General features: G+C 45.2%; 11 protein-coding genes across 19 annotated transcripts; 5 read left to right on the top strand and 6 right to left on the bottom strand.

The window, feature by feature from the left end:
* Positions 1 to 21,625: 21,625 nt before the first annotated feature.
* Positions 21,626 to 40,390, bottom strand: Lsm11 (LSM11, U7 small nuclear RNA associated). The gene is made up of 4 exons (XM_048435833.3): positions 39,918 to 40,390; positions 33,595 to 33,734; positions 28,051 to 28,134; positions 21,626 to 27,660 (listed from the first exon to the last, which is right to left on the bottom strand). The coding sequence occupies exons 1-4, from the start codon at positions 40,366 to 40,368 to the stop codon at positions 27,247 to 27,249; spliced, it is 1,089 nt and encodes a 362-aa protein (XP_048291790.3). The 5' UTR covers positions 40,369 to 40,390; the 3' UTR covers positions 21,626 to 27,246.
* Positions 40,391 to 42,859: 2,469 nt separating this feature from the next.
* Positions 42,860 to 52,493, bottom strand: Thg1l (tRNA-histidine guanylyltransferase 1 like). Its single transcript, XM_048435950.3, has 6 exons — positions 52,265 to 52,493; positions 50,930 to 51,106; positions 49,382 to 49,551; positions 47,457 to 47,545; positions 46,307 to 46,414; positions 42,860 to 44,308 (listed from the first exon to the last, which is right to left on the bottom strand). The coding sequence occupies exons 1-6, from the start codon at positions 52,453 to 52,455 to the stop codon at positions 44,147 to 44,149; spliced, it is 897 nt and encodes a 298-aa protein (XP_048291907.3). The 5' UTR covers positions 52,456 to 52,493; the 3' UTR covers positions 42,860 to 44,146.
* Positions 52,494 to 83,029: 30,536 nt separating this feature from the next.
* Sox30 (SRY-box transcription factor 30) lies at positions 83,030 to 116,142 on the top strand. Of its 2 annotated transcripts, none has more exons than XM_085694874.2 (5): positions 83,030 to 84,153; positions 85,493 to 85,732; positions 86,857 to 87,036; positions 93,346 to 93,817; positions 103,173 to 104,075. In XM_085694874.2, exons 1-5 carry the CDS (start codon positions 83,103 to 83,105, stop codon positions 103,348 to 103,350), a joined length of 2,121 nt encoding a protein of 706 aa, XP_085551000.2. In that variant the 5' UTR covers positions 83,030 to 83,102; the 3' UTR covers positions 103,351 to 104,075. The 2 variants fall into 2 exon arrangements, with proteins under 2 accessions (XP_085551000.2, XP_085550999.2); XM_085694873.2 differs by lacking the exon at positions 103,173 to 104,075 and adding an exon at positions 115,719 to 116,142 and having other exon boundaries at positions 83,037 to 84,153.
* A 38,421-nt stretch (positions 116,143 to 154,563) lies between these two features.
* On the top strand, positions 154,564 to 248,671 carry Adam19 (ADAM metallopeptidase domain 19). Of its 2 annotated transcripts, XM_048435948.3 has the most exons (14): positions 154,564 to 154,777; positions 158,847 to 158,932; positions 162,789 to 162,859; positions 197,795 to 197,873; positions 203,558 to 203,634; positions 213,287 to 213,479; positions 214,117 to 214,182; positions 218,638 to 218,709; positions 221,663 to 221,829; positions 223,412 to 223,496; positions 224,733 to 224,872; positions 227,318 to 227,495; positions 228,803 to 228,892; positions 231,920 to 232,110. In XM_048435948.3, the coding sequence occupies exons 1-14, from the start codon at positions 154,699 to 154,701 to the stop codon at positions 231,965 to 231,967; spliced, it is 1,431 nt and encodes a 476-aa protein (XP_048291905.3). In that variant the 5' UTR covers positions 154,564 to 154,698; the 3' UTR covers positions 231,968 to 232,110. The 2 variants fall into 2 exon arrangements, with proteins under 2 accessions (XP_048291905.3, XP_087766826.1); XM_087910700.1 differs by lacking the exons at positions 154,564 to 154,777; positions 158,847 to 158,932; positions 162,789 to 162,859; ... (6 more) ...; positions 223,412 to 223,496; positions 224,733 to 224,872 and adding exons at positions 234,539 to 234,647; positions 236,210 to 236,423; positions 237,092 to 237,169; ... (4 more) ...; positions 243,809 to 243,961; positions 244,715 to 248,671 and having other exon boundaries at positions 227,357 to 227,495; positions 231,920 to 232,116.
* Positions 248,672 to 249,892: 1,221 nt separating this feature from the next.
* Nipal4 (NIPA like domain containing 4) lies at positions 249,893 to 265,210 on the bottom strand. Its single transcript, XM_048435947.3, has 6 exons — positions 264,835 to 265,210; positions 260,079 to 260,318; positions 257,075 to 257,131; positions 255,892 to 255,982; positions 252,638 to 252,798; positions 249,893 to 252,149 (listed from the first exon to the last, which is right to left on the bottom strand). Exons 1-6 carry the CDS (start codon positions 264,875 to 264,877, stop codon positions 251,521 to 251,523), a joined length of 1,221 nt encoding a protein of 406 aa, XP_048291904.1. The 5' UTR covers positions 264,878 to 265,210; the 3' UTR covers positions 249,893 to 251,520.
* Positions 265,211 to 290,489: 25,279 nt separating this feature from the next.
* On the bottom strand, positions 290,490 to 413,369 carry Cyfip2 (cytoplasmic FMR1 interacting protein 2). 3 transcript variants are annotated; one of them, XM_048435943.3, is made up of 31 exons: positions 413,345 to 413,369; positions 392,522 to 392,661; positions 390,615 to 390,704; positions 386,487 to 386,564; positions 384,595 to 384,696; positions 380,485 to 380,666; positions 378,588 to 378,684; positions 377,343 to 377,471; positions 374,846 to 374,950; positions 372,580 to 372,671; positions 370,629 to 370,746; positions 364,394 to 364,513; positions 363,247 to 363,372; positions 360,957 to 361,123; positions 360,137 to 360,284; positions 356,788 to 356,941; positions 355,560 to 355,716; positions 355,057 to 355,153; positions 353,706 to 353,782; positions 350,608 to 350,716; positions 348,542 to 348,661; positions 344,211 to 344,410; positions 341,713 to 341,800; positions 325,131 to 325,274; positions 323,476 to 323,566; positions 322,391 to 322,521; positions 304,615 to 304,687; positions 303,778 to 303,872; positions 296,942 to 297,180; positions 295,185 to 295,332; positions 290,490 to 293,180 (listed from the first exon to the last, which is right to left on the bottom strand). In XM_048435943.3, exons 2-31 carry the CDS (start codon positions 392,636 to 392,638, stop codon positions 293,013 to 293,015), a joined length of 3,762 nt encoding a protein of 1,253 aa, XP_048291900.1. In that variant the 5' UTR covers positions 392,639 to 392,661; positions 413,345 to 413,369; the 3' UTR covers positions 290,490 to 293,012. The 3 variants fall into 3 exon arrangements, with proteins under 3 accessions (XP_048291900.1, XP_085551002.1, XP_085551003.1); XM_085694876.2 differs by lacking the exon at positions 413,345 to 413,369 and adding an exon at positions 413,062 to 413,152; XM_085694877.2 differs by lacking the exons at positions 360,137 to 360,284; positions 360,957 to 361,123; positions 363,247 to 363,372; ... (10 more) ...; positions 392,522 to 392,661; positions 413,345 to 413,369 and adding an exon at positions 357,933 to 357,955.
* Fndc9 (fibronectin type III domain containing 9) lies at positions 336,704 to 341,628 on the top strand. Its single transcript, XM_048435945.3, has 2 exons — positions 336,704 to 336,859; positions 339,027 to 341,628. Exon 2 carries the CDS (start codon positions 339,034 to 339,036, stop codon positions 339,712 to 339,714), a length of 681 nt encoding a protein of 226 aa, XP_048291902.1. The 5' UTR covers positions 336,704 to 336,859; positions 339,027 to 339,033; the 3' UTR covers positions 339,715 to 341,628.
* A 7,853-nt stretch (positions 413,370 to 421,222) lies between the features above and the next one.
* On the bottom strand, positions 421,223 to 530,701 carry Itk (IL2 inducible T cell kinase). Of its 2 annotated transcripts, none has more exons than XM_085694879.2 (17): positions 530,515 to 530,701; positions 465,203 to 465,307; positions 463,171 to 463,252; positions 461,522 to 461,650; positions 457,750 to 457,790; positions 454,013 to 454,164; positions 451,403 to 451,468; positions 445,720 to 445,774; positions 440,413 to 440,495; positions 438,967 to 439,097; positions 438,500 to 438,574; positions 436,320 to 436,491; positions 434,780 to 434,996; positions 433,367 to 433,431; positions 433,163 to 433,281; positions 430,156 to 430,313; positions 421,223 to 423,650 (listed from the first exon to the last, which is right to left on the bottom strand). In XM_085694879.2, exons 3-17 carry the CDS (start codon positions 463,247 to 463,249, stop codon positions 423,579 to 423,581), a joined length of 1,614 nt encoding a protein of 537 aa, XP_085551005.1. In that variant the 5' UTR covers positions 463,250 to 463,252; positions 465,203 to 465,307; positions 530,515 to 530,701; the 3' UTR covers positions 421,223 to 423,578. The 2 variants fall into 2 exon arrangements, with proteins under 2 accessions (XP_085551005.1, XP_048291898.2); XM_048435941.3 differs by lacking the exon at positions 530,515 to 530,701 and adding an exon at positions 485,606 to 485,887.
* On the top strand, positions 501,030 to 504,331 carry Garin3 (golgi associated RAB2 interactor family member 3). The gene is made up of 2 exons (XM_048435940.3): positions 501,030 to 501,776; positions 503,088 to 504,331. The coding sequence occupies exons 1-2, from the start codon at positions 501,150 to 501,152 to the stop codon at positions 504,216 to 504,218; spliced, it is 1,758 nt and encodes a 585-aa protein (XP_048291897.2). The 5' UTR covers positions 501,030 to 501,149; the 3' UTR covers positions 504,219 to 504,331.
* Positions 530,702 to 531,480: 779 nt separating the features above from the next.
* Med7 (mediator complex subunit 7) lies at positions 531,481 to 535,588 on the top strand. Of its 4 annotated transcripts, none has more exons than XM_048435935.3 (3): positions 531,482 to 531,671; positions 533,773 to 533,944; positions 534,625 to 535,588. In XM_048435935.3, the coding sequence occupies exon 3, from the start codon at positions 534,642 to 534,644 to the stop codon at positions 535,341 to 535,343; it is 702 nt and encodes a 233-aa protein (XP_048291892.1). In that variant the 5' UTR covers positions 531,482 to 531,671; positions 533,773 to 533,944; positions 534,625 to 534,641; the 3' UTR covers positions 535,344 to 535,588. The 4 variants fall into 4 exon arrangements, with proteins under 4 accessions (XP_048291895.1, XP_048291896.1, XP_048291892.1 ...); XM_048435936.3 differs by having other exon boundaries at positions 531,482 to 531,775; XM_048435938.3 differs by lacking the exon at positions 533,773 to 533,944 and having other exon boundaries at positions 531,481 to 531,671.
* A 9,506-nt stretch (positions 535,589 to 545,094) lies between these two features.
* Positions 545,095 to 545,882, bottom strand: LOC148121006 (nascent polypeptide-associated complex subunit alpha). Its single transcript, XM_087910699.1, has one exon. It carries the CDS (start codon positions 545,861 to 545,863, stop codon positions 545,216 to 545,218), a length of 648 nt encoding a protein of 215 aa, XP_087766825.1. The 5' UTR covers positions 545,864 to 545,882; the 3' UTR covers positions 545,095 to 545,215.
* Between the last annotated feature and the right edge of the window lie 8,507 nt (positions 545,883 to 554,389).

The following is a 554,389-nucleotide window of genomic DNA, read 5'->3' as shown; positions in this document are numbered from 1 at the left end:
TTTGGTTTTTCTGGTAGCGTTTATCTCAAGACATTTTTCCCAGCCACTGCTATTCTTTGTTGTGTCTCTGAGGACACGTAGGACCCCTTCCCCTTTCTCACTGGACCTCAACACTTAGTTTGCCATCTGCAAAGTGGTTTTTGTTACAAAACCCACCACAGAAAAAGGGTAAGTGCTCCCTCAGTGAGGGCCTGTCCAGTTCTCTTGCCTTTTGAGATAGTCTCCCTGCATAGCAAAGCCCACCTCGAACTTGTTAGCTTCCTGAGGCAAGGATTACAGGTGTGTGCCACCACGCTGCAAGGGCTTGTTTATGGTAGACTTTGTCTGTTGGAATCTCTTTATTCTATAAGTTGTGTAATGGGAAAGCTACCTTGCAGCAGATTCACAGACAGTTCAGGTCCATTTCTGTGATTTCCCCCAGCTGTGTTTTCCCTTCTCTCATAGCTTCTAGAGCCTTAAACTCGGAGCCCGTGAGATGGCTCAGTGAGTAAAGGCACTTGCCGCCGGGCCTGACGACTGGGTTCAGAGCCCAGGACAACGTGGTGGGAAGAGAGAACCGAGACCCACAGTTGTCCTCTGACCTTCACACACACACACCTGCATTCATTCACATACTTTTGAACTGAATATATGTAATAAACACATGGAAAAGCCCAGGGAGATGCTTCAGCCATGGGTGCCCACACATTACTCTCAGAATCATGCATAAAAATCGAAAGTCGTGAAACGGATATGCTTCTTGCTGTACTTACTCAGCTTCCCTTTGTTGTTTAAAACTTATGAATTGGGGGCTGGGGAGATGATGGCTCAGCAGTTAAGAACTCCAACTGCTTGCAGAGGACTTGACTGGCTCGTAGCCACGTGTAACTCCAGTTCCAGGGCATCTGACACCCTCTTCTTGCCTCCGCTACTACCCGCACACACGTGCACTTACACAGAGACAGACATACCCGTAAACCCAATGATGCTTGGTGCTGTTAGTTTGGGGGTAGTCATAAGAACTGGGCCCTGCAGATAACTTACATTTGGGGTGTGGAGGTCAGCGATTTACTTTTACCTCAAACGCTCATAAAAAGGTAGATTTCTTTGGTGGCTTTCCATGCTTTCTGGTCTTTAGACTGTCTATGGCCAGTCATAATACAGTTTTATAGCTAAGGTAATGGGAAGTAAAGAAAATTGGTGTTGGATATGGAGACACGTTAAATGGCTGTCAGTTTCAGCTCTCCTGGGCGGCAGCCTGGTGATACAGGAAGACCCATTTGCTTGTACTTGGGTCTGGTAGTAATCAGACCTGTAGTCCCTGTAATCCCTGCTTTCTGGAAACGGGCAAGGCCAGGTTCAAAGCCAAACTGGCAGCTTGGACTATCTCAAAAAGGCTGGTGGAGGGTGTGAGGTTCTGGTTTCAGTAGTGCCACCAAAACAAAAAAGGTTTGAAAGCAAATACATGAGATTTCCCATTTGCTGTCTGAGTGAGACATTTGCTGTCTGGATTGCTAACATTTCTGTGCTCTGGTTCATTTTTCTAAAAGTCCCTGGCCTCTTGGTGATGGAAAACACACCACACCCACAGCGGGGGGAGCCTGCCCGCTCCGGGCCTGTCTCCGCCTCTGCTTTACCTATGCATACATGCTTGGACACCAACTCTATTTCAGCCTGTTGCTCTTTACTATTTTGCCTTTTCTTGTGATGTCACTTCATTGGTACAGCAGAATTCAAGAGTTCCTAAAAGCCAGGTCATTGAGAAAGCCAGGCGGCTGTCTTATGAGTGGTTTCTGTAGTGACTGAGATTTGTGCTGCCTTCGTGAACTTAACACCACTCTTTAAATGATCACTGACTCCGTGGACATTATTACCATGGTGTTATATTTACCATGGACATGCAGGTGTCTGGGAGAGAGCTGTCTAGTGTGTTTTTGGTCTGAGATCTGCACAATATTTACAGCTTGTTTACTTTTGAGGCAAAGTTGCATATACCCCAGGCTGCCCTCCAACTCCCAGTGTAGCCCAGGATAGCCTCGAGGATGTTCTCATCCTGTCTCAACCTCCTCCAAGCTAGCACCACAGGTGTGTCCCACCACAGCAGCCCTGGTTTTTATTAGGTGTAGAGATCTGAAATCTGTTACTTGATTGAATTCTTACAATTTTGTTTACTAAGATTTTGCTATTTTGAGATCCAGGTAAGTGATTACATATGAAAGTCAAAGGGAGAAAGTAAGATCCTTCAAGGCTGTAGGTGAGGAACTGGCCTGCAGCTGACTCCGAAGTTTGGGAGCATCGAAGTCCTGATGGGCAAAAGTGGGCTTTCTTTTTTTTTCTTTTTTTTTTCTGGCTTTATTTCTTGAAATAGCTCGTAATATGAGACCTTTTCCTTTTCTGTTTTTTTTTTTTTTTAGCTTACGTCTCGAAAGTATAGTCTTTAAATACCCCAGGCACATGTGTTTCCTAGTTTATAATGAGATAAGGTGGCATGTGAAGCAATGTAGTTCCAAGATCCTTTGTAACAAACCAGAGGAAGGAAGACCTCAAGAACCTTTTCATCTGTGAACGCTGCAGTCGCTCACCAGCAATAAAAGCTGAGCTCTGGGATAGCCCCTTGTGCACTCAGTTCCCTTCCTTCTCCCGGCTGATGGGGTGCTATCCCCTTACCATAAAGAATGGGCAAGACAGGAAAAAAAAAGGGGGGGTCTAGAAGAGTTGTCTCCCAAGTAAAGACGGTTGTGGTACAGTCACCCAGCTGAGTCTCTCAAGTAAAGACGGTTGTGATACAGTCACCAGTTGCTGATGGGTTTGTCATAGAAAGGCAACGCCACCCAGAAAAATCTTCATCTCAGCTTCTTTTGGAAACTAGTTTGTAGTGTAGATACAGAATTCATTTAAAGTGATTTCCTAGATCATAACCTGTAGATTTTATTAAATATTTTTCTTAAGGTCTTACTAAGTTGCCCAGTCTTAATGAACTCACTTTCACTTTGTAGCTGAGGCATGCTTTGAGCCTGCAATCCTCCTGCCTTGGCCCTGAAAGCAGCAGGGATTACAGGCCTGGCTTACTTATTTTTGAGACTGGATGCCTTGGTAAATTGTCCAGGCTGGCCCTAAATTCATGATCCTTTTGTTTAACACCCCCTCCCCCCCCCCGCCTCCGGCTGGGATTACAGGCAATTAACACCACACCCAGCTTTTTTTTTTCTTTTTTGATTTTTTTTTTTTTTGGAGGTAAATGGGGTGTAGACCAGGTTATCCCTGCTTCTTCCTCACAGGTGCTAGGATTAAAGGTGTGTGTCACCATGCCCTGGTTTTTTCTTTTTTAAATGCAACTGACCAGCGAACTAGGTCCCAGTGGTTGTATTTTCCCCATGAAAAGTTACCCCATGTAGTTACTAAAAATTTAATAAGCCCAACTCTTCTGAACTGGGAAATAAGACTTCAGTACTGTAAGGGTCTTCCAAACCACAAAAACACCCAGTGTTTCTTAGGTGCGCTTATTCAGACTTAACCGTGTGCCTTCCTTCTGCCCCACCTCAAGTCCTCTGCCATGTCCTTGCGACAGAAACACAGCCACAAGACCACCAGGGGATGTGCGGACAAGGGTTCAGTGTGACGAAAGGGAGGTCAGGGTAATGTGATTAGAGAAGTGCAATGAAGAAACAAAAAGCCTGTGGTGACTAGGGACCCCCTCTGAGGCGCAAAGCTGTGCCGGAGAATTGAGTGAGAAGGAGGCAGCTATGCGTAGTGAGAAGAGAGACTGGTCCTGGAGACAGAAGGTGCCAGGTGATTGGTGAGTGTGGACAGAGCCCAGCGGAAGAGTAGATGAGAGAGGTAAGATTAAGCCCATCTTAACTTAGCAAGCAGAGTTCCTCACAGGACTCAGAACCTGGACTATTATGAAGCGCCCCCAGCTCCACCTTTCTGGAGCTATGGTTGACAGTGGGCTGGGGATGGAGCTCAGTGGCGGAGTGCTTGCCTAACGCTCAAAGCCCTGGTCCACATAAACCGGGGGTGGGGGTGGGGTGCTGAAGACGAGTCCATTGTCATCAGTGGCTACATAGAAGTTCAAAGCCAGTTTGGACTAAACACACGAAGCACTGTCTAACAAAAGAGAAAAGGTTCTCTTGGCTTTTAAAAGACCAGGAGTTGGGAATTTAGCTCACTGATAGAGCAGGCAAGCGCAAGGCCCTGGGTTCAGTCCTCAGCTTGGTGGGGGGGGGGGGGGGGAAGACCAGAGGAAATTTGTATGGTATGCTTCAATATTTGCTGTTAAACAACAAAACAACAAATGCATTGCCAGGTAATTGTGTGTGAAGGGTGTGGATAACTTGCCTCCAAGGGGCCGCTATAAAGGCCAGTTGAGTATTTCACATGTATCTACTATGGTCAAAGGGTGTGTTCACAGTCAGTTCTTCTCTGATTGACACAACAGCCCCAAGCTAAGAAGGTAAGGCAGTTATTAGCACTTCTGTACGGATGAGGAAACGACTGGAGAGACCATAGTCTTTGGGGAAGAGGCCATGACTTCCAGGCCCTGGAATTCACATTCCATTTTATTCCACCCACCTTCATTACTTGTTTATTAGTATTCCAGGCATTATACAGGCCACAGGTAACTGTCCACTTTCTCTTGATCCCCAAATGTTCCACATACAATATACAACTGATTGTTTAACTAGTGGAATTTTATATGTGTGTGTCTGCACACATAAATGTGCATGCATGCTTGTCACAGCATACTTGTAGAAGTCAGCTTGTGAGAGTCAGTTCTTCCTTTTGAGCATGTGAGTTCTGGGAATCCAGTTCAGGTTGTTAGGCTTGGCAGCAAGCACCTTTACCCACGGAGCCATCTCACCAGACCTTAACGAGTGTTTTTAAGTAAGCACGGAATATTTATATCACCTCTTTGCATTTCCTATAGGTTGGCAGTGGAAGATAAGCCTCGCAGCAAATAAAAACCTACACACTCTTCTAGAGAGAAAGCTTTTTTGTATGTTTTCCAGAAATGAACATGTCTCTTACACACACACACACACACACACACACACACACACACACACACAAAATCAACCAAATCTAGAAAGCAGAAAACCCCGGCAGAGTCAGAGCAAGTTAACCCAGAGGTACCTCAAATAATCAAAAGGGAGGTCATGAATAAGCTGCAAGCAGAAGGTGGGTGAGACCGGGTGGCTGCATGAAGAGATCCGTTTCCGAAAGCCCAGTGGTTTCAAAAGCATGTGTATGCTCCATGACTCTAACTCTCGAGAAACAGAATGGAGAGGCCCTGCCACCAAACTAGATAAGGATTTCTGCAGGTAAGGTTGTTCTTGTGTTTTGTTTTTCAAGACGGGGTTTCTCTTTGTAGACCTGACTATCCTGGAACTCACTTTGTAGACCAGGCTAGCCTCAAGCTCACAGAGATCCACCTGTCTCTGCTCTCAAGGACTGTGATTAAGGGCATGCGCCACCACTGCCTAGCTGGTAAGGATGTTTTTAAGGGCGTGTTTGAATGGACATGGGTTTTGAAGGCTGCTCAGACAACGCGGCCGTTTGAGAACCTCTCTTGGATTATCACTTGTTGAGTTTATTTTTGATGGATAGGGGTACCAAATGGAAAATGAGATTTGAACGTGGATTACACACACTCATACACAAATTTTAAGTTCTCGTTTACAGGAAAGTAATAAGGTTAAATGAAAAATATTAAAGCACTTTGATTTTAATTTCCTTGGTTTATTAGTTTTGTCCTTCAGATCTCATCCCTGTCATGAAACCAATAAAAGATATTGTAACAGAAACACAGTTAAGAACTTTTCATAGCCAGATGGTGGTGATGCAGTGGGGCAGAGGCAAGCAGATCTCTGAGTTCGAGGCCAGCCTGGTCTACAGAGGGAGTTCCAGGCCAGCCAGGGCTACACAGAGAAACCTTGTCTTCAAACAAATCCTTCATACAGAGATCACTGAGAAAGCTCGCTCAGTAGGTAAAGACGCCAGGCGCCAAGGCTGAGGTCCTGAGTTCGATCCCTGTGGCCCCCGTGGTGGAAGAAGGGAAGCTGACTTCTGCATGTCATTCTCTGACCACTGCACTGGCACTGGGGAATGGATGCACACACATACATAAATAAATAAAAAAGAACTTTCCACGTACTCTTAGCTCCTCTACTGTGGAATTGTGTGGAATCATGTGTTTCTCTGTGTACAGCGCCTATCTCACCTATCTGTGTGTATGTAATAAAAATGTTGGCTCTTAAGTACTGTGTCTTCACCCAATTTTTAATTGTCCCAAGAGTTCTTGGATTTGAATGATAAAAGGTTGCCATAAGGAGCCGCTTTAGTAATTAACCAGTTCTTTAATAAAGCCTCAATTACTTTGTTTTCCTGATAAGGAGGGGGGGAAAAAACTGTTCCAAGAGAGAGTTACATTCGACATCTGGGACCCTCCTAACAGCTGGCTACCTAATGAATATTCATCAGCCTTAGAGGCTGCAGACCATTAATAAACCAATAGACGTAAAGCAGAAGCAATCTCTGTCAGCTTCAAATGAGATCGGACGCGATGTGCTGCAAAGTGTCATTGCCGCATTGAATTGAGTCTGAGACGTTAACGATCCCATACTGCCTCTGTAGCTCCTCGCTCCGAAAACCCTGCCCAGACTGCTGGCCGTGTTTCCTCCCTGAGTGCCTTACAGGAAGCTTACAATGTCTGTGTTTTTTAAAAAGTCTTCCATTTTGTTCTCCTAAGTTACACGCTCATCACCAAGACGTCCATCCCCGCTAGAGAAAGGTAGGGAGCATGGCAACGTCAAATTGGTTTTGTGTGTCTCCCTGGGAGCTAGCAAATTCTTAGAGAGAAACCTATGTACACAACAAGAAACTTGGGGCCGGTGTTTGTTGGGTCCTTTTGAGGGACTTCTACCTACACCCCTCCCCCCGCCACATGCACACCCGGGTAGGCAATGCCTCCGTGTGACTCGAGTGTGCTCACAGCCCAGGGTCAGCAGTGCCTCCGCGGGACACTGGTGTGTGCTCACAGTCAGCCTTCACATTTCCTGGGTGAGGTCTAGATAGGCAGGTTCCAAGGAGCCTGGGGTTATTTCCCAGGTGAGAGATGGGCCTAGGACTCTGCACTTTCACAACCAAACATGAGCCCTCAAGAAGATGGACGCTTAAAAGAAATTCCACACTAGCTCAGAATTGAGGATTTCCTACAGCACATTGGCTCAGTTCTCATCCCTCGGGTGTTTGGGAGAATGACAGGACGAGGGGAAGAGTAAACTCTTGGAGGCTCTTTCAATTACCTTCTGGATTTCACTTGACTAAACCTGTTTTGTAAAGACAAGGTCTCATACAGTCCAGGCTGACCTCAAATTTAGCATGTAACTGAGGACAAATTTAAACTGACCGTCCTGCCTCCCCTCCATGAGTGCTGGGATTACATATGTGCACCAACACATTCTGTTTATATGACACCTGGTATTAAACCCGGGGCTTCATACAGGATAATGAGCCAGGCTGGTACCTCAACTACCTCTCCAGCACACCTTACCCTTTAACTCATGGTAACTTTGTCTTAAGTGTATAACATGGTAAATATGTGTGTATAAGCATACAGTACTATAACATTTACTTTTTGTTTTTTGAGACAGGATTTCTCTGTGTAACAGTTCTAGCTGTCCTGGAACTAGCTCTTGTAGACCAGGCTGGCCTCGAACTCATGAAGATATGCCTACTTCTGCCTCCCAAGTGCTGGGATTAAAGGCGTGCACCACCACCACCCAGCAACATTTATCATTTTTTAAGCAGACAGTCAGTGACATTGGTTCACGCATGGCCACAGAGCTGTCACTACCATCTATCCTCTTGAGACTATCATCTTCCCCAACAAACACTAATTCCCCAGCCCTGTCTCACTCCTCTGAGCGGCTGGTGGCCACATCCCGCCCTCTGTCTCTTGAGTGTGCTCTAAGTATCTCATGTTGTACAGTATTCATTCTGTGTTACTGGTTCAGGACCCTTTCATATCGGATCATGCCTCAGGCTTTCACCCCTTTTTTAAGGCTGACTAATGTTTTGTTGATGTATCTGCCATGTTTTATTTATCGTTCATCTACAGGTGGGTGCTTGAGTCATGTCCGCTCTTTGCAAAGAAGGATGCGTCGCAGGTGCCGTCCAAATGTCTGCTCGACTCCCTGCTTTCAGTTAAGCACACACCTAGATGTGGAATACTATACTATATATAGTTCTGTTTTGTTGTTGGTTTAGATGGGAACCTCTTTGTTCTATCTGCACCAGTCTTGAACCCAGAAGCAGCAATCCTGCTGCCTCAGCCTCTCTTGATTAGCCATTCTGTTTGCTGGAGAGATGGCTCAGCAGTTAAGAGCACTGCCGGCTCTTCCAAAGGTCCTGAATTCAATTCCTAGCAGCCACATGGTGACTCACAGCCTTCTGGAAAGAGATCTGGTGTCCTCTTGAGGAAGAGACCTGGTCAGTCGTCCTCATCAAAACATTCATTTTCCATCAAGGAAACCCAATGTGGACAAGTTTAACAGAACCGCCATATACTGCCAGGGCATCGATTTGATTTCTTTTTTTTTTTTTTTTTAATTTTTGAAGAACTGCCATGTAGGTTTGCTTTGGCTTTCTTACCTTGTCGCATGACCCTTGGCTAGATCCTGTTCTCTTTTTGGCCTTTTTGAGGGCAAAGCCCAGTCAGGCAGACTTTATTCTCTCCTAAACTTCTCTCGCTTCAGGGCTTGAAAATCCACATTAGAGAGTAAGCAAAAACCAAGGAAGAGCCTGAGACTGCGCCTAGTACACACGGGGCCAGAGGCAATCCTAGCACCCCACAGCAGGAAAGGGAGGGGGATTAAGATCTACTCCCTACCCCACAAAAGAACAGCGTTTACAGCAGCTGTGGCATTCGATCACAAGCTGACGACTGTGACCGCCTCAGGGGAAAGATGGCATCAAACGCCCACGTGAAAGCACAGCAATGGCCAGGTGTGTGCTAGCCCCTTGTTAACGAAAAGGAAGCATCACCGTGGGTCTTTGCTCAGTCTTAAGTATGCTACTCCTGGAGATAGGAGATCATAGGAGATCCACTTCCCTGCTGTGACCGTAACGGTCCTCTTCTTCTAAGGTGCCCTCTTAGACGGAAAGCCAAATCTCAGGAATCTTTTCTTAGATGGAAAGTGGTGGATGGCTCAGTGAGAGAAGAGGGTGGTTTTGTAGAAAGGGACATGTTGTGCTATTCCTGGAAACAAGACAATATTCTGTACCATAGCGGAGTCGGAAATCCTGTAATTGTATGGGATGATCTTCTCTGGGTGGAGAGGCAGTCACGTGATAGAATTCCACTGTGCCGCTCAAGCAGACACTAGAGATTTTGTCATCTGCAACGCAAGCATTATGAAAAATTCAATATGTGTCGAGTGTGGTGGTGCACGCCTTTAATCCCGTCAGTCAGGATGGAGAGGCAGGCAGAAATCTGAATTTGAGGCCAGCCTGATCTACATAGCAAGTTCCAGGACAGCCAGGACTACACAGAGAAACCCATCTCAAAAAACAAACAAACAAACAAAAAACCCCAAAACTAAATGTGCTATTTAAGACAAAAACTTCTAAAAATTTTGGTACATCTTGCATGTGTACTTGGATATTCTAGATATGGGGAAATGCATGGGTTAAACTCAGGAAATAAAAGAATAATATTCATCCATTCCTTATATTTGCAAGATGATCTCTCTTCTCCACCTCTTCTTCCTCCTCCTCTCTCCCCTCCCCTCTCCTCTTTTGTCCTAGTTCACATATTCAGTATTGCAGTACTAGGGACAGAATCCAAGGCCTCATACATGATGGACAAGTCTTCTATTAAGCTACATCCCAAAAGCTATATACCTTTTTATAATGGTATATATTATTTCTTTGTTTCTTTGTTTTCTTTCTTGATTACTTTTGAAGATGGATGAGATGTTTCATTGGTGTCCATTGAGAGTGTGAATAAAGGCGATGCAATCTTCTCTGTTGAGTTATTTTATGATATAAAATCATCAACTGGCATCCCTCCTTCCCACAACCACCAGTTCCCTCTGAGCTCAGAAGGGGTCTCTCTTAGTGGCCTCCTGGATGACGTTGTCTGTTTCTAGCCTCTCTTTCACTCTCGATATCATATTGACCTCCCTCTAAAATATAATAAATGACTCTCATGCCCCAGTGAGTCCAGCGGCTCAGGGACATCTAACTACAGCCAGTCCTTCCAGACTCTTCTCCCTCAATCCCCTTCACGTGAGGCATGCCCAGGAGACCCGGTCTCCCTCGCAGCACCTCTTTCTGTTCCTCCCAGCCAGTCCTGGATAGAGCGAGCACACAGGCAGCCTTACTCCGGATGCAGGACCTTTTGACCGAAGGATCCGGCCTTCTCCCTGTAACCCCAGGAGCAGGGAGGCCTTCTTTTCCCATGTTGCCTTGGATAATTAGATTAATAACCACACAGTTGGTAACAGACAGCGCTCACAGTTCCTGCTTTGGACAGAAAGCAATAACAAGTCTATTATAATCGTGGTTAACCCTTCCTTGCCGGCCCCATGCCAGGCGTGGTGCCCAAAGCGTCACAGACTTAGCTATCCCTTTGGAATCTCATGCTAACCTGCAAGCTAGCATTTCAGCTAAGTAACAACTTGAGGTGGGGATGTTGGTTGCAGCAGCTAGAATATGGTACCCGGAATTCCCTGAAAATCTTTTCCCTTGCACGTGGTCACATGGTTATGCGTTCAGAACCTTTTTCCAACGATTTATACAACTATAAATCCAGGCTTGGTGACACACACCTGTAAGCCCAGCCCTTGTTAGGTGAAAGCAAGAGAATCAGGGATTCAAGGTCCTCCCTGGCTGCTTAGTGCGTTTGAGACTAACCTAGGCTCTCTGAGATCCTATTTGAAAAATAATAATAATAAAGAAAGCAAACAAAAAATGGGCTGGTGAGACAGCTCGATGTTTTAAGAGCACTGGCTGCTGTTGAGAAGACTCAGGTTCAGTTTCCAGCACCCACAAGGTGCATCACAACCTCCTAAACTCCAGCTCCAAGGGAGCAGACACCCCCCTCTGGCTTCTGTAAGTTCTTGCATAAATGTGGTTCATATACATATACTAAGGCTTGTGTATCTATGCATATAGAAATAATAAAATACAGCTTTTATTTAAAGCTCAAAAGCAACGATAGCAAAATACAGTTTTATGTAATAATTGTCTTTAAATGAAGTATAATTTTTTATTTATTCATTTGCATTTTATGTACATTGGTGCTTTGCCTGCATGTATGTCTGTGTGAGGGCATTGGATCCCCTGGAACAGAAATTACAGACAGTTGTGAACTGCCATGTGGATGCTGGGAATTGAACCCAGGTCCTTAGGAAGAGCAACCAGTGCTCTTAACCCCTGAGCCATTTCGCCAGCCCCATGAAGTATAATCTTATGTCACTAAGTCTGTACATGTCAGGTCGTACTCTCAGGTCCCATTCTAGGAGACAGTAAGAGTCCCCCAGGTAAATGTGCATGGGTTGGGGTCTGTAGAGCCCGCCCTAATCCACTTGTTGAGGTTGCATGGGTACTCACGGTGTAGGTCTCACTGACTGATCGGGAATCTATCGCAGCCAGGAAGTATTGAAAAACACAACCCAGGACTGGGGAGTTACCGCAGCAGGCAAAAATGTTTGCCTGCAAAACCTGATGAACTGAGTTGGATCCTGGGAACTCACGTAACAAGCCAGATGTGGTGGCTTACAGTTGCACTCCCAGTGTGGTGGGAAGCACACAGGAGACTGGCAGATGTAGGGGCATTTCATTTGTATTTAAATAAGTACAGCTTGCCTGAAGATCAGAGAGTAAAACAGTCCCGCTGGTCAGTCTTACAGACCAGGCAGTGGTAACATACACCTTTAATCGCTAGTTGCCATAGAAACTGGGTGGTGTGTGCCTTTAATCCCAGTGCTGCCCACCTTTAATCCCAGCCCAAGAAAGGGTTATAAAATGGGAGGAGGCAGCTCTTAGACACAGTCTCATTCTGAGATTCCTGAAGGCTGGATCATCATTTTTGGACTGAGGTCTAGGTAAGAGCCAGTGTCTGGTTACTTTACTTTTCTGACCTTTAGGTTGAACCCCGGTTTCTATCCCTAAGTTTTTATTAATCGTGCAAGAGACTAGCACCTAGGTCAGCTAGTCTGGAGGAGAGTGGCAGAAATAAGAAGACAGACCATACCTCAGTAAAGTGGAAGGAAAGAAAAAACTCCCCAGAGCCATCCTCTGACTGCCATAGGTATGCCCTATGGTACACACACCACACATACACACACACACACACACACACACACACACACACACATGCGCGCGCGAATTCATCGCAGCCGAGTTCCCAGACTTGATGATGACCATGACTGAACAGAACCTCAGACGGCTTCCTCCAGCGTTTTCTTATCCGACTGTCTCTCTCCAGTCTCCTCAGACAACAATTTGTAGGAGTTGATTCCTCCCTATGTGGAGCCCAGGGATCGAACCCAGGTCCTTGGACTTGGCAACAGGGGCCTTTGCCTACAGTGCTATCCCGACGGCCCTCCTCTCTTTAATGTCATCTGCCTAATTCTTTATACTAGCTTACATTCTGTTTCACACTCTGTTCCCTTGCAGATTGTCCATCTGTCCCAAGATAATATAAGCAACATGAAAGCAAGGTCTCTGTGCCGGCGTCTCTGTTGCCAACCCAGGGGCTGGCCCTTGTGCTTAATAAACACCCCCTTTAGGGTGCAAAACACGTACCCTCAACTACAAAAGACAAAGGGGGCATGTGGAACCGACCGAACAGCAGTTTATCCAGAAGAAACTCTAGGGAGAAGTGTTAGGTGTATTCTGAAAGACATGAGGACAGCGAAGGAACTAGCCCAGGGGATGACCCTGAGTCGGGTAGACAGCAAGCACTCAATAAAAGAAGCTGTTGGGTTTTTATTATCATGTGTTGTTAGCCAGGAAGATGACCTGGCCCCTAGGATTTCAGAGTGTTCTTTTGCAGTGAAAGCATTTACTTCCTCTTGGCTCACTCTGACCCCAGAAAACAATCCTTCCTAGAGCCTGAAAGCCGCCCCTACCACCACCAGCCAGGGTCCAGCATCGGGTGCTTTGGCAGCCCCACCCCCATCCTGCTGCTTCGAAAAATCCTCGGCCCCGAACTCCCCGCAGGATTGGCCTCTGCTTCCTTTGTTCACTTTGTTTGTTTGAAGCCCTTCGCAGGCACTGAGAAATCAATAAGCCCGCTTGCTGCTGACCCTGAGAGTGTCTCTTTTCCACTCTCCTCTGGGAGGCTGGGCTCACGCCAGTCCACCGGCAAGTAAGTGGTGAGGTGCCCAGCTCCGCCTGCAAAAGAAGGGTCCTTGTAAGTATTCAAGAGGCACAGGTTTAGCTGGCTAGGGATTCCCTACCCAGGCTGTCATAAGATGAAATGGAAGCGCGCGTCCAGGTTCGCGTGATGAATACGCTTCAAGTTCGGCTTGCTTCGATAGGGTTATCCGTCACGGAGCAAGTTAATTATTTAGGAGAGCGCTTTTTATGGTGGGGTTTCATTTAAATTTTGCCCCTTGATGTATGTATATAAAAATGACTAATCTGTCGGACACTGCTATTGTATGCCCGCATCTATCACTATCGAGCCTCTTTCTCATAATTGGTTTATTAATTATAGCATCTTAATGATCTGTTTAAAATAAATAAACCATTTGCACCATTTCAAAGGTATTTTGTGAGGCTCAGCTGATATTAAAATAGCACCGGCCTTATGTGCCTCTTCAGCAAGTGACCTAATTAGTTAATAAAGTAATTGAATATTAAAAAGGATGTTGCAAGTGATTAAAATTTAAGAGCCTTCAGAATGTTATTAAAGCTATAAATCATACATCAGGGTTTTAATTTGCATAGCTACGGAATTACTAATGGTCCCCGGTGCACGGGAGGGGGGGCGAGGTTCAGCAATCAGTCCTTCAACAAAATGTTGGTGATATTCAGGCACCAAATTTTTTCAACCTCTTTGCAGAGCCGCATAGAAACCTGCGCTTGCCAAATTAAATGTCTAGCTGTTGGCACTGCTGCTTGTTCCCTCCGGCAAGTATGTACATTTACACATTCATCCATGGACCAAAAAGAAAAGAGAGGGAGGGAGGGAGGGAGGGAGGGAAGGAAGAAGGGAGCAAAGAAGGGAGGGAGGGAAGAAAAAAGGAAGTGAGAAAGAAAGAAAGAAAGAAAGAAAGAAAGAAAGAAGGAAGGAGGGAGGGAGGGAAGAAAGAAGGGAACGAAGAAGGGAGGGAGGGAAGAAAGGAGGGAGGGAAGAAGAAAGGAAGCGAGAAAGAAAGAAAGAAAGAAAGAAAGAAAGGAAGGAAGGAAGGAAGGAAGGAAGGAAGGAAGGAAGGAAAGACGAAAACCTGGTCTGACTTCCGTGCCAGGTGTTGGGCCTCATGAGAAGAAAACAGGTCCATCCCTCCTCTTGGAGATTTCATTCTGTAGCCGGACACCATCAGTCATGCTGCCCCGCTTTGGATAATTCTAAAAGGCGCCGAGGACTTGCAAAGGAAAGATGTATGCTGGCAAATGAGACCCCATCTCCTAGAAGAGGGAGGAACTCCTGACCACAGGTCGAGCCTGGGCTTCTCTGCATAAGCTTTGGGTGAGGCTGGCCCAAGCGAGACAGACTTGAATCTGCCAGTGGAGCATAGGAAGGACCGGCTGAAACTGTTCCTTCAACAGTCATCACGCCTTCCTCGATACAGGAATCCTGACCGTGTTAGGCAATATGGCGAACACGATGCTCAGAGAACACAGACCCAGGCCTAGGGACAGCCGGTCATTGCAATTCTATTCCACTCTGCCTATGGTTTAAGGTAGCTGGGCTTTGAGGAATTCTAGGACGCTTCTAGAAGAATTTTTCTTTTTCGTGGAGGGAAAAAGACTTCTGTGTCTTTGGGTGATATTGTAAGTAGAGGTGATATTTGGAGCTAGAGCAGCCATCCTGACACCATGAGGTAGAGGTCAAAGAAAACAAAAAGTACCTTTCATGCCCTCTCTAAACTCAAACCCTGGTACTGCTTGATTTTTTTTAACCAGCTATGGAAATTAAGTTTTGTGGTTTTTGTTTGTTTGTTTTTTGCTTTTGGTGTGGGGTGGGTGGGTTCAGGACAGGGTTTCTCTGGGTAGCCCGGGCTGTCCTGGAACTCACTCTGTCGACCAGACTGGCCTCGAACTCAAAGATTTGCCTGCCTCTGCCTCCCAAGTCCTGGGATATAAAGGCGTGTGCCACCATCACCTGGCCAGAAACTGGGCTTCTTATGTGTGAAATCACTTTCACTAGTGCTTGAGGCATCTAGCATCTTACAGCGGTGTGGGACAACAATGCGCAGACAAGTGAGAAGGTTAACTGAATTGGGTTTTTATTACTTTTTTTTAAAAAAAAGAAGAACAATCTTTTTTCATTTTACATACCAATCCCAGTTCCCACTCCCTCCTTTCCTCCTATCCCCCCACCTACCCCTCAACCACTCCTCAGAGAGGGTAAGGCACATTGCTTTGGGGAAGATCCAAGGTCCTCCCTACTATATGTAGGTTGAGCAGGGTATCCATTCAAAGAGAATAGGTTCCAAAAAAGCCAGTACAAGCAGTAGGGATAAATCCTGGTGCCACTGCCAGTGGTCCCGCAGTCTAACCCAGTCATACAACTGTCACCCACATTCAGAGACTAGTTTGGACCTATGCTGGTTCCTTCCCTGTCCAGCTGGAGTTGGTGAGCTCCCATTAGCTCAGGTAATTTGTTTCAGTGGGTGTCCCCATCATGGTCTTGACCTCTTTGCTCATATTCTCATTCCTCTCACTCTTCAGCTGGGCTTTGGGAGCTCGGTTCAGTGCTCCAATGTGGGTCTCTGCTTCTTTTTCCATCAGTTGCTGGATGAAGGTTCTATGGTGATATTTAAGATAGTCATCCTCTCCTCTGTTGCTTAAAGTCTTAGCTGGTGTCATCCTTGTGGATTCCTGGGAATTTCTCTAGCGCCAGGTTTCTTGCTAGCCCCACAATGGCTCCCTCAATCAAAATATCTCTTTCCTTGCTCTCATGTCTGTCCTTCCTCCATCTCAACTATCCCATTCCCTCAAGTTCTCCTCCCCACCTTCCTCCCCTCGTCTTCCCATTCTGCCCACCTTATCTCCCACCCCCATGCTCCCAATTTTGTCAGGCGATCTTGTCTATTTCTTTTTTCCAGGTGGATCTATGTATGTTTTTCTTTGGGTTCACCTTGTTATTTAGCTTCTCTAGGATCATGAACTATATATAGGCTCAATATCCTTTGCTTTACAGCTAGTATCCACTTATGACTGAGTACATAAGTGAGTACATACCATGTTCATCTTTCTGGGTCTGGGATACCTCACTCAGAATGTTTTTTTTTCTAGCTCCATCCATTTGTATGCAAATTTCAAGATGTCATTGTTTTTTTACTGCTGAGTAGTACTCTAATGTGTAAATGTGCCACATTTCATTTTTAAAATCCATTCTTTGGTTGAGAGGCATCTAGGTTGTTTCCAGGTTCTGGTTATTACAAATAATGCTGCTATGAACATAGTTGAACAAATGTCCTTTTAGTATGATTGAGCATCTTTTGGGTATATGCCCAAGAGTGGTATTGCTGGGTCCTGAGGTAGCTTGATTTCCAGTTTTCTGAGAAACCACCATACTGATTTCCAAAGTGGTTGTACAAGCTTGCATTCCCACCAGCAATGGAAGAGTATTCCCCTTACTCCACATCCTCTCCAGCATAAGTTATCATTGGTGTTTTTGATCTTAAAGGCTAATTGAATTGTCCAGGAGAGCAGAGATGAGCTTCTGAACTGTGGCCACGTGGAAGAGAAGAAAGAGATGAGGGCAAAGGCAAAGCTGAGGTCTTATGGGCAGAGAGCCAACAGGGCATGTTGATGTTCAACTACCTTGTTTCTGGGCATAGCACCTGCCATTTTTTGTGTGTTCCCTAAACTCCAGGCATAGTTTTATGCACCCCTTATTTGGTATCTCACAGGACAATTTTGGCAACTGAATCCTGTGAAGTACCACCAGCCATCACCAGGATTGAATTTGGTTGCATTTCCCAGGTCAAAGCCAGCAGTGTCTCCCACGCTGGCAGGAAGCATTGCCAGTTCCTCCTAAGCCCTCAGACTGCCTGAGAGAGCATAGGTGAGAGTGTTGCTTCCAAGCTCTGCTCCAAAACACACACAGCAAACATAGTACACACTGGGATAAGCTGGGGGGAATCTTAGGTACACATGCGGGAGCTGGCAAAAAAACAAAAACAAAAACAAAAACAAACCAAAACAAAACAAAAAAAAATAAAAAACCCCAAAACTTTCAGTCTTTTTTTTCCCCCTAAACAGGCTTTCTCTGCATAGCCCTGGTTTGCCTGGAGCTAACTATATAGACAATTCTGGGAACTCACCACAGAGATCTGCCTGCCTCTGCCTCCCTAGTGCTGGTATTTAAGTGCACCATCATGCCTGGCTAGTACTCTTACTATTATAAAAGAAAACCAAATAGCCAAGTGTGCAAGTGTGGCACATCCCGATAATTCAGGCCCATAAGAGGCTGAGGCAGGAGGACCATGAGTGGGCTGAGGGCAGAAGCTGGCTAATGGCTGGAAACAACAGGGGCGACACAGCAAACACGCCTGCTTTGCACAGCGAGGGGGGAACAGAATCTGTGACTTCGGAGTCAAAGGTGTATGTAAATAAAGCCCTGGGTTTGTTTCAACTTCATAGCTGCTCATTTGTGGCTTCCAGAAGGGCCTTTGGTGTCGAGATTCCTGCAAGGATAATAATTTTCTCAAAATGAAGTATGAAACTTCCAGGTCACTGGTCCAAGGTTCCCCATTACAGCAAATTGGTTTCGTTTCTTATAGGCAAATGTTTCTAATGCTCCCTTTGTGGATGGCATTTGAACTTTTTTAATATAAGATTTTTATTTATTATGTATACAGGGTTCTTTCTACAGGTATCCTGCAATCCAGAAGAGGACACCAGATCTTATTACAGATGGTTGTGAGCCACCGTGTGGTTGCTGGGAATTGAACTCAGGACCTCTGGGAGAGCAGCCAGTGCTCTTTACCTCTGAGCCATCTCTCCAGCCCCTGCAGATGGCATTTGATTTCTGCCCCGGTGTTACACAGCACACACTGACACTGTCTCTACATTTATTGTCGTGCACTGTCGGTCGCCGTGGCTGCCATAGGTGTTGTTTATAGACGACCTGAAGAGGATCGTTTTCACGCGAATAGTTACATAGGTTAATGTAGACTCCCGCTTCAGATTTCTCAATTTTCCTTTCTCAGCTTCCTTTGAAGTCAAAGTTACGAAGTAAGTCAACTTACCTACACGAAAGCAGTAGCTAAATAAAGACAAGGCAGGTGGTCTGTCCATGACCAAGGCAGAAGCTGCAAGGAGTTATACGGGCCCATGCAGTCACAGGAAGTGATGGAAGGATTTCTGTCAGTGGCGGTAGCTGGTGACAAGCCATCCTGGCAACCAGTAACTAATGTGTGAGCTGCTGCTTGCTGCCTCCAGAGTGTGCTTTCCACGCGACTCTAATTGGCCCACACAGGAGTGAAACCGTGACCCTTCCCTCATTAGCCACACGCTCAGACCAGCTGAGCTAGCTCGCACAGGGTCACTGGGGTCTCTTGTAGGAAATTACCATTCCAGTGCCCCGTGGTCCTCTTGTAACCCCAGCTAATGAATGTCCCATGGAGCCTAATGTCCTTCCTGGAGATGCGAGCAGCTCCCCCAGCAGCAGATGGGATCTTCTAAAGGTTTAACCCAGGAAGAGCTAACTGATGGGGCACAGAGAATTTGGGGGAGCAAGAAATAGCGTCACAGACACCTGTGTGCTGGGAAAAAGGGGGACACAGGACCAGTGTGGTGGATCTGGTCTCAGGACACAGGATGTAAGTCCAGGGGGACCTTAGAACATCACACAGCGAGTTCAAGTATAAATGGCACCAAGGGTGTGCTCTGTCAGATTAGCAGGCTATGTCACTAACATTTTAGGGTTTATTTTATTATGTATGTGTCTGTCATACCTGTGCAGAGGCTCAGGGAGGCCAGCAGTGGCCATCGGATGCCCAGGAGCTGGAGACACAGTGGTTGTGAGCCACCAGACATCGTTTCTGGAATTCAAAGTGGTATCTTCTGAAGACTAGCAAGCACCCTTAATCACTGTGCCATTTCTCCAGCCCCTACTGTCAAATTTTAAAGATGAAAATGGTGTGTGCCTATTTTAGAGATGAGGAAACTGAGGCTTGGAAGTAATTAGTGAGAATCATGACTACACCATGAACCAGAAAGGGCTTTACTTTGCTGTGGCACACCGCCTTCCTACAGGCCTGAAGCAATGGGGCAGATCAGTCATGGGCAGGAACCTCCAAAATGATGGGTCAGACAAACCCTTCTCCTTATAAGTTGACCAACTTGGGCTTTTCGTTGTATTTACGGAAAGCAAACAAACAAAACCATAATCCAGTTTTTAGTGATTCCTTTGAGAAATCAGCTGTGATTCCACACACCACATTCCTCTCCACCATGCTTGTTGTTAGAAAATCATGCTTCAGGTAGGGGTAGGGAAGTCTTTTGGAGGCCTCGGGGTGTGTCAGGGGGTAGATAAGCATTGACACACCCCGCCCTCACCCTAAAACAACGGCTCTTTTCGGTTAATTATAGGGGCTTGTTTGAGTCACGAACATGGCTGCAGTTCTGGAGAGGTCACTCCGTTCTGGAGATGAAACCACTGTCTTAGCTGGGCTGAGAAACAAGGGCTTCCAGGCAGCAGTGCAGGGGCCAGTCTCCTGCCAGCAGGGGGCGATGAGAATAGCGACAGGCACCCGGAAGCAGGGGCTACCTCACTTCTAAGTTTATCCCTCCCTGACTGCCAGCAGCTGGGCTGTCTGAGTTTAAGATTAGGTAAAGACAGCAACCCACATTGCCACAGGGCAGATCCCTGAATGCGCCCGATTTCGTCAGACGTCAAAGATTGTATACATTTAAGTATGGATTGCAGCTGGAGACATGGGTCCTTCTGAGACCTAGTGAGGCAGTTTTCTTTAACCCACTGCCACCTAGTGGCAACTGAGCAGACTGAGAAACACAGTTCTAGCCAAGATTAGAAGACGGGTTCTTTTAGTTTCTTCTTACCCTACACAGAAAGCCAGGGTAAAGACATATTTATTTATTGACTTTCTAAACCCTGGACAATCTCTGATGTATGAAACAAAACTGGAATATGGGAATATGGGAATAACCAGACCTAGAGCTGTGGGTCTTGCTCCCCCTTCCTTTTTTTTTTTTTTTTTTTTTTTTTTTTTTTTTTTTTTTTGAGGCAGGGTTTCTCTGTATAACAGCCCTAGCTGTCCTGGAACTCACTCTGTAGACCAGGCTGGGCTCCAACTCAGAGATCCACCTGCCTCTGTCTCCTGAGTGCTGGAATCAAGGCGTGCACCACCATAGACCGGCTTCCCTCCCCCACTTTTGTGGTGGTTAGGAATTTACAAGGGCAATTGAGCTCAGGTTAACCCATGTCTTTTAGAGCAGAGCACTGCATACCAAGTTAACTTGAGAAAGAATCAGTGTGTGTAAGCCTGTGTCTCTGAGCATGTGTGTGTGCACTGAGGACGGAATTTCGAGTTGCACACATGCTAGACAAGCACTCTACCACTGTGCTATACCCTGTCTTTGGAGTTTTAGAGTTTGGGTCCAGCTCTGTAGCTTAGGCTGGCCTCCAGGTCCTGAGTGCTGGGATGGCACGCATATGCCATGTATGAGCTAGCTTGATGTTCATTTGTTTTACTGGGCACTGTGAAAGTTCATAGGAGAGATTAAGTCATCAACATGGCAAGCCCTCAGGCCGCTCAGCTTCCATACATGCATGGAGGGAAGCTGCGGCCCATTCTCAGATTTCTGCAAGTGTATGTAGATCAATTACTCCAGTGTGGAAAGACATTCAGAGGGGATAAGAACCCATGGTGACGACAGCAGATCTGAGGAGAACAGATCAATGCCAGTGAAGACCAGGCAGAAGAAATCCACAGGGCATTAGTACTGCTTTGGGGTGGGAGAATTCACATTTGGGGCAACAACGCTGCCCCAATGATGGGCACCCAGATACAAGTTTTGGCATTAAAAAGGCCCAAGGTCACAACATCAGTACTACAAATGGCTGGAATATTTTATTTGGCTATTTGTCTTTGTCACGTATGTGTGTGCATGCACTTGTGTGTGTGCCTAGGGTGCCCTCCTCCTTCACTCTCCCTCTTTCATTTGAGGCGGGGTCTCATCCCTGAACTTGGACTCAAGTTTTCTCATCTAGGCTAGAAGGCAGCAAGCCCACGTCTCCTGTCTCTGTCCACCCAGGAGCTGGGGTTACAGGTGTATGAGGGGCACCCGGCTTGTTATGTGGGCAATCCCATTTTAACTCTGATCCTCATGACTGTAGCTCCGAACTGCTGAGCCATCACTCCAGGCCCTCTCTTGGTAATAGACCCACATTTTTCCTGGACTCCCCCAAATTAGCAGAGACCAAACATCAAGCAAATGGATACAATCATATTTATTACAGTTTCCAGACTCCCATTTGACACATACCCAAAGCAGCACATTGCAAACGGAGGTTACTAGCAGCAGGCCCCATCAACAGGAAGGGTCTCGGTTAACCTAACAGGGATAATGTAAAGATAACACCAGCTGGGGTTTACCAGTTGCTGTATGAGCACTGAAACCATAGCCATCCATCTTCAGCCCTTTCGTAAGACCATCAGCAAGTCAGGGTGCAGAGGGGACATGGTCGTCAGAGCCATTACATGTCTGTACTGAGTAAACAAATCACTTTTTGGTTGCCGTCATTTTTTTTTTTGGGGGGGGACAGTTTCCCTCTGTAGCTTAGACTAACCTAGATCACTGTGATCCTCCTGCCTCAGTCTCCTAAGGACTGGGATCACAGATGTGAGTTTTTTAGGACATGGCTTACTGTCTGCTTTCCGGTTGAGAGAACAGGAAGAGATGGGAAGAGCTGTTGTGGCCCAGCTCAACACGACACGGCAGGTCACCTGCAGCAATCATGGGAATGTCCAGACATTTCCTTCAGGGAGCTGAAAGCACATCAGACATTTGCTCCCAAGGACTCACAATCAAAGGCGATTGCAAGGAACCACAGTTTCAGCTTTCCGAAGGGACACCCCATGTTTGCAGAAGGTGTTCCCATGGAGCCTGGACTCTGACAGCTTAGAGACCCCATAGTACTGAGTGCATGAGTTTTCTCGCCCCCACCTTCAGACTACTTCTTGACAGAAGGCTTTCACTTTTATTAGGAGAGTGAACTGACAAACATTTGAAATGTACTCGAAACATCGGGAGTGGCAGAGGCCCAACCCTTCTTCAGAAAACTGACAGGAGCCTCAAGGCTTATCTTAAGTCCACCAATCTGCCAGAAAGTAACAGCAGACTTTCCCACACAGATCAGATGAGATGGTTTTGCTTTCAGCCACTGGGAACAAGCCTTCTGGGCAAGAAAGCCATGGACAGGTGAACAGAGGTGCTGACAGTGAGCCGCATGCATTCCAGATGTGGTTCGGGAAGAGAAAAAGGAAAACGCCTCTCCAACTACTCAGCTTATACTACCAGACTCTTTTCTCCCATCAACCTGACCTACGCACAGCAACCATTTCATTCATAAAAAGTAGAGAAGGGAATGAAACGCTTTGGGGGGAGCACCAATGACAGCTAGCTGTCTTTAAATAATTTTAATTTTTTCCTACAGGAAAAAATCTGCAGGACATTTAAAGAAGCAATTTATAGAGCCAACTGTATTTCATGATTTTGCCTGGGTGGCCGTTATGGAGAGAGTGCAAACAGAAACACAAACACCCACTTTGCACCATGCTGGGTTGATTTCTTTTTTCTTTAAGGGCAGAAGTGTCGGCACAGGTCTCTGGTAGGCCAATGAGGACTAAGGGCAGCTCAGACCACCATGACCGCGACCTGACAACCTCTGAAGGGGCATTCTTTCCCTGTTAAGACACACAGGGCTGCTCCTGATCTGACCGCAGCTCACTGCAAGGGTTCCTGGGCATCCACACTGGAATGCTCTCTGACTTGAGCACCAGGCCAAAGCAAGGTGCAGACTGCTCCAAATCCCCTGCCTCAGAAGCTAACTAGCTAAGCATTTCACAAGTCACCTGCTGGCCCTAAGAAAGAAAATCTCAAGCTTCAGGGACATTAAGACAGACAGCTCAGTGAAAGCTGTGCCAATGTGGAGCGCAAGAACAGCTCTATGGGCACAGAACGGCACGCGGCAGGGCTCCAGCAGCCATCTCTTAACCACAGGACACAGCAAAGGTTCCTACCTCCACATTAACATTGTCCATTTAATGCAGACTACTTTCAAAACAGTATTTCCACCCAAGACCAGGTTCAGAAGCTGCTGGCTCCTTCCCCAGCTTTCCTGTAACCTAGATGCACAACATGTCTGAACCTGACCAGCATGTGGTCATCCCAAGTGGTGGTGTGAGCACCACCAGGAACTTCTGCAAGCTGAGCACAAACAAAGCCAACAGACACGAGCAGACCACTCTGTCAAATCAGTCACCACAACATGGGCAGAAATCCTGGCGTCTGCGCATGGCTGACTGTGCCTGGAGGAGCCTGGCCTCCTTTGTCTATCAAAGCTGTAGATCTTAGTCCCTGGACACCACTCAGGGCCCCTGACCTGTGATGCTGTCTCCCTTACACTTGAGCAGGAACCTTTAACAACCTTGTTCAGGAGATGATGCTTGCCTACTTGTAATTTCTATTCAAAATTCCACAAAAACTGTGGCTAAACTTGTAACACTTCTAGCTGAGCCAGGGGTGGTGGGACACCCATTTGGTCCCAGCACTCGACAGGCAGATGCAGGCAGATCTGTGAGTTTCAGGTCAGCCTGATTTACATAGTGAGTTTCAGACCAGCCAGGGAGACACAGTGAGACTCTATCTCAAAAAACAAAGCAAAGCGAAAACAAACAAACGAAAACCCAAATAAAATAGATGGATCTAGAGAAAACACCATGTTGAATACAGTAACCCAGACCCAGAAAGACAAATATCATATGTGCTGATTCATAAGTGGCTTTTAGACATAAAACAAAGAAAAGCAGCCTACAATTCATAATCCTAGAGAACCTAGACAACAAAGAGGACCCTAAGAGAGACATACATGGATCTAATGTGCATGGGAAGTAAGAAAAGAAAAGATCTCCTGAGTAAATTGGGAGCATGGGGATCATGGGAGAGGGTAGGAGGCGAAGGGAGATGAAGGTAGGGGAATATATATATATATATATATATATATATATATATATATATATCAATTAAAACAATAAAAAATTTAAAAAAGAAAACCAAAAAAAAAAAAAACAAAACTCCAAGCCAATCACTGGCCATACTAATTGCTGGCAACACCACCACCCAACAAAGCCAAACACTCCTGAAAAGACCTCAACAAGAATACAGGAATATTCTGTGAATTATCTGAGTTTCTAAAAATTAGTTTGAACAATCAAAACTGTTTATTCAAAAGAAAACCCTAATCCCCACAAAACACCAGTGAGGAGGCTCTACTCCATTCTCGATTCATGGGGTTCCTCAGAAGGAAGGGTCTTCTAGTGTCTGCTAGTACTCGACCTCACCAACCCCTTTCCTCAGGGTCTTTCTTTCTCAGCTGTTTCCATAGCAACTTTTATTGACTGATTGACTCATTCACTCATTCTTTCATGTCAGGGACTGAACTCAGGGTCTCTGAACACCAAGCACTGGGCCTATCACTAAACAACCAGCTCAGTCCAGTCACTACAGTGACCCACTATGATCTATGTGATATCATTTTTGAACAGCAATATATTAGAAACTATTTTTCTTTATTTTTGAAAAATTTTTCCAATAATAAAGAAAAGGCAATAATTAAATTGACTTATCGAAAAATAAATATCATGCTTTGCACAAAATTGCACATTTCCTAGCGAGGATTCATTTCAGATCACTGTCCAAATTAAACAAACAAATGGAGGAGATGTAAAGGAGAGCACACACAATTTTCACAGCTACAGCTGTCATGTTGAGCAGAAAATTATAAATCAATCCGTATAGAAATAAGAGAGTTATACACCAACATGAAACTAGCATGTGTGTAAAATAAGTCAGGAGGGTCACTAGGATGAATGGAAATTCCTTCTATTCTTTTTGATTGCACATTTCCACGTAGGCAGGAAAAAAGAGCAACCATTATAGCTCCTAGCTAAGGACAGCCACACAGGCAACACGGGTGGAGATGGAGGTGATACAGAGACCGGGCACAGGAGGCAGAAGGGAACGTAGATCAGAAGACAAGAGTCATGAGCCTGGTCTGTACCCAAAGCCTCCACAGCCCTCAGTGCATCTGCCCTGCCTTCAAACTTAGATACGATGAGAAATCAAAGCAGGTGAACAGAAGCAGACAGAAAGCCCACAAATCCCCCTTTGGAAACAATGCACACAACAGATACCCTTGAAAAGCAGGGGCTGAGATGTCGGGGAGCAGCAAAAAGAACGTCACTCTTTCCTTAATGAAGATGTTCCTCTGAGAACAGTTCCTCTCTGGAGGGAAGAACAGGCCGTCAGACACAGTCGCTCAGTTCTCAGATGGCAGCTGGGAGGGCATCTTTCTTAAGTAGCACCTGCCTTGCTCGTAGGACAAGAGAACGTTTACTGAGCTATGCAAGAGAGTGAGGAAAATTACTCATGGCACTTAGATAATGCTTAGAGGCTGTAAAACACCGTCCTAGAATTCTGCCAAAATGCCCTGGTGAGGTAGGTGTCTGATGGGGAAACTGAGGCACATCTGCTCACTTCTCATTGTCTGATGAGGCAGTGGTCCAGCTAACAGAACTTTATTTAGCCTGCATCTCAGGAGGCTGATCCTTGCTGTCTACAAACCCAGCAGGGGAAACATTCTATTCATACATAGATTTTGACTAGTTATTTTTTTAGTCTTACTTGGAACATAAGTTATCTAACATAAAGCAAGTATAAACAAAATTCTGAAAATCAACATTGCCTAACAGTCTATGTCAAGATGTAGCCCATTCTGTATTGTGACTGAAAAGCATACGGTGATAGAGTTCAAGTAGGAGCATCCCTGGGTCCTTTGGTATTCCTGTCACTCAAGCTTAAATGGGAGTCCAAGTGCCGTTACGACACACCCATTCACTTCTTAAGAAGCTCACAGGCATGACACAGGGAAGAAAGTGTGTGACCCCTCTTTCACAGAAACCACCCAGTCCCGTCTAGAAAGGGGACTCTCAGCCACGTGATATATGTGGATTACTGAGTTCACGCAGAACTCTCTGAGGTCAGACACGAAGGTCACATCAGGACAGCTGACACATGACACACAGGGCAATACCACAGAGCACATGCACACTAGCACCATGCCACAGGAGTCGGAGAGGACAACGAGCCACAAGCACGGCAAAGTTCCATCTGGTACACCATGTGCAGAGGCCACCTCTGGTGAGGGGAAGATCAACAAGCTTCTGCTTTCCTTCCCACGAGAAGAGGGGATCAAAGCGGAGCTGTCACCACGGACTACTTAGAGCGGCCACCTAGCTGAGCTTCACTCCTGCATACACTGGTAACTTTCCTAGACCTTATTAATATTCGAGGGTGAGAAATGTCACTTCCTGCTCAAGACAGAATGATGTAGAGCAAAGGTCAGTTCCGAGATATGGGTGAAGGGCTCTCGGGCGATTTACACTGTTGTTCTTAGATCAGACTCAGGGTGCTCAGAGCACTAGCTTCTAGAAATGAAATCATTCTTTCTCAGGCGTTTCTTACAGTTTCCACGGAGTGGATTCCACTCATGCTATGACCCCGAGTCAAAGGGAACAGCTTCGCTTGAGACTCTGGAGTAGACCAGGGCAGCCCGGCAAGAGATACACTGCGGATGGCTTCTGCCTGGTTAGGACTGCTGACCAGTCCTCCCCTCGACTCGGCTTCCAGAGGGTGAGCCAGCTCTGTCCTCTGTACGGGCAGGACCAGTGGGAACCCCTGTGACTCACACTTTGACTGGGGTACTAGGGTGTGGCAAAGGAACAGGTCATGCACTTTATTTCTAAACCCAAGGGTCAACTGGGGCTGAGGTGGTCACTGTGCGAGATGAACCAGCAGGACATTCTCGCCTCGAATGAAAATCTGATTTATGTGTCGCGTGAATACCTGCTGGTAATCCACCTTGGGCTTTTTCTTTTTCTTTCGGGATGCGCCCCGTGAAAGGGTGGTGGCCCTGGAGAAGGTGCCTCCCGCACTGGACCCTTCTGTCCGTGTAGTCCTCCCTGACAGCTCAGACCTGGACCCCTCCCTCGCAGATGCCTGCAGGGAGGAGGGGACGGAGCGCGAGCGCCTGTGGGAGGAGCCCCGGTCAGTGTCTCCTCGTCCCCACACTGAAGCCACTTTCCAAGTGGACGTCTGGGAGTATCTAGACAGGGTGGAGTCTTCAACTGCAGACTTGGAATCTGCTTCCTTTTTGGAGGAATCCTGAAGTTTCAGCCGATCAAACAGCTATAAGGAAAGCAGTGACAACCATTAGCCGTGGAATACCTCCATCTGACTCTGCCAACACACCACGGTCAGCGTCCTCAGCTACAGCGTGTGAATGCCTTGCATTGACTTTTTTAAAAAAAGGTAATGGTCACTTTTCAACTTCCAGACAAAACTCAGATAACTATGACAAGAGAAAAGGCACCCTTACATCTGTGGTGCAAAGTTGGAAGGCAACTTGTGGCTCACATATGCAGGTAAAAAGCAGGTGCTTTTAGGATCTGCTGGAAGCGTGCAGTGAGGGACTAAGACTCTGATGCGGACACCTGGTTCCCAGGCAGTGGCTTGTGACCATGGCATCTAAGCTAGAAGGCAGGGTGGGCACACAGGAGGTCAGGGGGAGCTGCCTACCCTTGTGAGAGTCAGCGAAGAATCCCGTTCGTAGGCTTTGCCTAACACAGGCTTACGGTAGGTCTCATCCACATCAGTGAGGGCCTGGAGGAGCACAAAGGGAAGAAAAGGGGAAAGGATGTTACTGATAGCGGCACTGATAAAGGTAGAGAGCGTCTTGGTACAGAACTACACAGGCGACTCAGCATGGTCACAAGACGGTAAATCCGATGCAGCTGCTAGGATGTCCAAGCTTCCTCCGGCATATTAGACGAGCTTCTTTGACAATGGCAGGGCCTTTACAACCCCATGGTAGGTATTCAGAAATTTCAGTGCACAGAAATATGCAGAAAGCTTATTAAAATACAAACATAAGTCTGTTCTTAAAATAAAAGTGAAGTTTTTTTGTTTTTTTTTTTTTGTTTTTTTGGCTGGTTCTGTTTTAACCCTTCTATCCTAACTTCCCCCCTTTTTTGAGAGAGGATCTCATTATATAGACCTGGCTGACCTGGAACTCTCTCTGTAAGCCAGATTGGCTTTGAAATCACAGAGCTATGCCTGCCTCTGCCCTGATGTACTGGGATTAAAAGTGTACATTAGCACACGGCTAAAAAAATTTTTACATTTGTGTGTCTGTGGGGAGGTGTACATTGAGCTCTGAGGAAAGGATTTCTCCAAAGCAAATGCTGCAGCTCTTAGGGGAAGTCTGGCAGTTGGGAGTTGAGGAATACTACAAAGTCACACTGCACAACAAACCTCACACAATAATTCACTGGGAAAGACACGGAGGGTGGCTGCCTCTGCCCAGGGGAGAAGCTGCAGAGAACTAAGTGGGAGGAAGGAGGTGGAGATTTTCAGGGTAGGGATTGGTGGGGTTTCAAATTCAGTAACTGGTAGATTTTTAAACTCAGGGATTGGTGGGATTTGGAGTCCAGGGACTGGTGAGTTTTCAACCTGGGACTCTGATCTCAGATTTTTAGCCCTACATCCTCAGACCATCACACACTTCCTTAGACTCTCACTGCAGCTGGGCTGCATTTTCACCACAACCTCTCCCGTGCTCTCTAGGAACCCCAGTTCTGCCACACAGGGCCACGCCTCAGTTGCTCTCCACAACCCTTCATGTCCTTCGTTAAACTAATGTCACCTAGGTGACTCTGGTATTACAAATTTCAGTTAGCAGTTGAGGTACATTCTTGCATATGAGTACACGAAGGTGCAGCTCTAATCCCTTATTAAACATCTGGTTTGAGCATCATAGCTAGGAGGAATTGATTCTTCCTTGGTTGGCTTATTCTGTGTGGTCACTTTTAACCAAGATGGGAGTGAAGTCATACGGCAAATTCCATCCTTTCTAACCCTAGCAAAGATGGCTGTCGGCCACGTGGCTGCCTCCATCCCAGTGGGGTGACAACAGCAAGCTACATCTCCTTTAAGATTACCTATGCACAGGTTTTTTAACTGTCAACCCCAGTGTTACAGAGTTTACAGACATTTTTTGCTTTGTTTTTCGAGACAGGGTTTCTCTATGTAGCTTTGGAGCCTGTCCTGTAACTCACTCTGTAGACCAGGCTGCCTTGAATACACAGAGATCCGCCTGCCTCTGCCTCCCAAGTGCAGGGACTAAAGGCGTGCGTCATCATCGCCCCGCTGAGTTTACAGCTTTTTAATTATGCCCAATAATATGCTAACAAATCTTGAGAAAATTCACACAGCTGGAGCGTGGTACCACATGCCTTTAAACAGAGAAACAACGAACAAAACAACAGAGAGGGAGCAAGAAGGGATCTGGCTCAGGGCTCGGCAAGCATTTTACCACCTCCAAAGAGTTTGCACAATAGTCTTACAAATCTTGAGATAAGACTGTTACATTAGCAAGTTTTAGAGAATTAGACAAGACCAGAAGGGATGAGATGAGTAGCAATGGTCCCTGTTGGGAACCCTCTGTCTCTCTGTGTTCCTCTCCTTTCTCTGTCACAGAGCCAGGTGGCTCACCTAATATGGGACAGAGATCTTAGAGGAAACCTTTAAACAAACACACTAGGTCTAGAGGAGAGGAAGCCCTACCTGACTCCAGAGCCAGTATTTACTTGGAGGGGGACAGCACAAAACAGCAGTCTAATGCCACTCCTACCTAATACACCTGAATGCCTGTAAAACTGAACCCAGTAGGCCTTAGAGATAGGGAGTGTCTGAGTCCTGGCTATAGACAGAGGATGAGCAGTGTGTGTGTGTGTGTGTGTGTGTGTGTGTGTGTGTGTGTGTGTGTGCATGGGTGTGTATGTGGTCTACTCCTTCACTTTCTTCCCTCCCTGGCTCTGGCTCCCACATTGGAACAAACTTACAGATCCATCAACAGTGACTTAAGACAAGACAATTACACAGTGTGGCGGGAGACCAGACCAAAACAACAAGGCTTAGAGTTGAAGAAAGAGAAGGCTTGAATATAGGGAATGGGGAAGATTTTTCCATTTCCTGATCTCTCTCAGTATTTGTTAAGGTCCTAACTATACTGGGATCTGGGGTGCCATTAGGAGGCTATTTGGGTTGATTATCTAAGTGTAGTAAGGCCACATTTGATTGTAAAAGCAAACAAGTTTAGGGCCCTTCAGGTCAGGTGCCGGGTGTAGAGGCTGAAGGTTTTCTAAAGGGCATCGCAAGGGGAGAATGAGAGGGCACCAAAGACATTGCTCCCATGGACAGTTATAGAGGGGACAAGAGGGAAAAATGTCACTGCAGGCTGTAGTCCACAGCATCCCCAAAACTCAGGGAGGACCCAGGAAGACCAAGCCACTCCTTGGGTTATCAATGCAGTCAACAGGAATCATGACTAACAGCCCAATGACGAGACTCGGTGCCCGATATTAGGGCTTTCGAGGAGGCCTGAAGGCTCGCCTAGAAGCAATGAAAAACTGAGCTCAGGGATGGGGTCTTATCAACAGGAACCCACCAGGAACCAAGTCAAAAAAGCCATGAGGGCCTAGAGAAGGTTTGAGATTATAGGCAGATTCGAGGGAGGCAGAAAGGGGTGCAATGTCCCAGCTGGGTTTAAGGAAACTGCAGGATTATAGCTGGAAGGGTGTCAGGTGAAGAGGGCCTTAATCGGCATACCTCTGCCTCCAAGAGTACCGGAGGGGTGCCAGACGCTCAACAGTCTCTTCCTTGGACTCAGGGAAGCATTTACACCAACCTAAGGGAGAACATGCCACTAGTGGACGGAGTGTCGGCGATCAGTGAGTGGGAAGGTGAGTGTGTTGCAGGTGGACTGGAGATGAGGGACAGGGTCCCAAGGCAGCAGCCCCTAAGGAGGAGCTCGGGCAGCAGAAGAGCTTATCCGAGTCACAAAACCAATCTAAGAGTTACAGCTGTGAAGGGAAGAATTTCCCTATGAAAGCTCTGTGGGGAAAGGTATCTTGGCTGTTGGAAGCCAAGGACGACAACAAAGTCACTGCACAACACGCCTCACAAAAGAGATTACATAAGAGGAGATACACAAGAGTGGCCAGAAGCAGCAGGGAACTGAGCAGAAGGCAGATTTTACTTGGAGTTTCCTAAGGGGTGGAGTTTTCCAGGGTGAAGATTTCCAGGTTGGGGCTGGGTGGAATTTTGGGCTTACAGATTGGTGAGTTTTTGAACTTGGGGACTGGTGGGTTTGGGGATCCAGAAGTGGGCTTGGACCTTTTACCCTACATGGCAGGCTTATATAGGGTTTCTAGGGGGTGGAGTTTTCCAGGGTAGAGATTTTCAGAGTGACCATTGGTGGGATTTCAAACCCTAGAAGTGAGTTCGAACTTTTTTCCCTACACGCGTGTGCTTCCACAAGGGCATAGACGTCAGATAGCAATCTGCAGGACTCAGCTCTTGCTTTCTACCAGTGGGATCTGGGCACCAAATCTTGTCTTCGGGCTTGTTGGCCAGTGACTTTACCTGCCTGAGCCATCTCATCAGCGCCAAGGCTATTAGAGATTCCCACGTGCACTGTTAAACAGAAACCCTAGGTGGTGACGCTGCAGGGCAGCTGTAAACCACATGCTAAGAAGCGTGACTACTCCTTTATCCTCCTCAGTTTCAGTGAGCCTGAGGTTCACCAGGTAGTTCTCACCAGCAAGATCAGCATCAGCCTCACAGGACAACTGTCAAGATCAGTGAGATTATGCAATGGAAATTACTCTGAAAAATGCAAACTTACCCTACACATCTAAAGAAATAGTAATTATGACCACTACTGACAAAAATTATTCTCCATAATTCTTCTCCCCAGGGCCAGATATAGTGGCTCACCCCTGTAATCCCGGGAAGAAGACTGAGTCAGGAGGACTGCTGTAAATTCAAGGCCAGTCTAGGCAGCATAATGGGATCCAGGTTACAGAGAGAGATTCTGTCCAGAAAGACAAACAGAGAAACTTGGCTCTTATCAACAATAAAATCATCACAGCATGTGAGTCTTCTTTCTGAAATGAGAAACCTGAGGCTCGGAGGAGTTACTAAATGGTGAAGCCTCTAGTATTCAAATTCCATAGCAATTAAAAGAAAGGTTTCAAGCCAGAAGGTGCACACCTTTAATCCCGGCACCTGGGAGGCAGAGGCAGGAGATCTCTTTGAGTTTGAGGCCAGCCTGATCTAGAGTGCTAGTTCCAGGACAGCCAGGGCTACACAATAAGAGACACTGACCCAAACAAACAAACAATAAGAACAGGGTTTTAGGAGCCATAAAGACTCAGGCTAAAGTCTTGTACTTTCTTAACAGTAAGATCCGGCATGAATCCAACTTCTCTGGACTCAGTCTTCATCTGTAAAAGGTACAGCAGAACGGGCAGCCCATCCATGAACAGACATGGAGGGAGATGGCTGGAAAGGCTGCAAGTCTGAGGCCAGGTTCCACTACAGGGTGTGTGTGCTCAAGGTCAGCAGCCAGACCCCGGGTGTCATAGCCCACAGAAGCTGTGCACCTTGGTTTTTGAGACAGGAACAAAAGAGCGGCTGCAGGCATAGTGATGCATGCCTTTAATGGCAGCACTCAGAAGGCAGAGGCAGGCAAACTCCGTAAGTTCTGGGTCAGCCTGGTCTATATATTGAGTTCCACCTTTGTCTAAAACCTGATTTATAGAGGTAGTTCTAGGAAAGCCAGGGCTACACAGAGAAATCCCGTCTCAAAAAAAAAAAAAAAAAGAATTACTAAATAATAACATAATTGTTCCTTAAGGTTAGGCCTCTCAACCTTAGCACTAAAAGCATGCAGGGCAAGGAAGTTGGTTGTTTGGTGAAGGGAGGCTGTTTGTGTGCTGTCAATGCTTATAAGGCAGCATGCCAGCATCTCATACAGATGTGACTATTAAAAAAATAATCAACTCTCCACACACTGCCCCGTGATCCTGGGAGGGAGGGAAAAGCAAACCTACGCAGGCTGACACCCCTGCTTTAAGGGAAAGGAGCAGTAACGCTGTTTTCAGTGGTGACTGTCAAGGTGTAGAAAGATTTCAGTTCTGAGAAGGTCTTCCGAGGGCTTTGCTTAACAAGGCTACCCATGTCCTTTAGACACATAGGAGCTGTGAGAAAGGCACTTACCATATTCCAGAACTTGTCAAATGCAACCAGGAAGCCTGTGCAGACACCCCGAAGTCCCTTGAAAGTGCGGATGTGAACATTGACCTTCACTCCCTCTCGGATACAGCGGTGGAGCTCACCCAGGGGGCTGCCTTCATGCACTGAAACAAGAGAAGACCTGGGTCAGCAATGACTAACACCTGCCTTCAGCGGCAGGCCAGCCAAGGCTACCGGGCACTCCTGGCACAGTCAAGGCAACCTCACATTTACCACTAGAAGCCTTGTGAATGGCAGAATTAGCACAGCCAACACACTCCAGAAAGAGGCCAGATTCCAACAGACTGTGGAAAAGACACACACATGACTCAAATCTACATCTTTCACTATCTATAAATGTCTCCTCCATTTGATGATGATAGTGATTCTAAGATGTACCATCATTTTTAAAAATGTCTGCAGGCAAAAAAAAAAAAAAGAAATAAAGGGGAATGCTCACACCAGTAGTTGGGTTCTTCTCAGTCCTGTGTTCTTCAGGACAATTCTGGGAAACTGCATACCTGGGCCAATGATCTTGGGAACTAAAAGCCAATTCATGCGTCTGAAGCAAAGTCTAAATCCATGCTATCCCCTCAAAGAAAATAGCCTTTTAAACATTACTCACTAAAATAAAAACACATTTTAAGTCAGGCATGGTGGCACATCTCTTCAATCTCAAAACTCAGAAGTCAGAGGCAGGTAGATCTGAGTTCAGGCCAGTCTGGTCTACAGAGTGAGTTCCAGGACAGCCAGGGCTACACAGAGAAACCCTGCCTCAATAAATAAATAAATAAATAAATATAAAAATAAAACTTTATTTTAAGAATATGACCATTATACTTATTTCTACAGGTGTAGAGAGTTGTTCATCTGAGTAATTCTATAGTATGTGCCATAAAAGTTCAAAATTGTAAACTGGGTGGGGTGGTACACGCTTTTAATCCCAGTGCTTAAAGGCAGAGCCACGCAGACCTCTGTAAATTCAAATCTAGCTGTTCAGAAGATGTAAAGTTGTTTCAATGTTTATAATTTTATCTATTTTAGTTTAATCAATACGTTGTTATGTCTGTCTTTAAGATAAATTATTTATTTTTTAAATTTAAAACTTTTATTTTTCAATTTCTCCTACATAATATTAGGTTTCATGATGGCACTATGGAGCAATGTGTTTTTGTTGTAGAACAGCTTTTCGATGCACAGTCTGCGGGAGCTCCTGAAGTTCCTTATTTCAATGTACATCTCCATGCTGGGAAGAAATGGACCCGATGGGTTGAAGGGCGTCTGCTGAACACCGGACTCCGAGAGTCCTAACAAGCATCTTGTGAACACAGCACTGTGACTATGCAAAGAAGAAATAATGGGCAGGAAAGCTTCCGTTTTTAGAATGAGAACTTGTCCTGCAAAGCTTGGGGCAATGACAAGTTTTTCTTCATGTCAACTTATTTTTTGTGCTCTGCTGGTTTGACTATTAAAAACAAATAAACAAAAACTTCCCCAAAAGACCTCAATGCATTTTTAAACAAAAACTTTATTCTTGCTAGGGGTAAAAGAGAGAACAGTCTTGCACTTGAGTTCAGATAACCGATTTCCTCATTCATGAGTTGGCGTAGAAATGAATACCGTGACAAACGAAGGAAAATCCTCTTGGAAGGAAATGACTCAACAGACACAAGTGGGCGTTCATGAGCCAGATTGGAAATTAGGTAACCCGGTACAGTTGGAGGCAAAGTGACAGTGGCCTTACAGTGACGGAAACAGCAGCCTCAGAAGGGAAGCAGAGAGTGCTGCTGGTCATTGATGTGTCTTCTGGCAATGGCTTTGGACCCTTGATATGCGTGTATGTGTGTATGCGCATGCACATGCCTATACATGGATCTGTGCATGTCACAGGCTTTCCAAAATCAGGCATGTAAGTAGCATCCAGACCTTACCCAGAGTAACGCCAGTGAGTGACTTTTCCCTTATAAGTTCAAGTATCTTCATTTGTAAAATGAAATTGGACTAGCTTGACCTTCTAGATCACTTCTGGGAACAAGTCTCTATAATTACATTTATTCAGTGCATCACAATGTCTGTGTCAGACCCTTTGCACACAAATATGCACTGCCCTGCCTCCCAGGCACATGCTTTCACAAAGTGGAAGTGGTCTTTCTCAGCTGAACAAGCCAGGGGCCTTAATGTAGCTCCCTAAAACAGAGCGAACAAGCATGCATCTTAACTAAGCAAATGGCAACACAAGGATCTTGCTTACATCAATAAAGTTCTTTTGATTGCTCTTCTTCCAAAGATTCAACAAGCTGTAGCTCCAGGAAGCATTCTTTTCTCTCCATAAGTGGTCAAAACACAACATGAGCACCACCTATGAAAACAAGCTAGCAAGGCAGAAATGAGCCTTCAACTCTACTAACACTGGACACTTTTTTCCAGCCATTTCCATGACAGACTCCAAATGGATGAGGCAGGCTCCTGAAACTTTGTATGGAAGTGTGTGTGTGTGTGTGTGTGTGTGTGTGTGTGTGTACGTGCATTACTTTGAAGAAAGTTCTTATAAAATCTCTTCCTCTACTGCCACTACTCTTGAGACACATCTGTCCAACTCCAGATGAACTTTGCCATCTCTGCTTGTGGTTAGCAAGAAGTTCAAGCCATAGACTGGCAGGGATTAAGACCTTCCCAGTATTCCCAGTACTCTTTCTGAAACAAATTTGGTCCAGAATCTTATCAGATGGTTGGCAAATTCCAGGTCTCCTGGCTCCCTTCACCAGCTACAGCATCCTCCTCCTCACTGCCACTCCAGGCGCTCTAAGAGCCAGGCCCTTGGATAAGTTTACTTTGCGTCCCTCATGCCATTTAAGTCTCACTACCTTAACACGGGTGCTTTCGCTCCCAATAGGCTGAGGATTCTTTTGCTGTATTCAGAAGGAAATCATGAATGACAGATTCTTAGTTCAGCAACTCCAAGCTTAAGGTGCCAGGACTGCTCTCCTAGGGCCACACCTTCACAGCCAGCCGGAACTAATAGCTCTTGATTGTTGGCTACCGCTCCTCCATCTTCATGGCTCTCAGCTGCCCTTCTCTGTCCACAGACTCATCATCTCAGCATGCCTTCAGTTCTTCACTGGCTCAGCCTGCACAATCTCTGTTCCCAGCCACTCTCAGAACGCTCCAGCAACCCTCTAGCTGCTGCTGGGTGTGCCTGGGGCTAGCGTCCTCAGGACCGCCTGTTCTTCATGTTAGCAGGTCTGCCCGCTCTGCCCAAGGTAAAGAACACAAGTGGGCAATGCAACCATAAGATGAAGATTCACCTAGGCCGAGTGTTCCAGCAGGAGAGGGTAATACAGAGCGGGAGAGGATAGCAAAGGCTGTGTCCATAATACATGCATGGCCCCCAGTCTGCTAACCGCTAACTTTGTGCTCGGTCACACAGGACATGCAGGTTTACCGAGCATGCTTGTGGCTGTCATGAGTAGAGGAGGTGATCCTCCTCCCCAATCTGGGGACATCTGCAAGATGGGTGGGGTCGTCCAGAGAGGTTGTTGAATTGAAGTAGTATCTCCTGGAGCTATTATAGGAGGACATTGTAGAGTTGAAGTACAGTCTCCCAAGGTGGCAGCTGTCAGTCAGTATGGTGAGCAGAGGTGAGAGCGTATCAAACAGATGTGACAGCTACGGAGATTGCTGTGACCAGACTGACAACGGCCTGAGGTAACAGGTCCCAGGTGGCTGAGACAAAGTGTTCCTGGGCACATATGAAGCATTAAAAGTAGCCATAGTTCCAGCTGGCTGGCGTTGGTGGTGCACGCCTTTAATCCTAGCACTCTTAAGAGACAGAGGTAGGCAGATCTCTGTGAGTTAAAGGCCAGTTCGGTTTACAGAGTGAGTTCCGGGACAGCCAGAGCTACATAGAGAAATCGCCTCAAAGGGAAAAAAAATTTGCCATAGGTCCTAAGAACAGTCCCTAACTGTGGAAGTGGCTGGATGGTTGATGGCTCCAGAGTTTCTGAGGTGGAGGTGCTGGAGCAAAAAGGGCCCAGTCACCACCTTCCCCAGCAGAAACCTCAGGAGTGGCAATAAGGGCCTTCAAGGCAGCACTGGGTTCAGGGACCACACAGATAACAGAAGATCCTATCTGGCCTACTGCCCTGCCTGAGCAGTTTGGGTTCTGACAGATGCCAGTTAAGGACTGAAATGCTCACTTTCACTGCTTCAGCCGGTTCAAAAGGTAAACAAAATACGAAGAAGTGCTGTCAGCCGAGGTCTACCACAAAGTTAACCTTTTCTGGTGCGCTCTCTCTAGTACCCTCAGGGAAGGCTGGGTCCTCCTGCGCTCACAATTATCTCACTCCAATTTCCAGAGAGGCTCCACAGCAGCGAAGTAATTTGTTCAAGGTCCCTTATTTAGCCATCCGCTGAGCCAACACCGCAAGCAATCGGTTACAAGTATTCTGACCCTTAATTATGTCAACCTGGAAATAATCATGACCATCACTACATCCTACGGAAAGTGACGGCAGACACTGCGGAAACCTTCCCCATTAGAGAATGCCCCTGCTGCAAATGGTTTCAAATTGGTGATCAATTTAACCCTTACAGCGACAGACAGATGCCAGTACTGCTTTCGGCACCACGTTGGAAAGTCAGGTCCAGCCAGCAGTGTGTGCCTAAAATACAACAGCTGGAAGGAGATGAAGCCAGTGTTCAAACCAGGGTGAACCCTGTACACGTGTGAAAAGGGCCAACCTCCGCAACATGTTCAGCATACTGAATAACTTGCTTTTTGAAGGCTTTTTATTCATGTCCTTCTTCATTTAACTTTAAATCCTAAAGAGGACCCTTGGGAAAAAAAAACTCCTTAAATATAATCCTTTGACTTCAATCATTTGCTTGCTTTCTGAAGGCTTTGTGGCATCTACCTATCTCTCATGGTACTCCCAACTGCTTCACGTTTTCAGTGACGGGGGCCAACCCTGAGATCCTGACTCCAGAAATGAACTTAATCAAGACAACCAGATGGAGCTGGTCTTCACACAGTCCTAACACAGAAAAAACCAGAACCACTCTCAAGTGTTTCCCTTGACAATTCTTGGTAGCGAGGCAGTAAGAGGAATAAATGTGACACCCGGAGCCTTGGGTGCAATTCAACAAGCGAACAGCGCAAAACCACGTAGGCAAAAGAAGGCACTGCAACAGCTCCTTCCAGAGCTGTGCACGCTCTGTCCTTCTGCTATTGCTGTGCAAGCCAGCTCTGAAAAATCCTAGCTCGGCAGGAAGGCTCTGGTACCGTGTGTCTCCCACAAAAGCACCAGCAGCAGCACACAACTTTTCGGGATATTTCTTTCTTAATAAACACATTTCTAGGAACATCAAAACAAAAATCTCTTGCCGAGTTCACTCCTCTATTCGAAAAGAAGTCACTTGAACATTGTAACGATTTAATTAGTAGGCTACAGACACGCTAACTGGCTAACTAGGTCATTGTGTTCACAGGGCAGATGTCAGAATTATTTGGTATAACCCTAGGCTGTTTCTATCTCATTTGCACAAGACCCAACTAGCACAGTAGAACCTTTGCTGTTTACAGCTTCACCTGAGCATCGATTAGGAAGCTGCAAGAAATTCCTTTGTGCCATTTACACCTTCAGAATTTTAAACCACCTGCGCGGCCGAGCAACTTGAGCCTGACAGACACTGCCCCAGCCAGCTAGTGGCTGTAAAACGGCACCTGTGTGTTGGTGGCATTGTGTCTGCGGCATTCCAACAGTAGTGATTTAGTTAATGTGAACAGAGGTGGATCAAGTACCCGCAGGCAATTTTGCAAACGGCACCCCAGGCGGAGCTGTCACTTCTCATGTCGGGATATGAAATGTCTCATGTGCTATGAGAACAGATCGACTGCCTTGCTCACCTTAAGACCCTCAGATCCCACTCACCTTAAGACTGGCAGCGTGTGTTTCCACACAACTTCCGTCTGTCTCCTGCCCATCAGCCTGCAGTGGTCCCCAAGACCTCTCATCACTTCTGCAGACCTCTGATGCTCCCCAAACTGTCTGCAAGCCCCACAATCACTCCGCATGCCTCATGACTCCCGCAGCCCTTCTGCAGCTCCTCTCCACCGGGGAACACTCCTCCAGACATCAATGGCCTGTGTAGATCTTCCCGCGTGGGTCGTCACTCTCCCTCGTCCTCAACTCGTGCAGAGCGCCCTGTGACTCACAGGCGACCCTCCCCGCGCCCCCACCACCCTCGAGTCTTCCGTAAAGGACCCCTGCAAACCCTCCCTAAACCTCCCGCCGTCCCGCACCACTCACGGGGCATTCGCGTGAGCACATTACGGGGCGCCTTCTTGCTGCGCCCGGGGCCCTGGCGTCGAGCCCCGGTCGTGCCGTCCGCGTCCTCCTTGACCACCATGAGGCGACGGAGACGCTGGATGCGCTCGGGATCTGGGGTGGGCGCGGCGCGGCGACGGCTCCTGGTGGCGGTCCCGGCTCCCGTGGAGGTTCCGGTGGAGGTTCCCGCCGAGGCCGGCTCCCCGGTGCCCCGCGCCCGGCCGCGCCCGGTGCGCCCGCCCTTCAGGAAGCTCTCGTACTCCGCCACGTTGTTAAAGCAGGGCGCATTGGGGTAGGGGATGGGAGGCAGGCGCGGCGAGTACAGTGCCAGCAGCGGGTCGAAGCTGTAGGAGCTGACGTCCAGCCGCGGGCTGGGCGGGCTGGCTGGGCTGCCGGCGCGAGCCGGCCTCGCCCCCCACTCGCGCTCCTCCATGTTTGAAAGGCCCGCAAGCCGAGGCCGATGGGAGGGAGGAAGGAGCCGGGCCGGCAGAGGGCGGCACTGCGCAGCCGCAGCCGCGGCATCGGGGACCGCGCTGAGCAGCCGCGGCCACCAGGGAGCAGCATCGACTTGCGGCGGAGAGCTGCAGGGGGCGTGGCGCGCGGTGGGGGCGTGGCCGAAGGCGTGACCTACTTAGGCCTCGCTCCGCCTCACAGACAGCTGATAGGTTGAGACTGTCCTCTGACCTTTTCCTCTTGTTAGTGAAGTACATACTATTTATAAGTTCTCATTTCCCCCTCCTATTGACATTTACTGTCTTTTCTGAATTTGAGATCTAACGTCAACAAAATAAACAACTAGGGACAAATTATTCGAAAACAAAGCCAACCTTGTGAACACAGTACAAAAATTAACCATTTATTTCAAAAATTCATTTGATACTTAGCTTAGGGTGTTTGATGCTCCGAGATAGCCCTGAGACCTACATTTCAAAGTCCCCGGACATTCTCTGTTGTCCAACTTGTGCTGGAGACCAAGGACAGGACAGCAAAACATACCCCATTTCGTTTTCCTGTTACGTACTGCCCCTGATATGGGTCGGGTCGCATTAGCCAGTCGGAGCTCAAATTATTGCTTCTCTTTGGATTTCTACTGTCATCTGAAATATGACAGGAAGGGTACAGCGCACACAATGGGTGCATATTAGCTGGTTAAATACCATAAAAGATGGGTGACTCCAATCCTCATTTCCTTTCCCTGCTCACTAGGTCTGGTGACCCCTTAGTATTAAAGAAAAGAAAATTCACTCCATCGCCTTCCCGAGCACTGCAGAATCTAAAGGATGATAAGATCAGACCAACACTATTTTATAGGTCGAATTGAGCAAAACTAAAATATATTTCACGTGTACGTACGTCTGCTGGCGTGTATGTCTGTGCACCACTTGTGATAATCAGTGCCAGCAGAAGCCAGAGTGTTCAAATGCCCTGGAATCGGAGTTATAGACAGTGGGGAGCTGCCATGTGGTTCCAAGGAATTGAAGCCCAGTCCTCTGGAAGAGCAGCCAGTGCTCTTACAACTGAGCCATCTCACCAGCCCCAAACCAATTTTTTTTTTTGAGTCTCCTGTTTAGAATCTCTTCATCCAGTAGAGCCAACCTCTTTCCTGCCATCTCTAACCACATAAATCACTCTCCTCACGGCTGCCATCTTCTCAAAAAATCAACCAGGATTTAGTCTACACTAGCTGTTTTAGGGTCTAATTTACTTTATGTTTAAGTTTGAAAATGTGACCCAAAAGAATACTTTAATATCTTCAAGACAAAGATGAAAATTAACAGGCAACTGTGAGATCCACAGTGGGATGTAAACACACAACATTTTTTTTTTAAGGTTTATTTGCCTTTATATGCATTGGTGGTTTAGCTTAATGCATATCTGTGTAAGGGTATCAGATCCCTTGGGATTGAAGTGACAGATAATTGTGACTGTCATGTGGGTGGTGGGAGTTGGACCTGGATCCTCTAGAAGAGCAGCCAGTGCTCTTAACTGCTGAACCATCTCTCCAGCCCAGGAATGGTTTCTTTATGGCATGGGTATTAAACCTGGTTTACTGCTTTAAAATCCCCTTTGTGAGTGAAAACCTCCAAGCCTCATAACTTCCTGTAAACGACTATCTGGACCAGTCCAGTGTCTGAAAGCACAAACTTCCTCTAGAGCTTGTCATGAAACCTTGGTTTTTATTCCCTACTGGTTCAACTTTGATATAACATGCTATCTACTTAACCATTAAGTTAAATTTGCTCATCACGAACTAATGATCTCATTGCCTCATCAGTATGCTGAGGGAATTGCTTGCCAAAAGTGCTATAATGCTGATAGCCGTGTATCAGAAGCCTTTGGGCTTTAAAAAAAACCCACATTGCTGAGTCTCAAATATCCACATGGGTGTTTTACACTGGCACTTTCAAATTCAGCATTCAAAGGAACATTTTTTAAAATGTATCCAGAAGTGTCTGGATGTCTGTCATGTGGGTATATGCCTCCTAGCTTCCTCAAACACACACACACACACACACACACACACACACACACACACACACACGTTAGACTCATTCTGCAGAAATCAATTAAGAGGGCCAAGAAATTGAAATCTTTATTATACTCCCCCCCCACCCTTAAAAAGATTTTAGCAGTTGCCAAACATGAGCTCTATTGCTTCTTCCTGGGGAGTGGGGAGAACAGGAAGGAAAAAAATGGCATCAGCAGATGGGGTGTCAATTAGTGAGGGATGAGGCCAGACGCTGTTCCTTCAAAAATACATTTTCTTCTTGGCTGGAAATTCTGCAATCAAGACTGGAAAGCAGGACATGGGCTGTCTTTTAATTAATTCCTGATGGAGGCAAATAATCCTTTTCCTCTAAAATATAAAACAAGGTCAAGGGGAAACGTGATTTTTCCATTGAGTCCAACACCTTGGCAACAAATGATTTTTTAAAAAATATTTATTATTATGTATACAATATTCTGTCTGTGTGTCTGCCTGCAGGCCAGAAGAGGGCATCAGATCTCATTTCAGATGGTTGTGAGCCACCATGTGGTTGCTGGGAATTGAACTCAGAACCTTTGGAAGAGCAGGAAATGCTCTTAACTGCTGAGCCATCTCTCCAGCCCCCAACAAATGATTCTTACCACTACTCTCCACCCCCTTGCCAACTCCATCCTGCCATCAGCAGGAGGGGCTATTTTCAAACCTCTGAAACCAACAGAGCCTCCAACTCCACCCTTTCTTATAGTCCTGCCATGTAGTCCAGTCTGGCTTCAAATGTTGGCTTCAAATTTCCTGTCTCAACCTCCTGAGGGCTAGGATTAAGCTAAACCACCGTATCAGGCCTCCTGGTGCTCTCGAATTCCAAGGTTACGGTTGTGACTACACTGAGGCTGTTTGAAAATGCTTGCCCAGAAGTCTAACGCAAAGTCGGCTTTTCCGAGGGAAGTACTTCCAGCATCCACGGTGTAGCTGCTCTCCATACTCATTCACACACACACACACACACACACACACACACACACACACACACACCTCTCCCCAAAATACTTTCCCTTCAAAAGAGATCAGTGACTGGTAACTATGTCCCTGGTAAGAGATGATGACGATCATGCTAATGATTCCAGACAAAAAAATCCTGGAATGGTGCGGGATACCCAAACGACTCCTCGTTTGTTCAGTCAAAGCTGCCACCCGGGGGACCTGGCACCAATCCGCGAGCGTTCTCTGGGATTCCTCAATCTGGAGGCAACGTGCAGGCAGGAACCCATATTTAACTTCACGCCCGAAGATGAATGCAAGTACATGGGTGTCAGGGTGGGAACGTGCAGTCACCGAGTTCTCGAGGTAAGAAAGGTGGGTGAGGGTGAAGTTTGGGCTCCCCTTCTAGCTGAGGTGAAAAGAGGTGATGGGTTTTTGTAAGGCTTAAGCCACAGCTAAAAATGACTCATTCAGCAAAGCATGCATAGTTCTTTTATAAAAATAGGATCATGATTTTGAAAAGAGCCAAAGTCATGTTCTAACACCGTAAAAAAAAAAAAAAAGTATTCTGTTTAAGCACAGTGAGATACGCCGCCTCCATCCATTGCTTCTTTCCCTGTCTCCACCGGGTTCCAGTCATGTGGCTCCTTACAGCTCTTGGGGCTAGGGATGCTCGAGCCACCTGAGGAGAGGAGCCTCCGGGAGACCTGCATGATTAAGCACGGCAGAACTGCAGAATGCAGGGTCAGTTTTCTCCCGTCAGAATGTCTGGGTGTTCTTTCCAGAAAGCGTCCCCAATGAGATCGCAGTACAAGGGCACGGGCCTGGTTCTGGTCCGGGTCACAGTCATCTTTTCCCCTTCCATTTCTGCAGGCAGTCTAACTTCCTGGGTCCTGACTTCATCCACCTATGGACAAAAGCAAGGACAGAGTGGTGAGTGGGAGAGGGACACAAAGAGAGTTACGGGAGAAATTCACCTTTTTATTTGATATGCCACTGATGGTTAAGAGTTTTATCAACAGAGTAGACAGACATCTTTCTTTCGAGTAGAAATACGTGTAGGCTGGCATGGAGCACACACTTTTAATCCCAGCGCTCGAGAGGCGGACGGATTTTTATAGGTTCAAGTCCAGCCCTACCTGCATAGTGAGTCTCAAGCCAACCAGGGCTACACAGTGAGACCCTGTCTCAAAAACAAACAGAACAAAACAGTACTTTTAGGGCTGTGGCTGTAGATCTGGGCAGAGTTCCTCTCTAGTAGACCTAGCTCTGGGTGAATCCTTGGCAACCAAAACTTTCAACACGTCTTCTAAACAGGTGACTTTCCTGCAATTTGAAGAGTGACTGACACCTGTCCCTAATGTCATCTTTCCACCAATTAGAATCATCTGAGTCGGAAGATTCGGCTAAAGAATTTTCCAGACTGTCTTACTTGACATGGAAGACCCACTCTCAGTGTGGGCAGCACTTTCTGGCACCCAAATCAGCTCCCACCATTGACTTAGGGCCAGCAAACCCGGGAGCCTTGAAGGTTTGCAGTGCCAGGCTAGGACTGCTGAGCAACCCCGCCCCGTGGACTGTGTAATCTCAGGGTTCTCTCCCTTGCCGGCGTGAGACAGCCCCCGAGGGACAACTCCAGCTGCTGAGGAGTAGCCCAAGAACCAGGTAACAAATGGGTTCTCACCTTCTTGGGTGAGAGACAACTGTTGTTACTATCTTAATGTAAGGTGATTTACTAATACACAGTTATATTCACATTCATCCTGTTGCTGTCTCTCCAGAGGCCCCGACTAATACAGCAGACTCAAGGACAAAGCAGGGGACTCATTTCCTGGTTATTACTGACCATGGAACTGAATGTATGTTTCCTGCGCCCGCATCAGTATCCGAGGCTGTACCAAAGAACAGACATGTGGGAAAAAGCTGGTAAATGAGCTGAGCTTACCAGTGAGATGGACGGCTCTCAAGGTACCCTTTAGTTCTTAAAAGCACGCACTCATAAAAAACTAACAGGAAAAGAAATGAATTTAGAGAAATAATTATGCCTATGGGTTGACAGCAGAGAAAATATTGGTGGAATTAAGAATGGAGGCATCCAAGAATATTAAGGCAAGTGTGAATTTCTGGGAATTCTCATGAAATTGCTGAAAGCCAAAGTCTTTTTGCTACCTCCATTCCCGTTTTACAACATCTTTTAGTGCTTAGCACTTCGGCTGTCTCGGAGTAGATGGACCATTTAATGATATGGGGAGAAGTAGTTTTTAAATGTTTTATGAAAGCAAAATTCTTCCTATAGTCTACTCCTAAAAAAATATTGATTTTATTTTTAAGACAGAGTTTCGCCATGTAGCCAGGGCTAGCCTGGAACTCATTACATAGACCAGGCTGGCCTTAAACTTAAGAGTTCTGTCTACCTCTACCTCTCACATGCTGGGATTAAAGGAGTGTGCCATCACACCTGGCTTATATTTATTTTATGTGTATGAGTATTTTGCTTAGGTGTACCGCATGCATGCCATGCCTGAGGAGGTCAGAAGGAGGTACTGAATCCCCTGGGACTAGAGTTACAAATGACTGAGCCACCCCGTGGGTGCTGGGAACTGAACCCGAGTCCTCTAGAAAGGAACAAATGCTCTTAACTGCTGGGCCATCTCTCCAGCAGAAAATAAGAACTAATTTAAACTCTGTGATGCTATCCACATCGACTCTGAGAGATTCTAGGCCACTTCTGACTGACGAAATGAGCATCCAAAATGTTCCTCTACACTGCCTTCTCTTGGAAAGTATCGATGTCCTGGTAGCAGCCAGCTCCTTACCACACACGGGGTGGTGTGCAAAACATAACCTGGGCGAGACTAGGGCTCTCGCGTCCTGACCACCGTTTTTCTCTAATAGACAGCTTTACCTTCTGCCACACCAACACAGTGCCTTTCCTGTACATCTGCGGCTCGTCATTGTAGTTGATGTGGAACTGAGAGAACAGAATCTCGTTCTTGTCTCCGGCCAGAGTTCCCTGGGGAGACACAAGGAGAGATAAAGCTCAGTCGGTTTCTCCTGCACTCCCGCCCCCAGGACTGCTAGAGTTCAGCTTCAGATCACTCGACTGCTGAGCTACATACACCCTGACATTCTCATCTAACCGAGACCGTTACCAGCCCCTGACATCCTCATCGGATCGAGATGTCTACATTCATCAAGTCCCCCTCTGCTGCAAACCTAGCTGCACTGCCCAGACTGTGTGGGGTTTGCAGGCGCTGACAGGAAACAGGAACTCTGTATACAAACTTGGTGCTAATGCTTCTTGCTTGATCCCAATGTCATTTCTGGAAAGAAACAGCGAAGAAGGCTGTCTTTACCCTTCTAAGAGGAAACAAAATCTAATTTTGGTTCTCACTAGACATGGCTGCTGGCATTCCTGCTGGTGTTAGGTCTTCACTACTGACAGCAGTAGTAAAGACAGCTACCCCAGGAATCCTAACATAGAAGCCATTGTATCAGGAGCTGTCAGAGTGCATCATCACACTGCAGTTAATCATCCCACAGGGAGCAGTGCTATCTCAGAAGGGAGGTCAGGACTGACTTAGGACTTACTTCTCCGTGGGTTTAAATGCATCAGGTATGTTCTTTCCATAAGCCTATGAAGCAAGAACTAGTATTCCTAAACTTTACTGAGGCAGAAAGGATACAGAACTATGGTTATCTGACTCTCAGGGCATTGACTCTCACTATTCTCCAGGGTTCTAAACCTAAGAAGCAACAGGTGCCCAGGACGACATAGCATGAGGGAAGAGGCCGTGCAGGAATAAGAAGAGCGCATGTACCACCAAAAGACGCAGCTGCAGCCAGGAGTAAGCATGCTGGCACAGCAGCCCAGGGAGACATAATAACCAATCCCTGCTGACAGTGAGCAAGGGAGAGCTTCTGCTACTGAGATCTTATAACCTTTCAAAATGAGCTGTAAAGGAAGCTGAGGAACCAAAGAGAACATTCCAGAAAGGCTATGAGAGACCAGAGCATATGTTGTCAGCTGTGTTTCTGTCATAGGATCTTTATACCTTTAATCTCTCCTGGGCTTGGACTGGTGTTAGTCCAGACTGCTGGATAAGGGCCCAGAACACTGTATTATAAAGATTATTGATGTGACCTGCGAGGAAAACAAAATAACATTTATGTAAACTGAATCTTAGTTATATATAAATATATATTAGTATGTTTCATAGTATCTGTACATTGTTTTATATATAGACTATATTCTATACATTGTTTTATATAGAGACTATTTATGCTTCCAGGAACCCACAACCCAGCTTCTCTCTACTTTCAAGTACATAGATCTCAAAATCATGTAGTGGCTTGCCCAGTCTACCTACACAGGGGACAGACAGGGAAAGGGCTAGGTACGTAAGACTTATTCCCTGAGAACAGCTTCACGTGGTCATTTCAGTAATACCTTATGCAAATATGCTGACATAGTTATTCATTCTAGAAATATTTTCCAGCCTACTTGATTTATATTATTTCAATTTCATTCCCAATTTTTCTGGCAAAATAAAAACACGCAACTACAAGCCTCATTGTGTAGTAATATTTTGTCTGTCTTTTAACATCAGAATGCAGAGCTAAGCCACTAGAGGCCAGGCAGTGTTGGTATACACTTTTAATCCCAGAACTCGGGGGACAAAGGCAGAGGAATCTGTTAGTTCAGGCTACAAGACTGAATCTGTCTGAAAGAGAAACAGAGCTCACACAAAGGTGATGCCAGCCCTTGGGACCCCACGCCTTTAATCCCAGCACTAGGGAGGTAGAGACAGGAGTGCTATGGCTGGGTGGAGAGAGGAGTATAAGGCAGGAGACGGGAGGGCAGTGCCATCTGAGGAGCAGTGCAATCTGAAGATGCAGTCTGAGGGCCAGTGCAGTCTAGGCAGTAAGTCTGAGGACGCAGTCTGAGGACAGGATTGTCCCTTCGGTCTGCGCATTGGTAGAGGTAAGAAATGCTCTAGTGGCTGGCTACTCTGCTTCCCTGATCTGTCCGCTTTCACCCCCTAACATCTGACTCTGAGTTTATTAAGACCAACTAGAATTCACGCTACATCAGTGTAGTCATGTAAGGCAGGCATCACAACACAAACGCCACTGATGCTGGCACTGATGCTCTGAAAGTTCACAGATCAGTGGATTAACTCCAAGGAAACGGCCGGGAAGAGCAGAGACTGCGCAACTTATGACTTCACGTGTATGTGTCTCTGTGTTTCAGAGCAAAGAGGCAGCTGCCACCACACAGGCACTACAGAAACCCAGTGCAAAGGCAAGGCTGCCTTATCTTCTGATTTGAAAAAGCTAATGGGGGTGGGGAAAATGGCTACCTGGGTAAGAGTTCTCGCTGTGCAAGCCAGAGGACCTGAGTTTGCATCCCAGTGTAAGAAGCCACGTGGAGCTGGGCGGTGGTGGTGCACGCCTTTAATCCCAGCACTGGGGAGGCAGAGGCAGGTGGATCTCTGTGAGTTCGTGGCTAGCCTGGTCTACGAGAACTAGTTCCAGGACAGGCAGCAAAACTACAGAGAAACCTTGCCTTAAAAAAAAAAACAACAAAACCATAAATAAATAAATAAATAAATACAAGGCCACGTTCATCTGGAACCCCAGAGCTGTTGAGTTGGTTGAGCTGTTAGAGATGGGCGGATCTCCGGGGCATGCTAGCTGCCAGACCTGCTCCAGGAATAAAGCAGGAGGAAAGAGACAGAGCAGTACATCCCACTTCTCCCTCTGGCTCTTGTAGAGGCAAGCACACATAAGCACATACACATACACTCATATACAAACATGTGCATGCACACACTCAAGACTCTATTGAAAAGAAAAACTTTTTTATGAAATACCTGACTCTACACAACACACCAATGAGCAAACCTTGTATGGGACCCGCGGCGTTAATGTACAGGTTTGGTAGTTTGACTTGAACTGTGCACACCGTGCCACTTACAGTCTGCCTGTCGCCAACTGAGGTAGTCCTTCAGGGTCTGGTTGCTAGGATACAACACGACTCTGCCATCAAATCCTGGCGGGTACAGAAGTGGCTGATCCTCAAAGTAATCCCGCCAGTAGAACACATAGCTGGAGGCGAACTGGGAGGCCACGAGAGTCATGAACTTACTTGCAAATGCAAGACAGGTTGGGCGGAAGGGAAAAGAAAGTGTTTGATATTAATTCAACACCAAGATAGGACCTGTGGATGCAACAGAGAAAGTACACAAACTGTCCAACCAGCCAGAAGAGAAAATATATTCAGCTAAGAAAAACTACTAACATTTTGGCTATATGTTTTGAATGTAGCCTGCCTCTATTTAAGTTATTCACTATCTTAGTCAGGGTTACTATTACGGCAATGAAACACCATGACCAAAGCAACTTGGGCAGGAAAGGGTTTATTTGGCTTACGCTTCCACATCACCATTTATCATTGAAGGAAGTCAGGACAGGGACTCATGCAGAGTAGGACCCTGGAGGCAGGGGCTGATGTAAAAGCCATGGATGAGGGTGCTGTTTACTGTTTTTTGTTTTGTTTTTTAATTTTACATACCAACCCACTTCCCCTTTCTTCCTCTTTTCCCACCCCCCACCTCCTTCCATCCCACCCCCAACCACTCCTTAGAGGGTAGCCTGCTTTCTTATAGAACCCAGGATCACCTACATGGTCTGTGCCCTCCCTTATCAACCACTAAAAAAATGTTCTGCAGGCTCGCCTATGGTCGGGTCTTCTGGAGGGATTTTCTTAATTGAGGTTCATTCTCAGATGCCTTTAGTTTGGGTCAAATTGACATAAAATTATCAAGCACACTCCAACTGTTTCTCCATAGGATGTAGTATAAATTTATGGTCCAAGACTTTGTCATTGTTGCTTTGGGGTTTGGGTATTGTTTTCAGTCTTGGAAGAAGGGGAACAGACATTTTTAAAACAACTATTCATCATAAAATTTGATTTCTCTAAGAGTTTCATTATACTACCAAATTAAATATCAAATTTATCTCCTTAGTTAAAAGTTTAAGAATGACACTGGCAGCTACCTATGAATCACTAATACTCTACTTTAATACTCTCTGTTTACAGTCTTAAATATTCAATGTAGGTCAGTCTGGAAGCTGGACTGATGAGGTACAGATGGGAAAGAATCAGATAAAGAAAGCATCTGAAAAATAGATAGCACAGGAATGCTCAGACCTCAATAGAAAGAAACAGTTAAAATAGGAAATGTGACCTCTGTAGATGCAACATCACCCCAAATCTTTAAGATCTCAGCTGCTGTTGAGATAAAAAGAGGAGCAGGGACGGGAGAAAAACCTAACAGAGGTTTTAAAGCTAACCTGGCTAGCTGGATGGTGGTGGTGCATGCCTTTAATCCCAGTCCTTAGGAAGCAGAGGTAGGTGGATCTCTGTGAGTTCGAGGTCAGCCTGGTCTACAGAGTGAGTCCAGGGGCAGGCTCCAAAGTTACACAGGGAAACCCTGTCTCAAAAAACAAACCAAAAACTCACCTGGCTCTTCTTTTAAACCAATTGCTTTTCCGCCTGAACACGAAGCTGTACTCATCACTCTGTCCATACGCAATCACAATGTCCTCTAGCTCCTCCATTACTGTCTGGGCACATTTGGTCATCAGCTGGAGAGCTCGGCTGTCATTAGGTTTTGCAAAGTTGTGCTTCTCAGCAAACCTTCACAGACGAACGAGAAGGGTACACATGGCGGAGACTTGATCATTACCAAACACCATCCATGGAGCAGTGAAGAGTGGACGATGCCACAAGTGTGTTACTAGTTACAGCTGAACATAATTCCTTGAGAACTACAGCCCAGAGATGGAGAAACACCCCAGCAGGTAAACTGTCTTATAAATATGAAGACTAAGTTCTATCATTGAAACACAAAAGGAGGGGGGTGGTGGTTGGTGGCACAAGCTTGTAATCCCAATGCTGAGGAGGTGGAGACAAAAGGATTCCTGGGGTCAGATGACCACCAGGCTAGAGTATTTGGTGAGTTCCAAGAAAGTTCCTTGAGAGATTCTGTCTCAAAAAAGACAAAGTGGACCGATCTGAGGAGTGACACCCGAAAACTGACCACACACTACATACCCATAAGACACACAGAAAATTATTTTTTGCAAGTTTTCTTTCTTGCTTTAATCAGCTGACAAAAAGGTATACAATTACTAGGTTTTAATTAACTTTCCTGTGAAGTTTTACCTTACTTGGTAAATAGAGACTATTATCTTATTAGTCCTGATGATTAGAAAATCAAAATGTATTTCTGCCTGGCTCTTATTAAGTGCTCAGTACACATTATTGTATCTCTATGTAGTTATACAATTGTAAAATGATAATAACTAATAATAACGTAACCCTTTATTAATAGTAAGTCCCCATCGGTTTACACACTCTCTCTCTTTTTTTCCCTGGCTACAATGCAGTCATCCATGTCCTCTGAAACTGACAGGGAGAAAGGGACATGCTGTCAACTCCTGCCCACCTCTAGGTTTACGGAGGCCTCTTAACAGTCAGCCCGCAAAGATAACTGAAGAGTTGCATATTTGACTGGAGTTCAAGTGGTGGCCCGGGATGTTACGTTTTCCCCCCGACAAAGTTCTTGCTTAAGAACTGGTTTCTGCTTAAGTAGTACGGACTCTTCACTAATTACAGTATCTGGCTCCTTTTCAATATCTCAACTAGCAGGCAACAAAGTCTAATCGTAGCAAGCCCTTCCGGTGACGCTCAATATTGAGTGCTCATTGGCTGCCAGGTTACCCCAGTAACTGGGACCCGCCCATTTCCCGGAAGTGCAGGCGCCGCACGCGGTCTCCCGCCCAGCCAGCTCACCGGTGGAAATTCCGGCCGTCCAGCCGCACCACAACCCAGCAGTGCGGCAAGCAGGTATCGTCAGCCTCAAAATCCCGCACGTACTCGAATTTGCTCTTGGCCATGGTCACCCCCAACCTCAGGCACCGTCTTAAAGTAACAGAAGTAGCGGTCAAGCGACTGCCAAGCTCAGCAGCACTAAAAAGCCACATTCCCCGTGGGGGAAGCACTGAGCGGGTCCCACCCCGGAAGTTCCTGTCGCTGGTGGAGCCGCTCTAGCCTCGGTGGAGGTTTCTCTCTCGACTCTCCCGTCTTCAATTCTGCAAGTTGCCGAGACAGGGCACTGTTGTCGTGTCCCCCCCACCCCCACCCCCGCCCCCGCCGCAACAAATCACTGTCACGAAGCTGTTTTGTCACCAAGTTTAAAAGTGTAGTTGTGACTCTTTTTGTCTCATACTTCTAAGTAGCATTTATAAATCACTAAATAGCGTTTATAAATTCCTTACAAAGACCGAAATACACTAAATTATCACTTTATAACTGTGGGTAGGACCTTCCAAATTCTTCCCGGTAAGTTTTAAACAAGGAACATAAAAGAGAAATCAGTCTTCTGTACAATTTTGTATTTCTCTCATTGGTCTTATTTGTTTTTCCTTGCTTTATTTACTGGTTGTTCTGAAGATGTGTGATTCAAACAAAGAAAGTGCCAGCCAGCCAGCTCAGTTTATAAAGGTGTTTGATGCCAAGTGTGATGATGGCTTAAGTTTGGTCCCTGGAAGCCACATGATGTGACCTTCCTTCCTCAGGCTTCCCAATAGCTATACCAGAGACATGTTACTCTGCCATATATTACTAGGTGAATTTAAATTTTGTACTCATCAATATAAAGCAACTTTGTGTGTATGAGTGTGTGTGCACGTGGAGGTCAGAGGTGTACATCAAGTGTCTCCCTCAACCCCTCTCCCTCTTAATTTTTGAGACTGTCACTTACTGATTCAGCTAAACTAGGTGGCCAGCAAGTTTTAGGGAGCTTCTCATCTCTGCTTCCCTAGTGTTGGGATTACAGGAATAAACATGTCCCTTTTTTTTTTTTAATGTGACTGTTTGGAATTTGAACTAGGTTCTCTATGCTTTCCTGGCAAGCATTTTAATTGCTGAGCCATTTACCCAGCCTTGAACTCACGACTCCTTTTCCAGCTTTGCTCACTGGTACAGAAGAAATATCATCAGCTCTTGATTGCAGCGCTGCTCCTCATTAGAGTAAATCTCTAGAAGACATGACTGCTTCCAAGTTAGTTGTATCACAGAAAGCACAAAGTGAGACGGAGACACATGCTTTGCCAGGAGGGAAAGAACTGCCTGAGTAATAAGAGATGGGGACAAAAACCCGAGTCTGTATGAGTAGTGCTCCACCTGGCAAGTTAGGGATGATCTGAGCACCCGTAGGAACTATGGCCATTGATTATGGTACACGGAAAAGGTGAAAGCCCACAACACCATAACAATACCCACAGGAAAGCTTTATTTGATGGTGTTAGAGGTAATTATTACACGAACCAGTAACTTCTTCCACTGGTAATTGGTGGTATTTTTTATTTAGGTTTGATTTTTTTAAAAATTTGTTTTCTGTTTGTTTGTCTTTTGTAGAGTTGTAATCCAGTGCCAGTTGATGAGGGAAAGTACTTTTTTTTTTAAAAAAATATTTTTTATGGTTTATTTAACTTTATTTTATGTGCATTGGTGTGAATGTGTCAGATCCCCTGCAACTGGATCTTCAGACAGTTGTGAGCTGCCATGTGGGTGCTGGGAATTGAACCTGGCTCCTCTGGAAGAACAGTCAATGCTCTTAACCACTGAGTCATACCTCCAGCCCCGAGGGAAAGTACTTTACAAGAGAACGCTGACTAGTTTCAGATGTAGAATGGTGGTCTCAGCGAGTTTCTCTAGGAATTAATTCAAGCATGGATTACTAATGGATACTAAAACTGTAATTTATATAATTTGTGTAAAACCCCATGTTCCCCCAAATCTGGTGGTATTGTCTCACAAATTGTTTGCTAGTCACAAAATAGAAAAACACAGTCACAAGCCAGAGCACTTGCTACCCTTTGCAGGTCACCAAGGTAGTGCCATTGATTTTGCTAAAACCTACAGCCCCCGGAGATCCTGGTCAGTGCAGCATGACAAACAAACATGGTTAAAGTTGACTCAAGTAGTGAGCCAATGCTCATAACCTTCCCCACATCTTACAATTGGAGGGTACTTTTGAAATGGCCATGTCCCAGGCTTCTTACAGAACGCTTTCAAGTATGATCCAGGCAATAGTATATTTTCTTTTAAATAATTTCCTCTTTGTGTCTTTTTTTAAAAAAATATTTATTTATTTATTTATTATGTATACAATATTCTGTCTGTGTGTATGCCTGCAGGCCAGAAGAGGGCACCAGACCCCATTACAGATGGTTGTGAGCCACCATGTGGTTGCCGGGAATTGAACTTAGGACCTTAGGAAGAGCAGGCAATGCTCTTAACCTCTAAGCCATCTCTCCAGCCCCTATTTGCATCTTTTAAAAGAGATTTTCTTTTTTATTGCTTGTGTATTCCTGTGTACTCAAGAAGACCAGAGGAGGGTGTGAGATTCCCTTGGAGCAGAAGTTACAGTTGCTTGTGAGACCCCAGATGTGGGTGCAGGGAATTGAACTCCAATCTTTTGAAAGAGCAGCAAGAACTCTCAAACAATAAACCATCTCTGCCACGCCTCTGAAGTCTCTAAGATGTAAAAAGTTAAAAAACAAAAACAAAACACAGATGGAAACCTTAGTGTGCATACTAGGACAGAAGGGTGAGTTGGCCTGGTTATTGGGTAGCTGACCTACCATAGGTTTGTTTGCAAACATAGGTTTGTGTCGAGATAGACACCAAATCCTACTAATGGTTTGCCTGGAAATTCCCAGTTTCTTTCCATTCATTTATCTATTAAATCCTTAGTGGTTTTGTATTGGTTCTGGGGTTTTTATTGTTCTGTGTTTACTTTCCTGATTAACACCACGAATGGGGTAGGATTCACCACAGGTGTTTCTAGGAACTCAGGTCATTACCATGCTCTACCATATTTATTTTATAAATGTTTTTATTAGGGTGTGGCAATTATACAAAATAATGGGCATCATTTTGCTTTCTTTATTGTTGTTGGGTTTTTTTTATTTCCTTTTTGATTTTTCAAGACAGGGTTTCTCTATATAGCTTTGGAGCTTGTCCTAGAACTTGCTCTGAAGACCAGGCCAGCCTTGAACTCACAGAGATCCACCTGCCTCTGCCTCCCAAGTGCTGGGATTAAAGGCGTGCACCACCACTGCCTGGTTTCAATTTGCTTTCTTATACAATCTAGGACCACCTGTCTAGGGCAGCACGGTCCATGGTGAGCGGGCTCTCGCACATCAAACATTAATCAAGGAAATGCCACAAAGATAGGCCCAAAGGCCAACCTGATGGAGACAATTCTTCAGCTGAGGTTCCTCTTGCCTAGTTTGTATCAAATTGGCACAAGCTAACCAGCATGCTCTTCCAGATTGAAAAGGGCTTCAAAGTCAAACCAAACACAAGGTACACATTTTGACTCAGCACTACCTTCAAAACTGCTGTACGCACACTGGGAGTAGTCTAATAATAAGTAATCATTAATCACCATTGTCTGCCTGAGTTTATTTCTTGCTCACTACTGCTTTTTCTCCAGGAAGGCCTCTTGATCCCCAAATAATCTCAATGCAAAATCCAGGAAGTGATTTGAAAAGTTTCACCACTGGGCAGTGCAGCACCTTTTTGCTGTTTGTTATATTTTTTTCTATTTTTGTCCGTTTCATACACACGATGCTTGTGATCATCATCACTCTCACATTATCATCTTTATCTACCTCAAACCCTCATGGCCCGCCCCTTTCTTCCCCAACTAGTCTCCCAAACCTACTTTCATATCTTGTTTTCTTGGCACGGCTCTTCTGCACATAGCCACAGCTGCCATTGTTCCTGATTGCAATGGCTGACCAACTACCAGAAGACAATGTTTTACTCCTCTCTCTCTTCTGTTCTGCCCCCTTTTCCTGATGTTCCCCGGGCCTTGGAGCCTGCAGGGGAGTATTATCCTCCTTCACAGAAGGGGGAAATAAATAAGTGGAACAGTAATGCAATGTACTGGAAATGTTGGTTAATCCAAAGTAGGGAGTTAGGGAAGAGAACAGCTATGTGCTTGGACAGGAGAATAAACTTAGAAAATATTGGAAGTATTTGGCAAGGAAAACAGGTTGCCAGAAAAGGCACATGTGGCAGAATGTTAACAATGATTGATTCTAGTGCTTGCTGTAGGGACATGCAATGTATTTAGTATCTCATCTTTCCTATATGGACCTATAGAGGGATTATGTCCCTTCCTACCAACATACCTTAAAGCCCAAACAGACATCCCGTGGCTGTAACTTTATCTGATCTGTTTTTGAGGACCTGCTCGGCGCTTGGCTGTCAACTAGTCACATTGCACACACAAGCTCATGCACTGTGCACATCACCCTCAGAGGCTGGGGCCTCCCGTTCTGGAATGCAGTTTCTGTCTTCAGTGGCTGCAGCTCTGATCATAGCATCTCAATTCCAGACGGGCAGAAGAAAGAAAAAAGGCAGCCAAAGGCCATACCTCCCCATGAATCATTTCTCTTTATGGGTTTTTCACTAAAGCAGGACAAATTCTACTGACTTATTTCTGGCCTTTCTTATCTTCAGACGACGCTAGGACATGCAGTTCTTTTAGCCTGGCGCCTGGCTGTCACCAACAATGGGGATTTTTTTTCTCAAGTTTTTTTTTTTAAATGCTAACATTTTTTTTAAATTTCTATTTCTGAGACTCTTCCATTCAGAAACCACTAATTCATTAAGATTTGGCTGATTTTTCCCTTAACCTAAGCTTATTTTGAGAAAAGCTTAGTTTATAGAATTGATTATAAAATTTAACTATTTGTTTTTACACTGCTGTTTGATCAACCTTAAAGGCCCAAACTGAGAGTTAAAGCAGATGGCACTGAAAATAAAATAGGACCTCTTTATGTAGCCTATTTTGAAAAGTGAAAAATATTTAATGCACCATTAAAAATGGTCTTGAACTGGCAAGATGGCTAGGCAGGAAAAGATGCTTGTCACACTGAGCCTGATGGCCCAAATTATCACCATGTGGTCAAAAGAGAAAACCAATCACCCCAAGTTGTCCTCTGATCTCCAAGTGCACATGATGGCACAAAGCCCCCCTACCAGCACATACAAATACACAAAGTATCTAAAAATGTATGAAGAGCTGGAGAGATGGCTAATGGTTAAGAGCACTTGTTGCTCTTGCAGAGGATCTGGGCTCAGTTCCCAGCACCCACGTAGCAGCTAGCAACCACCTATAAATTGAGTTCTAGGGGAACCAGCAATGTCTTCTAGCCTTTGTGGGAACCTGTAAGCATATGGTGTATACACACACACACACACACACATACACACATATATACACACACTAAGACCCATGCACATAAAATCTTTTAAAATAACATATTTATATATATATTTATTTATTTTGGCTTTTTCAAGACAGGGTTTCTTTATAGCTTTGGAGCCTGTCCTGGAACTAGCTCTTGTAGACCAGGCTGACTTCAAACTAAAATTTAAAAACTGTATTTGAAAGTTTTTCTGTTGCTGGAAGGAGGCTGCTCATTTGTTCCTGGCCCCTCAGACTTGAAATAATCACTCAGAAACTATATTATTTGCAATACTGTTTGACCAATAGCTTAAGTGTATTTCTGGCTTACTCTTATATCTTTAATAATATAAATATTATTATATTTATATAATATATAATATTATATATTATTAATATAAATATTTAATAATAGAAATTAGCCCATTTCTATTATTTTATATTTTATCACGAGGTTCGTGGCCTATGGCAAGGTTCCAATTGGTAGCTTGTGTCTTTCCCCTCTGGTGGCTATATGGCGTCTCACTGACTCCACCTTCTTCCTCCCAGCATTCAGTTTAGTTTTCCCTGCCTACCTCTATTCTGTCCTGTCAGTTCCACAACAGCTTCTTTATTCATTAGCCAATAAAAGCAACATATATACAGAAGGACTTCCCAGGCTAGTTTTTTTATGTAAATATGTATTTATTTCTCATCTTATTTTCATGTCCTATTTGTAGGTATACCTTACAAAAGCAAATAACAAATAAAAATACTCTAAATTGTCAGTGTCTCTAATGTCAAGGTAACTGGTTAACACCTAATATTCAGTTTCTGCAAGCCCTAATTTTACATACTCAAAATGCCTACCCATGATTAAAAATCTAATACTTGATATGTTTGGATGGGGTGTTGTAAATTATAAAATAAATGTATAAGATAAGAAAGCTACAGGTCCCAGGTAAGGAGGAAACAAACTCCACCAGGAGCAGAAGCCAGGAACAAATCCGGCCCTGGGAGCCAACCCAGTCCTGGGACACTGGCAGACCACGATTGAGCCAACAACCTGACTAAGAGTCTGCGATCTCCACTGGAACCAGAGTGGGACTAAACCAGTTACCTAAGACACACAGAGAACAAGATCCACCAGGAGCAGAAGCCAGGAGCAAACCCAGTTCTGGGACACGGACGGATCAGGAATGAGCCAGCGACCAGATCCAGAGTCAGTGATCATCACTAGAACAGGTCTAACTCCAAGCCAGGGACTTCTGAAAGAGTAGATCCAGACCAAGATTTACAGAAACAGAACAAAGCCAGCTGCCTGGGCCAAAGTAGGCCTGAGACAGCAAACTCCAAGGGAGCAGACCAAAGCACAGGAACACCGAGCTACCTCCGGGCACAGGAATAACCAAAGGGATAACTAGAACTGTGACACTGACTGTACCATGAGGAAAACCATCTGAGCTTTGGATTCACTGGCACCTAGAAGACTATTCAACAGAATCTCAGACAGCCCCAATGACACCTATTAGAGGAAAAGATGAGTATAAAAGGTAAGATCACATGCTACACCACAAAGAGCAACATAATACCAGTAAAACCTAAAGACCTTACAAAAGTAAGACCTGCACAACCAAATATGGATGAACCAGAAGAAAATGATCTAAAAAATAACCTCAAGAGAATGTTTGAAATTCTTAAGGATGAAATGAGAAATTACCATAAAGAAATGGAGGGAAAAACAAACAAAAAATTGGAAGATATCAGCAAATCACTTAAAGAAAACCAAGAAAAAGAACTCAAACATATAAAAGAAACTATTCAGGACTTGAAAACTGAGATAGAAAAAATAAAGAAAACACAAGCCAAAGGATTTATAGAAACAGAAATCATGAGAAAAAGATCAGAAATCATCAATGGGTCAAGGAAGAAATAAAGGGGGAAATTAAAGACTTCCTAAAATTCAATGAAAATGCCCACACAACATACCCAAACTTATGGGACACAATGAAAGCAGTGTTAAGAGGCATATTCATAGCACTAAATGCTTACATACTAGAAAAATCCCACACTAGTGAATTAACAGAACATTTGAAAACTTTAGAACAAAAAGAAGCAAACTCACCTAAGAGAACTAGACAGCAGGAAATAATCAAATTGAGAGCTAAAATCAACAAAATAGAAACAAAACAATACAAAGAATCAATGAGACAAAGAGTTGGTTCTTTGAGAAAATCAACAAAATAGACCAACCTTTATCTAAACTAATCAAAATGCAGAGAGAGACTATCCAAATTAACAAAATCAGAAATGAAAAGGGGAACATAACAACAGACATGGAGGAAATGCAGAGGATCATCAGGTCATATTTTGAAAACCTGTACTCCACAAAATTGGAAAACTTAAATGAAAAACTTTCTGGATAAATATCACTTACCAAAATTAAATCAAGACCAGATAAGCAAATTAAACAGACCTACAACTGCTGAAGAAATAGAAACAGTCACCAAAAGTCTCCCAACCAAAAAAAGACCAGGAACAGATGGTTTCAGCTCAGAATTCTACAAGACTTTAAAAGAAGAACTAATACCAATACTCCTCCAAACTATTATTATTAGTTTCCAAACAATAGAAACAGAGGAAACATTGCCAAACTCTTTTTATGAGGCTACAATTACCCTGATACCCAAACCACAGAAAGACAATACTAAGAAAGAGAATTAACAGATCAATCTCTCACTCATGAACATTGACGCAAAAATACTAAATAAAACACTAGCAAATCGAATCCAAGAACACATCAGAACCATCATTCACCATGATCAAGTCGGTTTCATCCCACAGATGCAGGGATGGTTCAACATATGAAAGTTTGTCAGCATAATTCACAATATAAACAAGCTGAAAAATAAAAACCACATGATCATCTCATTAGATGCGGAAAAAACATTTGACAAAATACAATATCCCTTCATGATAAGGATCTTGGAGAGAACAGGAATATAAGGAACATACCTAAACATAACTAAGGCAATATACAGGAAGCCAACAGCCAACATCAAACTAAATGGAGAGAAACTCCCAGAGATTCCACTGAAATCATGAACAAGACAAGGTTGTCCACTCTCTCCATATCTACTCAACACAGTTCTTAAGGTTCTAACTAGAGCAATAAGACACCAAAGGGAGATCAAGGGGATACAAACTGGAAAAGAAGAAGTCAAACTCTCACTGTTTGCTGATATGATAGTTTACATAAGTGATTCCAAAAATTCTACCAAGGAACTTCTACAACTCATAAACACTTTCAGCAATGTAACAGGATACAAGATTAACTCAAAAAAAAATTAGTAGCCCCCCCACCCCTGTACACAGATAATAAAAGGGCTGGGGAAGAAATCAGAGAATCAATACTCTTCACAATAGTCACAAATAGCATAAAATATCTCAGAGTAACTTTAACCAAACAAGTGGAAGACGTGTATGACAAGAACTTTACATCTTTGAAGAAAGAAATTGAAGAAGACACCAGAAAGTGGAAAGATCTGCCATGCTCATAGGTAGGCAGAATTAACATAGTAAAAATGACAATCTTACCGAAAACAATCCACAGATTCAACGCAATGCCCATCAAAATCCCAGCAAGATTCTTCAAAGACCTCAAAAGAACGGTACTCAACTTCATTTGGAAAAACAAAAAACCCAAGATAGCCAAAACAATCATGTACAACTCTACTACAGAGCTACAGTACTGAAAACAGCCTGGTATTGGCATAAGACCAGACAGGAGGACCAATGGAACCGAATAGAAGACCCAGATATCAATCCACACATCTTTGAATACCTGATTTTTAATAAAGAAGCAAAAAATATCAAATGGAAAAAAGAAAGCATATTTAACAAGTGTTGTTGGCATAACTGGACATCAACATGTAGAAAAATGAAAATAGACCCATACCTATCACCATGCATAACACTCAAGTCCAAATGGATCAAAGACCTCAACATAAAGCCAGCCACTCTGAATCTTATAGAAGAGAAAGTGGGAAGTACACTTGAATGCATTGGCACAGGGAACTACTTCCTAAATATAACCCCAGCAGCACAGACACAGAGAGAAACAATTAATAAATGGGACCTCCTGAAACTGAAAAGCTTCTGTAAAGCAAAGGACATGGTCAACAAGACAAAACAACAGCCTACAGAATTGGAAAAGATCTTCACTAACCCCACATCAGACAGAGGTCTGATCTCCAAAATATACAAAGAACTCGAGAAATTGGACACCCAAAGATCACACAATCCAATAAAAAAAAATGGAGTACAGACCTAAACAGAGAACTCTCAACAGAGGAATCTAAAATGACTGAAAGACACTTAAGGAAATGTTCAACATCCTTAGTCATCAGAGAAATGAAAATCAAAACAACTCTGAGATTCCATCTTACACCTGTAATAATGGCCAAGATAAAAAACATTGATGACAACTTATGCTTTAGAGGTTGTGGGGAAAATGGAACACTTCTGCATTGCTGGTGGGAATGCAAGCTGGTACAAACCCTTTGGATGTCAGTGTGGCGATTTCTCAGAAAATCAGGAAACAACCTTCCTCAAAACCCAGTAAGACCGCTTTTGGGTATATCTCCAAAGGATGCTTAATCGTGCCACAAGGACATGTGCTCACCTATGTTCATAGCAGCTTTGTTTGTCATATCCAGAACCTGGAAGCAACCTAAATGCCCCTCGATCGAAGAATGGATAAGAAAAATGTGGTACATTTACACAGTAGAATACTACACAGCAGAAAAAATAATGACATCTTGAATTTTCCAGGAAAATGGATGGAACTAGAAAACATTATTTTGAGTGAAGTAACCCAGACACAGAAAGACAGTTATCACATGTACTCACTCATAAGTGGTTTTTAAACATAAAGCAAAGAAAGCCAGCCTACAAACCACAATTTCAGAGAAGTTAGACAACAATGAGGACACTAAGAGAGACTCACATAGATCTAATCTACATGGGAAGCAGAAAAAGACAAGATCTCCTGAGTAAATTAGGAGCATGGGGACCTTAGGGGATGATTGAAAGGGGGAGGGGGAAAGGCAAGGAGGGGAGCAGAGAAAAATGTAGAGCTCAATAAATATCAATAAAATAAAAAAATAGATATGAAAGGTAGTACAAAAACAATCTGTCTAGATAAACATGGGAAATAGTTCTATTTTCTTCGGCTCCACATGTAGGTGTATGCTGTCCTTAAGCTTGATGAAAAAATCTCAAAAGACTATGTAGTAATTAGAAAATAACTCTGGGTAAGCAGATTTGCTGGACTAGGGCAGACAAAAAATTAATCCAAAGCATTCATTTGCCAAAAAGAAACTAGGCTAAGATGGACAGACTTTTTTCCTTTCTTTTAAAAGGGCTTAATATAATGTTTTATCCTAAATTCTATTACACTGAATGAACAATGTATTAACATGCAGTTTTCAAAGAATATTTTAAAATAAAAATTGATGCTTCAACATTCTGTGCTCTAGCTAAATGAACTTTCACTCTTAATTGTTTGAAAGACAATGTACAATGACCTCAGAAAACTTACAACACAGTGTAGAAGGAGAATTCGATGCCATCAGTAGCTTCATCATCACTTCTAAAATCATCACAATGGGTTCCGCACCATCTTCAACACCAAATGTGTCTGCTTCGTTGATTTTAGTCTGTCCTGGAAGTTCTCTGTATGCCTTCCAACTTCTAGCTTTATCTGCATTATACTTCAATGGTATCACCTTTGTTACCCTGTTAGTCTCACAGACCAACGCACAGTGTGCTAGTTAGTTAGTTAGTTAGTTAGTTAGTTAGTTAGTTAGTTGAAAGACAGTTATCTTGAATCATAACCCATCTAGAAAATCAGAAGAGAGTCGGAAAGGAAGGAGATCAGAAAATGTGTTGAGACTTTTTGGTAAACTGTTCCTCCCTTGCCTGTTTGTATTCTTCCCCTTTGTCACCTGCCTTCCTCCTGTCCCCAGTACAATAATAGGTGATGATGGATTGTGGAGGCTCCAAAGGAAGCTAGAAGGGAGGACAGTCCCCTCCCTTCCCCCAAAGGAATCTGGGATTTGTTGCACTTTCTGGTGTTATCGTTGCGAAATGTGCTCCAGGAGAGCTACCCACAGAGCCTGGAAGTCTTCATTTCTCTGTGGGTCTCCTAAGTTTGGAGTCTGTTTATGAGTGTTGAAGCCGGTGACTAGTTCTTGTGAGTAGCTGGCCCAAAGGAGGAGAAAGGCATCGTGGTACCTGCAGATAGAGTGGGATGACATCACAGCCGTCTCTCACAGCCTGTGGGTCTCAGGAAAGGTAATGATAGGTTTAGTAAGGGTCTCAGAGTTTAGAGGGGGAGTCAGGATCTAGGAGTTGCCTGTGGGAGCACTGGACAAGCTCGGATGAAGTTGGAGGCAGGGACAAAGGGAGTCAAGCTGTTCTTACTCCAAGAAACCTGAATAACAGTGGAGGGTCAGGGTGGTACTAAGTGGTCCTAAATGTCCCAGCATTTTCTTTGTTCCCACATGCATTTTCTAGCCTAAAATGCTGAAAGCCCGAGGCTACATACTTAGGGAGGGTTCTGCCTCCCCTCCAACCTAATCCTCCACAACAACCATATCTTGAAAAGAGCAGCTGTACAGAGAGTGATGGAATCAGCCTATGTATCCCACTTCCACTCCAATTGAGTGGTTGGGAGCAGAATGAAAAAGCAGCCCCCCTCCCACCACAAGCCCCTCAGCAGAAGGCATGGTCTGTGCTGGGTGAGAAGTGAGGTTTTGGCAGCATCTAAGTCACAGACTGGAACAGCAAAATCAGAGGTCAAATAATCAAAGTAAATGAACTATTACAGGACCTGCAATGATGTGGATGAAGATGAATCAGTAATTTGGCAGGGTGCATTTTAGTGCATGCACTAACTGGAAAAGCAATTGATAGATAGCATCTCATGTTTCACCTGCTAGTGAAGATGAATCCCAACCAGGTGATAATGCAGGTAGGTGCCATCTTTTGAGCACTTCCCAGTGTGGTATCACGCTGTTTAGTAACCCTTCAAAGATCAGCCCTCCTGTTTTGGGGGTGGAGTCAGGTAACAGAGTCTCAGTATATAGCCCTGGCTAGCCTAAAATGTGCTATGTAGGTCTGCCTACTCCTGCCTCCTGGGTGTTGGGATAAAAGGCACGTGCCACCATATCCAGTCATCTCTTTATCTTTAGAACAACCAATTTTACAAATGAAAAAGCAAACAGAAACTTAAAAATAAAGGGAAATAAAGCACTCTTTGAATATCACATTGTTTCCTCAACTAGTCACTGTTAGGGTAAAACTCTGCAGGTCCGCAATTGGCGGTAGTGGGCAGTGGACCATGAGACCCCAAAGGGCCATGCAGGCCCAGACAGGAGCCGCATGGTGGGTGAGAGACAGAGACATATAGGCATGTGCCATGCAGAGAAAGTGGGTATTCATTTAGTGGGTTATAGAGGGAAAAGGGAAAGGGGGGAGAGGATAAGGGAGAAGAACAGAAAGTGGGGGAGGGGAAGCTGCCACTTCAGAAGACAGCTGGAAAGGGAAGGAACTCAACCTTGACTTGGAAGGAAGATCCTCTTGCCTCAGCAGATGGGGGGGGGTTGTTTCTTAAAGGGACAGGACAGACCATTATAATCAGAATCTTCATATTACTTGATACTGAGCCAGATATTTGAGATACAGCATCCAGATTCATTCCCCAGCCTTCATGTTGAAAATTATCCTTTTCCTGTATCATCTAAGTACAACTTACGTACAATAGCTCTTGGAGATATTATGAAAAATAGACAGGAAAGGCGGGAGACATAACAGGCTTCTAGGTTTTGACCTGAATTCAAACTAGATGCCATGTATCCTCTAATGGTATTGTTTCAGAGGACAACTCCAAAGCTGCTAAGAACCCAGCTCTGAGAGAGGTCAAGTAAGCTCTAAGTCTCTTTGGACTCACAAAATTGCCTTATAAAACTCAGCATGTGTGAACTGTGGCAGAAGTGTTGCTTTTATGAAAAAGCATGAAAAAACAACATGAAAGTGTTGTTTCATGAAAAACAAACAGCATTACCATATGATCTAGCAATTCTACTTTGGGGTTTACATTCAAAAGAAAAACTAATTTTTTTCTTCAGGGTTTAAAATTTTCTTTATTTCTTTCTTTCCCTCCCTCCCCCTCTCCTTCTTCTCTCTCCTTCTTCCTCCCTCCCTCCCTCCCTCCCTCCCTCCCTCCCTCCCTCCCTCCCTCCCTCCTTCCTTCCTTCCTTCCTTCCTTCCTTCCTTCCTTTCTCCCTGACTGTCCTAGAATTCACTTTGTAGACAAGGCTGGCCTCAAACTCAGAGATTTTCTTCCTCTGGCTCCTAAGTGCTGGGATTAAAGGCGTGTGCCACTACTGCCCTACTTAAATTTTTACTTCCTTGGTTAGGTTTATTCCAAGGTCTTATTTGTTTGTTTGTTTGTTTGTTTTGGCTAATTGTCTGATATCTTTCTCTCTAGGAGACCACTGATTTGGGTATGATAATACGGTAATCTGTCACTTTCCTCAAAGTGCTTATCAGCTTTAGGAATTTTCTGATGTAGTCTTTGCTGTCTTTTGATGTGGGATTCTCCTCTGTATACTGTGAATACCATTGGTTAATAAACTGTCTTGGCCTGTGATAGGGCAAAGGAATAGAGATAGGCAGGGAAAACTAAACTGAATGCTGGGAAGAAGAAGGTGGAGCCAGGAGAAACCATGTAGCCCTGTCAAAAACTGATGCCAGAACTTTAACTGGTAAGCCACAGCCTCATGGTGATAGATTAAAAGAAATGGGTTACCTTAAGATGTAAAAGTTAGCCAATAAGGATTCGGGCAGTGCTTGTGCACACCTTTAGTCCCAGCACTCGGGAGGCAGAGGCAGGTGGATCTCTGTGAGTTCAAGGCCAGCCTGGTCTACAAGAGCTAGTTCCAGGACAGGTTCCAAAGTTACAGAGAAACCCTATCTTGAAAAACGAAAAAAAAATTAGCCAATAAGAAGCTAGAGCTAATAGGCCAAGCAGTGATTTAAATAATAAATTCTGTGTGATTATTTCAGGTCTGAGCTGCCGGGTGGCCAGTCAACAAACAAGTGGCCTTACTACATCAAATTGGCATATCAATGTGGTTGACTAAATCCACATAAAACCTAAGAAAGCTTGGAAAGGAATTCTAGACACTAAAAAACAAAGTTTAGCCGCATTTTTTTTCCAGATGGGCTTTGCTTCCTGGCAGCATGCTGCAGCTCCTTTAAGAGAGGTTTTTCTGACTCAGTGGTAGCATAAAAAAAAGCCACGCCATTTTGAAATGCTGGCTTTCTGGGCCATGCTGATAGTGTAACCTCTGGCTCTTTGAGGAGGCTGAGCATTTAAATGGGATTTGGGAGCAACATGCTACAACTTGCTTAATGGCAACATAGACCTGCTGTGTGCCTAAAAATGGGGCAATGTACATGGGTCTCAGAGGCAGCAAACACCTCCACTATGCTGGAGTGGGCGGGGCAAGCAGGCAGTGCCATATATACCCTAGCAAAGCCACAGCTTAGATTCTTTAGTGCTTAGCATTTTAAGAAGTGCTTCTGGTCAGAAAATAATTATAGATATGCAATAAAGACAAATCCAGATTTAAAAAAAAGACCTCTAAATGTGTCATAGTGTTGGATAGATGTATATAGGCTTGAAAGAGAGAAGAAAAAGAGTATAAAGAGATATAAAAAGAAGAAAACAAAGTCTTTAAAGAGACAGAGTACAGACAGTCATAGATTAAAAACAAATAAGCCGCATAAAGAAGGAATATACACAAAGATTCTGGATTATGTATATTATTGTATTTTCTTTGAATTTTTGACTGAAGGAGCTAATTAACCAACATATATACTTTAAAGGTATTTTGTCTTCATAATTTGGAGTTAAAGATTTGTTGCTTTGGAAAAGGGATTCTTCTTTTGTTTCCACAGAGGATGAGAACCTGTGGATTCATTCCAGGCTAATGTGATTTGATGGACACCCCCTCCCCCGGAAATGTCGCCATGAACACCCCTCAAAAAATTACTTTGTCCAATAAGCAGCAGGAAGCAGTTTGGAGAGAACTACACTCATATTCCCAAATATTGTTTATAAATGTTTGTTTACATTTAAAGGGGAATATGCTATAGAGATTTGCATTGGTGTGGATCTTGGTTTATTGATACAAATTTAAGGTCAATTTTGTTATATGTGTATTTTTGCTCTTGATTAAGGTATGGTGTTTGTGCAGCTCTTTTAAAAATGTAAAGGATAATTAAGAATATAGGTTAATAGAAAATCATCTAAAACAGTCAAGTTTGTAGTCATGTTAAGTTTTCTAGATATATAGAGCTAATATATATACATATATAGAGAGAGAGCTAGCTATATATAGAGCTAAATTATATAACTATAACTTATAGTTATAGATAGATATTCTTCAAATCTGTCAGAGACCTTCAGAATATGGCATTTAAAATTTTAAAAACTTAGGACTTTTCATGATAATGAGACACAGCTGCTCCAGGCAACACCAATCTACTTTAAGAGGAAGATGGGCACCTAAGAGGCTCCTTATGGAATTTGCTAGCCCTTTGGCCAAGAAACTGCTCTTGCCTAGACTGCTTGATGAACTGGACATGCAGGACCCAGAGAGAAATAACTGCTGAACTTGCCTAAAGGTGAGACAATCCTTCGGGGTTCCTGCTTCATTAAAGAGTCTGATAGACATTCTTCAGGACGCAGAAAAAAGTTACTGATAAACTACCAATAGAAGTGGAACTATCTTTGAAATTTCCTGCTTCATGGAACAGTCTTCTAAATATTATGGGCCTGTAGGCTGAATATGGATGCCCAATGGTACATAAGAACTTTGGGTGACTGTCCAGGTAGTAAGAACTCTCTGTCAATTATAGAGTTTTGAAAGTTGCTTACAATGTACTTCCTGTTTACTTAGGTAATAGTATATCTTTCTGGAGTAATTGACAGAGTTGAAGAATTTATAATTATAGTTTTCCTTAGTTATGATAAAAGATAAAATAGATATAAATATTGTAACTGTAATTCTTGCTTGATACTTGTTTTGTTATATGTAATTTTACTATGTTAAAGTTAAAACTCTTTTTTTATTTAAACAGAAAAGGGGAGGTGATGTGGGATTCCCCTCTGTATGCTGTGAATACCATTGGTTAATAAACTGTCTTGGCCTGTGATAGGGCAAAAGAGTAGAGCTAGGCGGTGAAAACTAAACTGAATGCTGTGAGGAAGAAGGAGTCAGGATAAGCCATGTAGCCCTGCCAGAGTCTGATGCTGGAACTTTACCTGGTAAGCCACAGCCTCGTGGTAATACACAGATTAATATAAATGGGTTAAATTAAGATGTAAAAGTTAGCCAATAAGAAGCTAGAGCTAATGGGTCAAGCAGTGACTTAAATAATATAGTTTCTGTGTGATTATTTTGGGTCTGAGCTGCTGGGTAGCCAGGAAATGAACAAACAGCCTTTCTACAACAGTCTCTCAGACCACAAAAGTATAGAATCATGTTGTACACAAATAGAAATAATTGAACTTCTTCCTTTCCTGTTTGTGTCCCTTTTATTTTCATCTTTGTCTTGTTGCTCTAGCTAGGACGTTGAGTACACTAATGAATAGGAACAGCAAGAATGGACACCCTTGTCTCGTTCCTGATCTGAGTGGGAAGGCTTCATTTTTTCTTCATTTAACATAATGGTGGTAATAGATTTGCCATCTGTAGATAGCCTTCCATATGTTGAGATATGTTCCCTCCATCCCTGGTATCTTCAGGGTTTTTATCCTAAAGGGACATTGGATTTTGTTTGAATATGCAATCTGTTTTAGATTCCTAAGACATACATGTACACCTATGGCTATAGCTAAGATGAGGATTTAGCCCAAATGTCCAATCATGGATGAATAGACAAAGTGTGGTATGGATTCATAACAAGATGTTATTCTGTCTGGAAAAGTAAGGAAACATTGACACATGCTATAATATGGCTGAACTTTGAGGGTGCCATGCCACATAAAGGAAACCAGTCACAAAAACACAAATAGCATGTGGTTGCATTCTTGTGAAGTGTTTCGTGTAGTCAAATCCACGGAGACTGACAGTAGGATGCTGGTTGCTGGGGGAGGACGATAGAGAGTTCCTTTGTTTAATAGATGCAGAATTGAGTTCTATAAGATGAAAAGAGGTCTGGAGATTGGTTCACAATAATGTGGTTATACTTAACACTACTGAACTGTATGCTTAAAAATGGTCAAAATGGTAAATTTTATGTACATTTTTCCACTTTTAAAAATAAAGAATTCTGTACATGACAGGTATTTATGACTCACGTCTATACTGGCCTTTATTTTTTATTATTATTTCTATTACTTCAAAGACCACTTTAATGGAGAGAGAAGTAATTGGTTTTGGTTTGGACATCATATTTCAGTCTGTCTTCCTCCATGCTGACTCATTTCAATTTCACTAAGAGCGACATTATGCAAATGCAATTCAGGGAGAAGAGGGAAGGAGAAGGATTGACTTGCCCCCAAACTCTCCTTCGCCCTTGGAACCACTTTAATCCAATTTCTGTCTGAGTCACAGATGTGCTTCCAGGAAGGGCTGCTTAGTTGTGCCATGGTTTTCAAACACAGAGGCATCAGGACATTTCAGGATGCACAAGGGTATGAAATCTGGAATGAATATTCTAGAAGAAGTGAACAATTACAGAGCCTTGAGGGTTTTTTTTTGTATTTTAAGATATTTCTTCTACAACTCAGCATGAGTGGCTTTTATTTTAAGATAGTCATTGATTGTGTGTCCTTACATGGATATATTTAGTCAACTGCTCTATTCAGCAGAATTCCAGAAGGATTAGTTGCTGGAGGGCTGGGGAAAGGAGTTAGGAGAACAAAAATGGAAAATAGATGTGCTTTTCTAGTCCACTAGAGCTTGTCACATTTATTCCATGGCTTTACTTAATCACTAGACAAATGTTTCTTAATTTACTACTATGTTGCATGTCCAGCCAGTGAAACAATGAAATGCCCATGGTACCTGCCTAATGTTGAGATAATGTTTTAAGGCATGGTGCAGTCTCTGCCCTGTCCCTTCTAAAAGATTTTGGAAAAGTACCCACAGCAAATGAGTTTTCATATCATTGACCAGACAATTCATAATTATCTATTGAGCTCCTTTGATATGTGAGAGGGGATACTTGCCTAGAAAGATATAATAAACAAGGACAACAACTTCCAGGCTGTGTTAGTCACTTTTCTCACTGCACTGACAAAATATTTGACAAAGAAAGACTTAAGAAAGGAAGGAAGACTTTATTTGGGCCCACAGTTTGAAGGAATCCTGTCTGTGATGGTGGTGAACACATGGCAGCAGGAGCTTTCGGCAACTGGTCACATTGTATCTGCAGTGGAGAAGCAAGAGAGATGATGCTGGTACTCAAGTCATTCTTCTTTTCCTTGTTATTCACCCTGGGTCCCTGGCCCATGGGATTGTGAGATCCACACTCAGGCTGAGTCTTGTCTCCTCAGCCTCTCTGGAAACTCCCTCAAAGACACACACAGGAGGTGTGTCTCCTAGGTGATTCCAAAACCATTTAAATTGACAACAAGGTCTAACCATCACACAGGCAGAAGAAGCTGAGTTTCCAAACCATTCTCTCACACAGGATCTCACTTTTTTTCCCCTCCCAATAAGTCTATAGGTGAGTCAAGACAGAAATCCTTAATATAAAAGAAAGAGCTTGTGGGGGTGGGGTTAATGAAGTGGCTTTCTGACATCTGGCTTTTAGAACTGTAATCGGAAATCAGTTCTCTTGCCTCCAAGTCCAGTGCCCTCTGTACCGCCCTGTTTCTTCATGGTTTAAGGAACAAAGTAGATAACCATATCTTCCTAAGTTTAGGTCACATTAGCCCAACAGTCTGTTTCCATATGCAGACCACGTGACTCAGGCAGAGATAATTTTTTTTTTTAACCTTTGCTCCAGGGTGAACGCAGTGCAAATTAGTGCAGAGGAAAGACCTCCCCTCCCCAAGCAGACCCAGACCTGTTCTGGGAGAAGATTTGGATACAGCCCACTCTGAATTCCATACTCTGTTCATCCTCTCTGTAATAGAAACATCTGGTGGTCTTTCCAGTCTCTGAGACACAGAGAAAATCAGAGATTCCTATCTGACCCAACCAGGTCAATGGGCCAAGTCAGTGTTTCCCATTGGGCTCCTCTCCCACTCTCCTGTTCTCCTGTTCGTATTGACTCACAGGCGTTCACATTGCCTTCACTGGGGAAGAACATACTCAAGAATCAAGTCCCTTCTGGTCCGGTGGAACAATGCACAGGATATCCCAGGAGAGTTCTAGTGAGGATCCAATAATGATGGCGTTCAAGAAACCGGAGGCCTTAACCAGATCAGTGACTCATTGCAGTGAACATTGGCAAGTAAAGCTGATTGGACAACAGGGTGTACTGTGTGATACACCCAGGCTCCCAGTGCCACCAGGATGAATGTAAAGGTGTGTTTGAGAGGCAGGAAAGAAAGATGTGAAGAGGTGTTTTGGTTTTGTTTATTTTGTTTGTTTTCTTGCTTTGTTTTGTTTTGGTTTGATTTTTTAAAAAATTTATTTTGTAGGGGGTCCCTGCATGGGTGAGAGGAGATTATGGGTGACCAGGAGGTGAGCAGAATTGGGGTGCAAGATGTGAAACCCTCAAAGAATCAATAAAGAAGTTAAATTATCAAAATAAAAAAAAAGAATAAAGTCTCTGTCCTAGTTAGGGTCACTGTGCTGTGATGAAACACTGTGACCAAAGCAATTTGGGGAGGAAAAAGGTTCAGTTAGGATACATTTCCACATCAGAAACTCAAACAGGCCAGGAGCCTACAGGCAGAACCTGGTGCAACAACCACAGATGGGTGCTGCTTACTGGCTGTCTTCTTATGGCTTGCTCAGCTTGCTCTCTCATACCACCCAGGACCACCAGCCTAGGCATGGGCCTCACCCACAAGGAGCTGGGTTTTCCCCACAGCAATCACTAATTAAGAAAATACCCTGCAAGCTTGCCTACCATCTTGAGGCTTTTTCTTAATTGAGTCTCTGTCCTCTCTAATGACTTTGGCTTGTGTCAAGTTGACATAAAACTAGTCGACACAGTCCATAAAGGGAAGGAAATATGAGAAATTGAGAAGAAAATTTCTGGTGACATTTTTGAGTGTCATGACTGAACCAGAGACACCTCTGGAGTCCTTTAAGCCCCAGGAGAACAAGAACTTTGTTTAATTTTTGGGGGGAGGGTATTTTTTCTTTGAGGCAGAGTTTCACTACATAGTACAGGCTGTCCACAAACTCAGAACAGGTCTCACTCAGTCCCCACCCCCAGTGCTGGATCACACCTTAAAAAGTCCTGTTTACTTTCAAGACTCATCCTTCATGCTGAGAAAGTTACTGGCACACACAAAGCAACTAGTAAACATTTGCCAGGTGATTAAGACCAAACATGTGGTTTTCTATGTAACAGTTGGTTTTTTTGAATTCTTAATTCATTGGGACTATAAATCATATGTAAAATAATATATTTTTTCAGCTAGGCAGTGGTAGCACAGGCCTTTAATCCCAGCACTCGGAAGGCAGAGACAGGCAGATCTGTCTCTGTGAGTTCGAGGCCAGCTTGGTCCAAAGAATGAGTTCCAGGATAGGCTCCAAAGCTACAGAGAAAGCCTGTCTTGACAGCTAAAAAAAAAACCAAACCAAAACAAAACAAAAAACCCACACACAGCAACAATAAAAAGCTTATATTTTCCCAATAACTATTCTTTCCTCTTCTCATTTCTTGGTAGTTAATGACTACCTTAAACAAGCTTGACCAGGGCCCAAAAGACAGCAAGTAAATGCACACCTGCCCCCAAGCCTGAGAATCTGAATTCAGTCCCTGGACTGCATGGTAGACAAAAACTTACTCATATGAGCAGCCCTCTCACCTCCACACTCACCCCTACCTGTAGAGTAAATAAAAATGTGGTTTCAAAAGTAAAATAAAAGAATATTGACCAGATTGCTTTCATCACCAAGCCCTTAAAGGAGGTGTGTACAAAGTAACAGTGGGTTCTTTTCCTTCCTTCCTTCCTTCCTTCCTTCCTTCCTTCCTTCCTTCCTTCCTTCCTTCCTTCCTCCTTCCCTCCCTCACTCCCTGCTTCCCTCCTTCCCTCCTTCCTTTCTCCCTCCCTCCTCCCTCCCTCCTTCCTTCCTTCCTTTCGCTCTCCCTCTTTCCCTCCCTCCCTTCCTTCCTTCTTTCCTTTCCTTTTTTTTTTTTTTGGGTGGTGTGGACAAGAATCTTTCTATGTAGTCCTGACTTTTCCGGAGGCCTCAGATTCACAGAGATCTTTCTGCCTCTGCCTCCCGAGTGCTGAGATGAAGGGTGTGTGCCACCAAGCCCGACTGCCAGTGGATTCCTAAGGTCTCTGAATTTAGAAACGGACTACTTTATTTTCTCAACTTTGAGCCTTTGGCATGCTTTCTGAATATTAGGAAAACTCATCTGAATCTCGTTTCTTAGGTTTTAGGGAATCAAAAGCAGTTGATACAGTAAACGAAAGAGAGACCCTGGCTGTAATTCGGGATGTGAGGGTGCAGGTGTGGTCTTCATTGTCAGGCTGGCGGGGTTTACGATTTTACTTCAAAGATACACATTTGGGCTCGGATGCCAGCGTGTTTCCAGCGAGGATGAATTGAGAGGATTTCCTCACTGGGTGGAATTTTTCAAGGAAGCCCTGGTACAAAGAGGGCTGAGAAAACAGCTGTGTGTCAGCCTGCCTTGGCGCCGTCCTAAATAAGCGCTGTCACCATCATTGCTGTCACCATCTTCCTCTGACATCAGATGGCAGCTTCTATTACCTTCCGATGGGAGTTCAATACCAGAGACATTGCAGGGGGCTTCAGCCCCTCAGCAGCAGCCAGGGACTACTGAGACATTCAGGTTCAGAGACTGAACAATGCGCAGTTTCAGCTTCTCCAGCACGCAGAGGGCCCTTGTTGGACTGACTGCCTCTCTACTGTTGCTGCTGCTACTGCCACCTTGCTCTAGCCTGCTCGTCAATCTAATAATGGCCCTTCTATAAATTATACCCAGTCTGTCAGGTTTGCTCCTTTAAAGAACCGAGGCTAATGCAGTTGAATCAAAGAGCATGGGACAATCCCAAGAGAGATGGCAAGCAGGCTGAGGGAGGGAAACCAGGAGACAAACTGGACTTAAGGAGATGAAATATGAGCTGAGGATTTGACTTTGTTGTATCTAATGTTTTAGGAAAATTAATTTACCTGAGGCATGAGGAGTAGAGGAGAGCAAAGGGAACCTGGAGGCATCTAAGCCAGCTGAGAATCTATTTAGATATTTTTGGATATGCAGCATTGATTAAAACAATAAAAAAAACAAAAAAGCATTTTGTTTTCTGTAAAACGTTTTCCAGGTCTTAAATCACAGTTTTTAATCTATTTTTAAAAGGCAAGGTGTTGAGATGTTCGGAACAATGAAAATATAATTGGTATGGAGGCAGAGCCATGCTTGATGAGTTATAAATTATACCATACAGCTAGAAGTTATTTATAGGACTGTGTAATTTAGTGCTTCGTAATTAGTGTGGGCCCTAATTAGATAGCCAGATTGACACAGGCAGTTATATTTCAATTTCATTTTTTCAAATGAATAGACCCGGGTTATTGAACAAGCCAATTTGAACTCTTCACGCCAATCTAAACATGAAATCTGGAATGCCAGTCTAAACGTAAATTCTGTTTCTATGGTACTCTTTGACATGCTGATAGAGGGGACATTCCAGTAAGGGTGTGTGTGTGTGTGTGTGTGTGTGTGTGTGTGTGTGTGTGTGTGCGTGCGCGTGTGTGGTTAGTTTGAGAGGATTAGGTCACACTTGTAATTCAAAAGGATGACCTTTTTAATTGTAGCAACAGAAGAAAAAAATAATTAAAACCAATACAAAGCGAGCATTAGTTAAGGCTTATTTAGTAAGTGAGGCAATGGTCTGCCCCATCTGGGGAGTTGTCTTAGAAGGCTTCTTTCTGCCAATAGGCAGAGGCAGTTTTTTTAGAAGTTAAGGAGAAATGTCCCCCACAGGCTCAGGTATTTGAACGCTTGGTTTCCAGTTGGTGGGTCTGTTTGGAGAGGAGTCACAACCTTGCTGGAGGAAGTACGTTACTGACAGTGTGCTTAAAGAGTTCCTAGCAGCTTGGCGTCAGTGGTGGCGCACGCCTTTAATGCCAGCACTCGGGAGGCAGGGACAGGGGGATCTCTGTGGGTTCGAGGCCAGCCTGGTCTATAGAGCAAGTTCCAGGACAGGCTCCAAAGCTACAGACAAACCCTGTCTTGAGAAACAAAACGAAACAGTCTATAGCTTCACTTCCAGTTTGCTGTCTGCTTCTTGCTTCTGGTTGGAGATGTGGTTCCTTAGCATCCTGCCTTTGCCTTCACGTCTGCCACCTGTCACTGTGTCTCTCTGCCACTTACCCTCTAGGACGATCAGCCAAAATAAACTCTTTCTTCTGTAGTTGTTTTTGGACACAGTCTTTTATCACAGCAACAAGAACAAAATAGTTAATAGAGCACCTTTACTCCCAATTCAGTCTTTTACAATCAGACACAAGAATATTATCAAAATATAACTACCCATAAAGCTGAGAAGTTTACTAAAGCAAATGACAGTGATGCCTAGTATATGTTACTCAGAGACTGCCTCGTGGGAATGGGCCAGAGTCTGCCCAGGCTAGCCTTTCCCAGGGCCCTGTTCTCCCTCTTATCTGGCCAGCTTGGCTAGCTTATTCTTAACTGTAAGCCTTATTGGCCTGCCTCAGTGTTTCCGACCTTGACAATTTAACCCTAACTCTTTAATTATACCATTACCATTGGCGAAATATTAAATTGGGAAGAGAATTCAAAGGCTTTCAGAAACTAAACTACATTCCATCGTGGGCACTATGTGAACTTATACCATTTAAGGAAATCTTTTTTCCCAGAGATATTTTGGTTTTGAAGATGACTGCTTGAGAAAACATTCTTAGACCAAGCACCAGCAACTCCTGTGTGTTTGGATCTGACTCGTCACAGAAATAATGTGAATGTGACCCTCCCTTTAAAGCCTTTATAAGACACAGTTCTGGAATGGAAGAATTTCAGAATGAGAAGCTGCAGTATAAATCAGAACTTAGTGGAATAGAAAGAAACATCAAATATCATTGTAACTAGACATAGACTCTAGTTTTTAAGTCCAGAGAGGAGCATTGCCTTTTCCATTTCCAAATTGAATTTTGGCCAGATGTCTCTCCATCTTCCTACTCAAGCAGGACTGAGATTTACATTGTTATCAGCTAGTTTCTATTCTTCACCAATAAGAAGAGTCCCATTTTAAGTGTTTCTTCGGGACCAAATCCTATGCTCAGCCTTTCCAATGGAGTATCTCTTTACCTCTACTTAAGTATATGTAGTTGCTATGCTCATTTTATAGCTGGGGGCACAGGCGTCAGAAACTCAGTATTGTATTCAAGGTTACATATCAAGTGACAGAACAAGGATTAGAAGTCAAGGCTGTAATATAAATCTTATGTCGTTAGCCAGTGGTTTGATGCTGCATGCTGTAACATCACACTCATTTATGTATTCTTTTCTTTATAAACACTTTCTTTAAAGAAGGGATCTCATGTAGCTTAGACTGGCCTCAAGTTCCAAATACAGTGGAGGATAACCCCAAATTTTGATTCCCCTATAGTTTTTTTTTGACACTTTTTGTTATAGTTGTTCATCAGATAGCATTGCCCATAACTCAGTCTGATCTCATATTTGCTATGTAACTGAGGATGACCTTGAACTTCTGATCTTCCTACCCCTACTGCTGCATTATGGGATGCAGGCCTGTGCTACCATGACCACACTATGCATACTAGGCTTCAAACCCAGAGCCTCTTGCATACTAGGCAATGACTCTACAAACTGAGCTACATCCCTATACTGAGGCTTACTAGTCTTGAGGCAGAGTGTCATTATATAGCCTAGGCTGGCCTTCAACTCCTAATCCTCTTGTATCCAACACCCAAATTCTGGATTTATAGACCTGTGCCACCACATCTGGCTGTTAATTAGTACTTTATTGAGAAATGAGAGAAGAAAAACTTATCAGACTCATCATATTACCAAAACAAAAGATCATTTCCCCTGGATAGAAATTTGTTCCAAGTGTGAAAGTACAAATCACAAAACAATCCCACACCAGTATGGAATTATGATTAATAAAAAACTTACAGATCACCATCCTAGACAACAGCTCTCTGCGAGATCAGGAAAGAAGTTTAGTAGCCGGAAGCAGAGTCCGAAGCAAGAGAGGGAGAGCAGGGCTACCACTGCTTTTCAAAGAGAAAGAGACCATGCCCAAGTTGGCTGGTATCTTAAAGGCTATTGGCTGAAGGAGCAGAAGGAGCTCCCACAGCACTCCCCCTTTTGTTTAAGTAAGAGAGTTCCAAACCTGATACAAAACAATATACACTAGGAACAGATATGAAGTATAAGATTAGAATTACAATCAGCATAAAAAATAATAAGCAAGGAGCATATGCTAAATGTTTTAATAAACATTCTATCCTAAGGAGTCTAAGTCTTGTATTGGAAATGGCTTGGCTAGATCATAAGAGGACAGTAACTACAACTATCTAATCTTCAACCCTATTGAAAGCCTGAGAAGGGAGATAATATTACTTGAGCAGGCATGAAGTACAATCAAGTAGCTTCCAAAGCTAGCAATATATGACAGAGACAACTGGCTACCTGGGCAATCACCCAAAGTCTCATTTGCAACATTGAAGCAACCAACTTTGGCTAAGGTCTAGAATAACTGACAGACCATTTTCAAAGGCAAGAAATTTTTCAAAACTGTCTTACCCCTTAACCTGTCTTGGCAAAATTTGACAGTCCTGTTTATCCATTTTCAGATACTATATCTTGTCAGTGGCTGAGGAATGAGCATTTCTTTGCCCAAAGGCCAGTTTTTGCCAAGAATAAAACAGGCTCCAAGTGGAGTGTCTTTGGTGCTCAACATTCTCTCAGGAATAGATCGGTAGGGCCAGAAGCAATCATGTCTCATGTCAACAAAACCCTAAGTTATTTAAATGCCATGTTCCACAGATCCTTGAAGTAGTTGAAGATTATCTATCTATACAGAATATAATCTCTATGTATCTAAAAAACCTGATTAGTGTAACTATAAGTATGACAAACATTGATGACTATTGATCTATAATTCTTAATACCTATCTAACTTAAAGACTAAGACAATAGACAGCTGTGCAATAAATGAGGACAATGACCTCCAAATGAAAACAATGTATAAGTACCTTGATCAGAAGTAGAAATGTACAGTGCAATATGGTGTGTATATATACATATATATATATATAAATGTTTTAAACAGAGGTAGAAGCATACTTGCATACAATATTCAATATAATTTAACTTTGTATCAATATACAAGAATCTATACCAATGTAATTGTCTGTAAACAATAACTCACAAATACCAATCTATTATCCCATCATCTAATTTTTCCTCTTTTTTTTTTCAAAAAGATCCCTGAGCTCATAAAATTCCTCCCTCAACCTTCAACCGTATACCAATTATAATCAACCCCTAAATGATGTCCCTAAGCCTGAGGACAAACTTTGCTGGGAGAGGGAATATCATCTACTAGAATTACTTCTAGCTGTCATGGGGGCGACATTCTTTCTAAGGGATCCTGTGAAAGTAAAATGATGGCTAAATTTCAAGATTAATGTTTGGTAAGATTGCAAATAGTCTCTGGGTATTTTGTGGAGATCGGGCCAGAAAGTTGTTAAAGATGTGCACTATTTCAGCTAACCAAGTTGGAACCTTCTTGTACCCAAAACAGGTCTTGTAGTAGCGCTATCAGTATCATGACATCATATCAATCAGGTGGAGTTGTTGTTATAGGGCCCCACTTTTTTCTGGAAACTTCAAAGATTACTGGAGAAAAATTCATTGTTCATTCTGGAAAACTTAAACATTATTTATATAGACATATACAGATGTATATATTCAATGAAAAGTATGATAAAGACAAAAATAGATATGAAGAAAAGCAAAGATGTTTTCTAAATTCTTTTTTCTTTCTGTCCCACATCAAACGGCACTTGACATGAGACAGAAACTCTGGGTTTTTTTTTTTAACAATACGCTTGGATTGAAGGACAGAGCCATTGTCCAACTCTAAAACCAGCTCTATATATTCATAAACATATAATACATACATATACATATATATAAATGTATAAATTGTATCATTTGTACTTACATTTACTTTTTCTCTCTATCTTGATAAGATCATTTTTGAAATCAAAGAATAAACTCCCAGTTTCACTGGTGTTCTCTACTGTTTTGCTGTTTTTTATTTATTTCTACTGTGATAATTTTGTTAGCCCCTCTACTTACTTACATTGACCCTTTCTTAGTTTCTTAAGGTAAAGGATATTTTTTCTATTATTGGTTTTTAATTCTTCCTTTTGATTCTTTTGTAAAATTTCCCCTTTGAACTTCTCTACTCATATTACATTAATTTTGATTTGGTAGAAGATATTTTCTGATTTTCCCAAATTCTGTAATCATCAGTTGTTTAGAAATTGTGTGAGACATTCATAATTTCCTCCTGCTACTCATTGATCTATAATTTCGTGAGGTCAGAGACTGTGTGGCTTTGATCCTCTCAGGTGCAGTGCGGCCTGCATTATGACACTGTATATAGTCTCTGGAGAACATTTCAATTGCACTGAAAAGCATGTGTGTGTAGAAACTGGGACTGACTACAGCATTCTTGTTGTCCGAAAGTGTTGCTTAGCTGGTCTAAAAGCTTTCTGATTTGCTATTCCAACTGTGTTTTCACTTATTGAGAAAGAAATATTGAGCCAACAAGATGGTTCAGTGGGTAAAAGCATTTGCTGCCAAACCCAGCAACCTGAGTTCCGTCCCAGAGACCCACACTATGGCATGTGCATAACCTCCCCGGATACACACAATAAATAAGATTTTGAAATTTTAAAGAAATATTGAAGAATCCAAATATAAATCCCGACTAGTCTCTCCCCTCCATTCAGTGTCACACAGGCTGCAGCAGTGAGGTGGTGCTAGCTACTATACTGACAAGTACCGTGTTCTGTTGTTAGTCCTTTAGTTATTATGAAATGTCCTCGACCGCCTCTAGTGTCTTTTCTTATATTAAAATATGCTTTAACATAGCCTTTCCCAATCTTCTGAGATCATTGTTTGGTTTATCTTTGCCCTGCTTTATATCCTCCCCTCTCCCATTATTTGCAATCTACTTTATGTTAAAGTATTTCTCCATTAGACAAATTCGAATTTAACCTTATTTCCACAAATGATTGGAGATTTTAATTCAATAACACTTGTCTGCCATGCTCTTTTCTTTCATTTTTCCAAGGTATTTTTAATTGTCTTTTCAGTGTGACAAATTAAATTCTGTTACTTTCTTTAAGGTAAGCACTCCTTTTTTTTTTTGAGAAGATGCGGTATTTTTTTTTAAACCTGTTAGTATAGTTTGGTCTTTTTGGGACAGAATCTCATATTGTAGCCAGCACTGGCTTGTAACTGACACAGCACTCACGCTAGCATCAGACTTCTGACAGCCAACCCTCCTGCCTCGACTTCCTAAGCACATTTTAGAGGTTCGGTTGTCTGTATGTGATGTGTTCTTCCATGTATAGATGTATAAACTTCTCTTTAGCACATCTGACAAAAGAGGGTTAGAAAGAATTAATTCATCTTCGATTGTCTTGAACAAAGGCTCATCTACTTCAAGACAGAGGTGTCACATTTAGTCAAAATGTCTAGTGCTGCAGTAAATGCTATCATTTCACATTTACTCGGTGATATTTAATGAAAACCAAGCACAATCCCACTTAAGAGACACACATTAAAAAAAACCTAGAATGAGCCCTTAATGTAAGTAGTGTTAACTATTTTATTAGACCGTGGCAATTCTTATTCATGTCCTCTTCAATAAGCATTTATTGAACGATTACTCAACAGTTGGCATTGGGGAGTCAATAATGAACGAGACAGAAGCAGTTCTTTCCCCGAAGGAGGTAACAATCAACTGGAAGAGGCCACAGAATAAACATACAAACAAAGCACTTCAAAGGATGCGATCGGGTATGAGTGCATAAAAGAGATTCGAACGGATGCTGAGTCATTGTTTTCTCTGAAGGATGGGTCAGGTACTTGAGAAATAAGCGGGAGTTACAGAGACAAAAGCTTGGCATGCCGAAAAACATCTCATGGTGAAAAAGAATGGCGGACGGGGTTGGGGAGGCAATGTGGTTGACACACAAAACCTACATAGAGGAATTGTAGGTAGAACCCAAGTCACTACCAGACTTATCAGGCTCTGCCCGAGAATTTCGGACTTTTATCTCATAGCCAGTGGGTGCAGCAGAAAGATTTGGGGGAAATGTGACAGGTTAGACTTGTATTTCCAGCACTACTGGCAGTTGGGGAGCAGTGGGACAAAGGATGTAGAGCAAGACGACAGGAATACCGCAACATCCGTGAAGGATGAGGAAGGTTGGACAAGGATACTGGCAGGTAGAACCTCAAAAAGTGGAGGAAGTTGCATTTTGGAAGTAGAATGACGGAAAATTCAACTAGCGAAATGGTCAACCAAGTCAAGCATCTGTGTCAATAAGATCTATTAATGAGGTTGGTGACAGGTTGCAAGATGTCCCCACTATCCCTCTGGCACTCGGGCCCCAGCCTTCAAGAAAGGTCCAGGCCTGCGTCCTTGGAGGTCGTTTGTCGAGGAGTGGAATCACAGGGTTTCCTGGGCAACGCCATTGTCGCGCTCAGGGCGGGGGTGGGGGTGGGTAACCAAGGACAAAGTTGAAGAGAATCCGGAAGAGAGGGCGAGTGAAGAGGCGGGGAAAATGGGAAACACGAGCTTCGGCTACGGGGGACGATTCCACGGTTCTCGCACAAGGCCATAGTGGAGGGTGGGAGGAGTCGAGGAGCGTGCCTGTGATTGGCTGCCCTGGAGCACCAGGCCGCTCATGATTGGGCGAGGCGAGCTGGAGGCCCGAGTCTGTGGAGCGCGTAGGGTTCTGGGTAGCCAAGGCCTTGGAAGGGTCTTAACCGAAAGGGGGAGGGGGAGGCCGCCAACAAACGGCTGAGCTCACAATCCCGGCCGCGACCTAGCCGGCCGCCCCCTCCCCCATGGAGAGAGCCAGACCGGAGCCGCCGCCGCAGCCGCGCCAACCGCCGCGGCCCACCCCACCGCGCCCGTTGCGCCCCGCTCCGCCCGCGCAGCAGCCCGTCGTCGAGGCCGCCACCTTCCTGGCCGCGGCCGCCGAGCGCCCGGAGTCGCCGCCGGCCCAAGCCGCGGCCGCCATCGCCGCAGTGGCCTCATCGTGCGGGGAGGCCGCGGCAGCCGGTGCTCAGGCTGGGACGCGTCGTCTGCTGCAAGTGAAGCCGGAGCAGGTGCTGCTGCTGCCGCCGCCGCCCGGGCCGCTGTTACCGCAGGCTCCTGACGAGGGTGCGGCCGCCGCCGCCGCTGCTGCCGCCGCCGCCGCCGTCGCATCGTCCGCGCAGGCGCGCCTGCTGCAACTGAGACCGGAGCTGCTGCTGTTGCCGCCACCGTCGGCGGCCGACGGAGGCCCTTGCAGGCCGGAGCTGCGCTCCATGCAGCCCCGTACGCTGCTCGTCAAGGCCGAGCAGCAGGAGCTAGGGGCGGGCTTGGACCTGTCGGTGGGATCTCGGAGGACCACCGAGGCCGGCCCCAGAGCTTCCAGGGCCGCCAAGTTGGATGGCACCGGGAAGGCCCTCGACGGCCGTCGAGGGGAGGAAAAGAAAGCCAAGCTGGAGGCAGAGGAGGCCTCGAGGGATGCGCTGAAAGGTGGCGATGGCAGGAGTCTGCTTGTCGGAGAAGGAGTCATCAAGACCGAGGAACCAGACAGACTCAGGGACGATTGCAGGCTGGGCACGGAAGCTGCGTCCAATGGCCTGGTCCACGGCGGCAAAGATGCTCTCCTGGCCCAGCCACCCAGTGCTTTCGGGCCGCACCAGCAAGACCTCCGGTTCCCTTTGACTCTCCACGCGGTCCCTCCTGGGGCCCGTATCCAATTTCAGGGGCCTCCGCCCTCTGAGCTAATACGCTTGTCCAAGGTCCCCCTGACACCAGTGCCTATTAAAATGCAGTCCTTACTGGAGCCTTCTGTAAAAATTGAAACCAAAGATGTCCCCCTCACCGTGCTTCCCTCAGACGCAGGTATTAGAAGGCAAGGGAATCTGGATTTCACATTGATGTCTATGTTGCCCATAGTAGATACTAGCGATTTAGGAGCCGGAGATTGAAAAATAGAATCATGATACTCATTCTTAGCCTGCAGAGGAGATGTTTCTGATGTATTTGTCCATATACTGCTAAAAAAAAAATCTCCACAAACTTTTTTTTAAAAGAAAACCAATTTTAAGTCTTTGCAAACAGATTTAGATAACAGACACACCAGAATGCTTGTTAGATAATACAAATCCCCTAGCGAATGCATTTCAAATTTCCTGATGTAGTAGCTTCATAGGTTTATGTGTATCAAGAAATAGAACAAAACCAAAGCTTTGGAGGAAATGATAATTGTTTATACTGATTATAGAGGTTACTTTAAAAACGAACAATAACTTCGCTTGGAGAAAATATTTAAATCTAACATTGTGTTCTAAAAGCCAAGGCTTTCTAGAAAGAGTAATAAATACTCAATAATAAGTTAAATTGTTTTTAAAAGAAGTAATATAATATAGTCACTGCAGACAGGGTTTCTCTGTGTAACAGTCTTGGCTGAAACTCACTCTGTAGACCAGGCAGCACCGAACTCTCAGAGATCACCTGCCTCTGTCTTCCAAGTGCTGGTATTAAAGGCATGTGCCACCTCGGCCTGATCCTAAGTAGTACTTTTATGAACTGCATAGGGATAAAATTTAGTGAATGATAGTACTTTTATGAACTGCACGGGGATATAAATTTAGTGAGTTTCCTTTATAGGAATTTTCAGCTGGTACTGTGACTCTCAGGATCACTTGCATTGTTTTTCTCCCAGGGCATGAGACTAGTTGTAATGATTCACCGTGGCAGGAATTTCTTCTTCATAGTGAAAAGCTGTTAGCATAAATATTGTTTGCTTTGAAGGATTCTACAGCCACTTTTGGAAATGACTTCCTTTAAATACTTACATAACTAACATCTATGTGCATAGTTATGAATGAGTTATCGTTCCTGCCCCCTAATGATAGACAAATTTTAGAGGGAAATAAACTACATGTTAATTATTGCTAGAGGTGTTAATGAAGCTCAAAGAAATAAGTAGCCATCCATGTGTCTCTAATGTTACTGAACGGTATCTTCAACAATATTAAACTCTCTAGGGGTCATGTTAAGCTACAGTTAAGAATGCTGAGCTTAGGGACTATACGGAAGTTTGGAATATTGGCAATATTTTGACTGTATTGTAGTGTATGTTTTCAGGTACTGATACGTAAGTATAGATGAAGGTACACTTGAGCTTAAAATCGCATATGTAGCACGTTAACGTAGTCTCTTCATTTTTGTCATATAGGAATACCTGATACTCCCTTCAGTAAGGACAGAAATGGTCATGTGAAGCGACCTATGAATGCATTTATGGTTTGGGCAAGAATCCACCGGCCAGCACTAGCCAAAGCTAACCCAGCCGCCAACAATGCAGAAATCAGTGTCCAGCTTGGGTTAGAGTGGAACAAACTTAGTGAAGAACAAAAGAAACCCTATTATGATGAAGCACAAAAGATTAAAGAAAAGCACAGAGAGGAATTTCCTGGTAATCAATGAAATGAGCCAAGACTCTTTCCATTTCTTTTAAATTTATTTAGGTAAAGATTAAGTTAGGTTGAGATTTCCTAATCTATGTGTGAGAAAGAAAATAATGGCTAGCATTATAATAATGATTGAATTAATACTAAACATACATTTTCTTAAGTAGAACACAGTTGTGAAATATCACATATTTACCAGCTAATACAAATCAGGAGACATATGCTTTTACTGTGGTTTTGATTAAATACATATAGATACATACAAACATACATACACAGCTATAGCTATAAAGCTAACAGTAAATCAACATGGTTCTATTTTGTAGTATACTTGACATATTAAATAATGGCTAAAAGATAATTGAGATGCAGGAATTAATATCCTGTTCCATTTTATGTTAAGTGTTATCAGAACACAGTTTTGTATTTTGATTGGTAGATTTATTCCTATCACGACACAGACTGAATGAGTGATTTGTCCTACTCAGTAAGGGCGTTGCGATAAAGGTTGGGAACTATGCATTCTTTGTGGTTTATATAACTGTGCATAATGGGAAAAGAATTTTTTTTCTGAAATACAAGCAGAAATATTTTAGGAGACAAGATTCTGGATAGAACCAGTGCTTTGTCTATAGGACAGCATCACACTGCTGACTTTGAAGAAAGTTAAGGTGTTTGTGATTTTATTAATTGCCATGTCTCAGAGAGACTTCCTAAACCAGGCGTAAAAATAGTTAGACTGGTTATTTGTGACCATTGCATTACTGAGATTTGTAATTTATAGAATGAAGAAAGAGGAGATAAATAATGTCTTATGGGGTATTTTTCTTTAGTAAAGGAAAGGGTTTGGGGTTCAAACTCAATGACTTCTGTATAGATTCTACCACAGAGTCACTCTGTGTCTCTGAATATAAGGCATTTTGACTTTCCTCTCTATTATTGATTATAAAACTAACAAAATTAGAAGCTTTGTGGATATTGAGACTTGTTCCAGAAATAGCCTCATGGAAATGAAAAATATACTTTTAGATAACCCATTTTTAAAAAACTTTCAAGTGTTCTGTATTTTTAATTTAAAAAGGCCAGACTCTGTGTGTTCCTATTAAAATGTCTCTATCTTTTTCTTTAGGTTGGGTTTATCAGCCTCGTCCAGGGAAGCGAAAACGCTTCCCTCTAAGTGTTTCCAATGTATTTTCTGGTACCACACAGAATATTATCTCTACAAATCCTACAACAATTTATCCTTATCGCTCACCTACCTACTCTGTGGTAATTCCCGGCCTTCAGAACACCATCACTCATCCAGTTGGTGAGTTGGTTCTGTTGTAGATTGTAAATACATCAGAATTTTACCTCTTAAATTGAAATTTGGTTTCCATTAAACCTAGAATTTAGAACAATAGTAAAGGAATAAAATTAAGAAGAGAGAAAATGGCAACATTAAATGAGAGAAGGAGCAATAGCAGATCAATATGGACAACTCTCACCTTTTAATTAACTCAGGATGAGCCCCTAGATTAGTCAGATAACAGAGGAAATGACTCATGCAGTTCAATAGAAAATAGGGATGCGTTTCACATGCAGAATGAAGTAATGCTTTGCTAATGAGGTGTGAGGCATCCTGCCATGGAACTTAAGAAGGATACTGATCTATTGAAGACCATTCTTTTGCTGGTCCAGAAAAGCAGTGGAAGCTATCCATTTTTCCTAAATACCTGTTTGATTCATATTCCTCACAGTCTGGTCTATGGATGGCAGGAATGCTAAATTGATTCTCAAATCTTAACCTCCTTGTACCTCAGTGGCTTGTTCCCCCAGAACTTTTATAACCAACTCTTTAGGAAACTGCAATTCACTCACTAGTGCAGTGGTTTATCTTAAAGCTGCTTTCCCCAGCTTCTGCCTGCCTGGGTTCTCCTAATGATAATGATAACCTATGGGTTAGAGATGGGTCGATCTTGGAAACTGACTTGTTAAAACTATGCATTTCAATATTTTTTAATTAAAGATTTTTATTTTATGTACACGAGTGTTTTGCTTTCATATATGTTAAGTATACACACACTGTGTATAAGGATGTGTGTGTGTGTGTGCACGCGCGTGTGTGCTTGTGCCTGGTGCTGGCAGCAATAAGAAGGTGTCAGATCCCCAGCAAACAACTCTTGCATGTACTGCTTTATTTTTATAGATTGAATTGGTTGTTTAGGTTTTGTCTTTTTCTCTTTTGTTCTTACGTATCTAAAACATAATCTTCATGTAATGATTGAACAGTTCTGGCTATTTTAACAACAGGCTTATATTTTATTCACATACGGATGTTTCTGGTTGGTAAATATATCTTTCAAAAGATAGTTAATGGATGAAGGCTTTTTCTTCTGTAGATCTTGTATCATTAAAATATCATATCATTAAAATGTCATCTCCTAGGGTACTATATTCATATATTTGAACTTGCACAAAGCTGTGAGAACATGAGTACCACATAAGTGCATTCATTACACCAGTGATAGACATTGCTTACATGGTATTGGGTAGGCTGTAGCCATTCCTAAATGCAAGGGAGGCTGGACTTCATAGTCTTGCTGTGTCCTAGAAGAGGAGAAGTCAAATTACTGGCTGGTTTTCTGTGGTTGGCATCTACTACACCGCAACAACTGTTTGAGTCATTAGAGCTCTGATCTTTTTCTCAGTCTTCCATATCACTGACTTATTAAAGGTTATACACTTTTAACCTCCTTATCAACGGGAACATTGACATTTAAAGATACTGTGTTTCTGGATAGTTCTTTGTAACAAAATACAGTAGTTGATATATGTTACTTACTTTTCATTTATTATTAAATGAATGCATTATTATCATTCCAGGTCTCATTTCCATCTCTTCTTGGATGTATTTAGGTAGAAAGAGAATTGGAAAAGATATGCCCCCCTTTCAATGACTGAAATCTGATCAATTGTTCTATAGTGTTCTTGTAGCTTACTTTTTCTGATAACTAAGTGCTTATGCTGGGTATAGGAAAAAGAACTCAATTTTTTGAAGCAGATGGTCAGGTTAATTTCTTGAGTATGGTAATAATTCAAGAAATAAAAAATTGAGAGATTTTATAAGTTTTCCTGGCTGTGTGATTGCAAGTGCTTTAAGTCGTCTTCCAGCAGCACAGCATAGGAATACTGTCAACTTAGGTTGAACTGTTTTCCCTTCAATGAAATGTTAAGTCTTTCTTTAAGGGTTTGCATGGGAGTGTATATATCTGTATGAGCGTATGTGCACTTGTATGTGTGTATGGATGTGTGCCTTTGCATGCCTGTGTACAGAGGCCAGAAGAGGCTGTTGCATCCTTGAAACTAGAGTTACAGGTGCTTGTGGAACCCCAAACTTATTATGAGAATGTTGGGATCTGAACTCTGGTCCTCATGATTGTAAAGCAGGTGCTCTTAATCACGGAGCCATCTCTCCAATTCCTCTTAACTATTTCTAAAGTCAGGTTCGTGGCTAGATCCTGGTAATGCAAATGTGAATGAAAGAACATGGAATGATGATGCATGTCTGTGATCCAGCACTCAGGAGCCTGAGGCCAGTCTGGGCTAACAAGATGAGGACAGTTTCATTTATACCCTTCTGCACTTCGTTGGGTTAGGAACCATATTGAAATGGATGGGTGGGATTCTTTGTTCCTGCTTTGAGGCTTAGAAGGGCATTACCTTCCACTACTGAGAGAAGAAAAGGAGGGAAGTCTTAACCTGGATAAAGTTGAAAGGTCTGCATTTTGGGCCTCTGAGAGACATTTCTGGTTGTTTTGTTTTGACAGGGTTTCTCTGTAGCTTTGGAGCCTCTCTTGGAACCAGCTCTTATAGACCAGGTTGGTCTTGAACTCACAAAGATCTGCCTGCCTCTGCCCCCTGAGTGCTGGGATTAAAGGTGTGCATGCGCCACCACCTCCCATGTAAAAAGGAGCGGTGGGTCGCTTCCCGCCGCCTGCCTCCCAGCTAGCTTTACCCCTGAAATAATTACACGGAAACTGTATTCTTTTAAACACTGCCTGGCCCATTATCTGTAGCCTTTTATTGGCTAACTCTTACATATTGATCTAACCCATTTCTAATAATCTGTGTAGCACCACGAGGTGGTGATTTACCAGGAGGATTCTAACCTGCAGCTGTCTAGGAGAGGAGAGTCATGGTGACTGCCTGCCTCTACTTTTTTTCTCCCACAATTCTGTTCTGTCTACTCCACCCACCTAAGGGCTGGCCTATCAAAAAGGCCAAGGCAGTCTCTTTATTAACCAGTGAAAGTAACAATAGACAGATAACCCTCCTCCATCATTCCCCCTTTTTCTGTTTAAACAAAAAAGAAAGGCTTTCACTTTAACACAGTAAAATTGCATATAACAAAACAGTTATCAAGCAAGAATTACAGTTACAATATTTATATCTACTTTATCTTTTATCATAACTAAGGAAAACTATAACTATAACCATTCTTCAACTCCATCAAAGACTCCAGAAGGATATAATATTACCTAAGTAAACAAGAAATAAGCAACTTCCAAACTCTAGAAATGATAGAGACACATCGCTGCCTGTACAGTCACCCAAAGTTCCTCTGTACCTTTGGGGTATCCATCTTCAACCTACAGGCCCATAGTTTCCAGGAGACTTTTCCATGAAGCAGGAAATTTCAAAGGCAGCTCAGTGTTCTACTGTGTCCTGCAGAATGTCTCGCAGACTCTTTCATGAATCAGGAACCCCGAAAGATCATCTCACCTTTAGGCAAGTTCAACAGTTCTCTCTCTGCGGGTTCTTTGTGTCCAGTTTATGCATCAGTCCAGGCAAGAGCAGTTTCTTGCCCAAATGACTATCCAACTCCATAAGGAGCCTCTTCGATGACCATCTTCCTCTTGAAGTAGATTGGTGCTGCCAGGAGCAGACGTGTCTCATTGTCATGAACAGCCCTAACTTATTAAAACATTAAAATGCCATATTCTGTAGTCTTTGAAAGATATGAAGAATGTCTATCTAACTAAGATATATCTCTATATATCTAGAAAGTCTAACTAACATGACTACAAGCTTGATTATTATTGATGATTATCCATTATCAATCTATATTTCCTAATTATACATTACATTTTTAAAATGAACTACACAATCACAATACCTTAATCAATATCAGAAATATATATACATATAACGAAATTGACCTTAAAATCCATACCAATGCAAGTTATTCATATCTATATCATATCCCCCTTTAAATGTAAAAGAACATTTATAAACAATATTTGGGAATATGGGCATAGTTATTTCTCTCCAAACTTCTCCCTGCTGAATAGGGGCGCTGTTAATCAGGTCTTTCATGATAAACTGTGTGCTAGATTCATCTCAGTTGGCAGTTGAATGAAGTAATTTCTTGAGGGTGTTCACAGCAACCTTTCAGGAGGGCGTGGTCTATCATACCATATTGGGATAGAAGCAATTCACAGGGTCTTATCCTCTGTGAAAACAAAAGAAGACCCTCTTTTCCAAAGCATCATATTTTTAGATTCAAATTCTGAAGTCATAATACCCTTATGATATCCATTCTGGTTTAGCGTGGCAGCCCATATAATGAAATGTCTCTCTGTACTTAGCTCCTTCACAGTCAAAAATTTTAAAGAAAACACAATGTACATAATCCAGACTCTCTGTGAATTTTCCATTTTTACATGGCTTATTTTTATTTATTTTAATCTATAACTATCTGTACTCTGTCTCTTTAAAGACTTTATCCTTTTTTTTAAGGCATTAACTTTATTCTCTATATTCTTTTTCTTCTCTCTCCCAAGCCTACGTACAGTCATCCAACATTGTGACCCATTTATAGGTCTTGTATGTCTGAATCTGTCCTATTATGAGGGAAGTCTTAACCTGGATAAAGTTGAAAGGTCTGCATTTTGGGCCTCTGAGAGACATTTCTGGTTGTTTTGTTTTGTTTTGTTTTGTTTTGGCAGGGTTTCTCTGTAGCTTTGGAGCCTCTCTTGGAACCAGCTCTTATAGACCAGGTTGGTCTTGAACTCACAAAGATCTGCCTGCCTCTGCCTCCTGAGTGCTGGGATTAAAGGTGTGTGTGCACCACCACCTCCCAGCCTGAGAGACATTTCTAACTGCAGCATCTGTGCTTGGTCTGTGATCTTTTTAACAGACACCTAGCTGAATTGGAATACAATGAATATGAGTATCTTCCGAAGGCTTCTATTTGTATTTTGTCATGAAAACTTAGTTCAGTTTAGACTACATGTGTTGTTTGGATAATAGCATCTCAGACAGCAGTATTGTCTTTTGGGGAGTGGAAAGATAAATCACATGATTGTTTTACTTACCTTTAAGAATTCTACCCTTGCCAATCATGTTCTACCAGTATTCTTTCCAAGTCTGTTACAAATGGCTAATGTATGATAAATTGTATTCTTTTTGGAGATTTTCAGCTATAGTCACTGTGAATGCAGTAAAGTGAAACAGTTTTGATTGTTTAATTTTTTTCAACTAAAAAGTGTCATAGTTTTTAATGTACAGAAGTATGCAAAATGAAAGGAAAATTGTCTGAGCCCACCCTGGCAGGAATCTGTAAGGGGCGCCTGGGAAGGGGCGTGAAGTTAAAGCAAATGGCAGATTGAGAGAAATGGAGATGGAGAACATAGGCTAGACTGGGAGGACTGGAGGTGAATGCCAACCAGCCCCGAGTTTACTTCTCAGCCAGCATATATACTAATTACAGGCAAGCAGAACAAAGAGCAATACCATCAGCTAACCGTCTTCCTACACTGTCCTTTGGTGGAAGCTCAAGTAGGTGCATAATCTCTTACGAGAATTCAGCTAGAAGCAAGCAACTACTAACCACTTAAGGAGCACACACCAGCCCAAATATTAATACACAAATGTGCTATTTCTTCTGGGCAAAAATGTTCTTTGGGCTAATACAGACATTTCTCAAATTTCTTAAGGTTGCAGGCAGAGCAGGCAAGCTTGAACTCAAATGATTTATAAGTCAGAATGGACTTCAGATGGAAACTGAGTCACACATAGGCTCCCACAAAAATTGATCACAGGGTTACCGAAACTTCTACTTATAAGAAAATAAATATATTTCAGATTGATCAAAACCTAAATACTATGAAGTGAACATGTGAATTTTCCTACTACCCATGTATCTTGTCTCCTACTCCTAGATTATTCCTTAATGATAATTGTTGCCAGGAGCCTTATATCAACATTTTAATGTATACGTTATTCTAAATTATCAAGAGTAATGCTGTTCATTTATTTACCTATCCAAGTTGAGGACTTTCCTATTTTGTGCTAGGCAGAAGCTGAGCTTGGGGATGTGGTAGTGAACAAAACAGGTCTCTCTTCTTAGGACGCTCAGAGGCCAGTTGGGGAAGAGAAAAATGTAAATTCACAAGAAAGTAAAGTGACTTCTGAATTGTCAGAATCCTGTGAATAAAGGGGAGAGTGGTTTGATAGGATACCACTACTAGGTGAAGGTAATAGTGAACTCTCCTTCGTTGTTCTAGTTCACCGTGTGGTGGATACCGGTAGTGATCTTAGTAATGGTTAACTTCTGTTATTTTTATTTCTGAAGGTGAAGCCACACCTGCAGTCCAGCGCCCAAGCCCCATCACACTTTTCCAGCCCAGCGTCTCCAGCACTGGCCCGGTGGCCGGTCCGCCTCCAAGTCTGACGCCCCGCCCATCACTCCCTTCTCAGCGCTTCACTGGGCCTCCGCAAACTGACATTCATAGGCTTCCTTCAGGAACCAGTCGCTCTGTGAAGAGACCCACTCCAGTGTCTCTGGAGAGCACCAGCAGGATTCCAGCTGGTGCAAGTACTGCCCATGCCAGATTTGCAACCTCACCTATCCAGCCTCCCAAGGAATATGCCAGCGTTTCCACATGTCCCCGAAGCACTCCAATTCCCCCAGCTACTCCCATTCCACACTCACACGTCTATCAGCCCCCACCCCTTGGTCATCCAGCCACACTTTTTGGGACACCGCCACGATTCTCGTTTCATCACCCTTACTTCCTACCTGGACCTCATTACTTCCCGTCAAGGTAAACAAACAATTTTCTACCTCTTCCCTAAAAATACCCCTAGTGAAGTATTCCCCCCACCCCGCTTGGTTTTTCAAGACAGGATTTCTCTATGTAGCCCTGGCTATCCTGGAACTTGCTCTGTAGACCAGACTGGCCTTGAACTCAGAGATCCACCTGCCTCTGCCTCCTGAGTGCTGGCATTAAAATCATGCACCACTGCTTGGCATGAGGCATTTCTTCTCTTCTGGGAAAACCTGACTTCCTCAGTCAGGCTTCTGTTCAACTTCAGAGGTTGAGTGAGAACCAAGCAGTACACATAAAGGAATGAAGGGGGCCACATAAGGACCTGGGAGCTAGAGCTAGAGAGAATGCATTGGCGTCCATTGGGGCAGCTGTTTCTCCGCTCCAGCCAGCTCTTTCCATAGAAAATATGGTTTCAGTATTGTAAATGTGCTTTTATAGGATGATCCCTTTATTGGAGCTGTGTTTCACAGACACAAATTGTGTGGTATCTTGTTAAAACATGGCCCCTGACTGCTAACATCTCAGGTACAAGAATAACCTTAGCATGCTTGCAAGTCTGTATTTCTTATAAGTGATGCCAGTTCTGCTTGCTTAAGGACCGATAAGGATGGAAAAGGGAAGATTTTCAAGTCAAGAGAGATGGAATGCCCAGTTAAAAGTTACACTTCCTCTCTGCCCATTTCCAAACCAGAGAACTTCCCATGTAAATTACCAGTAATGAAATTTGTTTTCCTCGGGAAATATCTCGGGAAAGCAAATTGAAACTTCACTTTGCAAATACCCTCCACTACTCTATTGCTGTTAAGTATACAGGCACAGTTAATGTTGTGATTGAAATATTAAAATGTTTGATACCAATCTTTTATTGTTCTATAGATTAACTAATAGAAAGTTAGGCTTTCTTACCATGAATAGGTTTATAGGATTTGTCTATGAATATACAAATTCTCTGATACTTTAAAGAGCATTTTATAAGAAGACTTATGAAAACAAGCACTTAGAATATTGAGTTATATCTCTAATCAGCAATAGTAAATGAAGTGGGTAAATAATAATATTGTACTTCTTGAACTTGAATTTGATTGGATTTAGGAATGCCAAATCAATATATCGAATGTAAATATCAAGATAATATGCTTTTTTAAAAGAGGAAAGTGAGATTTATAATTTCATACTTAAAATCCTTTGTAATTGTTTTCTGACTTTTTGTCCGTGTATATCTGATGATAGGTTTTCCCAGGGAATGAGTTATCTCAATTATGCTTTCTTAAATAGAAAAATCTAGTATTGGTAAATGACAAAATTAACTTATTTCCTTTTAGTTTTGTCTATAAATTGATAATGGAATTTTATAAAGAATATTTACTCCTTATTGCTTCAATACAATGATTCTAATGGGTATTTGAAATCGAAATACACAAATTTTATGTTTATTATATTTTATATATTTTAACAAAAGTTATATTTGTTAGGCATTTTAATGGAGTGTTTTGTAAAACAAATGGACTCATAGATGTGTTCCTACCTCTGAGATAATGCCTTCCTGCCTTTGAGTATTTGCTGTTTCGTTTTTTATTTGAAACTCTTTTCCTTCAGGCAGCATCCACGCCTCTTGTTAGTTCTCTTCTCTAACATCCCTCCTTTTTCCCCTCCCTGTAGCATATTTTTAAAGATTTATTTTATTTATATGCATATATGTGTTTGCCATGTGTGTGGAGACCAGGAGAGAATGTTGGATCCCTTGGAACTGAAATTACAGGTGGTTGTGAGCTGCCTGATGTGGCTGCTGGGAACTAAAATTTCTATTCTTCTGGAAGAGCAGAGTGTGCTCTTAGCTGCTGAGCCATCTCTTTAACCCACTGTAGCGTATTTTTATCTTCATACTCAAGAGAGGTATTTGGAATCTTCATTCTGTTCTTCATTGAATGTTGCAATGAAAAATATTAAAATATGAAAGACAAATGGTGACTTAGTACCCTCAAATAAAGAGAAAACATATTCAGATGTATACCTATAGGAGAGAAGGCAGTCCGGAGAATTCCTGATTTATAGAAACATGGCAATCTAGTTGTTAAATTTTAGACACACACACACACAAAAAAAAAACCAGGGTAAAATTCTTTGAACAACTATTTGGTTGTAGACTTATTTAAGAATTTTATTGAGGCTGTGGGGGGAGGGGATGGAACACGTCTTTAATCCCAGCATTCGGGAGGCAAAGGCAGGTGGATCTCTATGAGTTCCAGGCCAGCCTGGTCTACAAAAGAGTTTCAGGACAGCTAGGGCTACACAGAGAAACCCTACCTCAAAAAATGAAACAAAAAAAAATTTGATTGAAATTCTGGACTCTTTGTAATCACACCTATATAATATATATGTATAAATATACATATATATGCATACTTTGAACTTTTGTGGAGGAAGGATATTTTCAGTCCCCACATATGGATAGATCTAGTTATCTTGGAATACCTTCTGCTGTAGCTACCTATAAACATTGAATTTCAGTAGCAATTTAAGATGAGTGAACCCATCAGAAAGGAGAATAAGAGAGTAAGTCTATATTTTGTAATGGCTAACAAGCTAAAGACTTTTTAGAGCTGTCCTGGAGATGGTGTTCAGACTCAGAAATAGCTTCAGTGGCTATGAAGTCAGATTTAAATGCCTACGTGAGAAGACATTCAGTCTTGGCTTTATACAATGTCTCAAACTAAAATGTCTCCATAGTAAAAAGTAGAGAAAACTTTTATAACCAAGTCAGGTGAAGCATAAAGAGAAATATGTTTTTGCCTGGAGATTTGTGTGATTTCTGAAGTGCATTCATTGCACACTGATTTAGAATCTAAAATCACCCAGTCTAATTTTTTAAAGTTGATAAATTCCTTTTTAATTGATTGTAGGTTACCTGGGGAACTGTTTTAGAGGAACACTTCTACTACCCAGGCCAGCCGAAGCTTCCAAGGGGACAGAGAAGTGGTTAGAACATAACAAAGGAACCATTAAGAATATGAGCCTGGGGGCTGGAAAGATGGCTCAGAGGTTAAGAGCACAGACTGCTCTTGCGGAGGACCCAGGTGCAATTCTCAGGTTCAGCACCCACATGGAGATAGACAACCATTTTTAACATCAGTTCCAAGGGATCTGTTGTCTTCTAGGCTGCTTGGGCACTACAGGCATGTGATTCACAGGCATACATATCTACAGTCTCACATATACATGAAAATATTTGAGCTTGGTGCTGGAAAGATGGTTGTCAGTAAAGAATGAAGACCTGTGTGTACAAGTGTGTCTACACACACACACACACACACACACACACACACACACACACACCCCACATATATATAGAGAGAGGTGGGGGTTACAATCTTGTAATTCTAGTTCTGGGGAGACAGAGACAGGTAGATGCCTGGGACTCACTGACCAGTCAGCCTAGCCTACTTCACAAATCCCAGGTAACAGTGAGAGACCCTGCCACAGTAATTAAGGTGGATAGCTGCTGAGGAGTGACAACCAAGGATGATATTTCTCCTCCACATGCACTCATGCAAAATGCTTTGTGTCTGCTAATGTGTAGGAGTACATATGCGCGCACACACACACACACAGACAGAGAGAGAGAGAGAGAGAGAGAGAGAGAGAGAGAGAGGAAAAAGGTCTATAAAACTTACAAATAGGATTAGCATCCTAAGAATTTGAGATAATTGAAAATTAGGAAGAAACTAAATATATGTATTTTAATTTATTAATGAAGACTTGCATTTCAACTGAATATAGTGATAAGAACTGAATTTAAGTTTTAGGTGAAACAGTAAAGCTATACAAGATATATGTATTAGTGGACGTTGGTGGTATAGTGGTGAGCATAGCTGCCTTCCAAAATATATGTATTGCAAGATATTGGACCTCAGGTAATGAGCAATGGTCTGTGAGAAGCAGAAACCTAGAGGAGAACAGGGGGAGCTGCAGCAATATATTACTCAAATACACAGTTTTCAACAAAACTCAAAATCAAGAAATTGCAATTCATTCAAAAGTAAAACAAAGTTGAGTGTGGTGGCACATGCCTGTGATCCTTGTGTTCATGAGGCTTAAGCAGGAAGACTATAGTTCAAGGCCAGGTTGGGTTTCATAGCAAATATCAAACCAGCCTGAGCTGCCTCAAAGTGAATGAATTAATTACCAAGTGGATGAAAACAAAAGAAAGGAAAATCATTAGAAACTTTATTCCAGAATTGAGATTGACAAAGACCACAAAACTATTACTAATATTTTTAATAACTTAAAAATATATATCTATATATCTTTATAGCTTAAAGATATATTATGGATATATTATGATCATTATTTTTTTAACAATTTATTTTTATGTACATTGGTTTATGTTTGTGTGTATATCTGTGTGAAGGCGTCAGATCTCCTCAAGCTATAATTAAAGTCAGTTGTGAGTGGCCATGTGGGTACTGGGAATGAATCTGGATCCTCTGAAAGAGCAGTCAGTGCTCTTAACTACTGAGCATCTCACTAGCTTCTATATTTCTTTGATCAAACTGAAAATATTGATGATGGCATAGAATTTTTTTAAAAGAACAAATAGAAGTTGAACTAATATGAGTAACCAAAATGAAAAATTCATCAGAGTTCCTCAAACATAGAATTCAACTGGCAGAGGAAAATATCAGCAAACTTGAAACTAGACTGATGATATTACATGATCAGAAGACCAGAAAGGGGTTAAAACAGAAGGAAGAAGAAATTAATCTGAACCACTTGAGAGTCTAGATTTATCATTAAGCACAGCAATGTATATGAAATTGTAGTAAAGAAAGAAGGTAGGAACATGGAAATATTGAGCAAAAAGGTCAGTGAGACTTCTCAGTGGGTAAAAGCTGCACTTCCCTGCCCTGTGCCCCACAAGCCTGACTTCAGGTTCTCGAACCCTGACCCAATGGTAGAGGGAGAGAACTGACTACTGGAAGTTTTCTTCTGACTGCCATATCACACATTCAGCAGTAGACACAACACACAGTAATGGTAATAAATAAAACCTAAAGGCTATGCAGGAAGTGGTTGTAAACTCCCTAATTATGTTGAAAACTATATTCCAGAAGCTTAGTGAATTTTGAGTAGCATAAATGCAGAGAGATTCACAACCAGACACATCACAGTAAAATGCTGAAAGAGAAAGTCAGAGGACATTTTGAAGTAGTCAGACCAGTAGCCATACTATGACTGACCTGGGGGGTGGGGTCCAACCTCCAGTCAGCAGCCCAGGGTAAGCAAAAAAAAAAAAAAAATTCACCACACTCAACTTAAGAAAACTTCTTATCTGAGAGCTAGGCCTTTTCTATCTGAGGGGGAAAGAAGGAAACACACACTTTCTGATGGTAACTTTCTCTTTTACTTCATCTTAAAAATGTTCTCTGAGAATCTGTCTCCACACAGCTTCATCCTTTACATACAGCTACATATCTCTCTATGCATACACACTCCTCTCTCCTACATGGCCATACATCTCTACACAAGAGTTACATCTATTTTCCCATGACTACACATCCTTTACGTACATTTCTCTTCTGCATCTCTTTACATATATACAGCTTCATCTTTCTTGCCTCCACACAACCCCAGCTATATGACTCATTTACATAGCTCTCACCATACAGCACTGTACACACTGTACATGGTTCCTAGGCACAGGTCCTCTACGTAGCCCCTTCTCACTCCCACACATTCCTACATCATTCACTTACTCTTTACTCACTCACTCACTCATTAACTCTCTCACTTTATCTCCCAAGCCTTCTCTCTGCCCATTCAGCTATATTCCTCAGCCAGCACACACACATGCTCTCTGCATAGCTCTTACATAGCTCTACACAGCCACCTCTCTCCACACTGCCACTGCTCCTCTCACTGCCAATTACATGTTACATTTTCAGGGCCCAGCCCATTCTCGTAACACAAGGTAAGTCACATAGTTTCTCCAGGGGCAATCAGCCTGCTTTGAGTTTGTTCTGGAGTCTAAAATTAGCTGTGTAACAGGCTGTCTTTGTCTTGAGAATTCTTTTATGTCAGTGTGAGTTATGAAAAATATCCTAGTATTATGTCTCCTCATAAGAATTGTACAGACTAAGCAGAAATCATCTTCTTGACCATCCACAGCTATATTATGTGCCCCAAAATGGAATATTTACATGAGACAAACACAGCAGCAGTGGGAAAACACACAAAGCTGTTATTAGGGAAGGAATGCAGTTCTTAGGGAAGAAATGAAGTGGCACATTAGAAAAATAGACAGAAACTAGCCGTTTCCATAGCCAGTAGCCCCATGGACTTTGCCTAGTGGGGTTTCCCATTAGGAATCACTCATCCGGTAGGTTGGCTTGCTGACCACTAGCTGTTACATGCTGTATACCCCCACAGCCCTCTGCACCATACAAAGTTGGATCATCATATACAAAAGATCTCTAGACAATTCACAACTAAGTTCCCACTGGAAACAATTATAGTCAAAGAAGGAATAAAACTGCTTGCCAAGAATCTTTTAGTTGATAAATACTCATTTTCAATGAAGAGAAAGTATGCTTTCAGATAATCAAAACCTGTTATCAAACTTATTGTAAGACATATGAGTGACTGTCTATGCAAGTATATATTTATATACATATCTTTTACAAAAGCACTAGGGACTGAAACATCTTAAAGGGTGTCCTTTTGTTGTTTGTTTTTGTGATTTGCTTTTTGCCTTTTTTAAAGGCAAGGTCTCACTATGTAGTTCTGGCTGTCCTGGAACTCAGGCTGGTCTTGAACTCAGAGATCTGCCTTTCTCTTCCTCCCAAGTGCGAGGATTAATAGTGCACCACTGCTCCTGGCTTTAAGGATGTTCTGTTGAAACTAAATGAATTCTGTGGTAACACGAATCCAAATAAAACACAGTACCAGTAAATGTAATTACATAATTATAAAAATAGTATAATATATGTGTATATACTATACACACACATATTTTACAGCTTTTAACCGATTTCAAAAGAAACTATGGAATAATTGTTTTTTCTCGGACTGCAGTATTTAGACATATTACACATTAACAGAAGCAACACACAATGGCTAGTAAAAGTGAAGGTATTTCAGAGAAAGAAAATGAAGCCAGATGATAATTTGAACCTATAGGAGTTAGTGGAAAGACTCAGACATGATAAATAATAGGGTTAATATACACTTTATAAATAGTTACTTAATGTCCTTTTTCTTCTTGGTTTATTTAGTAGTTATAAAACTAGATGAAGTAATACTATATATTGTTGAGTTTTTAAAATATACAAATGTAATTTTTCTACTGATAGTCATAAAAGGGGAAGATAAAAGGTATATAGAAACATCATTTTACTATGATTTTATTAACATACAAAATAATGGGTTTCATGTGTATATTGTTTATATTCATCCCACATTACCTTCTCTCAAATTTCTGTAGTGCTAGCTCTTTTTCTTCCTTTCTCACAGTTCATGTCACACACACACACACACACACACACACATATATATACATATATAAGTATATGTATGTATATAAATTTAGATACCATATGTAAAAGAAAACATGACGTATTTGTTTTTCTTTCCTTCATTACTCTCTTGTTCCTCCATCCCTTCTTCTTCCTCATTTTATCCCTCTGGTACTTTCATGTCTTGTGTGGACATTCATTTTACAAACCAGATTTTTTTTCCCCAAGAGGGTTTCTCTGTAGCTTTGGACTCTGTCCTGGAACTAGCTCTTGTAGACCAGGCTGGCCTTGAACTCACAGAGATAAGCGTGCCTCTGCCTTCTGAGAGCTTGGATTAAAGGTGTGCACTGCCACCTTCCATCTGAAAAACCAGATTCTTAATATGAGAGAGAATATGTAGTGTTTGCCTTTTACTTAGTATTACCCCTAGTTTCATCTGTTTCCTTGTGAATGACATAATTTCATTCCTTATAGTTGAATAAATCTCCATTACTCACTCTCTTCACTGAGTTTTCTGTTCTGCCTGGTTCCTGCAGTCATTAAGTCCCAAAGAAATCACACAGAGGTCTACATTAACTATAAAGTGATTGGCCCATTAGCTCAGGCTTTTTATTAACTCTTATAACTTATATTAGCCCATTATTCTTGTCTATGTTAGCCACGTGGCTTGGTACCTTTTTTGGTGAGGCAGTTACATCTTGCTTGCTTTGTGGTCAGATCAGGACAGCAGACCAAACTTTCCTCCTCCCAGAATTCTCCTGTTCTCATTGACTCACCTCTACTTCCTGTCTGGTTGTCCCGCCTATACTTCTTGCCTGGTTACTTGCCAATCAGCATTTATTTAAAATATAATTGACAGAATACAGACCATTGTCCCACATCTGTCTCTCTCTCTGTCTCTCTGTCAGTCTCTCTTTCACATACACATACACACCTCACATTTTATTTTCATTTCTTTGTTAATTAGCATATAAATTGATTCCCCATAGCAAACATGGATATGGAAGTATCTGTGTTATACTGAGTTAGATTCCTTAGAGTATGTACCATGGAGAAGTGTAACTGGGTCATGTGGTATGCTTTTTTTTTCAGGAATTTGCATACTGCTTTATATAGTGACTAACCTAATTTTACATTTTTACCAGCAGTGTATAAGGGTCACCTTTCCTACCATTCTTCTTTCCCCATATCCTTACCAGGGTTTATTGGTGGTACTCCATTATAATTGGAGTAAGATGGACTCTCCATGTGGTTTTTAATTTGGTTGTTTTTGGATTAGTTTTGCTTGATATATTAACTTCCATCCTTTGACTCTTATTCTATGGATATCTTTACAGCAAGATGTGTTTCTTAGTAACCATCGATAGATCTTGGTTTTTCATCTCTATTCTGTATCTCTTATTTGTGAAGTAAGACTATATCCAAAGTGTTATTGAGAAATATTTACTAATTCCTGTAATAGATCCAAAGTATTCCTTGGATTATTGTTTGTTGTGTCCTTTTCACCTGTAGTAATATTAAAATGTTGCTGGTTTACTGTGTTGGGTGATGTATTCCCTTTTAGCTCTCATTTGTTCATCTAGTCTTCATAAAAATTACTCTTTCCTTTGTTTTCACGATTGTGTTATCTTTCTTCTGAGTATACTATTCCTGTAAGTATCTCCTGCGGAGCTAGTGTGATGGTTCTTAAATGCCCTAATTTCTTTGTATAGCATATTCTCACACCAAAGTTTTGCTGAGTATAATATCTTTTTAAGAAGAAAATAGTTTATTATTTTTGTGTGTATAGATGTTTGACTTGTGCTTGTCTATTTTCCTCATGTGTGCATTGTTCACAGAAGCCACAAGAGGGCATCACGTCCTGGGACTGGAATTACAGAGCATTGTGGACTGACATGTTCGCGCTGGGAACTGAACCCTAGTCCTCTGGAAGAGTGTCTAGTGATCCTGACCGATGAGCCATCTCTTCAGCCCTTGGATATAGCAGTCTTGATTGCATTGATTTTCAGGGGTTGAAGTATACCATTACATGCTTACCTAGTTCTTAGTGTTACTGATACTGTGCTGATGTGTTTGCTTTTGTAGGTGAGTTGGCAGTTTTCCCTTAAAACTTTCTTTGTATTTTTGCTGTCTTGACTGTCTGTCATGTGTCATAGAGAGGTTCATTTTTTGCTCATATGTGTTTAAGATTCTGAGTGTTTCTTGTAGTCATTGTGTCCATTCCTCTAGATTTGGGGGATTTTCTGCTGTAATTTCATTGAATAGATTCTGTTTTAGTTTGTACATACTTGTTTTTACATCTTTGTTTAGTTTTTACACCTTTGATCTTGGGTTTGGTTGGTCTCTTGATTCTCACGACTTTGTGGTCATACTCATTTATTATTTGTCTTTACAGATATTTGTGCCATTTTCTCTACCTGCCTTTCATCCTTAATATTCTTTCTTCTGCTTGTTGGATTTTGTTAGTATTGTTTCTACTTTTCCATTTAAATCATTGAGTTTTCTTACTTCCAGTATTTATACTTGTAAATACTGGAATTTTATACTTGTAGGAAATAACCATAGCACTGAAAACTTTAAAAGTACAGGACCTGTCCAACAATCTGTTCCAACAATCGCCCTCCTGAAGGCTAGGTAGCTATAATAATAGAGAACAAAATCAGTAATGGTATCAATAAAGAGATAAACTAAAAGACACTGTAAACCTAATAATAGAACTAATAAATACACATCCACAAACTCCATTTAACAGGAGAACATATACTCTTCTCAAGTACTGTACATGATCTAGGTAAGATCATGTTTCAGATTACAATAAAACCTCAGTAAGTTTTAAAAGATTGGCATAATAAAATTTCTTCTCTAACTACACTGTAATGTGATTATAAAGTGGTGATAAAAAAGTTGGAAATTAAGCACCTAAGTATTGAAGACATAAGGATCAGTGAAAATGAAGACACAATGTCCCAAAGCTTGCGGGGCGTGCTATTGAAAGTAGTGTTCAGATTTTAGTTCGTAGCTGTAATGCCTGTATTTAAAAAGAAAGATCCTCAGGGCTGGGGTTATAGCTCAATTAGTACAGTGCTTGCCTGGTGTGCACAAGGCCCTAGCTTCAATCCACAACACTACATAAACCAGGCATGGTGACACATGCCTGCGATGCTGGCCCTTAGGAGGTTGAAGCAGGAGGATCACAGGTTCAAGATCATCCTCATTTGCATAGGGAGTTTCAGGTCAGTGCGTGCTCCACAAAATCAAGTTAACAACTTGACTTTATGCTTTAAGAAATTAGAAAAAGAGCAAACAAAAATCAATACAGAAAAAAAGAAAGATTAAAACACATATGACTTATAGTAGAAAAGCAAAACTAGAAAAGCACAAAGCTGCTAAGGTGTGTAAGATTTGTAAACGAGACTGTTGCTACCATCTGTCTTCCTCACTACAGGCATCTCACACTCTTGTGGCCATGCCTTACCTGCTGTGGTATCCTGTATCCCTTCAAACTAAAAGTGAAAATAAACCCTTCTTCCTTCCTTTCTTCTCAGGTAAAAACAGCTAAGACAAATGCTGTATGTGCTGAAACAAGTTCAACAAATGGCTTAGCCTCTTTTCATGTTACGTGATAAAATATCCTTGGAACAGCAATGTAAGGAAGAATGGGCTCATTCTTGTCACAGCACAAGGATGCAGTTCGCCATGTCAAGCAAAAAAAGCAGCCGAAGTTTGAAACAGCTGATCACATTTACCCACAGTTAGGAAGCAGAGCAACAAATGTATGCTGCTGTTCAGTCCCATTTCTTCCTGGATAGAATTGCAATCCAATGTTCTGTCTAGGGAATGGTGCCACCCACAGTCTCCAAGTCTTCCCACCTTGATGAATGTAATCAAGATGATCACACACAACCATGCCCAAAGACCCATCTCCCTCTGGTGATTCTAGGTACTGTCAAATTGACAATCACAAGAAGACATAAAAAAATTAAAAAAAAACTTAAGAGATGACTTAACAATGTAAAACCTCCCAGCAAAGAGAAAAATCTGGGGCTGGGTGACATCATTGGTAAATGCTATGAATTTTTGAAAGAGGAATGCACGTCAATTCTTTCTTAAACTCTTCCAAAAAAATAAGAAAGGAATACTTGTAGTACTAGCATCACCCTGTTACCAAAGCCAGAGTGAATCATCAAAATCGCATACCTTATATGAATATATGTGCAGAATTACGCTAGCAAACTAAATCCTGCAGCAATAGTAAAAGGACTGCAAACCAGGACCACGTCGGACTTACCCTAGAAATGAATGTGTGACTCACAGTCTAAAAATTGACTAGCAATAAAGTCACAAGATAATATCTACTGAATTAGAAAAGCCTTTCTTAAAACCCAGTATCTTACTGGAAAAATTAAATGCCTTAGTTCAAGGGACCAGTGAGAATGGCTCAGTGGATAAAAAACACTTGCCAGAAAGCCTGAGGACTTAAGTTTGATTCCTGGGATCCACATGGTGAACGTCACAACTGACTTCCAAAGACTGTCTTTTGACCTCCACATGTTTGACAATGTATGCATGTGCTCACACACATACACATGCATGCACAGTAAATTAAAAAGGAGGGTTTTTACTTAGTGGTTAAGAGCACTTAACTAGTCTTCCAGAGGACCCTGATTTAGTTCCCAGCATGCGCGGGAGTGCTCACAGCCATCTGTAACTCCAGTTGTAGAATCCATAGACACCTGCCTATATGTGGTGTGTACACAAACACATAAAGGCAAAAAAACTCAGAAGTGTAAAATAAAACAATTATAAACAATCACAAAATGTACACTGTAGCTCATAAACTACATAGTTTCAAGGTATTAGATGATTATACAAAATTCAGTGGGCCGAGTGCTATGGAAAGCCAGACATAGTAGCGCACATCTGTAATACCAGCATACATAATCCCTGGAAGCACATGGGCCAGCTGGCCTGGTGTGCAACCGTGAACAAGAGACCCTCTGTCAAACATGTTGGAGACTGCTTGTCCTCTGATCTCTGAATGTGTGCAGTGACATGCACATGCCCAAACTCACACACATGTACACAGAATTATATAAGGCACACACATGTATCATACACACCAATAAATAGATTAATTCAGTGTGCCTCTGACCTCTGCAGGTGTGCAGTGACATGCACATGCCCAAACACACACACATGTACACAGAATTATATAAGGTACACACATATATTATACACACCAATAAATTAATTCAGTGTGATTTAAAAAGAATTAGAAGATAATTCACAGCCAGTTGGAAGACAGGTTATCAAATTCTTACAAAACTAAACAATAATCATGTTGCCTGGTATTTACCCAAATGAATTTTTGTCGATATAAAAATTTGCGTAAAGATGTTTATGGAGACTATTCATTAGTTGCCTTTGAAGGAAACAAGAACTCCTTCAGTAGATGAGTGGATGAACTGTTATATCCAGCCAGAAAGGAAGTAGTAAACCATGAGACATAGAGAACCATGAGTGTATATTACTGAGTGAGAGGCCCTTCTGAAAATAACAGAACCCGTGCTTCCAATATATAACCTCCTGAAAAAGATGAAAAGTGGCTGATTTCCCCTTTTGTGTGTATATGTGTGCATGTTCTCATCTTACCAGGATACCAGTCTCGAGATTAGGTCTTTCTCCACTAACCTAATCTTAACGGAACTACTGATACAGGGATTTTGTTTCCAAACTCATAATCTGAAGTTTCCAGACAGTGGCAGGAAAAGGAGGGATGAACGTGCTGAGCGGCGAAATTATTGCTGGGTAAGAGACTGGTCAGAATAGTAACGATGCATCTGTTAGGCCAATGGTTTTAACCCCTTTTACCACTCCATTGTGGGGTGTGTTGTTGTGATCTTGTGCATATTGGAAGAGAGAATTATATAGGACCTCTACACTAATGCTTAGTTTGGTTAAGAGTCTAAAGTTTCTGTGAAAAGGAAAACGTTTGTTTTTTAAGAAACTTAGAAAACAGTGTGGCACCGACATGCAGAAAGACAATGGGAGGAATAGGGTAGAATTCAGTCACAAAAAGGAAATCTCTAGTCACTTCATTTCCAACAGGGACGTTGCCAAGACCCTTTAATGGGGCAAAAGAAGAGTCTGTTAAAAAATGGTTCAGTAACAACTGGTTATTCACATACCCACAATGAAATTGCATTGATAGTTCTCACTTCATTTTCTTAGGAGAAACTGTAGGGTTTCTTGTAAAGATAAATATGTATGACTTGGGTTTGGTAATGCTTATGTACTACATTAGAAACAACCAACAACAAAATAGACTAGACTTCACCATAATTAAAATGGTTTTTGCATCTAGAGGTATCAAAAAAAAAAGAGACAGGAATCCACAGAATGTGAGGGGGTATGCAGATCATGTGTGCATAGCCCATATCAGGATATACAAAGAACACTCTTAATGCAATGAAAGGCAGCTCAGTTTCTAAGAAGGCACAAATCCAACTAGATGTTCTTCAAACAAGATGAGTTTGTGCTCACTCAGTAAGCACATGGCAAGATTCAGTCATCATTACAGGAAAGTCCACCAAAAGCACTCCAAATCCCCTGGTTATATGTTTCAAAATAAGAATATTGGAGAATTAGGATCCACATTTATTACTGGTGGAAAAGAATGATACAGGCTTTTCTGAAAACTTCCAATTCCTTAGAATATTAAATACACAGTAAGTGCTGACTTCTCTCCTAGGTGGAGTAAAGAATATATGCAAGCTAGGAATTTGTCCTTCGGGAGGACTTCTGCACAGACAGGTGTAAGTAGTCAGTAGAGTTGTTAGGAGTCTAAAGGAAGGAATTTATAGACAATGTAGATGATCAGTTAGACTATAGATAGCTAATCGTGGGGCTGCTAGAAAGCTAACATTTGAGTAGTAAGCAGATAGCTCACCATTTCCATTGGAACAAATGATAGCAAACTTCGTGACTTAAACAGTGGAAATTAGTCTTGTAGTTGTTGAGGCTGGAAGCTAAAATAAGCTTCTAGATAGAGGTTTGTTTGCTGGCGCTGTTAGAACAATACGTGAGAAACGTGGTACTTTAAATCAACAGTGATAACTAGTTTCATAGTTCTGGAGTCTAGGTATCTGAAATTAAGCTCTTGTCAGGCCTGTGCTCCCTTCAGAAGATTCCAGGAAAGAACCTTTCTTTCAAGCTTCCTGCCAACCCTCAACTGCCCTTGGCTTATTGCTAGCACCATCCTTTGCTGTCACCGTGTTCTTTCTGCATGCCTGTACATATCTTTGTGTGTCTTCTCGTTGTATTGTTTTACAATGGTGTGTGTGTGTGTGTGTGTGTGTGTGTGTGTGTGAAGTGTGTGCACATGTGGAGGTGAGGGGAACAACCTCAAGTTTTAGATCTTGTCTTCTACTTATTTGAGACAAGGTCTCTTTTGTTGCTTGCCCCTGCTTCAGCTGGGCCAACCAGCCCATGAGCTTTCAGAGATTCTCCTCTCTCCACCTTCAGTTTGTTTTAGGTTCCTTTGTGCTGCTACACTGGTCTTTGTGTGGGTTCCAGGGGCTTGGATTGGCTTATTTGGTAAGTGCTTTACTCACTGAACCATCTCCCCAGTGCCCCCCTCTTCCTTCCTTCCTTCCTTCCTTCCTTCCTTCCTTCCTTCCTTCCTTCCTTCCTTCCTTCCTTTCCTTTCCTTTCCTTTCCTTTCTTCCTCTTTCTTCCCCTCCCTCCCTTCTTCTCTCCTTCCCTCCCTTCTTTTTTCCCTCCCTCCCTCCCTCCCTTCTTTCCTTCTTCTCCCTTTTTGTCTTTTTGAGACAGGATTTCTCTCTGTAGCCTGAAACTAGCTCTGTAGACCAGGCTGGCCTCTAACAGAGCTCCACCTGTCTCTTCCTCCGAGATAATAATGGAATCAAAGCGTGTGCCACCACTGCCCAGCACTCTTTCTCATTTTTTTTTATAAAATATTAATCCTTTGAAAATTTTCATACCTGTATATTTTGTTTTTTATAAGGACACAAATCATTGGGATCATGCTATGCTCAATCCAATAAAATATCACCTCGGTGCAGTCATATCTGTTAAGACCCTGTCTCCAAGCAGTCATATTTTAAGGTCCCAGGTGGATGTGAAAATTGAGGGGACACTCTTCAACCCACTGATTGGGCTTAAAACTAGGTGGAAAGGGTGGTTGACTTGCTCCCCTGAACCATTTGTGACTTTGTTTTCATGACTCAATATGCACTTTATTTTGGAGCAGAAGACATACGAAACTTGTTAATGGACGTGAAACTTGTGTGTTAATGAATGGGAAAGGAATGTGCAGGTTTCTGTGTTGTCCTCTTGCACCTGCTCCTCCCCAGCTCCTGAGCATTCTCAGAAAAGAGTGTTCTCATAATCTCAGCTCAGCTAGGGCAACTCCCACTTGGGGAGTCACTGTGACCAGCACAGTGAGTCAGAGGTCCAACTTAGAGACTGTGAGGAGAGGGAATGACTTACCTCTTTCACCATGGAGAATTTTTTGTGTGTTACAGTTTTGTTACAGAAGATGTCGAATACATTGTGCAGTGTAGCACAATGTGCCTCAAATGCTAGCCCCCAGCTCCAGAAGCTGACATCTTACTGCTCCTTTCCTCCACTTTCCCCTTACTTTGGAAGCGAGGATGTATTGTAAAGAAAATTGCAGATTTCATATTTCATGTACAGTACAGTCTCATTCTCTTCTTTCAAAATCTAAATAAGGTCAGGTTTTTTGGTGGTGGTGTTTTTTTTTTTTACTGTTGGTGTTCAAAAAGATCTCAGGACACCTCTGATTTCAACTGTGGAGAATAGAAGTATTTATGTAGCAAGCTTATGCAAATCCTTCAAAACTCTAAAGCAAAACAAGGCTCAGAGCTGGGGAGTTGCTCAGTGTGTTTAAAGGCTCTTCTGCCAAGCTTGATGACCTGACTTCTATACCCAGACCTACATGGAAAGAGAGAACTAACTCCTCAGTGCACAGTGGTACAGCTGCCCCTCCCCCTAGAGTAAATATGAACAACAACATCCTGGAATCAGAACACTTCTGGTTCTAAACGTTGCAGACTTATGAAATGACCACCTACCCTCTTATAGCTGAAAAGTTCATGTGCCCTAGTAACCAATAATTCATCTGTCTTTGCTTTTCCTTTGTTGTCTCAAACCTTTTCACAGTAGGTGTGTGTAAATCGAGAGCCAGCCAATATACACATTGGCTTGTTTCCTAAGCTTTTGCCAGTGGCTCTCCACCCTCTTCAGTACTGTGTATTAGTTAAGAAACAAAAGCTTATCCACATTCTGAATGTGGCTTCTTGCATCCTGGGGTATTGACATGTTCTCTATCACTTATTTTTTTTCTATAAAGTGACAGATGTTAAAATTTAATTAGGTCCAAGTTCTTTGTTTCTATTTTTCCTCCAGTGGTACTTCGTAGGTAGTGGTGTGTTATATGAAAGAATGATAAAGCTGGTTTTCTCTCTAGTGACATGAAGAGTGCCCAAGGGATTCATGTGGTGTTGCCATGGTTGTGACTCCACCCTTCCTGCTGTAGCAGTGCACGGTCAGCTCCTGGCTGCAGGCTGGTCGCACTAGGACTACTTGAAAAATACCAGTTGTAGGTCCTTCTCTAGGTGGAGGGAATCAGGAGCTTTGAGTGCAACACTGGCAACAGTATTCCTTTGTATTAGAGATGAAACATTTGTACATCGTTATGGAACTTACTGCATCTACACAGCGTATAATATAGGATAATAAAACATTTCTATCTCTTTAAATACTAATCACTTTATGTGTGGAGAATTTTACCTGACTGGGTATGGTGGCACACACCTTTAATTCCAGCACTCAGGAGGCAGAGACAGGCAAATCTTTGAGAGTTTAAGGCCAGCCTGGTCTACAGAGCGACTTCCAGGACAGCCAAAACAAACAAACAAACAAAAAACTTTTTACCCAATCAGTTGCAGCATTGACATGAATTAACTTCTGGATTTTTGGTTCTGTTGCACTTGTCTCTCTGATGTTTGCATTACAGTAGCTGTGTAATACACAGATGGATTTTGTTGGCTTGTTTGGGTTGAGAATATGGCCTTATGTCTCTTAGGTTGGCCTTTAACACGTTCTTTCATCAATATATCAGTTTTCCCTGTATACATTTCTCACTTCATGGTTAAACTTACTCTAAATATTTTATTTTTGTGGCTTGTGTGAATGGGTTGAACTCTTCGTTTTCTTTCCAGCAGTTTCATTTATGGCCGATATTTGAAGTCCCAGAGCACATCAAGATGAGGTAGGAGAGTGCAAGTTTGGTGTCAGCCATGGCTGTCTACTGCGTTCAAGGGCGTCGGCGTCCATGGATGCACAAAGAAAGCCTGATTTTTGATGTTTAATTCATAATCTACAGCTTTGCTAGATTTATGTATCTACTCGAACAATTTTTTTTGATGGGAAATTTGGATTTTTCTCTATATAAAGTCATGTCATATGCAAATATGGATAATTTATCTTCTTTTTTTCCAGTTTAGATATTCTGGTTTCTCTTTCTTTGTACTCACGCTAAGGCTTCCCAGTGCTGTATTAAATAAGAGTGGTGAGAACAGATGCCTTTGTGGTTTGCAGTTTTAGAAGAGACATTTGTAGTTTCCTTCATCAGTGTCATATTGGCTGTGGGTTGTACACTTAGTCTTTAGTAGTTGAGGATTTTATTCTATATATGACCTGATAAGAGTTTTTTGCCGTGAGAAAATGTATCTTACTGCATACTCTCTCTCTCTATGGAGATGATAATATACTATAATCCTCAATTCTGGTGATGTGTTATATGCTTATTAATTTGTGTATGTTGACCCATCCTTGAATCTCACTTTATCATAAAGTGTGATCTTTTTCATATACCAATAAATATATTGAGAATTTTTGCAGCTATGTTTACCCAGAATATGAACCTATAGTTTTCTTTGCTTTCATATCAGGGTAATGGGAAAAGCTGGACACACAAAAGTGTTTGGCAGAGTTCCTTCCATTTCAGTGTTTTGAATAGTTTTCAGATAATTGGAATTAGTTCTTTAAATGAATAGTATGATTCACTAGTCAATTCCTTAGGCCCTGGAAGGTCTTTTAAACACGACATTTGAGGCTGCAGTCTCACTGCTCAGTGCTAGTCTGTTCAGCTTCGATTTCCCCCTCCTCTCCCTTCCTGCATCCTTTATTTCCTCTTCCCCTCCTTTTTATTTTTCGATGTTTGTTTCCCTGCGCTGCCCAAGCTGCCTTTGAACTTAGTGCAGAATCCAGCTGACTGTAAACCTGAATCTTCCTGTCGCTTTCCTCTGTGTCCTGGAGTTACAAACTGCCATGCCTTCTTCTGTCTACTCTTGACTCAGTTTGGGTGGGCTGTGTAGAAGAAAAGGCTCACCCATTTCTTCTAGGCCCTCTAGTTATTTTACCATGTGATTTGTCATAATGAATTCTAACAACCCTTTGTGTTTCTGTTCTGTCTGTTGCATTATCTTCTTCATCTTTGGTTTTATTTGAGATCTCTTTCTTTCTCTCCACCCCCCCATCTAACTAGAAGTTTGTCAATCTTGTTATTCCTATCATTCATCTTTTCCTTTAGTTTTAATTTTATTTCTTCCTGTTTCTTTTTTTCTACTAATTTTCGGTCTGTTTTGTTGTGAGTCCTTGAGGTGCACCGCTGAATGCTGCTCTGAGGCTGGTTGATCACCTAACGTATGGGGTAGGACTCTACATCTCTCTCTGAGAACTGCGTTTGTTGTATCACACAGATTTTTGTGATGTTTTAACTTACTACCAGAAAACCTTTTTCCTTTTAATTTCTCCAGTTACCCATTGGTTTATATTGCTCATTGTATGTTATTTTTTTATGCTTTCCGTTCTTGTTGTTGCTATTGAATTGTAGTTTTATCCTATTGTGATCTGAGAAGATGTGTAATATTATTTCAATTTTTAAAAATTATTAAGACTTGATGTAGGGCATAACTACTAGATGAGCTACCTAGAGAATGTTCCATGTGCTGATGAGGAGAACATGTTCTATTCGTTCAGATAAAATGCAAATGTCCATAAGGCCCGTTTGCTCCGTATGAAATCCTCAGCCAGTACCTAGAAAGCAGACTAGTCGTAACTGTGTTGACTGATGTTATTCTAATCTTGCTCACAGATGCTTCTCACAATGGAGAGGATGCTTTTATATCTACTCACTTTACCATATGACCGTGGATCAGCTGTGTTGCCGTTGACTGATGAACATAACACTAACGTGTTTTCCCCATGCACTACAGTCATTGAGATGCTGTTTTTTGCAAACCACAGCACATGTCTGATACAGATCAAGATTTTAGTGTTTTTCAGTTTTCTACCAAGTCATAAAATTGAATCGTGTGACAGACAATTACTGACTAAATATGGCTACTTTAAATGAAGGTTTTATATGGGAAGTAGATGTGATATCCTCTCTGACACACCCATAGAGTTCAGTGGATAGAGGGACCTGAAGGTGGAAAGCTATGTGAACAAAGTCTTAGCAGCTAGAATGACAGTGTAGCAGAGCACATGTCTTAAATTCTAAATACCTGAATTAGAATATGGCAGTATGAATGCAAACCTGAAAAATGGAAATATTGACTTATATTTGTGGTAATTAATGTTAGCAAGGAACCCCTTACTTCAGGATTTGGGAGTGGGACATCTTCAGAGAGTTTGAGCCAGGGGTCTGCTACCTCTGCCATACATTTCAAAACAGTTGGCTTTCCTTCTTAAGGTCAGTCCTGTCTTCCTTCCTTTTTTCTTCTCCTCTCCCCCTTCCTCCTCGCTTGTCTTTCCCTTTCCTAGTTCAGAGGAGGCAAGACAGTGCTTGGCATTCCATGGGATTGGCAAATGAATGTGATCATTGTGCTATCTGTCACTAGATGGAGCTCATGAGCCCAATATGGCTGTAACCCCGTTCATCTCTGGGGAGGGTTAATACTTGAAGAGAATTGGCACCTGGTTCTGAGTAACAGGATTATTAGCTGTGCCTTTAAAAAGACTGTTGAGAAACTGCAAACGTTTTTCCACAATCTTGCCCATGTTTTGTTTTGTTTTTGTTGCAAAAACCCTTTGAAAGCATAGTGTAGTATCAGTTATAAATCTTATGTTCTATTTATTTATTTATTTATTTTATTAAAAATTTCAACTTCCTCCCCTCCTCCCACTTCCCTCCCCTTCCTTCCCCCACTCCTCCTCCCCCTCCTTCTCCAGGCCAAAGAGCAGTCAGGGTTCCCTACCCTATGGGAAATCCAAGGTCCTCCCCGTTCCCCCCAGGTCCAGGAAGGTGAGCATCCAAACAGACAAGGCTCCCACAAAGCCTGTCTATGCAGTAGAATCAAAGCCCAGCACCATTGTCCTTGGTTTCTCAGTCATCCTCTACCGTCAGCCACATTCAGAGAGTCCGGTTTGATCGCATGCTGCATCAGTCCCATTCCAACTGGCCTTGGTGATCTCCCATTAGATCAGTCCCACCGTCTCAGTGGGTGAACACACCCCTCGTGGTCCTGACTTCCTTGCTCACGTTCTCCCTCCTTCTGCTCCTCATTAGGACCTTGGGAGCTCAGTCTAGTGCTCCAATGTGGGTCTCTGTCTCTATCTCCGTCCATCAACAGATGAAGGTTCTATGGTAATATGCAAGATATTCATCAGTGTGGCTATAGGAGAAGGCCAGTTCAGGCACCCTTTCCTCTGCTGCTCAAAGAACAAGCTGGGAACATCTCCTTGGACACCTGGGAACCCCTCTAGAGTCAAGTCTCTTGCCAACCCTAAAATGGCTCCCTTAATTAAGATATATACGTCCCTGCTCCCACATCCACCCCTCCTTCATCCCAACCATCCCATTCGTTCTAAGTCTTTATAGTGCTGAGAGTATTCTAAATTTATTACTGTGTCATTTGTATAACTTAGGTGGAGTCTTCTGTCCCATGGCTTAGAAATTTAGCAGCTCTTCTTTCAGCCCATTCCAGGAAGAGCAGGGCCACTTTACTGTTGTTACAAGTGGCTTTCAGTGTCACACGTGTGCTTACCTTTATTTCCAACTCCATGTGGTGTGAGGTAACTAGAGGCCAGGATGGGATTTTCTTTATCACGGTCATCAGAGGTAAGAAGCTAGAATCTAGTAAGAGGTGATAAAGGGGGATGGCTCCTCTCCAGACTGCCTTTGCTCTGAGCTTTTGATGGGCAGGTGATAGATAGGCAGTGGGAGGGCAGAGGAATGCTTTCCAAACCTTAAAGAAGATTCACTTAACTCATAGTCTGTGATCCAGACATGTGTGGACAAGATCTGATCTAATGTTTCTGTCTTTCTACCACAGCACGTGCCCTTATAGTCGGCCTCCTTTTGGCTATGGGAATTTTCCAAGTTCAATGCCAGAATGTCTTGGTTACTATGAAGACAGGTACCAAAAGCATGAGGCTATCTTTTCAGCTTTGAATAGAGACTATCCTTTCAGAGACTACCCAGACGAGCACACACACAGTGAAGATTCTCGGAGCTGTGAGAGCGCGGACGGGCCCCCGTACTACAACAGCCACGGGCACAGTGGGGAAGAGTACTTGAATCCCATGCCTCCACTGGACATTGGAGCCCTGGAGAATGTCTTCACAGCCCCAGCGTCTGCTCCCTCTGGTGTCCAGCAAGTCAATGTCACTGACAGTGATGAGGAGGAAGAAGAAAAAGTGCTCAGGAATTTATAATTTAAAACAAATATGCACAGAAAATAAACATTTCTTAAAATATATTCTGGGTCAGTTGGTGTGAGAAAAAAAAGCCTAGGATGCTTTGCTGTGAGTTCTCAGCCGTGATCTGAGGAGTCGGAACCAAATGCCATTGTGTCTTCCTAAGTTCTCGTTAGTGATCCTGGACTCCCGATGCCTCAGCATAGGGACGGTAAAATCTAAAGTAGTTATTTCATGGCTGAAATTTGTACCAACATGTGATAGCATTACTTTATCTCGGAACATTTGAAATACAGAAAGCTCCCGGTGGCGTGTGAGGACACACATGTGAGTATATATCTGGCATGGCAAGTGTGATTAGCATTTTATCTCAGGGTACATTTATTTTTTGGAGAAATTTTACTGTTTATATATTTATGGGTGTTGTCAGTTTTTATGTAACATTTTGAAAATATTTTGATAACTTGTAGATGTGAACCAGAGCTCAGTTGCTAAATTTAATTTACACTAATAACCAATTGTAGTTGAAAATGTATCTTAATGACACCTGGGCAGTTCCTTCAGATATAGTCATTTCTGTTACTGAACATTTTATCATCATTTTAACTATCTTTCCTATTTGGTATGCATTGTTATATTGTTGTTGTAACTAAATAAACAGATGAAAACACTCTTGTTAAATGTTTTCTGTTGAGAGGAGGGCGAGGAGCACTGGGAGTGCTGGTCAGCTGTGGTTAGCTCTGTGCTCTGTGCAGGCATTTCTGCTCAGCAACAGACTCCTGTGGTCTGTGGATTATGTGTCATTGCCGCAACAAAATACCTGAGAAAAGCACCTTAAGGAAGGAAAGGTTTATTTTGCCTCGTTGTTTGATAATCGGGTTCATCAGGGGAGCATGGCAACTGGACCATGAGGTGGCTGCTCACATTCCGTCTGTGCTCGGGAAGCTCAGATGAATGCTGATGCTGAGTTTGCGTCTTCCTTATCAGTCAAAGACCACGTCCCATGGGGTGATACCATCCACATTTAGAGTGCATTGTCCCATGTCAGTTAACCTGATCTAGAAACTTCCTCAGACATGCCAAGAAATTTGTCTCATAGGTGATTCTAGATCCTGTTAGTTTAACAATAAATGTAAACCATCCCTGTTTGCATGAGATTTGAAGTTGTACCACCAAAAATGTGTATGTATTCTAAGTCTGTTTTGAAAGTTGACATATGATTTAAACTCTCACCCAAGCGAATATTGTGTTCATCTGACTTGATGACCATGGAATTTACTTACAGTCATGCAAACTTAACTCACAATGAGCAACAAAAACTCCATTGTGATGTCACATCCTCCCCAGCATTCATTTGTGAATAAGGGATAGAGTAAGAACCACCAGAGTCAAGACCATTTTAAAAGGTGTCTGCCTACAAGGAAGAAAATGAATTGTTGGGAAACTGCACTTTGATAATTTTTATTTTCATATTTGATGTTCTTTTTTGTGTGTGTGCCACCCCGCATGCAGTCATGGAGACCAGAGGATGGCATGGGTGCCTTCTTTAATCACCCTCTCACTGAGCCCGAGCACACTGTTTTACGAGATCCACCTGTTTCCACCTCACCCAGTTCTGGCTTACAGATGTGCACCACTGTGCCTAGCTTTTACATGGATGCCGAGGATCTGAACTCAGGCCCTGAGTTTATCTCCCGAGCCCACAAGTCTGATACTCTTTAAGTGCTCAGCACAGATAACTTTGATATAAAGAACAAATCTTGAATTTCCTAGATGATTAGATATCATGTTATTTTATATGTGAACTAGAGGAACATTATTTACATACTTAATGTCTGCTTAGGCAGTTAATGTTTAGGAGAAATGTATGCAACAATTTTACCATTTTTATCCCATCTCATTTAAGAGGCCTTCGTCATAGACTTACCCTACAGACAGACTGGTTGAGGAAATGACTGTAAAACAGCAGAACAGTGAAGGTCACACCTAACCATTTCCTAATTACCTGTTTTCAGGGTAGCCTTTCACTTCTGACTTCTTCCATAGCTTTTTAAAAAAAGAATTGTTTAGTGTGTGTGTGTGCCATGCCAGTGGACTCCAGAAGAGGGCGTAGGATCTCATGGAGCTGAAGTTAGAAGAGACTATGACCCATCCAACATGGGTTCTGGGAATTGAACTTGGGTCCTCCGGTAGAGCAGAAAGTGCTCTGGCTCACTGAGCCATGGCCCCACCCCTTCTAGGATTGTTCAGGAGCTAGGGCTAGGTACTCTCTTAATCACCTGGCATCATGCTGGCATCAGAAGTCAGGAGTTCAGGTCGTTTATAGATCCACAGCATAAGTTGGACTAGAAACCTGCTTATTTCTTACTTAGGGAAGACCAACCACAGATAATCCCGCATGCCTACAAGGTACCCATTATCAGCTTTTAAACCACTGACTGGAGATCTAAGACAGGACAAACCTCCCCCAAGGGCATCTGCTCCTCAGCAGAGTGGAAAATCTCAATGCTCCAAACCACAAGTAGTTTCTAACAGTCCCCTTGTCTCGTTTGCTCCTATATTAAGTTGGACTTCGTAGAATTTATTAGACAAGTTGTCTCCTTTTCATAGTGTTTTGTAATGTCAGTATGTTTCAGATGTCACCCAAAGTGTTCCATACTCTAGACATACTCGAAGCATTTACCAATTAAAAGCCAGTTTCACTGCAAGGAGTTGGAAAAGGTGTCTCTGTGAGAAGCCGAGTTAGGGGAGAGAGCAAGGTTTCTCTGGATTAAGTCCCAAGCGCTGTAGATGTTCTCACTGAATCTGGTCAAACAACGTTGGAAGCTGGTGCTGTGGCCCCCTTTGAAGTGAGCAATGTTCTTTATCGTCATAATGTCACAAGATTATACTATCTCAGGGTGCACCTACCCTGCTTGAGACCCCTTTTTGGTCTTTACCTCCCGACACCACCCAGGGCACCCTGTGGGAAATGCTGCCAAATGACAACTGGTGGTTTTGGTTTGTAAACATGACACGTGGTTTCCCACACTGGTTACCTTAAGTGCTTTACTAAACAAAAGCAGTTTCTGAATAAACTGCTCTTTTTAATTATGTCTAACAGTCCTAAAAGGCTAAAGAATTGAAACTTGTAATTGTTGTAATTCACTGCTAGCTATTAAACTTTAATGAGTGGTGACAGTGTGTCCAAGAATTCATGGAAGCAAATGTGCCGATACACAACATGCTTCTCCTGTCAAGCAGCTGTCAGGAGAGCTCTGCCTGGGCTGAGTCGGAGCTACATTTTTCATGTCTAAGAAAATCGTACTAGGGTAAGTTCACTGTACAGAACGAAGAGTGTCTTAGGACATTTTCATGCTCCGCTATCCTCTCCTCCCCCCATCTCAATGTCTCCCTTCTTTCATGCAGCGCCCTCTCTCTCTCTCTCTCTCTCTCTCTCTCTCTCTCTCTCTCTCTGAATCTAGGTTCCACATACGATTGCAAATGTGACATTTGTCTCTGAATCTGGCTTATTTTGCTTAATACAGTGTTTTCCCATTCATCCATCTTTCTGTGGATGTTATACTTTCATTCTTCTTTACATCTGAATAAAACTTTATTGTAGGACAACTGAACAGCTCTGCGGGTCAGATCCCTTGCCTCAGAGCCTACAGATCTGAGTTCCAGCCCCAGGACTCTCATGGGAGCGGACATCCGGACAGAGTCTGTACCTCACTTCTTGTGACTCAGCTATGAACCCTGACCTTGTCTCTAGACACCGCTGAGAGCACAAATGACCCCAGGTGCCTGTTAAAAGTGCCACTGTTCCTTATGGAGAGGATTCTCTGTTCAGCTGAGTATGGCAAGCATGCATTTTTGTAGTGGTAATCTGCATTTTTTGAATAAGCTTAGTTAGCAGTTCTTACTTGTGCCTGCCATTGACACTGCATCGAGATTGTTTCTAAAACCATCTAGCCACATCAAAGGTCGCCTTCAGAAGAGAGAGAGAAGGCATCGGTGTATGCTATGATCATTTTCATTTTGTAACACTTTCCTAGTTTCTTTGACGAAAACTCCAGGTGATCTCTCATTCTAACAAACCAAAAAGAGAATTTTCTCTGTGTGTGGGTGTGAAGTTGAAACTGAGTGGAAGTTACTGTGGACATGGGACCTGAGTGGCTGGGGCACATAGAGTCACCCCAGGTGCAGTCTGTGTCATGAAGGGCAGTGAGCATCTCTTGTGGATGACCGCCCCAGTTCCTCGTGAGCAGTGTGTTGTCCTTCTCCTGTCTAATCTCAGCTCATTCCTCAGGTCTCAGTTTACACATACCCCAGCTGTTACCAGTGACAACAACCCTTTCCCTTTCTGGTAACAGAACCCTAAAATTTGATTGTATATGGCCATTCTTAAAAACACTTTATTTCACCTCTTGAAGCAGGGTATGGTCAAGTACCCAAGGCCTGAACTCCTAAGACAACCAGGGATGTCCCCAAAAATGTCGTTAAAGGGAGATGGCATTGCTATTCTTTGCTCCTGTGGCCTTTCTGCTAACAGTAATATGGTAGTGATGGCTGGAATCTCAGCAACCATTGTGGATTGTGTAGGTGTCATTCTGAAGATGGTAAAAAGACAAGGCTAGCACCATACCTGGGCAGGATTGTTAACACTGTATGAAAGCAAAAGAAACATCTAGCCACACCAATCCACAACCATTTGGTTTTCTCTGTCACGTGAAGCTGAACCAGATTTTCCCTAATGTAGGCTTTTGTCCTTCAGAAAGCGTGCATAAGCCCTCACAGGCTGAGCCAGGTTCTTGTTTTACGTTCCTATGAGGTCTGGGTGTGCATCTCCCACTAGCATCTTAGCGCCTTTGTGATCAACCAGGACCAATGCATTATACAGACTAGAAAGACACGTGTGGATGGGCAGAGCAACAGATGCAGCCTTGCATTCTTAGCCTCACGATGAGCCAATGAATTTCATGGGTCAGTTGGCAAGCAGTGCTCCCCATGGCTGCCATTAGCATTACTAGGTGTCTCTAAATGATGCTTCTCTAGAGTAGGAACATTAAAGGCCGAGTTCTGAAAAGATACGGCTTTTCAAGGCTCCTTAGCTGATTGTAAAGCCCACTAGGCAGGGAGTCACAAATGGTGCCGGAGAACTGCCTGATAGCCTCAGCAAAGTTGCCGTCCTCCTTCCTTGTCTAGCCACTCTTAGGGGCCAGCAGTTGCCTTTCCACCTTGAAGCCAAAAGCAATTGCCCAGCTGAGAATTGCTCCTGACACCTGGAGATGGGGCAGGGATGAACGGGAAGGTTCAAAATCTTCAGGGTGATTTGCACACTGGCAAATATAACCTGAGAGATCTTTTTTCGTTTTCTCAGCACTGGTCCCTGTGGTTCTAGTCTATTAACTGAGCTACTTTGAGTGTGAGGCGGGCAGGAGGCTCTCAAGTCCATGGTCCACCTTTGCTAAAGGGCGAGTTCATGTCCAGCCTGGGCAACTTAGTGAGGACCTTGTCTTGAAATCAGAATTCAGATAAGAATTCAGAAAGGGCTGGTGAGCTGGCTCAGCAGGTAAAGGTACTTGTCGTGCAAGCCTGAGCCTGGAACCTGTGGTGATGGAAAAGAACCAGCTGCAGACTTACACACACACACACACACACACACGCACTCACACACGCACTCATGCACGCACATACACACACTGTGGCATGTACACATGTGGACTCACACATCTCTCTCTGTCTCTCTGTATCTCTCTCTCTCACACGCACACACATACTAATTTTTTATAAAAATGAAAAGCACTTTAAAAAACAATAGAAGTAGGTCCACTGCAAGAAATAATTTTTTAAACCACTTCTATCTCTAATTCTTTTCATTTCTTTGTTTTTTTCCTCCCAACTCCCACTATCAAAAGTTACAAAAAAAAGTAGAAACACTATAGTTCTTGTTTGAATGTGTTGTCTCTAAAGCCTAGCATGGCATACTGAGGCACAGGGGATACTCCATAGATATTTGATTAATCAGTCAACAGAGACCACACTTTACTGAGCACCTACTATTCTGCCCTAACTGATACTTCATAGAATTACATCATCTGATCCTAACAAGTTTCTTCATAGGCACTGTGATCTTTATTTGGCCAGTTAAAAGACAGAGGCCTTAAAGAAGGACATAATATTAGTTCAATGCTGCCCAACAGAAGTTCATACATTGAGAAAGGAATTCTGGGTCTCCCTGCCTCGATACTGGGCACTTTCTCATTTTCTGCTCCACCATGTTGCTCTTGCCGATGAGCAATCCTGGAGTAAGAGATTCCTCAGCTGTAACTGATTCTTTTCTTCTATTAGATGTAGATGTCTTGGGCTGGAGAGATGGCTCAGCTGTTAAGAGCTAGGTTCACAACCAAAAATACAAAAAAAATAAAAATAAAAATTTCTTTTCTCCTGTTAGATGTGGATGTCTCAGCAGCTAAACACACTTGCTGCCAAGCCTAAAGACCTGGGTTCAAGCCCTGGGACCTACATGGCGGAAGGAGAGAAACAATTATCAAAAGCGCATGTGTGCATACACACACACACACACACACACACACACACACACCCCTAATAATAAATGATAAAACTCATACAAAGGATTGTAAGCATTCTAATTGGAGTATGAGCTAGCCTAGGATGGAAGGAAACACAAGACTAAAGGAGACCAATATAACATTGGCTTCTTTATGATCTGAACCACAGTGAAAAGCCTTCCTCCATTTCCCTCTATTTGTGAAACACCTACCTCCCCACCCCCACCATCAGCACCTCTTCCTCTCCAGCTATGGGACAGTAGACCACACCGAGCATGGTTAGGGTGAGTGACCTTCACAAAGCTTCTCTTTTCTTTCCTTGGGCACAGATCTTGCTAACCAGCCTCGTGCTTCACTGTTTTCACAAGTTCCCTTTGCTTCTAGGTATTTGTATGACTATTGTAAACAGGTGGCTTTCTTCATTTCCTTGTGAACAAATTTATTATTGTTGTATAGAAAGGCTACATGGAGGCCTATGATCTGTGCAAGATCAGAGAACTTTCTACTGTCACTTCATTGAGTCTTCCTTTACTCTTATTTTTCTTCGGATATTATGGCTTTATTTGTATCTCGGGGCTCTTGATATCCATTCATTCATTTCTTTTTTCTTTTTTTTTCTTCTTCTTTTTTTTTGAGACAGCGTTTCTCTGTGCATCCCCACTGCCCTGGAACTCTGTAGAGCAGGCTGGCTTCTAGCTCAGAGACCTGCCTGCCTCTGCTGCCTGGGTGCTAGAATTAAAGATGTGGGCCACAATGCCCAGCTCACTTTTCCCTTTCATTGGATTATTTCAGACCAATGTTCAAGTTTAGTTTTTGTTTTCGTGTGTTGATTTGTTTTCTTCTGCTTAATGTAGCCTGTGAAAGCATTCGGCTGTACTTATTAAGGTCATTGAGTCCTCATGGCTGATGTAACACTTAGCTATTTCATCCATCCCCTCTTGACACCCAGTCTTGGGCAGGATCATCCCTTGCAACAAAGAGGCCATGCTCAAGCAGACCCTGAAGTAGATAAGGGTGCTGACTGTAAATAAAAGACATGACTGATTAAAGACCCTAAATCCTGGCATCCAGAAAGGAACCCCAGAATCAGCCCTTCTAATAGTCCTGCTTTGTTTAGCTTCTCAAACCTGGACAGAGCAAGTGTCCTAGAATTCACCCAACTCCACAACAAACAAGTCTGAACAAGTCCAGCACTGTCCATCAGTCATCTGGGCATTTTGACAGTTCAGTCCTGGCCACCAACCAAATGTAAATCGAGACCTCCAAGACATCATGCGTTAGCCACTCGTGAGGTCAGTGTCCTGCCTTTCAAAAGCACAAAGGGCCATTTAAGTGGGAAAGTCCCCCCTAAAGCCTGCTGAAGCACACAACCCATGTTTGGATCATCTTTCTGAGCAGGGTCTTGGTTTGGAAGTCACAGCTGTTGCCCAGACCCCTGAATACAGCCTGCCATTCTTTGCGGAAGCTGTGACAGATTAGAATAGTTAATTTGAGATGCGGTCAAGCCCGCCAGTCTGTCCCTTCCTCCAAATAGCCTCGAGAGCCCATTGCTGAGTTTTACCAAAGAATCCATGTCTGATTGCCAGTGAGTAAGCTTGGTTATTGATTGAATTTAATGGACGACTTTGGGAATGGTGTCAGCCCTTTGTAGACCTGGGACCATTGACTCAACGTCCTGCTGGAAACCCCAATAGTCTGCTTTGGTGATGGGGATCGGGAGTCAATACTTAGAAGCACACACGTCTCTGAACCAAACCCCTGAAGGGCGGCTTTTAGAGAATTCCATGAAACTTGAGACGTGAATCAAGGACAAAGCCGAGATCAGGTTTGTGCCTCCTGCAGCTGTAGCTTTCCAACTGTTTCAGGTTGAAGAAGCTGAATTGACAGCTGCAGGCTTATTTCTTGGTCTTGGCATTTGAGGCAATGGGTATAAATACAACTGAGACATAGTGCTTTGGTGATTTTTCTCTTTGAGTAAAAAAAAAAAAAAATTAGATTGATCTGATTTTGTGTTTGAGTATTTTGCCCGCGTGTGTGTCTGAGAACCTTATGCATGCCTGGTGCCTGCAGAAGTCTGCGGAGGGCATCAGATCCCTGGGAACTGGAATGACGGATGGTTGTGGACCTCCACGTGAGGGCGAGGAACCGAATCTGGGTCCTCTGCAAGGACAGCAAGTGCTGTTAACCATTGAGCCATCTTCAGCCCTCCATCTGGAGATTTTAAATTGTGTCTTGACATCTGTGGTATACGGTAGAAGCTGTGTAATCTCGTGGAACTTGACCAAGGCTCTGAAGTTAGGCATCTCTGACGCCAGTGACTTTCGAAGTAGAGGCGAATGCTTTTGCATAAAGATGCCCAGACTCTTAAGGCTGTGAGGAAACTTACAGTTTTCTATTCTGCTTATGGGAACTCTCCATTGCTTCTCGGTCTTAGATCCATGGCAGACATGACCAGTCAGAACTGGTTCTCACCTCCTATCAGACATCCTTTCTCTCTGCAGAGGTGGCCCTGACAGTTCCTGGAATGTGGAGCTGCTCTCGGGGTGAGAGTAATTTGCTCTCTCTGATCTAATCTAACATGCATTTATCGGCGGAAAACTCACAGTCCAAGGTGGGAAGAACTCGGTCTATGTCCTACACTCAATCAGTGTATTGGGTGTAGTACGGGAAAACTAAAGAAAAATGTAGCGTTCTTAGACAGATCACATGAAGCCGGGAAGTGGTGGCACATGCCTTTAATCCAAGCACTCTGGAGGCAGAACCAATGAGTTTGAGGACAGCCTAGTCTACAGAGTGAGTTCTAGGACAGCCAGGGCTGCACGGTGAAACCCTGTCTCAAAAACAGAAAGAAGAAAGAAAAGCAATGTCAATAAAAAACAAAGACACTGTGCATTCATCCCACCTTCGCTGTTTTGCCTTGTTTTCCGTATAAAAGGAATAGTCTTTATAGAAAGAAAAATAAGTGAGACAAAAATGTCTTCTCAGAAGTTACACATAAAAATTATTGTTAAGCCCAAGTCTAGAGACATTTTCTATATGTGTGTACATAAACACCTCAGTGTCTTTGATTTTACATGGGAAAAATTCAGGCTTCCTTCCTAGAGTTTCTGGTTATAATAAATCCTTAATAAAAACAACGCTTCAGGCCATAGCCTCAGAATGAACCCACATTGTAGCTATGGTTTTGTGACCTGCTTTATGGAAGTAAGCATGAGCTGTAATATCTGCGTTACATGTAACTTCCATTGTTAGACATTTAGACTCTTTCCAGTTTTTTTTTTTTTTGCTACTCTGAATAAAAACATCCAGGCTAAATATTCCATCATGGGTTTGTTTTCTTAAGAAATTTTCAAGAGGGAATCTAGGTCAAAAGGAAAAGACATTTGAAAACCCTTGAGGGGCCGTATGTGGAAGACTGCAGGCTTAGTATGGTCAAAGCCATAAGTTCAATTCACAGCGTGCGCGTGTACACACATACACACACACACACACACACGATTTTTTTTTAAAAAAATCTTTTATCTATATAAGTAAAAAAATATATATCTATATCTGATATCTATCTTTTTAAATGAATTTCTCCCCAACCAAGCTTAAAGCAAGGGACCACTTTTGTTGCAGGAAAGCCAAAAGGTTTTTAAATTTTTCTTTCAACAATATTTTGTTTTGTTTTTAATTACGTGGATGTGTTCCTATCTGTGTGGAATGTGCACATGAATGCAGGTGTCCTGAAAGGACAGAAGAGGGGGTCAGATCACCTGACGCTGGAGTTACATGGGACAGAAGAGGGGGTCAGATCACCTGACGCTGGAGTTACATGGGACAGAAGAGGGGGTCAGATCACCTGACGCTGGAGTTACATGGGACAGAAGAGGGGGTCAGATCACCTGACGCTGGAGTTACATGGGACAGAAGAGGGGGTCAGATCACCTGGCCCTGGAGTTACACAGGTGGTTGCGAGCTGCCTGCATGAACTCTAGGAACAAATCTTGGGTCCTCTACAAGAGCAGGACATGCTTTTAGCCCCTGAGCCATCGCTCCAGTTCCCAAAGGGCATGCTTTCACACAGACCCTCACTGTTGTGGTCCTCTTGGAACAAACAGCATGGGGTTCTCCAAGGCAAGAATGCCTTTCTACTTCCTGTATACTGGACACACAATAACAATGATGAATTAGCCTCTGGTGAAAACTGGCTAAGGGGCAACACCAGGCATTAGCGACACAAGACCCACAGTTGTCCACCCTGTACAGGAAGCTCAGAGAAGTTGAGGACTTCCTACTAGAGTCACATGGGGCTGGGACACAGGTGTGACAAGCGTTTGCTGCTTACTAACCCCTCTGGCATGCTGTCTCTGTATGGTTGGTCAGTCCAGATAAATATCAGCCCGTAGGTCCACTCATTGAGCGTTTTCCTCTGACAGAACATAGAGAGGTCGCGCGGGAAGAGGCGGCTGTAAAAGTGGAATCAGTCTAAGCTCTTCCAGTCGGTCCCTGACTCAAATAGTCTCCAAAGAATCTCAGCAATGTTAAGAGGGGGTGGAGAGGGGGGCTGAGGGTCTGCCCTGAGGTGGCATTTTTATGGAGGATTTCTGCAGACTGGGAACTCTCAGAGGGAAGCTTGAATTATCCCTTGTAAAAATACAGCCATCTAAGATTGTCATTGGCATTTCCTTTTTATAGAGTTTGGGGCTAAGAATAGCTCCGGACTCTTCAACCAACCTTCCAGTTTTTTTTTGTTTTTGTTTTTTTTTTAAAAAGAACAGTACTTATGAGAATGGCCGAGGCCTGGGATGGTTATTCTAGGCTGTTTCCTGTGACTTTGCCTGAAGAAGGGTATGAGAGGCTCAGGCCTGATTTCCCCCATACCCCGCCATAGTCATTAGACTGAGAGAAGGGGTTCCTAAGGGCGAAGGGAAGGGATGTGAGAAAGAGGGGGGCTGTGAGGTTAGTTGTGCTCAGAACCAAACCAGATCATCAGCCTTAGGTCCGGGTCATTCTCTCCATCCTGCCCTCTCCTCTAGACACCCAATCCAGCACTCTAACAGAACTCATGGATTGCCAGACTTTAAGAGATCAAGCTTGGTGCTGTTTTGTGGTTTTACTAATATGTTCCTAGCCGTGTCGTTTCTGAGTTCCATGTGTCTTCCACAGCATGTCTGCCTTCACTTCTTCTTCCGGTGGCACCAATAGATCATATTACCACATTGCAAGGGTCGTCTTTATGTTTATTGAACTTTTTCCCTATTAATTTTCTTATGTGAGGCTACAAAATAATAGATTTCAACATAGCATCTTCTTACTCATGTTACTATATTTTATTCTTATTTATGTCTTCCACCACCACCCCCAACCCTCCACCCCTGGCTGGTTCCCTTCCTCTTCCAGTTAGTTCTGTGGTGATTTGAAAGAAAATGGTCCCCAAAGGGAGTGGTAGTGTCAGGAGGTATGGCTTTGATGGAGTAGCTGTGGTCCTGTTGGAGGAGGGGTTTCACTGTGGAAGCAAGCTTTGAGGTTTCATATATGAAACATCTTCATATTTCAAGATAGAGCCCAGTGTCTCAGTTCATTTCCTGTTGCCTGAAAGACATAGGACTCGTAGCTATGTCTCCAGAGCCATGTCTCCATGTCCCACCACAATGACAATGAACTAAACCTTTGAAAATGTAAGCCAACCCATCAAATGTTTTCCCTGTATGAGTTGCTGTGGCCACGGTGTCTCTTCACCGCAATAGAAACTCTAAGACAGTTCCCCAGCCTCTATTTTTTATCATGTGCACTCTGGAAGTATCTCTTTTTATAACCTGTCTCCTTCTCCTCTCTCATAATTCTGTCTAGTTTCATTACCTACATATGCATACACATGTGTGTATGTGCATACACACACACATCAGGGGGGATTTTAAATCTAGATTTTTACATATCAGACAAAATACGTGAGTATTTTTCTGAGTCTGGCTTATTTCATCTAATAGTGCTTTCCAATTCCATCCACTTTGATAATGGCCCCCAGAGACTCATATGTCTGAATACTTGGTCCACAGTTGGTGAAACTGTTTGGGAAGGATTGGGAGGTGTGGCCTTGTTGGAGGAGGTGGGTCATTGGGATAGGCTTGGAGGGTCAAAAGACTCACATCATACCCACATTCCCAGTGTTCTCTCTCTGCCTGCTTTTGGATCAAGATGTAGATGTGAGCATTCAGCTGTTTGTATCACCTTGCCTTTGCCCAGCCATCTTGGGTTCTAACCCTCTGAAACTGTAAGCCAAATTCAACGTTTTGTTTTATAAATTGCCTTGGTCATGGTATTTTATCACATCAATAGAAAAGTAAATAAGAAAATTACCTACACAGTAAGCACACACAGAGAGAGAGAGAAAGAGAGAGAGAGAGAGAGAGAGAGAGAGAATTTTAAGTCTAGATTTCACATATAAGAGGATATCATAAATATTTGCCTTCTGAGACTGGCTTATTTCACTTAACATGATTTCAAGCCCCATCCACTTTCCGCCTAATGTCATGATTTCCTTTTTCTGTACTGCATATAATTCTATCATGTCTAGGTATCATATTTTCTTATCTCTTCATCTGTTGATAGACTCTAGGCTAATTTCCAGGATTGTTTTCTGAGGTATAATTGACATGTATTTACCTGTTTAACATGTGCCCATTTTAAATACACATGCAACCTTTTAAAAAATAGACAACTTGAGAAGTTTTGACAGTGTGCATCTGTAACTACCACAAGAACAAAGATTTAAAACCTTTCCAAGAAAATTTCTACCCTCTCCAGGCAGCCTCCTTCCTCGCCACACTCCCAGGAAATCTGGATTTTACTCTGATTCAGTCCAACTGGGTATGCCTTTCCCAAAGCTCGCAGATGGCCACTCGGTATCTGATGCCTTGTTTCTAGCCTTCTTTCACTTGGTATGGAAGACATCCAGTGATGGAAATATGGACAACTGATTCTTCCTGCCTAGCACTATGTGATGATGTCCTGATCTACCATCTGTCCAGCCATTGAGTTACAGAAAACTTCATTTTACTGCTACAAATATAAATTGGGGTGGAGGGATATGCATTCATATCTTTTGGGCAGATATCTAGGTACCGACTTGCTGGGTTTGGGGGTAAGTGATAACAGACTGCCAGATTTCTTTCCGGTGTGTGTCCCTCCCAGGGCTACAGAACAGCTTCTCATGACAGTCTGATGGCATTTCCCTGGTAACGACCGATGATGAACTCCTTTTCTTGCGGTGTTCAAATTTTTTGACTGTTTTCTGAGCTGCCTTCTTTTCACCCAGTTCTAATTGCCCCTTACATGTGTTTGGGCTAAGACCATGCATTTCCTATTTTTATTCTTCCAAGACAGGGTTTCTCTGTAGCTTTGGAGCCTGTCCTGAAAACTAACTCTTGTAGACCAGGCTCGAACTCACAGAAATCTGTCTGCCTCTGCCTTTCAAATTCTGGGATTAAAGGTGTGCACCACCACTGCCCAGTTGAGACTATGCATTTCCATAGCAAGTATTTCATTCAACTATTAAGTAAAGAAATTCTTTCTTTTTTTTTTTTTTGTTGGTTTTTGTTTTTTTTTTTGGTGTTTTTTTTTTTTTTTGGTTTTTCGAGACAGGGTTTCTCTGTGGCTTTGGAGCCTGTCCTAGAACTAGCTCTTGTAGACCAGGCTGGTCTCAAACTCACAAAGATCCACCTGCCTCTGCCTCCCAAGTGCTGGGATTAAAGGTGTGCGCCACAACCAAGAAATTCTTTTATTTTGATGAAGTATAGCATCAGTTTTCTCTCTGACACTTTATTTCTCTATCTATGTATGAAGGCTTTGCTTACCTCAGGTCATGAATTTCTCTTGTGATTTCTCAGTAACTAAAAGTAAAATGTTCCAGTATTGCAAATCCAGCTAGGGCCTCATGGATACAAGGCAAGTGCTTGACCACAGAGCCATGTCTTCAACCTTCAAGATTTCTTCTAGAGTCGTAGGCTTTCTGACATGTGAAAATAGGTTTCTCTGCTGATGTAGCAAACCAGATTGAGCTAAATAAAAACAGCAAAAGAACAGTTTTATTTGAGCAAAATAGCTCCTGACTGAGTCCTCCAGCTCCCCAGTCTCGGAGATCAGAGCTAGAGAAGTCATGCACCCAAACTAAAGCAGGGAGTTTATATTCCCTGTAGGTGAGGGGGTGATGATGTGTCCTCCACAAGCTGGGTTTGCGCCCAAGTATGGTCAAAATCTGACCACTTTAGGCAGGGTCTTGGGCTGCTGGCAACTTCAGAGAAGGAGATACTGCAGTCACCAAGAATGCAGAACTGGGTTTTTTGGTGACTTTCCTTTGTTGGGGGTTCTCTGAGAGGGTGGGTTTGGAGAGAGAGGAATGGGACTTTCCGGATCAAGCAGGAGTGAGTTGGAGATTCCAGCCGAACATGATGACTCACAGTTTTAGCTTTTATATGATGTCTACTATTTATTTAGAGTTAATTCTTGCATACAGTGTGAGATCCTGGTCAAGATTCATTGTTTGGCTGTCAGTTGTTTTCAGCATGGTTTACTGGAGGCCATTCGTTCCCTCTTGGCCTCCCTTGGCATTTCTGTCCCATATCAACTCACCCCCCGAGTGTGCATTTACTTCTTTCCATTCCTCACTAAATCCATGGCCTTATGAGGACTTGCTATCTCTCAGATTCCTTCTCTTGATCCTTTGGAAGGGACAATAGCACCTTGTTCTAAGGTGCACTCGGCTCCCTTCTAAGGGTGGCTTGCGTCTGCAGTTGACATGGCCGTCCCTGTCATAGGACCATAACTGGACCTTTTTTTTTTCTCCAATTTGAATACTAGCATCAGTGATATTTACAAATTTCCCATTTACAAAACTCTTCCAGCTCTGTTATTTGATATGATCTTACTACGTCCTCACACCGAAAGCTGTAAGAGCCCCAAGATCAGGCATCCATAGTAGCCACCTTGTTCTTGATCTACTCCCAGTAGATATGGGTGGAGCTGGGCATTCCTGAAGGTGGGGTTGTGCTTTGTTCTTCCTTGCATTCCCTCTCAGTACCCCAGGCCCTCTGGGCTGTCCATGAAGGATGGCTTCATGTAATCAACTATAGGTTTACCTTAATTCTTTTAAACATCATCCACGTTTCTACTCTTTCCTTCTTCTCCACAGAAATCTCACTGGTCCTGAATGAGTTGTGATCGGCTCACACTGACACCCCCTGCCTGGTTTTCTTCTATCGGCCCCATGTTTCTCACACTCGGAGGCTTTATGTCCCAAATCATCTTCATCGGCATGTCTGAATCAAAGATCTTTTGGTTGCATAAAGCAGAAATTCATCCAAACTAACTCACGGGGGGAAAAGCAACGTTTATTGAAAAACTATGGGGTGGGAGATTTCGCACAGTGAAGGGTAGTTGTGTTGTGCAGCTGAGGCTGGGAGAGCACATAATTAGAACCAGGGTCCCCCTCAGAAGGCTCCATATGCTGATGGCATTTGAAATGAAGTCTGGCTGGAAAGGAACATAGCATGAAAAGTCTTCTCCAGGGAATGGAAACCTGGTACTTATGGGAGGATCCAGCTTGCCTTTCCAGCTGTGTCGTGCATCTGAATCTGGTCTTAAGATTTCTTTATATTGTGTTAGAACAAAGCAGTGACAAGGTCTGTCTGCCTCTCCATCATCACCACCACCTCTCCTGCTGTTGCTGGGGACCTGGGATGTACCATGCGTGGTGATGGATTTCTTTCCATATTATTTTCTAATCCGGAAAACGCCTTTGAAATTTTATGACTGAGGAATTCAAGGCCCAGAGAGGTGTTTTGTATTTTGACCACAGTAATCACTCAAAAGGCACAAGGGAGAGACAGGAATCCAACCCACGTTTGCCTGGTCCTAATTTTCCTTAATGTAAAACCTCTCTAAAACCCAGTGCTAACTCTCTTTGCTAATTGAAAAGGCGTGCACGTGCCCAGGGTGGAAATCTTTCCTACAGATGCTTGCATTCGACTATAAATGCCATCCTGACACGAAGATCATTAATGATGACTTCATCCATTGTGAGGTTTCTGGCTTTTTGAAGAGGACAGAAAACCATGTCTTCCCTCTTATAAGCTCTTCTCTAAACGGGATCATGAACCTTGAACCTTCCAAGAACGCTGACCTTGGGAGGACGACCTTCCTCAGTCTGGGTCCACATCCTGGCTGGTCTTCAGACAAATTGTTCTTGTCTTGTTTTCTTTAACTTTGCTTCTGACTTCGAGATCTTTGGTTACAGAGAATGCAGAGGAAGGGCCTTGTACTTGATGCTGATCACTTCAGGACTGAGAAGGGAATGAAGGCTGGAGTGATTCCTGGGCCCCTCCTTTGGCCAGATGCACCGTCAGGATGGCCACAGTGCTGGCTTTTCTCTCCGTGCGTCCTGCTGTTCCTGATGTCACTAAGGGAAGCCCTGTCCCCACTGAGGCGAAAGCACTACCTCATCTCATGCATTTGCTCTTTGTTTTGAGTTGGAGTTTTCGTCTTGACCCAGCAGAGACAGTCCTCGGATGTCTAGGCTCTGAATCATGGTCCCCATAGGGCGCTGCCATTACTCAGCCTGTAAAGGGTATGTGGCTGTGGCAAGTGGCCCTGGCCCCCAGGAAGTGGCATGACTCACTTAAGTGCCATGCATCAGGCAGCACCTTCTGTTCCATTAGATGACAACTTGACCTTCTCTTCCTCTGCCCTTAGCATCTGCTGCCACCTCTGCTTTGTCAGTCTCTCCAACTTATAGGCTCATGAAGATGAGGCAGAATTAGCGGCTAATAGAAACTGCAACCATTTGAATCTTTGCTTGATAGCTCCATCTGTTTTATTTTCTGTAAACATACATTTTATAATCCCAATGGTAGTAATATTTTAGGCCAGCTATGAGAAAAGCATTGAGCCATACGCAAAGGCCATGGTGATTGTGAAGTCACATGGCCATGGCTGCCACATTCACAGGGTTGGTAGTTGAAGTCAGTAGAGTGATAGAGGCTTTAAAGGAATTCAGGAAAATTCCTTGAGCTGCCTTCCTAGCTCTACTGAGCATCGCGATAAAGAACGGTTGAAACTTACTGGTTTAGTGGAGGTGATGGTTAGAGCCCCAGTTCCGTTCTCTTTACAGTTCCTAGAGTGTCATGAAATCCAGCGTACGAGAGAGCAGATATCACTAGTATTGTGATGATCCTGGCCAAGCACTGTCATTCTCTGAAGAAGCATTTGGTAGCTAGGTGTCCTCTTTAAATCCTCCTTGGATTCCTCATCACTCTCAGATTGAAAACCCATCACTTTTGTAAACAGAGACTGCGTGATGGTTTCCTGGCCTCCCAGACCTGAATAATCACATAGAAACTGTATTAATTACAACACTGCTTGGCCAATGACTCAGGCATATTCCTAGCTATCTCTTAGATCTTAAATTAACCCATTTCTATTGGTCTGAGTATTGCCATGAGGTTGTGGCATTACCCCATTTTCTACATGTCTTGTTTCCTGGCTGGTATCTTTACCCTTGGGCAGCTTCGTGGAGTCTCCTTGACTCCGCCTACTGTCTTTCTATATCTCTGTTCAGATTTCCCGCCTGGCTTTACTCTGACCATTGGCCAAAATGGCTTTATTCATTATCCAATAAAAGCAACACATATACAACAATGCATCCCACATCACATCACCTTTGTTGACACAGAAGGCTCACTTTAAAGGGTTGGCTGGTGATGATGCACGCCTTTAATCCCAGCTCTCATCAGACAGAAGCAGGAGGTTTCTGTGGATTGCAGGCCAATCAGAGCTACACAGTAAGACCCTGTCTTTCAAAAAACAAAACAAAAAACCAAAACCAAAACCTCTGACCTCTGATCTGGTTTCTGTCTCTTACAGGCTCCTCTTTTGCTCACACCACTCCCTCCTGTCTCCTCAAATGCCCAGCTGACTTTACCTACCTACCTGGTAAAGTCACTGAGCACTAGGCTCTACACCACTTCCTCTGTAGCTCTGGGTTATTCCTCCAGGTAAAACTGTCCCCTACCCTCCACTCCACCCCCACCCCAATAAAATGGCTTATCTCTTGGTTTCCTGCAATCCTCTCTGTCTCTGACTTTTTCATTCTCTTGCCTCTCAGCTGTGTACCCACGAGTTGCTGAGGTTCCAAGAGTGGGCTCACGATCATAGCCTAGGTCTTCCCGTTCTATCACAGTTGATTCAACAACAGCAGATCACTTAACGGAGACCATGGTGAGCCAGTGGCCCTCTTCTCTGTTAAGGTAGTGAATTGGGTCTCAGGATGGTCTTCAATGCTTTCGACACTGTGATACCTTTAGTTATATAGCTTGTCTTTCGCACACTGTAAAGTGATTCAAAGCTCAGATTGTCCATTGATTTTAAAACAGGAATTTGTGTGTATTTGAAATTATCATTTTCTCTTTTAGTTTTTTGATAAAATACAAAAATAATTCATTCAGAGAAAGTTTTTAGACTTCCCAGGAGAATTTTAAACTGTCTTTACATGATACTCACATTTGATACAGACTTTAACTGAATACACTGTTCTATAATTTTTTTCACTTAGCCATAAAGTCAAATTTTTTCCGTGGTATTAGATATGTTCCATGTGTTTTTTTATCACCTATTATTCTGTCATATGAATAAATGTCTTATAACCTTCCTCAATCATCAAGACCCTACTAGAAATGTCTGTAGTTTTACTTTTTTTTTTTCCAAGACAGGGTTTCTATGTGTAACCCTGGCTGTCCTGGGACTCTGTAGATCAGGTGCATGCTGGGATTAATGGAGTATGCCACCACCACTGCCCTGCACTACTTTTTATTAATATTAAAAATACTGTGACACTAAAAAGAGTTGTTTTTTAACTAAATGATGCTGAACCAATAAAAATTCCATTTGGCAAACATATCAGTGATATGATGCTGTACAAACTATTAGCATCTATGTGTCCCTTACCACAATATACAGTTTCTGTAGACAAGAGTTTGGAAGTGACTGCAATCTCATCTGAGGTGAGTTTCAACTAGGATAGAGTCAGTTTTCCAGCCCCTATGGTTACCGAAAGAATTAAATTCCTTACTGGCCGCCAAAAACTTTTTGCGTTTTGCCGCTTGTTGGTCAGGGGCTACCATCACCTCTGTGTCACGTGGTTCACCCCCACGGAGGGACCCACTACTGCATCTGGCTTCTCCAGACTCAATAAAGAAGTGAGACCCTCTTGCCCTTCAGGGCTAAAGCCGTCAGTAGCACAATCACGTAGCCGTGAGGTTGATCTCGATTGTTAACTGGCTGGGACTCAGAACCACCCCGAGCTGGGAAGAGCATTGTCAGTCCCGGAGCCAGGGTCCCAGACTGACCACAAGGCTAACAGGTGAGCACTAACCTTATCTCCCGTTGCTTCCTGAGGACCAGCTGCCTCATTCACGTCCTTGCGGCCGCAGCTGCTTTTGTCAACACTCTTTGTCCACTATGATGGAGCTAACCCTCAGAGTGAGTCTAGATCCGGGAGGTGGTGGCGCAAGCCTTTAATTCCAGCACTCGGGAGGCAGAGGCAGGTGGCTCTCTGTGAGTTCGAGGCCAGCCTGGTCTACAAGAGCTAGTTCTAGAAAAGGCTCCAAAGTTACAGAGAACCCCTTTATCCAAAAATCAAAACAAAATAAAAAACAAAACAACAACTACAAAAGTGTGAGTCAAAAGAAACCCTTCCTTCCTTAACTTACTTTTGCTAGAAATTTTGTCACAGACATAAGAAAAACAATATACATATTACATAATTTATGTATTGATTGCTTTTATATAATATATAATCATACACATATAATATAACCACATATATTATATGTAGAATATATGATTATATTGTAATATATGATAAATTAAATATATATTGTATAATATATAATAATTATATATATTTATATTTTTAAAAAAATCACATAAATCCTGCCTTCTGCCCCAGCTGTACTGGAGAGAGGGGACCATAGAAGAACATCAACACCAGGGTAGGAATCATGAGGATGGCGCAAGAGTTTGTGTGCTTTGTCAGATTCCCAAACTTTATTACCCTTCAATATACTAATAATTTCTATGGCACTGCTATTCAAAAGAAATACTTAACAATCTCATTTATTAAGTAATCAGGCTCCCCAAACCTTCATTAATATTTGTATCTGAACAGCTTAGTAATTGTTTGAAAACTAATATACATAAATGGAAAAATATTTTCCTTTGTTTTTATACAGTCACACACTTACTAATACATTTGTGCTCTTGTTGGGCTCTGAATGTGTCTTCATTTCTTATTTTCTGATTCATCACCATCATTTTCATTTCCTAATTTTAAAAAATAAGGAAAAAGGAAAGAAAGCATTATGTTTTTATTTTTTAGGGAAAACAGACCATTTTTTCCTGATTCTGGGGTAGGAAGCAGTTTCCTAAATAAGTCTCAAAATATATGAAATTTTTAAAAAGATAAATTCTGTATTAATATTAAGACACTTTCTCTGGTAATATTTTATATATTATGTGTGTGTGTGTGTTATACTTAAAATAGGTGGTTTATGAAACCCAACATCATGTTCCATGAACATATACCAACAAAGACAATTTTTAAAATAGTTTTTATAATAAAATAAAATAAAGGTGCTTCTCATAACATAAAAGAACATATTTAGAGACATGGCTGAAAATCTGTAGCTGGGATGTGTAAAGAACTCCAGCAAAGCCCTAGAGTGGAGAGCACCCCACACAGAACTGGACATAGGCTTGTGCAGTCTTCTGAGAAGCCAGCGCAGGTAGGACAGCCTCTCCAGCGCCATTAGTCACAGGGAGGTGAAAGCTGAGACCGCAACTGAATACCACCACCCATCTTCTGCAGGCTTAAGTTTTTGTCCGTTTTCTTGAGACAGGGTTTCATAAATCCTCCAATTCCCTATGTAGTTAAGAGAAACCTTTAACTTCAGCTCCTCCTGTCTCTCCTTCCCAAATAAATACTAGAATCAACAGATCTGGAGTGCCATACCTGACAGTTTCTTAGGCAGACAGTCTCAAGTGTTGATGTGCATGTGTAGAAACCTGAATTCCACTAGTGTAACTAGTGGGTGTGTAAACTGGTATGATCAGTCTGGCACAAAACTCAGCAACGTCTTTTAAAGTTTGACATGTACTGAAATCCAGCATGCCACGTCCCAACCATTCCATATCTAGGTCTACACCCCTCAAATATCTGTTGTATGTGTTAACTAGAAGGATGCTTACACAACACTGCTTTCAATATCACTGATCTGGAAACTACTCAAATGTTTATGAGAAGGTAAATAGGTTGTGGCATACTCTAATAACGCAATACTATACAAAACAAACAGTCTAGAACATTCAGAACAATATGGTGAACGCTCATGAACACAAAATTAGGCAAAAAGATATTCCTAGTATCCTCTTCTTTCCAAATGCCCAAAGTTAGACACTGTGATTCCATGTGTATGCAGTAAAAAGAGGCAAAATTTACTTATATTAGAAGACTAATAGTTACCCGTTGCTAGAGGGAGGCCCGTTATTTTTTATTTTTGTTATGTGATAACACCTGAGAGATATAACACACGTATCTACTCACCCATAGAAAGTACAGATACCCCCAAAGCCCAAGATCGTCAACCAGTGACTTTTATCAGGATAACTTACAGGAATATGGTGAGCAGTTACTTACAGGAACACAAATGACGTAAAGACAGTCACATCACTAACGCCCACCCACCCAACCATGGGTGCCAGCTCACAAAAGCTGGAAACCTGAAGCACACTGCACAGCCTGCAGGCAGCTCAAAATTTTGGAGAGTGTCCTTTCCAGGGGGTTCAGTTGGTCTGAGCCTCTTCTAGGCAGCTCCGTTGCTTTCTGCTTCTTGGGGTTGCTCTGCATCTTCTGGGCAGCTTGGCTTGTCTGGGAGTCTTTGCAGCTTGGTGACCCTTGGAAGTCTATTGTTTACTCTTGAGAGAGAGGGGGCCTTGTGAATCTGACGGGTTTCAGGAACTTCCTAGAGCTATTTTGAGTTGCTTATCTTCTGTTTTAAGAAGTTACCCTGCAGGATGGACCATATTCTAAGAGGAAACCGCTACACAACAAGGAGAGAGATGGGGGAGCTCTGGAGTGCAGGTCACGATCTCTCTCCTGATCATGGTACCCATGCAAGTGTCAGGTCAGGAAAGTGAGTGGCCCGGAGCAGCACAGTCTGCACAGTCTTTGGTCTCCATTAGAAAGTTGAAGAAGTCATCCCATAATGAATATTCTTGCAGCTTTATCTTTAAAGAATCAGTTTTTCTTTCAATAAATTCCTAGAAATAGAATTGCCAAATCAAGGTTTTCAATATTTTATTTCCTTCAATACATTTGCCATCTTACTGGGAACTGGTTGCCGTGAAGACAGGAAGAGCATGTATCTTGTTCACTCTTGTAATTGTAGCACCTAGTAGCATGTTGATGGTGAAGGAATCCTTTATGTTAGTAACACATGTCAACCACAGTGACAGATCCCTATCTCAGACTAGTGTAAACAAGAAAACTTTCCACTTATGTAACTAAGAAGTTGAAGGCAAGGACCGACTTCAATCTTGGCTAGATTTGCAGGATTAAAAACATCGTTGGAACTCAGATTCTCTTCTGATGTGGTGGCAAGAACACTAGCCACAAACTTCAAAACCCAACAGTTGAGGTTGGGGCAGGCTCAGTGGGTGGGAATGCTTGCTCCGCCAGGGTGAGAGACTGCAGTCGAATCCCCAGAACCCACAGAAAATGCTGGGTGTGGCTGCATAAGCACCTATAACCCCAGTGCTGTGTGAGTAGGGGAAGGGGCCGAGACAGGATGTTGTGGGGCTGGTTGACAGCTAATCTAACTCCAGGTTCAGTGAGAGACCCTACTTTGAGGGAAGAAGGTGGAAAGTAAACACAGTAGGACACTCAACGTTTTCCGTGGCATTCGTAAATATGTACACATGTATGTCTAGACCCCATACATTTAACACACACACACACATACACACACAATTATCCACATATAAATACACACAAATACACTCCCATTCAAGATTGCCAACATTCCAGGAGACGAGATGCTCACTGGTCCAGCTTGGGGTAGCATTCCCACAACCAAGACGAGCACACCGAGTGTAGGATGCCACTCGACATCCAGACCTTGGTTCCTTAACTATCCTGAGCAGAAACCTGGGTGGGGGACAAGGCCACTGGACCCAAATCATGGGAGAAGATGTGAATAGGTGCAATGCCTTTTAGGGCTGACTCGTTTCCTAGCTTGCATCCTCAGTGTCTGCTCAGCTAGCTGCGTGGCCACAGCTCTGTCACGGGGAGTGTGCAGCCATCAACTGAAAACGGGGCAACTAAAAAAACGGACCAACAATTGCGCTATTTCCCAGCAGAGCCTTCTGAAATCAAGCGCTTCCTTCAACCTTAACTGCCATTTTTAATGGGCAAAATCGCAGGTAGGCTTTCCCTGTACACACACCTTCGTTCTTTACGTGGGCCGTGAACTGATACAGTCTGATAAATGGGTAGAGCCCATATATAACGTTTCCCTTTTCCCCATCATTCTCCTACACAGGTCCCCTTCAGTGGTTTTGTTTAAAGATCACTTCCTTTCCCGTACCACCCATCCAGCCTTCCCATTTTATCTGCTTCCTCCACTTCAGCCAGATGAAGCAGCGTTAGCTGGCCTAAGGAACAAACAGGAGTCTCCACATTGGTATGCAGGACTGTTCGGACTCATCTCACTGGCGGCCTCGGTGAGGGCTGCTTTGCAGATTCATCACTTTGGACTTCCAATTTGGCTTCCGTTTCAGCGTTTGTCCATGACCCCGGGGGAAGTTAATTTCCTCTTTCTGGACCTTGGTAGACATAGTAATAAAATGAAATAATTATCCTGTCTGCAGAAAAGCGTCAGTTTCTGAGCACTTCTTAAATCTGAGCCTGGAATTATGCACGCACGCACGCACACACACACACACACACACACACACACACACACACACCCTCCGCCGTGATCTGCTTGTAAGAAGGTCACCTTCAAACACAAATGGTGTGGCTGCAAGACCAGGTCCAGGGGTTGAGTCCTGAAACAAAATGAAAATGCAGGACTTGTTGTCCGAGGGCTTTTAAGAACTGGAGCTAGTGAGATGGTGCGTAGGGTGGGGGTAGGGTAAGGACCTGCATTCAATCTTCCTGAGCCCACATGGTGGAATGAAAGAGCCAACTCCTTCGGGTTGTGCTGTAATCTCTATGCACAGGCAGGGGTCCGTGCGGGGTTTCCCCGTGCATACTCACACATACATTTTTAAGAAACAAGTAGAGGGACATAAGAAAGAATAAAAATTACCAAGAAATGAAGATGGGTGAAAGTAATCAAAATACATTATATGATTATGTGATACCCTAAAAGAAGTAATAAAAATATTTGTTTAAAAAACTGAATATGAAGACAATAGAGTATAAACCCAAGCGTCACTGAGAGTGGGGCCCTGTCCAACTGCCTAGGTCATGCTTCTTGGGTAACTGAATTAACCATGTAGCATATAGGGAAGGGAGTTAACCAGCTATGCTCAGGTCTCCCTCCCCCCCGCTTCAAAGTTTATATTATGTCTCCGTCATCTTTTGCAGAGACATAAGCATCAAATGCCCACATAAGCAATGAGTGATGTGGGGTGGGGGGTGAGGGGTCTGTGCCACAATGGTAAGCAAGTGTCACACCTAAAAGGAAAAGCTCGAACTGAGTCAGGCCAGCTGTCACTGGAGGAGAACTCAGGCCCACCACTGCTGGATCTATTTGTTCTTAAGAGAGGCCCAAACCTGATTAAAAAGAACTCTGATTTCTAACTCTTGGGACTATTAATTAATGATCGGAAAATTGGACATACAGCAAAAGGATGCACACAGTCCATCTCAGTGGCATCCAATCAAAGAAAAGGAACTCTCCAAGAGTGGTGTCCACCATCCTTCTCTCCCTCCCAGCAACAGCATCAGCACCACACGATATTGCATTGTTAGCATCTCTCCCTGGCGGCTGAAGTCTAACACTCGGCAGGAGAAAGCTTTCCCGGTGATTCTGATTTAAGCTCATGTTTGAGACCCACCATCTGTTAAACTAACTTCTGCCAGAGAGACATGAGCAAGCATCCACTTCTCCCACGTAGGACACTGGTGACAGAAGAGAGTAAGATTTCACTAAGGTCCAGCTTTGTGGACCAATGAGTTTATTGGGCTTCCTTTCATAGTATGGTTGAGGGGCGACACTACAGGAGGGCAGGTGACCCCCAAACACCTCAGATCCCCAGATCCCACCTCATCATGGAGGACAACTTCATGGAGGTTATATTGATAAATTCCCATCTCAGTTAACCTCCTACGCGATACCTACTCTAGCAATCTCCCAACCGAAGTCACAACTATCAATAACAAACATAAGTTAAGCAACCTTGTAGTCCCTGGAGTCAGACAACACTCGGGATAGGAAGGACTGGCCATATTTGGAGACAATGTTGTAGCACATTCTTTTTGTCTGGCCACAGCATAACCATCTCATCTCTAGCTTGGAGTAGAGATGACGTTGGCCCCATAGTAGTGACAACGAACTGAACAGGATAGTATGGAGGTAGTTACACATAGGAAACGGAGCTATTGGCCCACCTTGTTGGAGCACAAGATCCTTGCTTGGGATTCCAACCGTTTTCTCTCCTGCCCACCCCCACCCTCTGAAGCTCCTTCTTGTTTTACTTAGTGCATTATTTTCTAAGCTCAATAGTTGGTTGGTGTTTGTGTTGGAGGACACGTTAACAAGAAGCAGAGTCTTGGGTGCTTTGATCCTGTTTTTATTTTATTTATTCATTTTTGATTTTTTTTGAGACAGAATTTCTCTGTGGAACAGCCCTAGCTGTCCTGGATCTAGCTCTTGTGGAACAGGCTGGCCTCGAACTCATAGAGATCCTCCTGCCTCTGCCTCCCAAGTGCTGGGATCAAAGGCGTGCTCTACCATGCCCAGCTTCCAGGCCTAGGGTTTTTAACCTTGTTTAAGGGTTTTCTGACAACATATTAGTAGAAATTGTCTTCTTTAGAGAAACTAAAAAGCTTTTGGATTCTGCTAGCTCTTTTGGATCCCAACCACTAAAACCCAGTAGTATCTGTATCTGTCAATCCAGGAGCATCCTTTCTCTCTCTCTCTCTCTCTCTCTCTCTCTCTCTCTCTCTCTCTCTCTCTCTCTCTCTCTCTCTCTCTCCTCTTCCCCATTTCTCACACACACAATAACCAAGTTGAGACCACCCAGATTGGAAACCACAATGCATCCTGAACAGACTTCAGGATGTGCTTCCTCTCTGTCAATCTGTGGGTCATGACCCCTTCGGCAAACCTCTACCTCTAAAAATATTTACACGAAAATTCATAACAGCAGCAAAATTGCAGTTATGAAGTAGCCACAAAAACAGATTTATAGTTGGGGTCACCACAGCATGAGGAACTGTGTTAAAGGGTCACAGCATTAGGAAGGCTGAGAACCGCTGGTCTTCATCAAGAATGCTTCTGAGCCGGGGGTGGGAGTGGGGTGGCCCATGCCTTTTATCTCAGCCCTAGGGAGGCAGCGGCAGATGAATCTAAGTTCAAGGCTAGCCTGGTCTACAGATCAAGTTCAAGGACAGTCAGGCTACACTTGGAGGAAAAAAAAAGGATGCCCCTGCCTCAACAACCAGTGCCCCCTGCATAGATCCAGGGACCTTGCTCATGGGGAAACCTTGTCTGTCTTTCCCACCACTGAACTGGACCACGTGACCCTCCCACCCTTCACCCAGAGCATCAGCAGCAACTTCTGCAGCCGTGTACTTCTCGCAGGAAGTGAGAAGCTTGCCTTCCTTGTCCACGTCAATGAGGACCCTAATAGCCACCTCAGCATCGCTGTTCAGATGGCTCACATAGGAAACCATAAAGAAATGTCTATGTAGAAGGTTGAAGTCATCTGAAGATTTTTTTTACCAGGGCAGGGGTGGGGTGGGGTGGGAAGGGGTGAGGGGTGGGGGGAAATGCCTGAGGGAGGGAACTGCTAGCCGGAGAAGGGAAACAGCTGCCGGAAGCTGGCTCCCCAGATCCATTTTCCGTCACTGTCTGCTAACAATATTTGACTTCCTGCTTCCAGGCTGGCATGTAGAAGTTTTGGAGCGGTCACCCCAGCCTAATAAGTACCTCCTTTTCTATCCTCGTGTGACAAACCATAGCCCCACAGAGAGCCAGGCAGATACACAGAGTCTTAACGTACTGGAGCAAAATCCTCCTAGAGCAAGGGCTGGGGTTAGAGAACAGGGACCAGTACTGATGATTTCTGAGGCTCTGTGGGATATGGGCTACCTCTAAGAGCTGAAAATTACAGGAGGACGCAGGACATAGGGAGTCCCACACGCCTGTGACCTCTACCTCCTAGGTCTCCACAGTGAATGCCAGAGAAAATCTTCTTGTGACTCAGGAGGAGGAGAGGAACAGGCCCACATATTTGGTAGTGAGGGCTGCCCCCTGGAGAAATGACTTTACCAAAGGCTAACCTGCCAGGGTGTTAGCAAAGCCTGCCATGCCTGGAAAGGGGAGACTAGCAAAGTACTAGCAAAGTTCACAGCCCAAGGGCACAGACATCCGCGAGCTGGAGACCTGGGACTACAGCGTGCTTCCTTCGCCGGGCAGAGGTCTAGCCCCTGCAATTCCCTTTTCTTCACACATCATGGCCTCCTTTCAATAAGGTGCAAGATAAGGCCAGACGTGTTGGTGCACATATATGATGTTCACATGGGAGAGATGAAGATCAGGAATCCAATCGCATCCTTGACTGTATGTACATCAGGTTTGAGGCCAGCATGGGCTGTACTAGACCCATCTCAAAAGATAGATAGATAGATAGATAGATAGATAGATAGATAGATAGATAGATAGATAGATACATAGATAGATACATACATACATACATACTAAGACAGAAAACATAGTCTGAAGACACCAAAATCAAATTGGATAGGGATTTAGGTTTCTCATATCAGAATTACAAAAGTCTATCACCATGTTAATGGGTTTAAAGGGAAAGTAGATAATATACAAAAACAGGCGATGTAAATGTAAATATAGAAATCCAAAGAATCATGAAGAAATGCTAGAGATAAGACATCCACTGGGCAGAGCTGGTGAATAGACCGGATCCAGTGGTGGAAAGACCCCGAGCCTCGTGATAGTCATATGATATGACTATCACAATGTCATAGATTGGGAAAGGGATGTGGCTCAGCTGGTTCAGTGATTACCCAGTACGCACCACGTAAGCCGGGGTGGGGTGGCTCACATCTGTAACCCCAGCACTCAGGAAACAGAGTAGGAAGATAAGGTCAAAGTCATGCTCAGATGACTGAGACCAGTGATGAGCGTGGTGGGCAGTCATAAAAGGTGTAGTTAATGATTGAGGAGTTCTGAGGGAAACATTGAGGGAAATGTTTAAGTCACAGTGATGGAGAACGCCCCCAAATAATGTCAGACACTAAATTACAGACCCAGGAAGTTCAGAGAAAACCAAGAATGATACACGAAGAAACAAAAGCTCAGACCACAGGGACTGACTGGCTGCAGGGCTAGCAGCTCTGCGGTAGAGTTCCAGCCTAGATGCCCAAGGCCCTGGGCCTGACCCACTGCACGGAATAAAGGCACGGAAGCTGCCTTCAGTTTCGAGAACATTTCAGTTCAAACCAATTTATACTATGTTTAAAACATTCAAGTTTTGTTATATCAGGCAAAGAAGTTCCCCCCATTCTGGGTTTCCCTGTGTAGCTCTGACTTTCCTGAGACCAGGCTGGCTTCGAACTCAGAAATTCATCTGTTGGGATTAAAAGCACGTGCTACCACATCTGGCAAGAAAAAAAAATTTTTTTTTTTAAAAAGAAGCCAGTTTTGGAAAGGGGTGGAGGGCAGGGGGCAGGGTAGAAAACCACATCCCTTTACCTAGAGCAAAGGAAAGAACAGCAGGCAAGCTTCTCTTCAGAAACCAGCAAAGTTACATAAGAGTTGAGGGCTCTATTTAAAGTGTTGAGAGAAAAAATCCCAAGTTCTAAAATTATTCTTCAGAAGAAAAGAGCAAATACGCTGGGGGCCGGCAAGACAGCTCCACGGCGAGACACCTGTAATCCCAGCAGGCGGCACCAGTACTTCCTCAAAGAAAGATGAAGCAAATTGGTTGCCAGTAGACCTGGGTTTTTAGGGTACAAATCTGGTCCCTGGCAGCTCTAAAAAGGTAGGTCCTGCCGCTTGTCAACAAGAGTCCATTTAAAAAGACAAGTAACAGCAAGAAGTGATGAAAGGAATTTTTTAAAAAAATATATCCACATTGGGAAAAAGGAACAAATAGAGAGGCCCAGGGACTCACAAGTCCACACTGATGAGATTTAGGTTGAGAGAGGATAAGAGTTTGCCTTGCTAAACAGTCCTTGTCAGGGCTCCCCCACTGTGGACGCATCGCTGTCTGGAATCCAGTCTTTCTGTTTGTCTGACAAGCAGTCTATACTCGGCGAAATCTCTTCCTGGGGGCCAAGTTCCTCCTCTCAATGGTACTGGGGTGCAATGGTCCTTTCTCCCCACATGGGATTCCTGGGGAAATTCCAGTTTCTTGGGGGTCCATTGTCTCAATAGTTGACAGTCAGTGGGAGACTGGGAGAGGCATTTGTGTCTCTTTGGAACATCTCCTCCCTTGACAGAAGATGTTCATTCTAAGAAATGCTTGTGAGTCTCCTCTTTTTCTTCTTCTTATCACTGCTGCTCCTACTACCATTACTACTGAAGGGACTCTAGTCAGCCCAAGCTTGGCAAATGTGGCTCTGCCAGGCTTTGCCCTTCTCCTCCATTCCCTCTTTCTTGCTCAAAACTGTAAGGTTACATTCCTAAAGCTGGCCACCAAGGACTATTCCCGTATTTGGCCACTTCCTCTTCCTGAGGTTGACTACCAAGGTTCGGTTATCAAAGTATTGAAGTCCAGCAATCAAAAGCCCCCTTAGCTCACCTAATAACATGCCCAGTTAAAATTAAACACCTCGTCCTAAGATGAGGCTTCCCCTTTTGCCTTTATAAACCATCATTTTCCTTATGGGCCACATCTGTCTCCTCTCTGTCCAGAGGCAATGCTTTGTCCACTCCTTCAGGACAAACACTCCTCCCCCTCCCTCTTCCTTGTTCCCTTCCCCCTTTCTCTTGTTCTCTATCTCCTGTCTATATCCTCTTATTTCCTGCCCTTTGTCCCCCTGGGGCAAATAAATCTCCTTTGTGCTGAGAACCTGGTCTTGGGGGTCCTGAGTCGATACCATTCTGCTACCACTGCTACTATTTATTACTACGGTCGGAGGGGTCATGTATACCATAGCACCTACGTGGAGGTCAGGAGACACTTTATCCAGTTCCTTCTCTCCCTCTGCTTTTATTTGGGTTCCAGGGGTTGAAGTCAGGTTGTGTGCTTGCATGACAAACACCTTGTCCTGCTGAGAGCCATCTCACCAGACCCAAGCCAGATCTTTAAAAAGTTTTTCAGAGAATATGAAGATTATACAATTAGGAAACTCATATCTCTATAAAAATATAGTATCAGAGGGTGAGAAAATGAGTAAAATAAAAACTCTAAATGTTCTTATTCTTGTGTTTGCCTGTATGTATGTATGTTCACTATTTGCATGCAATACTGACAGAGGCCAGAAGAGGGAACCATAATCCCAAAGAACTGCAGTTACAGACAGTTGTGAGCTGCCATTTTGAGTGCTGGGAGCTGAACCTGAGTCCTCTGCAGGAACAGCAAGTGCTCTTAACCGCTGCGTCATCTCTCCAGCCCACCACATTTCCATATAGTTAGTTGATATAAATGGTTTATTCAAAATAGTAATATCAATATATTCAATTATATATGCCTTTATTCACACACAAATAGGTGTGTGTCTGTTTGTATGAGTATATATAATAATTATTATTATAAGATACGGTTGACTTTGCTGTGTGATTTTTTTTTACTTATTTGCAATTTTTAGTAGAGTTTTTAAAAGAAACAAATGCAATGAGTGACAGGAAAAATTCATGAATGAGAATTACGAACATTTTTATTTTTGAAGATTACTGTTTATTTTTAATTTTATACATAGTAAGGTTTGCCTGCATGTATGTAAGTACTTCACTTGTGTACCTGGTACCAAAAGAGGCTAGAAGAGGGCATGAGACCCCCTAGAATTAGAGTTACAGGTGCTTGTAATAGATGCAATTATGGCTGCCATGTGGGTGCTGGGAACCAAACTTAGTTCCCCTGTAAGAGCAGTCAGTGCTCTCAACCATCTTTCCAGCCCAGATATTTTAGTACTATAAGGTCCTCATTGTTCTTGAGAAGCAGCATAGTGCTATTTGAAAATGGACTTATTGTAAATGTAAATGTATTTCCTAAAGCTTAAGATAACTACTAAAAAGTAACTTAGTTAATACACTAATGAAAAGAAACAAAATAGGACTACATAGTAATAAAATGAACACAACTATAGAATACAAAGAAAGTGGAAAAGATAAATTTAAATAAGGACCACAATTTAAAAGAGATAAACTTTGATTAATCAGATCAATAATTTCTATAAGTAGTGTAAGAAGTAAGTCAGGAAAGGAAAATGAAAGGATAAAGATTCAGTTTGATCTCAAGTGGTGAGAGCAGCCTTTTATTGGTCTGAGAGGGTGGTGCCCAAATATTAAGGAGATGGCATGGAACAGAACTGAGAACAGTGCTTGTAGTTGAGAGAAAGCAGAGGGGAGGGCGTGGCTTTCCCAGACCCAGACACTGTTTTTCTGGGTAAACTGCTTTTCAGACTGCTGGGTGGGAGGTAAGTCAGGTGACCTGCTTTTGCAAACCAGGCTCCAGTGTGTGTGTGTGTGTGTGTGTGTGTGTGTGTGTGTGTGTATTTAGAGGCAGCCAGGAAGGTAGCCTCTGAGGAAGTTTGACAGGGATAGGGCTTATCTGCTGGGTGGAATTCTGAGAGAAAGTCCTGGAAATTCAGTTTAGAAGTTAGAACTAAAAAAAATCTTGATATAGCTGGGCAGTGGTGGCAAATGTCTTTAATCCCAGCACTCAGGAAGCAGAGGCAGGTGGATTTCTGTGAGTTTGAGGCCATCCTGGTCCACAGAGTGAGTTTCAGAACAGCCAGAGTTACACAGAGAAACTTTGTTTCAGGAAACAAAAAAAGTCCTGATATCTGAAACAAGAGGAACAAAGGAAAGGACATTAGTGAATGTAAATTGATGTTTACATCAGGACTGTCAGCTCCCCATTAATGACACAAAAACTTCTTATTGACTATAAAAGCAATAGCTTAGGCTTATTATTAACTAGCTCTTATAACTTAAATTAACCCGTTTTTGTTAATTTACTGTTTGTCTTGTGGCTTTGTTACCTTTACTCTGTACTGTCCATGTTGCTTCAGCCTTTCTTCTTCCCAGAGTTCTCTCTCTGCCCTCAAGTCCCGCCTATACCTCCTGCCTATCTACTGGCTGTTCAGCTTTTTAATACACCAATCACAGCAATACATTTCACACAGTGTACAGGAATACTCCACAGCAAGTAAAGATAAAAGGACCCTTGGAGATGGGGAACCTGACACTGTTTGCAATTTCATTGAAGGAATTTTATCAAAGTCCCACAGGACTGTAGGTTCCAAATTTAGACCAGCACTTCTGGTTGTTCAGGGCACACTAGGGACAGATCAGGATCCAACTTGAAGCCCAATTGTTTACATTTTTAAGGAGACAGGCCAAAAGTTCTCTTTAGGGATATAGGGTTATTGACCATGTTGTGGGTTTTAGACGGTTTGAGGCTAGTTTCTTACCTTGAAGTGTCCTATCCCCAAACAAAAACAAAAATCAAATGATATGTGAGAGATTGACCCTTTTCTTGCATTATTTATGTATTTACAATCTACCTATTCCATAATCACTAAAGACACACACACACACACACACACACACACAGAGAGAGAGAAAGAGAGAGAGAGAGAGAGAGAGAGAGAGAGAGAGAGAGAGAGATTAAAAATCAAGAACAGACACTTCACCCTCTCTCCACATGGACAAGACCGCACTAACATGTTAGCACACTTCTTTCCAGCCTTTTAAAAAATGTCTTTCTTTTGCATAGCTGGGGTTCTGCTCGGATATAATTTTGTATCTCGCATTTTCTCTCCCTGAACACCAGAGCACAAACCCTTGACATTTTAAGCAGCTGTGTAATAATCCATCATATGGAAATTATGTAATTTATGACACATTCCTCCAGAGTTGGAGCTTTAGGTTGCTTCCAATATTGTTGCTATTATAAATAACCCACTATGAGCATTTTGGCCCATAAATCTGCGAGCAAACTTCAGAGTATGCTGTTTTTAGGATCATTTCCCAGAAATATAATTACTAAGTTAGGTGTTACATGGAAAGGCGGTGTTCCTGATCAACAGCACATACTTTCTTTCCTAAGATAGTGATACCCAAGTTTTTCAATTTTATTTTTTCTGCATGTGGGATGTTTCACCTGTATATATGTATGCACATCGCTTCCAGAAGCCTAGTGTCCCCGGAGGCCAGAAGAGAGTGTTGAACCCTTTAGAGCTGGAGTTATAGACAACTATGAGCCATCATGTGGTGTGCTGGTAACCAAACCCAGGTCTTCTGCAAGGACAGTCGGTGTTCTTAACCTCTCGACCGTCTCTCCAGCCCCAGAACGAACATTCTTCGCAAATAAATGGCAAGCCTTCCAGGCGCAGAGGTTGCAAGTTGGCTTGTTCCTGTGTCAGTATGGCACGAGAAGTTCTAAAGGACCCTGCTTCTGGCTCCAAGCTTGTACGTTAACCATTCCATCTTCTCTTATGAGCTACTTTTAAATTTAGTTCTTTTTTTATGAACTATTATGGTTCAAATCTTTTTTTAAGGAACAATTGGTGTGTGTGCATGGTGGATGTAGTGGTGTTTGTGGTACTATTATCTTGTTTATCTGTTTACGTAGTTTCTGGTGTCTGGGTGTCTCTGTGTGTGCACATGCCCATGTGTAGACCAGAGGAGGGGGTTGACCATCTTTCTCTATTCCTTTAAGACAGGATTTCTCACTGAACTGTGACTGTGCTAACTGGCCAGTGAACTTCAGGGACCTACCTCTCTCCACACCCCTCCCAACCCCAGCGCTGGGGTCACAGGCATGTACAGCTCTGCCTGCTTTTTTTTTTTCTTTTTAAGATTTATTTTTATTTATGTATTTGTGCTTGTGTGAGAAAATGGCAAAAATGTGCAGGTGCCTGTGGAGGCCAGAAGAGGGCGTCAGATTCCCTGGAACTGGAGTCCAGACAGGGACAAGCCTGTAGACCTCAGAAATTGAACTCTGAAGAGCAGCAGGCTCTTAACTAGCAAGCGGTCTTTCCAGTTCTCATGCCCAGGGATTTGAACTCAGGTCTTCAAGCAACAGAGTAATGACTTTTTCCCACTGAGCCTCTTCCCTAGTCTCTTGTTTTTCTGTTTGCTTAAAACGTTTTCCTAATGAAGAGTTAAGGAGAAAACTAGGGAGGGAGTTGAGCTGGTGGAGGGCTTGCCTACCGTACATGAGGTCCTAGGTTTGATCCCCAACACTGAATGACCCCAGTAGTGGTGGTGCATACCTATAGTTATGGCACTTTGGAGGTAGAGGGTTGAGGATCAGAAATCTAACAGAAGTTTAAGGCCCCGTTTGTGGCCAGCCTGGGCTAATGAGACCCTGTTACAGAAAAAAAGAAAAGTTTTTCTTTCTAGGAACACTATGTAGTTCTCCACATTTCTCGTCTACTCTTTTGTAGTTCTTAATACATTTAGTTTTATTATCCTAGACAGTGGCCCTCATGTTCACAAGCTTGATGGTGACAGTAAACGAAAGCATCTTATTCTGCAAATCAAGCTGTGTTTTCTGCTTAATCATTCATTTTATGGACCTCAGAAGCCACAGGGAAAGTTCTCCAGGGAACTCCGAGGTCTGTCTTGTGATTCAAATTCTCCAATTTATGCTGCGTCCAACACGTTGCCTTGAATGTTGCAAAGGGAGAGGAAAAGCCATCTCACGCACACTTGCACACTTGTACTTGACTCCAGTCTTCCCTGCACATGTGGTCTTGGTTGACTTGGTACCAGATTCCTATAAGAACCTGTCTGCTTGGTCAGTTAGTTCTTCATGGCTTCCCACTCTCAATTTTTAATTCTTAAGAAATTACATTTTTAAAATGTATTTCTCTCTCTCTCTCTCTCTCTCTCTCTCTCTCTCTCTGTGTGTGTGTGTGTGTGTGTGTGTGTGTGTGTGTGCCACCATGAGCATGTAGAATGTAGAGGACAACTTGACAGAGTTAGTTTTCTCCTTGTACCAAGTAGGTCCTGGGTATCAAACTCAGGTCGTCAGACTTGAGGGTCCATGCCTCAACCTGTTGCACCATCTTGCCAGGCCCTTCTGCTCTAAGTAACCAAGGGTACATGCTTTCTACAGTCAGAAAGTAGAGAGAGGCTGGGGTGAAGATAGCCTTCAAAGGCAGGCCCCCAGTGCCTTACTTCCTCTAAGCAGGACGGACCTCCCAATAGCCCATTGGGAAAGATGAACCCATGGATGAAGTTAGCATCCCTGTGAAGTAATCGCCTCTGGGTGGTGCCAGTAACTGGGGACCAAACCTTACACACACACACACACACACACACACACACGGACCTTTCGTGGGGACACCTCCTGTATTCAGCCCATAGCAGGAATGCACTTAGCTGTGAGAGAGCCTGATTTCTCCAGGTTGCTTGTTTAAATGCAAGCAAAAGACACTGGGAAGGAGTTGTAACAGGAATCTGAGGTTGCTGATTTGGCCCGTTCTCAGCCTATTCATTAGTGGCAAATAACGAGGAGCACAGTGGAGGGACTTTGAAAGACTGCGGCTGAACAATCCCTCCATCTTGGTTCCTTGAGGAATCAGTCAGTACAGGAGAAGTTGGGAACTCAAAGGGGATCCTAGGAATACAGCCGGGAAATGAAGGAAGGTTGTCACTTACCTGCTTCTCCTTGAAGAGATGGGAAGAATGGCTCTAAAGACAATTCAGAGTTGATCAGGACTTCTACTCCCCACCCCCAAACCCAGGGCAAGGGTGTTTTAGGGGGCAAGGTCATCTCCTCCTCCTCCATTCACACTCTGGCTCAGACAGAGAGCTAAGGGGTTGAAGGATGATCCTGTTGTGCCAGGTCACCTAGAGGGCAGATAACCAGTTTGGCCTGGCTAAACTGTTGGACTTCTTGGTACCTGCCATCCTCTTCTTCTTCTTCTTCTTCTTCTTCTTCTTCTTCTTCTTCTTCTTCTTCTTCTTCTTCTTCTTCTTCTTCTTCTTCTCCTTCTATTATTATTATTATTATTATTATTATTTGTTCCCTTTGAAATACAATCATTTGGAATCTCATACCATGTCAGCTTTCACAGGCTCACAGTGGAGTTTTGCTCAAGGATGAGCCACACCCTTCTCAGACATCCCAAAGGGAGACAATGTTCAGATGAGATTTTGGACTGTCAATCCACACCAGTGAGAGGGTGAATGGTTGGTTGGTTGGTTTGTTTTGCATTTTTTTTTTTTGCATCTGCAAGCATGATCTTTGGGGAATGAGAGGACAATGTGTGATGGATTAAGTTGCTCCCCTCCCATGTGTTGGAACCCTAGCCCTGGTGTCACTGCCTGTGGAGATGGTGCTCCCAGAGATAACAACAGGGTTAAATGAGTCCTCCGGGATGGGTTCGCACATAGGATTAGCGTCCTCAGGAGACGAAGACGCCAGAGCCTGCTCTCTGTGCAGACAGAGAAGGGACCAGGTGAAGACACAGTTTACAAACAAGCAGAAAGGTTATCAGATTCTGACCAGATGACAGCGGGGCTTGAAATTCCAGCTTTCACGACCCGTCAAACAATTCTTTCCTGCCTCATACCAGTCGTACCATTGGTTGCCTGGGTGACCCAAAAGCCACTCCCTAAGCCCCTACCTGCTATTCCACCGCAGCAGGTTGGGAGAACACACACAGCTCCTGTCCCCGGCAACATTTAAGAACTACACTTTTAATCCCCTCACAGTGAGCTATCTTTGCAGTTATCCCGCCCACCCACCATTTTCCAGAGTTCCCAACCAGACATCTTCATGGTATCTGGCTCTGGCCAAAGGTTGGGGGGAAAGGAAAAGACAAGTGTGGGCGCCAGGCTCAGCTTCTAGTGCCTTCTCTTGAAATTTTACTAAGCAATCTTTTATGGATCACTTCTGGCTATCGCTCTTTCTGTTCGAAGTTCACCAAATAAGGCAGGTTGAATTAGGCTTTGTAACAGTGCAGATGGGGACCCTAACGATAAGAGATTAAGTTTTTTGCAGGTTTGTTCCCCCTCTCCCTCTTTTAAAAACAGAGATGATGCTAATACCTACCCGCTCCAGGTGATCAGGCTAATGACCATTGTTAATCTAGAGAGAGTCTCAGGTAGCCCAGGTTGGCCTCGAACTCACAAAGCAAAGGATAACCTTGAACTTTGGATCCTCAGGTTTCCACCCGCTAAGTGCTAGGATTAAGTGGTGCTCCACACAGCTGCAATTCTGAAGTGCTGGGACTGGAACCCAGGGCTTCAGTCAATCTTAAACACATTCCTAGTTCACAGCGGACTCATTTGGAACATCCCTTCCCCTGGGTGCCCTTCACCTGAGTCAGGGAGACTCCCGGGGGTGCTTCACTCGCTCCTCCCACTTCTGTCCCTTCAGCCACCACCCCCCACCACCGCGTGGCGCCTCCTCTCCGCGATCTCCAGGCTGAGCCCTGAGGGGCTGGGGGCGGAGCGTCTGGGCTGCGGGACTGGGAACTGGGAGGCTTTTAGGCCAGCGGTTGCTTGAAAAGCGCTGCCGCGGCTAGGCCCGGGGCAGGCAATGGCAGGGGTCGTGTGATCACGGACAGTGTGAGAGGGCCATTGCTATCATGCCCGGGCGCGCGGGCGCCGCTCGGTTCTGCTTGCTGACCGCAGCCCTCCAGCTACACTGGCCGCTGGGATGGACAAGTAAGTGGCAGCGCACAGCAGGGTCGTAGGGTGGCTGGGGTGGGTGACCTGGGGGTCTGGGAGTCGCGCTTGCAGGCCTGGAGCTCCGCTATCCCTGAGAGCTCTGCCACTCCCTGGGGCGTGAGTGCTGCCGCCACCCCCAAGCCTTGGAGCCCAGGCTTTGTTCTCATGCGGTGAGCCAAGGGAGGTCGTGGATCTGTGCTTGCACTGAACAATCAAAAATCAGTGGATCCTCTCTCCATTTCCTTTCCGTCTTTCCCACTTTGGTCTTCTCTTTCTCCCTCTTTCTCATCACTATTTTGCGCCCGCTGCTCTCAGAGCATCCCCAGAGGAGCACCCAAGCATCCTATACACAATCGGTGGGGGAGCCACTCCCTGGGATCCTGCTGCGGGTCAAATGCATGTGGGGTAGAAAATCAGTCTTCCAAGAGATTAGGATAGGGTGGTTTACTGGATACCTGTCTGTACACTTCGCATCCCCCGTTGGCAGCGACCCTACTTTAAGACCATCAAAGGGCCACGCACACCCATCATGCAGGTCGTATGCTGAAGTTCACTATCGAGATGTGTATAGTATGCCCCATATCGAAGACCTCCTGACTCTGGACATAAGGGTCCTCTTTCCACCTCATCCAACGCCAGCCTCCTCTTGGCCTCAGTTTCCCCATCTGTGAAGAAAGGGGATGGGCTCTGCGCTTCCAGTTTGGAAGCTGGGAAATATCTGTTTTCTCACAACTGTTTTCCCAGACACTCTCCCTCCCGGGCCCCATCCCTCAGAGACTCTCCTAGGGTTTTGCGGAAGAGAGGGTCCCGGAGGGGCAATGCCTGGCTTCTGTCATTCTGACCTACCCGGGAGAGCTTAGCTTTAGTTCTGTAGCAGCTGGGGGCTGGGCTGACTTGAGAGGGGTGCTCGCTGTACCATCCTTCAGCATTTTCAAATCAAGCTAGTAACACTGGGGTACCGGGTACCGGCTGGGCAAGCTGCATCCCCCAGCTCCCGAGAGAGCCTGACCCAAGGGTCCGCCCCCCACCCCACCCCCATACTCCAGTCTGCCTTATTTCAAAGCTCTTATACCAAAAGGGAAACAGAGGCACAAGGTTTCACACAGGAAGGGGGGGGGCGTCCTTTCGTTGGAGTCTGGGTTTCCTTGAGGAAGAGGGAGCAAGGTACTCTAGTCTGATTTTCCTTCTAACATTAAGTATAAGGGCAAGGAAATCCCTGGATCCTGAGTCCCAGAGACCACTCAGGGGAGTGGCTATAGACCTGGGAAGAAATAAAAATCTATGGGTAGTAAAATGACTTATGATCCCCAAATGAGCAGTTACTATTAACATTTTGCTTTCCCTCTTCCTGTCTTCCTGTGACTGCATACAGATGAATTTGGAAACATACCACACACGCATTTTAAAAGTACTTCCCAAATCATGACATAGTTTTCCAAAACTATGATTTTAATGACTGTAAGTTCTACCAAGAGACCACAGAAATATAATTTCCCCAAAGTTAAACTCTTGGTTCTCATCCAAATGCAACAAAGGTTTTGTTTTGTTTTTCTCTCCCACTTATGACTTTCTCTATGAGGTGGCAGAGGCGACTGTGTAAAGCTGGTTAAAAATCATTAGCAGGACCCTAGAGATAAGGGAATTGATGAGGTGGAGTCCCGTGGTGGAGGCAGAATCACGTGGTTCGACAGAATCACATAATTGCTGCTTATCTCTCCCCTGTCCTGAAGCCGCTTGTATCCTTGTCCCTCACAGGCCCACAGTTAATAATGTTAGACTTCACCGAGTACAGGCCTTCTGTCAAAAGCAAATAAAGCCGGAGATTCTCTTGGCCAAGTCGCCCATCCGTTTATTAAACAGTGCTCCAGACTGATGCTGGGAAGACAATAGGGCCTGCGTCTCGCCTTATGTCCAGGTTACGAGGCACTCTTCCCACTCTGTATTGGGCTCTCAAACTGTTCCATGTTTGTTCAGACTTGAGACTGCATTCAGTACTTTTTATGATCCTGAGACCTTTAGACATTCTCTTAGACGCCACACCGCTCCTTTTGTTTAAGAGTCCAGACTTGTCAGTCACCGTCAGGGACTCACTCTGCCTGGCTGGTTCTTCCCTGAACGGTAAGCACCAAGCATGGTAGGTAGCATAGGGTTGGTAACTCAGAATGTACTGAATAAATACGTGAATGAGTCCATCCGTTCTGGTTGGTACCAGTGTAAATGAATCCCATGGATGGGTTTTGATTGCAAATATATCACATTAGTCATCTAAAAAGGAATTTAATCAGTGGTAACCCCGCCACTCCCGCCACCTTTAAAGTTTCTTCCCTGAGACAGGATGCTGTGTAGCCCTAGGCGGTCTTAGAGCTCACTATAGCCAAGGATGGCCTCTTGATGAAATTACAGATGTGTGCCACAGTGTCCAGCACAGCCATCTTTTATACTACTCATGTGGTTGATGCGATTGGACTAGAAGGGACAGAACATTGGAGTGCTCAGCTACATCCCTGGGACTCTGGATTTACCTTCTTTCAGAGACTTCATTTGCTTAGGAACCAGGAAATGCTTGATCTGTAACTAGTGTTGAGGTCTCCCATTTTTCTCTCTTTCTCTCTCTCTCTTTCTCCCTCCCTCCTACCCTCGCTCCCTCCCTCCCTCCTTCTCTCCTTTCCTCCTTCCTTCCTTCCTTCCTTCCTTCCTTCCTTCCTTCCTTCCTTCCTTCTTTCTTTACTTTGGTTTTCCGAAACAAGGTTTCTCTATATAACAGTCCTGGCTGTCCTGGAACTCGTTCTGTAGACCAGGCTGGCCTTGAATGCACAGAGATTCACCTGCCTCGGCCTCCTGAGTGCTGGGATTAAAGGCATACGCCACCGCCACCACTGCCCACCCGGCAAGGTTTCTCTTTTTCTTGAAAATGACTCTTTAATGGCTGAATGGGGCCGCTTTTCTTGGGAACTGGCTGACTACCTCCAAGGGTGGAGGAGAAGAGAGAACTGGTATGAGAAGGTTTGGAGACTAGGAAATGAAATACAACTGCATACTTGCAGGGAAGAGTTAGCAATTTGCAACTCAACGCTAATGGTTTGCAGGTAGGGGGTCATGTCACCTTTACCTGTGGCCCTGTAAGACCTCCCAGGGAGGTGACAGTCATCTCTCAAGCTCTGTGGTAGCCAGCGTGAGCTCAACCTTATGATTATACCCAGAATCTCACCACATCATTACTCTCTAGGATGCTTTCCAAGTGGGAGCCATCGTCACCTCTCACCAGGGCTCCTGTGTGCCTTCAGCCTTGCTACCTGCCTGCTGCTTCTGTTCTATCCTTACCTCCACCCTCCACTCTCTGCCCAGAGTCATCTTTGAAAACAAAACTAATACAGATCCTATTGCTCCTGTGTTTTAAGACATCCAGAACCTTCTGAGTCTACTTAAAATAAAACCCAGACCCTCTTCATGCCTTTGTGTCATTACACCCCCAGCTGGCTTGCTTGGCATGTTTCTTACCAACATCCTTTGATTTACTAGAGTGTCTCCCTTCCTTACTTGGCATATTTACTGATGTCCTCTGACTTATTAGACTGTTTCCCCTTCCTGCTTGTTTCTTTTCAAGGCCAAGCCCATTTCTGCACTTGCCACTCTTTGCTCTTCCCTAGTTTGTTTTTTTTTTCCCACAACTATCTTCCTTTGGCTCCTGAAGTCTCAGTTAAACACCATCAGTACTGACCATCCTGTTTAAAACAGGTCTCCTGTTAGGTGTCCCTTTATCCGGTGACATGGTCTATTTTCCTCCAAGGCAGTTAGCATCACCTGAGAATGCCTGTTCATTCATTTCCTGTCTCTTGGCAAGGACACAGACCCTGTTTGCTGTCTTGATCACTTTGTCACTAGGGCACAGTAGAGCCCAGCAGGTCTCCTGACACCACACTCCTGGGCGGGAACACTTTCCAGGGAGCAAGGATTACCTCAGAAGGGGTCTGGAGCAGTACTTGGGTTTCGAGCGATGTGCCTGCTACTGAGGGTCTGAGCTGTGGAGGTCTGGAATTCTTAGGGTTGTGCTGTCTTCTGTTGGCAGATGGAAGCAAAGAAGGCAGCCCCCAGCAACAGCATGAACTCATAATACCTCAGTGGCGGACTTCAGAAAACCCCAGGCGAGGAAAGGTAAGCCTTCCAAGTAGCTCTGTCAGTTTGGGATATTTAGCAGGGGCTTTCCTTCACTGTATGACAAGTGTGTAGACCATTCCCAAGCCCTTTTAGTTGGGGAACTGAAAATCCACAGTAATAGTGACAGGACTGGGGTTGGAGAGATGGCTCAGCAGTTAAAAGCACTTTCTGCTCTTGTAGAGGACTGGGGTTCAGTTTCCAGTTGGGTCACAACCATCTGTAACTCCAGTTCCAGGAGATCCAGAGGTGTCTGGCCTCTGAAAGGGTACCCAGCATGCACATAGTGCTCAGATAGATGTATACGCGGGCAAAACACACACACACACACACAATCTTTAAAAAGTACTGTCACAGATTTAGTGTGAATGTGATTTTGTCACGGATCTTGATGGATATTTTTGCTTTGTTTTCTGAGGCAGGATCCCCTGGAGCCCAGGTTACCTTCTAACTCACTATGTAGCTGAGCATGACCATCCCCATTTCTCAAATGCTGAGATTACAGGTGTGCCTATGCCACCGTGCTCAGCTTACTTAATAAGAGGCGGGCTAGGGTGCTCGGATTAGGTTCTATATCTTTAGAAAGCCCTACGGGTTCCTTGGGCCAGGACATTAGCAAGATGCACAGGTGCTATCAAGGCAGTTGGAACATGGCGGAGAACCCTGGGTGTTCTTGGTTCTGGTTCTGAATGCCCGAGTTAGGGGTGACGAGGAAGAGAAGGCAGACTGATGGTTGCGTGGCAGTAGTTCAGGACCTTCTGCTTTACGGATGACTTGCACTTCCTCACTTATAAAATCAGTTTTAATAGGAATAAAGAGGAACAGAGTTTTGGAAAAGTGCTGACTTTCTCTTTCTCGGCAGAGTCTTGCTACATCTCCTACTCTGGTCTCGAATTTGAGACCCTCCTCCCTCACCTTCCCAGTGCAAGTATTACAGGGACAGACTACCATGCCGGTTTGAAGGACTGGTTTCTATGATCTCTGAGGGGGTCAAATGGCCTGTAATTTATTGGGCAACAGATAGGAACAAGATTAAAGCTGGGGAAAGAAGGGTCAGGGAAGACTTGGACAATTGTGGCCTCGGAATCTGGAAAGATAAACAGATTCCCAGAATTCCTTAAGTTACTGCAGAGTCATACAGACGTGTACCCGGTTCACCAGCCTGGGCACAAGAAGGGGGCTTACAGAGAAATTTCAGGACAATAAAAGAAGGGAACATTTTACCCTGAAAGCAAAGGGGGGGGGGAATGTATGAACTCATTTCGTCCTAAAGTAGGAAAGTCTGAAAATAGCCTCGGGAGCAGTTAGACAGATTCATTGATGACCATCCTCAGGCAGATTGTTCTTATTAAATTTAAGGTTTTGGATATTTTCTCCATCACCATTATTGCCGAAGAATGGATATGATACTTTTTATAGAGGCCCCTTTGTTCCCTCCAGATGTTGGATGCTGGGCATCCTCAGGAAGGGCCTGAGAAACAAAGTGGAGGACCAGATCCTGTCTTTGTTCCCAGCCATTGTCTGCCCAGAGCGTGGCTCATTGTATTCAGCAGGGATAGTCAGCTCAGTGCCTGGCACCATAAATATTTGTTGAATGTGCGAGAGAGGGGAGAGAGAGAAAGAGAAGAAAGAGTGTGGGTTGATTCACTGCTTCTTGCTTACATGTGGGTAATTCACTGATTTATTAGTCGTTCCTGACACGCTGACTATGTATGGGCTCTGATACAGATGTCTTAGGATGATTCATGCACATAGGATAAGCTTCTCAGATGGCGTGGAGATGGAGGTCTGTATAACTTCACCCTGTACAGAAAGGACTTTGGGTCCTTCTTTCGGGGAAGTACAAACAGTGGGCACCTTCACATACTTGCCAGGAGGCATGATGTTGTCCCTTCTTCCGGCAGTATTGGCATTCCAGGAGGGAAAGCCGTCTATAGTAGGGCTGGAAGGGAAGCTTCACAGAAACGCAGTTTCATTGTTTTGCTTGAACTGTTCCCTGGAAACAGTTAAGCCTGTCTGAGCACCCTCCAGGAACAGAAGTATTTTTGGATTACCTACACAAAAATAAATACGAGCCCTCATGTGGCAGGCTGTGTGTCTGTGTGGGGCACATGGTATCACTTGCACCGTGCCAACCTTCTGTTTCTGTGTGGGCTGTCACATGAGTGCCTGCCCCTTAGGTAAGGATTTGCTGGAGTTCTCAAATGCCCACTGGGGCTGTGTGTCCTTGATCCTCCCTGTGACTGGGTAGGGCTCTTACACTAGAAGTCCCCAGGGCAAAACCACAAAGGGGCGGCAATCACAGCAGGCACTGGCCTTGTGCTGAGTCAGGGCCTCAGACGTGGAGCCTCTAGAGAAAGTGCCTGGGCACCCATTTGTCTCCCTGCATCCTGGCTTCCAAGCCCTTCTGAAGATGAGGCAACAGGGTGAAGTAGGCATTGCACAAGGCATTTGATCATCAGAGGTCTTGGTGATCTCAAAGTCCAATGCGCAGATCCCAGCAGGAAATGAGAGGAGCAGGAATTAAGAAAGGGAATGAGGCTAGGCTGTGGGTGTGGCTCAGTTTGTAGTTTGAAGTTCTGGGTTTCATCTCCAACAAATGCACGCACCACACATGCACACATGCGCGCATGCACACACTTGCGCATATAGCACACACGTACGCAGCAAAATTTTTTTAAAAATGCAAGTAGTAAGTCTCATTGGTTCCTTTCAAAGACACTCTTATATTGCTGAGTTAGTTTACACATTTAAAACCTTTTGGTTCATACTGTCAAATTATTTTTCAGATAGTTGGTTTCAGTGCAAATTCTCAGGCATAGGATCTGAGAGTGTCCACTGTGATGTACATTGTGATTTACATTTTGATTTTGTTTAGGATATCCTATTTTTTTAATGTTGTTCTTTTTCTTTGCATGGGGAGAGGGGGATTTTACCCATGTACCCGTGATCTTCAACATAGTCTTCATGCTTGCTGGCCATTTGTATGTCTTAGGTGATCTGTACTGGGTGTATGGTGTGTCTGGCCATCAGTAAATTGCTTCTGTTTGTTTAAAATACATTTACTTCTGTACTTATAAAACCCTAATTTGTGATACTCTTTGTTGGCACCCCTGAGATGACTGGGGTTTCCAAATTGAGGGCTCACATAAAATAAAACAAAATATGAAAGAACTCACCCTGTAGAAGGCCCTTCAGCATTTTTTTTTAAGATGATAGCTAGTATGATATTGAGAGCTTCTTTTGAACTGGGCACCATGAAACATTCTTTACATTCATTTTCTCATCCAAGAATTCACCCTGTAGAAGGCCCTTCAGCATTTTTTTAAGATGATAGCTAATATGATATTGAGAGCTTCTTTTGAACTGGGCACCATGAAACATTCTTTACCTTCATTTTCTCATCCGGCCCTTAAGGATCCTTGTAATGTTGGTTACTAACACCCCAGGTGAGGAAGGAGGAGACAGAGAAGTAGGGAGGCTTGTTGACATGTCCAGGTTCACAGGAGCACAGATGTCAGCCTACGCATCAACCCTGGGTCTGACCCTCCAGGTAATTTACTTCTGAGGATCAAGTCTCCCTGTGGCAGCCATCACCAGACTGCATATGCACTTGCTCAGCCTTGAACGTCAGCTTGAGTTTCTCTCCTTTGCTTCTTAAGGGAAAGCAGATGGAGGACGATCTGAGTTGTTTTGGGACTGAGGTCACTTCAAGCTTAGGCTGGAAAGGCTAATGACCTTTCCTCGCAGGCTTCCGGAGGATCCCTGTGCTGGCGTGGAGTCAGATCTGGTGCTGGGCCCTGGGAGCCTCGGTCCCTGCTTCCAGGAACTGACATCCTTTCCTTGTTGTTTTTAGCATCCACTCACAGCGGAGCTCAGGGTCACGGCTGAGGGGCAAGAACTGATCCTGGACCTGGAGAAGAATGAGTAAGTGAATGGCTCCCTTCTTTTGTCTCATACAACGCAGCTAACTCACCTTCAACGCCAGTCTGATGCAGGTGTCACAGATGGGAAGGAAGAAGTTTAGTGGCCTGGTCCCCAAGCTCTCCATCCTTGGTCCGTTTGTGGGGCATCGTGCCAAGACAGAGCTTTCCCTTGGTCTCTTGGTCGCTGGGAGATTGCTGGGCTGCTTCACATCCTGCTTGGATTTCCTTAGGCTGTGTTTCCGGTGCTTCTTAGAGTTCACTGTAGGCGTGTGTGTGTGTGTGTGTGTGTGTGTGTGTGTGTGTGTGTGTGTGTGTGTGGTTAAGGGCGGGAAGGGACTGGAGGCAGCTGCTGTCCTTGCTCCAGCCAGGACAAGGCAGGAAGTGAAGGCGATTAGAGGAAGACGGGGAGAAGCAGCAGGCTGGGCAGGGATTTGGCACCTCTGACCCTGATTCTTTCATCTACCCAAGATTCTGCTGAGAAGTGCATTGCCCAAAGCCTCCTGCCTTCCACGGGTCCTGCTTTTCCCTAACCTCATTCATGCTGGGCGGTGGCCTGGTTCAGAAAAATCTCCACATTGATTTGCCTTCCGGTATAACCGTCTCAATTCATGGATGAGGGGGATGAATGGCCGACGCTGCCTGGCTGTGTCCATCAATTGATTGCCCGTTCTTCCCTCAGCCCCAGTCCACCCGGCCTCCTAGAGTGCTCTGTACTTGGCCAGGGACTCCGAGGGCCTCGATAGATTCCCCCACCAATGGTCCCGCTTTCATCATCCACACAGACGCTGGAGATAAGGATGCTTGGCTTGGAGAGGTGCCCGTCCGCTTTGGCAGCCTCCAAGACACCCTGGAAGCTGATGAGTAATGGAAGTCTTGCAGCCAAGAAAGGGCCAGAGCAAGGCCTTCCCCCATCCTAAAGGGTGGGAATGGCTGCTTGGCCTGGGTAGAAAGGGAGAAGAAGGGTTTATTCCAAATTTGGGCTCTTTGGACGCGGACAGAAAAGGATCAGGGGAGTCCCCAGTGTGGTGAAGGGGCAGCTCACTGGTGCAGGGACAGGGGGCTGTATGAAACTACTCTTGGGGAGAGGCGAAGAAACATCTGCTTACCAGTGGTAGACTAAAGTAAGGATGCCGCCAAAATCCAACTCTGCGAACCAGTAATTTTTACTGGGGTTACTTACAGTAACAGGGGTGAAGCGTTACCTCCAGGCACAGACGTGACTCAAAAGATAGCAGCCTCACTGAGGCCTGCCCAACATGGGGAGCAACTCATGAGAGCTGGAAGTCTGGAGTTCATTGCATGCTGCTTGCAGGCCGCTCACTCAGATGCTCTGAGCCTCATCCGGATGGCTAGTGGGACTGAGCCTTGGGAGGGAGGTAGTCCTTACTACTTATACACAGTTGAGGAGGGAGGGACCTAGTGATTCTGGTCAGTTTCAGGGACTTCCTGGAAGCCTCTAGTTGTTTACTTCTTTTTTTTTTTAAGTAAATTTTATTAAATTATAAAAGTTTCCATTTCCGCCCCTCTTCCCAACACCCTCCCACTCCCCCCACTCCTTCTCCTCCTCCCTCTTCGTCCCTTAGGGCAGTCAGGGTTTCCTGCCCTGTGGGAAGTTCAAGTTCCTCCCCCCTCCCTCCAGGTCCAGGAAGGTGAGTGTCCAAACAGACTTGATCCCCAAAATCCAGTATATGCAGAGGAAACAGGTCCCAGTATCATTGTCAATGGCTTTTCAGAAAGACTTCAGGCCAGCCACATTCAGAGAATCCGGCCAAATTCCGAGAATCTCGTTAGATCACTTCCTCATTCAGTCCCAGTCCAACTGGCCTTGGTAAACTCTCATTAGATCCGTTCCATTGTATCAGTAGGTGATAGCATCCCTCGCAGTACTGATTTCGTTTTTCATATTCTTCCTCCTTCTGTTCCTCATTTGGACCTCGGGGGGCTCAGTCCGGTGCTCCAATGTGGGTCTCCGACTGTATCGCCGTCCGTCGCCAGATGAAGGATGTATGGTGATAAGCAAAATATACATCAGTATGGTTATGGGCCACGGCCGATTCAGGCACCCTCTCCTCTGTCCAGAGAACAATCTGGGGGATCTCTCCTTGGACCTGGGATCCCATATATAATCAAGTCTCCTGTAAACCCTAAAATGACTCCCTTAGTTGAAATATATTCTTCCCTGATCCCATATTCATCCTTCCTACCTCCCCCCCCATTCCAGGCCACCGAGCTTTCCCTATTCTTCCCCTACTCCCTTCTCTCTAACCCTCTCCCCTTCCATCAACCCACCCACCCCCCCATGCACCCGAGGTTACCTGGGACTCTTGTCTATTTTCTACCTCCTGGTGGATAGGTAAATAATCTTCATCAGGTTCATCTTCTTATTTAGCTTCTCTAGGATCACGAATAATAGGCTCAAAGACCTTTAATTATGGTTAGAATCCACTAATGAGTGAATACATACCGTGTTCCTCTTTTTGGGTCTGGCTTACCTCACTCAGTAAAGCGTTTTCTATTTCCATCCATTTGCATGCAAAATTCAAGATGTCATTGTTTTTTACCGCTGAGTAAAACTCTAATGTGTATATGTTCCACACCTTATTTAACCATTCTTCTATTGAGGGGCACCTAGGCTGTTTCCAGGTTCTGGCTATTACAAATAGTGCTGCTATGAACATAGTAGAATAAATGCTTTTGTAGTATGTTAGGGAATCTTTAGGGTATATTCCCAAGAGTGGAATTGCTGGGTCCTGAGGGAGGTTGACTCCCAGTTTCCTGAGAAACCGCCACACTGATTTCCACAGTGGTTGCACGAGTTTGCATTCCCACCAACAATGGATGAGTGTTCCCCTCACCCCACATCCTCTCCAGCATAGGCTATCGTTGGTGTTTTTGACTTTAGCTATTCTGACAGGTGTAAGATGGTATCTCAAAGTTGTTTTGATTTGCATTTCCCTGATCGCTAAGGAGGTTGAGCATGACCTTAAGTGTCTTCTGGCCATTCGAAGTTCATCTGTTGTGAATTCTCTGTTAAGTTCAGTACCCCCATTTTTTAATTGGGTTAATTAGAGATTTAGTGCCTAGTTTCTTGAGTTCTTTGTATATTTTGGAGATCAGACCTTTGTCTGATGAGGGGTTGGTGAAGATCTTCTCCCAGTCAGAAGGCAGCCTTTTTGTCCTACTGACAGTGTCCTTTGCTTTACAGAAGCTTCTCAGCTTCAGTAGATCCCATTTATTCATTGTTTCTCTTATTGTCTGTGCTGCTGGGGTCCTACTTAGGAAGAGGCCTCCTGTGCCTATATCTTGTAGACTACCTCCCACTTTCTCTTCTATCAGGTTCAAAGTGGACGGATTAATGTTGATGTCTTTAATCCATTTGGACTTGATTTTTGTGCATGGTGATAGATATGGATCTACTTTCATTTTTTTACAGGTTGACATCCAGTTATGCCAGCACCATTTGTTAAAGATGCTTTCCTTCTTCCATTGTATACCTTTAGCTCCCTTGTCGAAAATTAGTTGTTCATAAGTTTGTGGGTTAATATCTGGGTCTTCTATTCGATTCCATAGGTCGACGTCTCTGTTCTTATGCCAATACCAAGCTGTTTTCAATACTGTAGCTCTATAATAGAGTTTGAAGTCAGGGATGGTAATGCCTCCAGAAGTTCTTTTATTGTATAAGATTGTTTTAGCAATCCTGGGTTTTTTGTTTTGCCATATAAACTTGATTATTGTTCTCTCAAGGTCTGTGAAGAAGTTTGATGGGATTTTGATGGGGATTGCATTGAATCTATAGATTGCTTTTGGTAGAATTGCCATTTTTACTATGTTGATTCTCCCAATCCAAGAGCAGGGGAGGTCTTTCCATTTTCTGGTATCCTCTTCAATTTCTTTCTTCAAAGACTTAAAGTTTTTGTCAAATAGGTCTTTCACTTCCTTGGTTAGAGTAACCCCAAGATATTTTATGCTATTTGTGGCTATCATGAAAGGTGATGTTTCTCTGATTTCCCTCTCTGCTTCTTTATCCTTTGTATATAGGAGGGCCACTGATTTTTTGGAGTTGATCTTGTATCCTGCCACGTTACTAAAGGTGTTTATCAGCTGTAGGAGTTCTTTGGTAGAGTTTTTGGGGTCACTTATGTAAACTATCATATCGTCCGCAAATAACGAAAGTTTGACTTCATCCTTTCCAATACGAATCCCCTTGATCTCCTTATGTTGTCTTATTGCTATTGCTAGAACTTCAAGCACTATATTGAAGAGGTATGGAGAGAGTGGACAGCCTTGTCGCGTTCCTGATTTTAGTGGAAAGGCTTTGAGTTTCTCTCCATTCAGTTTGATGTTAGCTGTCGGCTTGCTGTATATTGCTTTTATTATATTTAGGTATGATCCTTGTATCCCCAGTCTCTCCAACACCTTTATCATAAATGGGTGTTGAATTTTGTCAAATGCTTTTTCAGCATCTAGTGAGATGATCATATGGTTTTTTTCTTTCAGTTTATTTATATGATGGATTACATTGATAGATTTGCGTATGTTGAACCAGCCCTGCATCTCTGGAATGAAGCCGACTTGATCATAATGGATAATTTTTCTAATGTGCTCTTGGATACGGTTTGCCAGTATTTTATTGAGAATTTTCGCGTCGATGTTCATGAGTGAGATTGGCCTGTAGTTCTCTTTCTTGGTTGTGTCTTTGTGTGGTTTTGGTATTAGGGTAACTGTAGCTTCATAAAAGGAGTTAGGCAATGACTCTTCTGTTTCTATATTGTGGAATACGTTAAGGAGTATAGGTATTAGCTCTTCCTGGAAGTTCTGGTAGAATTCTGCATTGAAACCATCTGGTCCTGGGCTTTTTTTGGTAGGGAGATTTTTGATAACAGCTTCTAATTCTTTGCGACTAACAGGTCTATTTAGATTGTTCACCTGTTCTTGGTTCAACTTTGGTATATGGTACTTATCTAAAAAAATGTCCATTTCTTTTACATTTTCCAACTTTGTGGCATATAAGCTTTCGTAGGAAGATCTAATGATTCTCTGAATTTCCTCTGTGTCTGTGGTTATGTCCCCCTTTTCATTTCTGATCCTATTAATTTGCATGTTCTCTCTCTGCCGTTTGATTAGTTTGGCTAGGGGTTTGTCAATCTTGTTGATTTTCTCCAAGAACCAGCTTTTTGATTCATTGATTCTTTGGATTGTTTTCTCTGTTTCTATTTTGTTGATTTCAGCCCTCAGTTTGATTATTTCCAGTCTTCTACTCCTCCTGGGTGAATCAGCTTCTTTTTTTTCTAGAGCTTTCAAGTGTGCTGTTAAGTCTCCAATGTGTGCTTTCTCCGTTTTCTTTATTTGGGCACCTATTGCTATGAACTTTCCTCTTAGTACTGCTTTCATAGTGTCCCATAGGTTTGAGTATGTTGTGTCTTTGTTATCATTAAATTCAAGGAAGTCTTTAATTTCTTTCTTAATTTCGTCCTTGACCCAGGGGTGATTTAGTAGTTGACTGTTCAACTTCCATGAGTTTGTTGACTTCCTGGGGTTAGCATTGTTGTTGAATTCTAATTTTAATCCATGGTGATCTGACAAGACACAGGTGGTTACTAATATTTTTTTGTATCTGTGGAAGTTTGCTTTGTTACCGAGTATGTGGTCAATCTTCGAGAAGGTTCCATGAACTGCAGAGAAGAAGGTATATTCTTTCCTATTTGGGTGGAGTGTTCTATAGATGTCTGTTAAGTCCATTTGATTCAATACCTCCAATAAATCTCTTAATTCTCTGTTTGGTTTCTGTCTGATTGACCTGTCCATTGGTGAGAGAGGAGTGTTGAAGTCTCCTACTATTAGCGTGTGTGGTTTGATGACTGCCTTGAGTTCTAGAAGAGTTTCTTTTACATAACTGGGTGCCTTTATATTAGGGGCATAGATATTCAGGATTGAGACTTCTTCCTGATGAGTTGTTCCTGTTATGAGTATGAAATGTCCATCTCCATCTCTTCTGATTGATTTTAGTTTGAAGTCGATTTTGTTAGATATTAGAATGGCCACACCCGCTTGTTTCTTAGGTCCATTTGCTTGGAAAACCTTTTCCCAACCCTTTACTCTGAGTAGGTGTCTGTCTTTGTGGTTGAGGTGTGTTTCTTGTAAACAGCAGAATGTTGGATCCTGTTTTCGTATCCAATCTCTAAGTCTGTGCCTCTTTATAGGTGAATTGAGTCCATTGATATTAAGAGATATTAATGACCAGTGGTTGTTGACTCGAGTCATTTTTTTTGGGGGTAGTAGAGTGTATGTGTTTTCCTTCTTTGAGTTGTGCTAGTGAAGGGTCGCTAGATGTCTGAGTTATTGTAGTCAGTGTTGGCAATGTTGGATTCCTTGGGATGTAATTTTCCTTCTAATATTCTCTGTAAGGCTGGATTAGTAGTTACGTATTGTTTAAATTTGTTTTTATCCTGGAATATTTTGTTTTCTCCGTTGATAGTGAATGAAAGCTTGGCTGGGTATATTAATCTGGGCTTGCATCCATGGTCCCTTAGTTTCTGCAGTACCTCTATCCAGGACCTTCTGGCTTTCATGGTTTCTATAGAGAAGTCTGGTGTAAGTCTGATAGGTTTACCTTTATAGGTTACTTGACCTTTTTCCTTTGCAGCTCTTAATATCCTTTCTTTAATCTGAATGCTTTGTGTTTTGATTATTATATGGCGAGGGGATGTTTTTTTCTGATCCAGTCTATTCGGTGTTCTGTATGCTTCTTGCACCTTCATAGGAATATCACTCTTTAGGATGGGAAAGTTTTCTTCTATAATTTTGTTGAATATATTTTCTGGACCTTTGGTCTGCAATTCTTCTCCTTCTTCTACTCCTATTATTCTTAGATTTGGTTTTTTTTATTATGTCCCATATTTCCTGAATGTTTTGTGATGAGAATTTGTTGGATTTGCTGTTTTCTTTGGTCAGGGCATTTATTTTCTCTATGGTGTCTTCATAATCTGAGATTCGTTCTTCTATCTCTTGTATTCTATTGGTTATGCTTGTTCCTGAAGTCTCTGTTTGTTTACCTAGATTTTCCATATCCAGCCGGTCCTCGGTTTGTGTTTTCTTCACTGCCTCCATTTCAGTTTTCAATTCTTGAACTGATTCCATTACCTGTTTGATTGTTTTTTCTTGGTTTCCCAGGGTATCATTTACGAATTTACTTATTTCTTCAAACTTTTTGTTATATTTGTCTTCCATTTCTTTACTCATTTCTTCCATCTTTTTGTTATATTTCTCTTCTATTTCTTTAAGTGAGTTATTCATACCCTGTTTAAGAGACTCTATTGCTTTCATAATGACACTGTTTTCCACTTCTTCCGGTATAGAGTGTTCAAGTCCTTTTGTCATAAGATCGCTGGGATCTGGTGTTTTCGTGTTGTTTTTCAGATTGTGGGAGGAATTCTTGCCTTGGCGCCTGCCCATCTCTTCCTTCAGATGCTCTCCAATGGCTCTTCCCTCCGCTGGGTCTTTTGCTACTGGATTAGTGCCCCTTGCTATCCAGGAATCACTTTGCCTGCAGCCTTAGCTTGCTGCAGGCAGGCTATTAGAACAAAAGGATTTCCGTCCCTTTGCACTCACCGCCTGTATGTCCCGCGGTGCCCACCCCAGCTGAGAAGGAGGAATTTAAGCCCCAAAAAAAGGAGAGGGGAGGGTATGGGTTCCAGGCAGAAAGCTGGGATGGCGTAGCAGGAGAGAGGGATTAGCTGGGGGAATCTGCCCCTTTGGAGTAGCCAGGGAGATAAGGATGGCGGGAATATTGTGTGTTCCCTAACCGGCCTTATGTGGCAGTCAGGAACAATACACTTACCCCTCCACAGGATCAGAGCCCCTCGCTGGTCAGAGGTTCCCCTGCCTGCAGTCTTGGCTTGCTGCAGGCCGGCTATCAGAACAAAGGGACTCCAGTCCCTTTGCACTCACCGCCTGACCTGGCCCGCGGTGCCCACCCCGGCTGAGATGGAGGAATTTAAGCCCCGAAAAAAGGAGAGGGGAGGGTATGGGTTCCAGGCAGAAAGCTGGGATGGCGTAGCAGGAGAGAGGGATTAGCTGGGGAAGCTACCCCTTTGGAGTAGTCAGGGAGATAAGGGTGGCGGGAATATTGTGTGTTCCCTAACCGGACTTGTGTGGCGGTCAGGAACAATGCACTTACCCCTCCACAGGATCAGAGCCCCTCGCTGGTCAGAGGTGCCCCTGCCTGCAGTCTTGGCTTGCTGCAGGCCGGCTATCAGAACAAAGGGACTCCAGTCCCTTTGCACTCACCTCCTGACCTAGCCCGCGGTGCCCACCCCGGCTGAGATGGAGGAATTTAAGCCCCGAAAAAAGGAGAGGGGAGGGTATGGGTTCCAGGCAGAAAGCTGGGATGGCATTGCAGGAGAGAGGGATTAGCTGGGGGAAGCTGCCCCTTTGGAGTAGCCAGGGAGATAAGGATGGCGGGAATATTGTGTGTTCCCTAACCGGCCTTGTATGGCGGTCAGGAACAATACACTTACCCCTCCACAGGATCAGATCCCCTCGCTGGTCAGAGGTGCCCCTGCCTGCAGTCTTGGCTTGCTGCAGGCCGGCTATCAGAACAAAAGGACTCCAGTCCCTTTGCACTCACCGCCTCTAGTTGTTTACTTCTTGAGTTTAATGAACTTCCCAGCAGAATGGGATGTTTTCACCCCCTCTAGAGCAGGGGTTCTCAACCATCCCAGTGCTGCGATCCTATAATACAGTTCTTCATGTTGTGGTGACCCCCAACCATACAATTATTTCATTGCTGCTTCATAACTGTAATTTTGCAACTGTTCAGAATCATCATACAAATATCTGACATGCGGGGTATCTGATCTGTGACCCCCCCCAAAAAAGGGGACGTGACCCACAGGTTGAGAACCACTGCTCTAGAGCAAGCACCCTATGTCTTAAAGAGCTGGAGTTTATCATGGAGGAAATTGTTACATAACACAGGGCTCGCTCTGTCCCCTTCTTCCCTCTGCCTCTGGGACACTGGCTTTCAGCACACCAGGAAGATGACACACCAGGAAGATGAGCATAGCCATCATGTTGGGCCCCTGAGCCAAACCGGCGTTCTATTGGCTTGCCAGAATGTTTCTTTCATTCCCTGGGATAGGCCTGGGCTCCTGGAGTGGGAAGTGCCTCCTTGTTCAGGGCTTCTCTTTGAATTTGACGCTGTGATCCTAAAAAAGGCCCAGGGCAGGCTCGCTTGTGCTGGGTCTCTCTCAGGGATCTCCTTTGTTCCTCACTGGCTCTGTTCCTTGTCACCTGTGTCTGTGTGGTTTACCCCGCATGGAGCTTACCCTTAATCTTCCTCCGGCTAGTTGAACTGATGATGCGGTCAGGGGCAGATGATCCCTAGCTGGATCAGCCAAGGTGGTGGGGTGGGGGTGGGGATCATCAGTCCTTGTTCTTTCCTTCTGTGTTGGGATTTCTGCAAAAGATCTCAAGAAGTTAGGCCAGGAAGCCGTCTCAGAGGCCACGGGATGCTGCAGTCTCGTGCACAGGTACAGAAACCTCAGCCTGGAAAGGCACAGGCTCCTGCCTAAAGTCTCTCAGCAAGTGTGTGAAGAGGCTGAGAGGAAATTGGTTGTGTTGCTGGCTTGGACCTGAAGCTGTGACACGTGACTCAGGGCCAGCTGCTGAGACGGAGACGAGAGTAGTCACGGCCACCTCGTGGGGCTGGTTGTGAGGGATGGATGATGTGAGCACATGGAATATCGGGTATGATGATCTTTTTAAACTTCTTTTTAAGTGCGTGTGCGTGCATGCATGCGTGCGTGCGTGCGTGTGTGCGTGCGCCTAGGCTCAGCGGTTGCGGGGATTGATTACCTCAGGTATCACTCCTCAGGAACGCGGCCTACCTCATTTTGAAACAAGATCTCTCATTGGCCTGGAGTTCACTCCAGTCTGGCTAGCCAAAGAGTCCCAGGGATCTTCCTGTATCTCTAGGGTGACAAGGACCTGTTTCCAGTACTGGCTTTTTAATGTGGCTTCTAGGATTGGGCTCGGGAAGGCAAGGTTTTACTGAGCAGGCCCTGTTGTGGCTTCTAATACCCTTACTGAAGCGCTGGGGATTTCTCACAGGTGTGCCCTGCTGTTTGGGCCTGGCCAACAACTCCCAGGGAGGCCTGCGGGTCTAGATATGGTTCCTGGCCCCAGTGAGTTCTGGAGGCTGGAGACTTGACCAGGATGAAAGTAGCAGAGCCAAGGCCTGTGACCTCACCAGGTGTCCCTGGGGAAGGACTTCCTGCTATTTTCATCCAAATGGGACTTTTTGTTTGTGCACACGTGTTACTGAGCTGAATGGACTCCAACTGCACACAACTTCCTGGTGCGTTTATTTCCCCAAGCCCTCCCATTCACAGTGCCGGCCAGCCTAGATTCAAAACAGCTCTGCGGCGAGATGTTTTTTTTTTTTTCCCTGAGTTTTCAAGTTACTATGTTAGTTCTTTCTTGCAGTGGCATCTAGGGCATAGATATGCCCTGCGCTCAGAAACTTCCCAAGCTCTAGTTCCTTGACCCTCTTGGTAGATTCTTTTGTTTGTCCAACCTGTTGTCACCTGTGACGTTCCATGAAACGTGTAGGTGCTGGGGGATCGAACTCTACCAGCGTAGTGGGGAGAAAACGGCAAGAGAACAGTTAGTGTACAGTGTATCCGATGGGAAGAACCATATACAGGAAGCAAAACACTGGGGGCTCAGGAAGAGCAGCGGGTGTTGGTGGGGAGCAGCTGTTGATAAACAGTATTCAAGAATGACCTTGGGGATTTGGAGTGGCGACCTGAAGGAGGGAAACAGGAGCCGGTCTTCAGGAGGGAATAGTCAAGTTCAGAGGTCCCGGAGATGGGGAGGATTTCAGCATCCCCACACGTTGGATGCTTTGGCCTCCCAGGAGCTGTGGGCAAGGGCTTCTGGGATAATGGTGAGCGGGGAGGATATTGAAATTTGTTTTTCATCACTCTGAGGTGTCTGGCTTTTTCCCATCAAATCAAAGTCCTGCTGCTAATGCACAGCCCGAAATAGCAATGAGCAGGCCTTTAATGGAATTCATACATGGAGAGATCATTGCCAAGAATGGTGAGGACAGAGGAGCAGGGGGAGGGGCCGGGAGATAGGTCGTGGCAGACGGGGACTTTAGCAGAGTCAGCAGCCTGGGCAGCATTTTCTCCACTTTGAAGCAGCCCAGGATAATAAGTCGGTGCCCTCCCCGTGACTGGTCACAGTGCCCTTTCTGTGCAGCACTGGCAAAAAAAAGAAATGACCCCTGTGAGAAAGTGAGCACATGGCTTCGCGTTGGGTCTTGCACTCAGATGCTGGCTCTTCCACTTAACAACTACGTGGTGTCTTTAAGCCTCCGTCCCTTCACCCAGTCCTGTAATCACCGTCCTGTCTCACAGAGCCACGAGGAGGCTGGGGTGCTGTGGTGGGCATAGAGGGTCTAATTCGGTGTCTTGCTTGTATTGCACACTCAGTAAAGGACAGCTGTTATTATTTCTTTCTCCACTGTTTGCAAATGGCACAACCGGGACATGCTCATTGTAAAACCCACAGCCGTGCCAAGTCAACAAAGCAGTGAAGGCCTCCTGCTCACAAGGAGAGCTCAGTGCTGCCTGGTGGGGATTTTCTAGACCCTTCCTGTGCCTATGAGAACATGGATCCTGTCATGAGCAGTCGCAGGGAAGTGGATACACAGACTCCTAGGGTAGCTGGGGGAGAAAAGAAAATTTTAAAAGAATATTTATTTTGTTTGTATGTTCATGGGTGTTTTGCCTGCATGTATGCATGAGCACCACGTGTGTGCATGGTATCCTCGGTGGTGCCAGATTCCCTGGAAGGGAGTTACAGACAGTTGTGAGTTGCCATGTGGGTGCTAGGATTTGAACCTGGGTCCTCTGGAAGAGCAGCCGGTGCTTTTAACCTCCGAGCCATATTTTCAGCCCTGAGAAAAGAGATTTTACCTAGAAAGAGTTCCTTTTTTACAGCAGCGTTTTTATGTACACCTGACTGCCATGAAAACTCCGCTACTCTGTATCGGGAAAGCGCTGTGATGTTATTTACGACATCTAATATTTACCCGCTGCATAATTTGGAAACGTTGCAGAGTTGTTGGGAGGCCGTCACCTGGGACGCACACATCCACTCAGGGAGATGATGTGCAGTTGGCGGGCACACCTGCCCGCTCTCCGCAGCCTCAACTTTCTCTTGTATAAAATTGGATTTTTTGTCTGAGTTGGGCTTCAAGAGTCTTCTTGTATTACCTATTTAAAGGGCACTGTGAACATGGACATAGGAAGTTCCGGCTTCAGGAGGCCCCCCTGCCCCCCACGGAGGGCAGCAGGATGATGAGAAGCCGTGCCCCAAACCGTGTCCTTGAAGTTGGGGTGAACTGTTAGCTTAGGACTCACCCTTTCAAGCAGCAGAAAGAGCAGGACGCAATTACAGGGTAGAAATTACAGGCTGCTGTTCACAGCCTGTAATTTGGTGGCATGCATCCATAATATTTTTCCCTGTGACTTACCCCCTGTTCAAAGACAGCCATTAACCTAGGGACTATGTTTGGCAAACCTTATGAGCTACACAATTAGAGATGGACTCCTAGGAAACACACTTCTCTAGGGAGCTGTGGGCCCTCTTCCCTCTTGGTTGCTTTTTCTAAGAGAGGGTCCACTGACCTGTTCACCCCAAGACCGAGTGAGCCCGTGGAAAAAATCACAAGGTCACCTTCAAGAAGAACAAGTGAGGATTGGGTACGTAACTCAGTTCCTTGAGTGCTGGCCTAGCATGTGTGAGGCCCTGAATTCCATTTCTAGCAGGGTGTAGATTGACCATGGTGGTGCACGCCTGTAATCCAGAGGTGTAATGTAATGCCAGAGGTGAAGGAGGGCAGGTCAGCAGTTCAGGGTCGTCCTTGACTACACTGAGTTTGAGGCTCTCTGAGCTATAGGAGACCCTGTCTCAAAAACAAACAAAAGAAGCAAATGAGAAGCAAAAGAAGGCCCAGGAGGACCTGTGGCCTTGACCTCTCCTCCCATTTCCCGAGTGTACTCTGTACTCTAGTGTACTTTAGAACTCTCCTCTCTTGAGTACACCCTCCCACCTTGAGTTCAAACCATAGGGACACTTAGATTTGGTCTCAAGAAGGGAGTGGCAGTTGGGCAGTGGTGGCAGAGGCCTTTAATACCAGTACTTGGGAGGCATGGATCTCTGAGAGTTTGAGGCCAGCCTGGTCTACAGAGCTAGCTCCAGGACAGCCAGAGCTACATAGTGAAAACCTGCTGCAAAACAAAAAACAAAAAACAATTAAAAAACCCAAAACAACACAACACAGCAACAACACGGAAAGAAGAGCGACATCCTTTGATCCCAAGGGTACAAGGCTCATCAAAAATAACAGATATTTGTGCCATTCTGTGCTGTCGTTATTAAAGAAGAACTTGGGCACTTAGAGCACTTTGGGAGTTTAAATATCTTTAAATACCCCCATGGCTTTGCACGGGTGAGAGCTTTAGGGGCCTTAATATCCATTGTGACTTTTTGACAGTGTTTTCTTCACAGTTCAGATACCATAGGGAAGGAGATTAACTTTGTTGTCCTGAAACTTTAGAGTCGCCCTAGAAAATGAAGTCATTCGGCATTGTTCTGTTTTCCTGTTTCTTTTCTTCCTTCCTTCCTTTCTATTTTTTTTTTTAAGTCTGGGTCTTACTCGATAACCAGGATGTCACCAAACTCATGGCAATCCCCTGGCCTCTGCTTCCTGAGAAGTGATATTGCAGGCGTGAGCCACCACCACACCAGCTAACAGCCATTTGTTAGCAGTTTTCTCATTGTCTTCCTTTCCTCTGGCTCTGGTTGGATGGTATAAAGAAACAGCAGTGGCCAATCATCAGGCAGAGGGCTTTCGTCAACAGACATCTCTCTCATTCCCACACTTTTCTTACATGGAGTTCTCGTAGAAATATTCAGCTAATTCAAACAAGAGCCAAGCATAGTACGCTTGCCAGCGTGCTCCACCATCCCAGTGTCTTCTCACACTAGGGACAGACTTTGAATCTGACACAGGGTAAAGGACACCTCTCTTTGGCCCTCTCTGATCAGAAATTTCATTGGTTGTTGACAAAATTCAATCCTGGGTCAATGAGATGCTGGGAAAGGTTTAGCTGGTGTCCCAGTGCCCTTAGCAGAGTGGGCTTTGCCGAGTTGCATTTGAATGAATTGCAGACATATGGATTACATTTCACTTAAAATACACATGGCCCAAGAAATTAAAGGATCTCCCACTTTAACCAAGTATTTGGCAGATCTCAAGTATTCAAAATGTTTTCGCAAAGCCTGCATGCAGCTGGGCTCCCGGTTCCCTGCAGTTAATCCTGTGAGACTTGGTGCCAAGGAAGCAGCTGGATGGATGGGTGGGGAGGACAGAATTTGATGAGAGCTGCCTGTGGGTATCTGAGAATTTTTGAGGACATTTTTTTGGGGGTGGGAAATATGAAGAATAGAACCAATCTGACTCCATCCAAGAAAATGAATGGATGCGTGAGCGCATAAGAATCCTGAGTGCCGGGTTAGGTGCCTTGCCCTGGAATGACCTGGAAGTTCTGGGATGTAGCTTCCCACTGCAGCTCGCAGACAGATTTGTTTCACTTTACAGTTCCGCTGTTGTGCGGAACAAGTGGAGAATGTCTGATAGAATGTCTGTGCACGTCAGAGTCTCAACTGCACTGTGCACAAGCTGGCTGTGTGATCGTCACGGACTCGGGGCTTATGTCTCTTTCAAGTCCGTGTATTGAAATCCTAACCCCTTAAGGTGAGGTGTTAGATAGGCATTAGGTAGGCATGGTTTTGTGAGGTGACTGGGCCAGACAGTCTACTGCGTTCATAACTTGGTCAGGTGTCCTTCTAAGGGTCCCCAGGGAGCTAGAATGCTTGTGTGTGTGTGTGTGTGTGTGTGTGTGTGTGTGTGTGCGTGTGTGCGTGTGTGTTGCTGGGAATTGAACTTAGAGCCTCTCATGCCAGGCTTTCTCTCTCTCTCTCTCTCTCTGTGTGTGTGTGTGTGTGTTACTAGGAACTGAACTTAGAGTCTCCCATGCCAGGCTAGTTTTCAGCTACTGAGATGTACCTTCAGTCTTCTTTTTTACTTTTTATTTTGAGAAAGGATTTTATACTAAGTTGTCCAGAATGCCCTTCATTGACTGATGCTCCTACATCAGCCTCTAGCTGGGCATCCATGCCGGTGTCTACCGCTTCCTCCTAGAACATACTTTCTGAGAATCCTGATGATGCAAGGCATTGCCAGTGAGAAACTGACAAGAACAAAACATCTTGAGAAAGCCGTTGTGGTTGCTGCTTCTCAGTCTTGCCTAAGTTCCGTGACACCCTCTCTGACAGCCTCTCTGCTAGGGAACGGAGGGATGCAGAGGAGTCATCACCAGTGTTGCAGACGCCTGCATCAGAGGCCCCGTCTGCAGCCTTTACATAGCTGCTCAATGCCACCGCCACAGTTAGTGCATGCATATAGGGACCTATGTTGGTCTGTTTGCAGAAGGGGTTCCTGAATTAGTCTAATTTTTTCAAGGTCACCTGGGTGAGAGGTGAAGAGATAGCTGTGAATCTGTCTGTCAGTCAGTCTGTGGGTCTTCCTACCTGCCTGCCCACCTGCCTGCCTGTCTCTCTTCCTCTTGGTGTGCAGAGATACATGTTTGTGCATGTTCATGTGGTGAGTGCAGAATCCATAGGTCAGTCACAGGTGTTGTTCCTCTGGACATCTTGGTTTTTTTTGTTTGTTTTGTTTTGCTTTTCTGAGGCAAGGCCTGTGTTCTGAAGCTCACCAAGTAGGCCAGGCTGGCCAGAGAGCCGCAGGATCCCACCTGCCTCTACTTCCCGAGCACTGGGATTGCAAAATTGTGCCCCTGCACCTATGTGTGGCTGTTAAAAGCATGGTTTCTGAGGACTGAACTCGGGTCTTCATGCTTGTCCAGCAGGGTCTTTACTGGTTAAACTGTCCCCTGCACCCTATGATTCAAACCTCTTAACCAAGGAATTATTTTGCCTTCCCTGGCTCGGTATGCTTTGAACTCTTCTTGGTTAATACGAGCATACCACGTCTACTGTGTCTTTCCGCTTTCCTTCTGTGTCAGTTACTGTTCCGTGATGAAATACCATGACAGAGACAACCTTTGAAAAGAGGCATTTAAAGCCAGGCAGTGGTGGCACACGCCTTTAATCCCAGCACTTGGGAAACAGAGGCAGGCAGATCTCTGTGAGTTCGAGGCCAGCCTGGTCTACAAAAGCTACAGAGAAATCCTGTCTCGAAAAACCAAAGAGAGGGAGGGAGGGAGGGAGGGAGAGAGAGAGAGAGAGAGAGAGAGAGAGAGAGAGAGAGAGAGAGAGAGATTTAATTGGGAACTTGCTTACAGCTTCCAAGGGTTAGTCCATAGTCATCATAGCAGGCATTTGACTTGGCAGCTGGGCAGGTAATGTGTTGGAGCAGTAGCTGACAATTCTCGTCTGATCCCCAGGCAGCTAGCAGAAAGAGTGAGCTAGGGCAGCACAGGGTCTGGTGTGGGCTTTTGAAACCTCAAAGCCTACCCCAGTGACACACTCTTCCAACAAGGCCACATTTCCTAATCCTTCCCCAATGTGAGCCTGTGGAGACCATTCCCATTCCAAACACCACGCCTTCTGTCTTCTCAAACCCTAATTAGAATTCGAATGCCAGTGTAAGGGAATGGGAGTAATACAGGCTGGCGTGGGGCAGAGCCTGGCTCCTTCTGTCTCTGTAGGTGTGTGATGGCGGGTGTCACCTTGCCTGAGTCTAGAATGGCTTAAGAGACAGGACTCTGAGTGTGCCTATGGGGGATTATCTAGATTGTATTGCGGTGGAAAGGCCCACCCATGAGTGGCACCATTCCCTATGAACTGTGTTAGTAAAGGAAGAGCTAAGCGGTGACGTGCGTTCATTGTCCTTGGTTTTCTTGTGATGGGAACAACTTTTTTCCTTTTTTAAAAAATATATTTATTTACTATGTATACAATATTCTGTCTACGTGTATGCCTGAAGAGGGCACCAGGCCTCATTACAGATGGTTGTGAGCCACCATGTGGTTGCTGGGAATTGAACTCAGGACCTTTGGAAGAGCAGGCAATGCTCTTAACTGCTGAGCCATCTCTCCAGCCCCAGGGACAATTTTTTTTTGTCTCCAGTTTATTTTCTTAAATGTGATGGTTGCAAACTCCCCGTGCCTTGATTTCTCTACCATGATGGATGCACCCCTTGTACTGTGAACCAGAATAAAATCTTTTCTTCCTCCAGTTGCTTTTCTAAGGGTATTTTTGTCAGAGTAACAAGAAGAGACATTAAGACAAGGTGTAAGCTCTGCCAAGTCCCGTAACCTTTGCAAGTCTCACTTTCCTTATCCATAGCATGGAGCTCATAGCGGTGGCCATGCATAGAATTCAGTAACATGCTGGCCCCTAAGGAACTCTCAGAGCCTGGCGTGCTGTGAGAGGGCAATAAATAGCTGCTATTGTTTGTATTTTGCAGGGTCAGAAAAACAGTGCAGAATGATGTAAGAGGGAATTCCCCAGAGTTGATTCCTCAATGTAACAAGAGTTGACCTTAAAACCCGCTGCCCCCGGGAGGAAGCTCACTTCTGCTCTCCCGCCATGCCCAGTTTGACCTAACTGTATCTCAAACAAGCAATGCAACAGTTGTGTCCTGTGTAGGCCCAACTGTACCTTTCTCTGGGCCTGTAGAATCAGTCTGGAGGACCTCACGGTGAGGCCTGAATCTGCCCAATAAGGCGGCTGGGATTGGCTTTCCAGTTCCGGCTCTGTCTCTTCCTTGGGCCCGCAGCCAGGGCTGCCTGCATAGCCAGGAAGGATGTGCACCTCGTCTTTTGTCTCCAGCTTATTTCTTCTGGCTGCCCTTCATTGGGAGCCAGGGAAAACTGAATGGGAGGAAGCTGTCAACTGCCCGGTGGCCTCACATGGACCTTTGCAGAGCTCAGGGAAACTGGGGACTTGGGAGAAGCTGAGGCTGTTCCGGACTGTGGGGATCCCTTCATCACCTTCAGAGAACAACAAACAGCCCAGGGACTGAGCACTTACCGTGAACTTCGTGTTTGTCATCGATTTGTTTAACTCTGTGTATTTACCCAAAGGGAGTCCCACTGGGCCCTTGAGTTTATGACCTATATTATTTCACTTGGAAATACAACATGGGGGTTATCAAGACAATTGATACTGTTTTTAGGCTAAAGCTATATAATTATTAAAGTTTTAGGGTTTTTTAAAAAATGAGATTGTACTTAAAATATGATTTTGTACTTTAAAGTTATTTGCTGTGCTGGCTAATTTGGGTGTCCACTTAGTAAAAACTAGAGTTATGGGAAGGGGGAAGCTTAACTGAAAAATTACCTCCATCAGATTGGCCTGTGGAGCGTTTTATTGATTAATAATTGATGTGAGAGGACCCAGCCCTCTATGGCAGCACCACCCCCGGTAGGCAGTCCTGGGCTGTATCAGAAAGCAACTGAACACACCATGAAGAGCAAGCCAGTGAGCACATTCCACTGTGGTCTATGCTGCCGTTCTTGTCTCTAGGTTCCTGTCTTCCCTTCATGGCGTACTCTAAGCATAAGCTGAAATTAACCCTTTACTCCCCACATTGCTTTTGTTTATGGTCTTAATCACAGAAATTAGGTAGCAAACTAAGACATTTGTCATCAGGATTTTTCCACATTAACCCATTTGTACTGTTGTGTGTGTGTGTGTGTGTGTGTGTGTGTGTGTGTGTGTGTGTGTCATGAGCATGTGTGTTCTACAATTGGTATATGTTGTGTGTGTAGTAGTGCAGGTGAATGTATGAGTGCATGAATCCATGTATATAAATAAGAAGGCCTAAGCAGGATGTTGAGTGCCATCTTCTGTCTTACACTTTATAGGATGTCTTAGTTAGGGTTTCCATTTCTGTAAAGAGTCACCACGACCACGGCAATTCTTCTAAAGGGAGACGTTTAATTGGGGTGGCTTACATTTTCAGAGCCCATTATCATCATGGTGGGACATGGTGGCCTGTAGGGAGACACGGTGCTGGAGAAGGAGCTGAGAGTGCTATATCTTGATCTGCAGGGAATAGGAAGTGAACTGTGACATTGGGAATTGCTTGAGCATAGGACACCTCGAAGCCCCCGCCCCCACAGTGACTCACTTCCTCCAACAAGCCCACACCTTCTCTAACAAAGTCATTCCTTCAAATAGTGCCATGCCCTTTGGCGGGCATTTTCTTTCAAACATAGCATCTTTCTTTCGTTTCTAAACTGGAAGGATTTTGGGTGCTAACTTTTATTATCTTCTACTTTGTAGGGTCTCTGACTGCACTGGAAGCTTGCTGTTCAGGCTAGGCTGGCTGGTCAGGAAGTTCTTACTCTTTTCTACCGACGGTGTTGGGTTTGCAGGCATTCATATCGCTGCCAGGCTTTCTGCATGGGTGCTGGGGATTTGAACTCAGGTCCTCATGTTTGCAGTTAGCCAGTGCTGTAACCCGCTACCTAACTACGCAGCCCTATTTTATTCTTCTTAATGAAGACATAGGAGTCCATAGTGATTATGGGGGATCAAAACTTTCTGTTTTTCTGTTAAGGAAGAATCAAATCTCTGATTTCTTGTTACTACAAATAATGCTACAGTAATAGGTGTGTGAACACTTTAAGTACTTGGTAGAAGTTTCTATAGGATTGGTAACTATCAATAGTTTTATAAGATCATGTGGTGGTTATGTTTAAATTTTCTTTAAAAATTTGATAAATCACACTTTTCCCTCCATTGCTATCTTCCTGAGGGCTGTACCATTTCACTTGTGTATGGCTGAGTGTGAGAGAATATTAGGACTATGTTTCCATATGCACTTATGATCATAAAAATGTTGTTATGATATATTGACTAAATATATCAGTGACCTTGTCTTTTAAAATTAATATTAGTGTTTCAGAGTTTACTCATTTATTTTTATTTTATTTGCACGCGACCGTTGACCTGAATGCATGTCTATATACTACGTGTATGTAGTACCCAGAGAGCCCAGAAGAAGGGCACTAGGTTTCCCGGAACTGGAATTATGGATGGTTTTTAAGCTACTGTGTGGGTGCTGGGTATTGAACGTGGGTCCTTTGGAAGAGCAACTAGGGATAGTAACCACCAAGTCGTTTCTCTAGTCCCTCACAATGAAATTTTAACAGTTCTTAAACTGAAAAATGATCAAGTTCACAAAAATAATTCAGTAAGTCCTTAAATACCTGCTTGCTTTTCTCAATGCTGCGATGAAGTAACTGGGAAGAAGCAAGTGGAGGAGGATGGGTTTATTCTGGCTCTCAGTCTGCGGGGATACAGTTAACCATGGTGGGACATCACGAGGTGAGCATGAGCTGGTGACATTTGGGTCTGTAGCCAGGAAGCAGAGAGAAATGGATGCTGGTCGATGCTCAGCTTTGCTCCTCCTCCTCGTCCTCCTTCTCATCCTCTTCCTCCTCCCCCTCCCTTTTCTTCTGCCCCCTCTTTCCTTTTCATTCAGTTCAGGACCCCAGCCCATCTTCTTCCTTTTTCTCCCCCTCTTTACTCTGTGTGGAACCCCAGCCTATGGGTAGTTCTTCGTTCCTTAGTTAAACATTCTTGAAAACTTCTAGATTTGCCCGAAGTGTTATCTCATCAACAATTCCTAGACCTGCCAAGTCAACGGTGAAGAATAACCATCATGATCCAGATTTAGCAATACCCAAGATGCCTGGGTTAATTTCTTAGCAGTGGGCATTCAGGCTGTGCCTGCCTTTTCTTTTTAAGGTTTCATAAGCAGTGCTGGGGTGGGTAGTGCACTTGTACTCTTTGGACGGTGCTTCCCTGACAGGAAAGACCCAAGTCAAGGGAGCTTACAAGTAACACATGCACACATGAAGATGAATTACCTTTAGCCTTTCTATATACTGGCATCCTTTCTTCATACATTCCCACCCATGGTGTTTTCTGAAACCCAGGCTCACCTACCTTCATTTTCAAATAGCATCCCACCATACCTACTGTATGTAGCCACTGAAAGCAATTAGTTTGGCGTTTTTTAGCTGGGCAACTTCTACCATAATCTAACCTTAGGGACATTCCCGTCACCCCAGGAAGAACCTGGGAGCAGTGTTGCAGAATACACTGAGTTGTTATCTGTCCACATCCTTACATTGGAGCCTGGGTTCCCAGTTACTCACAGTAATCTTATTTGGAAGTTGAGTCATAGATGTGTTTTGTCAAGATGAATAGAGTGGACTCCTAAGGCCGTGTGACCAGATTCCTTGGAGGAAGGGGAGTCAGGACACAGACATGCTCATGGGAAAAATGCCATGCAAAGAGCTGAGTTCCAGTGCCATAAGGAAAAACCAGGATGGGAATGGCTCCCTCCCTTAATGGCAACAGCCATTAGAGGGAACATGGGTTTTCTAACCCTAGACTATGGTAATAAACTTCTGGTTTTGGAGCCACTTAATTTGTGATGCTTCGCTGAGTCAGTCCTTCCTGCCTCTTTCCATGTAAGTCTATAACTCACAAACCTCAACCTGCTCTTTCTAGATTTGCCTAATCTGGGTGATTCATATAAGATTATTAGACAATAGGTCCTTCTCTTTCTCTCTCCTTCCCCTACTCCTCTGGCCTGCTCTCCTCCTTCCTTTTTCTCCTCCTCCCTTCCCCCCCTCCATCTATTCCCACCCATCTCTCTGACACAGTTTCTCATGCCCCCCCGGGCTGGGCTCACTATGTAGCCAAAGCTAGCCATGAACTCTAGATCCTCCTTGCTGCCACTTCCCAAGTGTTAGAACTACAAGGACGTACCATCCCATCTGGCCTCTGTGCTCTTTTCTAATTGGGTCTTACACTTAGCTTAATGTTTCTGAGGTTTATACATGGTGTGGCATGTTTTAGTATTTTTAAAATTGCTATATATATAAAATTGCTATATATATATAGTATTTCATCATACACACACACACACACCACCACCACCACCACCACCTTATAAGGAATGACCCATTTATCTATCAGTTAATGAGATTTCCCCTTTGAGCCTCGGCTCTTTGATGATCTTGATTTTGGGGACTCTTGATTGAGTACCTCTGTATGTAGTCCTATGCTAGGGACTGTGAAAAATGTGAACAGATATCTTTGCTCTGTTCTCGGGGAACAATAACAAAGCAGAGTTGAGTAAAATGTTGAAGAACCAAGAGGAGAGAGAGCATCTCTGTCTGTGATGGGGTCCTAGGAAGCTTCCCTGAGAGGATACTTGGAGCTCAGTCTTTGAGGATGAAAGACTGCTTTGGATGACACAGGGAGACGGGATGAATGGAGGAACAAGAGAGGAATTCAGACCTAAAAGATACTATATAAATATTTGGTCTAGATCAAGGCGAACTCAAATCTTCGTCATCTGTTTGGAATCCAGCATTCCTGAGTGGCCTCATTGTTTGAGATAGCTCATTAGTGATGTGTTAAGGTTGATCTCCTTCCACATCTGGGCTTCCAGAGGATTCCGGTGATAGACGACAGCTCAGTATTTTATTCTTCTACTTTTGCCTTTGAGTTGGGTTCTGTTGCCTCTAACAGAACATACAGCTGGGAAAGCAGGCGGGATGTCTAGGAGTATGCTTGAAGATCAGTCATTTGACAGCTAGACCCTGCTTTGTGTTTCTTGAATGGGAAGTGCCCCCCCCCCCCCGCCATCTTTGCCAAGTAAAGAGAAATGTGGATTGGTCCCAGGGGGCGGCTATGTATCCGTGGAGTCTGTGGATTATAAAGGGCTGAGCACAGGCCAAGATGGTGTCCTCCTAGCTTGGGTGGTGGGGTGCATATGGAAGTACGGGCAGAGCACTTCAAGTTCCACCATCTACTTCCTTTTCTCCCACCTCCAAAAACATGGCTAAACTCAAATACCCAAGCTACGCTCCTTGGATATTCGAGCTGTTTTCTCCCTTTTCGACTTTCTGGTTGGACAATGGATCATGACTGTTCTGGGGGGATCCAGAACCTGAACTGATATTGTCTGAGAATCTACATTTTATCCAGGATGTATTTTGATTTTAAGGAAGTAAGCTTCGCATTCTCTCTATTTAGTGCTCAGTTTGTGTGTGTGTGTGTGTGTGTGTGTGTGTGTGTGTGTGTGTGTGTGAGAGAGAGAGAGAGAGAGAGAGAGAGAGAGAGAGAGAGAGAGAGAGAGATCCTGAATACTAACTAAATGGTCTCTGGACATGTAGGGGGTAAGTTGCAGTTCCTGCCCAAACTCAGCTAAGGGTGAATGTTAGCTTAGAGACCTGTCTTTTCTAGTGGGAGTCACTAGGGGTCTAAGTTGAGTGTAGACTATTCATTGAGAATTAATCAATATCCCTGCTCCGTTCCCCCCCACCCCGTGTGTGTGTTATCAATATTCCTGCTCCATTTCTCTCTCTTTCTGTGTGTGTGCGCATGCACATGTATGCTAGTGGATAGCCTTGGCTGTTGGGTCTTCAAGTACCGCCCACCTTTTTGAAATTTTAATTGTTTTTTTTTTTTTTTTTTATTTTCGAGACAGGGTTTCTCCGTAGTTTTTGGTGCCTGTCCTGGAACTAGCTCTTGTAGACCAGGCTGGCCTCGAACTCACAGGGATCCACCTGGCTCTGCCTCCCGAGTGCTGGGATTAAAGGCGTGTGCCACCACCGCCCGGCTTTAATTGTTTTTGAGACAGGGGCGTCTCACTGTCCTGGAGTTCCCCAGGCATCTGGCCAGTGAGCCCTGGGATCTTCCTGTCTTTGCCTCCCCAGCACTGGGACTAAAGACTCTGCACCATCGCAGCCAGCTTTTAAAAAATGTGTGTTCTGGGGATGGAAGTCAGATGTGTGTGTTTGCCTGGTGACACTTTATCTCCAGAGCCATCTCCTCAGCCTTCATTAAGAATTCTTCCTTTTGTCTTGCCTTCTCTCCTGTCACTCAGCAAACCTCACGAGTGTCAACTGTGTGGCTGGTACTCTTGGGATTAGTAGTAGCATAGTAGCAGGAACAGCCCCTGCCACCAAGGGGCTTTGTGTCTAGTGGAGAAGACACTTAAGCAGCTATAGTAGAACAAGGGGGGCCGCTAGCGTGGAGAAAGCAGAGGGTGCTGTAGAACTGTCCTAGCTCAGGGTATCGGAGGCTTCCAGGAACGACAAATGAAGGAGTGTGGTGTGGTCTAGTCTGCTCAGTGATGCTTTAGTGTGTGCCGCTAGCCCTTGTAAGAGAAACAATGGTCCGAAGACCAGTGGGAAGATGTGAAGATAACCCTCTGTGATTAGGACAGGACAGGAGGAAGGAAATGAAGATAGGTCCGGGGCTGGGGGTGGGGGTGGTATAGGAATGAGTCTCTGCAGGGTCTTGCAGGCTTTTTTTTTTTTATCTTGAGGGCAGTGGGAAGTGATAATAAGGAGCAGTTAGGACAGCTCCAAGTAGTTTCAGGTCTGCTATGGGGACACGGAGAGAGGAGGATGGGTTAGTGGCCCACACGGAGAGAGGAGGATAGGTTGGTGGCCCACACAGAGAGAGGAGGATGGGTTGGTGGCCCACACGGAGAGAGGAGGATAGGTTGCTGAGAGATTTGTAAGGATGGAGTCATAGAGATGGGGAGATATGGCAACTACGGGCTGAAAGAGGGCGTGGATGAATGCAGGGACCATCTTGTGACTTTCAGCTTGAGTAATAGATAGAACAATAGTGTCATGTCCCTTGGGTTTGTGCTTAGCTTGTGACCGAACCCTGTATAAGCCAGGTTCTTATTCAGATCTTGGTTTTCTCATTAGATAAAGGTAGTGATCGCTAGTTACCACCATGTGTCTCTGCAGACAGAGATACATAGAGTTATGTATCTTTCTCTGCTGTTCATTGCTACCTTGCTTCTAAAGACAGGGTCTCTCCAAGATGGGAGCTCACCAGTGGTCTAAACTGGCTGGCCAGCAAGCCCCCGTGCATCTTTCTGTGTCACGATCTCCCAGCAGTGAATGCTGGGGACCTAAACTCAGACCCTCGGGCTTGCACAGCGAGCCCTTTAGCTACCGTGCCATCTCCCCAACCCTTCTTCTTCTAAAATTTTAAGTACTTCACTTCCCAGGAGCTGGGGAGTCTCTGCCTTTACCAATCCAACAGCAGAAAGTTCACTTGGGGGCCTCTCTGGGGTCTCAGATTAGCTTTAGTTGCAAACAATTACACCATTGAGTGGGTTGAGCTTGGCTAGGCTCTTCTCAGCTTCACCAAGCTGGGTCTTTTCAGGTCTTTATGACTCAAGGACTCAAGGCTCTTTTCCAGTCGCTTGCATATCCCCCATGTATTCCCTCCCCTCCCCCGAGGGGGGCATGTTTGTAGAAGACTGGCTTGGACCTCATAGTCTCCTCTTGCATCAGCCTCCCTTGAGAGAGGTCCAGATGGGCCAAGTGGCTATAATGGCTGCATTATATCAAGCATGGTTTCTTTCTCTCTTTTTTTTTTCTCTTCAAAACCTTCTTTCTGGAGAAGGGGATTCTGGGAAAAAGGATTCCTTTGGAGGGATAAAGGAAAGGGTGATCTAAGCTTGGGAGGGCTAACAGGGGCCCTGTTTCTGAAGCTTTTTATTGCTTGACTTAACCAAATCCTAGATTTAGGGTTTACACACCAATGCAAAAGTCCGTGTAGATTCTTAGGTGTGTGATGTGCAAACGTGTCCGGAAGAGTGGAGCCAGGGACTCCGTGTTCCCGGCATCTGGGTCAACCTTACCATCAGCACACACAAAAATCACACGATACAGTCACACACAGGAATACATATGCACATATATGTACTCTTCCATGATAATTTTATATATAGCTTATTAGAGGAAACTGAAAGTTGGCTATCTTACCAGTTCTAAGAAGGAAGGAAGGTGGGTTGTGAAGTGGGGACGGACCTTCTGGGGACTTACTGGTAAAACCTGCCTTCACATGCTCCGTCAGCTCTTCACGAGTTGCTAAGGGTCCTCACTCAACTGTTTTCTGGTGCTTTCATGACTCACCTCCTCTGAGCTTCATCTTGGGAGAGGCAGGTCCCCACAGGGTAGGGAACTGGTACCTGCCTTTGAGGACTGAGTCTCAATCCCCTAGCACAGTGCCCGGCACATGACTGGCCTTAGTCAATATTTGTGGTATGAGTGGGGTTGCATTATAGGATCCGGAACGCAGATGAGGTCCTGGAGTACAGCCAAGCACTTAAAAGTGTGTGATGAAATCGGGACACGAGGAACACAGGCTTTCTACACCCTCTTCCCTTGCTTTTGATACCGAACAGGAGTGAGACTGAGCGAACATCCTTCCTCTACTCAACGCCTGACTTAACTACCGCCAGTATTGCACATACTCCTGGGTGTCGAGACTGCTGGGTTTGGAGACAAATTAGAACTGCCATGTTGATACGTTGCTTTTACCCTTCTCAGACCCTTTATCTGTAAAAGGGGAAGACTTGAGCAGAGAGGGTAGGATGCAAAGACTGTCCTGTCGTGGTAGATTCATTGGCCTGCATACTAATTCTGTCCCATGCAAAAGTGTGTGGAAAGGATACGGACGGCTCACTTGGTTTGGGCAGGATCAGGGATGATAGACCCTTTGGGAGCTGATGCTGGATGGGGGTGCTCTGGTAGATACAGGTGCCCCTTGACATGACATGTGGATGCCAGTCCTGGCTTGTGACCAAGTAAGAGCAAGTGCCTCTACTGATTCCCAGTACCCCAGTCAGTACAGTAGAACAGAGAGATAGGAGCTTTTTGCTAAAGCAAATTAGGCCACTGTCATCTCTAGAACTTGGCCCAGATGCTAGGCAGGTTGGGACAATGGTCTTCTGTGGTCCAGGAGGCCCTTCAAGTTTTAATGCTATTCACTTATGTTCTGAGATGCTAAGAATCATGGGTCCTGTATACTTAACCAGAAGCAACCGTCTTTGAGGCAGGTAAGTTTGTGGTTCTCAGATAGCTGCTCTTTCTTTCTTTCTTTCTTTCTTTTTTTCTTTCTTTCTTTCTTTCTTTCTTTCTTTCTTTCTTTCTTTCTTTCTTTCTTTTTCAGGGTCAGATACACCTGGTCTTCCCTTCTGCATGTCTTCAGAGGTCTGGTGATCTCTGGAAACTGCTCTCCTCCATTCCCCTGGGGCTCATTCTAAAAGCCCTTCTTCATAGTATGGCCATCTAGTCTGCACCCCCCTTCTAATTCCCCAACACCCTGGTAGGTTTCTGATAATCTGATGAACAATGACTGTGATTACTTACTAAATACTGGTTACCATACAGGCTGCTATCAGGGGATAGTTCTTGCTGTCTATAATTTTGTATTCCTAAGAAAATTTAATTTCCCCAAAACCATTCTTAAGCAGCCAGTTCCAGTAAGTGTCCAGGATGGGCTACATAGGGTGTCTTATGGGTGAACCACTTCCTGGGCCCCTCAGGTCTCCTGCCAGATAAACTTGCCTGATCCTGAGACAGCAGCAGCCCTGTCCTGTTCGTACAGAAGGATAGTTCTCATAGCCACAGCCAAGAGAGAGACAAGGAGAGGATTAAATGAAGATCCCATCGGCTGAAGGATAAATAGTGCTCACCTTGACGTCCGTTGAGTACAACATAGAAGCAACATACAGGACCAAGAACTATTGGTGTGTGTGTGTGTGTGTGTGTACATCAGAAAATACAATGAGAAGCTGCTGATGGAGAGGAGTGCTCCTTTAATGCTTTGCTTAGTGATGTCCTTAGTAGGAACCTAAAGTCAGAATACCCATCATTTAGGGCTTTTGAGTGCTGGGCTGGTGAGTGGCACCATCTTGCTTTTAGGGTTGCTTTGGGCATTGGTCCCCTAGCCAATGGGTGGGTGGAGGGCTCAGCTCTTTACCATGGGAACAGCCTTCCAGGGTTCTTCTGTTTCCTCACAAAGGAATGCCTGTGCTTGTGAGCCCCTGGACTTATCAGTGCCTTATTTGGCAGCGGGACTGCAAATCTGTTTCCATTCCTTTAGAGTCAGAGGAAGATCAAGCAGAGTGCTGGTTTGGAAAGCTTGGTTCCGAAACAGCTCTAGCTGTCTTTTTCTTCTTAGTTTTACCCTTCTGGAGAAACAAAATGAAAGAAAATCATGCATGTGAATTTTTGATTTTTGTCCATCCAAACTGTGAACTAGCAGAGGCCATTCCATTAGAACAACCCTTCCTGAATCTCAGCAATGCTTCCAATGCCAGGGAGTCCTGGGCATCACCGCTTCCATTTAATGGAAATCCGGAAGGCTGTGGCTATAGCTTGATGGTAGGGTGCTTGCCCAACGTCTGCGAAGCCCAGGCTTTCACCCCCAGCGTTGCAATCAACATATCTGCTACCTGGAACATTTCAGTCCCAAACATTTTGAATTAAAGATACTTAATGTGCTGGGCGGTGGTGGTGCACACTCCCAGCACTCGGGAGGCAGAAGCGGGCAGATCTCTGTGAGTTCGAGGCCAGCCTGATCTACAAGAGCTAGTTCCGGGACAGGCTCCAAAGCTACAGAGAAACCTTGTCTTGAAAAACAACAACAACAAAAAAAATAAAAAAATAATAAAAATACTTAATTTACAGTGAAAAAGGATTGCTGAGTTGCTGGTTAAACCCTAGGGACAACAAAGCCTTTAGTGTTATCTTTTCTATTGAATGGAAATCTTTGCAATCCTACAGCCCCTCACTAAGCCTTTATAGGAGAACATCTAGTTTTACAGGGGTGTGTGAGAGCTACCCTAATTCACTGTAAGTAGTGTACTGTAGTTGGGACCCTTTGATGGCATCTAGAGAAACTTGGCTGGGCCTCCTAGAGTCTGTGTCTTGACAGTCTCTCTCCTCCCTCAGAGTCCTGTGAGGTTAAAAGGACCCACAGTCATCCTTGCCTTGTTTCGTGATTTGGAAAGACAGTCTAATGCAGTTGGCACTCAATTCAAAACATTCAGGGTGTAGATGATCTGTGTACAGTCAGCCCCCTTCAGATCACATAGCTGTGAAAACAGCTGGACACATTTGTAGACAATATCCTATTGAAGTGTCCAAAGCAGGGACACCCTTGGCTCCTTTGTGGTGGGCTGGTGTCACTGTTAGATTTTTTTTTTTAACCTGCACATAAAACAGTACCTATTTCTATGTTGTTTATTTAGGGTTTCTCTGTGTAGCCCTGGCTGTCCTGAAACTCTCTCTGTAGACCAGGCTGGCCTTGAACTCAGAGACCCGCCTGGCTCTGCCTCCTGAGTGCAGGGATTAAAGGCCGGCTTGTTTTTAGATTTTGTGACGGAGGTGAATAGACTAGGAAGGAAACTCAGAAAAGTTCAAAAGTTAAAGTAAACCCAACAGAGCAGGATCGTTCCCAGGGCATGAAAAAGCATCACCTGGCAAAACTATTAAAGACAGATTTCTTACTGGTCCCTTAGAGAATCTAATTCTCAGTGGGTCCTGGTGGGTTCTGGGGCTTCATATTTTCATTTTCACAGTCTTTCCTGGCATGGTAGAGTGATTCGGCTGGATTAAGAGTGTGAGGGGAAAAAAAAAAAAAGACAGCCACGTGACCAACTTGGACAGAATGAGGGCCAACCCCCAACCCCAGGCCAAGCAATAGTGGGTAGCGAGTCTGCAGTGGGGAAAAGCGAATCTGCGAATCTGCGAATCTGCAACTCCATGTGTCCAGACACTTGGAGAGTCTCAGAAGGATGAACTAGATCAGGGGGGAGGGGCAGCAGTAAAAATAGCCTAGGAAGGAGCAGAGAAATGTTTGTTCCTGCCGAGCGCATGGGAAGGGGTTGTTTTTCAAGGTGGCTTGAAGCTGTTACCACTTTGTACCAGTTTGCTTTATCTGATGGTGGAGAAGGGTGGGCTGTGCACCAGGAAGATGCAGGGTGGTAGATTCATCTTGAGCTCCGAACTCTTCGCTCCAGAGAGGGGGGGCTTTAGCTAAGAGAACCATCTGAAACTCCTGTTAACATATAGTTCTGCAAGAGTGCTGGTGGGCCTTGGAAGGCCACAAACCTGAGAAAAGGCTCTATGCTTTGGGTCTTGGCTGTTCTAGTGGTTTTAGGTTGCCAAGGTGGATGCTGTTCTTCCCAGGAGAGTGCCTGGGGGTGGGTGGTGAGGAGGGTGCAGTTTAATTTCTTAGGTTGGCTTCAGGAGATTCAGGGTGTTTTCATTTTTTTTTAAACTTTTTATCAATTCCCTGTGGACCTCACATTTTTTTTAAAAAAAATTATTTATTTTTTCCTTGTGTGTATGAGTATTTGCCTGCATGTATTATATGTTCACAGTCTGCATGCCTGGTGCCTGGAGAGGCCAGACCAGGGTGTCTGATCCCCTGGAACTGGAGTAATGGTTGTGAGCCACCATGTGGGTCGTGAGGAACCTAACCTAGGTCTTCAAGAGCAGCAAGTGATTTTAAGCACGGAGCCATCTCTACAGCCCCACAATGAAGGCTTTTTAGGGACTTCGGGGTTGAGTGACAAGGGTTTGGCCATCTGCTATTGCCACCGTGATGACTAAGACGTGACAGAGACCCTTCTGCTACTCTCTGCCTACCCATGTGCTCCTTAGTGCAGAAAAAACAGGACTGGAGGCAAGAGAGTACGGTAGAAATGGTTGTTCTCGCAAAGCCAGTGGGGGAGAGAGGAGGGTGGGAAACTTGGATAGGCTCCCCCTCATCCTGGATCTCCATAACTCACAAGTCGTTTCCTGAAAACCCTACCTCATGCCAGTGGTAAGAGACAGCTTCCTGCCACCATGCTGAGCCAGCCCCCTCTCAGAGAGATGAGAGAAAGATGTAGCTAGAGAAGGGACAGCTGGCCACTTAGCGTCCGTGCATGTGGTCTCCTCTCTGGGAAAATAACAGCAAATTTTGTTCTGAGCACAGGGCCGGGATCCTCCTGCCTGGGTGCATGAACATATTCAACTTTCTCTTGGGGCCAGTGGAGAGTCGTTGAAAGCAGTGCTTTGCCCCCATTGGTAAAATTGTACAGATGGTGATGAAACATGACCCCTTTGCTTCTAGAAGGAGGGACCTTTTTGACCTCCATCCATAACCCATGTAGGGGAAGGGCTATTTGGATAGAACTAGCTCAACTTGTCCCTGCCCTGTGCTTTGTTCACCCCATGGCTCTTCTCTGCAGACATTCATGTCCAAGTGGGCGTAATTAGCGTTGGTCACGACACGCTATATAACCTCAGGGCCACTATCGTTATTATCACTGTTGATATACAAGTTGTAGGCAGTGGTTTGGTTTTATGTTTTCATCTCAGAGGCTCAGAGCAACAAGCTGCTGAAAGAGTCTGGCTCTCAGATGTGGGGTTGAAATCTAGCTCCACCAACATTGTGGCCACTTAGAGTTTCCTGGCCCCTGGTTTGCAAAGTAGGAACGGTAAGAGCCCCTACCTCTCAGGTGTGCTGGGAAGGTGCAGTAACAGCAGAGCCTAGCGGTTAAGTGGGCGGGGAGTAACCTCGGCAGTTTGTGTCAATCCAGGATGCGGTGGAGGCAGGAAGGAGAGGGGGCTTGGACCATCAGATATGTGTACACATTTCTGAAGTTTGTTCAGAAACTTGTGGTTTAGGGTGTTGGTTCTAGGCTTGTTCTTGCATCGGGATCACCTGTGGGGAGGAGATGTTAAGACAGAAGCCTGGGCCCTAGTCTCAGTTTCTTTTCGATGCAGTAGGTCTGGGGTGTGGCTCCATATTCTTTGCAGTTTGCATTTTGCACATAGTGGATGCTTGGGTACCCGTTCTGGTCTTTCTCTGTTGCTTTCCACCTAATTTTTTTGAGAGTAGGATCTCACTGAGTTTCTAGCTCACTGATTTCTTTTAGATTTCCTGACCTGCAGATTCTAGGAATCCTGTTTTTGCCTTTGCAGCTCTGGGTTACCAGACACAAGCTGCTACACTGGGTTGTTCTTAATTGCTGGGAATTAGGTCCTTGCCTTTATGCAGGGAGCCTGTTACCTCCTGAGCCATCTCCCCAGCTCCTAACTTGCGTTTTTTCAAGTAGACTTTGTTTAGAAATGGTGGTTAGGTAGCAATGGGAACAGGCTATACCCTCCAGATTTGGGTTCTATAGACAGGATGAAGCCAGTAGGTGCTGGATACAGTGGGGTCATTTTAAATTCAGGGTGAGAATTTTACCTATGAAAGGACTTGAGGTCAGAGCGGGTAGCTTCAGGAGCTACCAGTCTCTGGAAGTTTCTCTTGTTGAACGACTATCTGGTAGATTCTTATACTAGGTAGGAGGGCCATTTGTTCGTTGATTCACATTTGTTCAGGATAAATGTATATTGCCTGCTTTGGAAGCTAGTTGGAGCTTTTAAAGGCAACCGTGGTCCCTGCTTTCAAGGGAGTATGTAGTCTGGTGAGAAATCTGTTTTATTTTCTCAGGTAATTTAAATATTGAGACTCCAAGAGTCCTATGCCAATGAGGACAACCCCCCAACTAAGCTGCAGAAAAGCCATCTCCTATGACTATGTGGATACCTCAGAGGCTCCCTTTGGGTCATTCTCTTTGGTTCATCCCCCATTCTCACCACTTTTGGCTCATTTTAATGTTGCCAGATACGTGATTTTTCCCCCCTGTTAAGACACAGAATAAGCTTAATGTGTATCTACCTCAAGCGCATTTCCTGTGGGAAAATTTACATCTGTCCACTAGCACCCAGGATACGCCATTAAACTCTGAACGTCTGACCAGCCGTCCATTATGCTGCCTGTGGAAACAACCCAGGAAATGGAGCATGGGAATGAGCTAATTGCTTTTCATCGTCTCTCCTAAGTGACATATGGGGCGAATTAATAGCTGAGCAGAGTTAGAGAGAGACAAGAAAATCCAGTCATTTTTCTGGGTCCTTCTATCATAAGCCTTGCTAAAAGCAATAGGGAGGCACCAGGGAATGTGGCTTAATGGCTGAGAATACCGGCCTGTCACTCATGAGGACTGGGCTCAGTCCTCAGCACCTATAAATCGGGGCATGTTGTCACTCATCCGCCCCGTAATTCCCAGCATTTGGGAGGTAGCCACAAGGAGGATCGTAACTTCAGGGCTCATCTTCGGCTGCGCAATGAGTTCATGGCCAGCTTGGGCTACAGACGCTGTTTCCAACAGTTAGACTAAAATAAAAGCAATGGTGATACTCATTATTTTCTACCCAGCTCCACTCTGCCGTGCTTGGTGTTCAGCTTGCTACCTGTACCATTATATTGTTTTATTTGGTAGGTTTATTGCTCTCATTCTTGGGAAGAGGAAGCAGAGGAGAGGGAGGTAAACAGATAGTGACTGGAATCAAGGCTCCTGTCTTTCCTATCCCAGACCATGCCCCCAAGCCCCTGGCGGGCTGAACTATTCAGAATTTTGTCCACAGTTAACTAAATCGTCCGTTGAGTAAACTTGCGAGTGCTGGGAAGACACAAGCTTGGGAGACCTAACCATTGAATTCCCTCCCACCATGAATGACTCTGCTCTGAATCTTCTGGATGCTACACAGAAAATGAGCTTGGTCAGTCCTCTGGGCCAGCTGGGTTTGGGGCTTTTCTGCTTTGACACATGCCTCTTGGGTTTCTCTGCTTCTCTGCTTCTCTTCAAGCCCGAATGCTAACTCTTGAGTCTTCTGCCTTCTGACTGCATCCTCGGGTGGGAAAAGTCCGGCTTCGACTTTGGAGCTGTATCCCTCCCCCTGGGAAGTGTCACCTCTTCCGAAATCTAATGTCTCTGCGGATTTCATTGTTCTTTCTGGCCTCAACCTGTGTTTTCTTCTAAAAGGAGTTTTGGATTAGGTTTCCTGTTTTCAAAATATTTGATAAGTTATTTTTTTAATTGTAGCAATATGTAACTTGTCTTGGGAAATCTGCTCTCCCCCGAGATAGTCAGCATTGACGAAGGACTCTTGGCCTTGCCGGTTGTTTTTAGTACATGCATTCGCGGTACATTTAGTTTTTCACTAAAATGGAATTGAGAAATACATATATTTCTGAAATGCCCTGTGACTTTTTAAATTTTCTACATTTATATATAAATATGCATTTCTTTCTGTCATCCTTGAATTTGTTATGTTTTGCTTCATTAGAAATCAGAAACCACTTTGCTCCCTGACCTTGACTTTCTGAGGATCGGTTCTGTTAATTGAAACATCTGTTTGGTTCTTTTATTTTTCATTTCACTTTGAGAGGAATTTCTAGGAAGCCTATTCTGTATCTCCTATGGTTAGGGATCCTGAACTTCAGCTTCAAAGGGTCTATGGCGAGAGAGAAAACAGTATCCACATTTGGAAAAGAAAAAGGGAATTTGTTGGAGTGGCGACCAACAGAGCTATCAGGTCTCGGGAGATCTGACCCACAGAAGGGATAAATAGCAGCCTCAGCAGCTTCGTGGACCATGACTCTTCCTGTCATCTGCTCAGACCTGGCACTCCATTGACTTTGCCTAAAACATAGGCCAGGACCAGGTGGACCCTCTTGATCGATAACCTACCAAAAGCATTTGCAGAGGTTATTCTCCTAAAGAAAAAGTGAGGCCCCCATGCTGAAAATTCGCGTATACAATATTGGAAGCATCAGGTGAATTTCACAATAGGGTCCCCTGGCCATGGGATGTTGTGGATGTGTTTGCATGTCCATTTTCATTTGCAGGACCCAGGAAAACGAATCAAGATAGTTGGTTTAGTATTGTCTATTCTATCTGGCTGGAGTGATGATCTCTGAATATAAAACCAATGATAAATTTCCTCCTGCTTTTCTTTTTGTTTCTTGGTTCCTTAATGGCCACCCAGTTTCTTCTAGTTTGGGGCCGCCTTTCCTGGTTCAGTTAAAGTCACTGGCCCCATCACCAGGAAGACGGAATCTGTCAAAAAGATACAAATGTCTGCCTTTTTTTTTCCAGACACCTCTTTGCTCCAGCCTACACAGAAACCTGCTACACTGCAAGTGGCAACCCTCAAACCACCACCTTGAAGTCCGAGGTGAGTTACGCATGTCCATCAGCAGCTGCCTTATTCGGGTACCGCTCTTTGTGGTGAAGGAAATAAGTAATGGAGGCAGCCCTTCTCTCAAGGACTGTGTCCCCTGACTTAAGACCGAGAGCACAAACAGAAGCTAAGTCTGTTGTCTCCTAGTTGTTTCCTGTCCTTTGTTGGCAAACATGGCAAAGCAAACAGATGGAATGTTTGAGGTTAAATTGCCTTGGTTAAAATCCCTGTAAACCATGACAAAGTAAACATTATTTCTTAGGCCTGTGTTAACTAACCATACGCTAAGACTCTCTCTTTAAGAGGGGTAATTTACTCATTGTCCTGTCATCTCATCCAATTAGATGCTGATTAATCTTTAAAAATAAATGGAAGGTTTTGCGGGGTTTTTTTTTATCATTGTGTGTACAAATTTACATTAACATCATACCATTTTAATGCAATTGTAAACCATCAAGAATTTTTTGAAATGGGGTCTAGTTAGACCAGGCTGACTTCAGACTCATAGATCTCCTCCTCCCTCTGTCTCCTTAGTGCTAGGATTAAAGGCATGCACTACCACTTCCACGCTCTATTTAACTTTGTAAAATGTTGTTGTTGTCTGGGCTGGAGAGGTGGCTCAGAGGTTAGGAGCACCCATTGCTCTTCCAGAGGACCCGGGTTCAATTCCCAGCACCCACATGGCAGCTAACAACTATACGTGACTCTAGTTCCAGGGGCTCTGACACCTTCTTCTGACTGCCATGGCCGCCAAGAATATGTGTGGTGCACATACATATGTGTAAGCAAAACACTCAAATAAAAAAATTTAAATGTTTCATAAAGAAGAAAATGTTGCTGTTGTCTTAATACTGAACATTTCCCCTTCAGAGTTGTTTTTAGTGAGAAAGTTTTACATATGATCAAAGAGTCATCATTTTGAAAATGGTTTTGCATCTTAATTTATTTCACTTAATTTATACCCTACTGGAGGATGTGTACGATAGTAAATTCTATGTGTCATGATTTGCTGGCTTCCCATGGTGATTTCGGTTAGAATTCACAGGCCCAGAGCACTGGATCTCAAGCAGAAGCAGTGCCTACAAGGCACACTTGCACATGCTTGCTGATTGTTGGATGTCGCCAGCATCTCACGGGCAGAAGCCAGGGACTCTGCGAAGCATCTTACTGGACACAGAGCAGGGCCTCATAGATTTATCCTACCATCGTCCACCCAGTGGTGTCTCAGGGGAGAAGCGCTGGACCAGACCCAGGCTTCTGAGCCTGGGATCATGAAATGTGATGGGAAGGGGAGGAGCACAAGCTACACTGACCTTTTGTGTTTGGGGTTCTGAGGCAAGGGATGTGATGTATGACATGGATGGAGGAGAACAGGAGAGGTTCCTCTGCGTGGGATCCCTCTAACAGTATCCACGGAAATAGATTCCCACGTAATATTCTTCAAATATCTCTGCTGGTGTGCGGATGTCTAACCAGATAGCTATTGGCAGTTACTAGCAGGTTAGCTTAGTTTATCAAACTCCCTGGGATGGGGGAAAGGATGGGTCCTTTAAGGTTGGACTCATCTATGAGGTCTACAGTAGAGTAGCTGGATCGCTGGAGGGGATGTGAAGGTCAGTGGGACTTCTTCCCATGATTCTCCTGGGTGGGAAAGAAGTTGGAAGTGTGGCCAGTAACAGCAGCGGGCAGTCTGGGCCTTCTCAGGAAAGCTGTCCAGCTGTGACCCACACCTCCGCAGAGCCCCTTATTAGCCCAAGCTTTTCCCTCCTTCAGACTTCTGTCCTCTGCTTCCAGGAATAGGAACGGGCAAAGGGCTGGGTAAGCGCCATGTGGAGAAAGCCCACAGCCATTACAATTTCACAAAAACTCCCTCCGCTGAGTCCAGCCCCTCCCACCTCCATAGCCATAAGTCAAGAATGGGTCTCAGGGCACAAATTTGCCATGAGCTCATGCTTCCTGCAGTGAAAGCCCCCCGGGTGGCCCCCTCAGCCCCAAGAGCTGCGGAATGCAATGACTTCATGGCCGCTCTGACTTGCTCTTTGTGCTCCCGACCCTGTGCACCAAGCAGAGATGTGTTAAGGGTCTTTCAGAGAAGAGCAGGGGGAGAGGATGTCCCCGGGTCCCCCGAATCCCCCTCCTTCCTGAAGGCCCTGCTGGCTGAAGCAGATCCTGACTGAACCATGGGCCAAGATCAGGATTTTCTTCCATCCTCCACTGCTGGATTCTTGTGAAGTCCCCACCCAGGCCCAGGGGGCTCCCAGTCAGCCTTCTCATTTGGAAACTAAGAAACCAAGGAGAAACGGGACTGGAGTAAATCCATAGCTGCCCTTGGCCTAAATGCTGAGGGCTGTGCTGGGCCTTCAAACTTAATAGTTGTTCTGGGAATCTTATCGAGATTCATTAGCCGGCCCTGTAGGTTACAGCCCTAATCTAGGTCAGGTTACTGGGGGAACAGGTCTGGGGATGTGTTCCAACAGCCAAACTTACAGGGGTTGGGATCTGAAGCCAGGACTGCGGTCTTGGCTTTCACTAGCTGTGTGGCCTTAATCAACCCTGTGGACCGTACTGAGTCCTTTTGTTATTTTCAATCGCAGAAATTAGTTGTGCTGGTAACTGACTCAGTGCTATGGAAGGGTGAGATGAGTCACCGATTTTTATGGGGATTTATAACTATGATTTCTAACTCCGGGTTTTACAGTTGAGGGGATTGAGAAGAGGAAAAGTAACTTGGTTGTGCTTGAAAGAGGCAAGACCCAGAGCAGAGCATGCCCACTTTCTAGAGGGTAGAACAGCTTTGGCAAAAGAATTCAGCCAGGTGCTGATTCTGCGTTGGTTGGGAATGGTAGCGGACTGGGTTCAGGGCCAAGATGCCGGGGCGCAGGTTTTCACATCACTGTTTCGCTAAAGCTCTTTAGATCTTAGCCCGGAAGCTGGGACTAACCTTTAGTTTCCCCCTTAAATTCCTGGGAATAATATCTGCCTTATAAAGCTGGGATCAGAATGAAAGTACAGATAAGCAACTTTTATCAGGCGGTAGGAGCCCCTGCAGTTACTCAGAGTGAGTGACAGGTACTCTGGCCACATGTGTTTGTGCCCTCTGTACATTATAGATAGAGCACAGGACAGTTGCAGAACATGCCATTGCAGAGAGCACAGGGGAATGTGCACACTGCAGCCGTCAGCCAGAGAGCCGAAGAGGTCCAATTCTTCATTAGCTACGTCTGGATCAAAGTTCTCGCTACTTGTGAAGGAGCCAGCAGGGACAGTGTTCCACCTCCATTTCTGAATGTTTGACTCTCAGTCATTCCACTGTCCATGAGCTCTGCTTTCCTTGTGCAGGCCTGGTCCCCTCTCCCAGGGAGAGCTGACCATTCTTCTCAATGTCAGTGTTCTACACATCGGGTTTGTGGCCACACTCTTGAGTTCCAAGGACCGGGTCTAGAACTTGATTGTTGACGATCTGCCTCCAGTTCCCCTAGCCCAGGTAGATGAAACGGTACCTGCAATCCAGAGAAAGAGCTCAAGAGGGGTGTGGGCTTGGCTTGTGCTTCCTGATTTAGCTGTATGGCTCAGATGAATAGGATGTAGAATAGAAATAGTAAAGGTTGTGGATGTGGGTCAGCCCTTTCGGTGGCCTTTTGAGTCCCCTGAGGCCATGCTTTATCTTTAGTGAAAGAATTTAATGAAAACCTGGCTACTAATATTTGCTGTCTATTTTTGGGCTAGGGAGCAGTCCAACCAGCTCCTTTGTATAGTGGACGCTCATGACCCTCCTGAGGTTAAAGGCTAAAGAAGTGGAAGGCCAGAGAAGTCATTTCCACTGCTGGTCCATGTGGGAGCCTGATTGTAAGGCTGGTTTGGCTGTGACAAACGGCTTTAGTTTAATTACAGAGCTCTTTTCAGGACTAGAGGTGGGAGAGAAGCGAACTCAGATATGTGGTTTTGCCTTCTGGATCCCCCCACAAGGAAACAACTGCAAACAGCACATTCTGGAGATGAGATACTTGGGTTGTTTGTTATGCAGGGCTAGCCTGGGAATTTGTGACTGCCGCTTAGTCTCAGGGTGTTGGGGAAGCCCTTTTAAGAATCTGGCTTTATTCCCAGTTTTACCTCTCTGTTCTGGCTGACTTATCCATTCTTACCCCTATTGCTGACCACCTGTTTTGGGGAGGGGGACAGTCTGGTGTAGCACATGGGCACGAGGCACTCTTTGAAGTACTCTTTCCTGGTTGCTGTGATCAGCCGAGTGAGCAAACCCTTCTCTGCTACCACAAACTTTTATCCGTAGCTGTGTGAGTTTGACGTCTGTATCACTTGCCTTTTGTTCCTGGGATAAAACACCATGGCTTGAAGCAACTTACAGAAGGAGGAGTTTATTTGGGTTTAAGATTCCAGAGGGCAAGCTAGTCCATAACTGTACAGCAGCAGGCAGCCAGAGCAGGAGGCTGAAAGATCACATCGTCAGCCACAAACATGAAGCAGAGAGAGCAAGCTGGAGGTGGGGGAGGCTATAAAACCCCAAACCTGTCCTCTAGTGATGTACCTCCTGCATCGAGGCTGTACTACCTACCCAAGTAGCATCTCCAAGTGTTCAAATACTTGAACTGTGGCGGGGGTAGAGGAGATACATTTCTCATTCAAACCACCTCAGCTTCCTAATGACGACTTGCTTCCACGAGGCTGTAAACCCCAGGGACTAGAGCTGCGTGTCCATTTTCTCACGGCATCTCTGAAGCCTTGCCCAGGGCCTGCATGTGGCGGTTCTCGGTGTTTATAAAGATGGAAAGCTCCAGCTGGCTTTTGGGGACCAGATGCCTGTGAGGCGTCATGACGAGGGAATAGCATCAGGCATCATGGAGCTAGGTTCCCAGGGAGGAGAGTCCAGGTGTGGAGGGATTCAGGGAGGACAAGCATCCTGAGCTGTGTTCAGATCTTGAGGCTGCCCTAACAAAGTACTGTGAATGGAGAGGTTAAAACAAGAGAAATTGGTTCTCTCTCCATTTTGCAGGCTAACGGTCCAACAGCAAGTTGTTGGAAGGGGTTGTGCTCTCTGTAAGTCCTCCAGGGAAGAGTCCTCTCTTTCTTCCTCTAACTCCGTAGTGCTCCTTGTCCTGTGTTACATCACATCTGTCTTTGCTTCTGTCTTTTGGTGGCTTCTCCCCTTATATATCTTTTGTGTCCTTTCATCTGCTAGGTAGATGAGGCCATTAGATTTATGACCTATTCTCATCTCATCGATTGTGACCACATCTTAATTTAATGACATGGTCAAACCCTATTTACAAATGAAGTTAGATTCTGGGCTTCTGGGTGGGCATAAGGATTTTAGGAAGACAGTATCCAACCCACGACAGTGAGCTACAAAGGTGACATCAATGAGAAACTGGATCTTTCAGAAGACTGTTCCCTGAGGCTGACATGTCAGATCTGAAACTGGGTTCTCCAACCTGTGAGCCTCAACATTTCCGTCTACTCAGTAGGACTGGTGATGTCTGCCTCGTGCTATCTCTTAGGCTCCTGTAAGAACCAAACAGAGGTCACTTGGAAGCTTTTCGCAGGTTATAAGATCCTGCAAGGTCAGGCTTGGTAAGGAACTAAGCCGTCACCTGTCGTTCACTAGACATTAACATGGTCATGTTCATCGGCGCCATTTGACGCGAGCACTTTCTGTTTGCCAGGATCACTGCTTTTACCACGGGACTGTGCGGGAAGCAGAAGAGTCCAGCGTCACGCTCAGCACCTGCCGGGGAATTAGGTAAGAGACCCCGAAGCTGCTGGGGATGAATGGTACACTCCCCAGGAAGATGGGCAGGGTTAACCCAGGGCAAGGGCCTTGGACAGGAGGCCCCTGGGGATGTGTCTACACTCTGACCGGGGCCAAGCTTGTGAGCTGTGACACAGACACTGGGTTTGGGTTTCCCTTTCGTGACGAGTTTGATGTGCTAAGATCTGAGTTCTCTTATTTAGGAATGGTACGGCTAACGAGTCAAGAGACAACCATGACTGGAACCTTAGCATCAATAAAGAGCTGTCTGTCGGGTATAACTGGCAGGCAATGAGTCACAGTAGAAAGAGGTGTGCTAATCCATGATGGGAAGCGTGGGAAAGCCCAGGGGTGTGAAGAGACAGGAAGCAGGGGGCACATGGGTTAGTGTAGGGAAGGAGTGGATGAGCTTGGTGAGCAGGCTGAGGAGTGGCCGCTTGCTTAACTTCAGTAGCTCTGGGACATGGGGTCCATGAAGTCGTTTGGTACCCAACACCATGGGTAGGTGGATCGTGACCCAGAGGGAGAGAAACCAAGACAAGATGGTAGCTGGACCCTGGGCTCTTGATTGGCTTATACTGAAAGGCACTGTAGCTGGCAAAATGTCTCTCTAGGAGTTGGGTAACCATGAGGAGACAGTCCCTCCAGGGTCAGTGAGATCCTAGAAATGAAAGCAAGGAGGGACAGAAAACAAGTGAGATGTTGGTAGACTTGAAGTTAACGTTCTTCATTCCTCCCACCTGTTCACTCCATGGTAGAAGGACTTTCAGGTTGGGTAGCCAGAATTGGAACGTCAGGGAAGAGAGGTGTAGCAAGGAAGGAGAGGAAATTTTTGAGACAGAAAATCAGCTGGAGCGTTCCAACTAGATGATGCTTGGGAAAACAGTGACCCTTCTGTCCCTAAACCAAACTACCTGCGTTTGAGCCAAGAGCAGCACGTGTCTGGTGGGAGGTGGGAGAAGGCATCAGATCCTATGGAGGCAGAGCCACAGAGGGTTGTGAGCCACCATGGGGATGCTAAGAATCCAACCTGGGTCTTCTGCAACTGCTGAGCCATCTCCATAGCCCCATGCTATGTCTTTACTTGCTTGTTTGAAAAATCTGGGCTCTTATCTACACAAATGGCCTGTACTGCATGGTGCTTGAACTCGGGGTGCTAACTCCAGGAATACCAGCAGAAGCCAAGGCGCTCACTACTGATAATCTACCCACTCAGTGTTACCAAAGGCAGAATTGGGAGTATGGGCGGGCCCACTGGTGGCTCTCAGGAGCTGGTAGGAGATGGTTTCTTTCCCTTCTTTGAATCAGTGGCTGCTTCTGTCATTTGTTAATGTATGCCATGTCCTACACTGGCGGATGGCAGCGTTATATTTTTGTGCCCTCAGGGCACCAATGATAGGTATGGTGGAGACTACGTGTTTCATTGATTTTGCAGCACTTCACAAGATGTGTTCCAAGACTTAGCTTATCCCTGCCCCCAGATGTAACCCAGGGCCCTTCTGGCCACAGGTCTCATGTCTGTTTATGAATTGGTTCACATTTGTGTGGCGCGTTGCCTGAGGGAATTAGGCAGGAAATCAGTTTTGGCTGGGAGGTGATTAACAGTGGTCTCATATCCTCCACTCAAGTGGCCTCCTCCAGCCAAGCCAACTGGCTTCTCAGTGGTGTTTATAGGCTCAGCGCCTGCCACCTGCAGCCCGCAAGTAAACAACGGCTGTCCCAGGAAGGAGGAAAGGGAACCAGCAGGTGTGACCTGCTTCTCTCTGCCTCTTCCTTTGTCCCTTCTGGGACTGGAGCAGTGGGAATGCACTTGGCTTGGCCTCTTGTAAGTCATTCCAGCAGTCGGGCTGATGGGGAAGCTCCCCGAGCTGCCCATGTGGTTCTGTTTTGCAGGCTTCCATCTGGTGGGGTCTACATGCCTTTCTTTCCCAGCCCTCTCCTCCTTCCACATGCTAAGAGAACGAGGTTGTGGCCAGGCTGAATTAAGAGCCGGAGACTTGCAAGGTGGCCACACTGGGTCCCTGGAGCAGAGGCTGGAATGACAGCAGTGTTTCAATTCAAATAGCTTCCCAGGGCTCCAGAAGCCTGATATCACCATGGGGAGTTTCCATAGCAACCATTCATCTCTCCTGGTAATGTACTCCTGTGCCTGGAGAAAAAGGATAGGATATATGCTAGGCAGGCTCTTCAGGTGGAAAATGACATGAAGCCAGTACAGCCTAGACCAGCGGTTTTTAACTTTCCTCACACTGTGACCCTTTAATACATCTCCTCAGGCTGTGGTGACCCGCAACCATACAATTATTTTTGTTGCTGCTTCGTAACTGTGATTTTGTTACTGTTATGAACCGTAATGTGAATATCTGATATAGGACTCCTATGAAAGGGTTGTTCGACCAAAGGAGTCGCGACCCACAGGTTGAGAACCACTGCTCGATGGTTACCGGAGCCTCTTCTCTCTTGAGTACTTTGTAAGTCAGTTTATCATTAAAGGAACCATACCCGATCACAGCAAAATAAATCCAAATGTTAAAGACCATTTAAGGATATGAGAGACAGTACTCTTTCTCACCCCTCTTTCCCAATTGTATTTCATAACTTACCTCACAAATTACCAGTTTCTTATGAATTCTTTTGGAAATACTCTCGGCAAGAGGAACCTTGCTATATACTATAAAATGTTTTATAACTTTGTTTGGACCCCAGTCACCTTGGGAATTGGGTTAATCAAAGGCTGTGGATCTCATCAAAAACACAGCAAACCATCTGTGTTAGTCTGCTCATGACTAAGTGTTTAAAGTAAACAGTTTAAATGGGAGATTCGCTCAGGAGATTGGCTCAGGAGATTTGCTCAGGGTTTCAGAGAGCTCAGTTCTTCTCTGCTGCCTCTGGAGTCCATGGTGAGGCAGAAGAGTCTTAGTCAGAGAGATGGTAGTCCAAAGAACGTGCTCCCCAGAGATCGCTACATAGCATCCCAGCTGGGAATCAGCACTTCATTGAAGGTGTTAGGTGTCCATACCCTCGAGCCTGCCTCACACTAAAAACCTGTCTTGTAAATGTCACCACAACGCCCTGCCTGCACGGATGTGTCTCCACATTGAACCCACAGACTAAAAAGAAGGTCTGATGATCGCTTGTGGGAAAGTTTAGCCGGTACTGGGGCTGTGATGTCTTTGACTAAACCTGTATGTTTCCCGTCCATTGTTGGGGAAGTGGTTTTTCTTTTTTTTCGTTTAATTTTTCAGGCAATACTCACCGAAAATTGTCATTATGTAATGAGTACAGGTTTAGGGTTAAACATCCAAACCGTACAGGACTGAATCTAAAAACTAAAGTTCTGCCCTTCTCCATCCTTCCGCCCAAATCCATTCTCATTCACGTCACTGTTCGGGTGTACATAATGGACTTGCATTGTCTACTATGTACAAGCGAGGTCATTCCAAGCACGCAGTCCAGTTTTGTGATGTTTCCGACACGGAACTAAATCTCAGGTACATACGAATCTGTCACATTACTTTAACGGAACCGTAAACTCTTAAATACTAAAGACTGGTGAGTTGAATTATAGAGACAACCTCTCAACGATAAACAATAAATAATCCTCCCGGATCTGCTTGATGGGTCAGCTTGATGGTCACCGCATTTCTCTCAGCCAACATCTGGGGCTCTTGCAGCAATTCTGCTTTGACAGGCTGACCGGCTCCTGGACTCCTGTCTGGTCCTCCAGGGAGAGAGTCTCTGAGGTTGGGTGGGGCATAACGTGTCCAACTGCGCACACCATGGACTGGAATGTGTTCAGCATTGCCATTCCAGGGCCCTGAGTGTGCTCTGCCACACCCCTTCCTGGTGGTGTGACACCCCCCCCCAACTCTGTCTTCCACATTTACTTTTGCCCTTGTCTTCACCTTGGCCAAACTGGTCCTTCCCCTGGGCCTCACTCTATCTTAATAGCTTGCTAAGTGCTTGGGAAGGGTGTGGAGAGCAGGGTTGGTGAGACGCTCAGCCCAGAACCAGGACTCTGGAAATGAGCAACCTAGGATCTGCCTCAGGCTTTCTGTGAACTCACTCAGTGGCTCTTGAGCAACTTCCCTACCCACCCTGGGATTTCTTCACATCTCAAACCCCAGTAGACTAGATCATAAAAGTACCCTTTAGCTTGGGAAGTCCTGGACTCTGAGAAGGAGCAGAGTCTGGGGGCAGGAAGAAGTCCTCCCCCGAAGGCCATGCCTTTCCTCTGCATGATGATCACCTGCCCCATCCTGGAATAAGCCCTCAGATGACAGGACCCTTACACTGTGACAAGGTCAGACTCCAGAGGCAGGCCCCTTCAAGTGTAAAAGCCGGTGACTAGGGCTGGGGAGACAGCTCAGTTGGTAAAGTACTTGTCACACAAGTCCAGAGATCCAAGTTCAAGTCTCAGCACCGACTTTTTTTTTTTAAAAGCTGGGTATAATGATGCAAGTGTCTGGCCAGCTAGCATAGCTTAATTAGTGAGCACCAGGTTGTGGGGAGACTAAATCTTTAAAAATTCAAGATGCACAACCATAGAGGAACAACATCCAAGGCTGTCCTCTGGCTTCCATATGTTTCCCATATGAACACACACCTGCCAACTAACACAGTCCTTTAAAAATGACTTTATTTATTATTATTGTATATGTATAAGTGTGTGTGTGGTGCAGGGAAGTGCTCATGTTGAGGTCAGAGGATAACTTGATGAAGTCTATTCTCTCCTTTGATCTTAACATGGCCTCCAAGGATCGAGCCCAGGTTTGTGTAGCTAGAGCCCTTACCGGCTTAGTCATTTCACTGGCCCCGGCTGATGCTGATACACTCCTGAAGACTCAGCTTTCTGCCCTGTAAGATGGGAGCAGAGATATTGATGCCATCGGTGGGTTCACGTGAGGTGATCAGCCCCATCTCCTTGACATCAAGATCTTTGGTTGGCTAGTGCTGCGTCCTCAGGGGCTAGAACAGTCCTGCCTCATGTCAGGTACTCTGTGCAGACGCGCTGAACGGCTTCCCAGCCAAATGTTTTGTATCTCGTTTACACAATGCGCTTTCATGACTGCTAGCTTTCTTGGAGAATGGTCCCTGGTTGTCAGGGAGCGCCGTCTGATTCCTTTAGACTGTTAAACACAGCTGCTCTGGGAGAGACAGCAGAGCCAGGATCCTAATCCAAGATGTCTCCCTCCTGACTCTGTGTGTTCGCTGCTGCTTACGTTCTGCCTCTGTCCCAGCAGGAACTCAGGACCAGGTGCCTCTCTTCTCTCTGTGCTGCCTTGGAAGTTCCCTGTGACCCGTTAATGTGGGTGCAGGTTGAGAGAGGGGTGGGGAGCAGGAACACAGGGCTGCTACCTCTTAGGCTCTCTCTCTCAGTGACGGGATGGGGATGTGCAACTGTGTGTTTAATGGACAGCTTCCCCTGGAGTGGTTCCCCTCTCATGTCTCGAAGGATGTGAGTCCTGCAGTAATTTGTGGGTTAAGCATGAACCTCTTGTTTCCTGACTGGTTGGCTTGCCTGGGTTTCGCTATATGATCTTATTTTATGATTTATTTTGTTTCTCATTCTTTTAATGATGAGAAATAGGTTGGAGCCTAGCATCCTGGCCCTCTGCCTTTTGGGCTCTCGGTCCCACTTTTGCTCTCTGCCTCTGCCAGAGCTAACATTTAGCAAATTGAATCAGCGAGGCCCTTAGGTTAAATAATGGGTGACTGGGGGGTGGGGGGGGAGATGGCGTCTAGGTGACAGGATTGGTGGCAGGAGAGAGTCCCCATCAACAAAACTGGAGTCTGCTGTACAGTGTCAGGCATGTGACACCATCTTTCCATCTCTTAGTAATCCTATATGAAGGTCCCTGCTCCTTCCTGGGATCAGTCTCCAAGGGCTCTAGTGGGGTGGGATAGGGAAGGAGCTGCTGAATCCTGTTGCTGGAAGGGATAGCCTCAGTGGTTGTCCCAAACTTGAGATTCTCAGACTTCCTATTTCTTGAGACAGTTGCTAAAGCACCATGAAAGCACAGGCAAGAACATGGTCTCCTGACCGAAGTTTCTGTAGAGTTTTGCCCATGGGACTAAGTGCAGACACTTGGGCCTGCAGATCCTGAGTCTCCTGGGATAGCCTGGATTCCTTCTGTAGATCAGTGGATAGTTTGGAAGTTCTGGGCCCTGGGATCTCTGAGCACAGGTGGAGAGCTTACCAGCGGAGGCAGATGCCCAGAGCCCAAGGGAACAGAGACTGTGCCCATGAAACCCTTGGCCCCAGTTGAAAGCTTCCGATTCTAATTTCCTGGGCCTCAGACACCTCATTGATAAAGTGAGCTCCATGATGTTGCCAGCATTGTAATGTGGTGTGGAATGAAGAGAGATTAACATGTCCAGTCTGTGTGGCACGTGGCTAGCTAGCACACAGCAAACAGTGTCTGGGGAGGAGGGAGGACCAGTGCTTCCTGTCATCTCTCAGGAACTGGGGAGTCCACAGACAAAGCCAGTTGCCTTTTCTGCCTGGCCTCACATCAGAGGGGAGTCGCTGGTGCCATCACCTATAGCCATATGCACACGGGGCATGCATGTCTTTCTGAACCATTCTCTTAGGGCTCTTATGAAAGACAGTAAGAGGCTGGGGTGAAGGTTGTGGGGTGTAGAACCAGAATGCTGAGGCTCACCCCCATTTTAACTCTTTACTTGTGTGAATTTTGGTGGGTCTTGAACGTAGGTTTTTTTTTTTTCCATTTGTACCATGGGAATAATATTTGTCAGGGTCAGAGAAGTTGGTATGAGAAATAAAATGCTCATCAGCTTGGTCCCTGGCCAAGCTGAAGTTCAAAAAATTATAGCCACTATGATGACTATTACCCAACCTGCTGCCAAGTTCCTGTTGACCTCTGACCCTTTGGCCAAGGGCTTGTTCATATCATAGCAAATCAACGTTATACCTTGTGGCCCCGTGTTCAGGCTTTCACGGATTCCTGTGGGTAACTTTTCACTCACTGCGTGTAATATTGGTGCGCACAGGATCACCGGCTGGTTTGTGGTCCACCTCATTGTGTGGCCAATACTGTAGCCATTCAGAGGAAACTGGAATGATGGGAGAGGCCCTGGTCAGCTGGGATGCGGAGATAGCTGGGAACAGGATGCCTAGGTGGCCCTGGTCTCTGCCCTTTCCTGTGTGGAGCTGGGGAAGTGGCTGTGACCCTCGCTCTCTGCCCTCTACCCTCGCTGTTAAGGGAACGCCTTAGGTATCTAAGTCACCATAAGCCAGGTGACTGCTGCTGTGTTGGCCAGAAGGCAGCCAGGAAGTCGACAGGCTTCCTGGCACTGCCATGAGGTCAGCGAGGGATGGGGTCAGGAAAGGCCTCCTGCCCACCGGAGTCTGTGATATCTTTCCTGAGAGAGTCATGAGCTCTTACTAAAGGACAGAACCTGGGTGGGCATCCATGCATCCCAGGAGGACAGTGGCCGATGGACATTGGGAAGCCCTGCCACTCAGGTGCCAGAGCTGAGCTGAGGCTTTGGTTTGGAGTGCTCGAAAGGATGGGAGCCTAGGTGACATGCTGCCAGCATCCTGGGGATTCAGTCCTGGCTCATCTATCCCAGAGTCAGGAACCCATGACTTGACTGTCTTGCTTCTCTCTCAGGATAGAGGGTGGCGGTTTGGAGAGTAGGTTTAAAGGACATAACATATTTACTCTTGACCATGGTTGATGATGCCAGGAACACTCTTCAGAAGTGTGACTGGTCACAGCCCAATTGGCCTGACTGTGGCAGGATACCCTTTCCCTAGGAGATAAGATGACAGAGAAGGCATTTGGGCCCCGTCCATCCTTTGACATGGTTTACTGAGACATAGCTAGCCATGTGACACATAATTCGCAGACCATTACTCTTATTTCATTCCCATATCACAGTGGAAGGTTGGTACATCATAGATCTTAATAGATGAGATAACGGAGCTGTTCTGTGGGCATCGCCCTGCCTCCATTGATCGTTGTGAAGCCATGGGCAGTAAGTGCTCTCTGAATGTAGATGGCTCCAGAGGCTTCCTTAGGGCAGCCCTGGGAGCAGCTGCATCTCATCCATGGGTGTCTGCCAGGGCTGATGACAGGTCCTGAGTCACAGTGACTACTCCCTGCTCACTCTGTTCTTCAGTAGAGCAGGCACCTTGACTGGCTCATGTTGCCATCCTCCACAACTATCGCGGTGCCAGATGCCTAGCTAGAATGGCTGTCTTTCCAACAACCGTGAACACCATTGTTTCTCTTTGCCTGTGTGTTCCACTTCTGGGGATTCAACCAACAGTGAATCAAATATTCTTGAAAAAAAATTGTATATTTTTCTTGTCATTATTTGCTAGACAATATGATATCTTTAACAGATTTTTTTTTTCATTTTAAAAGTTTTTAGCCAGGCGGCGGTGGCACACTTGGGAGGCAGAGACAGGTGGTTCTCTGTGAGTCTGAGGCCAACCCGGTCTAGAAGAGCTAGTTCCAGAACAGGCCCCAAAGCTACAGAGAAACCCTGACTCGAAAAACCAAAAAAGAAAAAAAAAGTTTTATTTATTTAGTGTATATATGTGTGTGTGCCTGAGTATATGTATGTGCATCCTGTGTGTGCAAGGCCTGTAGAAACCAAGAGAGAGCATCAGGTCCCCTGGAGCTGGAGTAATAGGCAATCTGAACTGCCTGACATGGGTACTCGAACCAATCCGAAAGAGAAGCAAGTGCTCTCACCTGCTGAACCACCTCTCCCGCCTCAGCATTTACATTTTATTTGGCATTATGAGAAATCTAGAGGTGATACAAAATATTCAGGAGGACACTCATGGGCTATACACTAATCACTCGGTATTTTATATACAGTCTGGGATGTCTGTGACATTTTTTGTTTCCTTGGGAGGCTGCCCTGTGGATACCAACAGCAAGAATCCTGTGGGCTTAGATGATAGCTAGAACACTCGCAATCTCAGAGAGTGACGAGATTAGATAACTCAGCGCACATCTTTGAGTTCAGTCCTGGGTGGAAGATTGTCACATAAGCTTAGTTGTGGATATTTCCTCACCAGGGAGCAATAGCCGCCTCGTTAGCATGGGACGGTTGGAATGGGTAGGAATGCTGGCTGTTAAGTACCACTTGGCTTCCAGGCAGAAGGACACTTGTCTTCATTTAATCACTCAAGAGCTCTGATGAGTTAATATGTCGCCATTTTTATTTTTCGGGATGAGGCAATTGAGGCTCAGGGTGACTTAAGATGTTTCTTGGGGAGTGTGTGATTGTTGAGCCTTAGAGCTGAATCTAGAACCTCGGTTACCTCAGCCTCAGGCCTCTGTGCTTTCTCTGATCGCTTTTTCCTGGGTCTTTAAAGTGTTAACCTATGGTTGTCATATGTCATGCTAGATTTGGAGGTCTTTAGGAGTCCCAGCCTAAAGCACCGTAATGGGTTCAGGGAGGTCCAAGTGCTCTGAGATTCCGTGCTCCATTTCACACAAGTCTGTTTCTCTTTAGACAGTCTGCGTTTGCCTCAGGCCTTCAGAGAAGGGTTCACAGCCCATTATAAAGTGAAGAACCATCTAGCATATGAACCTATGCAACGGACTTTTCCAGAACCATAGGCACTGACCGGAGATTCCACTTCTCTTATCCACAGAGGACTGGTTATAGTGAGAAGTAACCTCAGCTACATCATCGAGCCTGTCCCTGGCAGCGACAGCCAGCACCTTATATACAGATCTGAACATCTCAAGCTGCCCCCGGGGAACTGTGGGTTCGAGCACTCCGAGCCCACCGCCAAGGACTGGGCCCTTCAGTTTACACAGCAGACCAAAAAGCAACCTCGCAGAGTGAGTTTGTAGGTTCTCGCCGGAACTGGCAGACTGATCTGAGTTTGTCCCCTCTGTGCACCCTTACTTTGATCCCAGAAGTACTTCTAAATTGAGGCAGGATTGGTGAGAAAGAGGAAAAAAGCCCCTCGCTCTTTCTTTCTTGGGATTGTTTAGTGAGACGCCAACATAAGAGAACTACTGTATTTGGAATGCTCTGAGATGCTGATTTTTGAAACTGTATAAGGTTAAAAAAAAAAGTCTACTTCCGCTCTTGGAATAGCTACCTCATCTGCTATACAAAATGGTTTTTGTTCACAGTGAAAACAGAGGCCTGTGGTCTCAAGGTTGTTTGGGAACTAAGCTGTCGGCACGTTCCCTCGTGGGTTGTTGGCCTTGATTTTGCCTGTACTAGCCAGTTTGGCTTCTTGGTTTTTGAGAAGAAAAAAAAACAAGGATTCGATCCCATGGCTCAGAAAGTCCTCTAGCAATAACCAGTTGCAGATGGAGGTGGTGGGCTGCAGCCAGGACTGTCCCTAACGCCTAAAGTTAAAAGAAGGTCACAGCTTATTAACCAGCATGGTTTCTCAGCAGCTTTTTGGGATGAGCTGGAACCAACTGTTTCTAGGGCACTGATCCGCTTCTGTGTCTTCTCTAGATGAAACGGGAAGACTTACAGTCCATGAAGTATGTGGAGCTGTACCTGGTGGCTGATTACTCAGAGGTAAGGGGCCAGCTGTGAATTTCAGCAGAAAAACCTCTCTTGAGCCTTCACGCTGCTTTGCCGAGATGAGGATATGTTCTTTTTTTTTCTAGTTTATTGTATAAACTTGACCTTAAATCTGGCCAAGGGCTCTTTCAGCCACTTTAAGCAGTCAGGAGAAAAGAACTCAACAATAACCAGAAGCTGAGGAAAGCTCTTAGTGTGGACACTAAGGGAGTGACGTAGAGGGGGTTCTGATATTTGTTCTTAGGATGGTCTCTAGCTCTTCAGAGAATCTTTCAGACCTCTGTCTTACAAAGGTAGCAAGTTCCCCTGTGGCTTATCAGATGCCATTTTCTCACATGTATCTATTTTCATACTCATGTTGGTGTTCCCCAAATGTCCCCAGAGCCGCAGCATATGCGGCACCTGGGAACCGTGAAAAATGCAAATCTCCGAGCCTTGCTCCAGATCTCTTCAACCCCAGATTGCCAGGGTGGGACCCCCACAATCCATGTTTTAATAAGACTTTGGGGGTAGTTTTAATGCATAGCAGGTGATCTTGGGAGCCACCAGCCTAGTAGAGCAGGGTAGCCCCTTAATTCATATCCCTCAAATGGGACAGGCCCTAAGGTTTCACAAACACCCACACACCTGGCTCCATCGTTTGTTTCACTTTCTTGGGTGACTTCCTGATTTTTCTATGATGTGCCGGCACAGTGCTTGGCATCTGAGCCAGAGCCGCTCCTTATTCTGGAGTTCAGAGTAGAAGCCCCACACCCTTGTAGTTCTAGCGTACGATAGCCACTGAAATGGCCCCTCGGCGATGCCTAGAATGCACACAGAGGATCCGATGTGGCTTGGGGACTGGAGAGAGCCTCTCTGAGATAGGTGGCGATGCTGATGGTGGCAGCTCAGATATAAAGAGAATTATCCCGAAATCAGAGGAGTCCTGTTTCCTTCCAACAGCCGACATAATATGGTATAGGGACCGTGCCCCCACCACCCACATTTCCATTAACCAAGTTTTCCTTCAAGTCCCACGTCGTGCAGGGATACAGCCACAACCAAGCAGACGTCTGTGACCTGGCTGAACACTGAACCAGAACTTTCTATCTTCCACGAAGGCGGAGTTCATCACTCTGTCTCAGGTCCCCTCCCCTCGGGGCTCCGGCTTTCCCAGAGGCGGCATCCTAGGTGGCTTTGCCTTTTCCACAGCCCCACAGTGTGGAACAGGGGAAGTGAGGGGGGCTTGGCAGGGAGTGTTCAGACCCAAGTTTGAGAGCCGCCTTTGAGTGTAGAGGTAGGAAGAGATGGCCCTTGAGCTCCTTAAAGAAAGGGAGGAGCTCACTGGGCAGAGGTGAAGGCTTTCAAGGGAAGAACCATTGTGGTCACTTTCAGAAGCGTTTAGCCTTTGAACTGATGTTGGCGTTATTTTGCTTTTCCTCCAGCAGCTGCGGGTGAGTGGGTCCTTGGGTTTTTGTTTCCTCTCTACAGACTGCTATGTGAATGGGAATGCAGTGACAAAGGCTGCTTTTAAGACCAGCCAGTCGCCCCACCCAGCCCTGTCCCACACATCACCTTTACCACTCTGTACCGTGGAGGTTGCTGGGAGAAAGCAAAGCACCTTCCGCCAGGATAGTTCTCCAGTTAAGCCTTGCATCCAATGTCATCTGAAACAGAGGTCTTGAACCATTTTTTTTTCCCAAGATGCAAGATCCTTTGGTCAGATAAAGGTCCCTCTGCACCTAGAAACCCCAGTGTTCCAGTTCAAAGGAGGAAGATTACTCCTTTTGCCCAGTGGGCCCTTGGTGCAGGGTTTTAAAAGCCACTGCATGTGAGTCTCCAGCAGGCACTGAAGGTGAAGATGGTGAGCCTTCAGCCTCCTGATGTCTAGACTCACAGCAAGCCAGGGAGGAAACGTGTCTACTAGAAGGTGCTTTCACGACCGTGGGGCAGTCCAGAAAATCTTACTGTTGCAGAAGGGGTGCACCTTAAGCATCAGTAGCATAGGCGTCTGTACCCCCTTTGCTACAGGGCTGTGATCTTAACTTCCTGGTAGGTGAGGGGCTCTCTCAGTTCTCAGGTCATGAACAACTCTCAGCTGTAGGCTTTGATTGATTCGTGTTGGTGTGCAATAGGCCAGGCAAGATTTGCGAGCCCCAGAATTGGCAGGCAGACATGTATTCCTGGCAGTTAATCTGAGATAAACGACGGGAAGAATGCAGTATTTTTGATTTAGACACAGCAGCCTTCTCCGCTGGTCTCTGAACTGACAGTGAACGGGGGGTCTCTGGGTGGGAAAGCAAGTGCCGAGAATTGAGGCTGTGGTTTTCATAGGACTGTCCGCAGTAAAAGTGAGCTAGCAGTATCTCTCCGCCTAGTTCTAGGTGGAAGCTTCTGACCGTATCCATCCCATAGGTGATGGCAGAGTGTAAGAGGGCTCTTTGGGTGGTTCTGGGCATTCACTCATTCATTAAGTGAAATACAATGTAGGAGAGCAAAGAGTCAGGTTCATATCGGAGAAGGGGAAAGAAGGGCTGTAGACGGAGACCTTTAAGGGACTCGGTGGTACCAGCAGGATGCCAGGCATGTGGGAAAGGCTCACATCCCAGAAAGTCTAACACCGAGACAAATTCTCATGACCAGGGGTTGTAAACTCTAGCCATGGCCATGTGAACCGACCACATGTATCTATGAGTAGTATACTGGAGGCGAGCCACAACCTTTGGTTTATGGTAGCCTGGAAGTTTCTAAGTCCCCAAAACAGAACTGGGTGGTTGCGTTCCACCAAGTGGAACTGGGTGGTTGTGGTCCACCAAGTGGAACTGGGTAGTTGTGGTCCACCAAGTGGAACTGGGTAGTTGTGGTCCACCAAGCGGAACTGGGTAGTTATGGTCCCCAACCAGGTGGTCCGCCATGCTGAAGGAAAAATGTTTACTCTGTGTTGCTCTACAGAGTAAGCTTACCAAACCCTGCTCCAGGATCTCCTGGGAAACGTGATACACCGCTTTAACTATGGTGGCCTTATTGGGCCTTACTGTTTGAGGACAGGATTAAATTATCTGGAAGCCTGAAATCTCATCGGTGCGCTCTAATAAATATTTACTAAATGAATGGAAATACTCTGCCATGGGGCCAGTTTAGCAGCCGGGAAGTCTTCCTAATGGAAACTTCTAGATTAAACATTTCTGCAAAGGTCTGTGCAATAGGGTCCTAGAATTTAACTCTGCAGGAGGTAAGGATAGCAGTGGGGTTCTCTTCTGGCGAGCGACAGTCCCAAGGAAGTCGAGGAATAACCTAGAATCTACAAGAGAAAGGCAAATGGCGCCTTTCTCTGTATGAGGGCAGGGACACAGCCCTTGCCAAACAAACACTTCAGGGTATTTTATTTAGCGGTTTATTCTTTTTCTTCTTTGGGTGTTCTGGTGGAGCAGGAAGGAGGAAGCATGGAAGAGCTTGAGGCTGAGCATACACAGTAGCTACCTACAGTGAATTCACTAGGTATCCAGACCCTGTGTGAAAACAGCAGTAGACAGGGGTGTCCATCATTGGGGGTGCAGGGAGGTCACAATTTTCAATTTTTTATCTTTACATCCTGACGATTTCCTTACTTCATTATTGAAGGCAAAAGAAAGAGGTCTGTCCTTTTCAGACAGAAGTGGTAAATGTGAGGCTTCCTCTTGAGACTCGAGGCAGACATTCTAATCGAGTACAGCATAATCTTCTCTCCTGTGCTCGATTATCAATGTCTGACTTCACAGCCACTACAGAAGGCACTGCCAGTAGGAATGGCAGGCAAGGCAACACCTGTCTGCTGATGCCACATGGTCCCGTGGGCGGCACCTTCTATGTGACATTTGTATGGCCCTCCTCCACAGTTATTCTGTACAAGTTCTCAGTGGGTTTCTTAGCTCTTTTAAATCGTGTACCTCGAGGATCTGTCATTGTACTTATTTCTGGCTCTCTCCCCCATTGTAGTTGAAGCTCCTGTAGTCTTGGGGTCACCATGTAGCATTTGTATCCCCCCCCTTTGTGCTAAGCACAACTGCATATCCACAGCATCATTCAGCAAACATTAGATCAGGGTTAGCTGACCACATGCAGGAAAGCTCTGTAAGATGTAGGAGGGAAGCCTCCTAGTGGGGTGATGAACAAAGCGAAGAGACCAGTCAGTCCCTCTTCTGCCTAACCAGTTAGCCAGAGGCCTTGTAACTTAAAGCACAGGAAAATAGGACTTACTTGAAGGCACACAAGACGATAACTGGGTCCGCCATTGTGCTGTCTTGAGCTTGGTGATGGAGGTGCCAAGCAGGATCTCTGTCAGGTCCTACCCTTGGTGAATTATGGGAAAGACCATTGCCTAAAAATGCTTGCACGCCAAAGACAGGAGGGTAAGAGCACATTCGGGTCCCAGAACAGTCCTCGGATAAGAGCCATGGGAGGGCCTCACCTGGTTCTGTTTGTCCCGTTTAGTTTCAGAAGAATCGGCGTGACCAGGATGCCACCAAACACAAGCTCATGGAGATCGCCAACTATGTTGATAAGGTGAGACCAGGTGTGCTTTCTGGGGGAGGTAGTGGCACCTGGGACGGTCTGCAGGACAGGAGGTCACACCTCCCTGAAGTCCTGAATTGGGCACCCCCAGCAGGTCCTTGAAGGGGTGCTCAGTGCCATAGCTGCCAGGGAGGGGAGCACGGCAGAACCCTGACTGGAAAGCAACTTCTTTGGGTTGAGGGTTTGGGTTTTGTTGGTTTATATGGGTGTTTGGGGGCTTTGTTTTGCTTTGTTTTAATTTATAAAGTACAAGCATTGACTTCACTCAGTGGCTTTCAGTTATTTTTATGGTTTTCTGATGGAATCTGTAAGAATGAGATCTTATGCCCCTGCCCATGGAGAGGTCAGATGGAAGCAGGCAGCGGTAAACAGCAGCCGGACCCACAGCCCTGTCCCTCTACCTTCCTCACATCTGAAGTGGCTCTTGAGGAACTTCGGGCGAGGAAGAGCCTAATTTAGGAAGGCTTTGAGGATGTGTGTAAGAGTTCCTTCTAGGTGAAAGCCCAGCATTCCTGTGATTTAGGAGGGGTTGAAGTGGGTCAGGCCCAGAAGGTACATAGAACCTTTAAAAGTCAGGGTGCCGTCTGTCTGGAGCCGATATGTGAAATGGTCTGAGGATCCCCTCTTCTGGGAAGACGAGAAATGGCTGTTTCTGTGGGCAGGATTGTTGAGAACATGCACTTAGGAAATTAGCAGAGGTTTGAGCTTCACTAAACAGGACAATCTCAGACCTGGAAGTATTCTATGTAAAAGCAAGTTCCATCCCCAAAGCGCAGAGAAGGAAACATGGCCATGAGCGCTCCTCTTCACAGGCTAACAGTGTGGACTTTAGAAAGTAAACTTTGATGTGCTTTGGTCACGTGCCTCCTCCTTTTGAGGGCTGGAGAAGGGCGGTATCGCTAATTGAACCCAGGGCTTCATGCATGTAAGGCCACTGACCTACAGTCTCAGCCCTTGGGTCACAGGTCTCTCTGAGGCTCTGATAATCATTTCAGGACACAGTAGAACTTGAAGGCTTAAAACTCTTGGCCTGCTAGAAGTTCTGGGTCCCAGCTCGTGGGCTGGAGAGATGGCTCAGCCGTTGACCCATAAAAGTTTTAAACATTCAGGGCTTAAAATGCAAATTTGGTCACTGTGAAGTCATTAAACGGGAAGTTCTCAGCCTTGTACTCCCCCCTCCCCCGTCCTCAACAGCTGTGGAAACAGGCCGCATATAACAGGCTGGCATATAAGAGGTAAAAGTCAAACACTGGCCTTTTCTAGAGGGAAAGATTCTAGGGGCATAGTAGGGGCCTAGATCCAGCTCCTACCTCAGCAGCAATGGCATCTCAATGATCCCACAACCAAACCCTTAACATCTGGAAAATTGTGGTTTTCCCCTGGGAGGGGAGAATACAGGAAGTTGATCATTCTGCCACCTGTGTATCAGCCATTGTCCGGGAGGCCAGGGAGCTGGAGGGCTTGGCTGGCTGGCTTTAGGAATTTTCCTCCTGTACTGGGTGATGAGAACCTACCTCTAGGCACCGATGGAAAATGGAAGTGGTATGTTAATAAACACATCAAACAAACAAACAAACAAACCCAAAACAGCAGCAACCAGAGTGAAAGATGTGGGAAAGAAGGTAGCTAGCTACAGACACCCCCCCCCCCCCCCGCAGGTGCTGGAGGAAGCCCGGCGCCTTGCTGGATGGTCCATGGGTGCCTTGCTGGATGGTCCATGCGTAGATGCCTCTAACTTCCCTCCAGCACTTGAAGTTAATCGCTCCCAGGAGGGTGAGGCACATGGGCGCCTCTGCAACTTACTGAGCCAGCTCCTGGGCTTGAACATTGTGGTACTAAAGCTGGAAGAAAGACACCCATGTGCTGAATCAGGAGCCCAATCCACAGCCTTTTCCCTTAACTAGAAGCAAAGCCAAGTTCACTTCCCTAAAACACTCCTTAGTGAAGCAAATCCAGATGCTTCGGGCTTTCTGTAATGATTGATGTGGCACACGATGCAATCAGGAAGGAGCCCATCTCGGCTGCAGTCCCTTAGGGGCAAGTGAAGGATCGAGATGTGTGTGTGTGTGTGTGTGTGTATAGTGTAGTATAGTATATATAGTATACAGATCATGTGCTATGTGATCCCAGCTCTCCAGCAGCAGATGGTCACAAGGGCCCTGGGGGTATAATCTCAGTTCATCCTGGCTCCAGAGTCTTCCTGCTGAGACATTGGGCAAATTTCTTAACTTCTCTAAGCCCAAGTCCTTGTCTTGTTCATGAAAAGTGCCTGATACACAGTGGTGCCCCAGTTATTATTTTTAGCCGAGGACACCCCCACTTTGATTGATGTAATCTGTCCTCTTGTGGTCTCTGTGTACACGAGAGGTTTTTTTTTCCTTTCCTGTTGTTTTTGGTGTGGTATATAAAGTGCCTGCTAGACGGGCATAAGGAGCTGATGTCCCAGCACCTATGGTGGCATGCGCCTGTAACCGTGTAGCTGGTGGGGGACAGAGACAGGTCCCTCCCTTGCCCTCACAAGCCAGCCAGACTGAATCAATGAGCTCTTTGTTTAGTGAGAGGCCCTGTCTCAAAAATGTGGGGAGAGTAATGGCGGAGGGCCGACACCGACCTTTGGGCTCCACATGTACATGCGTACACACAGAACACAGGTACATATAACACACACAGTCACTGACTCAGTAGCTTCAAGGTCAGATCATTAAAGAACCCCTTGATGGGTGGGCTTTTTTCCCCCTCTCCTTTCTCTTTCTACCTAAGTGTTTTCTAAGGCAAGATGCTCCAGTTTGGGCACCAGAACGCATCTCTCTGAAGATCTCACTTGCTTCTTCCTGGAGCCAGTGGCAGGAGAGTGACCCCAGTGGCAGGAGAGTGACCCTAGTGGCTGTGCTCTGAGCTCTTAGGCTGAGCGCTGAGAGGACCTGGCCCTTCTGTGTCTTGGCAGTTTTACCGATCCCTGAACATCCGAATTGCTCTCGTGGGCTTGGAGGTATGGACGCACGGGGATAAGTGTGAAGTCTCCGAGAACCCGTACTCTACCCTTTGGTCCTTCCTTAGTTGGAGGCGCAAGCTGCTTGCCCAGAAGAGCCACGACAATGCACAGCTCATCACGTAAGTAGACCTTCTCTGGTGGTGTTGCATCAGCTTTGGCTGCAGAAGGGGTACTCTGCCGGCCATGGGGTACAAAGTTCACCCATTCTTTCCCCAGGAGGGAGAATCAGTTATGCAAGAGCTCCCTTACTCCCTGGCTAATTAACCAGGCATTTTTCAGACCCAGCACACCTTGCGAAAATGTTTAAAAAGTCTAAGAATGATAATAGTCCTCTAACGTGTTTCCCACCTGTGTGGGAAAATGAGCTTCACCCACCATCAGCTGAGGCACGTGGCTATCTACTAGGGCAGTGGATGACTCCTGGTCACAGCTGACGGCCGGCCACAAACGTTCTTCTAGAGAATCAGCTGCCCTCCCACTGCAGGGTGCAGATCCCCAGCTCCTCCTCATGCTTCTCCAAACGTCTCAGGGCCGAGTGCCTGGGCAGGGCCAAGGAGCAGACTGTAGGACCCTCATGGGAAGGCTTGGTGGGAGGAAGCGCTGGCCAAGGACTGTGTTGAGTTTTCAACTGCCTCTCGAGAGAACAGAATACAGCCCCTCAAGGGGGATTGCAACACACCAATGTCGGCCTTCCAGGGTAATTTGAGGTGGTCATAGCAAAACTCCCAAAGATAATAAGCTTTTGCTTCTTTCCCTTGAACACAGCCAAGTCAACAGTCATTCCAACTCTGATACCTCAATTTACCCTCTCATAGCAATTGGGATTTTCAATATTTACTTGTCCCTAAAACCCGAGTGGTCACTTGAGGACCGTCCACTCACTGAGCGAGTCTTTGTTTACTGAGACATTTGGCCTGAACTTTAGAACACCTTGAAATTGTTTACAGTAGGCTTCTCCAGAACTGAGTGTTAGTTTGTAAAATAACAAGAGGGGCTTCATTCACTATTTAGTGAATCTAGGAAGCAGACATCCATGTATTCCTCCTTGCCTGCTCTGCTTGGGTGCAACAGAGGGAAGGATATGTTAAACTGGGGGGTGGGGGGGACCGAAGCTGGCTGCTGACATGTTAGGACCGTCATTGAAGAGCAGAGGCGGAAGCAGCTCAGGCCCTGCCCCAGCTGTGGTTTGTGAGGCTCCCAGAGAGATGCAGCTGTTTCCTTGGCCCATGTGTGATTTGAGGATTGAAACATCAACTCCACAGCTGCTTCCCAACTTCCCAACTTTTGCCCCTATGATGCATGCCACCAGTGTCCTGGGCCCCTGGTCACCGGTGGACGTGAACATGATTCACTGGGGGCACCACAGCCTGTGCCCCACCCTTTCCCTGTATTCCTGCCTCTGACCCCTCTTTGTGTATCAGGAATGGGGCACAGCTTGTCAGGCCCTGCCTTCTTCCTTTGGGAGTCTTTGGGCACATTGTGAGGGCAAAGTGACCTTTCTTCTGCGCTACTGAGGGAGTGACTGAGAGGAAATAAGAGGTGTGGTACCCTAAGAGTTGTCCAGTTGGCTGGTTACCAGACTCGCCCCTTTGGGAATAATCTGGGAATGTCAATGGGGTCCGTGTACAGCGGGGCAGCCTGTCCCAGGGGAACAACTCTCTCAGCCCTCACCTGAATTACCTACTTTTTTCCTTCCTGCAGGGGAAGGTCCTTTCAAGGTACTACCATTGGCCTGGCCCCACTCATGGCGATGTGTTCCGTGTACCAGTCTGGAGGTGTCAGCATGGTGAGTCTCAGACCATACACTGGTACTGCCCACGGGGACAGTGACTCTCAAGACAGGAGTCCAGCTTTGGAAAAACCAACATAAAGCACATTAAAACAAGAAAATGTTTCCAATGAAGTTACTAGGTCCCAAGGATGCTAACCTGTCATTCATCCTAGATTATATTGGTTTTTAAGCAATTGTAAAAACAGACCTCTAGTTCTCGCATGTACTGTTCCATACCAGGGACTGGAGGAGTGAGAGAGGGTACCCAGGGAAGAGGACAGAGGCAGAAGTATTTCTAGTCCGGGCCTCGAGTCCTCGGGTATTGCGTTGTGAAATGAACACCTGTCTCAAGAGTCACAGTTAGGAAATTTCCGTCTTTTGAAATTCTGACTCAGCGAGAGTAGGGGTTTTGTTTTGCTTGTTTGACTATATAGCTGTGGTTGGCCTGGAAGTCACTGGGTAGACCAGGCTGGCCTCAGTCTTGCTATCTTGCTGAGGGTGACCTTGAAGTTCGGTTCTTCCTGATTCCAACTCTAGGTGCTGGGACTAAAGGCCTGCACCACCTTGCCGGGTATAAATACCCTTTTTCGCTGCTTTTGTTCTGGTTGGTTTTTTGAGGTGGACCCACACAGTCTGGGCTCAAATGGTCCTCCTGCCTCAGCCTCTCTATAGGTTTTCATCAGTGCAATAGCTCTACTTACGTTATGCCACAGCTCTGTTCTTTATGGCTTTCTTAAGTTTTTTATTTGTTTTTGTTTTGATGGTTAAGGTCTCACACTGTGCCAGGTTGTGCATGTGGTGCTCTCAGAAAACAGTCAACCAAGTGTCACTACTGCTTAACTCAGGTTGCTGTTCCAGGGCTGCATCAGCAGGGCATTCACGGTCTGCAACTTAAAAGAACACAGGAAACACAGTCTTTTGAGCATGTGATTTCCTGGTGAAGACAGTGGCTTTAGACTCATTAATAGCAAGTTTTAGAAAGAGAGCCAATGTGCTCAACATTAGGGCAATCAGTGGAGAGCTATCAGGCTCAGGTAACAAAAAGGCGAAAAGGCGTGCAAGCCAGGCGGTGATGGCACACGCCTTTAAATCCAGCACTTGGGAGGCAAAAGCAGGAGGATGTCTGAGTTCAAGGCCAGCCTGGTCTACAGAGCACCAGAGAAACCCTGTCTCAAAACAAAACCAAATGGGGACAGGGTATGCAAAGCAGGAATAAAACCCTGACCTTGAATTGAACTCTTCTCTGAACAGGACCACTCCGAGAATGCCATTGGCGTGGCCTCCACGGTGGCCCATGAGATTGGCCACAACTTTGGCATGAGCCATGATTCTGCACATTGCTGTTCTGCCAGTGCAGCCGATGGCGGGTGCATCATGGCAGCTGCCACTGGGTGAGTCAACCAGAAGGGTGATGTTGGGCGGGGAAGAGTGAAGTGAGAGATACTGGGTCGGTGTGACCCAAGTAGTCCTCCTAGATGGCCCCAGTGAAAGTTTTAAACTGTTGATGAAGGCATTTAGATGAAGTGGGCAAATGTGTTGTGGGACACTAAGTTCCTCCAAGCAGGTTGGTGCTGGTTGATCACTAGATTGAGTTAGTTTGTTGTAGTTTTCAGGAATAAAATTGGCCTCAACACACATCTTTTTTTTTTTTTTTTGAGTGCACATGAGAGAGTGTCTTGCCCAAACTGATCTTGAACTTGTGAATGTAAGCACTCTGCCCACCCCGGTCATCCAATGTCTGGGGCTTTAAGTATGTGCTACCACACCCATATGCCCAGTTCTTCAGGGAGTGTCTTAGTTGAGGTTCTCATTGCTGTGAAGAGACACCATGACCATGGCAACTCTTAAGAAACCACCTGATTGGGGTGGCTCAATTACAGTTTCAGAGGTTCAGTCCAATATTTTTATGATGGGAAGCACTGTGGTGTGCCTGTAGACCGTGGAGCTGAGAGTTCTACATCTTTCAGACAACAGGAAGTGGACTGAGAGTTACACTAAGGGAAGCTTGAGCAAAAGAGACCTCAAAGCCCGCCCCCAAAGTGACACGCTTTCTCCAACAAGGCCACACCTCCTAATAGTGACACTCTTTTGGGGGCCTTTTCTTTCAAACCACCAGAGGAAGCTTCATGAGACCCTATTTTGATCAGAACCACAACACTTGGTCCTTCCAAACCATCATGGTCAGTGTTGCTGGATCCCAGGCCACTTTGGGAACTCTGTAGTGTAGAGAACAAGAGGAGAAGGGGGCAGCCACCCATTCCTCAGGGAACCCAGGAAGAATATGAGCAAGGCTGCTGAGTCTGCAGCAGATTCTCTAAGCCATAGCTTCTTCTTATGTCTGTCCTCGGCATACGCCATGGCGTTCTTCAGCATGCCACTACCCAGAAGGCATTGCGGTAGAATTCTTATTCTCTTCCTCCATTCCAAACTACTGGGGTTTGGTTATGCTTTCTAGGGAAAGGTGGTTCAAAGCAGCTTTCTTGTTTGCGGCATTAGTGTTTACTCCCCACTTCTTGGCTGCTGTGGCACCCAAAGGAGGGTGGTGACGTGTGGGCTACAACTCCACGGGCATATTCAAATCCCTTCGAGTTCATCGCGAAGTCCACCCCTTGCTTCGCCAATCCCAATTGTGCTGTGGCCCTCAACCTTCCTAATGCTGCGACCCTTTAATACAGTTCCTCATGTTGTGGAAACCCCCAAACATACAATTATTTTATTGCTACTTTATAATTGTAATGTTGCTACTGTTAGGAATCATAATGTAAGTATCTGACATGCAGGCTATCTGATGTCTGACCCCTAAGGGGTCACGACCTACAGGATGAGGACTGCAGCAGCAGACAAATGGCTGACAGTTGTATTCATTACGACTCTCGTGTGTTTTTAGGTTATTCACACACTGGAGGTTAATGATGAGTAGCAAATCCCTTGGGGCATACTGTCCTACTGGAGGAAGCCTTCAGTGTTAACCTTTCATTGGTGAGAATTAAGGGCAGCCTTACTGGGGTCTCTGTTCAGAGACCCATGTGGTGACATAGCCGTTTTCCCATATTTATAGCTCGTGCTGTGTGTGCAGTTGTGTGATTTTTTTTCCTATCCATGCCTACGATGATTTTAATTTATAAAGCAGGCACGGTAAGAGGTTAAAACCGTGAACTCAAACTAGACCATTTAAAACAGTGACAATAATAGAAGTTACTTCACACTTCGGACTCGTCCATTTCCGGAAGTTTCTATGTAATGTTTTCTGATCACTGTTGACTATGGGTAACCAAAACCATGAACAGCAAAGCAGCAGGTAAGGGACCCGCTGTCCTTTTGGTTTGTTCCCATCGAGCAGGTGACTTGGGAGCTTTTGTACGCACTCTGGTGATGGAGAACACACATTTATGTATTGGCCCAATGGGATTTGCTTGTCTGGAGAACAGAGATCAGCCCTTTAGCCCATGAGTGAATGAAACCCGTGATCTCGGGTTTTCTGGTTCTGGTTTTTGTCGTGAGAAAATAGATATCCACCTGGCATTGAGCTGGCTGGTGTTCTGTTCGGCTCTCTGTATGGAAACCTGTCTTAATGTACTTATTGTCCATTACCTACTGTAGTTCCCTCATGGAAAAGACAGATACTGTTATTCTGTTTCTCAACTGCCATTTTTTCATTTGATAAGAAAAATGTAACCACATGGCATGCTTATCGTTTCGTGATTCAGGATAAAAGAACTCTAAGTTCACGAACAGATGAGTATCCTGGGGCAGAAGGCATGGGTAGGGCTTTTATTTAGGTGGAGTTAGCTTCTGGGGTGGCAGAATGGCGAGCTAATGCCCCCTTGTTCTCACAGGCATCCTTTCCCCAAAGTCTTCAGCTGGTGCAACAGGAGGGAACTGGACAGGTACCTGCAGTCAGGAGGCGGGATGTGTCTCTCGAACATGCCAGATACTCGGACGCTGTACGGAGGCCGGCGGTGTGGCAACGGGTACCTGGAAGACGGCGAAGAGTGTGACTGTGGGGAGGAGGAGGTGAGCGTGGGGGCCGCGTTAGAGGGAGGGGAAGACGGCTAGGAGTGCGACTGTGGGGGGGAGGAGGTGAGCGTGGGGGCCGCACTGTTATCAGAGCTCAGGCCATCGGAAGGACAGCGTGCCAGATCACTTCCTAGTTGCCAGCATTTCCTACACACGGCGACCACAGGCCGTTTGTGTGTAAGATGAAGACAGCCTCCAGGTGGATGATCTCTCTGGCCTCTGCCGCTGTGGGCTGCACAGTCCTATCCAAGATCAGGGCGGAGCCCTTGTGAGCAACTGCTCAGGCCACAGACCTCCGCAGAGGAGCCCCAGGTGGTGTCTTTGGCCCTCCAGCTGCCCCGAGTTTACACAGCCGCATGAGTGCAGGAAGCTCATCGTGAGTGCGGTGAGAAGCCTAAAGACGACAAACTCGCAGTTTAGCCTGGAGAAGAGAAGCGTGGAAAGGGAAGCTGAGGAAGGAGAAGCAGAACTCTTTATGGATGGGTCTTTCCTCCTTCAGAATGAGTGTGGAGCGCACACCCCCTAGCTCTGTCATTTTTATCAGAAACATGTTTCTCTGGAAAAAAAAAAAAAGCAGAACTAGATTGTTTCGCCTCTATTTTTTGAAGGATGAGAAAATGTTAACCCTTGCTTGACGGCTGTTGAACAGTAGGTGATGATTTGGCTGCGATACTTGAGGTGTCAGTATGATCTCTAAGTCGAGGTGTTCTTTTGGTTTTTCTACATGTATTTATTTTGTGTGTGCGCGCACATGCGTGTGCACGTGTAGGTAGGTCAGAGAATAACATCAGAGAGTTGCTTTCCCTTCTCCTTTCACCGTGTGGAGCCCAGGGATCAAACTCAGGCTGTCAGGCTTGGCAGCGAGTGTCTTCACCCACTGGGCCACCTTCTGACCTTGTAACTTTCAGAATGAAGGGACTAGTGAAAGACTGAGAACCATGGACTAAAAGCAAGGATCCGCCCTGGTCCTTCAGCAGAGAGGGAGCTCTGTTAGGAATGGTGCCGATGGGAGGATTTTGTGGGCTCAGTGTGACCTCATAATTACAGGATAATACCTACCCAGAATAGTCCCATCTACCACATAGTCCCATCTAAGCTGTGGTTTCTCCAAGGATGGTGCACCTGTGTCTCTTCTCTGGCAAATGCTCATTACCTTCATGAAGCCCTGCCAAGTGATGTTCTAGGGAGCAGAAAACAGGGCAGGGCAGGCAGGCTAGGGCTGGAGGTGGCAAGGGCGCCCCCTGCTGGACTCTGACTCTTGCCCTGCTGCTGCAGAGGCCTAAAGCTATCTGTTGCCTTCCCAGGAATGTAAAAATCCTTGCTGCAATGCCTCCAACTGCACTCTGAAGGAAGGGGCCGAGTGTGCCCATGGGTCCTGCTGTCACCAGTGTAAGGTAAGTGCCCTCTCCCCCGCCTCGGGCTTTGAGATGACAGGCTAGTAGATGATGATTCTATTTCAGCCTGCATTAAAAGGTCTATATGCAGGGATTGGGAGGGTAGAATCTGTGCTGTTGGTGGCGGGTGCTATTTATTTATTTATTTATTAGGCTCTTTTGGAGGGGGCGCCACCCAGCTCTCGAATAAATACACATGGAGACATTATTATTTATAAATGTCTGACCTTAGCATGGCTTGTTTCTTGCCAGCTTTTCTTCACTAATCTCATCTACCTTTTGCCTTTGGGCATTTACCTTTCTCTGTAATCTGTATATCTTTTCTTTCCTTCTTATTCCATGTCTGGCCGTGTGACTGGGTGGCTGGCTCCTTTTCTTGCTTCTTCATCCTCTCTTCCCAGATTTCTCCTCTGTTTTATTCTCTCTGCCTACCAGCTCCACCTATCCTGTCTCCTACCCAGCTATTGGCCGTTCAGCGCTTTATTAGACCGTCAGGTGTTTTAGACAGGCAATGCAACATAGCTTCATTAAGTTAAATGCAGCATAAAAGAATACAGCACATTTTTGCATCATTAAATAAATGTTCACAGTATAAAAAAAATGTAACACGTCTTAAAATAATATTCCACCACCCTGTGCTTTCATGCTCGGGGCCCTGGGTTCAACCCCAGCATTGTGAGGATGAGAAAGGAGAGAGGGTGTGTGTGTGTGTGTGTGTGTGTGTGTTAGGTATTTGAAACTGAGAATGTCCCTTTAACTAAACCTACTGTTTTTCCACCCTGGACCTCCTTATGTTCAAATCACCACAATAAGTATATACATACATACATACATACATACATACATACATACTATATATGTGTATATATATGCTTTATATAAGATTAAGATATATATCTTTTTATTTTGAAACAAGATCTCGCTAAATTATTCAGGGTGATCTTGAGCTTACTCTGGAGTCCAGTTCTGACATCACCTCCCAGGAGGGATTGTAGGCCTTAGCCACCAGGCCCAGCTAGGCTTCATTTTTATTTGAACACATTAAGAAGAAAATCATGATTTTGATTAACATCAATGGCCGTCTTGGTAGATGTCAAGCACCAGGCTGAGAATTTTACACAGGTTTTTCTGAGTCAAATCTTCATAGAAGGTCTGTGGAGCAAATCTTATTGCCTTCATTTTTAAGAGGAGGAAACCAGGGTCATTAGGACATGGGCGACATGGTCAAGATTCCATCGGGGTGAGAACCAAGTTCTCCCTGACTTTGTAACCCACATTCCTAATATCCATGCAGGAAATAATTTATTACTATTAATGACCACATGGCACTGAATAAGAGAACTTTTTGAATCTAAATCTGATCATTCAAAGAGTTCCAAAATGGAAAAAAATGATAAGTTTTAGTGACAAAATCTGACCCAAATGGATATGAGACTAATTATTGTCTTTATGAAGAAAATATTTCATAAAGTAATTATTTTTATTTCACCTTAATGTTGACCATAAAGCTTATCTTAGGCCTTGCTGGGTTATATAATGCACATATATAGCAGCAAATATATTTATAATTATACACATCTATTCATACAGATCTGTACATATGCATTGTTAGACATATATACACACACACACACATACACACACTATTAATGATATTTGTACCTCTGAGTTCTCTTATTAACCTAAAATCTGAACTCTAGAGAAGTTTAAGAGCTGAGCTGCAGCCTGTCCTGCCCTCAGATTGCCGAGTGCACTTTGTGTAGTTGAGTGTGTGTATGCACTTCTGCCTCTTTGCGCTGACCTTCCTCACACAGGCCCAGCAGCAGAGGGGCCTGCCTACTTTTTCTCCCAAGAAGAGCTGCTGGGTAGCATGGTCTCCTGGGATCAAGGGAGGGCTTTGCTCTGAGTCACAGGTGTCCCTGCCTGGCCCAGGGGGACGTGGACATCCTCTGTTTGACCTGGCAGCCCCAGAGAGGCTGTGCTGGTTGAGTCCTTCAAATCTCAGATGAAGGCTGGAGAAGAAGCATGAAGTGACCTTTTACCCAGCTCCCAGATGTCAGATGGAGCCTCACAAAGGCTTCCTTGACTTCCAGCCCTGGCTGTGTGAATTCGGGCACTTCACCAACCATCTGAGGTCTCAGCTGTCTGTCTGCAGACCAGCATGAGTACTAGACAGACTGTCGGGGGAAGCCGAAGTCGAAGCTTTTAAATTGGTTTTTATTGTTTTCCCAAATGTGCTGTTGTTCGGTTCTTTAATCTGCAGCATATGTCGATAAGTAGCTGTATCTGTTTCACGGATATTGTGAGGTCAGATGACCTAAGTGTTTGGACAGCACTCAGCCTCACGCTTGGCCTAGCAGCGGGGAGGTATTGCTGATGAGGAGTTTGGAGTCGCAAGCTTAGTGTGGCGAGACATGTCTCGGTACTCCAGAGGCTAAGGCAGGAGGATTGCTATAATTTCAAGGCCAGTCTGTGCTCAGTAATGAGTTTGAGGCTAGTTTCAGGAACAAAACACAAATGCTGTAAATTGAAAATTTACACAAATGCCAGTTGTCTGTGTGTGGGTATGTGCGTGTGTGCGTGAGCATATGTGCACATATCAGGGCGCAGATCTGCCACATACCACGAGACTTTGAGCATTGTGTTTCACTTCTTTATATAGGACTGCCCCTCAAACTAAATGAGGTCCCAGTGACACTTAGGTGAAGCTGTATAAAGGTAGCCATGATTGCCCAGGCACGAAATAAACTATAAATTGTTACATACATATTATTTCTCGCCTGCTTCCTAAGACCTCTGTGAAAAGTTAGTGAGCTGCGTTTGTCTTTGTGGGTACAATTTGAAGGTGCTCAGCCACTGTTCCTATCAGAAGGCCAATGGCTAATGAAGCCATGTGCTCAGAGGTGCTGTGATATCAAGGTAATGGAAAATTGTGATCCGCGGATGAGAGGCTAATGAGCTCTTGGCTGAAAGGGTTGAGGGACAGGGAAGATATGACTGCTTTGCTCTTCTTGTTCTTCACCTCAGCTGGTGGCTCCTGGTACCCCCGTGTCGCGAGCAGGTGCGGCAGTGTGACCTCCCCGAGTTCTGCACTGGCAAGTCTCCCCACTGCCCCACCAACTTCTACCAGATGGACGGCACCCCTTGTGAGGGCGGCCAGGCCTACTGCTACAACGGCATGTGCCTGACTTACCAGGAGCAGTGCCAGCAGCTTTGGGGACCTGGTAAGGACCATGTTGTCTTTCACCCACCGCTTCTGAGCCTGTCTTCCCCCTGCCCACTTAGCGTGGCCTAGAACCTTGGCTTCAGAGCATCTTCAAATGCCACCTCTCCTCTTCTTAGCTCAAGGGAGACATCCAGGGGAAGTCAGGTGACAGTATTCTTCCTAGTCCCTCAAGGCTTTTAGTTTTAACAGGGTATTGGATAGCAGTACCCTCCCATACCCACACCAATGAAGTGGAAACGGAGAGTAAAAGAAAATGCAAAAGACCCTTAAGCTACAAAAGATGCTTAACCTCAGCCATATTGAAGGAAAATAAATTGTAGCTACCGTTAAATGGAGTTTTTCATGTATCAGATCACAAAGACAGCAAGTGATATAATAATAGCAACACCTATCATAATACAGTATTGTGGAGGGTATGAGGAAACAGACCCCTGGAGAAAGCAGTTTAGAGTAGCAGAACTTTTAATGCATTTACTGGTTCCATTAGTTATATTAGGCTTAATTTTTTCCACTCACCCTTTTTTTCTAAAAAGTTTTTACATGGCGTGGCATATATGAGGATATAAAAATAGACATATACAGTAAACATTTATTGATAATAAATCATAAGGGAATTTATCATAAAATAATTTCTCACATATATATATATATAGTTTTGCCAGTGCAAATTTACACTTTAATCAATGAGTGTCCTTGTTTGCTTTTTATATAAAGAATTAAATCTTGGCTAAATAGTTGATGGTACGGGTCGTAGAGGGTCTTCAGCACTTCTTAGAGTTGATTGACATCATGATTTTACCATTGTCAGTGGTAGGAACACCAGCTCACATCAATATGTGGGACAAAAATTACAGAAATAAGTCTATGGTCTTAACAGAAATTGTTGGAAGTTCTGTTTTAACCCCAAATCATGATTCATTTAGTAATTTTTATTTTTAGTTTTTGAGATATGGTCTCAAAGTGTATTGATTGCCTGCTGGCCTAAAATGCACTGTGTAGTCCAGGCTGGCCTTCAACTCACAGAGATCCACCTGCCTCTGCCTCTCAAAAGTGCTGGGATTAAAGGCGTGCACCACACTCGGCTAGGATTATTGTTTGATTACTTGTTTGTTGTTGTTGTTGTTGTTTTTAAAGAAACTCAAGTCTGCAACTCAAGCAGCAGTTTGACAAATCAAACCATCTAACAAAATGCAAACATTAATCTGGTGCTTAACTGCTGAGGTAGAATAGTAGGGAAAACGTTAAGACTTTGTTTTCCTTGATTAACCCGCTGCACAAGAGACAGCAAGCCAACAGTACAAACAACCATTCATAATATAAAGTAGCCTCACATCTGAGCTGAGGGATTTCAGTGCCATTCATTGGCTGTGTGCAAAGTGTGCAAGTGTGTTGAGAACCATAGATGCCGTGAAGTCACATGATGTAGTATGGGTGAGCTCTGCCAGAAACACCTTGGATTCATTACACACTCTGTTTTTAATTAATTTGTGGTCACATTCAGAAACTCGTTACTGTTGCCCATTTTCTGAGCCTGTCTCCCAGGATCCAGGTATGGGACCCCACCCGCCACCATTTCCAGGAGCTGGGAATTAACAGGACTTAGAAGCAGCCTCCGGTTGTACTTGGGGATGGGTGTGAAGATGTTTTCAAAGATGTCTATTGCACTGTTGCCAGTTGTAGCAACAGTGTCCTAGGTGCCCTGTAGTACCAGCCAATTAAAAGTAGCCCAGTTGAGTCATGCAATGAATGCCATGCTGCTGAGTTCCGTGTCCTGAATATGATCAACCCCTGCAACAAACTGAGTCACACACAAAATGCAGAACAGAAAGAGAGAAGATGTTTCCACTCTTTGTTGCGTTCTCTCGAGAAGATGCCCCAGAATTGAATATAAGGGATGCAGAAGATAAAGAAGATAGCCAGGTGGTGGTGGTGCACGCCTTTAATCCCAGCACTCAGGCAGAGACAGGTGGATCTCTGTGAGTTTGAGGCCAGCCTGGTCTACAAGAGCTAGTTCCAGGACAGGCCCCAAAGCTACAGAGAAACCCTGTCTCAAAAAAAAAAATTCTTTTTTCTTGAAAGCACACAGCTAAAGATTGTTGGTTTTCTATGATACAGGAGAGAGAAAACAGGGCAAATTATAAAGAAAAAAATTCCAAAGATATGGTTTAGCTCTATAATGTTTTGGACATGAATTATTTATCTTTTGAAGGCCAGAAATAGGACAACCCTTCTTCCTTAGCAAGCAAGATAAGCATGCAACTACCACAGGTACACGTCTTCAATGAAGTTAAAACCAATCTAAAATAATTTGCCTGAAGTAGTCTTGATGAATATGGAAGTGTCCTGTTGCCTGAGGCTAGCCCTGCCGCTGGGCACCTCTGGCAGGCTTACTCACTGACAGGCGTTTCTTGCACACCTAGGAGCCCGGCCTGCCCTCGATCTCTGCTTTGAACGGGTGAATGCAGCTGGAGACACCTACGGAAACTGTGGCAAGGGCTTGAATGGCAAATACAGGAAGTGCAGCCCCAGGTGAGGACCATGGGAGAAAGAGTGACCAAGTGATCCCAGCTCTGGCCTCTTCATTCCCACCTGGCTTGGTGTGGCTGGCCCTCAGCTAGCTTTTAAACAAGCCAGTGAAAGCCTGTATCTGTTCTCTCTCTGTTGTTTGATAATGCATGGTTCAGTTGGTCCTAAGGAAGTAATAAAGAAGTGTGTGTAGCATTGCTTCCTAGGATGTTGACCAAGGTTGCTTTGGGGACTCTCTTAGAGCAGGGCAGGATGGCTGGATGTGGTGGCACAGGCCTTTAATCCCAGTATTCAGAGGCAGGTGTGGGCAAATCTCTGTGAGTTTGAGGCCAGCTTAGTCTACAGAGCAAGTTCCAGGACACCCAGAGCTATTGTACAGAGAAACCCTGTCTCAAAAAAAGGGGGTGGGGTCAGGGTAGAAGATGGCCCTTTTGGGCCATTTTTTGCAGAGTGCTAAGATTATGGCCTATTCTTTGATGCATCTCTGATTCATTCATCCCAGACTCATTTTTCACCTACTCACCTTCCCACTGCTTTTGCAGATTTACCACAGGCAAGCTGTATATTGAGTGTCTAGCGCAACAGTTCCCACCTTCCTAATGCTGCGACCTTTTCATAGTTCTTCGTGTTGTGGTGACCCCAACCGGAAAATTATTGTTGCGACTTCATAACTGTAGCTTTGTGACTGTTGTGAGCTGTAACGTAAATATCTGTTTTCTGATGGTCTTAGGTGACGCCTGGGAAAGGTGTCAGGCAAGGGTCATCCGACCCCCAAAGGGGTCACGACCGACCCACAGGTTAAAAAACCCTAGTCTAGAGCATTATGATAATCAATGTGATAGTAATGGCTTGGGGCGGTTTCCCCAAGAAGTTCTTTGGTTGAGTTGTGTAGCAGATACCTACATGGACAGGGTGAAGGGTCACACTGGTGTGTAAAGAAGTGTTTTATGTAGAGAGGTTAGAGAAAAATTGACAGTTGACAAGCCGATAAATACAGTAAGCTGCAATTTGTGGGGAATAGAGGAGAGAGGCCATGAGAAATGAGCGTGGCTAGAGGAAGTGGGGTGGATCCTGAGAGACTTAAAGGGGAAGTGGGATGAATCCTGAGAGACTTAAAGGCATTGCTGGAGGAGTTTGGTCTCCTCCCATGGACGGAGCAGTCAGGGGTCTCTGTGTCTGGCTGGTCAGGATAGAAAGGAGTTAGTAACACGCATGGGTCAGGGAAACTGTATAGGAGGGATGATTGACAGGGAGGGAAATGCTCAACCCCAGGAGCAATGAAGCAATGAAGTCAGAGGGAGACCCAGCTCCTCGCTGGAGTGTCTGGGTGAGTGGTTGGGTGATGAGCATAAGGTGGCAGCCTTGACTCATGCCGTGAAGTTATCCTTGAAGCTAGGGCATCTTAAGTTCCGTTCTTGGCCTCGGTCTGAGAGACAAGGAGCCTGCCCCCTCTCTTGGTCTTCCTCGGGTCTCTAAGCTGGTCCTTTGCCCTACTCCACAGAACGCTGAAGCTCTGCATCCCCAGCTCCTCCCTAGTCTTTGATACTGTCTTCTCTCCCCACCAGGGATGCCAAGTGTGGGAAGATCCAGTGTCAGAGCACCCAGGCCCGGCCCCTGGAATCCAATGCTGTGTCGATTGACACCACCATCACCTTGAATGGGAGGCGGATCCACTGTCGGGGCACCCATGTCTACCGGGGTCCTGAGGAGGAGGAAGGGGAAGGTGACATGCTGGACCCAGGCCTGGTGATGACTGGGACCAAGTGTGGTCACAACCACGTGAGTCCCTGCCCCAGCCTCCCTCCCTCAGAAACCGAGATAGAGACAGAAATTGACAAGTGTGGGCTCTGGAGGAAGGCACTCGGCTCCCAGAGTAATAGCATCCCACCCACAGGTTCCCGTCTAGAGGCGCTCACCCATAGACTATGGATTAGGCATGTAAATGAACTCGCCACTGTCATCTGTATCATTAGCCATCACATGAAGCAGAAGTAGTCTAAGGGCCAGGGAAACCAAGGAAAATAATGCCTCCCATCTCCTATATAGTTGTGTTAGTGAAGTTATAAAAACAAAGGATCCCCATGGTCCGATGCTCAGCACAGAGTAAGCTTCTGCCACAATCATTATTTTCAGGCATAAGGCTAGAATTAGTTCACGTTCATTTTTGGATAGCAGATAATCAAGATAATACCAGACTGTAAACATGTCCTAATTGTTGAATGTAACATTTTAGCAGTGTTTGCTGTCTTCCCCAATCACAAAGGTGATGGCAGAATTCAATTATGCGCTGTCCTGCCTTTTGAGGCTCATTGTGTTTACCACTATAATATATCAGTTGAAGAGTTACCTTTTGGGCTTCCTATTTCATCCCCAGTACAGGACTCCCACTTTCCAAGCCTTCCCCATATCCCTGTGGCTCTACTGATGGCTGCTCTCCCTTTCTGCAGATCTGCTTCGAAGGACAGTGCAGGAACACCTCCTTCTTTGAGACTGAAGGCTGTGGGAAAAAGTGTAATGGTCACGGGGTATGTGTGCAGAAGCCTGGGTTCCTGGGTGCTGGTGTCCCAGGGGTGTGCCCTGTGGGAGGTCACCGCTCTCCTAGGTGCTGAACCGTCTATGGCCCCTCACTCTAGGTCTGCAACAACAACAAGAATTGTCACTGCTTCGCTGGCTGGGCTCCACCATTCTGTAACACCCCAGGAGATGGCGGTAGCATTGACAGTGGTCCTTTGCCCCCCAAGAGTAAGTGAGAGCAATGGAGACCATGGAGATGGGTGGTTGATGGTCAGGAGCCACCAGCCTATTGACATTGCAGTATGGCATTGTTGTCTACAAATGTGTTGGGCTGGAGTCATAGGTATAGTGGAATATATGGGACCTGTCAGCCATAGGCTGGATTTGCCTGTTGCAGAGTTCAAGTTAAGTTGGCTTCACTCTCTTGATTCTCCAGGGAGGCGCCAAGAAAAAGAGACTGAGTTGGAGAAAGTCAGATGCTCCTTCACAGCTTGGGCTTAGCTGCCTTTCTGTCCTTTTACTGCTAGGAGAGGAAGAGAGATCAAGAGAGACCCTAGGTCATGGGTTAGTCACATATATTTGCCTGACTAACTAGTAACTAGTCCTTTTAGGGGCACTTGAAATTATCACAGTCCTGGGGTGCATTGTATTGGGTTATTCTGCCTTCTACTAAACAAAGGCTAAGACATGGGAAAGCAGAGAAGTTTTAAGTTTTATAGTTCTTAGGGGAAGTCTGGGGAAGCCTCTACTCCTGTGACTTCTAAACTTGGTCTTCGAATAATTGCAAAAGTAGTTTGAAAAATTACAAAGCTAAAACCTGAGTGTGTGGTAGTTCCCACCCGTAATCCCGGCACTCAAGAGGTTGAGGCAGGAGAATTGCTGCAATTGTGAGGTCAATCTGTGCTGCACACTGAGTCCCTAGGATACACAGTGAGACCCTGTCTTAAAAGACAAAAAAAATAACAAGTAAAATAGAGTAAAATCAAGTTTTATTGACACAAGTGTACTTTGTGTATTTAAACGTAATTCGTGGAACTGTTGAGGTGACTTTGGAACCGACTATGAGGTTGAGGGTCTAATCCCAAGGTGTCTGATCTAGTATTTTCTGGTCACTGGTCTGCATCCAGGAAAATTGTGATGCAGGCTGACTTTATGAAAATCTATTAACTGGAAACTAATGACAGAGTTGGAACTGCTTTGGAGAGTTTCTGTGCCATTGAAAGAAATGACTGTGGAGTTTTTTTAAAAGAAAAGTCAGTGGGCTTGACTCTTTAAGCTAGTATTAGTGCCCCAATAGTATATGATGTATGTGTATTTAAAATAAGTTGCACAAATGAAATGGAAATCAGTTATCTGAGGAAGAATCAAGGCTGTATCGTTTTACCAGGACAGCCTCTAATCCTCTGGCTTGTGCTCTCTTCTGGCAGGTGTGGGCCCCGTGATAGCCGGGGTGTTTTCGGCCTTCTTCATGCTGGCTGTCCTCGTATTGTTATGCCACTGCTATAGACAGAGCCACAAACTGGGCAAGCCGTCGGCCCTCCCTTTCAAGCTAAGGCAGCAGTTCAGGTGGGATGGGCCCTATGCCCGCAAGGATTTGGGGGTCCCTTCTAGACCTCAGAACCCTTGTGGAAGAGTTGGTGGGTTGGTGGTGATGGGTCTAATTCTGGGGAGATGAATACAGGGGACATGCCACCTTCATTCCTTCTGTCCTGCTCTGTCACCATGGCAGACATTGTTAGGTAATGGCTGTGAGTGATTTCTACTGAGTGTGGTCATCACTTGTGGATTCTTCTCAATAGAAAGTACCCAGCCCATTCAAACTGGGGTATGACATAAAATCTCCTGGCCTTCCTCCACCTGGTTAATGTGTACTCATTTTTTAAAGAGCAGAAAACTGATGGACAGAGAAGGGATGGAAAATTAAAGGCCGTCACAGGAATAGCTAGACATTAACCCGAGAAGACAAATAATTAATTCGTTTAGATATTGATGGAGCAGATTCTCAAGAGTCCTGTTAAATGTCCTTTGCTGGAAGGGATTTTTTTTTCTGTCCTGACACCTTCTGGATTCATGCCTGGGGCAGGGATTTGCATGGGGGTGGGGTTCAGTAATGACCAATGAATTTCTGTTTCCTTACTGAGGAGTGGGGACAAAGCCGATCCCTTCCTTGAGCTTCTCCCCTGGCCATGTGTGTACCTATTTATTATTTAGCAGATAGGTTTGAGAGGGTCATCCTACTCTCTCCAGAGGAGGGTTCATTAGGTTTGTCAGTTGGCCTGGGCCAGAGGAGCTCAGTCCACACACAGCCCTGACTGTCTCCCTCCTCCCTGTCCCCTTCTCTTTGTTTCCAGTTGTCCCTTCAGAGTATCTCAGAGTGGTGGAACTGGCCATGCCAACCCAACTTTCAAGCTGCAGACTCCCCAGGGCAAGCGAAAGGTAAAGGTTTTGCACCACTGAACTTGATTGGTTTCCTTTGATCTCTGTCAGTCTTTCTAAGAGTTCACGGGTGTCCATGGGATTGGTAATGAAAGCTGTTTTATTGGTCTGGGAGACATATCAGTTGGTTCTGAAGCCTGCCATCTGATGGGCTGAATAGGTCAGTGTGTCTGTCCTGCCTTTCAATGAGACTCTGGTCACCTCATTGAAACACACGCATAGAGAGGCTGCCTTATCTCAGCTGTCCCTTGTCTCTCCCATACAGGTGGCCAACACCCCCGAAACTCTCCGAAAGCCCTCCCATCCTCCGCCCCGGCCCCCTCCAGACTACTTGAGTGTTGAATCCCCACCTGCACCATTGCCAGTACACCTGAACCAGGCTACCAGGAACTCCCCAGAAACTAGGGCTCAGGTAGAAAGAAAGGAGTCCACCAGGAGGCCTCCCCCAAGCCGGCCCATGCCCCCTGCACCTAACTGCCTCCTGTCCCAGGTAAGTGAGTTCTCAGCATCCTTGGGCTGGGGACATTGTCCATAGCAGGGCGCCTGCAATGAGGGACACTGGAGTCTGTGGTGATGTACTGGTTGGATTTGACCAGCTTTTCTTTGTACTGATGAATCAGATGGATTCCAGAAGTTCAGCAGTAAAAGGAAGAAGTATGTTCCTTGCACAGTCCCTAAACCACATGATGCCTTTTTCCTATTTGATTTCCACCCACTTTGTACCCCGAATTAGCTTCTTTCAGTTCCCTGAGCTCTTGCCCCCTCCAGATCATCACAGATGCTGTTTTGACTCATACGTACCCACATCCCTTTGCTTGGCCAGCTCCTATTCATCCTCAGCTGTGACTGTAGACACTCCTCCTGAGGGGGCTTCTCTAACCTTGTAAGGCTCAGCTTCGTGCCCTGCGCCTCTCTCATCGTACCCATCACTACAAAGTGTACCCACCAGTTAGCTCCCATCCCCAAAGAGCCTCACTAAAGGGTGCACCCTGATGCCTTGCTTATCTGAGGGGGCTCTCTGGGAGGTGGCAGGTCTAGACTGGGCCCCTCCTCTGTAGCTGGTACTCACAACTTGGAACCCTCACCCCGTGGCTTGTTTGCTTAGCAGGTCTACTCTGGTCTAAGTGCCTCAGTGGAGACATGGGTGTTTCTTGGGCAGTGGCCCAGTGTGGTGGCTTCTAGAACTGTCTGTGTGTTTGGTGTTAGGGGACTCCTTTCTTTTGACATGGTCCAAAGGCATCCCCAGGGCTGGGCTTCTCTGATCACAGCAATCATAGGGGCAGTGAGGGTTTGATATGGTCCCTATGGCATGGTTCCATGAGGGTTTTGTATGGTCCCTAGGGCATGGGGCGGTGAGACTTTGGCAGAGCTGAGGGTGTCAGGTTGGGTTCTGTGCTGTGAAGCTGCTGCTCCTAAGTTCCTGTGGTGGGGGGGGCAGGGCTGTGATCTACAGATCCATGTAGGGGAGAGATTGACTTGATGCATCTCAAACTAAGCACACCCAGACTCAGGCCTACCTAATCACTTTAAACACAACTCCATGACATCGAGATATGCATGCCCCTAAATGGGCCTGCTCTGATTATATTTTGTAAATTATGACCTTAAACTGAGCATGCTCATGAATGCGAATGGACTCTTTGGATAAAGTTGCCTTGCTGACTGTGGAGGGAGCGTAGTTTAGCGAACCCTCACCATGCTCTCCTCGCTTGCAGCAGGTTATTGGCCTCTGCTCTGTTAAGTCTGGGCTCTGCTTCTTCACTCACCAAGAGTCGGGTTATGGCATCAGACTGGCTGATTTGGGAGGCCCAGTGCTGGGAGACCCAGGGCAGACCTTCTGTAAGGCTCCCATGCAGATAACAACCACCAAGGGCTCACTTTGCAGTTTCCCAATTAGGACCTGACACCCACGCCCCACTGTCTTTCCCTGAAAGGCCTGAGTTCTCTGGCACAGTCTAGGTTCCCTCAGAAAGGGTAGAACTGAAGTGTGTGACGTTTTGGTCTCAGACATTTTTGACTTCTCTAACTTCACTTTTTGCTCCGAGAAGTCATTCTTGAGCGGAAACCAACTCTGCAATGTGTCTGCTTCCTGTACACCTACCCCATGCCTAGTTTGGAGTTCACTAGCGCCCCTCACAGGCAGGCTAAGGAACTGTCTTTTCTCAAATCTCATCAGCTTGGGGGCAGGCTATAGCTGCCCCTTAAAGCATTTGTTTAAAGAAATTGAGTAGTAGGGTTGGAGAAGTGGCTTGTGGTTAAGAGCACTTGCTGCTCTTGTCGAGGACCTGAGTTCAGTTCTCAGCACCCACATCACTGAGTTCCAAGGGATCTTCTGGATTTTATGGGCACCTGAACACACAGGGCACAAGCTCACACATACACATAATCAAAAATAATACAAATAGCCAGGTATGGTGGTGCACGCCTTTAACTCCAGCACTTGGAAGGCCAAGACAGGTGGATTGCTGTGAGTTCCAGGCCAACCTGATCTACACAATGAGTTACAGGACAGCCGGGGCTGTGTAGAAAGATCCTGACTCAAAACAACAATGATAATAATTATTTATAGTTAAAAAAAATTGAGTAACACAGAAACGTGTATTTATTTTTAGGACATTTGAATAACTCACTCATTTATGTACTTGTTGAGTTGAAGGCTTCCTGAATATCAACTGCCCAGGAAGCCTACAACAGCCCCATGAACTCGACAGAAAAGGTGCCCTGCCCCGCCTGCACTTTAGTCCTAGTCCACAGGTGGCTAGAGAGAGACAATACAAGCCTGACAAATTACTTGGATTGGTAGGAAGAAAGTCTATAGGAAGAAAGAAATGGATTAAAATAAAATGACTTGGGGTGCCACATGCTAGATAGAGATATGGCTGGGTAATTAGAAGGGAAATTTTGCCATATTGAGAAGGTGAAAAATAATCATCATGCCATGTATGGACAAAATAAAAAATAATACAAACCAAAACCATGATGTCTTAAAGTTTTAATTTGTCTAGGTGCTGCTTGTGGGTGGGTGTGTGCACATGCTTCTCCCCCCTCTCTCTCTCCCACGCATGCACGCATACACACACCACTGTCTCACACACACACACACACTCACACACATACTGTCTCTCTGTGTCTCTCTGTCTCTCTCTCTCTCTCTCTCTCACACACACACACACACACACACGCTCTCTCTCTGTCTCTCTCTGTCCCTCTCTCTCACACACACATTCACACATACTCTCTTACACACATAAACTCTCTCTGTCTCTCTTTGTCTCTCTCTGTCTCTCTCTCTCTCTCTCTCTCTCTCTCACACACACACACACACACACACACACACACACCATTCTTTCTGTTTTCCTGGACCACACCCCCCCACTGAGATCCCATCCCAGGGTAGCCCTCTCTCTGTTGTCACTTTGCTCTGGCCCCTTCCTGGCTGGCTGCTGTTTACTTCTGTTGGCCTTAGGCAGGGACCCTGGCAGTCTGTTTTGTATACACTCCTCTGCCAGGTCCATTTCAGCTTCTATTGCAGCTGACTGTCCTGTTAGCCCATACCCACCTGCTTCGTTCTTTGTGCCTGCTGGAGCCCGTGTCCCTAGATACTTTTACATTTTTTCTCTCACTGTGGAAACTTCAGAAGTTTCTAGATTCTCTGGTGTTAGAAACAGTGGACAGGGAACGTTCTTGCAGATAAGCCTGGTGCACCTATACAAACAGTCTCTAACATGGCCACCAGGAAGTGTCACACTGGAAATGACCATTTCCATTTATTTATTTATTTATTTATTTATTCATTTATTCATTTATTTATTTATTTATACTTTTATTTAATTATTTATTTTAGTTTTGAGACAGGGTCTCCCTGTATAGCCCTGGCAGGCCCGGAACTTACTATGTCGAGTAGGTTGGCCTTGAATTCACCAAAATCCACCTGCATCTACCTCCTGAGTGCTGGACTTAAAAGTGTGCACACCATGCCATACCCCATCTCTAATTTTAATAGATATAGCCAACCTTTTTTCAAAAAGTTCTTATTTTTCCTTAGTATGTAAATAAATATACTATTCCCGTCCCCCCCTCCCCACTTACACACATGTGAGTTCTTTAAAAATGAGACCATCTAGTATGTAAGTTATTTGGTTTTGATTCATAAAATGTTGGGCATATTTTCTTTTGAAAGGAGCCCCTCAAATGAGACTTCTTGCTTCCTGCAGGACTTCTCTAGGCCTCGGCCACCCCAGAAGGCACTCCCAGCAAACCCTGTTCCAGGCCACAGGACGGTTCCCAGGCCAGGAGGTGGTTCCCTGCTGCAGCCACCCACTGCCGGTCCTCAGCCTCCCCGGCCTCCCACAGTATCTGTTCCAAAGGTGAGTCCCCAGGAGGACCCAGAAATACCAGCGGAAGACGTGTGTGACTGAGAAAGCAGTTTGCTCTCATCATCCTGGCTGAGCTTCTAGAACAGAAGCAGGAACAAGGCCTTGCTTGGAGGACTATTTGACTGTCCCTTACACGAGCAAAATATGATTTGGCTTCATTTGCGAATGAAGGCATCACTCAGAAGACTGAGTTCTGGTGGCTTCCAGCTACCATGACACCTGAACAGTTAGGCCACCTTGAGCCCTTGCCTTGATAGGCAGACTTAAGATGTGCCAGTAAGATGGTTCACCAGGAAATATAATTTTTAAAAAGGCCTAGGAAGCAGCAGGAACCAGCTCCATAACGTTGCTATGAAGGTCAAAGCCATTAATTTATATAAGCCTGTCCACTTATGTCCCTTTCCTTAATGCTTCTCTCTGGCTGCCATGTTCTTAGCTTAGTCTGGGGAGTTGGGTCAGAAGGAATAAGGCAAGGAGGCTGGTTGCCATCCCTGTATTCCCATGAATCGTTGGGAAACTGTTGTCCTGAAGCCTGACGAAAGAGAGGAGGGGGCAACTTTTCAGCTCGGGGGCAGCGCACAGCTTGCTCTAACTGTGAGGGCTGTTGGTCTAGGAAAGCAGCCACAGGGACAGACTTCTGAAGATCGTGCTTCTGTTCTTGACTGTGAAGAGCAAGAGGGTAGTTGCCCCTAGTCCTGCTGGCCAGCCCTGAGGTCACATCTTTCCCTTCCTCTTTTTTTCCAGCTTCCTGAGTACAGATCACAGAGGGCCGGAGCAACAACTAGCTCCAGGATCTAGAACTGTATAGAAGTTTCTCGTTTCCCTTGAAGACTCTGGATGCCATGGAAGATCCAGAAGAAAGAAGTCTGCTCGGCCACCTTGAAGCTTCTCCAGCCTTCTGGAGCCCCTCCTCATCTCCAGAATCTCCCTTCTCGCCCCAGTGCCTCCTGTTTCCTCTGAGGCCCAGAGGGACTTCCAGCTGAGGGCTTCTAAGTATTGTCCTGTGCAATATACAGGACATTATACAGCCCTTGTGGGAAAGGGAGACAGATGGAAGAAGATGGGGAAGATTCTCCCTCAGCCCCCCTAGCCAAGAGCTACCAATGACGGTCAGGGAAGGCTTAAGCTGGAGATTCTTCCTTCTGTGCCCAGCTTGGAGAAGGAATCCACGCAGGTCCCATGCTGGCAAGTACACAGGAGAACTTGTGTTGATTGGCCTTCCTCTGGGATCCCAGGTTACAGAGAGGCTGGGCCTTGCCTGTCTCTTAGCTTTCAGGGACTGAGGAAGCCGCTGCTGCATCCCCGCCCCCAGGGCTTGGTCAAGGTGCCTGTTCCCCGTCAAATGGCTGCATGTGACAAGCCATGTTCCCCTGCCGCTCCTCACATTCCCGCTCCCATAGTTACACGGGTCACTCTCTGACTCAGACAGGTACTATTTGTAGGCAGTGTCGACAGCAGTGGGGGAGTGGTCAGCCTGTGTCCCCTCTGAGCCGTGATGCCAAAGGTTGTTAGGACTCTCAGAATTCCCAGTTGCCCGTCCCCATTGTTTCGTGTGCCCCCTCCTCCTCTTTCAACCTCCCTATCCTATGGTGCTTTGGTGGTGAAACCACAGCAGCCCTGACTTGCTGGTGACCATATGCGTATGACCGACAAATCAGGATGATCCTGCCTCACGGGATAGGCACTGGACTTTCCTGCACTGGATCTCAAGAGCATTGAGCTGAGTGGGCTTGGGTGAAAGAAAAAGAGGGGAAAGAGAGAGAGAGCGTGCCAGCTCTGCATGTAATTGTGGTTTTGGGCCTCAAGCAGGAAAAGGGGCCTCCCCCTATTTCTGACCTATATCCTAGGTGAAATTCTCCAGGGTAGCCACAGGTATACTGAGGAGACAGGCATGTTTGAAACCCCAGTTATTAGGAAATACCTCGTGGTCAGCTCTGAGGTGGGACTGTTGACTCTAAACAGATAGCTGATCTCTTTGGAAGCTGTCAGCAGCCACAGTAAACCAGATCTGGGCAGGGGGGCCCCCCCAACCTCCTTCAACCAGGGTCTTATCATGCACTTCCATTGGTTCTCTCCTGGTTACTGCCTATATGTGATCCTCATGGAAAGAGCTCTGGGAAACTGGGGGTGGGACTTGGACAGATCCCATCTCGCCTGGGGCTCAGGAGGGCGTCTTGGTGCTCTGCTAGTTAGGGCAGTTCCTCCATATTTGCTGGGCTTGGCCTCTGAGAGGCCATCTTCCATCACCCAAAAGGTGCTGGGATAGCTCTCCAGAAGGTCCTCTAGGGGCCTGCCCGCTACCACAGCGAGCAGTTGCTATATAAGGCTTCCTTATAGCTCTTCACAGAGGACACTCTGGACTCGAGCTCTTGGGATTGAAGGCAGGTGGGAGATGTGGGGTGCATGGCTGAGGGTAGAAAGATCTCAGGAAAACACCTTTCTCCTCAGGGTGACCATGCGGTTCACACTCTGGCTCCCTGAGCCATGATACAGAAGATCACGTGGACCTTAGGTCCATTTCCTGCCATCTGACGGCTTTCCTTTTACCTGCTACACCAAATGCCCAGTGACTACAGCGTGGGTCCTAAAAGCACCCTGCCGCTCACCACGAAAGTTAGAAATACCGGTAACTTCCCTTAAATCCGACCCCGTACCTTCTAGACGTTCTTGTGGGCTCTGTGGCCTTTCTCCCTCAGCTCAGGAGGCAGGTGGCCCTGAGGGACAGTGCCCAGCAACAGCATGAGCCTTCCGAACCTCAGGCCTTCGGTCCTTTGAACCATACCCAAAAAAGACCCATTTCCTTGCTCTTCGGTAATCGTTTTCTTTTTTCCTTTGCCGTTTTCATTGCTTTGATACCACCTCCATTCCATAAAATTATACTGTGAACAGGAAGATGGCAGAAACTTTTTTAATTTGGTAGAGGTGCTGGCAGCTACACTGTTTACAACTTCATGCCCACCTCTCTTATTCAAAGGTTGGGAAGGCTGCCCCTTCCTTTCCTTCTACACCATGAAGTGCCCCATACAGATACACCTAGACTTCAGTGTCTGTCCCAAAGGGTTGTTTGCCACTTAGCAGGGGAAGAGACTATTACCACAGGGAGAGGAGGGGATGATTGCGAGAGAACACTTTGGTCAACTGACCCCAAGTCTGGGCGTCCAAGGCTGAAAAAACATTCTCTTGTGCATAGAAAGTGAAGTTCAGGCCGGGCGGTGGTGGTGCACGCCTTTAATCCCAGCACTTGGGAGACAGAGGCAGGCGGATCTCTGTGAGTTTGAGGCCAGCCTGGTCTACAGAGCTAGTTCCAGGAGAGACACCAAAAACTACAGAGAAACCCTGTCTCAAAAAACAAAAAGAAAAAAAGAAAAAGAAAAGAAAGTGAAATTTAAAAATGTTTGAAATGTATGCCCTGGCAATGCTGAGGCATGCGTGGGCAGCCTGTATGTGGCGGTTCTGTTGAACTTGTCTATATTGGGTTTCATGGTCTAAGTTGTTGAGAGCAGGTCTCTTCCTCCATAGAAATAGTTGTTTCATGTCCAGCCACTATAGAGATGTTAGCAGACACTGGGGTAGGTCAAAGCCAAGGCTCTGATGGGCCGCGGGAAGTTCAGTTTGTAGCTGGGTGTGATGGCTCATGCCTTTAGCCCCAACAGAGGCAGGCAAATCTCTGAGTTCGAGGCCAGACTGATCTACACAGTGAGTTTCAGGACAGCCAGGGCTACACAGAGAAACCCTGCCTCCAAAACCAAAATTGTATATATATGAGACAGGATCTCATATATCCCAGGTTGGCCTTCAACTCACTGAAAAGCCAAGGACGACCTTGGAATTCCCGAGTGCTAAGGCTTCAGGTGTGTGCCACCGCACTTGGTTACGTAGTCCTGGGTTCAAACCCAGATCTTCGTGTACATTTAGGCAAACACTCTACCGACCGAGATCCAACCCCAGCCCAGCCTGTAAATGTTCTGAGAAGCTAAACTAGCTGTCTGCCAACTATAGAACCCTAAAGCCATTTCTAACTGGCAAACATCAGGTCCCTAATCCCTTCCAAATTACAACTTCCTTCTTGCTTTCTGTTCCTTTAGCCTTGATGACTTCCACCTGTAAGAGGAAACCCCCTTTGTGACCCCCCTCCCCCAAGACATGTAGATTTTAAGGTCCGAACGTTCTCTGCCATGCAACAGTCCCGGTCACTCCGCAGTAAGCCTTTGCCACAGTGTCTCCCCTGGGTTCAGTTAATTTGCTTATTTGATAGAGCGGGCGTGAGACTCGTATTGCTTAAAATTGGAGGCAGGCTCTAAAGCCGGTCGTTTTGTCAAATGCTTGTAGTGACAGCCCCCAAAGGACTCCACACACAGGTCAGGGAACACCAACTGGAAAGGTGTCCCTTCTCTAGGGATGCCTACTCGAGGTTCTATAGACTCCAAGCCCAATACCCGAATCATGCTCCCAGGTCCTCTTGTACGACTGTGTGTACGCCTGCATCTGGGATACAGGGCAAATGTGAATTTTCTTTTTATTTGGGAGATTGTTCACAGGAAGTAGTCCTCTCCTCTCGTCCTCCTCTTGATTGTTTACAATATTTGTACATCTATGCAAAATACTTGAATGGGCCATGGTGCCTTGTTTTGTTATTTTTTGTTTTTGTTTTATTTTTTTTCTCCTTGTTTGTATTTAATTAAAACAAATTGTCCTTGGAAATGCTATCTGTTTGGTCAGCTCTTCTGCGTGTGTGTGTGTGTGTGTGTGTGTGTGTGTGTGTGCGTGCAGTTTCACTGTCCCACTTCGTGGACCATTTAAAACATGTGGCATGTACCTCTCAGAAAGAGGGCCCCTAGAGACGGCCAGTCTTCCCGCAAGGCCATGACCTGAGCCGCAGTGAAGCTCCAGGTTTCCCCATGGCCAGCAGAGAGGGTTGCCTGCTATTCCTGTGCAGAAGATGGTCTGGCTTCATTAGGTCTTGGATTATCAAGGGCTTTAATGATCTTGAGATTCTAGTATGTTCTTTAGAAGGGGGCTGAGATGCTATGCTACCATGTCTCCTAATGTTCTAATGAAGGTGGGAGACTTGGTGAGGGTCTCTTGGGCTGCAGGGGCAGGTTCAGGAGGGCCAGGCTGTGCAGGGCAGATTCCCTGGGCCTGTGTGAAAACACCATATACTACCGGTGCCCCCCCCCAATCATACTCTCTTATGCACAACCTCAGTTCTGAGGTTTTCTAAGACTAATAACCACAGGAGGAAGGAATACTCACAGAGGGATTAGCCCATGCAGGACTCTGGGCACTGTTTTTTCTCAAGGGGGGTGGTTATTGTAGTGATCTGAATGAAAGTGATTCCCATAGGCACAGGGCATTGGAGGTGTGGCCTTATTGGAGGAAGTGTGTCACTGGGGGGCAGGCTTTGAGGTTTCAGCCCCAGCGGCTCACTCTCTTCCTGCTGCCTGCAGATCCAGATGTAGAACCCTTGGCTCCTTCTCCAGCATCCCGTCTGCCCGCAAGCTACCATGCTTCCCACCCTGAAGATAATAGACTAAGTCTCTGAACCTGCAAGCCAGCCCCCAATGAAATGATTTTCTTTGTAAGAGTAGCTGTGGTCATGGCGTCTCTTCTTCACAGCCACAGAAACCTTAACTAAGGCAGTAACCTCATCAACCCCTCACATGAGTACAGCAGGGAAAGCATCCTTCATGTATCATAAGCTCTTAACCATGCCTGGAGCCAAGAAAGGGCCCAGGCATTAGCTGAGGTGTCGCCTTCAGAAGCAGCCACTCCAGCAGCGTCCTTCCCCACTTGAGTGAGGGCAGAAATGTAAAAGACACAGGAGAACTTTGCTTGGGATTTCAGAGATCAGGGATTGGCTTCCCATCATATTAGAGGGACCAGTGGTGTGAATTTGCTCCGTGTTCATGGAAGAGGAAGACATTTGTCAAGTAAACACACTCTGAAGTCTTTATTCTTGACCCCAGAGCCCAGGCTCTGAGAACCATCAGGTTCACTGCCATCCCCAAGATCCAATGTGTCGCCTGGATCTCGGTTACAGTCAGAAATCCACATTCATTAAAATACCGGGGATTTGGACATGGAAGGAACAGGGGCCTCGAGTGTTGATCTGCCCTAAGAGCTTGTCCAAAGCTAGAAAGGGTTTGACATGGATGTGGCTGCCCTTAGGGGATCAGGCAGGGAACAGGCAGGGAGCTTGGCAGTACCCTATCTGCACTGAGGATCAAGTCTCCCCTCTTTCCCACACACTGGCTCCTGACTTCACCTTCTTGTGGTCCCTCCTTTCACAGCTGGAAGCAGCTTGGAAGAAAAGGATCCCAGTTCTCTCTTCAGCTGCTATCTGTGCACGCCAAATGCGAGGTCACCAAAGATGCTCCCCAGAGCAAGTGATGGGGGAAGAGTCGTGGCATGCTGCTTCCAATGTGGGAAGCTGGTTTGTCAACAGAGATAGACTCAGGCCCAGTTGGGCCACCAAGGATGCACCAATCCTACACTGCCGCTTAGTTACTGAGATTCAAAACCAATTCCGTGAGCTATGGCTCAGAAATTTCCCCACACCTTTTTTTGGCCTGGATTCTTGCTTGGGTCTTAGAGTGAGCCTGAAAGTTACTTCCAGGTTTCCAGAGAGCCCACAACCCCATCCTTCCAGCCTTGACATTGTTCCTCATGTTCTCCCCCACCTCCCCAAGTCATATTATGGTCCACTTTTTGATGCAAAGGAAGTCGCATTCTGCTAAATTCCAGAGTGACAGCACAATGCTGTTCTATTCCCAGGGGAGGCTAGGTGTACACCGGGTTGGCCAGCAGAGCTGGGCTAGGAGACATCCCCTGCTCTTGTTGAGTTCTAAGGTTACAGTGTGCATGCGACAGTGCACACTTGGGATGGACAGAGAGAGGGAAGGGTGGCGGTGCCACTTGGGGCACGGACAGCAAGATACGACCTCCAGGCTGGGGTGCTTGGAGAATGGACTAGTTGGAACTTCCCTGAGACATCAGGTGGCTTTCACAGTAAGGCGGTCGGCTGGGGTCCGGCTTCTGTCTCCAAGAAACATGAGGCTACCTGGCACCTGCTGCGCACCTTGGGATGGCGGGGCACACAGGTTGTTCTGCAGACCTCTACGAATTCCATTCTTGGGCTAAGTCCAGCTCAACAGGTCAATTGGTGTGAAGGATTTCTTGACAGCCAGTATCTGAGGGCGGTTCTTGAGCTGGGCTACATTCAGCAGGTCAGATTCTCTCTTCTTCCCCAACAACACAGAGATGGTGCTGAGGGAACCAGAGGGAAGAGGCTCTGGGGACTGGCTGGCTCCAACAGAAAGTAGTGAATTTAGTCACCAGGGCTGTATCCCTAGGAAGTCTTGCTACCCCTACCTTAGTGGGTAGGGACTTTTTTCCTTCTAGAAACAGCAGTGAGGTATAAATGAATATCTCCAAAAAAAAAAAAAAGATAGCCCTTGGCAACAGATGTGCTGAAAGTAACCTGGTAGTTTTGAACTTGAGCGGTCAGGCTGGACCATTGGGCACCTCCTCTTACTCAGGCACTCCAGGCTTTAAGAATGGATCATAAATACTTTGGGCTTCTGTTGCGGTGATGGTGTGCTGGCAAGTTCTATGTTGTCCACAAGGACATTCTTATCTTCTAGTTTAATGACCGTGGGCTCTGGGGCGGGGGCGGGAGTTGTGGTTTTGTGCGTGTGCGGCAAGCTGATTTGGTTGATGTCCAAATCCTTGAAAGCATGAAGCATAAAAACACCCAAGATGATGGTGACAAAACCAGACAGGGTGCCCACAATGTCCACAGCAGACATGGTGTACCACTCCTTGAAGAGGACGATGGAGGAGGCCACCACCACCGAGGTGAAGAAAACATAATAGATGGGGAAGACCAGTGAGGTGTTGAAAATATCCAGCGCCCGGTTGAGGAAGTTGACCTGAATGATGATGGACAGCCCCAGGATGAGTGACAGGATGTAGGGCAGGGGATGCCGCACCACGGGTAAGCCCTGGAAGAAGTTCCGAATGGTGACGCCCAGACCCTTGACAGCAGTCACGGAGAAGGATCCGATCACAGAGCAGATGATGACGTAGATGAGGATATTCCTTTGCCCATAACGCGGGGCGACGATGAAGATGAGAATGAGGCAGGACACCACCAGAAGGACCGCAAAGACGACGAACCCTTCAGGAAGGAGGGACAGGAATCATTCAGTGAGGGACGCAGACAGTATCTAGGGCCCTGGACTCACAGTCTGACACGTGTGGGTTCTAGCCTCAGCTTCAGACCTTTGAATAACTCATGCAAATTATTAAACTCTAAGGCCTTAGTTTACTCACTTGTAAAAAAAGGATCAAAAGGGGGATTTTTTTTCTTCCCTTGGAGAGCTGCTTTACAAAATAATGCATATCCTTACATAAGATGTTTCTATAATAAAAATATGTGTATTTAGGGACACGCCTGCATATAATGAACAATATATAATGAATAATATAAATGGTGCGTGTTTACAACGATTCAGGAAGCCCTTGCTAATGGGTACTGCCCAACTTCCTTTCTGCTGCTCACCTCTTTCTCAAGGGGGCAGTACGGAGATGGACAAAGGCCATTTAGATGGTCTATATGCCATTCATTCCCCAGTGTTTTCTGCGAACCCAGTGCTTGAAACCCACCTGTGTCTTTCATCTTGGAAGCCATCTCCACAACAGTCGAGACCTTCTCTTCCTTGGGGGCATGTATGACCATCACTGTACTGCCGGCTATACAGATGACACAGCCCAGCTTCCCCAGTAGATTCAGGCTCTCTCCCAGGCAATAGGAGGACAAGATGGCACTGTACAGGGTGCAGGAGAAAGGGATTGAGTGAGGATACCTGTCCCAGCCCCGCAAAAGACACAAGGGGATGAGTAAAGACTTAGGGGGAACAACAGTCCAGAATTCACTCCTCTCTGTGAAGACCTTCCTAGATTCCTTCCTTCTAACCCCGAACTTTCCAAAGCAGAAACTTATCTCTTGGGGGTTGGAATGTGGCGGGAAGAACAGAAAGAGACACAGATCTCTTTGGTTTTTGAAATGGAAACCATTCACAAACCAAAGGGTTGTGTCCTGGTTGGCTTATTGTTAGCTTGACGTAATCCAGAGGCACCCGAGAAGAGGTGACCTCAGCCTCCATCAGACTGACCTGTTGACAAGCCTGTGGAGCATTTTCTAGATTGCTGGTGGGTGTGGGTGAGTGCAGACCACTGTGGGGCATACTATTCCTGGTCAGGTGGCCTGGGGCATGTATGAAAGCAAACTGAGCAAGCCTGGTGGAGCAAGCTCCAAGGTGGCTTCTGCCTCTGAGTTCCTGCCTTGTGTTCCTGCCTTGTCCTTCCCCCATGAGGGATGGTAATTTGTAAGCCCAATAAACCCTTTCCTCCCCAAGTTGCTTTTGGTCATGGTGTCTCACCACAGCAATAGAAAGCAAACTAAGACAGGTTAAAAGAGGCTTTCAAACTACTCTTGTCTGACTCCTTACCAACTGAATGTATTGTGCCATAGCATTGCTAGGAGATGTTTTGCAACCATGGCTCATATGTGTCTGGTAGAAGAGAACAAGCCAAGTGATCACATTGCAGGTTCACACTATGTATTCACTCCAAATGCATTTTCTGGTACTTTCTAGTCCTTGTCCCATTTCTGTTCCTTGGGTCACAGAGAATGAATCCACTTCTCTTCCACTTGCATATGCCAGTAGAAACTACTACAATGATAATTAAGGACACCATGTCTTGGGGCATGCATTTCCTACCATGTACCATGCCAGAGTTAATCTGACAAATCTGTGAATTAACAGATACTGCTCTCAATTTACAGATGTAAAAGCTGAGCTCGTAGAAGCTAAATTACCCAGCAAAGTCCTTTAACTGGTAAGTGGCAAAAGCAGGTTTTGAACAGACTTTGATCTTACTGCAAGGCCGACGGGTTTTCCTCTACATTAGAGAGAACCGCTGTGCTTTCCGGAGTCTTTACTGAGCAAGATCCTTCCAGCTCCTTAAAGATATGATTTCTGTTCCCTTCTGATCCTCTAGATGAGGGAAGGAGAAGGGGGACTGGGCAGGCCAGAAATGAATCGTGAGCTCACTTGCTTTATGAAGGAGGCATTAGTTCACATTAAAAACGTTTTGTGAATGATGCCCTGGGACCTAGGTAGCATCCAAAAGTCTTAGCCTGTAGGCAGGCTTGTGGGCCGTTTTCTTGATTGATGATTGCTGAGGAACGGCTCAGCTCACGGTGGGTAGAGCCATACCTGGGCAGGTGGTCTAGGGACATATAAGAAAGCAAACTGAGCAAGCCGGGAGCTGCGAGACCCAACTATTTTACCTACAGTGTTCTTTTTGAGGGATTCTAATGACATTTACACAGGCAGGACCGGACAGTGGTGAATCCCATGCCTCTCAGAACATCCCATGAGTGGGAATTTGTAAACACATCAGATTTGGGGAGCATTTCGACTCAGCTGGAACAGCAGCCAGGCCAGTTGTGCGCCGAGAGTGAAGAATCTAATTGTCTCACAGTTGTAAACGTTGCAAAACTGTCATCAAGTGGAAAAACAGAAGAGATGATAGGTCCTAGGTGTGGCTGGCCTGGATTATCAGAGCTCCAGAGACAGTCCCTAAATGAGAGCATTCCTCAGATGTACCTAGTTCATAGCTTCAGAGGAATGGGGGCAATAAGAGGTGCAAATGTCTAGTATCAGTTATTTTATTGTATTATGGTGTTTGGTAGTTTGAGGAAGTTAGAAGTCAAACCCAAGCATACCAGGTGAGTGCTCTACTCCCAGCTACATCACCAGCTCTAAGATCCTTAATTTTTAAAATCGTTGTTTGCAAAGTCTCTACCGAGAGAATCAACAGAGCACAGCGAGGCTGCTGACTCCCGGGTCCTGGGATTATACGGCATAGGATAGCTCCTGGCCTGACGACAGGGTCTTCATGCCGACATAGACAAGCAGTAGGAGGGGGTTTGTCTACCACCCAAGGAACAGAAATAGGTCAAGAAGTAGAAATTGCTGAAAAGTTACCTTGGTCAAAGTGCTTAACCTGTCTGGGTCTTTGGAAACACATATAAGGATGAAGTGAGTTAGTACACAGACTACGTCCAGATGTCTTCATGCATAGTTCCTCTCTGTCTATTGTAGCCATGGTTGCTTGGAGCTTGTTTGTTCTACATCCATTTTTTGTGTTGTCTCATCTATTTCTCTGAGTGTGTATCATTAGTATTCTATTTTGCATATGTGTGCATTGAGGCTTGGCTAAGAGTCTTGCCTGTGAACCCAACACTACCAAGGTTTGCGTATGGATTACTACTCGGGTAGTGTTGTGGCTCAGTTGGTAACGTGCCTGCCCTGCAAGCATGAGGGACTGAGTTCAAATCCTCTGCACCCACCTAAATGCCATGTGTGGTGATGTGTGCCTATAATCCTGGTCCTAGGGAGTCCATAGACTGAAGGATTCCTGAGCTTATTGGGCAGCCTGCCTAACCAACTGGAAACTCCAGTAAGTGAGAAACATTGTCTAAAAATGTAGAAACTAATTAAGAAAGACAACTCTAATCTCTGTCCCCCTCAGACAGCTCACACACAGGTGTACACATATGCAAATGCATCCGTACACACAACTGTACATGCTCACATATACATGTATGACATACACACTAGAAACAAAAGCACACAGAGGCTCATGTTATTAATTCATCGAGAAGAACTGAGACCCGTGGCAATCAGCAGTCCAAGAGCCTGAAGCTCTCAAGAGCATGCTCCCTTTTTTCAGGACTGATGGACTGTTTGGGGTTCCTAGGTAGCTGCTCCCACTTTGGTAAATCCGGGTCTCAAACAGGAAACGGAAAACAGGGAAGGACCAGAGGTGGCAAAAGAGGGGACAGTGACCTGATGAGGACGCTCAGTGCTCCCAGCGGCGTGACAACTGTAGCCGGCGCAAACGCGTAGGCGCCAAAGTTGGCCACTTCTCCAGCAGACACTAGGAAATTAGAGGAGAAAAGAGGCCAGTGTGACTCCAAGGCACCACGTCCATTGCAGAAGAATCTGGGTAGAAATGGTTTCTGTCAGTGTTCAACTGTACCTAAAACCCAAGACCAGCACTCCTTAAGATCCACCCATCTGTGTGCTGTCTCCCTGGAGATAAGGTCAGACCCAGACTCTTTAAGTAAAGGTGGCAAGGCCAAAATCCTGAACTCACAGTGGGGTAGAGCTACGTGGATCCTGCAAGCTATTGGCCAGCGAGTCTAGCAGAAATGGTGAACTGCACTTCAGGTTTGTAAAAGACCCTGTTTCAAAAGCTAAAGCAGAAAACATAAGAGGAAGATGCCTAACATCTTCCTAACACACAACTGATGATGATGATGACGATAGCAATAATAATAATATTTTTAAAAATTAAGCTTTGATAACCAGAAGAATAGAGGGACAGTGTGAGTAATGTGTGAGCATACAAATCTGGACAAAGCATCAGAACAGTCATTTTCTAAGTGGGCCAATCTCTTTATTGTCATGGGACAGTGGAGCTGCCTACGGTTCCGAGTCTACCAGATAGAGGTCAAGACTGTGGCCGAGGGGCAGTGCTACCAGTGCCCTGTAATTCATTGGCAGATGAAAGAACACATTGTATCCATTCAAAAAAAATTGAAACAGGGATTCTGATATCCCAGCCTGGCCTTGAACTTGCTGTGTAACTGAGGGTGACCTTGAACTTTTGCTCCTCCTGCTTCTGGAGGAAGTATTGTGATTATAGGCACGCTCTACCATCCCTGTTCTATATGGTGCTTAGGATTGAACCCAGGGCTTTGTGCATGCTAGGCAAGTGCTCTCCCAACTGAACTATATCCCAGGACTGTGCACATGCATCAATATCGTCATAGAAGAGACCTTCCTTTGGGCTGAGAAAATGACATCTCAGCATATACTGTCTACAGGGACAAGGTTCTCCCAAGCAAGTTGGCCTTGGGCTATCAGCGTCTATAACAGAGACAGGAAGGTTCTATCTGCCCTTCCCTTCATCTCCATCCCCGCCATCAGTAGGCCGCTGTTCTTAGTAGTAAAAGAGGTCACTTACTGGTAGCAAACCCAGCCCACCACATCGGGTCCTTCAGGTAGCCGTAGCCTCCGTTCACTACAGAGGGAAATAGACACAAAGTTACAAGTTAGTGCTACTTTGTGGGGTTCTGCCTTTGTCACCTGAACTGTCCCCCAGGATTTGCTTCTTAGTTGTCCTGTTTTGTATCTGTGGCTTGGACTTGTCTTCTGAGTTCAACTGTGCCTCCAAACTGTTCACTTGGTATCTCTTGCATCTTTTACATGTACCCCAATCTCTGCCCTAAACGTGACTCTTGACATCGCTCACAGCCCTGCAACTTGTTAAATGAAACTCCGGAAATGACACTTCCAGAAATCAGGGGTCCTCTGCATGTAGTCTGGATGGCTGATTCTGTCACCAAAATGTGCTGGGTAAGTATGCACAGCACTGTCAGCATCCTGGTCCATCATGTCTGGCCAGGAGGATGCAACCTCTTTGTTACGGAGTTACTGTGACTTCACACTTAGCCCCGTAGCAAGTTGTTTCTTTCCTGGCAGCCAGTGGTCTTGAAAAATGCAAATCAGGTTATACCTCTTTTCTATGCATAGCTATCCAGTGTCTTCCACTTATTCCAGAGATAAAGTCCCGCTCCTTATGGGCAGGGTTGGTCCTCCCGCCTCTGCAAACACCTCTGCCGCACTCTTCATATTCCTCAAGAACAATAAGCTCTTTCCTGCCCCAAGTTTCTCCCTGAGTGCAGAATGCTCTCCTCTAGTGTTTGCCTGAATTCACACCCACTCTGTCGGTCTCTACTGCTCCCCCTAGGTGCCCAGTCAGGCCTCCAGTTCCTGTAATTTCCCCCTTGAGATGACCATCCTCCTTCATGGTTCTTAGCACTTGTAATTGCAGATGATCTGTTTATCTTCTGGCAGTTTCCCCATCTCAATGGAAGCGTTCTACCCTGGACTGTTGAACCCCTCTCCCTGTCTCCGTTTTTTATGAGGGATCTCACTGTGTAGGTCAGAGACCCCACCTGGAGTTGACTATGTAGCCGCAGCTGGCTTTGACCTCATTCTCCTTCTGTCTCGCTCTGTGCTGGGATGGTACGCTGGTTGGTGTTTTGTCAACCTGACAGACTAAACTGGGAAGAGGGACCTGCAGGAGTGGAATTGCAGCCATCAGATCGGCCTGCGGGCAAGGCTGTGGAGCATTTGGTTGGCTGGTGCTTGATGTGGAGGCCCAGCCCACTGTAACTGATACCATCCCTAGAAAGGTAGTCCTGGGTCGTATAAAAAAGCAGCAGACTGAGCCAGCCTGGTCTACAAAGCAAGTTCCAAGGCAGCCAGGACTGCTACACAGAGAAATCCTGTCTCCAAAAACCGAAAACAACAACAACAACAGCAAAAACCAACCAACCAATCAACCAAACAAACAAACAAACAAAGATCAGGCTGAGCTAGCCATGAGGAACAAGTCAGTAGGCTGTCTCCAAGCCTCTGCTTCTGTTCCTGCTTCCAGGTTCCTGCCTCAACTTCCCTTCACGGTGGACTCTTTCCTCCCAAAGTGTCTTTGCTTCTAGTGTTTTATCAGAGAAATGGATGAAAACTAGAACAGATGGCGTGCACCACCACACATGCCCAATTGGTACCATTCTTCGTCTATTTTATAGGTGAGGGAATTGGGGTAAAAAAAAACACATTTTTTGCCCAGAACCCCACTAGCAACAGTTAAGTCACCAGAGTTGGAACTGTAATGGTCTGCTTCCAAAGCGCAGTGTCCCGTGGGAAAGGGATGAATAAGCAGAGAACAGGTCCAAACTTGAGCAGGCCCTCATCCCAAAACCTGTTTCTCCCTCTGCATTCATGGCAGAACAGGACACCATCCACACCAGCTTCCCAGTTGCTCAAGTCAGAAACCTGAGTCATCCTTGACTTCCCTCTGCCCTCCCCTGGGAGAAGCATCAAAGCCAGTGACTTCCACACCTCCCCCGCAAACTATCTCTGGAATCTGCCAAGTGTCTCCAGGCCCAGTGCCCTACTTCCTGCTTCTCACTCAGTTCATTGGTTCTACTCTGGGACTCTAATCCATTCTCTACCTAGCAATGGTGACCCTTTTCAGAACATAAATGAGACGGTCATTCCCCTGCCTAAAACATCAGTCGATCCCTTAATCACACTCAATCTCTGCAGCCCAGTTTCCACGACCCTTGTTGAGCTCATCCGCCCCGCACTCTCTGGTCATCCTGAATTCCTGAATTGCCCTCAGTACCCCGTGCAGCTCTGGCTCCCCTCTGAGCCTTGGCACTCACTGCTCCGCCACTGAGTTGTCTTCTCTCTCCCTCTCCCTGCTGCCTGCTTTTCATTCAGGTCTCAGTGTAAGAAACAAGTTTTACAGAAAACTTCCTTTCTGTACCCCTATCTGAGCTTTACATACTCCAAAGTATTTCCTTAGCGACCTGTATAAAATATTCCCTAGCAACCTGTATCTTCCCCACGAAGGCACTCGGCACATCACAGGATGACTTCGTGTTGCCTGACTCTCTCTCCAGCTCGACCGGAAGTGCCGCAGGGACTCTGGGTCCTAGGTTTCACACGGCACCTGGTACACAGCAGGCACGCGATAAATGATGTGGGTCCCATTACGCGGGATGTCCTTTCCCGAAGACGAACAAGGCTGAGTGCCTATACCTGGTTCGCTGCATGTGCAAGGCTCTCATGTGATGTGCGCTGAGGCATTATGTGGTCCCATTTCACAGAGAAGTTGTGACTTCTTCTGCAGGACAGGCTGATAAGAATCCAAGCTGAGATGAAGCCTGGGGTGTCTGATTCTCCATCCTGGGGCTTTGCTGTGTCTATACCCTAATGTGTACATCATGGAATTCTCGGGAAATACTAGCCTGGAAAGGACGGCATCCAGCTATTGGCAGTGGGGATTCTCAGCAGGGTTGGCAGCAAACCTTCAGGACCCACCTCAGGTCCCTGTGGAGGGAAGTCATTCATTCCAGGCGCCCCTTATCCAATCCCACCTGCCCCAGGAGCCCTACCTGCCCTGGTGGCCCCCGTGGCCACAAGTCGGATGAGGCCTTTCTTCTTAAGGATGACACTGCCGCCGATGAGCAGGCAGGAGAGGAAGGTGAAGCCCACGCCGATGTAGAAGCCATACCTCTTCCTGACCCTCTCCTGCCAGGTGATTACGGTGGCATTGCTGGGTTCTTCAGGGCTGAGGCCTCTGACGATCTGACAGAGGACCTCTTGGGAAGAGCAGTAGAGACTGACTATGGAACCTAGAGGGAAAGCAGGTTGAGAGTTAGATTGAGGACATGGGCACTGTTCGAATACGCGAGAACATGGCTCAAATACGCGGGAACATGGCTCAAATACGCGAGACCATGGCTCAAATACGCGAGACCGTGGTTCAAATGCGCGAGAACGCGGTTCACATGCGCTGGAATTGACGCTGACGTAGCTGTCATGTTTCTGTTGCTCCAGGGCTCCACCCTCACATCGGATCGCAACCAAAAAAAGACTAGTCCCCATTCTCTATGCTGTTAGCTGTTTTCTTGCTAAATAATTTATTTGCACGGACATATCAAATTGTAGGACCTCCTGATGCACAGGTGACGTTTTTAATTCTCATCCCACAGGCGAGGAAATGGAGCCTGTGAGGGTGCAGTATTTGTTCAAGGACACACGGGTCAGCTTGCTGTGAATTCGCACCACCTGAGTAGGGAATCTCACCCCAGGGCTTGTCTTGTTTGTTTTAATTGATGTGGGAAGCCCACCCCAACTGTGAGCAGCACCTTTAGATGGAAAGGGGGTACAGCAGAAGGACAACTACTCCGCTTTTGCTCACTCCTCCTTCCCTTTCTCCTGGAGTCAATTTACTCAGTTTCTCCGGCAGCTGATTCCTTCCCTGACGCAGAACCAGTGTCCTAGGACTCTGCGGTCCCCTGAGAACTCTCCAGGAACCTCCAGGATTTTAGCAGCAGATCCGTACTGCGCAGTCGCCCAGCCCCATGGACAGAGAAGGTTCTTGGGCTCCCCAGGGTGACAGAGCCAGTGCGGGACTACCCCGACTTCTGAGGCACACGGCCTCAAGGACCAAGTAACTACCCAGTTCTCAATCTCTCAGGACCAACACGACTGTTGTTACTACTGCAACATAAGCTGACATAACACATTCTGTTAATATATATTTATTCTGTAAGAACGGTCCCTCCAGCAAACCTTGACCAATGGTTTGGCTTCAGAATTCCAACCTGTGGAACTGACGCCTTCCACAGCGGGTAGGGCCCCACCTAAGCTCTCAGCCATCACTACATCCATCCCAATGTCCTCCACAGGGAGCCCCTCTCAGTCTCCAATAACTCATGAGCTCACTTGGGGCTTCTTCATTTTATTGCTAACTCTAGTAGAGTGGGAATGCCACCGGACAGATAGCCCACCCAGACCCCGGTCAGCCTGAAGGTAACTGAGGAGTGAGCTTCCTGTGGGAAGGAGCTCACCATTCCAGGACTTATTTCTGAGATGTGTGGTGTTTGGGTCAGGGTTTGGGGACTCTTTCTGGGCATAACCGGGTTGGTTCTGCTGTCATCCCGGACATCTCGGTCCGCAGTTTGCTCATCTTGTCTGACTCTTTCCTTGACTCTGACTTGTTGGTCTCCTTGGCACAGACACCAAGGACAGTCTTGGGAACAAAGGGCAGACCCTTGGTGAAACAAAGCCACACAAGTCCAGTGAAACGTAAGAAAGCATAACCAAGTCTCGACAAGTGCTACCGTGCACATGGCTCCTGTTCTAGAGTTTTCCTTGAGGACCCTTAACAACCACTCAGTGAAACAGACCATTTCCAGGTCCTTAGTAGGAGAAATCAAGTTCAGTGACGTTCTTAAAGAGATACCTGTTATAAAAATGTATCTAGGGTCATACCACCATAAACACACCCAATCTCATCCAACTCTAGAGAGGTGAAGCCAAAAGTAGACCCCATGCCTGGCTGATGGCTGAGTCTCTGCTCAGAATCACTACACACTCTCTGGTAAACAGCTTGCCCCATGGGGCAGGGATGTGTGGGATCCATCTTCACTTCTTCCCGTGTTAACACGTAAACCATAACATGTAAACACATTAACACGTAAACCGTAACACGTAAACACGTTAACACATAAACACGTTAACACGTAAACACGCAAACAGTCAAAAATGGGGAGCTTTCCTAGGAACATTCAGACTTGGGGTTGCACTTGAAGCTTAGAAGGTCACTTTGTCCATCTGGTCATGCCCTGGAGACAGCAGCTGGATCACTCTTAGACATGCCTGTGAAATTCTGCTCCACAATTCATGTTTGGTATTACCCTTTCCAGGTATTTCAGTTTCTGATCTCCCTAGCATATGTGGCAAAGGACTAGACCCTAGTGCCAAGGACCTAAGCCCAGACCAGACCTCTCTCAGACCAAGCTGGAGTTCCTACTTTGTGTCTAGATGGGCCCTAAATCCTAGGCCAGGGAGACTGAAATTTGGCACACCTGCATCAGAGTAGCATCTGAGTGAAGCAGAAGAGGGACAAAGCTGACCTTTCAGACGTAGCCCAGAGCCGTGGAGAAGAGGTAGAAGGGCCTTTAGGAAACTCAGCTGCTCTCAGATGTAGCTCAGTAGTAGGTGTATCTCAAAGGTAGCGCATGTGCCTGGGATAAGCAAGGCTGTAGGTTCCGCCCCAGGTACCAGATGGGGGACAAGGAGGCGTTCGTTAAAAAATAGTGAGGGGGAGGAAGGGCAGCATAAAGCGGAGGGCGAGCAAATATGAGCAAGGCACAGTTGTCACAATTATATATGTGCATTAAACTATCTTAGCAAAACCCACTCTTTCATGTGCTAAGTAGAAAAAGTAATATAATGGAAAACAACAACAAAAACCCCCAACAGATGGTCTAATCGTCTTATATTCTTGGGGGAAACTGAGGTCCCATAAAGATTTTCTGGAGTTGGGACTGAAATCCACCAGGGGGTATCTGTGTGTCTTGTGTTAGGAGCCCTCTGTCTTTCCACCATGGGACAATGAGACAAGAAGTCGTCATCGCGGGGGCCTGACCAGACTGGTTCAGAACTGCTCTCTCCTGTTCCACCAGCTCGGGGCATCCTTGCCCAAGAGCCTCATCTGGGGAGTTTCCTGAGTCCAGGAAATGCAGGCAGTAAGCCAGAGTCTGCTCCTCACCTTTCCACTGCTTCTTCAAGTCTCGCTGCTAGTGGGTGGAGGCAGGGGGCTCATCTCAGCACCCCAGCCCCCAGCTCAGCACCTCTGTGAAGTCAAATTCTCCCAGCACAGTAAAGAGATAAAGAGAGCGCGCTGACGACCAAAGGGACCCCAATTCAGAGTGGGTACATATCTGAAAAAGGGGGTACCAAGCTGATAATCTATCTTTTACTCTAGAATGGTCTAGAACTAGGAATGCCCTCTGCCTTGGGTTAAGGGGTGAAGCTGAAAATGAGACTAAGATCAGTCAACACCTAGGAGTTGGCTTCGCTGAAGAAGGGCAGAAGTTAGGGACCTCTGAACACCATACAGGCTGCACTTTCAAAGTAGAAGGCACATGGAGAATGTTCCAGATGGAACAGAGGACGGCAGCAGTGTAGGTTCAGGAGTCTGAACCCAAGAAGTGGTTCACATTCCCCACTGTGTTACCCGGAGCAAACTATTAGCCCTGCCAGAGCCTCTGTTTCTGTATCTCTAGAATGGGCACAGTGACGCTTCAACAAAATGCCTGGGGATGAAGACTAGTGTTAGCGCCCCTTCCCAGCTTGTACAAGGGCCTGGATTCAATTTCCAACATTGCAAGAAATTAGGAAAGAATCCAAAGGAAAAGAACAGAAAAACAAACAACAACAAAGTTTTAAAAACCTAGGCTTAGGGCTGGGAAGATGGTTCTTTGGGTAAAGTCCTTTGATCCTGAGTCCTGGGACTTCCATAAAGGCAGGAGGAGATAACTCAGTGCACAAAGCTGTCCTCTGCCCTCCATATCCTCAGTATAGATGGCACTCGTGCCCATAAGTACACACCATGCATCACACACATGCGTCCGCCCATGCATGCTCAGACACACACAGGCATGCTCATATACATGAATGCTAGTAATAAATTTTAAAACAAAATCTAGGCCCAGTGGCATACACTTGTACTCCCCGGCTGAGGTGTATTGACACAGGAGGATCACATATTTGAAGCTATACTGGACAATTTAGCAAGACTTTGTCTAAATACAATAACAACAACAACAACAACAACAAAAACCCAGCTGCCTGCTTATTAGAGTTTGCTTCTGCGATTAAATGGAATAGTTCAGGGAAGGGCCATGGTCTACACTGTTAAGAACGCACTAGAAAATCAAGGTTCTTTCCTGAGCATTTCTCTCCCTTTCCAAAAAGTGTTGTGCCGATTTAGAGATTTGAACCTCTCTGTCCCCTATTCTCTGCTTTGGGTGATGAACAGATATTGGGCAGGTACCTGCAGCGACCCAACACTACCCCTGAGTTTTCTGCCCCAGTCCTTTCACAGGCCACCTGCCCCGTGGTGCGCTCTGTTTTCCTCCTCTCAGTCAGTCTCAGCATCCCCGCTGCAGTCACTAGGGAGGCGACATCTCCTCCAGACCGGATCTTCAGGACAGTTTGGGAACCAGGTGAGAATCTGACGCTGACTACCACCACCCCTAGCTTGCGGCCCCAGCAAGTGACGAGAAGTTGACGAGCTTGGTGGGAGCAAGGTGAGAAGCGCAGCGCCCACCCAGGTCCCCTTACAGTCGCACGCACCGTTCTCGCAGCTGCCGTTGGCGTTGGCGACCCGCAACTCCATGGGGACCTGGGCTGACGACGCCCGAGGTCCGCGGCTCCTGGACAGGTGGCCGCGTCTTGTCCCAGCGAGGCTCAGGCGCGGGAAGCCGCTGGGGTCCGGACCCAGGGGAGGGAAGAGTGACGCGCCCCAGAGGGGAGGGTCCCCGGGGAGGAGTCACCCTTCGCCTTGGGCAACACCGGGCGCTGGGGAATCAACACTGGGGCAGGGGCTCGTGCCCTCCCAGGGTGCGACCGCAGCTGGGTGCCAGCCACCGAGTCACTGGCCCGTGCCAGGGGCAGGAGAGAGGGGGCGGGTCCCCTGGGCCCGCCTTTCCGGGACAGCAGCATCCACATCTAGTTCCCTCAGTGGCAGAGTTGGTGTGCTCCGGGATGGTACAGAGGTCACTTTGGGAGGTGGAAGTTTTAAGGGAAGGTCTGAGAACCTGTTTCCTCCCCCCCCCCCGCCCCGTTTTTCTTTTACCCTCCTCTCCTGTCTTTGCTATGGCAGAACTTACAGATCTGATCCGTGCTGGGCACTGTGGCTGACAGGAGTAGAATAGGTGCCCTTAAATGTTCAATACATATTTGTGTCTCGTGAACGGCCAGTCGGGGATTGGCAGGCTGAAAAGGAGGGAGGAAATGAAGTGATTGGCCGTCCTGATGAATCAGGCTATTCTTTTCTTATATAGTTCTGGGAGAAACTAGTTAAGACCAATCATTTAGAAGTAGATGTTTATCAAACTCACAATTTATAAATTTTATATGTAAGCAATCAAATTTCATAAATATGCATGTTTAGATAATAAAAGTTGTGATTGAATGTATATATGTAAGAGTAACAGAATATATGGAGAAATATGTAAGAGTGATGGAATATATGGATATATATGTATAAAATTATGATACAATGTATATTGTGTACTAATACACATATATGGGATGTATGGGTATATTAACTTGTTTATTTATATCATTTCATAATATATGTACATATAAAATCATCACATTTGTATACTTTAAATACATGCAGCATTCTTACACTTATTTATTTATTTGTGTGTGTGTGTGAGAGTGTGAGTGTGTGTATGTGTGTGCATGTCCTGGCATTAATGGAAAAAACAGAAAACAGACAACTCTTGCGAGATCTTTCTCTCTCTCCACCATGTCCCTAGGGATCCAACCCATGATCTCAGGCTTGTGCTTTTACCAACCGAGCCATCTCACCAGCCCTGTAGTTTCCATTTGTCCAAAATACCGCAGCACAACTACAGTAATGATGATGATGATGGTGGTGGTGGTGGTGGTGATTATAAAGATAAAATCATAAAAGATACTGGCTCTGTGGGTGACAGCACAACTGAGTCAGGAAGGGAGGCAGGCTGCCTTTCTGGTCCCCGTGAAGAGTGAGACAAGGATGGAGCCTACTACACTCCCCAGCCTGGTCCTTCTAGGCACCCCTCCCCCACCGATCTTGGTGGTTTCTCCCAGCACATGGCCTCCTCTAATGTTTTGGGTTAGTCGGTTGCTCTCTGGAAGGATCAGCCCCCTTCTGCTCTAGTAACTCAGCTGCATGTTCATCCTTCCTCTGTATAGGAATTGCCCTGGGGAGAGGGTTGGGATGAACAGGCAGAGGTTGGAGGAGAAAGGGCAGTCTCGAGTGCTGCAGAAAGAACTACACATGGAAGGCCGCAGGTCCTATGTGCTGCTTCCCACTGAGTGTGTGTGAGTCCAACCAAACAGGGTCGAGCATCTTTCAGACAATGTGAGTTAGAACACTAAGCGAGAAACCGGAATGACTGGCCCAGGTGGGAAACTATTCATTGGTCAGATCGTGCTTGCCCAGGAGGAGGGGTTGATAGGAGAATGTCTCTTTTCTTGTACTTCAGCATTTCTGCAGTACTGGTGGGCTGGAACGCTGGCCATGGCACAGCCCCAAAGCCTCCTCGTGTTCAGACTCAATTGCTTGTGTTTTAGGGACAGGGGCGAGCATACACAAATGGTTTCCCCCGGCTAGATTTTTAAATTTCTTCCAGTTGTGTTGAGATATTATTGACAAATAACAACTTCATGTGCGTGTACATGTGTATGAGCATGCGTGTGTGTGTGTACATTTGTGTGTGGGTGTTCTCACTCATCCAGAAGGATAGGGGTCAACCTTGGGGGGGTCTTCTTCAATCAGCCCCCACCCTCCGTTCTGTTTTTTAGCCAGAGTCTCTCCCTGACCGGGAGCTTGCTGTTCCTGTGGAGCTGATAGCTGGCAGACTCCCAGGAATCTTCCCATCTCTGCTCTTCCCTCCTCCCACCAGTGCCGGGGTTATAGACAAGCAATGCCACACATGACATTTGCATGCGGGTGCCGCGGCTACACACTCAAGTGCTCACGCTTGAATAGAAAACAATTTACCCACCCAGACTGCTCCTCAGCCACAGATGACATGTATGTCAGGAATGCGGTGTGATGGTTTGATATATGCATACGTTGTGAAAGATTACCACAACACCAAACTAATTAATATGGCCACTCCACACTGGGGCGTGTGTGTGTGTGTGTGTGTGTGTGTGTGTGTGTGTGTGTATGTTGGGGAAATGTTTATGTTAAGAACACAAGATCTGGCCATTTTCTTAGTAGTCTTTTAAAAGCTCAACAGAGTATATATAAATTATTCTTGCCATAGCTGTACCCAGATGTGAAGAAAGAGAGATAGATGTATTCTTTAATACATTTATTTTTATGTGGATTTGTCATCTGAGGAGTCACTGTGTTTGAGGGGCCTGGCTAGATGTCCTTCTGCCTGAGGCGGAGGACAGTACTGAGTCTGTCCCGTGCTGGGACGGGGATTCCCAGGAACAGGTGAGGTTCGTATTTTAAGTTCCACTTCGAGGTGGAGAGAACTAAGACCTTCAGCAGGGCCTTCCATACCCTCTCAGGGCCTCAGGCTCCCCATCTGCTCCAGGAGGGGGCAGGGCCTCTCAAGGCTGGCAGCAGGGCATCTTATCAGGACACACATAAAGGGCCCTATTGAACTGCGGGCTCCTCGGCTGCCATCCTGACAAAGCCCTTTTCTGCTCGAGCCACAATGGCTCTGTCAGGCAGGTAGCAGGGCCTGCAGCATTGTCTTCCCCATCAAGAACAACAAGGCTCACTGTTTGACCCAGGCTTGGTCTCCCTGGGGCGGGTGGGTGCTTTGAAAGGGTCTAACCAGCTAGGGACAGATGGGCTCTGTTCTTAGGCAGTCGTGGTGGACCAGCCATAAATCTTTTGGTCAGCTATTTAAGGATGAGCACAAAACTAATTTGTTAAGACTACATATCTTCTAAATCCTTGACTTTTTTAAGCCCATGTTCCAGTATTGATATTAAAGATCTGCATAGACGGATACGGCAGTCACAGGTCACGTGTGCCTAATAAACCCTTGACAAGCAGCCAATCTAAACAGGGATTTGTTACAAGCATCAACCAGCTTCTAGTCAGCTTTTGGACCAGACCATCCTCTGATGTAGGGTCTTTCCCGTGCATTATAAGTTGTTAAACAAGGTCTGTCCTCTACTGTCAGGTAACCAAGCTCACCCCCAAGTCTCCACCTCCTGCCCCTGGTTTTGATAACCCCAAACATCCCCAGATAAACTGCCAAAAATCACCTTGTAATTAAGAACCTCCAAGATTTCAAAGAGCAAACGAAATGATAACATGGAGGAATAGATAGAAATGAGAGAAATAAGTATTTATTTTCCTATTGCTGTTACAGATGACAAAACTCTGGGCCGTAGACTGGAAGTGTCCCGTGGAAGGTCACGGAGAGGTAAAGCCAAGGAGGGAGCCAGCTTTCCAGATTGGCATCCCGGACCACTACTACTCTACTACTCTACGCATGTTGGGGGAAAGGGCATCTCCAAGCGTCCTTTTTTGGGGTGCTCCCAGTGTCAGGTGGTCAAATAACACCCCAGGAGGAATAGAGACAAGGGCACAGGTGATGCTCTTAGTAGGCTTGCTCTGTGCCATGTGTGTCTCCTTCAGTCCTTGCAGTGACCTGGGGAAGAGGGTTCTGGGATTCACTCCATTTTCCAGCTAAGGAAATGGATGTCCATCTTGGACACATCACTGAAGTGTATTCTTCAGTCCAAGGCATAGTGCCCTACAGCACTAGGTTCCATAACACTACTTGAGATAGGGGAGGGTCCCTTCTTCTTACCGTCTATCTTGGGTAAGAAATAATCTTCAGTCTTCCCCAGCTCTGCAAAACCGGTTTTCGTGGCAAGGGCTGCCACCTCCTTCAGGCTGAGTAGGAACAACGGGAATGCAGACTTTTGCTATGCAGAGGCAGGCCTACAATTTTCCAGGTGTGTCTATGCATGGCTGCTGCTCTCATAAAGAACCTTATTGTCACTGGAAATACTGCCTGGAATGGACTCACGTGTGTGTGGTCCAGCTACAAGAAGGGCTATGTCTAGCAATGGGGTCTGCATGCAATGCACCTAGCAACCAATAGTGATTGACAAACAATACTGTTCCTGAACGCGTTGTCTGTGGACTAAGCTCTTGACTGACACTAGCTCATGTGGCTATGACAAGCTGAGTGCCCTTCGATGCTCCATTTAGAAGAAACTGCCGTGCAGAGAGGTGAAATGACCCAGGTTATACAGTGATGGGTACGGCTGAGATATTTTTCTCTCTTTCAGTAGTTCTCTCAATTAAGACATTGGTTTGATGAGGCTAGCCCCTTCCTGGTCCTTTCTCTGGATGGTTGGGGGGGGGGGTAGGATTCACACAGAAACCCTAGTAGGAGAGCCTATACCTTCTCATCTAACCTTATTTAGGCACCTAGAAGGGCTCACCAAATTCAATCTCCTCAGTTTTGCAAATAGAGAAACTGAGGCAGAGAGTAAAGCAGGGTCATGGTCAACACCACATAGGTAACTGGTAACATGATCTACACTTTATCTGAAGTCACTTGCAGGCCATCCTAGGCGCTTTTGCTGGCCTCTAGTCTTTCCTTTCGGAGGCAAAGGGCTAATCTGAGGGTAAATCAAGAGTTAATATTTTGGGGCCATTTTCTAAGGATGAATCAGTGTGTTAAGTTTTTACTTCCATTATCCCATTTAATTGTTCCAGGCTTATGCACTGGGCACTGCTATTAGTGCCGGTTTTAAACGAGAAAACCGAGGCTCAGGAAGTTAAGTAACTTTTCGCAATGGCACAATGACGCTGTGATGAAACCCAGCAGACCGGTTCGAGAACGCGCTTTTCTCGGTCACTCTTCTCACCCCAACACACCACTTTTCTGGCACCATATGCCTATAGGTGGAAAGCAGGCTTTGACGTCACCGTCGAGGGCGGGGCTCACTCCGAGGCATGCAGGCGGAAGTCTGGCTTTGCTTGGCCTTGGTGGGGGTGTGCAGAGAGTCTAATGCACTTAAGGTTGTAAGATTATCTATCAGGTCTTCCGGGAAACCAGTTACATTGCAGTCACCAACGTGTGTTGTTAGATGACTCTTATGTGACTGGCCTCCTCTGGGTATCACTCGATCTTTATGTATTCTTACACTGAGGTAATGTCACTGCATGCACACTTCGTGATGAGCTCGTGGCATGTGACTGTATGGCAGTCAGGAGTTGGTGCTCTTCGTCCATGACATGAGCTCCAGGGATTGAACTCAGGGCATTGGGCTTGGCACGAACTGCCTGGTTCTCAACTTGTGGGTCTCAAACCCCTTGGGGATTGCGTATCAGAGATCCTGCGTATGAGATATATACATTACAATTCATAACAGTAGCAAAACTATAGTTATGAAGTAGCAATGAAATATTTTTATGGTTGGGGCTCACCACAACGTGAGGAACTGTATGAAAGGGTCGCAACATCAGAGAGGTCATTTTTCCAGCCAATGGTAGTGAGACGCTACGAGGTCACGTGACTTCCTCAAGCGGCCACAAACAGTAAATTAAGCCCAGTAGTTCAGCCCGGGTTTGGCAGGCTCGCAGGGCACGTATATTCAGTCTTTTCTCTTTCCTTTGCTTCTGACTCACCGGAAACTTCAGGGCAGGCAATGGTGGGAATTGGTCGGAGAGCTCCCGCCTCTTGTTTGGACCTGCAGTACCTGTCATATCGGACCCAGAGAGCTCTGAGTAACTCCACAGTGGAGAACCAGCTTGACAAAGACCAGCGAGCTTAACCCAGGCTCTGCTCCCTCCCGTTTTTCTCAGAAAAACAAAGCAAAACAATTTATTAGCTAGACAGAAAGGAGGCTCAACGACTTTCTCAAGAAGATAAGAACCAAAAAGAATCTGACAGAAACTAAGTTCCAGCAGCTGTAAATTTGACTTTGGTTATTATTTTCCCACCGTCATTGGCTTTATTTTCCGACCATGTTTTTAACCAGCTCATTGCAGACGCTGCCATCTGAGCAGTAGATATAAATGATGTCAGGAGACATGAATTCTCCCCATTCTGCCACTAATACTTGGGACTTAAGGCAATTTCTTCCCTTTGGGTCTTGGCTTCCCATATATGTACATTGACGATGAAGAAATAAAAGCTTCCCCCACCATTTTCTTTTTATTGAAATCAGAGTAGATGGTATTGATGCTCCTGGCTGAAAAGAGGCCTTGGAAGGCCCAAGGGGCACTCACCTGAGTATCCAACCAGCCCTACCAACCAGGTGTATACAATTCTACCCCACTGTAGTGGCCTCGTGATCTCTGGGAAGGCTGGAAAATATAGATGGGGGAAGGATGAAGCGGAGGGGACTCCATTTTCGCAGCCATGAGGATTCATCGTCTATGCCGGGTACAGGCCTTCTAGGGTACCATCACTCTGTAAGTAACTCTAATAAACTCATGATTGTTTCCCTAGGATGAACGTTGAACTGTACCTTGCTTTGTTGTGAGGACCATAAGAGAGGGTAGATATTTTCATCTCCCCAAGGGAAGGAATTTTAGCAATTGCTGCTGGGGGTAAAAGCCAGGATTTCGTGGTTGTTAGACAACTGAGCTACATCCCCAGCATCTTGAATGCACCTTTCCCATCTGAACCCCACAAACAAGAACATAGCATCATCCTGTGTCCAGTAAAGCTTGAAAAATGCTACCTTCTCCTCCCCTGTCTTAGGCCCAGTATGCACTGATGCGCTAAAGGCATTGAACTGGCTTGCTATAAAAATCCTGGTTAATTTCACTTAATTGTATCAAATCCAATTAGTCATGAAATTCCACGCTGTGACCATGTAGTAGTAACAGCCTGTTCTCTAGAACCCATTTGAGAGGAAGCTGATCCCTGTCCCTTTCCGTATGTAAAGCCATCCACACCCACACAGATTTTCACTGAACTTCACACAGATTTCCCTAAGCCATCGAGCCTCCTGTTGGCGCATAAAAAAAAAAAGCAAAAACAAAAAACAACAAATTCTTCACTGAGCCAGGTACCCGTGAGCTGTTTCCTTACCATCCCTGGGCCTCTGTTTGCTCATCAGACCTATATATGCAGATGATACGGCAGACACTCAATAAGGCTCATGTGCAGATGAAGCAAGAGAAGAAATGAAATATGTAAAATAACACCAGGCACCACGTAAGAAACTAATGGTCACCACGCCTCCTGGAGTTGGCAGAAAATGTAGTTGATATGCATGTCCGTGGCACTGGAGACCAGGGATGCTGTTCGGTTGCAAGGCCCAGTAGAGCTTTACTGTGGGGAAGCCAGAGATCATGGGGTAGGTCTGGAGAGGCCGGTTCTGTGGCCACAACCTCAGATGGGAATTCACCTATGCATCTTTCTCAACAGTATCTCTGCTCCCCACCCATCTTCTATGTTCTTAGGAATCTATACTGAAGTTGTCATTGTATGAGACTTGAGATACTTGGGGGGAAGAACAGGGGTAGGCGAGATGGCATAATACAAGGATATTAGCTTCTTGAACCAGAGGTCTCAGCATCAAACTCAGGCCATGGCTCTACCTGATTGCCCGACTCTGATCCAGTCATTTAATTCCTTTTAGTCTGTGTTTCTCATTTGTGACATGAAGGTAACCATAGCGCCTACTTCTGAAACTTGCCAGGACTTGCAAAGTAACATTAGCTAATTAGTAAGCAGTCACTCAGTGCATTATGGGTTCTTTTCTAGCGACCAGGGACAGACAGTTCAAGTCACAACAGAGACGGTCTTGCTCTCGTGTATTTTATATTCTAGAAGGGGTAGAAATGCCACACAAAAACAGAAAAGCTGATTGAAAACAAAGCAAAATGTAACAACGGGCATAAAGTAAGATATGGCTCAGGAGGGGCTGAATGCTGCCCTCCGGGAAAGCCGTGCTTAACCTGAGATCTGATTGCTGATATGCACCCTTCTCCAGGCTTCTGCTTCTGCCTGCCCTGTTTCCAGGGGAGAGACAGTGTGGGGCAGATGGGAATAGCTCCAGGCTGGTTGGCAGCTGAGCAACTTTCTGCTCACATCATCACACAGGAAATTCAGGTTTGCGAGCCGGAACCGCCTGAGAGACCCCACAGGAATCCAGAGCGTGGGTTGAAGTTTCTTCAGGGCTCGTCACCTGAGACGGTGGGGTAAACATCTCCTTTAAGGTGAAGGATCTGCCTCCTCCCATCTGATTGGGGATGCCAGGACCACAGAGTTGCCCCACAAGGACAGTGGCACAGAGCCTCCCACCTCACGGTTGGCTACAGACCAAGACTGCAGACCAATCAGAAACCACACTTTCCCCACCCTCCAGCCCATTTAAGCTCAGCTAGTGCATATTATAATGTTGTGATAATTATCTACATTTTGCTCTTCAATGAATGTAACTGTTTATTTGCTACTGTCCCATTAAATCTTAGAGCTTCTGTGTCAGCTGCCTGCCACTCCCAGACAACCTGTTCTATGGAGAGGCTGTACCTAAACCCTGGAAGAGCCAGAGAGAAATGCTCTTCATCTGGGGGAAGGTCACCCTCTTAATGTCTAGCATTTCAGAGCCCCCAGGTCTCTGTAAGACAGATGGAAGTCGCCATAGCTGCCCCAGAAGGTTGCTTTGCACACGGAGGAACATGGGCTCATTCAACCTCTTTGGCTTTTGGACAAAGGGAAATAACTCTTACACTTTTAAATGTGCATTATGGAAGCAGCCCTACAGACAGCAGTGACGGGTGGTGAGTGTGAGGCTTGGTGGGTTTTCTCAGGAGCGTAGACTGTAGCTACTAAGCAGAGAAAATTCCCTGCCAGCCCTTGCATGACCTCACAAAGAACATTTGGGTTCTGTCATTTGTTGGTTTGAGGCACGGTATCATTTTGCTCAGGCTGGCTTTGTCCTCACCAAGTAGCTGAGGATGACCTTGAATTCCTGATCCTCCTGCCTCCACCTCCTAAGTGCTAGGATTACAAGGGACGTGATTTTGTTTGTTTGTTATTTTTATTTTTGTTCTTCAAGACAGCATTCTCTGTGTAGCCCTGGCTGCCCTGGAATTTGCTCTGTAGATCTGGTTGGCCTTGAACTCAGAGATCCTCTTCTCCCTAATGCTGGGATTAAAGGAGTGTGCCACCACTGCCCAGCTGTGAATTCTTTTGATATCACCCACATCCTGGACATACAAAGTATTTGGACTTATTTTTGTGTGGTAACTACTTTTGAGGTTTTCTCTCACATTACAGAGAGGCTCCTGGGGAATTCATCCCTGTATTAACACTCAGTAAGAGGTGTGTGTTCCAGGACCATTTCTGGATCACGCGACTTCTCTGAATAGATACTATTAATAATAACAACTGGGCTGTTGTGTGATAAGCATCATTCTGGTACTGGTACAATTTTAGCCATTGCATGGACGCTCTAAGTAAGTTATATTTTCATCATTTCCCAGTTTGGTTTCCTGAAGGTAATATTCTTGTCTAAGACCCCAGACCTAGTCACTGATGGCCATGAGCGGTCGCTGCTGTTATGTGTGACCACAGGGCTCTACCACTGAATTTTAACTATTCTCTTCCATTGACAGGAAGTGACTGGGACAGGAGAAATATGTAAGACTGAATCGATAGGAGAAGACTGGTCCTCCTGGACAAGCTAGCCAACTTGACCCAGGAATCCCTGCCCTAGCCTTCATGACTGCTATTAACACACACACACACACACACACACACACACACACACACACACACACACACAAACAGGACTTTTCATGACAATGAGACACATGTGCCTCTTGGCAGCACCAAGCTACTTCAAGAGGAAGATGGGTATCAAAGAAGCTCCTTATGGAGTTTGCTAGTCATTTGGACAAGAAACTGCTCTTGCCTGGACTGTTTCACTGGACATGCACTACCCACAGAGAGATGACTGCTGAGCTTGCCTAAAGGTGAGATGGTCCTTTGGGGTTCCTGCTTCATGAAAGAGTCTGTGAGACATTCTGCAGGACACAGAAAAAAGTGACTGAACTGTCTTTGAATTTTCCAGCTTCATGGAAAAGTCTGCTGGATACTATGGGCCTGTAGGCTAAAGATGGATGCCCCAGCAGTACAGAAGAACTTTGGATGACTGTCCAGGCAGTGAGCTGTTTCTGTCAATTCTAAAGTTTTGGAAGTTGTTTATAATGCACTTCCTGTTTACTTAGGTAATATTATAGCCTTCTGGAGTTAAAAAATAGATAGTTATTATTATAGTTTTCTTAGTTATGATTAAAGATAAAGTAGATATAAATATTGTAACTGTAATTCTTGCTTGATAACTGTTTTGTTATATGTAATTTTACTATGTTAAAATTAAAGCCTTCCTTTTTGTTTAAACAGAAAAGGGGAAATGGTATAGGAGGTTCTTCTGTTCATGTGTTGCTTTCATTAGTTAATGAATAAAGAAACCACTTTGGGCCTGAAAGGGCAGAACTTAGGTAGGCATAGAAGACATAACTGAATTCTGAGAGGAAGAAGGAGAGAGAGACGATATGGATCTTCTGCCTGAGATGGACACTGATTAGAATCTTGTTGGTAAGCCACAGTCACGTGGTGATACACAGATTAATAGAAATGAGTTAAATTAAGATGTACGAATTAGCCAATAAGAAACTAGAGCTAATGGGCCAAGCAGTGCTTTAATGAATATAAAATTTTTGTGTGATTATTTTGGGTGTAAGCTAGCCAGGCAGCCAGGACAAACAAAGCCCCCCACATCTTGTAACAGGGTTTCTTTTTTCGTTCTCCACAAGATTGTAAGTTTGTGTTGCTTCAAGAAACTTTGTTTCAAGTAATCTGATAAATCAGCTGCAGGATTAGTATAATGTTGAGCCTTCTGTCATATCCCCCGAGACTAAGTGAATGCTGTTTCCTCAAGTTTTCTAAATTCTCTAGGCATTCCCTCAGAGAACCTGAGACTGTCTATGACTGTCTAAAGAAGATGCGGGCTTCCTATTTCTGAATGTTCACACATCTTGAGGCTTGTTCAGGGCCCCTGAGGTGAGAGATTTCCTCCAGGACTTCTCACTGCACCCCGAGAGCATCCACAGTCTCCACTGGGGAAATCTTGGACTGGGAGATTTGTGTTCCGGTCTCCTTTGGGAGGAGAAGAAAATGAAGCCTTGAGAAAAGGAAGTAGGAGTAGAGACTCCTGTCCCCCATTGCTGTTGACTGCTTTGCCTGCACATCCTCCTCTGGAACACAGAACGTGTGAGAAAGCCAGGCCTCAGTTGAGTTGGGGTTTGGAAAACACCTCAGGTCACAAGTGAGCCCATTTTTCTTAACAAATCATCCCCAAGCAATTAAGGCCTTCCTTGGGCTTGTATTACCTGTTGGTCGGGGAAATGTATACATAAGAGGTCCAATGAGGGAATTATGGCCCTAGATTCTAAGAACAAATTGTGGGCTCTTTTTGGGAGCCAGAGAGTATGCTAAAGAGAGCCTGGGATGGGGAAATACCCCCTCTCTCTTCTACTTCTTGGAATAGCTTTTTCTGAGGTTGTCTCCTGTGGTCAGCCATTTTCCTCTCCAGCTGGCTTCTTTTTCCTTCCTTCCTTCCTTCCTTCCTTCTTTCCTTCCTTCCTTCCTTCCTTCCTTCCTCCTTTCATTTTCATGCATTGGTGTTTTACCTGCATATATGTCTGTACAAGGGTGTTGGATCCTGGAGTTACAGACAGTTGTGAGCCATCATGTGGGTGATGGGAATTGAAACCAGGTCCTCTGGAAGAACAGTCAGTGCTCTTAACTGCTGAGCAATCTTTCCATCCATCCAACTGGTTTCTTTTTTGACAGGCCTTTGAATTTATTGGGAAAGTTTCAGATTGACTAAAGTCTAGTTTAAGAGCTTTGAGATGAACTTGAACCTTCCCAGTGCTGTCCTGAGTGGAAACTCTGGTGGTAGAGAAGGAGACAGACCACTAAGACCTGGCTGCAAAGAGAAGAGGAACTTCAGGAGGCTGACGTGCTACCACATCTGTGCCATTGAAGCCTTGTAACAACACACAGGTAGGTGTCACCATTTTGCCATTCTTTGTTGATAAGGAAATGGATGCTTATCAGGATCAAGAAGTTGCTAATTATGTTTTCTCAGGTTATCTCTTTAAGTTTTCCATATGTGTGCTACAACCCAAAAGCCACAGAGGGCTATCTAGATCCTAAAGACCAGGAGGAAGGAAGGGGAAAGAGAATGCAGTGTGATGGAGAGATGAAGGAGAAACTGAAATGGAAGAGGATTAAATGTGGAGGGGATTGGAGAGCCAGGTAAAGGAGGAGAATATGGGGAGGGACAACTCGCACTGAAGGCTTTTTGAAAAAAAAATTAAACAAACAAACCATGAAAACCCACTAGAGTAGAAATTTTCTTAAATACAGAAATCTATAAAAGGAATTTGTAAAGTGTGGCCACCATACAGTTGAAGAGACAATGATCCAACTAGACATCCTATGCCCCCAAGGAAAACCTCCAGGGCCAGGATGGTCACATCTTGTTCAGCCATTGGCCAAAGAGGGCCCATGGATGCTACCAAACATAACACAGTATTGCCAAGGCTCTTGGTTGCTCTCCACAACCTGCTATCACAGCCCTGTTGCTGAAGACAACACTTACTTATGTCATCAAACATGGAGAAGGCAAACTGGTGACCAGCTAGAAGCCTCACCCATACTGACTAGCATTCATGATGTCTGCATGTTATCATGAGGAAAAATCCACCAGCTACAAACCCTATAACCTACAAGGGTGACTTTCCTGAAAGATATACTGGTGTAGTAGTGGCACAAATGTTATGGGAAAAACCAACCACTTTTGAAAAATGGAATTTAAGGCTCACTCCATGAGATGGAACCCCTACCGACATTGCTAAAGTGGCCAAGAACCTGAGGCTAGATGGATCATGGGTCTTAACCTAACACTATTATGTTAAAGGAACAAAGCAATAAAATGACTCCTAATGGCATACTGCTATACCTGTGGATCAGTGCCTTGTTCCCCTCTTATTAGAGAAGCTTCTTACTGAAGAAGGTAGAAATTTGCAGAGAGAACTGCAACTGGACAAAAGAGTGAGAGATTCTAGAACACTCAGTCCTAAATGGGATGTCTTCATCAATGCCTCAAAGATCAAAGACATGTAGAAGAAGTAGTGGAAGGATTGTAAAAGCCAGAGGTGATGGCTGACTGTGGTCAGATTTTTCTTTGGGCTATCAGGTCACAAATGACAACACAGAGACTAGCTAATTATGAAAGCTTGGTCTTAGCTTAGACTAGTCTTTAACTAGCTCTTACAACTTAAATCAACCCATTTCTATTCATCTATATTCTGTCATGTACTATCCATCCTGCTTACTCTGTGTCTCCTCCCATCTCTCTCCTCTTATTTCCTCTCTGCCCAGGTGTTGTAGGAGGCCGCTTGTTTGTTCCTGGCTGCCCAGACTTGAAATAACCCCTCAGAAACTATATTGTTTAAATCACTGATTGGCCAATCATGTAAGTGTATTGCTAGATAGCTCTTATATCTTTGGTTAACCCAGTTCTATTAATCTGAGTATCACCGTGTAGCTGTGGCTTACCAGGTAAAGTTCCATCTGGCATCCAGTGAGGCTCCATGGCTTCTCCTTGACTCCACCTACTCTCTCTCTAAATAATCTCTTCCATCCTGGCTATATCCTGTTAAGTCATTGGCCGAAAGTAGCTTCTTTATTCATTAACCAATAAAACCAATACGTATACAGAAGGACTTCCCACACCATTTCCCCTTTTCTGTTTAAATAAAACGGAAGGTTTTAACTTTGACATAGTAAATTTACATATAACAAAACAGTTATCAAGCAAGAATTACAGTTACAATATCTATATCTACTTTATCTTTTAAAACAATATTATATCTACTTTATCTTTCATCATAACTAAATAAAACTATAACTATCTATTCTTCAACTCCATTAAAGACTTCAGAAGGATATAATATTACCTAAGTTAACAGAAAGTGCATTGTAAGCAACTTCCAAAACTCTAGAAATGACAGAGATATCTCGCTGCCTGGACAGTCACCCAAAGGTCTTCAGTAACATTGGAACATCCAATCTTCAGCCTACAGGCCCATAGTATCCAGCAGACTTTTCCATGAAGCAGGAAATTTGAAGAACTATTCTGCTCATCATTTGCTTTCTTTTGTGTTCTGTAGAATGTTTGGCAGACTCTTTCATGAAGTAGGAACCCTGAAGGACTGTCTCACCTTTTTTTTTTTATTACTTTTCAAATAATACCATTCAAAATTTCCACTTCCTCCCCTCCTCCTACTTCCTTCCCACTCCCCCACTCCCCCTTCCTCTCTCCCCCTCCAGTTCTAAGAGAGGGCAGGGTACCCTGCCATGTGGGAAGTTCAAGGCCCTCCCCCCTCCATCCAGGCTTAGGAAGGTATGCATCCAAATAGACTAGGATCCCAAAAGGCCAGTACAAGCAGTAAAGACAAATCCCAGTGCCATTATTGGCTTCTCAGTCTGCCCCAATTTTCAGCCACATTCAGAGGATCCAGTTTGATCCCATGCTTGTTCAGTCCCAGTCCAGCTGTATTTGGTGAGCTCCCATTAGCTCAGGCACACTGTCTCAGTGGGTGAACCAACCCCTCATGGTCCTGACTTCCTTGCTCATATTCTCCCTCCTTTCACTCTTCAACTGGGCCTTTGGGAGCTCAGTCTAGTGCTCCGATGTGGGTCTCTGTCTCTATCTCCATCTGTCGCTGGATGAAGGGTCTATGGTGATATTCAAGATAGTCATCAGTCTGATTATGGGACAAGGCCAGTTCAGGCACCCTCTCCTCCACTGCCTAGGGGCTTAGCTGGGGACATCCCCATGGATACCTGGGAACCCCTCTAGAGCCAAGCCTCTTGCCAACCCCAAAATGGCTCCCTTAATTAAGATATCTTCTTCCCTGCTCCCATATCCATCCTTCCTCCCTCTCAACCATCCCACTCTCCCAAGCTCTCCCCAATCCTCCACTTCTCCCTTCTCTCTCCACCTCTCCCCTTCCCCCCACCCCACCCTTACCTCCATGCTTCCAACTTTCGCTTGGTGATCTTGTCTGCTTCCAACTTCCAGGAGGATCTATTTATGTTTTTCTTTGGGTTCACATTATTACTTAATTTCTCTAGGACTGTCGTACCTTCTTTAGACAACTTATAGCAGTCATTTTTTGTGGGTCCTGCATGTGCAGTTCACACAGCATACCATCAAGCAGTTCAGGCACGAGCAGTTTCTTGCCCAAATGGCTAACAAACTCCATAAGGAGCCTCTTTGATGCCTATCAACCTCTTGAAATAGATTGGTGCTGCCAGGAACAGATGTGTCTCATTGTCATAAAAAGTCCTAAGTTCTTAAAACACTTTAAGTGCCACATTCTGAAGGTCTCTGAAGATTTGAAGAAAACCTAGCTAACTGAAATACATCTCTATATATCTAGAAAACCCAACTAACATGACTAGAAGCTTGACTATTATAGATGACTCTCTATTAATCTATATTTCTTAATTATAGGTTATATTTTTAAATGAGCTGCACACACACAATACAAGTCAAGAGCAGAAATATAAAAATAACAAAATTGACCTTAAATTTGCATCAATAAACCAAGATCCATACCAATGCAAAGTATTCATCTCTACAGCATATCCCCTTTAAATGTAAACAAACATTTATAAACAATATTTGGGAATATGAAGGTAGTTCTCTCCATACTGCTTCCTGATTTTTGTTGGATAAGTATTTTGTGGGTGTTCATGGCAACCTTTTGGGGAATCTTGATCCATCAAGCCACATCAGTCTGGAAGGATTCCACAGATTCTCATCCTCTGTGGAAACAAAAGAAGAACTCCTTTTCCAAAGCAACAAATCCTTAGACCCAAATTCTGGAATCAAAATGCCTTTAAAATATATAAGTTGGCTTAGCTTATGAGCCTATACAACGAAATGTCTCTTAGCTTTTTCAGTCGAAAAATTCAAAGAAAACACAATAATACACACAATCCAGACTCTCTGTGTATATTCCATCTTTACGTGGCTTATTTTTCTTACACTATTACTTTTTCTACAAGTTTAATATTTTATTATCTTTACTCCTTTAATCTATGAATGGCTATACTCTTTTCTATTACATTTACTGTGTCTTTATTCATTTTTCTCTCTCCCAAGCTTACGTACATGCTTTAAACACACTGTGTCTCGTTTAGAGGTCTTTTGTGTCTCAATCTGTTCTATTGTGTATCTGAAATCCTTTTCTGTCCTGGAGCACTTCTTAAAATGCTAAGCGAGATTACTGGGACTAAGACTGCTTTGCCTTTTGGCTCCACCCAGTCCAACATGGTGGAGGTCCGTTCATTGCCTCTGAGAGCCATTCTCTCTGGCCCACATCCAGGGTCGGGTTGCAGCAGGTCTGTGTTGCTGTTAAGCAAGTTATAACACTCTGTTCACAGACCCCATTTAAATGCTTCATAGCTGGACCTCCCGAACGAGTCCAAGTTTATGCTGGCAGCATGACCCAGGGAGTCGCTGTTTCAAAACTGCATGGTGTGTGTGTGTGTGTGTGTGTGTGTGTGTGTGTGTGTTTGCTACTGCTAGATCCAGAAGACCTCTCTTAAAGGAGCTGCAGCACGCCAGCAAACAGAGCAAAAAGCTGTGTTAAACTCTAGTTTTTTTGTGTCTAGAATTCCTTTTTAAACTTTCTCAAGTTTCATGTTGGTGCGCCAATTTGTTGTAGGAGGTCTCTTTGTTCCAGGTCTGCCCAGACTTGAAATAACCACTCAGAAACTATATTATTTAGGGAGGGTCGATGGAAGGGGAGAAGGTTAGAGAGAAGGGAGTAGGGGAAGAAAGGGGAAAGCTTGGTGGCCTGGGATGGGGGGGGGGAGGGAGGAAGGATGAACAAGGGATCAGGGAAGATTATATTTCAACTAAGGGACCCATTTTAGGGTTTACAGGAGACTTGAGTATATATGGGATCCCAGGTCCAAGGAGAGATCCCCCAGATTGCTCTCTGGACAGAGGAGTGGGTGCCTGAATCGGCCGTGGCCCATGTCCATACTGATGTATATTTTGCTTATCACCATAGATCCTGCATCTGATGAAGGACGGCGATACAGTCGGAAACCCACATTGCAGCACGGGACTGAGCCTCCCGAGGTCCAAATGAGGAGCAGAAGGAGGAAGAATATGAAAAACGAATTCAGTACTGCGAGGGATGCCATCACCCACTGATACAAGGGAACGGATCTGATGAGAGTTTACCAAGGCCAGTTGGACTGGGACTGAAAGAGGACGTGATCTAACCAGACTCTCCGAATTTGGCTGGATTCTCTGACTGTGGCTGACCCGAAGTCTTTCTGAAAAGCCATTGACTATGACACTGGGACCTGTTTCCTCTACATATAATGGATTTTGGGGATCCAGTCTGTTTGGACACTCACCTTCCTGGACCTGGAGGGAGGGGGAAGGAACTGGAACTTCCCACAGGGCAGGAAACCCTGACTGCCCTGGGGGACGAAGAGGGAGGAGGAGGGGGAGTAGGGGGAATGTCACCACGTGGCTGTGGCTTACCGGGTAAAGTTCTGTCTGGCATCCGGCTTCTGTCTCCACTGGGGCTCCATGGCCTCTCCTTGACTCACCTACTCTCTTTATATCTCTTCCAGCCTGGCTATATTCTGTTAAGTCATTGACCGAAAGCAGCTTCTTCATTCATTAACCAATAAAACCAACACATATACAGAAGGACTTCCCACACCACCCAGAAGTCCCTCTTATACTGCCTGCCTACCTGTAGGCTGTTCAGCTCTTAATTACACCAATCACAGCACAAAACACCCTCACACAGTGCACAAATACCACACAACAGTTGACAGCAAGCAAAGAGTGTCTTTAAGACACAGTGGGACTGACTTGTGCAGAGAGACGGTGGCATCTCACACAAGTTCAAGTCAGGTGGGGCTTCCAGCACTGAGCGGGGAAGTGGACATGGGATTTCACCTCTAAGCTAGAAACTATTTGTAAGATACCCTTTGTCAAGGGAAATCAATTTTTTTTCAAACGAAATATCACTGAGAATATCAACCCCATTCCAAAGCAGGTCCCATTCCAGAAGTATTTGGCTAACACAAAATAAATTCTTTTTTTTAATCTTGTTTTGTTTTGATATTTTTTGTTTTATTGTTTCTTGTTTTGATTTTTGGTTTTAGTTGTAGTTGTAGAAAAAAAATACATGAACTTGGGTAGGGAGGATCTAGAGGAACTGAGGGAGGGAGAAAAACACGTTCAAAATATATTGTATGAAAATGTTTTCAAATTTAAAAATCTTACTAATTTCTGGCAACCTAGCTTGTTGCTCTCGATTGCTTGTATTCTTGGCTGAGAAGTATCCCCAAGAGAAAGAAATACGACCATCAGCAAACCTCATTTTCAACCCTTCTGTTCCACTTTTTCCCGTTTATTTATTCATCTATCTACCTATCTATCTATCTGCCTGCCTATCTATCATGTATCTATGTATCTACTTATGTATCATCTATCTATCTATCTATCTATCTATCTATCTATCTATCTATCTATCATCAATCTGCCATCTATCATCAATCTACCATATATCCAACTATTATCTATCTATCGGTCTGTCTGTCTGTCTATCTGTCTATCTACCTACCTACCTATCTATCTATGGTCTCACTCTATAGCCTTGACTGGCCTATAACTCAACTATGTAGATAACTTGCCTCTGCCTCCCAAATGCTGAGATTAAAGGCATGTGATGCCATACCTGCATCATTTCCTTTCTCATTTATGTCTGTCCATCCTGCCTCCATCTTCCTCCTCAGGCTCTGCTTTCTGCATCCCATAGTATGTACCAGAGAACCCTCTCTATTCTTCCCTTTCATGCCAACTGCCATTCTAGGCAGGTTCCCTGTTGATATCAAGTACAAGGCAAACTTTTGATTGATGGAACGGGGCTAAGGGAAACTGATTCATCAGACATAAGAGGAACATTTATGCTATGTCACCCTGTGTCCATGGGCATGATGATGGTGGTGAGGACAGAGGTATATGACACTTTTGGGATCTATATTGATTAAATGGTTGAAAAATCACACTGGAAAAGGCCAAGGATAGAGAACTTGGAGATGCTGCTCCCCTGGAGCAGCAGAAGAAAGGGGAGTTATTAAAGGATGACAGAAAAATCTCAGTCTCTCTAGACTAGGAGGGGTGAAGTGACATTTCTGGTAGACTGGGGTAGGTATGAGGGTCCAGGGAGGAAGGAGGAATCTTGTGCAGTGGTGAGCTTGTTGTGTTGTGTTTTGTATTTGGATCATTGCATATAAAATGTGTCGAGACTAGCTGTGACAAAAATACCATAGTAGAGGTATGGGGATTAGAAAAGCTGGTGAAGGGTATAAGACAGGGGTGAAAATAACAAACAGACGCATAGGATAGTACCGGGAGGGAGTTCCAGTGAGTACTGAAGTCGTCCATGTTAATTTCCATTTGCTTAAAATACCCTGACTCCAAAAGGTAGGAGTAAGATTAAAAACAAACAAAAAACAAACAAACAAACAAAACTGCATTAACATGATACAAGGAAATGAACAGGCCAGCTGAAGGCTGTGGTCACCATTCTGTTGCTAGAACAAAACAAGTCACGCTCACACCCTAGACCAAAACATTCTGTAGGCGAACAGCTCCGTGGGTGGAATCCATTGTTATCTCCTTAACGATTGTTCAAAGGAGCCAATTGTTAGTTGGATCTTAAGACTTTTGTTTGGGGTAGAAACAGATCTACTTCTCTATTCCTGAAATACAAGGTCTGGCTATTAGTCACACCTGGTGACAATAACCTTGGGAGAGCAGAGCTCTCTGACCTTTGTTTGAGGTAGAAACACCGAAACTTCAAAGGAAGTTCCAAACTCCTTTGGAACTTCCAAAGAGTTCCAACTCTCTGATAGAGATAGTCTCACATTTTTGGGCCTCCACAAAAATGGAGGCACTGAAGGGAGGGGAGTAAATGAGACTATATGGTGAAGAGTGGAGGCCGCTCTCTCTGCTACATTGTCATCTCTAGCCTCAAGTTGTACCTCACTGAACCGGCCCACTTTCTTGAGCTCTCCCAGGCTCTTGGCTCCCTGTCAGAAAGTGTTTTAAGACCCACACAACTGGCTCTCTTTGATTTTGCCTTTTCCTGTTCTTCGGCAACTCCAGGAGGCAGAAATGCCTGAGTCTTATTCAGACTAATGAGGGCGGAGTTCACAGGCTGCCTGGGTTTTCGCTCTGATAGCACTCTGCCGTGTGTTTTCCCAGGGAAATCCTCCCCTCCTCCTAGTCTGCAGGAAGCCTGGGCCAGCTAGACAGCAGAGCATCTGGGACCCAGTGGGAATCCCACAGGAGGGAGCTTGGGTGGGGAAACCAGAATAAATCAAACCACATGGAAGAGTGGGGGTTGGCTGTAGGAGTTGGTAACTTGCCTCCTACACGGATCAAGTTGAATGTCTTCATCTCTTTCCCACCATAGGCTCTCCTCTATTTAATGTGGCAGCAGTTGGAGCAAAGGTGGCACACACCATATGTTTCTAAGCAATTAAAAGTTCCATATAACCAATAAACTTATAAAACATGCTGTCTTTCAGACTTGATACTTTATTACACTAAATAAAGTAGACATAAAAATCATGATTTTAATAACAAAGTAGGCGAAAAATCCAAGTTAATTAAATACAATAGTTCTTAGATACTTCCAAGTTGCAGGATTTAAAATATGTACTTTATATTCTTCTATGCATATACTCTTCTTTCTTTCTTAATTTTAGCAATTGTAATGGTTTTTTTAAAAAAAAGATTTATTCTATTACATGTATGTGTGTTTGCATATCTAAGTGTGAATATATGTATGTACATTTGTGCATGTGAGTGTGACTTTGGAGACCAGAAGAGTGTGTCAGATCCCCTGGAGCCGGAGTTAGGGGAGGTTGAGAGTCATTTGATGTGGGTCCTGCAAACTGAACTTGGGTCTGTTGAAGGAATAGCAAGTTCTCTTAAGCCATCTCTCTAGCTCCTACTATATTCTCATAATTAATATTTTTAAATTGTCTATGGGCAACTTAGAGTCACTGTAGGTAGCCCCCGGAAGACTTTAAAAGAATTAGTTTCAGTTCCAAGAAACTCTGCTCTGATAAGGGACCATTTCCAGCAAGAATCTAAAATGATGCTCAGCTGCACACGTCAACCACACATGTGACATTTGACTGAAGTGACATGGTCATATGTAGCTATTGCTGCCACAGAAGCATGACAAAATGTGCCTATTGCACTACATAAAAAGCCCATGTAATTTTCAGTATTTCTTAAGATGTTTCTTGATTCATTCTTTTGAATGGTTCTTTCTGGGTCAGACATTATAATGTATTCTGGAAGGCAGCTTTGGGCTCAATTTTTTTTCTAAATGCCTTTCAGTGGTGCAAGTGTTGGCTTACAAGACGCTAAGGCTAGAATGTATGGTAGCATGCCCTGAAGGTATAAAACATTTTTATTTCACTGTCTTAATCTGTTTATTATTTCATTTCCATATAGAATATCCCCTCATCCACACTTTTTCCTCAATTTCATACTTGCTTTCACTTAGGAGAAGTTGTTTTCTAAAATGTGTATATAAAAATTGTTTAAACCCCTTCAAAGTAAATTTGATACATTTAGATGCCTTTGGGTTTTATGCTATCAATAGAAAGTGAAAGCTATACTAAATAATCAGTACCCAACATCTCACTTTCTCTGAAGACTACACTCTTCTATGTAGTTGAGGGCATTCGGCTTCACTTAATTGTTCCAGTGCATTTTCTGTCTTGTCTCAATTTGATCTCATTAACATTTTGTCAGCAATAGCATTTAGCATCCAGAAGTTGTTAGAGAGTGAAATCCGATGTTTCACTAAATGTTTGATGTTTGAGCAGATCCACAACATACTAGGTCTTTCTGTTTTTCACCCCTGACCCCAACCCCCACCCCCAAAGACACAGAGGCACAGTTACGACCATGTCTCTTAGTAAATTAGAGCTGTGAGCTGGCTGTGGGCAAAAAGCGTTTCTGGGTTTGAGGTTTAAGTCAGTGCTGTGGTAGCAGGCTTACCCAGAGCATCTTGTTAGCATTAGCTAGAACACGTTCACAGGTGAAAGCCGTTTCTTTCAAACTCTTTCAGGTCAAGGATGATTTGGAATTCTGATCCTCCTGCCTTCTTCCTCCATTTTCCATGACTAGGATTACAGGTTTGGTTGAGTGTTGGGGTTCAACCTTGGGGGCTTCATGCACACTAGGTAAACATCCTACAATGGAGCTACATTCCAGTTTATCTATCTGTTTGGAGTCGGTGCCCCCCACTCCCCAGCTTTGTGACGGTCAGCAGGCTCAAGTCCAGAGGGCAAAAGAGCTCCAGAGAGCAGATGACTAATGGGTGTTTGCAGAGCAGATTCTACAGCAAAAAGAAAAAGACCCTCCACTCCCACTCCCTTACTCCCAGCCTACCAGGGAAGCAGCAGGCAGCCTGCAAAGGGAGTGGTGACAACTCACCAGACCAACTCTTTCTTACCATCTCCATTACCTCTGCAGAGACCTTTTAGCTACATTCAGCACCTCAGGGTTCTTTCCCTCCTCTACAGGTTTGGCAGCTCTTCCTTGATTGGTTGAATTTCTTCACCTTATTTGCATACTCACACTCAGTCATTCAGGACACTCTGGAACCCCATGAATTCCTGCTTATCTAAGGCTGCAAGAATTTTGAAAAGTTGTGTTTGGGGGGATTTGCACTGCTGTTCAGTGTTGACTTTTCTCAGCTGAGCACACTTAACATTTGCTGGGTGTTTTTTAAGCATTGCCTAATTCCAGTATTTCCTTCTTTATTTTCTCTGTGGATCTAAACATTAAAAGTGGGTTATTGCAAACCTTTACAAATACCACAGTGTTATCTCTTCCTCCCTCAGATCCTTTAATATTTGTCTTCTATATTTGCTGCTAGGTTAGATGAATACAAATTTACAATTTGCATGTCCTCCTGACTTGCTAGCTCCTTCATTACTGTATGTCAATAGTCATCTCTTCCAACAGTATCAACAGTTATTTTGTCATATACAGCTACCCTGATCTCCCCGGCTCCCATTTTTGAGGCATATTTCTCCACACTTCGTGACTATTTGTCTTTAAGAGCAGAATGAGTCTCTTGTACGTCTACATCTTTTGGCTGATCATGGTAGTGCACGCCTGCCTTTAATAGCAGCTCTCTGGAGGCAGAGGCAGCCAGATCTCTTCGAGTTCAAGGCCAGCTAGGAAAACACACTAGGGCCCTGACTCAAAAACAAAAAACAAAACAAGATTCTATTCATTCATTGGATTTTTATTGGGGAAATTTAATCCATGTATAATCAAGACAATTACTGTTAGTGTAAGTATTCCCTACTAAAATTTTGTTAACTGTTTTCTGGCTCTTTTGTAAATTATTTATTTCTCTTTCTTTTGTGGTTAGATGCATTTGGTAGCTTTGAATTCTTTTGATTTTTCTTCTGTTTCTGGTACGCATTTTTTGCTTTGTGGTTACCATTTCGTGAGAACTGTTCCAAGCTGATAACAGCTTAACGCTAATTGCCTACATCTGTATCCTTTTATCTCACACTCCCACATTGTATCAGAATTTCCTATCATTCTGTAATACGTCGTCCTTGATAACTTTAGCTGAGTCATTATTTTTTCCCTCCTTTAGACCTCAGACTAGGGTTGACATTGCTTTGTACACCCTTTGTATCCCATAATATTCTGAACATGGTTCTGAATGAGTCGTAACATTGTCTTGTACTTTTGCGAACTTTGAGATAACAGGCTTTTGTTTGGGCTTAAAGTATTCCTTTATCAATTTGTGTCAGCCTGAGGTAGCAATAAACTCCTCAGCTGCAGACTGCCTGGAAACTTCTGCTGGGAAGTCTTCTAGAACACAGGCTGAAAGGGAGCCTAGACAGATAAGAACACCCAGGTCCTTGAAGCTTGAAGGTTGGCCCAGGCAGGCAGCAAGGTGACCACTGATGGTTCTGGCATGCAGTTGAAGAAGATGGTCATTAAGAAATCTGAGGCTCTGTGAAATTGACACCCTGAGTCCGTGATGCTGGTTTAAAGCACATCCTTCTAATCACTACGCAATCAATATATTCTTGATGAAAGCAATGCCTTTCCAGGCATTAGTCCTGCTTGAGTATGGGGACTTTGTAACCACAATGCTGGGCTCCCTCTGATACTAGACTGGTCAATCATACTGCCCTAGAGTTCTTGACAGTTCACTGACCAAACTTCCAAAGCTAGTTTGGGGGATCTGGTCTGTGGATCAGTCTAGGTTTTGAACACTCTTCAAATTCCAGCATTAATACTTGGTATTAAGGTGAAAATAAACACAGTCTCTTGCACTCTGTAAATATGCTTGTAAAGTGTGCACTACACAGCGATAGAAGATGCTTAAAAGAATGACTAGATTTAGCACACCTAAACTACATTAAACTTCATCGAATATTAGTTTCCAGTTTTTCCCCTCAAACTACAGCTGCAAAGAGATTGAATCATTCGCAAGAGCAGGGATCTTCTACCTTGCCTAGTACAAAACCATTGTTTATTTTTTTCTTTTCCACTTTTGTGTGTGGTGTGTGCACGTGTATATGCATACATTGTTTGCGGTCACACTCATGTGGAACATTGTATGCATACACGGGCTGAAAGTTGATAGCAGAACCATACCCAATTGTTCTTCAGCCTTATTTATTGAGAGAGGATCTCTCAATCAAATCCAGAGCTCAGCAACCTGGCTAGTCTTGCTAGCTACCACGTTCTGGGCGGTCCACTGCTTTGCCTTCTGAAGCTAGAATTATGGATGATAAGCTCCCCCAACCAGGCATTTATGTGGGTTTCTGGGGTTCCTAACTCAAGTGTTCATACTTGACTCAGCAAATGCTGAGCAATCCTCAGACCCCAAGACAGTTTTATTTTTTTTAAAGGTCTATTCCTTTGATGAGAAAACAAAACAACTCATTAATTTAGAGTGAATATATGTGCTGTATTTGAATTTTCTTCTATTTTTTTCTTTCAGGTTGTTTCTCTAGATCGAAGTTTTAAGGTGGCCTCCATAGATCAGGGTGGCCAAGAAATCAGGACAGAGATGCCGGCTTGACTCGTTTGGAAGCGGTTTTAATGGAGATGAAAATGTTTATCAACTAAACACAGGTGCCCCCAAAATACAAATCAAAATATCATCTTCAGCTGCATAGCAAATATGATTTAAGAATTTAACATCTTTTGATCACGAGCGTAAATATAAGTTCACCATAAATAAATGTAAATTCATTGTACAAAAATCCCCAACAACTCTTAATACAAATATGGTACACACTTGACAGTTTCTGAAACAGAATTCTTTTTAAAACATTTTAAAATCTAAGCTTTTTTTTCCTGACTTTTAAATACATTAAAAAAAAAGTCAAAAAGGTGGAGAGGGAGACAAGGACCACTAGAGAGAAAACACTGGAGTTGTGCAGCGTCCACACACAAGCGCTGAGGAAGTGAGAGAGAGCTCTGCCCTTCCGAGTGAGGATCTCAGTTTATTGGGATCAAATCTCTTGAGATTGTGACTCGTCCCAGAGGGTCAGCTTTTGGGGTCACGAGTGCAGGATGGGAAGGACGAGCGGCCAGAACGGTAAACGTCTGAAGGGAACGGTCCAAATCTCTACAGATCAGTGATGGAGCACTTAGGATGAACTCTAGTGTACAAAACCCGTTCGTCTGAGAGAGCCAAGTTCTATTCCCAGCCAGGACTAGAAATCTGGGAGGTGGAGATATCTATGGTCATTAAAGGAGACAAAAGATCAGACTAGGAAGGGCAGTGTCAGGCAGGGGGGTTGACCAGCTTCCATTTCAGACCACGCCCCTAAGCTACAAATGATGCTGGCTCTTAGAGAGACCCCCAGAGCCTGGAGTTAGTGGCGTTGTCCCGAATACAGCAAGGGCTCTGAATCTGGGGTGTGCAGCAGAGTAACTGCAGATGCGGTTCTTCTGGCCCTACTCCCAGCGATTCAGACTTAGACGGCCTGAGGCATGCGCAGAAATGAACACTCAAGTATATGACCCTCAAGGGCTCTGATTTATGAGACCTCACTGTGGAGTACATGGCTGCATCTGTCAAAGTGTTGGCTATACACATTTGTACTGTTCTGTGTGTGATTAAAAACGGTGATGGGTGTCAATCACCTCCCTGGAGGAGGGGCTGGCTAGTCCTCTATCTTCTCTCTTCCTTCCTGGGCTAGTGGAGTACCTATAATCCAATTCCTACATTTTGGGGGCTCAGGGCTATGGCTCCCCTCTGCAGGAGAGAAGACCAGCTCGGTACAGAGCCGTGGCCATCTTATTAGAGCTCTCCTACATGGGGAGATTCTGGGGGGGGCAGTTTAGGTAGTCTGGAAAAATAGAAGTTATTAATACCCCTGTGAGAGAATCTCCGCTCCAGCACTGAACATGTGCAAAAGGAAGAGACCAGGAAGTTGAGAGCAAAAGAATAAAATGTTCCAAGAATCTTTCAGCAGCTGACATGACGAGAAGTCCAGTTTGTGTAAAGAAGGACCTCTTTTGGGGGTGGGGTGTGTCTCGGGATTGAAAGCTTGCTGACAAGCTTTCCTTTGCCTCCCTGTCTCCAAGATGGTTTAGGTGCCTGTTGAAGTAATCCTTACCGTTTTCCTTCTTGTGGGATTTTCCTGGATGAGGTTCCGTGCTAGGAAGTCACTAAGTGGGTCACCGTCTAGTGGTATGTGTCGTGCCGTGACAGTCATGTCCAATACCCATGTGGTCCAATGCTAAGCTTCTGCATGAGGAACAGGGGTATCTCATCTTCCCACCATGGCGACAAGGCCTAACACCTCTCCTTTGGGATCTGAAGTTGGCCTGTGCTGACAGATACGTTTCCACACCGTAGGCCTGGCCATTTTCTTCCCCTAGTCCCAACTCAGTGTGATACGGTTTTGAAAGCATCCCCCCCACTTTTTTTTTTTTTTCCTCTCTAGGGCTGTTCTACAAGGAGGGGCTAGGGTGGCTCTTAGGGAGAGTGTAAAAGGTTCTGGCCAACATCATCTATTGCCTCGACAGTCAGAAATCTCTTCGTGATTCACCAAGGGTCAAGTCTTGTTGACAGAATCCCTAACATCTAGAGCAGGAAGCGACGTGACCATGGAACTGGAGGGGGATGCCACACAACACAGTAAGCTGAGGCTCACAACTGAGTCAGGCTGATATCTCTGCTATGGCTACACTCTTCTCTTCTTAGCCCCTAAGACTACAGTGCTGGATCACATATGGATACTGGGTAGGAACCTGTGATGGTGGGAAGTGTCCTGGGAAGCGATCCCAGATGGGATGGGAACAGTAGCTCTTAGAAATAGTTAAGGTAAAAAAAAAAAATAAGAAGAAAACACGCACTGCCCTGTGTTTTTGTTGGTTTTCATTTACACTATGGAAAACCCACCATGGAGCTATCATGGGAGAACATGCAGGAGCCCAGCCTTGGGAGTGGTGCAATGTGTTGGGGGAGTTGTCTTTTCCATCCAGGCCAGTTCCACACACTGTCAGCTGGACCTGCTGCAGGCTGACCTCTGTGTTCCCTCTCCTGTTTCTCCTCCTCCTCCAGGTTGAAGGTCTGCAGGAGTTTCAGCCTAGCAGGTGGTGGCCAGCGACTGGTGGATGGGGGGCTGGAAGCAGCGCACATGCTCCACGGTGGAGCTGTCTGTCTCCACGGACTTCATGTACTTGTTCAGGATGGCGAAAACCTCATTGTTCAAGATCTGGTACTTCCTGATGCGGTCAGCCATCTTCTTCAGGGGCTGTAGAAGGATGAGGATGCTTAGGTTAGGATGGGAGCAAAGGGAGAGATGAAGAGAAGACTGGATCCACGTTCTTGATGTTTCGATGGTCACATTCTTTCTTTTTAAAGAGAAAAACGTATTTCTCTATGGTTCCCAAATAAAATGCTGAAGGTTACTGATAACCTTTGCAAGCTTCAAAGCTTACAATAAATTTCCATAATCGAGACAGTGCAGAACCATCATGTAGACCAAGGAAGCAGAGCTGTGGGGCTAGAAACAAACTCTTATGTGTTGGGTCAAACGGCTCTGAATAGGATGACAAGACCATTTGAAGTATGGCTGTGCCAGGGACAACCTTTACAACAAATGCTGGGAAAATCGGATACCGACATGCAGAAGAATGCTGACCCTTATTTTATAGACTGTCTACAAGAATAAGTTGGAAATGGATAAAAGGCTTCAGTATGAGTCAAGCTATGACGTTCTTAGAGGAAAGCACAGGAATAACCCTTCATGATGCTGGGTCTGACAGCCAGCGTAGAGTGAAACGGAGACTTCAGGGCATTAAAGGGTATCACCAATGGAATGAGAATTTGTAACACAGGCAAGAAGCTGATGTTCTGAATACATAAACTGCTGTGATCCTGGGTCAGTAAGATGGCTCGATGCATAAAAGCACCTGCTGCCAAGTCTGAGGACCTTGGTTCGATTCCCAGGCCCTACATGTTGGGAGGAGAGAACTGACCCCAGTAAGCTGGCCTCAGACTCCCACATATGGTGTGGTGGCAGGTATGTTCCTCCAAACACACACTTTGTAAATGCTTACAAAGGAAGGAAAAATGCAAAAATACGTAAGTTGAAACTAAAAATTGGAGAAAAGACTTAAGACATTTCTCCACGGCAGATACGCAAAGGCCCAATAATACATGGAACTTGGGATTCTCGAGTGTTGTTGGTAGGACTGTAAAAATGCATCCATTAGGGAAAACAGTATGGTCACTCCTCAAGAAATTAAAGAGAATTATTAGATAGCCCGGCACTTAGACTTCTGAGTGAAGGGAGAGACTCAGGTAGATGCCTGAGTTCACACTTCTTTATTCCCAGTCCCTAAAGGTGAACACAAGGGTCCATCAGCGGGTTGTGTTTTGTGTAAGATGAAATATTAGTTAACCATAATGCATGGGATTCTGACGCACTGTAACATGGAGAAGTCTCACAAAATAAGCAGATCAAAGAGGACAGATACAGTGTCCCTCAGTCCATACGGTCATAGACACAGAAGGAAGAGTGGTTGCCAGGGACTGGGGAGTGATTTAAATGGACACAGAGCTTCAATGGGAGAAAGTGAAAACCCTTGGGGCATGCTGGTTGCAAGACACCGGGCGGGTGTTTAAAGTAACACTGAACTGGGTACGAGGAAATGGTTTGTTACAATGACTGCCACTCTTAAAAACCTTGTGTGTGTGTGTGTGTGTGTGTGTGTGTGTGTGTGTGGTGGCTCCTACTTCCTTCTTCCTTTTCTCACCTGGCCCCTGGCCATATCCTTTGTTCTAAACACGTGTCTCTTCATGACTCTGTGCTGTGTGGTAGCTGCTCCTCATGTCTGGAATCTGTCCAGGCCACCTGTCCCTTGTGCTGCCGGCAATCCTACACCTGGCCCAAGCCCCAGCTCCTGGGAAGACTCTGACCTTGTCTCCATCAGGGCTGCCTACTGTAAGGGCTCTGTTTGCTCACAGCACCCATCCTCTCCCAGTGCCTGGCAGGATGCAAGTGTCCAGACCCTGTGGAGCAGCAGGGTCTGCCTGGGATAGGGGAGGGACACTAGAGACCAGACTTTCAGACTTGCTTTCAGGGTGACCCACTCTCTCACAGCATGTTATGGGCAGGCCCCTTTGAAGCAGGCCCCCAACTTCTGAGTGTCTGTCCACACCCTCCGTACCCTCCGTAAGCAATTTTCCCGTTTCCCTCCTGAAGACAGCCTGCTGCCAGCCCCGGCGTCCCAGGCCAGCCACATCTGCTTACCACGTTCTTAATGATTTCATCCTTCCCGTCCTGCCTTTGCACCTTCAGCAGATGGTAGCAGAAGTCAAACAGGTCAAAGCGCCGCTGCTGGCCCAGCAAGACGATGATGGAGCAGCCTGCCCAATTCAAGCCGTCGCCGAAGCACTGCCTGGAGGTGGGAAAGGGAAAAGGAGAGAAAGGCTGCCTCCAAAGCCGGGGCACAGCTGTCAAGCGGGCCTGCCCTTTTTGTAAAGTAGGTACAAGCGAGTCAGGAGGTGGGTATTTGGTTGTTTCCAGGGACCCTGGTTATATAATGAGTCCTGCTAAGCGCAGAGGGGTGTGGAGCCCAAGGAAACCACAGTCAGTTTGGAGGAAAAGGTGACGTCACAAAGAATAAAACCAGACAAGTGTGTGTGCATGTGTGTGCACACACACACACATGGAGGCCAGAGGCTGATGTGGGCTGTGGGCGTCATTCTCAACGCTTTCTACCTCACTTTCTCAAACAGTCTCTCCCTAAATGTGGCTTTGCCAATGCAGTGTGAGACTAGCTGGGGGATGAGCCTCCAGGCATCCCTCTGCCTCAGCCTCTGTAATGTCAGGATTACAGGTACATAACACCTCACTTGATGTGTATTTTTAATCATGTGTCTGTGCACGGATGTGCACACAGGAGCGCAGGTTCCCACACAGGAGGCAGAGGCCAGTGGCAACGGGTCCTCCTAGGGCTGGACTTGCCGGCAAGTATGAACCGTCTAATGTCTAACATAGGTGTTGGAATCTGAATTCTTGACCTCTGCCAATAGCAACACAGTGCTCTTAACCACTGAACCATCTCTCCAGCTCCTCCTCTGGTTCTTAAACTTGGCTTCTTGAGAGCAGGACTCGGGTCCTTAACACTTGCCCTGAGCCATTTCCTCAACTCTAACCAGCCTCTGAGACTCACATGATGGGCTATAGGCATCAGGTGCTGCTCATACAGGAGGCCAAGAGCACCCCTGGGGCTCTCATAAAGCCCCCCTGTTGGCCTCAACTCCCAAGAGACATGTGGATGACTGTAGGGTGACCCTTATGTCATTTTCTTTGTTCAGAAGTTAGTAGTCCAGGCTGCCCTGGGGAGGTCCCCTGTTTCTCTGTCACAGGCTTGGGAGGACATAACCCCCAGAGCTTGCTGGTCTTTCTCCTCCCATTCTAGTGCTACTTCCTCGGGAATCCCTGGTCAATTCCTCCCTACCCCTTTCTCAACTGTTACTGGATCCAAAAGGACTGGCTGGTCACCTCTGCCACACTGCCCACAGCATGAAGCTAGATGGGTGCAGGAAGAAGGGGGCTCTGCCCCTGTTTTCTCTGACAGGACTGGGGGATCCTAAGGCTCCTCTTTTCCTGAGAGTGGGGCGAGGTGGATGGTGAGGTTCCCAAGGGTGACATTCAGTTTCCTGAACTTCCCAGTCCCTTTCGCAAACCCCATCCCAGATATGGCTACAGGATCAGTTCTAGTCTGTGAATTCAGGTATGACACCGCACCCAGCTTCATTCTCTGGTGTCTGCATCCTGCCCCATGTGACACCTTGGCTTCTGTGCTTCCACATTCTGTTTGGCCCTTTTAACCTCTGGAGGCCAAGAACGTGGCTTTTGCCATGTCCAGTACTGGCACAATGACCAGTATGCTTAGCGTTTCTGTTCATGCCACTTGGGTCCCCGTTCTCCTTTCTGGCCAGCCCCAGGCATCCCCAGAGATGACAGAGCTGGAGGACAGGTAGTTGGGGGAATGCACTCACTCAGCTGTGAACTCGTTGGTCCCCACAGGGATGCAATAGACAAACTGCATGGCGCTCCACAGTCGGTGGAATTCCACACATTCGTCCACATGCATGACGCCATTGGTGGGTGGTGGGCCCCTCCAGATGGGATCCTGCAGGTAGCTCCGAATTCGGGTCAGGATGACTTCAAACATGGACAGGCCGCAGCAGAGCCGCTCCTTGGTCAGCAGGTCACCTTCCCGAGCGATGGCAATTTGCTGGGACAGGAAGGGTATTTAAACATTACAACCACATCTGAGATCCCATCTACCCCACCTCCACTAGCAAGTCCTAAAGTAGAGAGTGCCTGTGCTAGCCACATCTACAACTTGTTCACTGGGACTGGTGCCCAGCCCAGAGCAGGGCACTGAGGGTAAGAACTAGAGGGCATGGAAGCCTCATGACTTTAAAAGCTTGTTAGGGCTGAGGAGATGGTTCAGTGCAAGTACAAGGACCCAAGTTCTGTCTTCCAGAACCCAAATAAGTAGCCAGGAATGGTGCATGTGCCTGTAATCGAGGCACTAGAGAGGCCAAGATGACTAACTGGGTACATAAAGTCAGAAGTAGTCCAATTTATAACCTAACACTGCTAGAGTATGTGTTTAAAATGTAACATTACTAGAGTGTGTCTTTACAGTGTAAACTTCTGGAGTGTATCTTTACAGTGTAACACTTCTAGAGTGTGTCTTTACAATGTAACACTTCTAGAGTGTATCTTTACAATGTAACACTTCTAGAGTGTGTCTTTACAATGTAACACTTCTAGAGTGTATCTTTACAATGTAACACTTCTAGAGTGTGTCTTTACAATGTAACACTTCTAGAGTGTGTCTTTACAATGTAACACTTCTAGAGTGTGTCTTTACAATGTAACACTTCTAGAGTGTGTCTTTACAATGTAACACTTCTAGAGTGTGTCTTACAATGTAACACTTCTAGAGTGTGTCTTTACAGTGTAACACTTCTAGAGTGTGTCTTTACAGTGTAACACTACTAGATGTGTGGCTCCCAACGAGCAGTGGCTCTCTTCATTTCTGTGGGTCCGTTATTATTTCTCTTTCACAGATGAGGAAAGCTGAGGCTTAAAGGTATAGCCAAGGAAAGGTACAAAGCTTGGATTTTGTTCAATGTAGCTTAGATCGGCAAGTTAATGTATGAAGTAAATTTGGCAAGTTGGAGAAAATGACATTTACTACAATCCTATCGAACACTAGCACAACTCTACGAATGAACAGAACATGTGTGGGGGGTGTGTGTGTGCATAGAAAACATTTCAGAAGGAGTCAAGGTAGTTGTGGGTGCAGATGGGCTGGGGGAAATTGGTGAGCTTCTCACATTTAAAATAGTTTTGTAAAGCGGAATGTGCTAGAAGGAGCGTATGCTACTGCTTTAAATTTGCCACTGACTTCAGAGAGTGATTTTCTCTAGTTAGAAATCCTCTTCGACGATGGCGAATGGTCTCTATTAGTAATTCAAACAGGCTTCTCATCTGGTCCTGGCTACCGCATTTCGAGTCCTTGGACAGACACACAGGCACATCAAACACATGGCCGCCTTGCCCAACTCTCTGTGCTGTGAGTGAAAACATCTAAGAGCAAAGGTGCTGAAAACCATCTGCAAAGCACATATTAAAAATCTAAGGTCAAACTCAGGTCTTCTCGTCTGGGAACAAAGCTAAAGAAAGCTAGCTTCTAAGACAGCTACATTCGCAGGACAGACATGGGATCAGCTCCTGGTGGGAGGAAGGATTGTGGGGGAGGGCATTCTGTGGGGGGGGGACTTGGAGGTACCACCTGGCCTCTCCCTCGATGTTCTCTTTCTTGGAGATCTCCCCCCACCAAAAAAAAAAAGAGGGCAGCCTCTAAGTAAACCCTGGGGAGAAAATAAATCAGAAAGTATAGCTAGCGATGAACGTGGGTCATGAGTGTTGTTGCCATGACAACTACAAAGTGGAAAGGCCTTGGAAGAAAATGAGTTTGAGAAGAGTTGGTGTATATGTGTTTGAAACACAAAGTGGGGAGGTCACCCCGATTCATGGCGAATCAACTTGATTCCACAGGCAGAGCCAGGAGAAGGCTCGCCACAGGTAGCTAGAAAAAGGTATCATAAACCTGCTGCTTGATTCTGTTCTTTTGTGTTTACTCTGCTCTGCTCAGCTCTCCACATACGAGGAACAATTGATACCCTGGAGATGCTCAGTAAACAAAGAACCCATGTGTGTTCTCATCAGCAAATTGACAGACTTTTGCTACTCTGTTGTCTGTTGGATTATTCAGGCAGTGATTGAGAATCCTAGCTTGGGGGTGGGTGGGTAGAAACATTGGCCAATGACATTATAAAACCTGTGGTTTGACTTTCAGCTCCCCATCCACCATGGCCAATGAACGAGATCTTTCCCCCTTCTCTGAAATTTTCACCCTTCCCTTTCTTTCTGTGGACCATGAAAGTCATATGCATTCACTGGGTAAAATTTGGAGGAAAAATTTAAATAACATGTAAGAAATATTCTACTTATCCCATTACCCAGTGATAAGCTGTCTTAAAATACAGACATATGAATATTGTTGCAATTATGAATATGTATACATGCATGTATATACCAGATCATCTCTATCATATTTTAATCTAGCACATCTCTAATTTAAAAACTCATTTCCATAATACATTCAGTGCCATGGATTTTAGAGGACTATCTAAAAACAGTCTCTGATAAATGTATTCAGTCCTCTACCCTTGCTGGTTATTTTCAGTTGTCCACAAATCTTCAATGTTGGGGGCCATCCTAAAGCAATTGCCCGTATACATAACATTCTGAGGGCGTTGTCGCCTGTCATGCTGCTGGATGACAGGCCCTAGAATTAGAGGAGGTCAGGGCATGCAATTACTTTAACAAGGCCTTTGCTATGTGGTAGTGAGTCTCAAGAAAGTTGCCCTGATAACTTCCCTGGTGAAACGCATTCCTGTACTCCCACTGGACTAGCCAATGAGCTCTAAAGAGAAAGGCCATGAACAAATGACAAGATGAAAGCTACCCTGACCTGACCTCGCAGGTACTTCAAATTGCTGGTAATGTTGAACTTTTTCTGTTTGGTGGCATTTTTTTTTTAATGTGAGTTTTTGTTTTTGCCTTTTTTTGGTATATCATTTTGTATGTGCATGCGTGCATATGTGTGTGCAAGTGTGCTTTGCCGGTGTGTGTGCATGTGGAGGTCAGAAGTCAACTTTGGGTACGTTTTTGTTGTTGTTAATTTTTTTTTCAAGACAGGGCTTCTCTGTGTAGCCCTGGCTGTCCTGGAATTTACTCTCTTGACCAGGTTGGCCTCAAACTCAGCGATCCACCTGCCTCTGCCACCCAAGTGCTGAGATTAAAGGTATGTGCCACCATGGCCTGGCTGTAGTTTGGGGTATCTTTATCTGATTTCTTTGCTTATTCTTTGAGATAGGATCTGTCACTGAACCTCGCTGTATTGGCTAAACTGGCTGCCAGGAAGCCCCTGAGAGTTGCCTGTCCTCTCCTCTATTGCTGGGGTGATAGGTGTGTCACCACCTGTGGCTTTTATGTGGCTACTGGGAATCTGAACACAGGTCTTCATGTTTGCCTGGAGAGCACTTCGCCCAGTGAATGACCAGTCTACCCTCATTTTCTTTCTAACATTAAAACAAAAAAAAAGCCCATCCAGTGTTTGATGCAAACGTGGCCAGTCTGTGACTTGTTCTCTTGTATGGAGGATGGTGCTTCAAATTAGCTCTTACATGAAACACCTGATCACATGCATAACTTCTCAGTATTCTTCCCTTTGGCCCTTTGCATCTTTTGGAATTCTGATTTATTCTTTAACAGTAAAGAAATGCAGACTCTACCGCATTGTGTGTGTGTGTGTGTGTGTGTGTGTGTGTGTGTGTGTGTGTGAGAGAGAGAGAGAGAGAGAGAGAGAGAGTAAATTTGTTATCTTTTCTGCATGTATCAATGAGGTCAGACTTTCCTGATGTTTCCTCTGTCACATTCCTGAAAGTGCAGGAGAACTCACAGAACAGGTACACACAGCGACAGGGAGACTGGGGGAGAAAACAGTCACACAGTGATTTTTACCAAGTGGAATATCAGCAAAGGCACCTTCCTTCCCTGTGAGTGCCCCAACCCTCTGCCAACCTGGACATTATCTTCCCAGCTGCCAGTGGCATAACACAATCTAAAGGACACTCATTTTAAAATGCAGGCCAGCTAAGGAGGTGAAACAGCTACCATCCCGTTTCATAGATGGGAAAAGAAAGATGGGGAAATTAAATGTTTCAGGCGAGATTATGTGACAGTTCAGGGTAGAGCTAGGACAATGGTGCTGGCTGAAAACCAGGTCACCTGAGCCTGTTCAGAAACAAATGCAGATGCCACACTGCTCAGACCTCCCTGGTTTAAATCCGCCATGACCGTTTCCTGTCACTGACCCAGATACCACACAGGATCCTAGTGGCAGAGAAGACCTAGTGGCCAGCTTCCGTGTTCACAACTTCTTAGCACCTCTTTGGCCTATGAGTTGATGAAGTTGCATTTAGTATTATGTATGTATGTATACATTTAGTGTGTGTGTGCACATGTGTGGTTGGCACATGTATAGAGCCCAGAAGACAACTTGCATAAATCACTCATTTCTTCCCTCATATGGGTCCTGGGAAAAAACTCAGCCTGGCAAGCTTGGTGGCAAGTGCCTTTATCCACTGAGCATCTCACTGCCCCCAAGTTTCCCTTTTTAATTTAGTCTTCTTTTCCACATATTATCTACACACATGTACCTAGATCCTACCCTACAATCTTTCCTCCACGCTCCTTTCCCAGTCCCTACTAGCCCCCTATTCTACATTCAGGTTGGTCTGACTGCAGTGCTAGAATTTCCCTTGAGAAGGAGACAACTTATCAAACCGGCACGGCCTCTCTCCCCAGGCTCTCGGTTGTTAAACACTCAGCACTGGATAAACTGGGATTTCTGTCAGTCCCAAGGAAATGGTGTCCACAGAATGGCGAAGGAATGCGCAGCCATGAGTGGAGACACATGCCAAGCCCCCCAGGCTCGCGAAGCTGGATTCTTGCAGGATGACACCCTGCAAGCAGCAGGCACGCCGGCATGCCGCTGGCTTGGGGGATTTCTCCCTAAAAGGAAATCATCTTAGAGAATTTCCTCTGTTTGACTTCTGCTGCCAAAAAAGTGGGAAGACTCTCTCCAGTGTCCGAATTCTCTGCTGTGAGCCAAAGACCCAAAACTCCTCCTAGAGTTAGTCACTGTTTCCGGTGGAAGCCTGATGCGGATGGCTTCTCAGTTTGACACCTGTGCAGATAGGGCTTAGCATCGGGAGAGTGGCTACCTCTGGCCCTCTGCTGAGAGTGTGGGTTCTTCTGATCACTTTGATATCCCAGCAGGGAACGTGAGTCTAAGGGTGACATTAAATCCTGAACCGCTATGGTAGTCAGTGTGGCCAGCAACACAAAGCAGCTGGGCCATCCCTACGGTGTCCTGTGCCACCTCACCCCCTGCTTACCTCCCAATGCGAGGCTCACTGAAATCCACTTGAGACAGAAATAGACATTTTTGTACCTCTTCTCCTATTTCTCGTCTGTCCTGCCTCCATACAGAATCTAAGAGCTCTGAAGGCAGGATCTTCCTTTGCCCAATTCAGTGTCCACAGGAACTGGCACCATTTTTCAAGTTAATTTTTACAGATTCAACATGAGCCCCTGCAGCTCTGACGATATTAGAACATTATAGATAAAACTCAAATTGTCTTTGATTCTTCCTCTTCCCACCTAGTTCCTATCTCCATCTTCCTTCAGAATTTCCCGGGGTGAATTGGTGTGCTGGAAGGTTTTCTGTCGACACAAGCTGAAGCCATCAGAGAGGTGGGAACCTCAGTTGAGAAAATGCCTCTCTAAGGGCATTTTCACAGTGGCTGATGGGGAGGGCCCAGTCCATTGTGGGTTGGGCTATCTCTGGGCGGGTGGTCCTGAGTTCATAGAAAGCAGGCTGAGCAAATCATGGGTAGCAAGGCAGTAAGCAGCACCGTCCATGGCCTCTGCATCAGCTCCTGCCTCCAGGTTCCTGCCCTGACTTCCGTTAATGATGAACAATGATGTGGAATTGTAAGCCAGATAAACCTTTCCTCCCCAACTTGCTTTTGGTCAGGGTGTTTTGTTGTAGACATCAAAACCATAATTACAAAACTTGACTTTGGAACATTTCAGGAGTTTTCAGGGGATATTTTTCCTTACATGTTCTTGGTATGTGCAGGTTTTTAGAAACCCTATATGAAATGTAACTTGAATTTAAGATCTAGCCACACTGACTGATGCACGTAGATTTAATTTTTCCTTTCTATTATTATGCGTTTAATAATATGCATTTATAAATTTAATAATAAAGTCCAGAGTGCTCACATAAAATGCCACATTCTACTGAGCTAACACCTCAGCCAACAAACCACGTGACCACAGCTTCTCATGATTTTTAGTCTCTTGAGAAAAATACCGAGATGAGAAGTGTGGGCTTTTCATTTTGATACACAATGCTGCAGAATTCTTGGAACCTGGCAGGGTTGTGATGAATATTGCTTTAAGTATTCTTTCCTTCTTTCTGAGCACAACTCATGACCCTGGGAGAAGAACTCAAGCCCGAGAGGAAGCAAACCTCATCCTAGCCTGCTCCAGTTTTACGGTCTTGGACATGCTCACCCTTCTCTGTGCCTTAGGTTCCCTATCTGTAAAATGGGGAGGTTGAGCCCGAAATGTTCCATTCTTGGGGTCCTTTAGGCCCGTGATACACAGTTTGTACCTGAGGTGTTCCCAGCCGTTCTATCAGGGGGACCAGGTGAAGTGGGGCGTACTTGGCTTCCAGGCGCTTCATCCGGACTTCCAGGCGCTCCCCCTCTGCAGAAGGGGCAAAGGAACAGAAAATGGCTCTGTGACCAGGGCAGGACGACTTCTCAGAGGACCTGATGCTGTCACTGTGTCCCCAAACTAGGATGGAGTGTGCAGCCCTTCCTCCTTGGTTCTGGAGACTGTGATGGGAAGAGATTAGCCCCCTGTGACTTTGGACCAATAACAGAAGCATCTGTCTCGTGACACAGTGAGCTCCCTGTCACTCAAGGAGTTTGAACCGAGGCTAGATTGAGTGACAGAGTAAGTCTAGCTTCAAAGGAACAATGCCTGCAGTGCCATTTCTAATCCCTTAATGATGCCACAGGCATCCAAAACATTGAACTCCTTCCTGGATGACTGCGGTCTGAGCTGGGATTAGGACATAAGCACACACAGGGATGGGGAAGTGTGAGGACCTGAGTTCAAGCCTCCAGAACCTTATAAAAGCTGGACAAAGAGGCATGCACCTGTAATCCCAGCACTCCCACAGCAAAGACGGGAGGTAGAGGCAGGAGATTTCCTAGACGCCCACAGGCCAGCTAGCCTGGCACACACAGTGAGACCCTGTTTCAAATGAACTGGAAGGTAAAGATGACACCTGAGGTTGTCCTGGCTTCCACGGGCATCCTATCACACACGTGTGTCCATACTCACACCCGTACTTATGTTCTTAAGTACATGTTATGTATGTTCTTAAGTGAGTGTTAATTCGAATGCAAGAGGGCTGTCTCTGCTGGTGGTGGTTTCTTACCTTTGATGTAGACTCTGGGCAGGATGTTCTGGAAGGGTGCAGCATGAAGCAGATCGCAGACTTCCTCCTGAGACTGCAGAGACAGAGGGGGAGAGGGAGAGAGAACAGTTTTCACCTTAAATTAGAAGGATTTCATTCGGGAAATCTTGACCCCGGTTCTGCTGGCTCTCGCGCTCCAGCTCTGGGTGTTCCCTTTATTGGCAGTGTGACCCTGCTAACTTCTGGGCGTCTCGGAGTCTATTTATCTTCGAAGCGCGGATGAAATCAGAACGCGGTGCAATGGGCTGCTGTGAGTACCGAGAGGACGCATAAGCTATGGCCCAGTCCCAATTCACGAAAAGAGAGCCCGATCCATCTTGATCGTCATCTTAGAAGGACTTTGCTGAAGAGTTAGGGTGAATGAATGATAGAGGGACCAGATAAAGCTGAGGGCTACCAGACTCCATCTGGTTGGCGATGAGCTCTATAGGATTACAGAAAATAACAAGGGTACAGAAGGGTGTGGGGTGGGGAAGACGCCCAGCTGGTAAAGCGCTTGACCTGAGTTTGATTCCAGCACACACGTGAAAAGCCAAGTGTAGTAGTTTGTACAAAGAAGCCCAGCACTGGTGAGGCAGACATAGACAGATCCCTGGGACTCACTGGCCGGCGAGTCAGTTCCACCGAGTAAGCTAACTTATCCCCCAAATAAGGTGGACTGCTCTTGAGAGTGACATCTGAGGTTGACAACCAGCATGCGTGTGTGTGCATACACCCATGAGATACCAGGGCCAATCCTGCCATCTGTTAATCCAGAATGCCTCTGGGAGAAGGTCTGTGTCTGGATTAGTTTTGATCACCTTAGCCAGCAACCAATGAGAGATGAGAAACCAGAACCTCGGTCAGACAGGTTTTGGTGGGAACAAGTAAGACATAAAAGCACATTTACAAATAAAAGGAAGCCTGTGCCACAGACTGGGAGGGCAAAGTTGGTCAGGACTAATGGGAAGACATGACCAACAGACTCAATGACCGGTCTCTGACTGCTGACTTCAGAACAATGCAGGGAGAGCCGCTACAGAGAGGCCTCTCTGCTGTGTGTCTGCTCTTCTTTTGATTGTGGGCGCCACCTGAGATGAGATCCAGGATGAATTCAAGCTTAACTCTTAAGAGGTAGAAGAATCAGGAAACTCAAGATTAATAGGTGCTCTTGGGCTTCTGTTGGGGAAGCTGCTCATTCATTCCTGGCCGCCTTTGACACGAAATAATCACTCAGAAACTGTATTATTTGCAATACTGTTTGGCCAATAGCTTAAGCATATTTCTAGCTTGGTCTTATATCCTAAACTAACCCATCTCCATTAATCCATGTATCGTCACATGGCTGTGGCTTACCGGGTAAAGTTCTGTCCCATGTCTGTATCTGGTGGGGCTACATGGCCTCTCACTGACTCTGCCTACTCTCTGTATATATCTTTTCCAGCCTGGCTAAATTCTGTTAAGCCATTGGCCAAAAGCAGCTTCTTTATTTATCAACCAATAAGAGCAATACATATACAGAAGGACTTCCCATACCACCTCCCTTTTTTGTCTAAATAAAAAGGAAGGTTTAGCTTTAACACAGATTAATGGGACATGGGTTAGTTTAGGCTATAAGGGGCTAGTTAAAAATATGCTTAAGCTATTGGCCAAACAGTATTACAAATAATATAGTTTCTGTGTGTCTGTTTCAGGACTGAACAGCCAGGAATGAACGAGTGGCCTCCGCCAACAGGCTTCCTCCACCCCAGGGATGGATGGTGCTCTCCCATCGTGGGCATCTGAAGAGCAGCAGTGAGAGGGGAACCCTGGAATACCTTCCTGAACACTGCATCAGTTCACATCCCTTCCCTGTCCCCTTCAGCATCCCTGCAGGTGATGCTTGTGACTAGCCCTTGAACACTGGTTTTCTCTCCGTTCACTAGTTTACCTCACCTGCTCCCATCACTTGCTAAGACTAGGTACCTACAGTTTACTAAACCTGTGCTTCCATCCAGACTTGGATACCTCACTCGGCTGCTGCCCTGTTTGCACCTCCAAGGTTGACCATCTTCCCTCAGCCTCTGCCTGGCTTGCTCCTGGGACGGCACACGGACCTTGTCTCCCTTCGCGTCCTCCTCTCGAGTGTAGCTGACCTGTGTTCTGTGGACCCATGTCTCTTGACTCTTGTGGCTACTGTAACACTATTACTCCTTCAGGGCTGTGATGGAGTGCCTCTGTTTGTATCCTAGTCCAAGTGATGACTTACGATTAAATGCTTTTACATGATAACTTATCAGTAATCACTTCAGTGGGGTAAATGTTTGTTTCCACACATAAATAAACAAAGTCATGTGTCCACCTGATAGCAATCCAAGCATGAGAAGACTGCCGTCCATCCACCCATTCATCCAATAGATATTAATTAAACACCAGGCACAGTTCTAGGCTATGCAGATATGATGTTGAACAAGTTAGACAAGATCTCTGTTCTCATGCTATTTAAATTCCTGCAGAGGCTTATGAACACAAAGAAAATTCCAGATAGTGATTGCTCGTGGGAGGAACAGAGGAGGCAAGAGTAAATTTGGGTCACTAGGCATGGGGAAAACTTTCCACATAGGTTTAGGTAAGAGTATTCCAGTGTAGAGGCTGTGGGCAGTGAATACACTGGAATGAATCACAGAGATCCATGGTACACACTGCATGAGGTCCTAAAGGTGGGGGGGCAATGACATCACGTGGGGCCTTAATGGCATGGTTTAAGTGCAGATTTCATTCTAAGTGTAGAGAGCAGCGATTTAAGTTATTGCGAGGACACATCACATAGTCTTGTCTTTCTTACAAAAAGTTCCTTGACCTGTCGGCATGCCTCGTTGCCAGAAAGCGGTCCACTGCCTGAACCACCAAATTCTCCATTCATGCGGATAAACTGATCTCGGGAGCCACCTGAGAGCTGAGAGGACAAGAAGGCTCTAAAGGAGCAACGCAGAAGCTCAGTTCATTTTACACGGTGAACTTTGACTCTCTGGGGGAGATGAAGGCATTGCCTTTTCCCTCTCCCCCAAGCTTGCAGACTAGAGGACAAGGGACTCTTAGATGTGGGTGTCCTTCATGTCTTCTGTGCAGTGCTGTGCAGGCTGGGAAGGCGAGAAAGCAAGTGAGGAGAAGACAGCCTTCTGGGAGAGGCAGGAACATCCCAGAGGAGGAACCAAACAGCCATTTGCATAGTGAGGTAGCTGCACACCTTGTGTGGGAGGTTCTTGTTTGCTGGTCATTAGCTGAGGTCATTGCCACAGATAGAAACAGGCATCGGGCACAGACAAAGGCCTGTGTGACAGACAGAACAAGCTTCCATTGTGGAGCCTGGGCTGACGGCTGGTTTCCTGCTCCTCTGATTAGGAGGATCTCAAAGCATCTAAGAGGAGCTCACCAGGCCACTCCCCACTGGACAGGGTCCTTTCTCAGCCTGGGAAGCCCGCCCTGCAGTGGGCCTGGCTCTGCAGCCCTACTTGTCCATCAGAGAAGCTTCTCCAGCGTGCGCCTGAACCCACCCACTCTCTCCTCTGACTCCTCTGCTTAGCGAATGTTCTACCTTCAGCTTTCAGTTCCACCCCCACCCCCTGAAGGACACTTCTGTGAGCTCCCACCAATCACCCCTACCATGAATGTGCCATTGTTAAACATCCTTTAAGAACCACTTTCCCCTGAGCTGTCTGTATATTATATTCCACGTGACTGATGCATACCTACCTCTCACTGGAATCCAACTTTCATAAAGCAGAGACAACCTCCCTCATATATTTTAGTGTATTTTCCACTATGCCTCCAAAGATGAGCACGGTGCTGGGTATATAGTAAATGATCAATCATCACACAGAATAAAAGCTGAAGGTTCAGGGCCTGGGGGGTATAGCTTAGGTAACAGAGGGCTTGTCTAGCATCCTAGTGCTTGGGAGGTGGAGGCAGGAGGATTGTGGGTTTGAGGTCATCCTTGGCTACATGGCTAGTATGAGGCTGATCTGGACTACAGGAGACCCCATCTTAAAGAACTTTTTTAAAAAGCTGGAGGTGCAGGCATGTGAGGGATGGGAGACATATTAAAATTTCCCCAAGTCTGGACCTTCCTATGTAGGCCTGGAAGTTTTTCTTTATTAATGATGGAAATAAATTCTTAATGATTAGTTATGGAAATATGATCTGAACTATGACATATTTTTAACAAATGCTTTCTTTATATGGTGGAGTTTCCAGGTATTTTACATTTTTTTCCTACTCGCCTTCCTTTTTAAAAAAAACCTATATGTATAATCACTACATTTTCTACATCAACTATATAGTACTCTGAAAACTACAATGAAAAAAAAACCACTGAAGCAACTCAACTAATAGTTAATTTTAAAATCAACAGCCTCTGGCATCCTGCTACTGAGAAGATGGCGGGTCCTAGGCTTGGTCTGGAAAGACGTTTGTGTAGGTAAAGAGCAAGTAGTTGATTTTGTTTTAGAAGACACTTAGGGGCAAATCACTGATGCAGAACAAAATATAAATTAAAAAAGGACCACACTGCTGTGGTAACACAAGCGCCCAGCTGTCAGAAGCAGAGGCAGTGATGTTGGGGAGTGTCACCTTCCCCAGTCTCAGAGGTTTCTTGGAATAGCTGTCATCCAAATCCTGCTTCTGAAAGAAGCCACTGGAGGTTGGTACATTCACCACGATCACAGGGAAGCGTGGGAGGGGAAGTCAGGAATCACAGCAGTGAGCTAGAGCTGCATCTTTCCAGCCAGACGGTCCCTAAACAGCCCATTAAGTCGCTGTTAGGACAGGCTGTCTTCTGTTAAGTGTTATGGAGAGGACAGCCGAGGTGGACACGGCCGCCATTTAGGCAGGCCATGTCGGGGACTGAGCATGAGGTGGGGAGAGGCGCTCGTCATCATAAATTTGTACTGTTCGATTTATCACCACACGAAATGAAGAGCGATTTGAACAGAACGAGACGCAGGCGGTGGAGTCAACAGTCCCCCGAGGATATCTGGCTAGAACAGGGAGCCTACAACAGTACAGTCGCCTTGTTCTTCCGGGAAGTCGAGGCCACGGGAACTAACTGAACATTTACTGATGCTGACTGTCCGGGGCCTTCCACCTGTCTTCTCTCGATACCTCTGTACGGCAGGTCTTACTGCCGCCATCCTGTGGGTGGAGGACACTGCGGCAGTTGGTGGCACTGGCTTCCTAGCTAGGTTTACAGAGGTATTAAGCAGTGAGGCTGGCATTTAGGCCCAGGCCACCTCCTTTCATCCTCATAATTGTGTGGCTGTCCAGATAACCTCAGCTCAGAGGACAGCATTCTGGGCCTCCAACAGAGCCCGTGTTGAAATGTAATCATCAGTCCTCGGTTAAGGGTATGTGAGGTGGTTAAGCCATTGTAGATTAACGAGCCAATGGGTTATCTAGAGAGCTTTGTCTCTTGTAGGGTGTAGGATCATAGGTCCCTTCACCATATGATCATCTCTGTCACCTCAGAACTGCAGGGTCCTGCCAGGAGAAGACAGCAGCAGTGATGACCCCTCTTCTGCAGACCTCCCACCCTCCAGAATTACAAGGAGTTTAAAAACTACAAGCAAGCCTCAGATATCCAGAAGGAAACCAAAGCCTTAGATAGCCAGAGGGAAGCCAAAGCCAGAGAGACCAGTCCCCATAGACACACATATAAAGAAAATACACAAAATTATCAAAACCAGAAAACTCACTTCGAATTGAACCACCCAAGAAACATTTCAGCCTCACCCATGCCTGGAAGGAGCACACAGCTTATTGATTTGCTGGGCGTTAGTCAACTTCCTTTAGGCGTACAGAGAACTATTATTTTCATCTGTAGTTTAAAGGAGAATTGAGCGGTGGCTCAGGGGGTCAAGTGCTCGTGAGGACCTGATTTTGACCCCCCAGAACCCATGTGAAGAAGCCAGGAATGGAAGTGTGTCTGCAATCCCAGTCTGGAGAAGGTGGTGTCAGGAGTATGCCTGGGGCTCGCTGGACAGCCAGCCTGGTTTAGCTGCTGAGTACCAGGCTAGGGAGAGACTCTATTTAACAACAGCAAAACTGTGGGTAGTGCCTGAGGGACAATATCTAAGTTTGTCCTACGGCTTCCACAGGCATGGGCACATGAGTGTGCGTGCATGCGTGTGTGCGTGCATGCATGTGTGTGTGTACACATTCCCCTACCTACCCACACAGAGAATGACAGGTCTTAAACCACCTTTTAGTCAAATAAGCAGGACCTAATATCACTCTTCCCAGAAGTCACCTATATCCTAAGTTTGTGTAAATAACATCACGGCAGGCAACTCATCTTTACGGATCTGCTGATGGAATCCCAAAGTACTGCACCCCTCACATGGCCAGTGATCCCCCTTCCTGATGTCCACAGAGCTCTCCCAGTCAATCTTATCCACCTCTCCAAAGATCCACATTCAACTTTGACCTTCTAGGAACTTCCCAAGCCACTCCGGTCCACACAGCATTGTATACAGCTCCCATTTAGTCAGGGCCCCCACTGAGTTGCGGAATGAACTGTCCAGCCAGAGTCTGTACTTCTGGTGCAGAAGCCAAGCAATGATCCCTGCACACACTGACTGACAGAGGATCCTCTCAGAGGGACCACCATGCCCGGGACTGGAATTTCGTCTGACATGAGAAATCAGTGAGAAGAATGTCGAGTCCAGAAGGGCCATGCCATCTAGAGATGAAACGAGGCTCCACACACTGGCCGCTAGGATGGAGGCTGAGCAGAGATTACAGTGAGTCCTTCATTCACACAGTAGTAGGTGCTGGAGAAAGAGCAGGGGGTGACCCAGACCTGGCACATGGTCCTTCTAAGCACGGTGGAGGACACAAGCAGGTGGGGAATTCTGTGAGTCCTCCATTGGGGTGTACACGAGGGCACAGCAATCTGTGTGTGCCAACGGGGCCACTGACGGTCAGGGCATTTCGGACCGGGAGTGAGTCACTCAGAATTAGACACTGTGCTGCTAAGTTCCTGGAAGAGATGCCCGCGGGTTGCAGCGATGGTGACAGAGACATGATGACGTGGGTGGACGTCAACGACAGTGAGGTCTGACAGTGTACCTCGGTTTATCCGACCACATTTTCACCTGCAGACTCAGCCACAAGGCTGGATGTGTAGCGGAGGGAGGAGGGCGATGAGGGCAGGCTGGTGGGGCAGTGGGGCTGAGGTTTCCAGGCCTGTGGATCAGAGCTGAGAGTCCGACTCTCTCTACAGTGAGAAACTCCCTGGCAGTTTTAACCTAGAGCAACAGGACTGATTGTAACTGTACGCAGATCCCTTTGGTGTCCCATGGAGAAACTGGCTGTGCCACTGTGTGCCCTAACATTCTACCTGCCAGTCATCACCCGCTCACTTTCCCTTGGTTACTGAGTCTTAAGTAGCTATACGTAGCCAAATTCAACGCAATACATAACCAAAGAGGACCTGCAACTTTGAATTCTTCTGCAGTTACTTCCCAAGTGCTAGGATTACAGGTGTGTGCTTCCACATCTGGCTCAGAAAAGCCCTCTGTTAGCATGTTCCTGCCTCAGCTCTATCATGGAAAGGAGTGGCCCTCGGAGAATTACGTTTGACATAAATAAACCTCCCACACTGAGCACAATGAGAAAGCACTGTGTTGTTTTTTGTTTTTCCCCCTAAAAGCCTCTGAAATGGAAGGCAAGTCCTCTCCCTGAGACTAGTGGGAGAAGGAAGGCCACCGGGATGCTCTCCCAGGACCACCTGCAGGTCCCACATGGTCTCTTTCTAATCTGGATTGAAGAACTTCCCACGTGCGTTAGAATTTTCTTGGTCTTGAAATGACAGTTCCCGGTGGTGAATCAAACGAGGTTAGGGCAGAGGTCAGCACGAGCAGAGGCCCCGGTTTTATAAGTGAGACAGAAGCAGCAGCTCTGGGGCACGTGGTACCGAAGCCATCCTCCGTGCAGTGGAGGGAGCTGGAGAAACACACCCTTTCATAACTTTGCTTCTTCTCGTGCTGCAACAGCCGTGGCCGCTTTTCCTAACTGTTTTGGTCTCTGGTCGGTTTTCTTTCCCCTCCTCCAGCTTTGTATGACCGTCCCTGGAAAGTCCCAGTGGCTATTTTGTCACAGTGGCTGTAACTGTTCTGAATCATTTGAAAGGACATTGATGACCCTGAGTCATTTCAGCCTTAGCTGTCTAGGCGTGAGGCTCCTAAGAGTGAGGTCATATGGCTGCATAATTATTGTCAATATTGAGTGTGGGGGCAGCTCACAGTACAAACTTCTCAGCAACATAGAAAATGTAACTACACAGAGTCTCATTTGTCCCTAAGACAGTTTCACAGTGTTTTTAACCACGATGAACTAAAAAGTCTCTTGTGTGTGCGTACATGTGTATTTGTATGTGTGATGGTGCATGGGTGGAGGTCAGAGGACAATGGTGTTTGTGCACACGTGTTCATGTGTGTGATGGTGTATGGGTGGAGGTCAGAGGACAATGGTGTTTGTGCACATGTGTTCATGTGTGTGATGGTGTATGGGTGGAGGTCAGAGGACAAGAGTGTTTGTGCACATGTGTTCACGTGTGTGACGGTACATGGGTAAGGTCAGAGGATAATGGTGTTTGTGCACATGTGTTCATGTGTGTCATGGTGCATGGGTAGAGGTCAGAGAACAATGGTGTTTGTGCACATGTGTTCATGTGGGTGACGGTGCACGGGTGGAGGTCAGAGGACAATGGGGTTTGCGCACATGTGTTCATGTGTGTGATGGTGCATGGGTGGAGGTCAGAGGACAATGGTGTTTGTGCACATGTGTTCATGTGTGTGATGGTGCATGGATGGAGGTCAGAGAACAATGGTGTTTGTGCACATGTGGTGCATGTGTGTGATGGTGCATGGGTAGAGGTCAGAGGACAATGGTGTTTGTGCACATGTGTTCATGTGTTCATGTGTGTGATGGTGCATGGATGGAGGTCAGAGAACAACCTCAGATGTTGATCCTCACTCTTAGCTTTAGACATTGACTTTTATTGACTGCTGTACCCACCAGGCTGACTGCTCCTGTGAACTTCCAGGGATCCTCCACCTCTACTTCCCATCTTGTTGCAGAAGCACTGGGGCTAATGGATGTACATACTGCATCCGGATTCTGGGGTTAACGGATGTGTACTATTGCATCTGGGCCTTGGGGTTAACGGATGTGTACTACTGCCTCTGGGTTCTGGGGATCTGAACCCACGTCTTCATATATATTCCACAAGAATTGTATCCAAGAACCCATTGCCCCAGCCTCCAAGATTTAAAGTGAGAAGCCACCACACCAGAAGAAAGGTTTACATTTTTTCACAAGGAGAGTTGGGAAGCGCGAGGAGTTTGGGAGCAGCCCTGCTTGCATAGCCAGACCCTGTCTCCGAAGAAGCAGCTTCACTGCTGCCTACCATGGGAACTGCAGTGTGATCGATCATTCTGCTTCTGCAGAAGTTGCTCGGGGTGCAGCTGATGAGCGGAACTGCTATTCAGTTCCGTCTGCACGGACCAAGATCATGTTAACGTTATCACTCCTGTGATACCCGCTAACGCATCACGGGGAGGGAAGCAGCGGCTAGAGACCTAATAGGACCCAGGCCTACTGTACGATTCTTCGTTGTCAGCAGAGCCAAGTGAAAGTGAACAGGCTTTTGGAGCGGTCATGCAAAAATGACTGACTGTAAGGAACCCACATCAAAAGCTTCAGAGGGTCTGGCTGATAATTCTGTGCTGCTTTCTGCTTCGAACTTTTCTTTTCCTATTACACTTCATTTGAGATTGAGGGGCCCGGGGGACTGCTGCCAAGCACCGCACCCCAGTATGTTCGCACTATGCTGAGTCTTTGAGGCAGGGGACTTGGCTTCTCTTGACTAAAGGGTATTACAAAGATTCACTGTGCTTACGTTGAAAAAGATCCTGCTAACCTAAGGATGACAGATTCATGGGGGAAACAGCGTTTAACTCTATTAAACTCTGTTCTTGAGAGAAAAATGACCATTTTCAGCTGACCAATCTCAAAAGAGTGTTTTCTTAAGTAACATTCGGCTTTAAGGCTTAAGGCAATAAAAAGACAAATTCCACTCATGCATTAGGTGTCTGTCTTCGTCAAGCATGCTAGCAGAGCTGACTTAGCAAAGGAGGGCAAGCGCCTCCCCCCACCCCGTCTGGACTCTGGTTTTCTGGTATGAAGGGGGAAGGGGGCTCCGGGCCAGGCCTAGCCAGCAAGCACAAGCTCTAAACATTCCCTTATATGGACATGGACGTTGTTAGTGTGAGTGTTTCCTGAAGGGTCCCTGGGGCCGGTCAGAAATCGGGCTTCCCGTGCCCACCACAACCCTCGTGGGAAGGATCAGCCATGTTTTCAGTGCTCCTCTGAGTCTGCGTCCGCAGAGCAAAGCCCACCCAGGGCCACATCTGTCTCTGCTGCACAGGCTTCTGGGACCCTGCGGCTCGCTGTAGTGCAAGCTAAATCCATCTGCATGTAATTCTTCTGCTCTCCGGGGTGGGCTGCTGATGGGTGCTGTTTTCTCCCCCACCTCTGCTGAATAACAGCACAGACGACACCCGCCTCCCACCGCTACACCCACCACCCACCGCACCCCAACCTCTCACATTTGGCTGTCAAGGAAATACTTGAATTATCCTGGATCAGGTCAGATTCATATCTGATCAACTGGGAAAGACCTGTAGCCAAGACACCATGGCCTACAAAGCCGTGTTCTCTCTGCTAACAACATCAGCACTTCCCTTCTGACAACGTGCAGGGTGAAGTCTACATCTGGAACCAGCCGGTGTCGATACGCTTCTAACGTCCACGCACCTTAGCTCCCCCTCCCTCTAGATAATATACATTTATGAGTGCAAATGTTTCCTTTTAAGGAAGACGTAACTGTTGACTGCAATAAAGGCACAGGGCTGAGAATGTAAATAGAAGTTGGAGCCCCTCTTCTCTCATTGCCGTTCCCACCACTCTTCCGAGCTTGGCTCACCAGACTTTGAGAGCTAACAGAACAGCCAATTTTATAGAAGAAAGGCTGGCATACAAAAATCTGGAAAAATATCTTTCAGAAGTGAGCAGGGGCTATCTTAACATAGCAACCGTGTGAGTTTTGCTTAGATTTCTGCTGCCTGGGTTTTCCGACAGAATGTACTTCAATTGTCCATTGATGGAAAAAAAGAGAAAAGCCACTATGAAGTAGAAGTCAGAGGCAGAAGGTTAGATGCGGGCTGGGTCACTCGGCTGCAGAATGCAAAGCTGCTAGTTACCCAGCAGCTATATCTCAACTGTAACCAGCTCGACTGTGCGCATGCCCCTGTCCCTCAGTGGGTGGCTTCTGCACTCCGAAACACACATGGATCTCAGCCCATCTCTTGTGTTCCTGGAGAAACTGGCACCCTCAGAACCATAATATTTTATCAAAAGACATCAATTCAAAAGGTCTGATTACAGAGAGGCATCGTTAACAGTACATGAAGATGTGAGGAAATCAAAACTCCCTAACCTGGCTGAGTGAGAATAAAAATTAATCATTTTGTAAAATTGTCTGGCAATGTCTAGTTTCACCATCTGCAAAACGTGAAGTTGCCCTAGATAAGGGACTCTCAATAGAGTCAGGTACCATCTGGAGCCATCGGTTTATCTGAAGAGGATGCTACTGCCACCTAGTGGACAGAGTTCAGAAATGCTGCTCAGCGTCTTCTAAGGCACAGACCAGACCTCCAACAAGGGATTATCTGGTCTCCTGGTCAGCAGGGCTGAGGCTGAGAACCTGACTCGTGTCTGATTTAGAGGTTTGGAATGATGTTCTCAGAAAGAGACTGTGTCTGTTGTGGCTGTGGCCAACTGCCCTGTAAAGACAGAAATAAGCCTCAGATATAAGCTAAGTGGGGTGGCTGTCTCAGGGACTGTGCATATGCTGGGGGAGGGAGTCGTCTGTGTTTCACACGGATGGGTGTGTGGGGGCATAACCCACAACTGGCTGATGTTTAAAAGAAACACACAGCGTGAATAAGAGCGTGGAAATCACAAAGTGGCCATGGGGGAAGCAGGAATCACCAAGGCTCAGAGATGACAAAGGAAACAGATTAGATTCACCAGCTGTTAAGAGCCTACCGACCAAGTATCAGCGGGTACTTGATAGACAATCAAGTTGGGTGTGGTGACATATGCCTGTGATCTCAGCACACAGGAGGCTGAGGCGGGAGGATTTCAGGCTTTGAGACCTGAGACTGCCTCAAATGTCAACGTAAGCATTTGCCCAGCACCTAGAAGGAAGACATTATTTAATCTGAAAATAAACAGAATTGAATGTCTACCTTCTACTAAACACAGTGTGAATTCCAGATAAGATATTCAGTGGTTTCTTTCAGCCTGACAAATTAAACCGACCATGAAAGGAGAAACTGATGAATATATCAACCCTTAGGAGCAACTCTTCAATTACAGCCAATTATGATATATCTACGATGCATAGACTGATACTATGTAAACAGCACCGACAAACTGATGAAGAAACCAACTAAAAAGTAAGCATCTTAACAGCACTTTACCTAAGAGGGAGTCCAGATGACCAACCACACACAGCAAGGGCCTGGTGCCCTTAGATCAATCAAAACCCCAATGGAGATGCTGAGACACACCTAGAATGGCTGTGATCAAATTCAACTGTTTACCCAGTGATGGCACTTCATCAAAAGCCTCATGCGATATTCACTGTATCTAATCCAGAACAGTAAGCCACTGTCTGCAGCCCCAGTGCCCACTTCGTTAGTGAGGAAATACCCTATGAAGTAATGGAAGGAAGGCTTCATTTGGTCTCTGCTCATCATGACAGGGGGGAGGGTGTGGTGGTGGTAAGGCAGAGAAGCCTGTATATGACAGAGCTCGGAGAGAGAACATGCCTGCATTTGGGGCTTCTTCCCTTATTCTGAAAAAGTTGGTTTTTTTTGTTTTGTTTTGTTTTTTAGTGTTTTGAGTGTTTACCTGCATATATGTATGTGTATTACTTTCATGCAGTGCCTGCAGAGGCCAGAAGAGGGTGCCAGATTCTCAGAACTAGAGTTACAGATAGTTGATGTGGGTGATGGGAATTAAACCTGAGTATTCTGCAAGAACAGTAGGTGTCCTTAACTACTGAGCCTTTCTCCAACCCCACATTCCCCCCTTTATCCACACCCACAGCCCCAGCCGATGGCATGATGCCATTTCCCCATTTCCATTCGGGATGAGTCGTTTCCTGCCGTCCCTCTTGTTAAGTCTTTTTGGAAATGTCCTTCACAGATATATCTGGAGGGTGTGCTTCATTTGCCTGCTAGGTGCTTCTAGACACAGTGGAGATTAGCTGTTAGCACTTAATCACTCTAGAACACTATTCAGTTCACCTACAAACACAATGAGAAGCACCTACAGTGCAAACTGTGCGCAGAGAGCATTGGATGGTAGACATCAGACAGAACGGCAAAATATACTGCATAATTCCACTTAGATGAGCTTCAGAGATAAAACTAAGCCCTGGGGTCAGCCGTCAGAATTGTGGCTGCTTTGAAGGTACAGAGAGGGGGCACGAAGAATTCCTACAGCAGAGAGACTGTTCTGCTTCTAGACTTGGCGGGCGTTACACGGACTCGGTGCTTGATCAACCTATTCACTTATGATGTACACGCCTGACTGCACGTGTTCCTTGAAGACACCACACAGCCACAGCCCCACAGAAAGAGCAAAGCCAGGTACACCATCTTTGTACCCATATCACACCCCATCCTGGAGATCCACAAGCTTATAGAACGAAGAAGATCCATTCTTCTCTACACCTTGACATCAGAGCCGACATCAGAAAGGCAGGCCACGGAATAAGAGAACATACTTGTGCAGCTTCCCTATCAGTGTGAACGTCACGGCGAGTGAGAGTTGAAATCGAGGAGGAGAAAGCAGAAGGTGACGCGGGAAGGGACTTCTGCCTTGCAGCTCTCCATTCCTACTGTTCTCACCTGATCAAGGCTAACACGCCAGCTCCATTTCCAAGGAGGGAATGCAGCCACTCCTGGTAAGGCTCAGTGTCCCTACTGACCGCTAGTCCATGTCTCTTTCCTAAAATCTAGAGACAACGGCTGCTGATCCCTCAGCCTGATGCGTTCCTATTCATCCCTCAGTGTGTTATTTGGTAGGTTCTTTATTCCACACATGGAACTTCTCTCACGTGCCTTGTGCTAAAGGTGAAAAACTCTTGTGTGACGAAAGGACAGTCCAGTTACAGACTCTTCTATGGAAGGCTTTAGCTCCGCCCCCAACCCTCCCTCTTCCTCCCTCTCCCTTCCTTTCCCCTTCCCTTCAACCCTAACTCCTTCCCTTTCTCTTTTTTTCTCCCTCCCCTCCCCCTCCTTTTCATTCCCCGCCCCCCATCCTTTCTCTCTTTCTTTGCCTTCTTAATGGGAACAACGGATACACCTCTTCATATTTCATTTCCACTTTCTAGGCTAAAAAAAGCTCTGGAACTCTCCTGCCCTACTTTCATCCCGGCAAGCACAGGGCTGGATAGCTGGAGAGCTCCCCATTGATCCAAGCACAAAGCAGGGGCTGCAGCCTTGGTGTCAGCCCACTTTGCCCAGGACCAGGGGCAGCACACACAGCTGGGTTTCTGTCTGTCTGGGCTGCTGACACGTTCTCCACACTGTTCTGTGTGTGCTAGAACAGTGCGTCAGGTGACTTTAGACCCCGAGTGTCCTTTTGTCCTTAGTGATGCAGCTGGGTAAGCTTTCTCCTCCAAGGTTAGCCTGTAACGATCTCACGACCTCCTAGTCTGAACAGAGGAGGCTCTCACCCACAGCTTTTCCTGAAAGCGGGGGGTGGGGGGTGGGGGCTCACGTGTCCTCCCTGCCAACCCTGTCTTCTTCCCTCTCTTCATGCTCTTGAGGCCCTGAACATTTTTTTTTATCACTTATCCTTGTGGCTTCTGAAGGCTATGTTGCTATAGCAACCCAGGCCCACTGAAGTGTGTAAACGGCCTGGGATCAGGAAGAGGAGCCATTAGCTGTTTCCGGAGTCCATTTGAAAGAGAACACAATTGCTCCTCACAGAAGAGGCACCACAGGACCATTTCATGGCTTCTGCAGGCGGTGAGGGCCTGAGAGCCCCAAATGGGGATGAGGACAGACACTGTGGCCAGCCCAGGCTCACCAGTGAACTCTCAGCTCTTAGTCTGCAGCCCACACAGTTAGCTCTCTCTTTTCGTTTCCGCCTGGGCTGTGTATCTAACTACCCCCACCCCTCTCTCTTCCATGGACGCAGGCGGCAAATAGCCATGTCCTTGTCCTTTACTCTGTCCAGCTGCTGCTTCTCCCTGTGGCCAAGAGGACCTTAGAAAAGGTCCCTCCTGCTTATAAGCCTCCAGCCGCTTCTGCAGGTATATTGCGGCCAGAGGTCACCTGTCTCTCAGCCTCAGTTTCTGCCTTAGCCTTTCAATGCTTGTTCATCCTGGGTCCTTTCTGCTCCTTCTCGATGCCAACTTCTCCCTCCTGAAACAGGGCATCCTCCCCAGTTCCTCAGCATCCCTACTGCTGTTACCCCGTTCACGCGCTCACAGCAAGCGTCCCCATGAGCAGTTGTCCTTTTGTGAGATCTTTGCTCATCTTCCCCTCCTGAATAAAGACAAAGATGCCTGTCTCGTATTTGGGCCTCGAGCAGCGAGTCAGCTCTTAGTAACCGACACTTTGTGTGCAGATGAAGGAGATGCCCAGAGTGTGTTCCATTGCACCTCAAGAGTGACATCTACTCACAACCCTCCATCCCCCCGGCTGCAGCTTTCCCTGTTTCCTTCCACTGCCCTGCACCACACACCTTGAGGACTGGGTTCACCACACATGGGGAATGTGTGGGAAAGAACATGGAGAGCGTAGCCTCCAGGCATGTCACATCTGTGCAACAGGGCCAGGGACGCAGATGAGCCAGGCGTCAGCAAAGGGCTGGTCCTAGGCTTCCTGAGACATGTCTCTGTAGGCAGGCATCCCTGTGCTCGCTCTCAGGATGCCACTACTGTTTCACTCTTGCTGCCTGCACCTTGCACACACCCTCTCTCTTCAGCCTTGAAGCTAGATAGTGGGTAATTCCTTTGTCACCTGTCATAAGAGTTAAAGATGCAGGGCTGCCCTCGGCCTACAAAAGCTTCTGTAATGAAGTTCCCGCTCAATCTCCAGACTCTGCAAGAAAGCCCGGCCTTAGCCTTAGTCCCCATGCTGCCAGGTCCAACGGAAACTCCATTTCCCCAAATTTCAAAAGGCAGAAGGGACCACGGCTATCTGTGGTGTCTGTTAGCCTTCCAAAGTGTATGCTGGCGTCCAGGCTCCCCCAGAATCACAAGTACCGATTACACATTTCAGAGTCCATCTGAGCCCTTCTCACCTCATCCCCTAACCTAAACTCCCCCAGCTGCTCATTCCCCATGTAACCCTGCGATTTGGGCTGTGCTCTCTTTGTCCCCCTCCTTCCTGTCTCCGCTCTCCCACACTCCTCTACGTGGCCCCACCCTGCTCTCTTCCTGTCTCTCTCATAGCCAGGTCGAGTATGCTAGCTATGCCTGGACTACTAGTTTCTCTGTCTGCTCTGGACGCTTCCGGATGTCTCTGGTTGTTCTCTCTCTCTCATGTCTACAATGAAACCTTCCCCTTAACCATACCATGGAGCAGTCATGCCATCAGTTTATACACAGACCACACTGGTTTCTGTTTTTCTCTCTCTGGACCCTGTGCTTGCCCCTCACAGCACTACTGACATTATAAATATAATTTCCATGGCAACACAACAACACTAAGTCACACAGATACCTTTGGGGGCCTGCACCCTCAAAGCATTTTCTGTTAAAACTTTATGGTGCAACTGAGCATGCCCAGAGGCACTTCTGTCCATTGCATTAATTTTTAAAATATTCTTTACAGGGACTCGACAGATGACTCAGCAGTTAGAGCACTGACCGCTCTTGCAGAGGACATGGGTTCAGTTCTCAGTACATACAAGGATGCTCACAGTCATCCATAACTCCAGTTCCAGGGACTCTGACGCCCTCTTCTGACCTCTGAAGGTACTGCACACATATGGCACACATACATACACGCAGACAAAACACTCATACACATTAAAAGCAAAAATCCTTTACACATCTTTTAAAATTATGACCTTAAAGTATGTTCAGGAGCAGGGCATGTTCCTAAGTGTGTGGTTACCAGCACGAATAGGTTCCCAGGATAATATCCCCATGCTCCGCTCGGTTCACAGAGAAATGACCTCACGCTCTACCTGCCTCCTGCAGATAGCAAGCTCTTGACATTTCTTTTTTTTTTTTCTCTTGGCATTCTTTTGTTCCTTGGTTGTGATTAGTTTGCTCTGCATTCACCAAGATGCAAACCTGTTGCATTTGATCACCAAACACATACAGGATGTCGGTAGCAGCTGGCTACTGCCGCTTCTTCCCCTGGTGCACTGCTGGCTAGCAGTGTGCTTTCCAAAAGAAAGGACAATTAAAACGTGGCCACCTGCTCTGAGGACTGGGCTCAACCAGTGAGGAGTGGGGCCAGTGCTGGAAGCCAGGTATCAGTGTCTCCAGAATCTCTGCCCCCTCTGGCCTTCTGACCTTCAGGAATGAAAGCTTACATGTTAGGGCTGAAGCCTGGGCATCTGTTATGTGTGGAGGGAGTCCAGTTGGGGACACCATGGTTTCTGTGGGTTCAGGACTTACCAGAGCTTGCTCTATGAGGAGACAGAACAGGATGGCGTTGCCCACCTCCCGTAGGCTCTGGAAGACATCTGTCTTGAGTTCTGCGTACTCGATGATGTCCTTCAGTTGGTGGTGGAAGAACTCCAGGATCCCTGAGAGCACAAGGGGGAGGTCAGTGGGACAAGGACACTGTTAACCAGGTTAATGGGACAAGCCAATTGAACCACAGCCCTAGACTTAGCAAGCTGCATGCCAGCTTAAGGGGAGAATCCATGCAGAGGTCAATTCTGGACAAGGCTCAGGAGGCTGGCACCAAATATCCAAAATTAAACACATCTATAATCTCAAATGGAACAGCTGTGGCCTAGCTGTCCCTCCAAAAGGGACCTGAATTCCTAACAGCAAGATTATTATGTATAGGCGTTATCTGAGTTAGGTATACCGGTCTATAATATCCTTTTACTACTCATAATAACAACTAGGCACTGTCATCCCTTTTCACATGAGGTTCAGAACAGGTAAGCGACACACTCACAGCCACACAGCCAGGAAGTGGCGCAGCTAGGCACGGACACCAGGGCCTCTGGCCTCATTCTTTGCTTGTTCTCAATCACATGCATATGGAAAATTATGTCTTAGCTTTTGGAAACAACAACAACAAAAATTACAAGGCATCAAATTATACCTTCTGTCTTTTCCTATATTGAGTAGTTCCAAAAATAAAAAGACAACCCATTGCCTCTAACTGGCCTCAGTTTACCTATGTCACATGGCGCCCTGCCTGGGGTACCAGCTACCTCTAAGTAGGCAAACAGGAAGGCCTGCTGGGGTGCTGAGGGCCACACATGTAAACCTTCTGTCCACTGTTTAAACACTCTCACACTTGAAGTGCAACTGCAGCTGCCAGAAGTCCTGTGGGCATCATCACCACCCCGGCAGAGGGCGATACCACCGTGCAGGGGGCTGAAACAGGTTGAAGGCTAGCCAGTCAGTGGCAGGCAGAGCCAGGGATGTCAGCCGCCTGGCAACTTAGAGACTGAAATCTCCTGAGGCGGAGGCCAGAGCCCTGCCCTGTCTAGGGTGTGCAGTGCTTCCCCGTCACCCACCTGGGGAGCCGTACTCGTGCCGAGGCAAACGGCATATCTTAGGCATCACTTCTATCAGCGTCTTCACATACTGCAGGATGGTACCTTGGAGCTGCAAGACGATACAGATGAATGAGCTGCCGTGAGCCAGCCTGCTGTTACACTCGGTACTGCTGGCCCGAATGCAGGGCTGCAGTGGATCCTAGGGCTCTGCTGAGACTTGTGAGCAAAGTATTTAAAAGAAGGGACTAGCTCCCTTGTCCTTTAGGGACAGAAAACAGAGTGGATGTTATGAGGGATGTGAGGTCCTTAGGCATAGTTTTTTTTTTTTTCAGGGTTGGGAATGCTTATGATATGGAGACCAAATGAAATGCAGACAGGGAACTGAGGAGATTAATGCATGTAATCTAATTTAAGCATGGAAAATTCATAGCGCATTCCTCTGCGCGTGCAAGGCAAGACATCTTTAATCCATTACCTCATTTTTCTGTTCTACTCTGGGCTTGGTTCGGCAACTCTTAATGACCTATAGCTTCTCACGGCTGCTTCTAAAGAACTAGGCTGAGTGAGAGAGTCTGGTTTATCCCTTACATGGCTGGTTATAAATTATTTCTCTTCAGGAACTCAAGATTTCCAGAGAACTCATGTTTCTGCGTTTTGGTCTTGCTTCAGTTGCACTACAGGGAATTCAATGAAGTTCCAGACAACCATCCTTGGGGTACACACGGGATGTTGGTAAAGGGATACAGAAGTCCCTGGAACAGTGGTAGCAGTGGTCAGCATGAACCCCCAGGGCACAAAGTATGATGATTAGTGATGTCTGCCATGGCCATGAGAATTTTAAAAGAAGGGCAGCATGTGAACTGTAGATTTGCTATGCTACAGTCTTTTGTTGTTGCTGTGTTGTTTTGGTTTTTGTTTTAAAGGGGCCTCATGTACTCCAAGCTGGCCTTGAACTTACTATGTAGCTGAGGATAATCTCGAACCTCTGATCTTCCTGTCTCTAGTTGGTACTACCATAGCAGCCAGCTTTATGGGGGTACCAGGGACTGAACCAAGGACCTTTTATATATCAGGCAAGCACTGTACCAACTGAGCTCCACACCCAGACCATCGTGCTTAATTAGTTAACAGAGAGCACAGCTGGGAAGAATGCACAATGATCTGGTTTTGAATGTCAAAATCAGACTTTCTCAATCCAGTCAGCAAAAACAAGGAGTTCTGAGCCTCCAATGGGGAGGCAAAGGTACAGGGCAAGAGATCACAGCTCAGTGGTTAACAGCATTTGCTGCTCTGCCTGAGGACTTGGGTTTGGTTCCAAGCACCCACATTAGGTGGCTCATAATTACTTTGAACTCCAGTTCCAGGGGATCTGACGCCCTCTTCTGGTATGGGTGGGTACTTCATACACATGACACATATACAGACAAGCAGGCACACACAGATAAACATAAATAAAAATTAAAGTTATATAAAAAGAGGTATAAAGAAATACACCAGAAGATGTGTAGAAACCACCAAGAAATAAGGGCCAAGGACTCTTAGGGTGACATCATGTGGCAGAGTTGGCATACCTGCGATTTGGTTTTTGGCTCAGAAGAACCAATCCTGTGCACAGCTACTGTGTCTGGAAACACTCAAAACAGCACTCTGCCCAGCCCCCAACCCCCACTTACCAAGCTCTTGACAATTTTCAAGAGTTCCTCCATGACCACAGCAATGCCCTGGTAGCCCAGCAGTCTGCAGATGGTCTTGAAGTGAGGGGGGCCCACGAAGTTCCTGTACGAGCTATAGATGTGGCTGTAGGCAATGTTGAGAGGCTGGAAACAGAGGTTGAGGAAAGTGAGTGAGGAACTCCTGAATGGAAGCTAGGGAGAATCCTGGCAGGTACTCTGTTGACAGGAGAAACGGAATCTTGCTGCTCCCAGGGCTCCCTCATTGGTCCTAGACTGAGACGTGGCCAATGACTAGTGACGTAGCAAATGTCACTAGGCCGGAGAAGCTGTTCCCCAGTGGGAGGGGGTAAAAACACCAAGGTAAACATCAAGAGTACAAGGAAGCCTGTCACCTGTAACTGTCCGCAGACAAATCGAGCTGTGGACTGGGACAGCGTGGCTGCCTTTCTCCTGGAGGTGGTTTTGTATCTGGAGATTAGATGTCGAGGCTGGGCGGCCGACTGGCCACTGTCTTCTGTGCTTGGTTGTTTTCATCTGTGATAGGAGGGGACTTGGGAAGGGCTGGCCCCAGGAATCAGAAGATTTATGTCTGAGAGCCCAGCAAGGTCAGTAGGCTTTCTGACCTAATTTCCTACTATGTGAATGATGATGTATTGGTTTAAGTTAGTAGTGTTAAAACTCTAAGAGCAGAGTCCACTACTGTAAAGACATCATAGATGTTAAGACACAGAATACACACAGTAGTGCTCCTGGGCTGGGGGACTGCGAGGGGACCCAGAGCTCTGGACTTGGGCCACCATCATGCTATGGACCCTGAGGGATACCCTAACCAAATGAGACAGAGTTTAAGAGACCTTTCTGGGCTGGGTGTGGTGGTGCACACCTGTAATCCTGTTACTTAGGTAGTTGAATCTGGAATTCAAGACCAGCTTGAGCTACACAGTGGAATCCCATTTGCCTAGTATGCATGAGGCACTGGGTTTTATCCATGGCACAGATGCTGATGAAGATGGTAGTGATACCTGTCTGCCTAAGAGCTCATGACCCATAGCAGGTCCTAGATCAGGCTGCTGTATTGGGAATCATTCATGCCATGCTTTGTTGGGCTTCCCTGTGCATTTTCATTCAATGCACACAAAAACAATTGTGATTTGTAACGGTCTTAGCCACATTTCACAGCGGAGGCAACCAAGGCTCTGGGTAGCCAGAACTTGACTCCAGGTCATAGAGTCCCTAGGAGAGAAAACTCTGTTCAGGAGCAGGTATGGCTGATTCTAAGAGCTCCACTCTTACCTCTCCCTTTATTGTAGGAGTTGAAATCATCTACCCTGTGATATCCAATTGCTTAGCTGAGGTTTCACTTTATTTATGGGCACGTTTTTCTTTCCTGGTATTAAAATCTTGTGCAAGAGCATGCCAATATGAGCAGGCTGCACCTGCTACTCTATTAGTTGATCAGTTAGAAATTCTATGTGAATGGAACAGGACCCAGTATGCTGCATATGGAGGCTTGCAAGGCTCTCCACGCCCTCCCGAGTCATTGGCGAAGAAATAATTAGGTTCGGTGTGCATTCCAAATTTAGGATGTTTGGTTACACATGAATTATCCTAATTGCATGAAGTTGGGCATCACAGTTCTAGCGTGAAGGACACGTGAAAGACAACTAGTGTCCCCGTCAGTAACTCGGATGCCTGCTAAACTGGGACACCTGTTACCTCACCAACTGAGTGTGTCTGGTGAGCTCATGCCTGCACACAGGGAGGCGTGGAACATGGGAGTCTACACTGAGGAGCTGGAGCTCTTGAAGTAAGCTGCCTAGACCTAGGGAAGGGCATAGCCTTCATCGTTTTTGAATGTATGAGGTGGTTTAGGAAGGGAGGGAACTGTAGCTATGTCTGATTATGATGTCCACTATTGTCAATGTTGACTACTGAAAGTGTCTGTAGCTGCAAAAACCCTGAAGCCAGGTCATACATGTACTTTTTTAATGTGCATACTAAACCTATTCTAGTGCTCCTGTAGCAGGCAGCATTATCAAGTGTGAATAGGAGGTGTGATTTGGTTCAGACCCCCCACCCCCATCGTCAAAGCATTATTCTGTATTCTTCCTTCTCCTTCAGAGTAGAGGAGTCCAGGGGCTAAAGAGACCTGACTAGAAAGGGGTACAGGCCGTTCAAGGGAGGTGGGAATGCTCCCCATCCTGCTTGGGTTGTCTGAGGTTTTTGTCACGACTCAGGAAGCCATGACCTGTGGACCTGCTGCTGTGTCCCTCTCAAATTTACACACTGAGATCCTAACCCCCTCCCCCCAGGTGACAGCGTGGAGAACTGGGGATGCTGGGTGGTTAGAGTCCTGGTGGATGGGGCTTGGTGTCTCCATAAGAAAAGGCATGAGAGCTTGTCCCCTCTCTCTGTCATACAACAAGATGCCCGTGGGCAGACCAGACCTGGATCTGCCAGCACCCAGTTCCATGAACTCGCACTAGGACTTCTAGCCTCAAGAGCTCTAAGCATTAAGCACTTGTCCCATCAGCCACCCAACCTAAGGCACTCTTGTTACTGCAGCCCAGATAGGGCTAAGTGCCCTTTACTTACATCCCAAGAAGAAAGCAACCAAAACCCCTACTTTTTCTATCATAGCCTAATTTACTTATTTTTCAAAGATTACAAATGCAGAATCAAGCTTTGAATTTTCTCTTGCACCTTTACCATACTAGGAAACACTAGTGGACAAACCTTCGGCATGGTCATGGCCAGGGGGACACGTGACAGAACCCGTGGCTGGTCCCAACAGCCCCCTCCTATCAGGCACTCTGGGAGGAATTTCTGCTCTGCACAGCAGGGGATCTGGATGGACATGGGTGACGGTAGTGCTGGCAGTCATCAGTTTTTTGTGTCTTCTGAGTCTCTAAGTTTAAACCTTGAAACTACATGATGAGCTCAAGGGTACGCACATAAGTGGGTTCAAATCCCAGGGTCCTATTTTGTTCCTATTGTTTATTATTATTTTTGTGAGACTGACCCTCACTATGTAGCCCAGGCTGGCTTTGAAGTTATGTATATTCTGATGCAGAACCATAATTTACTACTTGGAGGAACTTGGGAAAATTACTTCCAATCCTTAAGAGGATGGTACTCGAAGTTTAACAGGTAAGATATGTAAAGCCATACGCATGATGCTTGGCCCTAGAAGTACCTATGGAAGCACTCATTAATCTGATTTTGGCTGACAAACACCAAGAAAGTACTGTCTTGCTCAACTCCATTTCCCCCAGAAATGATGGCCTCTGTGGTGATTCTCTCGATACAGGTTCAATACAGGAGGTCTAATTTATACAACATAGTGGGATACCCACAAGGGGACAGGACCGGAATCAGAGCTGGAAGCAGCTGATAAAACAGATTTTGTTCAATATCAAAACATCACAAAAGTAAGAACTGTCCAAACATATGATCTGGGCAGCCCACACCCAGGAAAAAGGCTGGAATAGAGGTAACTCTGCCATTCCCTTCCAAAGTGCAATCTCCACTGCTCTCGATGGGTGCTTGTCCATTTGAGCAGTCTCTCAAGTCTCCTTCCTCCCCCATGAACCTCCCAGTGCCCAGCACCTCCTAGTAGCACAAACAAAAAAATATCTTCAGGTATATGGAGACTGTTCAGAAGGCTGTCCCAGATTTAGGCAGAGGGGAAACACTTTGGAATTACTTTGCCATACAAGAGTTTAAAAAATGCTCCCCTCCAAACCCACTTGGTACACTTAGGAGGTCTCTGGTGCCAATCCTGTATCAGCCTAGAAGGGAAGTTTAAGCCTCAGTAGAACTAACATGAAATTTGCAGACTTCTACTTCACCTCCTAAGTGAACAAGCTCCCTGCCCCATCCCCCAAACCCAGCACATGCATGCAACAGGAAGCACACGCATGCGGAAAAAGACATGCACACACACACACCCTCCAGGGTCAACCCCTCTGACCTGCTGGCTCAGCAGGAGGCTGGGCCCTATCGAGAAAATGTGGGAATAGGGGAGCCTGGGCATTTTCTGAGGTTCAGCAAAGAAAAACAGGAATGCAGTGTGACTTGGAACCCTGGACATTTGCCACTCGTCTCTCACACCAAGCCATCTCCACTCACTGACTCGGGCCACACCCACTGCCTGATGGGAAACTAATTAGATTTCCTGTAGCCCATGAGAAACCAGACTTGTTTGAACCAAGATGACACCAAGGAGATCATCAAGAAATAAACCAACCCAACTCAGAATTATTACTAGGCAGTCCAGGTTACAGTTTCTGAAGAAGTAAATGGCATTTTTCTTTAAATTTTATGTATTATCATTGTATGTGCACGATGTACAAGGACAACTTCTGGGAGTCAGTTTTGAACTTAGGTCATTAGCCTTCCACAGCAGAAGCTTTCTTTCACCCACTAGGTCAACTCACTGGGCCATAATAAGACTTAGAGGAGGGAGAGAGAGAGAGAGAGAGAGAGAGAGAGAGAGAGAGAGAGAGAGAGAGAGACAGACTAGTATCCAACTTCTAAAAAAATTAAATAAAACCAAAACTGTGGGGAAAATAGACCCAATGTAACAGTTATCACTGCACCAGTAGTGACGACTCAGGCCTGTGACCCCAGGGGCGTCTGGAGTGTACGGCCAGCCTAGTCCCCACCCTAGACTCCAAACTAAACCAAATCCAAGCAAACCTAACACTGACCATCTACACCATCTTAAAAGGCAGTATGCATGGACTTTTAATCTTGAAACCTCCATCTCTCACCAGACGGGGAGCCCAGTCGGCCACTCCACGCAATGAGTTCTATTTATCTGGCTAACCCAGATAAAGACTTTGCATCTCTGCTCTCTGGAATCACAAATACTGTTTAGGAGATTTCCCAAGAGGAATTAAAACCCATCCTAACTTCCTGTTTGTGTTATGGCTTCTCTAATGGATGCCAGTAGTCCACACACAAACTTGGGCCTCTGACTGAGGCTGGAGAGCCAGGTGACTCAGTTCTCTAAAACCAATGCGGGTCAGTACTGACAGGGTGCACAAGTACCACGCCAGACCACCCTTGGCTGAAAGACGGTTCCTGGGACAGGTCCACGCAGTCGCAGGCTCAGAGCCATTGTTACATTGTGCAGAGCTTGGACAAAGGGGCTAGCGTGTCTGCCTGTCGCGTCTTGATACTTCTGAAGCTGTGGAGCTGCGGCACTAGCCTCTGCCTTCTACCCTGGGGTTCTCAGTTCACAGGGTGACAGGCCCAAAGGAGCTGCTGGACAAGCCTAAAGAGATGATGCTTCCTTCTCTCCTGAGCCATAAGCTGCAAAAGTCAAAAGGAATGGAACCTCCCAGCCCCTAGAGGTCACGCCCATTCTAATACTTAGATGTTAGAATCTCTGGAGAAACCGAAGCCAGCTCTAACCCAAACCCGTCTTTATAATTGGGTACTCATTTGATGACACACCATACAGACACACAGGGACATGCTTCATCTTGACGAGGGTATTGTTTTGTTTTCAGACAAAGTCTCTCTTGTATCCCTGGCTGGCCTTGGCTCTCTATGCATCAAAATTGGTGTCAAAATCACTGATCTGCCCGTTTCTGCCTCCTGAACGCAGGGATTAAAAGCGTACACCACTACGTCCAAGTGTTTCACCTTTTAAATTCTTACTGTTGTCCGGTGTGTTTTCTGTGGCCACCGTAAGAAATTACTACAAACCTGGCACCTTGAAATATTCTGTTAACTATGAAGGAAAAAAAAAAAAAAACCACCACCACCGGTCCCACACTGAGATTTAGTTCGTCCACATGCTCTCAGAGGCTCTAGGGGAAAATCTGTTCCTTGCTCCTTCGAGCAACCAGGGGCTGCCAGCACCCCTAGTTTGTGACCACATCATTCCTAGCGTTTAGTTTCTCTACTCAGCTTTTCTATCACGTCCCCCTTCTAGGTGATCCTCTCTTCTAAGGCCACTTGTGATGCTCCAGAGCTCACCGTGACAATGCAGGCTTCTCTGTTCATTGAATGATCTGTCGCTAATTGCACCAGCAAAGACTGCTCTAAAAGAGGAAGAGTTTCGGGATGAGGACAGGGCATCTGTGGGAGCCATTATCAGCTATGACAGCTGGCAAGGCAATGCCATCTTCACTTAGAACTGGAAACCCCAAGTAAAAATCCAACAGGGGCTGCCGTAATCATAAAAGCTTTGGTGTGGAGAAGCCATGCTGTGAGGCCCAGGGACACGGGGGAGGGTTGGTGACTGTGTAATTGACAGGCTTTTTGATAGTGTCCTAACCCGGGCTGGTGGCAATACCCCAGGCCAGTAAAGGTGAGACGTGTTGACACCCGGGCGGATGTTCTATAAAGATGGGCCCAATTTGTCAGAGAGGCTTGGACCCTCTGGACCATAACATAATGGGAATTGTTGGAAGAACTGGATGAAGTTTCTAGAATCAAGCAATTCATGGCTGAGAGAAGCATTCTTTAGCTAGTGAGGAGCAAGGTAACAAATGGAAACACCAGCAGCATCTAAAGGCTGGGACATTATTTGGAAATGACTAAAAGGATGGATACTTTTGAATACAGCTGAATGAATACAGTTGAAATCTGTCTCGTTCGATGGCAGCTGATGATACGTGGAGCGCAGAGATCTTCTTTAGAGCATCAGATCATATGTTCGTCTCGAGGGCATCCTCCTGTGTCACCGTTCTGAGGCAGGTGCACTTGGACTCCAGAGCACAGGATGTTCAGAAGAGGAAAGGCTTGCTGGATGCAGCTCCCCTTCCCTCCAAGTGCTGTTTCCCCCAATTCCCTCAGTTACATTCAGACAGCTGCACGTTCTCTGCAGGGTCTCTTAGTTCTTTGTTCGTATCAGGGTCTGTTAGTTCTTTGTTCGTATTATTCTGGAATACATTATGCTACAATCTTGTCTCTCTGCCCCCTCAAGAGCTGGCAACATCAAGGCAAAGCAGGGTAGGGCAGAGGGATACAAGTAGCGCCAAAGGCCATCAGGGGCCAGTTTGGAGCCCAGGCTCTGTGACTACCTGGCCTCACTTGAAGCATCATTGTCATGTAATTTGGCTTTGGGAGTCTAGTCTGCCTGACTTTCCATCCCTGCTGTGTGGTGATGCGCAGAGATTGTGTACCGTGTGCTTCTGGGGCGACTTCTGAGTTCTGTGACACCTTGGACCTTTCTCTACTCTTTCATTTATACACAATATATGCATGCACTAAAGAATTAGAACCAAGGATGCTGATGTAAGGAGGAGAAGCAAGACAGCGCCTGCCGTTGATGGTGGGAATCTTGCTTCTTGGGGCCTGAGGATGAAGCTCCAAGTGGCACAGAGAATAGTTCTGACCCAACGACCTTTTCCTACTATCGAGAACTACTGTTTCTATGCCCAACTCTTCACAGATGTGGATGAGCTTATCAATACCATAAAGCAGGTATTTTATGCTTTATAAAAGCATCGACATCCTTACTGTAGAGTCGAGTAAATCAAGTCAGAAGAAAGGGAGGAACTGTGTTGATGGTCACACATCCATAATTGGCCTCTGGGCTGGATATGCTAAAGCAGGGTCTCAATCTGTGGGTTGTAACCTCTCTGAGGGGTCGAACAATCCATTCATAGGGGTCATATATCAGATAGCCCGTACATCAGATATTTATATTGTTATTTACAACAGTAGCAAAATTATAGTTATGAAGTAGCAACAAAAATAATTTTATGGTTGGGGTCACCACAGCATGAGGAACTGTATTAGAGTTGCAGCATTTGGAAGGCTGAGGACCACTGCGCTAAGGCCTGTTGCCTGGGTACGACGCCTTTCCTGAGTACAAACCCAGCTCTGGGTGAGAAGGATACTCTCAGGTCATTTCTTCACTGCCAGGAGGATCCAGGAATCCCCCAGTTAAGGCCGATTTCCTCTGAGAGGAATCTGCCACTGAAAGATATTAGCAACTGGGAAGCACCTGGCCCCATGGCCGAAGAGGCCACAGTTGTACATGCTGTGGTGTCGGAGGGTGGAGGGAGATAAACCATCTCACTGGTTGAAAGGTTCGCTGGCTCAGGGGCTGTGAACAAGAGGTAAGACCAGGAAAGCGAGATGAGGGGTGGACTTTGTTTCGGTCCTACAACTCACCAGTCATGTGACTGAGGAATGCCATGTTTTCTTTCCGGATTTTCTCTCTTCCTCCACCTCCCGTCCTATTTTTTGAGACAGCCTCACACAGCCCAGGATGACCTGGAACTTCTGATCCTTTTGCCTCCACCTCTGGAGTGCTTTGATTATAGGCGTGAGCCACCACACCTGGTATATGAAGGCGTGGGGACTAAACCCAGCATGCTAGACAAGCATTCTACCAACAGAGATACACCGCTAATCCCTTCTTCTCTGGGACTATGAAATGAGGGGTGGTCGGTCCTCATATGCTCTGAGTCTCTTAATTCTTCAAACAAAGACCATACAGGTACAGACACCATCCATGAGCATTAAAGACAGACTCCCACTCCGTGGAAAAGGATGAACTTTTGCCTTGTCCCATCTCTGGCTGACCCTGGTATTTTTATTCCCTTCAAAATAACCTTTGAAAGGCCGACCTGCAAACTGTGGAGCAAGGTTCTCTGCTCTGTGGGGCACCGCCATTAACATTTGAGAAGAGACTCGCTGTGTGCCTGCCTGCAGCAGATTTAAAGCTGGCTCCTGGGAAGACTGAATGCCAAGAGAAGGCCAAGAGCACCTGCTGGATCAGAACACCATGCACCCTGGTACTCCCCGCTCCAGAGCCCCTTAGCCTGGCAGCTGAGACTCACTAGGCAGCTTCTCCTGGCTTTCTGATGATCCCTGACATGGCTCATCAGGTGACCTTCATGGCTTTACCTGGATGTTTTGTCCAAGAACCAAGAAGGAGGAAGCTGACTTTTTAAAAATGTATTTTCCCTCTAATTGATGCACAGTCATTGTATGTATTTAAGGGATACAGCGTGACATTCAGCACACAGAGACTGCAGTGATGACTTACCTATCCATCACCTCGGACACTTACGTATTGAGGACATTCAAAATCCTCCCTCCCGTTACTCTGAACTAATGAACTGCTGTCAATCATAGCTACCCTACCATGTAATAGAGCATGAGAAGCTATTCCTCCGATTTAACCGCACCTGGTGACACTTTCCTTCCATTTCCTAACTCTCCAGGCTCATGTGTCTAGTTTCCTTTTCTTTGAAATTAACGGTTTAGCTCTCATAACTATGGAAGTACATGTACAGCCTCTGAGGTCCATTGTAGCCAGGCACTAAAAGGCAAGAGGGGAGGGAGTCAGGAAATCCAGATCTAGGGCTCTCAGGTGAAGCATTTGCCATGCAAGCACAGAGGCTGGGTTTAGCTCCCTGGCATCCATGTAAATGCTGGGTCAGGCATGGTGGCTTGCCTGTAATCCCAGAACACAGGAGGCTGGGACAGCGGATCCCTAGGCCAAGTTGACTAGCCCAAATAGCTAAATTGTTGAGCTCTAGGTTCAAGTAAGAGACCCTACCTTAATATAGAGGGTGGATAATGACTGAGGAAGCCATCTGACATCAGCTTTCAGTCTCTACATGGACATACACATATTCACATGCATCTTCACACAGACACTACAACACATACGCATGCACACATACACTCACATCCTACCTACACACATGTAAAAAAGATTCTGAGTTCATCACCACTCTCCATTTTAGGCATGTTCAAGGCCCCTGTACAGATGATGATGATATAGTCTCCTTTCTTTCTTTCTTTCTTTCTTTCTTTCTTTCTTTCTTTCTTTCTTTCTTTCTTTCTTTCTTTCTTTCCTTCCTTCCTTCCTTCCTTCCTTCCTTCCTTCTTCCCTCCCTCCCTCCCTCCCTCCCTCCCTCCCTCCCTCCCTCCCTCCCTCCCTTCCTTTTTTGTCATTTTTCAAGTCAGGGTTTCTCTTCGTAGCTTTGGAGCCTGTCCTGGAACTAGCTCTGTAGACCAGGCTGGCCTAGAACTCACAGAGATCCACCTGTCTCTGCCTCCCGAGTGCTGTGGGATTAAAGGCGTGCACCACCATGGCGATACATTCTTGTAATGTTGAGGGATCCAGTAAGGGATCTGGGATAATTGGAGACGGAGCAAGTGCAGTCAGGAGTCCTCAGAGAAAAGGCATACTGGGTACCATCTGCCCTAAGAACACTAAACTGCTGCCATTTCTCACAGCAACCCCAGGTGTCTGACTGGCAAGCAGCTGCTCGGATGTCTGTGCTGGGAGCTCAAAGCTGACTGCGAGCGCAACCAGAAGAGCTATGCTAAATTCCTAGAAGGCTGTGGCAAAGTAGCACAAACATGGTGGCTCAGAGTGACAGAATGTTTCTCTCACAGTTCTGTAGACAAGAAGTCTGAAATCAGCATGCTTGCAGGACCACGCTGCCTTCAAAAGCTCCAAGGGAGGATTTATTCCTTGTTTCTGGCAGCTTCTGGTGTTCACTGGCTTACGGCTCCATCACTCCCATCCTTGCCTCTGGTCTCAACACAGCCTCTTCCTTGTGTGTCTCCATGTGTGCAACCCTCTCCTTTTTCTCATAAAGATTCCAGTCAATAGAGTTAATCAAAGATGATTGCATCCTGAGATCCTTAACCAATTACCACCCACGAAGACTCGACTTCTAAATCAGGCGTGTTCCGAAGTAGGGGGGCCACTATTCAATCCAGTCTGAGGGCCATAATGGTTGAGCAATCTTGACAAAGGGGACAGGTATGTGAACTGCTAGTGCCCACAGCTATCCCCTGCTGTGTTCATAGCTTCATAGATGGAGGAACTGGGATCCAGACCACGAAAGACTCTTGCCCAGAAACATAATACAGGGGCAATGCAGGAGGAGGAAGGCGGAGGATGTGCAGGTGGGGACACAGAGGAGAAGTGGGATAGGGGAGGATGGGGATGAGTTTACAACCTTGTGGAACAGAGAAGAGCATCTTTGCATCTGAAACCACTATCCACATAAGAAGATCTGACCAGAGGAAGAAAATGATAACAGTCAGCCTGGGATACGGTGAGCCCGAGGACCTGGGTCCAATCCCCAAGACTTGTGGAAAAATGCCAGGTATGGTGGTATACATCTTTAATCTGAGAGCTAGTAAAGTTCACTGACCAGCTGGCCTTAGCCTGCTTAGTGAAATCCAGGCTGATGAGAGACTCTGTCTCAAGTAGAAAGCAGACAGTACAGGTTTGGGGAATGACATATTGGGGAATGACACTCAAGCCTGGCCTCTGATCTCCTACACAGGCATAACATGTACATGTGCGCTGAACACACACACACACACACACACACACACACACACACACACACACACACACAAAAGCATTGATAACAAGCCAACTATAAAGAAAACACAGGAGCATCAGAAGAATTCAGTGTTGTGGGGATCGACCTGCAGAATACTGCCCATTATTTTGGCTGGAGGAACCAAAGCTCCTCTCACTGGGCAAAAGCCTTCTCCGACTGGTCCCTGACAGCATTGTGCGTAGATGCTTGCTGGTTGCCATGGTGAATGATGCTGATCTGAAGAAATGAATAATGTGAGCGTAGGGGACGACAGTGGCATTACTCAGTGGTGAGAGAGAGATCGGGGAGAGCCTGGTGCGGAGGAGGGAGAAGCGCATCGTCTCGGATTTGGTCCACTCTCAGAGGAAGAAGCCTAGCCATAGCCACTGCGAGCGTCAGGTAAGGGGCATGAATGGCTGGCTGTCTTGGCATTGAAAATGGCTTTTCCTTTCACACGGCCTGGAGAAGGGCCAGACTGTGGGAACGGAATAGTTAAAACCAGGAAGAGTTTAAATGCAGAAGGGAGGAAGAAAATAAATATGGGGGGGGGCGGGGAGTGGAGTGAAGGGTGGATTTATCCCTGGAAGCCGAAGATGCTGCTGGCATCCTCAGTAGATCTTAAAAATGTCCGCTGCAGGGAACCCAGGCTATAATAGCCAGCAGCAGAGAGGAGGCAAACAGAAGGAAAGGCATGTGTGAGGATAGAATTCCCAATTACCCTGACTGGAGGGTTTTACAGAGCGCAGGGTTGTGTATTATAGGGTATGAATTCTGCACCATTTATGGCAGTTGGAAGCATATTTGCTGGACGTGGGGGTCCCTGTTTGGGAAGGTGAGTATGTAAGATGAGACCAGGGAGGGAGGGCGGGTAAGTCAGTCTCCTTCCTGATAGTCATTTCTGGAAGGATCTGCACACACTCGTCTCATCCTTGTTGTTTCTCATTTCCTGGGCAGAATTCCCAGACAAATGGAAACGAGGGATTCCCTCTCCCAAGCATTTTACTTTCTTTAAAGAGGAAAATCAAGGATGGAAAAGCTGCTTCACACTGTGATATTCTCCCATGGTTCACTTACCCTAACAATACAAGCAAAAAACCAGAAATCAGTTTGGCTTAGTATTCCTCTCTGGGCTACAGTCTGACCAACAGTCTACAACGCAATCTGCACTTCTGGCTGGAGAGGAGGGATGGGGAACAAGGCAGGGGGAGATGGCCACCAGGACCCACAGAGGCTGTCTACCACTGTCTCTAGATTTTTGATCAGGGGAAATTGAGAGGGACCGTTTTCTCTCTCACAGATAGAATGGAAGAAAAGCCAAACCCCCATGTCTCTCTGTCACCAAAGCAACAAGGCCGGCAAGGTGAACAGGGCTCATCTGACTTGTCCAGCTGCACGGCCGCCACAGCGTTTCCACTGGCAGTCACGCTCTGTTTCTGAACCCAGTGGCTTTGCAGGGAAACATAGTGACTAAGTTCTCTCTCTTCCTGTTAGCTGAGATGCCAGCCTGCTCATCTGTAAGATGGGGATGGAGTCTATCATTGTGTGAGAAGCCATCTACCAGAGCTTGGATTCAGCAGCTGCTTACTTGCTGTACATGGTTAGAGATCAGTGGTTCTCATCCTGTGGGTCATGCGACCCCTTTGGGGGTCAAAAGACTCTTTCACAGGGGTCACCTAAGATCATCGAAAAGCCCAGATACTTACATTACAATTCATTACAGTAGCAAAATTATAGCTATGAAGTAGCAACAAAATAATTTTATGGTTGCGGGCGGGGGGGGGGTCGCTAAGACATGAGGAACTGTGTTAAAAGGTCGCAGCATCAGGAAGGTTGAGAACCACCAGGTTAGATAGCCATAAAAGTCATGGTACCGGGACTATTGGAAGCTAAGCTGTAAAAGTCATGGTACGGGGTCTATTAGAAGCTAAACTATCTTGGGAGCTGATGACCTTGTACTAAGAAACTAATACCTTGTTACCTTGGACTCTGCCAAAACATAATACCAGCAGAAACTCTGAGGTGAGATTGTGATTGCGGCAGGCAGGTGCCGCAGTAAATCTCCACTAGCCATGGGAAACATAACTCAGAGTCTGGAAAAAAAAAAAAAAAAACAAAACCAGCCACTGAGCATAATGTTCTAGGTAACAGCTCAGAGCACTCACAGCAGAGTCAGGAAGCCAGGAGGGGACTGATCTGAGAATCGTAAGATAGGCCCTCTGAGATTCTACGGATCTCTCATCACAGTGCCTGTGTTTATAAAGGGCTGGGATCCATGTTTTAAGTAATGGATTTCAGCCAGGATGGGTGTGGCTGGGGCCATGTGGGCACAGATTGGTCAGGCCTGAGGGCTACCAGCTTTGTCGTGAGCCAGTCCCCATTCCCACTCGTACGTCTACCACTTGTTGGATGCCTTACGTAGCTTACCCTCTGGGCCTCCATTTTTAGGGTCTGTTTGATGAACTCAGTGTTGGTGGCCATCCCAAACTCTCAGCCTGCAGTGGCTAGGATTGTAGTAAATAAACACGGACGGAGGGGGATGTCACTCTTCGCTGTGATTTGGTTCCAGAACCGGGATGAACATTGAGGTGGGGAACGTGTCTTACACGGGAGCCATCGTCTCCTGGTCGACCTCGGAGCCCTGCTTGGAGGACTATTACCATATTATGTACAGGCCTAACTGGAACAGTATCTTCTCCAGCTATCTGCGCTACAGCTTCCATCACGAGGAGAAGGTACCTCGAACCATCACCTCCGTGGCACTGGAACACCTCGCCCCTTCCACGCTCTACTTCCTCTGTATCAGCTGCAAGAAGGCTGCCTTCCCATACAGTCACTACTGTACCATGTTCCACACCCTGGATAAGAGTCCGCTGGCTGCGGGGGGCTCCCTGGTGGACCCCCAACTTTCCCTTTGGGTACTGATGGCCATCCTGCTGGCCTGCTTCACTGCTGTGCTGGCCTTCATCTGCCTCCAGTTCTGGTGCATCCGCTGTCATGAGCCTCGATGGTCTTACAGAGCTGGCCACATGGAGGAAGCCAATGGGTTGGTAAGATGGCCGGAGGAGGCCCCAGCCCTGGGCCAGAGGGAAGAAGACCTGCAAGGGCTCCCCCTGGTGGAACTGCCACGCAAGAACTCTGGGATGAGAGCAGAAGCGGAACCGGAAGCAGAAGCCAACCAGGATGTGTTGGGTGTGGTGGTCTTAGCTAGGGAGGGCGGCAACCAACCAGCCATACTGCCTCACTATAGAGAGTGAGCAATGGGGAGGAACTGGCCCATTTCACACAGCCTAAAATGCTCTGTACACTGCATCCTATGTGAAAATTTGTCTATAGGTCACCCACTGCTCCCCTCTCAGATTTCAGTGCTGTATAGATGAGTGGGGTTGATTGGATGCCAAATGACAACGGTCCCCAGGCTGGAAAACACAGACCACCACCCAGGTATGTCAGTGGCAAACAAGGCGTTGCTTTAGTGTCGTTCATTTGGAGGCCTAGCTAAGCACTGCAGTGAAGGCCTTGCTTCAACATTAAAATCAACTGCAGCTACATCACAGAGAGAGAGCGCAAGTAGCCGGACCTGAATCTCACACACTACCTGAAAGAAATGCTGAGTCAGACATGGACCCTGAGCTTTGCTTTCCGTCGTTCTTTTTAAAAGGATGAAGGCCTCCTTCGACTTCCGGGCAATCGCACACCACGCCCTGCGCCTCCAGGTTCACTGTTTTCTAAAGCCACAGACTAGAGCATCACTGTTTACCATGAGCAGCAGACACCTTTTATTTAAATTGACCACAGCTTTAAAACGCAGACTCTTAGGAGGCAGCTTTGTGCTATCCCATAAACAAAAACCCCAGGACCCTGCTGTTATAAACAGAAGGGCACAGGTGTAAGAATAAATACAACAAAAATATTAAATTTGATGACTAACTCTGCCTGCCAATGCCTCTGGCTTTAAGAGCATCTCTCTTGTGTTTGATCAAAGGAGAGGCCAGCCAGTGCTGAAGAGACTAGCATCTCTTGCCTTTATATAGCAAAAGGTTTGGAAGAGAATTGGAAAGAGAAACATGTCTTTAGTTTGTGAAGCATGTCTGTGAGTCGCCTCAAATGATGTCTGCCACCACACCCCCTTTTCTTGGTTTGTTTGGGGGTGCAATCTCACTACATAGCCTCGGTTGACCGGAACCTGCCATGTAGACTAGTCCTTGAACGCACAGTGGTCCTACTGCCTCGACCTCTCCAGTGCTAGGACAGGTGAGCGCTACCACACCTGGGTTAGAAGCTTCCTTTGGTTTGAGAAAATCACCTTAAAGAGTCTGACTCCTAGGGAGAATACACCCACACCCGCCCCCGCCCCCAGCACCCTCCTCATACACTGTGAGTGGCCCATCCAGAACTTCTCTGGGTTAGCCACACTTCTAAATCTTGAAGATCTCTTGACCTCATCCACGTAAGCTGACCTCTGCTTACTCTGAAAATGAGATCTAAGGTGGCCATTTTTTGTTCTGTCAGCAAGAAAATCACTGGCGTTTTTGTGGTGAGAGACACGTTTCACCTTTATGGTGGCTTCCTTTATTCCTCCCAAATGAGTCCCTATTGTAATTAAACTGCGACACCATTGGCAGGACTCGGTGAAAGTCATTCCTTATCACGCATGTGGACATGAAGTTATAGGTCGGTGTAGATTATGTCTTTTCGCCCTGGGTGCATGTCTAACTGATGGCTGGCTGACAAGGGGCACGTACTAAATGTCACTGAATGAACGGGCAGAAGGACCCTGTGGGGGTAATTACTTCGAATGAGGATGTGCGCGTGTGAACACAAACCACATGAGGTAGAGGAGACCTTCTTTTCAGAGAGGCCCCAGCCATCCACAGTGGCCTACAAGCCCTGTTCGCAAACCCCTTATATTTATAGAGCCCAGAATCCCAGAATCACCAGACTATGTTAGGATGCATGGACCAAGAAATGGGAGGAACTGGGAAGCCGCAAGGAGAAGCCCCACAGACCCACTTACCCACCAACCTAAGCACAGCTCCCAGCCAGTTCTCCAACCCCTACAGCTTTGGTTACCCCATCCCTGCTGGCTGTGAACCAATAAAGATGGCTGTACTTGCAGAGGTTTCTGCCTGGCTCTCAATGCCTCTTGGCCACAGCCTCTGGCTTTTGTGATTCTGGGAATACCTTTCTGTTTTTTGTTTTTTTTTTCTGCACTCTGTCTGTCACAGGTGAGATGGGCGTAACTAATTAATTACCTTGGATCCATAGAGGTAATAGGGCTGCACATTGGCGGGTTTATCTCGTTGTGGTTCCTGGGTGAAAGGGATGGCAGTTCGGACGAAACTAGAAGACAAGGGACAGAGAAGAAGTTAACTGAGTCCCAGGGACACCCTTCACGGGACAGGAGACTGCAGAAGCCCCTCCCCACCGATGATGCCTACAAAGGAGCTGCACTCTCCCGACACCGCCCTCCTTGGATTACTGCACACTTTTCTATCCTTAAACGGGAAACCTGGAGACCAGGAGGCACAAGAGTCAGGGTGTCCTAGGTCTGAACTTGGCCTTCTCTGGGGCTCCAGTTTGGTTTAAAAGTTTTGTCAGTGAACTCTTTCTGTAAAGGGCCAGACAGAAAATCCTTCAACTCTGCAGGCCAGATGTCTTGGTCACAAGGACTCAGCTCTGCCCCGAGCAGGAACATCATAAACAACAGCAGGCTAGCGAACGTGCGAGGTTCCAGGAGAGTTGTGACTTCTAAATTATCTTCACATCACGACTATTCCTCTTTGGATTTTCCCCCAACCACCTACTAAAGATGGCAACACTGGGCTGGGGAGATAGCTCAGTCATTAAGCACGGGCACCAAAGTTGGGACCCCTAGATCCCATGGAAAAATGCTCAGTGGGTATAGCTGCTCCCCTATAGTTTTGGCCTCAGGAGGTAGAAGGTGAACTCAGTGAGTTCCCTAGAGAAACATACAAGCTAGGAATAAGCTATGGGATAATTGAGAGAGCCTGTCTCAATGAACAAGGTGGAAGAGCTACTGGGGATGATTCCTGTCATCAACTTGGGGCTTTCATGTAGGTGTGTTCATGCGCACACATACACACCCACATATTGTGTGCCCACACATATTCAAACATACATACATGGACACAACACACGCATACAAAAATGGGAGGGACAATGACAAAGCATTCCCAAAACAAAGACGGTAGCACCATTCTTGGTACATGGACTGTTCACAGCCAGTTTCCATTCGTGTACGGTTGTCATGGCTGGTGACAAGATAGGGTATATAGTTTGTGGACAGGCTATAGTTTGTAGCCCTGACTCAAACATGCAATAAAGTTAAATCTTTATAACGTTGGGATGTCTTGCTCAATGCACAGATTTAGGTACGTCTGTGTATGGAATCTTTCTATATTCTTCCATTGATTTAACATGGATTCAATTCACAGCACCCTGATCCAGGCTCCTGCAGTTCAAAGACCACTAACACATTTCCACCCATCCTTCTGCTCTCGCTTGGTTTATGAATACAGGTGTGAGGCTGTGTGTACAAAGGATTAGGTTTTATCTCTCCTTCAGTGCCTGCCCCAGCGCTATGTGCTCCTTCCAGGAAGCCAAGTTCCACTCTGCAAAGAGGCCTGCTTTGCGCCTACATGTATGTGTAAGTCCTTAAAACGCACAATGTGACCAGAGCACTGTCCTCTGTGCTCTCCCAGGTGATGATCCCATCCTGGCCTATGGAGTCTCTAGTCTGTTCCTACTGTATCTTTCATGGCTGCTGTGGGGCTCCCTGCATGTGTTAAGGCCGGCAGGGAAACAATCCAGATGAAGTGAGAATGAAACTGGGGTTCAACTGGGCTTTAGTGAGCCAGCGCTGGGCCAGAACTCCTGGAGTCTGACACCGGGTAGTTTCTCTTTCACACATTTAAACACAGTAAGACTTTGGGGGAAAAGTTTCCTTGTGGCAATTACCACAACAGAACTTCAGGCATGGCTACATTGAGACTCCTAGCACCTGTGACCTTTCCCACAAGAATGAGTTCTATTGACTGAGGACCAGAGCTCCGATAAGACCTAGGGAGGGGCAGTTTGTAATGAGCACAGCAGCAAACTCTTCTGCAGAGTACAAGGGCCCTCTTCCATGAGGATGAGTTCTACTGACCCAGAGACAATGCTCAGAAGTCTGGGGGATTTGCCAGGGCTGGCTTTACAGACTAGCAAAGACGACCAAGTATTAACACATTCATTCGCAGCCTTCTGGGTGGAAAACAGGTGTCAGTTTCTCCTGCTGAAGAAAAAAGGCCTTCGCAGTTAACAATTCTGATTTTTCTAGTGCTTATCTGTGAGCTTGTGGCTGCCTTTATCCTTCATCCACTCCACCTCCCTTAGTGTTACCTTTTAGTTATGTAGAAGGTTTGCCCGTAACAGACTTCTGCTGTTTGCCTTGCTGATACTTTCCAACTCACCTCCTGCACCACAGTCTTGAAGGAGAAAACCTACATCAAAGTTTGCCTCATTCCTGAACTGGGCCAAGTCTGATTAGAGGGCTCCAAGCAGCTGGGTGGCATTTGGTTGCTCACCATGGCATTGTTACCTTCAGTACAGAGTCTACACCCGGGTGCGGCTCCGGATAAGCACTTGTCACAGGAATGAACAGAAGTGCTCGGTGTAGTTGGGAGTCAACTGACCATGATACCCTCTTCTCCTACCCTGCCCAATGGCCCCTGCACAGGGATTCCCTTACCGGTTTGTGGATCCATTATAGCAGTAGTTGGGAAGGAAGTCAAAGTTCAGCTCCCAGAAGACATGCAGGGTGATGCGGCCATAGGGGGCAGATACATTATGATTGGCTTCTCGGAACATGGCGTCGAAGCTGTCCAGCGTCATGTGCTTACAGAGGAGTCGGTGGGTGAGCCGGTTAATCTCCAGCAGCCACTCTAGCTCCTGATGGAGAGAGAAACCGAGGCTGCTAAAGTGTTGCAGGTAACACACACACACACACACACACACACACACACACACACGCTGTACACTCCTTACATCTAGGGGAGACCTCCCCTGGACCACCTCTTGACCTCCTCCTATACAGTGACTAGAACCCCCTGTAGTGACGCAGGGCAATGTCCCCCTCTTCTGATACTCTAGGGACAGGATAGGAGGGAAGGCTACATGCAACCTGGAAGAAGATGTCTGACCACGTGCAAACACCATCTGCAGCCCTCTGGGTAGAAAGCGTGTCTGGGATTTCTGATTTCCTAATTGGTGAGGAAAAGCCCGTCTCTTAGTGTCAGCGTCATAAGGGACACTGTGATGCATCTCACTAGAGGTTATTTCTCTGTCCTGCAGAAAGCGCTAAACAGGAACTACCGCCTAAAATGACATTTCTAGGTTTTTAGATAAGCCATCATCAAATTTTGACAACGTTGTATGGTTTAACTTAATTAATACGTTCTTATTATATGATATATATATATACATATCATATAATATGCCAGTATTGCTGTAGCCCTTATACATGTGAAAACTGAGGCTCTGAGAAGACGAGGAACTTGGCTTCGGATCCAGGAACTGGGTTCCAAGGTAACATTCTTAACCATGACCAAATTACCCCTGGAAGCTGGGCAGTAGTGGTGCATCACCTGGGAGGCAGAGGTACGTGGAGCTCTGTGAGTTCAAGGCCAGCCTGGTCTACAGAACATGCATGCATGCGTGTGCATGTGTATGCGTGTGTATGTGTGTGTTGTGCGTGTGTGTGTGCATGTGTGTGTGTGTGTGTGTGGTGGGGTTAGAATGCCTCCTCTTTTGGATTGCAGGTCCTGCATCACCCAAGGCGCCTGTAGTCTGTACTCAGCCGCAGCGACCAGGAACTTGTGTGTGCCCTAGACTCTGACCATTTGGAGTCCCCTCTTCAGGCAGAGGGTGAACTCCGAGTTCAGGTGTGCACAGAGTGGGACGCTGTGTTTGCTGAGAAAGGAAACGGTGAGGGGATCCTTCTGGCTGGGTTTCATTTCTTGTTCTCCAGCTGTCAGTCATGATTATCCGAAAGAATCAAAGTCCTAATAGGGAGAAGAAAGCTCAAGTTCTAGGGCCTCCGAGGCCACTCTGGCCGTGCTTTGGCAAAGCCAGCTTTACAGAGTGGTACCACTCTTCCTGTCACAGAGGGGAGAACCAGAGGCTCAGAGGGCCAGCAACATGCCCAAGGTCACACAAGGACTATAAAAAAAAGCACTTGGGGCAGCATGCTGGGTCTTTGGATTCCAAATCATGAGTCCTTGATCTCTTTGATACTGCTACCTGGAGAGATGCAAGCAGTTGGAGGTCCTTTGGAAGGAGAATGTGATATAAAGCCAGGCTTCATAGTCTAAAACCATACTGGAAAAGCATGGGCCAGCTTTCCCAGGGAGCTCAGTGAGTCACTGGCCACAAAGACCTGGTTCCCTTCTCATCAGCCACAGAACCCCCTGCCCCGCCCTGTGCCCCCACGACCTGACAAGTCCACTTTAGTAGGGTCATCATGGCCTCGGCCTCCGCTTCTGACACTGTAGCTTGTGCTCTGGAACTCAGATTGTATGGTTTTAAAGTGGGGATGCAGACAAAAACTGCAAACACTAACAGCAATGGGGCCGAGAAGGTCAAGAACAGGAGGCTAACCGGAGTGGAAAAGATGATACTAGAGGCAGAGTGGAGAAGCCCATCACCCAGCTGGCCCTGGTGTGGTCACGCTACCTAGTTGTTGCCATGCTACAATGGGCTAGGGGTGGCAGACCCTAAATGTTCTAAAAGAATGCTAAAACTTGGATTTCGGCCGTGGAGGGCTGGCAGTTAGAAAAACGTTCCTGGTCTCTGTACCCAGAGGAAAATGAAGGACGGAGCACAGACTCAGCTCTCTGCTCCCGCCTCTTGGGCTGAGCTGGCTCTGCTGTGTCTTGGTTCCCATTTGCCGAGGATGTGGTAGGACGGCAAACACATTCGAACTTTAACTGGCTTCATTTCTAAGATCACTGAGCCCTCTTAGCACACTGCGTGGGGTACCCTGTTTGGGGGAAGTTAACGGGAGCTGGGGAACAAGCTTGTCCTATGGTTCTAAGATTTTAAGTTTCATAAACTTGTGTTAGTGTTAAAGGGTAGACACGAGGAGACAGTACTCAACTCTGCTCATGCTGGGGCTGCGACATCAAAGCAAGATGGGAAAGTAAGACAGCCAGATGGGCAATTTTGAAGAACCGGTGGACAGAGAGCGGGATTGAGGAGGAGGGGAAGCAAGCCACATGAGAACCACAATTCTGAGAGGTCAGGGAGGTGGCAGCAGGCATCTGGGAATTAGACACAGCAAGGGCTGGTGGGCCACGAGTCAGGTGGGCCTCTGGGGCTGAGTACAAGTTCAGGGGAACCGGACCCCCTTAAATTAGTCTAGTCAGAGCCAGGCGATGGTTGCCATGTGGGAAGGCTCATCTGGTGCTGTGAGAGGTCCTGGAATCTTACTGGAATGCTTCCAAAGGTTACACAAGATTTCAAGACCACCAGCAGCCAAAAGAAAGCACAGCCCGCGCAACCTGTCAGTCTGTGGCTTCAGCATCTCACTGAGACTCCCTTCTCAGCCCACTGCATAACGAGGTGACTGACTCCCTGCGTCACTGCCTGCCTGTCTTTCCACACACGGTGACTTCCACATTTTACAACGTGGAAGTCCTCAAAGGCGGAGGGCAAGGGCACATTCCTTAGTTTGTTTCTGCCCTTGCTGGGAGGTGGAGGCTGAAACTGCTCAGCCAAGCTCACAGGAACCATATCTACCCTCAAGGAGACAGCCTCCCTAGGGGGTCCTTCCTAGGCCTCATGGGAGAGGATGTTCTGGGTGGGGATCACTGTCTCATCTGATTAACAAGGGCTTTTGCTGGGTGTTTTCGTTTTGTTCTATCCAAGAGAACATTCAGTGTCTTCTAGGGAGTGGGAGGTGGCCATGGACACCCACCCGCCCGCCCCCCCAGACATGCTCATGAGTGGGAAACAGAAATGCACAAATGAACAAAAGGAACTCCAACTCCCACCTCTTGAGAGATAAGCACCGAGGACGTCTTAACATGCATAACACAAAATTGTATCTCTCAAGACAGAGGCGGCTAAGTGATTGATTTCAGGAATGTGAACTAGTCTACAGTTTTCCTAAGTGACTCAAGACTTGGAGGAGTAACTAGGGCATGTCCTGCTAAGAGATGGTGTAGATAGTTCCCTCCTCCCCCCACAACCCCGAGCTCCAGAGAACAAAGCAGCCCCATAGTTCTTTTTCTCCTTAAAAAATAAATAAATAAGCTATTACTTAAGTGTTTAGCAAGAACTAGGACCCATTCTAAATTCCTTCCTGGTGGGTTTCTTCTGTGGCCTTTCAAAGACTCTGAAGGCAGCAGGCTTTGCGAAGTATATATAATACATACATATATATTATATATATATACATGTATATATATGTATGTATTATATATAACTTGCCCAAGATCACAGAGCTAGTGACCGTCAGCCACAGTACTGGGATCCTGATTCTGTCTGAGTCTGCTGTCTAGTTCAATACCTTTTATGCTACCTCTTGAAGAAAAAAGAGTTGACGGGGGCAATTCCAACTACTGTTTTCTAGAAGGGGACAGGTTTATTCCTGACTGGGCAACAGGAATAGATATAAAATGAAAACACAGGGTGGTATTCAACACCATTCATCATTTCATGATGGAGATGCAGCGGAACTATCAAACGATGATAGGGTCCTTCTAGGCCCTCAATTATTACATGCTCGAGTGACCTTGTGTTACTCTCTCTAGCCTATGGGAACTCTGCCTGCTTCGTCTGCTCTGTCGAGTCTAAGGACATAGCCAAACAGGGATGGTCATCTCTGATGGCAAGGAAATCCTCCTCCACGCCCTGTACCTGCCTGGCAGTCCCAGCCTATTCGTGTCTTCTTTTTCCAATTGCTATGAAAGAAATCCCCTGCTTCTCTTGAACTGGCCCAGGAGAGCTACAACTCTTTCCAACTAGGCATCCATCTGAGGCATCCCCGAGTGGAAAACCTGCAGACTCCCCGTGTCTTACCACAATTGAAGTCAGGTCCTCACTCTCAAAGCGGCTGATGGCCTGGTCCAACGATTTGTACATGGCGGCAGAAATCCGCTGGGTGATGAGTCTGTTCAAGTCGATGGATCGACCCAACAGCTGAATGGCAGAGGGAGGTGGAGCAGGGGAGAGAGAGTTACTTACTAGTTACACAGATATCTGACAACTTTAATACAATGTACTGGTAGGAAACTGTACCAAAATGATAAGGGGCATCGCTGGGACAGGGGATGGCTGTACACAGAACATAGATGGCATCATGAAATGTCTTAACATGGTAGTTCTAGTTAATGTTTAATCCTTGTGTATATTATGTGTATGTGTGGTATATATGTAACGGGTAGGATGCTCGTGGGAGTGCGGGCATGAGCAGCCACGGGGTGTGTGTGGAGGTGAGAGGACAATCGTGGGTGTTGTCCTCAGCCCATACTTTGTGTCAGGGCACGGTCTCTTGTTAGCTGCCTGAGCATGCCAGGTTCGCTGGCCCTCAGACTGCTGGAGATTTTTCCAGCTCCAGTCCTACTGTGATAATGCTGGAATGAAGAGATCCTAGCTACTGCAGCTGGCTTTGCATTAGTTCTGGGCATCTGAACTCAGGCCCTCGCTTCACTGAGCCATCTCCCCAGCCCCTCCATTTTGATTTTATAAGAGAATGTCCTTGCTCTTAGGTCACACCGGCTGAGCGCGCATGGTGAAGTGTCATGACAACTGCAATTGTTCTTAAAAATGCAAGAGAACATGTCTGCAGAGTAACACATGTGCATCATTTATACACATGGCCACTGTAACATATATGAGGGAAGATACACACATGAGAAAGAGAAAACGGAACTCAATATAGTGAAACACTCATCGCACGAATCTGGCTAGACTGGAGACGTGCACCCTACTATTCTGACTTCTCTGAAGGCTTCACACAAAACCCGCTGAGGTAAAACACAACTCATTCTGTGGGAAGAGGCTTGGGGCAAGCTCCAACCTCTGGTAAATGCTTCTGTTGACACCCTAGATTCAACCCTGAGGTTCATTTTGTGTCTTCCCGCTGTTCAATTCAGAGTTTCCAGGGAGCAGAAGCCACCTTAGCAATCTGGGTCCTCATGGGAGTGATTTTAAAAGCAAGTATATGAAGAGCTGATTAGAGGGTGGGAAAATATAGCTTAAGCTAATTTCCACTGGGATTCACACAGATATTACTGCAGATGTTATAACCATTTACGGATCACCTGCTGTGTTCACTCCGCTTTGCTAGGTACTAAGCGATTATTACTCTTCGAGTATTATTTATCATAGGGTAAGTTTCCTACTAACTGATTAAGGCCCCACAGGGGATCCTGTGGCTAATCCTGGCTGTGCTGCAATTGTTGACGTTCGTCTCCTGAGCCTTGTTTTTTCTCTCCTGTGATTGGACACTGGCCATGGATGTCCAGGAGTGCAACGGAGTCACGTTCATCTCAGCATCTTCTGGGCCTCAGCTCTGGTCCTTCACAGCAATCAAGAACCACACAGCAACCACACAGATACTATGGCATACAGGTTGTTCTACCAATTTGGCCACCAGCAGGGAGGGCGTGGATCTGTGGTGGTCCCTGTTAGGATTTTCTAGCTCAGATTAGCATTTTTAAACAGAGGTATATGTCCTTGTCCCCAGCAGCGTTTCTTCCACATCTGGGGGCAAATGCTAACAGAAGCTACTGCATAAAAACACACCAGTTTCTACTCCACATTTAGCTTGATTCGCTTCATTTAAAAGGGTTGCAGCCCTCTTCACTTATTTCAAGGGTGGGTCTACCTATCTCTGTGAGATAGTGCTGATGAGGAAAGGGGACGACTCGGGATGGCAGACCATGGGGGTCACTGCTTCTCAGAGGCAGGCTGGAGAGGTGCCAGGAAGTCTAAAACTTGCACCAAAGGATGCTCACTACCATTTGACAGGATCTGAGGCTGCTATGCCTGCGTGTAGGCAAAAGGCTGATGGGGAAGTCCACACTATCTCCGCAGAGTCTGTTCCTCCCAGTCTTCCCCATCACGGTTTTCTCCCTCCGTACCTGGACATGTCTCTGTTTTAGCAGCGTCTCATAGCGGTTGGAAGGTGGGTACGGAATGATCACCCCATAGTTCTTACATTCAGCTCTGAAACGTTTATCCAACAGGACACTGGAAGGGAGCAACAAGAAATAGCAGCACTGAACATGGTGGCAGATGGTCTCTCAACAGCTCAACCACATCTATGCCAGACCACGGGGTCCACCCATGAAATGTGACCTTAAATATCTCAAACATAACTGTCTGCTCTGGACATGGTTCCCCACATTTCTTTTCAGCCACAGACGCTCAATATGTGAAATGGAATTTCTAAGTTAAGATGGGCAACCCAGGGTGGAGACGTTAGTCTTTCCTTCACTTATGACGAAAACAATTGAGTTCATCCTTAGTATATCCCAGTGAAAATTCTAGGGACCAGGGACACCAAGGTCCTTCCTGTCCTCACGGTCTCTTCCAGTGAAGAGTTGACAGAGCAAGGAAACAAAACAAATGGTTTGCAATAGGAATCATGTGCTCAGTGTTTGTCATTCACCAGGCAACACAGACATATATACACACACGTACCCATGCAAACACATATACATACATCACATACACAGTACACACACACTCACACAGACATTCCTGCACACGAACACACACACACATGCCCATACATGCATACACACATGGTTATATTTAGTATCACAGCGATCCTGTATTCAGGTATACTATTTTCATCCTCCACACGGAGGCAGAGGTTGCGGTACTTTGAAAACAATAAAACAGGATCACTTGGAGTTAGCAGTTATGGGAAGTCTCTGCACGGGAGTTTTGTGGGCCAGAGGCTGGCTGGTAATGGCACGGTAAGGTCATCTCACACACAGTGGCGTGTCCGAGATAAAGGGAAGAAGGTTTTGGGAAAACACGTTTATTACACCAGTCCACACCAGATTCTGTGGGACCACGGGACCCTTAGAGAGAGGTAGGTTGGAGAGATGAGCTGGAAGCCATTTAAGGTTTTAAGTGGGAAAGAGATGTGTTTAAACTTGCACTGTCCAAAGCAGCAGCCGCCAGTCCCAGTGCCTATGGAAGGCCTGAAATGAGGCGGGCTCAAACTGAGACCCACAGCCACAGGCGCACCAGGTTTAGGAGGCCTCGGAGAAAACAGAGATATTTACACCGATTCCGTGTTGAAATTTTAGTGGCTTTGGTTTGTTGAATTGAACAAAACACATTATTAAAATGTCAGCTGTTGCTTTCCCTCATTAAAATATGCCTGCTAGACTTCGTTGACTTCCCATGAGGAATGGAGAGAGAGTGGGACGGGGAAATGTGGGGGGAGTAGGAGGAGGGAGAGAGAGGAACTGGGATTGGCATGCAAAATAAAAAAAGATTGTCTAGAAAAATAAAATAAGTAAAAAACATGGCTGCTAAAAGACACCATCTGTGGTGGTATTTTATTTCAGGTGGACGGGACTGGCATGCTGTTACCCTTTCTGTCTAGAGCTTTCTCTGAACTTCCCAGCTCCTCTCAAGTTCCACCCCTTTGAAACGCCTCCATCTTGCAGGAAAAGTTGTTGAGAACTATTTTTTCAAATGGGAATATATATATATATATATACATATATAAAGATTTTTATATATTTAAAGATTCTTTCTCTCTCTCTCTCTCTCTCTCTCTCTCTCTCTCTCTCTCTCTGTGTGTGTGTGTGTGTGTGTGTATGTTTGCCTGTGGAGGCCAACAGGGCAACAGATGCACCTGGAGTTACAGGTAGTGGTGACCCACTTGTCACAGGTACTGGGACTTGAACTTGGGTCCTCTGGAAGACTACCAAGAGCCCTTAACCACTGAGCCATCTCTTCAGCTCCCAAGATGGGGAAAATTTATAACCTGAGTGTAGAGTGTCCCCAAGATGTGGCATGCCTGAGCTAGTTTCCACAGACAACATCAGCGTATTCAGGGCCAGCATTGTCTTAGAATGCTGCCTCCCCTGCTGTCACTGCCTCCTACCTGATCTGCTCACACCTATTAAGCAACGACTTAGTGATGGATGTCCCTCTGTGCTTTCTATCTGCTTATCACTTAGGATTCATTCTCTTTAGTCAGCTCCTGTGCCCATCTTCTCGTGTGCAGTGCATGTCAACTCCTATCTGAAATGTGTCAAGCCTGTCAAAGCAAAATGGAGCCAGTCACTTCTGTGGGGCGGCGGGGGAGAAGCAACCGAGGTGGGGACTCGCCCTTGGGATCGCTGGTTAGTCCATCTGGACTTCCATCAAGAACCACGATTCTTATAGAAACTTATTTTCTTCCATGATAGCACCATTGCACATTTTTTAAAACCCAGGAATTCCTTGGGGATGTGTGTGTGTGTGTGTGTGTGTGTGTGTGTGTGTGTGTGGTGGGGGGAGTTAAATCAGTATCATCCAGGAAATACTGATAACCCTATAACCGTAAGGCATCTCCAGCTGAAACTCCTGCACACACGCCCATCCTCACACACCTCAAATGTATTCTCCGTGGGTTAATATCACCAGAGAGTGAAGTTTAAAAATAAGGATGAAGTCAAGTCACCACAGTGCTTGTGAAACCACTTTGTGGCAGTGGACCCCTCTCTGGGATCTTCAAGGTGTATGGCGCCAGGGCACGCGACCCGCCCTCTAGTGGCCTGGACATGCCACTGCCATGAAGTAACTAGCTGCCGGATGCAGGCGTGTCAGCTATTCTTTTTGTACTACTTCCACCAGGGCTTAGACCAGATGTTTCCTTTGCCTGCACGTTCTGGACCCGTCCTTCACCTGCTTCACTTAACTCCCTAGACGCGGCTTCCTTAAGACGGCCTTGACCAGCTCAGGTTTATTTACCATATATTCCCAGAGTCCCCTGAACTGTTCATTCATGAACTCCCCTCAGTTCCCATCACCCTCTGCCCTCCCACTGAACCGCAGGCCTCATGAACTTTGTACACTATCCACCTGCTCTCCTTTACAATGTGTTTCGATGCCTGGACCTCTGGAAAGTGCTCGATCTTCCTTATGTGCCAAGCAAGGGAGAACAAGGAATCCCGTCTTCCGGGCACCAGGCTGGTGAAAGGACGCTACTCAGCCTACAACCCCTTACCTGCCCGCCATGGCTTTGTAGTAGGCAAAGATCTGGTCAGCCAGCTTGTAGACAAACTGATCAAAACACAGGTTAACCTGGTGAAGAGAAAGCGAGGGGGGCAGGGGTCAGTGGTTCCTGTCTGGATTAACTGCAGAAACGTGGGCAGTTGGGAGTGTACCAGGGCAGACTGAAGTGCATTCTGGGGCAGCATGGCTGCTTTGGCAGGGAGGGTAACGAAGTAAGCATCTGTGGCTGTGCAGAAGTGAGGAGTTTGGCCCCTTGCTTTCAATGTCTTCAGTTAGTTACTGGAAGAGCCAAAGTTTAAAAGGACCCCAGGAACCAGCATCCTCATGGCCCCGCCTGCTTGGTCAGGGACCACAAAGGAAAGCTCTCCCTCTCGGGCCATGAATACCCCCAGCGGCCTGTTAACCCAAAGACTTTCTTGTCTGCTCCATGTATTTGATTTTCCTTGCTCTGCAGAGTTAATGTTGAGAATGCCCTTAGAAATAGAAAAGTCCCTTTCTTCAAGTTTTCCTTAAAATCCCTCTGGTTTTTCATGTACAAAGTCTTGCCCGACTCACAGGAGACTATGAAGTCTGGAGGGAAGACAAGGTCACACCCGCCACGGAGCATCAGAGCCACATCTTCCGTTAATGACCAGAGAAGAAAGTGGCCAAAGTGGGACTTGAAAGAGACTGGGCTCTGGTGCCAGCAGGGCAGCAGACAGAGGGAGGGGAGGGGCTTGATCTTTGATTCCTTTCTACAAAGTTTCTAAGATGATGTCTTTATTGAAAGGTTTCTGTGCCTATTATTTGATACCCACTATATTGCACAGAACAAAACCCACCGTGGGTTCTGTGCATGATACCGGCTTTACACCCACGGTGCTGGCTTCATACCCAGATAACTGAGGCCTCCTGCCTGGGCCTCTGAACTTTATGATCCTCAGTGTACCCTCTAGCAATAAGGGTTCTTGTAGGGTCAAAGGAGGAGCGCTCATTTAGATCCCACGTTCCCTTTCTAGAACCAACTCTGAATTCTTGTCCAGATATTCGCAGTCCCTTCAGAGACCCCATGGTCTTCTTTAGAGCTCATGACCTGCCTCAGGAGGAGTTTGATGACATCATTTGCAAGCCAAAGTGTATATATGTACATGAAGAGCACATGAAGCCCCTCATGATAGACAGCACAGACTAGGGATGAGGAGCAAAGGAGTGAGCCGCTATACACTATTAAATCCTATAGCTACATGCGTATTGTTCCCTGAGGTCACTGACATTCCCCCACCCCCTGGTTGTGTTTATCTCTGGAGGACTGGTCAAGTCCAGCCTCTTGGGGACTGCAGGAATGAAGGCAGCATGTCACTTGCCTCGGCTTCTATCTCATCGTAGAGAAACTGCTTTTTGAACTTGGTGAGGGCATAGTAGGCGCTGTCGTTGTACAGATCCAAGGGGTAGAGGACATACCTGCGAAGGAACACAAGGAACACAGGGGCAAGTTACACTGGGCTGGAAAACACGAGAGGTATGGGTGGTGAGGCAGACGGCCTGGAATGGAAGATAACCTGCCGCCCCTCCTTGTGTTCCCACTGCCTCCATTTAGGAAGGACTTGCTCTCCAATCTGCACACAGATATTAGCAGTCCATGATGCTAATGGATCCCCCGGTCTGAAAACCTTAACCTAGGATAGAACTTCTTGGTTCCTAGAGATGGTAATTTCCCCAGTATGGCTGCTATGAGATGGACAAAGATAGGAAGGGCAGGTAGGTTGAGGGCTTGGGGCGGAGTTTCTTCTCTAAAGCAAAGAGGTCGGTGGCAAGTCATCCCCCCCACTCAACCCCAGGAGCTTCCTGGCCTAGTCCTGCCTCTTACTCCATCATGGAAGGTTCTTTGGTTTCCAGGATATGGTCCGTGAGAATCCAGGGCATGGACATCTCAATAGGGAACTGGATGCGCCGGCCCATGGTTAACTCCAGGAAGAATTCTCGGAACCAGAGCTGGGAGAGGTCACAGCACTGCTGTAAGGCTTCTGGAAGAGCAGGAGAGAGCCTTGGTTTAACAGAAAGTGCTCGCACGCCACGGCGTTTGCTGGGCATCGGCTGCCACTGCTACTGACATCGGCATGCCAGGTGCGCAGCAGGCACGACCTATACAACCCTTCCCTGATCTTGCTGTCTTGTGCCTGAAGCCAGCTGAGTAGTATGCATGGTGAATGGCATCTGTCATCTTCTGAGACAGGGAAAGTTAAGGGGGAAGGGGTGGTGAGGTCTCAAAACATCTGCCTTCCCACCATTCCCACTAACTCCCTCCAGAGTCATCCGAAAGAAGTGCTGATTTACACACAAATGGTGTTTTTAGAACACACAGTCAGTGCTCACGTTCGAGGACGCATGGCCCCCTCATCTCCTGTAGGTGATGATTCTGAAGCCCTTACTCTTTGGAGGTCTTGAAAGCTCAACTCAGGTCATTCTCTAATGGAGAAGCACTGAGACTCCCACGTCACTGGGGTCCGACTTGTCTTTACCCTACTCCAGTTAACCCCTCAGTGCAGAGGGAGAAGAGGGAACGGGACCGAGGTGTAGCCTGGAAGCCTTCTCAAAGAGAAGCAATGGGTACAAGGGAGGTTAGAGTCACTCTGACCAAAAGAAGGCTGATCCAGAATACATTGGGTTACAGGCGTGCAACCCTGCATGAGTCCCCTTGTAACCAGCCACAGGCTAATCCAGTGCACGCTGAGATACAGACTTGCATCCAGTATGAGTCCCCTTCCTAACTAGCCACAGGGTGTTCTGGTGCACACTGGGCTAGAGGCATGCATTCCAGCACGGTTCCCGCTTTTAACTAGCCATGACCGTCTACCAGACAAATTCACTGGGTCAGAATGAGTTCACCAGAGCCTGGCCTTTCCTACCTCCGCAAGCTGACAGAAAGGTTTTCCTCTCTGTTGTTTTTAAATTAATTCTTTTGCCCCTGGGAGCAGAATGTGCCCCCGCTGTGGCTCATGATTCCATTGGTCTCCAGCTTCCTGCCCTACCGCCTTGGTTGTCCCGGGAGGTGAATGTCCCCTCTTCCTTGCCCCGCGTGGAGGAGGGCGGCTCACCGCTGATGTTGAGCAGGTGTGTGAAGAAGAAGGATTGCTTGTGGAAGTCCTCTATGGCGAGGACGATGGGCCCATCCAGGCTGCTCCTGAGGGTCTTCTTGGAGCCGCTCTTGTCCGCGATGAGCGACTCAAGCATGGTACGGACCATGTACAGCTTGGAAAGAAAGGGACAGAAGGTCAGGTGGCCCTCCACGGTCAGGGACACGTTGCCGGCCCTTCCTACCTTCCTGTTCTTCCTTCTGCTCTTAAAGAGAACTGTCTTAAGGAAGCACCGATGACGGCAGAGAAGCGGATTGGGAGCTATGGAAACCTGCCTCTCCCTGCCGTTCTGGGACCCAGCACATGCCAGGCAAGCACCCATCACTGGGCTTGCCACCTGCCCTTGTGAAAACCTCCGAGAGGCAGACTGACCAGCTTTGCAGAGTTCTCTGCCTTGGGCCCACAGCACCCCGAGGTGTATTGACAATGGCAGGGAGTTAAGGCCCGTGAAAGGCTCCTGCCTGCCCTGCTTAGCCAAGGGCATGGACATCCATGTCACTCTCTGATGTCCCAGATGACCACGGTAACAGCATGGATGGGGCACTGAACCAGGAACCAAGAGAGCCGGGTTCAAAGCCAAGCACTGCCATTGACTCGCTGTGTGACCTTAGACGACGAAGCCTCCACTCTGGGCTCCAGTTGCCTCATCTAACAGGAAGGATTGGACCAGACAAGTTCTCAACCCAGTCTCTTTCAGCTCTAACTTTCGGAGGAGTTACGCAATGGACAAAGCTCAAAACAGCAACCCCCACACCCCCACCCCTCCTGTTTCTGGTCCTCAGTGTTTTAAACCTGTCAGTGAATGCTGGTGCCCTCTGGTGGCCTGGGCTGCACTGTACAGCCTTCCAGAGATTCTGGGTGGAATGCAAGTCAACATCCATACTTACAGGAGGCTACTAGACACTTAACCCCAGCTTACAGAGTGCCCTACATGCAAAGGGCCCAAGAGCAGCGGGGCTGTTCTTTCTGCTAATCTAGATTTTTTTTTTCCACATCATTTTTCTTTGAGTCTGAGGATTGGAAGGGGCCTTGAGGAGCCAGGCTAGTCTGTTCCTGCTGCCTCCCGCAGTAGGCACCCAAACCAACCCAGCCAGGCGGTGTTATACCAGGGATCGGCAGCCTCTTCGGCCCTGTGTGCCACCAGTGGGGTGAAACAAAGCCCTCGGGGACCACTGGCAGGCCTAAGACACAGATAGGAGAGAAGGAAGAGGGAATGGGAGGGCAGGAGAGACAGGGAGGAGGGAGAGAGAGAAAGAGAGAGAGAGAGAGAGAAAAGCGAGAGGTATTGTATACAGTGGGAAAGCCACCACAACTGCAGGGGCCACACGTGACACGCTCCAACCTCCCAGCAACCACACTACTTTCTGCTGCTACTGGATGGGCCCTACGGTTCTCACCCACCGTGGGCCTGGCAGTCACAGATCTGCATACCATGCCACCCTGTGTAGGGTCCCCTCTGTAGGGAAGGAATGACTGCTGTTGCTGGTCTTTCTAGACGGCCCACCCTCTATGAACCTGTCAGTAGGCCTGCCTCTCTCTGAGTATCAAAGTACAGTGCTAACGATGGCCTTGGAGTCCCCCAAAGAAAGGGAGCTATGGTGACTGGATTCACATCCAGTTCTAACTACTAGAAAAGTGGGTCCGTTCTGAACAGCGTCAATTCTTTAGCTAACTGCATTAACAGGCATTACTCTACCAGGACAGACTGTTGTCCAACTCTGTGAAATGCCTACATCTGTTGCATTCTGAGGGCTGCCACGGAGCCCTAGGGTGGGCATCAGGAGACCTGGGTTCTTGTCTACCTGGCACTTGTCTTGTGACTTGGACAAGTCACTTCCCCTTTCTGGACCTCAGTTTCCCTGTCTGTGATAGGGGGAGAGGGGAGTTTACCTCTCAGTACTCTTCTACCTCTGGGGCTGTCTGGGAGTCAACTAAATGCATCTGTGCTATCAACCTACCCCAGGGGCACCTAGGGGTAGGGTTTAGCTTTTGGCAACTGTCCTGCAGTTCTCAAATTATCCACCAAGACACATGCCCTCTCTCCTGTCTTCTCGATGTCTACAGCCGCTCCATCCTTCTCTCCTTGCTCCTCTCGGGCCGTGTCTTCATCTGCCTCTCAGGACTTAGAGAAGTGTCTGAGAGCCATTCAGCCACACCAGCGCACTCAGAGTTAGAAAGATTCCTGGCCTTCCAATAGAGACTTCAGACCTGTCTATAAAGGCTCCTTTGGGATGTCACACATGCAGAAGACAGAGTGTGTGCGCGCTGGTCATTGGATACTGCAAAGCTAAGAGAAGCGATGATAACCTTGCCAAACACTCACCTGCCCCTGCTCAGCCCCAGCCCTGCCCAGACACGGACACACACAGAAGGAGGGGTCAGAAAGGGCCTCAGATGGCCAGCTTCAGGCGATCCAGAACAGAGATGGGCTTGAAAGATCCTATAAGGAGGAGCTTCCAGCTTGGGGCTTCTGGAGCCTGCAAGACCCTGACGGTTACAGTAAGATGCATCTGTTTTCAAATACCACAGAAAGTAGACCGGGAAATACCTTCTTCTACATCAGCAGTAAGGACTTAACTCCGTGAGTCACTCTTTTCCCCCATGTAATTTTAAGTCTGTTCTGGGTGAGCACAGACATTGTCTTATTGCGGAAGTTCCAGCTGGAAACTCAAGAGGATTTCTGACAACCAGACTGTATCTGAGGGGAGGAGGCTTGCCAAGCTTGTGGGTTGTCTTTGGAAAGGGATGGAAAAATTAGCAACGTGTCTTGATGGTAACGTGAGCTCATCCCAAGTTTTCATTTTTAGAAGGTAAGCAGAGCTGAGAGAGGTTAAGCTGCTTGCCCAGAAGTATACAGCAAGTCAGAGGCAGAACATGTAAGTTCCCCTGCCAGGATGCCCCTCTAGGTAAGGGGGCTGCAGTCATTAGAATACACAGACGATGCACATGGGCTCCATGTCAGACCCCTCCTGCACTGCAGCATGTGAGCTTTACCGGGCTAGGAGATAGCTGGGGCGGTGGATATGTGCTACCACCATTGGTCAGACTAGACAACTGAGGCCCAGAGAGACCGTGTAACATGTCCAAGGTCACACAGGTGTCTAGGACTAGAACCCAGGTCTCCTGAATCTTAGGCCAGTGGTCTTCCTTCTACATCAAACAAGACATCAGGAAAAACCCCGAGCAGCTGCTTAACCCTGTCCTTCCTCACAAGGATCCCCCATCCCACTACACCGTAGTTCTCCAAGGACTCTTCCTTGGTCCAAATGGCCCAGAGTCAGGGGAGCCAGGCTGCCCGGGAACTGCTTACCTGTGTGCTGGAAGGTCCCACGGCACGGCGGGGCACCTTGATGTCAAAGCCGCCTTTGGGGTCCTTTTCCCCTCTCAAGCATGGGTCATTGGGGGGCTCTCGGCCTCCCTCCCAGTCACAGATGGTCTTGCGAATTGCCTGCAGGACACTGGTGAAGGAGGAGAGGGAACTTAGCCCAGGTGTCTGTAAGGGTGTTTTCAGACCCCAGAGGGTCTCGCTCAGCACCTCCTGCACTAGAGTTTCTGCGTGTTTGGGATGTACATTCAATCCTGGATCCACTCAGGGATGCTCTTAGCAATGTTAAGATGCTTTCAACAAGTGGCTCCTGTGCTTTGGTGGCCACTGACTACCTAAGAATTTAGCTTTAAGCCATGTGGGGAATAGGAGGACAGGACCTAGGGGTGGGGCGAGGAGGAGAGAGCTACAGGAATATCTCATCAGCATCACTGGCTATATGGATCAAGTCTTAGAAAGAGCTTCTATTTATAGCCCGTTCCCTCCACACCATGTGTGCTGAAGTCTACACATGGATTACCTCATTTCAGCATCCTGTAGCCGTGGATACGGCGGCCACCATGATCCCAATTTACAACCAAGGAACGGACACTCCGAGAACTCATTTGAATAATTCGCTTTTAGACAGCAGTTGGTTTGAGTTCGAGTCCTGAGTGGAGGCCTGGCTTACCACCCATGCCCACTACCAGAGGGTCTCTTTGTTTAAAAGCCATGCTGGAAGCTGACTGAGCTAGGAGGCCCTCCCCTTCCAGCCCTGCACCCCTCAGCTCTGCAGTACCCTGGATGGGGCCATCCGAGGACCCACCTGATAAGGACATTCTTTTTCTTGCGCACAGCTTGCCGCAAGGGCTCACGCAGTGTCACCTGGGCGAAATCCTGCAGGGCCGCATAGATGGTGTTGCGGATGGCCTGGTTGAAGACACTCTCCATTCTTCCCATGAGCACCTGCAGGCCCTTGATCATGGCGATCACCTGGTGGGCACAGAGCAAGGGTCAGCCTAGCTATCACTTGGCAAGCCGTCTGCTCATTGTGCTTCTCCACGCTGCAGGGAGAGGGCAGTGGAGGCGCCCAGAGTGTGAGGTCCATGCCTCTAAAATGGCCAGGTCATGACTAGGTAAGAAATAGTACCAAATGCACACAGATCAGAGGACTACTCCCTCCATCAGTAGCTATTCTGAAGGGGAGCGCTCATGCACTGTGGGTGGGCCTGTCAATGACTTCTGCCATTATGGAAAAAGGATGGCGTTTCCTGAGAAGCTAGAAATAGAAGTATCACATAGTTCAGACACCCTACTTCTGAGTGTAAGAGAGGGCAGTGAAACCGGTATGTTGAAGAAATACTTGAACCTAGTGTTAACTATTGCACTAGTCACAAGGGCCAGGACAGAACCCACTGGGGTGGTCACAAATGGTGAGTGGAGAGAGAAGCTGGGGTTGATGTGAACAATGCACGATCATGCAGCCGTAAAGAGGAGATTCCACCGTATGCAGGAGCATGGTCGGAACTGGAGGACACTCACCATCGGGCACAGAACAAAACTTAAAATGAAAAAGGGGACTGGAGAGAGAGAGCATTCAGTTGGTGATGCATTTGCATTGCAAGTATGAGACCCAAGTTCAAACTCCAAAACCCACTGAGTAGGGTGGCGTGCTGGTAGTTCCAGCACTGGGTGACAGAGGTAGCCTAGCCTAACTGGGGAAAAAAAATCCAGGGTGGCCTGCTCTTGAGGAATGACACATGAGGTTAAGCTCTGGACTCCATGTGCACATGACTCTCTCTCTCTCTCTCTCTCTCTCTCTCTCTCTCTCTCTCTCACACACACACACACACACACACACAGGAGGGGAAGGAGGGAGGGAGCGAGGGGGAGGGAGGGAGACAGAAGGGGCAGAGAGAGAGAGAGGCACAGGAGAGGCAGAGAGGCAGAGAGAGAGAGAGGGAGGGAGGGAGAGAGAGGGAGAGAAGATAAAACAATGATGTCAGTCCTGGAAGCATACAGCAGGCAGTAACAGAGACCGACGGTTCACATGTACAGAACTGTGGTTGGCTAGGTGGAGCAATTTCTAATGCTGCATCACATTAGTGCATAAGTACCTGCATATTTCAAAATAGCTGCTAGAGAGGATTTTGAACATTCACAACAACAATAATAATTAGAAGGGATGCATGTGCAGATTAGCTGAACTGAACTTTACATACTATGCCCAAAATACTGACATGTCCCCATGGACCTCATGTATATGTGTTAAACAAAACTAAGTGATACTTAAAATGATACTTATATCTTGCTACAAAACCAAGGCTGTGCTTCATGAAGCAGGTCAACATCATCAACTGAAAGCCCCTAACTGGAACCGTCTGTTGAACAGGAAGAAATGAGAGAATGAGCCATGAGTTTACACATGAGGCCTGTTTCTTTCTCTAATATGTTAAAGAAATAAAACAGTAACAACAACAACAAAACCAAGATACCTCCAAACAAACAAACAAACAACAACAAAAATACGAGCAATTGGGGTGAGAAACTGGGTCAGAAGCTGAGGCTCTCTCCAGAAGCTAAAAACTCCAAAAGTGGAATGCTTTCACTGCAGTTAGACACTGTGAAAAGAACTAATGGAGAGAGGCATTCAGAGGTAGTCGGACTCTAAAAGATCTGGGCTGCTGCTTAGAGGTGAAATTAAAACAAATAAACAAAAACCAACCATTCAGACAGGAACCAGAGAGCTGGTGCAGCAGTTAAGAGCACTAACAGCTTTTGTAGACCCAAGTTCGGTCATCCACTGGGGTATGGGGAACCAACCAATGGCCATGCTCCGCAAGAAAAATGACTCTGACTACCCCAGTAACTAGCAACTGCTCCTTCACTAGGGGCAGGGCCTCAGGAACTCTCCAGAGTCAATGCTGGAACTTGAAACTAGCTGGATCCCTCATCATTTCTTAATAACTTTTGAGAGAGAACAACCTAGACGGGAAAAGTCAGAAAAGGGCAGCAAGTAAAAATGACAACATTGCTGGGTGATCAAAAGAACTCAGGAACTGCAGGGAGCAGCAGTCTGGGGGTAGAAGGGGAGAGCAGGGCATTGGCACACCCACCTCCACAAAGGCAAACTTCTCCTCGCTGGTGTAATTGTAGCGTGTGGCTCTCTCGTATTCTTCCGCTGTACCCGGGCAATCCTTGTTGCAGAACTTGTCTGTGGGGTGAACCAACTTCCAAGAGTACTGGGGTGGGGTGGGGGAGAAGAAACAGCCAATGTCCATCAATTGAGGAAAGGTAAGCAAATGGGGTCAAGCCATCAGCACACTGATTGGATGCAGGGTGAAAGCACTGACTTATGCAGGATAGGGGTGGACTCAGAAAACACAATGTAAAAAGCTGTATGTAAGAACCACATGCTTTGAATCTATATATGGTGACTATCTAAAGTAGGGAAATGTACAGTGATAGAAAGTGGAACACTGAGGGCTGAAGGGGTGGGGTGACAGATGTGGGTTTTTATTTTTAATGATGTTTATGTGCATATGTGTCTGTCTGTTTGTGGGACATGCATGTAAGTGTGGGTGCTCACAGAAGCCAGAGGCACCATCTCACCTGTGCTGGAGTTTACAGAGGCTGTGAGTCGCCTAAGGTCAGGGCAGGGTTGTAGCCATCTCTCTGGTCCCAGGTGTGGTTTTATTTATTTATCTTTTTAAGTGATGAAAATATTAACTTAATGGTGTGGGAGAATTATGTTTATTCTGTCAATCATGTATTTTAATAAAATGCTGATTGGCCAGGCAGGAAGTATAGGCGGGTCAACCAGACAGGAAGTAGAGGCGGGGCGATGAGAACAGGAGAATGCTGGAAAGGAGGAAGCCCATTCCTCCTACTCCTGTCCAGACACCAAAGAAGCAGGATGTGACCTGCCATGCTGGAAAAGGTACTGAGCCATGTGGCTAAAATAGATAAGAATAATGGGTTAATATAAGCTACAAGAGCTAATAAGTAGCCTGAGCTAATGGGACAATCAGTTTTATAACTTATGGAGATCTCTGTGTGATTTTCTTTGGGGCTTGCCAGCTGTGGGGAACTGGGCAGGACACAAACCCCAACAAGCCAGTCCTCATGTTACAACTTAAGGTTATACAATTCCATGAATATACTTAAAAATGTTGGGTAAGAGGTATGGTACATGAATTACACGTTGAAAGACAGAAGCCATGTGAACCAGGTCAGTGGGGGCTGACGCCTCAGGACACCTACCACCTCCATGACATGGGCACTCCACTTGGATAGAAGTTGCAGGCCTCGAAGGGCCAGGTCAAAAAGCTCCCGGTACTCTTCATCCGACTTCTGGCTGTCCAGCCCTGAGCCTGTCACCACCTGAGGGACACAGAACTTCATACTCACCTCATGGTCCATGTGCCTGAGGCTCGTGAGCATTACTTTTCAAATTCCCCTGTAAAAACTGTGCAATTGTTTTGCTCCCTTTGCTAGACAAACTTGTCTTTGACGGTTGTATTGCTGAAGGACATATGTCTTATAAGTGGCTGAGGGTTTTGATTCAGGAGGTGTCATTTCAGATCCCCACTTGGCCTCACCCTACAGCCTTACAGCAAAGGCTATCTTGACTGTATTAATTATAGAAAGTGAAAACTAGAAAGTGACCTGAGATTTCACCTTTGGAATGATATTAAATATAAGTACATATGCAAGCAATGACTTTTACACAACACTGATTTCACAGGTGCTGTGGGAGAATGCATTGGTACACTGTAAAGATTTGTCACTCATACTGGTTTAATAAAATACTGATTGGCCAGTAGTCAGACAGGAAGTATAGGTGGGACAACCAGACTAAGAGAATTCTGGGAAGAGGAAAGGCAAAGATGCAGTTGCCAACCAAATGCAGAGAAAATAAGATAAGAATGCCTCACCGAGAAAAGGTACCAAGTCACATGGCTAAACACAGACAAAAAATATGGATTAGTTTAAGTTGCAAAAGCTAGTTAATAATAAGCCTGAGCTAATAGGCCAAACAGTTTATAATTAATTAAGCCCCTGTGTGTTTCTTTGGAACTGAATGGCTGCAGGACTGGGCAGAACAGAAACTTCCATCTACAAATGGCATCCAACATTTGGCAACTACATCCACATAAACCTGAGAGAGCTTGGGAAGGGATTCTATACACAAAAGAACAGAGTTAAGTACAGTTTCTTGGCAACAGTATTTTTTGGGGGGGGGTGAGCTCTGCTTGCTACAGGCAAGCAAAGGCACAGCTCCTTTAAGAGAGGCTTTCTGACTCAGTATTAATGGCAAAACCCTCCCAGTTCTTTTAAGAGGCTCTGCCACCAAACTCTTAAATGATGTTTATGAGCAGCTGGCAGCATGCTTCTTGGTGGTGGCATGGATCTGGAAACTCCACAGAGTTATGGCAATAAACATGGCTTCCACCTGTATCTCTGCCATGAAGCTAGACTCTCAGGAAGCTAAGGAATGGGATGGAATCCCATTTTAGTGATGGACCCACCAAAGCCACAGTTTTAATCCTAACCATGCTGCTTATCAGATTAAAGACTCTTGTGTTCAGAAAAAGATAAATATAATAAAGAAATTCAGATGGAAAAAAAACTCCAAGTGGTTTACAGTGTGTTTAAAAGTATATGTAAGCTTGGGAGAAAAAAGAAAAAGGATAGAGAAAGTCCTTTTAAAAAGAAATAGGGAAGCTGGGATGGTGGCACACACTTTTAATTCCTGTACTTGGGAGGCAGAGGCAGGTAGAACTCTGTAAATTAAAGGCCAGTCTGGTCTACAGAGTAAGTTTCAGAACAGCCTAAGATACACAGAGAATCCCTGTCTCATAACACCAAAAAATAAAAATAAAAGAAATAGAGTTTTTAAAAAAGCAACATAAAATGTAAAATACACAGAGAATCTGGATACTATATGTTCTTGTGTTGTCTTTGAATTGTTTGGTTGCTGAGAAAGGAGCAACAGTTGATAAAAGGCATTTGATTATAAATGCTGCTGGATTAATCCAAACTATATATTTTGAAAATGCTTTGACTTCAAATTTTAAGTCAAAAAATATGTTACATTGGAAAAGGGATTTTGCTTTTGTTTCCACAGGAAATGAGAGGCTGTGGATACATTCTGGGTTAAGAAAAATAAGGTTTGATCATGGAAGACCCCCCTAAGAAATCCCTGATGGAAATGGATGGCCCAGATGATCCAACATTTCAGAGCACCTCTGTTACAGTTTCTTCTGAGTTCAGCATCCAGAACAGCTTCAAGGCTGCTGGCTGAGATGATCCAGCCTCACAGAATACTCCAGTTAGGACTTGACCATAATCCTCAACTTACTTTGGTTCCTATAAGTTTATCAGCACCTCCAATCAGCAGGAAGTAGCCTAGAAAACTACACCCACATTCCCCACTCCAAAAAATGGATTAGTTTTTGGGAACATGTGTGTAGTTTTCTAGACTTTGTTTAGTGTGTTGGTTATAAGTTGTTATGCATAATGGTCACTAAAAAATTTAATCTCAAAGGATATTAGATTCAGGGTCTTATTTTGAAAAGAAAAAAGGGGAACTGCTGTGGGAGAATGCTTTTGTACACTGTAAAGATTTGCCACTTGTACTGGTTTAATAAAATACTGATTGGCCAGTAGTCAGGCAGGAGGTATGGGTGGGGCAACCAGATTAAGAGAATTCTGGAAAGAGGAAAGGCAGAGGGTCAGTTACTATCCAGATGCAGAGGAAGCAAGATGAGAATGCCTCACTGAGAAAAGGTATCAAGTTACGTGGCTAAACACAGACAAGAATTATGGGTTAATTTAAGTTGTAAGGGCTAGTTAATAATAAGCCTGAGCTAATAGGCCAAACAGCTTATAAATAATATAAACCCCTGTGTGTTTCTTTGAGACTGAATGGCTGTGAGACTGGGCAGAACAGAAACTTCTGTCTACACACAGGACTCCGGGTTTCATGTTCTACTTCACATATAATGCTAATCACAGATCATTAAAATGATGTCACAGCTCATTGACTAGCCATGATGCACTGATTAAAAAGATCTGACACAAATGTCTATATGTGTAATAGTCCATCCACACTGTAAGTCTGTAAGTATGAATGTATCCACACACTATATATGTATATATGTATTACACATACACACATATACCACATGAATATATGCATGCAGTCATTAATGATGGGCATTATTGTGTGAATTTGTTTTATCTGTAATTTACTGCACTGAAACTTGTAGCAATGCCTCCATCCCCTGCAGACACCTGCATGTTGCCAGCTGAGTAGAGGTCTCTGTGCTTTGTTTTGTTTTGTTTTTTAGCTCTCATATTGCAAGTCAACATCTTCTCTGTTGCCTACACAGTGTCAGGATGCCCACGTTTTTGTGCTTTTAATTAACAACTTCAAACAGGGCTCATGTGCTGTGCTGTTGGTTCTCAACACTCCTGACAGTGTGACCCTTTAATATCGTTCCTTATGTGATGACCCTCAACCGTAAAATTTTCATTGCTACTTCATAAATGTAATTTTGCTACTGTTATGAACCGTAATGTAAATATCTGTTTTCTGATGTTTTTTTGGTGACCCTTTGGTGAAACAATCCTTTGGTGAAAGGATTGTTTGACCCCTAAAGAGGTTGTGACCCACAGGTTGAGAACCACTGTGCTATGCAGTGGTCTACATGCAGGAAAGCTGTGACAGACATGTTTAGAAATGCTTCCTTCAAACAGAAGTCATGGTACTGTTGGCCCTCAGTTAATGTCAATGAATCAACAACAATAACAACAAAAACCACAAAGGTATCTTTAGACAGAAATGGAGATAAACAAGATTCTGTGCTGATAAAAAACACTGCGGCAAGAGGCTCATGGGAATTCTGAATTTCTTTGTGGGCAATGGCTAATAATTTTTGAATTCTGAGTTTATGGTGTTTTATAGAATGTTACTACATATATGCACATAGCATGTTCATTTGGCCCTATGTGTCTGATGTAGTCTGCATCCAATAGATTCATGCAATGGTAGATGAGAAATATTTGGGGAAAATGCTATATTGTATGATCTTGACATTGTCTTCTAAATACAGCAAAATAACTATTAATGGTGTGATGGTTAGCTTTAATTTCCAACTTGACATAGCCTAGAGTCACCTTGGGAGGGTGTCTCAATGAGTGACTTTCTATATTGGGTCAGTTTGTAGGTACATCCTTGGGGGACCATCTCAATTATGTTAATTGATATGGGAAGATCCAGCCTATATTGGGTGGCACCATTCCCTAAACAGGAGGTACTGAACTGTGTATGAGTGGAGAAACTGAGCGGAACATAAGCAAGCAAGCCAGAGAGCAAGCATGCATCCACTTCTTTCTACTCTAACTGTGGGTGTGATGTGAGCAGCTGCCTCAAGCTCGTATGGCTTCCTCCAAGTGATGGGCTAGAACCTGGAACTGTGAACTCAAACTCTTCGTTCTTTAAGTTGCCTTTTCTCAAGAGTATTTTATCAGAGTACCAAGAGATGAAACTAGAATATATGACACTTGCACACTGCAGTAGGCCTTACAAAAAATAGAGACAATTTATAATATAGTTGAATATGCAAATAGGTTATATAAAAACAATGACTTTTACAAGGGACTGGAGCATCTGTAGGCTCTGGTGTCAGTAGAATATCCTGAAGCAATCACACATGAATACCGAGAGGTAATTGTGATAAAAAAAAAATACCCTTGGCCGGAATTAGTCTCAGACAGCACAGACACTTGACTAGGAATTCAGGCCTCAGGACAGACAGTTCTGCTTATCTCAGCTGACCAGCACATTTGGTAAGAGAGCTATGAGTTTGGACTTGACCTCGTCCTTGTGGACCCCGAGCTTACTGATCCACACCACCTATATTTGTCAGACTAACCCCATTTCAAACGAGCCAGGCTATGATCACAGGTACTTCCTGAGCTGGGGTTGGAAAAAGATGACCGCTATGGCCATGGGCCACACGATGGAGCCAGGAAGCAAATGCAGCCTCTTCCATAACATGGGAGCACAGATCCAGGACTGATGTGGGCTTAAACAGTGCAGCTTATGTGTCTGTGGGAAAGGCATCTATGGGAAGGGACCCACAGAGACACATGATAATAAAAGTTAGTTCTGAAATGGTAGGATTCTATGGGATTGTTTTTTTTTCTCCATTTGCAGATCTAATTTGTTCTTAAGTCTGTGAATGGATCATGTTCTTATATTAAAAAAGAAAAAAATTCAAAAACACAATCATTGGGCTTACAAGAGATCTTTATGGAGCACACACACGTGGACCATGGTGGGTATCAGTTTTCACTTTCTATTTTCTCCGAGACAGAGTCCCTATGTTGTTCGTCATTGCATTCACCAGGTAGGTAGTTGGTCTACAAGCTTCCCATTTTGCTGCAGAAGCTCTGCTATTGCAGACATGGGCTGTGCTGCCATTCCTGACTTGATGTGAGTTCTGGGAATCCAAACTCAACTGTTTTTTGTGCTTTCATGGCCAGCGTTTTGCCCACTGAGCCATCTCCCCAAATTAATGGCTTTTTTCTTCTCTGATTCCATTCATGATATTTTTGCAATGATCATATAGTATTGCTGCAGCTATGCACGCTGAGATGGTGTTAGGAGCAGGAGCATTCAGAACTGTGTCCTTGGCCATTGACAGTAGAGATGGGATAAATGCCATGCAGCCAGAATGATGAGCAGTTACTGGGGGGACTTACTGTATTCCAGGCACAACACACATACACCAGGCACCTTTACTGTATTTGAGGTACAACACACACACACCGGGCACCCTTTACTGTATTCGAGGCACAACACACACGCCGGGCACCCTACTAGTTATCTCAGTGAACCTTACAAGAGAAATGCTATCATTACCTCGATTTAAAAGCTGTCCAAATTATTTTTGATTGACACCATAACTGTAGATATCTATGGGACACGATGTGAAGATTCAACACATGTATACACTATGTGATGGACAGATGGGCTACCTGGTGTATCTATCACCTCGGATGTCATGTCTTCATGTTGAGAACTGTAATTATTATCAACCACTGTCACTATACTGGTAACAGAACATTGTAAGGGATTTTTCCTACTTGGCTATTTTAAACCTGTATTTTTCTTAAATATTTACTATTTAGTAAGAGAACAGATACCCCAAGAAAAAGGATGGAAGGAAACTCCTTTTCTTTCCTGACTGCACCTCTGTACCTGCTAAGAATCCTCTTCATCACTGTCCCTGCCACTCCCACCCTCGTCAGGTATCACCGGCATTCTATCCATTTTGAAGATCGAGGCTCAGAGTCCAAGCCTGGCTCTGAATCGCTTCCAGCAAGCCCATCTTCCACCTCTGGCTGTGGCTCCCCCATCCCACACTGCTGGCTCTTCCTCAGCCTCTTCGGACTCTGCTGGCCCTGGACCAGCCACAGAACTCACCTCACTGTTGCTGTAGCGAGCCAGCTCCGAGATGAAACGGATGTGGTCATCCCGGATCTGAACCATCTGCTCGCAGATGTTGTACTGGGGGCTGATGCTGCTTTGCGTGCATGTCCACCTGGGGAGAAAAACCACAGGCTTTGTGTGGGTCACGGCTCCAGGCACCGGTGTGGGAGAGGCTCCTTCTGCACACTAGCTGCTCCTGGTCCTCAAACAACATAGCTGGCTCCCCTGGGTGGAACCAAAAGGTCAGTGGCCATCTAAGCCCCAGAGCCACCGATGTAGGTACCATGGTTAGAAAGGAGAGTCCTGTCTCTGCCTTCTCCAGTTCCTACTGCAGGTGTCTCTGGACACCAGTACACAATACTTACCAGTTAAGTGAGAGAGCGAGGGCCAAGAGCGAGCCTCTCTATGGTCACAAAAGACTAGAATCACAGACGAGCAAGGCTGAGATGGGCAACCTCCCTGTCTTTCCCCAAAGGACCTGGTGATGTGAATGCACCCATGGTGAGAGACCTCCTATCATTCTGAGAGGTGTGGCTGGTGTCTCCTCCCCACCTCTTCTTCCTTCTGTCTCTCTTCCCATTCTCCTCCCTCCTCTCCTGTCTTCTCTTTCATTCTTTTGAAAGATGTCGTTAGGAAAACCTTCCTGAATCAGAGAGGAAATAAATGAGCAAAAAGCCCTCACTCCCTGACCCTCTTCTTCTGTCTAGAACCGGTGGCCAGCAAGTAAACAGACCAAGAAAATGGGAAGCCAGCAGGCAGGTGCAGGGTTTGGACAGAGCTTAAATTCAAAAGAAGATGCAAAGGGACTTTCATAAGGAGTATGAGTGGTGATGCTCTCCTCTGGCTTAGACTGCTGGTTTCTCATTTTGAGCTACTTGTAGAGGGGACACAGTCACTCAAACCCCTAATTTTTCTGCCTGATTACAAGCTCCTCCCTCTAAGACTGCCAGACATGGTCTGATTTCCCCCCAAGGACTCATTTCTGGGTCTCCAGGTAGATGTAGACTGTAGGTTGAGGACCCCTCTGCAGGTATCCTAAACTTTTTTTGAGACAAGATTCTAATGTAGCTGAGGCAGGTCTCAAGCTCCTGATCCTCCTGCCTCTGCCTCCCAACTGCTGGGATTGGAAGTGTTTGTACCATCCCTGGGCTCTGCTGGTATCATTTGAACGGCTGAGGCAAGAGGATCACAAATACAAGGTAGCCTTGGGCTACAGACTGAGACCCTAATTCCAAATACCAAGTGAAAAGAGACGGGAGTCTGTAGCCCAGTGGTAGGGTGCCTGTCTAGCACGTGCACGTCTTCGGTTCAATCACCAGCACTGCAAAACTAAGACACCGACCAGGAGATGGCCAGCACCGATCCACACAGATTGACCACAGTCTCTTAGCTGTAGGTAATATGCACATCCTGTAATGTCTTCTAAGATCAGAGGGACCAAGGCCGGAGCCAGATAACTATCCTGCACCCCCAGTAATCCCTCCTAGGAGCCACTGACTCACTCCCAGGCCTTAGCATCGATTTCCTTGAACTATGATGTGTTAGATGACATAAGAGGCCACCAACCCATGTCACATCTGGAACCAACCAAACCACGCTGTTAACCACGTATTTATTGCACAGCCACAGAACCTGAGCAGAGATCTGAACCAGGGTGATGACTGTTGCCATCAGTAGACTCCGGCTGTCCCACTGAGGGGAGGGGGTTACTGCAGAACAGGACAAGGGGCGTGGCTATGCTCTAAGCCCTTTAGAGTCTGGCAGCAAAGGGCTGGTGCAAAAGGGCTCAGAGCATCCTCACTATTCCCCTCCTGGCACTGCTGTTCTGCGGGAATCCACCTGCCCAGGGCTCTGGGGAGGGAGGAGGGACTGAAGTGGCCCCTCGGCTCCCTGCCCAGGCTGGGCATCCTCACAGGAGCCGAGAGACATTACGGCAGGCACTCACTTGGACTTGTTCTCTTCATAGTGAGCACTGGTCTTAATGTATCTGGCCAGCTCTATCTGCATGTCGCCGAAAAGGGGCACCACCTGCAGCTGCTGCAAAGGAAGCAAACAGAGCGCATGAGATGCTACAGGCAGGGCTGGGGCTGATGTACCGGCAGGGTGTAAGGCTTCAGTGCACACCTGGGGCCAAAAGTTTTGTTTATTTCTTACGGTGTTCCCATGGGGTCCTGGCAGCCAGAGGAACCCCAGCCAGCATTCAGGCCCTTCCCCTGCCTCTATCCAACTATATACTTCAAGAAATTGACACCAGAAAGGCCAAGTGTCTTGTCCAAGGTCACACAGAACAGATGAACCAGAGGACCAGATGGCTGGTCTCCCAGTACAGGGTCCTTTCTGCAGCTCAGAAGATTTCTACTGCTCCAAGCTGGACTAGGAGCAGGTGGCAGAGGTCTACTCCTGGGGGTGGCCTTCCTGAGACTGCCCACCTGACAGCTAACATTAAAGTGCTAATCTTCTGTCCAAAGCCTAGGACACGTGGAAGGGAGCCTGCTGTCTATCCACATCTGCCTTTCCTCACCGGACACAGAACCAGGCGCTTCACAAGCACTATTTCAGCGGAGTCTGGCTGCACAGGCCTATAATCCCAGCTATTCCAGACACAAAGGCACGAGGATCCTAAGCTCACAGGCTCCCTGGACAACACAGTGAGATTCTACCTTACAATAAAAAGTGAGAAAGAAAGGTTGGGATGTGACTAGTGACAGAAGTCTTATTTAGCATGGGCAAGACCCTGGATTTAATCCTAAGTACTACAAAACCCAACCATGAACCATCCACTATCTCCATCCACACACGACCAAGTGGGGTCACTATTGTCCCCCATCTCACTGTAATGGCATAGGGATGGACACATATGGAGAAACATATGGAGAAGCTTAGTCTGCCCAGGACGTCGGGCCAGATGGAGCAAGAGCTAGGAGAAGAACCCTCAGCCCCAGGAGGCCTAGTTTGTGCCTTTTCCAAAGCGGCTCAGACAGAGGGGAGCAGAGGCAGATTAACCCCCCCGTATAGGTAGGTCTGGTTCTACTGTCTTCCTGCTGGCTGACAACATTGCAGTCTCCCAACAGAAGGCCTGTTTTCACCTGGGACAGCTCTGGAGAAAAGCTAAGAAATCAAGCCATGAGACCCCTCTGAGGACCCACGTTTCCTCTTAAACCTCAGTGTAGCTGACCTCACCTAGGGTTTTCCACAAACAGCATCCCCCCAGGGCAGGGTTCCCATCTATAGGACCCAGAGCTAGAGTACCTTCAGGATGAGAATCCAGTTTCAGATGTGACATGCCCTTGCTCAAACTCCAAAGTTAACATTTATCTGTAAGTTTTTTGAGACAGGGTTTCTCTGTAGCTTTGGGAGCCTGTCCTGGAACTAACTCTGTAGACCAGACTAGCCTCGAACTCACAGAAATCTGCCTGTCTCTGCTGCCCGAGTGCTGGGATTAAAGGCGTGTGCCACCACTGCCCAGCTAATCTGTAAATTTTTACTAGGACCTCAAAGGTTCAAACGGATTGTGCTTAAGTGAGTTATTGTGCCTGAACGGTGCAGCCAAGTAGCCTGTCATGGGCCCCAGAGTGGCTACAATGGCAAACAGGAAACCACTTAAAAGTTCGAGCTGAGAGGATGGAGAAATAGCCCAGCAGTTAATGCACTTGCTGCTCTTTCAGGTCCAGGGCTTGATGCCAGGTGCCCACATGGCAGTTCACAACTATCTGTGACTCCAGTTCCAGGGTATGCAATGTCCTCTTCTGACCTCCATGGGCACTGTACACACATGGTGCAGACACATATGCAGGGACAATGCCCACATATATAAGATAAAAGTAAATCTTTAACCAAAACATTTAGCCTTTAGAACCTCCTTCCATAAGCTCTGGGATGTAATGAAAATTAACACAGTTATTGTCTTCTAGAATGCAGCTCTGTCTTTAGATGAAAGACTTCAGGAAAGGGGAAAAGCATGCAGGAGGACTTACAAGGCCTCCGGTGGGATCCCAGCTGAGTCTGGAGGCTGGGCATCACCCACATCTGGGCAGCAGACTGTGCTTTAGTAGAGGTAGCTGGAGCCTGTGCTCTCATCTTCCTTTTCTTGAGGGTCTTTAGATGCCTATGAACCATCTCCACAGCCTTCTGGCTAATCCCTTCCTTCCCCCAAGGGGATCAAGACTCTAGCCGCTCTGTCCCCCTGCCCAGCCCCAGCTCCATTTACTAACCTTAAAGAACTTATCGATTTTGCTAAGGTTGATTCTCTTCTTGGCATCCAGTTTGTAAATGTTACTGACATTTCCATCCATCAGGTAGAGGCCAAAGCCCATCACCTAGAATGACAAAGGCCCAAGTCAAAACTATCACACTCCCAGAGAGCAGCTAGCAAAACTAGAGGCCCACGATGCATACATGCACATGTGTGCAGGCACACACAGATTCTCTGGCATCTTGTAGAGACACACACGCTGCTTAAAAATCGTACACACCTCCAAATTAAAACAAGAAACACGGGCCCAACTTCAACAAGAAATGTAGTGTGTTACCATAGTAGCCACTCCGGGCCAGGGGCTCTGGTTTAACAAGTGAGGTCTCAATTCCCACAAAACTCTTAGGTGCCACATGCTATTCTAAGGATGAGGAACTGAAGACAGAGAGAGGTGGGAGACCTTGTCATAATCACACAAGGGAGCTGCAGGGACCATCTGCAAAGGGGTTAGTTCAGGATCTGCCATTCCAATGTGCGCTTACAGGTCCCACTCACACTGAAAGGGCTTTGCTGGTTCCCAGGGGTGCCAAGGCACAGACACTGGGATATTGGAAAATGGCCATAAATTTCCCCAGGCAAACAGCAATGGAAAGGCTCCTGGGGAGCCATGGGGGACACTGTTTAAGAGCAAGTTTCTGCCTGAAGATGTTGAGACTCTTAACTTTTTCCTAGCCCCTTTAGATAAATGAGCAGCTGGACCGTATGGTCAGCCGTGGAGACACAGGAAGTCACTCCTCACCGTGCCTTTATCACCCTGGCCCCTAAGGGAAGAAGCAGAGGACTGTCTCTGACAGCTGCTTCCTGCTTGGCGCGTTCTATCCTGCAGCATCAGCATCAGACTGTCCTGTAAGGGTTTCCCACGCCCCCTGGTGGCATCTGAGCTCACTAGCACGCTGCAGAGAGCTGGACAAAACAATCCTGTTCATGTCAGCTGTGGGAGAAGGGCTGGACAGGACCTAAGCAGCCAAGGGTAGGACAGGCAAAGCAACAAATTTCTTCTGTAATGATACCATCTTATGGCTGCACAACATCCAAACACATTTGATCGCATGGGATAGAAAGCCCAGATGCAGGCTGGTGAGATGGCTCAGTGGGTAGAGGTGCTTGCTGCCAAGCCTGATGATCCGAGTTCAATTCCCAGGGCTCACACGGTGGAAGGAAAGCGCTGCCTCCCACAAGTTGTCCTTTGACTTCCACATGAATACTGTGGTATATAGGTGTTTAGGTACATACATAAAATAAATAAATCTTTACAATCCTACACATAAGGCTGAGTATGCTGGCGCACAACTTTAATCCCAGCACTTGGGAAGCAGTGACAGGTGGAGCTCCGTGAGTTCAAGGTCAGCTTTGGTCTATGTATTGAGTTCCAAGCTAGCCAGGGTTAAATTTTGTTGAGACCCTGTCTCAAAAACAAAACAAAACAAAAAACACCACAAAACTTCTACATTCTATGTTATTAATTCTTTTTGAAAATATAGAAGCACAGAATAAAAAAGATATACACCAAAGTACTGAAAGTATTGTCTCTGAGCTGGGAGGGGGGAATTATAAGAGAATAACCATTTTTATGCTTTCCTACATAATTATTATTATTAATATTCCTGAACATTAGAGCCTCCACAATTATAACAACAACTTCATAATAAAAACTGAAAACCACTTTTTTTTTTTTGGCCATTTTGACAAAGCACGAACTCTCCCTTCCCTCTAAGCTAGGAGATTCTCTTTCAGAAGCTCAGCTCTACAAAGTCGTGCTCAAGGCACGGACTTCAGGGAATTTTCAGTGCAGTCAAACCTTTAACCATGGGAGAAGTGTGAGGAATAACATCCTATAAAGTGGCTTCTTGGTGTCAACTAGGGACGGTACTGGAGAAACACCTGTAACGACACTGTCAATGTGTTCATGGCTCACCAAAGGAAAGGGAGATCCCAGGAAAGACTGGAGTCAGTGGTTGATAATTTAAAAAATTCTTATTAGGGGGCTGAATTGAAACCTGAATTCAATCTCTAGCATCCACGTAAAAACTGGCAAGCTGGTGCACATGTGAAACCCGGTGTTGGCGAGGCAGAGTCAAGCTAGTTTCTGGGCTGCTGGCCAGTCATCCGGGCCTAATGGGTGAGCCCAGGGTCCCAGTGAGAGACCGTATGTCAGAAAAGAATACGGGGCTAGAGCAATGGCTCAGCGATTAAGAACAGTTACTACCCTTGCAGAGGACCTGAGTCTGGTGCCCCGCACCCATGTTGGGCAGCCCACAATAGCCCTAACTCCAGTGCCAGGATATATGAAACCACTGGTCTTCAACGACACCTGCACTCAAGTGCACATACCCACATATGCATATTTAAAATAAAAGAAATAAATGTTTAGGAAAGATGATAGAATGACATATGCACGCACACACGCGCGTGCACACACACACGCACACACAAAGTGTGAGGTGGGGAAGCTTTACCTTGAGCAGCATGTGTTTCTCGCTGGGTGTCAGGTACATCTTATTCTCATAGTAATCCACACAGATGTTGACAATGTCTGCCAGCAGTTCCTCATAGCCTGGAATCACTTCCAATTGCTGGTGAAGACACTAAACAACAGCGCCACCTGCTGGTCAGGCAGAGCAAGCAACCTCTGACACCACCCAGAAAGCCCAGAGCTGGGCCGGATAAAGGAGCACTTTGCCTGCTCACGTTCTGCAGCCCGGACTTAAGCCCTTGGGCTCCCATGTTAACCCTGGTGGTTCTGGGGGTAGAGTGGACTCCTGGCAGCTCAGCTTTACAGCAATCGGGCCTGCGGCAATTGCAGTTTGGTTTGGAGGGTGTGGACTTCTCTATGAGGTTTCTTCAGATAAAGGCAGGAAGAAGACCCACCCAGATGAAGGGGTTAACGGTAGGTAGGTAGGTATCTCCTTGCTAGCAGGACCCAGGAACATCAAACACTTCCTGTTAAGGAGGGTTTCTGTGCAGCCTCTTCTCCCCGCAGAGACAAACTGGACCCCTACTGGATACTCAGTGGAGAGCATTGCTGAGGTTCTCCACAGACAGCTAGGGGCTGTGACTCCACAGCCTTCTGCAGTGACCAAAAAATGCTCTGCCACCTCCAGGCCTTTGAGATGGGGGAACAAGTCTGAAAACTCCTGGGGGGCATCAGGGTCCTGCTCTGTGTTGGCCTGGGTCCTGCAGACACTCTTACCGGTGCTGAACTGACCATCAGGCAGGTCCAGTTATGACAGGTGCAAGGGGAGAGAAGGGCCAGAGGGTGCACTCAGGCAAACTGGTGGTGGTGACTCAAACTGTGCCTCCCCAGGCCCTTGGTCATGTTCTGAAGGGTTTTTTGGTTCATCCTTTGTTTATTTTTCAATCTAATTCTATGAGCTATATTCTCATATCAGTCCCAAGATAATATGCCCACTTTATGGATGAGTTAACTGAATCTGTGACTTGGCCTGAGATGTGATAATGGACCCAGGGTAGGCTTGTTCTCAGCCTAGAGGCTGATGTGGGGCCCACAGCCCCACCCAGGAACCTTTCAGAGAACCGAACTGGGAGAGGTCACTGATTGTAGCTTTGCTTTACTCTCATGAAGGGCAGGGAGACAAGTGCGAACAGAGTTTGTGTGCTGTCCCTCGGAGCCCTCTGAGCCTCGGGCCTCGTCTTTGCTTCCTTGGCATGCCAGGCAGGACGAACAGGGGACCTGTCCTCACCTGGGTGATCCTGTTGTGATTGGCCAGGAACATAGACAGGTTCTGAGATTCCTGAATGGACTGGGGGTCCGCCATCTTCCTTAGGAACTGGGCCGCTCTGAAATGCAGGGAAGGAAGGGATAACCGGGTGCGGAGGAGTCTGCACCCACTCAGCCTAAGAGGGACACCATCCTGATGCCAAAAGGCTCTGAGCCCAGCAGGTGGTTCCAAGGTCAAAGGAAAGCGTGTTTGGCCGTCCTTTCTCAGGACAGCTGCTGGGAGTTAAAAGGCGTGAAAAGAGAAAACACAGCTGGAATCCTGGGACGGTTAATGGAAACCAGGAAGGAACAACGAGACGGGGAGTGGGCAGTGTCCTTGAGCCTGGCCAGGACCTCCAGAGAAGCTGTACAGTGAGTCCTGCAGTGTTCTGTTCATTAAAGAAAATCTCAACATCCTATTTTCGGGTCTGTTTGCAGTACCAGGGATAGGATCTAGGGCAAGCATGTGCATGCTGGACAAGCACTTGACCTTTGAGCGATGCTCCCTGCCTTTCTACCATTTTTCAGTTTTGAGACAGTGCCCAGCTAAGTGTTTTCAGGCTAGTATCAAAATCACTCTATAACCTACACCTTGAGCTGATGGAAAACCATATTATACTTCTGTGCCGCTAGGCCCAGCTGATGATTCTCCCGCCTTAGCCTTCTAAGCAGCAAGGATCGAAGATCTGTCTCTACTTCACCATTCCCATGCACAGCCCTGCACGGGGCACAAGTGCCTCTAACTTAACCGGATGACAGACGGAAGGAGGAAGAACACAGGCTGGTCTTAACTGTGTGTCCCGGCTTAACCCAGCAAGGCACAACTCATGTCACAATAACTTGTGAGAACGGTGCTAACACTCCTGCCCGCATCAGGACACAGATGTTGGCTGCGGTCATGATGGAAGTGGTGGGCCACTGCAGGAAGTGGACGGGGAAGGATGCTGCAATGGTGGCCATCTGTGGCATCTTGAGTCGGCCTTGAGATGGGCTCTAACTATTGGGCAACCCCGGTTTCACATCTGACCCTGGGGAATTGTGAAATTCAATCTGCCATATTCTTTCTCTTGTTATCTTGAAACATGAGGAGGTGTGGCTCAGAGATAGGGTCGTTCTTTGCCAGTGACATGGACAACTCTTCCAGGAGGTACATACAGATGCTGCGGCCCTCAGCTGAGCCTCAACCAACTCGCGGGGATCTGTTGCTTTACAGTGCTCCCTGTCGTTGGCTGGCTATATCCTAGTTTCTGGAGATGAATGGCCCCCTCCCAATTCCAATCCTTGTCAACGATGACAAGGACCCCTAACTCAGCCATTGGCTCAGTTAGCCTCCCCCGCACTCAGTATCTGAGGGAGGGATCAGCAAGTTGTTTTGATGGCAATCTTGGCTTGGGTTTTTCAATCGCAGGTGGAAACTGAGGGGTTCCTTCCTGAAAGGCTGGGGTTATGCCATAGGCTAGCAGGAGGTCACTGCAGGGGTCTGCCTGAGAAAGAAGCCCACAGAGAGGCAGAGAGGTGGTGAAGAGATCTAGGCAACCGCAGTGGCTGCTGGGGTGACTAGAGGAGCGTCTGCTTGGGCTCTGCAGCTCTGGGACACAGTCGTGGCTTTCTGTCTCTCACAGAAAGTGACAATGTGATTGCTTTATGCTAATCTTTCTACCACAAGGCAGGCATGCTGTTCCCCAGATGGGGAAGCAAGGACCTGACTCCATCTTGGGATGTCAAGCCTGGCCAACATCAACTCTTCCGAAGCTGCAGCTCAAAACCATCTTTCTCAAACCACCCTGGCACGGCAGCTGGGTTTGGGGATGGCAACTCTTACCAGGGAAAAATAAGGGTTGTGAGAAGGGTTCGGGGAGCAGGGCAGAGTGTAGGCAGACCTCTTGTAGGCTGAGTGGTCGTTCTTGACGCTACACTTCATGTTCTTCAGCTCGTCCAAGACTGCGAACATGTTGATAAACTTGCCCAGGGTCAGCAGGTAGGCCTCCGAGACGAAGTCTTTCCTGCGCTCGGCATGGCACAGCCGCTTCACCTCGCTACAGAAGCGCTCGATGGCCTTGCGCTGGAGACAGAGGGGCAGTGGTGAGGATGGGGCAGGCAGGTGACGGGGGACCCTCAGTGCACTCGTGGGCAGGAGCAGTCAGGGCTGCCCTATGGTCCCCATTAGAGTCAAGGTGGAGAAAGGAGGACACATCTGTCATGCCAGGCTGTCTTTTTCAGAGATGTCCCCATTTCCAAAGTTAACTTGAAAAGGTGCTGGGCTCTGTCTGAAGTGAGTGTATCTGATGAATTATTCCAAAAACACATTTACCAAGAGGCATTGTGTCCCCAGTGTTGTGACATGCCGGGAGAGACAGAAATTCATCCAACAAGCAACTGATAACTGAGCATCTACTGTATACCATAGAGCCATCCTAAGGGCTGAGGTTAAGCAAAAATCAAAATGAGAATAAAAACTGCCCCAAGGATCCTACACATCAACTAAGCAACGGAAAACAAAATAAATTTTTTTGCAGCGGAATACCTGATACAGAAGAAAATGAAGAAGGGATGGAGGTTGGGAAGGGCTCGAAAGAACTGTCCCTCTAGGGAGAAAGACCAAAATCTCCAAGAAGTGGAGAAAGAGAGGGGTAAGTGAAGGAAGCGTGAGCTGCAGTGCAAAGGTCCTGAGGCATGTCGGGAGGGCAGAAGGAAGGACAGGGCTTCGCTCGAGTTAGACTGAGTGCAGGCAAGGAGCGAAGTCAACGCTACAGGGGCCAGGCCCTCTCAGAGGCTCTTCTGAGGGCGGGGCTGGGACGCCAGCAAGGTAGCATGGTGGCTGCAGAGGCGACAGCAACTGGTTTCCTGAGGCAGAGTCACTAAGTGACCCACACTCCACTGACGGGAATCTGCTTGTCCTGGTTTGCCTTCCACGGCTGAGATAAACACCCTGACCAAAAGCAGCCTGGGGAAGAAACGATCTACTTCGTTCACAGCCTATAGTCCACCCTGAAGGAAGTGTCAGGACAGAAACTCAAGACAAGAACCTAGAGGCAGGAACCAAAGCAGAGATACAGAGGGTCCCGAGTCAGGGTGGTCTCTTCTACAACCTAGGACTCTGCCAGCCCACAGTGATCTGGGCCCTCCCACACCAATCATTAATCAATAAAATGCCCCACCCCAGACTTGAATACAGGGCAATCAGTAGAAGAAACCCAACAGCTGAGTTTCCTTCTTTCCATGACTCCAGCTTGTGTCAAGTTGACAGAAAGCTAACTAGCACGCTACCTAAGAGAAAGACAAGAGTCTCTAACAACGCACAAGCCCGTACACACGTGCTCGGCTTTTGTTCCTCATCTATCTCCTGGTGGATGGGTGAGTAAAGTACGGTGTGTGGACACAGTGACATGGTGTTCCATCATTGAAGAGAAAAATAGATTCTGCCACCTGCTACAGTATAGAAACACCCCACCAGCTGCTAGGGGCCAGCCATGAAAAGTCCTGTCCTGTATAATTTCATTGGTAGGAAAACGTCTAAAGAGGAAGGAAATCCGCAGAGATAAGAAGTTCGGTAGTTTCCTGGAACTGAGGAAGAGGGTGTTGGGGGTAGAACAGGATGATGGCTCAAGGGGTTAACATAATCTAGAACAGATTATACAATCAACACACAACTCCATGAAGACACCAAAGCATGCTGGGCTGTTCACTCTACTTGGGTGAATCGCCGGAGCAAATACTAGATCTCAAAAAAGTCTGCTACTGAGGCAGGGAAAGGAAGCAAGAAGCTACTATAGTCATGGAGGGGTGATGAGCAAGAGAAGAAAAGGAAGAGGGGGGAAGGAAGGAGGAGGAGGAGGAAGAGAAAGACACTGGAAGGGAGGTGTGAAGAGAGGAGGGTGTACTGCAGATGTGAGCCTGCTCCCCTTCCAGGTCCTGCCGTGCCCTCCTTCCAGTCCCTCTCCCTCACAGGACAGACCAGGCCAGAGTCCAAGTCCAGTTGGGCTCTCTGCCATGGTGGAACTGTTCCCCACAGCAGTGCCCACCATAATGGCGTAGTGATGGGATTGAGACTCACCATGGAACACCTGGGTGTGTCCACGAAGGATGTGTGTTTCCAGAAAGGTCTCACTGAACAAGGAAGACTTACCCCAAATGTTTAAGTAGTGTGGCGTGACCCCATGGACTTGGGTCCCTCCTTCCTGACCCGGGCACAACCTGACCAGTGCCTCATGCGTCTTCCACCATGTTTCCACTGCCACTGTGAACTGTCCCTTTAAACTGAGAGCCAAGTAAGTCTGTCCTTCCTTGAGGTTCCTGGAAATGCTTTATTAGGCATTTGACCCCAGCAGGGAAAAGAGGAACTAGCAGGGATGACCACTGTGCTGCTGAGTGCTTGAAGCGAGCCTTGAGTTGCTGAGGAGTTTGGTTTTTAACTCACTGCTGTTTACACACGCAGTCAATGGGCACAGTGCTGGGTACATGGCTGTGAATCATTCTAGACCCTTCTGTCCATTCACACCCCTGCTGGGAAGTTCTTCATTTCACACCCAGTTTCTGACAGCTCTTCTCTCTTGGTCCTGCTCCCCAGAGACTTTAGGAAGTCAGGCCATCTATGATACGAACAACAGTTACAAAGCACTGTGAGCCGACACGGCCCTGCTGGGCACCTACAGATAGATCTCGTTTATCCCTTTCATTATCCTGACAGGCAGGCTTCACTTCGTGTGTGTGTGTGTGTGTGTGTACATGTATGTGTGAGTCTAAGCTTCATTTTCATATGTGTGTATGTGTGTGTAGGCTTCATTTCTCTCTCTCTGTGTGTGTGTGTGTGTCTGTGTGTCTGTGTGTAAGTGTGAGAGTGTCTCTCTGTGTGTGAATGTGAGTTTGTATCTGTGTGTATGAGTTGTGTAGCTATGTCTGAGTGTGTGTGTCTATGTCTGAGTGTATACACAGTCAGACAACAGCAGAGCCAGGGTCTGACCTGGCACTGTTCCTTACCTGGGCCGAGACACCTCCCCAGTGCAGTCCCAGCTCTCGCCTGGATGCTGAGCACAGGGTGGATTCTAGCCAGAGTCAGGAGTCTACGAATGAAGCTCACCCCCCAGGTGGAACATGCACAGCATATGGCTTGTGCAGGCTATATCGCCCACTGTGGGGTAACGACTGGCTCTGAAGGGTCCGTCCTGCCACCCTCTCAGCTGCCACTGAGACCCAGCAAGTAACAGGCCGCTCACACTTCCTTTGCCACCACCTAGCCTTTCCTCACACCTGTGAAGGCCCCGGTCCTCTCCCTGCCCCGCATTCTCTGAACATCAGCTCTTTCAGAGTGCCCAACTAGTCTCCGGCCGTCCCCATACACCTCTCTCGCAGCCTCTTCCAATCTCCACCTTCCAACCATTTCCTACCCAGCGGCCAGACATCCTGAAACCTCAGGTCAGGTCTCATCACCAAATCCAAACCTAAGCTCATGGTATCCCATCTCACCGAGTCTCGCCTCCTCCAGCCTCCCCTTGGAGCACTTCCTGTTCTCACAGTTCTATAACCCACTCCCTTACTGTCCTCTATGTCTTGAACACAGTGATCTCCACCGGCCTGGGGGCTCTGCTGGACTGTCTTCCTGGATCCCATTCACAGCACCAGCACACTCCTGCCTCTCTTGTGACCGGGTCACAGTTCCATGCACTGTCTCCAAAGCGCCAACTATCTGTAGCGACTCCGCAATCTACAACTGTTGTAAATCGTATTTCATGCATGGCCCTTACCATGTCCTAAAAACGATGGTGTATTTTTGGAGCTCTGTGCTCCAAGCATACACATACTCACTAGGACACATCCTCTGTGGAGGCGGGGACACCTGTTGGCCTGGGTCACCCACGGGACTGTAGGTGGCTCTTAAAAGTACTAGCCGGAGGGAAAAAAATGACATGGCACCAAAGTCTAGTATGTGGACAGTAGGGTTTTTGTGAGCCTTCTTCTGTGGATCCCCCAGCCACCCCGCCGACCCTGCTCACCTGGAAGTACATGAACTTCATGAGCTTGGTGACCTCTGGCTCCAGCACTTCCACGGTCTTCTCGTAGATCTCCACCCGGTTGGGCTGCTCATTGCACTTCACCTGTGAATGAGAGAGGCCAGCTCATCATCCAGGCTCCCGGCCGCTGTCTCAGAGCATGGCTTGCGGCTCGCACATGGCACCTCGTCGTGGGAGATAACAGATATGGTCACCCTAGTGAGAGGGGGCTGTAAAAGACTGGCAGCCTCCAGAAGTGATCCTCAGAGACGGGCTGCTATACAAGCCAGCTGGCCCCAACACTGGGCCCTCCTCTGTTTCTGGCTGGTCTGCGTTCTTACAGTTCGTTATCAGCGTATCTATAAAGATCTGCAATGTCCTCTCCCCGTCCTCATGCACAAAGTGCTGAGCCTGTCTGCCCTTGTTATGCCGTAGGCCTGACAACAAGATGGCTGAGCAGTTTCCCAGCCACATCCAGGTTAATAATGGCCGACCGAAGCTGTGCCGTCCAGAGACCCATTCCCCCGCCCAGTGCTTTTAGTCAGCGTATAACCATAGTGCCGCATGGCTGATGTTCTTTGAGCACACACACCCCAAGCCTGACAACAAGATGGCTGGGTGTGAGAGTGAGCGACCACGCTATTTTCTTTCCCTTTAGATGTGTCTCACTACGTAGCCCACGCAGACCTGAAACTCTAGGTCTTCCTGACTCCTCCTATGTGTGGGGATTCCAGGTGAGTTCCACATGCACTGGACAAGAACCACCCTTCAAGGTTTATCAATGGTTCGGGAACTGTCAGGGGGGCATTAAATGGGCAAGGGATACAATCGTATACCACCATTACAAACGTCAGAAGGACTAAGTGGGGGGAGGGGTGTCTCTGGAGCAACCATGGGAAGGTGGCCCCTACAGCTGGCAAGCAGAGAGGTTCAGTATGATTTAAGGCCTGTTTTATTTTTGTCTTTGCATTGCTGGGGAGAGAACCCAAGCCGTGGACCCCAAGACCTTGGATATGTTTAGCAGTGCTTTGCCACTGAGTGACAAGTCCAGTTTGGTCCCTTTTTCCAGGAAAACGAAATTCTGAGGCTGGCCAGATGGTTCAGCAGAAAAGTACACTTCCTTTCGAGCCTTATCAGGGACGAGCCTGGATGGGGCCAGAACCAGTTCCTACATGTTGTCCTCTGACTGCCACACGCATGCCATTGTGCATATATGCCCTCCCCTGAGAGAATAAGTAAATGCAATAAAAATTTTTAAGAAAACCAGTTGTTTGAGAAAAACAAAATCAGGCTTCGAAAAAATATGAAATGTACAAAATTTGTTAATAGGTGTTTCTAAATATGAGGGTTAAAAGAGAGAATGGTACCTTCTGTTTACTTTATGTGTGTGGTTTACTGATTTGTTACAATTAAATAAAAACATCAATGATAATAAAAATATCCATATTTTCTTTTTTTCCAGATTTTCAACAAGTCTAAGATAGTGTAAAAAGTGAGAAACAATATGGTTCTGTGGTAATGATATGGTTATAAAATATGTTCCTGCCAATAAGAAGATCCAGAGCAGTCTGTACGCAGTGATCATGCTGTGGATGGACAGACAGACGTCGGTTTGGGTGGAGGAGTGAGGAGAGATTGTGTGCTACTTTAGACCCTTGGCACTGGCCTGGGTGGAAGGCGGCAGATGCTGCTTATGAAATAAAATATGCTGGGAAACTTTTCAAGACCCTGGGGGCGTGTACCTTCTCAGTAGTATTATGAGGAGCTCTTTGGGTCAGCGGTCGAGATTTACCTCCTGTCACCAGAAAACTCAGCCCTCTGTTTGGGTTTGATTGGACTTGAGGGGCACTGACGCCCCCTGTAGGGCAAAAGCAGCATAGCGAGGATGGTCTCACCTGTGGGATGGCCCGGGAGCAGCTGCGCCAGGTGTACAGCATGACCGCATACTCGTGTCCCTCCTCTAGCATTTCATTCTGGAACGGCAAAGCACTTTCATCAGGGAGGAATAACGCCAGGGCCCTGGGCTTCTCAAGGCTCTAGGGTGTGGCCTGTGGCTGGCAACGGCAGCACCAGCTGGGGGCTTGTCGACAAAGCAGGCTCTCAGGCTGGCTGAGCCTATGATTAAGAGCTATTTTCCACTGGGTGGTGATGCACACCTTTAGTCCCAGCACTTGAGAGGCAGGCGGATCTCTGTGAGTTGGAGGCCAGCCTGGTCTACAGAGTGAATTCCAGGACAGTCAGGACTACACAGAGAAACCCTGTCTCAAAAAACAAAAAACAAACAAAAAAGACCTATAACCCAGTGTAACGCACATGCTCCTCCCATTTAAGACTGATCTGACATGAATTTCAATGAAAGACAGATAAATGGCCACATTTGCTGGTTCCTTTAGATGAAATATCTACAAGAGTCTTAAGTACAGACAGTGGTTGATGGGAACACGGGGAGAGAGGATCCAGGTGAGATTGCTAACAGTCAAGGGCACATGTACGGGTTATGGGATTAGATGGAGGTGGCAGTAGTAGTATATTGTGAAAATGATTAAAATATTCACGTATATGTTTGAAATGGCTTCCAGTTATAGCAAGCATACCTCAAAAAATATTAGGACAAAAAATAGTATTATGCTTCCTCTCCTTATAAATGTTTGTATCTAGAAAGAATGAATTTTAAGATTTAAATCTCTTTATCATATTCACTTTATAAGACATTATTAGAGAAGAATCCAATTTAATTTGGAGTTTGTTAATGAGTATAATTCTATTCAAAAGCAATGATTTCAATTCTTAATTTAGAACACCAGTTAGTGACAGGCTGTCCCCAAGTTCAGAAACAACGAAGCCCAACTGTGGGCCTCCTGCTTTCTCTTCTGCTTGGGAACATGTGTCTAAAAGGGGAACTGACAGGAACGTAGAGAACACGTGGTTGCTCTCAGCCCCCAAATGCCCACAGCAGGCATAATTTCATTGGGGGAACAGAGGTTGCAGTAAGTATCTTCAGGTCTTAGGCTGTGTGTGTGTGTGTGTGTGTGTGTGTGTGTGTGTGCATATGTGTGTGTGCGTGTGTGTGTGCGTGTGTGTGCATATGTGTGTGTGAGCACCAGAAGCAAGACTGAAAACCAAGATGTGCACTCTGCCCTCTGGACAGTTCAGCTAGGGTTGTTATGTAACAAGTCCAGAATACAGAGCTCAAGATGGCATAGTGGGAAGAGCCCTGAATGGGGCCTTGAGAACCTAAAGTTATTGATTATAGGGCCATTGTTCATGTATGTATATAATATGTGTGTATATATAAATAAACACATAATACAGCTATTTATTTTAGAGATATGTATCCCGGGTTACTCCTTTCTAGGTAGCTGAGGATGACCTTAAACTTCTGATCCTCCTGTCTCCACTTTTCAAGGGCTAGGGTTCCAGATATTCACCACTACACCCCGTGTATGTGGTATTGGGGATCAAATTTAGGGCTTTGTAAATTCTACGCACTCTTATCAACTAAACCAATTATGTAATTTCTCACAGCCGCATCAGAAAAACAAATATAGTCATTGTTTAGTGCCAGCTTGTCCCAGACTTGCCTCTCTGAGCCTGTGACCTGGTATTTCTGGGACACCTCAGTCTGCAGGGTTCCAGTTCCCTCCACCCCAAAGACTCCTATACCAGGTGGAGTTGACATCCAGTTTCTCTCGGGTAACCTGCTCATTACAGCTCCCGCCTCAGGCCACCACCCCCTCTCAGCCTTTCATGCCTCCGGAAAAAACCATTTTCAGAAGCTCATCCAGTGTACGTGTTCCACTCGCATCTCCATAACTTATTCCACGAGTAGTTCACAGGTAAAGCATGCCTGAAGCTGAGTTCTGCTCCCCTCTCTCCCACGGCTGAAAACTGCCCACTGCTGCTGATTAGTTTGTTCGCCTGTGATAGGGGCTCCAGTCCAAGCTAGCTTCAAGCTCCCCATGGCACTGAGAACGTGATCTTTAGCTTCTGATCTTCTTGCCTCCACCTCCCCACGGCTGGGATCACAAGCATTTGCCACACCATGCCTGGCTTATTTGGTGCTGGATATCAAGCCAGGGCTTTGTGTGTTTCTAGGTGGCTACTCACACAACTGAAACTTACCTACATCTCCAGCCTCTGGTCTGCATTTTCATGAAGCAGATGAAAGCCTTCTGTTACAGGCTCAGCTGTGCCCCACCTACTCCCCACACACCATCCGAGAAAGTTCCAGTCCTAACCCTTGTGCTTGAGACCGTGACTATTTCTAGTTGGTCCTTTTGAAAAGTGATGAAGCTCAGAGGACATCGTGAGAGCAGACCCTCACTCAATCTGACTGTCATCCTTATAAAGGGGGGGCAGGGACTTGGGTACACAATGAGACATCAGACACGCAGGAGTTTGTATGGAAAGAGCCAGGGTAGCCAAAGAGACAGTAGGAGAAATCACTCCTGCTGATCCTGGTCCAGGAGTCCCACCCTCGAGGGCTGTGGGAGGGAAACACTTATTGTTTAAGCCACCTGGTCACAGTATTTCGCTGTGGGAGGCTAGGTAGCAAATAAGATCTCAAAGTATAGACTCCTTACCTTATTTTTCATAAATGCTACACACACACACACACACACACACACACACACACACACATATTTTGGGCAGTCACTGAGAATTCTGTCTTTGCTTGTGCTGATGTTCACCTGATGTCCCCCCTCCCCATCTCATCTCGGACTGCTACAATCCTATGGGACATAGAGAGGACCACAGAAAGAGATCAGGACGATTTCCAGGTTCATGCCAGGACATCTGGTTGTCGGACCATGAGCAACTTGCTTATTAACTTCTTCAGACCTCAGTCTTCTCGTCTCTACAATAGGTATAATGAGCCCTTTGCAAGCCCCGGGGTGATTATGGGGTTCTGATGGTCTCACACAGCAGACTTCCCAGCCTACATTTCAAAGAGCAGTGTGCACACAGACCCCATCATTACCCTCTTAGAAGGCTGTACTCAAAAGTGGCTTACTCCAGGCAGCTTCCTCCCCCCTCAAGGCCCCTTCAAAAACTGAACTCCAAACTTTTACCATGATGCTGAATGTTATACATTTTTATGTGCCTGCAAAGAATTGTCCAGAGCACCAAGTTTTGTCACCAGAGAATCCCAAGTTTAGAACTACCACCCCATCAGCTGTGAAACCCTCAGTCAATTTCTTAACAGTTGAGAGAGAGGCTTCCATGTTGGCCAGCCAGCTGAAATACCTCCAATCACCTCCCTCACTGAGTCTGTGTGAGGATTACATGAGGTGGTGACCCTGAAATAGCTGCAGAGAGAACAGGTTTGGTTGGCTTGTCTCTTCCCCATTTGACTCATTCAGAAGTGAGACTTCCCCACGTTAATTCTCCAGTCAGCTCACAGTTCATTCACAGCGGTGAATGAGGGCATTGGGTTTCTAGAACCTGTCCCACACAGTGAGAAGGGTCCAGAGAAGTACACACAGGGGCCCAGGGGCCCTTGGAGGAGGAATCTAGACTCTGAAAACTTTACTCTAGATAAAACGGGAGAGAAGAATTCGCTCTGTTAGGATCAGACCCTAAGAAGTAAAACAAACGGCTCCATTTATGAATGATCTAGGCCGGCAACTTCCTCGGATCAATAAACGGCACTTTCCAAAGTCTTGTCACTTGTCACTTTTATGGGGAACTTTTTTCTCCGACAAGAGAACACACAGCACCCCCTTTCCCGCCAGTACTCTGTAAGGATAAGATGAAAGCAGCGCCTAATCACATGTGTACATAAAAAGCCCTGGCCTCCAGGAAGTGAACAGTGGGGTTTGTACGGGCTTATAGTGAGCAAGATGAAGAAGGCACAGAGAGGAGATGGGGCTGGGTTCCAGAATGGACTTCCATAGCCCAGCTGACTAAGCCAGAGCAGAGTGGGGTAGCTGAGCACAGGCCCGGTGTGGGAAGCAGCCCATGGTTCGTTCCTCCTGCGTCAGCAGGGCGTGCATCAGCACATGTAGGTCACGGAGACTTACCATGCTGGAGTGGACCGTTGCCTGCTCAATGTACCTTGCAATGCCCGTGACAAATGCATTCCTGTCCTCGAAGTTCGTGTCAAAGTTAGCCTGTGGAGGGAGAGGACAGGAGGGGGTATTTGGTGACTGGAAAACACATCTAAGCTGACTGGATGTCTAGGGAGCAAACAACCGCCAACAAAAGCCACAAGCTTTCTGTGGAAACCTACTGCCCCACGGCTTTCGAATATTACCCATTATGGCCTCCAAAGAGCTGAGAACAGACGGACAGCACCTGCTTCTCACAGGTGACCGGTTTTGCTCAACCAAGCCCCAGAAGTACACGTTTGATCCCGAACTGACACTTTCTAATCCCCTTAGTGGGGATCCGCTAATAAACTCTGCCAACTTGTTCATGTGATTAGTGCGCTACAATTAATCTGTTTTATATGCTTGTCATGACGGATGAAAGTTCAAGCACAAGGAAGTCATACTTCCCAGCTAACTATGCAAGTCCAAACAGTTGCTAAAAGTCAGATGTGCATGGCTCTGATCCAGCCATTCAGACGCACATGCCTGAGGGTGCTCAGGTGTAGATGTGGAGGTCAGGCCACCACCGCCGCTCTTACAATCAAACAGCCACCTGAAAATGGTGAAAACAGTCAGCAAACGCTGAAGATGACAGTCTCTGTACAATGGGCTGGAAGGACCATGAGCTGCTTAAACATAGGCGGCATTACTGTATCACTGATGTCCAACAAGATCCGCTGAAGTTTTTGCTGCTGTGATTTTTGAGATAGCGGTTCTCTCTGTAGCCCAGGCTAGACTCAGACTCACAGAAATCCTCTTCCCTCAGTCCCTGGAATGCTGGGATTACATCTGTAAGCCACCCTGCCTGGTTCCACAATAAATGTTAAGGAAAAGATGAGTCCAACAGTGTATGTGAGTGAGTGTGTGTGTGTGTGTGTGTGTGTGTGTGTGTGTGTAAAATGAATATATAATGAATTCCTGTTTTAGCAAAAAGTTAGACTATATACACCAAACACATTTAATAAAACAAAATGTCTATGTACAAAAAGAAGGGTATATCAGTATAAGAAATTCATTTCTATGCTATGTTTTTCCATTTTGTTAATAATAAAAATGTCTCTCTATAAAACTAAAACCAAAATATACTTGTATAATTAAAACTCTAATCTGTGTTAAAAGCTACGAATAAGTCAGATTTAGGAACTGAATCTTCAAGTATGTGAAGATTCATTTAATTATTGAGTGAAATGAAAAGATATATAATTATACTTGGTCATCATTCAGCATCTAAGACTTAGCAAAAAGGTCTAACACAGCCCCAGTTTCCAAATTAACACATTCTTTCTTAACATGGCATTCACCCTGGCACACCCAAACAAGGGGCTTTGGCCAGGCTACCTCTAGCTGCATGAATGCCCTCCTCACTAGGTCTGCCAGGGTCATGGCTGTGTGTATCACAAGATCTCATTTAGGGCCAAAGCAAATAACTCTGACCCACTTCCCTGAGCCACTTGCTGTGTGGACTTGCGTGAGCTCTTGTCATACACACTCAGGAAAAGTAATTATCCAGGCAGGCTCCAGAGGCTTCTAAATTGTGATATTTAATTCATGAGATCAGGGATGCCGTACGCTGGGTGGTGCATCAACAGGAGCAGCCCAGAAGGAATTTAGGATCAGAGCAGATCAACAAATGCTCCCTAGGGGAGGGACAGGGTCCTGACACACATTTATTAGTTAATCCATTCCTTCCACTGGGCTCCTAGAGCGCTCAGGGACCCCATCAGCTCCTGACTTTTCACCTTCTAGATGCACCTCCTCTTCCCTGAACTTCAGGGCAGGTGCCCTTAAAGGACCCACAGAATCTGGGTCTCTTCACTGGATGCCGCCATTTGCATTACCTGGTACATAATGGAGGAAGGCGGGGGCTCGATGCATGGCTGCTGGTCTGGGAGGGGCAGTTCCTCCAGCAGGTCCACGTTGGACAGGGCATCTTCCAAAGTGACGTGGGTGGTCATGGCTGCGGTTTCTGTCTTCCACACTGATGGAGAGGAGAAAAGAACAAGGGAAAATTTCAGGCCCTCCAACTGTTTCCTTTGGCCTCACCTCATCCAAACCCCTTCTGGAGGGTGGTGAGGGTCAGGAGTCACTGAGGCCACTCTCAAATGCCAGTGCTTCACAGATGTCTGCTACCTACATCTTTAAAATTTGAGGATCAGGGCTGGTGAGATGGCTCAGCGGGTAAAAGCACTTGAGTCTAAGTCAAACAACCTGGGTTCGATCCCTGGGACCCACACATAGTGAAAGGAGAGGACAGATTCCCACAAGTTGTCCCCTGCTCTCCAAACACCCACCATGGCATGAACTGCCACACCACCACATCATACACACACACACAAATAATAAATTAAACAATAAATGTCGAGGATATCTTGGCTGAACCTCACCACAACCGTTGTCTACCAGCGCGGAAAGCTGGATTCTGCCAACACGGGAGCAGCAAGAAAACACAGCTCTGAGAAGTGATGTGACATTCACATGATGAAGTAAGTAAGGGTGAAGGACCTGGATTGATGCTGGGCTTGGGGACACAGGCCTCCTTTTCTTCACAAGGATATTCATCAGTTCCATTCTTGGATATTGGCACAGGACAAATATCCATGACCGAAAAGCCAGGACAAAGGGCAACCTAGGAGATCTAGACCTAGGTTTTAGAGGCTAGTTAAGCAGGGACCGCACAGTGGATAACTCCTGTAAACCAGCCTTGTGTGAAGCAACGGAGGAGCTGCCATGTGTTCCTTGGTCTGGGGACATTTTATGAACCATACCAAAGCCATCGGCCCTTAATAGGTATTTCTGTGTCTTGGACCCAGGTAGAATGCAGTTGGTTGGAGGGTAACTCTGCCAGGCAGTGAGGCAGAAACGGCTGAGCAGGGCCGTTACCAGCTCAAGCTAGTTGCTGTTTTTAGAACACAGCACCATGCAAGCAGAAGATTCATTTTTTTAAAACCCCAAATTACACGTGAAAACAGATTAAAAGCTTACACTGCATGATTTAGTGTATAAATTGGGTTCCCACAAGTAGCCTCCAAAAAAACTATGCATTAAATCAGGTGCGGTGACACATGCATACCGTCCCAGCACTTGGGAGACCAAGGCAGGAGAATCATGAATTTGAGGCTACTTTGGGTTATATAGCTGAAGGCCTGCCTGGTTACACAGTGAGACTGATCTCAAACTGCATCCCCCTAGTGATACAACACCAACACCAAGAGTTAGTACAGTGCCAACAGTGTAGATGAGAACCCCCAGAATCACCCCTTTGAAAACCTATAAACCCACAAGACATATTCATAGCTACGGAGTGATCCAGACAGAAATGGTAATTACTTAGAACTGAATAAAATGGATAAAAGTCTTAAATACGTTTAGTTGAAGGTAAGAAAAGTGGAACATGGGCCTAGAGAGATCGCTCAGTGGACCAGGGTGCTGCTCTTTCAGAAGGCCCAAGCTCTGTTCCTAGCATCCAAGTTGGGGTGGCTCATATCCACCTGCAACTCCAGCTCCAGGGAATCTGGGGCCCTTTTCTGCACACATACAAATAAAAACATAACACATCTTTCAGGGAAAAAAAAAAGTGGAACTCAATTAGCCCAATGCTGCACTGAAACACTTAAATTAAGAGATCAAAAGCGCAAACCCAAAGAAATGGGGCTAATTACAAAGACAAATAAAATAAAATAAAACAATAGAGGTCAACAACAACAAACACAAAACCTAGGATGAGTCCTATAGAATCCTTAGGAAGAACACACAGAGAAGGGCCACTGTGCTAGCCCAGCCCAGCTACCCCAGCAGGGAAATATGGTTTAGACAAGGGCTGAATTCTCTCAGTGTCAGGGACTGTGCCCTGTGTTAGAAAAACAGCCTCTGTTGCCAGACCCCATGGGGACCTTTGACATGGAAATGTGGTCAGGGGGCTGCAAAGAACTGGAGTGCATGACTGCAAAGAGTCGGAGCTCAAAACCAAGGCCACACTGCCAATTAATACTTCCTTCAGGCCCAAGGTCGGGAGGGCAGATGGAGGCTGGGCGGCTGCAGATCAGCTGACCAGAATTCACACTCCACTGAGTTCTCATACACTCCTTCTGGGCATGTGCCCTGCCAATGGCACAGCCAGCCTCTGGTGAGGACACCTGGAACTCAGCAGTGACCTACCCCTCTGCCTCTCTTCTTATCCCTGTTCAGAATTCTAAGTATGATGCTCAGGTCTATGGTAGCATGACTGTCAGACTGCACAAAGCCTCTTTTCTTCCTTGCTTACTCTTTTTCATTTATATTTTAAAAATCATGTGTATGCACGTGTACCTGTGTGTGGGTATGGGCACATGTGTGCAGGGGCTGGTGGAGCCCAGGAGAGATCAGCAGATTCCCTGCAGCAGAAGTCAGAGGCAACTGTGAGTCTCTAGATGTGGGTGCTGGGAATCGAACTCGGGTCCTCTGCAAAAGCAGTATATGCTCTTGACTTCTAAGTCATCTCTCCAGCCTTACATTTCTATTAAGTCCACTTGAGGGTATATGATCTACAATTAATTACAAAGCCCAATAATCCCCTTCAATATGTCAAATAATAATAATCAACCTTTCTCGATGCTAGACCTTGTAAGGGTTCGCCTGTTTGCACAGCCTATCAGTAATGCACCACGGGACCCTGCTTCAGAGACAAGCAACACTCAGTGTTTCGAAGTACGGCATTAGCGGGTTTTGGCTCTACCTGTATACCAAGAATCACATGAACAGCTTTATCAATATCGGCCTGGGATCCACTCCTAACACAAAGATGACACCATTTAAAAGCTTACCGTTTCATTTGCAATAAGAAATCCAAACTGCCATTACTGATCAAACTCTTATGACCACCATGCCACTGGCCAGCTTGCAGAGAAACTGGCCCTTGGCCACACTGTTGGTTGGGGTATAAAATATGCAATTGCAACAGACTGAAAAACACAAACATCTATTACCGCGGGGCTGCTGGAGCCCTCTACAGTGAGAACCGGGCAGCAGTAAGACACAACAGCAGCAAGCCCCAGGATGCATGTGTGTGGACCACATGATCCCATTTATCCGAGAGGAAGATGCATACACACATACAAAGACTCAAGGATGCGCTCTACAAAGGCTGTTGAGCTTTGAGGAAGGAGGAGAAAGAAAGGTAAGGCCTATGAAGGAAACAGTCTAGCAGTCCTGAAAATACCTGGTTTTCCAGGTTTTACATGATTGTAAAATAAGCTTTAAACTTAAAATGCAAACCCCTAAAAAGAAATAAATGGAAGGAAATGAATGTATATGTGAACAAATTGTTGGTAGAGCCACACAGAAAGGAACCGTTCCAAGTGATTCTGTGACGTGTATGTGTGTGTGCAGGTGTTTGTGAAGGCCTAAGGGGGACATTAGATCTCCTACTTCCTTACTTTTTCTACACTGTCTTGTGACAGGATCTCTCACTGAACCAGGGGCTAGACTGACAGCCAATAAACCTCAGAGATTCTCCTGTTTCCGCCTCCCACAGCAATGGGATTATAGAAATGCACGACCATGCCTGGCTTTTTACATGGTGCTTGTGTAGCGAGTGCTCCTTCCTACCCACGGAGCCATCTCTCCAGCCTCTCATTCAATAATACAATAGTAGATCCTGGGGGGACACATCCTGAGAATGACAAAAATAAGGGATGGTGGTGTTAGCCTTTAGTCCCAGCGTTCCATTGGCAGAGAGGATCTCTGAGTTTGAGGCTGGCCTGGTCTACAGAGTGAGTTCCAGGACAGCCAGGGATACACAGACAAACCCTCTCTTAAAACAAAAAAAAAACAAACAAAAAAACAAAACAAAACACAAGTTTGCTCTATTTTCAATGCCACACTGGTAAATTACTGTGACATGTTTGGATGTGTTATGAGGAAATGAGTGATTATGAGATGTGCTCCTGTTGTTGTTGAGACGAAGGTATCCTTGAAATGACTGAAGATACTTTATTTACAACTGAAGAGAGTCATGAAAAACCAAATAACCACAGGAAACGGTGGTACTGCCGATGTGTGGTGATTTGAAAGAAAATGGCCCCCAAAGGGAATGGCACTATTAGGAGGTGTGGCCTTGTTGGAGTAAGTGCGGTCTTGTTGGAGGAAATATGTCACTGTGGGGTAGGTTTTGAAGTCTCTTTTGGTCAAGTTTCCCTCAGTGTGACACTGACCACTTCCTGCAAGATGTAGGACTGTAAGTTACTGCTCTAGCACCATGTCTGCTTGCTCGCCGCCATGTCCCACCATGCTGATAACGGACTAAGCCTCTAAACTGTAAGCGAGCCACCCCAATTAAATACTTTCCTTTACTAGGAGTGGCCATGGTGTCTCTTCACAGCAACAGAAACCCTAAGACATGGTGGTTAGCTTTGACTGTGGGCTTGATACAATATGGAATCACCTGGGAGCAAAACTTCAAAAAGGAATTGTCTCCATTGGCTTGGCCTGTAGGCATGTTTATGGGGAATTGTCTTAACCGGGTTGACCAATGTGGGAGGACCCAGCTCTGGGCAGCACCATTCCTTAGGCAGGGGGTCTCCTAAGTGAAATAATGGAGTATGTACGCATTCATTTCTTTCTGCTTCTGAGTGTGCAGTGTGACCAGCTGTCTTGAGGTCCTACTGCTGTGACGTCTCTGACAAGATGACTGCGGCCTGGAGTTGTGAGCTAACATAAACCCTTTCTCCTTGGGTTACTCTCTGTCCAGGTATTTTATCACAACAATAGAAATGAGACCAGCACAAACATAGATACCCAGATGTGTACACACACACATATGTATTCATATTTATATTTAAAGTTAAAACACATAACAAGGTCCTCACTGACACAAATATATTTATAAAGACACAAATGATACTTATATATACATATGTTTGTACATACACTCATGTTTCTGCCCACTGAAAAGACTTAGAAACAAATCCCAGCCCACAAGCAACAGGTACCGTCAGTGCTCAGACTCCAGTCTGACTTCCTACCAAGAAATTAGGACTCATGTGAGCCCAGGCCTGGGGTAGAAAATGACCGGGAAGGTTAACAACTTTCTCGGCATAGCAAGGACACTGTCTGTTTAAGATATTGGGACTGTGTGTGTAACAGATCTAGAGGAGACCCCAAATCAAACTCCTGCTCTCCCAAGATGGAGCATGTGTGTGTTCATCAGGGAAGCTACAGTCAACCAGCACAAGAGTAAATGCTTTTACCTCAGTGAGATCATAGATTTACCAAATAAAAACCTGGCTCTCATTACTTGGACGGTGCCTGTGATCCAATTTTTATGCTGAAAATGGAAAAACATGAAGAGGCAACTTGCCTTTCCTAAGCAAAATAGACTGGTGGCTAGGAAAATCCAGTCAAAAGAAAAGATACATAATTGGTTTTCCTTTCTTAGAGACAATGCCAATGGGAACGCCTCCGCTTTCCAACTGCTAATGAGCAAGTGGCTGCACTCACTGCTCATCAAGACGGCCAGCATCACTAAAGGAAAGCAGCCAGGTGAACCACGCACCTCCTGATGGACACAGACACCATCACCTGGGAAGAATGCTGGGCCCAAAAGGAACAGCAGAATTGCTTCAAGCTTTTGACTCACAGGGCATGCAGAGGGCAGAAGAACACATTATAATAGCACAGGGAAGTCAATATGGAGGATGACTCAAGGTCTTCAACAAATAAGAGAAAAAGGGGAAAAAGAAAAGTAAGTGCAGGAAGGGGGCAGCTATGAGATTTTGTACTCAGACATAGCGTGCATTTGGATCCTGGTTGGACTCCATTCCAAACACATCACCCTGAAAACAAGACTGTAATAGTGAGAGGAAAAACAAAAATAAAAATCAAAAAATAAAACTGGTAAATGAATCCTGACTGCAAGCTGGATACTATTGAGAGACTATTTTTTTTTTTAGTTGTAATGTAGTACATTTTAAAACACAAGTATGTTTTAAAAGTGTTTTCTAGAAATATCTACTAAAATAGGAACAAAGTGATACAGGGATTTACTTCCTAATAAGACAAGATGGAGAAGAAGAAAACAAAATCCTGGGTAAGTAAGAGGGCTGAGGAGGTAAAGGAGCTTGCAGCCAAACCTGAGGATCTGAGTTTGGTCCCCGAGTCATGTAATTTGTCTTTTAACCTTAAATATCATTTAAACACTCAGCCAGGAGTAAGAACTGTTGGTCCTCTGTGACGCTGGTGTGGGCTATCTCCTGTTTTCCCTCTCCAGTTGTATGTCTGTCTGGAACCTTCTGCAAAGGTCTCTAGCTCAGTGTATCAGCTCCCAGTTGACACTGGAAACACCCTCTCCCTTCTGCCCTGACCTCCACCCTCATCTACCAAGATTCTTCCTCTCACCTTTTCCCTAAAACCTGGGGTTCTTCAGGACTTCATGAGCTTCAGAAAACATTCATTTACTAGAATAATCGTTAAGACTTTTCCCTTCAAAATAGTAGCAGCCCAAGGTCTCCTCAAAGAAAATCAGTAAGTGGCCTAATAAAGCCAACAAATTAAGAGTCTTTGTTTACATAACACGGCCTTTCTTTTCTCCTTGGAAATACAGTTTCTGCAATGGCTCTGCCTCTGTAGATCATCCGCTGCCTAAGGGAGGTGGAAATCAGACTTTTTTTTAGCTCAAGTGCTGGAAGTCAGTGCCAAGCCACATCAATAAGAAAGGAGGACGTTCTAGGAACTTGAACAGAGGTACACGTGAAAACAAGCATGCTTTTCCTGGCCCGGGAGGCCAGTGTGTTTGTTACGCAACCTTCCACGTGAGAATTATCCCATGTGTTCAGTCCCTGCACATGTGCCTGTCCTTTCATTTTGGAAAAGAGAGTAATAAATTATTCTCAGATTCACCGTGCTCTTGAGGCCTGGTTTACCTCATGCAGCGGCTGTCTCTCGACATGAGGAGTCAGTACTGCATATTTAATTCACTATCTTCATACCAACCCAAAGTCAGCCCCTGGCCTGCCGCAGATAAGCAGTAACCCTGAGCTCGTGAGTAACGTGCTTCAGAGTGGGGAGGCGGAGCCTCCCAGGCTGAGATGACTGACAGCCCACAACGTGACAGGGTGGGTCCCGGCACCCACCGGTGCCTGATGGTAGCTAGAACCTGGCTTTGGAAACGCAGGTTCTGCCATTCCCAGCTCGGGTAGGATCTCACAGCCATGCTCCTTTTAACTTTCTGGAAGGAATGAGAAAGTAAGTAAGGCAGTTTTTTTACCAAGGAGGAAAAGCAGTGGGTGTGGTTGAGCCTTGGGGCCGAACCCGTTACTCAGCACTGAACAGCCACTGGACCCTAAGCTTGTGATTTAACCCCTGGAAAAAGGACCATAATTTACAAAAGTGCCTATCCTTTGTTCTCAGCATTTTATAGCTTACAGCATGGGGAATGCTTAGCAAGGCCTCCCGACCAGACTGAGCATTCAGGAAATAGTGTCAGAAAATAAAAGTACAAATTAGCAGTTTACTGGGCTCTTAGTCACAATTGGTGAATTCACAGTAGGGCCCTTCTCTAAAACAGACTGGGAGCACTCTTTACACAGGTGCAGCAGGTAAGGTAGGAGCAGAGAGACAAGGCCCTGAAAAAAACCCAGAGGGGCAGCAAGTTGGCTCCGCCCATAAGGTGCTTGCTGTGCAAACCTGGAGACCTGGGTTCAATTCCCAGAACCCACACAAAAGGGACGGGAGAGAACTAATGACTTTTGCACGTCTCTCCTTGTGTGCACAGTGCACAGACACAACACACACACACACACACACACTCTCCGAGTTCGCTTTCTGTTGCTGTAAAGCACTCTGACCAAAAGCAACTTGGGGAGGAATGAGTTCATTTAACCTTACAGGTTATAGATTACCAGGCAGGGAAGCCAAGACACGCACTCAAGCAGGAACCGAAGCAGAGACCACAGGAATGCTGCTTACTGGCTTGCCTGGCTACTTTTCTTACAAGGCTCAGGCTCCCCTGCCTAGGGACAGCACCACCCACAGTGGGCTGGGACCTCCTACATCAGCAGAAATTAAGAAAATGTCTCACAGACATGCATAGACCAATCTGATGAGGCAATTCCTCAATTGAGGTCCTTGTTCCCAAGTGACTCTAGGTTGCATCAAGCTAAAAAAAAAAACTCTCTCTCTCTCTCTCTCTCTCTCTCTCTCTCTCTCTCTCTCTCTCTCTCTTTTGCATATCACTAAAGTATTTTAAAGCCTGGTTCACACCAGATTTCTTTTTGTAAAAGGTAAAGCAGAAGGGTCTTCCTGATTGTGCTAGGGATAACTCAGCTACATTGGGCTCCTCCTGTTTTCAGAAAAATCAACAATAACAAACTGGCTTGTGGGAGTCTCGCCCTCCGCTCAGACTAAAGCTATGGCTTCTTACCGCTCTGCCACGACTTTCCGACCCCTGCCCCAAAGCACTGTCACTAAGATGTCAGAGTTCTGTACGGCTCTTTCGTCTTGACTGCCCACCACCACGGCCCCACCAATTCAAGGGGGCAGCTACTGTCTGACGTTTTCCTCAGGAGGTCACTGTTAATAAGAAATAAAGGCTTTCATTCATGTGAGTGATTGGCAGAAGCCCGGTACACAGGATATCTTTCTTCCTAGTTCAGTGTTTAGGCCATGCTTGCTTTTGTACCTTTTTGGAAAACGCTAAACTCATCACCACTCTCCCAGCTTGGCTGCTTTTCTCTTCCTTAGGACCAAAACTCTCCCAAGTAGAAAAGATCAGGAAACTGCCCTATCTGGGAGATCTACAAACACCTAGAAGCCAGAAAATATTTCCCCAGCCTGCCTAGCTACCCAGCTAGAGGATACATACACAGATGCCCACAGACATACATATACATCTATTTATATACAGAAGGAAAATATTATGTGAACATGCATTAAAATAATAAAACAAAACAATTAAAAGGGAGATGGTCCCATTAGGATAAAATGGGGTTGGCATTTGAGTGAGCAAAACCCAAGAGTATGGCCTGCTTTTCTATCTTGGGTATAGCAGAGTGTGGCAAAAAGATGCGTGGGCACAGAAGGTGGCCATGGCAGGATACAGCTCCATGGAGACCGGTGCCCTGTGGATGGGAGCCCCTTCCAACCTCAGAACCAGCTGAGCAGGAAAGCAATTATCCATGCTCATTTACAGGTATTCCAGAGTGTTCCACGATGGGCCTTGCAACCTCTGCTGAGTGCACTGGGCACGAAAGATTCTGCAGGAAGAGTCTACATAGACAAAGGTCAGGGTTCCCAGCTGTCAGCCTTACGGGAACCACTTGGAGCTGCTTCTAGGGGATAACCTACACTGGGGATTCTTAAACATTTTCTCCTGTGATCTCTTTCAACTCAAGAAATGTTGACCAAACTATGGGTATGTAGATGCATAAACAGGTATGCGAATCAAATGTTTACTGGTAACTCCACGGGCTCTGACACCCTCTTCTGGTTTCTGTGGACATTATCTGCATGTAGTTCACAGACATACATGCAGGTAAAGCACCTACACACAGAAAAATAAATGTATTTTTTTAAATCACTGCAATTTATAACACATACCAAACGTGGGCCAAGGTGGTTCAGGCAGAGTGTACCAGTGTTGTGTGTTGGGATGGCATGTGATGTGCAAAGTGTTTGTGTGTCCATAACCCAGGCTGCCAGTGGAAGTGCACAACGCAAGCCCCATGGGTGCTCCAGAAACACCTCAGACTCGTTATGTTTAATTTTGGGTTTTGTTTTGGCTGCAGCATATTCAGGTGGCCAGATTTGTTACTTGACCCATTTGGGGTTCTGACCCACAGTTTAAGAAGCTGGGTTGACACCAATCTATAGAATAAAGTCATAGGCTTGGAGCCGTCCATACGCTAAGAGAGCAACAAACCGAATACACACACTGAAAGAGAACCATTCAAGATAGGGAGAGGTCCAGGAACTTGGGCAATTGAGTGCAGGGCCAAGAACTCCACACCGCACCACATCCTGTAAAAGCATCACCATACTGTGGTACACAAGACGGAAGCCATATGCTGTCGGGATGATTCTGGAACTGGGAGAGATGGAAGGGAATGATACCCCTTTGTGTGTCAGAATCTCCATCTGAGCATCATTTCCTTTGGGCCTCACTGAACCAGCACGTTGTTTCCTCGTGCTATGTATGGCAGCTTCCCAAGCCATTTGCTATGTTCTCTCCCCTGCTCTCACTGGGTTCCCTGAGAGGAGGCATAGGTCCAGACCACATCCAGTGTCTCCAGTAACAACAAGGCTACAACTCAATTAGGCTTGTCAGCTGGTGGAGAAAAACCACACCTTCTTCTGACAAAAGAACTAAAGAAAGAAAGGAGGAAAGAAACCAAACAAATAAAAAGGCCCAAGTCATACAGAGAACATTCTCAACCCGAAAAAGAACACTCGATAAAGAGCAATGCTGGTGCGTGTGTGTGTGTGTGTGTGTGTGTGTGTGTGTGTGTAACCAATATCAGATTTAATGGGGGAAAATGGAATACTTTCTCCCTAGGACCAAGACAGACCACCTGCTCCTATCTTTATAGTGAGTGTCATACTAAAGAATGTAGCTACAAAAGAAAACTAAATAAAATGAGCCAGATTAGAGAGGAAGCTGGAAAAAAAGTGGGGGAAGGAATCTGTAAGAGGCGGTGAGATGGCTGAGCAGCCCCTGCCTGCTGTCAAGCCCGAGAACCTAAGTTCAACCTCTGAGATCCACATGGCAGAAGGAGAGAACTGATTCCGGCTGGTGGCCCTCTGACCTCCACAAACCTGTATGGCACACACACGGACAAAGAACCCATAAATAAATAATAAATACATAAACTATAATAAAAACTGAAAGTCTTGTAAATGAACATCCATAACAGTTCAAAAGTATAAGCATTCCAAATGTCCATCCACAGACCGAGAGATAAAATCAGTACCACCGTACAACATGATCTTATTCAACAACAGAAAGGACTTTAGTTCGGATACATGCTATGATCCCGAGTACAGTGTGTCTAGACGATCTATGGAGACACAAAATGGACTTGTGGCTGACTAGGGCTGGGCTGGGACGGAATCAGTGGTACAACTTAACAACATGAGGTCTCTCTCGGGGATGCCAAATACGTTCTAAAATTATCTGAGATTGTGGTTGCCCAGGTTTGTGAGTTACTACAAATTACGGAAGTGTATGGTCTAAATGGTGCACTGTGAAATACTCCATATGTCTTAAAGTTAAGACACTCAACTTCCAAATTTAGTATTTTTATGAACCTATGAGTACAGCATGCACAAGTGGGGTACAGAGAGAGTCACAGATGGAGCAGAAGACAGGGGAGGGGATAGACAGACTAACAGACAACCCCACCCTTCCCCATGGAGCAGCCTCCAAACTGACTTTTTGCCTCTCCCCTGCCTGGTTGGTTTCTGTCTGCTTGAGAGGGTCTCACTGCGAGTCCATGCTGGCCTGGAGCTCACAGCAATCCACCAGCCTCACCCCCGTGGTACACACCACCACACCCACTGCCCTGCTCCTACATCTGCTCCACTGTGGAGAAAAGACTTCTCAGATGACAGGAAACTGCCGGAGCAGGGGGCATGATACGTTCTGAAATTCAAATTAAATGAGAAAGGAGGAGTTATCCAGCAGAGTGCCCTTCCCAGAGATGGGAAAGCTGGGGCCCAGACATGGCTCTCACACGCGGTGATGGGGCGGGGTAGGGACTGCAGTAGCACGGCAAGCCAGAAGACAGAGTCTGACGTAGCAACTGACATTTAACTTAACATTAAGAAAAAATAATCTGATTTTTCCAATAAAGCAAAACACCAAATAAGAAACGAAATATAACATCTCTTAGGCCTCCTGCTCTCATCAATGGTATACCTTAATAAAATAGATGCGTTACATGTGATTTGATTAAAGCAGAGAGCTTAATAGATTAGGAACATGGTGTGATTAAAAAAAAAAGTGAATCTCTTCAATTCATATCGATCACCATGCACAAAACTCAAGTCCAAGACCTCAACATAAAACCAGCCACACTGAACCTTATAAAAGAGAAAGTGGGAAGTACACTTGAACGCATTGGCACAGGAGACCACTTCCTAAATACAACCTCAGCAGCACAGACACTGAGAGAAACAATTAATAAATGGGACCTCCTGAAACTGAGAAGCTTCTGCAAAGCAAAGGACACGGTCAACAAGACAAAATGACAGCCTACAGAGTGGGAAAAGATCTTCACTAACCCCACATCAGACAGAGGTATGATCTCCAAAATATACAAAGAACTCAAGAAATTGGTCCTCAAAAGAACAAAGAATCCAATAAAAAATGGGGTACAGACCTAAACGGAGAACTCTCAACAGAGGAATCTAAAATGGCTGAAAGACACTTAAGGAAATGTTCAACATCTTTAGTCATCAGAAAAATGTAAATCAAAACAACTCTGAGATTCCATCTTCCACCTGTAAGAATGGCCAAGATCAAAAACACTGATGACAACTTATGCTTTAGAGGTTGTGGGGAAAATGGAACACTTCTGCATTGCTGGTGGGAATGCAAGCTGGTACAGCCCCTTTGGATGTCAGAGTGGCAATTTCTCAGAAAATTAGGAAACAACCTTCCTCAAGACCCAGCAATTCCACTTTTGGGTATATACCCAAAAGATGCTCAATCGTACCACAAGGACATGTGCTCAACTATGTTCATAGCAGCTTTGTTTGTCATAGCCAGAACCTGGAAACAACCTAAATGCCCCTCAACCGAAGAATGGAGAAGGCAAATGTGGTACATTTACACAATGGAGTACTACACAGAAGAAAAAAATAATGACATCTTGAAATTTACAGGCAAAAGGATGGATCTAAAAAACTTCATATTGAGTGAGGTAGCCCAGACCCAGAAAGACAATTATCACCTGTACTCACTCATAAGTGGCTTTTAGAAATAAAGCAAAGAAAAACCAGCCTACAATTCACAATCCCAGAGAACCTAGACAACAATGAGGACCCTAAGAAAGACATACATGGATCTAATCTACATGGGAAGTAGAAAAGGACAAGATCTCCTGAGTAAATTGGGAGCATGGGGATCATGAGAGAAGGTAGAAGGGGAGGGGAGAGGAAGGAAGGTGAGTGGAAAAAATATATATATAGCTCAAGAAAAACAATTAAAAAACAAAACAAAATGAAAGTGAATCTCCAAAAGAGACAAGCCCAGAGTGTGCACACAGCATGAGACTGGATATAGCTACTCCAAAAAATAGCCTCCAGGGGGATCCCCGCTCTGCAGGATTGTCCTGGCCTACAAGTCTTTCAATCGCTTAGTTTTCAAAAGCAAGTGCATGTATTGCTTTGAGCAGAATTTTAAATTTTACTCTGAAAGACAACCCACAGACCTCCTTGTTAACAGTTGAGACACCTGGCCAGCACACAGCACCGGCTGGCGAGGCGGTGCCTCACTGCCTGTCCCCTGGGACCAGAAGCTCTGTCTCTGTTCTCGGGAGATCTAAGGGTGGAGCCAAGGAGTATAAATCAGCCTCCACTTGAACATCTGCAGAAAGCCTATCTAGCCTTCTTGTTTTTCTACAAGAAATCGTAAAGAAAGACCTTGTTGGGGGCAAAGGGACTTGCCATTTCATCGGCCACTTTCCTCAGCTGCTTCTGGTGACAGTGGGGTTCTGGAAGGCTTTTAGGTGACAACCAAAAGTAAACAAATGTCACAAGCTCAGGGCCACTGTCCTCAGTCCTTTATGGAGGGGAAGTCATTCCTCCATGGTGCCCAGTTGATGGCGCCCTCACTAGGGATTACAGCAAGCCACCACAGTGAGACTTGTTCGTGTTGAGGGGAGCAGGCTTTCAGAAGCTCGGGCTAAAGGAACCCAAGAGGGGACTTTCAGAGTGAAGCACCATGTGGTATTGGTTGATTAGGGATTCTTTGGGGGTTGGTCTCCAGGTTGGTGGATGCCTTCTTTGCTGTGGACCTGCAGCAAGAACGTGGCTCCATCTGAGGCTGACGTGGGCTCCCAAGTCACGTTCACTGACTCTACAGATACCAGCTTCTCTGTGACATATGGTGCTTGGGATCTGGGAGGACAGCACACTAGGGAAAATGCCTACTAGGCAAGCATTCCAAATAGAGTTTGATCTCCAGGATCTATATTTTAAAAAATAAAAACTGGGACTGGTGATTACTTGCTTCTAACACTAATGCAGGGGATTTGGGGACAGATGGGTTCTTGGGGTTCACTAGTCAGCCAGTTGAGCCTAATTGGTGAGCTCCAGAACCATGGGAAACCCTGTCTCGATGATGATGATGATGATGATATCAAAACAAAGTGGACAACATCCAGGAGTGACATCCATGGCTGCACAGTTGACCTCTGACCTCCATATGCATAGACACATACATGCTTGTGTGGCTATACACACACACAAGAAAATATGGAGGCTGGTGTGCTAGTAGCCTCAACCATAACATCAGAATCTGTGTTGTAGAGGTTGCTACAACTCCCAGCTAAAGCATCGAGACCTGCCGATAGGCTGCATTTTATTATGCACGAGGAGAAATTTCAAAGTGTCCCCATCACATCACTGATAATGCGTTTGTCCCTTGTGTGGAGTATGGTACTGAAACAATGTGAGCCATTGATCACATGACCACTGCGCATCACATGTACATCAAAACAGAAAGAAAAAGAGAAATAAAATGGGAAAACCCCAACCAAACAGTTAGGAATCACTGAATTTGATCACTGGGCCTTTCCAACCCGTAGGCAAATGACTCTGATGTGAGCTGGGACATTTACCTCCATTTAAGGAATATTCTTAAAGCCACACTTCTGCAGCTTGGACCACCTGCCCAGGGTGTATGGGGTCATCAGTCTGTTCATGGACATCCTGGCTATGTGCCTTTGCTCAAACTACTGCCACAGCTTTGTGGCTTGTTCCCTCCTCTTCTCAAACCCTACCCTGTGTCGAGGCCCAAGTCTAGACCAACCTATTCTGAACGCATAAGGGAAACGTGGCTTACGTACGCCAGGAAATAGTTTTTCTAGCCATAAAAATGAAATCACGTCATGAGCAGTAAACTGTATGCAACAGCAACTCAACATATTACGAGAATTATAAGTCAGTTTCAGACAAGACAAGTATCACACGCTTACTCTCATTTGTGGGTCCTAGACTTTATATGGATGCATAAAATCTCATAGAAACAGACAAGCGCGAGAATAGAAGCGAAACTGTCTGGAGGAACAAAGGGGACAAATATGGAGAAACGGGAGGAGAAAGGTGAAGGTGAGTGGGGGGAAACACGCTACAAGTATGTTACATACTACATGAAAACGGCCTTACATAAGTCGGTTTAATTAAAGGACGACAAACAGGCCGGCTGGCTTCACGGGAGCCATCAGCAGAACTCACAGCTGAAACCCACCGCCTCCCGTCCCATCACAAACTGCTTCACCCTGTTAGACTCTCCAGCCACCACTGATACCATGAGTAGACTTCCTTTCTGGATTTGACGCCTTGACCTAGAGCAGAGGAAGGAGCACTGGGCACTGCACAGTTCATTGCTGTTTAATGATTTGCTGTCTGCGCGAGTCAGTGACCCAAATTCATGCCCTCTGGTTAAAAAAAAAATGAAAAGAAAAGGGAAAGTGAAAATGTACCATGGTCCCTCAAGGCGCCCTATCTACAGAAGCCTTACCCATCTAAGAGTCTAAGACACCTTCTGCAGAGAAGTCTTCCATCGCATGCCCCTCTTGCTCATTGTATCTCTTTCCCACACGGAGCTGTGACGGAACTGGAGGTCGAGGGGAGAGTTTTCGATTTTAATTCTTACCTTGCCATTCGCGCTTTGCCGAAACCAACCCTAAAGCACCACCTTTCCAAAGCACCAATTGAAAAGAGTTCTCGGTATCCCTCGCGTGGAGATAATGACTCTGTGATGAGGGGTCTGCCCTGCATGTTCTTTGATCTCGTGGACCTTCAGAGAAAGCTGGGCAGTTCTCTCAGTCAGCCCCAGCTTGCTTCTTAGTCCTCTCAGAGGAAACTGTCCAAACTGAGGGAGTCTCCGGAGCTTTCCTAATCGGCCTGCCACCGTGACTTTCTGTGGAAAGTCTCACATCCCTTCACAGTTTATCATTGCTGTCCATGTGACAGGATTTAAATGGGAAAGTCTACCCCTCAGTGTTGAGTGAGGGGCGCCATCCCATGGGCTACAGTCACGGAATAAATAAAAAGGAATAACAACAACAACAACAATAATAAAAGAAGAAGAAGAAGAGGAGGAGGAGAAGGAGGAGGAGGAGGAAGAAAGCTGAACAAGCTGAACACTGGCATTCATCCTTCTCTACTTCCTGATTGGGGATGCGATGTGACAGCTGCTTCACGCTCCTGCGGCCATGAGGGACTGTACCCCTTTAAACCGTGAGCCAAAGGAACTCCTTCCTCCCTTCGGTTGCTTTGGTCAGTTATTGGGTGACGGCAAGAAGAAAAGTCACTCCGTTGACAACCACACAAAACTCCCTCCATCCCACCTAGAGACAGAAGCCCAAGCACCTCTACTCTGAGAAGACTGGCCACTGAGGCCATCACCCGATCAAAAGGCCCCACTGATGAGGTCATCACCGGGTCTCTTCCTCTGGAAGGTCCTAGCTGCTTTTCTCTGTCATCACACTGCTCTGAGCCGACAGGAGGCTTTCAGAATGCCACCCAGGCAGAATGAGCCCGGCAGGAAAGTCTGCCGCACTCGACCCCGCCCTCTGCCACCATTTATCTCAAGCATGTGCTCTCAACTCCGATCCCCAGGTCCTGAGAAGCATGGCCGAAGTGGATGTCTTCTGAGGCATAACTCACACCCACAGTCCTCGGTACAATGGCCATAGCTACAAAACTACCGTCCAGACTTCTGCATCCTGAGCACCACTTGACACACACTGCGTGGATCCTGGAGTGTCTCTACACAGATAAGAGAATTACAGAACCTGTGGACCTGGACCACAAAGTGCCTTTCAGTTCCCTTTTGGCTCCATGCTACAGGGAAGCCACAGATTCAACTCTTACAACAGACACTCAAAACACACTTTAATAAAGAGTCCCTTTAGGAATGGAGGCAGCCATCCAAAAGAGCCTCTTTCTCCTCCTCTTTCCATGACTTCTTCTCCAAATGGGGGTTCACAGACATTATCTCATTCCGGGGGCTCTGGTGGTGACAGACAGGTAGCAGGGTGAGCAGACTGCTTTCCAGTGCTCCATTGCAGAGAAGGCAGTGGTCATTTTAAAGATACACAGCAAGCCAGGAGAAATCCCCCGTCCTAAGTCCACTGCGCTGCTCTGTCTGGCCCCGGAGTAAAGCCAAGCTTGCCCTTGACATTTTGGTTTTGGTTGCAAAATGCTGAATACACACAGAGGAAGAAGTTCTTCCTGGACTCTGTGTGCTGAAATGTGAGAGTTACCTCTGCTCACTTACCCCCACCCCTTTCCTCCTGCCTACTCAAGTTCGGCCACACTCACTTTCAGCAGCTGCCAGGTGGAAGCCCTGGCCAACACCTTGTCTGATCACATGACTTGTCGATGCCTTTGGCACACACCGTCATCGATCCGGCAGACCAACTCCCCTTGAAAAAGCAAGATGCACATAAGCCCCCGAGGTGGAGAGGTTAGAGAGGGCTGGGAGTTGGCTATACACATGAACCGAATTCTTAATCATCTTTTAAATCATGCATCGCAGCACTGAAGATATAAATGGGGGGGGGTGTGTCTGTGTGCCACACATTCTGTTCGGCACGCTCGTGTATCCTTCATTTAATAAGAGCATCCAGAGATGTCCCGGCCCCTCCCCCACCACAGCTGGCCTCCCATTCACAGCCTGCAAGGCGAATACTGCCTTCCCTTTCCACTACACTACCTCCAGCTACAAACGCAAGGCCATCGGCTGGACCCTAGATATGGCTTTGCTTCTCGACTTGACAAGGCCAAAGGCCTTTCACAGAGGCTCCAATGAGGTGATTGGCGTCTGCTTTCGTCAACTATAAGTGAATAATTAATACTTGCCAGTAAAGAAACAGACGCATTGTTATGGTGGCCACATGGAGGCTACAAAAAGGCCATTTTGTGAAGCGCTGGGTAGAACCCTGGGGCAAACAGCGGCCCAAAGAAGCCTCTTGGAGCATGGAGGCTGAGACTGAACTGGGAAGACAGGAGCCCTATACTGTTCTCTAGCAACACTGGGCCCAATGCTAATTAGCTCGTTGCCTATTCATCACCTAATTTAGCTTTCAGGTCAATGACAGTCTCGGAGGCCCACTGAACACAGAGGGGGCACAATAATCAGAGGGTACGTGTCCCGTTACTGGGGCCCTGTACTACTTGTTAAATTACTTCTCCATGTGATCTGATTGAGCAAAGGTCTCTAAACCGAGACAGCTGTCTACCGCCACCCTTGGCCCGATGCCTATATCGTGCGTTTCCTTTCTATTTTCCACCACACAGCGAACAAGGCAGTCTTGGGTTCCTATATAGCCAGTCGGATCTGGCCAGAAGATATAATAAAGAAGCTTATTGAGCTAATGCCACCGGCCCGGGGCTCAGCAAGCAGAAGCACCCAGAGGCACATTGGCTTTCTACGCAGCAGCATGCTCTTGTGGCCTCTCGTAAGAGGCAGGGCAGATGGCAGCTAGCTTTGGTGAGGAACTCTCTATGGGAAAATTTCACACCCCACAAGTAGAGACTGGTGAGCAACAAAAGCCTTCTGGTTACAGTAACCCCTGACCTATTGCCACAAACTAACTCTCTCTCTCTCTCTCTCTCTCTCTCTCTCTCTCTCTCTCTCTCTCTCTCCCTCTCTCTCTCTCTCTTCCTGCCTACCAGGCCATAGCAGCCCTGACTCAGAATGAAGCTGACAGCTGCTAGATAGGCCATTTCGGTGACAGGATCACTCCCACATCTAGCTTACATCTGAAACTCAACCACGAGAGATATCAAATATTTTGCCTTCAGCTTTGCCAGTCTCCCATCCTCAGCTTCCTTTCTGATCCCATGACTTCGGAGGCACCTGCTCTGCATCCAATAGGAAAACCTTTTGTATTTAGCTCTTCAAGACAAACACCACTCACTGGCTCCTTTCTCAAGCAAGTTTGACAGGAGAGACGGAACACACCGAGCATTTCGTGGAGGGGGAGAAGGTTCCGGAGGGGGTATGGTGGTGGGGACAACTACCTCAAGGACTTTACAATCTTGACTAGAGATATGAATCTATATTTTCGTCTTCCAACAAGGAGGGGGGCACTGAATGCTAAGCATGGGTTCCAGCAGGGCCCGTGCCCAAGAGTAAGACTGGTTACTTCCTGCCCTAAGTGGAGGGGGCAAGAGGTAGAAATGGTAGTTTAGCAGCCAATAGGCTCTTGACTTAAGCCCCTGCCTGCAGTCTGTCCTCCAAGTCTTCCTGCCCAACTGTGGGGCTGTGGCCACTAAGAAACCGGGCAAGCCAAGTTCAAAGTCAGGTTCCCTGGTCAAGGAAGCACCTGGACGGTCGTGGTAGAAAACCATCATTTGGTTGGACCATGCTCCCTGCCCCCACTCTTACCACAGGCTACTCCTTCCCTTCCTGTGCAGAGAGGAGGGTTTACCTCCCTCGGGTGATATGACCATCAGTCACAACAGACAGGTGGGAAGCTACACGTGAAGAAAACCTTGCCTCCTAGGCTTCCGTCACCCTACCTCCTCCCTCCCCCCAGTGAGCCGCGAGAGAGGTGCTAGGATAGGCCAGAACGCTTCGAAACAGGTCAGCCATTCCTCCCGGCTCATTAACAGCCCTCCTTTCTCAAACCGCGCCGCTGCGGTCGCGGCCCCGCCCGGCTCCAGTTCACCGGGGGTAACCGGTACCCCACTGCCTACCAGGAGGGCCCAGGCGTGATGGTGGCCGCGACCGCAGAGGCGGGGACCGGTCAGAGATCTTCTGTACCTGGGCGCAGAGATGTGCCCCCACTCCCTACCCCTGGCTCGTGGCCCCTACAGGTGCCTCTGGTCCTCAAGACTATCCTTGTCTCCCCTTGGGGTGGGCGGCTCCGGCCCAGGCCACGCACCTGCTGCTGCTGCGGACGCCGCGGGGACCTGCGCGCTGTACCGGCGCCTCCTGGGAGACGCTCTCTGCCCAGGGCGCCCGCTACGGCGGAGGGGAGAAGGGGCAGCGCTGGGCCTGCAGCTGGGCCTCCAGGGACCCGGGGCCGCGCAGCCTCGGGCGCCACGCCAAGCGCCCCCAGCGGGCTGGGAGAAGCGGCGCCCGCCCCTCGCGCATCCTCAGGAGCGCATCCTCCGCCCTGGCAGCATTTCGGTTCCCGCATCAGCCCCAACATGTCCAAGAGTCCCTTACCTGGGTCGGTGGCAGGTCGAGATAAGGGGCCCGAGGCTACCGCAGGGCCCCGCGCCGGGGCGCAGGATGCTCAGCCCCGCTCCGCCGCTGCGCCGGCCGCCCGCCGCGCCCCGCCCGCGGCCCCGCCCCTCCGCCCGCGGCGGCTCCTCCCCTGGCCACGGTGCCCGGCCCCTTCGCCGCGGCTGCTGTCACACAAAGAGCCGGAAATGGCTGTGGCGAGGGGCTCCCTCCGCACCCCTGACCTGCAACCTCCTGCTACCAAAGGGCCGCGTTGGACTCATACCTTCCGGCTCTAGAGCACTCAGCTTCCCGACTCTGGAGGTGGAGAAGGAGGGACGCCTTCTCTGCTGTTGCCTCCATCATCAGCGACACCTGCCACCCCAGAAGGAAGGAAGCTTCGGCTTCATTCGCATCTCCCCAGTGTCAAATTATTTTCAAGTAGTTATTTCTCCATCACATCTTTATCGACTACCTGTTTTGTTCCAAGCATCTTGTACAGAGCCCTAAGTACGCACTGGTGTACAATAGAGCCTCTTACCCGCTTGGAGCTTTCTATCTGCCAGCATTAACTGACCTAGCAGAGGTCCAGTGACAGCTGGGAAAGTCAGCTAAGGAGCAAGCTGAGCTAGGGGTTGGACCCTCCCACTAATTGAGCTTGCTCCTTAGTGCTCCACCTGTGGTCAAGAATAACTTCTAGGGCCTGTGGCTTATAGCGTGAAGGCGCTTACTGCTAAGCCTGAGAGTCTTGTTCAATCCCAGGATCCACATGATGGAAGCAGAGAGAAAACTCCTGTAAAATGCCCTCTGATCTCCACTCACATGCACACACACACACACACACACACACACACACACACACACACACATATTCACACCCATGTATACACATGCACTCACTAAGTGAATGTAATAATTTCAAAATAAAGAGAAATGTCTCCTACTTTTCCATCTCTTAGAGTAGAACCCTGCAGCTATCATATGCTTTTTTTAAAGTAAGGCTCTGTTTCAACCTCATCCAGGAAGAACTAACTGCCTTGTGGACAAAATCGTGATACGCGGACTTTGAGGCAAACCTAGAAAGAAGCTGAGGAAAAGCTTAGGGCTTTTCAAGGAAGCTGTGCTCCTTGAGATGCAGCCTGGAGGCTCTTAGATAGGGAAGAAGGTTGCATTCAGTCCTAACCTACAGGCAGGTCAGCATGGTGCTGCTCTGACTGGGAGATGCAGCTGTACCTGCAATGGAGGGAATAACAGTTGACCTGGGTACCTCTTAGGAGAACTAATTGGAAAGTGCTTGAGACATTGGAGTTTGTCTGCAGAAATAAGGAATAAAGTTTTGGATCAAGGGAACCGTCTGCAATGCTTGTTAGAGTTCACAAATTTGGGTGAGCCCAATTGTTCCCTATAAATGGCTATTGATAGAGAAACCGCTTTGTCCAGGTCTCGGGAAAGTACTTGAGAAGACTCTGATGATCTCACATACTTCCCCAAGTGCTCAGAATTCATGATCCTTTGTGGTTTGATGTTACATCACTCGTCTAATTTAAATTGCTATTTCAGAAGTGATGACTTACATATATAGCAACACACATACATTTCCCCCTCTGATGCCATGTGAGAAAGCTGTGGGGGTGTTTGTGGAGGATGGCTTTAAAAACAGAACTCGGGTTTCTTTTTTAATTATTATTCATCTTTTCACCATGATTGTCAGAATTTTGATCTGCAGTGACTATACATGCTTAGGAGTGAGACTCACAATTCGGGGGATTTTCATCCTAAAGGGCAAATTATTTGGAGTGTTTTTTGTTAGGAATATTTCTTAAGCCAAGCCTCATTGCTGATGCAAATAATTCCAATCAGACCAAATCAGATCAAATAAAAGATGCCCATATTTAATGCAATGCTCCCAGGTGACACCAGGAAAGCGTAGAGAGGAAAAGAAAGAGAAGAGGAGACCCCACAAAACCCAGAGAACATGTGTTCATTCTCTGGGGGGCAGTTTAGTAGCCTGTGGGAGTGGTCTTGACCCTCCCTGGGGAGGGGGTCACCGCTTGGCAGGCTTTCTCGGAGATGGAGTTTGGACTAAGGCAACTCCCAGAGAAGGGGGCTTGACTTTGCACCTTTCAGGGAGAATTTGCTTGGAAAGAATAATGTAAAATAAATGACAATTATCTTATATATGGCTATATTTTATGCAATTTCATGTTCTCTGGCTTTTAAATTCTGCTTGATCATGGAATAGAAGCAGCATGGATTTTTGTAGTACTGAAGCAAAAAGCCGGAGACTTGCCTTTTTGGTTGAGTTTTGCAACTAACTGAAGAGTAATCTTAAGCAAGAAATTTTGTGGTCCCCCCTGCCCCGCCCCGTTTCCCCATCGTAACCAGCTTGGCTACAGGCCATCATCCCTCTGCTCATAGAGAATTGTATGAGTTAAAGCAGAGGGTGTTTCCTCCTCAAAATTAGGGTGCTTTCTTAGCTTCACATTGCCCTTGGATGGAGCCCAAACTCTATAATGACCTAGTAGGGGGCCTCATGATCTATGATCTATCAGGGTTCTTCCCATGTGAACAAATTTGCTATGACTCAGTGAAAAGGAACCCCTTTTAGTTCCCCAAATTTGATGTGTCCTATCTTCAGTTTGACCCTTGCACAAGCCAAGCTTCTTGCTTGGAAGGCTCAGTTCTCCGAGTCGATCCCTCTTTCACTCTTTCTTCCAGGTCATCTGCTTGGCTTTTGCTTAGCCTTTCGGTATTTCCATAGCTGTCAATTCTCGCAGGCTCCTTCCTTGGCTGACTTAGGTATGGAGTCATTGTCTCTGTTTCTGTAGCTCCCTAGTCATCCTTCTGGGATTCCGTTTACTGTGTTGTGTTGTAGCTGTAGTACACTTGCCTGTATCCTACATTAGGTGTTATCTGAGCGAGCGGTGATGTCTCTGTCTTGCCTCTTGACAAGCCTGGCCCCGAGTCTGGAAAATAAGTTCAGAAAAGCAGTTGAAGAAACAACTCAAGGTGAACCTTTACCCTTTGCCATTGAAATGTGTTGCTGTCCGCTACCCTCAGATTTCCTTCCTATCTCAACCCAGGCAGTGAGAGGATTGGGGCTACTGAGCGAGAATTGCTCTGCTATTTGTGAAGCTAGGTATTATGTATTAGGTTCCATGAACTGTAACCGCACTGACTTAGAGAAAAGTGTCAAACGACTTAGGTTATGTGGTCTCCACTGAAAACCATCACAGATACTGCTTCATGGCCACCAGCAGTGGAGGAACTTGGAAGGGAAAACACAGCTTAATAACTATTACCCGGAGCATCACTTCTTTTACTTTCACAATTTCTCTATTAGGAGAATACAATCCTGTGTTTCACTCTATAAATGAAGCAGAGGCCCATAAAGGAGCTTGCCCGAGGTAATGAAAGCAAACCTATGCCGTCTGCCGCAGCGGCACACTTCGCTTCCTGTTTCCAAAGAAAAATCTCTGTATTCATATGCCATTATTGTTCCAAAAACATTCTTTAGAAAAAGATTTAATTTATTTATTATGTATACAGTGTTCTGCCTGCACACCATAAGAGGGCACCAGATCTCATTATAGATGGTTGTGAGTCACCATGTGGTTTCTGAGAACTGAACTCAGGACCTCTGGATGAGCAGCCACTGCGCTTAACCTCTGAGCCATCTCTCCAACCTCCCGAAATCATTCTTAACATCCATTGTTGGGCTATAGTATATTACAGCTGAAATATGAAAGAGCTGATGAGCTGGCTTAGTAGGGAAAGACACTTGCTGCCAAGCCTGGTGATATGAGTTTGACTCCTGGGATCCATATGGTGGAAGAAGAGAACTGACTTCCACCGATTGTCACGTGGCCTTCACATGTACACCATGACACGCATGTGCCCACACACGGACATAAAATAAGTCAATGTAATCAATGAGGAATTTTCTAAGAAGGAAGATTAAAAGGGGCATAAATGGGAGATGGAGCCAAATCTGAGTATCATTTGAAATGGAAAAAGAAACAACACTGTGTACTTACTAGGTAGCCCTTCATATTTGTTCTAGGCAGTTATATTGTTAGCAAGCAAAGAAACACTTCATAATCAGTTATGTAATCAAGATGGGTTGCTATTGAGTGCTCCATGTTGCCTCATTCTCTCGATGGGATGCCAGGCCCAGAGAGGCGAAAGGTCACAAAAAGGTGGCTGGTCCCAGACTCTAGCTCTTTCTCTAGGGAACTAGGTGACCATAGTCTTTCTTAGACTCTAAAAGAATCTGCTAAAGAAAGCTTTCGCCTTCCCCCTGACATTCACTGACTGTTGCTTTGGCCCCGGTCCTCACGTCGGGGCTTTTGTATGGACGGACTCCTTTCAGGTTCACGCAGTCCTCACGTGTAGCTCTGTTGTGTTACAGATGGAACTGTAAGAACTGCTACCTGTTGAGACCTTGCTACTCCATCCACCTGGAGGAGCATCCCTTCTCTCCCAGCTGTATTTCCGGTTTCGTGGTCATTGTTGCCGACGCAGCAAGAGGCCTAACCTCTCTTGAAAATCAGGCTTTGACGGTGAAGAAGATTTCATTTTTATTTAAACAAATCCTATTTACAATCATTTCAGATAAATGAGGAGGATCTTACAAAAACTAAAAGTAAAACCCAGGCACCGTTCCAAGTTCTCTTGCGTACTCCAAGGCCAGTGGCTCCATAATCCTGTCACAGAATGGTTGAGGGCACTGGGACTTAGAGAAAGCCAGGGTTGAGACCCCCATTTTCTACTGACTAATTGTAGAACCGTGAGTGATTAACACAACTCCCCGAGCCCTGTTCTCTTTATTTGTAAAATTGGGAAGATATTTCTGTTCCCTCCCCTTAGGCTCTTGAAAAAGACCAGTGAAATAACTCCTCTAACAGGGATAAACAGAATCTGGTACATGAGAAAGGCTCAAGAAATAGCTAGTGTTGCTATTGTTAAATGTGGATTGCATTCTGAATGATCCCTAAAGAGGATGCAGGGCTCTGATTAGGTTTCACGGCCTGTCCAAACTCCGCAACCCAAAATATATATGTGTGTAACCTCTCTGCCCCTGCTTCCTCCTCTGAGACACCCGCTCCTTGATAGTATCCCACAAAGGCTGGGAAGATCAAACAGCCTGAGGCAAGACAGTGCTTCTGAAAGGCCAAAACAGGAAAGCAAGCAAATGTTTGAGTTGTTTGTCTCAGTTTGCGGGCACATCTACCCCTAAATCAGTCTTTGAGAAACAGGAAACTCCCCCATAGCAGCTCTGAGGGTGTAGAGGGATGGGAGTGGGGTCACCAACCAAGAGGCTGCGGCATCAGAATCTGCCAGGCTCCTTCAGTCAATTCTCAGGTGACTGCGGCTGTGTGCACCTATCTAGTAGAGAATGACATTGGTGTCTGTAGACATTGTCATTGTATGTATGTATTTATTGTATGTATTTATGTATTATGTATGTATTTATTGTATGTATTTATTGTATGTATGTCATTGTATGTCAATGTAGACATTGGTGTCTAGTAGAGAAAGACATTGTTCCATTGCTTTGAAGAGACACCGTGACCACGGCAACTCTTAGAAAAGAAAGCATTTAATTGGGAGCTCGCTTGCTGTTTCGGAGGCTTTGGTCATCGTCGTCATGGCAGAGAGCCTGGTAGTACATGTCACAGCATGGGAGCAGCAGCTCAATGGCTGGCAACAGGCAGAGACTGGGTATGGCATGGCTTTTTGAAACCTCAATGCTCACCGCTGGTGACAAACCTCCTCCAACAAGGCCACGCCGACTCAAGGCGATGCTTTCTCATACTTTGAATCCTTTAAAGAGGTGCACTCCCTGGTAACTAAGCATTCAAATATGTAAGCCTACAGGGACCATTTTTATTCAAACCACCACAGTAGGTGAATACACACACACATGGTATAAATTATCTCTACACTGCTTCTAACAGTGTCTGCATAATTCTGCTGTTCTATAAGCCGAAGATACATTATTTCTTGGGGAGACTCTTCTCTAACAAGCTTTTGTTATTTTTTGATAATTTCATGCATAGACATGGCACAGTCTAATTACTGCCACCACACCCTCCTTTATCTCCTTCCTGCCTACCACCCCTCCCCTTCCCTACAAGTCTCTTTCCATACTCCTCCTGTCTTTTTGCTTTGTTTTGTGAGCCAGTGAGTTTAACCAGGGCCATATGGGTGACCACAGGTTTGGAATGGTCCGTTGGACCCTCATGTACTTCCTAACAGGTATATAGCTGAAGACAACATCTATGGGTAGCCCATAGTTCAGCAGGGATTCCAAGCAGGCTCCTCTCTTGAGGAAGAATCATTTTTATTTTTTTCTAGCAGTTCTTTGAGAATTTCATACAATGTGTTTTGATCACATCCACCCTTCCCCTCCCTCCTCCCAGATCCACTCCTTCCCTCTTACCCTTTTTGGTCTTCCCCCATTAGGACCAATTTGCGCTACCTACACCATCTTGAATGTACGGCCTTCGCAGGGACATAGGGGCAACATGTTAAAAATGATTAAAACCCTCCCTCTCCCGGCAGCTATCAATTGCTAACAGCTTGGAAGGGGACTTCATGTCTACTTCCCTGCTCCATGCCGGCCTTCGGTCTGGACTGTGTTCGCAAGGGGCCTGTACAAGCTGTCACAAGTGCTGTGAGCTCCTATGTGTAGCTGCTGTTTTGTCCAGAAGTCACTGCTGTGTTTCAGTCACCTACTGCCTCTGGCTCTTACAGTCCTTCCACAACCTCCTCCACGGTGATCCCTGAGTTTTGGGAAGAGGGAACAGGATTATAGATATCCCGCTTGGGGCTGAGCATTCCAGTCTCTGCTTCTCTGTACCGTGGCCAGTGTGAGTCTCCGTGTGAATCACCATCGACTACAAAGAGAAACTTTTCCGAAGAGAGTTGCATTAAGATGCATTAATTTGTTTTGGCACCATGTGGGTAGGCTAGAGGGTTCTTGGCAGAATGGGCGTGGGATCTGGCAAGTTCAAATGGAGGTCTGGGTTCCTGCCAAGTAGCTGCTGGGTGAGTTGGATGGGGTTGGGTGGGGTTGGATCTTGGTGTCATTGTTTAAATACTCAGACACCTGTCCACACCCACATAGCTGCTTCCATTACTCTTGACACAGTAGGTCTGGGAAGCGGACTTTGGTGCACTAAGCCTCCAGTGCCTCCCTTAAGGCCACTGCAAATTTATCTGAATTCTAACCTCAGAACACATGGTTACCATGCAAATACAGCTTCCTCTTCTATCCACATGCCTCATCTGAGTTCCTGGGATATTTTCTGTCTTGTCCTTAAAATGATGGGTCTGTGTGTTGGGAGATTCAGGGGAAAGGGGCCCTGCAGGAAGAATCCCAAGGAACAAATCCATTTGTCCAGCTTTCTTTAGAACTCTCCCTTATATCCTAATCAGGGACCAAGCTCAGAACGGAGTCCTAGACCCAGCCCAGTGGAAGTCCCATACTCTGCTCCCCATGCGTAATGGGCCACAGAGCAGGAATTGATTCTTGCAATGGACTTGGGCATTTGTGAACTGAGACACATCAAATGCCCAGCACACCCAAGCCCTGAGAGCCAAGCTTGCCGGAGGAGTAACTACTCATTACCGTCAGCAATGACAGAGGAACTTTGACCCACAGAAGCTGCATGTCACCCTCACAGCAGACAGTGAGAGAGTATGGCCAGTGGCCTGGCACTGTAAGCAAGTACCAGTTCGTTTGTCTTCCATCAACCCTGCCTTTCTCAGTTCAACTCCCTCCACTGCTGCCAGAATCTTTTAAATGCAAATGTGATTGCCTCTTCCTGATCAATGAAATTTTATCTTCATGGACTTTTAACATATGCCCCTTTCCACCTACCCTTTATTCTCCCGGTTTGCCCCCTCCCTTCAACCACTCTCCTCACAGGACCCATCTCAGACCCTGCTCAGGGTCACGTCCATTCTGGACTCTCCCAGATGTCCCTGCCTCTGGCTATCCTCTCCCGCATAGATAAGGTCTACAATAACCTTCTCCTCCACCATACTTAGGAGTGGCTATGCCCTTCCTTTTTTTTTTTTAATTCAGAAACCATTTTTATTTAAGCAAAAATTGAGGTGTCAGCAGCAATTTGGAACTCAAGCCACAGACCCTATATTTGTAAAACATACAGCTTTATTTTTGCCACGTGCAACTGTTGACTTGTGGCCTCTACAGAAGATAAGACATATATGCAGTATTTTTTATCATGAACATAAGCAATAAATACCCTCCTGATCCAGGCATAAATACACAATCCCAAACATTACAAACTGCAAGAGCTACAAAGTACAACTGGAACCCAAGCCTTTCATCACGGGGATTTTCTGTGAAGACAGAGCACCATTTCCAAAAATGTGAGAGAATCCCATATTCCCGTGCAGGACACTGGAGAGGTGCACACATGTCTGTCCTGGCCTCCATGGAGCTGAGGTTAAGGAAGACAATACGGGGGCTGGTCTTCTAAACCATGCCACAGACATCTCTCAGTTCCAGTGTTTTTCTTCCAGGCTGGATGTCCCAGAAACCATCTCTTAATTAACGGTTCCAAAAAGAGAATATGCAGTAGGCTGAGAAGTAAACAGGCATGATTGTGGCCCAGCTGAGGAAGATTGTTTTCTGAATGACAGAGTTTTATGTGGGCACAGTAATTATAGCCGGAAGCGAGGCATTTGAGTCTCAAGTCAGTCAGAATACCACGTGACTTACAAAGAAGGATCCGCAACTCAGATCACATCTCCGGGAGCTTTATCTGAACACCTTGGGAGAATCAAGTGTGCCTGGCACCAGGGAACAGTCCTCCTGCAAGGGCTCCAGTTGGAGGCTGAAGGGATAATTACAGGAAACACTCGGCAGGAGATTGGTTGAAAGCCCTTTGAAGCTCTTGTATGAATGGCCTCAGGCAAAGTGACTCTGGTAGGTTGGGAGAATGAAAGGGTTAATTCCGGGTAACTTTGAAGTTGTGAACTCAGATCCTGGTGAGGATGAAGAGGAAGACAGAGAAGAGCCTATTTCAATGTGGGGCGTCCCACTGCGCCCCCCAGTGGTTTATTCAGGAGTAACACCACTGGGTGATGCTGCACTGCTTTAGGGCTGACTTTCCTCTAGTATTAATCTGCTCAGCAATTCCATTCTCAGCAGGAGGCAGTGCTGAAAAGAGACGAGGCTGCTCTGGAGTTATATTTGGGTGGCATTTCAATCTCTGTCCTTCCCAGTTCTGTAACTCGGCGTAGCTGTCTGTGTTTTGAAAAGACTGAGTTCGGCTTTCTGTAAAACATCAGTAATATTGTGCCATCGGGTTGGTATGAACTGATTCTCCTGGAAAGGCTTGTTGCTCAGAATATACGCATGTGACCTGTATAAGTGCCAATCAACAGTAGACATCTCATGCATTTTGGAAATGCCTCTCAGTGCTCGACTCTATGTCCTTCCAGATAGTTTGAACAAGGGCAAAAATCCTCCTTTTGCTAGGATGTTGAGAGTTTTGAAGTCTTAACCTTAAAACTGCTAAACTCCTAAGGCCTAAGAGAACCCTGCAGTCTTGAGGCCACAGGGACCAGCACTGTGCTGCCCTCTCTTGGTTCCGGTAGGCTGTGCAGATGCCTACCTAAGAGGTGGATGCTGCTCCTAAGAGGTCAGAACGATGAACATTCTATAGTCATTGCCTCAGCATTCTGCATAGAACAGGACCCCCAGTCACCCACCCGAGTCACTACGACAGGGCCAGTGGATTAGTAACAAGCCAATGCCTTGTTTTGTACCTGTTGATACCCCACCACCAGAGGCCTGTCTGTCTCATTCCTGGTCTATCTCAGACACACAATGATCCAGCCATGGGGTCTGAGTGGGTCATTTCACCCTCTGCACCCAATGAAGCTTTCTATGCTCCATCAAAGAGAGGTGGCAGTGTGCTCTGAAACCTCACGACATCCGGCCTCCGGCACAAGCAGCCACCCCACCACGTGTGGCAGGAAGTTGAGGTTGGCAGCCTCACAGTGAGCAGAACCCTCTGGCTAATCACCTCTTGCATTTCTTAGAAAAAGAATGAGGCTTCCCATTCTTCCATTTGTAAATGGGGATACTATCTTGTTGGGTCAAATAAAAGTTCTCTTGAGTATTCGACCTATGCTTAAAATACTAATAAGAAGGAGAACGTGGCCTATACCTGCTTCTCCCTATTGCTAAGAAGGGGAGGAAATGCTTCTGAGAGCAGGTGATGGAGCTTTGAGATAGCGTATAACAGAGGCTGGGGTGGGTGGGCACAGAGGCACGGTTACTGCTGTAGCCCAGTCTGGCCCAGTGGCTGGCCCTCCAGCTTCTTCTAGGATGCTGCAGTCACAGTTGCGTAGGGGCTGGCACCACGGTCCAGGAACCGGTGCGGGGTCCTGGGCTGCTGACAGCTTTTAATGCTCTGGGAAAAGGACATTGTTCCTTCGCTCAGGATACATGGCTGTGGTTGGTCCACGAATCCCTGCTAAGGTCCAGATTCTGCAATTTCAGCCAGCTGATTCAACAGCTGGGAGAAAGGTGGTCGGTCCTCTGGTTTCTGCAGAGTGACAAAGAGAGCTCTGTGAGTTCCCCATACCGGCGTGTCCCGGCTAAGAGCAAAGCAGATCCGAATCCAATAGCAGCATCTGCTCTAAAGTCTTCCCACACAGGCTGTCTCGGGGGCAGGATGTTCTTACTGTCCATAACGGAGAGTCTGAGACCAGGTGGCCTAGTTTTAAATTCTGTTGTCTCTCCTTTGCTACCTGAACTACAGACTCAGTGCAACGTGAACCAAAGCTCCCAGCAAGCGATTCTGTGGTGGCAAAGAGCCGACTCTGAAATGTGCATGGAGAGGCAAAAATCTCAGGGAACTAAGACATACTCATTAGAACTAATCCTAGTGATGGCAAAGAAAAGCAGAGTGGGGACTGAGGCCACCCAAGCTCAGGGCTCACTCTGAAGTTAGAGGATTTGTGATAGTGCGACATTAGTGAAAGAACAAACAGTGGATCAGGCAGCAGAATAGAGGGCCTAGAAACAGACCAGGGACAGGGTAAGTAGACAATGGGAAGGACGGAGGGACAACAGACAGCACTGTAACGGCACTCCCTATGGGAACCAGCAGTCTGAGTAACAGACCTTAGACAGCTCACAGGAAGTGGACCCTAGTCTAAGATGGGCCTGAATGTGAACGGTGGAACTATAAGACAAGTGATTGGGAGACGGAAATGGGTGAAATGGGGGAGGCAGCCTTGACTGGGGATGGGAGAGAGAAAGTCAACAATAGGGAGAGTGACACTGAATAACGCTGAGGATGTCTGGAAAAGGGCATCAGAAATAATATCATTCATTTACCTAAAATTATATGCAATACATATTAGTCTGTGTGTATACATATATCGCATAAATGAAGTAATACCATTTGGGCTGACAGTACTTCCCCCATCCTCACCACGAGCCATAGACTACCTAACAAAAACCCAAATACCAGGCAAGAGAAACTCCTTATAGAGTTGCTGGTTATGGGAGGCCAAGGGACTCCCCAAACAATCTAGACTTGCTGTTGCCCTTGGTTGCCTCTCAGAGGCTGGAGGCAAGTGTCTATTGCTAAGACGCCATGCCCTCTGGATACAAGGCCTTGAGGAGCCAAGCTGGATCTGCCTTGAAAGCCTCCTCCCTTAGGTCTAGCTTTCATTATACTGAAAGGCGCTATGCAGTCTTCCAAGGGAGGTAGCCGCTGACAGTCCTACCCATTTGGGATGCCTACAAACACCATCGACTGTGAGCATGGCACGATAACTCTACGGGTGCAATAGTGGCACTCATAACCTGGCAGTAACCACCAGCTCTATTAGACTTAAAGATGACTCAACAGGAAGGAAATCCCACCTGGAAATTTACCCAACTACCTGGGGCTAGTGATGTCATAGACCTTAGAAAAGAACCTACTACTGTCACCTTATTAAACTAACTCAATTCCTAACTGCATTCTAAATATCTATCTTTATACCCACAGGTAAGTATAGCTTTCACTCCTCATAAACACCAAAACCAGAACCATCCATTTTCAACAGACGGAGGCCTTTACAGAAAGCCAGAAAGTGGTCAAATGCAGGGAACAAGTGTGTGGCCCCAACTAACACACTCATAACATAAATCAGGAACATTGTGGAGGGGGATCAATAAGAGACAGAGGACCAGAAAATCTGCTATGAGATTGTGTCTTTTAGAAATGGCAGGGAAGCTTCACCCATGCTACTTCAACAATATGGCTGCCTCAACAAGATCTGCAGAAGTACACCACCAATAGACATGCTAACATGGCGGCGGGGAGGGGATCTGACAGGACACCACCCTAGACTGGGAACCACAGGCAATTAAGGGATGCTGAGAGTAGGAGAAGTAGTCCTCCCCAGGGAGGAGCCCTGTAAGTGGTTTTCCAAGACCAACTGGTCATCTCTGAAATCTTATACATACAAGTAGCATTAAGTGGAATGAGTATGTTTTGTTTGTATATTTATGCACACTTGTGTGCGAGTGTAGCAATCACAATTAAAAAGAGCCCACGGTTTTGAGAGGGAGCAGAAGAGGAGGTGTAGAAGGGACTGGAGGGAGGAAAGGGAAGGAGAAACAGGATGCAATGATTTTTTTTTAATTAAAAAATATAAAATTAATAAAATTACATTTCCATGAGATCATCTCAAAAGAGATCTGGGTTTTGTGTTGAGTTGTGATGCTGAACTTTGTTAAAACTGGAAAACTTCTGTAAGAGACTCTCTCAAGAGGGCCAGTGAGATGGCTCAGCAGGCAAAGGCGCTTGCCACCAAGCCTGACAACCCGAGTTCAATCCCTGGGACCCACAGGTGCGAGGTGAGAACTAACGCCTGCAAATTGTCTTCTGGCCTCTGTGGGCACATACTAACAGTATCTCCCCCATTCCTACACACACATATATATATACACAAAATAAATAAAAATAATTTAAATGGCATTAGTTAGGGTTGAAGAGATGGATCAATGGTTAGGAGCACTTGCTAGGATCCAGGTTTGATTCCCAGCACCTACATGCTGCTCAAAATCATCAGTAACTGCAGTCCCAGGGGATCTGATGCCCACTTCTGTCCTCTATGAAAACTGTATGCACGGGGCACACAGACACATGTGCAGGCACAAACAATTTTTTTAAATGAAAAATTAAAGACATTAGCAAGAGAATGAAAAATAAACTGTAGGCTTGGAGAAAATATTTGCGAAACATAAAATGATAGGGAACATTTTAAAATCAGCTATAGGAAATAAAAACAACCCTGCTGAACGGTGGGTAAAGGTCCAAGCAGGCATTTTGTTGAGAATATTAGAGGTGGGAAGTAAACATGAAAAGATATCCAACATGAGAAGCCATTAACAAATGTCAATTCAGACGACAGGAAATAAAATTCTACCCCTCCTCTGTAAGAAGGGTGGATATCCAGCACAAGCAGTACTGGCATATATAAGACACGTCATGACTGAGTATGGTGACACACATCTTTAATTCCTTTGCTTAGAAGGCAGAAGCAGAGGCAGGTGGATCTCCATGAGTTCAAGGTCAGCTAGTCTATGTAGGGAGTTCCAGGACAGCTAGGGCTACCTAGAGCCAAACCAAACCAAACCTAACCAAAACAAATCAAAACAAAACCAAAAGCACCAGAATCACTCATCACTGGTAAGAACACAAAAAGGACTTAAGAAGACAGCCTAGTGTTGTTTCACAAACCTAAAACAGCTTTACTTTGGGGGTCCACAGAAGTGGGTCTGCTCCACCTTAACTGCAGGTCAGAGGGCTTAAGCCAACTCTTGCTCTTTCCAAGTTATTGACAAGAAGTCTGACTTAAGGAGTGACTACAAACAAGATATCTTCACCTAGGGTGTGGCTACTTGGTGTTTTGGCTATTAAGATGACCCATAGAGGTGGATCCACTCCACGCTGACCAAAAGTTGGAAAATTCAAGCCTATTCCTGCTCCTCATTTTTAAGACGGGCGGTTTGACCCTGGGAGTGGTTGCCTAGAGGATCCTTGGTCTAAGGTGTTGTTGTAGCACATCCTGCCTAAAGCATCAGAACGCTTAACTCAGGAAATAGTTGCTTGATATTTCAAGTATCGAAGCAAGTAATTGTTCTATTTGTCCTTTGTGTGATGTTAAAGCAGTCTTTTGCCTTCTTCCCCCATTTTTGGATTGGGGTATATAAGTGTATGGAAAATAAATGTGGGTGTATTCAGTATTCGGTATTCACTGGGTTGCCCTCCTGGTACTATTCTATATCGCCATTTTTTTCGTATCTCTGTTTCTCTTGCCTAACATTTCTAAACCACAGCTCATTTCCCTGGAACACAGGAACCCATCAAGGCTGGACCCTCACATCTTACCATTTGATCCAGTGACCACTCCTAGGCATTTACCCAACTGAGTTGAAAATTTATGTCTATAGATTCACATGAATGGATGCATTTGCAGTAAACATTTATAGCAAATTTATGCATAATTTCTGGAAACCAAAAACTGCTAAGATTTCCTTTAGTAAGCACACGAATAAATAAACTATAGAATGTCTACATAACAGAGTATTAGTCAACAATAAAGAATAAATAAACAATAAAACTCAAGAAAACATACAAAACAACATCAAATGCATATTACAATGCAGGAAGAGGCTAGCCTGAAAAAGCTACAACTGTATGATTCCAGCTACGGGACAGACCTGGAAAGGCCGAAACTGTCGACAGCAAAATGATCAGTAGTTGCCAGGGTTTGGGGAGTGAGGGCAGAGACGAACAGAAGAAACAAAGGAGATTTTTAGGACAGCGAAACTATTCTATATGATCCTAAAATGGTGGGTCTGTGCCATTATGTGTTTGTCAAAACCCATTGAACCGGGCAGGACCAACAGTGATCCTTAATGTAATCTCTGAACTTCAGTCAACAATGATGTATCAGCAGGTGTTTGTTCAAAAATGATTGAAATGAACCAAATTCCTATGAGGTGCTAATAAGCAAAGTAAACTGAGCAGGAAGGGAAATATGGGAACTATTCATGCTGTTTGCTCAGTTCTTCCAGATGCACAGAATTCTAAGATCTGTTAGAAAAAAATAAAAAAGATAGTTGAGGTGACTTTCTTAGAGCACCCCACACCCACACTCTTGGGTGTGTCCTTCCTGAGTACTGTCTCTTCCATGTAACATGTGTGCATAAGATCTACATTAAAAGTGTCTTTTAATAAGTTCTGCTTCATAAAACACAGTTAAAAGAGGCTGGGCGGCTGTGGCGCACACCTTTAATATTAGCACCCAAGAGGCAGAGGCAGGTGCATCTCTGAGAATGAGGTCAGCCTGGTCTACATAGCAAGTTTCAGTACAACCAGGACTACATAGAGAAACCCTGTCTCGAAACCTGCTCCCCCAATTAGCTAAAAACGAAAAAACATATTGCCAAATAAATATCAGGTATTATTCTTTCAATGATCAAGATTTCTTTCAGTGAATAGAATTTCTTTTGTGCTCCTCCTTGTATCCTTCATTGCTATGAATTCTCTGTGAATTTATAGATTAAGCATTACTTAATTGTCTTGAGAAAGGAGGTTTGTAGGTTTTTTGTCTTGTTTTGTTTTCTTTTGTTTATCATGGTTAATGGTAAGAAACTGTTAGGACTAAGATTTTACTTGAGTCTCCTAGACTTTTTGAGATTCTGCCTGTTGTTCTTCAATAATCTGAGGGTCTTTAAAAAATTATCCCACTCTAAGCTACATGGGAAGTAGAAAAAGACAAGATCTCCTGAGTAAATTGGGAGCAGTGGGAATCACAGAAGAGGGCAGAAGGGGGCAGAAGGGAGGAGAGTGGAGAAAAAATATATAGCTCAATAAAAACAATAAAAAAAGGTAAAATATAAAATGCAGAGAAAAAACTATCAGGCTTTCTAAAACTAAATAAATATTTCCTTTTATTAAAAGGTAAAAATAAATTAAAACAAGAATCAAACAAGGGCTGGAGAGATGTCTCAGAGCTTAAGAGCACTGGCTGCTCTTCCAGAGGTCCTGAGTTCAATTCCCAACAACCACATGGTGGCTCACAATCATCTGTAATGACACCCTCTTCTGACTTGCAGGCATATATGCAGACAGAATACTGTATACATAATAAATAAATAAATCTTTAAAAATCAAACAAACAAAAAATTATCCCACTTATGGGTACCCGTTCAAAGAAAATGATGTCAGTATATTAAAGAAAAAACATGCTTGCCAGTGTTTTTGTTAGCACATCTCACAATAACTAAGATAGAGAATCCACTTAGGTATCCATCAACAGAATTTTGGTCAGCACGATGAACAGATAAGATATATACATACATATATGTGTACATATAAACACACACGTATGCATGTATATGTATATATACAAATACATATATACTCATAGATGAGTATATATTTGAGTATATACACATATATATGGTGGCACTTCATTCGGTAAAGAAGAATGAACTCTGGCCATTGGTTGCAGTGTGGTGAATCTGGAGGCTTTGACATCAAGTGAAAGGTCAGACCCAGGAAGAAGCTCATACTCTCTGTCATATGGAAAGCTAAGAAAAGCCAATGTGAAAGTGGAACAGTGGTTCTCAGAGTTCAGGAAGCTGTAAGGAAAGAGACCAAAATACTGTCCGACAAAGGCGAAAGTTCTCGATTTGGACGGCCCAGTGGGAGGCTGCAGCCCCCTAGCTGTGTTCTATGAGTGGTGGAAGAGAAGAGCTCACAGGCTCCAAGCATGACATAATGGTGGGAAGAAATGACATGGACTCTATCACCCCCACGCTCAGTACACATAGACCACCACACATTAAAGTATTATACTGTACACCATATGGATATATAATGAAGACCTAACTACACGTAGACAAAGATACAATTTCCTGCCTGTTTACTATGGTCGTCCTTGGTCCTCATCCTCCTAGGACATGTCCTTTCTCTTGAGCTGAGGCCCTGAAAATGTGTGTGATGATACAGGGAGGGGATGACCCCATGTACTGACCTCCTTCCAGCAATGGTTCATGATCTGGTAGATGTGGGAGGAGGCCAGGCGGGGCTTGTATAACCGAAAGCCAGTGCTGATGTCTTCCACGACCTCCGAGTTGCTCCGGTTTTCATATGGGATTTTACCCTCACTGAAGACTTCCCACATTAGCACACCTAGAAGCAACAGTGAGCAGAACAATAGCTAATGGCAAAGTGCACACGTACAAAAAAGACTTATCTAAAAATGACGGAGTCCTTGGAGTTAGCATTCAAGTCCACTCGGTAGACATCTATAAGTTCAATATAAGGCTTATTGGGCTTCCTCCTAATATTTTTTCATTGATTGATTAACTTTTATTTTAAAGGATTTATTTTTTTACTTATGTGTCTGTGTATGTGTTTGTATGAATATATGCCGTGTGTGCAGGTGCTTGAGGAGTCTAGAAGAGGCCACCAGATCTTCTGGAGAGGTTGTGGGGTATTTTTGAAACACATTTATGTCCAGAAGTGGGTTCCATTTCCAAGCTCTCTCCCTTTACTCCCCTCTCTCCATAACTATAAATGCACACACAGACATGCAAATATCCCAGAATCTAAAGTCTAAGCCGTTTTTGGCGTCAGGCATTTCATCTGTGGAATCTTAACTTGAACTGTAGAGAGTGAAGAGAACACACCTTCTGGTGGTATGTCTCCCCACATCTGCCACTCACAGGAAGGCTGCCCCAGCTTTGTCTTTAACATGTAGTAACAGATCACAGCCTCCCAGGAGGAAGAGAGGTTACTGATGATGCCCTAACCAGAGCTCTGCAAGGCATTAAGTCCAGAGGACTGAGGGATGGAGTTTCCCAAAGTCTGATCGCCAAACACCCAAATAAGAATCAGCTCCTAAACTTGTTCGAATGGCAGACTTCCAAACCCCATCCTAAAACCCTCCTCCCAGGGTCACTATCCTGAGGGCTCCTCTGGGGTGCCCGAGGACCTGGAAATTCAGACTCTACTTCCGTATTCCAAGATGCCAGGCTTTCTAGTGGGGTGTCTTCTGAAAGCGAGTTGTTGTGCTGGGACACAGCTCGGGGTGACTGCTTTATTATAAACCTTCTGAACATGGATGAGGCATGGTTCATACAGGCTATAGACTTCTTTAAGAAGTCAATTGGAGTAAAATGCAGAGATTTTATTTATGACAAAGCCCACTGGGCTGAGGCAGGCAGGAGGCTCTCCGGTCACAAGGTTGCTGCAGTTTACCCATGCCGCTACCGATTTTTTTCCCTTTTTTCTTTTTTCTTCTTCCCTCTCCCTCCTTCTTTATCCCTTCCCCCTCCCTCCCTCCTTTCTTTCCTCCGTCCCTCTTTTCCTTCATCCTCTCTGTGTTACCCTGGCTGTCCTGGAAATCACTGTACAGATCAGGCTGGTCTTGAACTCAAAGATGCCCCGTCTCTAGGGAGCTGGGACTAAAGGCCTGCGCCACCACGGTGGGTGCTGCTACCTGTTTCTGATCGTCACCTATCTGTCTATCAACCTCACGTCTGGATTCCCTTCAGGAAGGGAGGCATTTTAAACTAATCTTCTGGAGAACAGCAGAACATCCTCTGGCTGAAGTGCTATGACGTCACAGGCTCCATTCTGAGTCTGCAGGTGGAGGTGCAGGTATGGCTGGCACTCGAAGCATCTTTGGGAGGCCCTGCCTTGGCAGTGTCTGTAACTCCATTAGCCATGGAGAGATGGGCACACACTGTCCCTAGCTGTCCTCCACACTTGTGGACAGTTGTGCAAGGATGATGCCAGAACAATCTCCCCCAGGGTTCATTCTGTAACTCCCACCTAGTTAACAGAGTAATGGCCAAGCATGGAGATGGGGTTGGATTAAGGAATAGATCAGAAAGATTCATAATTAATATGCTCTGGGCTCTTGGGAATGGGCATTCTACAGTGTGAAGAAAATACTATCATTGATTCTTATCTTGGGCGATCTGACTGGACAGCATCTCCTTTGCTTATACCACTGAGGTTTGTGCCCTAGCAAACCTCTTCTACAGAATGACAAGGTCAACCTGAAGCAGTTTCTCTCCAAAGATCCCTCTTTATCGCTATCACACCACAGAGGTTATTTGGTGCATTTTCATGTACACTGTTACATGCAGAAATTATGACTTAGGCAGACATAAAATTCAGCAAGTCACTTAGCCTTTCCCATGTCACATAGTCCATCCATCTATCCATCCATCCATCCATCCATCCATCCATCCATCCATCCATCCATCCATCTATCCAATGCCTTTAGAACAGTTACTAACTTAGTAACTCCTCTCTGGACATAGCTGGGGTTTTTACACTTTCCGGTTCCTGTCAGGGACACAGCACCATGAATATTTGAATGGAGACATTTGTTTGAGTCACCACCTAGAGAGGCCTTTCCAGACCATGCTAGTGACAATCAGATCCTTCCTCCAGCCTAAATACTCTCTGTACCATTGCTGTTGTATTTGATCCCTAGCACTAGCCGACACAAACGTGACTGGAGCTTCTACCTGCGAGCTTGTGAGATAGCTGCCTGTCTTCTCAAAAGTTTCACTTCAGGAGGACAGAAGTCTCTTCTGACCCCTGTGCTCCTGCTCCTCAGCACCTTGAGTAGCCCTGGAATAGAAGGCTCAGCAGCCGACTGTAGAGGAACAGATGCTTACTAGGATCAAGGGTGGGAATGTGATGCTGGGCACAGCATGGTCCTATTTTCACAGGCTTCATATCCTAATCTCTGGACTACTCCAGCCTCCCAGCTCACAGAAGCTACCATGGAACCCTTTTCTCCACTGTGATCTTTAATTTCTTAGCTGTTTCAAAGCTCTCTAGAAACAAATGCAATAGTTACAGCCGGTTCGAACACTCCAGGCTGACCTCACACAGGCCCTCAGTAGGCTCTTTCTCCGCTCGGGACCCAGAACAAAGTCGAATAGTTTGCCTTTGAGAAAGAAACAGGTGGTCCACAGATCCAGATCTCACAGGGGTGGACTGAGGAGGACACTCACCAAACGACCACACATCCGACTTGCTGCTATAGCGACTTAAAAAGAACACTTCCGGGGATGCCCACTTCACTGGGAATTTGGTGCCCGTAGAGCTGGTATATTGATCATCAAGGACGAACCTGGGAAGAGGCGAGGACGAGGTCAGAACACTCCAGGGCTGAGTGTCGCTCCTGAGAGTCTGCTGACCCCACATCCCTGTGTTACCTCGTCATCCCAAAGTCGGACACCTTGATGACTTGGTTTTCTCCCACCAAACAGTTTCTGGCGGCCTAGAGAAGAGACAGGTAGGCAAAAGAGAAATGAAGCTCTGGGTGGCTAGCTAGTAGCAGAAGAGTTTCCCATTGTTAGTGTTTGCTGTGTTACTGGACAAAGGCGCTGCAGAGCCGTACAGAGGTCAAGCATCACCAGAACGCTGCTGAACTAGCAGGAAGTTCAGCCAGCTAGCTGAATGTGCAAGCCCCTTTGCCAGGATGAGAACTGTATCTTCATTTCCACTTATTAGAGAAATCCAGTGCTGTCCAGTCAGTGGTTCACTGGAATGCAGCCTGACGTGGAAGGCGATGCTGACACGGGCTGACTGCAGTGCCTCCCAAGTGATCAGTACCAAAGTGTTCAGAAGCTAATCCTCTTAAAATTGCCCTACGTAGGGGAGGACCGGCCAATGGGCCACTGGCATCATCCCAGAGGGTAGTCTTGGAAGAACCCTGGGAGACAAGAGACTAGGTGGCTCTAACACTTAAAAGTGTCTCCATATTCACTTGGAGAGTCACATTCATGACCCCCCACCATCAGAGGTCCCCAGGCTGGCTCTCAGGTTATCTAGTACAATTTCAGTGGAGAAACTGTGCTTAGGCCCAAGTGCCCATCAGTGAGAGAAGGTGTAAAGAAAAGGTGGTATGTACAGACATGGGGGAGGGGGTCTTACTCAGCCATAAGGAGGGATGGAAGATTTTAGTTGCTGGAAAGTGGGACAGGACTGGGGATCACCGGGTTAAGAGAGATAGCTACCCTTAAGGACAAACAGCGTGTGTTGTTGTTGTTGTTTTTTATAATCTCATACAAGGAATCTAGATGAAGAAATAAATTAAATGTGCAGGTAGGAACGGAACTTTGTGAAGGAGAAGGGTAGCCAGTAAGGCCAGGGACAAAAGATGGCACCGACACTGGGGAGCTGAATACGATCAAATCATATGACACACTCATAGGAAAAGGTGTAAGGGGACCCACTGCTTTGTAAATTAACAAATGTAAACAGCATGTTTTACAAGGTAAAACTGTCTTTGCCCATTTCCTTCATTTTTCCAGGAGGAAACTGAGGCACTGGGAAGCTAATAAGAACTGGTTGGAAGTTCCGCTTTGGAAGAATGTGAGCTGAAATGCTGAGTGTAGGTTAGAAGAAGGGCTGAGGAGGAGTTCATATCTGAGCACTCAGGAAACACTTCCCTACTAGGAACCTCCTGAAGCTGAGAGGAAGGACAGCCACATGGGGCATGTCACTTAGGAACTCTCTATCTCTATCTCTCTCTCTCTCTCTCTCGGTCTTGGTGTGCTACATTTCAGGGGAAGATGCTCCTTTGTCTGTCCTTACAGGTGTTGCCTCTGTGCACGTGCTCATACCAGGTCTCTGTGGATGAAGCACGCCGTTTCCAGGTAGGCCATGCCCTCACACACATCCAGGCACATGCCCAGTAGGGTCTCTGCCGCAAAGAGCCCCCTCTGACTTCGCAGGTAATCTGACAGGCAGCCATGTTCCATGAACTCGAACACCAGGCAGATGGGGGCTTGTTCCAGGCACACCCCATAGAGCTGGACCAGTTTGGGATGAGAGAGTTTCCTGGAAGCAAAAAGGCAAGAGATGAGATGACCGAGATTTAGTCTTCCAAAAGTGCTGAACATATTACGGTACCCAGCTCACGGTTCTGAGAACAGAAACAAACTCCAAACTCAAACCAAAGATGGTCATGGAGCCAAGGGCTGAGGCTAGGGAGTCAGGTAGAATGAATGAAGATGGACAGAGGCCAGTGCATGTCTGAAGAGAGATGGGAAGGAGAGGAAAATGGAGGGCCAGACCACAGAGCAGGTCTTCTAGATCATGCTCAAGTGTACTCCCCTTCCCATGTATGTGTGTGTGTACTTGTGTGTGTATGTGTGTGTGTGTGTGTGTGTGTAGGCCAAGGGTTAACCATGGGTGTTCTTGTGACACTGTCAATCTTTATTTTTTAAATTTTTTTCTTCTTTTGAAAATAGATTTTTTTTTCTCACAATATATCCTGATTACAGTTTCCCTATTCTTTCGTACCTACTCTCCCATCAGGGCCCACTCCCTTTCTGTTTTTCACTAGGAGATAATATTAAAATATAATAAGATAAACAAAAACTAACATATTGAAGTTGGACAAAACACAAACAGGAAGGAAAGGGCCCAAGCAAAGGCACAAGAATCAGAGGTTCGCACGCCCAGGAATACCATAAAAACACTCATGTGGAAGCCACAGCATATATACAGAGGATGTGGTGCAGACCCATGTAGGCCTGTGCTTGCCGCCACAGTCACTGTGAGCCCCTCTGAGCTTTGCTCATGTTAATTAGAGGGCCTTGTTTTCTGTTATAGCAGCAGTATGCAGGTGTACCACGTGTGTGTCGTGCCGATCTCTTAGAACTGTACAGATGGTTGTGAGCTACAGGTGCTCTTAACCACTGAGTCCTCTCTCCAGCCCCCATCTTTTCCTTTTGTGAAAAAGGATCTCACTGACTCAGAACTCAGAACTAGGCTAGGCTGGCCAGCAAGCCTGGGATCTGCCTGTCTCTCCTATCTCTGTCTCTTTAGCACTGGGACTCCAAGTACAAGTCACCACACCTAGCTAATTTTTTTTATTTTTTTCTCATATTTTTTTATTTTTATTTTTATAACATGGTTTCCGTAGATTGAACTCAGGTCTTGGGGGTTATGTAGCAGCACTTTACCAACTGAGCCCTAATGAGATTCTTCTCTCTCTCTCTCTCTCTCTCTCTCTCTCTCTCTCTCTCTCTCTCTCGTTGTTTCTTCCTGTGCAGTAGGATTCTACCACTGGGGCCCATCATACATCGGAGTGGAGTTTTGTGAACACAGCCCAAAGCCTCCCCCAGAGGATGCCCGCACACCCCCGCTTTCACTCACATCATGACTTCAGCCTCTTCGATAAAGTCCTCTTCTGACATCGCCCCTTCCTGAATGGTCTTGATGGCCACCTTGTCCTTGTTGAGCCAGTAGCCAAGGTGCACCAGCCCAAATTGCCCACTGCCAATCTCCTGCACAAAAGTGAGCTCTGAGGGGTGGATCACCCACTTCCCTGGAACGAGAAAGAGAGAAAGAGAGGGAGGGAGGGAGAGGGCAATTAATAAGATATAGGACTCTCAGAAGTATATACAGTTCTAGCTAGCCTATGGCTACCATACCTCAAAAAATGGGTTAGACTGTTACAGGTAATTACTGTAACCCAGGATATGTTTTGAAAACCGCCATAATGTGGGAGTGGGAAGCATGGAAGGAAAATGAAGATGATGTAAAGTATGGTAAAGAATGTAAATAAAAGAATCATTATAAGGTCACAACCGTCTTTTAATTTTATTTAATTTTATTTTTTAAGTGTATTTTTTTTCTTCAGATAAGAGTCTCACTGGGTCTTATTATGTAGCTCAGACTGTCCAGAAACTCACCATCTAGCCCAGACTGGCCTCAAACTTGTAATCCTACTGCCTCAGTCTCCAGAGCACACAGAGGCTTACACATCCCATGCCTACAAATTTTTATTGCCATTTTTGCAGAGGAAATTTCATTTGCATTTCTCGTTGTTCATTGATTCACTGAGAGCCCTCTGTGCTCACAGCGCTCTGCTAGGATTTGTCCCGAGTGGAACTTGAAGAGGTGGCTTTAGAGGGGACTTCACAAAGGCACAAGTGAGCTCTTTCTAGCAGGTCCTTTTTTTTTCCGTAACGATTTCTTTTTAGTTTTTCCCTTATGTGTATGTGTGTATGTCTGTGTGAGTGTAAGGTACATGAACGCAGGGTCCAGCAGAGGCCAGGAAAAGGGTAGTGGATCTCCTGGAGGGGAGTTGTACGCCGTTGTAAGCCACCAGATGTGGGTGCCAGGAAATGCACTTGGCTCTTGTGGAGGAACAGTAAGTACTGTTACCTTCCCAGTCATGTCTCCAGCCCCTGGACAGACTCCTCAGAAGTGTTTAATAAACAAGTGAAAGGACCTAGGCCTCCATTTTCCTGCTGATAAAATAAGCGGGCTGACCAAATAATCTCTGTGACCCCATCCAGCAGGACGCTTAGGAAGTCAACAACACTAGAGTAGCTTTTCTTTCGGAAGGAGGCTGATAATACGTCATGCTTTCCTGACGCATGGCCCAGAAACAGTCACGTGCCTCTCAAGCTGAGGTATAGACCCCCGGCTGCCACACATGCTGCGGGCTGGATAGTAAGAGTCATAATAGCGTTTCTCCAAGTATTTCCCTGCCCACCTGGGTCAGAATTACCAGGCCACTTGTTAATAAGGTAGACCCTAAGGCCACACTCTCAGGGGTGTTCTGGTAAGCAGCAGGGAGTGCCCTAGCACCAGCATTTTTGATAAATGTTCAGAAAGATTTTGATGCACCCTGAAGTCTGAGAAGCACCAAAGGATACAAAATGAAGATTAGATTAGCCCCCCCTTCAAACAGCACATTTTGGACCAAGGGATGTGAACTGAAATGCCTTTAGATCATAGGGAGATCAACAAGGAGGGAAGGCATTTTGGAGGACAGACATCATAGTCGGACCCATGGCTCTCGGGGTACAGGTTCTATCTAAAGGCATTAAGCAAACATTTTTTTTTCCTGATGCTGGGGATTGAACTGAGGACCTGACTCATGCTAGACACAAGTGCTCTGTTACTGAGTTAAAGGCCCAGACCTCACAACTTAACATTCTATTATATGAAGACCTCTAGATGCCAAGAGCTCGTAGCCCCTGCAGGAGACCCAAAGCCAACAAGTTAGATTATAACAGAAGTTCGAGAAAGTAGAAAACACAGTTCTAGAGGTTGTTTTCTGAGATTTTTCCAATAGCATTTAGTAGAGTACTCTGTATAAAGTAGGTGCTCAATAAATTCATCATTAATGAACCGTTGTTTAAAGCCAAAGGACGTTGATTTGGTCATAGATGTGTGGACACACACATTTCTTACACAATGGCATATGATCACTATCCTACTATTGCTCCAAGTCACCTAAAGCCTGGAGAACAGTCAGGCTAATGGCAAATCTTCTTAGAATTTGTCCTAGACATTTGGGTCTGGGCGCTTCAGCTGCTTACCGTATCTCAGGCCTGCTGTCACTGGGGCTTTCTGCCTCCAGGAGCACACTGGATACCGGAGTCGGGTGACCAAACCTAGGTTGACAGAAAAGCCAAAGGCTGTGGTTAGGGCTTTGCCATAGCAACTGTCTAGGTTAAATCTCCAGGGAAAGAATGCTATGTGAAACAGCTACTTTCAAATTCCAGAGTTCCACCACGATTTTCACACAGTTCATTGAGAGGATTCTTAACCATTTGGCAGATAGTGACCCGTGGGGATCTGCAGAGCAGACGTTCCTGCTGGTAGGCAAGGGAGATCCTAGGGATTTGGAACTTGGTTTATTTGCTTCTGTTTATGTTTTTATTTGCATCTTGAGTTACTCTTTATGGCCAGCTTGTGCAGCATGAAGAACCAGGTGGGGACTATGTCACTTTCTCTCTAGTCTCCTTGTCAGGTTCCCCTTCCGGCTCTGTCCCCTAGAACTTACCTCCTCCATTGTACTGGTGATACTTGATGAGGAGAGGGATGGAGTCAAACACGTACTTCTCAGCCACATAGAACCGCTTCGGGTTGTCATTTGTTTCTTTGATATGATAATGTTTTATACATGGGTTCTCACTTAAAACAAACGAACACACAGTCATTACCAAGAAGCAAAATGCTGACGCATAAAGACATCGATTGGCATTAGGCTCACTGTCCTGGGATGGCAGCTCTCGCCAGGAGGACAGGCACACACTATTTCAAGTGTGTGTATCCGTCTTGGCAGGCTGGTCGTGGTGCTGATGTTGTTTTAAGCACACTGAGGCTGCATCTGAATGTAAGAGGTAATAGTGCTGAGATGTGCTGGTGTTGGTAATGCTTCATCCACAGCCACAGAACGTGGGAACAGCACTGTCTGTGCCGTGAGTGCAAATGGAAACCACGCTGGGGTCCTCCATCCCATCCCAGGCTGAATGGCTGCCATCAAGCAAACTGATGGCAGATGCTGGTGAGGTGTGAGTTATGTGTGTGTGCGTGAGTGTTATGTGTGTGTGTGTGTGTGTGTGTGCACGTGTGTTTGGGAGAACCCTGCTGATGGGAACACAAACTAGGGCAGCTGCTATTAAGATTAGTATGGAGGTTTCTCCAAAACTAAAGATAGAACTACTATGTGTTCCAGCCACACCACGCTTGGGAGTGTACCAGAAGAACACTGAGCCAGAATAGCATAGGGGTTTTTGACCACGCATGTCTATGGCTGCACTATTTACAACAGTCAAGATACAGAGTCAGCACAGATGCCCTGCAATAGAGGAGTGGATTAAGAAAATGTGGTTCGTATATACGCTGAAATTTTATCTAGCTATTAAAAAGAAGAAACTAAAATATTCACAAGGGAATAGATGGAACTGGAAATTATTATGTTAAACAAAATAATCCAGACTCAGAAAGGCAAGCACTGAGTGCTTTTTCTCATATGTGGAGTCTAGACATAACACACACACACACACAATACATACACACAAGCACACACACATACATACACACACACATCCCTCTAGCACACAGGGTTGTCAACTCTCAATAGAGTAGGTAATTTCACTAGTAGACCAAGAATTGGCATTTGGCTATTTCCTCTTCTAGATGACAACCCTTTCATTCTATGTTAACTGACATGCTCACCAAATACAGGGGCAAGTATCTGATGTCTTCAGAGCTCTGCCACTGGGCCTGGCCATAGCCAAGAAGAGGATTCCGTGTCTGCCCAGCTCTGTCTTTTATTAAATCTCTTCAGTTCTGCCCTTGAACTCTGGGCTTTATGTTCACAGGGGCGCTGGCAGAAGCCACACCACCGCCAGTAAGCTCTGCACGATGCATGGGTGGAGCTTGCTGCGCCTAAACCGTCAAACAAAAGCAGCTGTCCCTCTTCGGAGCCAAGTGTGTGCCATACCTGATGATGGCCTTGGTGAACACAGAGACTGTGTATGTTCCGGGTGTCCTGGAATCTCGGACCAGGAACGCTCCTTCTTTACCCTGGATGGGGTAGAAAGTGTGAAAGTTTAGTGATCTCGAAAACCAGGCTCTGGCACCCCGCTTCTTCCTCTTGCCCGTGGAAGGAGGAGGCACTGAGCGGCACTGAGCAGACCTTCAGCTGTAGCAGCCACCATCTCAATTACACTTCTGACAGTTGTTCATGTCAAGTCCTACACAGGTAGGCAGATACACGCCCTCTCTCACTGTTCACCAGGCACTGGATCCATCAGCCTTTTCCCAACCCTTTCCACAATGCCCGAGTCCAGTCTGGACGCCATTATCCCCTTTGACAACAAGGACAGCAAAGTGAGTGACAGGGGGAGTAGGTGGCTTTCCCCTGGGTCTGCAGCCAGAGAGCAATGGGGTTGGAGCTTGACCTTTGGCGCCATGACCTGTTCTTGCTCCATGATGCTCCAACATCTTCTACACCTGCTGGGGGACAAAACCTATCCCTGAAGCTTGCTAAGTCCCAGGGCAGAGCTTTACTTCTCAGGTCCCTTCCACAATGCTCATTTCACTGAAGGGCTGAGGAGAAAGGGCGGGAGGCTAGTGCCGGGGGAGAGGTGGAGAGGGAAGTGCCTGACAATTTTGCCCACTCTGAGGGAATCAGCAGGAGCAAATGGGCATGGGCATGCCAGTTCATACGTTCCTTATGGGAGCTGAAAAACCGGAACTGTTTTAAGAACCGCACTCTCAGCTCTTCTCCTGCCAGTCATAAACATCTGCGGCACTTGGTAATTATGACTTACTTAAATTAGACATCTTGAGGGTCGCAAGTGAAGGTCAGAACTGGACAGGAACCTTGCATGGAAGTCTTGTGGTTTATATACACAGACAACAGGGAAAGTAGAATGACAGAAGCCTCTCCATCCTTCAGTCCCAAAGGAGAATTTTTGTATGAACACATGAACACACACACACACACACACACATACACACACGCACGCACGCACGCACAAAAAGGGAGGGAGAAAGAGACAGAGAAAGGATGCAGATATGCATTCTAATAAGCATTCTGACTACAGATTTGCCTATTGTAGACTTTTTTTGTAAATGGAATCATATGTGGTTTTCTGTGAGTGGGTCCTGTCATTTATGACATTGTTTCCAAGGCCCACCTAGGTGGTGACAGGTATAAAGACTTCACTCCTACTTGTGGCTGAGTGACAGTCGAGTGTAGGGACAGACCACACGTGTTTTCCATTCATCAGCTGATAGTCACCTTCTAGCAGCTGGGAGCAGAGACTTTATGTCTGGGTTATTTTGCTTAACAGGTTCCTTGTGGTATTATCCATACATGGGAGGCAGGAGAAATTGTCTTCAGTTTTGACCGTTTGCCTAACAGTGCAGCTTTGAACTGCAGCTGCTTGGAATGTGATGGGTTAAACCTGAGACAGGAAGACACAGACTTCAAGAAGAGGCAGATTTTATCTGGTTATGTCATTTATTCTAAAGAAAGAAACAGACCAAAAGAGTAGAAGCTTACTGACTCTCTGAAGAGTACAAACTTCTCTTTTATCTAATTAATAATGCCTGGTTGTTTGCGTTGGTGTGACTCTTTCAAAGAAGCGACTGTTTTTCTGTAAATGAACTGTGATTATAGCAGTCCTGAGCTGCTCCGGAGAGGAAGCCCTCTGTAAACACCAGGGGAAGGAGAGGTGAGGTCACGTGAGGTCTGCAGAGCAGGGCAGGCTCTGCTTCCCTCCAACACTCCTTCTCCACTGTTGCTGCTGTAGGTGGCTTTTGGTGAAAGCGCCACGGGCTCTCACTGGAGCTGAAGTAGCTAAGAGTTCTTGAGGAAAGCATGCACCTTACCACACACTTCCTGCAAGGAGCCGAGAGGGTGTCACAGCCACACCGCCATACAAGAGTGTTGCAGGGGGTACTGACTGGTATCATGTTGCCAGATGGGGCTTCACTTCCTCTCAACACACTCAAGATCTCAGTTTGCTTTTTATTGCTTCACTTAGGAAAATACAACGGGAAGAATAGAAAAGACGATTTCAAGAGGTGAAGCATGTGTATGACCCCGGTGGGGTAGGAGGAAATAGTAAGTCATGTACCTTAGATTATCTGTCTAGCTGAAGATATGGTGAGACCGTGCCACTGACTGGCTTTCTGAATGTGGCCCCAGTTTATCAGCCTTTAATACAAAGGTGATGGGCCAGGTGGTCTTTAAAGGGAATTCTAGCTACAGCAGCTTGTAGTATTGATAGTTCCAAATGTTTCTTATTAGAAGTATACATGTCAGTTTCCTCACCTGGAAAATGACCTTTTCAAGGCTATTGGGAGACTTGAACATCAAGCCCAGAACAGTTCCTGGATGTGGATGGACTATTAGGGTTATTAGTTCCCATTATTACCACATGCTGGGCGTAGCATCTGTTGGAAGCATGAATTACATTGTCTTCATCTGAGACATGTTTTGGTGTGTGCGTCTTTCTGTCCATAGGATTTGAAGGTGACTTTATAAAAGGTAAACTCAAAGCGAAAGTATGTTATTGTCAGAGACAGGCTGATGCTTTGTGGTCTTGTCATGCCCAAGAATGCTTTAAGAATGTCTCTAACATATATCTTTCATTCTGTGTGTGTGTGTGTGGGGGGTCTTTCCTCAAAACAAACCCGTTATTCAGTCAACACTGCATCTTTCTTTGATGGCATCTTGGAGGCACAGGTAAACCTAGGTTCGGCTCCTGTCTAAAGTGAGATGCTGCCTTTGGCATGAAGATAGTTATGGAATACCTGTTCACAAGGAATCGGTCCTCTCTCTAGATGGGCTAAGGCTGGGGGAAAGGCTGAGTTTGAAGACCGAGTGCAGACAGAACCACTGGAGAAGTGACATTACACCTTAATGTTTGACCAAGAGGAGAAACAATTCCATCTCATGGCTAGGCAGGGGACTGGATTATTAAAGAAGGTGTCAGCTGAAGACCTGAGAGAACACGCAGGAGATTCTTTCCCATGCTCCTAATCACTTGAGTGGCCCCTGGAGAGGGTCTGACTGGATAGGACTGGAGTTCAGAAGTTTTATTTTGGGAGGGGGTGTTGATGTTTTATTTTATTTTTTTATGTTTATGAGCATGCTCTTGCATGAGTTTCTATACAGAAGCCCACAGAGGCCCTGTGACCAGTCATACGGGGGCTGGGAATTGAACCTGGATCTTCTGCAAGGACAGGAAGTATCCTTAGCCATCGAGTCATGTCTTTAGGCCTGAGTTTGTATTTCTAAGTTTCCCCAAGGATATGTGTGATCAGCTAAGTTCCTAGATATGGATACTAGCTTAAAAACACAGAGCAAGCATTCGGTGAACTCACTGATGCAGCAAGTAGCTTCTGAGTAACTACTTTGTCCTAGATACAGTTTGGGGTAGCGAAGCACAGTAGGGACAAAATAAAATGGAGAAATATAGATACACACATATGCACATGCCAATCATATACATACTCTATAACGTGGACGCTTTAGTTAATAACAGGGAAATGAACATAACACACTTCTTCCGAGTCAGATACTTGATAGACAAGAAGACGGAGTACAGTGGGGGAACAACACTGTTGAGTCAGAAAGCAAGCACATAGAAAAATAAAGAACACCTTATCCCATTCTAACTAAAGCAGGGAGGGGCCCTCTGAAATTTGCCTTCACACTTCCCTAAGAAGGAAGAGAGAATTTGGTAAGTGTATTTAATGTATTAGCAAGAAAGAATGTCTCAACTGCATGGGCAAGCAAATATGTCTAAATACCTCAAAAAATACTGCTCAACCACAGGATTGCTTCTGTTTGTTATTAATGTGGGCTGCTTAAAGCACTCCACTGCCTTTGCTACGGATGCGGCAGGATGTAATGAAAATGCCCTCGTTTAAACAGCACAATGCAGGGACTTAGTCGTGTGCTCATTGTAGCTAGTTCTTATGACTCAAGTTTTACTGTTTATCAGTATTACAGGCCGAGGAATGAGATGAGCTGGCATCCTAAACCCATCAAGAAAATATATGAGCCGGGCGGTGGTGACGCACCCTTTTAATCCCAGCACTTGGGATGCAGAGACAGGTGAATCTCTGTGAGTTTGGGGTCAGTTTGATCTACAAAGTGAGTTCCAGGACAGCCAAGGCCACACAGAGAAACCTGGCCTTAAAAAAAAATGGTTTCTGAGAATTGCTTTTGGAAGTCCTGTTTCTGCAGATCTACCATGGAATCTTAGAATCTGTATTTTTTGTTACATTTATTTATTGTGTGTGTGGCGAGGGGGGGGGAATGTATGTACCATGATATGCATGTGGCGGTCAGAGGACAACTGTGGGAGTCAGGTCTTTCTCTCCACCATTCAGGTCCTGGGTACTGAGCTCAGGTTGTTGGTCTTGATGGCAAGATCCTATACCCATTAAGGCATCCCACAGCCCCCTTGAGAATCTGCACTTTAAACACCTGTAGCATGAGGTCTGTTGGGAACCGCAGGAAATGGTTAATTGATGAGAACCAAGAAGAAACAAGCATCCAGGAAGGACTCAGCTCAGGTCTCCCCCCTCCCCCCGCCCCAGAGAGGGGAACGCTTTCCAACTCGCTGATCTGGGTCTCCCTTCCTCTTGCCTCTAACTCTCCACTGAACCTTGGCTGCCAGTGGGGCCCAGGTGCAATGGCAGTGACTGTGTGTGCAGGGTCAGGAGCGCACAGGGGTAGCATCCATGGGGGTAACAGGTCATTGGCACCCGGACATACTCCGATGCTCAATTTGTCCTTACTGACAAATAGGGTGCAGAAGGCAGAGGAGAAATCCCTACAGCCACCTGCTCAGTTGATGGCAGAACAGAGGTACCCATCCCACCCATTATGTTCCTTTCTTCTCATCCTTCTTTCCCTGAACTCTGAGATCCCAGGGAGAGGTCGGTCCCTCTGCCAGACTGCATGGTCTCGGACAAGACACTGTGGGTGAAAACTGTCCGATTCCTGTAAACTACAGCCCCTTCAGGCAGTAGCTGATCCTCAGACAAGGCAAAGCGGGGCAGCCCTGAGGCCACTCTGAGCCAAGTCACTTGGCGGCAACTGTTCGCAGAGACCTGCTGCCTCCCCAAGTTTCCTCTCCTGTGCCTTCTGACACTGATAGTCCTCAGACATGAAAGCCTTTGTAGGTCAACTCAGGAATCTACGACAGCAGCAGAACCACAGCATGGCTGGAAACCGTACAACCGCACATTTATAGTCCGTAGACAGATGAAGGAGACTCACCGTGTCCAAGAGAAGCTTTTCGGCTTTGTCTCGGCTGATGTTTTTATTGTACCACCTGGAAGCCAAAAACAAGTCGTGTGTCATGTGTCACAGCTTGCAAACTCCATCGCTTATTTATAAAAGATGACGCTGGAAAATCACGTGTTGGTTCTCTGTTTCTACCAGCGCTTTCAAACTCAAAAGGAACGCCATGATCATTTCCAGGAGAATTTTAAAAAAAAAATGAAGCAAGAGTTGGCATAATACGGGTAACTGTTAAAGTGGAGCTTCAGGGTTTGCTTTCTATTGTGCTTTCTACTTTCATCAAAGTGGGAAAATTTCCATGATAGTGCTGCAGGAAACATTCACCTCCCCCATTTCATACGTCAGCGGCTGTAAGTAGGAGGGTGTTAGGCAGTCATAAAAAAAAGTTAATAGTGATTTGCAAGTTTAGCAAGTATCTTTCCAAAACAGTTGCCATATTTTCTTCTTAAGGCTGGACCTCCAGACTTTGCAAAGGTTGTGTAATTGATGAATGTAATTAATAAACGGCAAAAAAGGAATAATTTTTAAGAATGAAGTTTTGCATGTTCTTAATGCTGAGACCTATCCTGACCATCCTAACAGCTTAGAGAAGAGAAAAGTGTGGTTGGGGGAGAAGGGACCCCTCAGGGTTAAAGAGAAGAAGGACAGGAAATGGCCCTGCATTCAATGTCCACACATCTGTGCACATGCAGGACAGTCTGTAGACCGTGTGGAAATGCACACATGCAAGTCAGTCAATAGTCCCGCTTGAAGTGCAAACTGACCATGTCTCTCTTTCAGCCCCCTTCCTTGCCCATCCCTTCTCATTCTAGCAATTAATGGTAGTTTAAAGTATCCAATTGAATTATTGCAACCACAGATAAGATACAAAGAAGCCCAATATGAACAAAAGACTCAGAGTTGTAACATTCATGCTCCCTAGCACTTGGACAGTAATTCCCTAGAAGCCAGAAGGACATTGGTAAAAGAAGCCCACAGGGTGGTCTCATTTCTGGGCCAGAAAGCTTGCAATAAAAGTAGAATGATCATTCGTTCACAATTTGTTTTGGAAATTAATAAATCAAGGAGAGGCTCTAGGTGGGGAAGGAATAGTATCTATGAGACTTGTTTGGCTACTTGAGGGTATCAAAGAATAAGAGACGCAGGGGATTCCCTTGAGCTTTAAAAACACGGTATGGGAGCTGGGCAGTGGTGACACGCGGTGGTGGCGCACACCTTTAATCCAAGCACTCAGGAGGCAGAGGCAGGAGGACCTCTGTGAGTTCAAGGCCAGCCTGGTGTACAAGAGCTAGTTCCAGAACAGGCACCAAAACTACACAAGAAACCCTGTCTTTAAAAAACAACAAACAACAACAAAACAAACAAGCAAAAACATAGTATGGCTGAGCAGACTGTACACCTCACGGGCTCCCAAAGATAAGCTGACAGATAGCAAGCATGCTTTGTCCCATCCAAGCTCCAAGCAATGTGTATGGGTTACTAGATCTGCGCATCTAAAGTGTGAAACAAGTTGGGTGTCAGCGGACAATAGTGTCCCTGTCCTAGAAAGAGGTCTACTCATATGCATGGGGAGTGAAGAGGAATGTCTGCAATACGGTGTTTTGGCTGCCTCTGTCTTGTCTACCCCTTCCTTTACCAGAGGAGGGAAACAGAGCTCACATAGGGTGCATAGCCTCTCTCGTACAGTTTTGCTATTTTGTGATTTCAGTTGCCCACAGTCAACCCACAGTCCCAGAAAATGCTAAATGGACAATTCTAGAAATTAACTACCATAAGTTATGAGTAGCATGATAGAATCTCATGGTGATCATCTAGGCTATAAGTCATCCAAGAGACAGCATACCTCCTATATACACTATCTATCAGTCATTTGGTAGCTGTGTGGGTTACCAGATAGACTGCCACAATATCACTGTGTCTGTGTTCAAGTGACTCTTAACACTATGCAAGAGTAGTTATGAGAGCAACTTTGTGATAGTATTTTAAGTGCTATTTCATCACTAGACATTGGTGTTAATCTCTCAATGTATCCAGTTTAAAATAAACCCTAACACAGGCTGTATATAGAGGGAAACACACAGTATATACTGAGTTCAGAACTACCTGCAATGGAACACACCCCAGGAATAGTAGACTACTGCAACCTGTCCAAAGTCCTGCCTCTAAACCAAGGCAGGAACCCTGAATGCAGCTATGCTACTAACCTAGGATTCTCTTACCACATGGTATATATTTGAGTTATTATGCAAAACTCACCTGCAAGTAGTAAACATTAAGTTAAAGAATAAAAAGTCTGGATAGCTTTTCTATGTCTAGCTATATATTAAATAGCAGAATGTTTTCTTATGTCATATTATTTTCTAGCTGGGATTCCATAACCCAGGAAATGTAAGCTGGCAGTGCATGGTACAAACTGGTACATAGACCCTATGGTTTTAATTAAGAAAATAACTTAAAATTCCTTTAAGACAGAGATATACATTTTTCACTTGCCCCCAGAGTTCCATTAGTTCTCTTATGCTTTTTATTTTATTGAGGCTTTGAACTTGCTTCTTGAATTGTAAACAAAGGGATTTTGGTCAAATGCCAAAACGAACACAGTTATTCAGCCAAGTCGTCATTTGAAATAACGAATTTTTTCCTCCAAAGGCATTGACTATAAAACGATTATTTCAGCTAAGTATCTCCCTCTCATCTGTTTCATCTCAGCACAAACATTCTTGGAAAGGATGAATCATCTCTCAGCTCAGGGAAGGGCTATTCGCACATATTTGATCAAAGTATCGAGAGACACTCTTAAGAAGATGAGAGCACTTGGTTACCAGAATCTACTCAGATTGCAAAAAACATGACATTGGCCAAATTGAGCTAGCAAGAATCCTAATGGGTCAGTGGAAGTTCTGGTGACCTTACACTCTTCTTCTATGGTATTACATAGTTAGTGAGTACCAATTTATTTATTATTTTTTATTTTGGGAGAGGCTTTATTTCATCTTCAGGTTACACTCATCAAGGCAGGACCTCCAGGGAGGAGTTTGAAGTGGAAACAACAGAGGAATGCTTATTCCCAGGTTCATAGTTAGCTATCTTGTTTTCCTCTCTTTTATTTTTGAGATTATAATTTAACTTCTCGCCTACCCCTTCCTGATCTGTTTCGAATTCAAAGCCTCTTTTGTAACTAATTGTTATTGTACTGAATCCTAATTATAATCCATTAGATCTGTATAATGCTACCTGTATATATGTTTCCAGGATTGACCGTTTAGCATTGGACAACGAATTGTTGGTTCTTCACTCAGTTGCCTGTGGCTCTCTGGGTAGGGCTGAGGCCTTGTGGGGCTCTCCCCATCTAGTTTGGCATGTTCGTTGCTGTCATCCTTCCTTGTCCAGCTCACAGTTGTGTGGGTAGGACTTTATGGGTGTAGCTTCTGACATTGTTAGGAGACACAATCTCAAAGCAAACTTCCAAATTCTCTAGCTCTTACAGTCTTTCTGCCCATTTCCTACAATATTCCCTGAACCGTAGGTAGGGGAGTGTTTTGTAGATGTACCCACTGGGCCTGGGCTCGGCAACTCTGCATTTTGGGGCAGTAAGATGGCTCAGCTAGTAAAAGCAATTGCTGAGACAGTTCAATCATGGGAACCTAGAGGAGGAAGGAGAAAACCAACTCCTGAAAGTTGTCCTCTGGCCTTCACACATCCTTCACGGCACATGCACATGCAAGCACACTCTCACATACATACAATAATAATAAAATTTAAAAAATTTCAAACTTATATAAAAGTTAAAAAAACAGTATAAAGGAACTCCCATTGACCCTTTTTCTAGATGAATTAGTGGCTGAAAGTTTATATATTAACTATTCTCTCTAGATAAGTTAGGCATATGGATGGGTATATTTAGTTATTATATTGATTTATTATTGTGTGTGCGTGTGTGTGTATGGTGTATGCACATGCATGTGTGAGGTCAGAGGACAACTTTGTGGAGGGAGCTAGTTCTCTTCTTTCACTTTATGAACAATTGGGAATCAAACTCAGGGCATCAGTGCACAGCAAGCCCTTTACGCGAGCTCTCCCAGAAGCCCTACTTTATTTTTTCAGTATACTTGAGAATAGACTTTTACATCTAAGTATTCAGTGATCTGTTCACTATCTTATCAATATCAATTCAATAATGAATTTTAGTATTTCTATAAATTGTCTAATGGCAGACCTTATCAAAACTGTATTGCTTTCCCCAAGACTGTATTAGTAGCAAAACACTTTCATGGCCATTTATTTTACAGAATATTTCTGAATTTGGACTTGGTTCTGTATCCTCATGTTTTGGAACAGGGATAATGGGCGATATTTTAGAGCCATTTTGAGATGAGGGTTGATCATAAGATGGGGGTCTACCAGTTATCACCATCTTGTACTTACAACTGATTTAGGAAGGGATTACTTTGAGCCTATAAAAAACCCTCTATTATATTTACTACATCTCACTCCTTGGTTGGGACATTCATTGGCTTTGCCAGAACTAATACTTAAGAGTTACAAACGGTGGTTTTCAAGCTTTGCCAGCCTCCTACACCTATTAGGAGGCATTCTCCTAAGAAACAGCTTTGTCTCATTGATTTAGTTACTTACAATCAATCTATTTATTATGGATTATTATGTCATTCAGTGAGTTACAGTCCACTACTATCCTTATTTATTTTGATACTGAAATTTCCCCAGTCTGGTCAGTGAAGCTTTAGAACACTCACTTCTGTGATAAAATCACTGAAATAATTTTTTAAAAAATACTAATTCTTTACTTCTTAGTGCGACAAGACATCCCAAGCTCATCTTATTCCTTCCTTGACTCAACCAAGGAATCTTCATGCCCCACTGCCTCCAGAAGTCATGGTTCTCTTTTGTGGGGATGCCATTCAGAAGCAAGATCAAAGTGGCAGCTATAGATCTCCAGCCTCCGAGCTAGGGAGCACACACGCACAGTGGGTACTTTGTACACTCTATCGAATTTTACCAAACAAACACTTAACTTTTCCACTAAAATTGAGCCCATAAACTTTTCTCCTAAGTGATGGTTTACTGATAAACATAGCACAGCCTAAGCAGATACTACCTGTGGGTTTTAATGTTGTCCTGATATTGGCACTATTGTGTTTAATTATGTTTTAAGTCAGTTGATATTTTATCCAATATTTATAGGAATTTGCTTTCTCAAGTGACCAAAACTTGGGATTCTCATTAAAAGATTTCTCTTCTACAGAATATTTTCAAGACCCCAAGAACCATTCCTTAATAAAAGGGGAGTGTAGTACACTGTCCACACTCCTTTTTTTTCTCCATTTGGGTTAAACAGTCAGAGAATAGAATAAAACAAATTTTTTTTTAAAAAAAAGGAATTTGGGGAAACTTTTATAGTCAACCAGTAGCTTGACCTAGGGAAAAAACTATAGTACCATAGTTCTCAAAAAACTAGCCGAAGCAGGGTGTGCTGGCACACATCCTTAACCCCATCACTTAGGATGCAGAGGTGGGCCAATCTCTGAGCTTTAGGTTAGCCTGGCTTCCATAGTGAATTTCAGATCAACCTGGGCTACACAATAAGATCCTGTTTTCATAAACAAACAAATAAGTAAATGATTCAAAAAAAGGCTCTTACTCATAGGTTTCAAGGTTATTTGGAGATTTTTCCACCAGGTAACTGCTTGGTGCATATCCTTCATGCCTGTAAAAAGGAAAACAAGTGTTCAGACTTGCAGAGAAGTGATTTTTACATTTTGACTTAATAGATTTAATCCACTAAAGTCATTTAAGAGTGGGAAGTCTCACATTATTAGGCACTTGTGATAAAACATATAAAAATTTTGGGGTAGACCAGCTGATTAAAGTGACAAAGGTAAGCTCAGTTGAGAGCAACACACTCCCCCGCAGAATACAAACTGCAGTAAAGAAGTGGCCATTTACTTTAAAGGCTCCGATTGCTGTTCTCATCATGAAATTTCCTCTACTGGAAAAAATATCTTTCAATCTTTATTTTCTACAATTAATTTTTGTGATAATCAATATTTTTCCACTTTATGCCATCATTTTCCAGTAAGGGAGTAAAAGTAAAGTCAGACATAAGAACCCAACTTTCCAACCACAGGTCCCTAAAGACCATTCCCAGTTAGTGCTGATCACTTTTCAGTTTAAGACCTTCCTAGCTGAGCATCTTCAGAGAAAGAACCATGAGATCAAGGATATAGTCAAGCTGAGCAGAGAGTCCACGCCTGTGATCTTAGGACTCAGGAGGCTGAAGCAGGAGGATAGCTGTGAATGTGAGGCCAGCCTCGGTTACACAGTGAGCTCCAGGCCAGCCTGCAGTACAGTGTAAGACCCTGCATAAGATCAAAAAAAATGGTCAAGGTCAAGCTGGATTCCAAGGCCAAATGTCACATTTGAGCTGGAATTAATAGTATAGAAATGGAAAAAAAACCATGACAAAAAGCTAATAAGCATTATCAACATTTTTTACATTGTGTATAGCTTTGTAGATCTTGAAGCTACTTTATGGTCACCCCTCAGCACCAGAAAGCAGGTAAAGAGCTCCTTCAACTCTTTTAGCTCCCAATTTATTTTTTGTTTTTTTGTTTATTTTCCCTTTCCTGAGACAGGGTTTTTCTGTGTAACAGTCCTGGATGTCCTGGAACTCACTTGGTAGACCATGCTGGCCTCAAACTCACTGAGATCTGCCTGTCTCTGGCTTCCAAGTGCTGGGATTAATGTCACGTGCCACCACCGCCTGTCGGCTTCCAGTTCTTATGAGTGAAATGAATGATTTAAGCTTGATTCCATCTAAAATATCTCCAGATTCTACCAAAGTACAAGAAGATGAACAAAAATAGACTCTTCCCCCAGCCTTCCGAAGCTTAATACTCGTCAGCATTGACTCCGCTATGTCCTGTTGGGGAGTATGCTAATTTGGTAATATTTTCGTAGAAATTATCTGCTAAAATTAAAACATCATATACTCTGACTTAACATTTCCATAGTTATAACTGATATATATGTGTGCATATATGTACACATCCCAAAGCTTGTCATGTTACATAAACATTATCAGGTTTGTTCAAAATAACAGAGAATGGCTACTGAAATAGCTCAGTGATTAAGAGCACTTCTTGTTCTTGCAGAGGGCCTAGGTTTGACTCCTAGAAGCACCAACATGGTAGTTCACAACCATCTGTAGCTCCAGTTTGAGGGGATTCAGTGTCTTCTTCTGATACCTGTAGCTGTCAATCACACACATAGTACACATATATACATCGAGGCAGAACACTCACATGTTAAAAAGAGGTGAGTTTGTAATTATTGATATGAAAAGATTTCTAAGAGGTATGATACAAAGATAAAGGCAAAGAACAGAATGAATCATTTGAGCAAAATACACAAAATTCACTTGTTATGACCAATTCTTGTGTCTAGGCACATACGGAAGTATTAGCAGTGATTATGGAGTTGATGGCTTTTCATGTATGCTTCTTTCTACAGTGAGTTTACTTTCTAAATTTCTTTTCTTGCTTCATTGCAGAGGACTGAATCAAGGGCATCATGCATGGCATACACACTTAGATGGTTTTTATATTTAGAAAAAATGAAATATTGACATGGGGTAGTGATGCTTCAGTACTAGAAGATATTCTTTTTCTAGTTTCAAAATAAAAATTTCATAATATTAACATTTGACATTAATATATAAGAACATTGGTCATGGTAATTGTTTTAGATTAGAGAAGGGCTCATGAGATGTTTTTCATTCAAAACCCCAGAGTAGATCATTAGTACTGTAGAACCTTGTTGTCTCTATGTATCATTTAATGATTGCTTTCATAATGAATTCTCTGGTGCCATCTGAGACTTTCTAACATAACTGATTCTCTCTGCCATCTTGATATACCTTTTTTCCCCCACTTACTTCACAATGTGATGTATTTAAAAACTTAAGAACATCACAGAGCAAGTTGCCAAGCCCCCAAACTGTTAATCCAGTGGAAATCCAAGGGCTTTTAGATGGGTCGAGGACAGGGAAGGGTTAAGATGGGACAGGGAGTAAGTATGGCAAGTGGAAGCCTCTCTGCTACTTTGGAGAAGAGAAATGGCCAGCTCTCTCCTCTCTCCCTTCCACTGTGCTTAGCTCTGCTTTCCTAACACAACCTCAGGGCAGCTGAAGGACATGGGTGTTCCTCCCCATATTTGCTCCGTTCCCACAGCAGCCATGCACTTGTCTTACCCGTTCTTGTCTTGAACCCTCCACCAGTGGATCTCGGAGCTGTCCAGCAGGTAGTACTCCTCATTGCACTGCAGTGCGAGCTCCTGGGGGTCATTGGGTTGGTAGTCGTACAAGGCAATAACCACGGTTTCTTCAGGCTCCGGAAGTGACCGCTTGGGAAGAGACAACAAAACCAAACAGGGCTATAAGAAAGGGGTGAGTCCCTGGGGTTCTGGGTTTAGACTAGGTCAACATACCAGCTCCCTTCATCCTCTGGGGCCATTTGTGGAGACAGCTGCCTTCCTCAAGTCGGTACTCTTTATGAGTTAGAATTATGGGGCTGACAGATGCAAACAGCAGTCATACGTACCTCTGTCATTCTGTGAGGTAAATTCTGATCCTGGTAATCCCAAGAAGTCATGTACTTTTCATAGACAACTACTGGTTTCTATATTGGCTTATTTGATTTGTGGGCCTACCCAGATACATCTAATTAGACGCTACCAGGGCTGGAATTCCCTCAAGAGCCCATTTTGCCAATGCTTTCATTTAGAATGTGGAATGAGATCCCAAGGCAGGGAATGGACATAGCCAGCTCCCAGAGAGTTCAGCTCAATGCTCCCTCTACAGTAACACAGGGCTCCTTTCTTCCTTTTGCAGAAACCTTGACCTATGCCTCTGTCCCACACTGTGGTGGTTTTAATAAGGATGGCCCCTACAGACTGATGTGTTTGAATGCTTGGTCCATAGGGAGTGACACTATTAGGAAGTGTGGCCTTGTTGGAGTAAGTGTGTCACTGTTGGGGCAGACTTTGAGGTCTCTTATGTTCAAGCTACACCCAGTATGGCTGAGAGTGTCTCCTGCTTCCTGCAGATCAAGATGTAGAACTCTTAGCTCCTTCTCCAGCACCATGTCTGCCTGCATGCTGCCATGCTTCCCACCAGAATGACAATGGACTAAACCTATGAAACTGTAAGCCATCCCCAATTAAATACTTCCCTTTATAAGAGTGGCAGTGGTCATGCCATCTTTTCACAGCGATAGAAACGCTAAGACACATATCGCATTTCACTTAGGATGAGATCTTAATGACATGAAGAACAGCTAGCTCATAAGGCAAACAACCTCCAGAGGTCAAGATGAGCACACCTGAGACTGAGTGACAGATTTGGGAACAAAGTAAACATGGAAAAAGACTGAGCTGTTGGCTGGAAGGTGAGGTAGTGTTGGGGAGTCATAAATTCTCTGAGTACACTGAAGTCTGGGTATTTATAGAGCTTGAAATAGGTGGTGGGTTGGGTCCTCCAGACAGCCAAGCATCTGTGGACCTGAGGCTTTGCAGAGAACTAACGGATGGAGAAACTGTGTTCAAGGCACCAGAAGAAGGGACAGAAGTGACATGCTACTCATGTTACTGTAGGTCCAACTCCCCACTTGACCCTTAAAGGAAAAGGGTTGGCACAGAGGTTTAGACAACGGTGATACATTTCTACAGGGGTTATGTAGAGCACATAGTGGGATACTCAGGTGGTACCAAGTTTGTGGGGTACCACAGGTATCTAATAGGTGAGTGCCAAGAATACAAAATGTTCTGCAATATCTCATAGACTTTCCAGCTTCTGAGAGTCCTAATAGACAATCACATGGTGAAAACCCTGCAATAAGTATGATATACAAGAGGCCTCTGTTGCACAATGAACAGCTCATTTTATGAGTTTTATGATACAGGTCTTCAGAAGACCTGAAAGCAAGATGGGTTTCCCAGGAGTGCACTACCTGTGCACTGAGGGTGCTTACCCTTGTTTTAATTTAGAATTCTTTTCGGAATTGCTCACCATTTTGGAAAATCGTATCACTCATGGACTCACTAGAGCTGAGCCATCAATAAGACATTCCTGTATCTATCGCACTTGAGTTGACAGTTTCAATGGATTCCATCTATGGGGCTTGGCCATTGTTTTTTTTTTGTTGTTTGTTTGTTTGTTTGCTTTTTTTGTCACACCCATGATTCCATATTGACATTTAGGAATGTAGGTTATTCTGTTTTTTTCCTGTTTTCACTATTACAATGAGCATACTTACTGATTCTCTTAAGAAGTATGTTTACATAAATTGTGTTATTTAAGATTTTAAAAATATTTTTCTTTTTCTTTATGCATGTGTTGTGTGTCTCTGTGTGTGCATGACATATGGGTGGTTAGTGCCCTCGGAAGCCAGGAGAAAGCATTGAATCCCTTGGAACTGGAGTTTCAGGCAGCTGCTTGTGAGTAACCCAGTATGTGTGTGGGAACACAATTTGAGTCCTTTGGAAGAGCAGTCATTGCTCTTTACTGCTGAGCCATCTCTGCAGCCCCTACTTACGAATCATCCCCCCGCTCCCCCATGGCAACAGAAGGTTCTTTACAAAATATTTCTCATAAAAAGGGGGCATTAGGTCTGAGGTGGTAGAGAATCACCAAATTAAATCAAGGCTTGGCATTTGTAGAAACAGATGGCCAACAGGCACAAGAAGGGTTCGCTGAGGCTCCAGGTGCAAAGAGGAGGCTTGGAGATGAGGGACCCATTTGTTGGTCTCTCTATGTACTGCATGGTTAAGAACAGTTCTGGGCCTTGGGAGCTCTCCTGGCTGTAGGTGGGCAGAGCCCCACTATGCTGAAAGACTTTATAGGCCAGGCAGCAGTGGCAAGAAAAGGGCTCCTTGACTGGGTGCCAAGGAGAAGGGCACAGGCAGACACATTTATGTGACTCCTTAGGAAGCCCCTCTGGGTTAACCAGGAGAAGCCTGACAGGAGGGGATGAGCTCTGTGGATGAGAGAACCAAGAATAACTGGTTCTGGCCATCTGGACATGGTCTCATTTGCATCCACAGGATAGAAAGGCCAAGGGTACAGGTTCCTCTGACCATGGGTATCTTCCATCTTGACTAACAACAGCTACCCTGTCCCTCTGGAGGGTAACTCCACAGTCTTCCTCAAGTAGAGCAAGTCCTGGTTAGCCTTAACTGTCAACATAAAAGAAACTAAAAATTATCTCTGAAGAGAATCTCAATTGAGCAACTGCCTAGCTCAGACTGGCTTATGGGCATGTCTTTGGGGGACTGTCTTGTTGTAATTGATGTTGGAGGGCTCAGCTCACTGTGGGCAGCATCATTCCCTAGGCAGGTATCCCCGGAAAGACCTCGAGACTCCTTGGTACTTGGCTTGCTAAGTTTAAAAGCAAGGATAAAATTATAACTATTCAAAGTGGGTAGAAGACACAATTTTATCATAAATAGCAAATGTGCGGAAGTGCTTTGGAGTATAGAAAGAATTATCAGGTGTTTGTCTCTGGAGTGCTATATGTTGAAGCATAAAGACAGCTTGGTAGCAGTGCTTGTAGACTGGGTATAGGACCTGAGTGATCCTCTGAGTGAAGAGACCCACTAAACGAACATTTTTCAACCCATGGGTTGCAACCCCGGCCAAATGACTTGCTTACAGGGGTCACAAATCAGATAGATATCAACATTACGATTCCTAACAGTAGAAAACCTACAGTTATGAAGTAGCAACAAAAACAATTTTATGTTTGGGGGTCACCACAACATAAGGAACTGTATTGAAGGGTCACAGCATTAGGAAGGTTGAGAACCACTGCACTGACCAGCCCCCAAACCCCATGTGTTAAATATACCCAATTGCAACTGTCTACGAGATGCACACATATCTGAGAAACAGGGAGGTCACAGGCTTACCGCACGCAAGCCCACCTCACTTACCCTGTTGTCTTCAGGAGTAGGAGGAAGAGGCTTCTTTGAAGCTGAAACAGGAAAAAGAGAAAAGGATGAGCATGAAACCCCAGGCTTTCAGAGAAAAGGGGCCCAAGGAGAGGAGCGCAGAAAAGAGACAGAAGGAGATGACGAAATACAGACACCGGCATCAGCCTTGCCAGAACTTGTCTTTCATCTCTGGCACTTGCTAGTTTCCAATTTCCCTTTCTAGAAGATACTAGAGACTTCCAGAAGCCAGTATTTTAGGATTTCCTTCTGTCTCCCCTGGCTGGGAAGGGGCCAAGATTTGGGCTCTTCTCTGCAGGTAGAAAGACTTCCAAGAATACATATGTCACCTTCTGAGCTCAGGAGTGGGAATGTGTGACTCAGAGAGTGACTCACTGCCTTCCTGATGCCACCGTGGGTTTGATGGGGTGGGAGAGCCTTGTGCTTTCTGAGTGGGCTGAGGTCTGCTTTTAGTTGCCTTGAGGCATTTAGATACATATTCTCCATGTCTCCCTTCAAACTCACCTCTCCTTCAAAATCAGTCTCTCTCTCTCATTTCTTTTTTAAACAATTTTTTAAATACAATCTTTTCTCATTTTACATAGCTATCCCCATTACCACTCCCTCCCCTTCTCCCACCTCGCCCTCCCCCCTCCCCCATCCACTCCTCAGAAAGGCTTCCCATGGCAGTCAACAGAGTCTGAGTCTTCACTTTGAGGTAAGACCAAGACCCTCCCCCCTATAACTAGGTTGAGCAAGGTATCCTTCCAAAGCTAGTAGGCTCCAAGACACCAGTTCAAACACTAGGGATAATTCCTGGTCCCGCTGCCAGTGGTCCCACAGGCTACCAAAGATTCACAACTGTCTCTAATACTCAGTGGGCCTAGTTTGGTCCTATGCATCTCCAGGGTCAGTGAGCTCTCACTAGCTCAGGTCAGCTGTTTCTGTGGGTATCACCATCATGGTCTTGACCCTTTTGCTCATTCTCTCTCATTTCTTTGTGTCTTTGTATCTCCTCTTGCCTCTTTTATCTCTTCTTATCCTTCTCTGCTTCCTTTATCTTCATCTCAATCTCTCAGTTGATCTATAGACCATGTTCCTTATATCACTGGCCAGGCCTAGAAGCTGTGGATACCAAATTTGTGTGCATGTGTGTGTGGGGGGGGCATGGACATGTATAAAAGTTTCAATTAAGTACAATGAACTCCTTAAGCACTGGAGATAAGAGAATGGCCTGTACAGGGCGGCTAGAAGGTTTTCATCCCTACATGTGGTAGAGTTGAAAATATCCCATATCATGGATATGGTAGATAAGGTTCATATGTGGACACCAGAGCCCAATCCCATGCTGGCTCCCTGAGCAAGGATAGGTTGGAATATTGCTTGTGTAAACAGTAAACAGATGAAGAAGTCATACACAATCAGAACTCTAGCTTCTGGGCTGAGGTTATTATAAGTTAGTGGTAGATCACTTGTATGAAAGAGCTCCAGGTTTAATCACTAGTCACACACACACACACACACACACACACACAGACATACACACACAGACATACACACACAGACAAGTCTGGTTTCTATTTAGCATGGGACCTGGACCAGCAAACTGGATTGACCCTAGCATCACCAGAATGAGCCCCTTCTTTGCCAGGCCATCTTGTGACTGGTCACTTTCTCTTTCTCTGGTGATCTTGTTCTATTTTCCCTTATTCTTTCTGTGTTTAATGTGGGAATAGGATGTAGTTAGGACTGGCTATGGTGGCTAGGTCATTTTCTCTCGGGTATTTTGCTGTTTCTTAGGTGCTGCAGTATCGCAGACTTGGCTGTTTTCATCACAAATAAGACAATCTAATGGACACGGTTACCATTTACTGAGAGCTCATTAAGGGTTGGCAATGCGCTAAGAGCTTTCTACTACCCTGATGAGTCTTCAAACAGTCACTTGAAGTAGTTGCCTATTATTCTATCCATTTAGGAAGAAATTACCTGAGATGCTCAGAGAGGTTAAGGAGTTCATAAAGTTATGCAACAAGAAAAGAATGTGTTGGGATCTTTTATTTTTTTAATTCCAAAGCTCTATGCTCACAGACCTTGCACTGTTGATGTACTCAATACAAGAAATTCTCAGAGCCTTTACCCCAGGAAAATGATGTGTTGTGTGCACGGTGAAGTATGCTTCCCCAAACTCCTTGCAATCCTGCCCAAAACTATGGTGAGTGACGCTACCTAAGTCAGAAGAGACGGCAGTAGGTTGGTGTGCAAATGCAAAGTTATCAGCCGAACGGTTGCACCTCACATGCATGGCCATGGCTGAGAGCTGTCCAGTTACTGGGGTCAGCATGGAAGGGCAGGTAAATATCTGCCCTTTCAAAGGGTAGTCACATCGAGTTACTCAATCACTCCGAACACCTCAATCACATGCCTCAGGGTGAGAGAAAGCCCGCGAACCCTGCTGAGGGGCATTGCAACCTACATGGGGAAAACTGCAAAATGGAAGCAGATTCGAAGGGGAATGGGTGAGGGATTACATCATCTTAGGGTTCTGGGGCCTCTTGTACCACTTTAGAAGTGAGGACATTAGGGTCCCAGGTTGCTAGGTGACTCCTACAAGGGTTCACCGAAGGGTATTGGTATGGATCAGAGATCAGCTCTGCTTCTGGAGAGGCCTCCTCTCAGGAGCCAGGCATCCTGCCAACCCCAAAGGAGATTCACATCATCAAACTTCTGTTCTCTCTGCGCAGATACAGCCAGCAGGACCACCAGCACTAAAGTGTGGGCGCCGTCCTCCACGATGCTAAACATCATTCGTGTAGGCCAGCAGACCGACGACCTTGATTCTTTCTTTTCCAAGTGCGAGGTGAGAAGCCGTGGTTGCTAAAATGGCTGTGAGAGGCTGTGACTCAGGAAGCCATGGAAAACCCAACTGTGTGTTATATCCGCCTTGTGTCAGGACAGTAAAACCACAGGATGAGAAATGGTGTCTGCGGTAGGAGAGGCTGAGAGATGAGAACGCTGGACGTAAGACATTCATTGCACCCCTTCCTCACTGTGTGACCTTGAACTACTCGAGGCCGTCCAGCACTAGAGCTACGGTTTACTGGAGGGGTCCCCAAGTCACCATGACATCAGATACAAATGAACACACGGTCCAGTCCCCAGAACTGGGTTTTTGTTGGGAAAACCAAGAATAAACTTTTTTTTTAAACTTTGCATTTTTTAGACTATGGATTCCTTTTCTCTGAGACTGAGCAGGTCAAGTTCAAGTCTGAAGACCAGGCAAGAAGAAGCCAGAGTTAAAATTAAGAGAAGTTTTCTCTCTCCCTCAAGCTTTAGGAGTTGAATTCATATAGTTAGACATAGGCATGGGGTGACGTCACTAAAAGAAATAATGAAATATTGTGTATTTAGGGATGTCTCCATAATTTAAGATCTAAGACCACTCAGACTTCCCGACAGGCTCCTGCAGTACTTCCCAGCTTGCACTGCGGTCTACCAGTGCCCCATGGAGCTCGTTAACATGCACATTCTCATCCAGTAGACTGGGCGGGGCCAGATATATTTTTTTTAATATTTATGACTAGCTTCCAGATAGTTATAGGTGACCAAGGATCACACTTCAAATGCATGAGCTATGACATGGAAAGGCATGGAAGGGATGGTAAATAGAGGTGCCCCAATGAAAACTCTGGAAATAGAGAATTTCGCCTTTGTTCTCTGAACCCCCATTGATAGAAAGCTGGGATGGTTCTTTCTTGTCTCTTTCCCAAAGTCTTACCGTTCTTGGTCGGGTCATAGGGGGCACAGCCTACTGCAAGTTTCTCCAGCTGGGTGCAGCACCTCCACCGCCCATCCATCCAGAAATTCGGGTGATACTTGGACACCAGGCTGTTGTTATTCCTCGTTTCTGAAAGAAGTTGATACCAACAGACAGCTCATTTCTAGACCAGTTGATTGAGCACTACCAATCTTTTAACTCACTAAGACGGGACCCTGGGGCAGGCGGCTCCTGAGCGCTAACCAAGACAGCCAGGCAACCCCCGTTGTGCTGCTATTGGGGAAGTGTGGGTTAAATCTGTCAGTAGCAGATCTAGTTTCTTTTCTGGATCTGCCTCCCCTTGGCTGTGTGCCTCTAGGATGGGGAACTCTCACATAAACCTCAGCTTCCCCAGATTTCCCTGCTATGTCTTCACCTGGATGAGTGTGGTCTACGATGAAGTCTTGAGGGCTTAAGGAGACAGTTGAGAGAGTGTAATTTCCTTCCACCTCTCTCACTTTGAATGACAGCAATTTTGCTATTTTATTTTATTTTTTAAGGAACGGACTCATGGAGCTGAGGATGTCCTTACACTCCAGGTCTACCCCCCATGTTCTGGGATCCCAGGAAGGGCATCACCATGTCAAGTGTGTATGGTGCTGGCGCTAGAATCCCGGGTTTCATCCATGGGAGGTTAGCATACTACCAGCCCAGCTGTTCTGAGGCCCTGTAAATTTGCTTCGATTCCCTCTAGGCTAAGGCTTTGAAGTATATTTCTGAGGAACAAAAGGGGCTCTACTAGTGCACTAACTCATTTGATTCTCATAAGAGCCTTCCGACTGTTCTTGGATGACTTTTATAGCCAAGGAAACAGAGATGCACAAAGGTCCAGGTGAAACACTAACCACCGTCTCTTCCTGGACTTGCACTACAGAACCCTGTCTCCACATCCCAAGGACTAAAACACTGTGTGGGCTCTAATTATGCTGCCAGGATTGTGAGAATGAAGAAATAGCTAGATGACTGGGCATGGTGGTGCACACCTGTAATTCTAGAAAATTGGAAGTCAAACGAGGTTCCGTGAACCTCTGTCTCAAAAAACAAGCAAACAAACAAACAAGCTAATGCTTCCCGGGCATTGGCCACGATGGCTAGTTCCAAGAGTTTTATACACTGCAGCTCTGCAGAGATTCTATTACCCCCTCCCCTCTCCCGTTTAACAGCCGGGGAAATTGAAGTTAAGAACTTGCCCAAGAGCACAAAGAAGAGCCAGGATGCCAACCCCTGGGATCTAACCAGAGGGGTTCCTACCCTAACCTTTCTTGCTCTTCTAGAGTAAGCAAACATTTTTAAAATGCCAGATTGTAAATATTTTAGGTTTGAATGGCCAACAGGCAAAATGGTCTCATGTGGTTTCTTACATAGTACTTTTAAATGATTTAAAATACAGGAACTGTTTTTATCTTGGAATGGAACAGGTGTGGGCTAGATTTGGCCAGTCCTTAAATTATACTTGTTGCTGATCCTGGGCCCAGATAAAAACTGAAGGCATCGACTCACAACAAATAGGATAAATTGAACACCATTTGCTCACAGATAGCACTGTGCTCCTTCCTGGATCCCAAACCCGGCGCTGGACCGAGGTCCCGGTGACACAGGAGTTTAGTTACCTTCTTTAAGGGTGAGCACCCAGCGCTGCCGGCTCTCACAGTCTGGAGCAAACACATACAGGAGGTAGTTGTCATGCATGATCTAGAAACACACAAGAGTCCAAGATGAACAGGGCATCCAGAAGCGGGGAACCCGCCATGGGCCCAGCTCAGTGTTTAGCATCCATTGAACCTGGGTCACTACAGAGCCAGTGTGCTTTTCATCAGAATGCCTGGGTGCTGTGCCATTAGGGTACTCTCCACAGTGTCGGTGGCTTGTCTCGGCTCTCATGTCACCAGTGGGTAACGGCCCAATTTAAGTAACAAGGGAAAGAGAAGTTGGTCTCTTGACTAGATAACATGTTTGTTTCTCATCTTAACGTTTCAGTCTTAGGAAGACCTTCCCGGTGTATGTAAGAGTAAGTTGTTAGATGACAACCATGGACTCAAGCTAGTTTTGAAATTCTTAGGAAGGCTTAAGATCCACAAGTGGCTCCCCAGCACAGACCCTGCGTGTGTTCACTCAGCTCTCCTCACTGATGGCATCCTGGGCAACCCGAGCGCATTTCTAAAGCAGAAAACCATTAATCAAGCTGTGACTCTGAAATGTCATTGCTTTGTCTTCCCCAACAGACTCGTTTGTGATCAATACTTTGAATTTCTGGGAGTTTGTGTCATTCATTTTACTTCCAGTTTTGTGACTTCCAACCCAGACTGAATACAGTGGTCATTCTGTAATCAGGCACTTGGGAGCCTGAGGCAGGAGGATTCTAAATTCCAGCCTGGTGATATGGGAAAAAAAGGAGAAAGGAAGGAAGGGAACGAGGGAGGGAGGAAGGGAGGGAGGAAATGAGGGAGAGAAGACAGGGAGAAAGAGAAAGAGAGATAGATAGATAGAGAGAGAGAGAGAGAGAGAGAGAGAGAGAGAGAGAGAGAGAGAGTTCAACTCACGGGGCTACTTTTCTAGTAGAAAGAAAACTGTTCTTTCTGTGGCTAATTAAAAATGGGCCATCTGGCTGTAGCCGTAGCTTGGAGGTAGAACATTTGTCTAGTAAATGCTCGGGACCCTGTGTTCAATCCCCAGCACTGGGAAAAACCAAGCTAGGGCTATCTGCTCTTCAGGCTGACAAACATAAATGTATCTGGGACACAGGAGGAGAAATCTACTCCTTTGGAACTGTAAGCACAAAAGGTGGTGAGCAAGATAAGACTAAAGGTACACTGTCCAGCCTAGTGGACCTCTCCACAGTGAGAACTGTCTTTGACCTGGGCTGTCAACACGTGACTCTCTAGTAGCAAGTGGCTCTCAACATTTATGGGCTGGCCATCCATCCATCCATCCATCCATCCATCCATCCATCCTTCTTGTTTTCCTTTCTTCCTCTCTGTCTCTGTCTCTGTCTCTCTCTCTGTGTGTGTGTGTGTGTGTGTGTGTGTGTGTGAAAGAGAGAGCATAATGGTGTGAATGTGGAGGTCACAGGACAATTCTCAGAGTAGAGTTCTTTCCTCCCACTTTCTGAGGTCAAGAGATTGAACTCATGTTACCAGGTCTGCACATAAGGGCTTCTACTGCTAAGCCATTTTACCGACTCCTTGAAAGTCATTATTTATTTAGTATTATCTAATTCTGATTGTCATTTTTCTATCTATAAACATTCACAGGTGGCTGCTATTTCGAATAGCATAACCATCTTCATACAGTTTTCAGACTGAGATCTGAAACCGCAGACGAGAAACTGAGGAACTAGGCCCTCTTCAAGGTCAGGGCTGTAGTAAGTGGCAGACCACTGCACAGCATGTATAAAGCCCCAGGTTCAATCCCCAGCCCTGTGGGAAAGCAAGAATCTGTCCAAGAGCCTGTGCCTTTATGGAATGAATGAATGAATGAATGTCACCGGTTGGAAGAATAACACACAGCCCTTCCTGGGGGCTTGGCCTAAGCTCTCAGCATGGGTGAGAACCGTCTTTTCCCCATCTTTTCTCACTAGGGCTGGGGATTCTGTCCCATGGTTCAGAGACAGAAAATTATCCACTGTCATCCTGATGGGCTTACCTGAAAAGGGTATTTATAGTGGCATGGGATACTAATGTCACTCTTGACGATCTCCACACACTTGATTCTGGAAAGTTCGATGGAGCCTTTCAACGTGCGCTTCTTCTGTGAGGAGACATTACATACGTTTAAGTGACAGACACTGTTTTCATTTTGATTGTTTCCAGATATTTACTATTAGGAAATCTCCCCTCCCCTTGTAAGCCAGCTGTAGTGTCCCTAATCAAACATCCCGAAGCTGCCCCCTGCCTCAGTCTGAGAGAGACTCTGAGCGGACTCTTGGGAGAAGGGCCTCTGAAGGGTCCTGATGGGGACTGATTTTCTCTTCAGTCACCCATAGCGATACACACCATGGTATTGACACATGGCAATGTGTGTAGGACTCACGGCTGAGATGGGTTGTATACTCAGTGGGAAGAGAGCCACATGAGTGCCATTTCCTGCTCGCTCTGTAATATCTATAACCTCATTAGTAACTGTGCTCAGGCTTCGGGGTAGTGAGGTATATAAGCTTGTTAGAAGTGTGGTCCGAGTAACTGGTGGTGCTTTGTTCGATAACGATGTCCAATGTTACCTAGACATCACTGTGCTCAGGAAATGGATCCTGAGAGAGGGGTCACCTTGCCCTGTGAGATGTCCTATTAGTGGGATTATCAGGCTCTAAGTGAGGTGAGCTGGAAAGGCTTCGGATGGCAGAGCCTTCCCCAGGTGCCTAGAATGTGGCTGCCACTGTGTTTCAGTTAGCTATGGAATCATCTGTGAAAGACCTCATTAGATGTCATCTTTCTGAAGGCCTAAAACCATCACAAGGGTGGAAGGGCGGGGTGCGAGGCTGGGGTTTGCCTCTCGTTAGTGCCATGAACTCAGGCAGTACATCTAACTTCCAAGAACCCTTTTATTTATAGCTTGTGAGGACAACCCCTGCCTCTTGGGGTTGGTCAGAGAACAAGAAAGGGGGATGAAAATAAAATGTAACGGGGGCTTTAATAAAGGGAGCCTTCCAAAGGGCTGAAGGAAGGGCCAACTATTGCAAGAGAATTGTGGCATGTGGGTAGTTGTACACCATCCGATTCTCCAGAACAGAAGCCAGTTCTTTTGTTTGATCCTCTGCCTGGAAACCAATCGGCATTTACTAGCTGAGGCACAGAACTGATGAAAATAGTCAGGATGTGTGAAGCAGACACTATTGAATACAGGGAAGCTTTGTGAAGTTTCTTTGCAAACTTTCTTTGCCAAGCTGTTTTATGCAATTTTTTAATTCGAAAACAAATCTATTCCTGGTTATACAAGCAAAACAATATGGAAAATTACATGAGAAGTAAATAGTTACAGGGCTGCATTATCCCACCTTTCTTCATGGTCAGCCAGGATTAAGAGTTTGCTTGTTTACATGTTTATTTTGGAAGACAGAGAGAGAGAGAGGCACCAGAGATGGACATGAGATGTCTTCCTTGATTGTTTTTGATCTTACTTTTATAAGGTAGACTCTCCTACTGAACCTAGAATTCCCAAGTGACCAGATTAAGTAGCCTGTGAGCCCCTCCTGTTGTCATCTCCCCAGTGCTGGGACTATGGGCCCATGCTGCCACCACCAGCTCCTTACACAGGGCTGTCAAAGTACTGGAACTCAGGTTTTCATGGCTATATGCCAAGCAATTTACCGATGCAGCCACCTTCCCAAGGCATTTTTTCCCCCTGTACAACTGCAGGGTATATATAAACAAAAATGAGCATCTGATTTACACATTGATCTCACGGCTGCTTTGGTAATCTAGTACTGTTAAGAGGCCTGCCCTCTGGACTCCAACTCCCAGAGCTAAAATGAGGCCCCAATATGGCCCATCGCTGAAGCCCTCAGGCCCTGCCAGTCTGCACCTCAGCAGCAGAAATGCACAGAGTCCTGCCTGTCCCGTCCGCAGTCCCTGGCCGTTGGTGAGCTCAAGCTGCTGGGTGCTTGTCGACTTCTTCAGAGTGAGACTGACAGAAGGCTCACACCAATACCAGGACAGCTCGGGCGAAATACTCTTCTATCTTTGAAAACTACCAGGTTCTGTGATGTAGGCTCAGTGCCTAGCACAGTGGCTGACCCGTTATCGTCCTTGGCTAGGGCATCGTCCTGGACCCCGTTTAAGCAATCTCAACCAGATGTAAATCTAATACGTTTGGCTATCATGGAAATCTTTCCTGAAGGCCCACAATGAACAAGGCATTGCTCCGAGTTTAGTAAACATAGTAATGAACTGTAGGAGTTGTGTTGTTTTTTTTTTTTTTTTCCTCTTTTTGCTCTTTGGAAGCCCGCCACCCATCTCCCAAATAAATATGCACACTGAGACGTATAATTACTTCTACATGCCCAGTCTTTGTTTGGTTGTTTCTGGCCAGTTTTTCTTAAATTATCCCGTCTACCTTTTGCCCCGGGCTTTTATCTTTCTCTATTCTATATACCTTTCTTTACCTCTTACTCCATGGCTTGCTGTGTAGCTGGGTGGCTGCCCCTGACTTCTTCCTTCTCCTTTTTCTGGCTCCTCTATCTTCTCTTCCCAGATTTCTTCTCCTATTTATTCTCTCTGCCTGTCAGCCCCACCTTTCCTTTCTCCTGCCTAGATATTGACTGTTCAGCTCTTTATTAGACCAATCAGGTGTTTTAGGCAGGGAAAATAGCACAGCTTCATATAGTTAAACAAATGCAACATAAAAGAATGCAACACGTCTTTGCAGGATTAAACAAATGTTCCACAGCACAAATAAATGTAACACATCTTCACCTAATATTCCACAACAATGAACACTGTCCATTCTATCATGGAGGTCATAGGCAGCTCTCACTTATGATGGTTTGTTTCAGCTTTGGACTCTATGTTGATGTAAAAACCAAACTTCATGACCAGGCATAGTGGAGCATGTTGGTAATCACAGTACTATGCAGACTGAGGCAGGAGGATCGAGAGTTCTAGGCCAGTCTGAGTTCAAGACCTTGACTCAAAAATAAATAGTTGATCACTGTGGCAATGCCAGCACTTAAGGAGCAGAAGCAGGAGGATTACTGCGAATCTGAAGTCAGGTTCCAGATACTGTACATAGTGAGTTGTAGGCCAGCCAGGTCTACACAGCAAGCTCCCACCTCAAAAAATTAAATCAATTATCCATCAAAGAAAGAAAAGAAACCTAAACTTCAAAATTTGAGTTTTAATCTTCTTCTAGGCCAGTGATATCTCACATGATAGTATCGACATACTGCTGGGCAGAAGGCCACAGTCCCTGGGTCACAAGATCATGAGAGTGGACCCCAGGCTCTCTGAGGTGAGCTGTACTGCTAAGCTGTGGTGTTTGGTATGCTAGGCGTTCAGCTCACAGTGAGTTTATAAGGATGTAACGCCTTCTTGAGTTTGGGAGGTCAGAAAGGAGAAGCAAGTGCTGAAAAGGCAATGGGATAGGCAGATGTCATCAGGACAGGCCTCTGGAGAGGGGGCATTTGACACAGACCGTGAAGTCCAGCAGGGGATGCCTGTGACCAGGGAGGGAGAGCACTCAGGGAATTGAGTCCCTAGAGCCGTGATTCTCAACCTGGGATTTGGGGTCAAATGATCTTTCACAAAGGTCACTTAAGATCATTGGAAAACACAGATACTCAAATTATGAATCACAAAGAGCAACAAAATTACAGTTATGAAGTAGCAATGAAAATAACTTTATGGTTGGGGGTCACCACAACAAGAGGAAATGCATTAAAGGGTTGCAGCACTAGGAAGGTTGAGAACCACGGCACTTGAGCAAAATGTCCATGCAGAAAAGCTCCAATTAAGCCTCTCTTTGCGGTTATGGTACACAGTGGAGGGAGACATACAAAGCTGGAGCCCAAAAAAGGGGCAGAAATCCTATGTGACGTTCTGAAGCCGCAGTATCCAATAAAAATTCAAACAGAATGTGAGCTGGACATGGAATTTAAAGTTTTTCAGTTGGGCATGGTAGTTTATATCTATTATCCCACCACCACCTTGGAGTCGAGGCAGGGGAGTTTCCACAAGCTTGGAACCAGCCTTGACTACATAGCCAAGGCTACCATCCTCAAAACAATGTCTTTTCTATAAGTATGTTCAGAAAAGCAATAGCAGCAAATCAAATCAATTTCGATAACTACGCTATTTAACCCCAAGCATCTTAAGTACTATCATTTCAAACTAAGCATAAAAATTGATCAATTCCTCATTAGTCCCAACCTTTGAAACCCTCTATTTTTCACACACCTCAGCTTGGGCGTGCCACGTGTAAGTGCTCACACAGTTTTCCAGGAGCGTTCTTTCTTTCTGCACAGATGACTCCCAGTATCCATTTGTTCCTTGCCTGTCAGCCTTTCAGTCAGAGAAATCTGAATGGCCACCATTAATCTTACTCTTGGTCCCTAGTAACTGCTTGGGTCCTCACCCCCCATCCATCTCTCCTGTCAATCTCCCAGAATTTTACAGCATTTGATGCGGGACACAGCAGGCATAGATGCTCCGTCCTCAACTGCTCCATGGGAGCGGCGGGTCAGGAGCTAAACACAGGCCAGTCTCTGGGAAATGATGGTTGTCTGCAATCTTCCCAAACAACTGAGCTATATCTGAAAAACATTAGGGGAAGGCCTGCCAAGAAAACCACACAAAAGCCACCAGAAGAGGGAGAGGCCATGTTAGCTTGTCCTCCCTCTTCCTTGTTATTCTGTTAGCACCACACAAGGTCACAAGATTTTGGGTATCATTGTTTCTCTCGTTGCCATGTTCAGAGCTACACTGTCTCAGGAAATAATGCCAGCAGTCAACAAATGGAACCTTCTGTTGTGAAATTAAGAAGTTTCTGTACTGTCAAGGCCTAGAGTTAACTGAGAGAAGAAACAGTCTGAGAGACCTTCGCCAGCCATACATGTGACAGAAGACTGATATATAAAATACGCCAAGAACTAAAACAAAAAGATCTCAACCACAGGAATGCAAACAACCCAACCAATGCATGGGATCACAAAATGAACAGCCAGTTTCCAGAAGAGAAACTCAAATGCCATTAAGCACGTGGAAAAGAACTCAGCTTTTCTAACTGTCACAGAATTCCAAATAGAAATACCTTGGGATTCTATCTCACCCCAGGTAGAATCTCAGTCGTCAGGCAAACAAACAAGATAAACGCTGGTGAGGATGTGGAAGAAGGGAAGCCTCCCACACTGCTGGTAGGCTGTAAACTTGTCCAGCCATGATGGAGGTCAGCACCCTGGATTCTCTAAAAGCTACAAGCAGATCTACAACCTGAGCCAGCGACCTGAGTATTTACCGGAAAGACTCCAAGTCACTACATTCCCAAGAAACTATGCAGCATCATTCAGAACAGCTAAGGCATGGACTCAGCCAACACGTCCATCAACAGAGGGGAGGGTCAAGACAAGGCTGGGGAGGTAGACAACAGAATCTTCTTCAACTACAAAGAAGACAAAGTTATGTGATTTGTAGAGAAATGGATGCAGTTGGAGACAACCATAGTAAGCCAGGCTCAGGAAGATAAATATTATGTTTTCTTTCATATTCCGTTCCTAGATTTTAGAGACACATAAATCATGTCCGCATGTATGAAATGAAAGTGGAAATGAAAGTGTTGAGAGAACAAAGGTGACGGGAGGAGGAGGGGCAGCGGCGGGAGGGGTAGGTGTCTTTCCGTAGCCTATCCTCACTGGACCTAGTCCAGTCACGCTGGAGCCAGGGCAAGTTCGGGCAGATGCCAAGGCCTCACCACTTGCAAGCTGGGCAATGGCAGTCCGTCCCATGCCTGCCCTCTTTTTTTTTTCCTTCTTTCCATAAGATTTCAAACTCAGACATAAGCCCTATCGTCTGGCTTTCACTACAGCCGGGTTTCACTCTGTGGTTTACTACAAGGCTGGAGGAGGGGAAAGTATCTGGCTTCTTTTAAGGTCGGCCATCTTTTCAATAGTAGTACCCAGGCTACACCAAAGGTGAGAATTTTACCAAAAAATAAAAAAGGTGAGAATTTTACAAAAAGAAGAGAAACAGAACTATATTCTCATTTAACTTTCAGAGGGCAACTGAGGTTCTCCCTATTCAAATTATAAACATATTTTCTTGTAAAATATTAAAAACAGAGATAAGAGGGCCATATCTGAGGTTTGGAAATAAGGGACAGAAAAAGAACGCACACACACACACACATACTGTTTGAACATTTTACCATTTATTTTAATGTATTAGAAGTCAATTAACAAGCAGGAAAGGGAGTAGAGAAAAATGCAGAGCTCAATAAAAATCAATAAAAAAATAAACTTTACTAACAAATTCACCTCAAAAAAAGTTAACTAACAAATATATTCCTCATGCAGGACTTATCCAATGAAAACGACTGCTCAAATTGTACACAGATATGAGAGAAAGGATGCTTGCCACAGTGAGAAAAAACAAGAAAAATGTAAACATTCATCAACAGATAAATGATTGAATCAGTGTGTCAATCATCCTGCGGCAACACTGTAGTTGCCAATAAGGGAGTTGTTCTATATAAAGGAACAAGAACATACATTAAATTCAAAAAGGAGATTTAAAGCAATAGCTGAACCCTCTCGTTTTTTTGAAAAATGATGAAATAATAATTAGTATAGACAATATCCAAAAACAGTAATGGAGGAGAGGAAAAGATTCCAAGCCGCTAATGCTGGCTTCCTTGTGTGTCAAACTAAAGAGTTCCACAGCAGAAGCAGTATGTGCTACTACACTTGAAGATGTTTTTTAAATAGTAAGTGTGAGAAAGGACGAGAGGAGAAAACCCGAAAAGAATGTTTCAAAGCCGCGAGAGCAACAGCACAGTGCATCACACCAGTGACGGGTGGGTGGGGGAGCAGGGGCTGGGTGTGCAAAAGGACCTCTGCCCTGGTGACCTCAACACCCCATCAGTAAGGAGCTGCAACTAGGTAGCATCTGCCACCTGCCCTTCTGTATCCTTAGGGGTTCAAGTTCAGGGCAGTTCCTCTCACGTTCTCAAGGGGCAGCCATTTTCTTCCTTCATTTTGTTCAAGAAAAATCACTGAGCTTTTGTGTGGACATCTGTATCTTGTGAGGCAATAGTTTCTAAGCAGAATCGGTGTTAGAAGTTAAAAAAAAAAGGAGAACACAACAAAAATGTTAGTTTAGTTTTGTTCATAAGAAGTATGTGACGCTGGGGGTGTTGGTACATGCCTATAATCCCAGCATCTGGGTCTGAGGTAGCGTCATTGATTCCAAGCCACCATGGAATCAAAGCAGGACCTGGTCTCTGAGAGAACTAAATGGCACATGGTAAGCGTGATTCCTCCATGTCCTGTGCACCATCTCTCAGCATCTCTAGTCTGTGAACTCTCTTCCAAAGGGCCCTCCCCATCTCTCCAGGGGAGGGCATTGACGATGTTCTGTGAGTTCGGAAAACATCATTTTATCTGCTTTTTAGGCCCCAAAGAGTCTGTAGCTAAAGTAGATAGTCAACAGTTTAGTTACAGTTCAGGAAACCATTTCACAGAGGCAATGTTTAAATGGTGTTTGTTAGTTGGCCCACGGAGGAACAGCAGGGAAGAGCGTTGTAGCAGGAAGTGGCGTGTGTGGACCCTGCGACAGTATGTGTGACACTCTCAACGGAAATAGGTTAGGATGTGAGCTCCAGATTAACTGGAGGATGAATAAAAGTCTTTTGGGAGTAGAAAGGTAAATTAACCCTAGTCTGCACCAAAGGCACCAAGAGCTCCCGCAAGTTATAAACAGACTTACAGAAAAACGGGCAAAGGAATGTGTCTCTTAAAACATATAAAGAGATGCTCGGCTTCTATGGCAACAAAAATACAAATAAATTCCACTTAGATCATTTTAAAGCTATCAGACCAGCAAAGATCAAGGCATCAGATAATGGTGTTGTTGAGGTTTTGACAATAAACTTCGCACACATGGCTCCGGGAAAGTGCGACTTCTGTGGAGGGCGACGCGGTCACTAAACGGCAACTGTGAACACCTTTTAACTCAGCAACTCCACATCTGGACACAGTTTCGATACACGGGGGCTTCTCAATCTCTGTACTGTTGACCATTTGGTTCTGACTTCTACATACTGGACACCAGTAGCAACTACCTCTTCACATCTTCGGCAAGACCAAATGTCCCATGGTTGGCAAGGTTGACTCTGACTAACCATCATGGCTCTGTTCATTAAAGTGACACACTCTGCAAGGTTATTCACATCCATTGCTTATAAAAACAAAACAGCTGGAAGTACACTAAATATATACAATGGAAATGTTTTATCCATACAATGGCTATTTTACATTTGCAAAAGATGAAAAGGCTCTGTGCAGATCCATGTTGGACTGACCTCCAAACTAGGCTGTTAGCCAATGGAGAGAAAAGAACATTAAAGTAGTGTGTATAGATTATGCCGGCACTATCTAAAAACAAAGAATCAGTCTTTTCTATTTGTATTACATGTATATGAATAAATAAATACATCATTGGAAAGTATGTAAGAAACTGATGGTATCTGTTAACTTTTGTGTGTGTGTGTGTGTGTGTGTGTGTGTGTGTGTAGATGGAGAACACAATCTATGAGAACTGGTTCCCTCACTCCACCATATCTGTCCCGAGGTTTGAAATCATGTCACCAGGCTTGGCAACAAGGGGCCTTATCTGCTGAGCCACCTTGTTGGGTCATATTGGTCTATCTGGGGCTAGAGAAATGGGGTTTGGGGACAAAGACTGGAAGTTTTGTGACTACACAGCATTTGATTACTTTAAAAATATGGGCCTGGCGGTGGTGGTGCACATCTTTAATCTCGGCACTCTGGAGGCAGAGGAAGACAGATCTTTGTGAATTCAAGTCAGCCTGGCGTACAGAAAGGTATGTTCCAGGACAACCAGACATATATAGAGAAACCCTGTCTCAAAAAACCAAAAACAAACAAATAAATAAAATATATTATGTATGGAAGAAGCTTTTTCGTAAACGGCCGGTCACCAGAACATTTCTGCTTCTGTCTGCTTCTGTGTGGAGATGAAGATGGGCAAATGCAGGTGATAGATGCACAGGGGAGAGGTCCAACAGGCACGGAGGAGGGGCCAGGCCCGTGCCCCAACCATCGGCTCTACCACATGATCAACTGGATCAGTTCAAACACACGCACAAGAGCACTGAGAGAATTCCTGCCCTAACGCCTCTGAGTTTTGAAGAGGATCATTTTATTTTTGGTTTTAGGTTTCAAAAGTATTTTATTTTTTCAGCATGCTATGAGCGATAAAAACTAAGGGATGCTTCCTGGTGCAAGGGCAGGCTCAGGACCTTCTGTACTGTTCCATTGTTTTGTGCTGACAAAGTGAGAACATGCTTTATCTTTTTATTAGATTTACCTTTCTTGAGAAAGGTCTGACGTCAGTTTGGGGCAGCAGGTTTATCTGCTCACTGCATCCTGGGGGCTCAGGCACCTATAGGTGAAGGTGGGTGACGAACACCCTTCCCCTATCTTTCCTGACCCTGTCCTTACACACATAAGTGCCCTGAACTCTGCACTTGTTCTTCAGGTACTTCTCCCTCTGAACTACTTAAACGGACAAGTGTATTGTGATTCTGATATTGGCCCCTGAATTCCTTCTCCCAGGCCTTAATTTCTTGAATTTTTAGTGTTCTTTCATTCCTTCAAACAGGACTGGATACTTGGTGGCATTTTATAAACTGACACACATATTGCAGACTCTACACACTTAAACAGAAAAGCAAACAAAACAAAACAAAAACAACAACCCCCTCCACAAAAATGATACCTATAAAAGCAAAGTATTTGAAAATCACAGCAATAGATTTTTTTTTAAGTAATTTCTTCTTAGAAAAAACGAATGATTTTGTAACAAACACTTGGCCACTTTTGGTGACTTGAACAGTGCTTTAGCTCTTTGGAAAATGATACAGCAGTAAATGTTTGAGCCCAGGAAATGTTCTTATCCCGAGCAGATGAGATGGCTCAACAGGTAAAGGCACTGAGTTTGACCCCCAGAACCCAGGTGGTAGGGGAGGACTAACTTCCAAAGGTTGTTTTCTGGCTTCATTGGTGGACTGTGGGACACATGTACCCACCCATACACTAAATAAATAATTGTAAAATACTATTATCCTATGATTTAGTTATTCCACAAAGAAATTCATCTTTAAAAAAGCTTTTAAAAAGGTAGTCTTCTGTTATGTATGTGTTTTCATTATGCCTGGAAACAACTTCAACGATGAATTAATCATAAGTGATAGATATATTTATGTGGGCGCATAAAACAGAGAAGTTTGTCTTTGCAATGGATGGGTCAAATCATAAAAATTCAGATATATGAGAGAGTGATTAGTTTAAGGCCATATAAACATACAAAAGTGTATTTATGTAAAAGAATGAATGGGGAAGTATAAATTGCCATGCATTATGATTTTAAGTATTTGAAATTATATCTGCACTGTAATTTGATAGCTTTAGACAAAAAGTTATACAAAATGTTTTAGGTCTAGTTGTTTTATTAACAGTATGGTAATCTGTTTTTTGTGGTGTTGATCAATATTGATTTAATTGAATTCTAACTTGTTTTCTGTCTTCATTGCTAGGAGATATCTAGTCCTGACCCAGGTTATAAAATGGACCAATGTCCTCCTATCTTTGGTTCTAGAAAAGCCCTCTGAAAGACACAAGAAAGCAAAGACAAAGTAACCACAGAATAACCCATGGGATGAGATACTACATGTTGGGTCAACAGCCCTGACCTGGCTTCCTGGCTTTCTGGTCAGCCCTGTGTATAATCTGCCAGCCCCAAAGCACTCAGAACAACCACTTCCAAACATAAAACAGATGGCGTCCCATGGCTGCGCCCACCATTGGGTAGCTTCTTGCTGTTTGAATAAAGTCCGAACTCTTTGCATGGCCCACAATGGCTCTCATAGCCTGGGTTCTGTACTCTCAAACTGCAGCCTTCTCTTGAACTATGCTCAAAGTTCTCTCCTCACATGGGTTCAGCTTTTATTTACCTCGGGGTCCTCGAGTATGCAGCTCCACTGCACAGAATACCATTCTGGGTTTTTCTTTATTTTAACATGACTGGAACATCCATCATCCCCTGAACCTTGACTCTGGCCTAGATACAGATTCCCTCTCTCACACTTCCTTCCAACTCTGCCCCAATTTCTGCTGAGGTTTGACATAGAACCTGCCCATCTGTATCTCCCACGTGCTGTTATGTACTTCACTATGCGCTGTCTCCTCCACCTGCTTATGAAGGCAAACACCTTGTTCGTATTATTTAACACTGTATTCCTCACACCCACATCATTGATTGTGACACAGGAGGCATTTAAGAAATGATTAACAAACAATAAAAAATTAAAAAGAGGTTTCAGAAGGTGCTATGTAAGCTGACAAGGAAGAAGAGCAATTGGTAGTCCTACCCAGCTGTTAATTAAACCTACAAACCACAACAATGACTGGCCTATCAAGACAGTCCCCATTGTGCAATAGTGGCACTTTTGTCTTAGGAGTAACCAACACCTGTTCAGTTGAACTTAAGGCTCATTTTTTTTGGGGGAGAGAATTCATGATTACTATTGTAGACCTAGCCAACTGGAGAAGTCATAGACCCCAGAGGAGAACCCACTACTTTTAGATGTAATTTCTAACTGTATTCTAAATACTTATCTTTATACCCACAGGTAAGCGTAGCTCTCATCCTTCATCAAAAAGTTTCTTTTTTTGTGACAGACACTATTACAGAGTTCCACAACTGGTCAAAATGCAGAGTAGAGGTGTCAGTGGGCTACTCAAACCCCATGGATACATCTACAACATAACTCCTACACCTAGGCTCAGGGAACATCACCAAAGAGGGAGCAGAAATATTTTAAGAATCAGAGAATCAATACACCTGGTGCTAGGTAATGTCCCCTAGACACGAAAGGAAAAATGCATTCGTGAATTCTCAACAATATGATTGTCATTATGATAGGCATAATGACAAACCAGTTGACATGCCAACACAGATGGAAAATTCCTCAAAGTTCTACCTCTAGATGAAGTTACTGGTGATAAATGGCTGCTCACAGAGGGAGAATCAGTTTCCTCCAGGGTTGAGTTTCTCTGTAGACTGTCTAACCCCAAGTGGTCAGCCTTGAATATATGTGCATAGGAATGCTAAGTGGACTCAGTAACCTGTATGGAACAATAATTAAGGGAGAAGAGGTATGAATGGGAGACACAGGGGAGTTGGAGAGGGCAGAGAAGGGTGGGGAGTGATGTAGACGTAAGACCCAGGGATGAAATTTTCAAAATAATAATCCAATAAAAAAGAACATGAAGCTGGATACACTCATATTTTAATCTGCTTTTGATTTGCACTTCCCTGACGGCTAATGAAGTTGAGCATTTTCTCCATAAACTTGTTGGATATTTCAGCTTAGTCTTTCAGGAAGGATCTATTCTTATCCTTTAAGGATTTTCAAATTAAAGTTTCACTGTTAAAGTTTTTATGTCCTTTAACTAGTCTGTATATAAACCCACCTTTTGTGCTTATTTATTTATTTATTTATTGTTTTGCTTTTAGGACAAGTCTCTGTGTAACATCTCTAGCTGTCCTGGAACTCAATCTGTAGGCTGGCCTTGAACTCACAGAGATCCACCTGCCTCTACCTCCCATATCCTGGGATTAAAGGTGTGTGTCACCACCACACAGCAATAAATCCCTTTTTAGATGACAATATAAGCTTGTAAATAACAGTTTATGAACAACTTTTGATTGATAGAAAATTTGTGGAGACATGACATCTTATGCCAGCCTCTTATTCTATTAAATCTATTTAAAAAATTGTATTGGGAGCACGGGGGTAAGGGGAGAAGGGAGAGCAGAAGGGGAACAGAGAGGAGAACTTGAGGGAACAGGATAGTCGAGAAGGAGGAAGGACAGAAATGAGAGTAAGGAAAGAGGTATTTTGATTGAGGGAGCCATTATACGGCTATCAAGAAACCTGGCACTAGAGAAATTCCCAGGAATTCACAAGGATGACCCCAGCTGAGACCCTAAGCAATAGAGGAGAGGGTGCCCAAACTGGCCTTATCCTGTAATCAGATTGATGAATATCTTAAATGTTAGGGTAGAACCTTCATTCAGCAACTGATGGAAACAGTGACAGAGAACCGAAGTGGAGCCCTGGACTGAGCTCCCAAAGTCCAGTTGAAGAGTGGGAGGAGTGAGAACATGAGCAAAGAGGTCAAGACCATGATGGGGACACCCACTGAAACAGTTTACCTGAGCTAATGGGAGCTCACCAACTCCAGCTGGACAGAGAAGGAACCAGCATAGGACCAAACTAGTCCCTCTGAATGTGGCTAGGGCAGACTGCAGGGCCATTGGCAGTGGCACCAGGATTTATCCCTACTGCTTGTATTGACTTTTGGGGAACCTATTCTCTTTGGATGGATACCTTGCTGAGTCTATATATAGTAGGGAGGGCCTTGGATCTTCCCCAAAGCAATATGCCTTACCCTCTCTAAGGAGTGGATGGGGGGGGTGGTATGGAGAGGTAGGTAGAGGGAATGGGAGGAGAGGAGGGAGTGAGAACTTGGATTGGTATGTAAAATGAAAAAAGATTGTCTTCTTTAAAAAAACAAATTTTAAAAACTTGTATTGACTTTCAAGGACAGATAGGTGATCTACAGGGGGAATTTTACATGCATTTAAACATTTCAGAGTAGTTTCCTCCTCTGGATCACTTTGGTGAGACTCCTGAGTGTCATGAAGGCAACCCCCAACTCACCTCTTGACGAAAATCACATCCTGGAAGACCCTCCTACTTTTTCTGGCATCTTAATAAGTCACCAACAGATTAAAAGAATGTATTATTAGTTAAGGAAATTAGCTAAAGATGTAGCATGTGGCCCATGAATATTTGAGAAGAGCTTTAAGTCAGCTTCCTTAGGACTCAAACGTGTGTCTTGTTTGGACCCTGTAAAAACAAGGATCTTCTGCTTTCCGGTTAATCCTCTCTCTTAAACTACGTTCTCTCCTTGAAAATATTTTACTGACACTTATTTTCACTGCAGGAAGTAACGAAAGGGTACGCCAGTCTCAAACTCACAAAGATCCTCTAGCTCCTGGGTGCTGGAATTAATGGCGTGCGCCATCACGCCCAGCTTGTTTGGAAGCTTCTTAAAGATGAAACAGGAAGGTATGAGAGAGGGAAGAGGCGAGGTGGGAAGAAAGGAATTATGGGCCCTGCTGCAAGCTTGACTGTTCCAAAAAGCCAGCAGAGCATCGTATTTTGATGAGAAACGGCACCCCCATAGTACGTGTTTCAACTGCCTCACTCTAGTCCTGAGTGCCAAGGCCCCCAAAAGAAAGTGAACTCGAAGCACTGAAGGTGCAGAAAGAGGGCAGATGCGCCGAGGCACACAGAGCTGGTGTGGTGTCAAGTGCAATCAGAAAGATGGGCAGAAGGGTCGTGGGGGTCAGAGCTGAGAATTACGTAGTCTAAACCATTATTCAGAGCTTTGAGGTAGAGAGCAGCATGTGAGTTATAACTTTATAACTCCATTCTTGGTGCTGTGGCAGATGACAGATTGGTATGGAAGTTCAATTGTCCACATCAGGTAGCATCAATAAAATCACATCGGGATGGAGCGGGGTGAGATGAAAGTCTCCAGCAGAAATGCTCAGGTAGTTTTAAGAATATCACTCACAGAGGGTCTAGCTGTAACTGTGTTGAAAGGAAAGACAGTCATGGTGAAGGGGAAAGAGAACAGAGTGGGTGGTTCTTCTGAAACAGCTGGAGGCTCCCATGGGCATCTCTGACTGAGAATTCCAGCGACCCAACTCTTTCTTGCTTAAGACAAGGCCATGCCTGTTTCTCCCGGGAACTCTTCTTTACTTATTCTTCTACCCCGAACCCTCCCTTTGATCTCTGTCAGGTGTTTACTCTTTCAGAATCGAGCCCTTTTCTAGCAAGACTCTTTTGTGTTACACCATCCCGCCCTCGATCTGTATTTCCTTCCTTTTTCCTCTACTCCCTCCACAAGAAAAAAAAAAGACAAAACAAACAAATAAACAAAAACTAATGAATCTTAAGAGGCAGGAAGCACTGTGGAAACTGCTGGTGCCATCAGATGCCTGTCCTGATGAAGCTCCAGTCTAATGGAGGCTCACATTAGTAAGTGGGCGATTATGACGGACGCTGAAGAAAGGGTGCACCTTACCACGGCAGAACATAATGGGAGCCTGACTCAGTCTAAAGAATTCAAGGAAGGTTTCTCCAAGGGAGGGACATTTCGAGATGAACAGTGTGGTAGAACTGGAGCCCAGAGAGAAGACAAAAAGGGACATGTGCGCTAGATTCTGGTACCTCGGGCCAACGGGAATAACACAGTCACAAGCAGCAGACCGGCTGGACCACATCAACTGAGCACAGGACCAAGTGAGTGCTCAGCCGGGCTGCTGTGCCGAGTGTAGGGGGTGACACCTGGTAGGAGCAGCAGGGTTAGATGTGTGGACTTCTGGGAAAGTGACTTAGGAAATGCAGGTGGACGGCAGCAACTTTAGTAGAAAAGGTGAGGAATGCGTTCCGATTGCTTTAGACATGGACCAGAACTCCAGGAAGTGGAGGGGTGTGCAGATTTGTCCTGCAATGTGCACGGAAGGGACAGAGCTCATACGTACGTCACTGCGACAGACCCAGAGAACATGGGGTATCGATGTTCAGAATCCTTTACAGAGCAAGAACACATGACATCTTGTAATAGTTAGACAGCAACACCGCTAATCACAAGAAGCACCACTTACCACGGGACTGTGTCTGCTCTGGAGACATGAGGCACCCCAGGGACGGTATTTAAACCCTCTCCACTTTCTTCCCTGACTTACAAATGAGGGAACAGTTCCTACTTACAGAATGATTGTAGTATTTGTCCAAAACAATTCACATAAACACACTGACAAAGAGGAAGTGATCAATGTTAGTCATTGCTAATTATTAGAATAATGGTGACCTCCGCCTCATTAAAAAAGAAAATTTAAAAAAGGAACATTCAGTCTTTCAAAAACATGGCAGTTTCGAGAACATACAGCATTATATGGTTTATAGCAAATCTCACAGCTCAAGTGGGAGAGTTGATATGTGTCCCAGATCTTTCTGGTACCAGAAAGTGTGTTTTTGATAATGCTACATAATGGTTCCAAAGGGAAGGAAGGGACCATCTCCCCATCTGGCCTCTTTTACTCAGGAAGACTGCACGCTGGGAGAGCTGGTTCTGCTGCTAGATTAGACTGCAGCTCAGGGAGGGGAGACTCTCATCTGGCCAACAGCTGGAGTGGCAACGATCCTGACTGTTCACTCCGTCCCTCGTTAGGTGGTAACATATCCCACACCATGGAAGCATGGCAAGTTTGGTCCTTGAGGTGTAAAGAGTCATTAGAATAAGAAATCCTGTCAGAAGACCATGATGGCGCTTGGTGGGTAGTAGCCATCTTGCCATGTCACAACGTGAGCATAAAGCTTGTAGCAGATTTTTCTTAGAATGTACTTGGCATCTTGTGAGACAGGGAGAATCCTTAGGGTCCTGGGATTACAGATAGGAAAATGCCTTAAACAGATGAAATGCCTTACCTGAGATTCCACACCTACAAAATGAGAGCGGTAGGATTTGAACACAGCTCTTTTCAACTACACTGCCTTTTGCAACCTATAGTGTTTGTCTCCATCTGTGCTGCCCCTTCCATTTCACGCTCAGGTTCTGTGCTTTGATTGTCAACAACCTCCCCAGAGACTGTACTACGTCTGTCAGTGGTATGCTAGGTTCTCTTATACGGGTCTATGAGAGCACGCTGCTGTGTTTTTCGGAATTTGTGATCCACATGCCACATTCACTACTTGAAATGGCCAAAGGGATTCTTCTTTTCAGAAACTGGCTCTCATGTATTGAAGAACATTATATATTAAATAATATATATCATAATATATGATAACATATAATAAATATTCGGCTATTTAGTGAAAAACTTACTAAATAGCTGAAAATGACCTTGGACTTCTGATTTTCTTCTTCTACCTCCCGAGCACGGGGTTATAGCTGTGTAACCCCGTGCTTACTTGATGAAGATGAGTATTAAACTCAGCTTCATGCATGCTAAGCAAATACTCTTCTAACTGTGCTACAGCCCAGCTCCATGAAGGACTTATTTATAGCAGAGAAATCAACACATGCTACAAATCAGGGCTCCACGATTCCCCTCCACTAACACAGTGACTGTGACCCACTTTTACCAGCATGCTTACCATTCTCTGCTAAGGCACTGCAGATACCACAGATATCAGAGACCATTTTACAAAATGCCTGGCAGGCCCAGGGAGCATCTGAAGCTTTGCGTGCCCATGACACCACCTGCAAGCACTCTATCTTTCTGATCCACCGCTTCAGTAGGATGGAGAAGGTTCTGGGAGCTTAGAACCACGGTCACAGCACAGTGTAGGGAGACAGGCATACAATCCCCAAACAACACTCTTATTTAAGTCGCAGTTCACACCATTCAGAGTATACGACAGTGTGAACAGATATTTATGACTGGACTGAACACAAATGCGAGCATTTGTTCTCTTTCCATGTGGTGTCACAGTTTGACAGAGATTTGAACTTTAGGGAACACAATTTTACACATGCAGAAGAGGGAAAAGGAAGCTAAGAGCTTAAGAGGGTGACCCCGGCTTGTGTAAGTCACGATGGGTGTGTGTCTCCCTTCAAGGGCCCTCCTCATATCTGGCTTTGCTTCCTCCCTCAGCCTTTCCCATCACTTGAGGATGAATGCCGTGTGCCAGTCTGCCAGTTCCCTCGGGGATGTGAACACGACACAAATAGCAGCTAACGTTTCCCAGACGCTGGTGGGGTAACAGTATGCTATGTCTTAAATTGAGCTGCATGGTGAACTTGTCAACATCTGACTTTTTTCTATTTGCTAAATGCTAATTTCAATAGCTTAGTTCACATCCATTATCTGTGTCTGGGCCATGTTCCCATGAAATGGAGGCTATCAGCAAACCCACTTCACAGACGGGGAGGACTGAAGCTATTACTGAAATCACAAGAGAGTTCTTCACACAAGTGCAAGGTGTATATTTATAAGTGACGCACTGTTTTGTGCTCACTGATGGCCCTGGGCAATGTATACAGATGAGGCATGTACAATAATAACAATAACTCAGCGACCAAGAGTAACTAACTAAAGTATTTCCATAATCCTTTTAAAAAGTTTCAAAATGTTAAATATAAACCACTAGTATTAGGAAATAAGAAATTTGATTTTGTACACACACACACACACACACACACACACACACGCACACATCCATCATGGAAACATTATATACTACAAACAAAGGCTACAAAATGAATTATTTATAAAACACTTTCTCTTTTTATTTATGTTTTTGTTTATTTATTTTTATTTATTTATTTATTTTTGAGATCAGGTCTTGCTATGCAGCCAAGACTGACCTGGAATTCACCAAATAGCCCAGACTGTCCTTGAATTTACTTTGGTTCTCTTGCTTCAGTCTCCTTAGTGCTGGATTAGAAGCATATACCACCACATGCAGCTTGTCTTAGAAGTCTTTTATGATTCTTGAGAAGTAAAACAGGGTGGTGGCACCTACCTATAATCAGAACACTCTGGAGGCCGAGGCTAGGAGATTTCAAGTGTAAACTTGGGTTATATGGGTGACATTATCACACACACACACACACACACACACACACACACACACACAATCCCCTCAGGAGGGCACATGGAAGCGTATGGAGGCATTTGGAGGAAGAAAGGAGAAGGGGGAAGTAACATAAATGACATTATAATCTCAAAAATTAAAAAATATTAAAAACTTGTGAAAGTCTAAAATCCATTTTGTGAAGTTATTTAAAGATGTGTGACTATGCTTTCATTACAAAATGTGAGCTTCACAAAAACACAAACTTGATGCCATGTGATTTATTAGATCTATATGGTGAATCCTCCAAGCTCAAAGCTTAGCGCCTGACTGTTGACCAATGCACATATGTAGCTCTGTATGCCTTCTAACCTATTGGTAAATTACCAGTGAGGCCCTGCTGAGGACAAGTGATTCTCTTCACTGCAAAAGCAGAGAGAGACGCAACATTATTTTACCCAAAAGTAAAAAGACTAGATTCCCTCCCAAATGGTCTGCTCCAAGTTCAAGAAAACCTTTAAAGGTCCCATCTTATTTTCTAGTGAGAAACCAGCAAGGAACAGAACCATCTTTGACTCAGTGACCACACAGCTAGAACCTTAGTACCCATCTCTGCCCTAGCTCTCTAATGATGTAAAGATAATACAACGATATGAAGAGAAATCAAATACACTTTGAGAAGTGGTCGAGGAAGACTAACCTAGAGGCACTGCACACAATCAAAGGCTTCTGAAAGGAGGGCTGGAACTCAGGTTGATGTCCAGTGCTTTCATTTACAATTAGCAGAATCTATGGAGAAGGACATTTGCCCAGGGCCACTCACTCAGTGGGAAGCACAGCGACTTCCTGACCCCCAACCCAGTGCGTCTACTGAACTATATTCTGACCAGGTACTCATTACATTCTTACTCATTTGCTTTGCCGTCACTGCTGCTGTTCAATAGGCAGATGCCTTGAGACACATCTCGCTAAGCCGCCACTCTAGGGAGGAGCCCGTCTTCAAGCAGATACTTTGTGTTCCATTGTCCCATAGCCCTAGTCTCCTGAGACATTGCGCCATGGATGAAGAGGGCTGCCACATGCCTTACCACTTTCAGAATATTACATGAATATTCTGCACATACATGTGCCCATGAAATACAGAATATCACATGGAAGAGTGACCCCATGATCTCAGGAGGGAGATGGGGAGACATGGAGAGTTCAAGTCATAAAAGTCTGACATAGGACCTCCCCATCACCATTCTAAGAAGCACTTCTTTTGTAAAACAGAGAGACTGGATTAGGTTGCCCCTTATGTCCTCATGAGCAATAATTAATACCCTACTGCCCTACAGCCTCTAAAATACCATATACTTCACATGAACTTCAAGTTCTGCCCACAAAACTCAGCACATAAAATATTTCTATGCTTAAAAGTTAAACATAACTTTGTGAAGAAGAAAAGTGGACGAGTGTTAAACCTACAGCTTTTAGAACTGAAATAGCCAAATCTAACACCCGACTCTCGGATCTCTCCGAGTTTGCGTCGATCTCTCAGTGCTTTGTGGTTGTTAAACACAACATGAGCTCGCGTTTCAGGTGTTCAAGTTTACCCCACAAATCAACTAATCCAAACACAAAGCAATAAAGAAACAAAGCCAAGAGCAAGCGTTTGCATACCCCGTGGCGATCCTCGAAGTATGCCAAGCTGGCTTTCGTTAGCACAAAGAAACGGACTTTAAAGTTCGAGGGAGAGGTCCTTCTCTTCTGCTGGGATTTCTTGATCAGCTGCTCTTCCAGGAGGATGAAGTTGTTCATGGTCCAGTTCTGAAAAGTGATGCGCCTTGGGCATCACCCCTCAGTGCAACCGATGGAGGGAAACCGTTGGGAATGCAACAGGATGCAGTTGATCTGTAGAGTGTCGCTCAAGGGCAACTTGCCTCTACCCTTATCTTTCTATCAACACCAGCCAGCCTTACCACCGAGCTCCTCCTCTGATGTCAAAGGCCATGACCACATCCTTTCAAAATTCACCAAGCTAAGAAGCACATGCAAAAATATGCATATCCTTTGTGATATGGTTTGGAAACGAGGTTTGAAGAAACTTAGAATTATAAGAGGAATTCAATTTTCATTTTTATAGTTTCTGCTTGAGCCTCTGCAACATTTAAGACATGAAGGAAAGGGAAAAAGAACAGGGGTCCGGGGTCAGTGGAGCACAGCTCACGTACAAGTTTCCCATGGCTATCATGGATTGCCACGGGCTTAGTGGCTCTAAGTACCTTACAATCCTCTAAGCACCTTACAATTCTCTACTTTAAAAGGCTGAAATGTGTCTCGCTGATGGAAAATTCTGGTGATTGCTTCTTTCTGGCAGGTATCTGGGGGATACTGTCTCTGTGACTGTCCTACTTTCTGAGAGACACCCAGGTGGCCTTGGTCTTGACTCTTCTTTCTCCATCTTCAAAGTCAACAGCTGTGGGGTGGAGTTCTGCTTGCTCCATATTGCTGGAACCCCCTCCGCCTACTTCTGCCACCTTCAAGGATCCTGAGACCCACTATGGAGAGTCACCCATTATCCCATAGTGATTGTCTAGGACAGGCACCCTGTGGTAAGGTCAGAAGATGATGCCTGTAGCTCCACTTGGTATGGCAATTCCCCTTTGTCACCCAACTTCATACAGTCACTGGTTGTAGGGATTAGGGCATGGAAAGATTTGCACAGGGCTGTTATTCTACCTACAAGCTTGAATTCCAGCGCTACCACCTACCACCTGCACGACAGGTTGGAATTTCAGTTCTCTGAAAGGAAGCAGTGGGGGCCTCATACAAGGTGTCGGAGGACTCCTTTTTGACTCTTCTGTCAGCCTCATGGTGGTTTTAAGGGTATCATACTAGGCTTCTGTGTCTGCCACTGCACAGATGCTGCACATTGTGTCTGTGTTTTCTTTGTTTCTTTTCTGGTTAACTCTGAAGTGATATTGCCAGCCAACATGATTCAGCCAACATGTGCTTCCTCTGGAGAGCCTTGCAGACTTTCCCACATGGAATCTAGCCTATTTTTTTCCTTGTGTATAAGGACCTTACAAGGAGGCAGCTCATAGAGACAAACAACAAGCTATCTCTTCATGAGGGTCTTTGGGAAGTGAATCTCATCTGCTCTGTGAGCAATGCATGTTACTTATGAGTCTAGCCTAGAGTCCGGACAATGCTAAGATGTAGTACTTATTTAAGGTTCACTGTGATGAGGAAGTTAGTAACCAAGAAGTCCCAATGCAAGTAGGGGAAGCACAGATCAGAGGGGACAAAAGATAAGACAAAGTGCGGAAGCACAACTCTCTAGTTTATTTTTAGATGTAAATTGCTAATTACAGTCTCCTTTCACATAATGTATTGGATGCTGTTGAATAATGAAAGCAAAGGGAAGAGAGGGAGGGTAGGAAGGTGAATGGAAGGGAGGGCATAGGGAGGGATAAGAAGGAAGGGGAAGGGTAGGAAAGGGAAGGGATATATTCTGAGATCTTAAGACATGAAAACATAATGTGCAAAAGAGGTAGACTTTTCAACATACAGTTTGCGCAAAGATGACTTTTTTCCTTCTCTTTCCTTTTCCTGTGGTAATTGATTACCTGAAGATTATCTGGACATGTGGTCTGCCTGAGTAAAGCCTATGCTATTTTTAGCCTTTCCAGTAACTTGGTAAAGCCATGTAACTCATTTCTGAACAAAAGAACCTGGCAGAAATGAAAGCGTCCTTGCGGGATGTGGTGGTATACGTCTGTAATCTCAGCTCTTGGGAGGCTTTCTCGAGAAAAGAAGGGGGTTCTTTAATGGGCACCTTCCTATTGCCCCCTTTCTCTTTCTATTACTATGGTATTGACTTTGTGGTTGGCATTGGAAGAACTATATTATACTATATCATGTGGAGGCTATATGTTGAGAGTGACTGATCACATGATCGGTGGAGTCCGGAGTTATAATGACCATGGATTTAATAATTCACCCTAGCTGTGGAGAACCCATTCCACACTCCATCTTAGACAAAAGGCTGATAATCACTGGATTATCTTCTTTTTTAATGCCAAAAGAAATACACCATTAATATTTTCTAGGACCCTGTTACTGGCAGCACACCCAACTTGAACACTATGTTGTATCATGTACTAACTTCTCAGTTATACTGTAAACTACTTTGGAAAGTGTAGATTGATGCAGGATGATTCAGGTCCAATGATTTACAGGCTTTGCATAGCATGTTCACCCAGGAAAGCAGAATATGAGGAACTGTTGTTTTCCATTTGCCAAGTCTCTATGTAGTACAATAAAAAATAATTTTATTTTCTACGACACAGAATACTCCAAACCACTTCCTGAGATTAGTCTATGTCCACTCTACAGCATAATGTTAGTGCCCTGAGTATTTTCTCCATCATGTTAAGATAAACAGTCCCTTTATTTGTATTTTGGTTTTAAAAGGTTGGTGTATAGAAGACTAATTCCCTACTGGTGGCTGTAACCGGCACTGGGCTACATGGTGCTACCCTGTCTCAAAGAAAAGCAAACACAATTGCAAAGGAGGCTGGGGAGATGGTTTGGCCATTCAGAGCATTGCTTTACAACATAAGAATTGGTGTTCAGGTACTGGCGTCCACATAACAAGTCAGGCATGGTCTACTGCATGCCTGCAATCTCAGCACTTTAAGGGGTTCCTTACCGCAGGCTCCTAGGGCTTGTTGGCTGCCAACCTGATTGAAAACCATGCGCTCCAGCTTCAAGGAGAGACCTTGCTGCGAATGAAGAATGCAGAGTGATAGACGAGGACACCTGAAGCCTTCATCTGACCTACGCATGTGCATATACACCACACACACACACACACACACACACACAGAGAGAGAGAGAGAGAGAGAGAGAGAGAGAGAGAGAGAGAGAGAGACATGCACAGACACCCAGACATACACACAACCACAGACACACATACATACAGACACACACAGACAGACACACAACCACAGGGCAAACAAATAGATGACCAACGACAAAAAAAACCCAGCAACACAAAAGAGCTCCTACTCGCTAAAGACACAGAAAACCTATAATTGTGACGTGTGAAGCAGAGTTATTAAAACTACAGGTTCAAAAGAAAACTGAAAAAGGCCACCCCAATGACTACTTTCAGAGGCTAGCAAATAAGCAACTTATTATTCTGGAAACTGAAAACAAAAACAAACTAGAACTTTCTGCCTTTCGTGAAGGACTGCATTTCAGTATAGTCATCGAATATTTAATAGGGTAAGGGAAGTGAAGAAGGAAAGACAGAGCATCCCTCTTTCACAACCTGAATAGAACAACGAATGCAGATGATGGCCCTAGGTGGCTATTAAACTCTCCATGTCAGAACTCACAGGGAAATGTACAACAGTAAGAAGCAGACAGCACCGTGACAGGCTGACCACTCTTCACATGACAGAGAGACAAGCAGACACTGTGTGGCTTCTGTGTAATGTGATAGGGAGCAACGAAACCACCCACACGGATGCCTTGTGTAGAGAGAAAAGAGTCACGTATGAGTCTGGTCAGAGCTCTAGATCTAAATCTGAGCTGCCAGGAAGCTCAAGAGATGAAGGAACTTGGCAAAGAACAGGGAGGGATGTAACTGGGCAAGTCCAGAATATACCAAATGCCAAGGACAAATGACCCAGGATCCCCAACAAATAAAGTGGGTGGGAACCTACAGACTAGAAGAAGACCTTAGGAGATGTTTCCAACGTGGGGGGAATTTGGATTCAGAGCCAAACAAATCGACTGTATAAAGGGGCTTATGAGCCATCTTGGGGCATTTAAACCCTGGGAGGAAACTGAGGACACTGCTGACTGAAAAGAGTGATCTCCACAGGTGTGTACTAAATGATTGATAAAAAGATCACATCTGAGATCTGCTTTATTATAATGCAATGGAGGCCAGGGAGGAGAAGTGGGTGAAAAAATGGTGTTCCTGGGTGGACAATGACTGTGGCTGGGTGATGGACACCGGGGCTGTTATTGTAGTCCTTACACTAGCATCTGTTTGAAGTTTCTATAAGGGACACTTCAAAAGACTCAGTCCAGTTCTGTCGATGATCAAAACTCTAAGCACAGAGCTGGAGAAATGGCTCAGCAGTTAAAGGCATGCACTGTTCTTGAAGAGGACCCAGTTTGGTTTCCAGGATCTAGGACAGACGCTCACAAATCCAACTTCAAGCCATCAGGCAACCTTGTCTGGACTCCATGGGCATCTGTACTTACATTTACATATCCACGCAAAGAAACACATGCATGCTTGCATGCATGCTCACACGTGCACACACACACAGACACACACACAGAGTGAAGGGGGCAGGCCTGCACACAGGCACTAGAATAAAAGGCAACAGAAAACTCTGAACACATAGCCCACATACTGCTCTTCTTCAGCATCAGCTGGGCTTGCTTTGGCAAACACACTGACTTTCCCACTGTCTGTGTTCTACCTCTTGAGGAGGCTCCCTCAGGCACCGCCGGGATTTCTGCTGCGCTTCTTCAGGCTCTGGCTGGCAGGAAGAAGAAAGGGAAGCACAGGCATGGAACTCAACATGATAACAGGGGCGATCCTGGGCTGGCACCCTCAGGATGTGATGTAGACACACCATGTTTCTTTTCTTTGTAGCAAACTCTAGTCCCACGTCTTGTTGTTTTCAAGATTTTTCTGCTGAGGGCTCTTTGGAAGTTCGCTGGTCCCACTCCCTGCTGTTCTCTGACTTTTACATCTCTGCCTGCGACTCCAACACTCCTGCCTTGTCACTGCAGATAGACACATGTCCCAAGGAACCCCCTTCTCTCTGATGACAAACATCCCTACCACAAGCTTTTGCTATTGTCTTACTGGGTTTTAGATATGACTTTTACATTTCCAAGGCTCAATGAGTCTACTTTTAAAGGCCCTGTTCCTTGGCTTCTGGGGAAATACAAGCATTCAGGACTCTTCCCTCTGACTGGAGATAAGAAGACACTTATAGTACCTCAAGTACTCCGTTCCCTGATTCTTTAAGCCCTGGCTTCTGAGAGTTGGAGGTGGGCGGACATTTACCAGCAGAACTGGTTTTCCCTCTTCCTGTGTCTTAGCGGATGAGACAGCACCCCTATGTTAGAATGTAGAAATAGTTCACTCCTTTAGTTATAATTTTTATGAGCCTTTGGAACCACAGATGAATTGAGAAAGCCTTTCTTACTATCAAGAAAGAGAGAGAGAAAAAGAGAGAGTGGGGGGGGGACAATTCAACTTAATTCTGTGGGGCCCAGGTACTCCACAAAAACATCTGCAATTTAGCTTGCCATTCCTTGGTTCTATGTTGGCTTCTATTTACCAGAACTGTCCTCAGTGGCACAAAAATGGTTGCCAGGAGTAATCGTCTGACATTTTACTATGAGAACAGGATTTTTTTTTTCCTAATAGTTCCAGAAAGCATCTCAGAGAGACTAAATGAAAAAAGCCTAGATGCTCATTAACAGATGAATGAATAAAGAAATATGTACATAATACACACACACACACATACACACACACACACAATGGGACTTTATTTAGCAGTAAAGAAAAGAAACATTTACAGGGAAACTGATGGAACTGAAAATCGCTATGTTAAAAAATGAGCCAGATTTATAAAAATGTGTGACAAATGCCACATAATTTTTTTCTCATAAGTGAATCCTAGATTTAAATCGGTATGTGTGGGAGGTATGAGAGGTGCAGGCCATGAACCTAGGAGAGGAACCATGAGAGAAGATCTAAGAGGAGGAGGGTAATGAGCACATGTGACCTGAAGGCAGAAGGGCTATTAGGGAGGTGGGAGACAGGGACCAGCAAGAAGCACAGGCAGGCACGCAGGAGGACGGGAGATGAATAAGAACACGGTAGGTGTGAGAAGGCCACGAAGAGACCATTAATTTGTAAACTGAGTTGGAAAACTCACTTTTCAGGAAAGAAGAGTCCCAGTGATACAGAAGAGGAGGACCTTCATCTCCGTGGGACACTGGGTAGGGTCTATGCTAACATCATTGCTAGTGTTAATCAGGGATACCGGGTAGGGTCTATGCTAACATCATTGCTAGTGTTAATCAGGGACACCGGGTAGGGTCTATGCCAACATCATTGCTAGTGTTAATCAGGGACACCGGGTAGGGTCTATGCTAACATCATTGCTAGTGTTAATCAGGCTTTCTCGAGTTCTCACTGCAAGCACTTCCATATTCATTTCCATGGGGACCACAGAGCAACTTAACTTCCAAACTTACAACTGTTGCTCTTTTCCTAGCGGCCCTGAGCAAAAAGACTGTCAGTTAAATAGCCACCTGGGCTGCCCTTCTGCCAGCAGCAGCTCTTCTGAACACGGTACAGATGCCACGAGGAAACCACACAGCAGTCATAGCTGCTTGCTCTGCTTCTTGGAGGGGTAGCTCCTGCCCAGGGCTGTACAATGTGTACCACGCTTTTTGCTCTCACGAGCCTTGATGAATGCCAGATGGTTTTTAATCCTTTCCACCTCGGCCAGGGAGGGAAAGCACTGACCATAGTGGCCGAGTGCTGTAGCTGGTACAAAGGGTGGTGCTGTGATTGGTGCAGACGCAAGCAAGCCTTCATTTGCGTGGGAAATTAGCTGTGAGTGGGGCACATCCCCAGGCTGAGCTATGTAAGCAAGCTCTTAACCTCACTTGGAGAGCGGACTGGTAAGTGTCCGCTGAGTTGCTTTTTCTGGTGCTGCAACACTGAGCCCCACAACGGTTGTTTGCGGTGGTCTTTTCTTGACCGCTTCTAGGAGTGCACCGAGCTGAGCGGCAACCATGAAGGCTGCAAAGCAACAGCACCGTGACATCAGAGTAGCTTCCAGGCCGAGTTGCAGAACCAACAAGCTTAGCAGCTGAAACGGGGGTAGAGCCACAAGACTGACGGACAGCAGCCTCTTAGATGGTGGCCACTGTGACAAGAGCTACAGCATCAAGAGGAGGCCGGACATTTTGAGAGACCTTCCTGGGAAGTACCAATAGGGCAGAGGACCGGAAAAGAGAAACTGCGGGCCCTAGATGCTGGAAGAATTGCGGAGAGCTCTCAAGCCTTTGGGGCCAAGTGGCTCAGATACACCAGACCTGGAAACTGTAACATTGGTCACTTGTAAGAGCTGAGGAATCCTGACTTCTAAGGCTTAGGCAAGAGCTGTAATACCTGTAGAGCTAAGGGCCCAACTACCAGAGGTCTGCATGGGAGCTGTAACACTAGAGGGTGCCTCCTGCTGCTGCCCCATCCGCCTGCTGCTGTCAAATGCTGAGGGACACAGAGCTGCTGGAGCCCTGAGCTTGAGGGCTTCTCTGTGACTACCTGTGATTTCTATCTGTGATTCTACCTGTGATTTCTATCTGTGATTCTACCTGTGATTTCTATCTGGGTAGAGCAAAAGGACCCTATCCAGCTGGTTTGATAACTCCAGTATTTTCAGCCATTGGCTTAGCTTGGGGAGGGTGCTTATATAGACCAGAGTCAGTACAGCCAAGGCAATGGAATTTGGATGTTGAAATTCTAGACCTTCCTGAATTTGGGGTGGCATAGGATTGAGGGGGGGAGGTGTGACTCTCTAAGTCACACCAGAGTTCTGCTAGCAGAGGAAGGAGAACATACACACACAAACATAAACACACATACACATAAGCATACACATACACACATACATACATACATACACACACACACACACACACACGTCAAACATTTATTTTGCAAGCATACTTCTAACAAATGGGACCAGATAGCTTTACATACTGGAAAAATACTGTTGCTAAGGTATTTAAATTTCTAATTGAAAATAAAAGAATAAAGTGTCCTTTATCAGAAATCTTCAGATTTATTAGAAGTCAGTGATAGGGGCTGGGGAGACGGCTCAGTGACTTAGTGCTTGTTGCTCTTCCAGAGGACCCGAGTACTGTTCTCAGCTCACGCACCAGGCAGCTCATGACTGCTTGTAACTCCAGCTCCATGGAGTTACCTCTTCTGACCTCCATGGCCATCCGTACACAGTCACACAGGTACACAGTACACATAAGAGAAGGAGAAAGGGGTCAGGGGAGGAGGAGGAGGAAGAAGAGGTTATTGTCAGTACTAATGGGAAATGGCCAGAGAGCTTAGCGTTTTTATTTTAATTAAAAAATTATTTGTTTTATTTTATTTTACTTTTGAGACAAGGTTTCAGAATGTAATCCTGACTGTTCTGGAACCTGCTATGTAGACCAGGCTAGCTTCAAATTCACAGAGATCCTCCAGCTTCTGCCTCCCGAATGCTGGAATTAAAGGGGTTCGTGCAATACAAGTCTAACTGGGACTGGAGAGCTGGCTTACCTATTAAGATCAATAGCTGCTTTGCCAGAGAACCCAGGTTCAATGAAAACAAAATCTAAATACAAATCTAGTTTAAAAAGTGTTTCATATTTTTGGTAAAAATCAAGTCAGTAAATGAAATTTAAAATCATTTCATACCAACGTTAATGTTTTACACTTCCTGATTTTCTTTCAAGAATTAAACGATTTACTTGCATCGTTTTATACCAGATCCTGGATCACTCACATCCCTACCTCTCAGTAGCTTGTTTTATCTGTAATGTGATTGTGCGTGCATGTGTGCGTGCGTGCAAGCGTGATTATGTGCGAGTGTGTGTATGCATGTGTATTTAGCTGCAGTCTTGTTCATTGTTAACACCAAATAAAGACACATGAGACTTGTGGTGGGATAGCTCACCCTGCATGAACAGAACCAAGTGGGAAGTTTGGGGAAGTGTCCTAAGACTCAGCTGAGCAGGGGAGAATTTCGACTGAGAGTGCAGCCGAGTACAGTGGAGCCAGGCTGAAGGAAGGCAGAGGAGGGAGACAGCTGGAGTACAATATTAAACAACACAACTCTTTTGATCAGCTGCAGCTGTCTTGTACACCAGCTTCTTTCCTCTCAGCCCAAGGGCAGGAGCAAGGTGATTTGCATGCTGACCCTCAGGGGAAGATTCAGGTATCTGTGGTCTTTCCAGACAGCAAGATGGCAAAGCAGAAATCAAGTTGACTTCCTCAAGTCCTGGTGCCCAAGGCAAACCACAGCTCATCCCACGCCACCCACCGTGCAGCACCCAACATGAAAGTACTGTGGATTATATTTTAGGCCTGGGGATTTACCCGGTAGGTACGTATTGTGTATAGTATGGAAATCTCCCCACCCTCACATCCTGCCTAGCATACAACATCCCCTCGCTAGGCTGCAGACTCATTGAAAAGGCTATATATAGCAGCTTCTGTCCTGCTGATCAAAATAATAATGGGGAACAAATTCTATTAACTTGTAACCTCTTTTCACAGTAAACGTTCAGATTCCTGTTGTTTGTAACCATGCATGTCTATACTTAATATGTGCACATGATTTTGTCCTCTGATGCTTTACTCTCTTGTACCTTAGCCTGATTTAAAATGTATAGACAAGTAATCTTAGAATCTGTTTTTGATGGTATTCCTTCTTACAAAAAGTTATTGTTGATTTTAACTAAATACAGTGATAAATATTAGATGTACCTGCTGGTCTACTCATCCACTATTATTCTACCATCTATCTGTCTCCCTGTTTTCTCCGTGTCTTTTAAGAATGTTCTGCAGTTTGTGGACTCTCTCAACTTAGATCACAGCACATACATGCACCACAACATTCCTTTTAAAGAAAAAACACATTAAAAACATGTAGAATAGACAATTTGTACCTGCTTTGTCTTATTAAAGTTTATTTAACATTCCCACCTAAAAGTTGTTTAATTATTTCATAGAAGGAATGAAAATGCCATAGCACTGATTATTTAAGAATTAGGTATTGTATTCTATTATCACTTTTTTTTAAGAATAACATGATTTTAAGAATAACATTGGGGGCCAAGGAGATGGCTCAGCAGGCAAAGGTGCTTACTGTGTAAGCTTGGGGACCTGAGTTGTCCTCTGACTGCCACATGCATGCCATGGCATATGTGTGCCCACATTTATTTACATGAATGCACATTACACACTGCATACACACATTGTATATGCACACACATACTCTGATACACATGCCCACAGGGGTGGGTAGAGGGAGACACACTAAGTTTAGAGCTTTCATATATAAGTTGTTTAGCTAAAACAAAACATACATGAATAGTTATCAGCTATTTTTAAGTAAGATATTTCTTACATGCCAAGAAGTTGAAGCAGTGGAAGTATGCATTTCAACTGTTTTTAGCATATTCATGACATTGCATAGCTGTCACACTTCAACCTCCTGGGAAGGCTACATATTACTGATTAAAGTTTCAGTTCTATTAAGCTTCTAATAACCAGCAGACTTTCATTTGAGAGACACAAATGATTTCTGCTCAGCAGAAAGGGCATCAACACAAGCGCACAGTTTCAGTGCATCGGAGATAATGCACTACCTACAGAGCCTGGTAACATCACTCAGAAATGTTTTCCCCTAATGCCAGCTTTTTTCTCTAATTCTCACGTGAACCAGATCTCAACGTCCTAAAAATTCCCCCATTAGTGAATGACACTGATGCCTCTGTTTGCATAAGAGGCATGGTTCATTAGTCTGATTACAGGGGAGAAGCCCCTGGCAGTAGGACCAGGATCTATCCCTGGTGCATGAGCTAGCTTGTTGGAGCCCATTCCCTATGGTGGGATGCCTTGCTCAGCCTTAGCACAGGAGGGAGGGACTTGGACCTGCCTCAACTTAATGTGCCAGACTTTGTTGACTCTCCATGGGAGTCCTTGCCCTTTAGGAGGAGTGGATGTGAGGTGGGAAGGGCGGGGGGGGGGGGGGGACTGTGGCTAGAATGTAAAATGAAATTTAAAAAAAGAAAAAAAATGAGTCATGGTTCATACTTTCTGAAATGTGTTTTGACAACCTGCACACTCTTGGCACAATGATGGGCATAGCATGGTGGGCAATCAATAAGTGTATTTAAAAATCAGGAGGTTAATTTGGGTATGACTTTGGGCTTTCATTTTCAGGTTATGGAATTCTGTGCCAGAGTCAGATCTGAATAAAACACTTTCGTTTGTTTGTTGTATCTAGGCTTGAATTGCTACTGTTCTAAGGATGTTCTTGAAAATCTGTGAACCGGAAGTATTACTTCGTTTTGTGTAAGATCTAGGTGCAGTGGAACAGAACGTGTCCACCTAACCTTTGCCGACAGGTCTGTTGGGGACTGTGGACCCCAAGACCCAGAATCTCTTGTAAACAACTTGTTATGCTTGCAGCTGCTCTGAGCAAAACAATTTGTCTTCCTGTGCCTGCAGTTGCTCTGAGCAAGAGACCCTCATGAGTTCCTGATGGCAGGGGAGTGAATTCTGGTGGGGTTTACAGCTGAAAATCCCAAGAGCTGGGCTGTGGCTATCAGTTAAGGATCCCTATATAAGCTGCCCTGGAATAAAATAAAGTGGGCATTCTTGGTGTTCTTGTATCAAGGATGACACCCGTGTCCCTGTGTCTGTCTGTCTGTGTGTGTGTGTTTTTAAATCTCCAGACCTAGTGCTCGAAGCTCGCGGACCACACCGAAGCACATAGAGCAGACACAGCGCGACACTTTGCACAAGTCAAACTCTGAGGCAGGATAAAAAGAAGGGAAAATTAGGAGGGCATGGGAAGAGAAAGGAGCCCCTCACCCTGGAATCTGGATGTGAGTCTGAAACTTTAACACAACAAATGCAACTGAAGCTGCTGACAGAGACAGCACCTAGCATCCTGAAACACACAAACAAGGATGTTAAAGGGTCACCTAGTGCCAGAACGTTCTGTAACCTTGAGTCTGTCGTGCTAGCCCTAAATGCCAATGATGTACTTTATTTACCTCACAATTCATTTTAAAAAGAAAATCTATTAAGAGAAAAAAAAATAATAAACAAGGGCCCAGAGAGATGGCCCAGTGGGTAAGAGCGCCTGCTGCCAAGCCCGATGACCTGAATTTGACTTCAACAATGAAAGAAGGGAGCTGATTCCTGAAAGTTGTCCTCTGACCTCTACATGTGAAGTGGCTAATGGGCACATGCACACAAGTACACAAACAAACACAAGTAAATAAGTAAATAAATAGTCACAGGATCACAGGTACAATGACTGCAACGGCACCTAAGCATGGCCCACTCTTGACAAGCCTTACCACGTCTTGGATTATGTGCTGTTCTTTTCCTGAGTGACTCCTGACTTAACAAGCCCACTACCTTTGCTCACGATGGCTCCCCCTGAACACCTTCTGTGCAGTCAGTGACGCAGACTGATGTGACCGGGGAGGGAAGCACTCGGGCTGCAGCAACAGCACGGCCAATAACCCTCCTGGTAGTTTGCCCTTTGACGATCTGCCTCTCAGCCTCAACTCCAACCCCTTTACCAGCTTCACTCTATCCCTGGCCCCGAATCTCCTTGGAGTTTCCTTAAACATGTCAAGCATGTTCTGGCTGCAGGGCCGTGGTTAACTGCTCTGCCTCTACCAGGCTCTTCCTCCAGCTTGACTGCTGCTGGTTTCCCAAGCCTCTTTATGCCTTTGCTGAAAGGTCATTTCTCCTTCTCCTTCCTCCTCCTCCTTCTCCTCATCCTTCTCCTCTTATTCATCTTTCTTCCTTTATTAAAAATAGATTTTTTTCCCATACAGTATAGTCTGATTATGGTTTCCCACCCCTATACTTTTCCCAGTCTCTTCCTATCTCCCCTCCCATCTGGATCCAACCTAATGATCTGTCTCTCATTAGGAAAAAAAATCAGGCATCTAAGGAACAATAAAATAAGTAAAAAGAAACAAATCAGAAGATAACAAAAGCACCAAACAAGCAAAGAGTCAAAGAAAAAGCACAAGAGATGCACGCAGGTGCGGAGACACACATCTGCATGCTTGGGTCCTGTTGGGCCGCGTCTCTAGTGCGCTGCTCTGGCTCCTCCTGGCAGCACTTCTGCCCTGCATGCCCACTTCTCCTTCTTCACAGTTCTCACCAGCACTGGGCACACTGCACCACACACTTGCTCACCGTATCTACAGAGCTCCACCAGGTACGCCTGCCTGTTTCATCCACTGCTGCTTTCCTCAGGACAGGGCGCAGCGCAGTGTGGTGTGCTGCTGAAGAGGGTAAAGTGGGTCACTTTCGGTAAAGTAAAGGTCACATTTACCTTTCACTAGCGTGGCCTAATCTAGGATAATTTCAACCATTGGATGTCTGGGGACTTGCATTCTTTTCACCCCATTGTGACCTTGGTGAAGTTACCTAACCTCTCTGAGCCTTGATTTCACGCCCCTCCGCTGCCCATACATTTTAAAGGGATATTCTGACAAAAAATCTTTTCTTAACATAAACCGATTAGGACCATGCTTGGTTTACAGCAAGTTCTCATAACACAACCATTATTTGTCTCAGTTTTTGAGTTGTTTACTCTTATTAGTTGTGTGTGTGTGTGTGTGTGTGTGTGTGTGTGTGTATGGACATCATGATGAACGCGTGGAGGTCAGAGGGCAACTTTTGGTAGTTGGTTCTCTCTCCTTCTACCATGTGGGTTCCTGGGATCAAACTCAAGTCACCAGGTTTAGCGACAGAGGTCTTTGCCTACTGAATGATCTGATCAGCTGTGTCTCAATTAAAAAAGAAATAGGAAAAACTCTCAGGACTAGAGATCCAACTCAAGAGTTTCATACATGCTAGACAATCTCTCATTCTAGTAATATATCTGTGATGGACTTATGACAATACACATTTTATAATATGTTATAGTAAAATATAAAATATATATTATATGGGAATATGCCCCAAGCAGGAGAAAGTGAGTAAGGAGGGAGACAGAACTATTTCTTAGTCAATAAGATCTAATATTAACTTTTAATCATTACCTCCTTACAAGTCACTGTGCTACTTTTTTGGGAGAAATAACTCAATATCTTTGGAAAAAGTATTTTAGTTCTTCTGTGGTAAAGGACTTTTTCCAAGGTCTTTCCCTTATTAGTAATGAACAAAACGTTTGTTGATTATATTTTCAGCTGCATAAATGCATGGAAGAGTGCGCCTCAGTAGACACAGGTCCAAAGTCACTGAAAAGCTACGCTGCACACTGAACTGAGGTGAATATGAGCACAGAACAAAGATTTTTCTCTACACAGTAATCACTGGGCGTGGGGGATGGGTGTGGGTTTATTTCAGAAGTACTGCTCTAACTGGAGGAGGGGGATTTTAGCTGCATCACCTTCTGCCAAGTAAAGGAAAAACTCCAGAATGATACGTCTGCTGCGATTTCTCTGAAAAGCTATTCAAAGAACCCAGACACCAGTGGTTTACCAGGCAGGCATCAGGATGAAGAGGCAGGCACATCATTGCGGGAAATCCGACTGTGATTCTAGCACCTGCGAATCCTGCAGTTCCCAGTAACACCCGGCCCCACACACTGCTGACCACCAACCCTCTTGTGTGTGGAAGGCAGGAGTCGGAAAGGTTCATAGCCTGACTTGAAGAAAGCTTTTGTAGCAGTGACGAGACAGGCTTAGAATCCAGTCCTGAACTCTGACCCCAAGCAAGATAACCTGTAGCCTTGATTTCCTTGCTGCAACTTAAAGCTTTGAAAAATTAACTTTGCCTAAATGAAAAAATGGCCAAGAAAGCTGTACTGAGAGCCTGCCTGAATTGTGCTGTTCCACACCGAGGCCTTGATGAATCAGAATCCAGATGGGGTCTTGCCTTTAGCAAACTCCATTCCATCACTAGGACTGTAACCCCAGGAGGTCATTCAGTGGAAGAAAAAAATGTGTTCACAGGAAGGTGGTCCTTATTCGAGTGTCTGTAATAAGACCAACACCAGAACTAGAGATAAACATCTTAGATGCTGACAAAGGCAGAATGGCTTATGTCCTAAGCATTCAACAGTCTGCTTTTTAAAAATGTCCAGCACACCTACATATACATTCTGGCCCTCTGAAGGTGGTGGTGTGGCTGGGGTCGGAGGAGGCTGCTGACCTGGCTTTGAGGGGTGACTGCTTGGACGCCAGGACAAAGGGGTGTGTGCTGGTGACAGGTCACAAAGGACAGCATGGGATAACTGTGGAGGTGTGAGGAGATGTGGGCAGAAATCTTGCTGGGAGATGGGCCATTGCCTTCGCTCCCTCCCTCTCTTGGGGACACGATTTGTGACTGGCAGCCATGCCTGGAATGAAGAGAACTATGAGCAGTGAGTGTCTGTTACCTTACTACACCGCCCACAGCTACCGGTCCATGGGCGTGTTCAACACCTCCATGGGGAATCTACAGCGGCAACTGTACAAGGGGGGAGAGTATGATATTTTCAAGTATGCGCCGATGTTTGAGAGTGACTTTATCCAGATTAGCAAAAAAGGAGAGGTGATTGATGTTCACAACCGCGTCCGAATGGTGACTGTATGCATCGCATCCACTAGTCCGGTCCTCCCACTACCCGATGTCATGCTGCTGGCCCGACCAGCTAAAGTCTGTGATGAACATGCCAGGCGGGCCCGGTTCAACAAGGAGAGAGGTCGCAAGCCTCCAAAGACATTAGAGCTCACCAGGCTGCTGCCTTTGAAGTTTGTCAAGATCTCCATTCACGATCGTGAAAAACAGCAGCTGCGCCTGAAGCTTGCCACGGGCCGGACTTTTTACCTGCAGCTGTGTCCCTCTTCTGATGCACGAGAAGACCTCTTTTGCTATTGGGAAAAGCTTGTCTATCTCCTGAGGCCACCAACGGACAGCTGCAGCAGTGGCCCAACGCTTCACACTGGTGACGCAAGTACCCCTGAGGACAAAAGCCTACTGGTAAGTTTCTAAAGACTTAAATAACCTGGGGAGATTTGGGGAACATCTCAGAGCAGATGCCACAGAGACAAAGGTGCCTGTTTAGGCCCACCTGGGAAATGTGTTATATTTGAAAGGATTCTGTGCCACCACTAGGGACTTAACTATCACTCTGGGAAGTTGAACTACTTCTCCAAAATGTCTTATAAGGCTTAATGTCAGAGGCCTGAATTATCAATTATTCTGCCTCATATCCAAGACTGTAGGTGAACCTTTTAACTTCCTGATGGCTCAGTCTTAAACTCTTTATATACCAACTCAGCCTCCTACGTTATGGAATGTTATATAATCTATAAAATGAAGGGAATATACTATATATATTTTCTTCTTTTGGATGTAAGATCTCAAGATGTATCCCAGCACGGCCTGGAACTCACCCACCATGTAACTTAGGCTGGCCTTGAATTGTTTCCTGCTTCAGCCTCTCGTGCTGAGATTGATGACAGGTGCTATCACACCTGATCAAATTACATTTTTAATTTTAATTGATATGTATTAATTGTACATATTGATATGTTACAGTGTGCCATTGATATTTTATTTAATATGTAGTGATGATACTTGGGTGGCTGGCATGTCTATCACCCCAGATATTGATCATTTCCTTGTGCTAGGAATAGGGAGAATCCTCTTGATTTGTTATTGAGATAAGATTAATGGCCGCCAATCATAGTTATCCTTCGGGAACATAAGCCACAGGAAGTTACTCCTCTTACCTAACTATCTATTAGCCATATTCTCTACATTCCTGCTCCCCAGTAGCCCTCCCAGATCCTGGTGACCACTAATCTGAGACCAGCTTTTTAGTGTAGAATGATTTTAGTTCTATAGAACTAAATGTTCTCAGAAACATACCCTTCCCTGAGCCATAATCTGTCACCCTGTGCCTATTATATGATATTTTTTTAAAAAATAAGCACAGTCCCCACGTGTGTACTTGCACAACTGGTTTCAAGACCATCAATATGCCTAGTGTATCCCTGACCCAACAATTCCATTTGTAGAGCTGTGCCCTGCAAAGACAAACACACAACGCAAACCCAAAATGTGGAAAACATTCTAAAGTAGTGCTTCCCCTTGCCCTAGAACTGCCCAGGTGAAACTGAGGGGCCGTTGACTGAAGTGCAGTGGGAGGGATCTTGTAATAAATGGGAATTCGGATACGATTATCTCAATAAGAAGTCCCTGGGTTACTGAGCTCTGGGGTGAGTGAGGAACTGAGCATGCTAGCCCGTCACCTCAATTTCACTGTCTATTCTCCCCTTGACACAGGGCTCAGAGGTCCGTGGAGAAGGGGATCAGGATTCGGGGCGTCAAAAGCTCCGAGATGTGTCAGGAGCCACCTCTGCTGCCTTCGCGGGAGGAGAAGGGACACGGCCAGCTACTATAGCCACTGCAGTCGTTGGTACTCGAGATGCCAAAGGGGTAGCAGTAGGGGCAGCAGGTGGCACAGTGGCTGCAGGAGTAATAACCGGCTCCTTAGCAGGGGTGGCAAAAGTGGGGACAGCTACAAGCTCTGCCTCTGATACTGTCAGCATGGCAACGACCAAGTCTCCAGGCTCAGGACAGGTAGCCGCAGCTCTGGCAGGAACAGTCAGTCAAGTTTCAGGAGGAAGTGGATCCAGCAAGGCCCTGGCAGCTGTTGCAAACATATCCTCAGATGGTATAGACGTAGTCTTGGCAGGAGCTGCTAGCTCCTCCTCGGAGTCCACTGCCGCATCTGGGACTGTCAGTGTTACCCAAGACAGCAACCTGAGTGTGGCGTTTGCAGGCACCATGACGACCAAGGGGCCTGCAGCAGACAAACCTGAAGCTCCACTCGTGTCAACCCTACAGAGTGAAGGCTACATGTGTGAAAGGGATGGAAGCCAGAAGGTCTCACACACTGGCTCTGAACCCCGGAAGGAAAAACGGGAGAGACGAGAAAAGGACAGAAATGCCAGCCGGAAAAGATCCCATCACCACAGGTCAGGGGCAAGTCACCGAAGCTCAGGCAAGGACAAGACCCGGAAATCATCTTCCCACCGGTCCTCCGTATCCGGCCATGGGAAAACAAGAGAAGGCAAAAAAGGAAAAGGGCACAGCAACTTAAGGGGCAAGAGACATGGCTCCTCTCGCAAGAGTGAGTCCAGGACTGCTCGCAAACCCAGGAAGATCCAATCCACAGCTAGCTCAGTGTCTGTGGTTAAGAAGTCCAGTAAGATTGGCTCTTTTTTGAGGAACTTTCTAATACGGCCTACTTCAAAACCAGGTGTCCCCTCACGTGATAGAGCGGTGGACGTGACAAAGACGGTGGAGAAGCACAACGTAGAGACGAAAATGGAGAAAGGCAAGGAGTTAGAGTTCAGCGGTATGGTAACCGAGACAACGGAGAGGATCATCTTCGAAGCCAAATCCATTTAATAAGATCCAGAGTAGGAAGATGCAACAGAGACCAGGGCTCAGGAGAGCAGCCCTGGTGGGACAATTCCAGCTTCCCTAAAGGCAGTTTCAATAATAAAGGTCACATAACTCAAAAAGAATTCTGCCTTCTGTTTGCACTTCTGTGTGTGCACTCTGGCAGTGACTTCACAGTGGCTTCTGTGACATCCACTGCTCTGGTGAGGTAGAGCCTCCCACCCACAGGTCCAGATGAGCCAAGGCTGAAGCAACAGCATTATCCCCTTTCAGTCTTTGGTTCCCTAAGTACAGGCCATCAGCCACTGGGGGAACTTTGTACCCATTCTCCCGCCTTCCCAAAAGGCCATTCGCGAGTGGGAACATTCAGTCTATTCCATATTTGAGGGAGGGCAAGAAGATACAGTGGCCTTACCAGGCAATTGGCACAGGGAAGTCTATGAACTAAAGGCGTCTTAAACTATGTGTACAAATCCTAAAGGCAGGGCGGCAAACAAACAAACAAAATCATTTGCAACAGTTAAAGCTTTCTCAACTTACAAAAAACCAAAAAATTCAAGATGAGAATAACAAAGCAGAGATGACTTTGTCAGAGCAGCCGTGGCTCTGAACACACAATCCACACACTACACATGCGCACACTAGCACAGCATGCCAGTCAAAGGTGTCCGGAACACCTCTCAGGATAAAAGTCACTGTAAGTCACTGAAGTGTTTTTACAACAGGTTTCAGCTGTCATAAAAACAATGGTTTAATTACGGAAAACAAATACCTTTAATTGTTTTCTATCTCCATCCTTCAGCATGGATCTCTGACTGCCCCGTGTGAGCATGCATGATTTCGAAGTGATATTTGAGTGGCTGGTAAGAGTTATAAAAAAAAAAAAAAAGGTTAAATGTACATTGGCTTGAGATCAGGACCAGTTTCCCACAATTTCTGAAACAGCCCTGAACTTACTTCTATCATTTTGTAGTATGTATTTATGAGCAATGCTCATTATAAAATCAAAGTATTGGTCAAGTCCGAAAAATGCTGAAAATGTCCCATATCCTGCAGTATCAAATACTCGGGCAAGATCTGACTTTTTAGAGATCTGTTTTCATTATTTTAAATCATGTGTGTCTACTTGTAGGTATGTGCATATGTGTACAGGTGTACTTGGCTGCTAGAGGCATCAAATCCTCCTAGATGGAGTTTCAGGCAGTTGTGAGCTACCCAACGTGAGTGCTGGGGTCTGGACACAGGTCCTTTGCAAAAGCAGGGTAACTTTACGCATTGTGTCATCTCTCCAGGCTCAGTATTTAATTTCTACGTAAAAATAAATATATGCATCTCATTGATATGCAAATGTGTTCTCCTCTCTAACAAACAGTACAATTAAATGTATCCCAAAGAACTTTTAAATATCATGTTTAATTTTCTTTTCTCTTGAGAGTTTCTATAATGACATCTATCCCCTATTTTATCCTCCAACATCCCTCATATCAACAGGTCACCCTCTCAACTTTTCCTTACTTAAATATGTATATTTTATATATATACAAAATCTAGGAAGTTTAGTTAGTGCTGCCCATATCTGTGTAGGTGTGGGTCATCCCTCAGAGCATGGGAAACCTACCAGTGCCCACATCCTCCAATGATAATGATCTTTCCTCTCCAAGCACCCAGCAGCTGCCGAGAGCTCCCAACAAGGAATGAGGCCTGGAGATCACAAACCCCACCTATCTATTGCTCAGACTGGGCGGCTTGATCCCACAGCTGTTGTGTGTTTACAGTGTGACGATCCCACAGCTGTTGTGTGTTTAAAGTGTGGCAGCCATGCCACATACAGAAGGCAGCACATGACAGCACTCCTCCCATCCTCCAGCTCCTGTGTTCTTCCCTCTCCTTTACACGGTGCTCCCTGAGCACTAGTGGTGGACTGAATATAGATGTCGTATTTAGGGCAAAACACAAGGAACTCTTATTCTGAGCATTTTAACTAGCTGGGCATCTCTGCGTTGGCCACTGCCCACTCCACAAAGGAGCTTCTCTGAGCAAGGTGGAAAGCAGCCCAGGTCTATGGGTATGAACATAAATGTGTAGAAGGATCCTGGGCAGCATGAGCCTTTAGCCACGGTTCTTCCCTAGGACCTCCCCAGACTTTGAACAAGACTGGTCCAGTGCAAAAAATGTGAAAATGCCCTTCTTTAGTTACTTTTCGATTGTTGTCATCAAACACCACGACCAAGGAAACTTCTAGCAGGAAGGGGTTATTTGGGACTTACAGTTTCAGAGGGATAGGAGTCCCTCGATGTCATGGTGGGGAGCAGGGCAACAGACAGGCACATCCTGATCCACAAAAAGAAATAGAAAGGACGCTGGGGAAGGCAGCAGTCTTTTGAAAGCTGATGCCCACCTTCAGTGACACACTTTCAACACGGTCACACTTCCTTATCCTTCCCAACAGTTCCAATAGCTTGGGACCAAGTAGTAAATATAAGAGCTTATGAGGGCCATTCTCATTTCAAATACCACAGCTCTTTCAGATTATTTATATAATGGATTACATTGATAGATTTTTGTATGTTGAACCAGCCCTGAATCTATGGGATGAAGCCTACTTGATCATAATTTTTTTTTTTTTGGTGTGTTCTTGGATTTGGTTTGCCAGTATTTTATTGAGAATTTTTGCATCAATGTTCATGAGTGAGACTGATCTGTAATTCTCTTTCTTGGCTGAATCTTTGTGCAGTTTTGGTATCAGGGTAACTGTGGCTTCATAAAAAGAGTTTGGCAATGACCCTTCTGTTTCTATTATGTGGAACACATTGAGGAATATAGGTATTAGCTCTTCTTGGAAGTTCTGGTAAAATTCTGCACTAAAACCATCCAGCCCTGGGCTTTTTTTGGTTGGGAGGTTTTTGATGACAGCTTCTATTTCCTCGCAACATAAAGGTCTATTTAAATTGCTCACCTGATCTTGATTTAATTTTGGTATATGGTATCTATCTATAAAAAAGTCCATTTCTTTTACATTTTCCAATTTTGTGGAGTACAGGTTTTTGTAGTAAAACCTAATGATTCTCTGAATTTCCAAAAAAAGAAAATGCCACATCTCTCCTGTGGATCAGATCTCAAATGCTGTCAAAAACCAATTAGTCACTCTGTAACAAATGTAGAGCTATTGCAGCAGTGTGGACATCTTGCCTGGAAAGTGAGTTACTGCAGCATGCAGGGTCCAGTGCTGGGTAAGAACACTGATGTCTTTTCTCTCCTGGCAGCCTGGGTAGCCCTCCAGGTAATAGACAAGCTACCCAACACAGCGGAAGTTTGAGAATGATTTCTCTGTGTCCTGTAGCCAAAGTATGGCATTTTCAGCGGTAGGGCCTTACCATGTAGCTATGAAAGACAACCAAGGGCAACGGCAATAGTCTGTCACTTAGGAGACCTCTGGGACTTCCCTGAGCCATGACTTGAAGGGCTTGTGCCTTGTGCTATGGTTTGCCTTCAAAACCTTTGTCTTCTAAGAGCAACGCTGTCCACCAATGCAGGGCAATTCCATGAATACCTTTTAAATTTAAATTTTTGAAATGATCTTACAAACCCATGGGTTTCCAGAAGGCTTTTCACACATCCTTAGTTTGGTTTACCATACTGTATTTGTCACTTTTCTGCTGCTATGATGAAATGCCATGGCTAAAACCAGCTAATGGAGAGAGTTTGTCTAGGCTTACCTTTCTAGAGGGACAGTCACCATAAGGGCAAGGAAGGCACAGAATCACATCTTTCATCCACACACGGGAAGCAAGGAGAGGGAGAGCAGAGAATGAGGCAAGGCTGTTAAATCTTAAAATCCTACTCCAAGAGATGAACTTTCTCTAGCAAGTATCTACCTCTTAAAAGTTCCATGACAGTGCTTCCCAAACAGCACTGCCAATGAGAGAAGGAATGTTCAAATGCATGAGCCTGTGAGGGCAATTTCTCCATCAACTCACCATCCCTACCTACAACTAAAGGAAATTTGCTTAAGAATTATTTTTTTTGCAAAATTTTTATTTGTATACCCATTTTAAACCTATATATCGGAAGTCTCCTAAGAGACTTTGGGCAAAATGCAGAAAGAGTTAAGAAGGTTTCATCTACATTGGGATTGGCAGGCTATGTTCAGATGACCAAATCTTGCAGACTGAATGAAAAAAAAAACCAACCAAACAAACAAAAAGACATGACTGCTCCTAGGGATGGTAGAGGAGAAGGTTTATTGTGGATACGAGGGAAAGTATAGTGAGAGGCAGAGACATCTGGGAGAGACCAGAGTAACTCTGACCCTGAGTCATGTGAGGAGAAAGGGGAGGGTAAAGGAGAGAGCCAGGAAACCAGGAGGGTGAACCAAGTTTGTGTGCGCATGTGTAAGTGTGAACACACGTGTGCATGTGTGTGGGGGCTGAAGTTTGATGTCTTCCTCACTCTTCCTCACACAGTGAGACAGTGCGTCTCACTGAAACTGAAGCTCATGTGTTCAGCTAGACTAGCAGCTGGCCAATGAACCTGAGGGATCTCCCTGTCTGGGCACCAGGTATTCATGTGTTTGTTGGTCCTCATGCGAGTGCAGCGAGCACTCTACTGACCGAGTCCGTCTCCCCGGCCCTGAATAATAATGTTTGGTTGGAACACGGGGGTAGCCGGTGTTGTCCATGCAGTTTTTATGTTAAAATGAAAGGTCTGAGCAGCTGCACAGATTAGACAGCCCACGAGGTTTACATATTTACCCTCTTACCCTTTAGAGAAGAAGGCCTGTTGTCCCCTGGGCTAGAAGATGTCAACAGTTCTCCTTCCTCTGATATCTACACACTTTGGAGAAACTCTGAGAAACACTTATCAGAAGCAAGCCAGACAAATGCTTGTGGAAAGACACTCTGTATTAACAAGACCCTGGATGGAGCCCAACTGTTCATCAGACAGGAAAGCTCATGAACTGTGATATAAGGCTGCCGGGCCCTATTTTTGGCACTGAAAACGAACATCAGCTATGCCCGCTAGCATGGATGAATTTTATATAACATGGTGAATAAAATTCAGACAGAATGATTATAGGGGATTCCATTTGTAGCACAGCTGAAACAAGAGCGGCGGCTAGAGAGACGGCCCAGCTGGTTAAGAGCACTGGCTGCTCTTTCAGAAGACTCTGGTTCAATTCCCAGCATGCAGATGGCAGCTCATGACCATCTGTAACTCCAGTTCCAGGTGATCTGCCCTCTTCTGACCTCTGCAGGCACCAGGCATGCATGCGGTCGACAAACACACCGGCAAAACACCCACATCCATAAAATAAAAAAAGCAAGAGTAGACAAACCTTGGAAGAGTGTGTTTGCTGAAAGCATATAGAAAAAAAAACAAAGAAATAATGAACATGAAATTCAGGAAAGAGATGGTTTTCAGAGGTAAAAGCAGGGATGTGTGATGTGAGAGGCACACGCAGAAGTTTTCAGCAGTGCAAACATCCTATTTCTTAGGCAAGAGGATGTGCCAGGTAAGCTGGTCCACTTTGGATATGTTGAAGAGAGCTTTATGACAAAACACACTATCTGGAAATAGGTCTTTCAATAAACATAAAATGAAAAATTTCATTGATATTATAAAGGAGTGATCATAATACGAAGACATGGAAACTATTTCAATATATTTATACAGGACAAGATGGGCCTGGAAATAAAGTTCAGAGGTATAACACTTGCCTAGCATGAATGAATGAAGTTCTGGGATCAATTCATAAAGCTCAAAAAAAAAAGGAAAGAAAAAGGAAACAGAATATTCTACAATAACATATATGTATCCTAATTAACTATATAAATTACATATACAGCACAATTAAGTCCAAAAGTTTAAAGATATGTTATATTATATATAAAGTTATGAAATTCAAACATTATAAAAATGAAATAGTACTACAGAACTGCCTTGTTACTTAATTTTTAAACAGATGATAAACTCATGATTCTACATGAAATCAGATATTAAACAAAAGATGATAAAAGTTTAATTGAGAAAAATTGTGGAACTCATGTGTGCTTATATTGTTTGTATGGTGAAGTTGGGTTTCTAGGGACACCTGGGGGCCTTCTCTGAAGAGCAAATGTGTTACGGCTGGAAAAATGGCTTTAAGAGTGCTTGTTCTTGAAGTGGACCCAGGCCTAGTTCTCAGCACTCATATAGTATCTCACAACCATCTGTGACTCCAGTTCCGGCGGGTTCAACACCCTCTTCTGACTTCTGAGGGCACTACATGGGAGACAGATGTACTTTTATACAAAAGCAGCGCTTCTCAACATATGGGTCATGAACCTTTTGAGTTCAAATGACCCTTTCAGAAAACTATCAGAAAACGCAAATATTTATATTACAATTCATAACAGTAGCAAAATTATTTATGAAATAGCAACAAATTTTGAGGGGGTCACCATAACATGACAAACTGTATTAAAAGGTTACAGCATTGATAGGGTTGAGGTGTAGATTTGTGCAGCAGTAAAAATGAGGTCCTTCCCACCTCCTATTAGGATAATGTCATAGGATGCTCATTAAAAGAATGTATAAATAAAACCTATGGTATCATAACATAGTGGAATAATTTCCTGTCTTAACCAAAAATACCATATGTTAACCAAGAAGTAGAAAGACCTGTGGATAGATGAAGAAAAGACCTACCAAATGCCTCAATGACAGAGAAGTCAGAATTGTCTGACATGTATTTTAAAGCATCCTTGACTAAGCAATTGGGGAAGTTCTTGAGACAAATGAAAAACTAGAAACCCCCGGCAAAGAAACCAAATATGAAAGGGGAACCAAGTGGAAGCTTTAGAACTGGAGCTACAGCAGCAGAGCGAGGGGCTGAGGAGATTCGCTAAGCAGCTAAGAACGTCACAGCTCTTGTAGGGAACCCAAGTTTGCTTTCCTGCACAGACCTAACGTGCACACATACACACACGGAGAGTGTAAAAAATAATAAATCTTCATAGCTGAAAAAAAGCTGTGGGTGGGCTCCACAGTCGATTAAATAAGGAAGAGGGAATAATTAGTGAACTGAAAGAGAAAGTGACAGACATGGTGAGATTGGAACAACCAGAGCAAACTGGGAAAAATGAACAGGGCCTCAGGGGCCTGTGAAAGCAGACCAGAAGACCTACCATTGCGTCACCGAGTCCTGAGGTGGGAACAAGGGGAGGCTATAGGAATACTAGAAGAAGTAACAGCTGAAAGGCCTAAAGTGTAATAAAAGAGGATCTACAGACCCAGTTAGCTAACTGAATAAAAATGGATAAATGCAAAGAAAAATATATGCAGACAAATCATAGGCTCTGTAAACAAAAATACTGAAAACCACTACAACTACAGGGAAAATAAACTCAAATGACTACTTTCTTATCTGAAACAGTGGAAGACATAAACAAGTGGCACGATCATTTTCAAATGCTTAAATAAAACAATTAAAAATACCCATCCTTTCTTTTTTGCAAGAAATTTGTTCTTCATAAATGAACATGAAATCAAAGCACTCCCCTCATCCCTCCCTGTCTCTCTCTGTGGGTTTTGTTTGGATTTTCAAGAGGGGGTTTCTCTGTGTAGCTTTGGTTGTCCTGGAACTCACTTCTGTAGACCAAGCTGGTCTCAGAGACCCACCTGCCTCTGCCTCCTGAGTACTGGGATTAAAGGCATGCACCACCTCCCAGAAAGACATTCTCAATCGAAGGAAAACACACACACACACACACACACACACACACGGAGGAGGAAGGGAGGGGAGGGTAGGAAGGAGAGAGAGAGACTCATCCAGAAAACCTGTTTTTAAAGACCCACAGGACATATTGGTGACATAGAACAGTAATCTCAACACCTGGAGGTAGACACAGATCAGAAGTTCCAGGTCATCCTCCCTTACGCAGTGTGGTGGTTTGAATGAGATTGGCCCTATAGGTTCATATATTTTCATGCTTAGTCCCCAGTTGGTGAACTTATTTGAGAAGGACTAGGAGATGCGTGGTCCTGTTGGAGGGGTTCTGTCACTAGAGGTGGCTTTGAGGTTTCAAAAGTCGTGCCAGGTCCAGTGTCTCCCGTTTTCCTCTGTGGATCAGGAGGTAGCACTCTCAGCTACGTCTCCAGTACCATGTCTCCTAGTTGCCACCATGTTCCCCACCCTGATGATAAAGGACTAACCCTCTGAAACTGGAAGTAAGTCACTAATTTCTTCTGTAGAGTCAAAGACACCACAAGAGAACCCACAGAATCAACTAACTTGAGCTCATAGGGGATCACAGAGACTGAATCAATGACCATGCAGCCTGAAAGCCCCTCCCCCCTCACATATATGTGACAGCTGTGCAGCTTGGTCTTGTGAGGTTCCTAACAGTGAGAGTAGGGGCTCTCTCTGACTCTTTTGCCAGCTTTTGGGGCCCTTTTTCCCCCTACTGGGTTGTCTCACTCAGCTTTAATAGGAGGGAAAGTACCTATTTTAGTTTGCAGTATTTTACTGCAACTTGATATGCCATGCTTGCTTGATATCCACGGGAGGTCTGCCCTTTTCCGAAGAGAAATAAGAGAAACAGAGGAGAAATGGATGGGGGTGTAGGGAGAGGGGAGGTGAGGGGGGAGAAGCTTGGAGTAGAGGAGGGAGGGGAAACTGTAGTCAGGATGTTAAAGAATAATAGATTTTAAAAAAAGAAGAAAATGCTTTCTTCTGTAAGCCACCTTGGTTATAATGTCTCTACAATGACAGAACAAATAAAACACAGAGTGAGCCTGAGAGGCTCAAAATGATTCATTTAAATATTTGTGGCTAGATATTAAAAGATGGAAGAACACAATAAACAAAAATATAGGAAAATATATATAGGTTTTCCTTCGGTAAGATTTTTCTAAATTGTGTTTGACACCTTCGGGAGAAAATTATTATGCTTTCTGTTTGATATAATTGTTTATAAAGGAAATATCTAAGACCATTATATTCTAAGTGGAGAAGAGGAAAGGGATATAAAGAAACGTAAGGTTTCTGTATTTCACCTAAACCATTAAAATGACAACAGCAGACTGTGAAAAGATATGTATATATGTTATACCTATGGTGGCATCATCAAAGTGCTTGAAAAGAGATCCAATTGGGGCGGGAGAGATGGCCGAGCAACGAAGAGCACTTACTGCTCTTCTAGAGGACCAGAGTTCTCAGAGCCCATGTCAGGTGGCTCACACCTCCTACAGCTCCAGCTCTTCAACAGTCTGCTGCCTTTGGCCTTGTCAGGCACCTGCACTCATAGGCACACCCCCAATCCTGCCGTGCACGTAAACATAATAAAGAAAATCCAACACTTTAAAAAAGAATTAAACTGGGCGGTAGTGGCGCTCACCTTTAATCCCAGCACTCAGGAAGCAGAGGCAGGTGGATCTCTGTGAGTTCGAGACCAGCCTGGTCTACAAGAGCTAGTTCCAGGATAAGCTCCAAAAGCTACAGCAAAACCCTGACTTGAAAAACCAAAAAAAAAGTATTAAAATATTATAGGTAAATCAAAATGAATCTCTAGAAAATATTAGCATAATCCACAGGAAAAAGAAACTATAAACAAAAACACAGAAAACAAAATGGCATATGTAAGTTCTGGCATATTAATAAACATATTAAACATAAATACTCTGCATATACCTATTCAAAAAGCATGATGCAATTATATGTTATCTATAAAAACCCTCACAATATCCTCTAAAAAAATCTCTGATGACAGAAAAATATTAAAGGCAAAAGAAAGAAAACTGTATCATGAAAACATTAAAGACAACAAAAAGAGTTATATTAATATCATTAAGTAGACTACAGAGCAGTGAAAACCATCATGAACAAGAAAGACACATCATGTTGTGATTAAGAAAGACATTAAATTGTGAGGTGAACCTGAGGTTGCGGGGGATCATGAGTTCAGAGCCATACTAGGATACATTGTGAGATGTGGTAGGAGGGAAAGAGACAGGGGGTATTAAAGGGACCAAGAAAATAGCAACCATATGAGTGTATTCACCCCACAGAAAAGGTGTGAAAGGAGAAGGCCTGAGGCAGTGAACTCCACAGAAGCACGAGTGGATTCAGACCAAGGACATTTACGGAAACAGGACTGAGCCAGTGACCTAGGCCAGAACAGGCCTGAGACAGTGAACACCACAGGAGCAGAGCAAAGCCTGGGAGCACAGAGTGACCTCAAGGAACACAGAGTGACCAACGAGGTGACTGGAACCGTGGCACTGACTGCACCACAAGGAGCAACCATCTGAGTCTTGGATCCACTGGCACCTGGAAAATTTTTTCACCAGAGTCACAGACATCCCCAACTACACCAATACAGGGAAAAGATGGGTAGACAAGGTAAGAACACATGCAACACCACAAAGAGCAACATGATACCAGTAAAAACTAATCACCCTACAATAGCAAGACTTGAACAACCAAATATAGATATAGCAGAAGAAAATGACCTAAAAATAACTTTAGGAGAATATTTGAGGTCCTTAAAGAGGAAATATAAAATTCCCTCAAAGAAATGGAGGGAAAGACAAACAAAAAATTGGAAGACAACAACAAATCCCTTAAAGAAAACAAAGAAAAAGGCAATCAAACATATAAAAGAAACTATTCAAGACTTGAAAATTGAAGTAGAGACAATAAAGAAAACACAAGCCAAGGAAATTATTGAAACAGAAATCATGAGAAAATGTTCAGGAACCACAAATGCAAACATAAACAGCAGAATACAAGAGATAGAAAAGAGACTCTCAAGCACTGAAGATATAATAGAAGAAATAGACTCATCAGTCAAAGAAAACCTTAAATCTAATAAAAGCTTAACACAAAATATCCAGGAAATATGGGGCACCATGAAAATGCCAAACCTAAGAATAATATGTATAGAAGAAGAAGAAGTTCAACTCAAAAGCATAGAAAATATATTTATAAAATCATAGAAGAAAACTTTCCTATCCTAAAGAAAGACATAAGAAATGTACAGAACACCAAATAGAGTGGATTGAAAAAAAGTCCCCTTGCAATATAATAATCAAAACACTAAACATACAGAAAAATGAAAGAATATTAAGAGCTGCAAAGAAAAAAGACCAAGTAACATATAAAGACACACGTATCAAAATTACACCTGACTTCTCATTGGAGACAATGAAAGCCAGAAGGTTGTGGTCAAGTGTTATGTAGACATTAAGAGACCACGGATACCAGCCCAGACTACTATACCCAGGAAAACTTTCAATCAACATAGAAGGACAAAATAAGATATTCCATGACAAAACCAGATTTCACCAATACCTAGCCACAAACCCAGACCTACACAAAGTACTAGAAGGAAAACTCCAACCCAAGGAAGTTAGTCACATCAACAAAAACACAGACAATTGATGATCTCATAGCAGCAAATCTCAAAAAAGGGAAAAACACACAAATTAACATCACCAACAATGAAAACTAAATTAAGAGGAGATAACAATCACTAGTCATTAATATCCTTTTATATAAGTGAACTCAACTCACCTATAAAAAGACACAGGCTAACAGTCTGAATATGAAAACAGAATCCAACCTTCTGCTGCATACAAAAACATACCTCAACCTCAAAGACAGACATCACCTCAGATTAAAGAGTTGGGAAAAAAATTCCAATCAAATGGACCTAAGAAGAAAGCTGGTATAGCTATCCTAAACTGAAATCAATCAAAAGAGACAAAGAAGGACATTTCATATTAGTCATAGGAAAAAATCCATCAAGAGGAAATCTCAATACTGAACATTTATGCCCCAAATACAAGGGCACCCTCACATGTAAAAGAAACACTTCTAAAGCTTAAATCATACATTAAACCCCACACACTAACAGTGGTAGACTTCAACATTCCACTGTCACCACAAGTCAGTCAGACAAAAAATTAACAGAGAAATAAGGGAACTAACAGATGTTATATCTCAAATGGACTTAACCGACATCTATAGAACATTCCATCCAAACATAAAAGAATATACCTTCTTCTCAGCACCTCATAGAACCTTCTCAAAAATTGACCACATAGTCAGCAACAAAACAAACCTCAACAGATACCAAAAAATTGAATATTCCCATGTATCTTATTAGTTCATCATGGCTTAAAATTAGAATTCAACAGGAGAACTAATTCCAGAAAGCCCTCAAACACATGGAAATTAAACAATGCTCACCTGAATCATCAGTGGGTCAAGGAAGAAATAAAGGGAGAAATTAAAGAATTCCTAAAATTCAATGAAAATGCCCACACAACATACCCGAATTTATGGGACACAATGCAAGCAGTGTTAAGAGGAAAGTTCATAACACTAAATGCCTACATAAAGAAGCTGGAAAAACTCCACACTAGTGTATTAAGAGAACATTTGAAAACTTTAGAACAAAAAGAAGCAAACTCATCCAAGAGAACTAGATGGCAGGAAATAATCAAATTGAAAACTAAGATCAACAAATTAGAAACAAAACAATACAAAGAATCAATGAGACAAAGAGTTGGTTCTTGGAGAAAATCAACAAAACAGACAAACCTTTATCCAAACTAACCAAAAGCCAGAGAGAGAATATTCAAATTAACAAAATCAGAAATGAAAAGGGGGACATAACAACAGACACAGAGGAAATACAGAGAGTCATCAGGTCATATTTCAGAAACCTGTACTCCATAAAATTGGAAATTTAAAGGAAATGGACAACTTTATGGATAAATATAACTTACCAAAATTAAATCAAGACCAGATAAGCAAATTAAACAGACCTATAACTGCTGAGGAAATAGAAACAGTCATCAAATCCTCCCAACAACAACAACAAAAGAGTCCAGGACCAAGATGGTTTCAGTTCAGAATTCTACAAGATTTTCAAAAAAGAACTAATACCAATACTCCTGAAATTGTTCCACATAATAGAAACAAAAGGAACATTGCCAAACTCTTTTTATGAGGCTACAATTACCCTGATACCCAAACCATAGAAAGACGTTACTAAGAAAGAGAATTACAGACCAATCTCACTCATGAACATTGATGCAAAAATACTAAATAAAATGCCGGAAAATCGAATCAAAGAACACATCAGAACCATCATCCACCATGATCAAGTCAGCTTCATCCTAGTGATACAGGGATGGTTCAACATATGAAAATCTGCCAACGTAATCCACCACATAAACAAACTGAAAAATAAAAACCACATGATAATTTCATTAGATGCTGAAAAAGCATTTGACAAAATACAACATCCCTTCACAATAAAGGTCTTAGAGAGAGCAGGGATATAAGGAACATACCTAAACATAATAAAGGCAATATACAGCAAGCCAACAGCCAACATCAAACTAAATGGAGAAAAACTCCCAGCGATCCCACTGAAATCAGGAACAAGACAAGATTGTCCACTCTCTCCATATCTATTCAATATAGTTCTTGATGTCCTAGCTAGAGCAATAAGACACCAAAAAGAGATCAAGGGAATACAAATCGGAAAAGAAGTCAAACTATCACTATTTGCTGAGGATATGATAGTTTACATAAGTGACCCCAAAAATTCTACCAAAGAACTTCTACAACTCATAAACACTTTCACTAATGTAGCAGGAAACAAGATTATCTCAAAAAATCAGTAGCCGTCCTTTACACAGATGATAAATGGGCTGAGAAAGAAATCAGAGAAACATCACCCTTCACTATAGCCACAAATAGCATAAAATATCTCGGAGTAACTCTAACCAAACAAGTGGAAGTTCTTGTGACAAGAACTTTAAATCTTTGAAGAAAGAAATTGAAGAAGACACCAGAAAGTGGAAAGATCTCCCATGCTCTTGGGTAGGTAGAATTAACATTGTAAAAATGGCAATATTACCAAAAGCAATCTACAGATTCAATGCAATGCCCATCAAAATCCCAGCCAAATTCTTCACAGACCTCAAAAGAATGGTACTCAACTTCATATGGAAAAACAAAAAAGCAAAAATCAAACAAACAAACAAAATTAAAAAAAAAACAAAATCAAAACAAAAAACCAGATAGCCAAAACAATCCTGCACAATTAAGGAACTTTTGGAGGCATCACAATCCCTGACTTCAAACTCTACTACAGAGCTACAATACTGAAAACAGCCTGGTATTGGCATAAGAATAGACAGGAGGACCAATGGAACCAAATTGAAGACCCAGATAATAATCCACACACCTACAAATACCTGATTTTAACAAAGAAGCAAAAAATATCAAATGGAAAAATGAAAGCATATTTAAGTGCTGGCATAACTGGATATCAGTATGTAGAAGAATGAAAATAGATCCATATCTATCATCATGAAACTCAAGTCCAAATGGATCAAAAACTTCAACATAAACCCAGTCACACTGAACTTCTTAGAAGAGAATGTAGGAAGTACACTTGAACGCATTGGCACAAGAGACCACTTCCTAAATAGAACCCCAGTAGCACAGACACCAAGAGAATCAATTAATAAATGAGACCTCCTGAAACTGAGAAGCTTCTGTAAAGAAAAGGACATGGTTAACAAGACAAAATGGCAGCCTACAGAATGGGAAAAGATCTTCACTAAACCCACATTGGACAGAGGGTTGATCTCCAAAATATACAAAGAACTCAAGAAACTGGACATCAAAAAAACCCAAATAATCCAATAAAAATGAGGTACAGATCTAAACAGAGAACTCTCAACAGAGGAATCTAAAATGGCTGAAAGACATTTAAGGAAATGTTCAACATCCTTAGCCATCAGAGAAATGTAAATCAAAACTACTCTGAGATTCCATCTTACACCTGTAAGAATGGCCAAGATCAAAAACACTGATGACAACTTATGCTGGAGAAGATGTGAGATAAAGGGAACACTTCTGCATTGCTGGTGGGAGTGCAAACTGGTATAGCCCCTTTGGATATCAATATGGTGGTTTCTCAGAAAATTAGGAAACAACCTACCTCAAGACCCAGCAATACCACTTTTGGGTATATCATACCACAAAGGAAATGCGCTCAGCTATGTTCCTAGCAGCATTGTTTGTCATAGCCAGAACCTGGAAACAACCTAAATGCCCCTAGACTGAAGAATGGATAAGGAAAATGTAGTACATTTGCACAATGTAGTATTACATGGCACAAAAAAATAATGACATCTTGAAATCTGTGGGTAAATGGATGGATCTAGAAAACTTTAATTGAGTGAAGTAACCCAAATCCAGAAAGACAAATATCATATGTGCTCACTCATAACTGGCTTTTAGACATAAAACAAAGAAAACCAGACCACAAATCACAATTCCAGAGAACCTAGGCAACAATGAGGACCCTAAGAGAAACATACATGGATCTAATCTCCATGAGGAGTAGTAAAATACAAGATCTCCTGAGTAAACTGGGAGCATGGGGACCATGGGAGAGGGCAGAAGGGGAGGGGAGAGGAAGGAATGGAAGCATAGAAAAATGTATAGCTTAATAAAATCAATTTTAAAAAAGAATGAAAGATTAAAAAGTCCTGAGGCAAAATGTGGATGAAGAAAAATTTCTTTTTTAAAAAAAGAAAAGGTATGAAAGATGGGAAGCAAAAACTGACTGTATGTAAGAAACAAATCCACAGTGGTATTTGGAGTTAGAGTTGTAGTTCCACATACCTCTCTCAGCAATATAATGAGCAGCTAGACAAAGATTGGCAACCATACAGAATACGTCAATGATGCTCTCTACCGAGGTGGTCCAGGTAGTGTTTTCCAAACACTCCACTCACCATTGGCAGAAACGCATTCTTCTCAAGTTGTTGTATTAAAACATTCATATTCCAAGTCTTAGAGATGACCTCAAGGGACCTAACAAAGTTGAAATTATACTGTGTATCATCTGACTTCAGTGGGAGCAAGCCAGAGATCAATAACAGAAAGATTACAGGAACCAGACACTCCGAATAGTAAAAGTCTTCACAGTGCACTTCTAACTCCCTAAGATCATAAAGGAAATCTAAGGCCCAGGTTTTTTTGTATTTGTTTTTAGTGCTAGAGACTGAATTTATTCTACAACTGAGCTACATCCTCGGTCTTCATAAAGTTCAAAGGGAAATAAGAAATGCATAGATATGAAAATAAAAATAATACTGATAATTGTGGAATATAGCTAAACCAGTGTGTAGACAAAAGAACACATCTTCTGCATATACAACAGAAGATTGAAGTCTCAATTAAGTGATTTAAATTCTCATCCTAAGACTAAAATTGTAAGAGAAAAGCCCAAAGCAAACAAATTAAAGTCAAGATGAAACAGAGAAGAAATAGGATGACCAAAGCAGAAAAAAAATCAATGAAATTTAAAATGAGAAAATACATTAAAGAGCTGGTTGTTTGAAAGAAAAATTGACAAACCTATAGTAAAATGAACAAAGGAAGAACAGGAAAGACACACATTGCTAGTATCCCAGAGGAAAATCAGAAATCCTCACACAGACCCTGAGGACATGAAAAGGGGGTCTAAAGGGACCCTGCAAGCAGGGCTACCACAGAGCTTCAGAACTTACATAAAGTGTACCAGTTTCCTCAAAGAACAAAACCCTCATAAATGTACAAACACAGAGAGATATGAAATTTCAATTTAACTCCCTCTAAAAACAAACCTAATCAAGATGGTTTCAGTGGTAAATTCTACCTCCAGCTAAAAGAAAGAAACACTGAGCACAGTAGTAACCACCTGCCATTGTAGCACTCTGGAGGTTGAGGGGGACGGGAGGAGGAGTGGAGGGGAGGGAAGACCACCTTAACACGATGCCTTCTAGAAGGTAGAATACCTGTTCATTCATCTCATAAAGCTAGTAGTGTTCTGATTCCAAAAGCAAAGAAACTAATAAGAAGAAGGACTAGGTATGGCTAGACATATGTGTAATCCCAGCACCAAGGGGACGAAGGCATCAAGATATTGAATTAAAGGACAGGGATACACAGTGGGACCTTGTCTCAAGAAACTATTAAAGGAGCTGGAGAGATGGCTCAAGGGTTAAGAGCACTTGTTGCTCTTCTAGAAGATTTCAGTTTGGTTTTCAGTATCCACATGCCAGCTCACAACCCTTCAAAATTCTAGTATAAGTGGATAGGATACCTCCTCTGACTTTGGCAGGCACTAGACATGTATGTATGTGATGCACTCACATGTAAGTGGGCAAAACATTCAAACACATAAAATTTTAAAAATTTCCAAAAAAAAGTAAAACAATATTTTTAAAGATGAAAAAAGGAGAAAGAAGAAAGCAGTGGATTAATGTCCCTCATGAGTATAAGACAAAGATCTCCAGCAAAATAATAGCAAACAGAATTCTGCAATGTCTAAAAATAATTATATACTACAACCAAGTGGGTTTTATCCCAGAGTATCTTAAATCAATTGATATAATCACCACATTTGGAGAGGCTACAGAAGAAAAATCACATTAATCTGTGAAAAAGTAAATGACAAATCCAACACCTAGTCACAATGAAACATCTCCTGTAACAGAAAGAAAACGTCAATATGAAACAGCGCAAAAAAATTGAGTTCACATTTTACAGAGTGATGAAAGTCCACACTTCTCTAAGGCCAAGAGCAAAGCAAGAATGTCCACTCATCGCATGTACCCAGCAGAGTGCCAGGAGCTGTGGGCAGTGCCCTAGCAACAGCATAAAATCAAAAATATACAGATGAAAAAGCGAGAAACACAACTCTCCTTAGGCGGAGATAACAAGAGCGCTATACAGGAACTCCCTAGGTATTTACAATAAAGTTCCAAGAACTGATAAGTGAGTTCCCCAAGCTCACAGAATACAAAACATAGATATTTACATGTAAATCTAAAAACTTGTACACAGCATTGAGGGAAGAAATCAAGAAGCTGTAAGTCAACGGAAAGATATATCCAGTTTACGAATTTGAAGTTTCAGTATTTTTGTCTTCCCCACAGCGACTTATAGGTATAATGTGCTATCAGATAAAACTCAATAAGATATTTTTGTAAAGACAAAATCATGAGAAAAAAAATCATATGTATGAGAAATAAACACAAGTATCCAGAATAACTACAAATAAAACCAATTATTAGGGATACGTCTCCCCAATTTCAAGGCACTGCACCGTGGTAGTCACCAAGACTATGTGGCCTAAGTGGAGGAAGACATACTGCTGAAGGGAACACAATGGGAAACTCTGAAGCGTGTTATGTAGAGATGGCTGGCATAGTCCTTATGACGGTGCAGAAGTGACTCAATGGGAGAAAGAGCCTTTCAACATACGGTCCTGGGTAGTGACAAACCACAAAATAAATACATTTGATTTAGCCTTGAACCTTATTAAAAGGAACTCAAAGTGAGTCAAAGATTTATTCAAGATTTACCTAAAGAAAACAAAATTACAAGAAATGTAAGAAGAAACCATAGGAGATGTTAAAAATGTAGTTCATAAAGAAAAACAAATTGTTCATTTGCACATCTTCAAAATTCAAGACACTAAGTTCTTTGAATGATCTTGTTAATCAAATAAAAACAGGTTGAAAATCCAAAAAATATTAATATTTGCAAATCAAATGGCCCACAGAGGAACAGTTTCTATGTTGTAAAACTATCAAATGTCAGCATTTGGCTCCTCAGTTAAGAGCACACACTGACCAAAGAGAAGATCTGAGTTTGGTTCCAGGCACTCGCATCAGATGGCTCACAACCACTGCCAACTGCAGCTTCAAGGGATCTGATGCCCTCTTCTGGCCTCCATGGGCACTGCACACATATGCATACCCCCCCTTACACACACATAACCAAAAATAAAAAAAAATTAAAAAATAAACAAACAATCCAGTCAAAAAAATGGGCAAAAGTTATCCAGATAATAAAAAGATTAAATAAGATAAATTCATTTGAGGAAATGCTAATTAAAATCACAATGGTCTATGAAAATAGTTAAAAAATAATAAATAGGGAAATACAAAAGCCTGATTCAGAGCAGGAGAAACTATGTCACTCATCTGTGTTTGCTGATAGCGGACATGTAAAGAGGCACAGTCATTACGGAAAATGGTTTAGTAGTTTCTCTAATACTAAATATGCAGATGTTTTATAGGAATTTTACCCCTCGTTATTTATCTCTGAGAAACAAAAATGTATCTCAATATAAAAATCCTTACACAAATGTTTATGGTAGCTTTTTACATAATAAAAAACAGCCCTGGATGACTCCTTCAGTGGTTAAAATATCCTTTTCACATCCGTGTTATACAATAATATCCAGGAAAAAAGGATATGCTATTAAACAACCTACCTGACTCTCCAGGTAACTGTTCTGATTGGGAAAGCTAGCCCCAGAGGTTACATACTGATTGGTTCCATTTATGCAATGTTGCTGACCTAAAATGTTATAGAAAGGACATAGGGTAGTGGTTACCAGGAGTTATGGGAAATGGATATATAAAAGGGCACCATGAGAGGTGACGGAAAGGTACCTTGACTGTGCTATATCATGGCTGTAATAACTATTCTCCACTATCATTCTGCAAGATGTACCACCAGGATAAACTGGACACCGCATGCAAGGAATCTCTCTGCATTGCTTCATGTAATTACCTACAACTGCCTCCCATTTTAATAACTAGTTTACCTAGGGGGTTTCTGTGTGGATACTAACAAACAGATTCTAAAGTTTATAAGGAAAGGCACGAAGTCTAGAAGGCACCCAGTACAATCCTGGGGAAAATAAAGCCAAACGGCTAACAGGACCAGACTTTAAGATTTATCACAAATTACTCTGATAGCACAAAGCATCATTGTTGAAACTGTTGATGAACCAAAGGAAGGGAAGTGAAAGCCCAGAAAGAAACTGACTTGGCAAAGAAGGAGAAGCAGTTCACTGGAGGCAGGATAGTTTTATCAGTAAACAGAGACAACCAGACATCCAAGACCTTAACCTACCACAAAAACGAGCACAAACAAGTCATAGGCCTGCCTGTAAAATGTGAAACTGTATCACCAACAAACACATAATCCATGGAAACATGAGCCAGTCTTGATTAAAACAACAACCACCCCATCTGTTCTATGAAAGACACCGTTGAAAAACGAGAAGATAAGCTCCAGAGTGGGATATTTTACAAAAGACATATCTGATAAAGGTTATTACCCGAAATAGTCAAAGAACTCTTATAAGCAAACACTAAGCATGGGTGAGAGATGGCTCAGCAGGTAAAGGTGCTGTAGCCCACAGAGACACAGAAGGAGAGAACCAGCTTCACAAAGTTGTCCTCTGACCTCCGCGTGTTAAGAAGGTATGTCCACGTGATGAAATGTTATTAAATGGTTTTTTTAAAAAAAGAAAAGATACAGTTACAAAAGAAATGGAAGAATCCTTAAGTAGAAGAAAACTCTATGCATGACTCCAACGACATGACATTTTAGGAAAGGTCACATCGGTCTGATAGTTAAAAGGTCAATGAATTTCAGAGACCTGTGGGGAGGGAGAGATGACTGGGAGAGTTTGGGGGATTTTTAGGACAGAGAGCCTGGCTATCCAAACAGAGGATGAGAAATAGCACACAACACCATGCACACAGCAGCCTGGCAGTGCCTTATATGTAACAGATGGGAAGTGGGAGACAGTGAGGGAAATTAGCACAGAAGCCCCAGGGCCTGAATGTAGCTGAGCCGGTTACTGCTGCCCCCTGCTGGCATAAAAAATGTGAACCACAAAGCAAACTACCCCTCCCACCAATGGCTGTACTAGGCCTGGGTTGCTGAGTTGTTGTTGTTGGTGGTACCTTTGTTCACACCAATAAAGCAACAAGAACACGAACCAAAAAAAAATGGTTATTAGGGATTGAAGTTATACCGTAGATTTCATAGGAAAATTCATTAGCATTGATTTTCATTGGAAGTGCTTCCTTTAGGTTACAGATCTTCGAATGTATGTATATGTATATAGACAAATGCACACACACATATATACACTGTTACTGTATATACTATATTATATCCTATGAATAAGAAGATACTGCAACCAACTATTTCATTTGCTAGCTTCCAATTCTTCTCCTGAGACTGAGTAACAGGCTGAAAATGCAAACTGACTGACAACCCAAAGATTATTGTATATGAATCTTTCTACCAATAGCACTATAATATTAGCAGTCAGTGAAGTGCTGGAAAAGTTATATTTCTATATACAAAAGTAACAAATGATTGGAACCCAGATTCTTATCTAAACTATATATGAAAACAAATCCACCCAAAGTTAGAAATCTCAAAGTAACACTTAAAATCATAAAAAAACCCCACAATCCCTTACAATGTTTGGTTAAGCAAAGATTCTTGGATAAGATACATGAAGTATGAGCCACGAAAGGGCATAATTGATAGGATGGATCTGGTTCAGCAGGTAAGAGCACCCATTGTTCTTGCAGAAGACCTGGGTCTGATTTCCAACACCCACATGGTGGCTCCCACCATCTGTATCTCTAGTCCCAGGAAGTCCAAAACCCTTTTCTGGCTCCTGTGGGCACCAGGCACACATGTGTTGTGCATACAAATGTGTAGGCAAAACACTCTTAGTAAAATAAGCAAAAGATAAGTAAATCTAAAAAATAAGAATTGATAGCACTTCGCAGAAGCTAAGACCTCCTGCTGTTTTAAAGATACTATAGGGAAAGTTAAAAGATCAGCCGTAAGTTCTTAAAAAAATGCTGTGGGAGTTCCTTCCGCTCCTTCAGCCAATTGCCGCTGAGTTACCAGCCCACTGGGGCGTGGTCTCGCTCTCTTTAAAAAAAGCAGCGGCTTACTTAAACAAAAGGGGGAAATGATGCGGGAGAATTGTCTGTATTCTGTCAATCATATTTTAATAAAACGCTGATTGGCCAGGCAGGCAGTATAGGCGGGAAAACCAGACAGGAAGTAGAGGTGATGCAGGAGAACAGGAGAATTCTGGGAAGCAGAGAGGTTCCTCTGGCACTCCTGCACAGACCACGGAAGAGGCAGCATGTAACTTGCCCAGCTGAGAAAGGTACGGAGCCATTGTGGCTAATGTAGATAAGGATAATGGGGTAACATAAGTTATAAGAGCTAATAAGTAGCCTGACCTAATGAGCCAATCAGTTTATAATCTTATGAAGTCTTGTGAGTGATTTTCTTTGGGCTTGCCGGTTGTGGGGTACTGGGCGGGACAGATACCCCAACAAGCTGGCCCTCATGCTACAAAAAAATATTTATGAGACATATATCTAGTAAATAACTTATTATACACAGCGCACGCTCACACAACTCAACAGAGAAGACAAGCTAATTTTTAAAAAGTATAAAAACTCAAGCAGCTCACTGGAGAAAAGACGCTTATGACAGAAAACTGAAGAACAGACTGCTAGCATCAAATGACAGCAGATTAAAGCACTGCTCATCCTTTGGGATGGCAAAGCAGAAACAACTAACAAGGACAGACTGAGGATGCAGAGCAGTTACAACCCAAAGGTTTGTAACACTACATTCGCTTACTTCTGTGAGCGTGGCAGGACACAGGAGAAGGTGCACACTACAAGGTAGGTGCGCTCGGTTACTTTCCAGCTCCAGCTAAAGACCATCATGGAGACCTCGATATTGTTCCAACTGCTGTTTCCATTACCCCTGCAACAGTCACCTCTCTCCATTATTCATAGTTGACACCCAAGGTCACCATCTGTCACTCCCCTAAGCAGCTGGCCTTAGCCCACAATGTGACTGCATTACTTTGTCCCCACAGCCCTTTTCGGTATTTGAGATTCCTATGTTTGCATCCTGTTGTCTACATCTCTCCATCAGAAGGTTGGACATGGTCTTTAACCTTCTAGAAGTGTGCCTGGCATGATGGACACACCATAAAGAAGTGCTGAAGAAATGTATTCTGCGACACGCACTCCTTGTCCAGCAAGAAGGAACGATCACAAAATCAAGAATCCTTCTCAATCACAATTTATTGGAGCACTCGGTTGAAAAGGGGAATGGGGAAAAGGGATGACGAGAGAGAGTGAAAAACCCAAAGGCAGCCGCTTTTCTAGGGTGAGAGGCTCGAATGTTGATTGGTTGATGCCATTCTGCTAGGGCCCAAGGCCACAGGACCAAGGCTCTGAAATGCAAAACAAGGCCCCAAGCACACTGGCCTGTGCGGCAGCATCAAAGGACCGCTGGCACTATCTCGCCAAGGCGACATCCTGGCGGCTCCTAACAGTATTCCTTGTTAAACTTAAGGCATACATTTTCCATTCAGACCTTGCAGATACAGTCAACAACAGATCAAATAAGTGTTTATCACACCCATGTTTTCACTAGCTTCTATCACGACATGAACTTCACAGCCACTATTCATTTGGGTTTTACTAGAAAGAATACCAAAATGAGAATCAAGAGGTTGACAGTCTACCTTGATTAGGTCACTAGCTGTAAGACAAGTACAGTTTGGACCTTCTAGAAATTAATCTCAGTTGGGAAAGTGAGTGCACAACAAGCGTGAACTGAAAAGTTCACAATCTAGATGTTTTGACAGTTAATATTGTGAGGAAAGTACTGTCACACAGCAGAGCTATGGCTATGTAGACCATGGTCTACCTATTAGCATCACTATACGGCCGTATAGTAGTCCTTGTTTATCGAAGGTTTTGTTTTCAATTGTCCATGGACAAATATGGCATAAAGACACTAGTTGGAAAATTCCAGAGATAAATTTATAGTATGCTTTAAAGTGTGCATCTGTTTGAACAGAATGGTACAGACTATTCAGTTCTGGCCTGCCAATGTTGTGAATTACTCCTTTGTCCAGAGTACAGATATTATATATGCTACCTGCCCTGCAGTCTCTTAGTAGACACCATCAGTTAGAGATTTTCTGTTACATTATTGCTGGATTTTTGCTCAAGTAATCTTTATTTTACGTACAAGAGGAATCAATCTTGCTATTCATGTATATCAATGGGAAGTCATAAAGTATTTCCTAAAAGTGAATTAGTGATAGGATACTTAAAGACCACACTCACAAAATTTTATTACATATGTTCTCATAAATATTCTATTCATTAGTTACTGTAGTTCATTTTACTGCACTTATTTATAAATTAAACTTTATTATAGGTGGGAATAATAAAGCTGTATACTATGTACAGGGTTAGGAGCAATCTGTGCCTTCAGAGTACTCACTAGTGATCATGGAATACGTTCCCCAGAGTTACAGGAGACAGAGTCATTCTGCTATTTATTCAATAAATATTTCTTGAGTTCTTGCCCATCTCAGACATTGTTCTAGGTGCTGACAACAGTGAATGAAACAGGAAGATGTTCTATGCTCATAAACTTGTATTCTGATGAGGAAGGCAATAAACCAATACGCTACATGAATGTGATTTTAGTTGAAGACAAAAAAAACCCTATGAAGGATGTTTAGTACATTTTAAAATGTTTGGGGGACTATCATCTTGTAGAGCTTTCTATAGGCCATGGTAGGGGCATTAGATTTCATTTTCCATGTGATAGAAACGGCCTTGGAGAACTTTGAACAGAGCTCAGTCTTCTACTTCAGCACAGTGTGGGAAGCAGGATAAGGGAGGATGATGTGGGAGAATTGTCTGTATTCTGTCAATCATGTATTTTAATAAAACGCTGATTGGCCAGGCAGGAAGTATAGGTGGGTCAACCAGACAAGAAGTAGAGGCGGGGCGATGAGAACAGGAATATTCTGGAAAGCAGGAAGCTCCCTCTGCAGTTCTGCCCAGACCACCGGAGAGGAAAGATGTAAGCTGCCCTGCTGGAAAAGGTACTGAGCCATGTGGCTAACGTAGGTAAGGATAATGGGGTAATATAAGTTACAAGGGCTAATAAGAAGCCTGACCTAATGGGCCAATCAGTTTATAATCTTATGAAGTCTTGTGTGTGATTTTCTTTGTTGCTTGCCGGTTGTGGGGTACTGGGTAGAACAGATACCCCAACAAGTCAGTCCTCATGTTACAGATGGCGCCCATGTGGATAACTGAATCCACAGAAAGCTTGAGAAAGCTTGGGAAAGAATAGAGTAAAGCATGTTTTCTTGGTAGCAGCAATTTCTCAGTCTGCTCTGCTTGCTAGAGGCAAGCAAGCACTCTCATCTAAGAGAGGCTTCCTGACTCAGCTTTAGCTGCAAAACTTTGTAGTTCCTTTAAGAGGTCCTGCCACAAAATACTTAAATGGTGTTGATGAAAAGCTGAATGCATGCTTTTCAGTTTTCAGCCGTAGCAGGAAAAAAGCTGAGCTGTTTTAAAATGCCAGCTTTCTGGGCTGTCCTGCTAGGGTAAATTCTGACTCTTTCAGGCAGGTAGTCCGACTGAGTGTGGTCTGTGAGCAGAATGATGCAGCTTGCTTGCTGGCAAGGACCTTGAAACGCCATAGAGTTGTGACAGTGAACACAGCTCTGGCTGGTATCTCAGCCATGAGGCTGGAAAGCTAAGGGATGGGTTGGATCTAACTGTCAAAGCTACGGCTTTCGTCCTACCCATTGAAGACTTGTGTGGTCAGAAAAAGAGAGATATACAGTAAAGAGATTCAAAGAGGAAGAAAACCTCTAAATGGTTTACAGTGTGTTAAAAATATATGCAGGCTAAAAGTTAAAGTTCTAAAAGTAAAAAGAAAGAAAGAGAGTAGTTGGGTGTGGTGGTACACATCTTTAATCCCAATGCCTGGGAGGCAGAGGCATATTGACCTCTATGACTTCAAGGGGTAGAGGTGGATTGACCTCTGTGACTTCAAGGTGTGGTAGCACACACTTTTAATCCCAGTGCCTGGGAGGCAGAGACGGATCTCTGTGAGTTCAAGGTGTGGTAGCATACACCTTTAATCCCAGCACTGGGGAAGCAGAAACAGGAGAATCTCTGTGAGTTCAAGGACAGCCTGGTCTACAGTGTTATTCCAGGACAAAGATATACAGAGAACCTGTCTCAAAAAGTTAAAAGTAAAAATAAAAGAAATAGAAGTTGAAATAAAGCTGCATAAAGATGGAAAATAAACAGAGAATCTTGATACTGTATGTTATTATGCACTCTTTGAATTGTTTGAATGCTGAGAAAGGAGAAACAGCTGCTAAAAGACTTTTGTTTATAAATGCTGCTGAACTAACCCAAGATAGGTATTTTGAAGTCAATATTTTGAAGTCAAAAGGTATGTTACTCTGGAGAAAAGATTTTGCTTTTGTTTCCACAGGAAATGAGGAATAGTCCTATGGGTATACGAAGAAATAAAAAGCCTTACCTTACAGAGTTACACACTGTCCTGGAGATGAAATGATGTTGAGCAAGGAACCGTTAAAGTTGATGATCAGTACTTTCACTTTTAGCCTGCAATTCTCCACGTATTTAAAGAAAGAATTGTGAAGCAGAGCTGTTTTTATCAGAAGAACATTCTTACCTTACTTTTAATATTCAGTGTGCATCCTTAAGACTCCCATGAATTTGGACACTTGTGTGGGAGAGCAAAAAAAAAAACCCATAAACAAAATGGTCATTGGGAAGTTTTCTTGCTGGGCCTGATGGCATATTGCTGTACTCTTTTGAGGCTGGGAAGGGACATTTGCGGCCAGTCTGGGCTATACGGTGAAATCGCCCCCTCCCTTCATTTAAAAAATTACATCAGATTAATTTTTTTTCATTTGTCAATTTGTGGAAGAATTGTAATAGACATCTTTGAATTCCTGAGAGAAAATAAAAGTGAACGGAGGGGGGAGGGCACAGGTTTAGGATTTTCTTCTTAATCATGTTCACAAATATGTCCATATTATTTGCAAATGGTTATATACATATATATGTATATATATGTTTATTACGGAGTATAATCTTATTAAAACAGTTTTGATGGTGAGGTTAGCTTCCATAGAATATTTTAATATATTGCTTATCCGTATTTTCTGACTTTTTACATAAGGCAAGTGGATTCTTCGTTAAGAGTCTCATTTGAAAGTGGGAGGGGCGAGGAATGGAATTAATAGGCAGTACTATCCTGACCTGACCTAGGCGGGTGGGTGCTGGGTAGGGCGACATCCCTGCGAAAACCCTGGGGCGAAGAACGGGAGATGCGGCAGTGCGCAGGCGCAAGATCTTTAGGGCGGGAGTAAGACCTGTCACAGGACATCCTCGGTAGCCAATTAAAGGCCAGCGTCAGAGGCTTCTTCCTGAGAAGGCAACCGGAACTTGTGCTTCCGCTGCGCTGAGGAAAGTCGCTACCGGAACAGCAAGCGCAGCGGTGAGCGGCGGCCGCGCTTGGCGACCGCAGCCTGAGCTTCTCTCTCCGCCCCCGCGGCTGCGTCTCCCCGAGCGTGGAGCGCCGAGGTCCGGAGCGGGGCATCCTGGGAATCCCGGGATCGCGTGCCCCGGCTCCCAGCCTAGCTCCGCGGAGTCTGCCCGCGGCCGAAGGTGAGCCGCGTGCGGGACAAGCCGTATTCGGGAGGCCCGAGTTCTCGTCCCCACGCCGACTGCTTTTGAACCGCTGTAGCCAGGACTGTGCCCCGTCGCCATCGGTAAAATGAGAAAAGCCACCTGGGACGGCGGGGGCTGGCGGGAGGGGCGCGAGAACTCCGAGCGGATCCCGAGTCCTCATTTACCAGACTTTCCGAGGGGTCTCAGGTACAGGGGACAAAGTGAACCGAGTCTCTGAACTTGCGACGCTTTCCCTCATCCAAAACAAACACTAGAAAGTGTGGGTTTTGCTAGTGCTAGTCAATTACGACCTCCAGCGGCTTTGAAAAGTTCAGTTTAAACCGGTGATGGGCGGATCCCGTCCCGTGGCAGGCTGTGCCGTGGATGCTTCGCGACTTAGTGAAGCTCGGGCATTTGTACTTTGGCGCAAAAAAAACTAGCAAACTCGGGAGTAAGAATTCCCGTTGCATCATTTGCCAGGCTTTTGATCTGATGTAACCAGTTTTGCACGTTGGGGATTGCCTTTCTTGTTTCTGAAATGAAGATCAATGTCGGCTTGCTATGGTTGCCAGAGAACATTCGTGTTTTAGGACTATACTGAAGTACTTAGGGGAAGAGGAGTGGAAAAAAAAAGAAGCAAATGGGGTGTGTGTGGGATGACCAAACAGTTGGAAACCTGAAGAGTTTGAAGAGGCTACCCTCAGATTAACGATTCTAGGTGTAACACTGGTACAGAACCCGTGTGTTACTGGCCCCGGTTGATGTTGGAAGATGGTGTATCCTGAAATTCAGATCACTGCGAAAAAGCACTCGGGGAATCTCCTCCTTGGATAATACACTTGGACTCAGATTGGAATAGGCAGAGGTTATTTTGACCATATATGTTGCAGTGTTCGGGTTTATAGAATGCTAATGTGTTGATAAAACTGTACCATACTCTTAAGATGGGGCTTCCTCCAGAAACCTTGGATAATAATAGAAGTTTGAAATTTAACAATGCTTTGGGTTTGCTTGTTTGTTTTTTGTCCAAATGTTAGAGTTTTAAGTGTTTGGTTTTGGAAACTATTGTGCAATAGAAAGCGAAGGTGATTGTGATCGTAGATTGGTAAACACCATATGTAGTTTCACTGTGGGAAAGAGTAATAAGTAAGGCATAGGACATTTGCATATAAGTGTTCTTTTTCCCAGAGTAGGTTCCAGCATGCACCTACCAAAAAAAAAAGAATCAAATATATCATGTGCCATACAAAGGCTCCACAAATAAAGACCCTCTACTCTTAGGTTTTCGAATATATATTTTGTTTTTTGAAAATTTTATAACACACATTGCTTACCCACTCCTTCCCCTCTGATACCCTGCAGACCATCACCGTGTCTCATTCCCAACTTCATGTACTTCTAAAATATTTACTAGTTTTTAAAGATCACTTTTGCTTTCTATTATACACTGTTTTCCAAAACCAAACACTTAAAACTCTAAACATTTTGACAGCATTGTTAAATTTCAAACTTCTGCTATCCAAGGTTTCTGGAGAAAGTCCCATCTTAAGCGTATGGTGTCTTTACTTAGTCTGGACAACAAGCATGCCTTTTAACAGGTGATAAAGACTTGAAGAGATTGAAATAACTGTAAGGTTTCCAAATGACACTGCTTTGTGTTCTCAGAATTTCCTTCACAGATCAAGTTTACACAGCTCTGGGTGTATTTTTAGTTGATAGAGATTGTTTCACTGCTCTCATTGCAGTGCCCATGATGCCTGCAGCATTTAGGTCTGATTCAGATAAGCACCAAGCCATCTGACGCAAGCCTGCAGGCTTGTGGGTGAATGGTCAGTCACTAGAACGGAGCAGGCACTGTGAGGAGGATGTAGGACCAGGAGAGTCAGTGACTAAGTAGGTTTAAATGGGAAAAGGCAAAACATTTCCATGTAAGGGGATTTTGCCAGTGTCCACCATCAGTTACAGAACCTGCCTTTATACTTGACACAGAAGTCTGTGCAATGTGGTTTTTCTGCCCTGTTCCATAAACCTAACTAGTTCTTGTCAGTTCATCCACGAAACCACAGCTTTGCTTTTTTTTTTCTTCCTCCTTTGCCAGGGTCACTAGTCCTCTAGCGTGAAATTAGCACATCTCTTGTCTTGACTGCCTAACAGAATCTCAACTTTCAAGGCATACTTACTACCATCAGGAAGCTTGAAGATAGTATGGTGTGAATTGACAGTGGACTTCTGAACATCAAAGTTGTGTTGACCAGGCTGCCTGGTTGTAGGTTGGTAACTTTTTCCCTCATCAGTGAAGCTTCATGATACAGTGTCATATGTCACAAGAGCTCCCCTCCCCCAGCACCCTTTTATTTTCAGTATACTTTGCCTAGGTCTGTCTTTGAGAAATTGACAGGAGCTGGGGGTCTTTTGTGCTCTGGAAGTTCTTTCTCTTTTTCTCTCAATGTCATTACTGTAATTATGGGTGTCTGAACCTTCTGCTGTAGTAGCATGGTCTCTGGATGTCTCTGCTGCACAGGCACCCCGCCCCCAACACCCTAGGGTAGGGGGTGGTGGCAACAGGAGATCCTAGGCACAAAGCAGAAACAACACCCTGCATATCCATCTGTAGGCTTTCTTTTGCCTCAGCAGACACCCAGCTGATGTGGGGCTGCCACAGCTTCCAGTTCCCTCAGATTGTCGTTATAGATGAGAAAGTCTAATTTTTGTTTATTTAACTGCCCTTGAAAGCATCAAGGACATAAAGGAAAATATATGGCTGTTAACATAATCTTTAATTAGGAAATAATTGATAGCCAGTCCCTTTTGTAAATGTTAATTTTAATATCCAAGATCATCTTGTCTTTTACTCTGTCCTGTCAGAAGTAAGAACATACTTGGAAGTCACTTATGGGGGTTGGGATTGTGTTTTATAGTTCTGTTCTGAATCTATGTTCTGCTTCTTTAGGTTCTTGATTGTCCACAATGGGTGAGCCACAGCAAGTGAGTGCACTTCCACCACCGCCCATGCAGTACATCAAGGAGTACACAGATGAAAATATTCAGGAAGGCTTAGCTCCCAAGCCTCCCCCTCCGATTAAAGACAGTTACATGATGTTTGGCAACCAGTTCCAGTGTGATGATCTTATCATTCGCCCTTTGGAAAGTCAGGGCATCGAACGGCTTCATCCTATGCAGTTTGATCACAAGAAAGAACTGAGAAAACTCAATATGTCTATACTGGTTAATTTCTTGGACCTTTTAGATATCTTAATTAGGAGCCCTGGGAGTATAAAACGAGAAGAGAAGCTGGAAGATCTTAAGCTGCTTTTTGTACATGTGCACCATCTTATAAATGAGTATCGACCCCACCAAGCGAGAGAGACCTTGAGAGTCATGATGGAGGTCCAGAAACGGCAACGTCTGGAAACAGCAGAGAGGTTTCAGAAACACCTGGAACGAGTAATTGAAATGATTCAAAATTGCCTTGCTTCTTTGCCTGATGATTTGCCCCATTCAGAAGCAGGGATGAGAGTTAAAACTGAGCCAATGGATACTGATGATAACAGCAATTGTACTGGACAGAATGAACAACAAAGAGAGAATTCAGGTCACAGGAGGGACCAGATTATAGAAAAAGATGCTGCCTTATGTGACCTAGTTGATGAAATGAATGAAAGACCATGAAGACTATCTTTTTTTCTTTTAGTGAGTAGCATCATATATTAGTTTATTTTCTCTTGGACTGTCTTAAGAGGTATAACTAAAAATATAAAGGGACTTTTTTCTCAGTTGAAATGCTGTAGGTGATAATTTAACAGTAAGCATAGGCAAACAAGTATATTTGAGTAATGACCATAAAAAAGCAGAATGTTTGCCATTGTATGGGATAGTCCTATTTTTGGAGTTGGAATAAAAATTTGAAGTAATAACGGACTGTCATTCTTGGGGGAAAAAAGTTATTTGCTTTAAGACTAATAAAGGGCAACTAACTGTACATAAGAAATTATAAAATGTTTAGACTTCTTCCAAAACAATACAGAAACTTTTATTTTTCTGATGACTGTTCAAACTCGGCATCACAGCCTTTTTTCCTCCTCATGTTCCATAGAATATTTGTTAGGGGCTCTCCCTTCCCCCAGTCAAGTAATCAGTTTTAGTCACTAAGTTAATTTGCTCATTTTAGTCGTTAAGATAGCTCTGTGCTAACTATACATTTCCTTGTCCCCCCCCCCATATCTGTCCATGTAAGTGTGAGTGCAGTGCCCGCAGAGGCTAAAGGGGAGTTGACTTTGGGAGCTGGAGTGAAGGTGGTTGTAAGCCATTTCTGTGGATGCTGAGAACCAAACTGGTACTGTACAGGAGCAGTACATACTTGGGCCACCGAACCGTCTCTCCAGCCCCTACATTAGCCCTTTTAAAGCTGATCTCAGGTCTTAAGTCTGGGGGAAAAAAAACAAACTGCTAAACGTTTATCAAATGTTCTTGTTTTCTTTTGAGTTACTTTGCTGACTGGCCACGTACCACATTTCCCCGCAGAGTGCTGTTAATCTATGTGAGGCCATGTGACTATTCTAGTCTACTTAAGACGGCAAAAGTTAAGTTTGAGTCCTTGCTTTGAATGACAGAGGTCTTTTCATCAGCTGTATTTCTTAACTAATTTGATTTTATGTGAACAAGAGAAATCTTCGGAGGATTTATTTATGTATTTATTTATTTTTGCACTTTCTTCTGACTTTTCAACCAAGGTCTTAAGAGGGTAGCTTTGTTATCAAAGGCTGCCTGCCTGTTGTTCTCTTAATGTGGGCTAGTGACTTTCAGAATATAACTGGACCTGTAACATAACTTCTCTTGGGGTCCTATTAGAAATGCAAAGTCTCTCATGCCACACCTGAACCAGAATCCCTTGAAATAGCATAAGCAAGCCTTTTGTGTGATTCTGATGTAACCTCAAAATGAAAGCCCACCCATAGATGTAATGCATTTGGTTTCCCAGGTAACCACTTAGAATTTCTCTCTCAGCCTCTGCTTTGAGCAAAAGTATTTTTTCTGTCAAGGTCGTATTAGTCCTGGAGCTGGCAAAGCTCAGTTTAAAATGGTTATGGTCCAGCTCTATGAGAAATGTACCTTCTTTGCCTTCACAAATGGATATAGGCTTTTCTCGAGTAGATAACGCTATTGAGCAACTGTTCTCAGTCTCAGCAGTTTTGTTTTTTTGTTTTGTTTTCTGGTATGTGTTTAGTAAGATTGTATCTTAGTCACTGGGCCATTATAACACCCTCAGAAGAGTCTTCCTTCCAAGATAGCCTACTCAACACCTTGCCCACATTGTCTCCTTTTGCAAATACGTATGGTATGTTGGTAGCACTGTTCTGATCACATAAAAGTTATCCACAACCAACCCATTTTCATTCATAAATGAGGAAGTAGAGGTTCAAAGAACTTGACTTAACCAAGATCACAGAAATAAATGACAGAATTGGGTTAAAAAATAGATATTCTGTGCTAGGCAGTAGTGGCACACTGTCTTCTCTTGTTTAGAGACACCATGACCAGGCAACTTTTATAAATAAAACATTTAGTTGGAGTGGCTTACAGTTAAGAGGTTCAGTCTGTTATCATGGCAGGACATGGGGACATGCAGGCAGACATGGTTATTGAGAAGAAGCTGAGAGCCCTACATCTTGCAAGCAACAGGAAGTGGTCTGAGACACTGGGTAGTATCTTGAGCATGGAAAGCCTCAAAGCCTGCCCCCCACAGTGACACGTTTCCTCTATCAAGGCCATACCTCCTAATGCCACTACCTATGAGATTATGGGGACCAATTATGTTCAAATTACCTTTAATTCCAGCACTAAGAAGGTAGAGGCTGGTGGATCTTTGTGAATTCAAGGCCAGCCTCATCTACAAAGCAAGTACCAGGACTGCCAGGGCTATTATACAGAGAAACCTTGCCTTGAAAAACAAAGTAGGTATTCTGTTTCATAGCCACAGCACTGGACTTCAGTCTGGTCTCTAGTTTGTCATACTGTTAAGTCATATATGTAAAGAGGCTACAGTTTTATACTCCTGAAATCTATGCTTGTAAATACCTCAGACTACATAGGAAATATTTGTAGATTCAGAGAGGCTTCATTTGAACATCCTAAGGCATGTGTTGGTTAAGACATCTGTATCCTGAGATGTTCTTCAGACTCAAGAAAGTTGAAGCTTAAAGTTTATGGTTTCTTTGGGCTGGAGTCCATGTGGTAAGACGCTGGCAAAAGTGGTTTTTTTTTTTTTAATTTTTTTTGGTTTTTTTGTACTTTTTTTTTCCTTTTTCATTTTCTTTCTTTATTGCTTCCTTGTCTTCATTGGTGGTAAGCTTTTACTGTAAGTCCAGTTAATAGGCGTTGAGGACCATCCAACTTGTTTCATATACTTGAGCGCTGTGGCATGACAGCAGTCATAGACAGTGAGTAAATGAAAGCACTATGTTCTAGCCCAAAGTTTTATATATGAACAGCAGGAATAAAATAAGGACACTGAAAATTGAGTTTCACTTACTGAAACATTTTCTGAAGTATTTTGAGTTTTTGGACCACTTAAATGTAAGATTCTATGTGGGTTTAACATCAGACAGTAGATTGAATTTGGCTGGTGGGATTTATTTTACATCTCAGTATCGTCACAGAGAGTAGTGTAGGGCCGGTTGGATGACTCCGTTGGTAAAGGTGCTTGCTCAGAATTTGTCGAGGGAGAGAATGGACTCTGGGAGTTGTCCTCTAACTTCTACATACGTCACATATACTGATAGTAGTCATAAATAGGCTACAGAAATAATGTCAAAAAGGAAAAACAAACGTTGGGTGGTGGGAGTAGACACCTTTAATCCAGCACTCAGGGGAGTCAGGCAGGCAGATAGCAGAGTTCAAGGCCAACTTGGTCTCAGAGTGAGTTCCAGGACAGCCAAGGCTACACGGAGAAACCCTGTCTTGGAATACAACAACAAACAAAAAAGACAAAGTAATTTTTATAGCTACAGTGTATTATGCAGTAGTACTTAAAAAGCTGTGGATATGAGCTACTGTTCTCCCCAATATTCTCTTTGTAAAAGTTTTACTTTATTTTTCATATTTTGAGACAGGGTCTTAGGTAGCCCTGGCTGACCTGGAACACACTATGTAGACCAGGCTAGCCTCAGACTTTCAGGGTTCTTGCTGCTTCAGCCTCCTGAGTGTTTGCGTTCCAGGCAGGTGTCACCACATTCAACTTCTGTTTATGTTTTTCATTTGAAAATAACTTGCATATATTTACGGAGAAGAGTACACTTCCACTCAAGTGTGCTCTCTCTGCTGTTTGTCTTCCGCAAACTGTTAACATTTACCATTGAAGGTTTAAGGCCAGGCTTCATACTGTAATGTGACGATGCTACCAATAAGTGGCAGTCTTACTTAAGTGTCAGGCTGTAGGCAGTAGCAGTGAGGACCGAAAGGAAACCTAGAGGCACTGCTTGTGAACTGCTCACTTAACTCTCATTCAGAAGTGAATTAGGCCTTTACAGCTCACTGATATCTGTTGAATCAGAGATGGCTGTTGAAACACACCCATAATGCAACTGGGAGTAGTGGCTAATACCAGGTATCTCATTCTGGAGGGTGAAGTGGGTAAGAGGGTCGATTTCCAGACTACCTTGCAAGACCTACCTTGCAAGACTTTATCTCAAAGAACATAGTACAACACACACAAAAGCCACCCCCCAACAAACAAAAACAACCTTGAGTTTTAGAATTTGGGCTCTTAACTATCACTGTGTATCATTGGTTTGGCTTATTAGTGTCTATGAAAACTCATTTTCATTAACCCGGGTAATCACAGTAGTTGTCCCAGAGTATAATCCTGACAGTGAAAGACAGCACTCACCCTAATTTCTTTTGAAACCAATTTGACGCCAGGAAATATACTCCAGCGAACTAGGCATGTGTGCAGAGCATTTGATCTGAAAGGGCTTGTTGGATACCCCAGAGGCTAGGTGGTGCTGGAACCTGGGGCCATTGGGGATGGGGAACAAAAAATAGAAGGAAAGCACAAATAATAGAAGCAAAAAAGGGAGATTATTATAGATATAGATAGTAAGTAACAAAAGATGGATAACTTTATTCTAATGCATTTGAAAATTTAGGGAAAGTGGGCAGATTATTAGGAAATTATCAGTATTGATAGAAAACCCCAATAATTCTCTAAGGATTAAGAAAAATGAACCAAATGTGAAGATCTTACAAAGAATGTTTCAAGTTCAGATAGTTTCTGTTGCAAACAAGCCTGATAAACATTGCCAGTATAAACAGACCACCACGTGTACTTGTGTGTATACACAAAGAATAAGACAGTTTTAATTTTTTGCAGACTGTGAAGAGGATAGAAAAAAAAAACATTTCCCAATTCTTATAAAGCTAGTATAAGCAAAATATGCTGAGACCTGCAATATGTTTTTTTTCAAAAAGAATGTTTATGACCAATTTATACTTAACTGAAGAATGTGGAATAGGGAATTAATGGAGCCTGCCAAATAATGGATTTAGGAAGAAAAATCACTTTTCACAATAGATGTGAAAGTCATCTTTGAAATTTAGTATCCATTCATAAAAAAGAAAAAGAGCTTGCATATCAAGAATAGAAGGAAATTTCCTTAATATAAAATATAAACAGTAGCTCTTAAAAACAGAAAACAAACAAAACAAAAACCTGTAGCATGTTTTATACCCAAGGTAATATCCTGAGACCTTTTCTTTGAGAACAGAAATAAAATAAGAATGCCTGCTATTAAAGCTTTAAGTCCATACTAAATTCCCTAACCAGCATAGAACAAAAAATATTGAAAAGGGAGGAACTAAGCTTTCACTACATAATAGAAAATAATCCTCAGCATAAACAATCTTATATAATCTAAAGATAATGGATTAGTAAACATTTACTAATTGCTGAAGAAATGTTTAAAAAGTTGCAGAAATCAAAAAAATACATTTTACTTCGGTATTTGATCAACCAAAATAAATATGATACTATATAAAATAGCTTCAATAATATGAAACACCTCGAAAACACTATAAACAAATTCTTATAGAGAATACATTTTATTAAGATAATTTAAAAAAAATCAACCTAAATATAAGTAGAGCCAAAACATGTTTGTGGATTGGACCAGTGAGCTTGTAAAGAGGCCAAATTTGTCCTGATTTCATTTGTAGTTCTACTACAAGTTAATAGTTCTCTACCATACTCTAACATTTGAAAAACTGATTCCAGGCTTTGTTAAAAGAACTGAGAGAGCCATACTGCCCTTGAAGAAGAATAAAGGAAAGGATTTCTCCTGCATGATACCAATGTCTCTCATTGTGCTGCTGCCAGGAAAGGAAAATGTTGTGTTGACAGAGACACAGACAATTGGGACAGAAATCCATGTCTGTGTATCGTGATGAAGCACCATGGAGATGACGCTACGAAGTGAGGGAAAAGGCTGGAATTTCAATAGCTGGGGTTGGAATAGAACATGCAAAACTCAGCTCCCGGAGAATTAAAGATTTACCTACAAAGCACACTATTATTTTTAAGCAAGTTATTTATGCCTTAATAAAAAATGGAATCACAATTGGGAGAGATGACTCAGCAGGCAAAGGTGCTCTCCCCTAAACCTGACTACCTGAATCCAATACCTGGACCCCATGTGGTGGAAAGAGAGAGCTAACTACCTCCTAAAAGTTGTCCTCAGACTTTGATGTGTCAGGAGAGCCCAACTGGACCAAGAAGCCAGCTGGCTTTAACATGCTTCAGGCCGTCGTCTTTGCTCCTTTTCATATTAGTCAAGTATTTGAACTAATGTGGGCAAGTATTTTTTAAATCTCTGAATAAGAGAAGAAATACTAAAATAAAATACAAAAATGTACGATTCACAAGAGAAAAGATTGGTCTGTTTCATTACAACAAAATTAAATTGTGTACAGGAGATAGATGTCTCAGCAGTTAAAAGCACTTGTTGGACTAGAGGATCCTGGTTTGGTTCCCAGCACCAACATGGACTGACAAACATCTGTAACTCCAGTTCCAGGGGCATAATACTTTCTGACCTCTACAGGTACTAGGCGTGTACAAAGTGCACATGCATATGTGCAGGCAAACCACACATACACAAATCTGAAAGAGGGAGGGAGGGAGGGAGGGAGAGAGGAAGAGAGGGAGAGAGATTGTGTCCCATGCTGAAATGCTACAGTGTGGGAAAAAATATTTGCAACAGATGAAATCAGTAGAGGACTGACATTGAAAAGTTATAGATTAGTTGTATTAATCACTATGAGACACACAGAAACCCAACAGACTGGGTAAAGGACTTGAACAAGTATTTCCCTAAAATTAAATTCAAATTCTGTATAAACAAGAGGTGCCAGTTAGTCACTAGGGATATACAAGATAAAGTCATATGACATGTTCCCACATTCTTAACCAGTTTTTGAAAAACCATATAAATCAAAACCACAAACAAAAAGCCAATTCTGGCAATACTACAGCTCCAAAAGATCTGTATTTTTTCTTCTTCTTCTTTTTTTTTTTTTTTTTTTTTTTTTTTTTTTTTTTTTTTTTTTTGGTTTTTCGAGACAGGGTTTCTCTGTGGTTTTGGAGCCTGTCCTGGAACTAGCTCTTGTAGACCAGGCTGGCCTCGAACTCACCTAGATCCGCCTGCCTCTGCCTCCCGAGTGCTGGGATTAAAGGCATGCGCCACCACCGCCCGGCCCCTTTTTTTCTTCTTCTTGAGACAGGGTACTTGCTTTGTAACCCAGCCTGTCCTCAAATTGTGTTCCTTCTTCAGTCTCCCTGTTTGGATTACAGGTGTGCACTATGCCACCCAGCAAAATATATTCCATATGCTGTTGGTGAGAATCTTGGAAGCTAACTGAACATTATCTAACAAGATTTCAGGTTTTTGTGCCCTCTGATCCATTAACTCTATGTTTCCAAAGGCATTCCAAAAACTCGTGAATATCAGCATTATCGTATTCTCACATTATTATGCGAGAATTGTCCCGAGTGGCAGTGTGTGTCACTGAAATGAAAACGAAACGTCTAAAGCAGAAGGGACAGCGACTCTTTTGAGAAGTCCACACCCGTGTGCCTTAGTTTCGTCCTGAACACGGTTCATAGCTTAACCCTAGCACTTAAAACCTATTAAACTTCTTTTACTAAACACCCAACTGTGCTAAAAAAAAAAATAGATGTCCCCATCTGCCTAGCCTAAGTCCTATGCCAGCAGACCCTGGCTGCTTTCAACCTTGGTCAGAGAAGCATCTTTTCACAGTGGGCAGTGGTCAAATGGGTGATGTAGAATGGTCAAGATGCTGAGCGTGAGACTGAGTGCTCAGCTGTAAACGGAACATTTATGTTAACAACTTCACCCTCCCACCCCCAGGATCAGGGACAGAAAGAATGTAACAGTGGGAAGATGGGAGAAGTGTTGTGTGTGAGGTGCTGTCTTCTGGACCTGAGATGGCTGTGTAGTCATGAATTCCCAGCATCAGTGGGTACTTGTTAAAAGACCTACACAAGATCAAGCCAACCACAATCGCAGCGGAGATGAGGTAGATGGTCTCAGTTCCCACTCATCACAGAGTAGTCTTTGGCAGTAACTGAGAGAGGAACTATTAACTTTGCGGGAGATGTGATCACTGGTAAGTTTTCTATGTTCCTGTGGATGGCCTCACACCCATGCAGATAAAAACAGCACTAAATGGGCTTAATGGCTTACCAAACAAAACAGAAGCTCCATGAAGTTGGGGAGGAGTTGAAATAATGAGGAAGATAAAAGGGGAATACCATACTATTTCTTGTATACTTGTATGAAATTCTCAAAAATGAATAAAAGGAAATGGACAATTTGAGGTATATCTATTCCCAGAAAAGCTTTTCAATAGCAACTTACAAAGACACAAATAGCCAGGGAGGATCTTACAGATCCGCTGTCCAGTTAAATAGATGTAGATGACAAAACATCATAGTTCACATGGTTTCCTTCACAAATTGTTGAAAACCAAGAAGAGCTATATGCATAAATTTGAGAAGTGAAGTTTTTAAAAAGGTGGAGAGGGGACTGGTGGTGTGCCCAGTCGGTGGGGTGATAGTGTAGCACGCTAAAAGCGTTGGGTTTGGTGGTGCATATTTGTTTTAACCCCTGCAAAGGTGGAGAAAAGAAAATTTGAAGGTCATTTTAGGATACATAAAGTGTTAGAGGCCAGCCTAGGATACATAAAACTGCCAAAAAAAAAACTTTATCACAACAAAATTGCATTGTAATACCAAGGATAATACCTACTTAGAGGAGCAAAGTGTTGCGGTCAGGAAAGAACAGATGGCTTGGAGTTAGGCTTCAAATGGGCTTTAGCAGAGTGGCTGTAGTTTTGAATTCAGATTTGCTTGAATATTGCTTTATAAGTATTGCATAGTCCATAAATTTGTGTTTAGGCAGCATTCTACTATAGTTTCCATTAAACAAATTTTAAACCTTAAAGCCATATTGTGAAACCATCTCCCAGCCCTTTTATTGGAAAACTATTGTCTGACAAGAAGATTTTGACAAAGACATGGAGTATCAGAAGAATTCTTGCTGCCAATGAACATGTAAAGGGGGATTAGGCACTTTGGAAGGCAACTAAGCGTGGTCTTGTAAAGCGGATGTCTTTGATCAGAGAAAAATGAGCGCTCGGAGCAGGGATGAAGGCAGGAAGTAGTAAGATGAGATGAAAGCCTGAAAGGTACCTCATCAGGACGTGGTAAGTGTGTCTGTGAACTCGAGGAGAGCTTAGCTGTCTGACCCTGGGAAACTGTTAGTGAGCTGGCAGAAAGAAGAGAGTCGTACTGGAGAGCAGTATAAAGGGCAAGTCATACCACTTCCCATCTGCATGGCTTCTGTGGGCAACAGCGGATCTCCATTTTCAAGATGAGACTAGACAGGATTTTCCACAGTGAGTCACAGCTCAGCAGAACATTCTCGCTGGTGAGGGGTGTTCTCTTCACGGCCTTCTCCTCTCCGTGATGAGGACATTGGCTGTTTCAGAGAGAATCTGACTTCTCGTAGACCAGTGAATGTGACAGCTGAGAAGACGACTTGTCCTCACTGGGTCACTGTTTTCTTTGCTTCTGGGTAAAGAACGCTAGAGAGGGTGCTAAGTACTCTCGTATACGCTTGAATGTGACAGAAAGCTTAAGCACTCTATCATCCGTTCATAATTATCAGATATAAAACTCTACATCATCTCCTTAATTTTATCAAGTTCAAGTCCTTGTGAAGCACATACTTCATTCTATTTTACAAAGAACAAGATACATAATTTGTTTTGTTTTGTTTTTATTGTTTTTGAGACATTATCTCTTGTGTACTAGACTCGTCTTGAATTCTTTTTTTTTTTTTCATCCAACAAGAAGCCATAACTTTATTAGTGATAGAAACAGTACAAATTTCAAACCAAGCTGCAGTTCCACCTTTGAAACACCAAAAAGGGGGGAGGGGATGGGGAGTGTCCTTGCTGTCAAATAGTTACATTGTTAATTCCATAATAGCATTTACAATATCATTACTGTTGTTTTTCAGGGCTCGGACTGCCTTTGCTCTGGACACATTCGCCTGTGACATGACCAATTCTATGTCCTTAACTTCCACACCTGTTTCATCAACCTCTTCCTCCTCACTCTCCTCTTGTACTGTCGGAGTCTGAGTATTTTCTTGAATGTTTGAAACAGCTTCACCTTGAACTTTGAACTTCTCAGCAGCTGCTAACTGTGCTTGCTGAGACAAATCTTCAATCTTGGCTTCTCCAAATACGATGTAGGTGTCTGAAGCTGGGCTCTTGTAGACATCTGGTTTGGTGATGACGAAGAGGATATTTTTGGATTTCCGGATAGTGACTCTAGTAACCCCTGTAACCTGCCGAAGACCCAGTTTGGACATAGCCTTCCGTGCTTTCTTTTCACTCCGGCTCTGCTTTGCTTTACTGACTGGCTCTTCATCGATTTCAGCTGCTGCCGCCAGCTGGGCTTGTTGTGTGGCTGTCTGTGTGGAGTCTTGTTCCTCGAGCTCTGGTACTGACTCATCACTGTCAGATTCTGTTCCCGACCCTGTCTCAGCCTGGGGCTGTGGCAGCTCCTGCTCGGTGGCAGGGACGGTTTCTGTGGCTTCGCCAGGCATTTTGTGCGGAGGACACGGAACCTCGTCTTGAATTCTTGATACTCCTTTCTCTGCTTCCTAAGTTCTGGAATTACAAGCTTATGCTTGGTTTATTGGGTACTTGGGATAAAACCCAGGGCCTCATCTATGTTAGGCAAGCACTTTACCAACCTAGCTATATCTCTAGTCCAAGATCCATACTTATTTGGAAAGACAGTCATATTAGTGTCTGTCTTTGCTGGTGCAATAAAATACCCAACAAAAAACAACTTGAAGGAGAAAGTTTATTTTTGCTCAGTTTGAGGCTACAATCCAATACTTTTTTGAGATATACGGCATATCACCATTATCTCCAGCTAGCCCACATGCAGCAAGACACTGAAGCTTCTTACTCCCGCCCAACCATAACACAGGACCTACTGGCCAGCCTCTCCCTTTTCTCTCTGTCTCTCTGTAGCTTCTGGTATCCACTTTATTCTCAGTTTTCACTGTCACTGTTGTAAGATTCTACCTATGAGAGAGATGCAGCATTTACCATTCTGTGCCTGGTTTATTTCATTTAACACAACGACCTCCAACCCCATGCACAGCATTGCAAATGGCAGGGTTTTAGCATTCCATGGTGTATACATACCACATTTTTTCCATCCATCAACTGATAGATATTTAGGCTGTTTTCATTTCTTAGTTATTGTGAAGAGTTTTGGAATAACAAGGGTGTGCAGCTGTCTCTCTAATGATCCATTGCATTTCCCTTGAGTGTATACCCAGCAGTGGAATAACTGGGTCATAGAGTAGCTCTCTTTCAGCTTTTGAGGAGCCGCCGTACTTTTTTCTGTAAGACTGTACTCATTCACTTTCCCGCCAACAGTGTGCAAAAGTTTCCTTTTAGCCCCCCACTCGCGAGTAGTTTTAAAATAACTATAGTGAGATGCTATCTCTTTGTGATTTTGACTGGCATTTCTCTTATCAATTGTGTTGGACATGTTTCTTTCATTTTCTGTTTTGTCTTCAGATGTGTCTTTTTAGAACTGTTGTTAATCTTTGATTTGGATTATTTGGGAGAAAAGGTTGCTGTTGGGCTTTTAGAGTTCACAGTATATTCTGGAATCAGCCTCTTATTAGATGTGGAGTTTACAAATATTATAGATCATTCTGTAGGTTGTTTCTTCACTCTGTTGATTTTGCCCTTTGCTGTACAGACAATTTTTAGGTTTATATACACTCCCATTTGTCTATTTTTGCTTTTGTTCCCTGTGACTTTAGGGTCTTAACTAAATTTTTTTTGTTATTATTTCAAACATCTTAAAGCTTTTCTACTGTTTTGTTCTAAGACTCTCTTTCTCTCTCCCTCCCTTCCTCCCTCTCTCCCTGTGTATTTCTATGTAAATCTTAGACTTGTTTTCTCTAGTCCTGTTGAAAATATCATTGCCATTTTGATAGGGTTCCATTAATCTGAATTAGTATTAGCATATAACAACAGTATTGATTCTTCCAATCCAATTTATCAATGTTTCATAATTTTTATTATAGAGATATTTAACCACTGTGGTTAAATTTATTCTGAGATATTTATTCACTCATCTGTTTTGTAGCTATTATAAATGAGATTTCTTTCTTTAAATTATTTTTTTTGTTTTGAGACAGATTCTCCTCAAACTTCATATGAGGTCAAGGATAACTTGAACATTTGATCTTCTCGCCTCTATCTCCCAAGTCCTGGGATTACAGGTGTGTAATTTTTTTGTGGCACTGAGTATCAAGCCCAAAGCTTCAAACTTTCAAGACAAACATTGAGCCATATCCCCAGGCCTGAGACTTCTTGTTTTCTTCTTTTCTATTTCAGCCAACTTGTTCTGTTTTCAGAGTTACTCCCAAACCTGGGGTCACAGGTGAGCATCATCACATCCAGCTGTTTTGAGCATTGTGCTCACAAAGGACATTAGCCTGTAGCATTCTTTTTTTTTTTTGTTGTGTCCTCATCTGTTTTGGGTATGGGGTAATGCTGGTTTTGTGGAAGGTGTTTGGGAGAATTTCTTCCTATCCTATGTTTTGGAATCCTTTAAGGAAAATTGGTTATCAATTAAAATGTGTGCAGGTGCCCACAAAGGTCAAAAGAGGGCATCAAATCCGCTGGAGCAGGAGTTACAGGTGATTGTGAGTCATGTCCTTGTGTGTCCCATGCCTCCCCCCCCCCACTGAGTGTGTATGCTGGGAACCAAACCTGGAGAGACAAGGTTTCTTTGTGTAGCTTTGCAACCTGTCCTAGAACCAGGCTGGTGTCGAACTCACAGAGACCCGCCTGCTTCTGCCTCCTGAGTGCTGGGACTAAAGGCGACTACACACACTCCTAACTGCTGCACTATCATGTTAGCTCAATAAGTGGCTTCTTATTACCAAGTCAGTCTTGTTACTTGTTATTAATCCTCTCATCTTTTCAGTTTCTTTCTAGTTCTTGTATGGGTAAACTGTGTAGTTCTAGTAATTTCTCTGTTTCTTCAGTTATCACATTTGGTCTCTTATACAGCTTTCTTAACTCGTTTGTAGGTGCATGAATAGCTCTCTCTGTCAGTGTGTCTGTGGGGAGACAGGGCTGGAGGATCTCCTTTAACCATTGCCCCCCTGTATTGTTCTCACACTGCAGCTTTCATTTGAGAATGTCACTCTTGTACTGTTTTCAGGACCTTAGGTTTGGGGAGGTGGCTCAGGCGCCAGCCAATGAGCACTCTTTGTTGTTGTTTGTTTGTTTTGATTCTTTAGAGACTGTGATTGTGGAGAAATGAATGTGTGGTCAGGTTGGGCCTTTAAATAAAAGCAGATCACCTTATTTTCATGGAAGCAACCAAGTGATTGGTTTGGTTTTTTTTTTTTTTTCTTCAGTAAATTTGTGTTTCCTCGGAGCCAGTTTTAGTTGGGTTTTCTGTCATTTGCAGTGTTAAAAAAAGTGCTGAGTGTTGGTGAAGTAATGTTGGCAAATCAAGGCTGGAGTGTGCTGAAACCATACTCGGGGAGGTAGCTGCTGGCAAGGTGGGAGTTGTCTTTGTAATGTGTCTAAAACACCTTTTCCAGCACCCATGGAAAAAGCTAGGCATGGTGGTGCAAGCTTGGAATTGGAACCAAAGACGAAGGAACCTCGGTGAGTGGCCAGCCACTCTTGGTGAGCTCCAGGATAATGAGGGACCCTACCACAAAAGGCGCTCTTTCTAAAGGTGATGCCTGAGACTCTTCATCTGGTTCCACACTCAAGAAACACATCCCATATGTGCAAATGCGCTTGGACACACACATGCATCTATCGACACATAGACACGAATACACACACATTAATGGAATTTTTTAAAAAACGAGTTTTAAGGTACGTAGATGATATCAAGCACTTTTAAAGGGAATCACATGGCTTGTTGCCTTCTGGAAATCGAAAGATTCCTCTCTGTAATGATTGTTCTGTCTCTTTAAGGGACAAGCCATGACCACTCCCTCCTCCATCTGCTGAGGCAGGCTGATCTTCAGCTTCTGACCTGAGCTCTCTCTCTTTTCCACCTTCCTCTCAGAGAGGCAGATTCTCTCTCTCTCTCTCTCTCTCTCTCTCTCTCTCTCTCTCTCTCCTCTTCTCCCTTTCTCCCTTCCCCCTCTATAACTCCCTGAATAAATATCCAACCTCACTCTGAATGGTGTGCCTATCTATGTCTCTGTCTTGTTGGACTTTAGTGTCCAAACCAAGAAGGAGTCGCCCCCAGAGACCACCTCATATACCACACCCGATGCAAAAACATGAGGATTTTATTAATTCTGTCATGACAGGGTCCCTCAGCATTCGGGAAGCCGAGAGACCTCACATAGCTGGTACAGTCTACTTTTAAAGGAAAAGGCCCCATAGAAACAAGAGGGGTTGTTCCTTGACCATTATGATTGGCTTATTCGAAAAGGGCTAATACTAGTAATTGACTGGAGAACTATTGTCAGATCAGATGAGGTAAGAGGTCATTTTGACCCTGTTTCCCAGGGGATTGAGTCAAAACATACGTATATGGGTAATTGTTCAGGAACTGAGTACATGCATGTGTAGCTGTTAGGTCCTTGGTTCCCAGGGGAGGAGGGGAAGCACTGAGGCACAGAGGCTGAGAGGGTTTGGAATTGTCAGAAATGTCTTAAAGTCTTGCAGTCTCTTGCCTGCCCACCACATATCTCCCTGCCTGGGACCAGCCACCACTCAGGGACAGGGGGGACAGTGCTTAGAGGCACTCAGAATGGTCCAGCATTTTTAAATTTTCCATTACATTTGGTTCCGTAACTCGGATAGGCTCTCCTGCCCCAGACCTCTCTCCCAGGGTTGGGATCCTGAACCAGGTATTTTTTTTTCCACAACCACGTGTTCCATATGCCTGAGTGAGGTTTCTACAATGTGATTTTTACTCATACCACCAGCTTCGATTGGTGAGTTTCCCCTATTCTGCTATGGTTGCTTTCCCAGCTTAAATTGTGTTTGGAATGACCCAAGGCCAATCCACCTGTGACTGAGACCCAGGGTCCCTCAGATCCTTCTTTTTCTCTCTCTCTCTTTTTTTTTCCATTTCTTTTCTTTTCTTTTTTTCCCTTTACCGTAAAAGGCCGCTTGGAGTGGTCTCTGGCCTCTCTGGCTTCTGAGTCACCCCAACCAGATCCAGCCAGGCCATAGGACCCCACCCGGGGTCAGGGGACGCCTGTCCCACAGGTCCTGCGGTATTCGCGCTGATTTGCACCCCGCCTATAGGGGGAGAAGTCTCTGCTATAGGCCTTGTGGTGTTGCCGTTTCACGGGTTTTCACAATTTCAGCTGTGGGTAGCAAGCCATCCATGTCTATCCCCCCTGAGGTAGATGCCTTTTAGAGGCCCCCAAACCCCAGCCTTAATGCCCTACTTCTTCAGCTCTTACCCTCATTTGCCGGTGTCCCGCCAGCTCCACTTTTATGGGAGCTTTCTGACTACTGTCAGCGCACAGGCAAATGGACCCTGTCATGGTTACTGCTGCTAACAAGGTTGGTCAGATCCACGAGGTGGCTTTTTTCAATTCCAGCCTTTTACTCCCCGCTATGGCTTGTGGCATGGCGGCTCAGCGACAGGACAGATCATGCCTCTAGGTCTCTCTTATTATTAAACTCAAAATCCCTGCAGCTCAAAAATTGTGGCTTTTCCGTCTCTTATGAGCTTAAAACCCCTACAGCTCAAAAAGTGTGACTTTTTTCATACAACATGTGACTGCTGCCATTTTGACTGAGGTCATGTGACCTTACCACCATCTTAACTGAAGTCAGGTGATTTCACTGCCATCTTAACTGAGTGACTTTTTTCATGTACCATGTGACTGCTGCCATTTTGACTGGGGTCAGGTGACTTTGCTGCCATCTTGGCTGAGAGCCAGGTCAAGTGACCAAGTTCTCACATCTTTACAAAGCATGCCTGTCTTGTTCCCCGGTTTACTTATGTTTTTTTTCACTAAATTCCTCTTGTTGACTCTGTTGCATGTGTTTTGCACAGTGGCTTGTCTTTGGTAGGACCCACCAAGTGCATCCACTTTGCCCAATTCCTGTTCACTCTCTCTGTGTGTGAGCATACGTGTAACTTAATGTACCTGTGCTTAATGTTATAATTGTTCATTGCATGTCATTTCAAACTACAAAAACAATAAGTCTCATGGTTTAAACTGGTATGTACTTTTAAGTCTCTTACAAAAATACTTTATATTTAATCCAACCCTCATTTAAAATATATTAAGCTGTTCTCTACTATTGTCAGTTCTGCTGTTCACCTTCTATTGCAAGCAGTTTTTTCTTCTTTCTGTCTTTTTCGAGTGTAAATCTTACCTGTTAAGAGCCAGTACAGTCAAACTCAGACCCAGCTCCTCCAGGCAGAGTCTATATTGTAGTTTTACCTGATAAACAGCCCTTAACTGCTCAGAGATCTAGGAAATATGGCATTTAAATATTTAATTATTTAAAAAATGTTTCATAACAAAAGAGTAGGTTGGCTCCTAGCAGCAGCACTCTATTTCCTCCAAAGCAGACAGAAGACAAATGGGCACACAACAATGTCCATCTGCAATTCGCTTCAACCTGCCAAGCACTGACCATTGGGAAAAAACTGCCTTTCATCTAAACTAAAGATCTCCAGACATGGACAGAATTGCTGGAATCAACAGATTAGATGCTCAGGTCAAAGTAGGCTTGTCTTCCTACAGATTTTCTTAGCCCACAGGATCTTTCGGAGCCTGGCAGGCCCTGCGCTAAACAGCAGAAGGCAAATATGACCTTAAGCTACCATGGAGGACCCCGAGAAGGGGCTCTAGGTGCCAACCAAGTAAGTTCTATTTCATTTTTTAGTCAGTAACTCAAGTAAAAATTTTATCTTTCTCAAAAATCTCTGATGTAGTTTGACAGCTGAGAGGCTTTGTCAGTTTAAAAGGACAACCTCACCAAACAAATTTCAGTAAAATACAAATACAATACCTACAAGTTATAAAGGTATGAGGACAAATACAAGTTATCAAACTTCTCTTCTCATGCTGCCTTTCATAGTCCTTAAAAATACTTTTCATTGTGCAAAAATATCTGTCACAATCATTCTGACATAAATATGCTACTGTTTTATACAATGTATATGTCTAAAACTTCTGTTTTAACAAACCCAAAGAATTCTTGTAACTTCCAGGGAGCCAAAATGAAATTCACCTTAAACAGGTGTAAGAGACACCAGACATTTCCATAGCCACAATCACTGGGACAGGAGCAAAGAGACCAGCTATGCCAGGATGTGGCCAGCACCTAGCCTTCTCAGGTTCCCCCCCAAAGATGATGCCCACAAATAAGCAGGAAGCAGTCTAAGAATCTGCCGCCCCAATTCCTTTAACCTGTGGTGCCTAACCTCCCGCCTTTTTATTATAAAAAAGAGAAGGGAATGTAATGTTTGTTCTGTCTCTTTAAGGAACAAGCCACACCCACTCCCCCATCCACTGAGGCAGGCTGATCTTCATCTTCTGGCCTGAGCTCTCTCTTTTCTGTCTTCCTCTCAGAGAGGCAGCTTCTGCCTCTCTCCCCACTTCTCCCCCCCCCCCGTTTCTGTCTCTCTCTTCTCTCTCTCTCTCTCTCTCTCTCTCTCTGCTCTTCTTCCCTTCTCCCTTCCCCCTCCATAACCCCCTGAATAAATATCCCAACCTCACTCTGCATGGAGTGCCTATCCATGTATCTGTCTCTCTCTCCTGCCCGCTGCTGTCACATGGAGACCTGGAGAGCTGCCGCATGGTCTCATGCGCAGTCCCTGCTTAGACTGGCTGCTTACTGCAGCAAGCTGCCAGGGAGCCTACAGCAAATTCATTTCAATCTCAAGTTGCTTAGTTTACGATTTTATCCTTAATATCAACCTCCATAACTGTGAGATTCATTGTCCATGCAATCTCCTGATCTGATTTAAACAAATAGCTTGTTGATCTAAGTACGTAGTGTAGGAGCCCCGCCTTTAGTGATCGGGTCATTGTGTGGACTCTGCAGTCATGTACCCTAGACTCCTGACCAGTATGAGCTTGCCAGGCAGCCCTGTTGGGACCACACAACTTTCCTGTCTCCTGACCTGGATAAAATCTATAACTCCCTACCTTATGAATTCTGTCAAGTGGCCCTTTGTTATTTACTATTGTGTAATTCAAACTGGAGATGATTGGAGTATTTTCATTTGAAACTTGGAGGCTATCTTTCAGAAGTCTGAGGTTTTCCGCACTTTTCCTGGTAATTAAGGGATAAGCAGAGACTCATCCTTCATCTGCAGCAGAGTCCCCCTCCCTCACATACTCATAGCCCAGCACGCCCCAGCCGGCCGAGAACAGCTCTGGCGCAGCCTTCCTTGTTTCTCAGATGTTTGAGACAGGGCTTCACTACGTAGCTAGCTCACCGTGGCTGAGTTCACAAGCTTACCTTGTCCAGTTTAGGACACAATTTTAGAATATGATCAACTATAAAAGGCTTCAGTATCCAAAACCCATTCAAAGACTGTTTTCCAAACAACAGACTCCCAGAGCGCTTGGTTACAGAATCACGTTTATGGGTGGGTCTTTTATGATCGCCTTTGCAAATGAAGACAGGTGTGAAGTATGAATTTCAAAGGATCAACTTTTTGAGACTGGTTTCGTGGAGTTTAAGCTGGCCTTGGACTTGCTAGGTGGCAGAGGATGACCTTGAACTTCTGACCCTCCCCTGCCTCTACCTTCTAAACACTGGGATTAGTAGGTTTTTGTTTGTTTTTTCCGATTCAGGTTTTCTCTTTGTAGCCCTGTCTGTTTTGGTGCTAGCACTGTAGACCAGGCTGGCCTCAAACTCACAGCGATTTTCCAGCCTCTGCTCTCAAGTACTGGGATTAAAGGCGTGAGTCACCCACCATGCCCGGCTAGGATTACAGTTTTACAGCTGTCGGCCACCATTTGTGGCTCATGAAATGGTGAGGATCACGTAGGAAAGCACCCCTCCCTATGTCTCCCCCTTCCCCCCCCCCCACTGTTTGAGGCAGGATCTCATACAGTACTTCA

The sequence above is a fragment of the Myodes glareolus genome, chromosome 9 (genome assembly GCF_982192425.1).
Source record: "Myodes glareolus chromosome 9, mMyoGla1.1, whole genome shotgun sequence".
Taxonomy (NCBI): domain Eukaryota; kingdom Metazoa; phylum Chordata; class Mammalia; order Rodentia; family Cricetidae; genus Myodes; species Myodes glareolus.
Note: the sequence above shows the minus strand (reverse complement) of the source record. Positions and strands in the feature narration are given on the sequence as shown.

Excerpts from the sequence above, each read along its gene's own strand:
- Med7 (XM_048435938.3), top strand. The coding sequence starts at position 534,642 with ATGGGTGAGCCACAGCAAGTGAGTGCACTTCCACCACCGCCCATGCAG.
- Thg1l (XM_048435950.3), bottom strand. The coding sequence starts at position 52,455 with ATGTGGCTTTTTAGTGCTGCTGAGCTTGGCAGTCGCTTGACCGCTACT. Across the intron at positions 51,107-52,264 it reads GACGGCCGGAATTTCCACCG|GTTTGCTGAGAAGCACAACT; the intron begins GTGAGCTGGCTG and ends TCGTCTGTGAAG. Across the intron at positions 49,552-50,929 it reads TGGTTTAAAAGAAGAGCCAG|TAAGTTCATGACTCTCGTGG; the intron begins GTGAGTTTTTGG and ends TGCATTTGCAAG.
- LOC148121006 (XM_087910699.1), bottom strand. The coding sequence starts at position 545,863 with ATGCCTGGCGAAGCCACAGAAACCGTCCCTGCCACCGAGCAGGAGCTG.
- Lsm11 (XM_048435833.3), bottom strand. The coding sequence starts at position 40,368 with ATGGAGGAGCGCGAGTGGGGGGCGAGGCCGGCTCGCGCCGGCAGCCCA. Across the intron at positions 28,135-33,594 it reads TTGACAAGTTCTGGAATATG|GCCCTCACTGATGTGGATGA; the intron begins GTAAGTGCCTTT and ends GTGCTCCTCCAG. Across the intron at positions 27,661-28,050 it reads CTTCGCTGACTCTCACAAGG|CTGTTTGATCGGCTGAAACT; the intron begins GTAGGCAGCTCC and ends CTTTCCTTATAG.
- Garin3 (XM_048435940.3), top strand. The coding sequence starts at position 501,150 with ATGCCTGGAATGAAGAGAACTATGAGCAGTGAGTGTCTGTTACCTTAC. Across the intron at positions 501,777-503,087 it reads CTGAGGACAAAAGCCTACTG|GGCTCAGAGGTCCGTGGAGA; the intron begins GTAAGTTTCTAA and ends CCCTTGACACAG.
- Itk (XM_048435941.3), bottom strand. The coding sequence starts at position 485,743 with ATGAACAACTTCATCCTCCTGGAAGAGCAGCTGATCAAGAAATCCCAG. Across the intron at positions 461,651-463,170 it reads GGTGCTCACCCTTAAAGAAG|AAACGAGGAATAACAACAGC; the intron begins GTAACTAAACTC and ends AACTTCTTTCAG. Across the intron at positions 438,575-438,966 it reads TCACCAGTACAATGGAGGAG|GTTTGGTCACCCGACTCCGG; the intron begins GTAAGTTCTAGG and ends CTGTCAACCTAG.
- Fndc9 (XM_048435945.3), top strand. The coding sequence starts at position 339,034 with ATGAACATTGAGGTGGGGAACGTGTCTTACACGGGAGCCATCGTCTCC.
- Adam19 (XM_048435948.3), top strand. The coding sequence starts at position 154,699 with ATGCCCGGGCGCGCGGGCGCCGCTCGGTTCTGCTTGCTGACCGCAGCC. Across the intron at positions 154,778-158,846 it reads CTGGCCGCTGGGATGGACAA|ATGGAAGCAAAGAAGGCAGC; the intron begins GTAAGTGGCAGC and ends TTCTGTTGGCAG. Across the intron at positions 224,873-227,317 it reads ATCATGGCAGCTGCCACTGG|GCATCCTTTCCCCAAAGTCT; the intron begins GTGAGTCAACCA and ends TTGTTCTCACAG.
- Nipal4 (XM_048435947.3), bottom strand. The coding sequence starts at position 264,877 with ATGGAGTTGCGGGTCGCCAACGCCAACGGCAGCTGCGAGAACG. Across the intron at positions 252,799-255,891 it reads GCACTGAGCGTCCTCATCAG|TGCCATCTTGTCCTCCTATT; the intron begins GTCACTGTCCCC and ends CACCCTGTACAG. Across the intron at positions 252,150-252,637 it reads TTCCAAGATGAAAGACACAG|GGTTCGTCGTCTTTGCGGTC; the intron begins GTGGGTTTCAAG and ends TCCTTCCTGAAG.
- Cyfip2 (XM_048435943.3), bottom strand. The coding sequence starts at position 392,638 with ATGACCACCCACGTCACTTTGGAAGATGCCCTGTCCAACGTGGACCTG. Across the intron at positions 356,942-360,136 it reads TGGGACCTTCCAGCACACAG|CTGTACATGGTCCGTACCAT; the intron begins GTAAGCAGTTCC and ends TTTCTTTCCAAG. Across the intron at positions 323,567-325,130 it reads TGAAAATTGTCAAGAGCTTG|CTCCAAGGTACCATCCTGCA; the intron begins GTAAGTGGGGGT and ends ATCGTCTTGCAG.
- Sox30 (XM_085694873.2), top strand. The coding sequence starts at position 83,103 with ATGGAGAGAGCCAGACCGGAGCCGCCGCCGCAGCCGCGCCAACCGCCG. Across the intron at positions 84,154-85,492 it reads CGTGCTTCCCTCAGACGCAG|GAATACCTGATACTCCCTTC; the intron begins GTATTAGAAGGC and ends TTTGTCATATAG. Across the intron at positions 87,037-93,345 it reads CACCATCACTCATCCAGTTG|GTGAAGCCACACCTGCAGTC; the intron begins GTGAGTTGGTTC and ends TTATTTCTGAAG.